Genomic DNA, 576,716 nt, shown 5'->3' on the forward strand with positions numbered 1-576,716 from the left:
AATTTAAGGAGACACTGTCTCAAAATAAAACATTGAAAAGGGATGGGGATGTAGCTTAGCGACAAAGCACCTCTAGATTCAATCCCCAGCATGCACCCCTTCCAAAAAAGTGATAAGATATGGTCCATGGCCTCAAGAGATTAGTCTTGTAAAGAGAACACTGCAAGCAGTTAACTGTAATCAAAATACTGTAGGTGCTATGAGAAATGTATATGGCATTTTAAAAAAGAGAAGCGCCTGGGAGAAGCTTTGGGAAGAAAATGAGCTCCAATTCAACATATCGAGTGATGATTTCTTATAGGTTCTTAGCTATACCAGTCCAGGGCTCAAGCAGCAGTTCTTACTTGCTCATAGATAACATGTGAGCAATGATTACTCTTATTCAGGAAGAGAGTGGTAGCAAAAAGGAAGAAGGACAAAGAACTGTGGGAGAAACACCAGTATGCAAGACTTGACAGAAGAAGAGAAGCTAAGAAAGTGGGGAGAGATCCACAGGATGAATCCTAACAATGCATTTATTAATTAAAGAATATAGCTCAAAGTGGGGAGGATCTGCACACTACCTATTGATAAATGCTTAGACGGACAGTTTAGTGGGTGTTTATGAGGCAAATGACTCAACAAAGTTATTAAGAATATGTAAAACATCTGTTAAGATGCCTAGTATGCTTATGATACTGCCTGGTCCATAGTAGACATAGAAAAGAAATGGCAGCTATTACTATGATAACAGGAAAGAATTGTTAGCACAAACTCAAGTTTGTAAGAAATAAACTCTTCCTGTAAGCAGCCTGAGGTGATTGGTCTTGACCCAGAAAACCCCACAAAATCATGCAAATCAAGAGGCTCAAATCTTTGTGCTCACATTTAGAACATCCATGAAACTGCCTGGGCCATCGAGGAATGCATATCTGGAAAGCCACCAAGTATCTGAAAGGTGTCACTTTTTAGAAGCAGTATATAGCATTGCAGCGTTAATGGTGGAATTGGCAAGTGTGCTCAGGTCAAACAGTGGGGCAGGGCACAAAGTTGGTGACCCTAAAAGAGTGAATTTTGCTACACATGTGTTTTAGTAAGCTTTTTCATTGCTGTGACTAAAAGACCCAACCAAAACAATTGTAGAGGAGGAAAAGTTTATTTAGGGGCTCACAGACAGACACAGGTCTCCTTCCGTAGATAACTGGCTCCATTCCTCAAGGCTTAAGGTGAGGCAGAACATTATGGCACATGGCAGAGAGAAGCAGCTCACATGATGATCAGAAAACAGAAAGCAAAATTCCACTTGCCAGGTACAAAATATATACTCCAAAGGCACATCCCCAATAACCTACCTCCTCTAGTCACATCCTACCCACCTTCAGTCACCACTCAGTCCCATCAGGGGCTTTAATTTACTGATTGGGTTAAGGCTCTCATAACCTAGTCATTTCTCCTCTACACTTTCTTGCATTATCTCACACATGAGCTTTTGGGGGATACCTAATATCCAAACCATAAAAGCATGCTTAAAATGCAGAGAGTAATACTGAACTTAATGGTTTAGATGTAGAGTCTGTGGTCATTGAAAACATTCAGGTGAACTTAAGCTCCTAAGATACACCACAGCATCTGCCACATTGAGATGTTCCTCATTTACAAGGAAAAAAGTGTTCTTCAACCAGAGAGGATGGTACACAGCAGAAAAAAATATCCTAAAAGAAACTGAAGAAACAAATACTTAAGGCACAAGAATAAACTCAGCATTAAATGAGGCAAATTAAAAATTTTTGAAAAGTAGGAAAAGAAATGGAGCCTTTATTTTCTTTAAGAAAGTAAAATGTTCATCTCTGCAAGCTGTTTGTGTGTGGGGGTGTGTGTGTGTGTGTGTGTGTGTGTGTTGGGGTTGTTTTTTGTTTTGTTTTGGGTTTTTTGTTTGTTTTTTGCTTGCTTAACAAACAAAAAACAAGGTGGGAATTGAAACCCATCTCCAAGCCATTTGAAAATGGAATCTCCTTGGTTAGCGGGCTTTCTGGAACTTACAAGGACCACATTGGAATCTGATACTAGAATATAAAGTCCACTAAGGCAGGATCAGAGTTCTGTGTACTTGCCAGTGCCTTAACAGTGCCTGGCAAATGGTGAAAACCTCTGATCTTTGTGCGAGGGTGAATGGGCCTGTGAATGGCAGTTCTGTGCCATGCTTGGATACAGGCAGTGTCACAGCTTCATTAAGAAGACGTGCTCCCACTTACATAAGGGCCCCATGAAACCATTTCTGCCATCAAGCAGGGCCACATCACTGTCACTTTGCCATGCTTAGAACTATCCCCTCTCAACCTCTTCTTTGCTGCCATCACTTGGATATCTCCTGCCTCTCCTTACCCAAGGACACATGAAAACCCTGTTTAGTGAGTTTAGGTTTTTTCCTAAAGGTTATGAGCAGCTTCTGTGTTAGTCTTTCAAGTCCTTAGAGGCCAGGGATCACAAAGGGTCTGGCTATCTGCTTGGAATGGAGAAAGAGGAAAAAGACTACAGCAAAATACAAATTGATATGTTAATAAAGTGTCCTGCCATGCTGTTAATAAACAATAATAAATGACATCAATAAATCATTAACTCATAACAACTGACAGTAGTAACATAGACATGAAGAGGCAGATGGACTGGTACATATGCCACCTCACCCATCCAAACCACCCAAGCCCCAAATTCTTACCCTCCCCTGTGAATCTGAGATGGGGCATGTGTCTCATCACCCTGGAAATATTCCTCATATTTCAGATTTCCCACCTCAGAATCTTGTTGGGTGACTTCTATAATACACATTCTTAGGGCACACCATAGGCCTATTTATTCAAAATCCCAAGGGGTGGGATTGGAATTCTGCATTTTAATAAGCTCCATTGGGTGATTCTCACATGGTGGCCAAAGCACAGAGAAGTGCTCAACTGGCAGGGACGTGGGCAATAGAAGCAGACCCCGGTAGTGTAGGGACAAGATGCTCCAGCAAAGGAAACTGTGTGTTTGTTTTTGTTGTTTGTCAGACCTAAATTTGTTTTGGGGGGAACTAAATCCAGGTCCTCACACATGCTAAGCAAGCACTCTATCACTGAGCTACATCTCTGGCCCCAAGTTAGGATTCTTTCTTAATATGTTCAAAGATGGGTATCATTTGTGCAATATTGACACCTTAATTGAAGGCCTAAGAATTGCATGGCATTTTCTGGGCACAGTGGTGCATGCCTGTAATCCCAGCTACTCGAGAGGCTGAGGTAGGAGGATCCCAAGTCCAATGCCAGCCTGGGCAATTTAACAAGATCCTGTCTCAAAATAATACGGGCTAGGGATATAGGGATATAGCTCAGTGGTAGAGTGCTTGCCTCGCATGCTCAAGGTCCTGGGTTCAATCCATAGTACAAAAAAAAAAAAAAAAAAAAAAGACAAGGAAAAGACCTCTGCAACTGATTTACTCATGGCAACATGGTTATGAGTACAGGCTTCAGAGCCAGGAGGCTCATGTTCAGTTCTTGCCATCAACTTTGTAAATTAAGACCAAGAATTGCTTTTTTTTAGTTATTAGCCCATAAATATACAGAATGTCAATAATCCTGGAGTTCATATTTAAGGGGGACGTTTTTGTCTCAGGACCTTTGTACTTGATGTCACTTCACTTACATCCCTTATGCTTATAGGCTTATGGGCCTGTGAGTCAGTGTCAACATGAAGACTGCATTTATTCAGTTTTGCAGACACTGGCAAGATAAATTCCAATTTTAATTATATTGTCCTTGCTAGATAAAGACACAGTGGGAGCATTCACATTTGAGTTCACAATAATAGAGAAAATCAGAGAGCAAATAGCTAACCCACCGTAAGTACCTGCCCTGCCCTGGGAATGAAAAGGAAATATCTCCAAACTGTCCTAGGAGGAACCATTACACAGGAAAGACTTGGGGAGGATGCACTTCCCCATGGTATGGCCACTGGGTTTAATGTTTCAATCACAATGAAATCTTCAACATTAATTATAATTAAATACTTATAAGCCTAATGTTTGTATTCCCATTGCTGGTAGGACTGAAAATTGGTGCAACCACTCTGGAAAGTAGTATGGAAATTCCTCAGAAAACTTGGCATGGAACCACCATTTGACCCTGTTATCCCACTCCTGGGCATATACCCAAAGAACTTAAAATCCACATACTGTAGTGATGTGGCCACATCAATGTTTATAGCAGCTCAATTCACAATAGCTAAGCTATGGAACCAAACTAGGTGCCCTTCAATAGATGAATGGATAAAGAAAATGTGGTATATATACACAATGGAATAATACTCAGACATAAAGAAGAATGAAATTATGACATTTGCCAGTAAATGGATGAAACTGGAGATTATCATACTAAGTGAAATAAGCCAATCCAAAAAAACAAAGGCCAAATGTTCTCTCTGATAAGCGAATGCTGACTGCTGAATCACAGTGGGAGGGGGAGTCGAGGAAAGGGAGGAGAGATGGGAATAGGAAAGACAGTACAATGAATCAGACATCACTTTCCTATATTAATACATGAATACATGACCAGTGTAACTCCACATCACGTACAATCACAAGAACGGGATCCTAATTAGAATTAGTTATACTCCATGTATGTATGTCAAAATACTATCAGATGTCTAAAAACAACAAATAAAAAAAAACAATTTACTAGAAACTTGTAGTTATTATTTTAAGACAATGATTTAGTTTTCTTTTTGAAAGAAAATGGACTGTGTAAAGAAAAAATCAAGATTTATTATTCACCAAATACACGTCAGTATATTAAACGTGAGAGAGAAAAAAGTTTGTATTTCATTTTGAGATGTTAACATATAATAGCAAAGCCTGAAATAGCTGACTGTGCCAGAAAATAAGGAAGTGCACAAAAGAATGACAAAGACTGTCAAAAGTATACAGGAACCTGCTGGAGGGGTTTCTCCCTGGGTAAATGCAGACCAACAGGATATTGATAACTACAGAGTAGAGCCCATTTTTTTAAAAAAGTCTATAAGATCATGCTGATATGAATAAATAACGGGACAGAAGACAGTTTTTCCTCATAATAGAATTCCTGTTAATAAAAGTAGAAGAAATAATAAAATTACAAGATAATCGTTTGGTAATTACCATAGTAATAATTGTGCAAGACAGGGTGTTAAAACTAGTGACAGCATAAGAGACAGGCATTATGTAGTCTTAACATGTCTCCACACAAGTTTCTAATTAGTTCCAAAGGGAAAAATAGACACTTTATAATGAAGAAATCTGGCAAACACCACTTTCGCCAAGTGATCATTTGTCACCAGTGAAGGAACAAATTGGCATCCCTTGCTGCTGAATTAATACATATGCTGGGAAAAACACAGCGTAGCCCCTATGGTGTTTCCAGCCCTGCTCCATAACCCAAAGAATGCAGATGATGAAGAAATACCAGATAAACCCAAATTGAAGGACAATCTACGAAAACGTACTGTACTCTTCAAAAATATCAAAGTAATGAAAGATAAGACTAAACTATTGCTGATAAAAGCACATGAAGGAGACATTACGACTAGTGCAACAAGTGAACCTGAGTTACATCCTGCACCAGAAAGATGTTTTTCTTTTGCTGCCAAGAACATCAGAGAGGACGACTGGCAAAAAGCTATATTAGTGATTCTCTCTATAAACTAATTTCCTGATTTTGATCATTGTGTTTATTCACGTAAGGCAGCGTTCTTGGTTTTAGGAGATATGTACCATGTCTGCAATTTACTCTCAATCATTTAAAAAGTTTAGATAGATATTGGACAGAGAGAGAGCAAGTGTGATAAAATGTTGGCATTTGTGAATCTGTGTGAAGGGCACGTGAGACTTCTCTGAAAAAACTTTTTTTTACAACTTTTTGTAATTATTTAAAATAAAAAATTATTTAAACAAAAAAAAAATCTGGTGCACCAAAAACAAACCCAAATGGCAATTAATGTCCTTAAATAAACTGAAAAGTTTTAGAATTATGTAAATATATGATGTTAACCAAAATTGCAATTACTAAGATTGACTGTCCAGGAGCTAGGGAGACTGAGGAAGGATGATCATGAGTTCAAAGCCCAGCCTCAGCAACTTAGTGAGGCCCTAAGCAACTCAGCAAGACCTTCTCTCTAAATAAAAAGTAAAAAGGGCTGGGGATATGGCTCAGTGGTTAAGCACGCCTGGGCTTAATCCCTGGTACCAGGGAAAATAAATAAATAAATAAATAAAAATTGGGTATCACTCTCTACTACTTTTCAGAGAGAAAACTTTCAAGAAGTTAAAAAATAAATCTCCCATCCCCCATCTCACTAACAGGGATTTGCCTAGAGATTTCTTCTAAAAGATTTTTTTGTTCCCTCCACACACAGCCTTTCTGGGTGTTTTTTAATGCTGCCCCCTACGCAGAGAAGTACCGCCTTCCTGTCTCACAAGGGAACTCTCTGTCCTCTTTCACATTCTCCATCAAGATTGAACACTTCCAGAAATTCCAACCATCTCTAAAACTTTATTTCCAAGTTTGAAAAGAGTATACATCTATCATACTTTGTAATTGCTTTTCTTATTTTCTCCCATTTTTTTGAGTCATGATACAAGTCATTCCCTTTCTGTGGCAAATTTAATGAATAAAATATGCATAGGGTAACTGTTATTAAGGCAGTTTTGTAATGGAGAAAGCAGATGTCCCTGTATTTTGAGACAAGTTACTTCACTATTTTGGTACATTATTTTCTCTGTAAAATAAGTATGATGTATTCTAACCTTTTTTTTTTTTTATCTCAATACTGTAACTCTAAGATTTGTTTAAAGAAATGTCATTGTAATTAACGGTTATTTTATAGCCAAGTTTTATCCCAAAACTTGAATTCTACATCTCATAAGCAACAGAATAACATTTTCTTTCAGTGGTGAGTTAATTTTAGATAGTTTCACCCTTCCAAAGCTTATTTCGAAAGGTAAATGTTGCTGCCAGACATGGTGGGGTATGCTGGTAAGCCCAGTGACCTGGGAGGATGAGGCAGGAGGATCGAAAGTTCAAGGCCAGCTTCAGCAACTTAGAGAGACTGTCTCAAAATAAAAAATAGGAAGGGCTCGAAATGTAGCTTAGTGGTATAGTACCCCAAGGTTCAATTCTAGTACTGCAAAAACAGCAACAATAATAACAATAACAATAATTATAATAGTGTTCCTGGTAGGAGTTGATTTCTGTTCAGTGTTCTGTCGAGTCAAAGAATGAATACCTTGAACACTCAGCAAGTGAGCAGGAATTTTATTTAAAAGGAAGATGAGGGAGAGATTCAAAACTCCCTCCACAGTGCACGGGCACAGTGCCGTTTAAGTCTTACAACTTTCCCTTGTCCTGATCTTTCAACCGTCTGACTGTGGGCCTGGCCCAGATCACAAAGCCGCTGTCCAGGAGATGGAAATTTAGGCCTATTGAGAAACAAGAGCTGTTCTACAACGAGCCAGGCCTGTTAGAGTGGCTGTTCTGGTGCTCGCCCTCTTATTGACCACTGTCCCTCACTTGCTCTCCACTGCCTATCCTTTTCTAGCTCATTCCCCCTCTGATAAGGAAACCGTTACTGCTGTAAGGGAAATTGGGCAATGACAGCTCTAGCTGCCACGAGCTGAGAGGAGAGATGAGGGGTACAGAGTTCAGATTACCCGTGAGGACAACGGGGTTAGTCAAGGAGTCTGTGGTAGAAGTCGCCTGTGTCGTTCATGGGCAGATTCATCTCCATGACCATCTGCAGTGTGAGGGCTTCCAGCCTAGAAGGAAGAAGTCAAGTTAGCATATTGAGAATGCAGGATCCAAAGATTAGAAACAAAATGAGAATTAATGAATGGGCCTAGAAAGGGGGAAACCAAGTTAATGAAGGAATAGCTGCTTTGACAATGGTCCACATAGTATTTGGGTTGGTTCCCTAGTTATATCGATGAAGCCATTTTGCCTGATCATAAATTTTTCTATATTGATTTTTAACTGTACCTGAATTATTGAAGTATGTGCAAAAAATTTTATTGATTACAGCACAAAGTCCTTCACTTGCTAATAAGTAGTCAAAGGCCAGACAATTCTCCGGGACCACTTTAGCCGGAGAATCCAAGGATCCTTGTCCTCCTTGGAGAGCATAGCCAGTATTGAGAGCATTGCAAGTATTTTCAGGGTATTAGTGAGAATTTTGAAAGTGACTTCATGGTAAGTAAATCCAGGCCATGGTGCTACAAGACCTATAGCCACTCCTGTTCCCATGAGGATTAACCCCAGGGCCCTCCTAGGCCTTGACTGAGTGATATTATGTATGGTGATTCCCACTCCCCTTTGCCCGAGCATCCCAAGGGCACATTGACCTGAAAATTGAACATTATCAATGCAGGGATAGGCAATGGCTTGGTCTGTAAGTTGGGGGACAGGATTGCCCTCAAAGGGTAAGAGGTGAGTGTTGGGACCCCATATAAATGTATAACCTGAAGGGGCACATGCCTTGTGGATAGTTGGATGCTTAAACCAAGAAAGGAGTCTGGAAAACCATGGAGAAGAGCCATTACATGAGCTAGACAGAGGCCCACCTTCATACGAGGAGTTGTGGGGACCAACATCCTGGTATGTAACCTTAGGGAGTAGGTACAGTACCTGCCAAGTGACAGAGGGCTGATCCTACATGTAGCACAGATATCTGTGTAGGGGCACTGAGTCATATCTGGGTAGGAGAGGGTACCAGGGCACCAGTGGTCAAGTTCGAAGAACAGTTGTAATTGAAAAGAGGCTTAATTTGGAAGATATTAGCTTATATGGGAACTCAGTTTTGAGAACTGCATCAAGTGGAACCCAGTGTCCAGCAGGGACAACATGAACTGTTGGATTGAAAACACAGGACATAACGTACATCCATTTTGTTAGAGCAGTTAAAGCAAAGTATATGCTCAACACAAGGAAAAGAGAATGGTGTCTGAAAAGAAATTTGTAGAGGTCTTGGCTTAGTTGGTCCCAAGGTGAGAGAGAGGTTTAACTTCCCCTCACTCACCGGGACTTCTAAGGGGACCCTAACGAGTGAGTGAAGTGGGTGGCAGATCCAGCAATTAGAGAGTCCATTCCCAGTACTAATAGTCTGTGAGAAATTAACTCAAGAATTGTTTTTCCATGGACGTAATGTAGTACTTGTACCTTGGCTGGCAAGGGACATGGTAATTTCCACAATAACCAAGGGGTATATATAGGTAATATGGGTCTACTCATGATTAAAAGAAGGTAGACAGCAACTTCAGTATACAGAGCAAGGTTATTATTCTTAGATAGGTTAAGGCCAAGAATATCCTACGTGTAGGGCTCCAGTCCTAAGTAGCGATTACTGCTAATCTGATAGCAAGTAGTAAAGCCAGTGATATTGCAATAAAAAGGCCAATAAATTTAATATCACTTAGTCCATTTAAACAGGAATTTGAGATCTTCTATTGGTTCCCAAATGTATAGAGGAGAGTCCTTCAGTGGGGGTTCAAAATCACCTAGTCCAATGATAGAGTTTGATGTCCATCACTTAACTCTGGAGTGGTGGAGTCACTTTTATTATATAAATACTTTACTGCAGAGGGGGTGGATAAAATTACAGAAAAAAGGCCCCCTCCAGACAGGTTCTAGATTAAGGGAGTTTGAGGACATGGTCCTGACCATTACTAAGTCACCAGATTCGTATAATGGTGGAGAAATAAGTGACTCATATATGGGATATTTACAGATTTCAGTTTGGAATTTGGCTAGTTTTGTGATATGAGATACCAAGTTAGCAGTTTCTTAAGGACATAATTTTTAAAGAATGGCCTCCCATGTATGAGCATGAATGGACTAAGTCCTAATGCTCCTGGGGTGTTTCTGATTCTGGGCAGGATTCGAGGAAGCATCTTAGGTCAAGGATTATGAGTTCTTGAGTGAGTTTCCTCAAATGTCTCTTTAGAATATCATTAGCCTTTCCTACCTTCCCCCAGAGACTGAGGTCTCCAGGCACGATGAAGGTGATTCTATGCCTAGGGCTTTCAATATTCCGAGTGGCAGCTGCCTTGAAAGCTACTCCATTATCACTTTGTAGGCTGTGGGGCAATCCAAATCAAGGGAAAATTTCTTGTAGTAAAACCTTTACCACTTCTCCCACTTGTTCAGTTCAGGAGCGGAAAACCTCAACCCACTCAGAGAAGATTCTATCATAACGAATAGATCCTGGAATTACTGCTCTTCGGCATATGAGTGAAATCAAGTCCTCTGCAGAGAGTTTTCCTGCTCTCTGTACTCCTGGAGGTCTTTTGGTAAAGTTAAGTGGGTTATTTCTTTGACATTTCTCACAAGTCCTAACTACCTGATGACCAGTTTTGAGGATGCCTTTTTCTTCAAATAATAATCGAGTTAGCTTGACAGTGTTTTCTTCTCACAAATGGAAGGATAGATGTAGGGTACATAGAATTTTCCATTGGGAGTTAACAGGTAAGCAAAGTGTATTATTTTCTGTCTGTATCCATCCAGAGGGAATGAGAATGTCTCCTCAAGATAAAGCATATTGTGGTTCCTCTTGAGTATGCTGGGTTTTATTTCTGGGGCAGGTTCTGTCCAAAGTAAAGGAGCTAAGGTTGGTGGCTAACACAATCTTTCCCTTGCAGCCTCTCTGACTTGTTGGTCAGCTCACCTATTACCTTCTGATATTTCATCTATTCCCTTTTTGTGTCCCCAGCAGTGAATTACTGCCACATTTCTAGGTACATGGACAGCTTCCAATAATTTTAAGATCTGCTCATTAAAGTTCTTTGTAGAAGTACTTCCAGCTGCTTGAAATCCCCTTTTCCTCCAGATTTGCTGCATGTGCATGCAGGATTAAATAAGCATACTTAGAATCATACTTAGAATTTTTGTTTTCCTAATTCAGGTGCTCTAGTTAGGGCTATTAACTCCACAAGTTGCGCACTGTACCTGGGGGCAGTGATTGTGCCGCTAAGGTGTCATATAAAGTTACCACAGCATAAGGAGCTTTGTGTTCCCCTCATTCCATAAAAGAACTTTCATCTCTGATTGTAGTAAGATCTGAATTGGACCTGGGAAAACTTTGGAGGTCTATGATACTGAGTATCATAGGGGTAAGTCTCGTCAACAAACAGGTTCGGGGGTTCCTTCTAATGATTCCAGAAGAAAGGTGGCTGAGTATAAATTTGAGCAAGTGTTTGAGCAACTGGCCCTTTTGGGAGCAAGGCCTAGTATTTTAGAAGGCAACTGAGAGCCATAATCCCCCTTTAGTATTAGAAGTCTTGAAAGGACTATGAGAAGTGTACACAGTAAGATCCCTTCCTAGGCTTACCTTAATCGCCTCAGGGACTGGCAATTCTTCTACAGCCACCACTGGCAATGGGACCATCTTTGAGATATCTATAGGCTTTTGAGCTGTCCCACACCTTTGTTATCACCCATAAGGCCATTCCTCCCCTTTCAGTCACAAACAGATTAAATTTTTGCCCTGTAGGCAAACTGAGAGCAGAGTTGAAGTAAGGCCTCTTTCAGGGTTCACATACTAGGGCAATTGTCTCCTGGCATTGGGCTTCCTTAAGGAATCTGGCTATCTCTTCACACCCAGGGATTCAAAGCCTACAATATCCAGTTATCCCCAGAAATCCTCCTGAGTTGCCTTATGGTCTGCAGTAGAGGGTATCATCCTATATGAGTAATCCTGTCTTCCCCTAACCTGCAGATAGATATCCTTGAGATAATTGTGATCCTAGATATTGAACCTGTGGTTGGCATAGTTGGGCTTTCTTTTTCTAGACCTTAAACCCTTTGTCAGTTATGTAATTCAGGAGCTCTGTAGTGGCCATTTGACATTTCTCCTGGGTGGCAGCACATAGAAGGATGTCATCCACATTTTGAAGGACAGTTATAGATGACCTGTTCTTGAATTCTGCTAGGTCCTCACCTGGCCCAAACAAGTGGGGTCTATCTCTGAATCCTTGGGGTAGCCCTGTCCATGTCAATTGAGATCCACTACCTGATTCCTCAGATATTGTAACTGACTGTCTAGGGGTACACAGAAAAAGGCATCCTTCGAATCTAATACAGTAAACCAAGCAGTGGCAACTGGGATCTCAGATAACAAAGTATGAGGATTGGGCACCACAGGATGAAGAGGGACGACTGCTTCGTTGATTATCCTGAGATCTTGGACAAGGTGCCATTTGCCATTTGGTTTCTGGACTCCTCAAACGACGATATTGCAGGGACCTTTGCAAGGCACCAAGAGTTCCTGTTGTTTAAGGTTTTGCATCTGGGCACAGGGGGTACTGTCTCTGTTGTGAGAGATGAAGGGGTCCTTCAGAGTTATTTTAACTGGAACTGCGCTCTTTGCTTGCCTGATTCTGCCCTCAGTGGTCCCTACTTCAGGGTTTAGATCACAATCACATTCTAATAGAGGTAGACATGATGGGCCCTAGGGTCCCAAATTCATTGTGATGGAGCCCTGAAGTTTGAGAGTATATCTCTTCCCAAAAAGGAGTAGTAGTGCACTCTGGGACCATCAGGAATGCGTGAGAAAACATCATCCCATCCTATTTACAACTTAATGGGGGAGTAAAATATCTAGTGATAGGCTGTCCAGACACCCCTCGCACTGTCATAGTATCAGAGGAAAGGAGTCTAGTGTAAGAGACAAGTATGGAGAAGCCAGTGCCAGTGTCCAGAAGGAAACTGACCTTTTGGCTCTCTACTAAGAACACACCTGGGGTTCATGAGTAGTAATGGAGTCAGGGGAGCCATTAAGGTTGACCCTGGCCCCTTCAGACCCGGTTGGGGTAAACTGGCTCCATAAGCCTTCACCCCCAGGGACATTTATTCCCCCTTGATTGCCTTGATATATAGGACAAGGCTTGGTAGGGGTTGCTTAACCTGTTGGCATTCCTCTTGGTAATCCCTCTCCTTTCCACAGTAGAAACAAGTTCCTTTTGTGACTCGAGGGTCATTCCATTTATCTTCTTTAACACCCTGAAAGCTTGCTCTGTGCAGGGCCATGACCAGTACTTCAGCCTTCCTTTTATCTCTATGTTCCCTTTCCTTCCTCTCCTCCTGATCTCTGTTATAAAAGATGTTGCAAGTTGGAGGATGTCATCTACAGACTGATCAGGGCCATAAGCCAATTTCGTAACTTCCTCCAAATGTCTGGGGTTCTGACTGAATACTAAATTTATACTTTAAAATTAAGTGACCCTCTGTGGGTTCAGGATCCACTGTGGTATGCTTTCTCAATGCCTCCTTGAATTTCTCTAGAAAGGTTGCAGGGTTATCCTGAGGATGCTGGTGAATTTCAGATATCTCAAAGTAATTGATAGGCTTCTGCCTCGACCTTCTGAGGACCAGAGCCCGAAAATGTCTCATTTTCCAATCATCCTGTCATTTGTTTGGATCCTATTGGGGATTTCTAGGAATTGCCTGTGTCCCAGATGGATAATTAGACTTACTCCTAGTCTGTGTGGCAGGGGCATGGCTGAGATATAGTTTATCCGCAAAATGCTCAGCTGCCCTTAAGACAGTCTCCTTTTCTTTGGAAGTCAAAGTTTGGTTAAGTAGTAATATAATATTCTTCCAGATAAGATGAACACCTGACATAAGTTTTGAAATACCTCAGTATATTTATCTGGATCCTCTGAAAACTTCCCTAAGTTCATCTTTATTTGCCTCAGGTCTTGAAGGGGAAAAAGGAACTTGGCACTTGATTGGCCCAACTTCTCCTGAAGCAGCAGTATGTTCTGTCCTCCTCTAAGGGAGAATAATGGAGTTCTGGGTAGGGAGGACATGAAGGCTGTTGGCAGGGGTTAGTAGGGGTTCAGAATCCTTAGGATTTCTCTGACTTTCTACCCTGGTAGGTGTCTCCTTAGACTTGTCTTCCATCATGGCATTAATCATAGCTCGGTATAGCTTATACTGCTGACATAATTTGAGTTTCTCCCTCAAAGTCAAAAAAGGCCTGAATATAGAGAATCCCCGACTATTTTCCTTCCTTCTTACAAAACAAACTCACCTGTGAGATAGTATTAAAGTTCAAACTTCCCTCTGGCAGCCATGATTCTCCATTGGAGAGTTTGTATTGAGGCCACACCTAAGAACGGAAGAAAATCAAGTGCTTTTTCCTAGATGTCTGTGAATCAAACGTGTCCCAATTTTTCAGTAGGTAGCCTAGTGGTGAGCCTGGCATTACTTTTGAACCTGAAGTTCCCATATGGATAAGAGAAAACAGAACTCAAGTGCCTATGCCAGAAGAACTGAGCACTGTCAAAAGGACATCTCCTTGGACGAGTTTCTTGGCAGTCGACAATACCACCCTCTCATTCTATATGACTTAGTAAAGTTTCCCAGGTCTTTGATTTCTGCATGGCAAAGACTTGGGGGAGCCAGAATTAGCAGACCTTACTGGTCTTCCCTGGCCACTGTCAGATTTCCAGATATGATGACAGATAATTAAATGTCGGTGGACCGTGGGATGAATTCCTTCACTTCCTATGTCTACAAAATTGGTGAGCCTAGTGAGTATGAACTCTCCTTTCAACCAAGGTCCAAGGAGACTATATAATGCCAGGGTCATCAAGGATAAAGGATCATTTTAAAGGGATTTTTCATCTATGCTCTGGGTCCCAATAATCCCAGAAGAACACAGAGGACAGGTTGTCTCAGAGGAACTTCTGCCTTCCTCATGGCGAAATTTGAGAAAGAATTTAATTAACAGTCTGTGAGTCCGGTGTGCTTGGAGATACCCAGAGGTATAGAGTTCAGCTCCTTCAAGGAGAAGATGTGTTAGAATGTGTCTCCCTAGATTCCTGAAGGGCAAAAAGAGTCGGGTGCCTCCCCTTCCCTTTTCAGGCAAAGGAACTGGGAGACACATGGGGGCCAGAAACAATAACAGGGGTGTTTTTGGCAAGTCTGCAGTCCTTCGATATATGAGAAGAGGGAGACCAAACCCATCCCTAAAAACCACTCTGCATTGTGTATACTTCTTCTTTTTTAAAAAATATTTTTTAGTTGAAGATAGACAAAACTACCTTTAATTAATTTATTTATTGATTGATTTAATGTGGTGCTGAGGATTGAACCCAGTGATTCACAAGTGCCAGGCAAGCATGCTACCACTGAGCTACAACCCCAGCCCCCATGTAAACTTCTTTCTGCCATGAGGGAAGTACTTGGGAGGATCAGAGTGAGGGACATTTGGGTGACTGGTATGGAGGTGCAGGCCTAGCAGAATGTTCACTCAGCACCATGATCCACCAACCACCATAGGATACCCCAAGGGGCTGTCGGGAAATGGAGTCAGAAGAGGGACCTCAGTCAGGATCCCATACTTGCCACTCCACTTTACCCAGATCCTGGCATCCAAAGGCAGGCCAGGATCAGGAACCACTGTCTACTTACTCCAGGCACACTCCGAGTTGGAACAGACAAGTAGGAAACAACTCTGTAGAACCCAACATTCCTGACCTAAGGGGCAGGTGACTGGGAATTACAGAAACCTAGAAACCTATTATCTAAGACTTGAGACTAGCAGCTGTGCAATAAATGGCTGACAGGTGCCCAGTTTTCCTCCAAAGGATAGTGAAGACAAAGAGCTTAGGCACAAATGACTTACCTCTGTAGGGGTTGGGGACCCCAGATGAGCCCCCAAGATGCTGCCCAGCAAGAGTGGTATCCGGTTCCTATTTCAGGAAGTCAAAGAAGAAACACCCTGAATGTCACTGAGGTAAGCAAGTGAGCAGGAATTTTAAAGGTGAGAGAAAGATTCAGAACTCCCTACCCAGTGCACCTGAGGGGTGAGAGGGCCCTTTAAGTCTTACAGCATTCCTTCTTATAAAGGCACTTCAGGAGAAGTTGATGAGCTCCTCTTAACTGGTTCTTGATATTTCGATTGTCCTGCTGCGGGCCTGGGCCCCATGAGGCAGTCACTGTCCAGGAGATGGAAACTTAGGCCCTTTGAGGAACAGGACCTGTTTTATAACACTCCAGGGCATGTTAGAGTGGCTGTTCTGGTGCTCGTCCTCTCATGGACCCTCACTGTCCCTTCCCTGTCCCGTCCCTACTCTCAACCACCTGTCCTTTTCTATCACAATAGCAGTTCCCACAATAAACCTTGCAACACATAGTTTTATGTTTTTTTTTTTAACAACAAAAAGATTCCCAATATATTTAAGATTACACTTATTCATTTTTACCCAAACCAATATTGCTAAAAACAGGCTTTGGAACTAAATAGAACTGGAGGTAAATCCAGACTCCACCACTCGGAGTAGAGACCTGATCAAGTTATCTCACTCCTCCTTCCTTATCTGAAAAGGGATGTAGTAGTCTTTAGGGCTGTCCTGATCATTTAATGAGTAAATGGTTCAAAGGGTCTAATATACAGAGTAAGCACCCAGTGAAGTTCAGATGTCTACCTCTCCTGGATTGTTGACCATTTGAAGTTGATTAACTACTTAAAACAGAAAAACAAAGCTGTATTGTTATTATTGATTACTATTGTCATTGTTTGTAGTAGACTTCTGCTCTGAAAAATTAAATACTGAAAAGTACATGCCAAAGTAGGGGAACTAAGATTTTTTTCAGGTAGCTAAGCCTAAGAACCAGGGCACCAAGACAGGAAAATGAGAGAGTAGAGAAATAAGGGAATTGAGAAAGCAGGGAGCAAGTATTCAGTTTTATTGTCAGCAAAGTGATCCAATTTGAACAGTTTAGGTCAAAATTTGGAGCCCGAGAACTGGGAATGTGATCAATGGCAGAGCGCTTGCTTGGCACGTGTGAGGCCCTGGGTTCCATCTTCAGCACTGCAAAAAATAGAAATAAGGGCTGGGGAGATAGCTCAGGCAGTAGAGTGCTTGCCTTGTAAGCACAAGGCCCTGGGTTCGATCCCCAGCACCACAAAAACAAAAAAATAAATAAAAATAAAAAAGGAACTTGAGACATTATATTAACATACAGCATATTTGCTTATCTCTTATGTTGCCACATTTATCAGGAAATTATCTTGGAACACCACTCCCTGTGTCACTTGTGTGGATTGAATTGTGTGCTCCCTCTCCCCTGCACCAAATTCATATGGCGAAGCTCCAGCCTCTCAATGAGATTGTATTTGAAGTTAGGGCCTTTATGGAGGTGACGAAAATTAAATGAGGTCATGAGAGTGTGGTCCTCATCCAATAGGACCAGTGTCCTTATAAGAAGAGAGACACCAGAGCGCTCTCCCTCTCCCTCGTGTGGAAAGGCTGCCTGAGGACACATTGAGAAGGTGGCTATTTACAAACCAGAAGAGACCCTTCACCAAAAACCAAACCTGTAGCACCTTTGTCATGGACTTCTACCTTCCAAAACTATGGAAAAATAAATGTCTGTTGTTTAAGCCTCTCAGGTAAGGCATTTTGTTATGGGAGCCTGAGCAGACTAATATACTACTAAAGGGGTCCCTGCCCCGACTCCAGCCACCTCGATAGCCCAACCAGAAAACATGCTCTCGCTTTGGTTGAGAAATTTTTCAAGAAGTTAGTGATTGACAGTTAAATAAACATCTGTGGCTGAAATTGAATTTAATCTCCTTCATTTTACAAATTAGGAAAATGAGGCCAAAAGAACAGGAGTCAACTCTGTCACAACTGAGCCAAAATGGGGTTTAATCGGGTGCCCAGAGCACTCAGCATTACACCCCCGCTGCTTTCCATCCACAGGTCTTCTCCATTCCTGAGACCATCTGGCCTGGAACAAGAGAGGAGAGGGAAGAAACCCTTCACCCTCACCTCCCTCCCATAGTCTCATCTCCATGAAGATGCCAAGTCATCTCCAAGAAGAGGCCAAGGACTCAGGGACACTCTCTTTTCTGAACCTAAAAGAGAACTCTCCAAAGAAGTCCTTGTCCTCTCTTATTTAAGAATAGTGTACTTCACTCAGTGAAATGAATGACAGTCTAGACCTCACACTCTTTAAGCAAAAAAACTTTCTAGGTGGAAAAATCAGCACTCAAACACTTAAAGATGGGGAAAGCTCTCATATAGGAAGTTAGGGTTTATAGACATGATTTTTCACAAGACAACCCCAAGTACTGCCTGTATATTTGCCCTATGTGTTGCCTTAAATTTCTCCCTATATAATATATCTATTGATCTAGACACACACGTGCCTGCACATCATATTGAAGATTTAACATTCCTGTAACAAAGACTACTGCCCATACAACAGTCATTCTCCCATTCTTTTCTGGTAACAATCCCCGCTAAATTGTTAATTAAATATATGTGCCCAGGGGCTGGAGTTGTGGCTCAGTGGTAGAGCACTTGCCTGGCATGTGTGAGGCCCTGGGTTGAATCCTTAGTACCAAATACAAATAAATAAATAAAATTTAAAAAGATCCATTGACAACTAAAAAATATTTTTAAAAAATATTTGTGCCCAGTTTTAAAGTTATAGTTCCCAATCATTCTTGCAGATTTCCCTTCTATAAGTGGGTACAGTTGGTTAAGTTCTTTTAAAAGAACTGACTCAGCCTGCAGGTGTGTATTTTGCTTATAGTTCCCTTTTTGCTGTTGCCTGGAATATGGATATGATAGCTAAACTACATCAGCCATTTTCTGAGCATGAGGTACTCTCAGGATGGAAGCCATGAGAAAGAGCTAAGAAAGGAGGAATAACAAAGGAGTCAAATCCTCAGTGACAATGAGGCCATCAATGGAACATCAGACTGAAATCTCAACTTACTTTACGTGACAGAAAAACATATCCTTTTGGAACCTCAAATATTTTGGATTTCTATTACATGAACTCACTGGAATATATGCTCCATGAAGGCAGAAACTTTTCCTGTTATGTTCACTGGTATATCCTAAGGAAATGCAGCTGTAGAATGAATGCATCCAGTTAGTATGCTTAAGCTCTCACCTTATTCTTTGCAATAGTGCAAAGAATAAAGGGAATATTCTGGAGATTTTTGAAATGCTAAATAGGGGTTAATAAAATATTGAAGTAAGCAAACATGAAGCAGCTGGGACCTTGGCAAAGAGTGTGCAGGAAGATTTATCCAATCTAGGCTAAAAATAGTGTGGTCTCCCTGGGAAGGACAGAGGCTAGTCCAGCTGGGGTAAACTGTTTACAGTGATCCCAGCCACAAAAAGAATTCTGAGAGCTCGAGATCCTAGCTGCTGCTTACCAAGCAATATGTGATCAGAGCATTGTAAAATATTTTATACCATCTGCGAGGGTTTTCTAAAGTATAAACAAATAAACACATATGCAAATAAAACACAATCTTACATTGCATTTTGTACACCTTGAAGAGAAGTCTAGGTCTAATTTTTTTGTGTGTTTCCAGGGCCTGGAAGAATGCCCAATATGTGGTAAACACTCCATAAACATTTGACAACTTGAGTTGAACTGGAAAATTAAGGAATAAGGGATATGAAATATCCCTTATCTTTTCCCATCTCTCTCCTCTCCTTCCTTCAGACCCTTCCCCACACCTGCACTTTCCAAGGGGAGCCCCTGTATGCTAGGGGTATTTATGGAAATAGAACTAAGGACTACTGAAATTCTATCACTAGAAGTATATTCCCTATAGGTTTATAAATTGGTTACTTAAAGAGTCTCTTATTCCATGTATATATATATATACATATATATATTTATATATTTATGTATATATACATATATATTTATATATATACATATATATTTATGTATATATACATATATATTTATATATATACATATATATTTATATATTTATGTATATATACATATATATTTATATGTATATATATATTTGGGGGATATACATGTGTATATATAAATAGTATACATAGTACATATATATATGCATATATATAGAAATTCCCCCATATGTTGCCTTAAATTTCTCCCTATACAGTACAAATTTTTTGCTCTTCCTTTCTGTAGAGACATACATGTGCCATATGCCCACACTTCATGTTCCTGTGACTTAGACCATTGCCCATGCTATAGAAGCTACATGCGCTATAGGAAAAGTATACTGAGTTTTAATATCAGTTTGCCTTTTACTTCTACATTCTGTATTTTACTACTCAATCCAAGACTTTTGCTTCTTCTTTCATAAAACAAAAAGTCTGGACCAGATCAATCATTTCTTGCTGGGAGTTCTTAAAGATTAAAGCAGGGTTGGATAAACTATTCTAAAGATTTCAAAAAACCTAGTAGAAAGCCTACATTTCTGTATTCATTGCAGATCAGCCTAAAATTTAAATTTTCTTTCATTTTTAGGCTGAAATTATATGAATATAGCATGGTTATAATGGTTCACTGGTATCTATGTTAACTTCTGACTGCCTGTTTGTGAAATCATAACATTTCTGGGGCTTGTGGAGAATTAAAAATACTTTTAAAAGGTTTCTAAGTATTAGGTTGATCTCTACGGTTCTTCAGAGCCTAAACACTAAGGCATAGAGCTGCAGCCTGTTACCCACACCTTTGTGTGACTCTTAACGGAAGACCCAAAGAGAAGGAAAGGGCCAGGGCACTGAGGGCCAGGAGAGAAGTCATTTCTTATGACCTGGAGTGTTGCCTCCCCAGACTCCAAACCCTTAACTGCACCTTGGCGGGGTGCAGCGGTGCACACCTGTAATCCCAGCTGCTCAGGAGACTGAGGTGGGAGGACCACAAGTTCAAAGCCAGCCTCAGCAATTTAGTGAGGTCCTAAGCAACTTAGTGAGACCCTGTCTCTAAAATATAAAAAGGGCTGAGGATGTGGCTCAGTGGTTAAGACCCTTGGGTTCAATCCCCAGTACAAAAAAAGAAAAAAAAAAAAAGAAAAGAAAAGAAAGGGCTCCCTTGGTTATTATAATGTACATATCTATTACCTGTCCTCTCATCATTTAGGGGTACTTGGCATTTCTTTCAACTGAGAAACTGTATTTACATAAACCTTCATTGCATCTCAGAGTTGTATAACTTTCAAACTTGGCCAACACCATGGAAGACAATTAACTAATTTAATGTAGGCGGGTATGGCTAGATGTCAGGTTTCTATCAGGACCTACAATTATATTTAAATTGTTTTTATAACTGCTATGGTGACCTCATAAAGACTCTAATTGCAAATATTTACCAACCCACATCATTTTAAAAACTAGTTTATCTTTTCCATAGAGACTGGCAGGAAGTAAAATAATTGAAATATGTGGTCTTTCCATTCAGGTGAATCATTGTCCTAGGTAAATTGACAAGTTGCTGCATTTAAGGCCACACATGGTAGTCAAGGGAAAGAATTCAAAAAGAAAAAAAGAAAAAGAAGAATGGGTAATATTTCCTTTTTCCTTTGAGCCCTACACATCATTGTGCTTGGTACCTAGTAAGCCTTTAATCAGTGTTTGCTAGAGGGAATTTCTAATCATCATCCAAAAACTTTAAGCTTTATCTTCAAATATATGATGAATAGTTGAACTGATTGATGCACTTAGAGGCCCTAGGAGTTTGTAATTATGAGCTAATTGTCTACATTGCTCATTTTTTTAATTTACAAATTAAAAAAACCTTTTTATTTGTTCCTTTTAGTTTCATTCCTTGTTTTTATGTCAATCCTCACTTATTATTTTAGTTATACCTCTTTGTAAAAAAAATAGAATCTGGTAATATAAACAGTATAGCTATGTGAAAAACAGCATAGCAATTCCTCAAAAAATTAAATATGGAATTACCATATAATCTAACAATTCTACCTTTGAGTATGTATCCAAAAGAATTGAAAGCAGGAATTCAAACAGATTTTTGTTCATATCAGAATTAGTCATAATAGTTGGAAGGTAGAAGGAACCTAATGTCTATAAACAAATGCTTTGGACTGAATGTTTTTGTTTCCCCCAAATTTGTATATTGAAATCTAACCATGTTAGATGGTGTTAAGAGGTGGGGACCTTGGGAGGTTCTTAGGTTATGAGTGGAATTAGTTCCCTCATAAAAGGGACTGGATAGAGAGACTCCTTGCCTTTTCTATCTCATGAGGACCTAGCATGAAGGTGCCATTCATGAACCAGAAAGTGGGCCTTCTCCAGACACCCAATCTGCTAATGCCTTGATCATGGACTTCCCAGCCTCCAGAACAGTAAGAAATAAATTTCTTTTGTTTACAAACTAACCATTCTATGGTATTTTGTTATGGTAACCTGAACAGACTAAGACAGATGACTACATAAACAAAATGTGGGTTATAGTAGAATACTATTCAGCCTTAAAAAAGAAAGATATTCTTACACAGATGGACTTCGAAGACAATATGGTAAGAGAAATAAGCCAGACACAGAAGGACAAGTACTTCCTGATGCCAGTTACATGAGGAATCTAGTCAATTGCCAGGCTGAGGTGATGAGGGAATGGGGAGTTACATTGTTTAACGGGAAAGAAGTTTCAGTTTGGTGAGATGCAAAAGTACTGGAAATGGATGGTGATATTTCTACAACAATATGATTGTACTTGATGTCACTGAGCCATATGCTTAAAATGGTTAAAATGGTAACTTTTATGGAATGTGTATTTTAACACAATAAAAAAAAATTAGAATCTTAACTAGAGTGTTGGTATAGGAAACATTTACTGTACCTCTCCCTCAAAATCTGCAAGTGGTTGATATAATCTGAACATAGAAGAAAATACATTTAATTTTTTTCCTTGCTTTTTGGAAAAACAACAGATAAGAGAACAGGGCTTTGGACTCAGAGACCTGGGATAGAACTTAAGCCCTGTACTTTTTAACTTGTGTGATGAGGAGAGTCTGATGTCTACTTGTCTACTTTCAGCTCTTGGATTGGATTGATATTTTAGGTGAAGCTTCATCTGTAATGACAACCCAGTCCATCATTCAAGTGGCTGGATGGTTATGGGCACCTCTTCTGTAAGCTCAGCTCAACAAAACTTCATTGAGGATGATAAATGGTTCCTTCACATCTCCAATCAAGATACCATCTCCCTCAAATGAGGATTAAATAGTATGTAAGCTCTCAATTGGTAGAGACTATTTTAGTTGTATGCTTTCTGGGTTGGCTCAATTACTAAGTTTATTTCATGCAGAAAATTTAACCCTCTAGGTCCCATGTCATTCTTAATTCCCTCTCTTAATCTCTTTTACTATCACTGAGAAATGAGCATTTCCCCATTGCTGTCAGTACTTTGCTAATTCTTTGCTCATGTACTTCCTAAAAGAATTGAGAAAAATAATGGACCCTGTGTACATTTTATGTTGCCTCCTAAAATGTCTTCTTATACATTTTAATATCTGAAAATGATGTCATTTCAACCCTATGGAAAACTAACTTCACTTTCAAAGTAAAAATATTTATCACTCTTAAATGTGTCCAGTGGATTTCAAAAACAATAGCCCTTTGATATGCACTGTTATTGTATTAGTTATCATCTATTGCTGTGAAACAAATTGTCCCTAAACTCAGCAGTTGAAAACAACCATTTATTATCTCACAGTTCTCACTGGATCAAAAAAGAGTCTCACAAAACTGCAATCAAGCTGTTAGCCAGAGCTCTGTTCTCATCTGAAAGTGTCCTCCCAAACTCACTCACATGATTGTTGGCAGGTTTCAGGTCCCCGCTGGCTAATGGCCAAGGCCTCCTTGTTTCTTGACGCATCGGGCTCTCCATACAGCAGTTCACAATATGCCAGCTGGCTTCTGTGAGAGCAAGCAAGGGAGACAGTGCCAGACCATGAGCAGAATGGAATCCCGGTGTTTCTGCAACCTCACCTTGGAACTCACATCCATCACTCTTTGTTATAAGCGAGTCAATAAATCAAGCCCCCTTTCGTAGGGATGGGATTATGCAAGATCAAAGTACCAGGGGAATATCTTCCAGAAGTGGCATAGCACTATTATCATTTTTAAAAAAAATGCTTAAACAAGGTCATATTTAACGGAATTTTTGCTATTTCTTCTCTTTTTCCATCCTTTATCCTTTGAAATTTTTTCTAATATAACATATATTTATACTTGGAATTATTTTATTGACCTCCTAATTCTGTATCACTATAAGAAAATTACATTTATAAACTGAAATTTTAATTTAAAAACATTTCCAATAGCCATAGGACATATGACTGATTAGAAGGATTATTTTTTAGATTGAATTATCATTCATTTATTATTAGCACTACTGGTAGTAGAATTATGAGTACATAGCATTATTGATCAAAACTACATAAACATAATAAAATTTGATTAACAGTTATTAAATACAAAAAGCAAAATGCCATGGAAAATACTTCACTTACTGCAAAGGGCCTGTTTATTTTTTTCAGTGTTGATCAAAACTACATAAACATTTAATAAAATTTTTTTTTTCTTTTTGCAGTGCTGGGGATCAAACCCAGGGCCTTGTATTTGCAAGGCAAGCACTCTACCAACTAAGCTATAGCCCCAGCCCTTAGTAAAATTTGATTAATAATTATTAAATACAAAAAGCAAATTGCCATGGAAATGCTTTGCTTAGTGCAAAGGGCCTGTTTATTTTTTTCACTTAGTTTGTTTATCCTTTCTTAAGTATTACTTAGAATGAGTCAGGGCCATTAGTAAATGAGAAGAAAATAAAATGCTTATTAAGGACTATTATTAAAGTGCCTTATTTTCAGGAGAACCCCAATTCTATTCCAGTGAAACCAATCCAAATTTAAGAGGTTCATGGGAAGAATAAGAAATGAGGAGAGAATTGGTTGATGAATGATAAAAGTCCAAGTAAAAATTAATATAGACTTAGGGTATGCAACAAACTTATAAAAAAAAAACAAAATGTTTTCTTTGCAAGTCTGAATAAATGTTCATGTAAATAGAAAATCCCAACTTACCTTGTAAAAAGAAAAATATGTACATACAGAAAACCTCCCCTCTACACTAGCAGCACAGCAAAGATACATTTGGAGGGATGGAAATTCTCATCACTCTTTTCTCCTGATGCTGCACATTTTGGCTCAATGTTAAGAGGGACTCTGTTTGTGAGAGACACACTTGCAAGTGGGGTGGTCAGCATCATGGTTATATATAGGTGACACACTGTAATTTCTGCATTTATTTATTAGTGATCATAAATAGTGTGATAAAATTGCCAAATTTGTTGGTAGAATAAATATGGAAGGTTTTTATTGTCCAATTATTGTCACCCACTCTTTCTTATCCAGTCTCCTTGATGCTGGGTACTAGGAACACTGACAATAGCAGTCTCTCTCATTTGGATACTTATGAAGTGTTACAAGTGTCAGAAACGCTGAGGATTTAGGAAAAGCTGATGCGAATAATGCTGTGGAATACACGAAAAAACAGGTTAAGGTAGATAATTCCTTCAAGACCACAAATAGTAATCATAAATCTTCGCATTGATTAGGTCCACCCTGTACCCCTGACTCCCTCTCTCAGAGCTGCCCTCTGCTGCAGCCACCCCTGACTACACAGGCGAGGGCTTAGACTTATATTGGACCCTTATCTGGATATTGTGTGGTCCCGGGACTGCACATGACCCAGGACACACTACTTGGTCATTCTCCAGGATTTTTCTGATTGTCTCCCACTTTGAGGAGGAGCTGGTCTGAGAGAAGTCCCTAGGAACAACGAGTTTAGAATTACCTGGGTATATGCCTGATAAAAGTGCGAACTTTGCTTGAGGTTGCCCCATTTATCTTAGATGAACTGAAAACATCTCCCCTGGAGAGGCCAGTAGGCTGAAATCCACATCTGGATGTCTAGGTACTTTAGAAATGAGAAATCAGAGTAAGCCCGTGCTCTGAAGGATAATGGAACTATCTGTTTGAAAGGGAGAATTCCAATGAAGCAGAAGGCAACGGAGTAGATGCTAGATTGGTTTTTGTATTTATTTTTATACTTATTATACTTTTCTTAGTTCTATAAGATAACATTCAATGTAAACAATGTGGATATTTCATAAAAATTAAATAAGGAGGAAAAAATAGTCACCTTCAAGTATATTGCCAGGAGATAAGTGCTGTAAACATTCGAAGTTTTTCTTTCATGTTTTTTTTATTTAACTTTTTTATTTGTTCTTTTTAGTTATACATGACAGTAGAATATATTTTGGCATATCATACATACATGGAGTATAACTTCCCATTTTTGTGGTTGTACACAATGTGGAGTTTCACTGATTGTGTATTTTCATATATGAACATAGTAAAGTTATGTCTGATTCATTCTACTGTCTTTTCTATTCCCATCCCACTCCCTTCCCCACTGTCCAATCCAGTGAACCTCCCCTACCTCTCTCCAATTGTGAGTTAGCACCTCATATCAGAGAGAATATTTGGTCTTTGTTTTTTTGGGATTGGCTTATTTCACTTAGCATGATAGTCTCCAGTTCCATTCATTTATGGCAAATGCCATAATTTCCTTCTTCTTTTTGACTGAGTAATATTCCATTGAGTATATGTACCACATTTTCTTTATCTATTCATCTATTGATAGATTTTAAATATTCATAAACATTTGGTTTACAGTGTAAGATCATCTCATCTGTTTTACACATAAAAATAACTTTTAAAAAACTTGAAATGCAGAATTACGTAAACATATTAGAAGCCTGTTGAATTGGAAATGGCATTCAGAAGTCTCAGGGCTCATGAATCTGAGAATTGTATGTCCCAAATATTATTTAATTGAAATTAAAAAGTTTTGGTAAAGTGCATGAAATATAAAGAATTGGAGCTGAATATTTCACCAGAAATTGTTCAGAAAGGGTGACTATGACTGTATCTGTATGAAGGCAAAAGAGGTGAAATTTGTTTAAGCTCAAAAAAATAAAAAAGAAATTTAACAGTCCACAGGAGAACAGAAACTTCAAAGGGACTTCAAAGATGGGAAATAGACAAGAAACTTCAAAGAGAGAAAAAAATGGCAGCTTTAAATCTTATCTAATAGAAAAGTCTCTGATTTTATAAAGATAGGGACTGAATCAACAGACCCTCAGCCCTTTCTTTGGTAGAAGAATGATTTTTGGTTGTTTTTTTTTTTTAAATCAAATTTGGGTATTTTTATATTAAACACAAATATGTAAAGGGATAAAATATTCTATAATGGATCAGGGAAATTTCATTTTACCTTACCTTTAGTTTTATTCACTTTTGAAATAGGGTCTTACTACGTTGCCCAGGCTGGCCTCAAACTCCTAGGCTCAAGTAATCCTCCTGCCTCAGTCTCCAGAGCAGCTGGAATTGTACTCATGTGCCACCAGCCTGGCAGAATTTCTTTTCTTTTCTTTCTTTTTTTTTTTTTTTTGCATTACTGGGGATTGAGCCCAGGACGTGCTAAGCAAGCATTCTTCCACTGAGCTAAATCTCCAGCCCTTCTCAAAAGCTTGTTTGGAGGTTCTAGCCAGGGAGTGCAGCTACTCAGTATAACCTTGACTTAGAACCTCTATCTGGGAAGGTCGTCTTCTTCAACCAAGCACGCAGCTTGGACGGAGGGACGGTGCTACTTCAGCAGAATCAACCCTGGAGGGCAATGGCATGACAGATGTCACAGTCAGAACGTCCTCATATCCTACAGCCCTTCTTTTTATTCTATTCTGGGTCTTGCTGAGTTCTCCAGGCTGACCTCTTGCTTTGATCCCTGTGCCTCCCATGCAGCTGGAATTACAGGTGTGCTGACATCACATCCAGCTATTTTTGCCTTACTTTTTAAGGAATATGGTTTCATTGGCTTTCCCAGTAGCAATAACCACAGTTATAAAAGAATACAGAAGTGGGAATTGGGGCAGAGCATATTTGACTGCATTTGGAACTGTGCACTAAAATCACATAGTTATGTGTATGTAAATGCTGTAAAAAGTATGGGGTTTCACGGTTGGGAGAGGAATATTTAAAGGAGCTTTGAGCCAGAATATAGGCATACATCTATAAGCCCAGCTATGTGGGAGACTATGGCAGGAGGATCCCAAGTTTGAGTCCATTTTGGGGAACTTAGCAAGAACCTGTCCCAGAATTTTTTTTTTTCAAAAAGGGATGGGGATGTAACTCAGTGGTAGTGGGTTTGCCTAGCGTGTGCCAGGATTTGGGTTTTGGGATTCAATCTTCACTAATGTCAAAAAAAAAAAAAAAAAAAAAAAGGAAAGAAAGAAAGGAAGAAAAAAAGAAGGGGGAAAAGAATGAATTAGTTTATGAGATTGTAGCTAGTATGAACACATAGGTCAGGCTAGAAATTTAGTCAAGATTTCTACAGTCTTGAGTCAGAAATTTATTCTTTTCCAGGAACTCTCAATCTTTGCTCTTAAGATTTTCACCTAGCTGGGGCGTCACTGGTGCATGCATATAATCACAGCAGCGTGGGAGGCTGAGGCAGGAGGATTGAAAGTTTGAGACCAGCCTCAGCAACTTAGTAAGACCCTATCTCAAATGAAAAATAAAAAGGGCTGTGAATGTAACTCAGTGGCAAGGCACCCCTGGATTCAATCCCCAGAAGCACCCCACCCCCCTCCCAAAAAAAGAGTTTTCGTCTGATTGGATGAGGTCCATGCACTTCACAGCATTAAAGTATGGAGGATAAGCAACTTGGGAGGCTGTGGCAGGAGGATTCCAAGTTCAAAGCTAGCCTCAGCAGCTTAGTGAGGCCCTCAGCGACTTAGCGAGATTTTGCCTCAAAGGGGCTGGGGATGTAGCTCGGTGATTAAGGACCCTGAGTTCAATGTCTGGTACAAAAATAAGTGTGGACAATCAAAGCCAACTGCTTGTAAATGTTAATCACTCAACAAAGTATTATCAAAGCAACATCTAGACTATTGCTTTCCCAAAGAACTGGTCAGTCTTGCTTTCTCTGTACTCCTATCTACTTCTATTATTCTTCTGTTTTATTTTGAAGCAAATTCCAGACATTATTCCATCCATAAACATTTCTTCAAGTATTTTTCCAAGGTAAGGATGCTTTGTAAAGCCCACAATAGTTATTATCATTTAAAATTTTTTAAAAAACAATTATTTCTTAATTTCATTGAATGTTCAGTCAGTATTCAAAATTTCAAACATTTTATATCACAATTTTTTTGTTTGTTTATTTGAATTAGAATGTAAATAAGATCCACACGTTGAGATTGGCTAAGATGTTTGGGAATTTCTTTCCATACTGCTATGGTCTGTTTGTCTCCTCACCAAAATTCATACGTTGAAATACTAACTCCAAAGGTAATGGCTGTAGGAGGTGGAGCCTTTGGGAGATGATTAGGGGACGAGGGTAGAGCCTTCAAAACTGGGATTAGGGCTGGGGAGATAGCTCAGTTGGTAGAGTGCTTGCCTTGCAAGCACAAGGCCCTGGGTTCAATCCTCAGTACCAAAAAAAAACAAACAAAAAAAAAACTGAGATTCATAAATCTTATGGTTTGGATCTGGAATGTTGCCCAAAGGCTGTGTTCTTGAAGGCCTGGTTACCAACATAGCAATGTTCAGAAGTGGGACTTTTGGTGAGTGATTTATCATGAGGGCTCTAATCTCATTAACTGATGAATCCTTTGATGGATTCATAATCCCCCCCCCACCCCCCAGATATGAGGAACTGAACCAAGGAGTATTCTTCCTCTGGGCTACATTCCTAGACCTTCTTTTAAATTTTGAGATAGAGTCTTGTTAAGCTTCCCAGGCTGGCTTCAAACTTATTATCTTCATCCTCCTGCCTCCGTTACTGGGATTACAGGCCTGCACCTTCAAACCTAGCTTAGATTCTGAATTTGATGGCATTATTTGGAGGGGGTGTGTTATGGTTTGGATGTGAGGTGTCCTCTGAAAGCTGGTGTGTGAGGCAATGTGGAATGTTCAGAGGTGAAAAGATTAGCTTCCAAGAGTGGGTTAATTCATTTGATGGAATAAGTTTCGGAAGGTATGCCTTAGGAATTACATTACTCCTGGTTCCTTGAACTCAAGCTCTTCCTGCTTTCCGGCTCTCATGAACTGGGCAGCTTTCCTCTGCCATGCCCTTCTCCCATGATGCTCTGCCTCATCTTAGGCCCAGAGAAATGAAGTCAGCCAAACATGGACTGTGAACCAAAATAAACTTTTCGTCCTGTAAGGTGTTCTTGGCAGGTGTATTGGTCATAGGGAAACAAGGCTGACTAAGACAAGGTGGGGCCTAGTTGAAGCAAGTGTGCCACTGGGACTATTATCTTGTCCCTGGCCTTTCCCACCCCCATCTCCTTCCTGACTGCCATGAGATGAGCAGTTTTCCCCCATTATACCTTCTCCGCCATGATGTTCTCCCTCACCATAAGCCCATAGCAATAAAGCTTAAATCTCTGAAACACCTCCTTTGATTTTTCTCAGGTATTTTGTCAGTGACAAAATCTAATACAGTATGCTTATGCTTACAAAAGAGACTGCAGAGAGATAGCTTGCCCCTCCTTCCACGTGAGGAAACAGTAAGAAGGCACCCTCTCTGAACAAGAATGTAGACCCTCAACAGACACTGAAAGAGCTAATGTATTGACCTCAGATTTCCCAACCTCCAGGATTGTAAGACATACATTTCTATTATCTATAAACCACTCAGTTATGATATTTTATTATAGTAGCCTGAAAAAACTAAGATGTTTCTTTTTATTTATGGAAACACCTGGATTGTAAATCTGGATTTTGCTGGTTTCGTCCTCATGGGGTAATTTAACATGTTCCTTACTGAGACAGACTCTCTCGGAGTTGCCCAGACTGGCTTTGAACTTGGGATCCTCCAGTTTCAGACTCCTGAGCAGCTGGGATTACAGGCATGTGCCACCAACCCTGGCTACTCTGTTAAATTTAATTGGACCCAGACATTTGTTCAAGTTCAGGATACATTTTTATTTTATTTATTTTAATTTCTGGCAAGACTATTTCACAGGTAGGTGGTAAGTATATCCTCTCTCTAAAAGATAAAGTTTGTTTTTTTCTTTCTGTGATTTTGGTAGCCATTAAGTATGGCTTAATTTTAAGTTCACAATTTTTCTATGTTTATTAGCTAGGCTAATTTTGCGAAGAGAAACTTTTCTTCATTAAACGATGTGTTTACCCTTGGAAACATTTGGGATGTGAAAAGTAGTATAAATGTTTAATTCTTTCCCTTTATCTTATCAGATGACTAATATCATCCAGTTTTGTTTGTTTGCTTTTGTTTTGTAATGGAGATTGAATCATTTTCACCACTGAGCTATATTCTCAAAACTTTTCTTATTTTTAATTTTGGGTCTCCCTAATTTGCCAAGGCTGGTTTTGAACTTGTGATCCTCCTGCTTCAGTTCCCAAATTGCTGGGATTACAGAGTGTGATATTGTTTCGCTACTGTGACTAAAAGACCTAACCAGAACAATCAAAGAGGAAGAAAAGATTATTTGGGGGCTCATGCTTTCAGAGAGCTCAGTCCATAGATAATCTGCTCCATTCCTCAGGCTGAGGTGAGTCAGAACATCATGGCAGAAGAGTGTGGCAGAGGAAGCAGCTCACATGATGATCAAGAAGCAGAGAGAGAGATTCCACTTGCCAGATGCAAAATATATACCCCAAAGGCACAGTCCCAGGGACCCACCTCCTCCAGTCATACTCTACCTGCCTTCAGTTTCCATTCTGTTAATCCCATCAGGTTAAGGCTTTCATAACCCAATCATTTCTCCTCTGAACCTTCTTGCATTGTCTCACATATGAACTTTTGGGGGACACCTCACATTCAAACCATAACAGGCACCATGTTTGGCTAATATTCAGTCTTAACCAATTTGTTTTTTGTATTTCATTATTAATTCATGAATTTAACTATATTTGATGTGTTTAAATTATTTCCTTATTAATGTTCAAATTATCCCATGTTTGGTCACAGTCTCTGCAGATTGACCCCTGACACAATCCACCAACTAGATACACACTAGATAAATTTGCCTCATTTTATTTTTTTTATTTTTAGAGTCTGCCTTTTTAAACTTTAATTTGTTATTACAATTATGTAAAATAATTTTATGTTCCAAAGTAAAAAATCTACAAAATGAGATATATGTCTTCTTGACTGTTTCTTCACTTCTCTTTAAATAACCATTTTTAATTTTTAAAAATAATCCATTGTATTGAGATACCTTTCACATACTACAAAACTGCATACTTCAACATATACAATTTGATGGTATACTTCAGTGAGTTTGGGAATTTTCACACTTGTGTAACTACTACCAGAATAAAGGCATACAATATTGCTACACACTCACATGTCTGTTATACTCATCTCAGGAACCTTCTACCAGCCAGATAACTACTCCAGTGCTTTCTGTCCCTGTGGTTTATCTTTGTCTTTTCTACATTTCATACTGGTGGAATTATTCATATGTGCACTTCTGTTTTGGGCCTCTTTTGCCTATCACAATGTTTTTGATTATCCATGTAATTCTATTTATTATTAATTCATTCCAGTTAAAATATTAAAACAGTTTTATTGAGGTATAAATGATACTCAATAAACTGTGCAGATTTATGGCATATGATTTGGTAATGTGCAGAAGAGATTTAACATAGCAGGCCTGAGATTGCTATTCTTAGAAAGGTCAACTTTCTTTTTTCTTTTTCTTTTTCTTTTTTTTAACAATAGTTGGGAAATAAATCCAGCTCTACTGCTGAGCTACACCCCAACCCTTTTTATTTTTTGAGACAGCATCTTACTAAGTTGTAAGCTTGGTCTTAAACTTGTGATCTTCCTGCCTCAGCCTCCTGAGTAGCTGGGGTTCCACAGTGAAATGTCAACTTTCAAGCTGGACTTTGGGAGAGTCTCCACCATTCCCTGATAAGAGAAGCTTACTGTGCCTAAACTGCACAAACAACACGGCCTATACTGAACACTTGCTTTCCTTCTGGGAGTCTGGAATTTTTGTAAAATCACTCAGTCCTTAATGAGGTCCCGTGGCAGATAATTTCACATACGTTGTCACAACTCATTACTGGGGGGATTAAGTATGTCCTAGGTGACTCCACAGAGAAAAAATTCCTAGATTCTTGTGCCTGTCTTGCTCTGACTTTATTTCATGTGCTTTTTCCTTTTAATGGTCCTTCTGTGTTTCTTTCTACCTTAATAAAGCGTAGCATAAATACGACCACATGCTGAGTACTGTGAGTCTTCCTAGGAAATCACTGAACTTGGAAGTGAACTTCAGGATCCCTAACAGAGACAAGACGTGATACAATATATATATATATATACAATATTTATATATATATAGAATATATATATATATATAAAATATATATACACACTCACACATGTTTACTATGTTTCTATTATTTCAAGTTTACTGGTCTCGTCTTCTTTGGTGTCTAACCTGCTATTAATGCCATCCGACTTAATTTTAACTTTATGTACTCTACTTTTCACATCATTCCCTTTGGTTCTACTATGTCTTCATTTCTTTCTTTATTATGCTCCTGTATTCTTCTGAATTCTTAAGTACTTCTGCTTTTTTTTTTTTTTTTTTTTTTTCCCTGTACTGGGGATTGAATTAGGTGGTGCTTTACATTGAGTTATGTCTCCAACCCTTCTTTTTATTTTATTCAGTTATTTTGTAGTATGGGGTATCAAATCCAGGGCCTCATTATGTGAGGAAGTGCTCTACCACTGGGCTATATCCCCAGCTCTTATTTTTTGAGACAGGGTCTTGCTAAATTGCTGAGCCTGGTCTTGAACTTATGATCTCCTGACTTAGCCTCTCCAATCACTAGGATTACAGGCATGTGCCTGAAACTTGCACTAATAGTTGTTTTAATGTCTTTTGACTGTTAATTCCATCATCTCTGTCACTTCTGGGACTGTATCTTTGATTTTTGTTAATGATCATTTTTTTTTTCTGGTTTGGTAAATTTTGATAAAAATCAAAATTTGTCAGATGGTATTTTACTTTATTCAATAGTCTATTTTATTATATTCTTTAAAGGGTATTACATATTTTTTTCTGGCAAGTAGTTACTTATGGGTGAATTTTCTTGTTTTTAAGCTCATCTATAACAAGTTCCTTTATTCTAGGAATAATCTAGTGTTACTTTAAAGTCATGGCTCTTCTGGGTCTCCTTCAAATGCTCTGTGGATTCAATAAAGTCTTTCTACCCTGGCTAAAGTGGGTGGGAGGTAGTTAATTATCCCATCTGTGTTGGCTCTGGGAGTTGTTTATTTTAGAGTTCCCAGATAGTTATTCTATGCTTATATATGGTTTTTCCTGAACTTATGTGGTTTTATTCTACGCATATGCATAGTAGTACTCAGTTAAAGATTCAGAGTCTCTTAAGGAGATTTTTGGAATTCTTTCTCTGCTTCCTCCTCTTGGATATTGTGGATTTTACATTCTAACTGCCTCAGCCTCCACCAATTACAATTGTTTTATCCTCAACCAAGGAACACTGGCCCTTAGGTTCTCTTTCTTTGCACCATTATCCAGAAATTGCTTCCCAATAGAAAGATCATCTAATACAATCACCCTTTTTCAAAAAAGATTTCCAGTCCTGCACTATTTCTAATATTTGAAAATGAAGAAATAGAAAAGTATATATAAGTCGTTACCATTTTAAGAAAGTGAGACACACAAGTGTGTGTGTGTGTGTGTGTGTGTGTGTGTGTGTATTACAAAATACAGTCAGTCGTGCATGCTTATAATTCCAGAGGCTCGGGAGGCTGAGGCAGGAAGATCGCAAGTTCAAAGACAGTCTCAGCAATTTAGTGAGACTAAGCCACTTAGTAAGTAAGACCCTGTCTCAAAATAAAAAATAAAAATGTCTGGGGATGTGGCTCAGTGGTTAAGTGCCCCTGGGTTCTGAATTCAATCACCTGTACCAAAAAACAAAAAACAAAAAAACAAAACAACAACAACAACAAAAAAACTAATAGAATAGAAATACGTTACTTTGAAAAATTATTACTTGGATTTCTGATTCCAGCAGAGAAAAGAGCAATAGGATGGATTCTATTGCCCAGTTTAAATAACTAGAAAATTGGGGAAAAATTTGGTAAATATAGAGATAATTAACATTCCTCTTTATATCTGCATAGTACTCCACTTAGGAGTTATATCACTATTTATTAAACCAGCCCTGACTAATGAACACTTGAATGATTTTTAATCTTTTGCTATCACAAATAGTACTGAAATGAATAGCCTTGTAAAAATGTTTTCAAAAAATTCCCAATGTATCTTTGAGATAAATTTTTAGAAGTGGGATTGCTGGATCAAGGGTCAATTAATATGTAATTTTCCAGATACTAACAAATGTCCTCTGAAGGTGTTTTATTGTTTAGCTAATCAGAAATAAAAGGATGCCTATTTTCTCACATCCAGTCTCACAAATGAGTGTGTTGTCAAATGTATGGATTTTTGCCAACACAGTGAAAAGTGGCATACTAGTATAATTTTAGTTTGCACTCATCATGATAATGTTGTTTCTTTGTATATGGTAAGAACCACCTGTACTTCCATGTTTATGACTTGCCTGCCTACAACTTTCTATTGCTTGTTTTTCTATAGGATTTTGGTCTTTTTTCTTCTATTTTTAGAAACTCAGCTGTGATACCAGTTGCAGATGACATATTATTTGTCTGTCTAGTTTACATATGCCATATAAAGACGTTTTATTTTTAATGTTATCAAGCTTATCAATTTTTTCCTTTTCGAGTCCCAGTCCTGAAAGTTTTCCTTATTCTTAAGATGAAAAACAAAAAAAAAAGTCCATATACTCATGAAGTAGTCATATAGCTTCACTTTTTACAGTTAATATCCATTTGTGGTGTGTGGTGGGGGGAATGAAACCAATTTTATCCTTGTATTGTCATTGGGTGACATGTTTCCTCTGGATTCCTCATCTATAAAGATGGCCGACTTAAGATTTGGATATAAAATACCATAGCAATAAGCTCTTATTTTTCAGGTAAAATGGACTGAAGACATTTGACCATGTCATTTACTGGAAAATGAACTTACCATCAGTGACAGTAATTGTAAGGAACTTCAGGGACGGTGTTCTTGGGCCTGTAATTTGCTTCTTCAGACCTCGTCTATCAATAGGATGCTACTGCATGGCTGTGGTCTGAATGTTTGTGTTCCCCCAAATTCACGTTGAAACCTAGTCATCAACACAACAGTATTAAGTACGGCCTTTGGGAATTTGAAATGTAATTCACATTTTTCTCCAGCCTATTTCATAAGACTCATTAATCTCGGTTTGGGAAGTCCAAACCCAGTTACTGTACTTTATTTTTTGCAACTTGGACTTGTTTTCCTACCATTGACGTATTAGCTCTTCCAGAGAAGTTCTCTGGGAATTTACACATCTGTTTTGCTCCCCAAACAAGTTGAGTACTTTTTTGATTGCTTTTAAACAATCCAGGCATTTCTTTTATGTGGTTTAATTTTAAACATAGAATAAGTGACAATTTTTCTCTTTCATCTTGTGAGAAATAATTTGCTGCCCATCTTCTATCGTAAATATATGGCACCTGTGGGGGAAATTTTAAAATCCTAAATAAGAATGCTAAATCGTTCAGCAGGTGGAGCTAATCAATTACTCATTAACAGGACAAGCTATTGGAAAATTTAAAATGAAAAGTACCAGAGGTCGACTGGATAAATTTAGCCTGCCATTTCTAAATTTAGCTCCATTGTCACTAATAAACTCCCCTTCCGTTTAGGTCCCGGCTTCAGGGCGCTAGCTGACACCTTTGTGCCCCGCGCCCCGCAGGCCTCCGCTGTGCTTCCAGCGCGGCACCAGGACCAGGTTCACGGTGCGGAGCCGGCCGGGAGCGTCCTGAGGGGGGCGCCGTGGCTGCGAGGAACGGGGACAAGTCTCTGGGGCTGATTCCGGGACCCTCCAGTATTGACTAGAAAGACTTTTTGACGCCATCCTGTTGTCGCGTACTGCAGCTCCTAGGTGTGGGCTCTTGGCCGCGCGCCGCACTCGCGGAAGAGCTGAAGTCCGGGAGCGCGGCGCGGTGGGTTCCGTCCGGGCTCCAGCTTCCCAGCAGCGCCCTCCCCGGGGGCGGGCCTTGACTCCTCGTGCTGCGACGAGTGGGCGGCTAGACGCGGGTGGCGGAGACGGCGAGCGGCTGCAGGGAGCTGCCCAGTCAGTGCAACTAAGCGGCTGCTTAAGAGAAACGAGGCCAGATGAAGAGGAGGAACTAGAGCCGATGAAAGGGAGCTGCCGCCGAGGAGAGAGGCGGGGACTTTCGGCTGCAGCTGCCCCTGTTCCGGGACGCAGCCCGGGGAGCCCGCCCGCCCGCCGTCCGTAAGGTGCTCGCCAGGTAGCTCCGCACCCAGAGGGCGCCCTCGTCGGTCCCTCCCAGTGGCCGAGACGGAAGGAGTCAGTTGCGCTCCGGGTGCGAGGGCGCACGGCACCCCGAGCGCGGCGCCCTTGAGCCGCACCGCGGCTCAGGTTTGCCAGCCGACTTGTCCGCCCGCCAAGAAAAGGAAGCGCTGTCCCTTCCCGCTCACCCGGGCTTCCCCACCCCGTGTACTCTCAACCCTGCAGCGGCCGAGCGGCGCGGCCACGGAGGCGCCGAGGAGGGGCGAGCCGCCGCCGGGCAGCGGCGTGCCCGCGGGCGACAGGGCACAGGAGAGGCGGCGGCGGCGCGGCGGCGAGGGCGCTGCGCGCGATGGCAGCTGCTTAGCCCGGCGGGCGCGGAGCAGCCCTGAGCTGTGGCTGGCCAGAAGGTGCGGCTGGGCCGGGGACACTGCCGCCGCTGCAGCCCGGCAGGCAGAGATGAGCACGGAGGCGGGCGAAGGCATCACTTTCTCCGTGCCACCATTCGCCTCCTCGGGCTTCTGCACTTTCCCGGAGGGCGGCAGCTGCCGGAGGGGAGGAGCGGCGACAGTGGCCGAAGGCGAGCCCAGCCAGCTACCGCCGCCGCCACCGGGCAGCTTCTGGAACGTGGAGAGCGCCGCCGCCCCTGGCACCGGGTGTACTGCTGCCACCCCTGGGAGCAGCGCCACCCGGTGCCGGGGCAACTCCGGCAGCGGGGGCGGCCGACGGACCACGGTGGCATATGTGATCAACGAAGCGAGCCAGGGGCAGCTGGTGGTGGCGGAGAGCGAGGCCCTGCAAAGCCTGCGGGAGGCGTGCGAGGCGGTGGGCGCCACCCTGGAGACCCTGCATTTTGGTAAACTGGACTTCGGGGAGACCACGGTGCTGGACCGTTTTTACAATGCAGGTGAGCGTGAAACCCCTTTACTTACTCTGCGGTCAGGCCTACGCTTTCTTTGACTGTTTTTTTGGGAAACTTGTTTTGTTTTTCTTGGCGGAAGCATGCTGCTTACTTACTTCTCGCCCTATCTGGGGGGCAGCGAGCGGCGCTGCGTGACTACTCCTGGCGCTCGCCGATCCTGGGAGGGAGTGCGTGCTTGTGCAAGAGCCACTGTGTTTGTGCAGGAGATCCACTGACTTACCCACGGCCCGGCGCTGAAGCCCTGGGTTCATGTGGTCGGTCTGAAGAACTGTTTTTCGGCAGCGTAAGATATTTCCAATCAGCCCTCCATTCAGTGTGTCTGTTTCACTTTGTCCCCAATTTTCCTTTTACTTAGACCTATAACCCTTTTCTCTGTGTAGTTATGGGAGTACAGAAACGATGACTTCATGCCACGCAGCCGGCTGCCTGCAGTGTACTATAAGAAGTCGCGTGTCTTGTCCTGATCTTCCCAACTCATTTTATCTTCAACAAGTTGTAGGGTCTTGAATTTGCCTTCTCTTACCAATTTGAACTTTCAAGTAATTATTTCCGCAAGTAATAACATCATGACTTACGGTAAATGCCTGTGAAATCTTTGTTAGGATCTTGGTGAAAGAACGAGTCCCTTTTTTTTTTTTTTTTTTTTTTTTTTTTTTTTTTTTTAAATTAGCCCATACATCGTGGTGGGCTGGAAAAATTTATAATTTAACATTGTTTAAAACGCTGATATGCTATCTTAATGACTCAGATTAGCTTGGCCATTAAAGTGATTGCAAGCATAGTCCATGAAAAACTTTGTGTCTTTTTAGGCTATCGCCCATTTCGGAAAGTGTTAAACAGTTCTAGTGACTGAAGCAATTAGCTGTTAGCAAATGTTAGGAATGATAACATGTTATTGAAATTAACTATATTAGCTTATCATCCTGTCCATCCAATGTTGAGAGTGCAGCCTTAGTTATTTTTATACTTGTGGGTGGGAAACCTGGTTTAATGGTTTCAAAACAATCAGCTTCTTGTATTTGTGATCACATACAAGGTTTTATATTCCAATCTTGTTTTCAGTTCTGATTCTCTACAACCTCTTCAGAACACCTAAAGTAGGCTTCTGTCAGTCTTGGAATTCAGCCAGAGCTGAATATTTTAAGAACTAGAAGAACTTCATGTTAAGGAGGCCAGACTAAATAAACTAGGACTTTCTGGTTCGGGTATTTTTTAGTCTCCGTCTTCATAGTTGAACATGAGTATAATATATTATAGCTTGGTCCTTTGGGCGGATTGCTATAAAAATTACATAAATGTAACTTTTCTTAAAAATTATGGCGCTCTCATTTTTGGCTTATAATTTGGAAGAAGCTTTAAAGAACTGAAAGATATGAGAAGAAAATACCAGCTAAATACTTGAGTCTCTTTTCATTGCACTGTAGATTGGGTATTTTTTCCCTAGGGCTGTAGAAAAGAAGTCGTGAAGCTAATTTGTAAGAAGCTTTCCTAACAAAGCAGTCTTTCTGTAGTTCTCCAAATATTATCTCCAGGGAGAGGAGGGAGAAAGGTTAGAAGGGAGCTGACATTGGAACTGTATCTCATTTAATACTTCAAACAAGCCTGGGAAGAAAGTTCTTATCTCCCCCGCCCCCCACCCACCCAGTACTAGATGAGAATTGAATCCAGGAGTATTCTACATTCCCAGTCATTCCCCCTCCCCTTTTTTTTTAAAAGTTTCATGAGGTCTTGCTAAGTTGCTCAGACTGGCCTTGAATTTGGTCCTGTCTCAGGAGCTGGGCTTATAGGCATACTGCCCTGCTCCGGAGGAAGGACTTACCTTTTTAAGTTGGAAAACCAAGCCATGCATGACTGGACCTAGGATTCATTGGCAGTAACTGGTCAATGCAGGATTCTACTTCCGGGGCTGATCCTGAAAGGTCAGGCATGGCCCTGCTGCCTCCACTTAGGTGTGCTGATTTACTCTCAGAATCCAGAGAAGCTCCCCATCTTGGGATCTTGGTTCAAAGAGCTGACTATGATCATAAGTGGCATTTAGGTGCCTTAAAGAATAGTGGGAAGGGAATGCTCTGGGGAGACCCTTGTTCCTGCCCTCTTGTATCCCACCTCTCTGCTCCTTTCAATCCAGGCAGACTTCAGTGTAACCTTTGCCCATCTGGGTGACATGACCTCTAACCTGCCCATGACAGAATGAGGATGGTATCAGTTTCATCCTTTTGTTCTAGACTGATGGTCACAGAGTTTGATGGTAGTATAACCCTCTTCCCCGATTCCTTCTGTGGTACTGAGGATTGAACCCAGGGGTGCTGTCCCGCTAAGCTATCCCCAGCCTTTTTTCTTACTTTGAGACAGGGTCTTACTGGGTTGCCCAGGCTTTCCTTAAGCTTATGGTTCTCCTGCCTCAGCTTCCTGAGTTTCTGGGATTACAGGTGTGTGCCACTGTGCCTGACTATTACCTATTTTTTTCTGATGTCTGAGAGAGGGCTTTCTCTTCTGACACCAGGGACAGGCCAACTTTTTCTGTCCAGGGCCAGGTAGTAAATATTTTGTAGTCCTTGAAGTTTCTCATAACTATTCAACTCTGCCTTGAGAGCAGACATAATAAACAGGACCCCTAAACAAATGATCATGGCTATGTTCCAATAAAACTTTACTGATGGACATTGAAATTTGAATTTCAGATAATTAGCAAAATACTACAACTTTGCTTCCCCCACCCCAACCACTTAAAAATGTAAAAAACACTTTTAACTTGCAAGTTGTATGAAAACAGGCAGTTGCAGGCTCCTGGCCACGCTGACCTTTTCTTTACACCTACTACCTGCACTTGAAGTTGAATCATTATGATGATACAGCGAGAAGAACACTGCCCCTCCAGGGAAAGCTGAGTTTTCATTCCAGCTCTGCTGCGAACCTGGGAATTGAAATCATGAGGAAGTCCTCTTATCTCCTCCCATGGCAATTCTAACCTGTAAGTTTAGCTAGGGGGTGGAAGTAGAGGGAGAATTGAAGTAAATTTCTGAGATTCCCTTATTTAATTCTGTGAATTTGCAAAAGCAAGGCAGCCTGGTGCCCTGGGGCAGAGCACGGGAACCGGAGTTCCAAGGTCTGTATTCTGGTTCTGGTTCTTCTCTAATTTGGAGTGAGTCATTTAAAAACTCAGGGAGTAGAGGGTTGGAGTATTTGGTATTCAAGATTTCCTCTGGTTCTCAAATACTTTACTCTAAAATTTCAATGTTATTACTATACATGAGTCATTTTAGTTCACAGAGATTCATGAACTGCTTGTATATATCCTGTCCCCAGCTGCCAGGAGCTCAGAATTGGTGGGGAGGGTGGACTCTGTGCCTTGGTAGTCACAGTGCCTCTGTGAGAGTCACACAGAAGCCTCCTCGGACTACCTGGACACAGCTGTAGGATCAGTAAGGTTGGGTGGATTCAGGAGTATTTTCTCAAAGGAGGCGATATGTGAATCTCAGTGGAAGGGTAAGCAAAGATGGCCTACTGAGACTTCAGCATTGGACAAGGGAATAATGGTGCTCCAATAGCTCAGCTTAATGGAATGAATAAAAACTTAAAGCATTATGACATTTTTACGAATTATCCCCATCTTTGTGTTACGGTGTCTTTTTAAAGAATAGATTGCAGCTGGGTGTAATGGTGTCTGGGCAACTTAGCAAGACCCTATCTCAAAATAAAAAAGGACTAGGAGTCTGGCTCAGTGATAGAGTCCCTGGGTTCAATCCCCACTACTGCAAAAGCAAAAGCAAAAGCAAACAAGAAAAGATTGTAGTTACAGGTTTTCATTGATTTTTCCCAATTTGATTTTATTTAACTGTATGCTAGTTGGTTCATTGACTACTCGTCATTGTTTCATTGTGAGAGATGAAGTTAATGCTCTGTTAATGCTTTTGTGAAAATTCAGAGATGGCCAATGCCTGCCTAACACCCATGCTCAACCCCTGCATTGTAAGCAGTGAAATGCTGTAAAAGCTATGAGGTGTCAGTCATCTGTGGTGCTCTTGTGTTGGTCAGACCCCAGCTGGCCAGGATTCCAAAAATACTTTTTTAATGAACACCGATTCTGTGAATATTGAAGGGCTGAAACAGGCTTTATTTTTCCTTCATTTTGCTTATGAAGACTCGAAACTGTGAAAAAATTACATGCATTCATTCAGGTTAAATGATTAAAATTGCTGGTTTGAACCAGGAGCAAACTTTTCCCTAGAAACAGTATTGCAGATGGTAGATTCTGGGACTCGCCTGTAAGAAGCCTTAACTCAGTGTGTGGGACCCATTTACCATTTTAAACATTCAGGAAAAGTGTGTTTCTGAAACTAAAACTAGATCACATCTCTCTGTGTGTTAGATCAGTGACTTTTGCTTTGATGTAGCTTGTTGGCAGTAGCATTTTGGTCAGATGTAGAAGTAGCAGCCACTTGGACTGGTTTTGGTGGGCTGGGGGCCATGGGGGAGTCAGAAGGGAGAAGAAGGATGCTGAGTAGAACAGGAGGCAATGCTGGCAGGATCCTTGAACATGTTCACTCCTTTCAGCCTCTTCCCCTCCTAACCTCTCTGTGGCTCTGGACTTCCTGCTGATGTAAGACCCTGGGACCTTGCTTGGCTTAAGGCCACCTGCCTCCCTCTTGTTGGGCACTGGATTAGATAGGCTGCAGGCTTCCCCTTCCCCTGCCACCAGCCTTCTCACCTGCCTGGCTCACTGCAGATTGCAATCTTTTGCTCAGCCTTTCACCCTGTAGCAATAGTGAGGAACCGGAAGGAAGCACATGCTAGTTGAAATTTTCAGAACTTAGCTTTTCTCTTTTCATCCATGTTGTGTTTTCACTTTATAGGAGCTTGTGAAGAAGGTGGCCTGTTTTTGCCATTTTGCCAGAGAGCCATCTGATCTTTCTGAGCCTCTTGCTCCAACACAGCCCCTTAGGTCTTCCATTTTTATTTGGTAAAATAAAACAACCTTTAATCCTCCTGATCCTAGAGTAAGTTCTTGAAAGTCTTCCAGCCAACTTCTGCATTTCTCCTTTCATAGCCATTGGAAGTGTTTGCAGATATTGCCGTATAACTTTGGGGGAGACGACAAAGTCTGCATCTCCTAAATAGAGGTTCTCATGAACTGGTTAAAAAAGTCAGAGGGCTGCCAACATTTTAATTTTTCCAAGTAAGGGCATTATAAAGAAAGAGAGAAAATTCAACAACCCAGTCACCTATTGCTGTGATTTCTTAAAAAGGAAAGATGTGTCCGTGTTCAAAAATTAGTGGGGACGTAACTGTGGAAGAAAGGTTATTTTAAAAGTTGGAAACAGCGGTGTCCCACACGTTTTCTTTCTGAGCTTTTTACTTTTGCTGGCATGCTGCGGAGCAGCTGTTACCACCCCATGTAAACCAAGAGCACTGAGCTTCCTTCTGCTTTCTTGGATAACTGGTTAGCTGAGGCAAAATTGTGATTTTACTAGGAAGTTGGAAAAAAAAAATTTGAAAAGAAAGCTTCAAAGCACAAAACTAGATTCATTTTTAGAGTACCCATTTCTTACCAAATGGTGAAGTGCAGATGGTCGTGGTTGGCACTGCTTTCCAGGCTCCTGGAATCCTCAACCTGGCCATCTTTGGTTTAGACATGCACTAGTTGGTAGTGAGCTGGTTCCTTCTCCGAGTGAAGCCTATTTATAAGTGCATAGCCTAGTCTGGTTTCACCAGTGCTCTTGGCAGGTGCCTGTCTTTTGGGAGTTCTCCACCACAGGTCAGTTCCCCTCTGGCTACAAGGACTGTCCCCCTGCTTCCTGTTTCAGAGGATTGGTTTGAGGCCTATTCAGTTCCTATTTCTAGTTTGCTGGACAAAATTGGTTTGTAACTTCTTTTTGGAGTCATGGAGATTGACAGGCACAAAGTCCAGTGAATGCCCAAGTCTTTCCACCCCAAAGAACCAACTGTGTCTGCTTTCCTGATGGTGCCTTCCAATACTACGCCAAACCAGAGGAGTTGAGAACCACAGGAAAGTGCATTGTTGGTCAGCAATCCCAAGACAGTGAATTTTTCCTCCTTTAAAAATCTTGATTAACTTCAAAACTATATTTTATTTTTAATTTATTTTTAATTTTTTAATTTGTTCTACTTAGTTATATATGACAGCAGAATGCATTTTGATACATCACATATAAATACAGTATAACTTCTCATTCTTCTGGTGTATATGATGTATAATCACACTGATTGTGTAATCATATATGCTCACAGGGTAATAATGGCTGATTCATTCTATTATCCTTCCTACCCTCATACTTCCTCCCTCTCTTCACTCCTCTTTGCTTAATCCAAAGTACCTCTATTTTTCCCTAGCTGCCCCCTCCCCACTTATTGTGAATTAGCATCTGCATATCAGAGAAAACATTCAGCCTTTGGTTTTTGGGATTGACTTATTTTGCTTAACCTGGTATTCTCCAGCTGTATCCATCTACTTTCAAATGCCATAATTTCATTCTTTTTTATGACTGAGTAATATTCTGTTGTGTATATATACCACATTTTATTTATCCATTCATCTGTTGAAGGGCATCTAGGTTGGTTCCATAGTTTGGCTATTGTGAATTGGGCTACTAAAAACATTGATGTGACTGCATCACTGTAGTATGCTGATTTTAAGTCCTTTGGATATAAACCAAGGAGTGGGATAGCTGGATCAAATGGTGATTCCATTCCAAGTTTTCTGAGGAATCTCCACGCTGCTTTCCACAGTGGTTGTACCAATTTGCAATCCCACCAGCAATGTATGAGTGGATCTTTTCCCCCCACATCCTTGTCAACATTTATTGTTGCTTGTATTGATTAACTTTTATTTAAAAAGGAATCTAAAGCTGTTACCTATTAAGTACCTCTTAATATCAAAATAAAGTTTTCTAATATGTTGTGACAAATATTAGCTTCAAATAAATATGAAGTGGTGGTAGCTCCTCCCAGAAAGCTTTTAGGACATTTTCTCACCTTCCTGTCACCTGTGGGCTCTCCCCAGGACTGCAGACTGTCCCTGCATCTCTTCTACTCCATTAGGACAAGAGTAGTGTTGAGAGTGTGGGAAATGTGGTGGGGTGGGCAGCGCTGCAGGAACCACAGCTATAGCAGGGAGAAACAAGGAACCACCACTTTGGGCAAGTGATTGAACCCTAGGGCCTCTTGCATGCTAAGCATGTTCTCTACCAGTGAGCTGTACCCCAGACTGGGAAAGGTAGGCTTAAAGCCATTCTTGAGTGGGTTGGGGATATAGCTCAGTTGGTAGAGTGCTTGCCTTGCAAGCACAAGGCCTTGATTCAATCCCTAGCATTGCAAATAAATAAATAAATAAATAAATAAATAAATAAATAAATAAAACCAATCTTGCTTTCTTGATTTGGATATGGGTAGGTGGGGAAAACTGGCTTTGTATACTTAAGAAAGGTACTTTATTTTCAGGGAATAAAATTAATTACACAAAGTTTTACTAATAAACATAAAAGGAAGAAAAAAAGGTTTTGAACACAAAAATGGTAAATTACTTAAAAATTTTGTATTCATGATTCTAATACATTGGTTTCTTTAGTTGTTTTAACATGTTAATTTTCTTACTCACTGGAGATGTTGACTAAAGGAACTGATCAAAAGTACATAATGAAAAGGATATGGGGCAAAGCTGATTTTCAAAGCTTTGTTTTGTTCCAGAGATTTAAATAAGTGACTACTTACATTTTATATGAGTTTTAATGGTAGGGTGTTTTCCTTTTTTACAAAAGATAACATACAAACCCAACATACAAACATATATAACCCAAGCTGCATTGTGGTTATTTTCTTAGGGGAGACAAGAGGGAAGAGAGAGGATTTAAATGTTAAGAACAGAGCAGAGCAGAGCAGACCTATGTAACTTAAATGCCACAGAAGCTGCACAGGGTAACCCTGGACATTCCATTCCAAAGCAACCCTTTCTGTTACATGGTTCATAAGGAAAGCCATTGCCTTTGGTATATGATTCATACAGGAAGTTATATTCCTTTGTTCAAGGAGTCTCAAGAAGTGGTTGTGACAGTTCTTTCTAACACTTCTAGCCTTGTCCATACTGGTGAACTCTCACTGAACTGAAACATGACTGGGAGCTGCTCTGGTGGGTAGTAGCAGATATTGAGCCATTTGCCTACTGAACTTGAACCACGAATGACCAAGTATTTGCCTAAGCCAGCAAAATTTTCCTCCTTTAAAAATCTTAACTTTTATTTTAAAAGTTTATCTAAGACTGTTACCTACCAAGGGCCTCTTCGTGTCTCATTCAAGTTTTCTAATATGCTTATTGTGACAAATATTAGCCGAGAGCTGGGGTAGCCAGGACCAGGAGCGTGGTTCCTGCATCCAGGGCCACAGCTTTTACCTCCAGCTTGGTGATTTATAATGTGGTGCTCAGGAGATTTCATGTGGGTTTTTTTCAGAATGGTCATATAATGTGTGAACGTTCAGTGACGTGTGATCCTCCTCTTTTGATCATCTTAACTCCATAAAGAACTAGATGTGGCAGTGTAATTATCTATATTTTTTTGGTTGGAAAGGTATGTGACTTGGCCAGAAACAATCAGGTGGTTGAATGGGCATCAAACTTAGGTCTTCCAGACTTACAAATAATCAAGCGTTGTACCCATTCTACCACAGATGCCCCTTGCAATGAACAACATCCAAACTTGTATCCTGTTTAGAAGGATCAGGTGTGACATCTTGGTCCATGATGCTGTGTAGCACTGCTATAAGAATAAGTTGGGGTACTGACACTTCACTTCTGGTCCCTTTTTGCTGAAAAATTACAATGACTTCTTAATGGGCTTAGGAAAGCAGAATTTGGTATTTTTCTGTCCAGAGCAACAAAGGAGTCTGGAGCCTCGGTTGAATTCTGGTTGTAGGTTGCTTGCCACAGGCTGGAAATTGGATTTTTTTTTTCCCCAGGCAAGTCTTGTCTATTTCCTGGTCATAGCGTTGAATGGATGGCCAAGTGACAGACCAAAACAGGCCCTTCTCTGGAATGATGCAGAGAGCTGGGCTTATAGCACAGCTTTTCCTTGGTACTCTGAGAAATTTTGGCTCCCGACTCTGGTTCACTTTCCCCTAATGTGATAGCTTATTCTCAATAACTCAGTTCTGTGATCATTTATCCATTGCTTGTGATTTGCCTCTCATTGCAGCAGAGTCAGTAAAGAACTTCAGGAGTATGAAGGTTTATAATATCTATAGGTTTCCATGGTAACAGCTAAGGAAACTGATACTAAGGAAGAAGTTAGAAGGAACCATCTATATACCACATTCTTCCCACCTAACCAATTAAATGAAAAAAACCTTAAAAAATTTAAGGTGTGAAACATTTCAGTCATAAAAAAGTACACAGCATAGTACAGTGGACACTGATGGATCTACTACCTGAAGATAATTGTTATTAAACACTTTGACATTTATTTCACTTTTTCTCTCTTTTAGAGCAATCAATCAATTTGAACATAAGTAAAAGTCCCTTTTAGGCTCGGGTGTGGCTCAGTGGTAGAGCACTTGCCTAGCATGTGTGAGGCACTGGGTTCAATTCTCAGCACTACATAAAGATAAATAAATAAACATAAAGGTTCATACACACACACACACACACACACACACACACACACACACACAATCCCTTTCTACTTCATCAGTTTCCCCTCCTGGGAAAGTACTTCCTTCACTAGAAGTGCTACATTGTAATCTTATAAGCTATAATTTATAAAAATTCTTAAATCATGATTCTCTACGAGTATAAACATGTTAAATATTTAATTTTTTATTTAATGGGGAAACCAATGTGATATTAAAACTGCCTCAAAGGAGACCCATTTTTTTGGCAAAGCTAGGAATCAAACCCAGAGTCTCGTGCATGCTAGACAAGCACCGTACCACTGAGCTACATCCCCAACCCACTTGAAGGAAAATTTTGACAAGCAGATGTAGAAACACATCATAAGGAAAGCTAAAATGAAATTGCTAATAGAAGCAAGGCTAGCTTATATGTAAGGCAATTCTGTAAGTCTCTGTCAGTATTGGAGTCATCTGTTCTAATGAGGTAGAAATCAATTGCATTGCTACCAAATGATATTCATATGTATTATTGTGAACAAGAAAGTTTTGCATTACTGTCAGTAACTTAATGTTAACCCCAACAGCATTGTAAAATGGCTCAGTCACTGGAAGGACAATTTAAGGTGCCCACTCCTTTAAAATCAGATAAAATCGGAGAGTGTGTCATAAAGCCTGGCCTTCACTGACAGGTTTAGGTATACTCCCTTCTGCCCATATACACATCTCTGTTTTTTTGGTTTTTTGGGTTTTTTTTGGTACTGGGGATTGAACCTAGGGAGCACTTAACCACTGAGCCACATCCCCAACTCTCTTATATTTTATTCAGAGACAGAGCCTCGCTAAGTTGCTATGACTGGCTTTGAACTCAGAATCCTCCTGCCTCAGCCTCCTGAGCTGCTGGGATTACAGGCATGCACCAACAAGCCCGGCCTTATACACATCTTTGACTACTTTATTTTGACAGAAGTTTGTTCATTCTTAGCAGGCTCTATGCCTATCTCAAGGGCTCTGAACCTAACCCGACTTAAAGGACCTGTTGTTTATTCTTGTGACTCTATCATCTGATGCTGTCTGCCTTAAGAGTGTCCTAGAATACCTTGTGTTTTTTTTTTTTTTCCACTTTATTTTTAAAATATCTTTTTTGTCTTTGGATATTTATTTATTTATTTACATGTGGTGCTGAGAATTGAACCCAGTGCCTCATGCATGCTAGGCAAGTGCTCTATCATTAAGCCACAACCCCAGCCCTAGAATATCTTGTTTTAACCAGGATTCCTAATCATGGTTGTTTCAGGTCTGGAAGCATGTATAAATTAGATATAAAGGTGTCAGTCACCTAGGTTTGGATTGGACAAGAGGCACATGCCTGTGACCAGAAACATGGCAGGAATATACTAATATGATGGGTGCTTGCAACATCTGGAAACCCACATTGATTGTTATGCTAGGAAATCACCATTGTTACCAATGGGAATTAGTGGTCTAGACTGCTTCAAATAGTTGTATTTTTTGGAGTAGGAAAAAAAAATCCTTATATTTTAGAGGACTGGCAAACTGCTATAAAGTTCCACATGCCAAAGATATGTCTTTGGTCTCATAATTTAAGGCAAGTCATACCCAAATAAACAACACAATTACTATGTACCAGATCCTGTGCCAATAGTTCTACATGTGAGATCTTATCCACTGAAGCAGCTTTATGAGGCAGATCACATCAGTTGAGTGCCAAGCTATTGAATGCCTCGGCCAGCATGAGAATAGTAAACAAATAAAATTCCATCTAGTTAATAAAGCCAACCCTGTATTGAATATATTGTTGATGCAGAGCCATAGCTAAATTATGGTATTCATATAAAAATGACTGAGGCAGAAATCTGGGCTCGCTCTGATGATTCTGAGTGACATTTATGGATGTATGCTTTCCATAACATTTGTAATTATTTTTGAGTCACATATATATACTAGTTGATATCTGTTAGCCCTGCTATGATCATTCCTAGGTTTTCGGAAATTAGTCTTGGGAAGCTAGCTTTGGTTGATCCAGTGAAAATGTAGTTCTTCTGATCTGGACAGTAGAATTTCATTTTTTCCAGAGTAACTTCTGGTCATTTTCCCAGGCATACTGGCTTAACATTAACTGTTTACATGTAATAGAGTAAGAAGAGACGTGTCCTCTAGACAATCTGGAGGAGCAGGGAGTCTGGTTTTAAAACGTAATGCATCTCTTCATGTATGATCAGTTGCAAAGTGGGGTTGAGGTGCAAGTTGCTTGGCACAGCATAGTGAAATCAGAGAATGATGTTATATCTTACACGTGAGTTATGAGAACAGTTGGCTTGACTTTTCTTGCCAAGCAACTCAGTGTGCCAATATTTTATGAGCTTAAAGTACACTTGGCTGTTGGTAAATCCAAAATAAAATCGGAAAGGAAATACTAGCCTAGATTCTTAGCAGAGTTCTAGACTCTTCTTTCCCTTATAAAATCAGCAATGTAGAAAATTCATTGAAACATCAAATGTGACACATAGTTGGGTTGCCAAAGGATGGATCCTGCTGTCTTCATTAGAATGTTGTTCCACAGATCTGTGTTTTTGTTTTCAAAGGCTGATATTAAGTGTTGTCAACATTACGAAATCTTTGCAGTCTCATGCTCTTGGCTTTATTACAATTTGATTTATAGGAATACTTAGTATTTACTGGTCCACTTACCATATATTTGAATGTCCAATTATATCATCAGTGTTAATTTTAATTATGTCAGACTAGATTTTAAGTGGCAAAATGAACGTAGTATGCTTGCAAGATTCACTTTTTAACATTCTTTTGAAGAAATGAATTAGATACAAAGACATACTAATTTGAAGGCAAATTGCAGAAGCATTGAAAACTGCTAACACATAAACATTCGTCAGAGTTCATTAATGACAGGTTTAGAGAATGACTTACCTGGATCTGTTGTAGGTGTAGAAGTTCAGACAAAATCCTTCAGTTCTTGACTCTGTTTAAGGCAACAGAAAGCAGGCAACAGGGAGGCAACTCCAAAATGAAGAATTTATAAGTGTCTGAGCTTAAGTAACCTTCATGGGGTATTATGGTTACCTTTATAACTGTCACCACCCATGGTTCATTTGGCACTCATGACATCTCTGAGAAGGATAAGCTGTGGTATCCTAAGAGTGGCACTCTTCTGTTTCAGCCAGATCTCACATACACTTGGAACTGAAATTAAGAGATTTCTGTATCTTTCTGTTTTGCCTGCTCCATTAAGTCATATAGTCTCACTGCTTGGTGACATAAATAACAGGAGACTGCTGCCTCAGTTTCCAAACTTCATGGAGCTCAGGGCCCTTTACTTAGTGTCGGTTTTATGAAAGAAGCGTGTTTTATCTTGCTTAATAGTGAACATTCTTACTGACGGATACTCTCTTGGTTATTCAGGTTTGGATATTCTCATTGTGCATCCTCAGGTCGCATGCTCAGTTTTAGTCTGGAGGAGTCCAGGAAGCAGCAGATCTTGAGAATCTCTGTGTGGTCCCAGGAGGCCATGCACAAAGGCTGTGACTGCTATGTTGTGACACTGCCTGAGAATTCTGAAGCAATGTTGGAATTCGTATGTTGTCATGCCTTAATTTTACCAGACCACAGCTATTTGATAGAAATGTTTGTGCTTTCCTCTAAAAATATCATCAGACTCATTGGACTAAGTTTGCAGGGGCAGATGTATGAAGCAATCACCAGTTTTGTGTTTTCAAACTCCGTGTTCTTTGGTTTGTTCTTGGTTTATTTGTCAGGGGAGTAAGGAATATGTTTCTTAAAGAGAGTTCTGTGCCGGAACACAAAACATGACAAAGCAAAAAAGATATGGAATTCTAGTTTAACAATCTTTTAAAGAACCTGAGCCGGGCGTGGTGGCTCATGCCCGTAAACCTAGCAATTTGTGGCAAAGGACAAGCCACATTTAATTTGAGATTTTCTGAGGACATAAAAGAAGAAATAGGTTATAATTGGAGAATCAGGCCCTAATCTGCTTTCAGTTTTCAGTTACTTGGTCTAAATGCTGAGAGTTAGTTTGAGAGTTGGACTAGGATATAAGCTTCTGATGACTTTATATTTAGTTTTTGAGAATTACCTTTTTAAGACTTGTAATCATCTCAGATAGCCACAGAAGAAAGTCTTAATCAATATTTGAGCCATAATGTGTATCTGATATGTGATCACAAGAGGAATTTTTTCCTGAATCCAGTATACTGTATAGTTATTTATGAGTGTGCCCTTAACATTTAATTTAAGCTAAGAATAATCATGGAACTATTTCTATTTCTGTTTTTATTTTCTCTTTAATATCTGAGTAGCCAGGTGCTGTGATGAACGCCTGTAATCCCAGCAGCTTAGGAGGCTGAGGCAGGAGGATGACAAGTTTAAAGCCAGCCTAAGCAACTTAGTGAGGCTCTAAGCAACTCAGTGAGACCAGGTCTCTAAATAAAATATTAAAAAAGGCTGAGGATGTGGCTCAGTGTTAAGTACCTCTGGGTTCAATCCTCAGTTCCAAAAAAAAAAAAAAAAAAAAAAAACCAAAATATTAATTTTTTGTTGCATGATTAGGTTAGTTGCCTTATCTAGTCCCTCTAAAAATAGTGTTTTAAAACTATTCAATAAATCTTGATTTGCTTTAAGGATTTAGCTTTCAAAGCACCATTGATTCTTTGGGAGATATTAGGAAAAAGTTGTTCCTGAAGTCTTGCATCATAGGTGACATGACTGAGAAAAAACAATTGAGAAAGTCCAGTCCAGTATTACAGGGTAAAGAGAAATTTTATCGAAAGATCCCAAGGAGGGGCTGGGGCTGCAGCTCGGTAGTGGAGCACTTGCCTTGCTCATGTGAGGCACTGGGTTTGATCCTTGGCACCACATAAAAATAAATAAATAAAGATGTTGTGTCCACATACAACTAAAAAAAAAAAAAAAGGAAGTTCCCAAGGAGGAGCTGTTTCAGGTGTTGTTTTTTAACTTTTTAATTTTTTTTTTTTTTTTTTTTTACTGGGAATTGAACCAAGGGGTGTTTAACCACTGAGCTACAACCCTAGTCCTTTTCATTTTTTTATTTTGAGACAAGGTCTTGCTCAGTAGCTTAGGGCCTCACTAATTTGCTGAGATTGGCTTTGTGATCTCCTTCCTCAGCCTCCCAAGTCTCTTGGATTGCAGGTGTGAGCCACCATGCCCAACTCAAGTTCTTGAAGGGATTGTTAAACTAGAATTCCATATCTTTTTTACCTTGTCCTGTTTTGTGTATACTGAATCTCCAGTACAGGATTGATGCTTGGCACATATGGGGTACTTGATACATATTGACTTATCAAATGCATGTATACTGCACTTTCCCCCACTGGTGTTTTAGTTATTGGTTTTGATGCCTTATATTCCCGTTTAAGTGTGAGTTAGTGGCCAAGGGCACCTTTTATGGATCTGCACCTCCTCCAGGTCTTAATGAAGCTTATAGAATAGAATTCAATGACACCATCCCTTCAGTTGAGGGACTTGCATTCAGATATTGGAGACCAGCCTGTAAACATAATGTATTGTGCTAATTAGGATACTGAAGGATTATATAAAGTGCTTTGAGAACACAGGTGATGAAGGATTCTGGGGGAAGGTAGTGTGGAGGAAGCTGGCTAAAACTTTGAACAGGAGGTGACATTTGAATTGGGTTTTTAAGGATAATATAAGCTAATATTTAATGAATAATTATTATATGCCAAGCATTTTAAAAAATGGGAATAAATGAGTTCCCCATAAGGAAGGGGTAAAATAAGAAGAGGGGCCAATGACAGACCTTAGAAAACACCATCATTCAAAGATGAACAGAGGAAAGCAACAGCTAGTGAGAAAGAGAAGGAGGTCAGTGAGATAGGACAATGGATAGGGGACAGGACAGTTCAGGAAAAGAGTTCTGACAGAGACACAAACTGTTAGTTTTCTGAATGTATAACAAACTACCTGAGGTAATTAACTTATAAAGATAGAAGAATTATTTTGGCTCACAGTTTTAGAGGGTTCAATCCATGATTGGTTTGGGCCTATGGTGAAGCAGCACTTCATGGTGGGGGTGCAGAGCAGAGGAAAACTGCTTAGGTCATCTTGGGCTAGAGAGCAAAAAGAGTGAAGAGGAGACCTGGGATTCACAGTCCCCTTCAAGGGCATGCCCGAAATGACTTAGGGCCCAACTAGGCCCAACCTCTTATAAACTCAGCCACCTCCCAGTAGCACCAGCCTGGAACCAAACCTTTAATACGTGGGATGTTCAAGATCCACACCATAGCAGAAGGCTTGTCAAGGTTGGTGAAGTTGAATGTTTAAAGGCAATAACTGGTTTAGGAGATGAGAAAGCCCTGGATAACTTTGGCCAGAGAAGTTTCAGGAAAGTGGGTGGAGGTGGATGGCAGGTATGGCGATTTGGGTGATTGTTGGGGGACAACTGGAGGCACATAATGAGGAGTGCTATTTAAAGAAATGTGTTTGTGAGAGAAGCAGAAAGAGAAGGCCACATACAACTGCCCATGTCAGGTACGTTATCTGATCCTGCCAATATGTATGCCTTGAGATGGGTTGAAGTCCGTAGGTCCTGGTGGGCTCAGGTATTCAACATCATTTCTGTGGGAACATGGAACACAAATTTCCTTTTCTCCTCCCTTCTTTCCTTCTTTCTGCTGGGGATGGAATCTAGGGCCTTGTGCTTGTTAGGCAAGTGCTCTATGGCTGAACCACACTCCCAACCCCTCAACTGCTTTCTTAGAGGTAGAACTTCTGAAGCAGGACCAAAGCAGTGGTAAATGTACCTGAAACAAGTAAATGTTCTTGCTCTTTTGCTAATTGTAACTGACTGGAAATAGCGTTGCCTTTCCTTGTAAGATTCTGTAACTTAAAATAATTTTGAATTCCCAGTGATAGAGCTTGAGTTGAGGATGCTTTACTGTTGGGACTCAGTTTACAGAGGTGTGAAATTTGTTCAGGAGGTGAAGGAAATGTATATCTCGGGCTAGGTAAGTTTTTCATTCACCTCTTCCCAGTGGCTGGATTTCACAAGGCTTTTAAAGTTAAAGAATAGGAACTAGAAACCAAAGTGTTTTTATTGTTTTCTCAGCCACTTGAAATCCTTCATCGCTCATAGCATTGGCTCCCTACAACAGTGAAAATGATTCATTTTTTTAAAAAGACATCTTTACTCAGTTTGCCACCTCACTTTGTAAACTTATAGGGGAAGCACAGCAGTTTTCAGCACTGTACTTTTTAGGTTTTCTTCATCTTAGTTTCCTTACCACTCCAGAATGGAGGGCTGCTCTGACTAGATTTCTGAAATAAACCCTGAACTATGTTGACTGTTCTCTCACTACCATAGGCTCTAATACATTTGGGTTCATTTTATTTGTTCATTTCAAAAGGAAATTCTCAACAACAAAAAAATCCTATCGGAATATTTGCAGTGCCACATCTTGGAATCAGTTCCCTTCAGTCTTATCTTTTATGCCTCCTGCATCCAGAAAGGTCCACAGTGTTGACTGATGTCTCAGCTGATGCCCCCTTACAGAAACTTCTCTGCCACATCCAACAAAGGAGGACAGAGAAGGAACACAGCTACCCAGAAACTTTTGTCTATTTAGGTGCTTGCGAATTACTTTACTAAGAACTAAGATTTTCTTTTTTTTTTAAATGGGGGACCATTATGAAGTCAAATAAAGTCCCTCTGAATCTATGGAGGACTGGCTCCAGGACCCCCATGAACAGGAAAGTCTATAAATGCTCAAGTTCCTTATTTAAAATGGTGCAGTGTTTGCATATAATCTACGCAATCCTCTGCATACTTTGTTATCTTTAGATTACTTGTAATGCTTAATTCAGTGGAAATGCTATGGAGTTATAACACCACAACTAGGAAATAATGACAAGGAATAAAAGTCTGTACGTCAGGTGCAGTTTTTTACCTGAGTATTTTTATTCTGAGGTAGGTTGAATCTATGTAACAGAACCTGTGGACATGGAGAGCTAGCTTTATTTTTAAATACCGTGTTGCTAATATACTATGGCATCTCCTTCAAAAACAGTAGGAATAATGGTAAATGATATTAACAAAAAGATTTGTGTTACAAGTTTCAGTTGTAGTTTTCTGCCTGCAATATGGGGGACCATCTAGTTTTCACCCCCCCTCCCCCCACTTATGAGAAATGAATAAAACTTGTTTTGGGGCATCAGAATATTCCCTAACAAGTCTTTCTAGCTGTAGTTTTTTTGTTTTGTTTTTTTTTTTTTTTTTTTTTTTTTGGTGCTGGAGATGGAACCCAGGCCTTGAACATGCTAAGCAGGCACTCTACCCCTGAGCCACATCCCCAGTCCAGAGCTGTAAGTTTAACCATCTGCTCTATGCTCTAAATCTTCTGGCTGATTCATGGGAACTATAAAACTCATTTCCATACAGAAATTTATTCCTTTCTCTAGTTTCTAGCATCTCATTGAATCATACCACATTTTCAAATTATATATATATTAAGAATATTGAAGACTGAAGATGTAACTCAGAGGTAGAACACTTAACCTAGCAATGTGCAAGGCCCTGGGTTCAGTCCCCAGTACCACCAAATTATAATGAACATCAAAATAAGGAGGGACTGGGGAGGTAGCTCAGTCGGTAGAGTGCTTACCTTGCAAGCACAAGGCCCTGGGTTTGATCCCCAGCACTCAAAAAAAAAAAAAAAAAAAAAAAAAAGTAAGGAAATAATGTAATGAATTAGGAAAATAGAGGAAATAACCCCTATTAAAATTTTTTATGTGAGTGACTGGGGTTGTAGCTCAGTGGTAGAGTACCTGCCTAATACATGTGAGGCACTGGATTCCATCCTCAGTACCACATAAAAATAGATAAATAAACAAAATAAAGCTACTGTGTTCATCTCCAACTAAAAATATTTTTAAAAATTTTATGCGAATTCTTGACGGTTCTTTTAATTAGTCAAAGCTGTTATCTTTTCATGAATTTTACTCCTGCTCTTAAGTGCAGATTTTTTTCTTTGTATATATCTGAGAAGTACCCATTTGTATTTTAATAAGATTTTATAGTTCTTTTAAATAAGATTTAATAGACTTTCTTTTTATACTTGACTCCATTATCTTGAATTTATTTTGTTGTTTGATATAGGAAAAGTAATATATCCATATGCAGATGTCCTGTGATGGGGCTAAGTAAAATTTATGAACATAACATTTCTTTAAATAACATTTAATATTTGGTTATGTCATTGTCTGAAGTCCATCAGTTATTTGTATAAAAATTCTTCCTTGCTCTGAAGGATAACACTAAAGATAATTAAACCTTTCTACTTTGCTCAGAGTTACTATAATAAAGTTATTGCTCTCTACTGTATGTACTGTATTCTAATACAATTCTCTGAGGGGGCGGAGCTTCCCCTTTTATTGAATGCCCCTAGTCCATTCCTTGGAGGGAAGATGCCCCAAGATGGTCTGCCCTTTCCTTAAGGAAAGAGGCAAATTTACTAATAGACGTTAGTTACTTTTCTTTTAGTGTAGTGGAGTCAGGTGCTTATGTATTTAACAGCTGTCTGTTACAACTGCCTTTCTTCCTTCTTCCTCTTCCTCCCTCCCTCCCTTCCAAAAACATTGACTAGTCCTGCATCATGTACCAGGCATCAGGAGTGGTGAATGTGGTATGGACTGTGCTCCCTGGACCCTCAGATGGTGGTCTTCACTTTTCCTTGCTGTTTTTCTTTTACTGGCACCCCATCCCACTTCTGTATACTTCTTTTTTTTGCGGGGGCAGAGTACCAGGGATTGAACTCAGGAGCACTCAACCCCTGAGCCACATCCCCAGCCCTATTTTGTATTTTATTTCGAGACAGGGGCTCACTGAGTTGCTTAGCACCTTGCTTTTGCTGAACTAGCAATCCTCCTGCCTCAGCTTCCCAAGCCATTGGGATTACAGGTGTGCATCACTATGCCTGCCTGTTTACTTCTTTTTTCCAGTTTAAAATATATTTAAAAAAGGAGATAAGGTCAGCAGACTGAGGTAGGAAGATTATAAGTTCAAGGCCAGCCTCAGCAACTTAGCAAGACCCTGTCTTAAGATAAGAATAAAGAAAGGACTGGGGGTGTAACTCAGTGATAGAGCACTCCTGGGTTCAATCCCCAGTACCACACGTGCACAAAAGACCCTTTAATTTTGAAGGTTATTTATTTATTTTCATTGTGTTCTGTGTAAGAATCCATTGGTCAATCCAGTGTCATGGGGTTTTATACCTGTTTTCTTCTGAGAGTTTTGTAGCTTTTGCTTTTATATTTAGGTTATTAATTCATTTTGAGTTAATTTTTATATATCATATAAGGTAAGGGTCCAACTTCATTCTTTTGCATGTGGGTTATCTAAATGACTGTTCTCTTTAAAATTTTTTTAAAAAAGATTTTATTTGTTCTTTTTAGTTATATATGATAGTAGAATGTATTTTGGTAGATTATACATACAGAAAGTATAACTTATTTTATTCAGGATTCCATTCTTGTGGTTGTACACGAGATGGAATTCCCTGCTGTGTATTCAAATACAAGTCTAGGAAAGTTATGACCGATTAATTCTACTGTCTTTCCTATTCCCCTCCCCCATCCCTTCCCCATTTTTCCCTTTGTCTAATCCAATGGATTTCTAATACTCCCCTCTCCAACCTCCCTTGTTTTGGGTTAGCATCTAAAAATCAGAGAGAACATTTGGCCTTTGGTTTTTTTGGGATTGACTTATTTCACTTGGCATGTTATTTTCAGTTCCACCCATTTACCAACAAATGCCATAATTTCATTCTTCTTTGTGGCTGAGTAATATTCCTTTGTGTATATATATCACATTTTCTTTGTCCATTCATCTGTTGAAGGATTGTTTCCATAGCTTGGTGTTACCATAGCTTGGTTATTGTGAGTTGAACTGCTATAAATATTGATGTGGCTACATCACTATAGTATGCTGATTTTAAGTCCTTTGGGTATAAACTGAGGAGTGGGATAACTGGGTCAAAAGGTGGTTTCCCTTCCAAGTTTTCTGAGGAATCTTCATACTGCTTTCCATAGTGGTTGCACCAATTTGCCATCCCCACCAACAATATATGAGTACCTTTCTCCTACATCCTTACACACATTTATTGTTACTTGTATTCTTGATAATTACCATTTCTGACCGGAGATGGAATCTTACTGTAGTTTTATTTCCCTTTCTCTAATTGCTAGAGATATTGAACATTTGTTCATGTATTTGTTGACTGATATCGTATTTCTTCTGTGAAGTGTTTGTTCAGTTCCTTTGCCCATTTATTGATTGGGTTATTTATTTTTCTGGTGTTAAGTTTTTTGAGTTCTTTGCATATCCTGGAAATTAATGCCTTATCTGAGGTACTGGTGATGAAGATTTTCTCCCATTTTGTAGGATTTCTGTACATGTTCTTGATTGTTTCCTTTGCTGTGAAGAAGATTTTCAGTTTGATACCATCCCATTTATTGATTCTTTTTTATTTTTTTTTAAATTGGTGATGCTGGGGATTGAACCCAGGGCCTTGAGCATGCTAGGGAAGCACTCTACCAACTGAGCTATATCCCCAGCTCCCCCCACTGCCATTATTGATTCTTGATTTTACTTCTTGCACTTTAGAGTCTTTTTGAGGAGTTCTATTCCTAAGCCGACATGTTGGAGAGTTAGGCCTATTTTTTTTCTTCTAGTAGTCGTAGCGTCTCTGTTCTAATGCCTAAATCCTTCATCCACTTTGAGCAGGATGAGATACAGGGGTTTAATTTCATTCTCTTACATATGGATTTTCAGTTTTCTCAGCACCATTTGTTGAAGAGGCTATTTTTTTCTCCAGTGTATGTTTATGGCACCTTGTCTAGGATTTATGTGAGTGTGTCTCTGTGTCTTCTCTTCTGTTCCATTGTAAATGACCATTTTTTCATTGAATTTTCTTGACACCCTTTTAAAAAAATTGTTGACTTTCAGTTACTTCTGTACTCTCAGTTCTTCTGTTGGTTTATATATTTGTCTTTATGCCAATATCACAGTCTTGTTTACTTTTGCTTTGTGTTTAGTTTTGAAATCAGAAAATGTGAGTCGTCCAGCCTTGTTCTTATTTTTCTTCTAGTTCTTTCGGTTATTTTGCTTCCCATGTATTTCCATATAATTTTAGGCTTGTTAGTTTCTGCAGTAAAAAGGCATTGGGGTCTTCCTCCTATTTTTGGTTGTTCCCAATAGTCTTGCTTTTATCATTGATTTGTTCCTTTCTTTTTTATTTGCATCTTTTGGATTTTGTGACATCTTTAAACTTTGCTTCTTACCTGCTGTCCATCAGACTGATCAGTAATCTGAACTGCAGATTTTAGATGTCAGGATTTTGGCATTAATTGTATTTCATCACAGCCCAGGGGTGGATGGATTTCCCCTCCTTCTTTCCTTCTTTCCCCTTCCTTCCTTCCTTCCTTCCTTCCTTCCTTCCTTCCTTCCTTCCTTCCTTCCCTCCTGTGGGTTACCACTTATCATTTTGGATCTTAATAGAATCTGACTTTAGAATAAATGAGAATCACTACTCTTTGTCTGCTTATTATCTGAAACTGAAATATTTAAATGTGGAAAGTCAGAATAGTTTTTGAAAGATAAAGTATAAGTTAATTTGATTTTTAAAAAATTAATGAAAAGTTAATCTTCCCCAACATGCTCATTAGTTCATGTTCTTCTAAAAGAAATTCCTATCTGTCGATATTTCCAGGGTGAGTGGTTTAGTACTCTCTGGTTTGCAGACGACATCTTATCTTTAAGATCTAAGATGAGGAAATGGAGTTTATTATAGATTAAGATTTGTTTTATGGTGGGTCTAATGTGAAGCTCTCTCTGAAAAGTTACTTTAACTTGGGAGTTCACTTTGACATGCTCTTTGCTCTGTAAATCTTTTAATGACCTCTGTTCCCAACCACAAATTCTGACCTAGCCAGTTTTGTTCAGTCAGATATCCTAGTGCCCAGTACCCTAAAACCCAGTTGTGGCCTGGGATGTCTGGTAATAAAGGGTATAAATCAAAACTTCAGATAATTGATGATTCTGTTCATTTTCGTGGGTGGATCAAGATAAAGCAGGTGGGGGAAGTGTGGACCTGTCAGGCACCACTATCTTGACCTACTTGGCCAGATCAGAGGTGCCCAGCTATTTTTGTTTAAATGATGAAGTATTCCCAAAGGTCATCCTTGTGGGCATTTCTTTGCTGAGTTATTGCTTGGCCTTGTTCTAAAAGGGAAACTGGAACTTTGACTTAGGTATTCTTAGGAATGTGTGGTGCAGATTCGCAGGTGAGGTGTTTAGACAGTCTGCTCTGACTGATCCCCCCGGGCACTGACGGGGCAAGGATCTGGTCCTGGATTCACCTGCAGCTTCCGTGGTTTTATCCTGATCTAGATGGATTCCTTCCTACCTCATGACCCCTGATGCCACCAGGATGGCTTTGTAGGAATGGGGGTCATTTCTTGAAATGGGTATTGTCTAAACGTGTCCACCTTGGGGATTTATGACCCAGATGATCAGAGAACTAGAAAATAGTCATGCCTTCCTAGTAAAGGGTTGGAAGCCATATAATGGAATGATCGGAATGTAGACTGGGTTCAGATGCCTTGTTTTTGAGTCTTGGTCCTGCCGCTCACTAGTTCTGTGTTCTTGCTTCTTTAAGCCTTACTAGGAAGATGGAGATAAAAGCAGTTGCTGCCTGATAAGGCTTATTGAGAAAGTTAAATGAGATCATGCACATAAGCAGTTTTGCACAGTCCAGGCCAGTCCTAGACTGTTGGAATAAGAACTTCAGAGGCATCTCATCTAACTCATGAATCTACCAAGGACTTTTTGATGTGCCTTTACTATGTTGCTTTGCATATTTGGTTGGGGGCGGGGTGGATCTAATGATGATTTGCTAATTTTTTTTTTTTTTTTTTTGGGTGGGCCTCGTGCGTGTTCTAACACTGAACTTCATCTCCCCTTCCCCACAACATCTTCCGCCTGTCACCCCCCAACTTCCTAATTTTTGTTAGGACACTGTATAAAATGTTCTCCATAGTTTGGGCATTAGTAGCTGGATGGTAGAGGGACATTATCCTAGAAGCAGAGATGGTAATAGTAGTGACCCCAAAGCTGATGACTTGCAGAGGGTGAATCAAACCCAAAGAGTCACTTTCCCCAGTGTCTGAGATACAATGGGAAGACCATATTATTTAGGGCAAGGGGATTAGTCCTGAATTTCAGTTCTGCCTTTTATCCATCTTCTCTGCAATGAGAACCCCTATGTTTTAACATTGTTTTGAGAATTAATGGAGAAAATATATGTGAAAGGCAGGCACATAGTAGGTGCTTGGCCAAACATTTATATATTTACAGTGTTGATTTATAATTTTGAGAGGTCTCTGTTCCCTTTTTCTGTTGCTGGGTAACCACAGAAAATGTAGTAGCTTCAAACAACAACCAGTTTTCTTTTACAACTTAGTGGATTGATTAAGTCCAACCATGCGGATCTTCTGTCTCACAAGAACTTTGTTAGGTCTGCAGTCACCTGGGGACTAGATTGGGCTGGGATGTCCAAGAAGGCTCATTTTCCATGTCTGAATATTGGTGCAGTCTGTTTGTGGGGCCTCAATTCTCCTTCATGTGGTTGCTCCCCATGACCAGCTGGGACTTGTCACATGGTGTCTGTGTTCTGAGAGGAACATTCTATGAGTGAGTGTTCCAAGAAAAAGGAAGAAGCTGCCATTTATCTTAAGTTTTGGACTCAAAATTTTCAGAACATTCCTTTTGCTGCATTTTCTGGGTCAGAAGAGTTATGGAGCCAACCTAGAAGGGGGATATCTTGGTGGGAGAGTGGGTGTGTGCATACAGAGGGGTGAGGAAAGATGGTGGCCATCTTCAGAAACATCTGAAGTTCTTGCACGTGTTATCTGGGTGTGCACATATGCAGGTGGCTGATCACCAGGCCAGTAGCTCTCAGCCTATTTTGTTTCTATCTGATAGCCACGTCATGCAGTGAAACCAAGGCCTGGGCCATGAGTAAAGCCATCAGATTTTGAGAAAGCAGCAATTAAAATTCAAAATGGAAAGCAAAACAGATTAAACTTTGCCAGGCATGGTGGTGCACACCTGTAGTACCAGCCACTCTGGAGGCTGAGGCAGGAGGATTGCAAGTTCCAGACCAGGCTGGACAACTTAGCAAGACTTTTCTCAAAATAAAATAAAAAGGACTGGGAATGTAGCTCAGTGGTAGAGCACCCTGGGTTCAGTTCGCAGTACTTCTCCTGCAACACAAAAAGAACAAGCTGCACATAGGAAATTTTTTTTTTCTTCTGTAAATTTTCATTTCATACAGGGCTGAGCGTGGCATCAGAATTCTGACCCTGAGACTTCGTGCAGCCAGAAGAGCATCTGCTCATAAATTGACTTGTTTCCCACCTATTTGGACATTTGGGCTGAGATGGTGGAACAGAGGCTGGACAGCAGAGATTTACCCTGGCTGGTGCTTGAAGTGGAGAAGGCAGTAAATACCTTTGCAAAAATCCTTTGTATACATCAACAATTTCATCTTAGCTGACTACTTACACCAGAAGTGGGGATTGTGGCCTTTAAGAAAGCTATTCAAAGCTACACTAGTTTTTCCTACCCAGCCTGGGAAATGAGGATATTTGTCATTTTATTCACTTCCTATGAAAAGGGCAAGGCAGTCAAGGGGTGGGTTTCCCCAGGGGGCCCTGGGTAGCTTGGAGGAGACTGGGAGAAGCATGGAAGGGGCCCTCCCTGGGTGTCAAGTGCAGACACAGCATGTGGTTTGTGGACTGAACTAATCCCGAAGCAACCTGTCTACCCCTAGAGGGGTTTGCAGCCAGGTTAGTTTCCAGAAAAAGACAATGTACAGGAGGTACTTTCTTTGTATAATTTCCCTCCATGCTTTTGCCTGTTTAATCCCACCTGGCTTTAGAAGTTCGACCAGTTTATTTCTCTCTGTGGAGTTTTCCTGGTCTAAGCCTTCTGCCTCTTACCTCACACACTCGCTGTCTTATTTCTGCTGCTGTGCATGGGTGGCTTAATCAGTGAGCAGCTTGAGCCAGCTCTGCCTAATCTTTGCCCACGGAACACCTGAGAGTCATGTGCAAACATCAGCAGGTAGTTCTTGGCTGTGTATCCTATCAAATGTACTGTTTGTATTTGGAAAAAGCATGGGTTCTTCTACTTGGTGAACAAACTGTTTCCAGCTTGAACCACACAAAACCAGAGCTCTGTTTTTCTGTTTGCTCCTTCCAGTTTCTACCCTGTACAACTTACTGCTATCTCCTTCCACTCTGGCTGGCTGTCAGTAGAGATTTTCCTTCCTTATTTTTGTCACTTGCTCCAAACTGACAGTAATGTTCTCTGCTCAAATAAGAGACAAAAAAAAAAGTTTACCTGACGTTCCTTAAGGTCAATGATTTTAAATTTAGAAAGGCTGAACAGTTAAATTTTAAAATTATTTTTGTTTCCTTTTTTGTTTTGTTGGTGAAAAAAAGACACTCTGATCTTCAGTTTTTGGTAGACTTCCTGACTGGTTAGGAGACTGCCAGTGCTCCCCACTGTGCTAGATCTGCACTTTAACCCAGACCTTTTCTGCTGTCTGGTGGGCCTTTTGGTGACTGCCCCTCTTACCTTCTCTTTTGTGCTTCTCTTTTGTGCTGTGTGAATAGTTGCTGTGAAAGGGCTTTCTAAGTAGTTCAGTTTCCTGGTTAGAGCTCACTGGGCGCCTCACCAGCTGCAGGAGGAAACACTTGCTAGCACAGCTGCAGAGCCCGGGGAGGTTTGGCATCCCTCTGCCTCCTCACAGCCCCTTCCCGGCCATTGGCCCAGCCTCAGCACTGCCTGCCTTTCCCTAAAACGAGCCCAGCATCTCCCCCTCATTGCCCACGATTGCAGCTGCCCTTCTGTGTCTGTTTTCCCCTTCACCATTCAAGTTATGCAGTTTCTCTGTACCGGTACTTGCTGGAAGCAGTGATTTTGTGAAGCTGGAAGCCACCTTCCTCACTTGTTGGGCTTCTTTGCTTCCTGCAGGATAGGGACCTTGTGCATCTTCTTTCCTGGTGCAGCCCCCCAGGCAGAGAGAGGTCCTCTTCTGCCTGCCAGTGTTCCCCATTTCTTCCATTCCGCTGTTTTGTAATGCGGAACCTCCTGCTGAGACCTGATTTTTTTTTTTTTCTTTGTTAAGTTAGTGCCTATTTTGTTCATGCCCCTGGTGTTCCCATATAACAGGTGCTCTCCAAGTCTTTGTCTTAGCCTGTTCCAGCTCCTGTCACTAACTGCCCTTGACTGGGTAGTTTATAACTATCTGAAATGTATTTTCTCACAGTCTGGAGGCTGGGAAGTCCAAGATCACATTGTGGGCAGATTTGGTGTCTGGTGAGGGCTCACTTCCTCATCGATAGTCGTTTTCTCTCATCGTGACCTTACGTGGTGGAAGGAGCGTGGGATCTCTTCCAGACTCTTTTATAAAGCAACTAATTCTTTTTTAAAGGACTTATGTAATGTGTTGAATAAATACATTAACAGATAATGCCATTAATAAAAATCATTGAACATTTGCAATTTAGTGATTTGGTCATTTTCTATAAACAACACTTCACATGAGTGCTGTATTTAGGAAATCTTTTGCCTTTTGTTCTAGTTATTGCTTGGACCTAAAAAAGGAAGCTGATCAATATGTAAAATGACAATGCCTTGAAATTCACTATAGGATTTACTAGTAGTCATCATTACCTTTAACTCCTTTATCACTTTGGAAGAAAGAAAAATTGAGACTGATGACAATTACATGATGCTTTCTGCTGACTAGACTAGCTGTTTAGGCATGAGATTGCATATTTAAGTCATCTTGCACTTGCAAGATGGATAATTAGATTAAAAGAACATATTACTCTTCTATAAGACATCAGAGAACTAATGGACAATTTGAGTATCCCATGTGCATTCTATCTGCTGTCCCTAGTATCTGTAAGAACAGAATTCAAAAGTTATACAATGACTGTAGCCCCCTCTCCTGGCTTATTTCATTTGCTTGGCAATTTTAGATGTACTACTGAAAAACTAGACAAAGATTTTAAAAACCCATTTCCTGCTTCAGTAACTTAAAAGCGTAAAAATGTTATTTTAGCTTATTTTCATTTCTCTTGTAAGGTTCTATGGAATTTTACCTTGATAATAGTAGATAGATAGAATATGTTCTTTGGAAATAGGGGGTAATTTATGTATGGAAAGTTTTTTACTCCTCCAAACTTTTATTTTACCTTATGTATAGGGTTTTGCTTTTGTTTGTTTTTTTGTTTCCTCAGCACTTGGAATTGCAGTCGGGGGTGCTCTACACTGAACTATATCTCCAGCCCTTTTTATTTTATTTGGAGATAGGGAGGGTTTTGCTAAGTTGCTGAGGCCAGCCTTGAATTTGGAATCTTACTGCCTTGGCCTCTTGAGTAGCCCAGATTATGGGTTTGTGCTTGCTACTGGACCTGGCTGATGTATGATTTTAACATAAAGCTTATTTTAGGAAACTTTATTCTTTAAAGATTTTCTCAGGATCTTGTTATTCTTAGGTTACAATCTGAATTTTTGTTACTAATCCCCACCTGTTAGCCTCAGTGGGAAACATGCATATTCATGAATCAGCTGCTTATTCACCTTTGTCCCTATTATTCAGCCTAGTGCCTGGTGCATAATATTTATTCACTAAATATTTGTTGAACGAATAAGTAAACAAGGTTATACAGAGCAATAATGTCAAAAGTCTATACTTAATAAACACTTGCCATGTAGACACAGGCAGAAAAAAGATTTCTACTGTGAATATATGATGTGCAAAAACTCAAAATTCTTTATTTTCTCAGAGGGATGAACCATTTTAATCAAGAAAGAATGTATTTAAATCTGATAATTGATTAGCTTAAAACTTTTTAATTTGCCAACTGCTTTCTGTTAGTCTCTGTGCCAGCTGCTTCCTGTTACTTTCTCTTTATTGTATTGATTTTTCTAATGCTAAGGGAGAGGTAAGAATGATTTCCTTCTGAAATCTCAGGGTCTGGATTGACTGCCCAAACTGCAAAATTATTTGATTTCAGTTGAAAATGAGCCTATGGATATTTAAAAATTAATCAGAAAGGTATTATTATTATTTCTGCTATTATTTTCAAATCCTAGAAGAATGTCTGAGAGAGCTATTGAAGCGGTATAAATTCAGAGACTTTTCACATTTTGGCTAAATTTTCATCATATGTAAGTCATGAGACTTGAAAAAACACAGGGATATCATAAAGGGTAAAAATGAATCAAAATAATGCAAATGACTGCAAAACTGCAAGACTTCATTATGTAATATGACTTTTGGTAGTGCTCTAAAATATTATGTAAGAAAAAACTTTGCAGGGGTAAAGAAACTAACTTAAAAAACACATGATTATTTAAATTTTAGTATGATATTATGACACTAATTTTCAGTGTATTTCAGTGAAAGTCAAGTCAAAATAGTATTTGTTCCTGAATTATTAAAGAATGCAATGTACTCAAGATATTTTAACAAAATCTTACTTTGGGTGCTGGTATTAAATTAACTTCAATTATTTACAGAGACTACTTCTTTAGTTCTGATACTTTTTTCTATATAACTCTTCTGTTACTACTTTACCACTTTAAATGGTTCCATTTTATGTTCCCTATTTTATATTAAAATACATTCAGATATTTTAAGGTATGCAAAGAAGTCTCTAAAACCTAATAAACTTCTAATATTTCTCATAGATAAACTCAGTCACAGAAAAGAATCCCGAGAATAGTTAATACATTTACACTGTTCACAGTTCTTTGCTGTTTCTCTCTAGACAAGGGCCTTTCCTGTAAATTTCTTTCTTTCTAAGACTGACACAGCTCCCTTGACCTTATTTCTCTAAAGACCCAGCCCTGACTCTTTCTTCCTGTAAGTTGTGTTGAAACTGAGATGCTGTTCTGGTTGTGTTTGGCTGGGTTGCTAAGGAATATTTCACTCTTGCTCTGAATCGTATTTTTTGAGATGTATCAGAGGTAGGTGGATTGTCAGAAAAGACAGCAAGGCAAGCATTTCTTGATTATTTGACAGTGCTCTGGCTCCAGGTAGCAGTGTAAAACTCGGGTGAGCCAGGCTGGAGCCTTCAAAGATTTCCTTCTTTGATGGAGTGACTTGAATGTTCTAGAACTTAGCAGGCCAAAGAGGCCTTCCCACCCATTTCTATTGCAGCACTGAAATTGAATTATCTCAGATCCTTAGACTAAGTCAGTGGAAGCCCCAAATGAGTTTTGCTTCAAGGTCTGCAGTGGTCCTGAAGACAAAGCCTATGCACATTTGAGCATCATCTCTTAGAGGAGTCCTGAGTTAACTCTTCCTGAAAAGGCAGAAGAGAAAAAAGAGACTATCTACATTTACTGGACCATCAGTCCCCTGGAGACTGATGCTGTTCAGTTAAAATTCTAGAAAAAGTAGTGTTTTAGTTAACTTTTTTGGTGCTGTGACTAAAAGACCTGACTAGAACAATTTTAAGGGGGAAGAGTTTATTTGGCGGTTCACAGTTTCAGAGGTCTCAGTCCATAGACAGCTGACTCCATTCTTCAGGGCTTGAGATGAGGCGGAACATCATGGTGGAAGACTGTGGTGGAGGGAGTGGCTCACATGATGATCAGAAAACAGAGAAGACTCTCCACTTGCCAGATACAAAATATATACCCCCAAAGGCACACCCCTAATGCCCACCTCCTCCCTCCACACCCTGCCTGCCTTCAGTTACCAGTTAATCCCGTCAGGTAATTAATTCACTGATTGGGTTAAGACTCTAATAACCCAGTCATTTCACCTCTGAATGTTCCTTCCTGTTTTGTCTCACTCATGAGCTTTTGGGGGACACCTCATACCTAAACCATAATAAGTAGTCTTCATTCTTTGCCCCACCAACCCTGTTCTTCTCCTAACTCTTACAGGTGTCATTTACCTCATATGTAGCTTTTCATTGCTGTAACCACTACCTGAGATAATCAACTTAAAAATGAAAAAAGTATTATTTTGACTCACAGTTTTATAGGTTTCATGATTGGCCTTTTGATTTGGGGCTGTGGCAAGGTAGCACCTCATGATGAGAGCACATGGTGGAGCAGAGTTGCTTACCTCATGACGAGGAAATAAAAAAGACAACAAGAAGGGAACCAGAGTCCCAGGATCCTCTTCAAGAGTATTTCGCCGTTCACCTAAAGACCTCTCATGAGGCCCCACCTCTTAAAGTTTCCATCACCTCCCAGCGATGCCACCTGGGGTCCAAATCTTGAGCACATGGCACCCATCACTTAATAGAAACTGCCTTCTGATGAACCAGTGAGGACTTTGAGTATCCAGTAACATGGCCATGGTCTTCATTCTCCTTAACAGAGTAAAAAGGAGACTAGTTCCCATCCTTTTTTTTTTGTTTGTTTGTTTTTGGTAATGGGGATTGAACCCAGGGATTCTTTGCCACTGAGCTGCATGCATCCAGATCCTTTTTTTTTTTTTTTTTTTTTGAGGCAGTGTCTCTTAGAGCTTTGCTAAGTTGCTGAGGCTGGCCTCCACCTCCCAAGTCACTGGGATTACAGGTGTTTACCACTGCATATACCTACCCCCTGTTTTAAGTACCATTCGTTTGTTATTTAGGGTACTTGGGATAAAAAGATAGGAAATGCCCTTAAAGATCTTAGAATCTGGTTTGAAATATGTATTCAAAGAGAACATTTCAGTGAACTCTGACTTAGCCATGTCATCCATGACCGACTCCATGGAAATGGCTGTTAAGTACCTATTTCTAGCTCCTTCTTTCCTTATTAGCTCCATTTTTACCTTTCCGATAATCTGCAGAACATCTTTTTCAGCCTCCCTTTTAGCATCATCATTTTCCTTCTGAAACCTATTTCCCTATCTTGCTTATCAGTGGTAGTATTTTCTCTCCAGTCATCCAGACTAAAAAGCTCAGTGTCAGCTTTGATTGCTTGCTCCTTTTCATCCATTTATTGAATGATTGCCTTCTCTCTACAAGATACTGCCCTAGCCTCTGTGGATACAGTAAGTCCCAGCCTGGGGAAGGGCACTTATCCAGGGAAATAGTTATTAACAATAGCTTTTCATCTACTTAATTACAAGTTATGTTCTCAAAGGAAAGTATAGAGGGTTATGAGAGGGTGCAGCCCTGGTCTGAGGGCCTAGAGTCTGAAAGATAAGGGAGCATTTCTTGGGTGGAGCGGAGTTGTGTGTGAGGACTGGGGAGACAGCCAGGTGCAGAGAGGACCTAGATGAGTCTGGTGAGGGAGGCAGGAGCATTAAGTTGCACATTAGAGACCAACATTAGGGGATTTCAGCCTCTTCCTAAGCCTTTAGAGGTTTTATCGCACTCCCTGCCCGCAGAGAGACGAGACGCAAACCTGGTTCTTTTTTATGAGCTCTTTATTTTGCGCGCTTACTTTCTCTTAGTTCTTTCTTTGTTCTCTTTCTTTGTTCCCCCTTTGAGGAACTTACACTCCAATATATACAGTACTTGTAACCAATCAGCATTTTCGCAGGAGGGGAGAGCATTAACAGATACAGGCAGCGAAGGCAGGCATATAGTGGACCTGTACTGTCCATCAGGGAGCTTAGCCAATCCCTGGAACTTCCTCAAAATAATGTCAGTTGTTTGTGCAAAAGTTAACTGCTCTGGCTCACTGCCAGGCGCCATCTTAGCCTTGCCACACCTAGGGCCAGGGGTCCGGCCGAAACCCCGACAAGGTTTGTTCGTGCAGAGAATACTATTATCAGCTTAGCATCTTTGAAAGGATCAATGTGAATATTATATGGCAAATGGAGGAGAGAGAGAGGAGTGAGGAGACAAGATGGGCAGTATACTTAGAGACAGTGAATAGACTCAACAGGAAGTAGAATTGATGGGGCTTCCTAATTCAGAGGATCAGGGAGGAGAGGGAGATTTCAAGTGCAGCCTCAGATTTCTGGCATGAGCAATCCAGTGACTAGAATAATGGTTTCTCCAACATTAGAGAAGTTTAGATCTTGTTAATGGACCTCAGGCAGACATCTCAACCCTGTTCCCTCCTTTGGGTTGGGACAGCTGTCATTCATCCTTCTTCCCTGTGCTGTTGAAGACCTTCCTGAGGTTTTTCCACCTGCAAGTTTGCTCCCTTCCAGCATAGCACCTGAATGTTTTTTTTTTTTTCCTGGAAATTTTCCTCTGGACACGTTATTCTGCCCATGCAAAGTCATCAATGGGTTCTCCCTTTCTGCACATGAAGCATGAAGTGGAGGAGCTTAAGACCCATCTTCAAACTGAATTTTCTGATGTTCTTTCTCTTCCACCAAATTGAACTCCTTGCTGCTTCCTGTGGGAGCCTCCCACTTTCCTGCATCTCTGCCTGAAAGACTCTGTTCCCTCTCCAGAGCCACATCTCCCTTTACTTCAAAGCCCAGCCTAATACTGCTCAGTTTCTTGTGCTGAAGGGCCATCCCTCTGTAACACATCTTTCTTGCCTGTCTTGTAGCATTTGGAACTTTCAGACAACTATTAGCATTATTTATGAGTATAAGGTACTTGTGCTCTGATTCATCTTGGCATTCACTCAGACCTAGCACAAATGCCTGAATGAAAGACAATGGAATATTTGTGAAAGAGTGAATAAGCATTCAGTGGATATTTTATGACCTGACCCAAGAATAATGAATTATTTTCAGATAGTTTTTCTGTGCAGCATTATTGAATATCATGCTTTTTGAAAACTATTTTAACATGATTATCAAAATGTTTTCTGATCCTTTTAGATTCAGGGAAGGAAATTTCTCTGTGGTTGATATTCCCTCAAGGCCATGGATTTTCCCTTTCTGAAATTTATAACACTGCAAAATCAGGAAAGATCCATGCCTTATTCCCTAAATTTCCTGCATGCTAAGTGTGTGTGGGTTTTTTAAAAATTTTTATTTATATTTATTTATTTTGTGGTGATGGAGATTCAACCCAGGTTCTCTAGGAGGGTTGAAGAGCAGCAGAGAATGAATGTTAAAAATCTTTATTTTTTCTGAGGGAATGAAGCACATTGAGAAAAATACACTACAACTAAAGTAAATGAAGATGACTTCAAAATAATTCCGGGTATGTTCCCATAAAGGCAACTTACCGTGGTCATTGTGATTCTTTCAGGCCCAAATCAAACAAGTTCTCTTGTATTTCTAGGGTGGTAACCTCCAGAAAGTGGGAGTGGCTTTGCTTTGTTCTTTTAAGTGAGTGTGTTTTTGATGTTTTACATATTTGATGGGTTAGATTACAAGAATGCAAGCCCAAATCTACTTTCTGTATAACCACATCCCTTGTTCAGCAGCCTGGGCTGGGAAATAATAGTCCAGTCCAGAAAACAAGAAGCTTAACAATTTGCTGTCTTCTTCCCAGGCAGCGTGCATGACTTTTCTGGGTTGAGGTCACGTCTTCAAGCTGTATAAAACATTACTGCTGGACCAGTCCGTGGATGGGAAGGGAGTGTTTAATTCAGCACCTGGGGGCTATAATTGCCAGCAGATTTCTGCAGTTGGAGGCATTTTGGTATTTTTATGTTCATCAGATAGAAGGAAGAAATAAATATTTTTGTGTACAATGTGCTTCTGTGTAAAAGTCATCACTGGCTTTGGCCAAAGTCCTTATGACTGCAAACAATCTTTTAGTGTTTTCTTAAATGTTTCATTAATACTAGTAAACTCCAACTCTGACCAATTCCCTGTGGGTTAGAGCAATGCAGTCTGGAGTTCAGTTCCTTTTACTAATACATGAGTTCAGCTTCGGAAAGATATTGCTGTAAATCTCAAAATAAACACTTAACATATGTGGGAATTCGGGATGATAGTCCTTTTGATGTCATGAGCAAATAGAGCCCAAGGAGAAACAAAGTTTTGATTAGAAACTGTTCTGAGTTTAGGCAGTCAAAAAATTGGGGGGTGGGGACAATGAAAGAATGAAACTCGCTCACTGGGATGAGAAGTCATGAGAAATTTTGACCTAACACAAATCCCAGAAGAGAGAAACAGATTCTTTGGTTAGTCATTCCAGCAAGCATAACCGAAAGGTTATATCAGAAAAATTCAGAATTTTTAACAATCCCTGAAATACTAAATAAGAACATCAGTGGAAAATTTTGCATTTTGTAGTTTATCTGTAGAAGTTGGAGACAATGTGTAAACACTCTTTAGAATTGGAACTTAGAAGGACTTTCTTTGGACAAAGGTAATGAAATAAGTGACAGTGACAGAATTTTGGCAAAGTTAAGACCTTTCCCCACCATTTGAAATCAAAGATAAGTTAAAAAAAATTAACCAGGCATGGTGGTGCACACCTGTAATCCCAGAGGCCTGGGAGGCTGAGGCAGGAGGATCTTGAGTTCAAAGCCAGCCTCAGCAAAAGTGAGGTGCTGAGTAACTTAGTGAGTCCCTGTCTCCAAATAAAATACAAAATCGGACTGGAGATGTGGTTCAGTGATCAAGTGCCCCTGAGTTCAATCCCTGGAACTCCCTCCCCCCCCAAAAAAATTACAAAGCCTAATTTTATAGTCTAAATTCAGATATCCTATTTGAAAGCAACATATTCTGAATCCATCTGAATTTGACACATGATCTTGTCAAAGATGTTATTTGACCAATTATTTTTAACAACGAAAGTACTAAGTGCAGCATGAATTTTAAGGAATGGGTTCTTCCTCACTGGGGACAATGGTTGGTCCTTGCAGTTCTTCAAAACATCTAACCATTCTGAGAAGAGGTATTTATTCTTCCTCAGAGGCCCGTAGGAAATATTTTCCAACTATTCTGTATTAACTAATGACACATTGTAATGCAGCAGGCTGTGGTATGGAGACAGGGTGACCATACCTTGTCTCGGAGTTTGGCTTTCATGAGGATGTTGGGGCAGGAATGCATGCAGTTTACCAGTATAGCTGTTCCCCTATGTGAGTAGCGTTGGGTATCTCCTTGACGCATGAGTACTGCAGAGGGCAGCCTGACCTAGCTTACCCCACCAGCCTCCTTCATTCCTGGCTCATGGCTTCATCTTGTCACTCATTTGCTCAGTAGATACCCACATAGGCTTATTTAGGGCTAGATGCATTTGACTTGGTTTGAGCCCAGCCTTTGGGCAGATGAGCATCCTCTAGGTGCTAAAGACGATATCATGCAGAGGGTCATCTTGCTGAGGCCATGATGTTGGTCCTGAGACATCCCAGTTGTATTAGACACTAGCACCTGCCAACAGGGTATCATAGAGTGATCATATTTTCACTGGTATACCTAATGGAACCTTAATAATTGTTAAGGCAATTTGTTTACCACTTTTTGAGTATATTATGTAATTTTCTTTATCATTCCATTTTTCTTTCTTAACTAAATCAGTAATTTGCCTATAACTGTATCTGAGAGAATCTGAACAACACCTCTTCCATTGATTGAATTTTTTCTAATTATTACATATATATGTATGTATGTATACACACACACACACACACACATACATACACACACACATATGCGCATATCCAAGAGCCTTACCCACTGTCGATCTAGTTCGAGTTACTTTAAAAGAGTTCTACATTCATTTCTTGGAAGCAGTCCTCTCATCTCTGACCAAGTTCCTGCCCAAAACACTTATTTCAACCTTTAACTTGTTTTAAATTTGCCTTCGATTTTTAATTCTTAATCTCTTACAGCATTTTTATTGTAACATGCCAACTGTTAAAATAAGTTTTCTACTTTAATTTCACCTTTATTCTTTTAAAAAAAGAACCCTGTTGAAGCAGGTAGTCTTTTATGTATTTTCTCAGATTTTGTTTGCCTTATGCCTTTTCTTTGTATGTAGTTTATAAATCCCCCCATCTTTTCAAAGAAAAATTCTTCTAGCTTTTTAGAAAGAATTGCATATCTGTGTGAAATGGATAAACATTTTACGGGTGGGGAGTTTCCTTGTAAAATACTACAAAGTTCAGTTGCAGAGATAACCCACTTTGTCCCATTGTCCCAGATGTGGAATACCTGAAAACCTTAAATATAATATATAACAATATAATAATATTAATTAAAATCTTAACTATAGTATGATATAATTGATACTCATTAATATTAGTATAATTATATATATGCTCTATGTCATTATTTTCAACTTTTTTTTTTTACAGAATGCGTTTTGATTATTTCTAATGTATTTTAATGTACCTATGTCAGTTTTGCTGAAGTATTCATTGAATTGAAGGCTTGGGACTTAATACATTACAGTTTTCCTCCTGTCTCCTTCATCTGAATACATTCAAGAAGCGGGGAACCAGCTCAAACATCCACACCTAATGCAGAAAGTGGGGACAAAGACAACTGGGCTTATGTGCATTGGATGACACTGAGTACATGCACATTTTCACAGTTTTTCAAACGATTCCCAGAAATACTACTTTATTTAGGAGTTCTCACTTTGGAGCACAAAATGAAAACGTGTGTGTATGTGTGTGTGTGTGTGTTGTGTGTGTGTTTTCAGAAACTTGCAGATTAAAACTTATCTCTCAGATCTTTGTAATAGATGTATGATCTCTAAGAAGTTATTGTGTATCTGCCAGACCTGAGTTTTTTAGTGACTTGCCATTTGGGCTAAAGTTTGCTTCATTGTATGCTTAAAACATTCATTTTTCCCTTATGGATATAGCAGTTGTTAGTATCTTTTTGTTGTTACGCTGGGATGAACCCATGGCCTCATGCATGCTAGGCAAGCACTCTACTGCTGAGCTACACTTCCAGTCATTAAATCATATATATATTTTTAAATTTATGACTTGGCAGTTGCTTGAATCAATCAGCACCCCCCGCCCAACTTCCTCTCTCTCTTTTTCTGTCTTTCCCCTGGGGTACTGTACCACTGAGCTACGTTCCAGCCCTTTTCTATTTTTATTTTGTGAAAGAATCTTGCTCAGTTGCTGAGGCTGACCTAGAACTTGGGATCCTCCTGCCTTAGGCTCCTGAGTCACTGGAATTACAAGCCTGCACTTTGACTATCTCTTGATAATAGTCCACACCCTTTCTACTCAGAGCGTGCCCTTGTACCAGCAGCATGGGTATCAGTCACCTGGGTGCTTATGAGAAAGGCAGTCCTATTCCTACCTCCCACACTGAATCAGAACCTGTTTTGTTTTTAACCAAGATAACCCTGGTGATTCATGTACACATTAAATTTGAGAATACTGGTCTGAACTCACTATTTTTAACTCATAACCACTTGTAGTCTCCCACTTGGTTTTAATTCATTGTTTTTAATCTGCCAACCTTGTGAAAGACACTAATGATCTGTCAATAGTTAAATGTGCACAGTGCTCCTCAGCCTTCGTCACATTTCCAGCATGTTCCATCTTGATGGTTTATCATTGTTAGGTTCTATCAGTATTTACACACTGAATAGTAGATTTCCTTCTTTCAGCCCAGAGCACCCACTTATAGATCATTTGGTCCCTTGATACTCTTGGACCAGAGTTACTCAGAGAGCAACCATGTTAACAGGACTAGAAACCCGATCTGACATTTGCAGGGACTAGGAATGTTGTAACCTGGAGAAGAATAAGGAGTGCAAAGAGAGTAATTCTTAAGATCTGAAGATTTTTGGAGGAAAAGGAATTGAATTTTTTCAGTGTAACTTTAGGAAAGCAGAAGGAGAAGCAGTGAATGAATAGAAATTAGGGAGAGACAGACTTTGTTCTTGCATTAAAAAAGAACTTAAAAAAATAATGTGGAGGATAGTTCTTCCAACAGGATGTAGCAAGCCGATCATCTTTAGAGCACAGAGGATGTTCTAGACAAGGGCTGACGAGGGTACAGGAGGGTAGTGGTGAGAAAGGGCAAACAGGTTTCTCAGAATCCTTCTAATTCTCCTTGCCTTTTCATTGCAAAAAAGAAGAAGCAATAGTGTGCATTACTCAGATTTGTTTTCATTTAATCCTCAATCACCCATACATCGTGTCCTGCTTTCGTATTAGAACTCGGCATGGTTCTCTGTGCAGGTGGCCTAGCTTTCCGTCTGGGTATTTATGAGGATGCACACCACTTGCCATTGTAGATCGTTTTCTTTCTGTAATGTCCTTGTTGATCATTTTAATCTAAGGAGAACATGGGGCATATATCACCATAGAACAGTACTTAGAAACTCCTAAATCTCTAACATCATGGTAACTAATAGCTCCTAGTCAGGCACATTGTCATTATAATTTAGATTATCTTTTCCTGTGAGTATCCATTTTTCCATTTTTCACAGACCTACAAATGAGCCTATATGTTTTTTTCCTGCCTACTTAAAATTTTATGAGATTTCTTGCATTCAAGTCACTTATGTCTAGTTTTTTATTCCATAGACCTAGAGGAAACTTATTAAGTTGAATGTTAAGCTATAAGCCTTATGTTGAATAAGGTTGATATTTGTTCTACTGGGGAAATCAAGAATTAAGATTCTAAATCTAAGTATTTGATGATGCTCCAAACTATGTCTTGAACCTATTTATGTCTTTCCATCATTAACTCATATTGTTCTATTTCAAACATCAGCATCTCATCCCGGACCCATGTAGTTGCCCTAACTTTCTTTCCTGCTTCAGTCCTTGACTCTACTTCCAGTCTGTGCTGGGGACGTCAGCCTTCATGATCTTCTTTCACCTGAAGTCCCACAAGCACACGGTGTGGAATGAATCTGGGTTTGAGGAGAAATAACTATAGATTCCTCTGATTTTTAAGTTACAAATTTGAAATGTGACTTAAGAAATCATTAGATTATAACTGACCCTCTTTGAAATTAGGTAGATGAAGTCACCTGCTACCAGAAAAAAAAAAAAGGACAACTAATGTATGCCTTTGTTGAAAATATTGTCTAATAGCATATGCACATTTGGACTCTGTCACTTGCGTGAGCCCGTTTTCAGTGTGTGTAGCTGGAAGGCCCTGGGCAAACAAGTAACAGAAAGAAGCTGGCAGAAAAATTCAGGCACAGGCAATGACAGGAGCCAGTCTGATGAATAAAGGAATTTTATTTTCAAATTCCACCTTGTGAAAAAGGTTTTGTGATTTTCATGGGTAGCATTGCAGGTGTGGCCGGAGTCAGGGCATTCCTGTCCTTCAGACTCAAAGAAGGAGAGAAAGAGCCATTCAGAAGAGAGTTCCCAGTGCCCTCCCTTCTTCACACAGCAGGCAGAGGCAGAGAACTGGCTGACTTTCCCTTTAATTGTGTGCCTCCACAAAGTCTTCTTTCTAGATCACGCCAGTGTTATTTCATTATTGCAAAGTGTGTTTGTGTGTTGAAAACAGTGGAAAATTGGAAATGCAGGGAAATTAATTTCCTTCTGCCAAATTTGTATATTGGTCAAATACATGATTCTAATTATCCCATTTTTATTAATCTGTTATAAGAAAAAGAAAAATAAGCATGCATTCAACCAATTTTAAGAACCTTTTCTAAACAGAATACATAATAGATGCAAAAGCTCCAATTAAATTGCTCAAAAAATAAAGATATTTAATAACTGCCAAGTATACACCAGCTGTTGCCCTGTCAACATTCTGAGCAGGAAAAATTGGGCTCCATCCAAATACTGCTTACACTGGTCTTCATTATAAGAGCAATTTATTTCCATTAATATGAAAATGAATATTTGTTGACAAAATTTCTGAGGAACATGTAATTGGTCCAAATGTTGAAATAAGCAGTCTGGTCTTTGTTTCTAGAAAAGTTGTGTGGTTGCTGGATGAGTGAGCATCTTTAAGTCAGATTCCAAATCAGTGGTTCTCTTCTTGGTGAAGATCAGAGTCACCTGATTCTGGAAAGCCTGACCCCGGCTACACCCCAGCCCAGGTGCATCAGGATCCCTGGGTTGAGAACTCATTCTCGGTGTTTTTCAGAGCTCCTAGGTAATTTCAGTGTGCAGCCAAGACTGTGAATCATTCTTTTTAAATGACTTGGCCTTGCAGCTGCACTTACTAGGAAGTGTGGACTCCCAGGCAGGAGAGTTGGTGAGGGCTTTGCAGGGAGTGGATAACTGTGCACCTTGGGGCACATTAGTTTGAAGTCATCTGCTTTCTGTTACTGGATTGGGATCTGCTGCATTCCAAACTGTGGTGGCATGGAGTAGGTCCTCCTTCCAACACAATCGCAGGGTATCTGAGGGAGTGCTTTGACTTCTGCTAGTGTCATGAGCTTTCCTTATAATCCTGACACCATGAGCACAGACTTTTTGGGGCAGGGGTAGTCAAGGATTTTAATGTATATGTATATATTTATATATCTATCTATCTATGTGAAGTATACGCATATACACTTTATTTTAGAGCAGTTTTAGGTTCACAGCAAAATAGAGCAGAAGGTACTGAGAGTTCCCATGTACTAAAGCAAAATCCAGACTATTTTAATATTTTGCTCCAATATTGTGTATTCCTTAGTAATTTTGTCAACAAATATTCATTTTCACATTTTTTTTTGAAACTTTATTAGATTTTTTTATTCTGTGTGAACTCAAGTGAGGCCTTAGTAACTTCCAATGATGGTCCTTTAACATCTTTGAGACATCACCATACACAACGTAAAATCTGATTAGGTGGCACAAGACCATCGACACAGAGCAACTGTTAATGTTGCAGCTGGCCACTTAATGCTTTTATAACAATTCAACTGCAAATGTAAAGGTTTTCAGTTTCATGTGAGGGTTTTTTGCTGTTATGCAAAAGCATTACTCAAAAAAAAAAAAAAAAAAACGGTTTGCCAGGTTAGGCCTCCTGAACGACAGACATCAGCACATGTCATGCTGCAGGTAACTGTCTTTAGTATGAGGTTGCAAGGCTATGAAACATTATTTTCTCTTTTGGGTCCCTATTCCTACACTTTTGCACATGTCCTCCTCAACATGTGTCACTACTTAGTCACCCAATGTCCTCACTACAAGTCCCTGGGTACTCTCCAGGTAAGAGGGGTATTTAAGATTTTGCTTAGTACAGGGGTGGTTGGTAGATGAGTGTGTGAATGAACAAAGTGAAGGGAAAAAAGGAAACATTCCAAAATCATATTTAATAGAATGTTCTTCAGGACATCTATTGGGGTGTAAACAGAATCTGGTATGAAGAAATTCATTCTGATGATTAAAGGCAGCTTCTTGAAACCTCCCTGCTAAACAATTTTCCTAAATATCTATGGGACTACCGAGAAGCGCTTTCCTCCCTTTCCAGATGGCCCCCTCTGGAAGGTCACTTCACAACGCTGGCTCTGGGAAGCAGTAGCCTCACTGTCAGTCATTTTGGCAAGGACAGTTTCAGCCACACACTTTGAACCTGCCATCTTTAAGTCTGATGTCTGAAGAGTGTTTCAGTCCACAGCCACTTCACTGAGGGTCAGTGGTGTCCAGAGGCCCCATTATGTTCTACCCTTTGATAACAGCAATTGGCCTCAGTTTGATGGCCTTCTTGCTGATTCCAGCATCATGGCAGGTGTTCACCACATCTGTGACGTTCTTATAGGACTCAGGAGCCTCTTCTATAACCAGTTTGGGTGAGGCAACACGGATTGCAATTCCCATATCTTCCAATTTGTCTAAAACATCTTGGAAATCTAAATTATGCCGAGATTTTGCTTGGGACAATGCACGGCCCGCTCCATGACAGGTAGTTCCAAAGGTCTCAGTCATGCCCTGTTCAGTGCCAGTAAGAACGTAGCTACAGGTTCCCATGGTGCCACCAATGAGCACTGGCTGTCCGGTAAGTTGGTAATCAACAGCAATGAGGGGGTGGTGAGGGGGGAAAGCGCAGGTGGATCCCTTCCTGTGCACCAACAGTGTCTGTTCCTTTCCGTCCACCACATGCTGCTCTACTTTGGCAATATTGTGAGAAACATCATAGATTACATGCAGGTCCAAGTTGTCAGGGGTTGTGTTGAAGACCTTGGCGAAAGCCTGACGGGTTAAGAAGGTCATAGAAGAGCGGTTGACCCAGGCATAGTTTCCAGCTGCTGCCATTCCCTTTAGGTAGTCCTGACCCTCTGCAGGGTCGAGCACAAGCCAACTGATGGTCATTGACTATGATCTTGTCTCTCTTCCTGGCTTTTTCCATAGCTACCAGTGCATCTGTGGCTACTTGGTGGCCCAAGCCTCTGCTTCCACTATGGATCATCACACACACTTGTCCTTTATGGTCGATGCCCATTTTCTTAGCAGCATACTTATTGAAAATTTCATCCACCACCTGGATTTCTGCATAGTGGTTACCTGCTCCCAGGGTCCCCAACTGAGGAAGGCCTCTTTTCTTGGCCCTGGCAGAGACCTTGTTGGGGTCAGCTTGCAGCATCCTTCCATACTCTTCACAGTGCTCCTTGTCTTCGGCCCAGGCATAGCCTTCCCTTAGGGACCAGTCCACACCCATCTCCAAGGCCTCCTCCAAGTCTTTGGCATTCATTGGGATCACACCTTTTGATCCCACCCGGACAGGAATGTGGTCAAACATAGCTTGGGCAAGCTGCTCCTTCACAGGCTGGACATCACTCTCATCCAAATTGGTTCTTAGCAAGCGCACTCCACAGTTGATGTCAAATCCCACACCACCTGGGGATACCACTGCTTCAGGATCATTCATATCAAAGGCAGCCATATTCCCAATAGCAAACCCATAGCCTGAATGGACATCAGGAAGACCAATAGATCGATGAACAATTCCAGGCAAGGCTGCCACATTGCCAATCTGTTTCATGGCTGGCAGGAAGCCACCAACACCACCACCTCGACAGGCATTCCTTAATTCCTCAAACATTAATTTCTCCAGAGCATCATTCACATAGAAAACTCCTTCAACCTGCATGTTAGGCACAAAGCCCTTTTTGATTCTCCAGCAGTTTTTGTTGATCTTTTCCAGGAACTGTAGCTCATCGTTATAAGTGCAACTCATGGCGGCGACAACGGTGGCAGCACCTGGGTGCCGGGCTCTGAAGAGAAGCTGCCGCGCTGTCCAGTTCCACAGAGCACCTCATTTTCACATTAATGGAAAAAAAAATGCTCTTACAATGAAGACTGGTGTACACAGTCTTTGGATGGAACCCAATTTTTCCTGCTCAGAATGCTGATAGGGCAGCAGCTGGTGCTACTTGGCAGTTATGGGAACCCCTGCACCTGGGAACCCTGCCCCAAGGGCAACATCTGCACCAGGGGGGTACACTTATTAAACAGTTAATGAACCTACAATAATACATCAGTATCACCCAAAGTCTATGCTGCACATTAGGCTTTACCCTTGGAGTTGGACATTCTGTATGGATAAATATATGGCACATATCCAGTGTTACATTAGTGCGCAGAATAAGTCCACAGCCCTAAAAGTTCCATGTGCTTTGCTTGTTCATCTCTCCCTCTCCACTAACGTTGGCAACCACTGATCCTTTTACTGTCTCCATAGTTTGCCTTTCCAGAATGCCTTATAATTGAATTCATATTGGCTTCTTTCACTAAACTTTTACAATTTATAATAATAAGCATTTATAATTATACATAATATAATTATATAATTTTAGTAAACTTTTAATTAGTAATATTCCTCTTAAATGTGCATTTAAGTTTCCTCCATTTCTTTTCATGGCTTGATAAAGCATTTCTTCCCCTTTTTGATACTGAGGATTGAACTCAGGGGTGCTCTCCCAGCTCTTTTTATTTTTTATTTTGAGACACGATCTTGCTAAATTGCTGAGTCTGGTCTCCAACGTGCAATCTTCCTGCCTCAGCCTCCTGAGTCCACAGGAATTACAGGAGTATCCCACCACACTGGCTTGATACCATTTCTTTTTATTCCTAAATGATATTCATTGTCTAGAGGTATCACAATTTATTTATTCACTTACATACTGAAGGATATTTTGGTTACTTCCAAGTTTTGGCAGTTATTAACCTGTGTACAGGGCAGGGTTTTTTTTTGGTCTTTTTTTTAATCAACATAATTTTTCCGTGCATTTGGGTAAATGACAAGAAGCACAATTGCTAGATTGAATGGCAAGAGTATGTTTAGTTTTGTATGAAATTGCCAAACTGTTTTCTAAAGCGGGTCTGCCATTTTGCATTATCCCCAACAGTGAATAAGAGTTCTTGTTGCTCCACATCCTCACAGTGTTTGTATTGTCAGTGTTTCAGATTTTGGCCATTCTAATAAATGCATGATGGTATCTCATTTGTACTTCCTGATGACAGAAGATATGAGCATTTCATATGTTTACTTGTCATCTATATATCTTCTCTGTTGAGGTGTCCATTCAGGAGTGTGGACCATTTTTCAGACTGGTTGGTCATTTCCTAATTTGGAGGATTTAAGGATACTTTGTTTATTCTGAATATCTGTACTGTGCCAAATTTGTCTCTGCAGGTACATTCCCCAGTCTACAGCTTGTTGTTTCATTCCCTTGACAGCATCTTTTGAGGAGCAGAGTATTTTTTTCTTTTTTTTTTTTCAGCTTTGTATATTTTGAACTTTACATAAAGAGAATCATGTAATATTATTTTTAAAAAATTGTATTTGTTCTAATTAGTTATACATGACAGTAGAATGCATTTATGCACTTTGATATATCCTACTTTAATGGGGGTATAGTTTCTCATTTTCTTTTCTTTCTTTTTTTTTTTTTGCCGTGCTGGGGATCGAACCCAGGGCCTTGTGCTTGGGAGGCAAGCACTCTACCGACTGAGCTATCTCCCCAGCCTTAGTTTCTCATTTTCTGATTGCACATGTTGTGGAATCACATCAGGCATGCAGTCATATGTGTATAGAAGGTAATAATGTCTGTTTCATTCTACTCTCAGAAGTATTTAGTTTTAACGAAGTCCAACTTATCAATTCTTTTTTTTTTTTTTGAATTGTCCCTGTGGTGTTATACCTGAAAAGTTATCACCATTTCCTCAGTCGTCTAGATGTTCTCCTATGTTATCGTCTAGGAATTCTATAGTTTTGCATTTTGCATTTAAGTCTGTAATCTATTTTGAGTTACTTTTTATGAGGGGTAGAAGGTCTGTGTCTAGATTCACTTTTTCACATGTCGAGGTCCAGTTTTTGCAGCACTATTTATTGAGAAGACTGTCTTTGCTCCATGGTATTGCTTTTGTTCCTTTGTCAGATAGTTGACTATATATGTATTTATGGGCCTGTTTCTGGGTTCTCTCTTCTGTTCCTTTCATCAGCTTGTCTATTTCATGAATTCTACAGTGGTTTGATTACCATAGTTTTATACTGAGTTAGGAAGTTGGGTATTGTTAGTCCTCTGACTTCATTCTTCTCCCTTGGTATTATGGAAGGTGTTCTGGGTTCTATGCCTCTTTGTATAGATTTTAGAATTATTTCGTCAATATCTACAAAATAACTTGCTCAAATTTTGATTGGATCTATAGATCAGTTTGAGAAGAACTTACATCTTAACAATCTTGAGTCTTTCTCTCCAGGAACACGGATCATCTGTTCGTTTATTTAGGTCTTTTATTTCTTTCAGCATAATTTTATAGATTTCCCCATATAGATCGTGTACATTTTTTAGACTAATAAGTTAAAATAAGTTAATTTGGGGGGCACTAATATAAATTATATTATGTTCTTAATTTTAAATTCTACTTGTTTATTGCAGACATATGGAAAGCAATTGATTTTTGTATATTAACTTTGAACCCTGAGCCCTATTATGCTCACTTATTAGCCCAAGGAGGCTTTTTTTTTTTTTTTTTTTTTTAATTCTTTTGGATTTTCTACATAAATGATCATGACATCTATGGATAAGGACAAGTTTTATTTCTTCATTCCCAATCAGTATATCTTATAAGTGTCCTGGACTCATTTAAGCTAGGCTAGGCTAAGTGATGATGTTTGATAGGTTAATAAATGCATTTTTTTGATACAGTATTTTCAAATTACAGTGAATTTAAGCCCATCACAAATTGAGAATCACCTCTATTTCCTTTTCTTGTCTTTTTTGCATTAACTAGGACTAGCACGATATTGTAAAGGAAAGGTTAGAGGGGACAGTCTTGCCTTTCCCTGATCTTAGTGGGAATGTTACTTTCTCATCATTAAGTATGAATGTTAGCTCTAAGTTTTTTTTGTAGGCGTTTAAACACAGACTTTTGCATCTTGATTCAGTAACAAATCATGTACATCTTCTTTAAGCTTCCCCAGCAATAAGGTAGCAATTGGAAGTGGTTATTATGATAATGTATTTGTACATTATAGAATAATTATAATTTTGCTCCCATATTGTATGAATGTATCTATGATAATTGTACAGGGAACAACTTAGAATGAAATACACCAGAATGCTTGGTAACTCCATGTTGTAATTAATAACAACTTGTCTTAATATGTATATTTCTATGATAATGAGGACTAGATATACAATATTTTTGAGGGCTGTAAACCATTAAGTTGCTTATCACTTACCTAGATTTAACTTCATTGTGTCATAAATTGACACCTTGGTAGGGTCATGTTGATAGTCTATATCAATAACCTAGATAGACTTATTGATAGAAAAACAGGTGCATACTTTATAGTGAGATGTGGTCAGAGTTACTGGAAATTCAACAAGAGGAAGTAAATAGTGGCCCCAGGAGTAAAAAATAGCCATCATTTTACTATAATTCTCATTTTCACAAAAAGTGCAAATATAGCTCTTTTATAGGGTAGGGATTCAAATAAATGGCAGAATATTTCTTCTTTGTTATTCAGCATTCATTTCTCCTTTTAAGAAGTTAGATTTGTTTATGATGAAAGGTACATAGGGAAGATGGGGAACAGTTTAAGAAAATACTTTGTGCAATACTTAAACTAACATAAAAACTTAGGAATCCTAGTAAAAATATTATCTGTTTAATAATGGGATTACGGATGATAGAATTTCAGGTTCTTTTCTGATTTTCATTTTCTCAATCTTGCTCTTAATAAATCATGGGGGGTAGTAGAAAGAGCTGGGGAGAAAACAGTCTTTCAGATTTGGCCACCTGGTATAAAAGATTTCTCAAAGCATTTCGTACTTTTAGTTTAGGACTCAGGGGACACATGAGCTATTATAAAACCAGTTCTGACTTGTGAATGTTGAAAAGAAACTTGACTCTGGCATGGATATTTTCAGTAAGAAATGGTAAGTAAACAGCAAAAATCGAAAAGGACAAAGATAAACCCTTTGGAGCAAGATGTAGATTCCAAAAAAGGAAAACCAAGATTAACAATGAGAGAAGGGCAGGGTGAGAAGCAGCTCAGTCACACAGGGCAAATGACTGGAGCCAGGGTGAGAAATCCCAGCCAAATGAGATGCATTCTTAGCTGGAGGAATAAGGGCCAGAGTTCAAAAACTGTCTGATTTGAGCCAGCACCATTTATAAAACGTCTCTTGTCACCTTGGCCTGGGAGATTTCAGCTCATGTCTGAAAGTAATTTGAGCTACAGGGTCTCACTAAGTTGCTTAGTGCCTGGCTAAATTACTGAAACTGACCTTGAACTTGAGATCCTCCTGCCTCAGCCTTCCCCAGCCACTGGGATTACAGGTGTGGGCCACTGCACTGGCATCTTACTGAATTTTATGGTAGCTGCAGCTGCCTATTGTTCCTGTCTTTGGAAGGGCCAGCTAGTGATGCAGGCACCACCTCATTGTGCAGGGCCCATCTGGAGACACTTGAAAGTGAAAGGGGAATCTGCTAGAAATAGGTTGGTAGATAGAGTTATATCATAGACGTCTGGTCTATTTGAAGAAAACCTGGATACGTATTCAGCTGGCTGTGCCTGCATGTTCTGCAGGACTTGTGACTAGTTGCCCTTCATATCTCACCTCAACAATGACAGCACTGTTGGCCATGTTCCTGACTAGAACCTTTCTAAAAGATACTCTTTAACCATAGATTTTTGTCAAAATACCAAAGGATCTGTTGATTTCACCTCTCCTATTTATAAAACAGGAACAGAGCAGAAACCTGTCCGTAACTGATCACGATAGCACCTGTGAAGTGCCTCCCCACCCCTCTCCCTCTCTAGCGGGGCCTCAGAGTCATTGAGGGCTCACTGTTTTCAAGCCCTTTCTGTGACAGGGACTGTTGTTATTCTCATTTGCCAGAAGTGGGTTTGGGGTGCTCAGGGCTGGGCTGCCAGACATGCCAAAGCACTAGTGTGTGGATATGGGGAGCCCGACTTCAGCCATAGTACCCCTCCAGGCAAGAGGGCTACCGTGGCCGTTTGTAATGACTGGTCAGGACCTTCTCCTGATCAGCCACATTTATTTCCATTTCCTTTTATTTCTGCAACTTCTTGAGGTTTGATCATGTCAGGGGAGCCCTACAAACCGGTCAGTTCTCTCTGTTTTACAGTTTGAAATGCCTGTTGTTTTATTATCATCACATTCGCCACAGTGTGCATTGGTTTTTGCATGATCATTTGTTCATTCTGCTGCTAGATCACCAGATTTCTGAGGGCAGGAACTCTGTGTGTGCATGTGCCTGCCTGTGTGTCTAATTTTATAGTCCCAGGACCTGGCACATAGTAGGGGTTTAATGAACATAGGAGATGTTCTGTAAATGACTGATGACTAAATTGGTCCTCAGTGTGTCGAAGGTGACACTGCTTCCGGTTAGTCTCAGTCTGACAACAGATTGCTCCCAGAACAGGTGTACACGGACCCCTAATGATATTCACTGTCATTCTAGTTTGTTGTTTTTTTCTGTTTCAGATGGTTATTAGACCCAAGCAAATGAAGAAAATACAGGAGATAGGTAGCTGTCATTGAAATGATGAATTTTGTTAACTCTTTTGGCAAATCTACATTTTGCTTCTTGCTGCCTCTGAATCCTCTCTTTTGCTGTGATGATGTTTGGTGGACTTACCTTCTGAGTTGAGCGTTTCCTTGGAGACTCTTTGGTTATTGTTCAGAAACCTCTCTTATAAGTTGCCTTTTTGTTGGCTAGTGTCTCTTGTTTCAGCAAAGAGAATTAAAAATTGCCTTCTTACCATCAAATGCTCCCTGTCCAAGATTTTTCTGTTGGGCTGTCAAGTACCTCTGAGGATAGACAAGCAGATTGAGGCTGTAGGATATGAGGGGAGGAAGCTTTGCTACTAAAAGTGACAGAAACTCCCCTTTAACAAAGGGAATAGAGGAATAAATAACATGGGCATCTAATTGACTTGGAATGAAAGGAAGTATTTAGTAGTGTAAGTTAGAATGTGTAAAGGCACACATAAAAGGTAACATCTTTCCTCCTAATAAGATAAACAAATTTGGTCTATGGTTGTGGTTCAGTGATAGAGCACTTGCCTAGCATGCGTGAGACACTGGGTTCGATCCTCAGCACTGCATATAAATAAATAAAGGTTCATTGACAACTAAAAAAAAAAAAAAAAAATATATATATATATATATATATATATATATATAGACAAATTTTACTGAAAAGAGTTCCCCAAAAGTGGTTGTGCAATTTGTTTTACTCCCTGTAAACTTCTGGTAGGAAGACAGGGTGATGAGCCTTTCCTCAGCCAGTAGGTGGTGGTATTTGTGTCCACTTGTAAGTGGTGGAGCCATTTTTCTGGTGGGAAGAAATTCCTGTCTTATGCGATTGGCAGAGCATCTCGAAATACCCTTCCTTCCCAGTTTCTGTATATGGAAACATTACCATGTCTCAGGGCTCACTCTGAACCTTCCTGATGCCTTTCAGAGTTAATCCCTGCTTGTTCTATGCTCCCAAAGAGCATTCACACATATTTCTTTTGACCTTCGAGTTCTGTGGCTCACATGTCCAATGGTCTCACCAGAAGATTATAAGCTCATCGAAGAGCTGGTGCTAATTTCTTTAACTGCTTCTGCAGTATCTTGCACAGAGTAGAAAATCAAAGCTTGTTAAGTAAACAAGTGTGAGAGCAGAATGGGGTGTTTCATGTCTGGGGTGCCTGGGATTGCCCAGAAGCTAAGAAAACTCAACCTGGGTAGTATGGTAAGAAGCCATTGGGCCAGGCGTGGTGGCACACGCTTGTAATCCCAGCAGCTTGGGAGGCTGAGGCAGGAGGATCACGGGTTTTCAAAGCCAGCCTCAGCAACTTAGTGAGTTTCTAAACAACTTAGTGAGACCCTGTCTCTAAAGAAAATATAAAAATGGCTGGTGATGTGGCTCAGGGGTTAAGCACCTCTGAGTTCAAACCCTGGTATACTAAAAAAATAAATAACTAATAAAAAGAAGCCATTGCAGGGCTCCCAGGAGGGCAGAAGGTGGTGTGTAAAGCATGGCAGGGCTGCTTTGGCATTTCCTCCCTGCTCCCTCCTGTCTTTTGGGCAACTCATTCCATTTTCCTCAGTGGGGGCTCATGAGGGGACTTTTTCTTCTTTGATTTCATCTGCTAGTCTTTTAGATGTACCCAGAGCTCTGTTTAACTGGCATTTTAATAGTCACACCATCTGTCAAATTAAAAATAACAACATTAAGTTTCCTAGAGAGGTAAGTGAACTCTTTAAGAGTGATTGAAGTCTAGTTGGAAGAAGGCAGGGGGAGGCAGAGTACCAGACTCTCTGATTAGGCAGTCAAGGTCAGACACCTAAGCCTGTAACACTAAAAAGATTATTTGACAGTGAACACTTTTAGTTCCTTCCCATTCCTTCTAATACATCCTCCTCGAAAAAAAGGTGTAAACCCCGCCCCACCCCATGAGTTGCTGAACTCGAATGTCAACACATAAGCCAGGAATGGAATCATTACTGGAAGAAGCATATTTACACATCTGTTGTGTCAACAGAATTACAGATACTGTTAGAAGGTGTGGAAAGTTAACAAAGAGTGGCGCTTGGTTTGAACAGACGCCAGTTACTGACGAGGTGTTGGAAGGGCCCCGGTGTCAGACCATGAAGAAAGGGAAGGCCTGGTGTCCCTCAGAGCTGTTAGTGAATGGCTCTGACTGGCAGGTTTCTGCTGGTTGGCACGTTAAGAATTCTGGAGCATCCTGAAGCTCCCCAGGGTATCACTCACACTTCTGAGATCCAGCTGAGTCTGAATGCAAAGGATGGCAGTCAGAAAGACAAGGGGAGAAATCCTCCACACAGGCTCTTCCCTGGGTGAGCAGCTGTTTCTGCTAAACAAGTAGCATGCAGCTGGATTTTGTTCTTTTACCATCCAACTAGCAGGGCCAATATAGTGATGGTTACTCTTAATCTTTATTGCCTGAGAAATAACACGATTTTTGATACATGCAAACAAACACTAGTGTTCATTTTTCTTTTTTAATAGAATTAAATTACCATGCTGCATTTTTATTCTTTAAAAGATCAGGGCTCCTCCCATAGTACTTTTCACACTTAAAACAATTCGTTCCTTAATTTCATCTGGTATTCTGTTCGTTTTCAGAATTTTAATGGTCTCATAAAGACTGTGAACTTTTCTAAATTTGTTTTAGTGGAATCCAAATAAGGTCCATACATTGCAATTAACTCCCTTCAAACTCTTTTAATTTCTAATTTCTCCCTCCCTTTCTCCCACCAACACTGCAAAGTTTTTGTTGAGGAAACCAGGTCATTTTTTCCTGTAGAATTTTCTAGAGTTTGAATTTTGCTGATTGCTTCACCATGTTACGCTGCCTTCATAACTGTTAACATTTTTGTAGACATAACAAACATACCTCAGAGTGAGGAAAACTTCCCTAGCCAGAGTGAGAAAGATCTTTTAATCAGAACAGCCTCAGACAAGTATGAACACGCCACAGCCATTTCTGCTTGAGAACACTGTCAGAGAATGTGGAAGTTCTCTGCTGCCACTTCTGCTGTCTGTGTGAGCAAGTGGTCAACGTACAAATGACTGTGGCGTAGTGTGTCACTCAGGATGCACATCTATGAGGAACAATTAGATTCTCTTCCAAAAGTTCCACAAATCAACTCCTATAACTTTGTGCAACTGAAGCAACTGTAATTAAAAGAGACATATTTTTGGTTTTGGGTTTAGTTTGGGAGGGTGGGACTCTTGTGTAAGATTCTTAGTTACAAAGGGCCACTCTGTGTGCTTGGGAACTTTACTGGAGCATAAACGAAGACAGAAGCTTTGATGGTTTAATTAAAATTGAATATGAGAGACCAAAAAACAAATAACATGCACTTCACCCGTAATAAAAACTATAATAAGCTCTAAAAAAGCCTGGTTAAAAGTTCATGAATAGCTCTTTCACTGTCTAGTGAAAATAGATTGATTACTTAAGGACTGAAATTTATTACATAAAATGAGTTTCTAGACATCTCAGTTTCTGATTAAAGACTCAAATCCAGATACCTTCAGGAAATATAATAAATTCAAGGAGAAGAGAAGTTTGCAATGCCGATAGAGAAGTTTTCACCATCACAACTTTATATCCCATTTCTGCTTGTAAAATACAGCATGTCCCTGTCACATAATAAACCTGGGAGTTAATTTTTACTTACACAAATCTTATATTATGCACTGTTTATAAATCATTGCTCAGTCTGTTGCTATAATCATAACATTAAAAGTAAATTCTTAAAAAAATAAATTCTTATGATATAAACTACACCCAATTTTAATTTGGAAAGAGGGTAGCATGTACTAATGCAGGACTTATTTTTATAAGGAGCAAACTTATGTAGGAGATCGCTCTGGCTGTGGTGAGGAAAATATCACTTCATAAAGCACTTGCTGTGCACTAAAAGATGTAAATTGTGACTTACCTACCTTCCTTGTAAGCTGACATAAAGGATCCCCTTGATCCTTTTGGTTCAGTCCCAAACCTGGCACAGTATTTACAGGGCTCCCTTAGTAAGACCTACTAAACCATCATCAAAATTCTTGTGACCGAGAATATTTATTTGTAGGATTGAGATTTTAATGTCTGGTTTAGAACCACAAGTACCATGTAATTGAAATCTAGTCTACAGGTACTTGCTTGGTCCCATGCTCCCTTGCACAGCTTCAAAATGGGTAGATGAGTTTTGGGGGTTTTATAAGGTGCCGAGTCCACATCTTGCTTCTATTGCTGTGGAAGCATTGTTACTATCACGAGGGACAGAAGCTCTAACATACATTCCTTTTAGTGAAAAGAAAAGAAACGGGGGCCACAACGTACCATATCGAAGGTAGTGCTGCTGTTTCCCTGTTTCCCGTGCCTGCAGGATGAAGGCAGGCTTGTTCCCACAGCCCTGGGTGAGTGTTCTTCTCTCCTGGCCACTGGAACCCCCACTCTGTGTCTCGTAGTTACCAGCTAGAGTGAAAGATCTGGGTATTCTTCCTTCCATTTCATTATTTCCTGGTCCTTTCCTTCTTGCCCTGAAAACATCCCTCTTTTATTTCCAAGATAGACCTTTTCCCTCTGCCATTGATCCCAGCCTATCTCATCTGAGAATGCAGAAATCATCTACATTAACTACCCCCATCCCCTTAAAATCCTTCTGATGTTAGAGGATACTCTTCCAAAACTAGAAACCTTCAGGTTTTTTTGTGCCATTTTTGTCTGATCTCTTGATTTCCTCACATGTAACCCCCCCCCACCCCCCCAGAGACCTTAGGACATGTTAATCCTCTTCCTTTGCTAGACTTTGGAGAATGACCTGTGCTCATCACCTGCATTTCCCCATCTTATTCAGCACCTTGTTTTGCTGTGCCAGCTTTTGTCCTTACGGTGTTTTCGCTTCTTTATAACCTTTATGGCAGACTGGAAATTATCCCTTATCTACCTCATTACCTGCCTCAAAATACTGGAACTTGTGAATGCTGCCTTATTTGGAAAAAGAGTCCTTGCAGATGTGATCAGATTAAGAATCTTGAGATGAGATAGTCCTGCATTATCTGGTGAGCTCTTGACGCCATCACAAGTGTCCACATAAGGGAGGCAGAGGGCAACTTGACACTGTGGCCACACACACCACCAGCTATGGGAATGCTGAAGCCAGTCGGATCTGGCGGGTAAGGAACTGATTGTCCCTGAAGCCTCTGGAGGGAGATGGCCTTGACCTGCCGACACTTTTATTTCACTTCTGGCCTTCAGAATGGAGAATAAATTTCTGTTGTTTTAAGGCATCAAGTTTTTGGTAATTTGTTACAATGGCCACAGGAAACTCTTAACATTCTGGGCAAAATTAGTAAAAAAAAGTAACCGGAACCTAGATCAAGAAACAAAACCTTACTGCCCCTGCAGAGGCCCCTGTGAGCCCCCTTTGAGCCCCCTTTGAGCCTCTCTCTCTCCTGCCCGCAGTACCTACTCTTGGTGTCTGGAGCCTTTCTGTCAGCAACATGTTTGTGGGATTATTCCATGTTGTCACATGTGGGTATAGATTTTTCAGTCTCATTGTTCGATAGTGTCCATTGTCTTTATAGAGCACCGTCCCCCATTTTTTCCCTACTGTTGATGGTGACAAGTAGTGCTACTATGAACATTCATGACAAGCCTTTAGATGAACATACTGTGTGTTTCTGTTGGGCGTATGAGGAGGAGGGGAATTCCTGAGTCCTAGAAGCCTTTTCATTTCTCTCTGTGCTCTAATTTAACAGTCTCATTTACACCCACTGCTTCAATTATCGCCCATCACTGTGGCTCTTTAATCTTTTTATCTGACTCTGATCTTTTTGCTGAGATTCAAAATGACAGCTATCAGTTATGTATTCACACACACACACACACAGACACACACACACACACACATGTGCATGCTCAATCTTTGGTGTGTCCCAGTCCAAACTCATGTTCCTACACGCCACCCCCTGCCGCCATCCCTCTAGAAGTGTCTTCTTTTGTGTCTCTTACTGTGTCCCTGGAAATCATCACTGTTATCATCCAGGTTCAGAGCAGAATCATCTTTCATCCTTTTTTTGCCTGCCTTCCTCTAATTCCCAAAGTCTACTGATTCCCCCCATGTTCTCTTTATGTTATTTAGGGGCACACTTTCTCCTGGATGACTTCTACGTGATCCCATAGTCTGCAGACTGCTTAAAGTATCATCCAGTTAGTCTCTTCTCAAAGCAGAGCTTTGATCCTGTCACTCTTTTTAAACTCTTAGACATAGCTAGATCCATCCATTGATGATAGAATCATGTCAGATTCTTTATATTGGCTTTCTATTAATGCTTCCGCACATTTGACTTCAGCATCATTTCTGTGAGAAATCACTTATACAGATAGATCTTCATCAGGGGGTATTGAGTTATATATTAACATTGTTTTCATGAACATTTTGATGATAAATTGCTCAAAGGGCCTTCTAGAAGTGTTTCTTATAATCATTCAGTTTGATTACATTCATGGAGTTTGCTGTGCCTAGCACACATTTGTAATCCTTGCAACAGTTTTGTGCTGTCATTATTATTACTGATCAATTTATTATTATTATTATTACCAACTTATAGTTGAAGAAATCAAAGCTCAGAAACTTTAAGGTCATCCATCCAGAAACTTAATTAGAATTCAGACACTGGAAGTCTGAAAACAGGTTATCTGTCATTTGCATGTTCTGCGGTCCTCTGGAGATGGGATGGTTTCCTGTCCTGGTGTTCATGTTTGTGCGGTGCTTTTCTGAGGCTGCACCTCCTCCTAAGCTGTGGTTTAAGGTCCTGATAATCTGGGCTGGGCACCACCCACATGCCCTCCTGTTCTCTGAAGCTGGAGCTTCATGAGCTGAGCTTCTGCAGCTAGTGCTGGGCCAGGGAACTTCAGTTCTAACACCCTTCTTGGTTTTGCTCCCTCCTTCTGTCCCGGTTCCTCTCCTCCTCCCTCTTCTTCTATCTCTTTCGTCTTTTCTCTCTTCCAGACTTCTCGCCTTTCCTCTCTTCCTTCTCCTTTTGTAGGTGCAGAGACTCTCAAGCCTTTTTAGAACCAAACTCTGGAAGTGCAAAATGTCCCTTTGATCACTTCCTACCAGGGCTCCCTCTTCAGGTAAACAACAATGAAAAACCACTTCTGTCTAAGAATATTATCAACTAGGCAAACCAGGACTGGGTTGGGGAGATTATATATACCTTTGCTTTAGCAATATAAGAATGATTCATGTTTGAATCACTGTGCATTCATTTATTAGAGTTTTATAATGAGGAAATTGTGGGATGAAATCTACTGTTGACAGAAATATGTATCAGTATACATGATGGGGTTCACCAAAGAACACCCAAGAAACTAAAGTGAGGCCGAGGAAGCTGAGTAGTAATTTCTAGCAGAAATTGCCAAGTCATGACCAATTCAAGACAGTGATAATAGATTATTCTTCTGTTCTTCTTGAAAATTTCAGCAACCCTAGTTGTGCAACAGGAGTTCTGCATTTTCTCAGCTGCAGACTTTAGTACTTGCCAGACTTTAGAAAATGGACTGTGTCTTCAGAACACTCTTCAGGTATACTCTTTGGTCATAGGTAACATTTCAGTAGTTTTCATATCATAGTTTAGTTGTAAATTGCATTTAGTCATTCATAAAATAGAAAAACCAGTGGAATGCAGGTTTTATTTCCTTTAAGAATCAAAGAAGGAATGAGAATTTGGGGGTTATCTGCTCTTTAGGGGACAATAATTGGAAATTATTGCGTTAGTTTCCTGCTGTGGCCTTCTGTTTTTCTCTTTGACCAAGCCCAGGCTGTCCCTTCCTTGGCTTCTTCTGCATCTCTGAGGTGTCTTTAATGGATGGGGGCTGCTGTTTTTCGTTGGCTCTTGATGGTGCCCCACTCTCTGACTCCACAGCCAGCTATTCCCCCATCCGCACAGGTGTCCTTTATCCATCCAGAAAGCCCTGGCCTTGCCAGCCTCTGAGTGTCACCCTGAATGTTCTTCCACTGCGCCCCGTATCCCTACCTGCCAGTGCCTGTCTGACCTGCAAGAGAAGGCAAAAACCTCATTTCCTAACGTTTTCCTTTTACCTTGCACAATAGATAACAAAGCCTTGCATTACAATAGGTATACAGGATATTTGTTAAATTAAATTGGCATTGAATTGATAAGTAACAAAAGATGAATGTCTTCCTTCACTCTGCTGTTCACAAGCAGCAGCAGCTCACGTGAGATTTTAACTCATGGACACTGTATTATGAAGCAAAAATTCAATTAGAAAAATCTCAGACCAGGAACCCTGCTGTTCAGTCACTAAAATGCAGTTGGGTTCAACTGTTCTATGTGATTGCCTGAAACTTTGTTATGCTTTAATAAACCTCTGGTAAACCTAATTTTATGCTCCATTTAACATTAACCCAGTTGAGACAAGAAAGCCAAGTACACCTGAAGTAAAAACGTTGGAGAGTTCTGCATCTCTCTCTTTACTTTAAATGACCGGCTTAGTCTTAGGTTATTAAGTATAGCAGTTTTATTCAGTTTTGTTGCCACAAAAGCTCAACTGGCCATTGATTAAGTGCATTTGCTCATGAAATGTATGACAGGAGAAGTGTGCTCTGGCCCCCAGCTCTGTGTCTACCTCTTGTTTGTATTCTGAGTTTGTGAACTTCTACTTCCTATAGGTGCAGTAAGAGTAGACCTCAGCGCCAGCTTTGAATCCTGGTGCCTCTGCTTTCTCGCTGATCTTCGGCAGATACTTTCTCTGTTTCAGTGTCCATCTCTTTAAACTAATATTTTCTTTAGTTGGTAATGAAATAGTACATTTTCAAAAGTGCTGTTACTGGAAGTCTCACTTAGCTGGTGTAACAAAACGAAAGCAAACAAAAACCATAAAATGCAGATATATTGGAAAGGGCAGGGGGATAAAACCTCTTTTATTTGTAGATGACAACTGTCCATGTAGAAAATCCCAAAGAATATGCTAAAAAAGTCAATATTAAAAAAATCAATTATATTTTTATATGATAGCATGGAACAATTGGGATTTGAAATTTTATACAGGGTGCCATCTATAATAGTACCAAAAATTTGAAACATTTAGATAAAACTTTAACAAAGTATGTGTAAGATCTGATGTAGAATTATAAATTACTGATTAATCAGTTCCAAATAAATTAATATGCCATATTTATGGATTGAAAGACTCAATATTGCCAAGATGTTAGTTTTCGCCAAAATGATCTATAAATTCAACACAACCCCAATCAAAATCCCAGGAGAATATTTCTTTTGTAGTTTTCAACTGATAGTTAACAACTACCAACTTATTCTAAAACTTTTACAGGAAAGCAAGGGATACCTGCTATAATTTGGATCTTGGATCCCCCTTGCCCTCTGCCAAAATCCCATGTGTTGAAGGTTTGGTTGCCAGCCTGTGGTGATATTGGGAGGTGGTAGATCCTTTAGAAGGTGGGACCCAGGGTGACGAAGTTAGGAAGTTAGATTGGGGTCATGCCCTTGAAGTAGTTATTGGGGCCCTAGCCCCTCCTCTCTCTCTTTCTCTCTCTTTCTGTCTCTCTTTCTCTGCTTCCTGGCTGCCATGAGGGGAGTAGCAACACCACACAGTTCCCTCCATGATGTGCTGCCTTGCAAAGGCCTAAAGGCAGTGGAACTAAGCGACCATGGACTAAAACCATGAGAAAAAAAATAAACCTTTTCTCCATATGAGTTGATTTATCTCAGGTATTTTGTTAGAGTGATAGAAAACTGACTAACACAACAACTGAAATAGCCAAAAATATTTTGAGAACAGGATAGAGTTGGCAGACTTGACCTATTTGATGTCAGTACCTTTTGTAACACTTTCTTCATCAAAACAGTGTTATGTTGGCAAAAGGTAGACACATAGCTCAATGGAGTAGAACAGAGAATCCAGCAATAAAGCCCCCACCAAATGTAGTCAATTAATATTTGACAAAGATGCAGAGACATTTCAGTGATGAAAGTCTTTACAATTTGAACCTTGACCCATACTTCACACACATACAGAAATCAACTCAGTGGATCATAAATGTAAAATGTAATGTTTTGAAACTTTTAGAATAAAACAAAGGAAAGAACTCTTGTGATCTGTGGTCAAGCAATGACTTTTTGGGTACTACTCCTAAAGTAATATATATAGAGGAACAAATTGAGAAACTGGAGGTAAAGTGTTTGTACTTTTAGAGATAGTTAAGAAAAGAATAAAACAAGTCACAAATGAGGAGAAAGTATTTACAAATCACATAAACTGACAGAGGAATAATATTCAGAAAATGCAAAAACCATGTAGACCTCAACAATAAGAAAAAATTTAACAATTAAAGGGCAAAATCATTGAGCACTGATAAGCAGAAAATATGCACGTAAGAATTGTTCAATTTCATTTGTTATTAGCAAAAACAAATCCATGATGAGCTACCACTACATACCTCTTAGACTGGCTTAAAACAAAAAACTGGCAATATCAAGTGCTGACAAGGATGGTGGACAATGGAAACCTCTCATACATTGCTGGTGGGAATGCAAAATAGTAAAATTACTTAAAGAGTTTGGCATTTTCTTAAGTTAAACATATACTTAGCAGTAGTCCTATTCATAGATATTTACTGAAGACAAATGAAAAGCCTAAGTTTGTATATGACAGTAACTTTTAAAAATTTGCCAACCTGGAGTTAACCCAAATGTGTCCTTCAACCTATGAATGAACATCTATGAATGAATCTCAAATGCATTTTCTCAGATGAAAGAAGCCAAATGTATTTATTGTATGATTCCATTTCTATGGTGTTCTGGAGAAGGCAAAACTATAAAGACAATAAACAGAACAGTGCTTGCCAGGGGTTGGGGCTGGGTCGAAGTATTAATTGCAAAAGGAAAGCATGAGAGAAATTTTTGGAATGAAGGAACTGTTCCCCCTCATGCCTGTGGTAGTAGGTATGCATTTTTCAAAACCCATTAAACTGTATACCAGAAAAAGAGAACATTTTTCTCGAAGACAATTAAATAAATTTAGAAAAGAATTAAAATGTCTTAGCAGAAATCACTCATCTGATATGAAATACAAAAGTCAACCTTTTTCTGAGTTACCCTCCTGTATTATCATATTTTAAAGTTGAGCCAATAAAGACTTTTTAATGTTCTATGTAGCATCGCTGCTTCAGTGTTCAGAGCTAATGATTATACCTTATTTTGCTTGCACCATTTATTTTAAACATCTAGTTTCTCTCTTAATATGAAAACCTTCTGGCAAGGTTTTTATTTTATTTTAGAATCAAATCCTGAGTCACTTCTTTTAGAAAAATCCCCCTCCTCCTTATTACCTTAATTTAGCTGATGTTTTTCTTTGCATCTCTCTTACTTTTCATCAACCACTGTTTATGGTTTCTTTCAGCTCCACTCTACGCTGTCTCTGGGTTTTAAAGCTGTGTGATTGACTGTTGAGTGCTAGCACCTGGGGGAGGCGGAAGCAGCGCGGGGGCAGGAGGCAGATGGCAGTGTGGGTGGGATGCAGTGACTCATTTGTTTCATGGGTTGATTTTTTTTTTTTTTTAATGTAGAAATGTTAAGGACCCCAAAAGAAAAGTCTTTATTTATACTAAAGATTTTTCAAGTCATTTTTAGCTTCGGGGGAAAACAAAAAAACAAGTTGTGAAGCTCCTTTGACCTTCTTCCCCTTTCATAACATCAATAAACTCTCTATGTCTTTTACCTCCATTGCATCAGATTTATTTCTCCTTTATTGAATGCGAATTCTAACTTCATATTCATTAGACAAACCAGATTCTGTATTAAAAGGCTTCTTAAAAGAGTGCATTATTTTTAGAATGAAGACCAATAGAGGAAAGGGAGAGAAGAGGGGAGGGAATAGAGAAATACCAGGGGAAGAAATCTACCAAATTATGCTATGCATGGATATACCACACTGAATCCTGCTCGCTCGTGTTCTCTCTCTCTCTCTCCATCTATTTATCTGTCTATCTACACTTATTCATTTATAATGCATTAATTAATAATAGAAGGGAGATCAGTAGAGTGAACAGATTGGGGGAGAGAGGTAGGATGGAAAAGGGAAGGCACTGGGGAATGAGATTGATCAAATTATGTTATGTACAGGTACAAATATGGCATAATGAATCCCACTCTTAAATATAATTACCATGCACCAAAAAAATAGAAAATCTTTTTCAAAATTTTATAACCAAGTTCATAACATTTAACATGATTTTCTTTATATTTTTATAATAAACTTCATAACTAATTTTTAAAAGTGCATTATTTTTTAGGTTGCTGTACTTTGGCTTTATATTCAGTCACACAGGTCTTGACTGTCCCTTTTATATTTTGGTGGGTTTCAATTTATAAAAGGAATCAATGTTCCTAATAGAAATTGTGGGAAATAATAAGAAAAATGAAGATAAAATAATTCATGAATTATGAATTATCATGAATTATGTTTTATTATACATGTTTTCAGATTTTTTAATTTATGTGACTATATACATAGAATACACAAATTATAATGTGTACATTACATTTTGTTTAAGCTGTGAATTATAATGTACATATTATATTTTAACTGTTTACTTAATGGCTTCAATTTGACCTGTTTCTAAGTATTCTTCTACCTTAAAATTTTTGGTGGTTACATGATTATTGGAAATTATCATTGTGTATTTATATGTGTGTATATAATTATTATATATACACACAAATATACACACACATATATAATCATTTCCTGTTGATGGATATATTGACATTTTCCTTTATTTTATTATAAAAGTGATATTTCAGTGCCCACATCTTTTTTTATTTTTTTACTTTTTTATTTTAATCTTTTTTTTATTATAAACAAATGGGAAAAATGTTGTTTATGTTGTTTCTCTGTTTGTACATGGTGTAAAGGCATACCATTTGTATAATCATAAATTTACATAGGGTAATGTTGTTTGATTCATTCTGTTATTTTTTCCCTTCCCCCCACCCCTCCCACCCCTCTTTTCCCTCTATACAGTCCTTCCTTCCTCCATTCTTGCCCCCTCCCTAACCCTAACTCTAACCCTAACACTTACCTCTCCCACCCCCCATTATGTGTCATCATCCACTTATTAGCGATATCATTCATCCTTTGGTTTTTTGAGATTGGCTTATCTCACTTAGCATGATATTCTCCAGTTTCATCCATTTGCCTGCAAATGCCATAATTTTATCATTCTTCATGACTGAGTAATATTCCATTGTATATATATACCACAGTTTCTTTATCCATTCATCTATTGAAGGACATCTAGGTTGGTTCCACAATCTGGCTATTGTGAATTGAGCAGCTATGAACATTAATGTGGCTGTATCTCTGTAGTATGCTGATTTTAAGTCCTTTGGGTATAGGCCAAGGAGTGGGATAGCTGGGTCAACTGGTGGTTCCATTCCAAGTTTTCTAAGGAATCTCCACACTGCTTTCCAAAGTGGCTGCACTAATTTGCAGCCCCACCAGCAATGTATGAGTGTACCTTTCTCCCCACATCCTCTCCAACACCTGTTGTTGTTTGTATTCTTGATAATCGCCATTCTAATTGGGTTGAGATGGAATCTTAGGGTGGTTTTCATTTGCATTTCTCTTATTACTAGAGAAGTTGAACATTTTTCCATATGTTTGCTGATTGCTTGTAGATCTTCTTCTGTGAAGTGTCTATTCATTTCCTTAGCCCATTTGTCGATTGGATTATTTACATTCTTGGTGTAGAGTTTTTTGAGTTCTTTATAGATTCTGGAGATTCTCTATCTGAAGTATGATTCAGTGCCCACATCTTTAAGAATTTTCTCAGGATAAATTCCAAGAAACAGAATTATGAGGTTGGAGAGTATACGTACTTTTAAGGATGTAAGTCTCCTAAAAGTTTAGACTTCTCCACGACACTTGAGTGCCATTTCTCTGCATTTTCATTAGTTAATTTAGGCTATTTTCATTGGCTCCTTTTAGGCAAAGAAATTGACACTTCATTGTTAGTCTAATGTGCATTTATTTGAAGAGAGATGGAGAATACTTTTTCATGTATTTAGTGACCATTGTAAACTTTTGTGAATCTATCTGCTTATGTCTATAGTCTGTCTGTTGCAAAGTTTTTATTATTGCTTGTTTGTTTTAAATTGACCAGTAAGAGATGATTTATAAAGATACCAACCTTTCATCTGTCAAATATTGCACATATCTTTAACAAACTTGTTATGTTAACATTTTCATTGTAATTATGAATGGGTTCTGTTTTATGATTATATTTTCCAAATTCTTATTGTAGTTGTAAAATAAGTTATTAGTTTTCTAAATAATTTTGTATCTTAACACTTTACTAAATAGTGCTGTTATTTCTAATCGTTATTCAGTTTCATTTTGTTGTTTGTTTTGTTTTGACTTGCCTTTGGTTGACAACATAACATTTGCAAGTAATAATTATGTATTTCATTTTCTAGACTTATACTTTTACTTCCTAAAAATCTAACTATATTGACTGACATTTCTTGGTTTTAATCTACCTATAAAAGTTTGCACTTTGGAAACATATCCTGTTCTTCATGCATGCTAAGCTTATGCTCTTTCCCTGCCTATTTTGTGACTCTTTTTGATGGAGAAAAAAATGGATTTTGCATTTTAATTAATGAGTTGGACCATCTATGGAGATGCTCATGAATCTTAAAAACTGCGCCATCCTTGCATTCCCAAAATCAATTTTATACTCAAAACCTAGGCTTCTTACAGCATAATACTTGGTACATTTGTTAGTTTTTCTTTCATATTTTGTATATTTCCATAAATGAGTTTGAGAGTAATCTGAATTTCATTTTGTGATATTATTGTCAAAATGTGGGATAAGATTTCTATTAACTTGATATTGGTCATGTTTGACCTTTGGAAAAATTTGTAGCTGTGATTTTATTTCTTTTCTTAGTTACAGTTTTCTATACCTTGACTCTTATTTTACTTCTTCATTATTCTTACCAAATACTTAGTAGATATAAACTATTTAATTCTTTTTTTTAAATTCATTTTTATTGTAAACAAATGGGATACATCTTGTTTCTCTGTTTGTACATGAAATAGAGGCATTCCATTTGTGTAATCCTCCATTCTTGCCCCCCTCCCACCTCCCATTATGTGTCATCATCTGCTTATCAGCGAGATCATTCATCCTTTGGTTTTTTTGATACTGCCTTATCTCACTTAGCATGATATTCTCCAACTGCATCCATTTGCCTGCAAATGCCATAATTGTATTATTCTTTATGGCTGAGTAATATTCCGTTGTATATATATACCACAGTTTCTTTATCCATTGAAGGGCATCTAGGTTGGTTCCACAGTCTGGCTATTGTGAATTGAGCAGCTATGAACATTGTTGTGACTGTATCTCTGTAGTATGCTGATTTTAAGTCCTTTGGGTATAGGCCAAGGAGTGGGATAGCTGGGTCAAATGGTGGTTCCATTCCAAGTTTTCTAAGGAATCTCCACACTGCTTTCCAGGGTGGCTGCACTAATTTGCAGCCCCACCAACAATGTATGAGTGTACCTTTTTCCCCACATCCTCTCCAACACCTATTGTTGCTAGTATTCTTGATAATCGTGATTCTAATTGGGGTGAGATGGAATCTTAGGGTAGTTTTGATTTGCATTTCTCTTATTACTAAAGATGTTGAACATTTTTTTCATATATCTGTCGATTGTTTGTAGATCTTCTTCGGTGAATAAACTATTTAATTCTAAAACCTAATTCTAGATTAACTAATAAATTTACCTTTTTTTTTTTTAACTCATTTTGCATTTATTACTATGATTCTAGGAATCTGCTTTTTAAAGTTTTTTTTTAATTGTGTAACCATAGTTACCTTTTTTAATGTTGTGTTAACTCTTGCTTCCCATCATTGCAGGCTCTCCTTAGTTTGCAGTAATTACATGATTTCCTTCTTGCTTAAAAAAAACAACTCAGGTTTGTTGAACTTTATAAAGCCACTTCTGATAGAACCGCAAATTCAAAATTCAGTGTTAAATGAAGAGGGAAAATCCCTGGCATTTCCTCATTTCCTTTTCTGAGTGCGAAGTTATTGAAACCCAAATGTGCTTACTGGGCATGATTCAGGTGACATCTTTTGGGGACCTTGTTTTCTGCCTGCAGATATTGCTGTGGTGGAGATGAGCGATGCCTTCCGGCAGCCGTCCTTGTTCTACCACCTCGGGGTGCGAGAAAGCTTCAGCATGGCCAACAACATCATCCTCTACTGTGACACCAACTCGGACTCTCTGCAGTCCCTGAAGGTACCGCCCTTGGTTGCTGGATATGTTTCCTTTCAGCCCCATCCCAAACATTTTTCAGTAACTTATGTTTGTGAAAAAATGTTTTTGCCAGTGTGATAATTAGGTACCAAATGCTAATTGTGAAGTTTATCTAGAATTCATCGTAGTTGTTTCATGATACCCAAGAAGGATAAACATCATGTTTAGTTCTGAGTTTCAGGTGGAGCTACATCCAGGAGACTGTTGATGGGCAGTCACTGGTACACACCTTGGAGAAAGAAAAGGAGATCCTGTAAGATCTATCAGGTCTTATCCCTGACTTTTTGGGGCTTCATTGTGCCCATCTGGCTTTAGCTAAAATACCCTTCCTACCTGAAAGTGCTGAGTAGAAATACTCAAACATTGCTATCCTTGCTTACTAGGTGTCCTTTCAGTTAAGATGGGAGGAGGGAAGTAAAGCTTTCTATTTTGTTTACAAAACAACCTTCCCTGCTGGTATTCTCTTCATTAATAGGCACTTGCCTAAAGGATTGGGGAATAAAAACTTACTGTGTTTTGTCTACAAAATCTAACCTATCCCAGTATAATTTTCTGCATTAATAGGAACATACCTGATAGAAAGGCATTTCCTCCCTCCAGCAAGGTTGCCAAACATGCTTTTACAAGGCCAACCGATTTTACACTGGGTGATTCTTTGAAAAGCGTCTCACAGTTCAGTGAAACTCATGCTGAGCCTGATGTCATCCATTTCCTTGTGAAATTTCATGTGAACTTTTCTCATCTCTGTCTTTTGGTTCCCAAATAAGAGCCAACCTTGGGATGTGAAGCCCTGAAGTTGAGAACATACTTTTAAAATCAGCGGCTTAGCAATTGTTATATGAAGGTCTCTAATCTCAAATCTTTGCACAATATATATTTAAAAATATTTTTTAGTTGCAAATGGGCACAATTCCTTTATTTTTATGTGATGTTGAGGATTGAACCCAGTGCCTCACATGTGCTAGGCAAGCACTCTACTACTGAGCTACAACCCCAGCCCCAGAAATATATTTTAAAGTAGCATTTTGCTTTTATCTGAGTATCTAGAGCATGTGTGGCTTTCTCTAAAAATCCTGCAGTTTCACTGAGCAAATACATTTGCTACATGCTAGGCATTATGCTGGGGATTGAGAGGCATATCTCTTTCTGGAATACTGGAATTGAGGAATTTCTTCCTATTCAGTCTAAATCTACCTTTTCATCTGGTTATAGTAAGGAAGGTCTGGGACCAGGTCAACCTCGCTCCCTAGCCTGTTCCCCTTAACCACCAAGTTTTATTGTCCCTTGCATTTATCCCTCTGTATCCATGGGTTCTGTACTTTTAACCAATCATGGATAGAAAGTGTATTTATTTAAATTACATCTGTACTGAATGTGTACAGACTTTCTCCCATGTCTTATTCCATAAACAATGCATGGTAACAACTATTTGCATAGCATTTATATTGTATTAGTTTTGATAAGTAATCTAGAGTTGATTGAAAGTGTATGGGAGGATGCACGTAGGTTATATGCAGATATTATGCCATTTATATAAGTGACTTGAGCATCTACAGATTTTCGTATCCTCAGGATGTCCTGGAACCCGTCCCCTGTGGATAACAAGGGAGGACTGTATTTCTATTTAAAACACATTCCTGTTAAGTGTGTTCATTTAGAAAAATGCATCAACTATACCTCCTCAGTTGTCCCATTCAGAGTGTATCTTTTCTCTTAACCCTTCCATTAACTGAAACATTTGCCATTTTCTTATTTAGAATGTTTCTAGCCAGGTAGCCTCTGATGTCTGGGATGGAAAAATATTTTTTCTGCAAGTCTAGCAATTTTCTTTGAGTCTAAAAAAGTCCTGTGCTACTGCAAAAAGTTGGGGTTTGTCTGTATGTGTTTGCTTTTATCATTTCTGTTGCATTTGACTCTAGGTAGAACTCTGTTATCCCACCATTTACAAACAGAAAGGAGAACTAGTGAAATAAGAACAGAGACATTTGAAATAATATCTGCAAAGTGAGGCAGATACGACAAAGTGAAGCATCTCTTTTCATAGAGGCAGAGGCAGAATTAGAATGCTATTGTTGTCATGTGTCTAGCTTCACTTAGGTTGATTCTTTGGACTTCAAAGAAAGTACAGCTGTGCCAATTTTATTTTCATCAGCTTTTTGTTGAAGACAGCAGATTCTCTTTGAATTCTCAGGAAGAAATCATAGAAAGAAGTCTTTTTTAAAAGTTTAAGCTACTTGAAAAATAGTTGATGGGAATTATAAAAGTGCTTAAAATCTATGTCTGAATTGTCATTTGAAAGAATATTTAGAATCTAATCATATATAAGATTTCTAGCTGTTTTTTAAGCTGCAAGTCCTTTTGTTGTATTAAGAATGAAATATCTTATTTTTATCCCAAGGAAAGATCATAATTGCACTTTGAGAGAGGGAAGTCAATTCTTTTTTCCTTAATATTATAACTACACACTTTATCACAGTTTTCTTTAATTAAATCATGAGAGCTGGTTATTTGTCCTATTAATGTTTATTGAGAAAGACTCTATGCTAAGATTTAACATTTGCTCGAAAACAAGAAATGCTAGTAACAACTCTTTTCTGATTTATTCCATGCATTTAAAAATGATCGGGGGGCTGGGGAGATAACTCAGTCGGTAGAGTGCTTGCCTTGCAAGCACAAGGCCCTGGGTTCGATCCCCAGCACCCAAAAAAAAAAAAATGATTGGACTTCCACTTGGCATCTCTCAGTAAATGGGAGAGCGGGTCTGGACTCTCCTGGCCATTGAGCTGTGGTGTAGATACGTGAAATACATCTAAGGTCAGAAAGGACTTGGGGGAGTGAGTGGCTGCTGGGTAGAGGGAGGAATTTGTTTTAATGAACCACAAAGGGGCTGAGGGAACTTCCCTTCCATCCTCCAAAAGTTCCATAATTGGGCCTGCTGAAAAAAGTGACAATAGACAGACTAATAGGTGAAAATTCATACAAATTTATTAATGTACTAGCACATAGGAGTCACACAGAGTGTTAAAATTCAAAGAAGTTCAAAGTGTAAGCATCATCTTGCTGGGAGAGAGGGAAGTGGAGGATGTAGACAATTTTAGATTTAGAGTAAATGATTTTTAGGGGACATGGATGGACCAAAGAGCAGACAGTAGCCTGGGCCTACTGGAGGTCAGAAGTACTTTGGTTCTGATCCTGCCTTTTTGTTCAAAGTGCTCGGTGTGGCAAAGGGCCACACTTTGGAGTATCATTTTCTTGAGTCCCAGCAACTCTTTCTTCTATCACCAGAAATTTCTTCATAACAAGAGTTCATAGCTCCAGTTCTTGTGATCCTTCCTTCCAGCTTTAGCTTCTTCTCTTGATTCTGGGTTACCCTGCCTCACTTTAAACAATGCTGCTTATGGAACAAAGCAAGACCAAACAATGGAATACCACTGCACACCCCTAGATAGTCAGCAGCTAGAAGCTCTTATAAACAGATGGCAAGGCTGTGAAGAGCGGGAAACATGCACACTGCTGGGGAAAGAGTGAATCACTACTTTTTGTTTTGTTTGTTTGGTACTGAGGATCAAACACAGAGGTGCTCCACCACTGAGCCGCACCCCCCGCCTTTTTTTATTGTTTTGGGACACAGTCTTGCTACCTTGCATAGGCCCCTGCTAAGCTGCTGAGGCTGGCCTTGAACTGGTGATTCTCCTGCCTCAGCCTTCTGAGCCACTGTGCCCAACTCACTACTAACTTTCGAAGAGCAATTTGGCAGTGTCTGATACTGTCAAGGGAACCTATCATCAAGTCTAAGCAAATTTGAACCTAGATGTGTACTTTAAAAAAAATAGTGACTCATGTAAGGAGATATAACAAAGAATGTTTATGCAACATTTTAATAACCCTTCTCCCCAAAGGAGATGGTAAATATCTATTAGGAGAATGAATGGATACTTTGGTAGAAGTCCAACACAGGGGCAGATACATTTGTAATCCCAGCTATTTCAGGAGTCTGAGGCAGGAGGATTATAAGTTTGATGCAAGACTTGGCAATTTAGCAAAACCCAGTTTCAAAGTAAAAAAGGGGCTGGGGTTGTAGCTCAATGGTAGAGGGCCCCTATGTTCCATTTCTGGTACCACAAAAATAAAATAAATCAAAAAACTTTTTGGTACAGTTCATTTAATGGAATATTATATACCACTTAAGCTAAATCAACTAGAGGTCTATATATCAAAGTCATTGTATCTCCAAAAAATAATTTTGAAAAGAACTTAAAATCAACATGCTGTAGTGACACACCCACATCAATGTTTATAGCAGTTCAGTTCATAATAGCTAAGCTATGGAACCAACTTAGGTGCCCTTCAACAGATGAATGGATAAAGAAAATGTGGTATATGTACAATGGAATATTAACCATAAAAAGGAATGACATTATGACTTTTGCTGGTAAATGGATGAATCTGGAGACTGTCATGTTAAGTGAAATAAGCCAATCATAAAACCAAAGCCCGAATATTCTCTCTGATATGAGGTTTATTCTCTCTGATATGAAAATGCTAACACACAACAAGTGTGTTTTGGCACAGAAATAGAAGTTCAGTGGATTAGACAAAGAGGAATTTTGAGAGGGAAGGGGATGGGAATAGGAAAGACAGTGGAAAGAATTGGACATAAGTTTCCTATGTTCATATATGAATACATGACCTTTGGTTTCAAAGGTCAGGTACAACTACAAGAATGGGATCATAATGAGAATAAGTTATATTCCGTGTATATCTAATATGTCAAAATACACTCTATCATGTATATCTAAAAATAACAAATAAAAAAAGCAAAAACATTAAACTTCTTAAAAAATAATCATGTTATGGGGAAGAACAAATCACCTATGTATAGTATCATACCAGCTACAGACAAGACAATGGTATTATACACATTTATGGTATAAAGGGATGGAAGTTTTTATAGGAATCATACATTCAGAGTATTTACCTCTTTGGGGTATAGGAGTGGATAGAGTTGGAAGACAGGAGTCTTCAACTATAACTGTATGCAATATGCCTTTTTTCTTTTTTCCTTTTTTTTTTTTCAATATTGGATTTAAACCCAAGACCTCACACATGCTAGATAAGGACTCTATCACTAAGCCACATCCCCAGCCCTTTCTTTTTTGTTTCGAGACAGTTTCTCTAAATTACCCAGGCTGGTCTTGAACTTGTCTTCCTCCTTCCTCAGCTTCCTGAGTGCTGACTTTACAGGCAGGTACCACTGTCTCTGGCTGTAATGTAATGTTTCTAAATCTAGGTGGTAGATATGTAGTTGCTTGCTAATTTTTATATTTTGTATATACTTAAAATATTTAATAATTAGTCTTTAAAAAAAGGTTGCTATATTCTTCTGTTTTCTGTATCCATCAAGAAAACTTTACATACATTTTGGACATTTGAACCTCAAAAGATTTTTGGTTTCTTTTTTCCTTATGTTCTGGCTATAGTTAGAAAGCCTAAGATGTATTGGGATCTTTCTCTCTGCACTTTAATCAGCTTTGTTCCCATTTTATCCATTGCATAAGAAATGATTCTCTGGAGATTGATATGCACATCAGCTAGTGGTGACTCAGCTTTTTGTGTTGAAATGTAAGGATTATGTTAGATTATTCCATATTCAAGAAATTTAGTTGTATTTTTCTCTTAAGCCATTGCCTGAAAAGTTACTTCACAGATGGGACTTTCCTCAATAGACTATTTTCTAAAGCAGTCTATGGACTGCTTACTCCTTCATTTATCTCACTGGCTATATTCCATACATATGTAGTGCCCTGTACTCTTGCTCTGCCTTAATGCATGTGTTATTTTCTAGATTGGAATCTGACTAGCATTTCACTACTAGATGACTAGAATCTTCCAGACACAAACCAAAATTTGTAACACTCTCCCTAAATTACCAACTTCAAAAAATCAGTGACTTTTTAAACAATATGGCAGTTCTTCAAAACATTAAAAAGAGATTTACCATATGATCCAGCAATTCCACTTCTTGATATACATTTCTGAGAGAATTCAAAGCAGGATCCGAAAGAGATATTTATGTGCCCATGTTCATTAGTGACACTATTTACAATACCCAGAAGGTGGGAGCAACTCAGGTGTCCATCAACAGATGAATGGGTGAACAAAATGGGTGTATACATACATGAAATATTACTCAATGGAGATGAAGAGGCTGACACATGCTACAACATGGATGAATCATGAGAACTGCCATAGTTGCTTCTTCAACCACTTCCATAGTATACAAACCCATGATTTCATATCTGCAGATACAGAGGACCCCCATCTCTGTTAGCGCTTTTATAGGTAAAATGGGACAGTTCTTCTGGTACTCATTCATGTCCACTTGAAGCAAATGGTTGTTGTTTTGAGAAGAGTGATGTTGTCCATGATGTAAATTTTGATATTTATACTAGTTTGAAGTATATCAGTGAGGCTATCAAGGTAGTTTTTGTTATACATACTTCAAATTTAAATTGAATTCTTCCCAATATTTGGCACATCTACTCAGATTTCAGAGTGTCCTTAAACCCATAAAAACGTATTTCTCTCTTTCTGATCTTAGACCACTGCTTTCTTTTCCTGAAGTTTTACCTCCCTTCCTAAGGTAAATAACTAAGATTTGAATTTCAGTTCTAATGTAAGTAGTACATGACATTAATTTTCAAAGGTTTATGACTCTTTTAACAGTGGATTTTTGCAGGATTGTTTTCAGCACCTCAGATAGTACCATGTTAGTCAGTGGTACAAAGTACACAGTTGGTGAATGTTAAAGAAAAATAAAAGTCGTTTGAAAAATGACTGTAAAGTACTTTAACAATTTGTGAACAAGAATCCTTGGCCTTGTCCGTTTTCACTGGACGCCTCCAGACATCCTGAGTCTTGCTTATTTTATTACCAGGTTTGATTTAGAATCAGCAGTTAGCACTCTGTCCTCTCCCAGGTTCAACACTGCATCCCATACATTCCTTGCTATTTCATAGGGAGCTTCTGTTGTCGAGAGAGGACACAGTTCTGTCCCTCTATTTTATGTAGTTTAGAAATGGTCACACTTTTATCTGAACTGTAATCATTCCATCTTGAATGGGGGAAGAAAGAGGAGATCTGGAGCAGGTAAACTATACATATGGTGCTGCTTTATGGAGATTTTCTCTAGAAATCTTGCATTCACCAACTGGATGAATGATTTATTTAGCAGGTGTTGACTTCCCTGTTGAAGAATCCCTGAGGGGGTGAAATGGGCTTGAGATTCGAGAGTGCAGTCTTCTTTAATGTCAGTTAGCAATATTCCCTCCCTAAGGCATTATCTACAGACTGAAGAAAATCCTGCTCTTGCTTTCCTTCCTAATTCTCTTTAACCTCCTGCTTCCACCCACCCTCCCACCATTTCTAGCTTCTTATTACCATTTTGTCAAAAGGAGAGGAAAATCTGTACTATGCAGGGAATAAAAGATGCCACTGAATCACTGGGTTGACCCCAGCTGTAGTCTTCCTGTGTGGATTGTCAGCAGAGGACAGTGAGTCTGAATTCCTTAAAGAGCAGCCAGGAGCACCTCTGCACACACCAGAAGTGGGCCAAAGCTTGCTGAATTCTTTTCCTTTTTGTTCTTTATCTGTGGTAGTTGATCTTTATGTCATTCCAACCCATCGTCCTCTTTGGGTCCTTTTAGAATGCATCCTTGAAATTATCACTAAACTTTTATGTCAAGTGTGATTTACTATGTATAAAATTATACCTGTAACTCTTTAACAATACATTTAAAAAAGGAGAAAAGACATGGGCTTGAATAGTATGGTTCAATTAGGTGTTGTCAGCTGGTGACAATGATGTTAATTATAACAATAGCAACACATTATAAAGGGAAGTTTGTGTTAAGAAGCTATGTTAAATACTGTATGTATAAAATGTCACTCATCAGCACCCAGTTCAAAGACATGTCTACTTACAGTACCGTTCTCCCACCGAGAGAGATTTATTTAGATATGAACAAAATTAATAGGGAAGGAGAAAAAGAGAGTCTACAATGTCTTTGGGGATGACTTTCCAGCTTTGGTATAATTTAAATCTGATTTTTTTTTTTTTTTTTAGCACAGGTTGTTTTAATTGACAGTTGCTCATATTTAAGAGGAAGATGTGTTCTTATCCCAGATCATGAACAACACGAGTGTACAGTTCTCTAGATTTGGTGATGTAGGAATTGTGTAGAAGTTCTTTGCTTAGGTAAAATTGATACCTTATATTATATATAGCTTTAAAGTACTTAAATGTGGTGGCAAATGCCTGTAATTTCAGCAGCTTGGGAGGCCGAGGCAAAAGGATCACAAGTTCAAAGCCAGCCTCAGCAACTTAGCCAGGCCCTAAGCAACTTAGTGAGACCCTGTCTCTAAATAAAATATAAAAAGGGCTGGGGATGTGTCTCAGTGGTTAAGCACCCCTGTTTTCAATCCCTGGTACCAAAAAAAAAGTACTTTAAATTTTGCCTAAACTTATTTCATTCAGTTTTAATATACACTCCAATGAGACAGACATGTTAGGTACTCATTGTATTGAACAAACAGAAAGCAATTTCTTTGCAGATGAGAATTCAGTCTGGGGAGATAACAGTGACTTGTTAGGGGCCTTCACAGCTGATAAATGTCAGGGCAGGGATAAGCCCCATATTCTTTGATTTCCCATATTGTACAATGAATAAAATTAGGCTCTTTCTTTCCTTCCTAATTATCTTTCACCTCCTACTCCCACCGACCCTCCCACCATTTCTAGCCTCTTACTACCATTTTGCCAAAAGGAGAGGAAAACCTGTACTACACACTGACTGAAGATCATTAGGTACCTTCCTTCTAAGTCTGTGCTCCGATTTCCTATGTCCTGTGAAAGGATGATTTTTCTTGGTTTTTGGTAGATTGTTTTTGCTTGTTTTTCATTGAACTTTCTTTCACGCATACCATGTCAACACACACGCGTTTCTACCTTTCAAGACTAACTCTGTGCCATGCTTGTGTTCCATGTGTTGGCTTGTTCTTCCTGAGCCTCCTCAGCTTTATTTCAGCAGTGTGCAGAAAGGGGAACAGGGTGCCTTACCCCAGAGAGGCCAGGGGTGTTCACAGGAGCCCGTGGTTAGCTTTGAAGCTTTGAAATTAGGTGAGAGGGTGGAGCTGGGGAGCACAGGAAATAGCTCTCTTTTTCCCAACTTTAATGGAAAACTTGCCAAGTTCCACTGGGACAGAAAGAAGGACCAGAAGGGAAGACCCAGAAGGTCACCAGCTGGGCCACGTTCTTTCCCTGAGCGAGCATTCCCAGCCACCTACTTTCCTTCCTGCCAGGAAGCTGAGGTCCTGGGTTGCCAGGCCTGCTTCTCCTTCCCCGGTCCACCTTGGCAGCCTCACACCAGCTCCTTCCACGTCCTTCTCTGCTGCAATTACCTATATTTTAGGCACAAGAAACTGCAATATTGGATATACTCCCTTTATTTACCTCTTAAATGACCTCTTCAAAGTTATATTGTCTCAATTGGGCACAATGGTACATGCCTATAATCCCAGTCACTCAGGGGGATAATGCAGGAGAATAGCAAATTTGAGGTTGACCTTAGCAACTTAGTGAGGCCCTGAGCAACTTAGTGAGATCCTGTCTCGAAATAAAAAATAAAAAGGACTGGAAATGTAGCTCAGTGGTAGAGCACCCTTCGGTTCAGTCCCTAGTGCTGAAAAAAAAAAAAAATTGTTCCAAATAGCTATCAGAAGTTGTCTTTTCTCTTTGGCCTTGTTTCTTTGGTTATCAAAGGGTACCAGAAAATTGAAAAATAAAATTGGGATGTTTCTGGTACAGCCATGTACTCACCAAAAGGCCCCTATGACTTCAGAGAAATATAGTGTCATAGTGGGGTATTGTACCTTGAGAATGTTTCATTTGCAAGGAACTGGAGTTTATGTTGATTTTATCTTTTTTTACTTATAGCCGCTTTAGATGAGAAGTTTTCTAGGTCTGATGTGAAATCTATCAGTTACATCCCAACTTTGTTTCATTCCCCCTTTCTCCCCACTGTTGTGGGTTTAGTACAAGTTCAGTATTCCCTGTTCCACCTCAGTACTTTGGAGATACCTTTTGAGGTCTTGTTTGCCATTTATTTGGACAGAGTTAAAATGCACAAACAGTAGCTTTTCTTTAAAGTTGGTGCCTCATTTAAGGTATTATGAACCTTAAGTCCTGTCTCCTTGAGAGAATGGTTTGTATTCAGTTAGTTTCCAAAAGACCTAAGTTAACAGAAATCAGTAGCGTGCTCTAGGGATGATTTTAATATAGTATAATGTGACACAGCGTATGCATGATCTGAAATGAGAGCAAAAGAGAAAGGAAGAGGGGTGTTACTCCAACAAGTACTTCCTCCTGCAGACAGCAAGATGGCTCTAGGCCAGCGGCAGCTCCAGTGGTTTTCCACGGAGCCTTTGGCTCACTCAGTCCTCGCCACTGTTTCCCTCCCTGCCACTTCCATTTCTGTGCTTGATGCACCAAAAGAGGGACAAGCAGGGGAGCAAGAAGGTGACTCTCCTTCCAGTGCCTCAAAGAAAACATGACTTTTTACTTTGAGCCAAAAGCGAATGAATAGAGTTGGAAGAGACCAACAGGCCCCCAGTCCAACTCTTGTCCATGTGTTACGTTAGAAGTGAAATGACGCATGGCTGGCTGGGAGAAGGACCACAGCTTTCATGTCTACCCTAATTCATAGTGGAATTTGCATGTGTACTTGATAATTCATTAATTTATTCATGCTCTTGTTGAGTAGCTACTGTATGTCATGGTATCTGATAGGCAATCAGTGCAGATATAAGTGTGAATAAAATACATGGTCCTAGCATGCAAGGAGCTCATGATACAGTGTGGGAGAATCATACAAGCAAAAAGTGTAGCCTGGCCTAGGAGGTGCTGCCCGAGGTCTGTGTGAGGGTTAATGATGGCAGAATTAAAGGCCTAGTCTCAGTGCTCTTGCAAAGATAGGTGTCACTGAACACTGTCACAGCCAGTGTCAGAGAGATGAGGTTTCTTATACTTGGCATAGAGGATGTTCTGTGGTAAGAAGATGCATGGAAGAGCATTCCCCATTACTGAGAGGGAAGAGAGAAGGCTTTTGCAGTCTAAGAGCAGTATCTTCAAGGGGGTGGTCTGCTGCTTTGGAGAAAGGCGCAATTGATCAAGTTTGGGAAAATCTGCATGTTGTATTTCTGGCCTTGTGATTAACCAACATCTTTCTGTTTATTTCTTCTTGAACCATTGTGGGGGTGGGGAGAGAAAGAGAAAGAAAGAAGCAGACATGGATCACCTGTGGAAAAGCTACTTTGAACCTCCTCAATGTCACTTTTCCATCCTTCTGGGCACTGCCATGTAACATAGGCACATAGTATAGAAACTATACTGCTTTTTCCACTTACCAGTGTATCTTAGAACTCTTTCTATGTCAGTACAAAAAGGATTTCCTCATTCTTTATTGACTGAAGTGTGAGCCATTATTTGGAGGTACCATAGGGTATTCAGCCATTGTCAAGGTGATGGCCATTTATGTTGTTCCCAGCCTTTACTATTACAGCGTCCCAATATGTGCCTATATTCATATGTACATACCACTTACCTTAAAAAGCACTTTGACTGCTAAGTGCTTGCAGAACACAGTAGTTCGTTTTAGCCCTCAAAGCCTTTTTCAGTAAGTCCCCAAATAACTGTGTCATCTTGTTAACTGTATGTGTCAAGGTGAACTTTCTGCTTTAGCTCAATGACTATATTCAAGATCTTTTCCAAATACCTCTTTAATTCTCTCTTCTGTACATCCTAAAGTGAGCTGTCTTCTTCAACTCCTAGGGATAAAATTATTGTTCCCCAGTGGGCCTTTGCTTTCCCTAGATCTCCAGCCTGTCTTCCCACCTGCTGGTTTTGTCTTGGAGTTGCCCCCAACTCAGCTGGAGCTCTGCCTCTGCTGGTCCTCCTGGACCTCCTCAGTCTGTAATAACATCTTTGTGAGAAACTAGCCCTTGCTGTCTTTATCACTCTTGCTTTTTAGCTTGAGATATCTTTTAGTATTTTATGTACATCTTTATGACTCTCAACACTACCCAGTGCAGTTTCTTTCTCTATCAGTTTTACTTTCACATCTGCTGTTCTTGAATGTTTAAAAATCTTATGTGCCGCTCTAAGCCAAAGCCCTCATTGGTTCTCCTTTGCCCGCTGTGATTCGGCATCCTGATCCTGGGATGAAAGAACATGGTGGGTCAGCTGGATCCTGGATCTCTACTCTTCCTTTGTCAGACCTGGCCCTTCTCCTTAGCCAGATGGACTCACCCTTGAGCTCCACAGATGCCTGTGTTTCCTGTTTCCATGACAACATACGTGCCATCATTTCCAATAGATTGTCCCATTTTCTCTTTTCTGAATAATGATTTCCCAAGCTCAGCGAAATCTGTATAGCATGGGCATCTCTAGATTATCTCCCCTGGGTCTCTAGGTATTTCAGTGTCTAGGAATAACAATAATGATTGAACCCAGGGGCGCGCTACCACTGAGCTTTTTGTCTTTTTGTTTTTTATTTTGAGGTAGGCTCTCCCTAAGTTACCCAGGCTGACCTCAAACCCTTCATCCTCCTTCCTCAAGTCACTGGAATTACAGGTGCACACAACTGTGCCTAGTTGAAAAAATGATTCTTAGATTATGCAGTTGGGGATTAACATGATTGTGCTGTTTTCCTTACACCATAGATAATACTTTTGTGTTCTCCTGCTTCCTGCTTCAGACTATAAACTTCTCAGATACAGAAACTTAATATACACACTCTGGAATTTCTAATTGCTAATGTAATTGCTAATACAAATGTTCCCACAGAGTAGTTTAATAAAGGTCATTGATGTAATTGATTTTTGTATTAACTTCTGCTCTGCTTTTTTCTGTCTTTCTTATTTTTCAGGAAATCATTTGCCAGAAGAATACCGTGAGTATTTTGCTTAATCTTCCAGAAATGTTATTTTCTTTCCCATCAACTAATCTCTACTGTTTTAAAAAAATCTTCACAAATTATTAATTCCTGTATGTTATTGCTTTTTGAGTTTAAATATGGTTATTTTATCTAAATAAGACATTGTGGTGAAAATGTATTTATCATAGTGAGAGATAACACTATTATCTTACTTTTTCTATATATAATTATGTTTTGGGGGAAAAAATCCATAGTGTAGTCAATGTTATGGAATTATGAGTAGCAATAAAACAACATATATGCTCAAAAGAGACACCCATTTGTATATGTCTATATATAATACATGGGTGGATATACATGTATAGATTATACATGATAATTATGTATGTGTATATATGTGTATGTGTATGTACATATATATACTATATTTTATATATATATGTGTATGTGTTATATATATATATATATATATATATATATATATATAAAAATATATATATAAACCTGTCATTGATCTTCTGTTTAGAGAAATTGGTTTAAGTTCCTAAGTAGTGTACCTACTTAGTTACCTACTTAGTTACCTCAGTGTAGCCTTTGGGTCTCATTACAGAATTCCAGTCTCCCACATGGAATTAAACAAACATGAAAAAGTGAAACAAATAAAATTTAAAAAACACTTCATGAAGAAAAATTATAATATTACAGTAGAAACAACATATTAGGCCAAGGGTTGTATATTTCATCTTAAAAAATAAATGACAATTTAGAAATCTTCAAGAGCGTACCTCTGCAATTTAGAGTGAAAATTATATATGACATAAAGATGGCACATGATTCCATTTGAGATGACGATATTAACAGTAGTTTCCACAGATCAGAAATTTTAAATCTTATGCTTAAGATTTCACTAGGTGGAAAAAAAACCAAAAGATTTCACCAGGTGGGAGGCTCATTATAAGATGGATAATGCTGCTGTTAAAACCTCTTATCCTTCAGCCCTCAGCAGGAAATGAGCACTTATTGCTCCATGCTTTAATTCAGTGTAACAACTTTTATTCAGCAAGTACTAATTTAAGGTGAACTGTGTGCCAGGCTTCAGGCATGGTAGGGAGGGGACTGACCATAGAGGTTGAGTGGAAATAACCATGTTCATACCTGTTCCGTGATCCAGTAAGTGAGACGTGCCAGTGTCTGGTTGGAGGGAAAAGGGCAGCAAACAAATTAGAAAATTAATGTAAGGTGATGTGTTAAAGAGTGGGTGACCATTATATCTGGGTCCTTCAGGGAAGGTGGCATTCCCTAAGCCCTGAAGGACAGGAATGATCCAGTCCTACCTGACCCAGTTTGTGCACATGGAGAAGCAGGTTGATGAGTGGATTGAATATCATATCATAAACAAGCTGCCCATTGACTTGAGAAAGCTGCTGTGTTCCAGCTGTTTGTACACATGCATTTCAGTATGATTGACTGCTGAGAAGTTGTTTTCTTTTCCAGAAGCTGAACTCTTTCCATGCACATTTATGTTCATATTTATGTAGTTGTTAAAAGCTGAAAAAAAAAAACAGCATTATTTTTTAACGGTGAAGATAATTTTTTAGATTAAGTCTAGATTTTAAACTGTGGGATTTGATATTCATGAAAAAAAAGCATGAGAGATCAGTGTTGTTATTTTATGACAGTGCCTTAGTATTTTGGAATTGAAGGAAATGTGTTCTTCTTCTTGGAAAAAGCAGATTTAAATATTTTGGATCAAACATAGTGGCATGTGCCAGTCATCCCAGCTACTCGGGAGGCAGAGGCAGGAGGATCACAAGTTCAAGGCCACCCTGGGCAAAATAGTGAGATCTTATCTTAAAAAAAAAAAAAAGAAAAGAAAAAAGAAAAAAATTTTTTTTTTAGAATTAGGGCCTTATTCACAGAAGGCAGTTGTTGCACTTGAGGTGTGATTATTTTTATTTACTTTGAATTATCATCCATTTCAAACAACCGTTCAGTGGCATTTGACAAATGGAAATTGCTGTAGTAACATTTCTGTTATGTGTGAGCCAATTTGGGAAATACATGGTCCCACATTATTAGTTTTCAACATCTTGAAAAAGTGCCTTTCTCAGCAGCTACCTTTTAACCGGTGTCACGCAACTTATCCTTGCACTGTTCCCCACTGCACACTGGGAACTGGGCTGTCTTTTACCTCAGGCCCAGCCATACCCATGTGCCTCCTACAGCTTTTCACCTTTCCCTTTTTTTCTGACATTGACAATGGAACATTGAAAAAAAAATATATTGTCTCAGGAGCATAGAGAAGAAACTGAAAATTGTGCAGCAAGGTCAGGACCTTGGGAAAGCCTTTGGCCTGCATGGGTATTTTCAACAGGGATGCTGAAGCCCTGCAGCACAGGGTTTGTGTTAAGATCTGCTTTTCTCTGCTGTTTGTATGACTCTCATTTTTCTCTCTTTACCCCTCCACTGCCCAACACCACACCCAGACATGTTGTCTTTGTCTTCCAGCATTAGTTTTACTCAGAAGCATTATTCTCAGTGCCCCATATTTTACCAGTTATGTATATTTCATGTCTTGTACCCAAGTACACATGGCGTTAAGGCTTCTGAGGATACACAGCTTTATCTAGCAGCAAAAGAATGCTATTCTAAAACTCTGATAGCACTCTTCTGGCTTATTGACTTTTCATCGATTTGTTCTCATTTTGATCTTAGAAGATTCAAAAGCATTATTTTTTTCAATTTTGAGTTACAATGTGTATCTCAGTTAAGAATATTAGATTCTATTCCTCCTTTATAAGTTAGGCATGGATTAAGCTCTAGAATCTTTCAAAAACAACCTGCTTGGTGGCCTCACTTTTCTATTTAGGCAGCGACTTGGGTGAAAGGATTAAATCCGGTGCATGTTCTTTGGGACCTTGGTAACATTTTAGAAGCAGGACATGTTCATTTTTCCTCTTTTTGATTAGTCTTCCAATCATTGATGCGTAAAGGAGGACTTGGGAAGGGAAGAATTTAATATATTTGATTTAAAAATGAAACCTCAGCTTGTTGAAGTTCTTCATATATATTAGTAGTTGGACTTATCTCTGCCTCATTACCGACATACATGTTCCTCAAAGCGTTATATGTTCATAAATAGTTAAGTTTGGTTGAACGGGCATTTGACATTGCTCTTCTCTTGGCTATGATCAGACCCTTTGCCCACACAGGGTTCCTTTAGAAGGTGATAGAAAATTGGTGAGAGGTAGTGTGTGTGACCCCCTAATGGTAATGACATGCCATGCAGAGAAAAAGTCCTTGGGCTGGAGTCCAAAACAGATCACAGACCAGCCACTTGAACTAAGTTTACATGTCTCCACACTTATGAAATGGAAGCAATAGCATCTTCTCCAGTGGGTTGTGGTGACCCTGAGAAAATACATACCTGGGCATAAATATCTGCTTATATGTTAGGGTGAAGGGCAAGGAAGTGCTGTTTTGCCTTCCTGGGCTGATATGGCTGGCAGCAGGTTCTCTGGACGCCTTGTGCTCTTATAATGGTCATAATAGGATTTTCCACTGTATTAGCTCTTTGTTGCTGTGACAAATACCTGCGAAAAACAACTTAGAAGAAGAAAGATTTATTTTGCTCAAGGTTTTAGAGGTTTTCATTCAGGGTCAGCCATCTCCATTGCCTAGGACCTGAGGCGAGGCCAGAACATCATGGTGGAAAGCATCAAGGAGGGAAGCTGCTCAGCTCGTGGCACTAAGAAGCAGGGAGAGAGGAAGGGGGCAGGGATAAGACGTGCTCTTCGAGGGCATGTCCTCAGTGACCTGCGTCTAGCCATGCCCCACTCCCAGTAGTCCATTCAGCCATCAGTGGATTAATCCAATCGCTCTGATCCAGTCACTTCTCCAAAGCCCCACCTCTGTACCTTGCTGCCTTGGGGACTGTCTTCAACACATGAGCCTTTGGAGGATATTCCAGATCCGTACTGTAACTGCCACGTGTCCCATTCTATCCTCAGCTCTTTGCTTTTGTCTTTATATGTGTTTTTTTTTCTTATTATTATTTTTAGAGGTTTCTCCTGTTTCCTTCAATTCAGTCACATCAAATCATTCTCAGGTTTGTGTTTTGGCTTGAAATTCCTTTACAGTCCCATCGCATATTTCCAACTTGCCTTTTGGACATTTTCACATTAAACCCCATCCTCCCAGTGCCTTAAGTTCTATCCTCTCTAAAGTGAACCTTTCACCTTGTCCCACTGCAAATCCAATCTCAACCTTTTGATATCCTTGTAGTTTAACCGGCAGTCAGATTCTGTCTGTGATTTATTTCCTGATATACAGCAAGTTCCTCAAAGGGCAGAGTTCATAAATAAGTCAGAATGGCCTTGCTTTCTGAATTCTTGCTTCCTGTTCGTGTTGCCACTCTTTTTTGGTAGCCCCATTTAGAGTTGCTCTTGGCTCCTTCCCTCTCCGTATGTATAGCCAGTTACTGGATCCAGTTGATTCTTCATGGTTTGAGCACGTGGGCCTGTTTTCCATCACCGCTGCTGCCCATCTGGTCGTGCTGCATTGCTTCCTGCCTAATTTCCTTAAATTTAGTTGTTCTTTCTCTCACTCCATCCTGCTATCTGCCCTTACTGTCAAAATGCACAACTCTGGTTTTTTTTTTTTTTTTTCCTACTTTGTATCCTTCGATGATTCTCTGTTGCCCCAGAACAGGTTTCAGTCCTTAGCTTTGCCTTCAGTTCCCTTTCCTGAGCCTTGAGCTCCAGTCAGATTTGCCACCCAGTCCTCAGTGCCATCCAATCCAATCCCCTTTGCTTCTTCCCAGCAATGCTTCCATTGGCACGAATATATCCTCTCTTGGCACCATCTGGGAACTGGTAGAAGGACAGCCAGCTCAGGTCGCAGTGAGTCGGGGTAGAGTGGCACCGGCTGATGCCAGATAGAGGCAGAATCTGCAGGAGCCAGGCCCTCGTGGACTACAGTGCAGCGCCTCATCTTCATCCAAGGGCATCTGATGGGGCCCCATGCATCCGAGGGAAGCCATCTTTTGTAGGGTGTTGAAGATCACCCTGATGGCTTGGTAAAGAAGAGATGGGGTCAAGAGTAGAAGCCAGGTGATGAGTTAAAACCAATCACAGACTCAGGCCAGGTATACTGGCGGCTGGACTTTCAGTGCTGGCGGAGAAGAGGGAGGCATATTGACAAATACCAGATCCATTTTGGAGGCAAAATAGATAGGACTTTGCCAGGGCACTGGAGGGGAAGGAAAGGAAGCATCCAGGATAACTTGCAGTTCTGTTTTAGTGACTGAGAGCAGCACGGGGGGACACCTGTGTCCTGGCCTTGTTCTCTGCACTGCCTATCACAGGGGACCTCTTAGTCTTTTCCTGTATTGATGCTGTATCTCCGACCAAATTTTAAGTTCCCTGAAGGCTGCAGGTTGTGCTTTAAGCTACTGTTTTTCCTAAGCATATGTCACAGTGCCTTGATCATGCAAGTCGGTGAATAAATATTTAATGATCAATAGGAACTCTTTTATACTTTTTTGGTATCATCTCTAAGCCCTAATTGTATTGGACTAAGCAATTAAAGAAATTGGGAAATTTCCATTTTCATAGGTCATGAATAAGAAATGAAGTTTTCCTATTTCACATTTAAAATTATTTAAAATGAGTCACTGATGTAGGACTTGGATTTGCATCCATGTGGTGTCCCCAGGCAAGCTCCCCAGTGCCCGCTGCTTCCTCTCTCCACAGATGTGTACTGGGAACTACACCTTTGTCCCTTACATGGTCACTCCGCATAACAAGGTCTACTGCTGTGACAGCAGCTTCATGAAGGGCTTGACGGAGCTCATGCAGCCCAACTTCGAGCTGCTTTTGGGACCCATCTGTTTACCTCTTGTGGATCGTTTCATTCAGCTTTTGAAGGTGGCACAAGCAAGTTCCAGGTAATGTTTAATACTGCCATGTGGTGATGATCATGCATTTATTTGAGCATCTTGTCAGATGTTCCTTAGGTGTCAGCTAAGAACCAAGGAAAAAAATGCACAGTACTGTCTAAATGTATAAACGAGATGCCACGTAGTTCTCATGTTGTATTACTTCACTTTACAGAACAACTTCACACCACCACCAAAAAAAAGGTCTATTAACTGCTTTATAGTAATGCTAAAAAGTGTGTGTAAATCAAGTACAGAAACATCAAAATAAATGTCCAGGGACTTTTAATGTAAGGGTCAGATCTCTGCAAAAATTGCTGAGAACATATTTCAGTTAATAATAATCATTTATGTTAACGAACGAAAGAAAAGTAAAGATTATTTTATGTTCAAATCATAGGCATATGTAATTTATTTAGGGCAATTTCTGCTCAAAACAGTAACTTGAAAAAGTTTTGACATTTTAAGTGGTACACTGCAAGAAAATTCATTAACATGGAATATTTTTATCTTCAACTCTTTCTGAAACAAGGAAGGGTATTAAATACAGGAACTCCCAAACTCCTTACTAGTAATGCCAAATGAGAAGTTCCTCCTATACATCTTAGTAAATTGAAAACCACTCATGTGAAAATGTCATTCATTTCCTTATAAAGTTATTAGTTTTCCCTGAAATCCTTTCTAGTATTAACTCTATTAACTTTTTGAAATGTTTTGGTCTTTTTTTTTTCATCAGCCAGTATATCCGGGAATCTATACTCAATGATATCAGGAAAGCTCGGAATTTGTACACTGGTAAAGAATTGGCAGCTGAATTGGCAAGAATTCGGCAGCGAGTAGATAATATTGAAGTCTTGACAGCAGATATTGTCATTAATTTGTTACTTTCCTACAGAGATATCCAGGTGAGAAAATGCTTAAAGTAAAACCTTTGCCATGTAGCATGTTGGAGAGGAGTAAGAGACTGTTATCATGATATTTCAGTGAGTTAATTTCATGTTGCTGCTTCTAACGTTTTATTGACCTCCTTCCTATCCTGTGATTTTATGATGAATGAAAAAGACTCATATGTATTAATCAGTAACTGTGAAATACTTACATAGTCAAGATTCAACTTTTCTTCCAAAAGAACAAAAAGAAAATTCTGCTCATGTAGCTAGCCTGGGATGGTCTGTTCTACTCTGTTAGCTTTAGACATTGCTGTCAGTCAATAAACGAGAGTTTTGTTTGGCAAATAGCAGGAATTCTTAGTGCTTTGTAGGCATATCTTTTACTTCTTCAAATTGTGTTGTTTGAAACTGATAGTACTTGTTCTAACTAGCCAGAAGCTAGAAATATGCAATTGGTTAATTATGTAAATAACTTAAATATGGGTAAAGCGTACTAACATGATTGGCATGTCTTTGAATTTTTAAAATATGATAAATTGAATCAAATCCTGAGTTGAGGATTTCCTGTTCGTTTTTTTATAGTAAAATTTAAGTGACTTCTGGTTTTTTATTCCCATATCCAGCCTTACATATCTGTGTAAAGCTTCACATGAGCTCACATAACGGTGGCACTTAGGAGCCTATGACTAGAACAGCTTAACTCATGCGAAATGGAACCATTTGGTTGCTTACACCAGAGGTTTAGTCAGTTGCTCCATGCCCTTGAAATTTTCATTTCCCTGGTGGAACACTGCATACAAGGAATGTGATTCTGGAGAAGTGAATCCCCATGTTTAGATAGCACAGCATCATCCTACTGGGTGTTTCTTGTTTATTTTGTTTCTTTGGATTTTGTCAAACATGGTAACTATTTCTAATGTTTTTATCCAGAAAACTCAAACTTCTTTGAAGAAAAACAATAGTTTCTTCTAGGTTCTTCAGAGTTCTCTATGAATTCTGATTTCTCATTTCATGTCCTCAAGTTCAGATCTGGTTGACATAAAGCATTTGGTTGTTAGAACTTTGTCCTGATGGTTTAATTCTATGCTTTTCTCCTCTTATTTGAAAGGACTATGATTCCATTGTGAAGCTGGTAGAGACTTTAGAAAAACTGCCAACCTTTGATTTGGCCTCTCATCACCATGTGAAATTTCATTATGCGTTTGCACTGAACAGGTAAGAAGAAAAAGTTCCTTTCCATACTACACTCTCATATTGTTTAACTTGCAGTTCCTTTACAGCATACTTGTGGCATTGCAACAGCACTATTAGAATGTGTAATAGTAATATATCTACCTGTACCACATAAAATACAGGAAGCATGCATTTTGATTTCTTTATGGTTATTGGCAGTAGAGGTTCCCCCACTATCTGTATATTTAAATTCATACAATTCTTTTTAACTCTTGGACAAAGTTTATATTTGCTGTTTATACTTTTTAAGAATGTATAAAGTTACATAAATATGACACTTAAGTGTTGTACTCTATTGTTTGGCGAATAATGATAGGAAAAGCAATTATGTGCATGTTTAATCCAGATAGAATTTTTTTTTTTTTTTTTAACAAATATCCTCTGTGGTGCTTGAATCCAGGGATGTGGAACCTGTAGATATGTAGGATGGACTTTAGACTTAACACCAGATAGTTATTCACACAAATATCAACTAAAGCAGAGTAAGAATTGTTATGTTTAAGCAAACATATTCCTAATTAGGGAATATTTTTACCAGAACTGCTCTGAATATACCTAATTATAATCAAAACTCTGTTGGTCACATTTGAGATTAGGATTAGACTGACATCATCACCTCCAGCCCTGCCTGTGCCTTGTCTGCATCGTGGCTCATCTCAGTGCCACGTGCTGCTTAGAGCTATCATGGAGGGCCCTTTGTGCTCCAGGGATGTATGGGGATGAAGCCCTGAGCTGTCCAAAACTGTTAATTGTATTGCTGCTTTCTTCCATGGTGAGAGAGCTGACTACATACGTGTGTAATTACCACAAAGGGAGAGAACAATGAGAAAAAAGGGAGGGGGTGTCACCTGAATGGAGCACTTGCTATATGTCATGTAAACCCTGACTGTCCTTGTTTCAGAAGAGGAACCTGCAGGTTGAAGAGGTTGGGTAGTTGTCCCTGAGGCTCACAGTGTGCATGCCATTAAGCTGAGGCTCAAAGCCACATCATCCTGGTGCTGGCTATGTGCCCATTATCACTGGCTCTGCTGCTTCTCTCTAGAAGAAAAAGTCAGCATCCTGCTCAGCCTGTGACTGTGTCTTTCCTTCTTTATCCACCCAAACTGTAGACCTCGCTAACTTCATCAATAAATGTGTAACAAAAGTCTGTTTTATCTTCCCATTTATTAACATCATCTTTAGATTTGACAGACATAGAAGAGACCTCCAGAGATTACCTGTTCCAGTTAGTTTTCAAATAAATCCCTTTTTGAAAGGTAGACTGGAAGGTTGTATTATGAAATGAAAAATGAAAATCCCTAAGTGCCTCTTGTAATTTTACTTTATGTGTGTTTACTTTATGTATGTATATTTCCTAAAATAGCATATAATGAAATGATGAGCAGACAACTTAAGATGTTTCATTCAAAGAGTATAAGGGAATTTCATGGATTGGAAGTAATAGTTGAGAGTAGATATGGTAACTTCTTTTGCTTTTGGTGTTGGGTATCCCACCCAGGGCTATCTGCTTGCTATACAGGCACTCTGTCACCAAGCTACATCCCCAGCCATAACATTTTTTTTTTTGGTGGTGCCAGGGATTGAACCCAGGCTTGTGAGGAAAGCACTCTACCAACTGATCTATATCCCAGGCACATTTTTAAAATAATAGCTTTATTGAAATATAATTCATACCATATAACTAGATGGATAAATTTATCCACTTAAAGTATATAACTCAGTGTTTTTTTAAAAAATGTATTTACAGAGAGTGAGTGTGTGACCATCAATGTAATACATTTTAGAACATTTTCATCACCCCAAAAAGATTCCCCTGTCCATTAACAGTCATCCCCACCAATCCTCTAACACTTGGCAACCACTAATCTACTTTGTGTCTATATGGATTTGCCTATTTTAGACACTCCATATAAATGGAATCACATAGTATGTAGTCTTTTGATAACTGAATTTGTCACTTAGTGTACTATTTTGAAGATCTAAGAAATGAAAACTCTCAGAGAATATTTTCCAGTTTTGTGAATTATCTACATAAATTGTTAAAAAACAAACAAACAACAAAAAAAACCCTATATAACAGAGACTCCTAAGACAGTCTGTCAGTTGTTCACCCAAAGAAATCAGGCAGCTCCTGGGTTAGAGTTGGTTTTTTGTATTGTCTGTGAGTTAGTTTGCTTAGTGTTTTATAGCAAAAGCCATTGAAATGTAAGGTCAAGGGTTTGTCCCTATTTAGAATAATAGACTGCCCCATTCACGGTCACAGATTACATTCCAAATCTCATTCCACCAATTCGAACCTGCATATAGGCTACAGGGAAGTTGGAAGGACTAAGGATGGGTAGTACAAATCCATCACCTAGTCAGAAGAGCAACCAGAAGAGAAGCTGGCTCCACCCTCTAGACATACAATAGGATAAGAAAGGCCTAGAACAGAAGTCTACAGAGGACTCTCAAAATCTTTTGTTGTTTTTATCCTGTCAGACTTCACTAATGTGAATCAATCAATATATTCAGTAGCATTTTAAAAAGATAATCGACCTACATTGCTTTTGTGATCTATATTGAAACAACAATGTTCTCTACCTTAGGAGAAATCTTCCTGGCGATAGAGCAAAAGCTCTTAATATTATGATTCCCATGGTGCAAAGTGAAGGGCAAGTTGCTTCAGATATGTATTGCCTAGTTGGTCGAATCTACAAAGATATGTTTTTGGACTCTAATTTCACTGACACTGAAAGTAGAGATCATGGAGCTTCTTGGTAAGTATCTAGGGTATAAGTAAACTACTTACTTGATAAGACTGTGGCATACAAAATTGTGTGTAAATGAGAGTGTTAACCTATTATTATTAACAGATGTGTATTCAATTTTATGACTTTAGTATACAATTTGATAACATTCATTTATCATGGCAGAGTAAATTGGGATAAATTGGTTGAAAAGGTAAATTAAGAATGTAATTTAAAAAAGACATTCAAATTATAATATAAAAATCTTTTTTGGGAGAAATTTATAAAAAGATATTAAAGAAGTCCTAAAGGAATGGAAAAATATACCAAATTGTGGATAAGAAGTCTTGATATTTCAAAGATGTTAATTCTCCCTGCTAGTCCTTTTCATGTGATTTGACAAACTGATTCCAAAATTTATTTAAAAGAATAAAAGACCAAGAATAGGCAAAGCAGTGTTGGAGAAAGCAAGATGAAGGATTTGTTCTATGAGGCAACAAGACTCATCATAAAGCTGTAATAATTAACAAATCACAGTATGGCTAAAGGTGCGAACAAATAAAACACTGGAACTGATATATATATAAAATCTGTTTATTGTCTATGTCTATATATCTGAATTCCTATTTTAAATCCTGTACAAAAATGGAATTGAGTGAATTAAAGACCAAAATATGAAAAAAGTAATTTAGAAAAAATATTTTTAGAATAAAATATACAAACTATTTTGGTGACTTCGGAGAATTTTTAAAAATAAGACTTAAAAATACCATAAACCATAGAACAAAAGACTGGGAAGAATGGATGAGTTGAAATGTGCTTCTGCTCCTTAAGCTACTGGCTTTTGGAATGAGCAGGGTAGGTTTGATTACATCGATCTTCCTGCCAATGTCAGTTGTAATTGTAGAAGAACACTAAAAAAAGTTGGAATGCAACGAAGAGTGACTAAAAGGAATCAGAAACAGGAATGGATTTGATCCTTGAATGAAGGACAGCACCTGGGGAAAAATCCACTTTTAAATGTCCTGGACTGCAGGACATGGGGCAGATAGAACTCAAGCTGGAAATGAAATCATAGTCTTCGTGGCTTGAGGAGTCTGCATGAGGCTGCCAGAGTGCCTGGACCACCCTAATCGAAGATGCCACAGAGGGAGGAGCCCCCTTCAATTCTTTTTTTTTTCCAAATTTCCTTTAACTTTATTTTTAAAAAATTTTTTGAATTATTTTTATTTAGCTTTTAATTTTTTACAGACTGCATATCGATTCATTGTACACAAATGGGGTACAACTTTTCATTTCTATGGTTGTACACAATGTATATTCACGCCATTCATGTAATCATACATATATATAGGGTAATACTGTCTGTTTCATTCTACTATTTTTCCATCCCTACTCCCTCCCATCCCTTTTTCCTCTATACCATCCAAAGTTCCTTCATTCTTCTCTTCCCCCCGCCACTCCCTATTGTTATATATTGTCATGCACTTATCAGAGAAAACATTCAGCATTTGGTTTTTTGGGCTTGGCCTATTTCACTTAGCATGATATTTTCCAACTTCATCCATTTACCAGCACATGCCATAATTTTATTCTTCTTTATGGCTGAGTAATATTCCATTTGTATATATACCACAGTTTCTTTATCCATTCGTCAATTGAAGGGCTTCTAGGTTGGTTCCACAATCTAGCTATTGTGAATTGAGCCGCTGTGAACATTGATGTGGCGGTGTCACTGTAGTATGCTGATTTTAAGTCATTTGGGTATAAACCAAGGAGTGGGATAGCTGGGTCAAATGGTGGGTCCATTCCAGGCTTTCTGAGGAATCTCCATACTGCTTTCCAGAGTGCCCCTTCAATTCTTGGTCCACCCCTGGAGTATGCTTCTCAGGAGTTTCGTGCAGAGGAGCTCCAGGGGCAGAGAGCAGCTGGTACGCTGTAAAGATGAGTAGAGACTTCAGCACTATCACTCCTATCGCAGGGAAGAGAGAGTTGGGAGTCTGAACCTACCAAGTTATTTGGGATTTGAACTTTCTATTGAATCTCTAAAAGGGACAATCCTTAGGAACAAACACTATATCCTGGGATGAAGGGATTGCCCCCAGATTAAGAGTAAGATCAAAACAGAACTATCCTAATAAAACCTGAAACCAAGCTTCAACCACCAATTATTTATTTCCCCATTATATCCAAGCTCAGGAATCACAAATGTCCAAATGTATTATACAAATATATTTTTAAAACATAAAAAGATGCTTTTTTTGTAAAACAATGATAAATCATTTTACACGATTTAAATTATCCAAAATTTATAAATCTGAGAATAACAGTTGGGAAGAATGTTAGAGAAATCCCCTGTTGGTTGGGGTATAAATTTTTATAATCACTAAAAGATTTTGGCATTATTGAGGAAAATGAACAATTTATCTACCCTAGACCCAGCAGATTTATATACCCCTAGAGCAACTCTAGAAGTTTCTTTACATAAACTTTTTAACAAAAAATATTTTTTAAAAAAAGTTGATGAAAATAAACAATTGGCCGGACACATAGAGTATAATTTCTTTTATAAAATGTAAGAACAGTCATACAGATATAAGTATAGATGCTTGGATGTGCATCATAAACTCAGAACTCACTATAATGGTTCCCAGTGGGGATGGAGGAGTACAAAGAGATCTTGGAGGGATGCTTGTGTAGCTTTAAGTATATTTAAAACATTTTTTTTGTGGGTGGTACTAGGGATCAAACCCAGGGCACTCTACCACTGAGCTACATTCCCAATCCTTTTTTTTTTTTTTTTAAAGTTTTTGAGACAGGGTCTTGCAAAGTTGTCTAGGCTGGTTTCCAACTTGGAATCCTCCTGAACCAGCCTCCCAAGTAGCTGGGATTATAGGCATGAGCCACTATGCCCATTTATATAACATTTTATTTCTTAAGCCGAATGGTAGCTATGTTAGGGTGTGGTTTGTATTGTTCTTTGCCATTTCCTAGTATTCCTGAAATATTCCCTGGTTTAAAACACACACACACACACACACACACATTCCATACATATGTATAAGGAATGCATATATCCTCATTGATGTGATAAACATTTTTTAAGCCATGAAGCTGAAATCTTTTAAATTTCATGTCATTTCACCAGTTTAGAGGGATACTGAAGTCGGATAATGGGTTATAACCAGGGGGGAAAACGGTACAGTGGATTCCTAGATTCTACATAGGAAGCTTTGGTTTGGACTTTTGAATTTGTTCTATAACATTTGTACAACAATGCAACTAGTTTTATAGTTTCTCCTAAACAATTGTTTTTCCTGCAGTTACCACAGAAGAATGTAACTGTGCAGTATTTTTGTGACCATGGCCTTAATACTTAAGATAAGCTCTTGATGGTAGGAGAACTAGAATCTGATATTTGGGGAGCACTAAGCCCAGTGTAAATGCGTAGACATGGGGGTAGTAATCAAATGCATTGATAATCCTAAAGGGAGCCTGTTTTCATGGTCTGTGAATTCAAAGGATATGTTCTAAGAAGTTAGTGTGCATCATCCACAGGAATAAAATAGACGTATTTCCTTGTTTGAAAGCAAAACAGTTTAGACAACCAAGGCACATTTTCAAGGTTGTGTAGAGTTCAGTTAAGGGGCAGAAGCAGTTTTTTCTGGTTTTGTTTTGTTTTAACTTTTCTGGTTCCTTTTTCATGCTGCCTATTTAGGCTAGGAATATCAACTCTCTCTCGCTAAAGAACTTTCTGGTCAAGGTCTTCAGGTCAAATGGAAGCTTGTCCAGATTTTTATGATTTCATTTTAAGCTCCCTCATTAATTTTCTGGTAAGAACAGGGAGGGCTGTTAGAGTTCAAAGACTTGTAGTGGGAGAGGACTTAGGATTTGACCTTGTGTCTATCACTTTCTGATTTTTTTAGTAATTAAGAATAGCGCTTTTACTATAGAAAACTATCCATACTCTACCATTATAACCACTATAGTCATTTTATCCATTAGTCCTCAAAGACACTAAGGAGGATTCCCCACTCACACCTCAATTTTAAAATGGATGCTTTTTGGAGCGGGTGGTGTGTAGTTCCAGCTACTCAAGAGACTGAGACAGAAGGATTGCTTGAACCTAGGAGTTCAGGACCAGCTTAGGCAACATACCAAGACCCTATCTCAAAACAAACAAGCAAAAATGGTGATTTCTCATATCCTCACGCTCATAGATGTGTTTTCAGCGCTTACTGGTTTGATCCATTTCCCACAGTTGTGCAGACACACACTCATTTGTGTTGGCAGTGTCTCTAACTTCCCTTTTGGTGAGAGCTGAGAAGGAAAGCTGACCTGTCATGGTACTCACAAGGGAGGACAACTCTGAGGCTATCAGGCATCTGGCCAGTTGTACCCAGGATTGCACCTGCCCTGAGTCCTGGGTCCCAGGGGAATGTTTCCACTGAACTTCTTTGGGTCATAATGTTCTGAGTTTTCAACTTGTTCAGTGCAGGTGCTAAGATAAGGAGTGGGGTATCACAGCAGGTAGTTAGACCCTTGGTTTTCTTTTCATACACTGGGTCATTTTCTGTTGGCTTGAATAAAGAGCGATCCACAGACTGTGGCAAGTTAAGGATAAAAGCTTCATCTCAATAGAAAAAGAACCCCAAGCAGTTGTGAAGATAATGGCTCCTCAAGCCCTTTCTTGTAATTCCCTCTTTAATATGGTTAATACACTAAATCTTCCTACCCCATAATAGAGGGGGAGACTTCTACACCCTTCTGAGCATAGTATCTGATTCAGGAACTGGGCCTGGTGCCTCTTTATTGCCAGGAAAATCCTCTAAGGCACAAATGTTTTCTGAGAGCTTTACTTGGTGATTTAGAGGATGCAAATAGAAAAAAAAAAAAAAAGTTTTCTGGTTTAGATTTTTTAAAGTTTGCTGAATTATGATATATTGTTAGAACAAACTGGTTGTTGAATCTTATCCCACACACAGAGTGAGTGGTTGGAATGAATACTTCCTGCTGATTTAAGCGTTAACAAAAGAGTATTTCTCTAATATTTGATGTTTTTATGGTTATTTCTTACTTTTGTTCATTGGAGCCCTCAAATTTGACTGAAATAATGAAACATTATTATATTATATTTATTGTATGTTATATATATTTTATATTTTTATCATATGTTATTATATAATTGGTCATATGTATCATAACCGATTCCTTAGCCTTGGGGAATTGGTTGCAGGATCCCCTATGGATTCCTTAATGGTCAGATGCTCATGTCCCTTGCATAAAATAGCATAGCATTTGCATATAACCTATGAAATCCTCTCATATACTTTAAATCATCTCTAGAGTACTTATCATACCTGATACAGTATAAATGCTATGTAAATAGTTGTTACACTGTATTTTTTTTTTTTTAACAATAATGACATGAAAAAATATGTGGACATGTTCAATGCAGTTCTTTTTCCTACAATACTTTCAATGTGGGTTGAAGCCTCAGATGTAGAATCTGTGGATATGAAAGCAGATTCTGTATCTCTATTTAAATACTTAAATATTTAAATTCCTACAATTAATCCAAGTTAAGATATAAAAAATGCCTTTTTTCACTTTCAGGTCATTCAACCGTGGTTTACATTTAGTTTATTAAAAGTTGTGCCTTTTTATCCTAACTGTTCAATCTAGTTTTAAATAAGAGGGATGACAGCCATGTGCCCAGGCTGGCTAGAGGCCTTTGGAGCTGAGGTAGGAGAAACAGCAAGATGTGGGGAAGCCCAGAGGACAGCCAGCCAGCTTCCACAGGCTGTGATGGGACCCAGAAGCCTTGACCTACATCCGAAAAACAGAAGGCCACACACTTTCTCAAGTGACAGACTTTAAAGCAGGAGATGATCCATAGAAATATTACAGACATCACCAGGCCTTAGAGGCTGTGGAGGTTCTAATTTATTTAATTTAATCTAAAAGGAAATCATCATGAAAAGGTTTTGCTGAACTCATATGCAGTATGACTGACTTAGCACATTTTATTATATGCAGAATTTATTCATGCAGGTAGAAATAGTCAAGCCCTTGAAACTCAGAGGTTTGTCTGTGTGTCATTAACTACCGAGGCTTACAAGAACCTTGTAAAGTAGGCAAAGCTGATGTTTTTTTTCTTTTCCACTTTACAACTGAGGAAGTAGAAATTCGAAGAAATTAAGTGAATTCTTGATGCTCTGTGATTAATAAAATCCCAGTTCTAACTTCTTCAGTTCTGGTGGTGTTTTTACTACAGTGTAGGCTGTCTTCCCTGGAGTTTTCAGGAACAGCCATTTCCAGAAGTGTCCATACAGTTTTGTTGAAGAGGCGTGGGACTATTGAGAGATTTTCATGTGATAAATGTTGCCTCGATTCTAGGAAAGAGTGTCCTCTTAGGCAAGTTAGCTAACCATTGGGAAATCCAGTCTTCTTATTTAAAAAAAAAACAAATGTTACCTACCTAGATGAGATCGAACGCTCTTGGCATCCTACAAGTACCAGAACAGCTTACTTCAATGAGTTTAAACAGTAAAAACCGATGTATCTCCTAAAGCATGAAGTCTAGAAGCAGGACTGGCTCCAGAACCTCTTAAGTCACGGGCATGAAAACATTAGCTCACCTTTCCCTCACTATTGCCGTGGTGGCTCTGCCTTCGAGGCGACTTTCTTAGGATTGCCAGGTGTCTGTGGCCATTCCAGGATAATCTAGGTTAGCTATGCCAATGTGGAGGAAAAAGGAGGCTGTCTTTTCCTGTATCTTTATTTTAGGACTGAGAAAAACATTCTCATAAGAACGATCCCAGACATTCCTTCATAGATCTAGTATTTCTACATCAGCCCCATACTGCACAGATCACCAGCAAGGAGCAGGGCACTAATCTCTTTGGGAGGACTCTGTAGTGAGGATTAAATAAAGACACGTATGTTAAAATTCTGGAATTAAGTAGGCAGTTAGTGTTATATCCTTAGTGTATAATATACTAAAAAATCTTATATTTCCTTACATATTGTTACATTTATCCTTTCCTGACATGAACATTGTTTATATCAAATTTCCCTTTTCCTAAAATATTCCTTAGAGTACTCTTTGTCTTCTTTCTGGATCTGGTTAAGTGTTTTAGCCAACAAGGGAAAATGTATAGCGTGTATGTAACTTTCACACAGGCCTTGTTGGAGGTCGTAGGTCACGTGGGATTAGTGGTGCCTGCTTAAAATCACTTTAGCTTCTGGAGAAGATGATGTTCTCATTCATAAGGGGAGATTATCATTTGCAGAACTTTGAAAGGAAATTAGGTACCTGTAATGTATTAGTATAATCATGTCTCTCCCTCAGTAATGCTGAAAAAGATCCATGTTTAGAAAGTTAAAAGCAATCCAGTAGCATAAATATGTTCATTTTTCCATAGTAACTTGAGAAAGATCTGAGAGCCTCGCCTTATCAACTAATTTTCTTTGACGTCAGTGATAGTGCTATTCAAACAGTAATGTGTGCCTAATAAAGGTTCAGTTTTTACATTATTAATGGTGTTGGCTTTACTTTGGGCGAGTTATGTAACAAACCAGTTGACATACAAACAAAGACGAATGTCTATTTTCCATTTGCTAGATTAGCTCTCTTTTTTCTTTGCCTTGGCTTTAAGATAGCTTTTGTCGGCATTGTCTCCATTTCCACCACCACCTTCCTACCCTCAAGCTTGATCTCACCATCATTCCATTGACATGATTTTTGTTTGGTTCTTTACTGTGTGTATCAGATGAGTTTCCAGGTTTGGGTTGATTTTTTATTTTTAGAACACAAATCCTGAAGAGTTCTTTGTAGCTCAGAAAGATGCCCAGCTTGCTGGTGTTCAGATACGTCTTGATGTCGTTGGTTCCTAAGGATGACCTGGAACTTTGGTAAAATGCAGTGTTCCCCCAGTTGCTTTGTAAACAAGTGACTTGGGACAGAGGTCTCAAGCTTCCATCATGATTAATACCACCTTCAGCAGATGACAGATTGGGTGAAGACATGTTATAATCCAGGAGTCAAAATGGAGGCAACAGAGAAACCAGTGAGTCAGGGACATGTCTAGGGGCAAATTATTCCCGAAAAGTTTATCCCAAAATATCAGAGCAATACTCTAGATTGAGAGAGTTTAGGTTCTCTATTTTTACTTGTAGATATCGCATGGCCAAGTCCAAGTATGATAATATGTGGCCTGTCACCATGGAGGTTTCCAAATTGTGGTCACTGAATATTGAGCACCTAAGGAGAGCAACCAGGGCTTGCTCTGTGCAGTTATGTTTCCCAGGAAATGAGTGAAAAAACAGATGTTTGCCAGGTATTATGCTGAAAAGGAAGAAGAATATGCTAGAAGAGGAGGAATTTCACTCAGAAACACACAGTGATCGTCGCCAAATCTGGCTGAACATAAGAATGACTAGGGGGTTTTTCAACAATTGGAAATTCTTTGCCCATGAAGATTCTGCTTTAGTGGGTCTGTTTTGTTGAATAGATTAATCATTATTGATGAATATGACTGTTCTTCTTTTGTTAAGTGGTACATTTCCCCCACATTTTCCTGTTACCTCCTCCCTTTCTTCAGCTCAAAGAGTGTTTCTTTTCTTTTCTTTTTTTTTTTTTTCTCCCCTGTGAGAAGCTGGGGATTCGAACCGGGGTCCTTGCGCATGCTAGGCGAGCACTCTCCAACACAAGCTATTTCTTCAGCTCTCCTCCCTTTCTCCTCAGTCTTGCGTATCTTCAAAGATGAGTTCTGAACCCTCAGCCCCCTCCCCCCCAGCTTTCCAAGTGTGTCTCTTCCCATCTTTCCAACCTTCTGAATATGGCTTTGCATTTTAATTTGAAGAAGTTCATGGCAGTTATTGGAAGGATAAGTGTAGACTGGTCATCAATGTATGAAAACTTCACCTAAGGGGTTTTAAATAAGGACAAGTTGAAATCCTGAACTTTTCGTTTTTGTTATTATTTGTCAAAGGTGGAAAGAGATGAGAATATTTTGACCTGGGCCCAACGTAAAAGTCACTTTTCTACACTGATGTTGAGAATATAAATTGTCAAGATCTTTCTGGAAAGCAATTTGGCATTATGCATCAAGAGCTTTGGAATAATTCATGTTCTTTGATCCGGGTGTGTCATTTGGAAACTATCCTAAAGAAATAACTGAGATGGGAACAAAGATATGTTTGTAACATTCACTACAGTACATTTTATGGTAACCAAAAATTAGAAGCAACCTAAATGTTTAACAGAAGGGAAATTGTTAAACAAAGGGTAACATCTCCATAAGATGGAATATAATTCATTCAAAATTGTAGGGCTTTTTTTGTTGTTGTTGTTTTGATGGTGGTGGTAAAAATATACCTAACTTAAAATTTACCATCCTAACCCTTTTAAGTGTGTGGATTACAAACATTAGGTATGTTTATATTCTTACACAGCTATCACCAGTATTTACCCATAGAAGTCTTTTCATCTTGCAAAGCTGAGGCTCTGTGCCTGTTAAACAGCTTCCATTCTTTCCCTCCCTCATCCCTGGCCATTACCATTCTACCTTCTGTCTCTGTGAGTTTGACTCCCACAGGTACCTCTTTAAGTGATGCTTGTTTTGTGGTGGCCTTATTTCACTTAGCATAGTATTTTGAAGGTTTATCTTTGATGTAGTGTGTCAGCATTTCCTTCCTTTTTATGGCTGAATAATATTTTATCATATGCACATACTGTATTTTGTTTATCCATTCATCCATCTGTGGAAATGTGGTTTGTGCCCAAATTTTGATACTGTTAAGTGCCACTGGTATGAATATTAGTTACTCAGACTGATCTTAAACTTGTGACCTCCTGCCTCAGTCTCCCAAATAACAGGCATATTTTAGCTGTACAGATATTTCTTTGAGAGCCTGCTTCCAGTTATTTGGGACATATACCCAAAAGAAATTTAAAAGGCATTGAAAAATGTTTCATAGTAACATATATCGTCATACCATGTCAAATTAAAGAACACTGTAAAATGACCATGATTATAATTTTTAGGAAAAAATGATGTGCACAGTAAAAGGAATGAAAGAAGAATTTGGGGCTCTTACTGTCTTCCTGAATTTTCTATTATTAGAAGGAATGTACATAAATATAAATTTGGATAAGTATGTGTAGATAGATTGTCCTCCTTTCTCCAGATTAGGTCAGCAAGGTGATTTGGCACTCATTTTCTGCACATGCTGTCCTGCTTTGCCTCTGAGTTATTTTATGAGTGATAATTTCCCAGTTATCCCTAGAGATGTGAAACCATGAAATTCTAATTTAATTACTTGTGTCTCACTGAAAGAATCACAGCTGCTATATCACAAATGAGCAAAAATGACAGCTAAATAGAAAGAACTTGAGTTTAGTATCTTTCTTATTGAAAAGTAGATGATCTTTGTTAGAAAGAATCAATTCAAGAATATTTCTTTCATGCTGATTTTCGTTGATCATCTTAGCACAGATGCAAAAAAGTGAACAAAGTCTTTATTCTGAACACTTCTTTCCTCATTCTTCAAGGACTGACTGCTTTTAAAGCTTAACAATTAGGTGTGAAACAGTGCAATGATACAGTAGCTCTTGAATAAGAATTTGTTACCTTGAAATCTTTATTCATTTAAAATATAATTATTACATTTGAATGTAATACTTCTTACATTCAAATGTAATAAGGAATTGAAGAGTGCAAATTATTTACTCCCTTTCAACAAATGTTTTGTACAGAAGTAGAAAAAAATCAGGAGGGAAGTGAGCATGGTGGCACATGCCTATAATTCTAGTATCCTGGAGGCTGAGCTAAGGCAGGCGAATCACAAGGTCAAAGCCAGCCTCAGCAATTTAAGACCCTAAGCAATTTAGTGAGACCTGGTCTTAAAAAAATGGCTGGAGATGTGGTTCACTGGTTAAGTGCCCCTGGGTTCAATTCTTCAGTATCAAAAACAAAACAAAACAAAACAAAAAAAACAGGAGTGGAATTAACTTCAACTATTATTCAAATATAGCTAGAATTCTCTTAAAATGTGAATATCTGGTTCTTTTCCTAAGATTTGTTTCCTTAATGAAATTTTCTCTAATTTAGCATTATTTGTGTCTAATCATTTTATTTCTCTGTATTTATAGTTTTACACTATTAACTATTGCTTATTAATTTCCTTATGTACAAACTTATATATTGTTTGTATTCATTTATCTTCTTGCTAGTTATATTATAAAATGTTTTCCCTGACACTGGGGATTGAACCCAGGGGTGCTTTACCACTAAGCTATACTCCAGGTAATTTATTTTTTTATATTTTGAAATTGCTTCTAAGTTACTCAGACTGGTCTTAAACTTGTGATCCTCCTGCCTCAGTCTCCCAAATAGCTGGAATTATAGGCATGTTTTAGTCAGTTTTTTTTTTTTTTTTTTTTTTTTTTTTTTTTTTTTGCTGCTGTGAGTGAAAAATCTGACTAGAACAATTTGGGGAAGAAAAGTTTATTAGAGGGCTCAGTGTTTCAGAGGTCTTAGTCCATAGACAACCAAGGTCAGGATTTAGACCTCTAGGGAAAGTGAGTGATTATTTGTATCTTGTATGACTTGCTGTATTTGTCACTTGTTTCAGACTGGTTCTTGGGAGGAAGTGGATGATTTTTTCTTCATTCCACAGGTTTATTATATCACCTTCAGAATGTTATACACCTCAGTGACTCAGGTACTGGAGGCTCTTTGGTCAGCAGGACAGACTTAGTCCCTGTTCTTAAGGAACTTGCATTCTGCTGGGAGAGAGAAATGATAAAAAGAATCATTTCGAATTGTTAGAAATTCTGAAACCAATATGGAACTCTTCAGAATTTCCATTTTCTTGTGTTGTGCTAATATGTGATTTTCAAGAATATTTTTTATTTCACCTAAGTTGTCATATTTATTGGCATAAACTTGTTCTGAGTGGCCTTTTACTTTATTGTTATTAGAGTCTGTGTTGATGTTCCCCTTTTTGTTGCTGGTAGCATAGCAATACTTTTCATTTTCCTCTCTCCCCTTCTCATTTTGTGATGAGCTCTCTGTGTAGGAGTTTATTAGTTTTATTAAACTTCACAAAGAACTGGCAGGCACAGTGTTATACACCTGTAATTCCAGTTACTGGGGGGGCTGAGGCAGGAGAATTGCAAGTTGGAGGCCAACCTTGGTAACTTGGCAAGACCCTGTCTCAAAATAAAAAATAAAAATAAAAAGGATTGGAATGTAGCTCAGTGGTAGAGTATCCTGAGTTCATTCCCCAGTAACGAGGCAGGGGTGGTGGTGTTGGGGGAGAACTTTGAAAAGGACCAAATTTTGCACTAGTGATAATTTCTCTTAAAATTGCGTGTCCCCTTTGCTTTTTCATTGATTGCTTATCCTCCTCTGAGGATAACATTGTTCTTTTCCTAGGTGGAAGTTTGTAGCTTGGATTTCAACCTTTTTTCCTTTTATAATACATGTACTTGAGGATAACACTTGTTCTGCATCCCAGAAATTTTGTTTATACTGAACTTCCAGTATTGTTCAGTTCAAATACCTCCTAATTTTCAGTGTGATTTCTTCTTGGACCCTCCTAAGTGGGTTACCCTATACCCTAATATTATTTATCTTTATTGTTCTCTAGTTTAATTCTATTATGACAGAGCTCACACTTTACCTTATTTCCATCCTTTGAAATTTGTGCTTTATGACCCAGAAGAGGGTTTGCAGTTGGGTGTAGTATTCCAAATAAGCCAGTTAATTTTTTTTTTTTTTTTTTTTTTTTGGTACTGGGGATTGAACTCAGGGCCTTGTGCTTGTGAGGCAAGCACTCTACCAGCTGAGCTATCTCCCTAGCCCTAAGCCAGTTAATTAATTTGGTTCATCATAATGTCCTGCCTCACCTTGAGCCCTGAGGAATGAAGCCTGCTGCCTATGGACTGAGACTTCTGAAACTGAGAGCCACCAAATTAACTTTTCCTCCTTTACAGTTGTTCTGGTTGTGTCCTTTAGTCATGGCAGTGAAAAAGGTGACTAAAACATCCTCATTGATATTTGTCTGCTTGTTTGATCATCATAGAGTATTTAAATTCTCTAGCTGTTTTTTTAGTTGTCAATTTTTGCTTTATTTGTTTTGAAATAACGCTAATAAGTATTTTGGGCTATTATATTTTCTTGTTATATTAATATTTTATCATTATGAAATATACCTTTATCTTTCATAATAATTCTCATCCTATTGTTGTGTTTGATATTAATATGTAATCACATCTTCATACAGCATTTCACTTTAAATCTGCTTGTGTCCTTATATGTAAAAGTATCTCTTTCATATGCATATAGTCTTATTTTTTGCTTTTCTTTCTTTTTCTCTTACTCTTAAATCTGATTTGAAAAATCTTTTTTTTGTTTTTGGTGGGCTTAGGTCATTTATATTTAATGTAGTAAATGATAGTTGTGGTTGTAACTCTTGTCTAGCATTTATTTCTCACTTGGTATTATTTGTCTCATATGTTTTTTGTTCCTTTTGTTCCCCCTTCTTGCCTTATTTTCTGTTAATTTAGCATTACACTTTATCCTCTCAGCTCTTTAATATTATTTTTTATATTATTCCTCTAGTAACTCCCTAGAGATTACATTATGCACCCTTAAATTTGTACTTTACATTTCCTGAATAAGGAAACATTAAAACAGTTTAAATAATCAATAGATTTTAAATACTGTACTTAATATATTTCGTATCTGTAGCATGTTTACTTTTTTCAGTGTTCTTTCTGCAATCTCCAACTGGAATCACTTTCCTTCAGTCTGAAATACTTTCTCTATTTTTTAATAGTGAGGATCTGCTGGCAGCTGATTCTCCTAGTATTTGCCTGTCTGTAATCACCTATCTTATGCCCTTAGTTTCTTTTATTCCACTAAAGATGTCATTTCATTGCTTTCTTGAGTTCATAGTTTGTAGTGCCAAGTCAACTAATAACTTTATTGCTCCTTAAAAGATCTTTTTTCTCTGGTCAGTTCTAAGTTTTTTCTCTTAAGCCAGGTGTGGTGGTATCCTGTCTTCCCAGCTACTCAGCAGGTGGAGTGGAGGATGACTTGAGGACACAAGTTCCAGACCAGCCTGGGCCACATAGTGAGACTCCACGTCTCAAAAAAAAAAAAAAAAAAAAAAAAATCCTCTTTTGTGTTTTATGTATCAGCATTTAGAATGTGCATGTTTTATCTTATTCTGCTTGAGTTTTATTGAACTTGAATCTGTGGGTTGATGTTTTTATCAGTTTTGGAATATTTTATCCATCTCTTCAAATACTTCTTGTGTTACAGATTCTCTTTCTTCTGGGGATACAAGCATTCATATGTTAGACTACTTAACTAGGTCCCATATGTCTCCTAGGCGCTTTTGTGGGTTATTTCTCTTAATTCTACCTCTGCTTTAGTTTTAATATTTCTATTAATGTTTTTTAATTTACCCAAAATATCTTCTGTTCAGTCTGCTTTTAAACCTATACAATAAATTTTATTTTCAGGTGTTATTTTAGTCAACTTTCTTGATGCTGTGACTAAAAGACCTGATAAGAACAATTTTAGAGGAGGAAAAGTTTATTTGGGGGCTCATGGTTTCAGAGGTCTTGGACCATAGACAGCCCCGGGCTCCATTCCTTGGGGCTCCAGGTGAGGCAGAACATCATGGTGGAAGAGTATGGTGGAGGGAAGCAGGTCAAGATCTCACACCAGGAAGCAGAGACAGCTCTGGTCATCAAGGACAAAATATGTGTATACACCAAAGGCACGCTCCCAGTGACCCAGCTCTTCTGGCCACACCCTAAGCTGCCTTCAGGTTGCCACTCAGTTAATCCCTGTCAGGGGATTAACACACTGATTGGGTTAAGGCTCACATAACAATCATTTCTCCTCTAACCCTTCTAGCATTGTTTCACACAGGAGCTTTTGGGGGATACCTCAAAAATTGTGTATTATCCAAACCTAACAAGTATTATGTATTTAGTTCTCGATTATTTGATTCTTTTAAATTTTTTAAAAAATTTTTGACATTTCCAACTTCATTTAAGTTGCTTATCTTTTCATTCATTTTGTTTATCTCTTTCTCCATTTTCTCTACCATATTTCTTTTTTGGGGGCGGTTGCTGCAGGATTGAACCCAGCAATGCTTTACCACTGAGCTACATCCCCAGCCCTTTTTATTTTGAGACAGGGTGTTGCTAAGTTGCTGAGGCTCACCTCGAACTTGCCATCTTCTTGCCTTAGCCTCCCAAGGGACTAAGATTATAGGTGTATGCCACCACACCCCACTTTCCTTACTATATGTCTAATCATTATTTTAAAGCCCCTTGTCTCCAGACTCCAACATCTAAATTATCAGTGGGTCAGCTCTTCCTGTCTGTATGGCTCTTTGCATATCTCATAATTCTTTTTTGTGTATCAGACATTTTGTATTTCAGAATTATTGAGATGAAGATGATTTTATTTTCTCTCGCAGAGGTTGTCCTTTCCTCTGATAACCAGATAGACTAAGAAGCAGTTTACCTCAACCTACGCAGTTTGGTTTGGGTCTGGGTTTCAATTTTAGTTGACTTAGTCTATCTCTGTTTTGTACCTATTTCTTGGCTGTGACCCTCTTTGACTTTTGGTTGAGAGCCTAACAGGTCTCTGATCTCTCAAATACCGTGGGGGATTTCATGACTGCCCTTTGGAATTTGGGGTTTTGCTCCTTATTCTCACATATCACTTAGCTCCAAAATTTGGTGAACTTCCTAAAGGGGAGACCTTTGAAGTGTGTTTTCCAGTCTCCTTTGCCGATTGCCGGACATGGGGAGGTTTCATTGCCCTCCCAGCCCGACTCCACCACCAGCCTCTCTTCAACCCAGCGTTCAACGTCTGTCTCCTGGAGAGAACTGGAACCACAGGGCAGAGGCTCCTTCAGTTAAAAATCCCTGCGTTTTTCCAGGAAATCCATTAGTCTCTCATTTTCCTGAGAGAGGTTCAACTAGGCAGAGTCACTCTTGTGAAGTCCAGTCTTGTGGTCAGAAGCAGCGAGCGCCTGGCCGGCAGCAGCTCCACTCCTCTCCGAAGGGCGCTTCCCTCTCTGGAGTTGTATTTAGGTGGTTTTGTTGTCGTTGCTTCCTTAGATCTTCAAAGTCTGTAAAGATATGCTTTCGATGTGACCCAGTTGCTCTGGCAGGACTGATGGCTTCCGTAGAAGCCAGTGCTGCCTCCTACTAGGAAAGGCAAGTCCCCCTCCACATTGACTCTTCTTCTGTAGAACAGAAGTCGCAGCTTTCCAGCTTTAGAATGTACTCTATCCCATATCACACTGTACGTTATTCTTGGAAATTTAGAGTCATTTTCATCTTGTAACAAATACCCCTGGAATTAAATTTCTGTTTATGTAGTTAATTTTTTTTTTTTTTTGATACAAATTGGTAAATATATAATTGCTGTGCCCACAGATCTACATAGTTCTTTTTTCAACGGGGTCTTTTTAGTTACACATACCATTAGGATTCATGTTGACATAATCACAAAGCATGGTACACGGTTTGCTCTAACTCAGTCCCCAGTACGTCCCCTTTTCCTCCCCTCCTCCCTCCCACTGTTTCCTTCCTTCTACCATCCTGATCTTTCTGCCATTCACTTTTTTTATTTTTTATTTTTTTTAATAGTCAGTGGTCAGTGTCTTGTGAATATACATGATCGATTCATCCGGGTACATTCCCGTATGTACATAGGAAAGTTAGGTCACACTCGATCTGCTGTTCCTCCTTATCCCCTCCCTTCTCCCTACCCCTCAGTTCCCTTCATCTAGTCCACCCATCTTTCTTCTTTTGATGGACCCCCCTCCCCACACACATATCTTTTCCCTTTCTACCTTTTTCTTTGTCTCTGTTTCTTTTTTCCCCCACTTATTTTGGACTAGTTTTTATAAATTAGAGAAAACATTCGACTTTTGGCTGAGTCTGGCTTATTTCATTTCACATGATGGTCTCCATTTCCCTCCATTTACCCATAAAGCTGTTCTTCTTTATGACTCCTTTGTGTATATTTATCTCATTTCCTCTATCAAACAAGGGAACAAATGACTTCCAACCCCAACACTTCAACCCTTGACTCTTTTGACCCCACAGTGGAGGAAATATCAGATAAAGAATTTAGAGAGTTCATAGTTGAAATTTTAGGTTTTGCTATTGGCAAATATCTGTTAAGAAATACTGTACTTAACTATCACAGTTTCTGAGAACTCCCACTTTTCCTTTGTGGTGTATTATTGATGTATGATGAGATTTTACTTCTTAGGTAATAAGCCCACATGCTATTTTAATCTCTGGAAAACCCAGGAAATGTTAAGACTTTCCCCCCAGTATTCAGGTTGCTGTCATGAAATATTGTGTATCTTCATATGAATGAGAGAAAGAATGTAAGTTCTGTCTTCTCCTAAACCTATTTTCGTTGGAACTCAACCTCTGAACAGAGACCAAGTTAAGACTAAATGAATCAAAGATTTTTAAGTCATATCTCTCTTTGATATGACTTTGAATGTCTGCAGTCTGGCACATACTTTTTCCATTTTAAAGTGGAAACATCTATACTTCTAAAAAGATAAAAGAACTTTTTAATCACCTATAGTGATGCAGATGGAAAATTTTTTTTCATATTGCACAGGTACAAAACTATCAGAGCCAACTAGTTAAGATGAATATTTGTTTGACTTTTGTTTCCATTTAGAGATGTTTGTTCGACTTAACCCATTAAGTCCCAAGTTTTCAATTCTCTAAGCATAATAAATAATTAGTATTATTTCAGAGTTACCATAAGTGGTATATTTGTTGCTCAATTTAAGTTTTTATACGTGCTCCACATCTGGGACAGTGGCATGAAGATTAAGACCCTTAAAAGAGTTCTGTATCCTCAATATTCAGAAAAAAGCATTTCATCTTTTTGTTTGATGTTTAACTTATTTTAAAGTATGGAAAATGTTAAGTGTATAAAAAAAGTCAATAGTATTGTACATAGTATTTTGCTTGTCACTTTTGCTATTTGTGTCTTTCATTTACACAGGTATACTTTGAGTAGAAATCATCTGTATGTTGGAATTGTATTTTTTCTTATGTAATCTTTTTTTTTAATTATTTTTACCTGTTGATGGACCTTTATTTTATTCACTGATTTATATGCAGTGCTAAGAATCGAACCCAGTGCCTCACACATGCTAGGCAAGTGCTCTACCACTGAGCCACAACCCCAGTCTACATAATCTTTTTTTTGTCTTCAAATGGTCACTTATTAGACATTTAATCTTTATATTTTTTTCACTGTAATTTTTTTTTTAAGTAAAGATTTCATTTTTCACGTGTTTGTCTCTTGTGGATTCTAGTAGTCACTAGGGTGTTTATTTTTATTTTCTTCTCTGTGTGCCCAAGTGAAATAATATTGAATATCATTGCCTATTTAATGATTTCTGTGTGAACAGATCTAGGAAGTGTTACCTTAAAAATACAGTGCCTATTCACACACTGAAGTCCTTTTCAGATGCTGAAGTGTTTTCAAAGGTTGATATTCAGTTTCATGCATATTCAGAAAAGGGTTCTCATACTCTTCGAGCCTCAATTAGTATGCAGAGGCACAATCTCTGATTTTCTTAATTTCTTCCTGTAATTGACATTTTTGTTATTTCTGTATCACTCTTGTCCTTTCAGTACATTCTCCAGATGATCCGCTTCCATGCTGTGTCTTCTTAAAGCGTATTTAGGGGTTTCATTTTTCACCTTATGCTTTGTACATTCATGCATTCCTAGTCAACCATCGAGAGGATTTTTTTTTAAAAGCTTGGGGTCACTAGGTTGGGGGTACATGAATGCAGCAGAAATGAGGACAAGGATATGCAGTTACTGAAGCATTAAATCCTAATAGCACACTGGATTCTGGGGTGAAGGCCAGTGGATTATTTTGGAGTTATGCAAACAGAAGTCATTGCACACCCAGGGTTTCATGATTGAGAAAGTAAACTTGTACATTTGGTCTTTTTTTTCTTTTTCTTTTTAGGTTCAAAAAGGCATTTGAATCTGAACCAACACTACAGTCAGGAATTAATTATGCCGTCCTCCTCCTAGCAGCTGGGCACCAGTTTGAATCTTCCTTTGAGCTTCGGAAAGTTGGTAATTACGGCTTGATATTTTACATGGAAATCAAGAAACTAGGCCTAAACTTGGTACAAGGAAACCGAATCATTAGTAGATAAATCCTTTTGCTATCTCATCTGACTTCCTGGGGGAAAAACATTTATTGTATCTCTTTGCTCCAAATTTCATACTATGGTATAGAATTCTGATATTAGAATGTAATTCAGGTTTTAGTTTATTTTACCTGTTTCTAAAAGCCCATGGTTAATATTTATTTTTCTAGCTTAAACTAATATTGATGATATTAGTTGGGAGGCTCTGCATTCAGCCACCAACTCCCAAATAAGGTAAGTGTTTTTGGAACGTCAGTTTCCTATTTAAGATTGTGTTTTCCTGGAACTTTTTAGAATAAAAATGAAAATCGTACCTGTATTTCCTTTTCCTGTTTCCCCAACTCACTGATCCCTATGGCTTCATGGATGTTGGTGGTGGAACCTCCGGAGTTCTTGGAACAGGTCAGGTGGATGGCAGTGTTGGCAGTTACTGGTCTTAGAGACCATCTCTGAATTGTATCCGCGATGGAATGTGCATTCGTCTCTTTTATCTGTCGACAGCATCCCATCTGCTGACCTGTTTTTGGAATCTAAAAAAATTAGAGTGTTTTGCTGGGCATGATAGTACATGCTTGTAGTCCCAGCAACTGGGGAGGCTGAGACAGGAGATCACAAGTTCAAAGCCAGCTTCAGCATCTTAGCGAGGCCCTAAGCAACTCAGCGAGATCCTCTCTCAAAATAAAAAAAAAATGAGAAAAAAACAAACCAAAACAACACACCAGGCTAGGGATGTGGCTCAGTGGTTAGGCACCTGGGTTCAATCCCTAGTTGAAAAATAAAAACAACAACAACAAAAATATTAGGACGACTTTATAGATAAATTTTGAGTCATTTTTCTTGGTTGTGAATTTGACTTTTTTTTTTAAGGTTGAATGCCATCTGTAGTAATCAGATTTTGTTCTCTTGAGTGTCTGTCCTCTTTCCATAATAACTCTTACAGACTTAGAAATCTTTGGCTTTATTTTTCAGAAGGGAAAAAAACACATTGATCTTAATAAAGCCATGCATTGTAGAAGAAATTTTTCCTTTAAGGTTTTAAACTGGAGAATGTTTTAATTTTCTTTGAAGAAAAATGAATCCTGGGTTTTTAAATATTATTCGGAAAGGATTTGTAAGCTATCCATATGTAATGTTCTGGAAAATTTTTGCAGGAAAATAAAGTTTGAGTAGAGTCTTAATTATTTTTTTAAGTCTTAATCTAAAAAAATAAAAAAAATTATTTACCACAGCTAGACTGCAGTGGTATTAAAGGCATAAATCTCTTTTTAAATAATTTTTTTTGATTGGTGAATGAAATCAGAGAAAATATATTACAACTTTTGCTTTTCAGAAATTAGAGTAAAATGCTGCATCTAAGATTTATTTTAGATCTCTAGCCAAAAATCCTTTTGTGTCAGTTGTTTAAACATAATTTTTATTGCTCTGCTCTTGAACTCAAAGTGCAGTTTGGTCAAAAACTCTAAATTCTTATAGGATTTGATATTGATTTACATATGTAGGTAAAAAGCAGTAGTACTTGCTTTAAAAATATATATTCTCAGTCTCATTTTGAGTTGAGTATAGATTAAGACAGTTGGCAATCCAAGGTTTGAGGAAATGTAATATAGCCTTGCAAAGTAGACATAAACTCATAATACATATTGAATAAGCATTTGAAAATATGTAAAGTTGGATTTAAAATTTTGGAAGTGGTACAACATACACAGACTTAAGATATGACCATATGATGAATTTTTAACTGCTATAAGAATTTAGTAAGAACCTAGTTTTACAATACTGTGATATACACTATAAATGGTGTATGCTCTTCAGTAATGAAAAAAGTAGCTCAATAGCTTAGTTCTATTCAATCAAAAATTATGCTAATTAAAATAGGTCAACTAAAGTTAATTTTTATATATTAAGATTAAATGGATTTTCAAGGAGGTTGGTTAAATAAGCTAGTGGGATAATATTATAATGATATTTAATAACATAATCAAAATAAAACAAATGACATATTTAGTATATTTTAAAGATACACAGTTGCATATTTTCTTTAAACACTCTAATCAAATTTTTTTCAGTAATTTATGTCTTTTTCTATTCCTCCTGTTGGTCACTCCAGACATACAAATTAGTCTGAATTATCTGGGTGTGGTGGTATATACTTGTAATCGCAGTAACTAAGGAGTCTGAGGCAGAGGGATCACAAGTTCAAAGCCAGCTTGAGCAACTTAGGTAGACCCCGTCTCAAAATAAAAAATAAAAAAGACCTGGGAATGTAGCTCAGTGGTAGAGCCCCCTGGGTTCAATCCCCAGTGCCAGCAAACAAACAAATTAGTTTGAATTACTGAGAAATTAATCAGATTTTCCTTCTGAAATCCCTTCTTTAGCTGCTTTTTGAAATTTTGATTTATTTCCAAAGGGAAAACTATTAAAATTTAAAATCTCATAAGATGAACAGTAAATCTGAAGCTTTCTAAACATATTAAGTTTAAAGTCTCAAATGTAAGAAATTATTTTTGACTGTTAAGATATGTTCCCTAATGTCTCTTTTGGTTCATTTTCTGTTATTATAACAAAATACTTGAGGTGGATATTTTATAAAGAAATGATGTCTGTTTGGCTCACAGTTTGAGAGGCTGTAAGTTCAAGATCTGGTGGTGCCAATGATTTGGCTTCTGTCAAAGGACCCCTTGGCTACAGTCACTTCATGGTAGATGTCATTATGGTAGGAGCACCTGTGAGAGGGAGGGATCACATGAAAGCAAGAGAGACAGGAAGCCAGAGAGTGATTCTGGGATCAGGCTCATTCTGATTTAGCAACTCATTCTCATGAGATTTAGCGAATGTCTTAGGATCATTACCTTGATCTTTTCTGAGGACAGCGAGGAGGGCATCTCCAATGACTTACTCCCTCCCACTAGGCTCCATCTCTTAAAGATTCCAGCACCTCCTCACACCACTGCACTGCAGACTAAGCTTCCAGCAGTCGTACCTTTGGAAGACACACTCAAACTGTGTCTGGACCGTAGCAGACTCTTAATTCTAGTTGTGTTTGCTTAAGGTTATGACTAATTGCCTCTGGATCTGTCTTACTCTTTCATCCATGAATGTTTAGACTATTGAGAACTAGGATTTAAAAGTGCAGAACCACATCTTACATTTGCTTTCTATTTTTGGCTTTATAAGCCTTAAAAATTAATATTCAAACTTTAGCTAAGTAAAAGATGATTTTCTCTCATCTTCTGTGGATTTTTTCAACTATGAGACATTTTATGGGAGAGTCAGAATTATAGGTTTGGGTCCCCAGCAGCAACGATGATGTGGTAAAAGAACACTGTTTAGAATTGAGACAAACCACCATTTGAATCTCATTTTCAGTGAGCATTAAAAAATTATTGAATATAAATTTATATCACCAAATATAAAAATGAGTCTGTAAGATAACCAAGAAAAAATAATCAAAACAAAGCACAAAGCTATCACCAACCACAAAGCAATTTGTTTTTCATCTGTGGAGGGGGTCACCTTCTCAAAAAACTGGACATTGTAGGGAAAGAATTAAGTACTTTCCCTTCCTTTTTAGGAAGTACCGTAGCTTATGCACTCAAAGCCATACATCTCTTCTTATCCTGCGTAGCAAATGTATTCTTCAGGAGACTAAAAAAAAAAAAAAAAAAAAAAATGCTAGTTAATGAATTTGAAAGAGAGATTACTGATAGAGTAATGTCATAATAATCGATTCTGGCAAGGATCATCAATTAGAACTAGAAACACTGAGAGTGTTTATTTAAAAAGACATTTACTGATACTGAAGATAACTCAGAGATTGCTTGTTAGTCACAAAGGAACAACTGTGTCAGTACAATGGAGGAATTAAGCTTGATAGTGACCCAAACTCATAGACTCATAGCACTATTTGAAATGATTATTTTTATTTATGGGGTGGCCAGATGTGGGTGCCTCCTGATTTGATGAGCTACGCAGAATCTCTTGTGAAATGTTCTCTCTCTCTCTCTCTCTCTCTCTGTCTCTCTCTGTCTGCACTGGAGATTGAACTCATGGGCACTTAACCACTGAGCCATATCCCCAGCCCTTTTAAAAACTTTTTTATTTAGAGACAGTGTCTCTTTGAGTTGCTTTGGGACATGCTAAGTTGCTGAGGCTGGCTTTGAACTTGTGATCCTCCTGTATCAACCTCCTGAGCCACTGGGATGTGTGAAATATTCTCAACAAAAATATCTAACTGGAATCTTAAGATCTAAAATTCACTTAGTAGGAATCACAAGATCCAAAGAAGTTAAACACACCATGAAGTGCCATCAGACAGATCTAGAATATGAGAATATTCTATAGGACAGTACCCCTGCTATTTTCAAAAAGTCAATGTTATGAAAAAAAAATCAAATGCAGTTAAATGATCTTTTATTGGATTGTGGTTTAGAAAAAAACTGTAGGAGGCATTTGGGGAGCAATTAGGGAATTTGTCAGGACTAAGTAATAGATACTATTAGGGAATTACTATTTTTATTAGAGGCAGTAATTGAATAAGATATAGGAGCAGTTGTTAGGTATCTTGTAATATTTACAAATGAATTGTCATAATGTCTGCAACTTAATTTGTGATGGTTAAGCAAAAATACTCATGAAGATGAAGCAATAGCAAATGTGAACAATTGAAAATATGATCATTCATTATAATACGTATATATATATATATTTGGTTTTCTTTTTGAATTCCTCGATAATGAACCCAGGGCCTTAAGCGTGCTAAGCAAGTGCTCTACCATTGATATACATTCTCAGTCCCTCATTGTAGCATATGTTCTACTTTAATGCATGTTTAAAGTTCTTTGTAATGGAAAGTTAAAATGAAAATAATCTAGTCATTCTTTTTATGAGGTGAGTTGTGTGACCCTTAGGTAAGTTGCAAAACTCTCTGGGCTTTGTTTTCCTCATTGTAAAAGGGAGAGATGCTCTATCTCGTTGTGTTGTGTGGACTGGGAGAATTAACATTTTCAATGTGAACAACAAGCTGCATTTTCTGCCTTTCTCCATTAAAATGGCCTTGAATCTACAACTATACAGTGATGAAACTATGATAAAATCTAAACTATTGGAAAATCCTCCATACTCAGAAGTTAAGAGATCCTAAGGAGAACATTGTGAAAATTTAAGTTGTATAAACAGACAACTGAATTAAAGAAATGGTGAAGTGGTGATTAAAATAGCAACGACATACCTTTCATTGCTTATAAATATAGTAAAAGTATTTTTATATAGAGAAAAATATTCAGCTGGTAAAGACTTGATAAAAAGGCATAATTGAAATCCACAATAGTGCTTTATTAATTTGGCCATATGGATCAGGAGCCTTAAAAACATTGTATCCTCGAACCAAGTATCATACTACTTCTGAAACAGTTCCTATGGAAATAATCCTCAATGTAGAACAGACTGAGTGTGGTTAAGATAGTATTGTCAGATGCCTTTGTGACAGTATAAATTGGTGTAGCATTTTCTAAGGGTGATTTGACAGAATGTATCAACAATCAAATTGAGCATCTTTTCTGTCCCAAGTTCATATTTAGTACTTTATGGTAAGGAAATAATTGAATAAGTACACAGGCTATGTGTATAAGAATGCTTGCCATAATAAAAATGACCATCTAGTCAGGTATTGTGGCACCTACCTATAATCCCAGGGGCTAGAGAGGCTGAGGCAGGATGCTCACAAGTTCAAAGCCAGCCTCAGCATTTTAGTGAGGCCCTGAGCAACTCAGTGAGACCCATCTCTAAATAAAATATTAAAAAGGACTGTGGATATAACTCAGTGGTTAAGTGCCCCTGGGGTTAATCGCTAGTACCAAAAAAAAAAAGAAGTCATCTATCCGTATTTGGGTAAATAAATTGTGACACATTCATTTGCTGATGTACCATATCAAAAGTAATGTTTTGTCCAAATGCTGAATGGCTTAGTGTCATGATCATGTGACAGATTTATGCCAAGGCCAAAGTTGAATATCACCATCATAGAATGAGTTTCTGGGGTACAAGAAACAAATCTGAAATTTTAGTTTTAAACTATTATAATTTTACTATCGAACATTTTCTTAGTCCCTATTTAAAAGTTTGACATCATGGTTTTCTGCTACCGGGGCCCTGGGTCTATTGTCGTGTATAGTACAATCAAAAGTTGCTCATTTTCAGCTGAGTTTGGTAGAAAAACATGTTTTTAGTGTCTCATTTTTCCTCTCCTACTTTCTTCTTCATCTTAATGCAATTTCCAAATGAACTTTTTCCCTGAATACTAAAGGTTTACATACAATTATGTAATTAAAAAGTAACTTGAAAAAATTTGAAGATTATTGTACTAGTGAACTTTTTGTTGCTGCGATCAAAATACCTGACAAGAACAACATAGAGGACGAATGATTTAGTTTGGCTCATAGTTTCAAAGGATTCATAGCATGCCCACAGAGAGGTCCCACCTCCCAGTAATCCATTCAGCCATCGATGGGTTAATCCCCTGATGAGGTCAGAGTCCTCATGATCCATCCCTTCTCACAAACCCCACCTCTGAACCTTGCTGCCTTGGGGACCATGCTTTCAACATGAGTCTGGGGATATTCCAGACCAAAACCCTAATAGTTATTTTGTCTTAAGTATGATTTTTCTAAAAGGCAAAATTATGACTCAGGAAATATAAAATAGACACATGTGAAAAATTACATTTAACCCTGTGTTGTAGTCAACTTTGTGTTGTTGTGACCAAAAGACCCGACAAAAGCAACTTAGAGGAAAAAAAAAGTTTATTTTTGGCTTACAATTTCAGAAGTTTAATCCATGGTCAGCCAATTCTATAGGGCTGGGCCCACTGTGAGGCAGCATATCTTGGTAGAAGAGCCTAGTGGAGGAAAGCTGCTCAGGTCATGGCAGGATCAGGATGCTTCACTGTCTGGGGACAAATTACATAAACCCCAAAGTCATACCCATGATTACCTACTCCTTCCAGTCACACCCTGCCTGTCTACAGTTAGCATCCAGTTAACCCATCAAAGGGATTAATCCACTCTTTATGTTATAGCTCCTCTAATCTAATCATTTCACCTCCAAACATGACCCATAATACCCAGTATGTGGAAACCAATAAGAGTAGATATCCAATTCAAAGAGCATTTAAAAAATTAAGGTATTCATAAATGACCAACAAATATATGCAAAAAAATGTTCAACATCATTAGCAATTAGGGAAATGTAAATCAAAACCATTCTGAGATTTCATCTCACACATCAGAATGGTAGTCAAGAATACAAATAATAATAAATGCTAGAGAGGATGTAGAGGAAAAGGAACACTTTTACCTTGTTGGTGGGATTGAAGATAAGTACATCCACTATGGAAATCAGTATGGCGGTTCCTCAAAAGACTAGGCATGGAACCACCATGTGACATAGCTATAACACTCCTCAATATCTATCCTGAAGAATTAAACTCATTTTACTACAGTGATACATGCATACCCTTGTTTATAATAGCACAAATAACAACAGCCAAACTATGGGACCAACCTAGGATTCCATCAATGGATGAATGGAATCCTGTGGTGCATACACACAGAGTTTTATTCATCCTTAAAGAAAAATGAAATTATGTCATTTGCAGGAAAATGGTTAAAACTAAAGCTCATATGTTAAGAGAAATAAGCCAAACACAGAAGGTCAAGGGTCATATGTTTTATATGTGGAAACTTGAGAGGAAAAAGTAAAAGATAGGTGTGGGTGGCTGTCATGAAAATGAAAAAGGAGATCAGTATAGGAAAAGGAACCAGAGGTGTGAGGTGGGGAGGGAAGGGAAGTGCTGGGGAATGATATTGGCCAAATTATATTGTTATATTGTGTATTGTGTGGATGTATGAATATATAACAATAAATTCCATCATTATGTCCAAATGTAATGCACATTTGTAAAATTATAAAAAATTGTAAAAATGTAAAAAATTGGCAAAAAAAGAAGTTAATGTTTTCATAAGCAATTCAACAAAGAAATGTTAGGATAAAATTTCTGAGTTTGGTTTTTCTTTTTTTAAAGCTGGTTTCTGTCCAACAGGTCATAAATCTTAGGGTTTATCTTTTCCACTAGACAGAAATTATTTGCATCTGAACTGGACAAAAATCTACAAATTAACAAATAAAGTTCTTTAAGTCTGGGACCTTTAATAAGCAGTAAGTAGTAACGTGAAGTAGCTGTACTTTGCCTAGACTGTTCATGAGTGGTCTGTGCCCCCATATGAGATTGAAATGACATGCCCTACTTTTTTGCCCTATTCCCAAATCTTAGGTAATTTTTTTTTTTATCTTTCATGTGTTGTATGTTAGTGGCATTGAACAAATCTAAAAGGACATATTCTTTTTGAGCAATCAAATGCTTATGAAATGCATGTGCGTGAGTAGAGATGAAATGCAAAGAAATTGAGAAGAGCTAAAGCAATATTTAAAAAGAACAAAGTTGGAAGACTTTGATTTCCCGAGTTCAAGCCATGATAGAAATTGACAGTAACAGAACAATTATCTGTCAGTCTCTAATTTTGTATGTGTGTAATTATTGTTTTTATATATAAATCATTAATTATTGTGACATTATTTAAACTTTATATTTGTGCTTCAACTGATAAAGTTTCAGTCTATAAATCCTAACGAAACTTCCCTTTCAAATTACTTATGAATCCATGATATAATAAGAAAAGGTAGGATGTTATCCAGCAATGACTTTAGTATTATTGCCTTCTAATTTGTGCATATGTGGATGTACATAAAGTGGTCATGGAAGTTATCTTTGGGTTTTCAAATTAAAGGATAATTTTCACCTTCTTCCAGGTAACTTATCTGGTTCATCAGACATTTTCTTGAATCATCTTAATAATCAGAAACTTAAAACTGCTCGTGTCTTACAAGAGGTTGAAAGCTTCATTTTGCTTTGCAATGAAAAGTTGGCTGTGCCCATCTGTGGTGTGTGTTTGTAACATTCTGCTTCTTGCTCATCTCCTAGGGGTGAAGCTAAGTAGCCTTCTTGGCAAAAAGGGGAACTTGGAAAAACTGCAGAGTTATTGGGAAGTAGGATTTTTCCTGGGGGCCAGTGTCCTGGCAAATGACCACCTGCGGGTCATTCAAGCATCTGAAAAGCTTTTCAAACTGAAGACACCAGCATGGTAATAATAAATGCTTATGTGTTTATACAAGTATTTTTAATAAGCAGTTTCATATTGTTGTTAATATATTAAAACTGACAGCTAGATTATGATTTTTAGAATAAAATACAGAATCTAGAGGGAACGTTGGTGTTCAAAGAGAAAGTGTGTTGAACATAAGTTCTGACGACTACGAATGGGCAATGTGAAGTCACATAGCTTTTCCTACACACTAACCAACCCATTGGATCAGGTCGGCTAGTGTCACCCACATGAACCATGCAGAGATCACACGTTTTAGACCTGCAAATGTGGCACATATTCAGGGCCTGAGGCCATGTGTCAATCTCAGCCTCTTTGGCCTCTGTTCCAAACTTGCATGCCCTTTGTTTTCTTTATGATCTGATCTGTTTTGGAATTCTCGTTCTTGGTTTTTATTTCTTTTTACTTAGAGTTCGATGGGCACATTTGAGTGTTTCCTACGTATGTGTGTTTTTCTAATTTCAAATTTTTGTTCTTGGTTTTAAACCCAGTCTTATCTTTATCTGTATGGCATTGAGAAGATGAAAACAAAATTCCATCTGCATTTAGGACCATTTTCAAAAAGAATTCTAATTTTATTATGCATCATATGTCATTGACTGTTAACTGTAAGACTTTAAAAGATTAACAACAATATATAGAGAGGCTCTTTCTAGAGCTACTCAGAGCATAGGCACTGACTGAGCACATCAGAGGAGCCATTTGAAAAATGACCACCATGTTGAGGCCCTCATGGCTCTCTACAGGACTTACTCACCTCCAGGTCTCCTCCTTTAGCCAGTCTTCCCCAACCTCACTCCCACACTTTGCAAGCCCGACCCTTCCCCTCCATGGAAATCCTTCAATCAATAGAGTTTAATGGTTCCTCAAAACCTGAGTGATAAAATCCATCTCTTGGCTTGGCAAACAGGCAAACAGGGTTTTCCCTTAGCCATCCCGACCTCAGCTCTTGTTACACTCTCTTCATAGAAAACATGCCAAAGTGCAATTTTAAGTGTTTGTGTCTTAGCACCTGCCTGAGGTGCCTCTTGCAGCCCTCTTATCTATCCCGGACACTCATAAATCACATCTGCTCATAAAGCAGACACGGACCTAAACCCTACCTCATATCCAAGTTCCTGCTTTCTTTTTCCTATCATTCTTTAGTTATGCTTCATTGATATTGCTTGTATGTTTCCCTTTAGCTGGATGGCTATTTAGTGAGGTCTCCACTAGTATTTATTCACGGTGTTATAATATCTTTTTGCGTTTGGCTTCACTGCACAGTATGCAACCTGAGAACAGGGACAGAACTGACAGTGTCATGTCCTCAGTAAGCATTTAGCAAATGATATGAAATACATGAACCAGTGAACGCGTGCATTGCAGTCAGCCAAATTTGCTGTTCCTATTCTGTGACTATCCAGGTGGCAGAGAAGGAGACTGAAGCACAGGTACAAAGAGCTTTGGCTGTAGAGGGGCTTCTGATAACAAGAAAACAGACACCATTTTATGTAATAGTAATAATAGCCACAAAACAATGCCTCAAGTTTCCATTAACTTAATTTTTATGGAACGTTAACTTCTATGCTTGTAGTCTACAAAGTGCCTACATAGCCATTATCTTGTATATTTATCTTGCTTCTTATTTTTCCTAACCTTTTCCTTTGAGGCAGCATCTATCTTATTAGATTTGAGAATATTTGTACAATATAGAAACTCAATTGCTTTGAAGCAAAATAATCTGTTTTGAGGGGGTCTGTTTTGGAAATCTTCAAAGAAGCAGATTTAAAATAAGTGCATTCACCTTTGTCCTTGAATAGAATATAGGTATTTAAAAATTTGTGATTTAAGTAGATGTGTGACGCCAGTTCAATTTACTTAAGCCCTCTAAGCCTCAATTTTCCTATCTCTGAAACAGGGATAAAAGCCTATGTTATTGACCTTTTTGTGCATGTGAAACTACATGATATGAAACAAAGAATAATATTTGATGAATCTGAATGCATAATTATTAATGCCATATGTATTATATTTACAGAGTAAAACCAGGATACATGGAAACAGGTGATTCTAAACTTATCAGTGATATGATTTATATCTTTTAATTCTCAGGTACCTCAAGTCTATTGTAGAGACTATTTTGATATATAAGCATTTTGTGAAGCTGACCACGGAGCAGCCTGTAGCCAAGCAGGAACTTGTGGACTTCTGGATGGATTTCCTGGTTGAGGCCACAAAAACAGATGTGACTGTAGTTAGGTTTCCAGTGAGTACCCTTTAAATCCAAGTTTTATTCTGTGTGGTTTCTTTTTTTTTTTTGAAGAGCATCTTGCATTGTGATTGTAATAGTAATGGTATACTGATTTTCATGGCCTAAGACTGTCACCTGGCTCACATATGTATTTTCTGCAACCTGGTTTGCTTTACCTTACTTTTAAAAATAACTTCTCCAAATTAGAGAAATGAGATGCATTTGTGTTTTTTCATAGAATTTGGGTGGTTCCTTATGGTAAGTGTAAAGTGTGCTTGCAAAGCAGTGAATAGATGGCCTCTTAGCTTAACAAGGGAAGGCAGCTTCAGCTCAGATGGGTAGATGCTATTATTAAATAGTCCAGTTTTGTTGGATATTGTCTTCAGCTTTATCCTCATTAATGTGGTGAAAATGATCAGGTTCAACTGTCTTGTTATTACATCTCTACCACTTTTTACCCAGGTGGGTCAGGATTACTCATGTGTCAGAGAAACCCATGTAGTAGCCCAAGTCACTGTTTACAATGCTTTGACCAAGAGAAGTGATGACTTCTGTTGCATCTACAACTCATTTGGACTGATCTGTAGCTGACTTTGTATACAAATGTGTGTATTATACATTTATGTATATGTATGTATAAATATATATTTTATGCACACATACACACAAACACACACATACGTTTTTAGATGTATTGCTCATCTTTTCAGCTGGTGCCATTCCTACTCTGATAGTTTGCAGAATACCATCCAGAGCAATTTGGATTTGGCATGCATTTCAGGAATTACTGCAACTCATTGTGTGTGTAAATTTCTTCCCATGTGAAAGTGATGGCATAAATCTCCAGGTTTGAGTTCTTTTATCTCAATCTTCCATACTCAGAGGTGGTAACAGTTCTCAATTCTTCCTGTAGAAACCTTGAATTTGTTGATAGGATCATCTGCTTCATTTAATTAAATCCATTGCTGGCATTAACATTCTTTACTCTGTCTTCCACAGAGAGCCTTGAGCTCAACAGGGTCCTTCATTGAAAAGGCTTTTAGACTAAAACACTTCAGTTCATTTTCCAGTCTAGATAATGTGCAGCCGAGGAAAATCCTTATCTTAGGGTGAACTGGCAGCTTGCCTTTCACTGGTGCTGAGTGGCAAGAAAAAGGGTGGTGAAAGAAGACAGCACACAACTCAGCCTTTAATCGACTGTTGACTTGATCATCTAGAAAACTGGCCATGAAAGGAAACCATTCATATTAGCTGTTGCCAGCTAATTTAGTTCAGTATGAATTAGTCTGTTGTAATGTAAATAAGTGAATATTATAAAAACAATTAGTAAAACACAGAAAATATTAAGTGAGAAGTCAGGAGATTGTAAGCATAAATTCTGAGTTAGAGAGGCTTTCTTAAGTAAGAAAGGACCAAAAAGCCCCAAAAGAAAATATTTACCAATTTAATTTTATTAAAAAATAGAGGGACTGGGGATGTAGCTCTGTGGTAGAGCACTTGCCTAACTTGAGTGAGGCTCTGGTTTCAATCCCCACCAATGCCAAAAAATTAAAAATTAAAAAAGGATTATTTTGTTCAGTAGAAAATCCATAAACAAAACAAATAAAAAGCTAGATAATGAGGAGAAAATAGGGACTGGGGGGATAGCTCAGTCCATAGAGTGCTTGGCTTGTAAGCACAAGGCCCTGGGTTCGATCCCTAGCACCACCCCCCCCCCCCAAAAAAAAAAAGAGAGAAAATATGTAATAGAAAATCTGTAAAATAGTCAGAAAATTTGCCTGGTATGCCAAACAAAACAAAACAAAAACTACAAATGGTAAGAAAAAAAGAATAATGGACAAATCATATGAAAATATAATTAACCTTATTGGGTAGTCAAATAAATAAAAATTAAAATGAGACCCTTTTTTGCCTGTTGAACTCAAATAATTAAAAATTGCAAAAGTGTGGGTCATGAGCATTTTTTAGAGGTGGCTGGTGGGCATAAGGAATTGATAAGTGCTTTGGGAAATCTCGTGTGGAGGGGATGATTGCGTCATGTAAGGGACCACGGGGACTTCAACTTTTTCTGCAGAATTTCATTTCTTTGAGAAAAGTTTTGAAGCAAATATGGTAGTACATTAATATTTGGTTACCTGTGGGGTGGGAGGTACAAAGGTGTTCTTCATATTTTCTTGTACTCACTTATGACATACCATTTTTTTTTTCCGGCAATTTATTTCCTTCTTGGAACTTAGGGGTTTATTTAGGGGCTATCTTTTAGTGAAAAGACTCTGAAATGCAGTGTTTTCTACTCATTTCTACTACATCAGAATTCATAACTTGAGTTTTCAAATTTGCTTTCCTGTGGTTGGCTATGATACAGAGTGTGCAAAATTGTACAGTTTTCTAGCTCTCCTGAAGCTGAGCTTTCTCTTTCTTTCTTTCTTTCTTTCTTTCTTTCTTTCTTTCTTTCTTTTTTTATGAAATAAGCAGAATTTATTGCCAAGGTCTTCAAAGATGATTACAAACACCAAGTATCCTTCTAAAAGTATCCCAGATTAAATCAAAGGCACATCATCAAAGTAAAACACTTATGACATGAAGAATTCTTTTAGGTCCTAATATTTTCATTTACTTTGTTTTTAACCATTTCCAGTGTTTTTAAACATTTTTTTAAGACATGAAATAATATAATATCTTTTAAAAAGTGCAACTACAACTATAAAGTAAAGGAACTTAAAAAGAGATCCAATCTGCTTCATGCAGAAGATGGGGCAAACTCATATGCATCATAACATGAATATTTCCAAACAAGTTGCTGAGCTTTCTTATAGTTCATGTTTTGTGAATTCCATAGAATGTAAGTCTCCCAGGAAGTTCCAGATTTAATAGAAATTGTGGGAGGATTAACCACTGCCAAGATATTGTTTAAAAAATAATGAAAGCATGGAGGATTAAAAAAAATCTCAATATAGATGATAATACAATAGAAAAATAGAACCAATATTTGGGTAGTCGACTGTAACTGCATCTGGAATTTGCCATCTGTGTTCACTGCATGGAGAAAGGGGCCTTCTCAACGTGTGGTTTTGTATCAGCCCTGTTTTCTGAGTAGCATCCTCTGTGGCTCAAATCTGAAGACTGCAGTCGTCTTAATTAGGAGGATAATTTTATCCTTCTTTTGAAGGGGTTCTGACTAAAAACCAGAATGGCCTAGGTGAGAAAATATTTACCTGTGACTATTTCTTATTTATCTCATTAACATATCCATTCTCATTCCTCTAAGAAATAACCGTGACCCTGGGTATAAGAAAGTGACAGGTTATTCGGGAAATGATTTGAATGGTTCGATCCTTTGTTATTATTTGGATTCTGTTTGATTTATTCCTTTTCCTTAGCTAACTTTGTAGTATATTTTCTTCCTTCTCACATGGAAAAGTTTGGAGACTTCAAACCTAATGTCAGATGAGAGGAGGAAGAGGAGTGTCATCTTTGGAAGACTACTAGAATTTAGACGTAGAACCCTACTTAATGCTGTTCTCTGTAGTTTATAGGCCTTTCTTTTTTCCTGCTGCAGAGATGTATTGTGAAGTTAGCAGTTAATTATAATGTTGACCCATTTAGAAGACAAACTGAAAGCAAGTCTTAAGCGAGTCACGTCTAGCTCTATGGCTGTGTCAAATGGCCTCCTTTTCCGTGTCTTTCCTCAGCTGTTTTGTGACCCCTGTAACATACGCTACACATTCCTTACACTCTTTCATCTCAAGGGCAGATCAAGGGCTCAACAAACGTTAGTGATAAATGTCACCGTGCTTTTATCCCCTGTGCCAAGTTAGGAACACATAGTTCAGAGTTTATCTATTAGGAATATTTGAGATGATAATAAAGACATAATTTAGCCATAAAGGGACTGTGCTTCTCTATGGTTAAATAATGTGCTCACAGAATTAGGAAATAACACATATTCTGATTTGCTAGGAGAGAGACTTGGCTGATGTTTTGGGAAACCCACTTTTTATTCTCTACTATTTGTTGTAATTTAATAAACACTTGGATCCTCAGATGTGAAAATACCATTTATGCAGTGTTTAGATTGAAAGTTGATTTTCAGTATTAATCAATGGCTCCCTTAATGCAAGTGACTAGAATTAGGACCTGACTCAACTAGCAAGTGAGTATGTTCCTGAGTCAGTTTGTCCTGCTGTCGGGTACTCTGGGTTTATTTGCGGTGTGGCATGTCTTATTTTCACAGCAAGGGCCTGACCAAGAATATGAGCTCTGAAAATTTTTTATACTCAGAGAGTAAAGAAAATTTTGTTTTTTTTAGGGCCCTTTCTCTACTTCTTTGTACGTTAACTTACATAAATGTACAATAGTGATAAATTTAGAGTAAAATGAGTACATGGGGTTGACAGTATGTGTCCAAGGACCAGTTTTCTGGCCCAGATTTTGTGCCTTCTTGCTCAGGCTGCCTTTTATGTTTTAATGTATTGTGAGTCTGTAATTTTTTGTGATGAAGCCCTAGATAAGCTTTCTCTTCCACTTTCATTTGGTAAACTTGCTTGATTCAAGATTAGTTCTAAAAGTAATTTTCTTGTGTTTTAAGCAGTGGAATACAAAGAGCTAATCCCAGTTTCTCTGTAGTGAAATATTGACTTTTTTTCAAAACACTGAAGTCTGCAGTAGGCTTTAAAGCATCTGTATGAATAGATAATAATTATAGCAACTCTGAAGTCAGGGCATATATGGTATTTTAATGTTATTCTTTCCTAATGTGAGAATTAGTAATAATAATAACTTCATGCAGACCTCAGGATACAAATTCTCAACTTGCTTATCACCTATCCTTCATACATCTCCAAAACAGGAGCAAATTTTATTTGTCTTTTTCTTTCACAAGGCTAAATATATCATTATTGGAGATACCAATTTTATCTTGAAGGAAGTACAAAAATATTTTTATTACTTTATGCAGTTATGTCTGTTTTGGGGGTTTATATATAAAACTTTCAACAATAACCAAAATTATTTCTGGATCCTTTTATGCAGACATGAAAAACCTTACTACTACCTCTTTATGATAAAACGTGACAGCAGAAAACCTAAAATAAGTATGGGACATTCTATGTATGGAATTTTTCTGTGCACAGAATTGCTTTTCCATGTTTCTGCCTTTCTTTGACACATTGGTATTTATAGCTTTATGTATTGCACGACAAAATATAAGCTTTTAAAAATACATCATTAGTAGATTGAACTAATGTATGGATTTTGAAATTTTATTTCCAAGTTCATTAGCAGTAAGAGGTGATATATTATTGACTTTATGGGAATTGTATAATGTCATACAATGCTGAGAGGACTCAGGACTCATCAGAAGTTAAATGGGTTTCTCCAGCCGGGATCCACAGCCTCAGCCCATGATCTCCCACGCTGGTGCTGGGTGGTTGTAGCAGCTGCAAGAGGTTTAAATCTTCAGTCACTGACATGAGTTCCCTTGCTTTATCTTCTCAAGGTATTAATATTAGAACCAACCAAAATCTATCAGCCTTCATACTTGTCTATCAACAATGAAGTGGAGGAAAAGACGATATCTATTTGGCACGTGCTTCCTGATGACAAGGTAAGTTATGCAGTTATGAAGATAAGAGCATTAGTCATGAGAGACTTTACTTCCTTCTAGTATTTGCCTATTCCAGCAATTGCCTGTGTTGGTTAAGAAGAAATAGCTTGCCTCTATTTGTTTTGGCATAAATACATTTTGTATTATATAGTTGGTTAATTTTGGGTTATGAATTTTGCTCAGTTAATAAAATATAATTGAACTATATGGATTTTTATTATAGATTGTCAAACTGGACTATTTCTCTGATTTTTAAATTCATGCTATAAATTAAATTATGTATCAAAGAACTAATACTTCAAATAGGTGTTGTAAATGGTGCATATCTTAAGTCTGGGAAAACTGTCAGAATAATACCACTTCTAGTCTTACATTGGTATCATTATAGTTATCATTACATCTAGCTGTTTGGTTATCTAAGTAACTGCCAAGTCTCTGGTTAGCCACTGCCTCAATGCGTGTGCCAGATGAGATGGACTGTGTTATACTTGTTATCAGAAGAACCTTGAGCAAAAAAAAAAAAAAAAAAGAAGAATCTTAAGCATTTTCATTTCTGCTCTTAGTAGTCACGTGGACAACCCTTTTTGCTACTTGATTTCATCAGTTTTGATGCATGTACAAATCATACTACTATTTTTAAAAAAATAGAATCCTTTCAGGACCTAGCCAGTCCACAGGATAAACCATAGGTATGAGAAGTCTTGGGAGAAAGTACTTCATTTGATAGTATTTTTTTGGTAATTGTTTTCCAGAATACCCTTATAATTTTCTTGAAACATTATTCATTCACATAGTCACTCACCAGATGTTTATTGAGCACTTATTCTGTGCCAGCTACTACTAGGCACTATGTTAAATGATAGGGAATCATCTGTGTACAAAATAAGTAAACTTCCTGCCCTCCTGATACCTCACTTCTACTTAGGGCAGCAGTAAAGCAATCAGTAAAACACAGAGATGTATTTAATGGTGAGAAGGGGAAAATAAAGCAGAATGTGGAATCAGGAGGTCTGTCTGGGAGTATGGGGTTATAATTTTTTAAAAAATATTTTTAATTAGTTGTTGATGGATCTTTATTTTATTTACTTATGTATATGTGGTGCTGAGAATCGAACCCAGTGCTTCACACGTGCTAGGCAAGTGCTCTACCGCTGAGCTAGGACCCCAGCCCCACAATTTTTTAAATGTAGTTTTTGAGCCATTGGACATAAAAGCCTGATTTGAACATTTGAACAGTAGTAACAACCACAATAATAAAATAACTGCTTTGTACATGTTAGGACTAAACCCTCTTTTTTGAAACCCTGAAGTTTAATCCCGCTTTACTCTCTAAACACGGGAATAATCATTTGAGAGGTTGTTTTTCCTCCATTTGGGCACAAACCCTGCATGTGGCACCCTGGCCTTCATGAACTCTATTGTATTGGAATCTTTTATACTCAGAGTGAAACTTGGGCACATACATTTTTCTGAAGATCTCTGTGTGATTCTGATGTGCAGCCATGGTTGAGAACAATTTTAATAGGAGACGCAGACATATTAAATTACTCAATTGTAATTCTGACTAAGCTGGCTCCAAGGGACGGTGTTTTTCAAAGTGTGGTTCCCTGGAACGTCAGCAGTTGAGTCATACACAGAGCTGATTGATGATGCAAATTCCTGGTCTTCATGTCACAACCTACTGGAGAAAGTCTTAGAACTCACATATATAAGCCACCACCTTAGGATATTCAACAGGAACATCAACACAACTTATCTATAATCTAGCGAGAAGAATGTCCCATGCTCTGAGCTGTCCACCTCAGCTGGGACAGACCCTTCCCACGTGTCAGTCATGGCCAGGCTTGTGACCTTTACCAGAGCAGCAAGAAGTCACCTGTCACAGTGCTGTAGTTTTTAGAAAAAGTGCTGTTCTGTGTTTCAAATTAACAGAAACTGAACAGTACCCGGAAAGCATTTTTATGTGTATTTTAAGTTGTCATGTTTGGATAAAGTTGGTCATGTTAAGTTTTGTAACTCAGTATTTTAGCACACATGCTAAATGTTGATATCATAGCCATGGAGGAAACCATCCATTTTCAACACCAAATCTGCCTAATAGCATGGAGAAATACATAGTGACATATTTCAGCATTGTGGGCTTTTTCGGATCCAGTATGTGAAACATTGTCCTCTTTAGCACCTCAACAAGACTATTCTGCACCAGCTCCACCAGAATTTTAGAGACACTCCACTAATAGGTTGAGATAAGGATCTTCACCCAAAAAAGCCCCAAATCACAGATTTCAATATTGCCACTGAAAGCAGAGTTGCAAATTTGGCTTTTTTTATCATCAAGAGTGCCAATAACATAGATAAACACTTGAAGTCAGGCATGGTGGTGCATGCCTGTAATCCTAGAGATATGGAAAACTGAGGCAGGAGGATTGCAGGTTGGAATCCAACTTCCGCAACTTAGTAAGGCCCTAAGCAACTGAGTGGGAATCTGTCTCAAAATAAAAATTAAAAGGAGCTGCGGATGTAGCTCAGTGATAAAGCACCCCTGGCTTCAATCCCCCAGTACCAGAAACAAACTAACAACAACAACAAAAATTTGCAAAAAGTCACTTACAATACTTACTCATAGCAGACAACTTCCTTGACAGATGTTTATGACAGACTTTTAGCTAAGACATGAGTCCCCCATTACTATATATACACTTTCTTGATGAAGTGACAGCAGTTGACCCAGCAACTCTACGGGTGTTTCTAATGTGTAAGGTAAAAAGACCCCACCTGGAGCATCATGCTGTTCCTGAGGGAAGCAGTGCTGAGATACCAATAACATTAGGGCCTCATGTCTGTAAGCAGTTTTTGACTTCTTGGGCCTTGTAACTGTGCGGGTTTCTGTGTAAGACTGTGGGCTCTTGGTCTAGGAAGTTCAGTGAGAATGAAGAACAGTGAGGCATAGCCTCCTGAGACAAGGCTTCATAAAGGAACCTGGACTTGACTGTGGATTGCTGAAAAGGTAAAGGCACGAGGGAAGACAACCCAGCTTAGGAGAAGGGAGAATTCCAAGAAAGGCACCCTACTGAAAGTGAGCATGGGAACTTAGGGCTGGGAGGAGACTACCTGGCCGTAAGAGGAAGGTGTCCAGGGTGCTGGGCAATAGAGTGAGTAGGCAGGGTAATAGAAAACAGCCAAGCACTGCACGAGCTAGGAATGTAGACATGTGCTGGTAGGAAACTGCACCATGAAGCTCAGAATCTGAGAGCTGGCATGAAGGCAGAAGGGCGCAGAGTTAAGAGCACAGGTGTGAAGACTGACGTCATCTCTTGCTTGCTCTGTGACCTGGGCAGTCCACTTAAACTCCTCATGCTGTACTTCCTGTATTGTAAAAGGAGAATAACAGTACCTCACTGGATTGGTGTGAAGACGGGGTGAGGTAATTATTGTAAATCATTGAGCACAGGGCTAAATGGCGTGGAACAAATGCTCAGTAATGGTTGCTCTTATAGCGGTAAGATTTATTGGAACTTCACAGTAGAGTTCAGAAATCTTGGCTTCTAAGAGTATCACAGGAAGACTGTTAGAGGAACTGACTAGAAACAAGGCAGGTAGAACACTTAGACTGGAATGATGTGATTGTGACCACAGACAGGTCATTTGGAAAGAAAAGTGTATGACTCAATCACTCATTTAGGAAGAGGAATTAAGAGAGGAAAATGCATGAAGTAACTCAGACTTGGATCCCACTGATGGTACTGGCAGGGTGGTTAGAAGAAAAACCCGAGTTGTAGAAGCATCATTGGGAATTTCATGTTGGACTGTTTAATTGGGACTGATGGCATGACTCCAGGTAGAATCATCTGGAGATAGAATCGAGAATAATCAATGTAACTATATACACACCATTAAGATCGCTTTCAAGTGTGATGTTTTATTCACATTGTTTTAAAATATACGCAGGCATGTTCTGACACGCTCAAGTTTAGTAATCTCCCAGTTGAAACTACAAAAACTAAGGCTAGTTACAAGACCTGACATTATGGATGAAGAACAAGACTGAGAGAGATTGTCAAAATTTTGCTTGATTGGAAAGAGCGAGGTTATCCAAGGACACTTGGAAATGGAATGGGGCTAAAGAAATTAGTGATTAGCAAGGCCCAGAGAATGAGTGGAGAGCCAGAAAAATTTGGAAGACAGGGGGAAAAAGGCTAGAAATTAAGCCAGAGATTTTTGGAAAGTGAGTACTATTTCTAATTCGTTGTTACTGTTTTGTCCTTCCTGGAGCTTCTTCATTCATTAAAGTGAGCCTTCTGTTGATGCCCTTATACTTTGCAACAATTATAAAGATGATCTTTAAAATTGTGTTAATAAATAAATATATTAGGATATAAACCCGTATATTAAGAGGGGTTATAGATTTAGGCTGCGAATTATTCAGTTTCTATTTTCACCATTTTAAAAATGGTTTTTATTAGTGTCTTATAGTTATACATAATACTGAGCTTCATTTTGACATAATTATATGTGCATGGAATATATTTGGCTTCATTTTAGTCTCTAGTACTTTCTCTTTCCCTCTCTTCCCTCTCCCATTCCCTTCCTGTACTCTACTTGTCTTCCTCCTATTTATTTATTGTTTTTTAAATTGGTGCTTTATAGATATGTATATATAAAAGTGGACTTCACTGTGGTATGTTCACATATGTATACACAGCATAATATGGTCAATTTCATTGTGCAAATTTCCCCTTTTCCCATCCCTCCCTCCACCCTCTCAATCTTTTTCCTCTACTCCACTGATTTCTATTTTCATGGGCTCACCATCTTTTTCCCCCTCATTTTACTTGAGCTTCCACACATGAGAGAAAGTGGTATCATTCTAATTTTAGTTTATGAGCTGCCAAAGCAAGTATCTGTTTTCACCATTTTTGATCAAGAAGAAACATAGTTCTATTATTTCTATTCCTATAACCTTCAGTTCTAAAAATTCTCCTTGTTCATAAATTTAAATTTTTGTGAATCCCTCTTCATTTTGATTTCATGTTGATTTCTTTGCAAACCCTTGGTCTGTCCATAATGTATTTATTACTCCTGTCATTTCTCTATTTTTTTTATGTAGAAGTGGTCAAATTGGAAGGAAGATAAGCAATAAAAGTAAGAAAAATGTATTACCATCCTAGTTTAAAACAAATGTAAAACTGTAATTAAATAACAGATTAAGCTACCAGCTTAATAGATCTTATATTAAACAGGAAATGGATTGTTTTTGACATAGAATGTCTTAAATTTTTTTTATAAAAGCAGAATAGAAAATGTTGCTTTTCATTTATCATATTCATTTCTTCATACCGTCTCTCAATATTTTCACTCTAAAATGGGGAATGAACAGTTTCATGGATTAACATATCCTTTGAAATGAAATTTTTCAAAACTTTAAGCCCATTATATACCAATGTTCCAGGAACATTCAGGGGCAAAATTAATTGAATACATTTTTTTTTTTTTTTTTACCAGTTCTCCCATAGATGCTTTCTTCTTAAAATCAGTCAGTACTTGAAGAAAGTCTACGTGGGTACCATGAAAGAAAAACCTAGATCGAGGGATGAGAAGTTATTTGCAAGATATTTTAGATGGTAGATTGGACTCTTTTGACCCATTGGTGACTTTTTGAGTACAGGTAGTAGAGAGCAGGTAGCAGGGGCCCAGTGGAGGAAAAAAGCTGACCCTCCTACCCTCTAACTCCAGCCAGCGGCTGCTCAGGAAATGTTTGAAGGGCGCATCCATGTTATGATGAGCGTAGGCATGCTTACAACCACAAAACCCCCAACTAAAACAGCTTCAATAATAAGGAAATGCTGTTTTATCTTATAGGAAATTCCGAGGTGGGGTCATTCTGAGGGGGATGTAAGGTTCAGAATTCTGAGTTGGTTTCTCTACTTTTGTCTGTCTTCTCATGATCTTAAATAGCTCCAAGCAGCACCTCACAGACAGAGTCCTAGGGAGAAGGGACTGGCCCTCCTTCACATCAAAAGTTGTATCAGTCACCAGTAAGGGAAATGGGCTCACTATGGCTGATTTAGTCTATTCCCTTTCACTGTCCCACCTGAACAAACTTTTTTTTTTTTTTTTCCAGTACTGGGGATTGAACCCAGGGCCTTGTGCTTGCAAGGCAAGCACTCTACCAACCCAGCTATATCCCCAACCCCAAACTTTATTTTTTTTGTTATAGAGGAGAAGGAGGAAATGGCTATTGCCTAGAGAACCAGTAGTGCCTGCCGCAGTGTGATTTCTGCCACCCTAACCCTGTATTAACTTCCAGCTCTTGTTCTCGGGGCATGGGATCTGAGGTTAATCAGTTCCTAGAAAATGGTGCTTTTGCTGATTGAATAAGTTTGAGCCTTGTTGAGGCTTGCAGGGGCTAATTATTGTTGCAACTCTGCTTCTGGCCCTGTATTTTTTTTTTTTTTTTTAATTTTTATTTGTGGATGGACACAATACCTTTATTTTGTTTATTTAGTTTTTTCATATGGTGCTGGGGATTGAATCCAGTGCCTCACCCATGCTAGGCGAGCACTCTACCACTCAGCCACCACCCCAGGCCTGGCCCTGCATTTTTAAACCCAGATTCCCAGAGAATCTCACAGGTTGGCTTTGTAGCTCACCAGCACCTCTGTGTGGTGAGTCCCTCTAGCAGGGTAGGTGGGAAGGGAGGCGTGTTAATCATTCCGAGTCCAGCCCTGGACTTGATACCACTGAAATGGACTGTTTCCCTGGTAGCGCTGGCAGTCTTTCAGGAACCTAGTATCCTGGAAGTGTTCTCCTTTCCTATAAAACCAGCCCAGTCAACCTGGGAAATCTCTCCCTGGATGCTCCTAGAGCAGAGCTGACAGAAGATTGATTTACTGGCATTGTCTGTCAGTGTTTGCTGGTTCCTGTGTTGGATGGCTGATTTGCGCATTGCCCAACCAGCTCTGCCCTCATCCCCCCCTCCTTATCCTGAACATGGCCTTGGAAAGCAGCTCAGTTGCAGGCTCTGAGGATCAGGACACGTTATGTGCAAGTAGTCTACCCATAACAGCTTCAGCTCCTGGATCACACAGAGATTTACAAGTTCACTTGAGGTCAGCAGGATTCAGAAGCAACTTTCCGAATTACCAGTCAGGCTGCAAGGCTGCTATTTTAGTTTGCCTCCCTTTGAGCTTTGGTTAAGAGAGCCACGTTCCATGAGCACCGTTCTGTGGTGTCTTCCCTTCCTGGACTTCATGCACAATAAAATCTGCTCTAAGCTAATTCAGGTCACATCCCTTTGACCTGACTGATGTGCACTGAAATTAGTACTTTAGTAAATCTGTATCAGTCTTTAGAGAATTGTTTTTTTTTTTTTTTTTTTTTTTTTTTTTTTTTTTTTTTATTTTAAGTTCCAATAGCCATAGAAAAGAGCTAGGGGCTGTGGATAGAAATTATGACTTATTCAAGTTGCTTTGGCCAAGAAGAGTTCTGGGCCACCTGACAACCCCAAGACTTCATTAACCCTTTTCACAAACCCAAACAAGACCTCATCCTCCAGGCAATGGGTGGGTAGGAGCTTGTTTTCCTAATTGTTTTACATCAGTGTGAATTTCAGTATGAATTTATTACTATTTAACACTTTCTAAATATAGACCCATATCAACTGCTTTATTTCTGTAAAAATACTTATGATATCAATTTTATTTTGCTTTCAGACATTTTTTATAAAGAATATGATTCATCTTGGAATTTCTTTAAGGATACATGAATTTGATAATAATTGTAATAGCTTTAGTAGTAAATTTAGGAAATAAATTCTCACTTTTTTTGGGTCTGGACTCAGTGAATCACTCATCATGATATTCAAGTTTTTTATGTTCAAACTTTATTAGTGTATTGAATTTTGCATAAATTTGGTCATAACCCAGTATAGTTATAATGACGAATGTCCATGTGCACACATGGCTCTACTAATATCTGAAGAAATAGACCCATCGGTTTAGTTAGAAATTTTACCTAAAGATAATTCAGAAGTAATTATCTTTAAAACCTTGCAGATATTATATTCAAATTAATGTTTTTCTTTTTCAGAAAAAAAAATATTGCTGGACTATACTCATTGAATTACCTTGATCCCTTGGTTTTTTGTACTTGAAAAATTAATGTACAACCGTACATTAAAAAATCAGTCTTTGGAATTTAATGAGATTAATTCTCCCAGGCTCTTTTGGAAGCTATTTTATTGAAGTATAGGAGTTATTAAGTAAACATCACCCTTGTGACTTAGGCATGAATTGCAGCATCCATATGATGCTTTGTTCATGAAGAATTGAGCACCAGGAAAAATGACTCTGTATATTATTAAAAATAATCAAACAAAATTATTTTTGTTACAGTATTTTCAATTTGGATGACTCAGTATTTTTGGTTGTTGTTTTCCTGTGTTCTAGAAAGGCATACACGAGTGGAATTTTAGTGCATCCTCTGTCAGGGGAGTGAGGTAAGTTTCCTTGGTACTTTTTATTTACTTAAAAGATACTTTTTTTCTGGAATAATTGTAGCCTGGTTAGGATTCTTATTATGATTTTGAAGTCCAAAGCATTTCAGGAATCCTACTATTGATGGGAATGCCCAACCTTCTTAAATCTCACAGTCTCCACTGTGAAAGGATTTCCAACAAGATGTTCACTGTTAGGGAAATTGACTCTTGAGCTGCTATAAACATTGATGTAGCTGCATCACTGTAGTATGCAGTCAGCCATAAAGAAGAATAAAATTATGGCATTTGCAGGTAAATGGATGGAATTGGAGAATATCATGCTAAGTGAAATAAGCCAATCCCAAAAAACCAAAGACTGAATGATTTCACTGATAAGTGGATGATGATACATAACAGGGGGAGGGAGGGAGGCAAGAATAGAGGATGGATGGATTGTATAGGGTAAAATGAGGGATGGGGAGGGAGTAGGGACAAGGAAAATAATAGAATGAGACAAACATCATTACCCTATGTACATTTATGATGTACAAATGATGTGACTCTACTTCATGTACAACTAGAGAAACAATAGTTATATGGGGTATAACAAATGGGTTTGTACAATGAATCAAAATAAAAAAAAAATAACCAGGAAAAAAAATAAGAAATTGACTCTTGAGTTTGTTGCCTGCTTAAAATGTGGTGACTTTGGGGTAAATGTGAATTGTGTACCAGAATCAAGATGTAGATAAAAGGGAGCTATGTAGAGGTCTTCTTTAGCGGGTTGAGTTTTTGGTTTATGTTGTAGGATGTTTTTCTGTCCTTTTGGTATACCAGGATCTAATCCCCCCTTGCATAGATCCAGAGCACACAGTCCATCTACCAGCCTGTATCCTGTGTGTAACATTAATTACATGGGATTGTAGGGTATCTGTTTTTTAAAACTCTTCCTAAGGTCACTGTTGATGCAGTTACAGTGATAAATTTCAGTTCAGCTCTAATGTAGCTGCCATAGTATGACCGTCATAATGCCAAAGGCTCAGAAAATGCCATTTCTTGGGAGTTTGAAAAAAGTTTTTTTTTCAAATCGAGAGTCACAGGTTACATGTCTAAATACTCATTAGCTATATTCTCATACTAAACCAATTCTTAAAAATTCCAAAACAAATTTAATTGTGTTTACTACTGTTTATCCCCATATAATAGAAGTGGAAGACAACAGATTTCTGCAGGCCAGTTATGCAACATCCTGTTGCTTTTGGAACAATAGAAATTGACTTTGTTAGAGCATGAACTGGTAGAGCAGTCTGAGTCACTGATAATTTTCGTTTGCCTGGTAGAACTACCTGTTACCTCATGAATGATCTGAACAGAAATGAGTATGATTATGGACTGACTCATTATAGTCTTTCTAATCAATTCCTTCTCAAATTAAGCTTTCCTTTCTTAATATTTAATTTTAAACCCAGTCATTAGTAAGGCACTCATTATTTATTGCTGTGTTTTTAAGCAGTCCATCTGGTATAGTAACTGTAAATTCCACTTTATCAGATCTGTTTTCCAATCAATTAATTTTCTTTAATTAGGTATGGCAGTTTTACGATTGTGATTTATAATTTGTGCATAGCATGCCTCCATCTGGCTATTGCTGGCTCATATGCTGGGACACTTGAATTCTATTCTGCAGCTTCAGAGAGAACTAACTTTTCCTGGCCTCCTCCTCTGTAAAGAAGAGATGACAAACTGTGGAACAAAGTCCAACTAGGTCAGCAGTTTGTCTTGCATCACCCCAGAACTTGCCCAGATCAAGTCAATGGGCATTGAAAACTAGCTGTGTGCCAAATGTCGAATCCTGTTCTGCAGAGGACACAAAAATGCCTGAGGCATTAACTCCTCTCTTGAGTTCACAGTCTAGCAGGGAGGGGAGCAAACAGTTCACAACTGTTGGCAATGATGAGCAGTGATAGAAGCACACTCAGAACAGAAGTGCAAACCCTTCTGTTCAGGGTAGTAGTAGGTCAAGGAGAAGGGGTATGTTCTCAACTGGACCTTAAATGATGATTAAGGTTTCATTTTAAAGCAAAAAAAAAAAAAAAAAAAAACCCAAAAAATTATGTGCATTCAAAATTGAAGAAATAGTAGATGAAAAGGCATAACATTAGGCTCATTGCTTGTTTTTATAAAGTTTATTGGAACACAGCTGCATTCATTCATTTGTTATCAAAGTCTGCTTCCATGCTCCAATAGCAGAATTGAGTGGTCTGGCCTGCAAAAACATGCTACTTAGCTATCTGCCCATTACGGAAAATGTTTGCCAACTCCTGGCATAAAACGGTAGTCCACACCAAGTGCTGTTCTGCATTTCTTCACTTCTCTAAAATCTCTGAAGCTAAGGAGGTGCTTTGCTGCCTCTGCAAAGTGCCTTCTTAGCTCTGGAAGCATTTCATTGTTCTACAGAATTACCAAGGTCAGCCAACCAGTTGGTGTTTGTACTTTTCCTCCCAGCACACGGATTATTGCTACATTGAACACACCGCCTTTGCATGCTAAATGGAAGGGACATGTAGTTTATTCAGGCTTATCATACCCCAGAGCAGCCCTACTCTGCAGAGATGAGTCAGAGGACAATTCTTAGAATAGTAAATAATTTTTGTATTATGGTACGACAAGTATCATTTTGTAGGATGCTGTTTATGACTTTTGGTTATAAACAACATTGTTATCATAATTGGGATTGGATATAAAAAGTATTTAGTTTTCATTACAGTTCCATGAAAGTATTGCTGTTTCCCTGAATAATGTTATTTTGTTGTTGTTTCAGCATTTCTAAATTTGAAGAACGATGCTGTTTTCTTTATGTGCTTCACAATTCTGATGATTTCCAAATCTATTTCTGTACAGAACTTCATTGTAAAAAGTACGTATTTATCATTATGTGTGAAAAAGGCTGTTTGAACTTGATCATTATTTCAAGTAATGATTGAACATGTAGCTCTTGTAGAGAATTCATGACTGCATAGTTATATAAATACTTTATTTGGGCTAATATTTTATAATTATATGGTATGGTATGCAGTTAGAAAAATTAAATAATTTTTTTCTTTAATAAATCAAGTTTTTCTTAGTCGTAATTTATTTTCCCACAGATAAAAAATTTTTTAAAAAAATTACTGGTACTTTATAATTACACATAATACTGGGATTCATTGTGACACATCTGTACATGCACATAACATAATTTGTTCAATTTTATTCACTAGTACCTCCCCTTTCCGTCTCTGGTCTCCCTCCTCTACTGGTCTTCCTCCATAGATAAAACACTGACCAAGACTTACTGGTTAATTGTTAAAAACTGTGTCTCATTTTTAAAGTGCTCACTTATTACATGTAATTACCAAATTTTTTGTTCTTACATTCTTTTGAATAATATCACTGTTGTCTTTAACAGTGTTTTTTAACCCTAGCTCATGTTAGAATTACTGGGCGAGCAATGAAAAAGTACCTGGCCCAACCCCAGAGTAATTATATTGGATTTTCTGATGGAGATACAACTTGGTATAAGAGCCTATGATTTGATCTACACCAATAAAAAAGATGATTCAAGGGCTGGGGATATAACTCAGTTGGTAGAGTGCTTGCCTCGCATGCACAAGTCCCTGGGTTCAATTCCCAGCACCACAAAAAAAAAAAAAATAAATAAATAAATAAATAAAATAAATAAATAAAAAAATAAAATTCAAAAAGCCATGAATTGCCTTGTATGTTTGTGTTCACCCACCTTGGTGTGTTTCTTTTGAGCTGGTTAAATACTTCATGTTCCTTTAGAACACAGTGACTGACTATGGAGAAATAGAGACGTGAATGACAATTTAGAAGACAAAATGTAGGTGAGAGCCCAATTTGGACTTACATTGTATTGGAGAAGATTGGAAACAAGAATTCCTATGTAGGGTCTTATTTTCTGCTTACACTTAAATTCTCAAGGCTGTTGATTTGTTTCTATGGTAATAATAGCTAAGATTTCTGGAGTGCTTACCCCAGACCTAATATCTATTTTAGTCTTCAGTAAAACTCTGATAGGTAGGATTAATATCTTCATTGAGAAGATTAAAGTAAATAGGATCTTGGAGAGTTTAACCTAACATCATATCACTAAAAAGTATAAAATTGGAGATTTGAACCAGGCACATGTGACTCTAGAATATAAGCTTCTAGAACTCAAACTGGACTTCCATCTCACTTTGTTATATTCTGCTTAGAGGTGTTCATATTGAAATTTCTGCATTAGTGTCTGCTGCATGTTTTTACCTCTGATCTTAACATTTGTCTTTAAAGCCAAATTTTTTCCTTACGTTTGTTCATTTTCTTGCTTTTGTGTCTAACTCATCATGATATTTAATCTTCATCAGAGCATGCTGTTTTTCCAGTCAATTTTGGGATTTTTTTCTTATCATTGGCCAAAAAACATGTTAGAGGAAAAGGAAAAGTGATGAAGTAAGCACCATATGTGAACTCCATCAACAGGCTTCAAACTCCAGTATAGATTTTGATCACTGGCATGTTCTCTGTGACCAGAACAATTCTTGATCAAAGTAAATACTCAGTGAATATTTGTTGAATGGATGGACAAATGAATGGATGAACAGATGCATGGATGAATGGATGAATGAATGGGTGGATGGATGGCTCAGAGGATGGATAAATTGAAGTACAGAAATAGGTTTGAGTTGTGTTAGGTAAACTTTTTGTAACACCATAACCTGCTCTGCCCTTGGGCTAGCCTTGCATGATCTGTCTGAGAGGTCATAGCCCTTGATTGTAGTGCTTCCCTAACTTGATGTGTGTAAACCATTGTCATCTGCTGTGAAAGGACTACACTTGGCACAGTAGACAAATTTATTTCTCATTCTGGTTATATTGCTTGGCTTTAAAATACTCTCCAGAAATAAAACTTTACAACAGTTCTGAAAGAAAAATGTTGGTCATCAAAAGAGAGATGGTCTGTCATCAATATATTTATAAGCTAGTCTTTCCTAGTTCACATCAGTATTTCATACACTGTATTTACAAGACCCTGCTCAAGCAGAAGATTTATAAACTGAGGTCAAATGTTACAGTAGCCAAATAGTCACTTCCAAATTTAGAGATACTAAATCTTCTGGGATATTCAAAATAGAGGGGATTTTCTTGTGGTTTTAAATAATAATATTAGCAGCAGCTAAAATAACACACGCTTATTTATTTATTTATTTTTTTGATACTGCAGATTAAACTCAGGGACATAACCACTGAGTTACATCCCCAGCTCTTTTTATTTTTTATTTTGAGACAGGATCTTGCTAAGTTGCTTAGTGTTTCACTAAGTTGTTGCGTCTGACTTTGAATTGGTAATCCTCCTGCCTCAGCCTCCTAAGCCACTGGGATTACAGGCACTAGCTAATATTTTATGTTAACAATGCTAAAGCTAAACAGTTTATGAGTATTACCCTAAATCATCTTCACAGCAACCTAAGAAATAGGTACTTGTATATTCACTGTTTTATAATTAAGGATTCAGAGAGGTGCATGTGTTTTTCTAAGATCACAGAGATACCAGTAATCTTCTTCTGATATCTAAGTCCGCATTCTTGACATTTCTATGAATCTGTCTCACCTCATTGTTGTTCTTCTATTATGTATTACATTATTATTGTTTGAATTTTAGGTATTCAGACATTTCTAGAAAATCCTATTGGCATGTTTTCTTTTTGAAAAATTCTGCTTTTTTTTAAACTTATTTCATAGAGACTCTAAACTCTAAATTTTGGTTCCAAAGACACTTTGGGACATATCTGCTTATATACCAATTTGACCTCAAATTTTTCAGTTTTATGATTATATGAAAGCATACACATCCAGTAGAAACCATACTTTGAATTTTGACCCTTTCCTGGGCTACCGATATGCCATATAGTAGTCTTGTGAAGCTGGGCAGCAGCTGTGAGCTCCTGGTCAGCCCCAGTCACCAGGATGACCAAATGGTGCTGTGCTGTGCACTGTGTTACCAGCATATTTTGGAAACAGGTATTCAATAAATTACATGAGATATTAAATATTGTTATAAAGTAGGCTTTGTGTTAGGTGATGTGCAACTGTTGGCTAACCTAAGTGCCCTGAGCATATGGAAGGTAGGCTGGGCTAAGTGAGGATGTTTGGCAGGTTAGGTATATTAAATGCATTTTGGACTTAAGGTTGGGTTTTTCAGGATGTCACCCTTCATACGTGAAGAAGCAGGTGCATTTATTATTATATGGATGTGTTACGGATGCCAACTTTCTCTGTAGGTTCTTTGAAATGGTGAACACCATTACCGAAGAGAAGGGGCGAAGCGTGGAAGAAGGAGACTGTGAAAGTGACTCTCTGGAGGTAATGACTTTGGTTTTGGTGCTCGTTTGGCAAAGTTTCTCTGTGTCTGATTTTTTAAAACAAACTCTTTAAAGCCTTATTGAGGGAGAGGATGGGAGTTTGCCTGTGTTTGGGAGCATTGGTAAGAGATGGAAGGACTCAGCCAGAGTTTAAATTTTCCTTTAATGTTAAAAGCAACATCTGGAATTTCTTTGGTTACAAAAGGGCTAAAAAGTAAACCCTGGCAAGCTCTCCCTCAGCAGTACTGAGGCTTGAGGATTGTACTTACCTAGAGTAAGTGACTGTGCTTGTCCAAGAGGGTGTCAGTGCCCTCAATGCCTGGACCACAGCGCCCACACACATTTCCATTCTCCTCTGAGATACGTGCAGTTCAAACGCACAAAACTCAGTGAAGATTCTGGGTGATAGAACCCTTTGTGGCCCCGATTAGTGCATTGTACTGAGAACCCGAAGCCTTGGAGGTGAATGGAATAAAGGGAAGAGGTAAAAGCAGTCACCCCAACTGTTGTTCCTTTCAACCAGAATTCTTGGTTTATGCCTTATGGATGCAGCACATTGCTGGTAACTATTTTTAATTTGTGTCCATTTTCACTGCCCTGTCTGCTGTGTGAAGGAGAACCTTCCAATTTTGCAAGGAGTGACACTCTAGGGTTCGGAGAATACTGACCCCCAACACACCAGCATCTTCAGTGTCTGAAGGATGACTCTAGACCACCATTCTCTCCCAGGTCCTCCCCAGTGTTTGTCTTGGGGCAGAACTCTGAATTTAAGTGTCTTCGTGTATTTGGGCTACTATAACAAAATGCTGGAAACTACTATAAATGCTCATAACAGTAAAAATTTATTTCTCACTGTTGTAGAGGCTGGGAAGTCCAAAATCAAGGCACCAGCAGATTCAGTGTTGGGTGAGGGTCTGTTTCCCATAGATGCAGCCTTATTACCATGTCCTCTCATGGTAAAGGAGATGAGGTGGCTTTCTGTGGTCTCTTTTACAAGGCCACAAATGATAACTCTGCCCTTATGACCTAATCACCTCACCAAAGACCCCCACCTCCTAAAACCATCACTTTGGGATTAGGATTTTAACATGGCTATTTTGGAAGGACACAGTCAGTCCATAGCACCAAGGAATACTGAAAATTATATTTCTAATGTTAACGTGAAATTGAAGAAACCATATATAGATCACCATCCGATTGGTAAACTTACTAGGTCACTTTGATAATGTAACCCATACACTGAATTTTTGTAATATTGAATCAGTAGGGTAATCATTGAGGGAAAATTTAAATGTAATAACCAATTTCTAAATCAAGGTATAATAACCACACTAGACAACATTTATTTGCACGATTGATCAGATCAATAGTTTGGGAACCACATTCTAGGAACTAAAGTATGAATTGCCTTAGAATTTGTGGTGAATTTGACTAGCTGATTTTTCCAAGCTTCAATCTCCTGTGTGTAAAGAGGAAGGAAGATTACTTTTGACAGAATTGTCAAAAGGGTTTGGGAAGCAAGATCCTCTGATATATATGCACACACACACACACACACACACACACACACACACACACATGTATACACACATACATATACATACACACACATACACACATATATATATACATATACATACACATACATACTCATAGTATATGCTTTATAAGAGACCCTTCCTGATTGATAGCAAGCACTATGACCCAACTAAATAAGGAGGGAAATGCTAAGATTTCTTCCCAGGAATATCTAGATTACCTCATGTTATTTACCAGTTTATATAATATTGTTCTGATTTATCAAAGTGCTCCTAACTTTCCCTTCTCCAGTACATTATATATATATATATATATTTTTTTTTTTTAGTTTAGGTGACACAATACCTTTTTTTTTTAATTTTATGTGGTGCTGAGGATCAAACCCAGGGCCTCATGCATGCCAGGCAAGTGCTGTACCACTGAGCCTCAACTCCAGCCCTGGATATTATTATTTTAATGTAGGACAATATGCATTCTCTCCTTGTATCTCATTAGAATAATGTAAAATCTCTGACACAGAATGATTTCTCCCACAGTATTCTCAATGGGCTTTATAGACTGTGGTAAGAATCCAGGCACCCTTGTGGTTTAGTTGGCCATTATGTCACAGCTGGTGATACTCCTGCTATTTCTTCCATTCATATTCTGTTAGCATAACATTGCTGAACAGTTACAGAGATGCTCTGGGCAGGAAGATGGTGAAATCCCCTTGGGACTTCCTGTCAGTGTCCTTTCAGAACCATAGCTATGAGTGATGAAGCCTTAACTTACATTTTTGCATAAGCTGTGATAATTATCTATTATATTTCTTAGATATTTTAAACATTTTCCATTTATCATTATGCTCAATAGTTGATTTAAATGAATTCCTTCATTTTATTACCACCAACCAAACTCAAACTTCAGCCTGTGAATGATATACCAAAAATAGTTCCTGTCCTTCCCATTCTTTTTATGAAAAACAAGAAAAGTTATTTTATATGTCATCTTTATGCCATGAGTGAGCTTTGTATGCAGAATAATTATTTTCTGATCTTTACCTCAATCAGAGATAGAATTTATCTTGTTTCAATACACGTACCAATTATTCTCGAAGCCTTTGAGCCCCTTGGCCCAAAACAAAATAAGAATAGTAGAAGGATAGACAATACAGAAGTGCTCTTTACTATTTCTCTCTTCACTTAGGGTGAATCAGCATTTAGCAAACATTAGCCATTAATGTGATTCTATAAATTACAAATTGGAAACTAATTCCTAGATTTCGTGGCATTTAAAAAACTTCTTAGAAGCCCGAGTTAGCTAGGCCCAGCTTTTCTTTCTTTGAAGTTTCTTCGCAACAGTGCAATTGCCAGTGGATTTAGCCTCCTGTGGTCCTGACCTTCCTCCAGCAGGTCCCATCTGGCTGTCCTGAGATCTCCAGGCCGAGGGCAGGAGTTCTGCTTCTCAGATTGGCAGTAGTCAGTTTTGTACAAAGTTTTGCTGGGCTGAGCAGATTTCATTCCTTAGAGTTGAACAAGACCTTTAAGGTCCCTTTCAGCTTTGCTATTTAAAATAATTTTTCAAGATTAGTACAAACCATACAAGGTCGTTTCAAAGATAGCTAAAAACCACTTCTCCAAGAAGGACTTTTCTGTTTTTATTCAGAGACAGTTCTTTGATTCAAGGCCTCGTATTTTGACTCAAGGCTATATGTTGTAGAAGTATTGTGAACCCATATTTCAAATAATTTAATATGTTAGTGAATCTATATTGGAGTCATTGAGCAGTTGATTACAGCTGACCTCTAGGGTGTGGGCACTTACTAGCTGTGGTCCCTGTTGTGGTTCCTGCTTTCCATGCATTGATGAAGAGCCAGGGCATCTACCCACCACCCCAGCCAGAGATCTTGGAGCACCCTCTGCCTCTTAGCCCTCGTGCCCAGTTTTTCCTCCAGCCCCTTCATGCCACCCCATCACTTCCCTGGTCCCAGGTCTTTACCTCTCATGTGGCCTGACTCCGTCATCTTCAGAGCTCTCTCATGCAGATTAATCCTGGGGTTTCCCAAATTTACAACCTTTCTTACTGCTCTTTGTAGAGGAGTTTCTGCACCATATAAAGTTCTTAAATCTCTGGCTGAGACTTACCCTTCCCTCGCCACAGAGAGTCCCAACTGTGTTAAACTCTCCTCTCCACTTCCTGCCTCAGAGCTTGTCAATCAGACCCCCAAATCCACAAGTCCCTCTCATGGGCTGCTGTTCTGCCCCTCTTGGTGACCATACCCTTACTTTTTGAAATCCAACTTTTTCTCTTGAAATCAGTTTTCAACCCCACTTCCCACTTTTCTCTGTCCGTATGGCATTTTTGCCAGCTCCTCTCCCCAGCCCTACCTACTGTATCATAATTTGTAGCCTGTCCTGTGTGACATCCCAACACAGGACCGTGTTTCTTTTTTAATCACATAGCCGTACATGGTGCCTGGAGTCCAAACAGAGTTCAGTTAGAAGACTGAAGAGTTCGAAGTCAGTCAGTGACACAATCAAGTTGTTCAATGCCTAAAACTGGGAAGAAAGGGACATGGATTGGAGGGGGTGGTGTAGATCTGGGAGACTAGCTCCAAGGTTGTTTAATCAATGTTCAGTCAGCAAAAGAATAAGTATCATAATCAAGCTTAATGCCAAAACATAGCTATTACTGACATCTTCTTATCTCTTTATTTCCATGAAAAGAAAATTAGATGCAAATTACTGTGGGACTTGGATGCTTAATACAAAATACTTTGTTTCTGCCTTTTACCTTCTCCCAAACACATACCCATTCATTAATATTGTCTCTCTACCCCCTTCCCTCTCTTCCTTTCCCCCTTCCTCCTTTCTCTGTCCCTTTTTCTCATGAGCATTTGTACATCACTTTTTTTTTTTTTTAAATCAAATTTGTGTGTGATTGACACAAACCCGAGGTACTCAGAGCAGTGTGTTCTGTGACCATGGAGAGAACGTTGGCCGATTATGTGGTGGAGTGGGGATCAAGTAGGATGAAAGGGACGTGTTCCTTTGACTCAGACATTTGCAGGTTGATGAAAAGACCTCACCATTTCCTTTTCTGATGATTTGCCTCACAAACATTAGCAAACAGCAAATTTTGGGTTAGAATTCATTTTAAATCGATTTGGAATCTCCAAGTAGCAAATGGGCTTATTTTTCTTTAACATCCTATTTCTATTTTTGTACAGATTTAAAAGTGAACACCCACAGTTACCTCACTGAGAAAATACAACACTTAAAGTGTTGTATGATATGAGTATCAATTTGCTATTCATTCATTCTCTTGGGTAGAGAAAAATTCCCCTTTTCCTGTGCCAACCTATGTTCTGTAGTTGGGTGGCTTACAGATTAATCAACAAAAGGCAAGTTAACAGGGGAAGAGACAAAGTTTATTCATTTAGTCAAGGGAAATGACTAAAAGAAACTTAACATGAAAAAGTGGGTCATCTTAGTAAGAAGGGGGTTTAGGACTTCAAGGGAAAACAGGGCAGGACAATAATCAGAACAAGTGAAAAGTACAGAAAGTTTTGATAGTTTCATTTCTATAATTTCTCAATGTCAGTGGTCCATCTCCCTTTTAAATGTAAAGTTCTGGGGAGGGGATTTATGGCAACCCTATTTTTAGGAGGTTTTGATTAAATCAGAAAAAAAAAAAGGATTTAGGACAGTTTGTGTTTGTTTGTTTTTGTTTCGCTTTCCTGTGACTGCTATTGAGATGTTTTCAGTCTAAGATAATCTTAGTCCACATTGGTGGATGCAGGTGGATTCCATTAATTAACTCAACATTTATTGCATCACTGTGGGTAGTGGGCATTACCCTAGATGCTGGGAATTCGGCACAGAACAAAATGGAGAAAAATCTCCACCCTCAGCTCACATCCTAATGAGAGACAAACAATAAACATAAACAAGTGAAATATTTAATATGTTAGTGGTCAGTATTAAGGAGAAAAGTAAAGCAGAGGATTCAGGAAGTTGCAGTACAGCAGGGATGTGTGCAATATTAGACAGGGAGGCTCATTAAGAAGGCGATCTTTTATACCCACAAGAGCAAAGGCAATCTGAACCCTAAAGAACAATAGCAGTGACATTATAGTTGCCGTGATGGAATTAGCAGTGTAACCCTCTGAAAGCCAAGACCTTTTTCTGATGTTTCAAAAGGGTAACTGCAGCTTGCTTTGAAATTTGTACTGTTTTTATCATTAATAAAGTTGTGACTTCAAAAAAGAAAAAAGACAGTGATCTGTTGGTCCAGGGATGTAGCTCCGTGGTAGTGTCTGCCTACCATGCATGGAGGTCTTGAGTTTGGTCCCCAGCACTGCAAGAAAGAAAAAAAAAAACAAAAATCAGTAATATAGGTATTTGTTCTTTGCTGTAGTTGGCATTTATTTATGTTTTAGGTATTTACATATTAAGGAGGTAATAGAGACTGAAAATTAACAAAATAGCCATTTGGGTCCTTAAGGTGATTATTACTCACCTAATATATAGTTAAGTCCCCAAGGGAAGTGCCTGGGTTTTAAAGGTGGGTCTTTCACTATAGGTCCCTTGGCAGTACAAGCACTGAATGAATCACCCCCTTGTTGTATGGCCTTGTCAGTATTGTATTCCTAAGCCAATTCTCTTCACAGCACCAGTTTAGATTGTTCTGTGTCAGCAATAATAAAAGAGATGATTCTAGAAGTATTCCCATCATTACTTTGAAATGCAATTGTGTCTCCCTTAGCAACAACCTGATTTGCTAACCTATTGCCATAGAAATAGATTGTAAAATATATAAGCATGGTCATAGCACCCTTTATTTTTTTAAAAACCTTCCTTTTCCCCTCCATATTTGTCATTTGACAGACCCTGTCTTCCCTGGTGCTTGACCATAGCTGTGCTTTAGATTTTCTGGCCATCACATAGGTAAACTTCTATCTTCATAGCCCACTCCAATCTCCTGTCTATTTTAGCTTCCTTTAAAGATATTTTTTTCAATTTCTTTCTCTTGTAAGAATAGAAAGAGGAGATAAAAAAAAAGAAGAAGAAAGAAAGAAGAAAGCAGTGATAATCCATTGGGATGGTTTTATTTAAATCACACTGGTCTTTTTTTTTTTTTTTTTTTTTTTTCTTTTTCTTTTTTTTTCCATTCCAGGGATTGAACCCAGGGGCACTCAACCACTGAGCCACATCCCCAGCCCTTTTTGTATTTTATTTAGAGACAGGGTCTCACTAAGTTGCTTAGGGCCTTGCTAAGTTGCTGAGTCTGGTTTTGAACTCAGTGATCCTCCTGCCTCAGCCTCCCAAGCTGTGGGATTACAGGCATGAGCCACCATGCCTGGCTCTACATTGGCCTTATTTAATATCCTTTTGATTTTGCTTATGACCGCTTTCTTATACAGGAACCAACTTCTGTACCTAATACATAATCTTTTCTAAAAAAAACTATAGTCTTTGGATTCTTTAGATTCCTGCGGGAAACTGAAACTTGAGCATCCCCATCAAGGTTTATGTATTCTTTACTGTTCTACATAAATATCCCTCTTGGCAAAACTACTTTCAATCAAAAATAAACTTCATACTTTCTTTAAATGTTTTATTTTGGCATCTGGTTGAAAAAAAAAAAGTTCTCAGCACATTTTCTATAACCTGATTAATTAACTAAGCAAATTATTACTGAGCATCTACTGCAAGCTACATATTGTTAAGATGAGGGATAGAGCAATTAAAGATGAAGTTCTCAGAGAGCTCAGAGGCCAGGAGGAGATATAGACAAGGGGCAAGAGAAGGTGGAGTGGCAGATGCCTGATCATGGCAAGTAGAGGGCCTTGGAAGCCCAGCTGATCACAGCCCAGCTCTGCTCTGGGGGGCCAGATGGATATGTCGTTCCAGGAAGCTTCCTGGAGCTTGGTGTTGAAGCCTAGTGTGGAATTACGTAGGAATAGCAGCTGGATAAGGCCCAGTCTGGGGAACCTCCTGAGCACTCCATAGAGGGAAGAGGTTGATGAGAGGGAAGACTGAACGCAGAGGCAGCCATCAGATCCTGAAGGTCACTTATACTCTGCCAAGGAGGTGGGATTTTATCTCCAAAGCAGCAAGGAGCCAATAAAGCAGAGGCAGTGTTACTGACGTGGAAGACTTACTTTGGAACTTTAGACATTGCAAAGTTCACTGTCACCTAAATGGAGAAATCACTGTGGAATGTAGCAAGAAGAGAGGAGGGGACCCAGAGGCCCTTAAGGGATGTAGCTGGTGAATTAGTACAGAAGAAAAGCCTGATCCAGGGCAGGAGCGCTGAGGATAAGAGATGCAACATGAATTTGTGAGACTTTAAGAAGGCAGTGGCCAATCAGTTTGATGTAGGGAGCAAGGGAAGGTAAAGAATGGAGTCTGAGAGGGCAGAAGTTACCAGATATGGCTTGAAAAAGCAAGTGGATGTTCAGTGGATATTGACAATATACTGGAATGTCTTCAGCATACTGGCATTTGGGTAATTGAATTAATATTCAATTTATAAGCCCTTATGCAGTAATAGGGTTCCCCTACAGCATTGGTAGTGAAAAGAACACAAGATCTTGAATCTTAGGATCTGGTCTTAAACCATAATTTCAACATTTTCACTGAAAAAGATGTTTCTGATCTTTTGTAAATTGGGAGTAATCGAGACTTTTCTTTACTATGACACAGGCTTATGACAGTCAAATATAGATTATTAAAAGTTGAGGATTTTTTTCTTTTATAAAATTGCACTAATATAAGGTAATGGTGATTCTAGGTTCAGAGTTTAGGATTCTGTTCCTTTGAAAGAGCACGTCAGCAAAAACTGCACTTCTTTGTTGATGGCCCCTGCTGGGAGCCTTCTAGGGTGCAGAGCAGTGCAGAGTACAGGACCACAGGATTTGGGGGTGGAGACTTGGGCTCCTTTGGGTGACATGGTTTGAACTGTTCTTACTACCTCTTTTCAGGAGCCCAGTTTTCTCTCTAGTTTGGGCACATTGCTGCTTATTCCCTTCCCCTGCAAACCTCCCTGGTCATCTGCTCTGAACAGGACCATCTCCAGCCTTAACATTAGGTAGTCAGCACAGTAGCAGTCTCTAAGATACCCCTTGGCACCTTGCAATGGATGCTTAGTGTTGCCATGGAGGAAGTAGACGTCTCCTTCCTGAGCCAGAGACTGGTCCATGATGGGGAGTCAGGTAATGTGTCCCTTTTTAGCTCTGCCTCCTTTTATAATCTGTCTTTGGTATTTTGTAGGTTCCCTGTATCATATCTGAGTGTGAATTTATTTTTAATCTTTCCTATTTAGGGCTCAGTTCCTGAAAGTTATATTTGATTCTGTCTCAGATCTCTCTGATCTGTTTTAGAATATCTTACCCTTTCTCATTTTAAAAATTTCTTATTTTATATCTTTATGTTAGATAAATATTGTACAGTTTCCAATTTATGAAGTTTTGAGGATCGATATTTGTCACATCTTTTCACAGATGGTGAATTGTATCCTTATATATTTAAAATGTTTGGATTATGAGCTCAATTTCAGTGGTGTGCAATTGGTGAGCATTCTGAATGTCTAGTATGAAGGCAGTCTCTCCCTTTAAATTGCTTTTGCTGTTTCTCCCAGCCACTCTAGGGATGACCAAGGCTCAAGAGCAATTATGAAACTTATAAGTAGTATAAATTTGAGGATCAACTGTGTTAGAAAGTATTCAGGGCAGACTTGGTTTTGCTCATCCAGAGCTTAGTCTGAGATCAAAATTTTTTTTTTTTATCCTAGTGTAGTGGATTCAAATTTCTAATCTATTCTCGCTAATTTTAGTCCTTTAAGGGCCTGGTCTTGTGCGTTCCAGCTCTTTGCCTGATATAGACACTGTTCTACATTTCCTATCACCTCATGGGCATGAAGACCCAAGTCCTTGGTGAGAGGTCAGCAAACCATGGCTTAAGAGTCACATCCAGCCCAGTGACTTACCTTGGTAAATACAGTTAGTTATTCATTGGAACACAAACATGCCCATTTGTGTATATACCTACTGGGCGTTTTTCACTCTACAATGGCAGAATTGAGTTGCTACAAAGATCATTTAGCCCTAAAGCTGAAACTATTCACTGACCCTTTAGAGAAAGTATTTGGAAATTCCTGCTCTAGATAATAAAATAAAAAACCATGCCTTTGTCCTCTCCGACCCCTCCTGAGCTGCAGGAGCCTCGGTTCCTTTGATTACTCTTTAGGAATCCTGTCCCTCTTCATTTCTAGTTCTGGCAGTCGCTTTTACATTTTTAGAAGACTAGAAAGGCATTTAATTTTGTTTTTTCTGGGTGGTGTCAGCAGGAAGGTTCTTGGGTTCCTACTCTACCATATTGCCAAAACCAGAGTCTCCCTTCTCCTCTCTTTGGGTAGTAATAAATTGTTCTCTTTATATTTTCTTGACTTGACCTTTTAACTTGTTTAAGTATTTTTTTTAAATGGAATTCTACAAGGTCATGAAAATTTTCTTTTCAATATCTTCATTATTTGACATGTAATGCTTTTTAAAATCATTCCCTTTAATTGTTTTGTAATTCTCATGATCATTTACTTTTTTTTTTAATTTTTATTTTTTGGCGGTACTGGGGATTGAACCCAGAGCTTTGTGCTTGCAAGGCAAGTACTCTACCAACTGAGCTAGATCCTCAGCCCTGACCATTTACTTTTAAACTCATTAATTACCTTGAAGTAAAGTGTACATTTTGGCTATTTTACATTAATATCCTTTTTTCAGAGTATGGTGTTTAGGATATCTGTTCTTTAGAATTTGTTGAAAATTTCTTTGTGGCCTAATATATAACCAATTATGTTTTTCAAATATGCAAATCTCTTTCTGTGTAAGTTATATCAAGCTTGTTAATTATGTCATTAAGGTTCCTATTTTAAGTTTGTCTTCTAGATGTATCTGTTCTTAAAAGGCTTGTTAAAAACCTATTGTTTTTTATATTTGTTTATTTTTCTTTGTAAGTTTTCAGCTCTGCTTTATATTTTTTCAGGACGGTGTTTTTTGTTTTTGTTTTTTTGCGGTGCTGGGGATCAAACCCAGGGCCTTGTGCTTGCAAGGCAAGCACTCTACCAACTGAGCTATCTCCCCAGCCCCAGGACGGTGTTTTTAATGAACATAAAAATCCATGACCATTGTCCTCTTCATGGATTACTTATCAGTATTAATGCTTATTTGTTGGCTTATAAGTGTTAGAAATCAGTTTCTTTTTTTTTTTTATTTTATTGTAAACAAATGGGATACATGTTGTTTCTCTGTTTGTACATGGCGTAAAGGCATACCATTTGTGTAATCATAAATTTACATAGGGCAGTGATGTTTGATTCATTCTGTTATTTTTTCCCTTCCCCCCCACCCCTCCCACCCCTCTTTTCCCTCTATACAGTCCTTCCTTCCTCCATTCCTGCCCCCCTCCCTAAACCTAACTCTAACCCTAACACTAACCCCTCCCACCCCCCATTATGTGTCATCATCCACTTATTAGCGATATCATTCGTCCTTTGTTTTTTTGAGATTGGCTTATCTCACTTAGCATGATATTCTCCAATTTCATCCATTTGCCTGCAAATGACATAATTTTATCATTCTTTATGGCTGAGTAATACTCCATTGTATATATATATATATACCACAGTTTCTTTATTCATTCATCAATTGAAGGACATCTAGGTTGGTTCCACAATCTGGCTATTGTGAACTGAGCAGCTATGAACATTGATGTGGCTGTATCTCTGTAGTATGCTGATTTTAAGTCCTTTGGGTATAGGCCAAGGAGTGGGATAGCTGGGTCAACTGGTGGTTCCATTCCAAGTTTTTTAAGGAGTTTCCACACTGCTTTCCAGAGTGGCTGCACTAATTTGCAGCCCCACGAGCAATGTATGAGTGTACCTTTCTCCCCACATCCTCGCCAACACCTGTTGTTGCTTGTATTCTTGATAATCGCCATTCTAATTGGGGTGAGATGGAATCTTAGGGTGGTTTTGATTTGCATTTCTCTTATTACTAGAAATGTTGAACATTTTTCCATATGTTTGTTGATTGCTTGTAGATCTTCTTCTGTGAAGTGTCTATTCATTTTCTTAGCCCATTTGTCGATTGGATTATTTGCATTCTTGGTGTAGAGTTTTTTGAGTTCTTTATAGATTCTGGAGATTAGTGCTCTATCTGAAGTATGATTGGCAAAGATTTTCTCCCACTCTGTAGGCTCTTTTTTGGATTGCTGATAGTTTCCTTTGCTGAGAGAAAGCTTTTTAGTTTGAATCTATCCCAGTTATTGATTCTTGCTTTTATTTCTTGTGCTATGGGAGTCCTGTTAAGGAAGTCTGGTCCTAAGATGACATGTTCAAGCTCTGGACCTACTTTTTCTTCTATAAGATGCACTGTCTCTGGTCTGATTCCGAGGTCCTTAATCCATTTTGAGTTTAGTTTTGCGCATGGTGAGAGATATGAGTTTAGTTTCATTCTGTTGCATATGGATTTCCAATTCTCCCAGCACCATTTGTTGAAGAGGCTATCTTTTCTCCATTGCATATTTTTGGCCCCTTTGTCAAGTATGAGAAAATTGTATTTATTTGGGTTTGTGTCCGTGTCCTCTATTCTGTACCATTGATCCACCTTTCTATTTTGGTACCAATACCATGCCGTTTTTGTTACTATTGCTTTGTAGTAGAGTTGAAGATCTGGTATTGCGATACCCCCTGCTTCACTCTTTCTACTGAGGATTGCTTTAGCTATTCTGGGTTTTTTATTCTTCCAGATGAATTTCATAATTGCTTGCTCTATTTCTGTAAGGTACATCATTGGGATTTTAATTGGAATTGCATTGAATCTGTATAGCACTTTTGGTAGTATGGCCATTTTGACAATATTAATTCTTCCTATCCAAGAACATGGGAGATCTTTCCATCTTCTAAGGTTTTCTTGAATTTCTTTCTTTAGTGTTCTGTAGTTCTCACTGTAGAGGTCTTTCACCTCTTTTGTGAGATTGATTCCCAAGTACTTTATTTTTTTCGATGCTATTGTGAATGGGGTAGTTTTCCTAATTTCTCTTTCTGAAGATTCATCACTTATGTATAAAAATGCCTTAGATTTATGTGCATTGATCTTATATCCTGCTACTTTACTGAATTCACTTATGAGATCTAAAAGTTTTCTGGTGGAATTTCCTGGTTCCTCTAAGTATACAATCATATCATCAGCAAATAGGGATAGTTTGAGTTCTTCTTTTCCTATTCGTATCCCTTTAATTTCTTTGGTCTGTCTAATTGCTCTGGCTAGAGTTTCAAGGACGATATTGAAAAGAAGTGGTGAAAGAGGGCATCCCTGCTTTGTTCCAGTTTTAAGGGGGAATGCTTTCAGTTTTTCACCATTTAGAATGATATTAGCCATGGGCTTAGCATAGATGGCCTTTACAATGTTAAGGAATGTTCCCACTATCCCTAGTTTTTCTAGTGTTTTGAGCATGAAGGGGTGCTGTATTTTATCAAATGCTTTCTCTGCATCTATTGAAATAATCATGTGATTCTTGACTTTAAGTCTATTGATATGATGTATTACATTTATTGATTTCCTGATGTTGAACCAACCTTGCATCCCTGGGATGAAACCCACTTGATCATGGTGCACTATCTTTTTAATATGTTTTTGTATGCGATTTGCTAAAATTTTGTTGAGAATGTTTGCGTCGATGTTCATTAAGGATATTGGTCTGAAATTTTCTTTCCTCGATGTGTCTCTGTCTGGTTTAGGTATCAGGGTGATATTGGCTTCATAGAATGAGTTTGGGAGGGTTCCCTCCTCTTCTATTTTATGGAATACTTTGAGAAGTATTGGAATGAGCTCTTCTTTAAAGGTTTTGTAGAACTCGGCTGAAAACCCATCTGGTCCTGGACTTTTCTTCGTTGGTAGGCTTTTGATGACTTCATCTAAGAAATCAGTTTCTTTTTAATGGCCAACTCAGACCCTTCTCTGAGTCAAAGCTGCCTGTGGGCTGCCAGTTTTATACTCCAGCAAATTGCTGACAGTAGCAGAAGCTTGTTCTTCTGACTGCTACTGCTGGGTTGTTGTTTTTCACAGAATTTCTCCAGGCATGTGGCCTGACCATTTCATGGTCCTAAATACTGTAGTTCAGAGTATGTGGAGCATTGCAGAGTACAGGACCACAGGATTTGGGTGTGGAGCCATGGGCTCCTAGTTCAGTCTAATATGGAGAACATGCCTTTCTGGATGATGCCCCCAGGTCAGAGGTGGTCCCTATGAAATGTTCTCTGTGCCTCTTTTCCTTTGATCCAGTTTTCCATATTTGTCTGAGATGCTTGTCACTTTGAGGTTCAAGAATATAGGTATTTCCTTTTTATATCAGAGATTAAATTTTCCCTCTATTTTTTTTTTTTTTTTTTTTTTTTTTTTTTTTTGCGGTGCTGGGGATTGAACCCAGGGTGTTGTGCATGCAAGGCAGGCACTCTACCAACTGAGCTATATCCCCAGACCTCCCTCTATTTTTAATTTTTAAAATATTTTTGGGTCTTAAGAAACTGGGGGTGAAATAAAGCAATCCTTATTTTATCATCATCTACTACTAAGACTGCAAAATTTTCTCCTTACCCAAACCCTTTTAGTGATTTTATTCTCCTGGCAGATGAAATGTTATAATAGTACCAAAAACTGAATAACAAGAAGTTTAATTAGATATGATACTGATAGATGTGACGCCAATTGTATACATCTCCTGGATCAATGAAAAACAGGATCAAATGGGTAAAGAATCCAAGTAAGCTTTTGGAGAAGCACTTTTATACATTTAGCTATGTTTCCCACTGTATTCATAACATGTACACTGTCACAAACCTGAACCTGCTATCTGCTTTATGCTGTTTTTGGTTCTTGAAGCTGCTGCTTCATCTTATCATTTCACTTGTTAAGACTATCTGATAAAAGGAAACATGTTCTTGGAAAAAAAAAATCAGTGTTTCAAATGTCAAATTCAGCTAAGGTTTCAATCTTCTCTTCCCCTTTTTTCTTTTGTAGTATGACTACGAATATGATGAAAATGGAGACCGAGTCGTCTTAGGTAAAGGCACTTACGGGATAGTCTACGCAGGTCGAGACCTGAGCAACCAAGTCAGAATTGCTATTAAGGAAATCCCAGAGAGAGACAGCAGGTATAGTACTTGTGGCTAATAAAAGCCATTTTCAAGAGTACTTCAATTTGTTCATAGCATTTTAGAAAGTACTTGCTGATATTCTGATTATTGAAACTGAAAACTCCATTATGTTAATTAACTCAGTCTCAGCTTTATCTACTGCACTGTTCAGTAAGTCAAGTGCAAAACTCTGGTGGGGGAAAATAAAGCTCTTGTGGGGAAGGACACAACTTTTAAAGCCTGGAAAAGAGAATGGCCCTGTGTGTTATGTTGGGTAAATGTGGTTTGTTACTTGGGTAGATGGAGAATAAGCATGTAAAGCAGTTTCCAGTGCAGCATGTCAGGAGCCTGGAAATTGCCATTCCATCCTAACAAGTGGAAGGCTGAACAAAGCTGGTAAATCAACAGCTCTGAGGATTCATGGGTGAAGGGCGTGAGGTTGCCCCCATCTAGATAGACAGGTGGATATAGAAAGCCACCAGTCTCCAGAGCAGAGATCCATGTTTGGGAACCAGTTCTGGAACAGAGAAACCTGAACTCCAGTTGACACATGGGTAGAGGCCCCACGAGAACAAGTCTAAGTGTCAGGAACTCCAGGGGGACCCAGTCACGCTTTTGTAAGTCTTACCTTTTGAAGTTCTTCCACATTCTCAAAGTAAATATTGGAGAAAAATCCTGTTGTGCTTCTGGCCGGGAGAGAGGAAAAGAAGCCCTTTTAAAATACACCAGAGCACTTTATTCTTCTTAATAAGATCTGCCCTCAGGATAAACTGTTTTACCAGAGCCTTACCAAACTTGGGGACAGGAAATACCAAAAGCTAGCCTATTGTAGCCATCTTGTTCCACCTAAGGAGGGGTAAGAGATGACATACATATGAAGTTCGCAGGATACAAGCTCACTAAAAGACTGAGTCTTAATCATAGGATTATAGAATTCTTCCCCTCCCCAACCCCTTGTCACATTACTAAAGCCGGTTATTGCTATTATGTTACTCAGTACATCATGTCCACCTTTCAACAAAAAAATTATAAGGTGTACTAAAAGGCAAAAGAACACAGTTTGAAAAAAACTTCACAAGTATCAGATATGGCAGGCCCGCTGGAGTCAGCAGACTTGGAATTTAAAACAACTAAGATGAATACACTAAGGGTTCTAGTGGCAAAAGTAGAGAGCATGCAAGAATCGATGGTGATGTAAGCTCAGAAAAGGAAATTCTTAAACAGAATGAAAAGGAAATGCTAGAGGTAAAAAACACTGTAACAAGTGAAGAATTCCATGGCTTCATTAATAGACTGGACACAGTTGAGGAAAGAGCCTCTGAGCTTGAAGATGTGTATAGAGACACTTGCAGTAAAGCAAAGAAAAAAAAAGACAAAAAGGGGGGCAGGGTACGGGATCTAAGAATTGTGGAACAACTCCAAAAGATATAACCTGCGCTTAGTGGGACTACCAGAAGAAAAAGTGTGTGGTTTGAGCCACACACAGTAGGAACTTGTAGAAAATGGGATCGTTTTCAGCGGGGGGGAAAAGCCATTCAGGGAATGGAAAGCTCTGGTAAGAGTATTTTCTGTCGCTCGCTGCTCTGGTGCTCGACCTACGGTTTGTTTCTGCACCTAGTCATCCTCTCCTCTCTCAGCCTCATGATTTCTGAGGCTTCATGCCTTCTCTTAGGTTTCTCTTCTGTCCGACTGTGTGCCTACTCTCAATGGTGGATATGACCCACGTGTTTGTGTATTCAGTCTTCGAAGTGGGTTATTTATGAGTATTGTCCTTATTTATCCAGTCTATGTCATGGGCTTACTTTGTCCTCCCTCAGTCCACTCTTCTGTGGCCATGGTGATAAGTGTATATGATCAGCCTTCCTCAGAAAGGATACTCGCCCTAGCTCTGTGGGTCATCTGTCTACCCAATATCTCCTCTTGTATGTCTGCAGACATCTTGAGGTTGACATGGCCAAAGGTGAACCATGGAATTTTACCCCCATTATTACTCTCCCTGGATCATTCTCTGTGTCTGTTAACAGTACCCCAGCTGGCCAGCTGTTCCAGCGAAACAGGGTACATTTGTATTCCTGTTTCTCCCACGCTCCCCATCCACCCATCATTAGGCTGTACTCTCTGTTATCTCAACTTCTGTACCGTATCCTGAATCTTGCTGCCTTGCTGTTCTTTGCCATCTCCATGACTACGGCGCTAGTCTAAGTCAACTCTAACTCTCACTTGAACTCCTTACTAACTCTCTGTTTTTATTCTTTCCTTTGCCCTTAGTCCGTTGTCCTTCTTCAGGGTAAACAGAGGTCTTTCTGAAGTTAAAATCACATCATTGGTGAGAATGATGTGTCCCTGTAGGCAGAGGATGAGCATGTGGCAGGGGAGGGGGTTATGTAGGAAATCTCTGAACCTTGAGCACAGTTTTGCTGTGAGCCTAAAACTGCTATAAAAAATACAATCTATTAAAACACACACACACACATACACACCATGTCACTATGCCTAAAACCTTTCAGTGGATTCTTATTGCTGTGAGCCTGAAGCCCTGAACTGTTAGGTTGAACCACAAGGGAGGGGCAGCCACCTCCTTTGGAGCCTCTTCTCTGCTGGTGTCTCTGTCTACTGGTCACACCAAGATCAAATGAGATCTTGACAGGATTGCCTTACTGTCATTATTTAGGCCTCAATGCAGATCCCAAACCCTCAGAGAGGCCTTCTCTAATGCCCCACACTGAAGAAGACATCCTGCCAATGCAGGCACTGTCCCAGGTCCTAGCAGTTCATCCTTAGTGCTTGACCTTCTCAGTGGCCATTCTGCCTCCAGCCTCTGTATCTGCAATTCTAGAAGAAAAGGAAAACAAAGCTCTCTGGAAATGTCCAGCATGCTTCTACCTCTATTTCATTGACCCAAAGTGCCTGTTCCTCCCTACCAGCTTCCTAGTCAGCCATTTGTTTCCCAAATGGTCTAGGAAGAGGGAAGAACAGATAATAAGTGGGCAAACAGCTGCTGCTACATACCACATGTATAGTTCAACTCTCCTTATGCATATTTTTATAATACTATTCTAGGGTTTCTTGGTTGATTCACAAGGCATGCTTATGAATTCTTATGAAACAGTGATAGAAATTATTCACTAAATACCTAGAGTGATATATATGAAGTTGCCATATTAAAACTTTTGTTCACTATATCTAGAGGTTCTTAAGTAATATATACATATAATAGCTTTGAAATAATATGTAATTTAAAGGACTCATCACTGACAAATTGTTGAACTATATGTTAGCCACATCCCCTACTTTTCTTCCTCCAGAAGGATTTAAGTATGCACTAGAAAAAAAAAACAGTTTTGTTTTTTTTTTTTTTTTGGATACCAAGGATTGAACCTAGGGGTGCTTAACCACTGGGCCATATCCCCAGCCTTTTTCTCTTAGTTTTGAGACAGGATCTTGCTAAGTTGTGGAGGCTAACCTCGAACTTTTGATCCTACTGCTTCAGCCTTCCAAGATGCTGCGATTATAGGCATGTGCCAACCCGCCTGGTAGAAAAAAATCACTCTTAAAATCACCTTGTAGCTTAAGTTTACTCAAATGCCACTTTATATGTACAAAACACACCAGCACCAACAAAATGCTCTCTGTCCTGCCCCATGACATGCAGTTGGTAAAAGTGGGTTGTTCAAAAACACCTGGGTGCCAATCCCTTACCTTGAACAAATGATCCAGGACATCTAGTTCACCATGTAAAGAGATTAGAGAACCCTGTAATACTGTTAGTGTGAAGATAGAGCAAACAAGTGCTTCTGTCATTGTGCCCTGGAGAGTGTGGATAGCATCACAATGGATAATTGCTGAGGTAGTATGAGGGATGTAAATAATATATGATTAAACTACCACCTACAAAGAAGGATTGTGGCAACAACAGCAGTTTCTTCTGGTGGCTGGGGTGTGGCTCATTGGTCGAGCACATGCTTAGCATGCCTGAGTCCCTGGGTTTGATCCCCAGTACCACACAAACAAACCCCAAATCCCAGTTCCCCCTGAGTTTCCTTCACATTCTAAAAACACTTCATTAGTGAATTGTGGTTGTGAGAGGTGGTGCATTTAAGTACACACTCATAATCTATCCTTAGCTAGTTGTTAATCTTATATTGTCTTTCCCGTTAACACTCAACATACCTCTCCTATCAGTGTTCACCCAGCTATATACCAGGATCAACTGGGGAGCTTTTAAAACAGTGGATGTGCAAGTGCCACCTCCAGAAATTCTAGGTCGTCCTGGACATTGATGCTCTTTGCATTCAGGAGAGATAGATGCCTAGTCAATGTTGAAAACCACTTGTCCAGACAGTTTTCAGTGGAAATTTGACCTAGAGGGTGTGGTCTTGAGAAACCTATGGGTGAATATATTTTTCAAAACTAAATATATATATATATATATATATATGTATATATGTATGTATTCTATTATCTATACCATTTTTTTCTGTTGTTATAACTGATTGAAAAGAAAATGTGATCATCTTATAATTCCCATACTCAAGCATTATTTATTGACCTGCAAATATTGTCACTTCATCCTTACTTAGTGTTTCTCACTTGATGAAAATTACTGGGTATTCATAATGGCTTTCCATATTGGAAAAGGGTACTTATCCTTAGCTTGGTTGGACTCGTACTGTAAATTTTGACCTATCCTCGCTTTAAATAATGAGGTGGGGATATTTGCTTTTCCCAGATCTTAAATGTAAGCTTTCATGAATTATGAACTATTGTCAAAGTGTTTTTTGCTCTCACGGAAGAGGTAACTTGTGAATGTCTTCATTGTTGAGAGTCATTACCTAAGTGTCTTATTGGTAATACTATATATTGATATTTCTTGTTAACTTATTCAAATTATCAAAATGTTGTTACTGTCTCTAATACACTGGTAAAGGAATCACTTTAATAACTGCCCTTTTTAGTTCTGAGAGCAGTTCTAAAAAAATGAATAATGTATCTAAAACACAAAGTGTTTTTTGTTGTTGTTATTGGCTACTTAGTAATAGTATACAAAACATTATAAAAATTTATTTGAATAAATGAATATGGGTTTCATCAATTGCTAATTGCTTTAGCTTCAGTGCTTACCCGAAAAGCTTCTTGAAAGTAGTTTTATTCAATATCAACCAATTGTAGTGTTTGTTATCAGCATTCAAAAATAATCCATTCTGCTTTTATGAGTTTGTCATTGTGATACCAGCATTTCCTATGTATGACTAGGGCAAGTATGAGCATCAGGCATGCATTTAAGACGTTTTAGTGGTTAGTGCCTTTCACACCTGTGCTCCATTATTGAGTGTGTATGTATGTATATGCATGGGTATGTGTGTGTAAGGGAATAGCTTTTAGTCTCTATTTATCATTGCCGATGCCCTATCATTTAGCTTATTAGATAAAATTCATAGAAGGCCATTGATTTGGTCTTAGCTCCTACACTAGGTCCCAGCAGACCAATCCAAAATGGAGTCATTTATGCCCAGGTTTCATGTCACAAAACTAAACCTAAGCTATTTATTTGTAAGATCTGACCTCAGAAATCAAGAGAGAGTTGGTAGATAAATTTCCAAACAGACCAATTTTTCAAAAAACCAGAATGTTCATGGTAATTAACTGAAGGAGCTCAGTCAACCTGGGCCAGCATAAGAAAATTCCCTCTGCTTTAACCTGATGTTAATCAGTTGCTTTTTGTACTGTGCTATTTCCATGCTCCTTCTTAAGCTGTCAAAAAAGACAGCTATATCCCCAGCCTCCACCTTCCCCTTAACCCAACCATAGCTGCAGCCCCACAGAATTGACCTTATGAGAAATAAGTGCTTACCATGGTTGTTTTGATTTTACGTACAGTCATATGTTTAGTTGAGATTTTCAATTTATATTGCTTCAGTCTTCTGACATGCCCAGTAAAGTTCCTGTGTATTTGGACTGGATACTGCCTAGTTCTCAAATCACTGATAAAAGTCAATTAAATCTTTAAAATTCAATTTGTTGAAAATTCTTTCTTTGACAAGCTACATAGTAATTACCTTAGAGCTATGTTGAACACAAGATTGTTGTCTATAAACTTTGTAGTACTTCAAGTAATCATGAAAAGTGTTGCTCTGTTTCAGAAGTATAAAATACTTTCATAATTTGATAGAGCAACATACACCAATCACATGATTTTGAACTTTGGTTTGAAGTTGATCTTTCAGTGTGGAGGCTTATATTTGGAATTAGGTAAAAATCATGGTAAATAGGTTTGGTAGACACAGTAAGGTGAAGATTTTGAAGATATGGGTTCAGAGACTTGGAATCAAGATGGTTTTATGTTTTCTGCTGAAGAATTGGTGGACTTTTCAGGAACTTTTAGAATGAACCTTAAAGCTATTTGGAATTTCTGTCTTCCTGGGAAAGAGTCTCTTGGAATAGTAAAGTAGGCGAATTAGGCCAGTGGAATTGACAGGTCATGTTGGTTTAGACAGTGAGCTGTGTAGGTGATTTCTGTCCTCCTAGGTTCAAATCTTAAGTCTGTCACTAACTTTGTGGTCTTGGTCAAGTTAATCATTCTCTGTGAATTAATATTCTTATTTCTAAAATGGGCATCTTAATAGTCCTACCTTATTGATTGTGAGAAATGAGTTATTATATACAGGGAGCTTAGAACAGAGACTGACACCTTCCCCTTTTTATTTATTTATTTATTTATTTATTTATTTATTTATTTATTTATTTATTTATTTTTTGCAGTGCTGTGGATTGAACCCAGGGCCTTGTGCTTATGAGGCAAGCACTCTACCAACTGAGTTATATCCCCAGCTCCCACCTTCCCCTTAACCCAACCATAGCTGCAGCCCCACAGAATTGACCTTATGAGAAATAAGTACTTACCATGGTTGTTTTGATTTTACGTAGTCATATGTTTAGTTGAAATTTTCAATTTATATTGCTTCAGTTTATAACTAGAACCTGGCTGCATAATAGCTCATTGCCATTTGTGTGTCTTTCAGATACTCTCAGCCCCTGCATGAAGAAATAGCCTTGCATAAGCATTTGAAGCACAAAAATATTGTCCAGTATCTGGGCTCTTTCAGTGAGAATGGCTTTATTAAAATCTTCATGGAGCAGGTCCCAGGAGGTAAGAGTTGCTTTTCTTTCTTTCAAAAATATAAATTTCCAAGGCCTGGGAGAGGAGTAAAAGTCAATGAGATTTACTAGAGTACAGGTTTTAATTTATCTCCACCAAAAGCAAACTTAGGTATGTGACATTACCATGATATTTGTTTAGAGACAGTAAATAAATATTAGAATCATTTTAGTATCCATCATCATGAGTTGGATTAAAGTTAGCAATTGATTGGGCTTTTATTTAGGCTGTATTGATAGTGACCATCTTCAGAGTAGGGATATTTTTGTATTCATGTTTGAGCCCAGTTCCTGGGCCTCTGGGAGATCCAATGAATGTTGGCTTATGTTGACTTAAATCAGTGTCACATTATTAATATGCTTCAAAGAGCTCACTTGGATGACCTTATCTACTCTTTTCCTTTACAGGAAGTCTTTCTGCTCTCCTTCGTTCCAAATGGGGCCCATTAAAAGACAATGAGCAAACAATTGGCTTTTATACAAAGCAGATACTGGAAGGATTAAAATACCTCCATGACAATCAGATAGTTCACCGGGATATAAAGGTAGGAGACACCAGGATTCATTTTCATGAGTTCCTTGCTGGCTAATGGTTTTATTTGCCAAAGTCTCACTGTATTATGAATATTAATTAGTAACAGTGACTATTAAGTCAGTCTTGGAAACAGTAGAAATAAAAGATTTCACACTTCTCTTAATCAGTTATTTACACGCATGTGTTCTTTTGCATAAGGAACAGACTCCTTAGCCATGCTCACCCACTAGGCTGTGTTCTCACTGTGTGTGTGATGTTTTGTAGGAACTCTGTGGGGTGGGGTACACAGTATAAAGTCAGATAGGACATGCGCCCATTCTTAAGTTGCTAATAGCGATTGTCCCTGCCCATAATCGCTACTTATAAATATGTATTGAATCAGTGGATGAATGGTTAGAGGAAAAAAATTAATTAAAATCCTCTTTCTTACATATTCATGCACCGAACTACAGTTACAACTTATAGATTCTCTAAAATAACTAACAAATAGTAACTTTGGGGGCTGGGGAGATAGCTCAGTCGGTAGAGTGCTTGCCTTGCAAGCACGAGGCCCTGGGTTTGATCCTCAGTACCGCCAAAAAAAAAAAAAAAAAAAAAAAAAAAAAAAAAAAGTAACTTTGGATTTTCTTTAAAAAAGAATAAAAAAAATTTTTTTGAGTGGGGAGAATTTTCTTTACTCTCATTTTGTGTGACACCTCCCTCTTTTCCTCTTTATCCCTCCTACCTTTTCTTCCTTCCTCCCCTCTATCCTTTACTACATCTCAAGTGCAATGTTGAATAAAAGTTGTGAGAGTGGACATCATGGTTTTCTTAATCTTAGTGGGAAAGAATTCAGTATTTCATCATTAAGGGTAATGTAGATTTGGGTTTTTTTCTTGTTACTTTTCTTTTTAAAATTTTTTTATTTGTTCTAAGTAGTTATACTTGACAACAGAATGCATTTTGATTCATTGTACACAAATGGAGCACAACTCTTCATTTCTCTGGTCATACATGATGTAGAGTCCATATCATTCTTGCAATCTTACTGTTGTGGAAACGACAAGACAGCACTTGAAAAGGAGGAGAAACCAAACTTTATTTTACACTGGTGGACCCAGAGGAGATTAGCTCTCAAAAATTCTGAGCTCCTCTGACTAATTTTTCATACCATTTATAGGCTGTCTAGTGTCATACATTTTCTAGTCTAAAACAGTACATAATTGGACACAAGGTTTCAAAAAACAACATGATTATGTTTAAGGGTCTTCGAGTGAGAACTGTTTACAAAAGCAGACTGTGATAAAGGAAGCTGGCTTACAAGATCTTCTTTATCTTTAGCCTTGAGCCCCAGCTTCACAGGGGCATTTACACTTCAAAGCGATGTGGTTAGGTTGTGGGGAAAGTCCTTTACATTCTAAAAGGAAGGAGTAAATGGTACTAATTAGTTCTCTTGAAGCCCAGCTGGCGGGAACAAGGAGAGGGGAACTCTCACTCTCGGGGTACCGTCCTCAGTTTACCCACTACAATACCAGTACTTAGGTTAATAATGTCAATCTCATTCCACCATCTATCCCACCCCCTGCCCTCTTCCCTCCCCTCACTTGCCTCTGCCAAATCCAAAGTTCTTCCATTCATCCCCCACCCCCCACCCCCCATTTCGGATTGGCATCTACATATCAGAGGAAACATTTAGCCTGTGGTGTTTGGGGATTGGCTTATTTCCCTTAGCATAATATTCTCCAACTCCATCCATTTATCTGCAAATGCCATTATTTTATTTTCCTTTAAGGCTGAGTAATATTCCATTGTGTATATATGCCACAGTTCTTAAGGTTTGACTCTCAAAAGTAAGTTAATATCAGTACCCTAAAAGCAACTCGAATGCTCACTTATCTGTGATGTCCCTAAATATTCCAGGGAAAGAAATAGAACAACATAGAAAAGAAAGTGACTGGGGAGCTATGAAATTCATGTTTTATCTTACTGTGTTGTGTGCAAACTGTAGTGAGCTTTTGCCTGGGTTCATGTTCAACCTATGACCTGAGTAGCAGATTAAGCAGAAAATGATGTCCAGAATTTTCTCTTGAGATAAACTATTAACGAAGGGCAAAGAATGAGCATCCTTGTTAGTTCTAAGTACTCCTTTTTAAAAAAATGAATTTAAAAAGTTAACAACAAACAATTGAAGAAAGATAACATTGAAATCCTCTTTCCCCAGGGTGACAATGTATTGATTAACACCTATAGTGGTGTTCTCAAGATCTCTGACTTCGGAACATCAAAGAGGCTTGCTGGCATAAACCCATGTACTGAAACTTTTACTGGTATGTTTTTATGATAATGATACAGATCTTATATAATTAAAGAAATAATTGCTGAGTTTGAGCGTAAGGTGTGAGATAATCTGAGTTAGTGTTCTCACGCACATTAACCTTGGTGTCCTTTGATGCTCACAGAAAATGGTTACACCGGGTTTGGTCTGTCCCTCTTGGTTTTTGTGTGTTTATATGACTTGCTCACTCTCCTGCTTAATGCCACTGAAGATTATTTTTAATTCTGTTGTTATTTGTTCTTCTTTTCCTGTCACTGCATCTCTCCTGGTTGACCTACAGCCACTCTAACTCTGGCAAAATTACTTTTTTAAAAAACATTTTTTCTAGTCCAACCTCTCTGTGATTCTTACTCATACCCAAATCTCTTGCCATCTGGGTTCTGAATTCCCTCTTCCCTTCCCTGCTTTCTTCCTGGGATCTATTCCTCTACTCCACAATATAAATAACCGTTAAGATTTCAATTCAGAAAGAGGAAGTGACTCACCCTTTCAGAAGAAGGGTGAGGAGAGAGCTTTCCTGAAAAATTAGGCAATACAGCAGTTGAGCTGCTGCTAGTGCAAAGTCCTGGAAGGGTGGAGACAAAGTGACTTGGAGAAGGGCAGAGGTGACCGAGGGGAAAGTGGAGCTCAAGAGATGAATGACAGGGAGACAGGAAGGGCACCTGGGACTTCAGACCTGGTCTCTGCTCCAAGCTCTTATCATTTCATGATCCTGCTTCTCAGGAAGCATGAAGTCCTTGTTATTATTGTTGGCGGGTAGTGGGGAAGAAACCGAGCAAAAGGAAAAAGGTCATGACTAACCTGTGGTCTAATGCAAAGCAACATGGCCACACACCCCTGTTTCTGAATCCCATGAGGGAGGCAGAAGTGCCTCCATTTTGTAGGTGAGGAGTCCACTGGGAGTCAAGGGACACTGTGGCAGGGTCAGGACAACTCCTATGTGCTGGAACTGGGGTTTGCAACCTGCCCTCTGCTCTTTGTGCTCACCTGTTTCAACTTCCTCTCCACCTTGCTGGTGTCCTGTCAGCCTGGGAGGCAGAAAGGAGAGAGAGGAATTCCTTCAGTTTTTCCCTCAGGACATTCCTCATCAACCTGTCTAGCCAGGCCCTACCCTCAAGGCAGTGGGTCTTGTAGGCACAGAATTATGCATAGTTAGAATGCATTTTTTTCAATAAAATACATTCCAACCTATTAGCAGCTTTCAGTGTCTTTACATTTCTTTCCTCCTTCTCAACTTGGCAAAAGACATTTTAGATGCTGCCAAGACTCTAACTTCTGAGAGGAAAATCCCTACTTCCACATACTTTTTTGGGCAGGATGTTAATGTAATATCATCTGCTAATCTTGAAAACATTTTTTTTTTTTAAATTCCCTGAGGAGCTGTAAGAAAGCAGTCCTCACAGGGCCCTGTGCTTGTATGTCTCCCACTGTCCTCATGACTAAGCAGCTTACATCTCTCCCCAGCTCTGATGTGAGGGCCCTGGCATGTGGACCTTGATCCCTCAACACCCAAGGCTGCAAAGCCCTAACTTGGAGTCCCAGGTCACCTCTAATGAATGTAGTATAATGACTATGATTTGTTTCACCTCTTGGTGATTTTAGTGAGGGAAAAGGTAGCATAAACCATCGTTTATGGAGTACTTACTGTATACCTGGCTCCGTGCCAAGTGCTTTACACACATTGACATTCATACACCAAACCCTAATCATTAGCTATCATTATCCCAGTTTATGGTGAGAAAAGGTTCAAAGAGGTTAATAACTTGCCCAAGGTCACAAAACTAGTTAGTTCATAAAGCTGAGGTTTAAACGAGACTTAACATGCCAAACGGAATTACTTATCTTCTCCCCAAACCTGTTCTACCCACGCTCTTCCCTGTCTCAGTTGATGGCCACCCCACACCTGGAGTTATCCCCTGCTGGTTTCTCACACTCACCCAGTACTTCCACAGACTCCTGACTGTTCTCCTTCCACTTTCGCCCCCTACTGCCTGTTCTCAGTATAGCACCCAGAGTGATCCTGTCAAAAATTACAGCTTGCCCTCAGTGGCTTTCTGTTTCCTTCCAGAATAAACAAGTATCCAAGTCCGCCCAGTGGTGAACAAGACTCTGACCTGTTTGGGAGCCCATTCCCTCTCAGACCTCACTCCTAGTCTTCTCCTCCTGTTTACTCTCCTCCAGAAGCACATGCCTCCTGCCTTCCCTTCATGACTCCAGGCTGGGTCCTGCTGCAGGGCCTTTGCACAAGCTTCTCCTGCCAGTAACTCTCTTCTTGCAGCTACTTGCATGACTTTATCTTCTTCAAGCCTTGACTCAGATGTCACCTGCATACACCGTATTTAAAATGGTAGTCTTCCTGGACACTGCTCAACCCCTATACTGTTTTCGTTATTGTTTGTTTGTTTTAGTCATAGCATATCATATTTCTACTATGCTATATAATTTATTTATTATACCAGCAGTATATTATCTATTATCTATCTTGTATTGCAAAAATGTAAGTTCTGTAAGTCCAGGAATTTCTTTTACTGCACTGTTAAAATATTAGTTTTTTTTTGTTTGTTTTGTTTTTTGTTTTTTGGTAGTAGGGATTAAGCCTATGGGTCTTAGGCAGTGAGCTACATCCCCAGCATTTATTTATTTATTTATTTATTTATTTTTTATTTTGAAACAGGGTGACAGGGTCTCACTCAGTTGCCCAGGCTGACCTTGAGCTTGCTATCCTCCTGCCTTCGCCTCCCAGCTTGCTGGGATTAGAGGCAAGTGCCCTGCACCTGGCCCTCCACTGTGGTACTCCAAGTGCCTAGAGCAGGGCCTGACTGGTGTTGGGTCCTTAGCATAGATCTACTGGATGAATGAATGAACACACTGTGACATCAAAGATTGTGCTGTTGACCATTAAGCTGACCTCCCAAGATAGTTGCAGCATCAAAGAAATTCTAAAATTGATATCTAACAGTATTTTTTTTTTTTTAAATTTGGAGTGTAGGTAGGTGAAGTTGGAGTTGACACTCTGACTTGTTTTCCTTAGCTTGATGTTTGCATTTGCTTGTATTTTTAGAGTCTAGTTCTGTAAGTCTCTTTGTATTAAAACATTGGGTCTAGGGGTATAGCACAGGGGTCGAGCTCTTGCTTAGCATTCATGTTGCCCTGGTTCAATCCCCAGCACTCCTCCAAAAAAATATGTGTCATATGTTTGTGGAGTAAATAGAGAAACAAATCTGAATATTAATTAATTAATTACAGTTTTCCTGTAAATCACATATGAAGTATTCATTGAAGATGTCATCTGTATTTGTCAAAATGTCCATTTGATTATGAATCAGAAATACTGAAGTAGGTCTTTGGCAAACACCTTGGGATTTGCAGTAATTGGGCATGGATGGGTTCCTGGTTTTTTTGTCACTTGTTCAATGAGGGAGAGAAGACCCAACTGGTAGATAGAGCTATTTTTTTTTTCATATTTTTTGGTGCATTATGGTTGTGCACAGTGGTGATTTGTTGTTATGTATTTGTACAAGCACACAGTATAACAATATAGTTTGGTCAATATCATTCCTCAGTATTTCCCCTTTCTGTCCTGTCCTCCTTCCCCCTGGTCCCTTTCCTCTATGCTACTGATCAGATAGAGCTCTTTTAACTAATAGCTGATTGATAAACATATTGTATGAATTATTGTTAGCATTACTTGAATTGTCCCAATCTTTAAGATTTACTGTATTTTTTGATTAGTTGTAATTGCCACTCAGGTATTCGTGATAATAATTTCTCTTCACCAATTCTGTCATAGACCTAGAAACAACAAAAGGGAGTATAGGTTTCAACACAGATTTTCTAAAAGCCCTTTTGACTTTATTTAAACTATAAAAATTTGTCACTTGGGAAAAAACTATTAATGAAGAGAAATCGTAACAGTTTTATACTAAGGGAGAGCATGGCTGCCTTCTTCTTGGCAAGGAGAAAGGCTTTCCTCTGGTAATTTTGCCAGTTTAAGCCGAGTGTACATATGTAGAGTTGTATGTGAACATGAATTTGAGCTCCTGTTATGTGGAGAATAAACCTCACAAGGTAATAATACTTGAAAAAAAAAGACACTTATTTTTATGAACAACAGTCAGTTTTTAGTCTTAGTGGACTTCATGGAATCAATTTGGAGGAATTTTACATCACAGTTTTCCTGTAAATCACATATGAAGTATTCATTGAAGGTGTCATCTGTATTTATCAAAATGTCCGTTTGATGATGAATCAGAAATACTGAAGTAGGTCTTTGGCAAACACCTTGGGATTTGCAGTAATTGGGCATGGATGGGTTCCTGTTTGCTGATTATGTTATTCATGTGAGTGTATCACAGATGGGGGATAGGGCGACTGTATTAGCTTTCTGTCACTGTGACAAAATACCTGAGAACAACACCTTAAAGGAGGAAGGATTTATTTTGGCTCACAGTTTTGGAAGTTTCAGTCCGTGGTTGATTGGTTCCATCACTTTGGACCTGTGCTGAGATAGGACGTCAGGAATAGAGCAACAGCTGCTCACCTCAGGGTGGCAGGGAAGCAGTGAGAGAAGAGGAGCCAGGGTCCAATGTCCTCTTCAAGGGTGCCCCCCTGATGACCTAACTTCCTTCCAGTAGGCCCCACTTCTTAAAGGTTCCACCACCTCCCAGTAATACCATCCGCTGGGGATGAAGCCTTTAACCATAACAGTGACATTACGTTCCTGTTCATACTCCTGACCCAGCCCCATTCTAGGCGTAGTAAAGTCCAAGTCTTGCCTGCCATTTGGGTCACTGAGTTCATTGTACTTGAGTGTTTCCCTGGGAGGTACCAGGCCGGGCTAGAGCCAGGGGCTCCCAGCTCCTCAATTAGTACTCTTCCCCTTCATACAGCCCTCTTATTCTGATTTCATGCAGCCTTTTATCTCTCTCTTTTTCATTTTGTTCTTACTGGTGCTATGTGGGGGTTTTTCTCTGCTAATGGCTCATGACATTTTATTGATTTGTTGAATCTGTTTTTTCATGAATGTCAGATGCACAGCAGGAGTCAGGTGTATTTGATTTACAGAATAGAGTGTATCAGAAGTTATTTGCATTGTTTTTCACCATGATTTTCAAAATCTTAAGGCTGCCATGTTTAAGAAACAAGAATGACTTCCTTTTTCCTTTTTTTTTTTTTTTTAATTTTAAAAAAAGTTGAAGCCAGACATAGTGGCATACCCCTATAGTCCCAGAGACTCAGGAGACTAAAACAGGAGAATCTCAAATTTGAGGTCTAACTAAGCATCTTTGTGAAACTCTCAGCAACTAAGTGAGACCCTGTCTCAAAATGAAAAATAAAAAGGGATGGGTACAGCTCATTGATAGAGCACCCCTGGGTTCAATTCCCAGTAATAAAAAAAAAGAAAGAAGAAATTAGCACATGAAAACTTATATATATTTATGGCGTACCACAGGATGTTTTGATACCCATATACTTCCTATAGTGTTCAAATCAGGGTAAGCATGTTTATCTCCTCAAACATTTATCATTTCTTTATGGTGAAAGCATTTGAAATTCCCTCTTGTAGTTTTTTTTTCTTTTTCTTTCTTTCTTTTTTTAAAAATGTTATCATTCTCTGTAGCTGCCTCCTATGCAGAACTTCTTTCTCCTATCTAACTAGGTCTTCCTACTTGTTACCAACCTTTCCCTGTTCCTTTCCTACTTGTTACCAACCTTTCCCTGTTCCTCTCTTCTCACTTTTTTCTCTGGTAACCACTGTTCTGCCTCTAGAGGTCAACCTTTGTAGATTGCACGTATGAGTGAGATCATGTGGGATTTGTCTCTCTATACCTGACTTATTTAACAAAAGGACTTCCAGAATGAAAACAGAGCTAAGCATTCAGTTCAGGAACTGAGAAATATAGATCTAAGGAACTGGATGAATGACTAGATTTTTTCCAGGAAAAGATTAGAAGTATACATCATAGCAGTCTTCATGTATTTGAAGAACTGAACACAGAAAATGTATTGATGTATTCTCTGTCATTTTCAAAAGACTCATGGTTAGAAGTCTCTGAGCGAGTCCAAGGGAACGATGCCTTGGTTACACTCCCCCATCTAAGGAGTGAGAATGGTCATCATCATGACCAAATGATGGTATTGAACTATTTCTGTGTCACTGATAAAATCCATTATAGAAATTGCTATTTCTACTTTTCTAAATAGCAGAAGAAACTGGAACTCAAAGATGAGCTATTAGGACCGGAATCGTGTTTTTAAAGTTGTCTTACTTGGAAAAATTGAAGCTGTCATTAGATATCTGTTTTCTTTTTTTAAAGTAGAAATGTGTTTGGTGTGCTTTCAGGTACCCTTCAGTATATGGCACCAGAAATAATCGATAAAGGACCACGAGGCTATGGAAAAGCAGCAGACATTTGGTCTTTGGGCTGCACAATCATTGAAATGGCCACAGGAAAACCACCGTTTTATGAACTAGGAGAGCCACAAGCAGCCATGTTCAAGGTCACATTTCATATTACCTTAAAGGGATCAAGCTTCTCATAGCTACTGGATGGCCTTTGTGCTCTATGTGTGTATATCATATTTTGCTTGGGAAAGGAGTCTAAGTAAGCAGGAGATGAGAGCACATTCAAGTCTGAGAAGATCCCTTCTCCCCAGAGACAGGCCTCCGCCTTTCCCATGGCATCTCTCTGTAGTGGTTTTCTCAGCTCCAAAGTGAGAGTCAGTAGAACTTCCTTTGACCACCTTCCGGCAGCACAGCAGAAATCACACCACTGTGTGGAAAGTGAGTTAGGCTGTTTGGGAGACTGTCTGAATATTTTCCGTGGAAGAAGATATAGGAACATTTTTTCCCAATTAAGTATTCAATCAAATCAATATCTTCCTTTATTTCTCTACCATAATAGTTTGGAAGTTCATTTTTTAAAAGGGCATAATTACCATTTTAAATCAGTCAGTCTTATTCTTCAAAATCAGTTGGCTAGCCTGGTAATTGACTGATAAGTAATTCTTTGGGGCACGGGAAGCAGCCCCAGTTCCCAAAGTAGGAGGCACTGATGGAAAGAGACCCGAGAGAGCCATGGCCACAGGCCTGGGATCTGAGGACTAGGTGTGGCAGAAACCTGAGTCCCTTGTAGCCTACCCTTGCCAGAGGCTAGGCAAGTGGGAAATTCAAAATGGAAAAGTGTTCTTCTCTAATGCAGAGGACGTCTGAGGATCACTGTTACCCTCTGCCTGCCCCTGGCTGCGTTTCTGGCCCTTGTTCATTTGCATTTGGCTTCCCATGAGGGGCCATGGTGTACACAGCTCCCGTGTTTGTGCCAAGTGTGGCTTTACATTTGAAGGCAGTGCAGTGGGATGCTGCTGATGTACAAATGAGGACTGTGACCCAGTCTGAAAGAGTCAGACAGGCACTAAGAACAGCCTTTCTTGACAGGAAGGAAGACTTTTTATTCTTGTCCCATCTTCAGGGCCTCCCTCTGAAGTGCTGCTTCATTACCCGTTAGTGCAGTGATCATTGGGAAACATGCCTTTGTCTCAGTTGGGCCCGCCTTGTCTGTGCATGGGAGGTGACGCCGTCTTAAAACGAAGTGATCACATGGACTCTGACACTGACAGTGTTCAGAGCCAAGCTTTAGCCTGGATCAGGATACTTGAGACGTGGGGCAAATTACCTAATCTCCTTGTACATCAGTTTACTCACCTACAAAATGGGAATAAACATAGTACCAAACAGGAGTGAGGTATATATGAGTTAATATATGCAAAACTCTAAGAATAGCTTCTGACACATAGTAAATGCTATGTAAGTAATTATAGATTATTATTTATATAAAAATAAATTTATGTAAGCTTTATAATACCAAAAATATGTCCTTGGAAGATTTTCTCTGTACTAATACATGAAAAGATCATTAAAATCTTTTTGTGTATGTGGGTACCAGGGCTTAAACCCAGGAGCACTCTACCACTGAGCTACACCGCCACCCCTTTTTATTTATTTTTTTGAGATAGGTCTCATTGAGTTGCCCAGGCTGGCCCTGAACTGGTGATCCTCTTGTCTTAGCCACCCGAGTTGCTGGGATGACAGGCATGCGCCACTGAGCTCAGCCCCAAATTTTTTAGAATAGCAGCTATGAGAAGTGAATTCTAATTGTGATAAAAATTACTATTTGTTTATTTCAAAGTAGCTTTAAATATCTCTTAGTGGAGGTTATTTGAGAGAGGGGAAATATTTACAAATTATATAATAGGGAAAAGAACATGGACTATATCCCAAGCAAAGCAAGGTTCAAATCCCAGGTCTGTCTTTCCATAATCAAGTAACCTCAGCCCATCTAAGCCTTATTTTCCTCACTTATTTTAAGAGGTATATTATTTAATCCACTGGATTATTAGGAGGATTCAAGGAGATTCATAAAGGGAAAACCTAAGCACAAGACCTGGCATATAGCTATTGTGAGCAAACCAGTCGTTTGAATTAAAAAAACTTTTTAAAGCTGGGCACAGTGGCACATGCCTGTAATCCTAGCTACTCAGGCTGAGGCAGGAGGATCATGAGTTCAAATCCAGCCTCAGCAAAAGCAAGGTGCTAAGCAACTCAGTGATACCCCGTTTCTAAATAAAATATAAAATAGGGCTGGGGATGTGGCTCAGTGTCAGCTGCCCCTGAGTTCAATAACTGGTACTCCACCTCCCTCCAAAAAAATTTTTTTTGAATGACAAGGTACTAAAGTGCTCTAAAGTTTTAGTACTTCATAGTGGTGCCTTCTATCTTCTCCATGTGTGTTCAGAAGCTCTCTGTAAGCTCTCTGTAACCTACAGAAAGTGCATCGACAGACTTGGAGCTTGTAATATGATAAGGGGACAAGTGATAGGCCCCTGAACTCAGGTGATAAGATGCTCACTCAGAAGATACATTGTGCTTTTTCTGTCCATGCCTTAGGTTGGGATGTTTAAAGTCCACCCTGAGATTCCAGAGTCCATGTCTGCAGAGGCTAAAGCTTTCATATTGAAATGTTTTGAACCAGACCCAGACAAGAGAGCCTGTGCTAATGAACTGCTTGTTGATGAATTCTTAAAAGTTTCCAGCAAAAAGAAAAAGACACAACCCAAGTTTTCAGGTATGTAGTTGCATTGAAGAGGATCTGGGTCAGAGTTTCTACATACTAAGCTTTTTAAGATGGAAGAATTTTACAGAAATAAAATTGTCTGTTTACATATTGCTAGAAATTGTTATAAACTATGTTCTCAGGCATATGTTTCCAATATCAGGGAGCCATGTCTCCATCTATTTTACAAATGCTGAGGCCTCAAACACCAGTGATCTTCCAGCACACAGTAGGTGGTTTAGTATATCAACATTTTATTTATTTATATATTTTTTTAAGACAAGGTTTTGTTAAGTTGCTTTGGGCCTCACTAAGTTGCTGAGGCTGGCCTTGAGTTTGTGATCCTCCTGCCTCAGCCTCCTGAGTCACTGGGATTACAGGTATGCACCACTGCATCCAGCTAGCATTTATAAGTATTCTAGCCTTGAGTTCCTAAGGTTAAAGTCTACAAGAGGTGAAATGTAGCCTTCTAGAACTGAAACCCCAGTTTACACTAATGAACTATTGGGCTATTAGAGAGCTGTTGAACTTCCAAGCCATCGAGGTAATACATTCTTTTAACATTAGTAAAAAATACATGCTACCCCTAAGAACCTATCTTTCTGAATAATTAAATTACCTCCCCCAGAAAATGAAGAAAAGAAGATTGACAGCTAAAAATAAAACAGCAGTATAAAAATCAATTGTCTTTTTGCAATAATTTCCATAACTCATTTCAGTAAGAAAACAAGTAGAGGATCCATTTATTCATGGAATTTCTAATATTTGTATTGGATGAATGGGCAGATTGAATGTTCGGGAAAGACATCGATCCTATTTCAAGATGCTTTTTGTTGATATCTCATTTTAACAAGGCCAACATGTGCTTATGCTGCTGTTTGCTTTTCTTTCCACAGCACTTTCAGCTGGATCAAATGGTGAGTTTGTTTGCCCATTGAGCAGAGGGCTGTCATTTCTCGTCCCTCCATAAGTAGCCACAACTGTACTCCTTGCTTACATGGGGTGTGGGGCATGGGCTTCTGAGTACTAAGGAGGTGTGCTGCTGTAAGCCTGCCTGGGCTTATTGCTTCAGAAACCTGTTCCCTTTCTCTTTCATAAGGGAGGCCTAAATTGTTGTTCCCTAAATACAAGATGGTGACTGTGTTTTTGAAGTCTTCAATTTGAGTGAAGTCCATGTTTTCTTATGTAGGAGCCTGTCGGCCACCTAATGGCTTTCTTGTGAGAAATTTCAGTGCCAGATACCTTCCTCTTTTGCCTTTGGGGTGGTAATACATTCTGTTTTAGTGGGTCAGGGTGTTTTTTTTTTTTTTGGTTTTCTCAAGTTGGCTTTTGCATATCATAACCAGGAAGGTAGATTTGCTCTAGAAAGAGCATTTCAAAGAATTATAAAGAGAGGAACATGTTTGGGATTCTTCTGTGTTGGATGAGCAGGGGTCTTAAGATCCATTGTGCATAGGTTCTGTGGGCCAAGTGAGGGAGGTTTTAGCAGGTGCTTTGGATACTTCAAAGCCAGTACCCAGAGTAGAGAGAGACTCCTTAGTTGGGGGTCCCTGAGCAGTCTTTCCTGTTTTCCTTCTGGATTCTGAGAGTCAGGGTGGAGGGACCTCTGAGAAGAGACATTCCCCACACACTTGGTTTCTGCATGAGCCTCAAGGCCCCTGGGAGACAGTCACCCCACTTTCCCAGGGTACCCTGCAGGGCCGCCAGCCTTCTGCACCATCTGCCTTTGGTGTTGTCAGAAGTCAGTTCTGATCCCACTGAGCCACTTTCTAGGTGTATGACACACAGCAGGGTACTTGTCTTGGCTGTCATTCTGAGCTGGTAGCAATGTCTACTTCACAGAGTTGGTTCTGAAAATAAAATAAGATAATATCCTAGGAGAGCTTTGGAGCCGTGCCCAGAAACTCCCTCCATGGTTGTTTTATTCCTTCCATATGTCAAGGTTTTCATTCACAGGAAACGGATTCCTGTGGCACATAATCGGAATGGCAGCTCCTGTGAACTCAGCTACGCACGCCCAGGGAGCTGGCCGCTCTGCCCAGGGGCTTCTCAGCGAGCTTGTGCTTGGAGTGAGTGTGGGGTGGAAGGTACACATCTGCTGAGTGCTAGCCAGTGGTTCCTGCGTGCCTCTCGCCATCTGTGCTCAGGGCAGTTCAACAGCCACCTGGACTCTGCACTGACCTTACAGCCTGGCCCTGCTTTACGTGCTACAGGATCTCTCTTCAGTCAGAATTAAGGGGATGGGTGTCAGCGCTGAGTTCCCTTTTTGACTAGGTGGCCTTGAACGTGCCCTACCCTGTGTCACCTCATCTGCCCAGTGGGTTTGGTTAGATCTCTGGCTCATGGGGTTGTTGGGAGGATTAAATGAGACGTGTGTCACATGCGTCGCCCAACAAGCACTTCGCCAGGTGGTTGTCGTATCTCATATTGTTGTTCTCCTTTTCTTGGTCTGGTCTGTGCTCAGTGGCCTGTTGAGAATTGTGGACCCAGCATGAAGGTCCCCCTGCCCTTTCCCAGGGGCCCTCTGGATTCTCCCCAGTCAGAACTTCCTTCAGCCTCATGAATTCCTTTTAACCCTCTTCCCCCACTGACCACCCTTCCTTGGTCTGACCCCCTTACCTGAGACAGGGACTTGGAACTAGAAAAAATGGGCAGCCCCCAGCTCCCCACGTAATTAGCTTATTCAGACTCAGCTGAAGGAGCATCATTAGAGGGGCTATGGGGCTCGTGAGCATGTCCCTCCTCCTCAGAAAGGCAAGACACACGTGCTAATTAGGAGTGAAGTTCCATTTGACTGTTCTCCGGTGTTACTGAGCATCTTCAGGCTTCCTGTTAATTACAACCTATGACCATGATCTTACCTTCCTCTCCTTCCAGATGAATATAAGTGACAGGTCTCTTCCTTCTCCAGGCATCTTGTAAAGATTATGTACCTGTTTCAGTGTGTAGAGCAGACTGCCTCCGTGCCTCTGGACCTCTGCCTTCAGTAACTACACTTGTTTCCTTTCGGAAAGGGGCAGGAGTTGGGAGGTAGTGTTGGTGAGGCCCTCCTTCCCCTTCAGGTTAACCATATTGGACAGAGAAGCCACTGATAGATCATTCTGCTAGCTGTGTGGAGGATGGTTTATTTAGTAACATCTGTTCATAACACTTTTATATCCCTCCCTATACTTTGTGCTAGGAATGTAGCAGTGACTCACACAGGCCCAGATCCTGTCTGCATGGATCACTTAGGGTGTAGGTTAAAAAGTTAAGATGATTGACCCTTTGCAGAATCTGGAATTGGAACCTGGAATTCTGTACTTTCATCAAATCCAGATAACTTAAAGTCACTAAAATGTGAGAACCATATTTCAGTGTTTGGGCCAACTGGAGGTGGAGGTAGGCTGACCAGGGAAGAGACTGTGTTGGGGCAGGGCTTTGTCCCTGATTGTTCTTGGAAGGAAGAACCATGCGGGTCCCTTTGCTTAAGAAAAGCTTTTAGGCTCAGAGGCTACCTTCATAGCAACGAAACAGTTCCCACTTTCTCAGAGCAAGAACGTATGCAGTTCCTTAAGGTTAGAGTCATCTCCCCCCCAGTCAGGAGCTCACAGCACTGAGGTTTGTAGACTGCCCACCCCCCAACCCACCCCTGGCCTCTTGATAAAGCCATCTCTTGGGGAATCTTGGACTCACACTCCTTCCCATCGACCCCTAACATGGAGCAATAAGAATCACCCTTCAGAGACACACCTGTGCATGACCTATCCTCAGAGAGGTCCACCCAGCCTCTTACAGATCGTTCACAGCCAGCCCCATAGCAGAGGCCTTCTTAGCAGTTGGCAAGACATTGGCAGTAAGCCCGCCGGTGACTGGAAATCCTGTCAGGTGCCATTCATGCAGTCTGAGAACCCAGTCACACCCATGGACTGATGTCTTGGGATTCGTGACTGTGCTATTCAGGACCTGTCTCTTGCTTCTCTAGAAATAGGTATTGAGCTTATTTTCATTGACAGTGACAGCTACCACAGAATGCCCTGTGGTTTTCTATAAACCTCAAAATCTCTAGAACATGAGAAGCTAGGAAGCCCTGCAGTGGCTTTGATCTTATTTCCACCACAAACTTACAAAACTACTGCCCAAAGACCCCTTTCCACTCCTTGCAATAGAGAAAGCATTCATCTTCCTCTAAAGGCCAAACTCCCTGGTGAGTCCTGGATCCTACACCTGCTTCCTCTCAGCTTCTGCCTTTCCAGATAAGTTCCATATCCAACATGTTCTGTCCTGAACTCATCTTCCCCTGACACCCCTTTGGCTAACGCCCCAAATTTGTTTACTCCCCATCACAGCTTCACGTCTTGAAGTACTATCTTCTCATGTGCTCCACTTTGTTCCTGACAGTCTAGAGTTTTCCCTTCCACACGATCGCTGAACCTGCTCTAATCAAGTTTGCCAGTGAGATCTCCATAGTCAAATCCAGCAAGTACTTTTCTCCATTTGGTCCTCAGTTTCTGGCCCAGGTGACTGTCCTCTCCTGCTTTAGCCCTCTCCTATGTGGGCTTCCTCAACACCTGATGTCCTCCATTCCCATGGCTGTTCTTGTCATTTTCCTTTTCTGCCTCTGCTTCCTCCCTTTTTCCTCTAAATGTTGGTGTTCTGAAGCACCAGGTGCTCTTCCCATCTTTCCCTAAATTTTATCATCCTTTGCTTCAAATGTCATCTAGAGTGTAGGCTATGAAGTTCATTTCTCTAGACCAGTTTTCCTCTGAGTCCCAGACTCATACCTAGTTGCCTTCTTTGTTCCTCCAGCTGACCTGTCAAATGACACCCTTCCCAAAGAAAAGAATTTCCCCTTTAACCTGTATTCCCTTTCATGGTGGTATATGAATAGTACATGTCTCCTTTCATTATCTTAAGCCGGAAACCTTGGGGTCATTTTTTGATTTCTCATTTTTACACCCTTCACTCCAATCCACTAGCAAGTCCTGTTGGCTTCCCAACAGGTAGTCTGTCATCAGGGACTCTGCGTTGGATGAGTCAATGCATGGGCCACACAGAGAAGGGGAGTCAGTCTGGAAACAGTTCAGGCAGAGGAGGAATCAGGGCTGTACACACAGGGCATGCAGAACACCCGGAAGTCCCTTTATTTCCTAGATGAGCCATAATGACCCGTGCTGAGTTTCAACCTTAGCATACACAGTTTTTCCTCATTGGGTCTCCTTTTAGGCAATCAGTATCCATAGCAACCTTAAAATTCAGTTATGACCCAGGCCTTCTTATTACTGGGCAATCAAACCACACACTGAAAGGAAAAAGGCAGGGTAATTTAAGGCTTCACTCCCTCTCTTCTTTAGCTACACACACTTACAAAAAACATCGTAGGAGCCCTGCACCCCAAATCTAGTAGTATTCTAGACAGAATTCTATCTAGAAGAAGCATTGCTTTTATTTTTGAAATGTAAATGATGCTTGCCTGCCTTTCTGATTGTCATGTGCATTGTAAAGAGGATCGCCCATTGTGGGCCGCTGCAGAAACCCCCCTGGTACCAGTGAGCCCCCTGGAGGAAAGGGATTCCTTAGGAAAGAGATTGGCTGTTCCACTCAGCCGAGAGACTGGTGGGAGCATCCTTCAGCTATCTTTTTCCATTGGCAACGTTGAGCGCAGGGCCCTGACAACTCAGAGCCACGGAAATCTCGTTTCCAGGCAATTCTTTTGTCCATTCTGTAATCTGTTTCCCCGGATGCAATTGGTGTTGTCTCTGGAGTGAAACAGAGCACACCACGGACTTAGACCACCTCCAGAAATGTCCTCTCACAAGCAGGCTCCCCAACCAACTTTTCCTCTACAACTCTACCGCTCATTAACAGCGAGAGGCCACCTGTCTGCTTTCAGCTGTAGCAGCACTGGCTAAAATATGGCCCATGAAATATTAGGCCCATGAGCTACTCCAGAAAAAAGAAATTCCACAAGCAAGTGAATTTTGGAAGTTGCTACCTGTTGGACACTTGGCCTGCCGTGTGTCTTCAGTGTACTCATTTGAGCTTCTCTCTAAAATTAAATAAGATACTGTGGTATTTAATTGATAAATTTGACATTTCTTGGCTTCCTCTTGCTTCCTGCCTTCTCCTGTGTTCAGTTTCAGAACATTTAAATAACAACAGATAGGTCAATTAGTTCATCCTTGGGAGACTTTCCAGTTCTGACCAGTAAGATTGTTTATCCCTGAGATCAACTATCCCTAGAAGTTTCTCCTCCCCATAGGTGAAACCAAAGCTGTACTACTATGACACCTGCTTCCTTTACCTGGCCTACATGTGGGATAGGCCAATGGAACAGGCCTAATGGCATCTATAATATAACCAGTGGGCAGGATGTGCCCTACCTCAAGATTGTATCACTTGTGATGCTCCTGGATATGGTTAGATCCTTTCCAAGACTGATTTTTTTTTGGAAGAGCTTCCCAGTGTCAGGGATAATATGTTTTCAGAGACATGTTCCTTCCTGCTATGTAATGGGATTTTTTTTTTTTTCTTCTTTGGGAAGATGAAATAACCAAATGCATTATTAGGTAAATCAAGTTCTTAGTAAAGTGGTGTTGCTACCTATTGAATATTTGCTTGTGAAAAAAATATTAATAGCATCTTTCTGATTATAAAAATATTAATTATTGCTGAAATTTGAAAAAATAAAATCAGTTATTTTCACATCTTCTAGAAATAACTATCATTAATATTTTGACACATTTTACATATTTTCTTGTGTTATATATACAACAAATAATACAGCATATATGGAGCCTAAAAATAGTTGAAGAAAGAGAAGGAAATGGAGGGGAAGAGGGAAAGGAGAATAAGGAAGGAAGGGAAGAAAGGAAGAAAGAAAGGAGAGGAAGGAAGGGAGGGAGACCCAGTGGGGAGGGAGGAGAAGAAAGAGGGAAGGAATGTAGGTACGTGAAGGCTGATCTAGCTTCCAGACATTTGTAAATCAGAGATGAGGGATGAATGATCATAAGTGTGTCCATTTGTCTGATCAAAGTACTAACAGCCCCCACCCCTCCTGGCTGATGGTCGCTGGTTTCTAGTCACAGTGTACAGTCAGAAGTCCACTCCTGACTAACCACCTCCTGTCTCTGAAACTTGGCGAATTTTTGACTCCACCGAGCTTAAGGAGAATTGAGTAAAAAGGGGTTTCCAGGCAACAGTGGATTTTTTTGCTTCTATAAATTTATACCTGTTTTCTTTAGTATAAGACTTTAGTAGCATCCGGATATTAAAGATGTTTCCTGCAAAAATTAGTTTTTTAAATCAGTGTTTGATTAACTTTGGACAGCTCCTATTATGCTACATTATTCCCCACCCCAGTAAAGGAGAAGCCCATGTTTGTTACAGAATCATGGTATGCAAGAACCTGAAAAGGTTAAAAGATCTAGTCCCTTGGTCTCCAAAATCCTTTTAGCAAAGAATACTTTGCAATTTGTATCCCCACACAGAATTGTGACATGTGACAGTCAGAACATATTTGTTTTAGGTGGATCAGCATTGGAACTTCTAGAGTGGACCCAGAGTCTCCCAGTCTTATGCTTTTTAAGGCAGTCTCAAGAGGCTAAGGTGAACCTTTGAACCTCTGACTTAAAATTTATTTTTTTGAAAGAAAAATATCCATTTTATTTCTGTTATATATTTTTGAACCATTTAGTACCAAGAATAATGCAGAATTACCAAAATCATTTTTAAATCACATTTTCACATTTTACTGACCATTCTTTCTGCCAAATCTCCTTCCTAGGACAGGCAAGCAGTCATTCTTGCAGAAAGTCATGGCGATGACTGATGGCTTAACAGACCAGGTTCTCGTTTCATGTGAATTTGAAGAACGTTATGAATCCAGTTAAAAAGTTTGAGGGAGAGTTGCTTCATGAGGCCAGATATAACAGCACCTTAGGAAATCCTCTTTTCAAAACACTTTTTATTGTGCTGTTTTCTATTTTGGTTACTGCCCTGGTCTCAGAGTTTCAGTCCATGGTCAGCTGACTCCATTGCTGTGGGCCTGGGATGAAGCGGAACATTGTGTGGAAGGGTGTGGCTGAGGAAGGCAGCTCAGGACAGCACAGCCAGGAGACAGCAAGGCTTAACATTTTATGAATCTGGTCCTGTATTTATAGATGCGAAAACTAAGCACCCCTGGATTCAATCCCCTGTACCACACACAAAAAAAAAAAAAAAAAAAAAATCTGAGATCTGTGAACAAAAATAAGAAGTCATCCATAAAAATGAGATCAGAACCCAGTTCCTGCCAAGGCTGGTCCTCCTCCACTGTTTCACCCCCTTGACATGTTCCTTTTCAGAACTGGGAGGCCCTTTTTTGGCTGATGCCCTGCCGGGGTCATACTGAGCAGGGGGAGGTCATCCTCACACAGCTAGCCCCCTTTGTAGCACAGGTATGCTGCTCTCTGCAGTGAGATCTATGGCAAAGGATCCGGTCTTTCGATGGGTGTGCTAGGATATGTAAATTTCTGAAAGCATTAGCTGCCTTTGTTCCCTCTTGTCACCAGCAGAGTATCTCAGGAGCATATCCTTGCCAGTGCCTGTCCTGGTAGAAGACACCAGCAGCAGCAGTGAGTACGGCTCCGTGTCCCCTGACACCGAGCTGAAGGTGGACCCCTTCTCCTTCAAAACCAGAGCCAAGTCCTGTGGAGAAAAAGATGTGAAAGGAATACGGACACTCTTTTTGGGGTAAAGACCTGACTTACTTTGGGTAAAAATGAATGATATTGTGAGATATGTCACTTTATGGAGGACGCTGTGATTTATGCTGCCTCAATTATTCCAGAATTCCAGATGAAAATTTTGAAGATCACAGTGCCCCGCCTTCCCCTGAAGAAAAAGATTCTGGGTTCTTTATGCTGAGGAAGGACAGTGAAAGGCGGGCCACCCTTCACAGGATCCTGACAGAAGACCAGGACAAAGTTGTGAGGAATTTAATGGAATCTTTAGCTCAGGTAAAATCTCTCCCAGGTACATCATTTCCCAAAGTGTGTGTGCTTTTGTGTGTTATTTTATTTTATTTTATTTTGTGAGATAAGATCTCACTTATGTTACCCAGGCTGGCTGCAGCTCTTGATTCAAGCCAGCCCCTGCCTCAACCTCCTGTGAGGCTGGAACTACAGGCACCTGCTATTAAGTCAGTCCCACCCAGAGTTTACATATTTTTAACTGTCCTAATCACTTGGAGCCATAACAGGTGACAGTTCATGGAGATATGAAACTATCTCCTTAAATTAAACCAACCTACCCCAGAGGAAACAAAGGAACAAATTCCTAATGTAGAAACTGTATTTTTGAACACAAATTATTTTTAAGTCAGAGGCAAATTTTTCATGTTGGTGAGGTTCCACCTAGTCCCTAGGGACTCTTTTACCCTTCATTCAGTTGTTCATTCATTTACTCAATAAACAAGACTTGAGCCTTGTCAAGTGCTACCTGTGTTACATTAGTACAAGGCTACCTGTCAGTCACTCCTCAGAGCATTTGTGAGCACCAGCAAGTACCACAGAACCTGTGTGCTCACGAGGCCACTGCATTCAATGGAGGGTGATGGGCAACAATAAATAAGTAATATGTTAGAAGGCCAGATGTGCTATAAAAAAGCAAAGTCTTGTCAGTGAAACTGTAATTCCCTGATATATTTGTTTTCTAGGGTTGCCATAACAAAATACCACAGACTAGGTGGCTTATACCACAGAAATGTTATTTAGTTAGGTCAAGATCAAGTGTTGGCAGGTTTGATCTTTTTTTGTACCCTCTTCCCTTGGTTGTGGATGGCCACCTTCTCATTGTGTCTTCAGAGGCTCTTTTCTCTCTGTGTGTGCACCTGTCTCTTCTGCTTCTTATGAGGACACCTGTCCAGTTGGGCTAGGGCTGTATCCATGACCTCACTTAACCTTAATTATCTTGTTAAAGGCCTTGTTTCCAAATACATTGGGGGTAGGGCTTCAACATATGAATTGGGGGGACACAATTCAGTCTGTAATACCTGGGAAAATATGTTCCCTATGATTGTGCTTATAGACTTGGTGAAGTGTCCCCTCCCCAAATCTGCACCAGGGGAAACGGGTTTTTCCCGCGGTTCTAAGCCACTGGGTGTAGAAGCTCAGTCCCCTTGTGGATACAAGCCTTCCACTGACATGCTTGGCTCTGACATCACACCTGTCATCCTCTGTTCTGTGGGTGTCAAGGACTCCACCTGCTTCCATACCACCTGTCTACATGACCACACCTGTCCTGTGTGATCACTATGGACTGCATGCAGCTTCTTCCCTCCATCTTGGGAAAACAGCTGCAGACACAGCTGAAGGGATCAGGCCACATTGTTAAAGTCTCAGTTCACAGTTTATCTCATCTTTCACTGAGATGGAAATGGAGCAAGGCTGTCTCTTTTTTGGCTCTTACTGTATGGCCCCAGTTGTCTTCATCCTGAGGACTCACTAGGCTGCCCTGCTGTCTCTTGAGCCTGAACATTTTATCCCTTTAGGAATTTCCTAAGATTCACCTCTTTTCCTATGATCCCCAAGAAGGAGCCAAAAGTTCATATGTGTGGGTTTCTGGGTTCAGGGAGAACTGAACTGAGCACCACCTACACTTTCTGTGATATGCTCACTTCATCCTAATGGGAAGCTATCTCCAGGAGTTACTCTGAGACCCAACAAGAAGGCACTCTGTGATTACAGGTAGCCAAGACTCTGAACTGGGGGTCAAACAGGTGCTGAAGATGCTGATTGGCCTACTATGATCTTTCAAGGACTGAATAGGATGGGTCAGGATAAGAAAAGGAACCAAGTTTAGATAGAAAGAGCAGCTGGACAGCACTTGGAATCCATTCATTCATTTAACACATTCTTACTGAGCATCTACTAAACGCCAGGCAGTGTTCCATGTGCTGGGGATACTACAGTGAACACACAAACAAACTGCATCTGGCTGAAGTTGACATTCTGGTAGAGAAAGAAAAACAATTAAAAACAATGAGTAACCATATATTAAACATAAAGTAATAATAGCAAGCATTTTCTCTGAGCCAGGTATTACTCTTAGTATTTCATGAGTATTTACTCATTTAATCCTCAGGACAATAGTACTAAAGTAATCTCTCTGTTAGCATCGTCATTTTATGGATGAGAAAACTGAGGCACAGAGGACTTGAGTAACTTGCCAAGGTCATGCAGCCCTAAGCAGTGGAGTCAGGGTTGGATGCAGGCAGTCTGACCGCAGGGTATCTGATCTTAACCACCACACTGCTCTTCCTGTCTGCCATGCCAGATGGAGATGGGTGCTGAGAGGAAGGGACCAGTGTAGGGGGAGAGGGACAGGACAGGAAATCACTGTCAGTCACTGAGGAGTGCAGGCTTCTCCAGTGTCACCTAGTTTGTTTTTAGGTCAGAAACATGCAGAGCCCAGGGATTGCCTAAATCTTGGACTCATCACCAAATGTATGTTTTTCCAGCACAGAAAATGTCATTTGTTTGGGGCTTTTTCTCTGTATCCTGTTGGACTGTGGCTCCATCAGGGCAGAGAATGTCTTGGCCATCACTCTATCCCAGCCGCCAGCTCAAAACTGGCCAAAGAAGTCATTTCTGAGACTGCTGAAATTCTGAATTTTGGGAGGTGGAGATGGTGCTAGAGATTGAGCCCAGGGGACACCGCATGCTAATCACGTGCTATACCACTGGTTTAGCTACACCCCTAACCTGAAATTCTTAAAGTTTTGAAGTTGGTTAATCATAGTCAATGGTTTGGTGCCTTCTAGTGTTTAAAGCACTCTTGAATGTTCTCTATAAAAGGAAACTTGAAAGCAGCCTCAAGAGGACATGCCTTGGTGCCAGAAACTGCTTGTCGGAATCACATGCCTATCCAGAATGGTCAGGTGATAATGAGGGTCCTGATTCTGCTGTGAAGGACACTGTGCATGCCTTCCTGTGACACTGCCTGGTGCTTCAGTGGTAGAGCAGGTCTTGACTCAGGTTTATGGCTGGCTGTTCCAGCTAATTGGGGCAGTGGTATATAATGGCTGGGACCTTGGACCCAGCCTGGACTTGCCTCTGTTTGAGGCTGGATTCATCATTTCAAGGCTCTGTGATTTGGGCCACTTATTTACCCTCTCAAAACCTGAGCCTCCACCTCCCTAACACAAGGAATCTACCCGTGAGGTCACTATCAAGAGTCTCTGAGATTATGGGTGATTTAGGGGAATAACAGAAAACATTGAACAAATGATCAGAGCTGTTAATTATAGTTATGATCAATTTTGATTTTTTTCTATAATCAGAAAGAATTTTTTCAGAGCATTAAGTATTTGTAGACATATCTTTATATCCCAGGCAGGCTTTATATTTCAGTCTACCCTACAAAGTGTATATTGGTCCACTCCTTCAAGTATTAAACTATGAAAAGCCTTTTTATCTGTACCACCTTTTGGAAATCTACTCACAGTTAGTAAGGAAGTTTAAAGGATAAAAGGCAGAGAGGATCTTTGCAGAAAACTCTAGGGCTGGCACACTGTCACCTACTGCCTTAGGATAGGAAGTCAGCCTCCCTGAACCTAAGATGCTCCTTAATGAGGGCATGATCACGAGTAAACATGGGAAGACTAGAGTTGGAACAGAAATAACGATGATGTAAGAGGATAAAGTAGCCTGGACAGAAAGTATTTCCCAGAGTAGAGAATGTTTCTCTGTGGGACCATTACATACATATCCAAACACCAGAAACATGTTTTCTGTTGTGAAAACAGGGCTAATGTCAAATATAAATGTTTGCTATTTAGACTGCTGGCAAATGTGTAAGTGGTTTTTCACTAAGATAAGCTTCCAGTTTCTGAATAACTCGCATTTTCCTGCTTAAACATATTTTCTTGGTGTTATTATTTTGCCTGTGAATTTTTTAAAAAACAAAATAAGACAAAATTGATAATTGTTCCTAGCCTGACTTAAAAATATCCCCTTGATGACAGCTCTTAAGCTTTTCAATATAATTTTTTTTCTCATTAAAACATAAACATGAAACAGAGCTCCCAAGTGAAAATATAAATATATTGAGAGAAAGAACTTGATGGTGCATTTCTCTTCATTTTAATAGATTCCTAGGGATTGTAATTTTCACAGCCCAGTTGAGGAATTTAATGATGCAGTAAGAAAATGTACAATATGAGATAGAAATGAACATAATAAAAATCCTGTTCTTTCTTAAAGTTAAATAAGGATAAATACTGTATTTGCTTTACATAAGCAATGTGGGTGCTTTGCTCAAAGTAAAAAAAAAAATTCAATTTGAGAGAGGGGTTTTGTATAAATATTATATTATATTTTTAATATACAAAAAAATCTATTGGCCCATTCTTCTAACTGAATGCTTCATTGATGGGTAAGGAATGGTTTCAAGAAGGGAGTATCAGATTGGCCCCCAGCAGTTGTGGGCAGTTGACTTGCTTTAGGCCAGTTGAAGTACCAGGAGCATGTGGTAGTGGACACACATAGTAACAAGAGTCTTGGACTCTCAAGGAATTCCAACCACAGTCCCTGGCTGAACCTTATAGAGACTGAAACTAGAGTATGATACCAAGGGACTTCAAGGTCCCAGAGTTTGCACATCTTTTCTCTGCCTGGGCTGCTGTTGGCCCTCTTGGTGTGCATTTCTGCTTCTGTCTGCTTCTCTTCTTCCACCTCGTTATCATTCCCAATATCATTACTTTCTCTTCCTTTCTTATAATTGGATGCTTTCATGACCCTATTTTATGACCTCTCTGTGGGCTGATTTTAAGATCCTATGGCCCATTGCCTGAATCTCCCTTAAGGTCTCAATTATAATTTCTGAGAACAGTACTCTCATTGCCTCAGCCTGCTTCTATGTGGGTAAAGCTTTGTGTATCTGACTGTATCCTGGCTACTGATTAGTGTGTGGGGTAAGTGCCGTTTTCCCCAAAGTCTGATTGCTTCTTGATGGAAGAAGCAGTGGTGGTAGTGGTGGCTAAGAGGGACCATGGAGTTCAAACGGTGGTCTTTTGCTTTAACAGGTGACACTTTGGAGCCTATTTCTTCTCAGAAAGGATTGTAGAAATGGTTTGTCTGTGACTGATATGTGTAGCACAGCATGACTGAGAGATTTTTTTGTTCACAGGGGGCCGAAGAACCTAAACTAAAATGGGAACACATTACAACCCTGGTCACGAGCCTCAGAGAGTTTGTGAGGTCCACTGACAGAAAAATCATAGCCACCACACTGTCAAAGCTGAAGTTAGAGCTGGATTTTGACAGCCATGGCATCAGCCAAGTGCAGGTGGTCCTCTTTGGATTCCAAGATGCAGTAAGTATAATTTTTTGCCAATGATTGCCCACAAACTCTGCTAACATTAGTTCTAAAAATAGGATAAAATACAGGTTTTTAGTATTTTTTTTCCCAATAATTTCAATGAACTCTGTTTTCTTTGGATGAGCAATAGGAGATATTTGCCTTTCTGCATGTCTATAAATATGGGATTTGTTTTTTTGTGTGCTGGTATCTCTCAAAGATAGACATACATAAAACTAAATCACCATGGAAAACAGCAAAACTTGGAAACGTCTACTCTGACTGGACTTTCTTCTTATGAAATCATGTAGTGGGTCACTATTTATTTTGGCGACTTATAGCAACGTAGCACACTGTAGTCATGCACTTTGTAATGCAATACAAGAATTGCCATCTAGTGGCCACTGAGAGCAATTTAACAGTACACATAGGAATAGTCACGGAATAAAATCAGTCATTTTTTCCTCCCGGTTTTTCTCTGGTTTCTATACAGAACATTTTGAATATGCTTATTTCATAAATATCCACTGTGTCCTGGCCAGAAACATAATTCAGAGTATAGATCATGATTTAGTCAGTTTTTCTTACTGTTGTGACTAAAGGACCTGACCAGAAAAACTGTAAAGGAGGAAAATTTTTTTTTAGGGCTCACGGTTCATAGAAGCTCTTAGTTCATAGAAGGCCAGCTCCATTCCTCGGGGCTTGAGCTCAGGTTGAAAATCATGTTGGGAAAAGTGTAGCAGGGGGAAGCAGAGAGAGAGAGACTCCACTTGCTAGATACAAATATATCAAATATATACCCCAAAGCCATGCCCCCAATACCCCACCTACCACGTCAGGTACCACTCAGTTAATCCCTGTTAGGGGATTAATTCACTGATTGGGTTAAGACTCTCACAACCCGATCATTTCTCCTCTGAACTTTCTTGCGTTGTCTCACACATGAGCTTTTAGAGGATACCTCACATCTAAACCATAACAGACCATCACTGAGTAAAAATTAATCCACATGCTCTAGTGAGAGATTGCTGATTATTCTAAAATTGAGTTGCTGCACAACATAAACTAGAAGCCAGTTTCTGGAAGCCTGATTCAAAACTCTCTAATTCTTGGGTAACCCTTATCTGTGGAACTTTGTATCCAAATCATCATAAGCCACTTCCAGAAGACCCTTACAAGGTGTGGGAGACAGAAATAAGAGAGTTCTTCATGATACCTGTAGTATAAATATGGAAGCAGGTTGTACAATATTATTTCAATTCCAGAAATTAATTCACTCCAATGTGTTTGTTGCTCCTATGTAGAAGGTGCCTTGACAGTTGCATTCGGAACATCAAATCATTTAAAATCAAATGATGATCTATCAGTGGCCACTAGTGTTCCCTGAAACACTGTATAAGTCAGTAGGTCCTTGTGCTGCATGGGTTGCAGGAACGAGTCGCAGAAAATGAAAACTGCTGGCAAAGGCTACCACTAATACTAAATGCTGAAGTCATGCTTACACTGCAACCAGGGAAACACCGCCATCTGTAAATAGAGTGAAATCACTTAGCTAATTTGCACTTGCCCACATATTTGGCTTCTAGCCTAGGGATTGGAAAACCAAATTGGCTGTAGAATTCAGACTGAGAATTCTTCAGTTGTAATCCTGGGCCTCAGGCCCAGGTGAGACCCAGATACATACATACTCACCCCCACTTTTCCTAACTCACGGTTTAGGATGAGTCCAAAGAATGAACCCTGTGAGAAGCAGGTCATGTTTATAAAGCAGCCCTCTTCTACCATGTCTATGAATCCTAAGGGAAATATTCTGGGTTAGTGTATTAGTCACTGTAAAAACTAAATCAACTTATAAGAATGAATGTTAATTTTGACTCAGTTTCAGAGTTTTCAGTCCATGGTACCTTGTCCCTGATGCTTCGGGCCTGTGACAGCATAACACATCATGGTAGGGGTACACGATGGAGGAAGCCTATCTATCTTACGGCACCCAGGAAGCAGAGAGAGGAAGGTGGTGGGGTCCCCAAATCCCCTTCAAGGGCACACCCCCATTGACCTAACCTCCTTCCACTATGTCCCACTTACTAAAGGTTTTACCACCTCCCAATAGCACCACAGGCTGACACCAAGCCTTTAACATATGGTCCTTTGGGGGACACGCCAGACTCAAACCATAGCCATTAGTGTTATTCCAGTGAGTCAAATAAGCAAGTAAAGTCGTTTAATGGAGGTACCAGGACAAACTCAGTCTGAAAGGATATCCTGGAATAAGTAGGATCCTGGCAATGGTTCATTTGCTTGGGAGCAGCAACTATGAGGAAGTTCTCAAACTGACTTCCTTGTCACTGGGGGATTCTGATGAAGATGGACCAAGGGCAGCTGGCAGTGTAACTCTTGGCATGAGTGTTGCACTCAGGTACCATCTCCCAGTTTCAGCCGACGTCTCTAACCAGAGCCTGTTGGGGAAATAGCCTCTTTCCTTAGAGGCCTTTGTCAACCAGCAAATAGTAGACTTAATCCAAACTTGAATTGAGCCTAATACTTAGGATAAAAGGTTGTTTTTAAAAAGGTAATGCACATGGTATATACGTATAGTGGGATATTATTGTGCTGCCTTTAAAAGGAAGGCAATTCTGATACACTGCTGCTACATGGATGTACCTAGAGGAAGCAATGCCAAGCGAAATGAGCTAGTCCCAAAAGGCCAAATACTATGATCCTCTTGTAGGAGGTACCTCCAATATCAGACTCTTAGAGACAGAAAGAAGAATGGTGGTTTGCAGGAACTACTAGGGGGTTGGGAACTTACTGTTTAATGGGTTTAGGGTCCAGTTTTGCAAGTTGAGAAGAGTTCTGTGGGTGGATGGTGGTGATGGTAGCATAACACCGTAAAAGTACTTAATGTATTGATGGTACACCTAAAACCAGTTATAATGGTAAATCTTATATGTATTTTATTACAGTTTTTTAAAAGGAAACAGAAAGGTAACACAAATATTTATTTCAGTGTCTATTTAAATGTGTACAGCATTATCAGTCACGACAAAAAGATTTTCGTACAACGAAGATTTTTTTATGTGAATTGGCTTTCTGGAATAGTCTAGCAGATTATTCTCCTTGTTTATGTTTATAGAGGCATAAACAACAATGGAGAGGAAACAAGGTCTGCACTGTAACAAACCTATAAGTAGCACATAAAGGCTAATTTCCCCCTTTGGTGACTTGTTTTTCCAAATCACCAGAGTATGGGGAAGCGCTTGACTATGTTAAACAGCCATTCTAAGATTTAAGGATGACATTTATTTTGTTTACTACCCAAAGGCTCTTTCTTCCTCCTTTACCCACTCTACCACCCATTCTGCAGCTATATATTCTAAGTCCCAAAGAAGCAACATTTGCATTTGGCCAGTCTTTCTTCCATTTAAATAAACTTATTTGTTGACATGGGGCTTAATCAACTTTAATTTGAAGTGGCAGTTTTTAATTTGTTTTCTAATAGCATGAAGAAATTTGTAATTCAAAGTGAAGAAAACTTTTAGTTGTTTTTGTAGGTAGAACTTCATCCAAGTCTTTGGATCTGCCGGACTATTTGCAGTTAAATATTAGAGAAGACTGACTGTCCCACTCATTTTCCAGGTCAATAAAGTTCTTCGGAATCATAACATCAAGCCACACTGGATGTTCGCCTTAGATAGCATCATCCGTAAAGCCGTACAGACAGCAATTACTACGCTGGTTCCAGGTCAGAAGTGTTTAATTACCCTGTGAATGTTGACTGCTTGGGTATTTTAGACTACCATTTATCTATCGTTTCTGATATATCCTTGGTGCTTTTAAAACCATGGTTACCTTTTTTAGAAAAATGTCATTTCACAAAGTCACCAAATAACTTTTATCCAGTGCATGCAATCTGAGCAGTGTTGTGCCAAGGAGAGAGTTGAGTGAGGAAGGTTTGCTCCCTTGTCTTTAAAGACATGCTTAGATATTGGGGGAGAAAAGAAAGAAAGAAAGAGAGAAAGAAAAATATAAGGTAACCCACATAAATAAGCATTTCAATGTATCTGTGCCCACACACACTCCAATGCCATCTTTGATCAGTGTTTCCCACTTTCCCAGTGCTTGAACAATGCAAAGAACGCTAAGCAATGCAAAGAGACTGAGGCAGGAACCATGGCAGGTTCAAAGCCAGCCTCAGCAACTTAGGGAGGCCCTAAGCAACTGTCTCAAAATAATAAAAAGGCCTGGGAATGTAGCTCAATTGTTGAGCACCCTGCGTTCAATCTCTAGTACCGAAAAAAAAAATGATAACTCTCAGACCCTCATGTCAGACTAAGTGAGTTAGAGTCTGCTGACTCAGGAATTGGACTTTTTTAAAAATATTTTTTTAGTTATTGATGGAGCTTAATTTTATTTATTTATTTATATGTGGTGCTGAGAATTGAACCCAGTGCCTCACACTTGCTAGGCAAGTGCTCTGCCACTGAGCCACAACCTCAGCCCCAAGGAATTGGACTTTTAAAAAGATTTTATTCTTTTAGAGCAGTTTTAAGTTCACAGCAAAATTGAGAGGAAGGTATAGAGATTTCCCACATATGACCTGTTCCCACACGTGCATTGGTTCCCCCAAAATAAACCTTCCCCACCAGAATAGCACATTTATTATAATTGATGCATCTTTATTATCACCCAGAGTTCATAGTTTGCATTAGGGTTCACCCTTAGTGGTGTATATCCTAAGAGTTTGGTCAAATGTCTTATGACATGTATCCATTATATAGAATATTTCCATAGCCCTAAAATTCCTCTGTGCTCCACCTACAGGAATCTGATTTTATTACAGCTTTCAGGTCTTTTTTTTTTTTTACATACAAATTTTTAAAATTAGTGCATTATTGTTATACATAATAGTTGGGTTCGTTTTGACAAAATCATACATGCATGGAATTTAATTTACTCCCTTTCAGTCCCCATTGACCCCTCTTTTCCTCTCCTCCTCCCTCTGCCTATTCTTTCCCTACTCTATTGGTTTTCCTTTTATTTATTTCTTTTTAATGGGTGCTTTAAAGACACAAAGGTGAAATTCACTGTGGTATATGTATACATGCACATACTGTATTTTGCCAAATTCATTCCACACCACCCCCCCTTTCCCATCCTTCCTTCCTCATTCTCCTTTTCCACTGATCTTCCCTGTATCTTTATGATATCAGACCCCTCCTCCTCTTTTCCCCCTTACATTGTACTAACTTCCACATAGGAGAGAAGTATGCAAAAGTGCAAACCCCAGGACAGGAGGGATGCTGGGCAAAGGTCCTTTTTAGGGAGAGGGGACATTTGGCCCTTGATTTCCAGAGTTTGGCTTATTTTGCTTAGCATAGTGTTCTACAACTTCATCCATTTACAAAAAATGCCATAATTTCATTCTTTGTGACTGAGTAAAACTCCATTTTATAAAGGTACCACTTTTTCTTAATCCATTTATCTATCAGTGGGCACTTGGGTCTAGTTCCATAACTTGGCTTTTGCAAATTGTGCTGCTATAAGCATTGGTCTCAGGTCATTTTGATGGACAGCCAAATGGAAATCACTGTCTAGACATAGGCCCAGCTATTTTGCCAGTGAGATTCAAAATGGGTAGCTCTGATGTAATGAAACTATGGAGTGAGTGAGGGGTGAGTTGACACTCTATGGAAAACCTCCAAAGTGTTTTGATAGTCTGTCCATTAGTAAAAAGCATTAACTAAATCTCTTCTACCCTATTTTTGTATGGTGGGAGTGTGGATAGAAAAGTAAATAGATGGATTTCTAGATATATAAATCTATTTACAGATGACATCTATACCTATATATGAAACGTTTTATTATCCTAATTTGTGCCTATATTATAAAGTATTCTAAAGTAGAAATTTAAAAGGATAAGATCAGTATGAAATACTTTAAAATTCGAAGTACTTATACCAAGTTTTTAAGTCCATGCCAACCCTCCAAGTTGTAGAATTCCTTCTTTTCTCAGACTACCTTGTTTGACTTGAGAGTGAAGACGCCAACAAGGCTTGTTATGGTTTGAATGTGAGGTGTCCCCCGAAGGCTCACATGTGAGACAATACAAGAAGGTTCAGAGAAGAAATGATTGGGTTGTAAGTGTCTTAACCCAATCAGTGCTTTAATCCTCCAATTGGGATTAACTAAGTGGTAACTGAAGTGGTAGGGTATGGCTGGAGGAGGTGGGAACTGGGCGTGGCTTTGGGTGTATATTTATTTATTTATTTATTTATTTTTTATTATTGTACACAAATGGGATACATGTTGTTTCTCTATTTGTACAAGGCGTAAAGGCATACCATTTGTGTAATCATAAATTTACATAGGGTAATGTTTGATTCATTCTGATTTTTTTTCACTTCCCCCACCCCTCCCACCCCTCTTTTCCCTCTATACAGTCCTTCCTTCCTCCATTCTTGCCCCCCTCCCTAAACCTAACTCTAATCCTAACACTAACTCTTCCCACACCCCATTATGTGTCCTCATCCACTTATTAGCGATATCATTCTTCCTGTGGTTTTTTGAGATTGGCTTATCTCACTTAGCATGATATTCTTCAGTTTCATCCATTTGCCTGCAAATGCCATAATTTTATCATTCTTTATGGCAGAGTAATATTCCATTGTATATATATACCACAGTTTCTTTATCCATTCATCAATTGAAGGGCATCTAGGTTGGTTCCACAATCTGGCTATTGTGAACTGAGCAGCTATGAACATTGATGTGGCTGTATCTCTGTAATATGCTGATTTTAAATCCTTTGGGTAAAGGCCAAGGAGTGGGATAGCTGGGTCAAATGGTGGTTCCATGGAATCTGGAGAGTGGAGTCTCTGCTTCCCTCTACCACGCTCTTCTGCCATGATGTTCAGCCTCTGCTCAAGCCCTGAGGAATGGAGCTGGCCTTGTATGGACTGAGACCTCTGAAACCATGAGCCCTCAAATAAACCTTTCCTCCTCTATAATTATGCTGGTCAGATCATTTAGTCACAGCAGTGAATAATTGACTAAAACAAGGCTCAGTCTTTATATTAAACATTAGTAAAGAGTGATAACATTAGTAATATTAGAAAGACACATAAGTAGAAGTTCTAATAACCCCAAACCTGTCCCTTCTCCCTAGAACAGACCTTCACCCCGCGTGTTGCCTGTCCTGGGGCTTGTGCTTTTGCATACCTCAGAGCTCTGCTCTTTTGTTTATTTTTGGTACTGGGGATTGAACCCAAGGGCACTTCACCACTGAGCTACATCCCCATCCCTTTTTTAATTTTAAGTGACCGACTGGCTTCAAAATTGTGATTCTCCTGCCTTCGCCTTCTGGGTTGCTGGGATTATAGGCATATACCACCGTCCCTGGCTTCAGGTCTCATTTCAGAAGGCACTTCCTCAGAGCATCCTGACCTGCAGCCAAATCTAAAGTGGGCTCTCTTGGTCATTCCTTCTCCTTGAAAATGGTTTTCTCCCAGTGTGACACTTACTGCCACCTGAAAGTACTTTTTGTTTGTAGTTTATATGACTGTTACCCTCACTAGAGGGTAATCACGTCTGTTTTATGTTATTTTGTGGCTATCATAGTATCCAGCGTGGTGCCTGGAAAATAGTAGGTCCCCTGATAAATATTTGATTGAAACAATAAGTAAGTTTGACCTGCTTATAACAAATTAGGGTGGAAAGTATACATAACTTAGAAAAAAATTTTAGAGAGGCTTTGAAACATATGCTTATCATTTAGAGGTGTACAACTAAGAAATTCATGCTTGAGGAAGTCAACAATACTTACATTTAGATGATTTGTCGTTCAGATAAGCCTGGGCCTGGGAAATGTACTAGAGAGGGGTGTGTCTTGAAAGACACCAGGGGAAAGGGAATAGGTGTAGATCACTGAGAGGGGTGGGTGTAGGCCCTGAGTTAAGCTTTAAGAATGCCCAAAAGAGCAAAAGAGAGAGGGACTATATTTTGGAATATTCGAGTAGCACATGAATGATTTTGTAATTAAAAACAAAAACAAAAAACTTACTTTTAGTGCTGTTTGCTGATTTCCTAAATGCTGTGTGGTATCCGGGAATAGAAAAAGAATATGGGTGGAAAACTGGTAGAATCAGAGCAAGGCCTGCAGCTTAGTGAAGGCACTGTACCAAGGTTAATTTCTTGGTTTTGAGGAATATACCATAGTTATGTCAGATGGGTGAGGGAGGGCCAGAGGTTGCATACCAGGATTTTTTGTGTTTTCTTTGCAGTATTTCTGTAAATATAAAATTATTCCAAAATGAAACACTTAAAAAGCAAAAGGAACTGGCAATCACACTGTGGGATGTGCCTGCTAAAGAAAGTTGTCTTTCCAACATGAAATTGGTTTTCTCGAGGCCACTAAGAGTTTCTGATTTTGATTGGAGATTCTGTTTGACAGCATTTTTTTTTTAAAGTGGAAATTTTAGTGGAGAATTACATGGAAAAGGTACATTTTGTATTTCTCTCAGGGTAGGGCAAACCAATATACATTATTTACATCACTATGAAAATGGTGGAATATGTGGACAAGACAAAGTGATTTCTGTCATATGACAGTTCCATCAGTTTTCCAAATGGCCCTAAGGATCTCGTTTCACAGTTTTAAGTGCAAAGAAGATACAAATTATAAAATCAGTGTCTTCAGCAGGGTGTACTGCTGTATACCTTTCATCCCGGCATCTTGGGAGGCTGAGGCAGGAGGATGGAAAGTTCAAAGCCAACCTCAGCAATTTACCGAGGCCCTAAGCAACTTAGTGAGACCCTGTCTCAAAATGAAAAATAAAAAGAACTGGGGACGTGCTCAGTGGTTAGGCACCCCTGGGTTTAATCCCTGGTACCAAGAAAAGAAAGAAAGAAAAAAGAAAAAGTGACTGTTTTCACATTCCCCTAATAAAAATTCCTTTTAGAGGATAAAATACTATAGTGAGCCTATTAAATTTCAAGACAAACTGAAGAAAGCAATAGATTTAAAAGCCTGCTGTCATTAGTGCACATATTTCCTTGATCTGTGCACTTAGGGGACCTATATCTTGGAGAAGTGGTTGATTCCAGGCTTGGGACAGGAGAAAAAAAAAATGAGCCCAGGACATCATATGGTGCCAAAAAGTAAGAGAATGTCCAAAAAGGATGGGGACTAATTGAAAGGACACTGCAGCTAACTTGAAGGAGTTGGCTCCAATTAGTCTAATCTGGAACAATTTGAACAATAAAATAAAATAATGATAGAATTGAGTTGTAGCTCACATAACAAAATAAATATCCATGAGTCCAGATTGATATATAAATAATTGAATTAATAAATATACAATAGACAAGAATCAGCTCCTTGTAATAGTAGAAATTCACTTGACAAATGTAGAGTGAAGGAAAGAAATAGAAAAATCACCATTGGACAAACACCACAGTAATAATTGTTGCAGGCAAAGACCATCCATAGCTGCTAACATTAGTAGGCAAAAGAGTGATGAGAAACAGGATATTGCAATGGTTTCAAAGTCCCTCTACTGACTTCAAAAGGTAAACAGTAATTTTACAGTGCAGGACCCCTCAGACACCCCCTCAAGCAAATGATGCTGCTGAGCATCACTAGTGGTAAGACACGTTGCATCACATACCCCTCATCTGATGCCCTGAGAAGGCACAACAGCTTGTCTGTGTTTCTTGGCCAAAATGCATGATCTGAACCCAATCATGACAAGATACCAGGTGATCCTAAAATAAAAGACATCTGACCAGCTCTCCTCTAAAGTGTGAAGGTTGTGAGAGATAAAAGAGTCCTAGTCACAGGTTGGAAGAGGCTAAGGAGACATGACAACCAATTGCTTGAGGGATTCTCTGCCAGAAAAAGGACATCTGTAGGAAAATTGGTAAGGTAAGGTCTGTAGATTAGTTTCTCGTTTTAGTGTTAATTTCCTTGTTCTGATATGTTGTAATAAGACATAAAGGTTAGAGCAAAATGCTAAAGGGTATAAACTCTATACTATTTTGCAACTTTTCTGTTTTTCTAAAATTATTTCAAAATAAAAAAGTTTTTAAAAAAGCATTTAGTCTTCTTGCTTCTAAAAGAGCACATGGAACAGAGAGCACAGCCCATGTCCCTTAGGAGTTTTTTTCTCAGATTATTTTCTCACTTGTCATCAAGAATTCGCCTTTAGAGCCAGGCATGGTGGTACATACCTGTACTCAGGAGACTGAGGCAGGAAGTTTGCAAGTTTGAGGACAGCTTGGACAACTTAATGAGACCCTGTCTCAAAAAAAAAAAAAAAAAAAAAATATATATATATATATATGTATGTGTAAATATAAATATAAATGTAAATGTATTAATAGGGCCAGGGAGATATCGCTCAGTCATAGAGTGTTCCTGCTGTCAATCCCTAGTAGCAAAAAGAAAGCCTTTAGATTATTGGCAACATTAAATATCTGTCATTACTTCTCAAGTACAGTCTGAGTATGGATGACAGAGAAATGGTGAGTATAGGGACCAGGAGGGTCATGCTGTGGTAGAGAGAAGTGATAACGCAGGCATGCTCCCTGTATCAGTGATCATCCTTAAAGGCTGCTCAGAGCATTTGACATTACTACCAGTTGATAGACTGAATCAGGCCCGTGTCCCAGGAACACATTAATATACAATGAGTGCATTGGGTGTGGTACTCATCGAGGAGCTTGATGTGGCTATGGAAAGCTGCACTCACAAGTATTGTGCTTCTGCTTGGTATCAAAACATCTGTGTTGAAGAAGGTTGGACTGGATATTTCCTTTGGGCAGTTAAACATTTGGGGGAGGGAGGTACCATATTGTTTCTTCCCTTCATGCTGTTTTGGAAACATGTATCGGCTCCACTTTCCCATACATGGACTTAAGTGCCATCCACTCGTTACACCCTGGGAGTCCCAGTCTTGCTCCTGGCACATGCTCTCTCCTTACACAGTCCTCTCCGATTGGTCCCTAAGCAAGGTTTTCCCTCCTCCAGAACCCTTCATAGGCCCTTCAGCTTCCTTGACTCTGTCCTTGAGTAAACCATCCTGGATTTAGTCACTGCCCTTGGCACTTTTAATACATGCATGTACTAGTCAAGGTTCTTCAAAGAAACAAAACAGTAGGGCATACAGATACAGGCAGGGTCAGGGGAGGAAGAGGATTTATGGGAATTGGCTCATGTGATCATGGAAGCCGAGAGGCCCCGTGATTTGTTGTCTGGAAACTGGAGAACAAGGAAAGTCGGGATATAGTTTACTCTGAGTCCAGAGACCTGAAAACCAGTGGAGCTGTTGGTGGAACTCCCTGTCAGAGGCTGGAGCCCTGGGACCCGGGAGCACTGATGCCTGAGAGCAGGAGAGCAGATGCTCCAGGTCAGGAAAGGAGAATCCGCCTTCCTCTCCTTTGTTGTCTATGCAGGCTTCTCTTCAATGCACTGTGAATCTCACTTGGAACTCGGTCTGTGCCTGAGATCCTGTGAGATATGGTTAGCTGTATTAAATTGTCCTTGTAATTCCATGTTATCTTTGTACATGCTCCTAGGACTCCCCCGGACATTTGTCTTAGGTCTCCTTCAGTGTTACTTCTTTGAGGACAAGGACCAGATGCTCTGCTTCACAGGCATATTTTACAGTATCTACACTAATGATATGTACTCACCCCCAAGACATTGCATTGGCTTGTCATTTTCTACTTTTCAAATTATTTGAGAGAATTTTTAAAATCATTTGTACATATGTAAAATGATAATTTAAATGGTGTGGAGTTAGGGGATATTTAATATAAATAAACATCACAAAATTTACCTCCTAAAAAGTGAGATTATAATCAACAGAGCTGTAAAACTTTTGAACAATTGAAAAAAAATTCAGTTTAGAAACTATGAAGGAAACAAGAATAATTTTAGAAAATGTTCAAAGTCCTAATCTTCTAACTCAGTCTGGAATTGTACTATCTTAAATTTTTGAAGAAATATAATCCTAGTAGGATAGCTCTCTCAGGCTATCAAGTTTTTGTTTTGTTTTGTTTTGTTCTTGTTTTTGTTTTTTTAGAGGAGATTTAATTTTGGGGGTCTGGTAAAAATCTGTTAACATTCCTCACAATGTTGAGTTCAGTAATACTGCACAGTCAATGGGAAGAGTGTTATTTTGATGAGACGAAAGCTCCAAACTCCATTCTTAAGAAGTTACACCTCATCTTTTTTGGGACTGTTGGTGTCTAGGTGTTTTCCCTGTGAATTTTTTTCCATAACAAATGCCTAGTATATGCTAGGCCCTAATATGTCTAGCTCTTGTATTAGGTTCTTGGTTTACAAAACTAAAATACCTGTTTTGAGTTAACTTCTGCTATATAGATAAATTAGGAAATGGAATAAAGGACACAAAGATTAGAAATGGGATTTGGGGAAAAGAGGAGACAAAGTAGAAAGCACAATAGAGGTAAAGTTTGGTGAGTCTAAGAGCTAAGGGATAAGGATATGGAGAAACTAGTAATATTGTGCACTGGAAATCAGGGGGTATATGGGCGCTCCTGTGGAAAACAGTATGCAAGTTCTGGAAAAGATTTAAAATAGAATTGCCATGTGGTCCAGCAATGCTTTTTCTGGGTAAATATTCAAAAGAACTGAAAACAAGATCTTGGAGAGTTACTGTAGCATACCCATGTTCCCAGCAGCACTGTTTATAACAGCCAAAAGGTGGAAGCAGCCCAGGGGTCTATCAGCAAAGGAATAGAGAAACAAAAAGTGGTAAATAAATTCAGTGGAATATTATTGAGCCTTAAAAAGGGAAGTCATTCTGACACATGTTGCAATATGGATAAATGCTGAAGACATGGGATGTGAAATAAGACAGTCATGAAAAGACAATACTGTGTGATTCCACTCCTAGGAGGCACCGAGGGTAGTCAAATTTGTAGAAACAGAAGATAGAATGGTAATTTCCAGAGGCTGGGGGGAGGAGAAAATAGAGAGTTATTGTTTGGGTTTTGAGTTTCTATTATGCAAAATGAGAACATTCTAGGGACAGGTTGCCTGACTATGTGAATATACTTAATACTACTGAACTGTGTACTTAGGAATGGTCGAGATAGTGAATTTTGTTATTTAATTTTATTTATTTATTTATTTATTTTCGGTACTGGGGATTGAACTCAGAAGTGCTTAGCCATTTAGCCACATCTCCAGTCCCTTATTTTTTGTTTTGAGACAGGGTCTTACTAAGTTGCTTAAGGGCCCTGCTGAGGCTGCCTTTGAACTTGTGATCTTCCTGCCTCAGCTTCCCAAACTGCTGGGATTATAGACGTGCACCACTGTGCCTGGCTTATGGTATACATTTTTAAAATGACAGTAAAGCACTTCTTTTTTAGTTTAGTCAAAGAGATAAACCTGACCCTGGGAACATACTAGTTTTTGTTTTGAGCAAAAGCTGATGAGTTAGATAACTGGATTTGCAGTTCCTGCCCAACTGGCATATCCAGGACCTTCTGGATATAACAAGATTGGGGCCAGAAGGGTAAACCTTGTCATTACACATTACAAGTACTTAACTTTTATAGAGTAGAATGAGTCAGTAAAAATCCATGGAGAGTGAGTAGAAATGTGAAGGGTAGAATCCCAGGTTTGGCTTATCTGGGAACAGCTGTAAACAAAACGTCTATGAGAAGAAAAGTGGCGGCCAAAGATTTAAAGGGCAAGCACTACACACAGGTCAAATCAGTGAAGACGGAACAGTTACCTAGAGGGCCTGACTGCTGGCCTTCAGCGACCCTGCTGTCACAGCCAGCTTGGAGTGGTGGGATGCACTCCCCTCCTCCACATGTTATTATTATTATTATTATTATTATTATTATTATTTACCATTTTTTTCTCTTCCCACATTTCTTATTGGTGTATTATAGGTGTACATAATGATTAGCTGTTACATATTCATACATGCACACAAAATTTCAATGCATTTAGGCCAATATCATTCCCGAGCACTTCCTCCCTCCCTCCCCTCACTTGCCCCTTGGTCCCTTTCCTATACTGGTCTCCCTCTGATTTTCATGAGATCCCTGCCTCCCCACCTTCCTTTTTCCTTTTTCTTCTCTAGCTTCCACATATGACAGAAAACATGAACCCTTTATTTTGCTTAACATAATGATCTCTAGTTTCACCCATTTTCCTACAAATGATATCATTTCTTTCTTTATGACTGAATGAGACTCCATTGTGCATATATACCACAATTTCTTTATCTGTCTATCCCGTGATGGACACCTAGGCTGGTTCCATAGTTTGACTATTGTGGATTGTGCTACTATAAACATGGGTATGCATGTGTCACTGTAGTGTGATGACTGATTCTTCAGGATAAATACCGAGGAGTGGTATAGCTGGGTCACCTGGTGGTTCCATGCCTAGTCTTTTGAGGAACTTTCATAATGATTTCCCTAGTGTTGGTACTAATTTGCAATTCTATGAGCAGTGTAAAAGTGTTCCTTTTCTTCCACATCCTCTCCAGCATTCATTGTTTGTATTCCTGAGGACTGCCATTCTGACTAGTATGAGATGAAATCTCAGTGTAGTTTTGATTTATATTCCCCTAATTGCTAATGATGTTGAATATTTTTCCATATATTTTTTGGCCATTTGTACTTCATTTGAGAAGTGTCTGCTTAAATCATTTGCCAATTTATTAGTTAGATTATTTGGGAGGTTTTTGGTGTTAAATGTTCTGTGATCTTTATATATTCTAGATATTACTTCTCATCAGAAGAAAAGATAGCAAAGTTTTTCTCCCATTCTGTAGGTTCTCTCTTCATATTCTTGTTTCCTTTGCTATGCAGAAGCTTTATAATTTGATGCCATCCCATTTATTAATTCTGGGCATTATTTCCTTTGCTTTAGGGATCATATTGAGAAAGTCTTTGCCTGTGCCTATATGCTGGAGTGTTGACCCTACAATTTTTCTGGGAGTTGCATAGTTTCTGGTCTAATTCCTAGGTGTTTGATCCATTTGAGTTGATTTTTGTGCAGGGTGAGAGATAAGGGTCCAGTTTCATTATTTTACATATGGATGAATATTGAATTTTCCCAACACCATTTGTTAAAAAAGCTGTCTTTTCTCCCTATGTTTTTGGCACCTTTATCAAGTATCACATGACTGTAAATGTTCACAAAGGTTTTTAACCTGTGGTTCATGGACTCTTGGGACAGGCTTTAGGAAGTCTATACAAAGCTAAGAAATCTAGGCAAAATGTGGTATGGATGTATTTTTCTTTGGGGAGAGTTTCTGTCTTTTAATCAGGTTCTTGGTGGTTTCTGTGATCCAGTAAAAAGTTCCATGTCCCAGAGAATATGGTTTCAAAATCCAGCATTTCTGCCATCTAGATTTCACTTAAATTATTCCTTTTAATGGACCATTTGGAGGAACTAGTCCCAATTTATATTATCTTTTCTATGAGAAGGTATCACCCAAGTTCTAAAGTGGCAGGCAGATAAGCTCATGTTGTACAGCATATTTAAGCTAGAGATTTGTACCATTTGCACTTGAACTTCTAGCAGTTAGTCAACAGGTTAGAGTAGGACACGCAGTAAAATCAACCCAGTTGTCAGAGATAAATCTGGGACACAGATGTAGGCATATGTGTGGTATCTTTATCATCGGCCTTTCATCCCCTTGCATTTTAAATGCTACAGGAAAAAAATATTCTTGGTACTTAGCTTTTATCTCTATGATCTCTGTATATTTCACTTTCCTTATTTCTAAGCAAGTTAATAGTTGCTGGATATTGCGAGGTGTGGTAGCACACACCTGTAATCCCAGCTACTCAGGAGACCGAGGCAGGAGGATCACAAGTTCAAGGTCAATCTGGGCAATAAACGGATACCATGTCTTTAAAAAAAAAAAAAAAAAAAAAAGTTGCCAGGTATTATGTAATATAAAAATTAATTTCACTTGTATAAGTATTTTAAAAATTTTCTTAGTAGGTTTTTATGTCATTAACTTTCTTTCAGATTTTAACCTTTTCCCCATGTCTTATCTATAATGCAAACATTTTTCTTGTTTGAATTAGATCATTCTGAGTTCCTGCAGCCTGTGAATCTGACATATTCACTGGCAGAACAAATCTGAATTAACACACAGAAATCCTTACTTTCGGAAGAACAGCTTGGAATTCATGTCTTATAGAGGAAGATTGATATTCATATCTTAAGATGGGATGGCAATCAGTCATGTTTTATTAACACTGTTGTTGATATTATGCCAAACAGAACTGAGGCCACATTTTAGCCTTGCTTCTGAGAGTGATACTGCTGATCCAGAAGACCTGGATGTAGAAGATGACCACGAGGAACCGCCTGCAAATCAAACTGTCCGAAGGGCCCAGGCCGTCATTGAAGACGCTGTGGCCACCTCAGGGGTGAGCACACTCAGCTCCACTGTGTCCCATGATTCCCAAAGTGCTCACCGATCACTGAATGTGCAGCTTGGAAGAATGAAGATAGAAACTAACAGGTAGGTCCCATGGAAGCCGAGTGTGTTTTTGGTCTACTTTAAAAGCCTGATCCACGGGATGTATAAAATATGATTCCTTTACCTCATTCATGTAAACTTGATTCAGTGCTTTTCTTTATAAAAGTCGTCTCTTTTGCCAGATACTGCTTTCTGCCCCTACTATTTCAAGCCTTCTTTAGCACCTTTTTTTTTTTTTTGGTTTACTTATTTTTGATAGTGCTAGGGGTCAAATCCAGAGGCTCATGCATACAGGGCAAGTCCTAACACTGCTACACTCAGCCAGGCACCATTCCTTCAGTTGGTACTTTATCTCCAAGTGCACTGAAAATTTCAGAGCAACTGAGTTGCAACCTCCTAGACTGTCTTGGGACCCAAAGACTCAGGGCAGCATGTTCCTTCCCATAGATAGCTGAAAGATACAACAGAGCCCGCATCTTTGAAAGCCCACGATTCGGAATATCGAGTTCTTTTAGGAAAAGATTTCTGCTTCAGGGGACAAAACAAACTTTGCACTTTAGAACATTGAAAAGATGATAGATGACCACATTTATGATTCCATTTAATTTTTTAATATGCTGTGACATACCCGGACTGTAATTTGTCTTTGAGAATTTGGTAGCATAGAACCCACCCAATCAGGTTTTTAAGTGAACAGTAAATACTTCTGTTCTTCACAGATATTGGTATAGTTCAAGGTCTGAATCTTTATGATTTATAGCTTCCTGTGCTGGCTAATGTTGAAACGTGGGAAACTGACTTTATGGTTCTGGGTTAGCAATGAAAAAAATTTTTTTTCAGTAAATCAGGAAAAGTTGTTCGAATATTTAGAAACCTGAGTTAAAAATTCAAGTTGTTCACAGGGAGATAAAAAAATCTTTTTAGTCATAAGTTCTGGATTTTTTGTTAAATATTTTTAATTTGGAGACGGGGTCCTGCTGAGTTGCTGAGGCTGGTCTTGAACTTGAGATCCTCCTGCCTTAGCCTCCCAAGTAGCTGGCAATAGTAAGTGGCAGGTATTTGCCACTGTGCCCAGTGAGTTTTTTTAAAGTAAAACTTGGATTCCAAACTTAGTACAAAATTCATCCAACATTCAGAAACACAAATTTTGGTTGCATGATTTAGTAAATCCATACATACTTATCTTGATTTGCATAGACACTTTTTTTTGGTTCTGGGGATTGAACCCAGAGGCACTTAACCACTGAGTCACAGCCCCAGTCCTTTTAAAAATTTTATTTAGAGACAGGGCCTCGTTGAGTTGCTTAGGTCCTCACTAAGTTGCTGAGGTTGGCTTCGAACTTGAAATCCTCCTGCCTCAGCCTCCCAAGCTGCTGGGATTACAGGTGTACACTGCCTCTCCCGGTGAAAATTTTTTTTTTTTTTTTAATATTTTTAGTTGTAGATGGACACAAACCTTTATTTTGTTGTCTTATATGTGGTGCTGAGGATCGAACCCAGTGCCTCACACGTGCTAGGCAAGTACTCTACCACTGAACCACAAACCCAGCCCAGACTCTTCTTTTTAATAAAGGGAAATTGATTCTGTCACTGCATATCCCAAACCGATGCTCAGAAACCCAGCTCTTTACCTGCCATATGTACAACTTAATGGAAAAGAACTTGGATCTTTCCTGAGACTTCATCAAAATCTTGGTGTCCCTCACTCCCTTTCTCAAGTATTAGTCCAGTTTTAATACCCCCTCCATTATAATAGATGCTAACTTTAGACATTTCTCTAGTTTACTGTCACCAGTCCTGAGTGGAGTTGTTTTTGGACCCCTGCTGTGATCTCTGGAGGAGGAGAGTTCCCATGTTACTGCTTTGGTCCAGCCCTCCCTACTCCTGGCTTCTGGTCAGAATTATACAGATAGTAAAGCTACTTTGTTTACCAAAGAGCGGGTAGATCTGCTTCTCTGGCTCTGAGGCCTCCCTTCTACACACCCTGGCCATGTCAACAGGACCTGCCTCCCTGGGTACAGCTGGACACACACTCCTTCCCTTCTCTCACCGGCCCATTTGGTTGACCTCTTGCTCGTCAACTGGCACTGCCTTCTGCCCGTCATGCTTGTGCCATCAGCTGCCCCAGGGGCTGCTCTTCTCCAGCTGCTTTATTCACATCTTCCCATTTCTTTTCTGAGGCTTTCTTGGCCCCAGCTGAAGTCCTGCTTCTCAAGTCTGTCCCTCCCTGTTAAAAGACTAGGATTTGTCACATTCCCTTTTTAGATTCAAGACCAGCCTCAGCAACTGTGAGTAAATCTCAAAATGAAAAATAAAAGTGGCTGGGGATGGAGCACTCCTGGGTTCAGTCCCTACTACCACACACAAAAAAAGGTGGTCATATGGATAATATCAGGATCGATGAAAAACAATAATCACTTTTCTACATTTTTGTAACGGCCCACACATTTGTGTGTTTTCTCTATAGTTACTGTTGAATCTGTGAAAACTGTAGAATCATTGGCCTCCTTTTTCTTTTTTCAATACTCTCTTCCACAGTCCCTCTATTGCCCTCAGAAAGTGAGATGAGCTACAGCATTTGCTTCATGCTTGATTTGAAGAAAGGATGGTTTAGTACAATCATAGCAACTGAAACCTGGGACTGGTTGTGTGTGTGCTGGTCCTTTTAATTTTCATTTGAATATATACTTTAAATATAAATGTATATATATTGTGAAATGAAGGTAGAGGATGTGTGGTTGGGTGGTAGCTCTCGTTTTAAAAATCTTCAGCTTATAATATTTAGGATGATCAGCTGGGCGTGATGGTGCACACCTATAATTCCAGTGACCAAGGAAGCTGAAGTAGGAAGATGGCAAGTTTAAAGCCAGCTTCAGCAACTTAGCAAAAGCCCTGTCTCACAATAAAAAATAAAAAGGGCTGGGGATATGGCTCAGTGGTTAAGCACCTCTGAGTTTAATCCCCAGTACCAAAAAAAAAAAAAAAAAAAAAAAAAAAATTAGGATGACCACTAATAAAGGTTGGTCAGACTTATCCAACTCTTCATTATTAGAACATCAATAATTCTAAATGGAAAAAAAATGTACATTTTATTTCTATTTAAGAATATGCTTCTAGAAAATGTTCTATAAATTCATACACAAGTAAATAGAGGAACCTTATTAAACCCCAATTCAGGAGGAGCTGCCTGGTTATCAGATTTCTCCATTGTACAATTCTGTCAACTCACCTGAGTTAAAAAATTGACCTCATGGAAGATCCTTGCCACACTTTTCTTGAACACAGAGGCAGATGATTACCTTCATTACGAAGTATTTCCCTGCTAACCAAACACAAAGTAAGACTAAAACTGATGGATTGAATATATACTTAAGATAAATAATTTTAAGAACTGGATTTGGAAAGAGAATTTTAAGAGGACAAATAAGGTAGCCTGTTGATGCTGTGATTCCACTGCTAAGTTCTGACTTTTAAAGATTAAAAAGAAATGTAGCCTAGGCAAACATAAAATCAGATTCTAGAAAATGTCCTTGTGTTTGAGAAAACAGTAAGAATATGCCATTACTATTCCACACACAGAGATTAGCAAGGTAGACAAAATTATGTACCAGACCAAAAAACTGCCAGCTTAAAAAGTCGTTCAGAGCATGCTGTCCATTGTTTGAATATCATTTGTGTTGGAGTACATAGTCTCCCTCATGCCTTCTGCTTCATTCTCTTGCTTTCTGTTTAGGCTGCTTAAGCCACCCACTGGTTCAGCATGTTTACTGTGCAGGTGTCTTTATTTACATGTCCTCCTCAACCCACCTTCTCTACTTCTCATTGTGCTTTATTATTGACCCACTTTGTAATCTACTTTACTATAATCCTTCTTCATCTTTATGTCCTGTGGGAATGGGGTGGGGCTTGGGAGACAGGGCAGGAGCCCCTGCCCAGGGCTCTTTTCTAGAGCCCGAGGCTGCATGAGGGCACAGGACAACCCCTATTAGAGACCAGACACTTTACCTATGCTGTCCCATTCAGTGCTCACAGTAATCCTTTCTGCAAGTTTTCCTTCTTAGCTTTACAAGTGAGAAAACTAAAGTCCAGAGGCATTAGGTAATTTGTCTAAGATTAACACAGGAAATTCAAGGCTGAACTGGGACACAAGCCCAGGCCTATTGCAGAAACAAACTTTTGGATGGAATATGGTCCTGAGTTAAATCTATCAATAGTCAGAAAATGAAACAAGGATAACTTATTAAGAGCTAAAAGCATATGCAATAATTTATATTAATGATCTTACTAATAATTATGTACATTAAACTATTATACTTCTGAGTCCAAGTTATACAAACATATTTTTCTAAGAAAAAGAGAAATAGATCATCTCTTTTCATAACTTGGAATGTTTTCTCCAAGAAAGAGTGTTGGACATGGTGAGTAGGTATCTTGTTGATTCTCTGTTGCACAGAGAACCTCCCATGGTAAGAACTGCTATGAATATTGTTTCTCCTTGGTCGTTGGAGGCTGCATCAGATGTCAACCAGGAGCTGAATGTACCAGGAACACAGCTGTCCTTTTACCCACTTTGCCAACACTACCCCACCTCCCGGAAGTGAGAAGAATAGGAGCAGCAACAATCATTAACATTTATTGAGCATTTGTCATGCGCCAGATAGTCTGGGCAACCTCATCTAGAAATAATCCTCAAATTTTCATTGCTTAAGAAAAGTGATTACCTTTTTGTTTTTCATTGATTATGATATTATTCATGTTTACCAACTTGGATCGAACACAGGAGTGCTCTACCACTGAGCTCCACTCTCAGCCCCTATCCCCTCTTTTGAGACAGGGTCTCACTAAGTTGCTGAGGCTGGCCTTCAACTTGCAATCTTTCTGCCTCAGCCTCTGGAGTCACTGGGGTTACAGGCATGCACCGCCATGCCCAGTTTAACAACTTTTTTTGATGAGGGGTCATACATGTAAAGTATCAGTCCATTAACACCCCATGTTTATATTTTTGACACTTAATGTCATAATAAGAAGCAGAAGAACCATATCTCTGAAGATTGTAGAAGATCATCTGGGAGGATGTTTTTGAATTCTTGCCTAGAAGTTCAGTCTTCCAGAACTTTGCTGCTGGATTGCGGAGAGGAGGCTGGGGCCCTGCAGTCAGTATTGCCTAGGAGCCGTTGAGACATGCAGTCTCTGATCTCACCCCAGAGTTAGTGTGTCAGAATCTTTATTTCCATAAGATCTTAGGGGACGTCTGTGCTGCTTGTAGCTTGAGAAGCTATTGTCCAGAATATCACTCTTTCAGCTCCAGCTTTATGGTCCCCTGATCCAATGTGATTTTCTTCTGCAGATTACTGGAAGAATTGGTTCGGAAAGAGAAAGAATTACAAGCACTCCTTCATCGAGCAATTGAAGAAAAAGATCAAGAAATCAAACACCTGAAGCTTAAGTCCCAACCAATAGGTGAATAGCAGAAAATTTAGAAGTAATACTGTTCAACCAGACTGCCAGGAAAAGCTGATAAGGCCGACAGGCAGCTTTATTGCAAGGATTAGTCAGCATCTGTCCCTTCTACCACAATGGCAAGTGGTATTTGCTGTAGAAAAAAAAGCCAATTCTTAACTGTAACAAACTTTTTCTGTGATGCTAGGGATGGAACCCAGGGCCTTGTGCATGCTAAGCAAGCCTTCTACCACTGAACTCCATCCCAGCCATGGAAATTAACATTTCTTATAAGTGTAGTAAAAATGGATGATTCATAGTTACCTTTTCTAAGATTATATATTATTGAGGTAAATAGGACTTTCCACATTGTTGGTCTTTATTTCCTTTTAAAGATTTCACAATGAGATTATAGAATAAAATAACACTATTTTGTTTTGCATTTATATTCAGTGTATTCTAACTTTTTCCCCCCCTTAAAATTTGCAGGGGCTTAAATAGAACAAGGAACAATAATAAAAATAGGTTAAATAGGTTTTAACTTTGAAGAAATCTACTCTAGGAGAAAGTGATGGTGAAAGATAAACTTTAGGAAATCTTATTTAGCCAATTTAAAAGAAAATAGAATTTATAGTTATTGGTTCAAAGATCTGGTTCTTCCATATTATTATAAATAGTGAAAAAATAAATTATAATTATACAGATCTCTGCTAATTGCTTTCATCTTTGTTGCTTGAAAAACACAAAACCTAATTTGGGCGCACAAAGTTTATTCTAAAAAACTATGAAATTGATGTGGAAGTACCTTTCATTATTGCCTCTGACTCTCCACTTACTAGTATACTAACTGTTCTTCTGTTTTATTATTGTTTATACTGCCAGATTCAGTGATTTCCATTAATTATTCTCTTGATAGAGTGAAATCTTTTAAAGTAGCCATAAATTTCTGGGTACCTCGAGGGGTTCAGAGGACCTCTGGTAGGGGAAGCTAAGACTTTTCCTTCCCAAATCTGGTTCTAGATATTCCTGGGTTGGCTGTGTGTCACCTGAACTCTCCTGGCACAACCACTGAAGATTCTGAGCTTACTGTCTGGCTGAGAGAAAATGGAGCTGATGAGGACACCATAAGTCGGGTAAAGAACACCACCTGTCAAAGGTTGAGGGCCTGCTACCTGCCTGGCATATTCTAGGCACAGGGGATATACTGAGCAGCAGATCAGATCCAGCTGGAAGATAATTCCACAGATTAAAAAAATAATTATTCACTGGTAATTCTATGAAGGAAAAGTTTTGGAATGAGGGGGAGGTTGGGGAAGTTTCTCCTGGGAGGTGATAGATGAACCCAAAAAAATGTGGCAAATAAACTAGGCCACCTGTAGGTATGTTTTTTTTTTTTTTTTTTGGTGTATACAAATGGGAAGATCTTTTTGGGGGTGGGAGTACAGGATATACAAAGATAAGAAGGCAGGTAAAAGCATTCCTGGCCACAGCCATTAGGTACTTTATAAAGTTTTTGAATTGAAAATAAGGAAGGGGTAGTGGGAGGTCAAGAAAAAACTGAAAGAGAAAAGTTGTTCTCTGGCTAATTTGTTAGATTTTTAGTTCTCTTTCAACCTTAGAGTTCTTGGGCAGTGGATATTTAATGCTACTTATTAAAATGGATCTACTTAGTGAATGTCAGAAACTTTTTCTGTACAAACCATATTATATCTATAGTAACCTAATTCCTCTTTGATTATTGTAGACTTCTATGGTGAGCCTGAATATAGACATTTGTAGTTTAAAGTTATATACATGTGTACACACATATACACACATTAAGAGGCAATCTTATTTTTACTTGATAGAAAGGATCTCTTTTTTAAAAAATATTTTTATTAGTTGTTGATGAACCTTATTTATATGTATGCGGTGCTGATAATCGAATGTGGTGCTGATAATCGAACCCAGTGCCTCACACATGCTAGGCAAGCGCTCTACCACTGAGCCACAATCCCAGCCCTGGAAAGGACTTCTTAATGTTATATTGATTTAAGTTTTATATTTAAGTTTTTCAAAAACCAAAAGATGTCTTCTCCCTTGATAATCTGTCGGACCTCTAAATAAAATTTGGGGTCTCTTTAGAAATCTTTATCACAAGTTGCTGCTAACTAAACTGAAACCACACTCTTGCCGGTGGAAAATAATGCATCCAGTCAGGTTCTCCAAAATATGTATCCCTCTAACTTACACTCAAATCACAATTGAGGGATAGTAATTAATGATCCACTAAATCACTGCCCCTTTTATTTGATTTAAAATCGAAAGCTTCAGCTTAAATCTAGCACTGTGGATTTTGCAGTGAATCACTTTCAATAGCTGTGAAAAAGTAAGTTCAGAGACTAAGCATAAGCAATGACTGTCTCAGAACACTTTTTCCCCACTTGAGTGGGGAGCTTCACAGCACCAAGCCTCTTCAGTACAAACATTGGCTTATGAACAGCAGATGGAACTGCAAGTGAGCCTTTTTTGTTCATAGAAGCCCATTCAGAACTTCTATGTCACTTGTAGTCCATGTGTTTGGAACTCATATGGATGCAATTCTTTGTAATTTTTTTGTAGTGAGGAGGCCTTTTTTTGTTTCCAGAAGGTGATGTTTTTAGTGGATTTTCTTTTACATTCATTTTTAATCATCGCCAGTGTTTGTGTTATGGACAGTTTATTTGTTAAAGGTACATAAGATACTAACTTCTGTGTATGCTCCACTTTCTCTGCAGTTTCTGGCTGAGGATTATACACTTGTGGACGTCCTCTACTATGTTACTCGTGATGATTTAAAATGCCTGAGACTAAGGTACCACTTTTCTTTCTAATTTGTGACAGTGGAATGAGCTCTGAGCTGACATCAAGAGGGTTCCTGTGGCTGGGGAGATACCTCAGTCGGGAGAGTGCTTGCCTTGCATGCACAAGGCCCTGGATTCGATCCCCAGCACTGCAAAAAAAAAAAAAGAGGGTTCCTGCCCTCCTGGTCTCTAGCAAGCTCTGCAACCACAGGCACAACTCTCTGGTTTTCAGCCACTCTGGGTAAACTTAACTGGGCCAGGCTGTTTTAAGTACCAGTATTTTTGTATAAGGGAAAATCAACTAGAAGAATTTTTCTTGACTAGAACAGACTAAGACCATGCAGCTATGATAATGCTGATGTAAACACATGCTTTAATTTCGTTCATGATTGTCTCAGACTTTTTAGAAACACTAGGATGAGGGGATGATTTGCCATTCAAAAACCTGGAACCATCCGAGACAATGTCTTTTCATAGTTTTCTCTACCAGACCAGTCATATCCATTACTACTAGACCCACCTCTACAAAAGACATTTCAAATATGCTGAAATAGAAAATGATGGTTGAAGGCCTGGCAGTTTGTGGGAGTGGAAAGGAAAGGAATGGAGGGATAATGAGAAAATATAGACAAAAAGATACATAATGACGGATAAAGACCTGAGAATCTTCACATTCTGATCAAAGCAACTGAACACTAAGAAGTCACTTCTATATTTCAAGGGCAGTGTTTCAAGTGAAATGTTCTCTTCACCATGTTCTTGTGTCTTTACGCAGGGGAGGCATGCTGTGCACACTGTGGAAGGCGATCATTGACTTTCGAGACAAACACACTTGACTGCCATGCAATTTAATCTTCGGTGGAGAGTCTGAAAATTAATACAGAACTGATCTTCTTGGGGGAGGGAGAATCGAAGGGGGAGAAAGAAGCTGCACTTTAAATCCAGTGTTTGTTTACTTATGTTAAAAAAAAATAGAGAAGACACACTATGAAGTTTCCTAACTGCTTCTATTTCTACAATCCTTAAGGACTCTTCATAAGGACTCTCAAAATAATCCTAATTAGAATTCTAATGTTGAGGGTTATTTTAGACTAAACATTTTTATGGAGATATTTTTAACTCAGCAGCTATTGCACTTCAGCCAAATGTTTATTTCACACGAAACAGATACATAACATTTCATGTGATTGTGTACCACTGGAACAAAACCAAAATGTGACCACAACTTTTTAGGATTGTGTGTTTATAATATGCTCTAAGAATTGAAGTAGAAATGCATAATTTCAGTTGTTGTATAAAGTTTGTTTTTTAAGTGTGCAGAATCTGAGAGCAATGGTTTTTACTATCTGTATTAATTGTAATATTGCCTATATTTTGTAACTTAACGTTTCTGGCCTGTAGCGTGTTTGTCTGTTTGTACTACTGAATGTACCAGTTGCATATGCCTGGATCATAGTAATGTTAGCTTGTTCTAAAGCTATCCATTGTGTTAACCCATTGTGTTGTATTTACTCTAAAAAGTAAAAAGACTCCCAACATACTGTTTTGATAAATTTCAAAGATTTCTTATTGTGTGCTGACAAACTAAATGATGGTGTTAAATTTCTAACATTAACATTAGGTAGAATCTGTCTTCTCTACAAGCAATCGAAGGACAACTGATATCCAAACGGTTTTCAGGGGGGTAACAGAGGGATGAAAAAGAGGAAAGGAAAAAGGAAAAGTCAGTATGTTTTTCTCAAAGCCCCAAGTTATCTCGAATGACAATTATGTATCTTAAGGGGTCTACACAGAGCATCCCAATAAGACTGCGTTTTCATATTTGGGGAATTTCTTTTTTTTTTACTTTGAGCTTTTTTCTTTTTTTTCCTGCAGTGCTGAGAATTGAACCCAGGGCCTCCCATGTGTGGTGGGTAAGCATTCTACAACTGAGTGATACTCCCCATCCCCTTATATATTATATTTTTATGAGGCTGATCTTGTTAATAGGATGAAGTCTGAAATTCCTAGATATGTGAATGAAATAAATTTCTTACGTACACAGGAATCTGATTATTACACAGGAGAGAAGTAACAGAGTTGTTTGTGTATCACAACTTGACCCCTGTGTCTTTTTTTTTTTTTTTTTTTTTTTTTTTGTGATGCTGGGGATTGAACCCAGAGCCTTGTGCAGTGCACACTACCAACTGAGCTATATCCCTACCCCCCTACATGTCTTTGAGAACAGGAGTCATCTTTATGTGAAAATTGAGATATAATATTTCTTATATTGCATTAGAACATACAAAACATTCTCACAAATATTTTCTCATTGGACATTTGGAACAATAACATAGCTGCATCTTTTATTTACATCCTAATTTGGAGGGTAGATAGCTGCCTCTTGCATCTTGTTTGGGAATTTCAAAGGAAGTAAAGTGTAAATTCAATGATGTTTTTTGGACTCACACGGAAATGAAGGGTACTCTCACTAATTCCAATGCTCAAGTATTTCTCTTTGTATGTATATAGGATCAAGCTACCCATTTTCAACAGACTCCTCAACTGTAAAGTCTTTCTTTGGGACTTTCCTCCCATCCTTTCTCTGTGGGCACATGTCCCTCTATGCTCTCTATGCCTTCAAATATTCCTAAGCCAGCATCATTAGGCTTTTGACAACATTTTGTGTCTTGGGCACAAAAGAAGGTAGTTCCATTATGAATTGATGTTCAGCAAAAGTCTGCACTGTAAAGGCCTTTACATCAATCTAGGCCAAAGATTCTCAGTCTAGCTTCCTGTTAAAATGACATGGATGTTGATTAAAGGTAGTGATGCTCATGCCTAACACATGCAAGGCCTTGGATTCCCAGCACCACCCGCCTCACCAAAAGATACTGTTGCCACCACTTCAGAAAGACTGTTTTGCTGTTTTTTTTTTTTTTGGGGGGGGGGTGGTCTGGGATGGGGCACAGATAAAGCTCCATGAGTGCTTTAACACAATTCAGTTCCAATAATGAAATTCTGGGTGACACCTGAAGAGGGAAATGGAAAGCCCCTTCTACAGAGGTAACAATAAGATGGTTACATTCATCGGTTGTTATAGTATGGATATTACAAACATAAGCCTGGGAAAAAACTATCACTCAGCTTGTGACCCCAGGCAAATTAATTAGCCTCCCTGTGTCTCAGTTTCCTCATCTATGAAATGGGAGTAGCATCCCTTCCTCATACAGTTGTTGTAAGATTCAAATAAGAGCTGGGTGCCGGAGCAAAAACTGTAATCCCAGTGACTCGGGAAGCTAAAGCAGGAGGATATCAAGTTTGAGGCCAGCCTCAGAAATTTAGAGAGAACTTCAGCAACTTAGTGAGACTCTGTCTCAAGTAAAAAAACAAAGGACTGGGGATGTAGCTCAGTGGTAAAGTTTCCCTGGGTTCAATCCCTAGTAACGTACCCCCCCTCCAAAAAAAAAAAAAAAAAAGGCAATCGAGGTGCCTAGCACAACACTTGGCACATGTAGTAAGGACTAGGGTGCTGCTTGCTATTGGGATGGCTTGTCATCATTTGAAAGCATTGTATTAAATACTTACTGGTAGTACATAACTGTGGTGCATGAACAAGACACAATTCTTGCCCCTCAAGGCCACTGTCAGGTGGAATTAAGACACATCAGAAACAACAGTGAAGTACTGCAGTTTCACCCAACTGCAAAAAGGGATCCAGAAAAACTTTCCAGAGAAGTGAAATGAGCTTGGAAAGATGGTTTGGAACAGAACAGCTTGCAGGGGGAGGGGTTGGTGGAAGTAGTGTAAGAGAAACAAAAGAAATTTGCTGGGAGAAGCAGATCTAATGTTTCCTTTTAATTACATTTAGGTCTTTTCCTCCAAATTCTGTCATTGTATACTTTGTTTCATTCATTCCTAAGCCACCACATAAAGGAGTTTGGCAATGAGGAATTATCATTTACCCATTTGAATGCCTACTATGTGTGAGGCACTGTATCAGCACAAAAGATATACACACGCTGCCAGCCAGGTTCAGGAGGCAGGCAGTGTACATGGTGTCAGCAAGGACATTTGTAACCTGTCGACAAATAAAATAATGGATGGTTCCAGATTTTATGGAAACCCTGTAGAAAAAGAGAAGACAAAGTCCCTGCTACCAAAAACGTACATCAGGTTGAAGATACAAAATTTGCATTAAGTCCTACCCAGTCTTAAGTTAAGGGTTGGATAAGTGGCAAGCCCAGCAACCCCTGGTGAGGGTCAGAGGACAGGGCTACTGGGAGCCAGAGCAGGGGGAATGGACTTCATGGAGGATGGAGAACTTAACCTGGGCCTTGCAGGGAAGGCATTATTAAATAAGTTGGGACCAGGGAATCACTGGGGGTTAGGGTTAAGATTTGAAAGATGTTGTGGAGAAAATGTACAACTTGGTTGGTTGGAACTGTGAGGAATAGAGGTAAAATGTAGAAGATGGGGTACAGGAAAGCTCAGGGACTGCCGAGGGAGTGGGAGTGGGAAGTGGGATAAATATTTTATTATGTAAAAATAGGGAATCTCTTATTAAAGGGCTTTGACCCTAAAGGGAAGGGAATATATAAAGTGGTTGTGTCTTATGAGATTCATCTGGTGAATTTGTGTTAAGGTGAGTTAGGGGAACTAAAATGGACTCAGATATGAATGAGGGTCGGACAGGAGTCAGGTTAGTAGAAGTGAGAGGGGGCAATGAGTAAACTGTTAAGATTTGGGGACTTTGGTGATGACAAGGGAAGGATAGACGTAGAATAAGAATTGTGCAGAGACCACTGGAGAATGAATTGGAGGATGTTAGAACTGAGGTCAAGGATATATATTCTGGATTTGGGAGTTGCCTAGATGGAGTTAATAGTATATGAGGGCTGAGAGGAGACAGGTTGTGGCTGAAAATTTTTAGGGAAGGTGAAGGTCTCAGGAGGGATAAGGAGGGCGGGAACTCTGATAAGCCAACAGAGGAGACTAAAGAATTGGTCATAGGATTGAGACTAGGCCAGTGGGCAACTAAGAGGAAGATGATGTAGCATTAGGTCTGCAGAAAGTTCAGGGGAATGATGGATTGAAAAAGCAATAAGGGTAATAAAACTACCCTAATTTTGTTATGTGTAATTGTTTATAAAAACAATGCCAAGAGTTTATGCTTTCATTACTTTTGACGAACAAATATAACAATAGATTTGGGAGGATTGGAAGTCAAAGGAAGAAATTTTCAGAATCAAAGAGGACTGAATGTGTTCCCTAGGGTAGGGTGGGGCCCCTGGTGGAGAAACATTTAGGGAGTAGGGAGATGAGGGACAAGATTTCAAAGAAGGCAGGAGGTAAGCAGATGTAGATGCTGTTGGGAGGTCTAGCTCCTTCCACGGAAAGGGGAACTGTGAAGATTTGTAGATTTTGAAATGGATATGTAGCTCGAAACAGATGGCTTCCAAGTTCCAAGTAAGGTACAACTAACTTGAAGTACAATGTAATGGTGTTTGACATTTAACAGATGTCATCTATTCTCTGCAGTCATTAAAAGCCTACCCTGCTGCAGACATTGCATGAGGTTTAGAACACAGTCTGCCCAGGGTCCAAATACAGGATTTAGGTGTGTCCCTTATTGCATTTATTTTTGTTTAGCTTGGGGCAGACTGAAACATAAGTTATCAAAAACAAAAAAAATGGAAGAATGGCCAAGTAAACACCAAAACAAAATAAAATCAACATCAATAAGTTGACTTATCAATTATTTGTTGGTTTACTCAGTTGGTAATCAGAAGGTTGAAAACAAATTGCCTTCCTTTTCCAGGAATCTGCCAAATAGTTCAAGTCTAAATTCAAATAAAAGATCTTTCTAACATTTAAAGAAGTGTCTTTAAAAACAAAAGTGTCTCAAAATCTGATGATTTAATATGTAGTAAAAATTCGTTGGGGCTCAAGCTGAGTTCTAAAACTACCTCCACTCATCTACTGCTTTATTTCTATTGACTAGAAATCCGTTTGGACTGATTTGAATATGATTTGCAAAATAATAAGTTTGCCTTTTCCTTTGTAGAAATGGGACTATAGGAAAATCTGTAACCATAGACCATAGCAGAAGTGTCCCTTAGTCAAAACTACATATTCAGCCAGAAAACCTGTGAATCAAAGAGGCTCAAAAAGGCGGATTTTACAGGTCAAGATTGTGAAAACTGTCACCCTAGCAGGAAATTCAACATTGTTGTCAGATGTTCTTGGGTGTCTAATACATTCTGCTGTGGTCCCTTTAAAACCTCTAAAAGGGTTTTAAGCTTTTGAGAACTTGATGATTATGCGAAGGGTGTGGGAGCATATTTCTATGTAACCAGGCGGAACAGGTTGCTGCTCAATTTTTGTTCCTTGTGTTTCCATTTATGTAGGATCCCCCCCCCCAAAGTATTTTGTTGCTTATCATATATTTGCCGATTAGGGCAGAAATGAGTTCTTCCTCGGCTAATAATCTGATTTTTTAAAATTAAAAAACTGTTGCCCATTGCTTTTTTCTTGGTCTTCCTGACTAAGCCAGCAGTCACAAGGTAGTTCACTAATCGGAAACCAAAGATAAGAAAAGCCCCATTAGTTGGCACAAGTTACACTACCTTGTGTGCCTTGGAGCTCATCAGATGCCAAGACCTGGTGAAAAATAGGGTCGCCAGCAGTGGCTTCCCAAACCGCGGATCCGGAGCGGATCCCAGCGTGGAATCCAGCCCTGTACTTCGGTTCTCATTCTTTGGAGGCTGTCACCATGAACTCCAGTCCCTGCGAGGCCGAAAGTGACCTGGCAGCCTCAAAGTTCAGAGGGGAAGAGGGCGTCCCCAAGCCCTCGCCGCACCTGGGCCGATCCTCGGTCGCTTCCTCGCCCAGGTCTAGGTAGCGCGGTCCACCCTCGCCCCCGCCCCCTCAGACCTCCAGTAGCCCGCAGCGGGTGGGCAGCGGCGCCCGGAAGCTGCGGCGAGGGTGCGTGGCTCCGCGGGCGGTTCTTCCAGCGCAGACGCGGCCCGGCCGCTCCGAGCGGCTGCCGCGCAGCACCTGTCCGCGAGGGGGCGCGCCGGGCCCAGGCCGTCGCCGCGGCCCGCGCTCGCCGCCTCCGCGCTCCGCCCGCCGCTCGGCGCTCACCTGTCTGGGCCGCTGGCCGGGAGGCGGGAGCGGGCGGGAGCAGAGCCGAGGAAGAGGGCGGAGCGGCTCTCCGGGCGCGTCATCGGAGCACCATGGCGGAGCTGGGAGCTGGCGGCGACGGCCACAGGGGCGGCGACGACGCTGCGCAGGGCGAAACAGGTGACTGCGTGGCGGGGACGGCCGGGGGGCGGCGAGCGGGGGCGCGGGGCTGGTGCGGGGCGCCGGTGGCACCCCAGCCCGCGCGGCCGCGGCCCGGAACGGCCGGCCGGCCGAGCGCGCCGCCCCTCGCCCGCGGCCGCCGGCCCGGACGCCCCACTCGACTTGCCCACAACAGGTGGAAGCCCGCCGGGCCGCGGGCGGGGAGCGGACGCGGGAACGCCGCCCGCTGTCTCTCCGACGGGGACGTGGATCCCCCAGACCCACGAGGGCGCGGGGAGTCCTCGGCCAGGTGCGGCGGGCCGGAGGACCTGCGCCTGGGCGCGCCGGCCGTCTCGGCCCCCGGCGGGGCCGCAGTGCTAGAGCGCGCGGAGAGCGGCCGCCGCCGCCCTGAGACCGCAGTTCCCCCTGCGCCGGGGAAGACCCGGGCGAGATGCGGGACCGTGGGCTCCCAGGGGGCGGGCAGGACCGGCTCCGAGATAAGTCCACTTGGAAGGGTCCCAGAGTTCCTGCTTTTAGTCGGTGCTTGGAGCCAAAGTAAGAGCGTTGGCTCGGCCGCTGCGGATTTGGTCCGCGGCCTCGGTGTTGAGGATCTCCCTCCCCAGCAGCCACCACCGACTCACGCAGGGACAGGGCCACGTACCCCCGGGACAAGCAGCAGATCTGCCCACCAACTCTTCATAATGTGAAGCCGGTTTTCCCCCCTTCTGTGGTGTGTGTGTTCTTTTTCTTTCCTCTTGAAACACTACCTTGGAAAAGCCTACCCTCCCGCCTAACCCTTTTCTTCTCTTCCAGGCAAGTTCGTTGTTTCTGTACCTTCCCACACTTGGGGTTGATGAGTTAGCTTTCCTAAAAAGAAATTCAAACTGTACTCTCCCAGTTGCACGCTACTTCCATAAACTTGCAATCGGAAACAATCATTGTCTAAATGTGAGAATCACGCCTGCCCCCAAAGACGTATTGATTTAGATAGTATACTTATGTTAACGTGACAGATCACGAAAGCTTAAACCATTTGCAAAGTATGTATCTTCCATTGCTAGGAAGAGGTTGGGCACCTAAAGTCTAATTATTTACACCTTCAGCCAAGATACCTGAGGTTAAGACTGACAAGGTGGCTTGAACTTGTTTACTTTTAAGTCTTGCTACTTCCTGTAGGGTGGTTGATCTTGTCTTAATGTTTTTGAAAGATCGGTAGATATTTATTTTGATTTGGGTGGGGAAGAGATGCCTGTGTAATTACTTTGTTAACTTGATGAACTGGGCTCTGAAACTGGGCTCCCCCAAGCGAGGGCAGCAGAGAAGCCACATGCTCTGTTGTGAGTACCTGACAGGTTACTGCTACCAGAGCAAAATTGTTCTAGTGACTTGATACGGCTCGATTTATGCTAAAAATAAACCTTCTAGGATCTGCGTTGGAACTTGTTAAGACCTAAGTAAACTACAAACTAATATATTCAGTGCCTGAGCATGTTGAGGAATGAATTGACCATGTTTCTAATAAATATACTAATCAACCATGTGCCAGTGAAATATATTTTCTTTGAGTGAAATTGTTAGTTGCCATCTCCATTATAGAAAACAATTCTTCCACACCTTTGCCTAGAAATTTCAGTTTCCAAGGGACACTTTTTACATATATTTTTTAATATGGCCTTTTGGATAATTGTACTTTATAATTTAACAAAAAACATATTCCTGGCCCCAAAGTTTTCCTTATTTTTCTTTTTTTTCCCTAAACCTGGGTTACTATTAATGTTTTTAGTGCTGAGAAGTATCTGTGTTAACTGGTGCCAAAGAAAGAAAGAAGCTATAGAAGTACTTTTTGAATCTAGTTAACAATGTTCTCAGAGAGCAGGTGAGGTTTGCTTGAATTTTAACTTAAGTTTTTCCGCGTATATAAAATACATGACATATATATGTGTGTGTGTGTGTGTGTGTGTGTGTGTGTGTGTGTTTTCCTGTACTGGGGATTTAATCCAGGATGTTTTACCATTGTGCTACATCCACAGTGCTTTTTATTTTTGTTTTGAGACAGGGTCTCACTAAGTGGCTAAGGCTGGCCTTGAACTTATATCTTCCTGTCTTGGCCTCCCAAGTGACTGATGTGTGCTATTGTGATCAGCCCTGTGACCTATATCTGAATATGGAATGTTCGTACTAACAATTTACATTCTATACATCCAAGTGCTGCATTTTATACACACACACACACACACATAAAAGTATATACATATACTTTTTTTTAACGATCACTTTTTTTTATTTTGAAGGAATGTCTGGGAGACCCCTTATCACATCAGGAGGTGAAAATTGCCACCTCAAATGGTAACATTTCTTGAAGGATTCATTTTCTTTTTAGGTTGCATTATTTTGAAGTAGAGTCTACACTTACATGACTTTTAATATTTGTGTCCCTGTATGAGACTGTAATCTAATCTTAGGACACTTTAGAATCTTGAGCTATTACAGAAATAGTGTCTGTAATGTGTTCAGAAGTATATGTGTGTGAATATGCATATGGGTATGTATATCAAAGGTAGATTGAAAATTGGTTGTGTACTGCCTATTTAAAGGTATTATATAAATCCAAGATTTAAAAAACATGTTTCATATATTTGTCTTCTACTTAATGGTAATGATAACATTCCTTCTGATGAAAACTTATCTTTCTTGAGGATGAAAGGTTCTTTAAGTGTATTGTAATATTTTTCTTGTCAGTAACCAAAGTTAAGCAAGAATTGAAATAAAATTGCCTTGAAAACAAGTTTATTTTATTTTATTTCACCACTAGAGGATGTCAAGTCCTTTTCCAAGCTATTAGGTTGAGTTGTCAATGAGATGGGTGATCACAAAACTGTCTAGACTTTGTATATTTAATTTATACTTAAGTTTAAGAACTTAGAAAGTGATTTTGCAGAGCTGACTTCCCAATTTGATAACCTCTTAAAAAAATGCTGAATTAAAAGAAAACTTAAAGCTGCTTTTGTTTAATTCATGATACCATCCTTTGATGTACACTAGAATTAGTTAATGCCTGTCATCAGTGAATTCTGTTAATACTCTTTTGGGAGAAATGACTTAGAACCTAGAATTGGGCTTAATTCTCCTTAGCAAAACTGTGTGGTGGAAAAATATGCTTCCTTTGTGATCTTTGTTGTATCCCTTTGCTGAATTTTTCTAAATTAAAAAGTAATCTTTAAGGTCTCACTTAGCTCTAAGGGTCTACATTAAATATCTGCAAATAAAAATGATAAGATAGGGGCTCAGACTGCAAGTTGTAGTAAGCTCAACCCTTTTGAAATGCAGAACCTAAAAGCTGAGATACTTCGTTCAGGTGGCTGGATAGCCTTTTTGCCATCCTACCCTTACTGACTTTACCTCTTGCTAAGTAGGAGGAAGTATTAATAGTAGATTAGACAGTCATGCTTGGTAGCATGCATTTATGTGCTATCATTAGTTAGGCATGTGTGTGAAACCCTAATTTACATTGGCATGTTCTCTGAAAAAAATCTGACATCTTTGTGACTTGATACCCAAAATATAATCATTTGAGGAGTTAGTTTTTAAAAACTCAAGTTTCATTATGTTGATGTAAGAATTGAAAATATTGAGGCTTAGAATAATTTGACCAAGAAATGTATACCTTCTATGTGTCAGGCAGGATGGTGGCTAGAAGATGGATGGTCCTTGAATTTAGCAAAGAAGACAAAGTCCACAAACAAGTAATTGCAGGCTATGCAGAAGTTAGTGAAGGATGAATCACATCTGGTGCTCATCAGGAAACATCTTTGGGGGATGGCACCTTAACTTAAATAATGGGCAAATGATATATAAAGTTTGGTGGAGGAAAGGGAGAAAAATAAAAGTTCAGATGTTAGTTATATTGACAAATGTGTGAGTCTCAAAGTCTCAGAACATCAATTAGGAATGATGGCACATGGAAGCCAAATTGTAGAACTAAAGGCCAAGCTGAGGTTGACATATTATTCTAAGGTCAGGGGATACTGTTAATCCTTGAGAATAACATGTCTTTCAAAATCCTGATAAAGCATTCTGGCAAAAGAGCTCAGCTGTGCTTTTAACAAGAACAGAGTCCCTCCATCTGGGGAAGTCCTCTTCCATTGATTTCTGCTGCTTTGGGAAGGGTGCGTGTGGGTTGGTGAGCACACATGAGGAACATCTGTCCAGGAGACAGATGAGCTAGATCTTCTTTGGACATCAGGGAAGTTCTAGGTCTTCTACTTATTTGGTCCTCCTTAAGAGTGTGGTTTAGATTAGAGGATGAACTGAAGAGAAGACTCAGTGACTACAGCCCAACTTTGAGGTTACTACAGAAGTCCAGTGAGGCACGTGCTAAAGGATTGCAGGTTAAAAGGTAACATGAGTTTATGCTCCAAGCTGGGGTTGGGCTATTGATTTAAACTTGGTATTAACTTATTAATGAGGAGGACCTGGTTTTGGAGGGAGAAATTAAAAAAAAAAAAAAAACAAGAAAAGAAAAGAAAACCACTTTAGACATGAAAATTGTGGTACAAGAGTGACCTGTAGGTGGAACTGTCTGAGACCAAAGGAGAAAATAGAGGTCGGGACTCTGGGATTTCTTCCATGAGGGAGTAAGTGAGGAGAGCTCGGGAAAAAACTGCTAAGGGATAAGAAACAGTAAAGGGTAGGTCAGTAAAGATGAATGGAGAGGTGTGAGCAATGCTGTACCTGCCCAGAGAGGGACAAAGAGGTGAAGGGTTCAAAGACTGAAGAAAAGTTCTAAGAGCTGCTGGTATGTTTATAAGTAGTCACTGACCACCCCCAAAAGAGGAATTTTAGTTGTTGTAATAGTTCAGGGTGCACCAAATTATAAGTGAGTGGGGAAGACTATAAACAGATTATAAATGGCAGGAAAGTAAAGAGTCCAATTTGATAGACCTTTCTATAGTTTGCTGGTGAAAGGAAAAAATTAAAAATCCTTGACCAGGTGGGAGGCTTTTCCAAAACTCAAATTTGCATGTAGAAAGTTGCTTTATTAGTGCACAGTTGTTAGAGTTTTGTTGACTCTGTAATATAACCACTACTATAACCCCGAAGCCTCTCTGGAACGCCCTCCTGCCTCACCTTTGCAGTAAGGCATTACTTCCCCTAACACCTGGCAGCCACTAAGCTGTTTGCCTCTTTTCTACTCTTGTTTTTTCAGAATGTCATAAAAGTGGAACCTATGCTTTGTTATCTTTTGAGTCTGGATTTTTTTTTTTTTTTTTTTTTTCCCATTTAACCTAATGCTTTTGAGATTCAAACATGCTACTGGGTGTATCCAGGGTTCCCTGTTTCTCTTTTGATGAGTAGTTCACCACTGTATGGAGGTACCACAGTTTATCCCACCCGTTGAAGAGCAGTGAATTACTCCTAGGTTTTGTTGTTATGAGTAGTACTGCTGTAAATATTCATTTTTTTTTTGTACGAACTTAATTTTCTTTTATGTAAGGTAAATACATAGGCATGGGATGTAACTGTACAATAAGAAATTTCCAAACTTCCAGAGTGGCTGTACAATTTTACATTTCTTTAAGCAGTGTATGTAAGTTCGAGTTGCACCAAATCCTCGCCAACACATGAGTATGGTTTTGCTTTTCACTTTAGCCATTCCACCAAGTTTTTTCAGTAAAGCAGTGTAATTACCTCAAAGTGAAATAGTGCCTGTTTGGCACTGAACAACCCTCACTTGAATTGGGAAAACCTGGAGGTAGTGTTGTCCTAGATCTCAGGTATAATGTGGAGTTTTTATTTATATTTTGTGGTGCTGGGGACAGAATCCAGGACCTCGCCGAGGCTACACAAGCACGTCTACCACTGAGCTACATCCCAGCCCTGGAGTCTTTCCTTGGCTGTACTGGCTTCTTTATTCTCCCTGACTCTTTCTCCTCATGCTATTTACTTCCCATGGAGTCTGTGTTCTGCAGTGGATTCTGGACAGGAGTGCCGTCCTGAAGCACGTCTGTGCCCGTTCCCCTTTCCTCATTAATGTGTCAGCCTTCCGATCCCTGGAGACATGGCTCTCCTGGATTTGGAAATAACTGCTTTTTGTTGTTGGAAAGCTGGAAATAAATATTTTATGTTCTTGATCATTCCTTGTAGCACAAGGTATATTGTCAAACTGAAGTTCTCAGTTTAGAGTGCTTCATAAAAGTCTTGGTAGTCTGTAGTTGGACCCTTCACTCCTGATCATGGATTGGGCTCTGTGTACTGAATGTGTACGGTATTTAAGCTCATTTTCTCCAATTTTAGAGTTTGTCGTATTTTCCAGTGGTAGTGCTTTCTACCTCTTCACTCAGTTCTTGCGATGAATGCTTTTAGTTATAATTGTTTACACATTTAAGTGGCATTTGGATTTTTCTCTGTTTATTAAATGTTGTTCTCATTAATATGTGAGAAAGAATCAGTTGAAAAAGAATCTGTAAGCTGGGCATGGTGGCGCATGCCTATAATCCCTGTGACCTGGGAGGCTGATGTAGGAGGATCACAAATTCAAAGCCAGCCTCAGCAATTGAGGAAGGCCCTAGCTAACTTAGCAAGACCCTGTCTCAAAATAAAAAGGGCTGGTGACGTGACTCAGTGTGTTAAGAACCCATGGGTTTAATTCCATGGGTTCTTAACAAAACAAAACAAGAAAACCAGCTATAAAATTTTCTTACTGGGACCCTACCACTTTGAATTTTGGTTTGGAGAGTAATATATTTTTAACAGAAGTTAACTGCATAAGAGAAGTACGTTGGTGGTTTCTCCTCCTTGACAACTCCTTCAGAAATAATTGAAAGCATTGTGAGAAAACACCAAGGAGGTTGAACAGATGGGTGAGGAACAAAAACAAACTTGGGGAAGTGCATTTGCCACCTGTGAACTGCACTTTGCAAGAGTTGTTTGTAAATTCTCTATATTCAAGTTTAAAGTGTTGAGATTTGGTATCTTAAAACCTATTTTTTTTTTTTTTTTAAGTTTTTATTATTTTGTGAATACTTCCTTCCTGGAGTCGATTTCTGGTAAGGAGAAGCATCCTTGGCTGTGGTGTAGCCTCCAGAGTATTAATGTACCTCTTGACACTCTTTTGAATATAGAAAAGAACTGTACTCCAGGATAAGTCTAAATTTCAAGGTGCAATTCTAGGGAGATGCCCTTCCTTTAGTGTCCCCACACTGACACCTGGTCTGTTGGGTGGCAGGAACAGGCATAATTGGCTCTACAGTGTACTCTTGTGGCAGAAAGCTTGGCTGTTTCCCAAGACTTCAGTGAAGCTCCTGAGCCAAGTCTTCTGTGTGGCAGACGCAGAAAACAGGACCTGGTTGCCTGCCTCCTGCCTCCAGCTGCATTGGTTTTTATTCGTGGTAGGTGCTCTAAATTAGCACAGTGACACCCTTAACCACAGTCCTGGTGGGTTCATTTAAATATAGCTCACTCCTTGGGCTTAAGGTTAATGTTGTTACAACAGCTATTGAGCTCATGTGTTGTAGCATTGTTCTCACTCTTGATCATTGGTTCTTAGTCTTGGCAGCAAGTTAAAAATCACCTGGGAGCCTTTTAAATCTCACAAACGCCCAAGCGTGCTCTAGGCAATTATCTGAGAATCTTGAGGGTAGGAGCCAGGTGGCAGTGGGTTTAAAACTCCCCGGGTAGTTCCTGTGTGCAGTCAGTGTTCAGTTTCAATCCATATACTATTTTGTGGTCTTCCATTTGGCCATCTTGGTGGGTTTGACTGGTGCCAAGTATACTTGATTATGGAAATCACATGGAAAACCGTAACAACTATTGTCCTGCGTCTAAGTGAGTTTACTCAATTTTATTTTGCTGCAAAACTTTTTTGAAGAAACTACAGGTATGAATACAGGTTTAAATCCACTTAGTAGCCAAATATACACATACTCATGCATATTTATGCACTTCATATATGAATATGGGCAGTTAGACGAAATAATTAGAAAAGCGACTTCTTTTCTACTTTGCTTAGGAGCTCACTGTCTTTCCCTTCTTTCCCCTCAAAACAAGGAAAGATTAATTTGGGGTAGATAATATTTTGCAGAAAACTATATGCTTTTTTAGAGATTTCCCTGATGACCCGTGATGTCCATGGTCCCTGGTTCTGGAGTTCAGCCCTTGTTTCATCTGTAAATAGTTGACATCATATGACCTCGATGCCAGCTAACATCCTGTCCTTTCTACTGTGTGACTAAGTACTAGTACCCTTTAGGCTGATCTTTCCTTTTCCATCTGGTTTCTTGTGAGATGCTGCTGTCCCCGGGCTCAGTGGGTAATCTTGCTCTTTTCACTCTGTGTTTTTGTTGTTGTTTTTCTCAGCAGGATTATTCATACAGCTTCAAATAATCAACTCCAGTGAGTGTTGACTCCACACACAGAAATGTCTACTTTTTTGTCACTTTTGAGTTGCATTTTTGTCTGCGTGCAAGCTTTGGTGGTGCCATTGTTGTGATTGAAGCTTTCTCAGGGAGGGCTAACATTCGGCAGCACTGATATCCTGTTCATATTCCCTCCTTTTAGCTGGTGTGTGCATCATCTTAAAATTCAGGACAAAAGTTAAAAGGGCAGTATGGGTGTTAGATGGGACTGACACCAGAAGGAGAGTATCTGTAACTTCTTACGATGATGCCGAAACTGAGTATGGGGGAAGCCGTAAGGTCTCCTGCTCCAAACTAAGACTACTCAATGAGGAATAATACTAATTACCCTTTTGCCCACGAATGCTAGGGCCTGGCTGCCTGGGTTCCAGTCTCCACTCTGCCCCTTACTGCTTGTGGTCATCTTGGGCATTCCACTTAACCATTCTCTACTTCATATCTTCCTTTTTAAAATGAGGTTAGCGAGAATAGTCTCTGAGGGATTAAATGAGCTAATATTTAGAAAATACTTAGAATAGTCCCTGACACAGTGTAAGCACAAAGTGTTTGTTATGATTATCAAGGATTGGTACTGCAGCATGGCAAATACAGGCATACCCTGGCATGCCGTGTTTCTCCCTTAAGCAAATTTTTATTTGTAATGGTAAGCTCTCCATAATGAAGGCTTCAGAATGTAATGCTGATTCAGACCTAATTGTAGCTGTGTGATCTCACTGTCACGGGCTGGGTGCAGGTATAAAATGTGTCATCAAAGCACGCAGGATGGTGCTCTTCACCTATCAACATGTTGCACAAAATGCTTCAGTAGGAAGATCGCTGCACACAGGTCTGCGAGATGCCTAAATTGTGTTCAGTCATTGAATTAAGCATTCATACCAACCCTTCCTGGCTTATTTTCATTTCATTTTTATGGGATACAAAATTTTATTTCTCTACCATAGTTCTAAATTCTAAGTTCCTTCATAAAATAATACTGCTGCAGAAGTTATTTTGCCGTAAAGACAGCCTTCCATTCCCTTTAAACTGTGAAACTGGCCTTCCCAGGTCCAAAATACATTTTAACTTAAAAGTCACATTGAATGTTTCTCTGTAAGGAAAACAGGAAGCATGTACAATTTGCCTTCCGCAAGCCTTTCCTGAGACACGGGGGGCAATTTGGGTTTCTTCAAAGTACTTATATGAAATGGAAAATACCAGTGAGCAGTCTCATTTATTAAAGCTTACTAATTTTTGAAGAAACAAATCACGCAAGCCAATCCTGGGTGTAGCATATGGGCATGTGTGTGAGAAAGACATTTCTCCCTAAGGTGTTGTCTTCAACTTATAATTTAGGCCTCATGTATTCTTAAAATTTAATAACTTAGTAACTCGAAAATGTATCACTTCTTCAGATGAGATCTGGATTTAGACTCTTAGGAATAATGCCTTCAGATTGTCTTTATGTGCACACTAGTCACTGTGGTAATTGACTAAACAAATATGCTTTGTGCCGCTCTTGAAATATTAAAATTTCTATCATTCTTCAGTGAAAATTAACTAATTATTGCAAATAAATTGATAGCTTGTTATGTGCTGACACCCTTAATACTAAGAATAAATATGGAGACTTCTTTTGTAGCAGTGGCGCTTCCCACCTCATGACCTCTTTGTGAAGATGCTTGCTTTGTGAACATACGTAAAGATGTATTTAAGTGCTGTGTGACTGTATAAGCCACAAACACTATTAGGAACAGAAGTAGAAGAGATGGCTCTACCATTGACAGAAAGCATTAAAACAAATTAAGAGGGAGGTGGAGCTATTTTTAGTCTAGGAGACATATGAGATTCAAATGACTTTGGCCAGCAAAACCCTGTAATCTTATAATCCAGAGAAGCCTCACAAGGGAGAACACTAGTTTAGCATTTCAGATTCAACCCATGAAAGACCAGCTGTGCCTCAAATCAGATTTGAGAATGTTGTTTCAATGTATTTACAAATTGATCAGGTCCAACATTTATGGGCTACTGGAGAAGAGTGTGGGGAAAGAGAATGGATGGTCCCAAACTGTGTGACTTGTGCAACATAAATTCTAGACCTTTGATGTGATTAGAGCCATGTGTAGGCCTTGCAGGATTCCTTAGGGGCAACCACAACAGACAGACTTCAAAAAGGTTTTGGAAGAGAGAAGGGATATGTACAAATATCAGAAGGAAGGAGCAAAAGGCTATTGTAAATACTGAAAGCATTTTAGAAATAGAACTCAGAGTGGAGTTCAGATGCCTGTGAACTGTGAAGTAGGTAAAGAGGACTTTTCACTTTATAAAATATGTTGTTGTTTTCTCTTATAGATATACCTACATGGAGACACGTTCATGGAATGGTTTGCAGTGATGCAATTATTTTGTAAAGCAAACAGCTTTTGATTATATAGACCTTTTTGTTTGTAAACTAGGCCCTTTTCCAGTGAGCTGAATGAAGTCTGTCTCTGGGTGCTAAAGGGATGGGAATCATCTTGTTTCAGGGTCTTGGGGGCAAGTGTCTTCCTCCCTCCCTGCCTGTGTAGAAATGGGTCCAGGTAGTACTATGGCCAACAAAAATGTAAGGGAAAAGAGATTTTTAGTATAATTTTCATTTCCTTCACTGCAGTATTGCATAGGTGTGGAACAACTTTTTTAAACACATTGAAGATTTTAGTGCATTTAATAGTGGGGATGTATATCATTTTGCCTTATGATAAAAGGTGTAATTGTCTGTTTAGGGTGTTTTAGGAAGTTTGCCAAAAGGCTCCTCTATCATTTATAATCCTTACTTACCTATCTAAAGATCACATGGATCATAATATACCAATAAAAAATTATGAGACAGTAAAGTGAAATTCACATGGAATTTACTTGGATCATAGATGTGAAAGCTGAAGGAGTTTTAGAGATTTAGGTGCTCCTCGGTGCTTATCAACCTGTTCATTTTTTTTTTTTTTGAAATGTTATTTCTTATATAGAACCTCCTAACATCTTTTTTTCTGTATTTTTTATTGGTGCATTATAATTGTAGATAATGGTGGCGTTTGTTACATATTCATGTGTACACACGACATAACGATATAATTTGACTAATATTATTCCCCAGTATTTTCCCTTTCCCTTCCCTGGTCCCTTTCCTCTGTTCTGCTGATATCCCTTTGATTTTCAGAATATCTTCCCCACCTTTCTCTTCCTTTTTCCTCTTTAGCTTCCACATACGAGAGAAAACACGACCCTTGACCTTCTGAGTTTGGCTTATTTTGCTTAATATAATGTTTTCAAGTTCATCCATTTTCCTGCAAATGACATAATTTGTTCTTTATGGCTGAATAGAACTCCATTGTGCATGTAATACCACAATTTCTTTATCCATTTATCCAATAATGGACACCTAGGCTGGTTCCATAGTTTGGCTTTTGTGAATTTTGCTGCTATAATCATGGGTATGCATATTTTGTCAGAGTATGATGACTTTAATTCTTCAGGATAAATACCAAGGAGTCGTATAGGTGGGTCATATGGTGGTTCCATGCCTAGTCTTTTGAGGAATCCCCGTACTGATTTCCTTAATGATTGTGCTAATTTACAATCCCACCAGCAGTGTAAAAGTGTTTTTTTCTCCACATCCTCTTCAGCATTTATTATTATTTGCTTTTCTGACTGATGTGTAGTTTTGATTTACATTTCCCTAATTGCTAATGATGTTGGACATTTTTTACATTTTTGTATTTGTTGGTCATTTGTTTCTTCTTTTGAGAAGTTTATTTGTGCATTTATTAATTGGTTTATTTGAGGTTTTTTTTTTTTTTTTTTTTTTTTTTTCGCGGTGCTGGGAATTGAACCCAGGACCCTGTGCTCATGAGGCAAGCACTCTACCAACTGAGCCATATCCCCAGCCCCTTGAGTATTTTTTTTGTGTGTTCTTTATATATTTTGCATATTCCTCTGTCAGAACAAACAGCAAAGATTTTCTCCCATTCTGAAGGTTTTCTTTTCACATCCTTAATTGTTTCCTTTGCTGTACAAAAGTTTTTAAATTTTATGCCATTGCCATCCCATGTATTAACTCTTGGCATTTATTTCCTTAGCTTTAGTAGTCCTATTGAGAAAGTAATTTCCTATGCCTCTCTGTTGGAGTGTTGACCCTATGTTTTCTTCTAGGAATTGCATAGTTTCTGGTCAAATTCCTAGATTTTGATTTTTTTTTTTTTTTTTTTTTTTGGTACCTAGGATTGAACTCATGAGCACTCGGTCACTGAGCCACATCCCCAGCCCTGTTTTATATTTTATTTAGAGACAGAGTCTCACTGAACTGCTTAGAGCCTTGCTTTTCCTGAGACTGACTTTGAACCTGTGATCTGCCTGCCTCAGCCCCCTAAGCTGCTGGAATTACAGGTGTTCACCAACACGCCCTGTTCTTTGATCCATTTTGAGTTGATTTTTTTGCAGGGTGATAAGGGTGTAGTGCATTCTTTTACATATGGATAACCAGTTTTCCCACCATTATTTTTTTTTTAATGAAAAAGTCTTTAATATGTTTTTGTCACCTTTGTCAAATGAATGTATCTGTGTGGATTAGTGTTTATCTTCTATTCTGGACCATTGGTCTATGTATATGTTTTATGCCAGTGCCATGCAGTTTTTGTTATTATAGCTCTGTAGTATAATTTGAAGTCAGCTCTCATGATGCCTGCAGCCTTGCTTTTTTTTGGCTTAGAATTGCTTTGACTATTCTGGGTCTTTTATTCTTCCAAGTGGATTTTCAAACTGTTTTTTTCTAGTAGAACCTTTTAAAATATTGATGACTTTAGGTCAGTCAAGAGAAGATGTATTTATCAAAAACAAAACAAAACAAAAAACCCTTACTGGGTTGTTAGTTATACGAATTTCTTGGAAAATAATGCTTCATATCTATCTTTTTAAAAAGGCAATTATTGATATATTAGGAGCCTTTCTTTGTTTTGCAGTTAAAATTTTTAAAAAGTTTCTAGACTTGCTATTGTATCTTATCTGTATAATTAACTCACACCTTTTGGTGTTCTGGTAGGTTGCTGAGAATTACAGTTGTTGACAATTCTCAGTGTGGTTTTCACTAAATGAAAATGGACCAAACTTCAAATGCACCTGCCATGATTATATAATTGGGCATTCTTCTAGGTTGATTTCAGAGCTGGGCTGGAAAATTGTGATATCTTTTTCTTTTGTCAGAATTGGTTCCAGTCAACAAGTAAGCCAACACACACACACACACACACACACACACACACACACACACACAGTTTAATACCAAAAACCTTCCTCTTTATCTTCTCATGAAAAACATATTCAACATTCTCTCCATCCCCAAAATTATATACTTCTCTAATTGATTCAGTTGGGTTACTTTATAACAACAGAGTAGGTTATATATATATATATATATATATATATATATATATATATATATTTTAAATCTTTCTGTACTTTCTATATTGTCTAACATTGAGATAACCAAATTACTGAGTTCCTATAGTGATAAAAAGAATTTACATAATAACACTTTTAAGCTTACTAGTCTTGCATTTTCAATGGAAGATCATTAGTGAAAATAAAGGGGTGTTTAACAGACCTGAGATGTTCTGACCCCAGTTTATGAACATTATTTTAAGAGCATTATAGTACTGGAAAATTATCTAAATAGTATCAGTCCTACTCAGTGATGATTATGATGATTGACAAGTAAATCTTTGGCTTTTGAATGGCATGTTTTCACTCTCAGTGTGTTGACCTGAATGTGGGATGTAATGAACATTTACAATCAGTTGATTTTAAGTTAAGGAGATTCCCCTGGGTAATGTGGGTGAGCCTGATCCCCTCAGTTGCAGGCCTTAGGAGCAAAACCTGAAATTTCTAGGGAATGGAATCCTGCAACATAGAAGCCCTGCCTGAGTTTGCAAACTGCTCACCCCTGCCCTTACAGATTTCAGGCTTGCCTACCACCACAGCTGCAGCCATCGTGATTCCTTAAACCTCTGTATACATACATAATATTTGTAATCTTATCAATATTCTCAATAGAAGATTATTAGTGAAAGTAAAAGGGAATTAAATATGTCTGGTCCAAGATGTCCTGACTCCAGTTGTATGAACATTATTCTAAGAACATTACAGTATTGGAAAACTGAGTAAATAGTAAGACTGATGAGTAGTAAGTAGTGTGTGTGTTTATATTTTGAAACAAAAATACTATTCTGTTTCTCTGAAGAAACCTGACTGATGCACTGACCCTCAAAAAATCAGCATCCCCCTAGACTTGTGCAAATTATTTTTATTATTTCTTTGGAGAGAAATCTGATTTTTAAGGTAAAAATAGCATATTAAATCTGCTTCAATTAAAAGAATCATAACAGTTGTCTGTTTTAATTTTAGGGAGTTTTAGGAGCAAGAATTGGGAGAGTGATAAAGTAGCAAAGACCAGAATTAAGAAAAAATCTCAACACTTTCGATTGAATGTTGAATACATTGTTCTTGACCTGTCCAAGTCTTCCGTCCGAAGACTTATGGCTGTCACTGTCCTTAAAATGCCCATAATCTGAATTGGTTTGCTGTTGTGTAGTATTGCCCTCCATTCCTAAACGTTTAGATCTCCTCTCTCAAATCACATAGCCACAATGATCCATCCACAGTAAACTGTCACATTGAAGGAAACACATGGCTCCTTTCTTCAGGTGGGGGGGTGCTGTCTGCCAGGGACACACTGTGGTAGTGTGGGCCACTCCTAACTAGAACACAGTGAATGTCCATCCCATTTTTATTTAAGGGCAAAACCTCCGGAGTCATCAATGAAATGAGTAAAACAATACAACTCCAGAGTTGCCCACAAAATGAAGCCATGTGAGGTTCACGTTTTTTCACGTGTAGGCGCAGGGGGCTGGAGATGTAGCTCAGAGGTGGAGTGCTTACCAGCATACGTGAGGCCCTGGTTCAGTCTCCAGCATCTTCAAAAATTCTTAATGTGGGTGCGAAATTCAGTGACGAGGGGCAGTGCTTGTCTGGTTTTCATCGCTCTGCCTGTTACTAAACGGTTCCCGTAACTCAGATTCCCATTTCCATCAAGTCAGAATCACAGGATCAGAAGAGGCTCAAGAGATCTGAAAAGCCAGCTGTGCCCAGAGCACTAATCCCCACCTCCACGTCCCAGATCAGCATCTGTGCACAGCTGTCTGCAGTGATGAAAAGCATAGCTCATTACATTCTGGTGACTTCCAGCCACTGGATCTAGTTCTATCTTCCAGAACTGCATTAAAAGTAGAAATTCTTCCATGTGTTAACCTTTTAATTCGGTTGTCTTAATTACTCAGAGGAAATGCATCTTTTCAAATGATCGTCCTCTGCTGTAGCCTAGAATATTTATGATAAGACCTAGGTTTCTCCCTCCTGAATGTGTTGTCATTTCTCATCCCATTTGAATTAGCTTGTTCAGAACCACGTGGTCTAAGGAGCAGGAAGTCGTCTTCTGTGCTGGGTGTCTGCTGCCACCCCCAGGGTACTGCACGAATTTTAACTGCCTCTCATGAGATGAGGTGCAGTGGGCGTATTGTCCAAGTGCCCCCTTCCTTCTTTCTGCTGTAGCTCGTAGGTCTTTGTTTTGTACTTGTGCAATGGAACTTTTTTTTTTTTAATGTAAAGAGATGTTCATATGTATCCTCGATGAATTTATTCAGATGGGGCCCATTATTTAGGTATTTTGAGTTCATTTTGAACATAATTCTGTCCATCTCAGCTTTGTTTTATCTGCAGAGGTAACGCCCTTGTATAAATATTTAATAAAATCATTAACCATCTTCTCTTGACTTTGCCTTCTTCTCCAGCTTTCATCCAGACCATTGCTGGAAGTTGTTAGCCACATTCAATCCTCCGAAAAATGTGTCCCGTTATGAGAGGGTGCCTGTTAACAATCAAATGACTGTTTCTTGTTGCTGTTTTTGCCATCTGTCCCACAACCATCACCTGCCTGTAATCCTTTTTTCCCACTTGGGACAAAGTAGTTATGAAACTAGTTTCTCTCCCTCTTTTTTCTTTCTTTCTTTCTTTTTTTTTTTTTTAAGATGAGGGCTACTGGGGTTGAACCCAGGGGTGCTCTACCACTAAGTTACATTCCTAGCCCTTTTTATTTTTTGAGACAGGGTCTCACTAGATTGCTGAGGCTGGCCTCAAACTTGTGATCCTCCTGACTCAACCTTTGAAGTCTCTGGGATTATAGGCATGTACCACCACACTCAGCCTGGTTTCTGTATCTCAGGTATTCCTTCTGTCTTCTAGTCTATCCTGGCCTGTTGGGATCAACACCTTTCAATGGCTCCCTCTTGCCTTTGTTTGGTGGAAGAACATTATTTAGTTTTCCTGCTGCCTTTTCTCTGATGTTGTCTCCCAAAGCACCTTCTCTGACATCCTTGATATGATTTAACTATCCTAAAGCAAGACAAGGAACCACTGTTTATTTTCTTTCTAATGTTGTAGCTCAACAATAAAACTAAATTAAGTACTTATCTTGATCACAAACCATTGACCAATCAGGTAATTTTAAAAAACACAGTGTGGCATCTGTGTGAATCATCTCTTGAGACCAGTATTGATTTCTTTGCCTCATTTGGAACTATAAAATTGAATTTCTAGCCTAAAAGGGATCAGTATTAGAGGAGAGGGTCTTATATGCACATTTTAAATTTTTGTTAAGGAATCCAGAAGTTCATGTAATATAAGTAAAATATTTTCAATGAGAATAATAATGAACAAGAGGACTGAGGAGCATTCCGATATGTGCTGCTGGCTAAAGCTTAATGTGGTATTTTGTAATAATCACAACTTACCTCATGATAATGTTTAGGAAAGGGTTTAAAGAAAGCTTAGAATTCACACCTTACAATTCAGAATTTGTTTATGGTAGAGCAGACATGGGAAAATGCAGTCTGTTGACACTGTGAAGTACTTAATATGCAGTGAAGATTTATAGAAATGTGATAAAAGACTCTGCAGGGACCTCATACTGGGCCGATAGCTTTGCCACTACTGCTATAGTATTTACTATTTTTCTTAAATGCCTGTTAACAAAAGGTGATCAAATAAAGAAGATCAAAGCAAACCTGCCTTTCAGCATTTCTTTGTGCCTCTTGGAAGTTATGCTAATACTGCAAGGTGGCAGAGTGTTGTGCCTTTATCACCACAGAAGCCATCAGAGAGAGCCATTGCTGTAGCAGACCCTGAGCGAACCCTTTAACTTCAAGAACCAGCTGGGGCACTATATTCTTCTGGAGTGGTTTGATTCTATGTCAGTCTGTGCTGGCTTTGTCATTTTCAAGCCACAGGAGGTTTTTAAGTTCCATTAACATGTGGTTTCCTAAAATTCCTGTTAGAAATAAATTGCAGTTTACCTTGGGGAGATGCATCAAATATTTAGAAGATGACTAGAGTCCAGTACTGGAGAATTAGCTTCCTCCTGTAATGTAGAAATGTAGAAAAGAATTTTGACTTTTCTGGATGCTACTGGAAAGTAAATTAATTTATACATATCTAGAACTTGTAATTTACCAGTGACAACTACTCAATCCAATAGTAATTATGTCTGTTTTCAACTACAATCCTTGAATAGTTCAAATCAAGTGCACTCCCCTTTCACTGTGTTTTTATAAAGCTCACTAGGTGATTTTTTTCTTTCTACATTTTTTAATTGGTACATTATAGTTGTACATAAGGATGGGATTTGTTGTTACATATTCATACATGCACACAATATAACAATATGATTTGGCTAATATCACTCCTTCACACTTAGCCCCTTGCTCTCCTTCGCCCTCCCTCAGAGCCCTTTCTTCTACTGATCTCCCTTTGATTTTCATTAGATTTCCACCCACTCCCCACCTTTCTTCTCCTTTTTCCTTTATAGCTTCCATATATGAGAGAAAACACATGACCCTTGACCTGAGTTTGGTATATTTCGCTCAACATAACGGTCTCAAGTTCCATCCATTTTCCTGCAAATGACATAATTTCACTTTTCTTTATGGTTGAATAAAACTCCATTGTGTGTATATACCACCTTTTCTTTATACATTCATCCACTGATGGACTCGTATAGACTGGTTCCGTATTTTGGCTATTGTGAATCGTGCTGCTATAATCACGGGCTTGCATGTATCACTGTAGTAAGATGACTAATTCTTTAGGATAGATATCGAGGAGTGGTACAGCTGGGTCATATGGTGGTTCCATGCCTCTCACTAGATTTTTAGAAAGAAAAATTTTAGGTATGTGTCTCACTGATTAGGCAGATTTCTTGGATTCACTTGTAAGCTATGCTGTTTTAGAATTTTATGGTCGTAACATAAAAGCTTAGGAAGCATAAATGTGAACAGAAGCCCAACCATGTGTGCATATGCATGTGCCTGCACGTGTTTAGTCTTTTATATAACATTGCAACAGTTAGGCTCAAGTCCTGAACTTGCTTCTCCTAAATATCGGCAAGTCTGACCCTGTTTTGTCTTCACTTACCTCACAGGTTGGAGCTGGACCAGAAGAGCCAGCCAATCAGCCAGGGTAGGAAGACAGAGAGTCATAAATTCATTATGGACTGAGAGGGTGGAGACAGCAGTTAGTTAGTTGTTCAAAGGCCTACTGACCTGTCTTATTCATAGTAGCTAAGTGGTACCATTTTTATCTTTGAATGTTAGTATGTTTTATGATTATTTTGTGAGCATTTTTTCCCTCATTATGAAGCTAGTCTGATTATAAAATCCAACCTTTTGCACCAGGCAGAGTCTCATTTCTCTCAAATTTATATAAAATCTTCATTAATTTATCATTTATTATTTTGACAATTCAAACAGGACAATTGCAAAACCTTACTGCCTATTGGAGGTCTACATGCCCATTTCCCCATTGGGACTGAATCAAGATTGTGTATCTGCAGGTGACATGCAAACACAATTATGCCAGATCTAATTGAAAATGTTTCAGTGCTGGGGAAGGGTCAGGATTCAGAGTAGTAATCATTTTACTTTGGGAGAAATTCATATTCAAGATCTCAGCATCTCCCTTTCAATATTTGCTGTGATTTGAATCAAAGTATAAAAGGAAATGGGAGTTGGTAGAGATGGTAGCCCTGTGCACCCGCAGGGCTCAAGCCTCACAGTATTCTTGGAATTGTATAAGAGCAAACTCCTATATTCATTAACAGTTGGGTTTGAACATTTAGGGAGCTAATCTCAAAGGTATTTATGTCTTAAATGAAGAGAAAAATGTGCACTTCATGAGTAGGAAAAAGAAACCATTATTATTTGATGCCAGACTGTGACTGGTCACAGCTGTGGCTGTGATATATCCAGGTGTTGGAGTCAGGATTCACAAGGCTGCAGGACAGAAGCATCTTGAGTTGACTACAAGTAGCCCTAGTTGTCATCCTGACCTGGTGACCTACCCAGTTGACTTTAACCTTTCTGAGCCAGGTTTCCCACCTATCATATGATAACTCCTCTCAGACCTGTTGTGACTAACAGGTAACATTTCCAGTGCACCTAGCTGGCATCTGATGAGCATGTCCTGGTGGATGGGCTGCTGCTGTGTTCTTTATCTTGGCCTCACACTGTCTGGTGGGTTGGTGGTGACTTCTGGCCTCTTTTCATCAGACTTTGATTTCCCTCAGTAAATAGTTTTTTTTTGTTGTTGTTTTTAGTATAGGGAATTGAATCCAGGGACACTTCACCACCGAGCCACATCCCCAGCCCTTTTAATTTTTGACTGGCCTTGAACTTGGGATCCTCCTGTCTTAGCCTCCCAAGTCACTGGGATTGCAGGTGTGCACTACTATGTCTGGCTCTCCAGTAAATGGTTTTAAGAAGAATTTGTAGTCTTATAAAGAAAATAAGAAACAACTATGTTGGTGATTTTCACACTTTGATTCAAATCGCATTTCTCCTTGAACAACTGGAGATGTAGCTCACTGGTGGAGTGCTTACCTACCACGCACAGGGCCCTGGGTTCCATCCTCAGAACCACCAAAAAAAAAAAAAAAAAAAGAAAAGAAAAGTTCTCCTTGAGCCCTCTAAGGCTCATAGAAAAGGTGCAGCATTAATTAGCTTTGTGGAAGGGACAGACTAATTTTTGGTCTTTTGCATTCTTTTGTGTTCTGTGATCTTGCTACCTTTGTCCCAGTAGGTGCCTTGCCTGCAGCACAGAGGTCTCCTTGCTGAAACATGTCATCTTATGTGGATAGATTATACTCTAGGTAGCTTTTGCTTTGGCATTGTGCATGTCCCATAAAATACTGGAAACCATCTAGGCCCACCTTTTGAAGGCAATGGGACTTATATCTTCTGCAGTAGTCATTTTATCCAGGAATGATGTCACAGGCCTGTTATCCCAGCTGCTCAGGAGACAGACAGGAGGATTCCAAGTATAACCTAGTGAGGTTCTGTCTCAAAATAAATTTAAAAAGGGACCGGGGATGTAGCTCAGAACCAGAACCCTTCTGGGTTCAGTTCTTGGTTATTCCTCCTCCCCTATAACATCCCCCAACCTGAACGAACACACACACACAAAGTCATTTGCAAGCCCTGGGCCTCATTCCTAATAGGCAAGTGCTCCACCACTGAGCTAAGACCCCCATTCCTTCTCACTTTGCTTTTTTTTTTCTCTTTTTCTTTTTTCTGGTACTGGAGATTGAACCAGGGATGCTTTACCACTGAGCTACATTCACAGTCCTTTTTATTTTTATTGTTTTTTGAGACAGTTGCTAAGGCTTGCCTTGAACTTATGATCCTCCTGTCTCAGCCTCCCCTGTCACTGAAGTTACAGGCATGTGCCACCACTCACTTTGCTTTTTTAAAGTCACTCTTAGGAAGAGCTTTAATTTTCTTCCTATGATGCCTCATAGATTGTCATCTCATTTTTATGTTCTGAAGATGGAAGGAAGGATTCCTTATTCCTTTAGCATTTCTTTTTTAAATATTTTTGTTAAGCTTCACTAGAGGTAGTCTCTGTTAGATGTTAGAACAGCTCTAGAGTTATTTGGAAGCTGTTAGTGTTGTTTGGATGACAATACTTCTAAATGAAATTTGTCATTTGCTTGAGACATAGACTCCATTTCTTCTATTGATAGGTAGAGGTAGTTTCAGCTATGCTTACCTTGTGTGTGGAGGTTGGTGTTTTTTTTTTTTTTTTTTTTTTTTTTTTCCTGTTGTAAGTACTGACCTGATTGAAAGAAAAATAAAGTGGATGTGAGAATATTTTTATTTCACAAATATGTGTATGATATTGTCATATATTATACTTATGTTTGTTGATCATCTGATTAAATAGGAAATAAGAAATAATCTCTAATTTAGGAAAATTTTGCCAAATACAGAAAATTATAGGCTTACCTTAAACTTACAATGTGTATCTACTGTTTATAAATAAGATCTTGAATATTCCAGGTATGCATCCTCCTTTTCCTTCCATCTCCACAGAAGTTGGAGTGGGATCTTGTATTTTAATACATAAGCCAAATATTTGTCTTAAAGGAGCAGTACTGGACTAGGAAGAAGGTAGTTCAAATTTATAATTACAGACTTGCTGTCAGCTAGCATTTGACCTGGGCAAGAAATTTCACTTCATGGGTCTCTGCCTCCTTGCTTGTAAAATAATACTAATTCATTTGCTTTCTCAGACCCATTCAGCTATGAAACTCCATTCTGTTTTCTTACAAAGATCTATTGCACAGATTAACATGATTTTAAGTAAATTTTTGTATCTGAAATCTCCTGCATTTCTCCATGGATCTAAACATAAATTAACTTAGTTGACTCCCCCAGCCTTTGGAGGGAAGGTTTCTGAAGATCTATTTTTTTTTTTTTTTTTCCAGCATGGATTTACTAAACGTTTAGTACATCCCCAACACTGGGCTGGGCAACATGAGTAGATAAAAACTTAGACGTATAGCTTCTATAGAAGAACATATAGAAAAGCATAGAGGTGTTAATGGTTGACCTGGAAATACCTTGGCAATAATTACAAAGCAACAATTGGACCAGTTATAAGAATCTTATAAAATAGAATAGCAGTTGATATTTATTAAGCACTTGTTACTGCTGGCACTCCACCTATTTAATACTCACTCCTGATACCATAAGGTAAATGTTACCACCCCAGTTTTACAAAGAAAACGGAGTCACAAAGAGGAGTGAAATGAATTCTCCAGAGTTACTGTTCCCTGCAGAAGATTCGGAGAGGATGTTTAATTTTAGAATCTCTGGGGTGGTCCTTAGATACAGGAGTTCAAGTACTGAGAACCAGTAGGAGAGGAGGTCGGGGTGGGAAGATTTCTTTCTACTTTATGGGCAGACTCAATTTTAAGGCAACAACAAAAACATTTTTTTTTTTTCAATTTGGCAATTGACATTTATTGTAAATTGACTTTTGGTAATGTTATTTATTATAAATTTGTTTTACATACGGCATAAATTTTAAACAGCTTAGAAATGGAGAGTCTTAAAGTGAGAAAGCTTATTTCAAAAGAAAGCAGTAATTACATGATTGTGTGCTTTGGAACAAACAGTCCAAAAGAGCTGAAATTGGGTCAAGTGTTGAGAATGGTTCAGCGCTCTAGGAGTGCCTGCCAGGGCGGTGGGATTGCGGGAGTGTGCCGGGAGTCCTAGAGGTGGCTTTCCCCCCTTTGGTGATTCCCTTTCCTTGTCGGTCCTTGCAGCTTGGCTTGCAGTTGGAGTGCTCTGCCCTGTGGTTTCCAGCACTGCACTCTATTTTGCAGGAATAGGCACACTTCTCCCTCAGCTGTCTTCACGGACGGTCTCGGGAACTTGGCTCTGGTGGTCCTTGTGACAGGTGCTGCCAGACCTGCGTTTATATATATATGGGTTCCAGGGTGTTAGGAAAGTGAGCCAGCAGCCCGGGCGCCATGGTGCCTTCCTGCATCCAGGGACGTGTATACACCATATGATAGACCACCTGGCCCAGAACAGAAGAAAAAGCCGTCCTGCCTCAGGCCCCACTCTCCTTTCTGAGGAGTCCCGCTGCTGCTTGTGCAAGCAGAACACTTTCTCCTCCCATCCTGCTGCTCAGCTCAGCCGCTGAGAGGAAGAGGGAGCTGCCCAGCGGCCTCCCACTGGAACCCTCTGCTGGTGAGTTCCTAGGACCTCACATCCCTCAGGCAGCCAGAGATGCGGCCGCTCCTGGCCCTCCTTGATTAGGGTATGTCAGGGTTGTCAGGGCAACTGCTTGCGGCAGTCAGTGTGTCATCTTTCCCTTCTCTGCTGTGTGCTGGATATTTCACTGTGCAGTAGCAGGAAGAAGATTGGGAAAGTGCCGCAGCAGGAAGAAGCTGGGATCTGATTGAACAGGTTGGGCAGTGGAGGGAGGCATCTGAGCCTGCATGTCTTGGTCAGGGCTTTTCTGGAAAGGGTGTGTGTGTGCATGCATTTGTGAGTGTGTGTATTCACCAGTGTGTGTGCCTGTGGGGGGAGTAAGTGGGAGGGGGCTGCTGCTAGGTGAGGGGGAACTGCGGGGCCTCAGTTGCCAAGGGGCTGGTAGTATCTGTCAGCTGTTTGCACACTGTTTACCCAGAGGGGATCTATTACAAGTGCTCAAATGAACCGGCAGCTTAGGAACTAGTAGTTTCCTGGGAGCTGAAATTACATAAGCATATATTTTTAATATAATAATTAAAAAACAAGTAGCAGCGGTATGCCTGGATCAGCTACAGCTCTCCGACAAGAGAGACTGAAGAAGACCAATGCAAGGCCAATTCCCCTTGGTTTATTCACCATTAATGAGGAAGATGAACAGCAAAAGAATGGAAATTCCAGAAGACCGAAAGGTATGCATTAGCCCTGCCCTTTGGTCGGAACTGGATCCAACCTTGTTTCCACACTGCTTATAGCACGTTTTACAAACTGTACTCATAGTGTCTGCTCTGGGGAGCACTTGTGACCTCCTAGCACAGCTTGCTGCTGCTAATTACACACCCCAAGGGCTGTGTATGCATGACTTGGAAACAGATTTTTGCAGATTTGGTAGATTTAAGTTCAGCTACCTTTTGACCAGAGCTGCTTTCTTGACCTAAACGTCTTTAATTTTTATGCATCCACTTAAACAATGGTCTCTGTCCTCATCAGGAACAGGTAATATGAGTCAAGGTTTAAATGAATTTCCCCACATTCTTTAGATGCATTAGGCAATTTGTTTAATGAAGCTTCTCCTTAATAAGAGATGGGTTAAAGTGACATGAGGGCGGCCTTTCTGTGACCAGGGGGTGTAGATGTTGTGGGGTTTTCTGTCCTGAAATACTGGATGAAAGGAAGGGAAGCAAACATCAGGGTGACTGTAGAGGGCAAAGCTGGGGAGTAGGGCGCGGACAGTGAGGTTTTATGACTTTTAATAATAACTCAGCTGCTGAGCAGTTGAACAGTGTGGTGGAAATATGCTGGGTACAGAAAACAGAGGTCTGAGTCTTGTGTTGTTTTCTTCTAATGGCGAAATATAGCTTCAGCTGGCCAGGCTTCTGAGTCCTGGGTACTGCATCATCTAAGCATTGTCTCATGGCCACTCTCCCAGGGCTATAATTATCAGTCAGAGATGCAACCTCGTGCATTTTTGAAGAAGGGCTTTAAGGTTTACATTTTAAGTTTTCAGCATCCTAGTTCTTTTTCCCCCCAAATACGGAAGCTGTTCTCTTAAGCAGATGGGGTACCGGTTTTGTTGTTTTCATGTGATAATTAAATTTTTAGCTTGCATTCAAATTATCCTGTCACTGACATATCAAATTTTCCTGAGTGTGGAACAGAGAGCTAGCATGGCACGTACAAATATTTAACAACAAATCTATTATCTATAGTTGGAATATATCAATTTAAAATGGACAGAAAAATTATTAGAAATGAAAGCTAGCATGGCAAAGTGGCAGCAGATATTTAAGTAATGCGAAGATGAGTATTTAAATAGAATCCACTGTCTGAAGACTGCTGGTTTTCTTTTTCCTGGTTCTTGAATGAATCAGTTTGCTTTTATTAGATATAATTGAAATTGTCTACTCTAAATCCCAAGTGCATTTTTACTTCAATTTTTAGACTTACATAGGAATGTTTTAATAAGTAGGTTTTTACTGCTGTAGTTGATATTTTTTTTTATATACTATCAGTTATGACTTCCATCTGAGGACCAGATGATCTCAGACAACTAAGGAGGCTATGAAGGGAAGGTGACTTATGTGTTTCTATTATTTGCCTCTGAATTAGATTGTTGAGCCAGTGTGTTGCCCTTGATGAAAACTCAATACTTTGTTACTGGAAAATCATTCAGCTTCTGAGGAGTTGGTAACTTTACAAATAAATGTGGATTTGTTGAATTGTTCCCATGGGGTATTTTTGGAAACATTCTTGATTTGTGGCTCTTACTTTGGGTGGGCTGTAATTTAGGATAGCCATTCATTTTGTCCTTAATAAGGAGTTTCTGATCCCCTACCGTATTTCCCTTTGTAGCCCTGTCCATATCAAAAAACAAAAAAGAAACACAGAACTAAAATCAACAACAAAAAAGATGGGGAGGGGGAATCCTGTGCTAATAAGGATGTCCAGACTTTCTGTATATCCCCAAATGTTTCTAATTTATGACCCACTCAACAATAGGCAGATAAACAGCCCTGGGTAGCTCTCATTATGCCTGATGAATAAAACCATTTTGGCTTTGATTCTGAATTTCTCATTAGGCCTATCTGGGCAATAGGAATGTTCACTTTATAGTCCAACCCTGTAAAAAATAGAAAAATGATGGGAATGTTCTGTATCTGCACTGTCCAATATGACAGCCATTTGCCACATGGGCTATGGAGCACTTGAAATGTGGCTAATGTAACTGAGAAAGAATGTTAAATAGTTAATTTAAATTAAAATAGTCACTTGTGACTGCCTTATTGTACAACACAGTTTCAGTGAATAGAGCTGTGACCTTCTGGATTTGCATCTTCTCTGCTTTTTCATTCTTACTGCTTCCTGATGCCAGACATGGTCAGGTTTTGAGGTGAATGTGGTTTTTAAGAAGGGCATTGTGAAGCCAACAGCCTCTTCACTGCAAGGTAGCATTGTAACCTGGAATAATAGACCCTTTCATTTTTCCTCTACCACTTAGGTATTATTGCATTATTCTGATTATTATTCCTTACCCATCACTACCTGCCTATACCATCTTTTGCAACTTTTAAAGAGCTCCTATTTTCTAAATTATAATTTCCAAAGTATCAAGACATACAGTTTATTTTATGTGTGACTATTAAGATAAACTTTATTTTCTGCTCTCCATGGCCTAATCAGCCAACCATGTCTAAACTTAATGTCCAGATCTGATTTGAATGCTTAGTATCCTTTTTCTATCATTGTCAGTAAGTAATAAAGAGACTTACTATCCAGAATCAGTAAGCTGAATGCTTCTGTCAAGGATTACCTGGGGTTGGTGATTAGTGCCATCTTTCCAGGTGCACTTATTGTTGAGTAAACATCATCATAAACTAGGAAGAAATAAATATGGTGGTTACCATCTGGACTTCCAAATGGCAGCCTTCAAGTTATCTGCGGGGGTGAGTTTGCTAGCTGATAGACAACTACAGTTCTTGAAAGAAGGCTGAGGATGTAGCTCAGTAGTAGAGCACTTACTTGTCTAGTGTGTGGGAGGTCTTGGGTTCAATCCTGGATACCACAGAAAGTATATAGAGAAAGGAAACTCTTGAGTTGTTACTGACCCATGTGATCAATTGGAATATAAATGTTTTACATGCCTTAGTATTATTAACAGGAAACATTTAAATAACAATCCAGAGCCAACTGGGCTTAGCTGTTGCTCTTACTCCCAGCCTTGAGCCTCAGTGTAATGCTGACCTCAGGCCTGCTTGGGTGAGATTGTTTAGGTACTGCAGTAACCATATGCCGTTGTGTGGATTTCAGTGCAAACCTGCCTTATGAATTTTGCTGAGCACAGTGTGATTATTAAGCAATACTGTATTTTCTTCCTGACCAATACTTATTAGATGCTCACTCTTTAGCAAATTATTCTGTTGGGCATTGTGCAAGTGCTGAGATGCAAAGATAATTGACATGGATTTTGCTCTCAGAAGTATTAAATGTCTAGTGGAGGAAGAAAAGTATGCACAAATAATGCAAGAGTGTAGATTGAAATGAGGGGAAGAGGGAAGAGAGCATGGGAACAGAAGAAATGTCAATTATGTGCAAACTATGAAGCTATTAGCCTCCAGTTTTCAAACTGGAGCAGAAGAATTAAGTGATCTGGGCCCCTGTCCTGTCCTATGCCATCCCAGACATTGGGCTGAGGTTGGAAGCTTACACAGGAACATAGGATGATGAGTGGAGAAGCTACCCTATTTCACTGCATAATCATAGAAGATTTTATGTCACTTTTTTTTTTTTTTTGCAAAAAGTGGGGTGCAACCATTATATATGAAGCTTTTTTAAAGAAAACTGTAATGATATTACTTACGTATCATTTATTACTAAGCTGTCATTGGTGCAAGATAAGGATGCATGGAATATTCATGAATATACATTAAAATTGAATACTCCAAATGAACACACATCATTTCTTCATCACAGTTTAGCTGACATTTTTCCAGTCCAAGAAAAAAGTTAAAACAGTTGTCGATTTGTTCATTAGAGCCAAAATGTGACACTTGAGACAATTTATTATAGTGTTGCAAAGTATGAACTTATAAAATTTACTCTTCTGTGTCCAAAGCTTCTGCACCACTGTTGCTGGTTTCATCATTGGGCATGCCATCCTCAGCGCCACCATGTAAGATGCGTTTACTGTTAATACTGCAGCGCTCCAAACAAACCATGCAGGTTGGTTTTTGGAGGTGTACTGACAGAGTGTGGGGGACGGGAATTGTAGACATAGGACTCCAGGTATGTAAGGAGACAAATGTGCATCCATGTGCCACTGGTGAATACATCACTCTCTGTTTACCTTTTAAGCGATCTGAGGAATAGAATTATACCACGTGATGATTACATACATTACATACCATGTGATGATTATATACAGGGTATAAAGCAGTTTTTTGATTGAGAAAGGTGTGATGATTGTGCATTGAAATGGGGTACTTTAAATGTAGTTATGGAAACTAGACGTTCCTAGAGGTGGTTACTTCTGTCAGCTTCATGTCCAGGAGAGAGGGTGAGAGTTACAGCAATACATTTTCCAGCCTGACCCCATGGCTCACTTTGTGAACCATTTAAAGCAGTCATTTCATTTTTTTTTCCTGTTTTGTTTTTTTATATGAAATCTGGTTGATGGCTAACTCTAATATGAAATTTACTTGTGATATTTGACTCTAAATTACTTGATTTTACATAAATTGTCATTACCCTCAAAGATAGCAGACTGATCCCTCACTGGACAGATTCTCTTCCTGCTCTCAGTTCTTTCCAGTCATCCTCCCTGGCATGCCCCTGAGACCTTTCTGATGTGCAGATCTGCCCACATTGCCTGCTTCCAGAAACTTCTCAGTGGTATTGCCTCACCTGAAGCACAGGTCTCTGTTGAGAGTCCTTGAGCCATATTTGGTCTATAGGTATGTTTATTTGCCCCCTGCAGTTGTTGTTGTTTTTAAGAACCAACGTTTAGAAATGGAGAGCTGCTTTCATAACAATTTGAATTTAAACTTCCCTTAAATTGGAAACCTTACCTATACCTACCCATGTGTCTTCATGGCAGCAATCAGCTAGAGCTAAGCAGCCCCTACCACTGCAGAAGGGTCATGCCTGTTCCAGCAATCCTGTACTAGAACACGTGTTACCCAACCTGTCTCAGTTATCTACATTACCATAGTCATTTGCCCCTGTAATCCCTGACCTAACGAGTAATCCCGTAACCCCAACCCAAAAAATAAATTGGAGCTGCTTAGTGTGGACATAGACTACCCATGGTCTGGTCCCTTCTCCCTTTCCATCCTCTTTCTTGCTACTCTAAACCCTGTGCTCTAGTAGTACCAAAAAATGCTTGCTTCCCTGCTTCTTCCTGACTCCTCCTTGTGGTCTTCCCTCCACCATCTTTATCCATGTAGACGGATTTAGAATTGGATGTCCTCTCCTCCAGACTTCCATGGGCCTTGCCACTAGTACACTTGCCCTTGCTCCTAGTCTCCCTTCCTAGAACAGAAGGATGGCCTCTCACTGTGCCCTTAGCACCCTTAGTCCAGTACTTAATTTGCATCCTGACACTCATCTTTGTGATGGGATTGTCTGCACACGAGGCTAACCCTTCTCCAGAGTGTAAACTCTGTAAGGGCCAGGGCTGTTCCTCCTCAGAGCCCGTACAGGGCAGCATACATTAGTAAAGGAAGGTAAATCTAACGTTTAAAAATAAGTTTCATAGGCTCTAGAGGTCTAACAAATTCTAGGAAATGTTGATAGTTTTAGCTTGTTGTTCCAAGGTAGCTACTTTAAAAGAGCCAGATCTGTGTCTAGGTGTGCCTCCCAATACTCTCTGCCCGACTGCATTCGTCTAATAGTGTGTCTGAGCTCTGGCTCCGTTTTATTGTTTTCTATCATCATTATTCTTTGTGGAAAAATGAAAGTGTATATGTACAAGGTGGTAGTAATTGGTTACTTTGTTAATATCAAGGTTAATAATGCTCTCTGTCTCTTCTGTTAGCTATTCACAGATTAAATTGTAATGAAATACACTTTATCCTTGAAATCTGGACACAATATTTCCAAGAAACTGTGCTTCACTCCCACCTCGTGTTATCAGACTGTGTGTTTATGGAGCCTGCAGCCACTATTTTTCTTTTGGCTTATCCGCTCTAAAGGTAGAATTTCTGGCAGTTTTGAGTTCTTGCGGTGACAGGCTGTCTGATGTTCACCTTGTATTCCTGTTGGGTGGGAATGATCCGGCACCTCTAATGTCTGCTTGTAAGTCAGATGTCTGTCTTCAAAGAGGATTTTGTACAGGAAATGTGACTGCCACTCGAGACTCATTCCACATGATTCCCTGCTTCTTTCCTCTTATTCTGTGGGGCATTCTCCGTTGCCTGTTCCCAGTGTCCTTGTGTGTGCCATTTTAGGAATAAACAAAAATTAGCAGTAAAATTTAACAGCCAGTGAAGCAGAAATATATTTTAGGAGAAGAACAGCATCAAAGATCCCTGTTAGGAGGGGAAAATCTTGATGTCAAATTGTTTGGCATAGCTTTTATTTGTAAAGGGGCCCTAATATAATATTTTGCTCAAAACACCTATGTGAAAATAAAAATAGGGGATATCAGGAACAGTGATCACAACATCTGATGCTTGACTTATGGCCATTGGATTCTCTGTAAATATTTGTTGAGAGAATGAATACAGCCATCTCTACACATTCTGTGTTACAGAAATAGATGTTAACCATACCTGGGCTGTGGGTGTAGCTCAGTGCTAGAGTGCTTGCCTAGCATGCAGAAGGCCCTGGATTCAAGCCCAGCACTGCAATAACAACAAAAGAAAAGAGGAGCAGAGAAAAGAAATGACCATATATATAACTATACAAGAGGAACATGGTTTAACTTTTATATAACTAAAATTTGTACATAGCAAGGTACTATATAAAATGGAATTTTCTTGCTAAATAAAATTAAACTGCTTTTTCAAATTGCCTTGTTTTAAGAGCTAAACTTAATGGAACTTAAAGAACTGACTATTCTAATCATAGGAACCAAACAATTAAATATTGCCTTTAGATTCTCCTAAGCGGTAATACTTAGATATTATTTACTGGAAAGTTATGGTCTGAGTTTGAATTGAGTATCCATTTCCATTAATATCAGTGTATCTCCAGGAGCAACTTTACTTTGTTAGCAGAAGTGTTTTTGGTGACTTGCAGACTTCTTGACCTGCTGAAACTAATACCTTAACCACAGTAGAGGTGATTTTTATTGAGAGGTTCATCTTCTCAGATTTAGATATGTAGAAAGAACCCAGTTTATCTTGGGCCTTGTAGTTGTTAAAATGTTATCTATTTGCCAACTTCGAAGGCATTTCATAACCCTGTTATACTCTAGAACCAGATGCAGAAGCCAAAGTGTGTCACAGATGATCATCAGACAGTGTGTTTGAAGTATTTACTAGAGCCCCATTCCTTATTTGTGCTGACTATAAAATACAAGTCCTGTTTTTCAGGCTGTCTTCCCAGCAATGGTTCGTTAGTGAGAAAATAGTTTCTTTCCAGATTTATAATGTAGAGTGTAGATGGAAATGGAGTTTAGGAGTGTAGACCAAGAAAGATTATTTTCACCATCTTGATCTTGAATATATATGATTTTTGAGACTAGATTGATCTTAGAGATGTAGACCTAGTTCAGTTGTGACAAGATATTAAAATAACAGGATTCAGCAGCAGAACCTGCCATCTGAAAGCTATTACTGGAAACAAGAGTATGGAGGCTAGTGCCACCTCTGTAAACCTAATAGGATTACTGTCAAGGTCAGGCCTCAGGGGCATTTTCAAGTGATGGCTTGGGGTGAGTTGAGATCTTTGTCAGCCCCTTTCAAAACTTTCCCAATCCGTGTAGCATAAAATCTAAGTTAAAAACGCATCTTCAAAAGAAGTTTCCCCCCTCCAAACAGTTGCCTCTGATTCCCTATTTAGAACTTTGGAAATTCAAGAACTCCTCTATCAGGAATATATCAGTTTATAGGGTGGGGAAACAGGATACTAGGAAACAATTCAACCTGGTTGACTAGTAGTGAGTGGCCGGTCGTAAGTCCAAGTTAGCCATGATTATTTAAAGTTTAGATGGGTTCTTTGTGAATGACTGTGTGGTGCGATAGGAGAACAGGCTCTTCCCACTGGATGGGAAGTGGGCTTATTTAACCTTTCCAAGCCTGTTTCTCATCTGAAGTGAAACAAATAAAATCATGCTCACAGGTGGTGGTGAGGACTGCAGAAAATATATAAGCATTTAGTGCACACTCTAAAAAACAGCTGGAGCTCATTAAATGATAGTATAATTATGGCAATTTGTAACTAAATGTCCCATATTTTGTTTCCTTCTGTTGGGGGCATGGCCTGGCAGCGTGACCACCAAGCTTGTCTGTTCCAGCTCCTTCAATAGTCTATTACAGAGCTGTTCCCCTCAGTCTAATTTGCCTACCTTAATTTACTTGTGAATGAAAATTTGTAGGAGGGCTGCCTCTTTTCTGAATCTTCTTTAGTCATTCCGCTGTGCTAGGCATGTGTGACTGGACCCTTGTTCTTCATTTGTTCATGTGGATCAAAGGTACTAGATGTTAGGCAGGTTACTCATGCAATACCCTGTAATTTCGTTGTGTTTAATGAAGGAAATAAATTTCCATTGTGTCAGATCACCTCACTTGTTATTTCACATATGATTAAGGGAGTGTACCTTTTTTTTTTTCTTTGGGTTTAATGGAAAACTTCTGATCTGCCTTTGGGAATAATAGCAGTAATCCTCTGCCATCTTGAAATCCAGTTCAAAAGGAATTTTTTTAGCTTAAAATTTGCAGCCCTCCTCCACTACTCTTTGTGTGGTGTGTGTGTAAAATGGACAATGGAAATATCTTTAGGCCTTTGGGCAGGTTTTTACCAGTGATTTCAATTATGGATGCTTGTTCTCATTATGGTTGGTGGCTTTTATTTTAGTACTTCTCATTTCTCGGTGGTAGACTTGTTTCTTCCATTCTTTGCCAACACACGGTGGCAAAAGCCCCAAATTTGATGTAATGTGCTGCCGGATACCAACGTGCCAGTTGGTATCCTGATGTACTTGGCACCATCCTGATCGCTGAGCTTTTCCTCTGCCTGGTGTGGATCTCTGCTGCTGCTGCTGTTGCTCCTCCTACTTGCTGTGCCTGATCAACTCCTACTTGGCCTTCAGTTTGAACATCATTTTCGTAAGGATGTCCCCAGGCCAGATCCCAGATTCTGGCTCTTGTAAAATTGTGGACTAATCTTGCTCCAGCCAAATTGTAGATTAGGTGCATGTTTGCTGGGTGGCGATGAATGGTCTCTCAACTAGACCAAGCTTCCAGGGGGCAGTGAATGTGACTGTCAGATTCACACTGTGCCCCCAGAGCCTAATGCAGAGACTAGTTTATAATTGAGCATCCCTAAATATTGTCTGCATGAACACGCATCACAGCACAGATAAAAAGTTGATGGAGTACGTGTAACAAGTGTTCACGTTTATAATTAATGGTCTTAGAAACTTTAGTCTTCAGTTATCCAGTTGAAAGATTCTCTTCTCTCATTGAACTGTTGTGTAGAACTTGAAAGAAATGTTTCTAGGCTGTGACTCCAGACCTCCTGGCCACAGGTGCTATTCAGGTGCAGAAGCCTAAGTCTGATTTGTTCTCAGGATGGTAGGTTAGAGGCATTTACAGGCCCTGTTGCCCAGAGAGGACAAGGTAGTTCAGCCAGGGGAGGCTGCCTGTCCAGGCCTTTGAACTTTCCAGGGCCTAGAACTTTGTTCTGATTCTGGCAAAGGCCTGGAGACAGCAGATCAATCATCACTTTGCCCAGTGATATGATGGTGACTCTTACATTAAAGATCTTTGCCCACAGACCTTCGTTCAGGGATGACTTATTAGTTTTCAGCTAGGACATTATGGCCTGGGGGTAGGGAGTCTGCAGTGACGTACTCAGATCAAATTCCAGTGCTGGACTGTTCCAGAAGCATTGTCTACCTTCATCTTTCCTTGGACTGTTGGAGTTCATTATGAATGTTCATTTTGAGTTTGTGGTATATACTTGTGATGATCATTTTTGAAGTATTGTTAGCATGTATTTTCCTTTTGGGTAATTGAAATTCTTGACTATCATGATCGTAAAACTTAAAGTTGTAAGCTGGGGGAAATTACATAAGAAATTCCTGGTGGTTTAAATTCCCCTAGAGCTCTTTGACCAAGAGTGTCTCTCACATTCCACCTGCCCCTCTGTGGTTTAGGAAATGTCTTGGAAAGGGACCTGTAGCTGCTGCTAATTTGGCAAAACCCAGTGTGTACCAGTCACATTCCTTCTGGTCCCCACCCATTCCAGTGCATCTCATTAAGCCATCCTCGGAAATTTCCTCTTATGCTTCTCTTTTATAATCCCATGTCTACATCAGCTTTTTTTTTTTTTTTTTAAAGACCCAGTAAAACAGGTTCTTTGTGGGTAGATCTTTCAGTCAGCAGTGTAAAGAGGCCCAGCGGCAACTGAGATGTTAGGACTCAAAATCTCAGCACTCTGCTTTTCACCCTGAGGATTCTTTCTATGAATTGATTGCCTCGGATTCTTCTGTGACACTGTGGTATTAAATCTGTTTCTTGATGGGTACGTGGTGTTGCTCGTTATCCTACAGCTTCCCCTATAGGGATATTAGTTTACAATACCATGACAGTAGCATGGACTATGAAGGGAACTCCAAACTGTCTGCTTATATGAACACTTCCAGTCATCAGTCAACCTTACACATTTTCTCATAATCCAAGTGATTTCAAAATCATCTTCACGGCCTCAGGTTTCAGTGTCCTGTGTGTCTCTTTTGAAGCTGTGTGGCCTTCACTTCAACTTCATTTAGTCTGTGAGCAGTGTAGGTCGGTGTCAAGACTTGTTTCCACTCCACCTGCAATCATGGACTTAGAAATTCCCATAGGCACCCACAGACTGCCGCTCAGCAGGTCTCCCCATGCCAGGCACATGCTAGAGATGTCCACATACGTGAGCTGATGCTCCTTCTAGCACCGAGGCCTCATGCCCTCAGACCCCTCGTCCTCTGCACAACCGCTCTGAGTTCCGGGTCCGGCTCAGCTCACTCTTTTCTCAAGTCGAGCTCATGGGGATGATATCAGCACTGACCCTTGTGATGCTGGACCTTCCTTGAGGATCCCCGCACAGCCTCCCATTTCTCTTTCTTCTTCTTCTTCTTTTTTTTTTTTTTTTTTTTGGTATTAGGGATTCAACCCAGGGGTGCTTAACCACGGAGCCATAACCCCAACCCTTTTTTATTTTTTTATTTATTTTTTTTTATTTTGAGATAGTCTCAATAAGTTGCTTAGGGCCTCGCTAGATTGCTGAGGCTGGCTATGAACTTTTGATCTGCCCACCTCACCCTCCTGAGCTGCTGGGATTACAGGCGTGCTCCACTGTGCCCGGCTCCCATTTCTTCTTCAGGGCTGCTGATTCCTCCCGTGAGGGTCCTAAAACCCAGCTGCATGGGGTCTGTGCCACTTCTTCATCTCTCACCCTCAGGGACTCCACACCACTGCTGGCCAGTTGTTTTAGTCAGATCCCTGGGTGGGACGCGCCCCTCGTCTCATTCACTCTGCCTCACTCTTGGCATCCTACATTTTCTGCCACTATTTGCCCTCTTGAGAAGAGGGAGAAAGCAAGCAGGAAGACAGAATCTGTATTATTCTCCTTAATAGGAAAGAGAAAAATGAAGAACTTCTGTTTTGATATAATTTTGAAGGAGGGTATAATATTTGAAAGAACTTTTGGTGCTGATGTTGGATTTAAATCCTAAGTGTTAAAGGATTAATACAGTTAATGCGGCTAGGGACATATGATTTCTTTTTCTTTTTCCTTTTTTTTCACCCCCTTTTGGTGAAGCGTTATCGATAAGAGAAGCTGATGAATGCTGCAGGCACCATCTGAAGATTTCCTGGTCACCCGTGTATCACTGCAACTGCAGAGCAAGTTAATATGATTACTGATCTATATCTTTTTACTTCAAGGGAATAAGGTTAAAGAACAAGATTGTTCTGTTGCCAGTGATGTGTTTAGGAAGCAGTGCTTTAAGTCAGGAGTTCAGGGTTTCTTGAAATCCTTTCCTCTGACAGTGTGTCAAAATCATGACCCAGGAAACCCACTAAGTTATTCCTAGGAGCCTAGATTTGATTCTCTCACATTAGCTAAAGTTTCATGATTCTAGACATTATGAAATTTCCTGGCTGAATAGGTAACTGTTTGTTTTCCTTTGGCATGTTTTATCTTTGAAATTTACTGTGCTGTTTAGTTTGAAAGTTAAAGCAAAAAATAAAAACTTCTGGATTTGTATTGATGGTCCATGCTGCATTTGTCAGTAGATGGTCCATGCTGCACTTGTCAGTAGCACTGAGCATATTCTGTTCCCTCCCATGGGGAACAGAGACTCTGAGCTGCTTAGACTCAGAAGGTGACTGTAGAAGGATAGTCGTCCTCGTGTAAAACCACAGTGGGTGTTCAGTACACTGCCCAGGACAATTAGGGTGGTAGGTGCGTTGGTGTCAAAATCCAGGATGCTTGATCTCTAGTAAGTTAGCAGGTTAAGAAAATAAATTTCCTTGTCCTGATTCTAAGAGCAACTCGTGAGAACAGTGGTGCTTCAGGACTCCTGATGATGTGACAGGGCTGTGATAATGTACTCACTAGTGGACAGCAAGCTTTCTGACGGAGGTAGAATGCATATGTCAGGTCTTCAGGTCCCAGGAGTATCTCTGAAATTTAAAATTGTGGTACGTCAAAGTACATGAGTCAAGGCTGCTGACATCCCAGCAGTGTCATGTGCTCCTGTAGGCGGTGCAGTGTAGGAATTTAACCTGAGCGCCACAGCCAGTTTTGCCACCTGCTAACTACATGCTTCAGGCAAGGTACTTAATATTTCTGGGCCTCACTTGCTTCACCCATAAACCAGGGAGAATTGTGACGCCTGTGTCATAGGTTGTCAGGGATTAAGTGGGATAATGTGCTAAAAGTACTTGTCACTGTGCCCTAATAATAAGCCAGCCTGTAAATGGTGGTTAATGTTATTTGGAAAGTTTTCTTAGTTTGATAGCTTTTTATCTTACTATTTTTAAGAGACCAGCATTTCTTCAGACTTCTTAATTTTGGGAGAGTTGAAAAAGTGAAGTCTGTATCTGGGCTGTGAGAAAACCTAAATTATGTCTACAGACATAATTATTCCTTCTCTTCTGCCTTCTGAAACTTTTGCTTGGCCTCCAGGGGTCCAGGACATAATTCTGTGATGCAAAGACTGTTAATGAGATGTTCTTCAAGACCTTCCATTTAGATTGACCCTGAATTGTGTTGTAACTCCAAGCATTATCTCCCCTACCCTTTCCTTTTTTTATTTATTTTTTCCTGCAGGAGGGGGCTACTTTTCTCTTAGCCTTCGCAGACACCCCTTCTCTTCTGAGATCCTTCTTGTATCTCCATGAAGGAAACTTCTCCAATAAATGAAAGCCAGTTGGCCAGCCTAAGTAAGGCTGAATAAGTTCCAGTATTTTCCTGGGTCTGCACCCAGTACGGGGGCTAGGAAGGGCAGACACCTGCTGGTAAAGGACATTTTGTGGACTCTAGAAATTTTCCAAAGTTTATAAATATTAAAACATTCTGTATTCCCCACAGTTGTGGATTCAGACTTCTGGAAAATAATATCCATGTCCTTTTCCCTTACATTTCCCTTTACCTCCCTTCTAGTGATACTCTAATGTGGTTCTTGAAGCATTATTCCACTTAGTGAACTCTTACCATGGATACCTAATATCATGCGCAGTAACGATTATGCATATTCTTAAGAGATTAACTTGTTGTAAGTGTTCTTTGATTACCACAGAAATATTTTATATATTTAATTCTCTCAATTTGATATTGAATTATATACATGTAAAATACATGCATATGTGTGATTTAGTGGCAAGAAGTGTTGAATTGACATTCTGTTTAAAAAAAAAAAGCAGGAAAACAAAATTGGTGATTTGCTGTAAGAATTTTTCTTTTCTTTCTTTTTTCTTTTTCTTTTTTTTTTATCCTGGGGATTAAATACAGGGGGCACTGAACCACATCACCGGCCTTCTTTTTGAGACAGGATCTTACTAAATTGCTGAGGCTGTCCTGAAACTTGCAATCCTCCTGCCTTAGGCTCCCAAGTCACTGGGATTACAGGTGTACTCCACCATGCCCATCTAGAATCTTCTTTAATATAATATTAAATAGGACAAGAAAATTATTGTTTCCTTATTGATTTATGAAAAACAGATTTCTCAAGGCTTAAATGTACTATTAAATGCTTTTCACCAGTTACATTGATTTTGTTACATCAGCATGTTTATAAAGTTTTCTGAAGGGAGAAAATAATACCAACATACAGTTCATAGGCAGCATTCTAATTCTAAAATGGAAAAGATACTGTGGTTATATGGACCACATTTTAAATTATTTTTTCTGCTTGCCAGTTATAAATCCTATGTGTGAATTATTAAATTTTATTTTTTAAAAGTTAAGGATTATATTTCTTTTGGTTTTTTAATAATTTGAAAATAATCTCAGATGCCTAGTATAATTATCACAAATATTTTCATTGGAACTCATCATCCTTGACAGTTACTTTTATAATGGCATTGTAAGCCTAACTGCTTTTACGTGGGGCACACAAAAATGAGGAAACTAAAGAGTGTTTGAAATTAAAATGCATAATTGAGTTCTTATGACTCAGGAAAGTACTTTATGACTTGATGACTCAGTTGATTTTCACCTCATACATTTTTGTAAAATTATGTAACTTTCTCAATTCACTGGGTATCCCTTACCCAAAACTCTTGAAACCAGTAGTGTTTCAGATTTTGGGAGATTTTAGATGTTGGAATCTTTGCATGAACATCCAAAATCAGAAATTCTCCCAAATCTAAAACTTTTGAATGCTGGGCATTTCAGAGCATTTTGGGTTTTGGGCTTTTGAATTGGGATGCTCAATGTGTATCTTATCATTTATTTTGGCCTTAAAAAAGAGTTTTATAATTTTAAAATATTGAGAATCATTAAGAAAAACATAAAAAGAAGAAAGCTAAAATAATAAATACCTATATATTCATGGTCTAGTCCATGTTTAAACATATATTTAAACATTTTTAATTAAAAGGTATATTTGTTGGAGATACATGACGGCTAATGTCATTCCCTATATATCCTTCCCCAGGTCTCCTCTTCTTCCATTCCTCTCTGCCTTTCCTCACTCCCCATCCCAGGGAGAGGATATTTATCTTTCTAGTCCACTTCTGTACTTTTAATACATGTGTGTATCTATAAATTTCATTATTTATGTTTAAATTGATATCAATTGTCATTTTAACGTATGGCTGCAACTTTATACTGCCCCCATGCCCCGTACTCAAGTTTTAAAAAACCCACACAAAGCAGTAAATACACGCAGTTTAGCAGTCTCCTAGAATTCTGTAGAATGACTGCTCTGGCTCGTTCACTATTCCGCAGTTGAGGAATGGGGACGTGGATTACAATTTTGTTCAGTTTTTGCCTTGTTGCTGCTACAAACCTTGGTGCCATAACCTTTCATAGACTTTTCCTTGGGCATATGCACAAGAGTCTCTGTATTCCTGGAAGTGAGTGCTCTGTGCATTTTCATGTGCCAAATTGCTTTCTGAAACAGTTTTATCAGCATACTCCCATCTGCAGTGTGAGTGTCCACATTTCCTCCTGTCCTCACTTAGCCACTTTGATTTTTGTGAATTGGTTTTAATGAACAAAATTAGACATTGACGAGTGTAGGTTTTTTGTTCTTGCTGGTTTTTTTTTAAAATTTTAAATTTGTTCTAATTAGTTGTACATGACAGTAGAATGCATTTATGCATTTTGATAGATCATACATAGAATGTAATCTCTTATTTTTCTGGTTATATGTTGTTGTTGTTTTTAATATTGGAAAAAAACCGTGCTGGTTAGGTGTTTTTCCCCTTAGAGGAAGTCAAGACCAGCCTCTGCATCAGTGATCCGCTTTCAGACTGCTCCTGTCAGGTTCTCCTGGTCACTGAGGGAGGAGGCAGCTGGTACCAGCACCCGTCAACCAACAGGGGAGGCCTTTTTCATCTGGGCCCTGCAGAGCTGGGTTTCATATGCCTGTCAGGACAGTGAGTCTCTTGGTGGAGCTGGGTCTTTTGTTTTCTTGTCTCTTGCTTCTTCCTTTTGCTCCTCAGCGTCACCACTACTAGGTGAGCAGAGAACCAAGTTTCCTTCAGGATGAAGGATTGAAGTAGAGGGGAGGAGAAAGGCAGGGTTTGGAGATTTCTGGGGAGAGCATGTGTGGAAATCATTGCTTAAAATCAGATTTGGTAATTATTTGTGGGTTTCCATTATTCACGTAATCCTTGGGCATGATTAGCATTTGTAAAGTATAAACTCTGCAAATGCATAGCATTAACATGAATAATTAAAAGGTAGGGAGTTAGCGGATATGGGACTGGGTTTTCTTTTATCATTGTGGAGACTATTTTAGTTACAGGAGGAAGCTTAGACTTGTAGAGTGCTGGTCTGCAAACCTCAGTGATGATCTGAACTCAGCCATGTGTATGTATGATTGCCTCATTTACTGGAAAAAGAAAGTTGCTTTGCTGGGAAAAAAGAAATCAGTGTTGTGAGTTTTCTGTATCAATTATAAGGGTACAATCTGAATTCCTTGGGGAACTCCACTTAGCATAATCACAACAAACTAAGAATAATTACTGAGTTTATGATTTAAAATTACCTTGGTTCTTGCTCTAACCCATTGATTCAGGGTCCATCAGTTCCTTTAAAGTATTAATACTCAAATTTGGGGCACTTTCCAGAGTGTCTGACAAGTTTACAAATCCTCTGCGCATGTGCCCCCATCTCCCCGTAAAGCATCTTTCTGTTGGCCTTCTGCCTGTGCTGCTCCCCCACTTAAGCTGTGAAGTTGTGTTTCACAAATAGGGATTTCATAGGTCACTCCTGGAGGATGCTAAAGGGTATGCCAACAAAGCAGCTTTTCTAATTCAGATCAGTTTGGGAAATGCTTTTCTTTTTTCTTTTTGCACTGGGGATGGAACCCAGAGGCACTCTACCACTGGGCTGTTTCTCCAGCCCTCTGTATCTTTTTCTTTGGAACAGTTTTGCTAAATTTCTGAGACTGTCCTCAAACTTGCAATCCTCTTGTCTTAACCTCCTTATTAGCTGGGATTATACCTAATAATACTAGCTGGGAAATACATTTGTTTACAATAGGACTTGTAAGGGCAGCTGGAAAATACACTTCCTTATGATAGGACTTGTAAGGGCAGTTAATATGCTCTTATAAATCACCAGAAATGGAATTTAATATACTTATTTGACCAGGAAATAATTTTGGGGTGTACATGTGCATGCCACACATACAGAAAATTCTGCTGTGTGCAGATATGTTTATGTACATGCATTTCTTTAGGAAATTATTCATTTGAGGCTGCATGGTAATAAAGCTGTGAGCTGGTTTGTTGCAAATGGATGAATTAGGCTTAAAAGTTTTTGAGTTCTGGGTGTGCTGGCACAAGCCTATAATCCTAGCTACTTGGGAGACTGAAGCAGGAGGATCGTGAATTTGAGACTAGCCTCAGGAACTTAGTCCCTGTCTTGAAAGATAAAAGAACTGGGGATGTCCCTGTGAGTGGAGTATAGCTCAGGGTAAAAAGCACCCTGGGTTCAATCTATAGTATACCCTCACCAAAAAAAGTGGGTGCTGGTAGATTCTTTGGCTAGCTCTGGCATTTTGAATTTCTCTTAAAGTTAAAACTGGACCCTGCTGCATAGCAGAAGTCTCTAAATCTAACCTGGCTGCTGAAGAAAAATGTACAAGAAGGCAACTCAGCACTTTCTGGTTTATTGTGGAATCTGGAGGCAGACAGTGCTTCACTGAATGCCAGACTGGTTCATGAAGCCATGACTTCTTCTGACCCTCTTAGGTCACAGATGGAATTTTTTCTTGTTCTGCAGCCTCATATCCATATTGTGGTAGAGATGGGAAACCTGAAGTGCTGCTTCTGGAACTTTATTTGAGAGCTGTCTGTGGGCAGGTTGTCCCAGGTCTGCTTGCTTGATTCTGGAAGGATGAGAGCAGTGAGAGTTGAGGCATATGAGTGCAATCTGAATTCCTTGCAGGAGAGCTTGATTTTTGCATAATCACAACAAACATAATCATGAATGGAGAATTTTCCACATGAGAGCCCTAAGAGGCACGTTTCCATATGTTCTCATGTAATTCTCACAATGCTTTCTTAAGATATCTAGCTCCATTTTACACAACAGGACTCTGAAGCTCCAATATGGAGTACCCAGCCCAAATTAGCAGAGGGTAGAAGTGGGGCAGCACCCAGACCTCGTGTTGTCTTCATGCCACCTGCTTGTCCTACTGGCTATTGTGGAATATAAGGACTGGAAAGGAAGTGAGCTAATTCACAGTCTCACAGGTGGCAGTGAGGAAACTGGACTCACAAGGTTAGTTACCCAAGCCTCAGAGTGCTCTGAGAGAGCCTGGCACATAGTGTTATGGCTTGGATATTAGGGGTCCCCCAAAAGTTCACATGTGAGACAATACCAGGAAGTTTAGAGAAGAAATGATTGAGTTATGAAAGCTTTAACATAATCAGTGCATTAATCCCCTGATAGGGATTAGCTGGGTGGCAACTGAAGGCAGGTAGGAGGTGGGTCATTCATTGAGTGCATATATTTTGTCCCTGTGAGTGGAGTAGTTGCTCGCTTTCTGCTTCCTTGTGTGATGTCCTGAGCTGCTTTCTTCTGCCATGCCCTTCCACCATCACGTTCTGCCCAGAATAATGGATGGAAAAAATGAGTAAACTTCTTTTCAAATATGACTAAGTTGACAGTGCCGACCATATAGCCCATCTGGTACGGTGCCTGCCTCTCATGCTGGAGATGCGGGTTCGAGTCCCCAGCACTCTGGGTTTGTGGAAACAAACAAATATGACTAAGTTGAGACTCGGGTTAAGTAGCTTGCCCAGGACCACTCAGCCAGGAAGTGCTGGAGTTTGAACTAGTGGTCTGTCCATATTCTTAAACGTTCTTGGTGTTTTGCAACTTTGGTCCTGTTGAATAGAGTTCTGTTTGCTTATTTTCTTCCCTTTGAATCTTTGTGTCTTTGACCTACGTTTCTTGCACTGCCTCTGCTGGGCTCTAAGCTAACAGTATCCTGGTCATTTTGGAAAAGATAATTATTACAGAACCCATCTGCTATGGATTGGATGTGGTTTGTCCCCCAAAGATTTATGTGCTGGAAGCTTGGTCCGCAGGTAGCAGTATTGAGGTGGTGAAACCTTTAAGGGGTCGGGCCCAGTGCAAGGCGGTGAGGTCATAAGGCAGCACCTCGGAAGGGACTAATGTTGATCTTGAGTGGAAGAGTTTCCATGAAGGCAAGTCATTATACAAAGGGTGAGTGTGGCCCTTTCCAGGTCTCTTGTTTCCTTGCTTATATTTGTACCCTTTCTGCACATGCCTGGATCTCTTTGTGCTTTTCTGCCTTGTTGAATCACAGCCAGGGGGTCCCCACCAGAATGCCAATGCCATAGTGCTTAGACCCTCCAGCCACCAGAAAAAAGGGTTTCTCTTAAAGTACCAAACCTCAAGCATTTTCTTATAGTACCTGCATCTGTATAATATACTATGTCTTCAGACTGGCAGATTGACTTTAGGTTAAATAAAAAGAGCAGAATTTGTCTTTGGAGCATTCTTTAAGTTTTTGAATGTCTTGTCTTTTGAGCACCAACCCATTTTTAGCCACCTGCTAGACCTGTGCATCCTGAAAACTCCATTCAATGTAAGCGAATCTCTTTGCTGCCACTACCATCCCTCCTTTAAAACAAAAACAGAGCTCCGAAAGGCAGGCTTATCTTCTGTGCAGGACAGAATGAAGTCAAGGTTATCTTCCCCATTCCTACTGACAACAGTCCTTGGAGGTAGGGTCCCAGGAACAGGGAAGCAAGTTCTTTTCCAGACAGGAAGGAAGAGCACAAGTCCACAGTAGACCTTACTACTTTTTTCCCCCCTTTTTTTCTGCAATGCTGGGGTGGAACCCAAGGACTCACACATTCTAGGTAGGTGCTCTAGCATTGAACTACACCCCAGCCCTCACTACTTTTCTTTCTGTCAGATGTAGTGGCAACCTTTGCTTCTGCTTCAAAACTTTGTCATAAAAGCTGCAGAGTCTGTTTATTAAATTTAGAAAATTTGTGACTGTAAGGAAATCTCAGTGATACATTAGAGATGGGCAAGCTACAACCTGCAGCCATATCTGGCCTTAGCCTGTTTTTGTATTATCCAAGGGCTAAGAATAGCTTTTGACATGTGTCTCTATGTTGGTGTGGCAAAATATGCATAATAGAATTTAAGTCACTCTTATATGTACAGTTCAGCAGCATGCAGACATAAGTGGCTTTTTACATTTTTAAAGCAGTTGTAAAATCAAAACATAGCAAAAAATGTCATGTTCTCATGTGACCCAAAAGCCTAAAATAATTACTGTCTGACCCTTCTTAGCCAACACTTGTGGACCTTTGCTGTAGGTCATTCTTTGTACATGGAGATAGCTGAGAGTAATTAGCAAGGACACCATCTTTGGAATTGGAGCTCTGGGCTCCCTTCTGGCTCTGTTGCTATCGTCAACTCTGTGACTTCAGGCAAGTTATGTAACCTCTGAACCTTGCTTCCCTCAAACCCTGTGAAGTGCTGATAATAATAGTACTTGACTGAGAGCTGTCACATGGTTAAACAAGAGAACATGTGTGAAGCCACGTGTTCGGATGTGTAAACCATGAATGGGGTTCATTGGCACGTGTGAATGGCATGTCCAGAGAAGGTGGACCTTATTTCTCCTTGGAGGTGAGGGATTCTGGAGCGTTAGGGTTGCTGATCCAAAGAGGAGGCCAGGGCTAAGACAATCTCAGAGAAATGGAGCTACCGTCCTGATGACTTACTGTATTTCCAGGTCAAATTGGGATCTTTTCTATTTGGGGGACTGTCAGTTATGAATACTTGTAAATTCCCCTTTACTTCAGCTAGCTTTGTGGGGTTTGTTCACACACCAGATGTATTCTGTGCTGGTTTCCAGGGCTGATGTAATAATGTATCACACAGATTTCTTTGTTCACAGTTCTGGAGGCTGGAAGTCCTACATGAGCATGTTGGCAGAGCTAGTTTCTTCTGGGCCTCTTTCCTTGACTTGAGGATAGCTGTGTCCTCTCTGTCTTTGTATGGTCTTCAACCCATGCGTCTGTGTCTTAATCTCCTTCTCTTATGAGGACACCAGTTGTGCTGATTTAGAGCCCATGAATCCTCCTTTTACCTTGATTACTTCTTTAAAGGACCTACTTTCAAACATAGTCACATTCTGAGGTGCTGGGAGATCGGACTTCAACATATGAATTTTCCATGACATGTTCTAGTGGATTTTTCTACACAGTGTCCTCTGTGTAGTAACTCCTCCTGCAAGGAGAATTAGAGAAAATTGATTTAGGCCAGCTGGAATCCTCTCCTGGGCTGGATGAGAAAGTCCCGCGTAGCAAGGGAGAGTTTGAGTGACTGTTGGCCACCACAAGCCCTTAGCACAAGTCCTCATCCCAGTTAAGTGGTCCTTTTCTATTAGTTTGTTAGCTGCTTTCAAAACCTAGATGTATAAGCTATTTTAAGGAGATATGTTTGGGCTTTGCATTGTAAGTTTCCTGAGTAATAAGCACTATGTTTGTAAGAGTTTTTTTCCTTAATTTATTACATTATTTTTTATTAAGTTTACTTTTAGAATTGCAAATCCTGGTAGACTCCCATATGTCATTCATCTGAGCCTCCAGGGGGTATAACATTTGATCCAGCTCAGAGGGTTATTTACCATACTTGGGAGTCTGTCCCTTCTTATTGTACTGGCTCCATACATTCAAGCCAGCATTTCATGTCCAAGGGGAGGGGCAAAGGTACTGAAAAAAACTAGACCAGGCCCAAAGGCAGTGCATGTTCTCATCCTAATGGTGGCATTCAGATTCTGCTAAACCTGACCGTATCTGTTAACTATTGCTGCATAACAAACCACTCCAAAACTGAGGGCTTGAAGCAGTGCAGTTTATTGTTTGAGTGACTGTAGATTGCAGTGGTGGCTCTTAGCTGGTTTTGCCTGGACTCACCTATCAGGCTTCATTCAGCTAGAGGTCTTAGGGGTAGGGACCTATAGTGGCCTTGCTCCCTTGCCTTATAGGTTTGGTGGCTGTCAGTAGGCATGTCTGGGCGAGACATACTCGTTGATCTCGGAAGCCTTCCAGGAGAGCAAACACAGAAGCTTCAAGGCTTCTTCATGCTTGGCTTTGGAAGCTGCACAAGGTTCCTTCCATGTGCTCAAAGCTCAGATTCAAGGACAGAGAAAGAGCTCCCTGGTATGAGGAGTGGCAGAGTCCGCACAGGAGAGCTATGACTGAGACTATCTTGTCACCACTGCTGCTGTTGACTCGCCCCATATGTATCGCTGTGGTTCTAATTTGTGTGGGACACATTGGGAAGGCACTTCTGGCTTGTGAGCACACTACCTTTTTTCTCAGAATATACTTGAGTGAGCTTCTTTGTACTTATACTTTAAAACATGCACTAAATGGCAGGTTTGTCTTTTGCACTTTGCTCCTGAGAGGAGGTAATTCAGAAAGTCCATCCTATACCTTTCAGCCAACTTAGCCTCTTGTCAGTTGGGCTAGTAAGTAAATGACAGAAGAAATTCACATTTCTTGGGAGTTGAAAAATACATCTTTCTTAACTGATTAATATGTTACCTTTGATTTCCAGATGATTTCTAGCATCTCTTAAATCTTTTTATTTGGATGCATTAATAATATTGCATTAATAAATGCAATAAATGGAGATCTGGGATCAAAATAGAAGTTAAAGTAGCAAATTCATGTATTCAGATGCAGTGTACACATGTGCATAGTGTATATACAAACAGCCCTGTATTTCATGAGCCATGTATATGTGTGTATACACACACATACACACATATGTAGGCATATTTATGTGTATCACTATACACATACACACATTTATCTATTTTTTCCCTCCTTTATATATACACTGCCCTATAGGTGCATCCACCCAAGCCAAGGGTGACCAGTGCTCACACAATCTTGCATCTCCTTCACCATTGGTTCCCTTTTAACTTAGGCCTGGGGCTCACCCTTCTACCTCTGATCGCCAAACATTCTCAATCTATTTCCTTTGCACAGACAAGCATGCTCATAGTTACAGGGGCACGTGAGCACCCTGAGAGTGACAGTCTTCTGGCTTTCATCTCATTCTATAACCAATGCCTGTACTGTCCTGACTGAAGTCAGTGGGAAAGCAAAGCACATAAATTCTGTAACATAAATTCTGTTTCTCCTTTCCATCTTCCTCACTATCCCTGTATCAGGCAGGCTCCAGAATTCCCAGTATCCTCAATTGCATCTACTACCCTGTGTATGGGTCTTCTGATCACCATGCTGATGATATTCACCACAGTTCTTAGGTATTCCTATAAGAAGCAGGTGGATTTGGACTGGTGGTGTGGCTCAGTGGTAGAAAGCTTGCCTGTTCCATGCATGAGACCCTGGGTTCAATCCAGGTTAAAAAAAGATTTAAAAAATAAATATAGGTTTCTTTTCTTATGATAAAGTATCTGAAGAGGAATTCCCTAAAACTATTGGAGTCCAAAAGATTCATGCATCTGTGAAATTCTATAGTAAGTATGTGAAATTTATGTATGTGTCTCTATGTGCATTTTATGGGGAGGTGTGTGGCTTTTGTACTCTCCAGAGAACACGTGACCATGGAACATGGCATGGTGGCACATGCCTGTAATTCCAGCTACATAGAAGGCTGAACCAGCCTGGGCAACATAGTTCAAGATCCTGTCTCAAAGTAAAAAATAAAGGGCTGGGGATATAGTCCAGTGGTAGAGCACCCCTGGGTTCAGTCCCCAGTACTGCTGGAAAAAAAAAAAAAAGTGACCATGGAAAAGGATAAAATTCTTCCCCCATAGGATCTCAATGAGAAAAAAAGGGGGTGGGGGGCAAAAAGATACAGAAGTAAATAGCATTACGACCTGTTTTACTGCATCAGCTGTAAGGGTGTTCTTCCCTTCAGATACTCAGTACAGGGCACAAGGGTTGGGAAGTGTGAGGAGGAAGAGGAGAAAATTCTGTTTGGAAGAAACCAGCAGTACTGGCAGAGAGTGAATCACGCCAATCCCCAAGAGAAGTGAACAGTGGGAAACATTTAGTGAGCCCCTCCCCTGTGCCAGAATCTGGGCCACATGTCATGGTTTTTTATCGAATCCTTTCCAGCATTTATTGATAACAGGAAACACTCTAGCTTTGGACCTAGTGAGATACAGTTCAGCCCACATTTGTATTTTGGATCATCTCAATTCTGTGATGTCCAGTGAATTTTAGAACTTCTGAAATCCAGTTTAATGGTAGAATGAGGTTAAGAGAATTACTCAATTTGTGTGAAGATTAGGGGTTATTTGTGGAAATCGTTGGCTCTTAGCAAATGGTAGCTAATATTTCAGAGATGGTAAGTGACACTTGGGGCTTGATGGAAAGACCACAAGGGGTCCTGGCCCTGAGGTGGGCTCCCAGGAATACTTAGCTCTGAAGCTTAGCCCTCATGGCTTCATAGTTCGTCCCTTCCAAGAACAGGGCCTCCCTTTCTTACCCCCAGGCCTGACAGCCGTCACTGTTGCTGAGCCGGGGAAAGCGCTGACGTCCTGCAGCATAGGAGGACGTTCCTTGCAGCTCTGGTCGAAGCTCTGAGCAGACAAGGCACTGAAGACAGTGCTCAGCTTAGACCAGTTTGTTAGGTGAGGGTCACATGGGCTCTCTTGGTTCACCTGGGGGCTGCAGTAACACTGTTGTTTCCGTGGGAGAAATATTCAGACAGTCTGAGTTGAATGCTCTATTCATGTCGGCGGCCATATGAAAATCACTAATCTTTTTTGGTAAAAGGAAAATGAGACTCAGAGAATCATGATATTGACATTTTCCTATTGAACATTGGTTCCCTGTAGGTTCCCCGCCTCCCCACTCTGTACTGGGGACAAAATCCAGGGCTTTGCATGTGCTAGGCAAGTTTTCTATTACAGAGCTACCCACCACCTAGCCCTTTTTAGCTCAGCTGCCTGGGCTGGCCTCAAACTTGTGATCCTCCTGCCTCAGCCTCCCAAGTAGGTGGAATTATAAGTGTGTGCTACCATGCCTGGCTACTCTGTGGAGTTTTGATAGCAAACTTGTCCTACCCATCCGTGTACTAGCTGTATGAATGTAAGAATGAAATACGCATGAGAGAATGCTTACTTGTCTGTCATCTGTGACCACTTATGCTTTTCTTCCAACCATAGGTAGTTAGGAACTAGTACTGTTGGGTTAACACTGTCCCACCCTGCCAGGGCCTGAGTCATGAGACCCGACATGGTTTTTCTTCCCCTGAGGGGAAAATAGTCAACTTTCTTACAAGTCATTAGTTTGCCTTTGCCCAGTCCCTGGGTTGGGGAGAGGTGGACACAGTGTGTTCAAATGACAAAAGAAGTCTGTCAGTAATATGTCATTTGGTGATATAAGGTATGCTTTTTATAATTTGTAGCATAAGGAACACTTAACCTGTTGTAATTTATTGAATATTTTTCTCAGACTGAAACATTCCTTACAGATTTGGCCTCCTTCAGTCTTTTTTTTTAAAGCATTCTTTTTTTTTTAACCTTTATTTGTTTATTTATTTTTATGTGGGGTTGAGAATTGAACCCAGTGCCTCACACGTGCTAGGCAAGTGCTCTACCACTGAGCCACAACGCCAGCCTCCAGCCTTTATTTTTTGAGAAAAAATTAGTAACTGATTTCAGCTTTCTTGTCAATATTTTCTTTTCAAGTATTTAGTTCTCCTTTGTTTTGATCTTTGTTTTGATCTTTTTAAATAAAAGGCAAGGGGGAAATTTAAGACTTGTGATTCCTAATGACAACTATCATGTAAACTTGAACGAGTCATTTTTTCCTGAGAAATGTAAAAATTTTGTAGATGTCTCTAGATTATATCCAAATACCTATCCTTTCCCACACTGGGAGCATGTGGGCCTATCTAAACCCCAGTAGAAAAATACTGTCCAAGGAAAAGGTTAATCTACCCATCAAGACTACATTAAAAACAAAACCACGCTGTGTGTGTGTATTCGCTCACATACATCACGAGGATAAACATATGCCTTTAAACTCTGGGTCCCGAGTGCAGTAGTGCAAGGCGTGGGTGGCCACAACCAAACTGAGATGTTCTGCACACAGTCGACTGGGTGTGCCCTTTTTTCTGAGAAGATTTAGAGCTCTTTGGTAGTCAAGAAACCACTTCTTTGAGTAAGTTAGATGGTGATATCCTTCTTCTCTCCCTGGAAGTACTTGACCTTAAAACTTTTCAGGGTCTTAGAGGCTCAAGAAGCATAGAAGGAGTGGCCCTGAGTAGAAAGTCAACAACAATGATAGATATTAAGAGGGGAGGACGGGTCTTCCCTGGGCCATTGGCTTTTGTGTTTTGAGAAGGTCTGTGCTACTTTATGTGGCGTTTCATGAGGACGTCAGCTTTATAAGATGAGATGCTTTCTCTCCTTTCTCTGTTCTTACATGTGTGGCGGCCTTCCATCTGGATACAGGGCCAGTCCTGCTCATGTTATTGGATCCAGAGACTTTCAAGGAGATATTGTGTCAATCGATTTGATGCATGGGACTTGGGGTGGTATGAAGGTGTCCATGTTCTCGAGTTCTGTTTCATGGGTCCGCGCTTAGGGAGATGTCTTATCTCATGACCATTCTTTTCTTACTGTTGCTATCACTTCCATCTAAACATGGCTCAGTAATGGAGGAATCCTGTGTATTAGTCGTAGCCTCAGTGTTCAATAAGATTTCTAAAGAGAGGACAGTGATTATGTAAGGATTTCTTTAAAATTGTGGCCATATGTAATATATAAATGATACACACTATATACATATACAGCTTACCCTCTTAAACATTTTTAAGTGTATGATTGGTTTAGTTGCATTAAGTTCATTTACACTGTTATGCAACCGTAGAATTAGGAATGGATTTTCTGAGCAAATATTTCTATAACTTAATGAGAGATTTCTTCCCAGAAAACCATAAATCTTTTCCCAAGGATAATATAAGTAAAATGTATGTAACTAAGATAACTTGAGCACATCAGTTCATTTTTTTGCAATGAATAAAAGCCTCAGTATTACAACTGCCACCAAATCTGTTACTAAATCTGTCAGGATTCTAGTTTAGCTGTTGCATATCTCACCCTGTGACTACAGCCTTTGTGATGGTAGAGCCTCGTATTTCCTATTCTGTTTCCGAAGTCACAGTCTATCCTAGAGGCCACAAGACTGAAGGCACCCGCCTCAGCTGCCTTGGTTCTACAAACTCAGTTCACTGAATATTGATTTCCTGTTACTATACTATACTAAACTATACTAGCCCCGGTTGTCATCAGTTTTGGATCTCAATCGCTGAGAAAGAGATGTGGCTTTATATCTTACAAATAAGAGTGGTAAGGTATTCAGAACTCTGTATGTATTTTAACTACTTATAACCTGAGAGCTAGGTAGGTTGTACCACCCCCGTTCTGGAGATGTGTAATCCGAAGCTCAAAGGTTTAATAATAGCCTCACAGTCGCACAGCTGGGTTTCAACTTGCGTGCCTCACTATAGAATGCTGTAGGATGACAGACAGAATCCAAGGCTGTCCTTAGACTTCTGGGGAGGTAAAACCATAGATGGGAACGATGGGGACAAGCATGCTTCTGCAGGAAAGCCTCCCTCTCACATTTCAGACTCTGAAGAGTAATTGAATCCCAATGAGAATGATATGATGTTCTCAGCAGGGTGTTTACTGTTTCATGGGAATTATTTGCAAAACTTTATTGCTTTATTGAGATAATTATTGTAGGACTGTGATTTTTTTTAAAGGGGATTTTTTTTTAAGGGTGAGGGTTTTATGATAGAAGGTCTCTTAACTTCCCATAGTCAAATGTTCATTTTAGAAAAGTTGAAGACAGAGACTACATTAAAGTTGCTTTTTAGTACTATTCAATATAGCAGCTTTAAGCTTTGTTCGATTTTATTCAAAAGGCTTTTTTCAACCTTTTTTTAAAAATAGAATTTGGTTCTAGAACATAAAACAATCCATGGACTTTACATAAAATTACATAAATGTATGCACATTATTTTCTGTCCAATGTTTGTTTCTTCTAGGTAGATGAAAGTTAAGTAACTTGATAGTGCTAGAAAAGGTTCTGACATAGCCACTGGCTTTGCTCCTACCTGAGACTATATTGAATGAATATATCCTTTACCATTTCTTTATCTCTTTGACTCTCATGAAAATTTCTTTGTGTCATCTAGCAAGGTTAAGATACATAAGTTTATATTTATTTTTGTCTTTTAAATTTTATTTTTAAACTATAATTTCAAAATGAGTTAAATTCATTATTCACCTTGTGATTTTTTTTTCCAACTCTACTAATGTAGCTGAATAATTAGAATGAAACCTCCATTTTTTTTTTTTCTTTTCAAATGAAAAACACTCAGACCAGGGAAATGTAAATGCCTTTTCCCAAATTCCAAAAGAAAAACAGTGGAGCTATGATTTTTATACGTATTTTTACATCTTATGCCCTTTTGTAACAAATGGCACTTATTTGAGAGAAGCTTTCCCTTTGTTCATTGGTTAGAAGATCAAACGGGGCAGTGTGTGATTCCAGGAGTCAAAGACGAGACCTGGGATTAGCTCAGTGGTGGATCATGAGGCCCTGGGTTCCGTCCCCAGCACCACCACCACCAAAAACAGGACGAATGTAAGCTTCAGTTTCAAGAATGCTTAGTTGGGCTGGGGAGATAGCTCAGTTGGGAGAGTGCTTGCCTTGTAAGCACAAGGCCCTGGGTTAGATCCCCAGCACTGCAAAAAAAAAAAAACAAAAAACTTAGTAATGCTGTGTAAAGGCACGAGGTACAGTGCCTGGCATAGAGATGCTGTTTATATTACTGGATCTAAAGACTTTGCTGGAAGTGATTGTACATTTACTGCTGTAGTATATATATTCCACGGCATCATGCTATTTTTTAAACTTGTCCTAACCATCTCATATTGGAATATAAGCTCCTGAATAAGGACACAGGACAGAAAAGATGTCTACACTTTCAATTTCTCTAGCAACTTAGTTGAATTTTTGGAATACAGATTATTGATTATATAAAAACTCTGAATGAGTATTTGTTATGTAGAAAGAACATATTTATAGTATAATCTGTTATGTTCCCTTTAATGCCCATCTTCCAGATCAGAATCTGAAGCCAGACAGAGCCAGCCAATCATGTGGAGAAGGTTACGGGAGTATCATTTTAATGTATTTGCTTTGAGGTATATTTCCATATTTCAATCTAGGATTTCCATTCAGTCAAGATGACCCATGAAATAAATGTTGTACCCATATTATAAAAATGATTTTGGAAAGGAAGTAGGGAGAAGGGGGAGAGATTAAAGCTCTACTTTTACTGTCTGTTTTATTCTTTGGCTTTGTTCCTTCCTTGCTGACGATGTTAACCTTGTGCACAGAGCACAGCTTGCTGACTGGGTTGTTTCCTCCTCCTGTGCTGTGTGTGAGTAATGGCTGCCACTGTCTAAGTTATTGTCATGATAAACTGGGTGAAGCCATTTAATAGACTGTGTTCAGGCACCACAGGGTGAGAAATCTAGGTCACTAGTCATAAACAGCTTTGTCCCAGGAACAAGAGGCTTGCTGGTTGTCATGTCTTTGCACAAACAGCTCATCCTGGCACTTGAAATCACTGGCATAAATTGGGTCAGGTATTATTTTGGACTATATGAAATGACCCTATTTAACTATTTTCTGACGCCAGTTTCATGTGTTCATCTTAACACAAAGCACAATGAAGGAAATCTGTTTTGGACTCTTATGGTATAATTTTAAAGCTTTTTAAATTTAACAATGCTACCCGTTAAAAACAAGCTCAATAGTCTGTGAGTTTGTATAGTTATCACCTTTCACTTTCAGAAACATCATTATTAAAGGCAAAATGACATAGATGGGTAGAGCTGGGTGCAAGGACTTCAGAACATGCTACAAAGTCCTCAGTGCAGTAATGCCATAGTAGCATAGTCTTGGCGGCATAAATCATGATCTGAGAAAGGAGCGGTTGTGGAGAAAAGGCAAAGGGGATGCCTACCAGATAAGACAGCTGCTCCAGAGGGGAATAGGAGGAGGGTCTTCAGGCAAAGGCCTGGAAGGCAGGTTTCTAGAAGGCTAGGGTGGGGCCCCAGGCCCAGGGAAGCAGCAGTGATGGAATATGCCTTTACATATTCCAAGTAGCACAAGTACGCATCTAGGCGGAGCATGAGCATGAGGGACGCATACGTGATTCTGCTTCCATCCAAAAGGATGAATCCAGGTTCGCATCCTGAAAGATGCTAAGGTCTAAAATAAGGTGCCTAAGGGATTGTGCATTTGCTCTGCTGTTGGGTTAAAACAAATAGCTGAAACAAATGCCCCATGCCATAGTTGATAACATTGAGTTGACATCAACTCTTATTAAGGGTGAAAAAAGAATAAAGGTTCTCATGAGAACCTTTTGGTGGTTTGGAGAACTCTTGAGGAAGGAGGGTACTAAACGTCTAGAACTGGGTGACAGGGCATGAGAGTAATGTGAAAGCTCCACAAGCCACTCTCTATGTTTTTTTTTTGGAGCTGGCTGAGTTGGCCCTTCACAATGTACAGAGGTTATGTTTGATTAACAAGGTCAGACTGTGTCCTACACCATGTAGCGTACTGTGTCATTAAAAGAAGATGCAGGTGGAGCATCCTTAACCCGAAAACTCAAAATGATCCACCATCTGAAACTGTTGAGCATCAACACGATGCCACAGGTGGCCTGGTGGGATAGAGCACAGTTGAAACACAGGCGCGCTGGAAGTATTAGGTAGAGCTCCCTCCAGGCAGCGTGTGTAAAGGTGGTAGGAAACATATGTGAATTGAGTGCCCAGATTGAGACCCATCACGAAAGTATATCACGTATGTGTAGATGCTCCAAAATTAAAAAAAAAAAATCCATCACACGAAACACTTCTGGTCCCAAGACTTCAGATAAGAGATGCTTGACGGATACAAGAATAAGGTAGCTTTTCCTTGGATCTCCTACTCACATAATTAAATTACATTATTAGAATTTCATCTAGCTCCTTAAAATCTCCCAGATAACTTTCGAGTGGGTTGTTCAAGAATCTTACAATGATTTTTCTATTCCTGGCCTTTAGGTGGCTTGGGCCACTTCTGTTTTGAAAGCAGAACCTAATAAATACAGGATTAATAGTTACAGCATGTGACTGTTAAAGGCTTAATGGCTAGTGTATTTTTCTTTGTGATTTTTCTATGTAGATATAGAAGGGTTTTTATTGTTTGCCTGCTGAACAAGGCGAAAGATCTTGTGCCGGGTTATGAGGGGAAAATACGTTGGAAGTGGGCTTGTGTGTCTGTGCTGGCCGTCTCCAAGTCAGAAGCGTCTTGTGAATCTCTGAGCACAATTGATGCTTCCCCAACTTTGTTGTCATGAGCTTGCTGCTCTCATTTTTATAAAGGGCTTTGGTGTTGTCTTGGCAACTGTGATAGGGTTTTCACAACTATAATATGGGAAATTTAAAGTCTTCAAGTTAGACAACTGGCAGAGGGAACCATATTATATTTGGTTTTAGTCGAGGATCTCATTTTGTTTTAAGTCATGTAATTTTGAAACAAATGTGAAATTCCTAATTTTTGTTAAATATTGCCATTTTTTAATTTTTATTTGTTTTGGGGGGGTGCCAGGGATTGAACTCTGGGGCACTCGACTATTGAGCCACCTCCCCAGCCCTTTTTTGTGTTTTATTTAGAGATAGGGTCTCAACAAGTTGCTTAGCACCTCGCTTTTGCTGAGGCTGGCTTTGAACTTGCGCTCCTCCTGCCTCAGCTTCCAGAGCTGGGATTACAGGCATGCACCACCGTGCTTGGCAAATATTGCCATTTATTTAACCAGAGATCAGTTTTTCTTTCTCTTCAGATCCATAGTTTGCTGTCTTATATTCTTGGAGTCTTCTGTAGTGTGTTTAATATTTCACATCTTCAGGTGAATTCTTCCTTTCCGGTGCCCACAACTACTCATCCCTTATCCTCATAGACTTAAAACCGTACTGCGTTCTAGAGTTCTGCTGGAACGCCTCCCTGCTGCTGATCTGCTGTGCGTTTCCACTGTGTTGGCAAGTTTAAGTTGGTCTCCCTAAAACATTTGTATCCATCCACATGGAAGACAGGAGATTGTCATGAGGATCTGTCTGACTGACCATCCAGATCCTCAGTATGAGAATATTGTGATGACATAGGAATTCTCTAGAGTATACAGTAGCCAGTTTAGTAAACAATATGAAGAGGTAAAATAAGGTTATAATCTCAGACAAGAATGGAAAAGGAAGGAATCATTAATATTGGGATTAAAGGGACAGATTAAATCAGGTAGTCTCTGGATAAAGAAAATGTGTGTGTGTGTGTGTGTATATATATATATACACACACACATATATATACACATACACACATATACACACACACAATGGAATATTACTCAGCCATAAAAAAGAATGGAGTTACGGCATTTGCTGGTAAATGAATGGAACTGGAGAATATTATGCTAAGTAAAATAAGGCAATCCCAAAACACTAAAGGCCGACTGTTTTCTCCAATATAGTGATACAAATTTCACAATATAGGCAGTGTATGTAAGGGAAGAATAGAAGTACTTTGGATTAGAAAAAGGGGAATGAAGGGAAGGAGGGTTAATGGGAACAGGAAAGATGGAATGAATCGAACTTTACTATCCTATGTGCATGTATGATTACACAATCAATGTAATTCTACATCATGTGCAACTAAAAGAATGAGAGGTTATGCTCCATATATGTATGTCAAAATATATTCTATCATGTATAACTAATTAGAAAGAAACCAAATCGAATATAGTAAATCAGGTGTTCTCTAAGGTATTAGAACTTAAACATACCTTTTTCTAGTTGAAGATTCATGAGTTGCTTTTCAGGTTATAAGTGAATTTATGCAACTCCTTACTTGTCATTACAACAAACATTGGTTTTCACTTCCCATGCCCCTAGGTGGTGGGATGAATTCTTAAATTTTATTTAACGAGAAAGGAGCTGGGCACAGTGATACATGCCTGCATCCCCAGGTACTTGGGGAGCTTAGGCAGGAAGATTGCAAGTTTGAGGCTAATCTCAGCAATTTAATGAGACCTTGTTTCAAAATAAAAATAAAGGGTTGTGGGTATAGCTCAGTGGTACAGCATTCTTGGGTCCAATCTTCAGTACAATATATACACACAAAAAGTCTGTCCTTGGAAGATAGAGACAAAGCCTTAATTTGAAACTACTACAGTCTATCTGTTCCAATTAAAATTAGAAATTGGAAAAACACTGCAAAAAAGAGAGGTGGTGAAGGTAAGCGTGGTCTGTGGGGATCCAAGCAGATCATGCATAAACTTTAAATCCCTTACCTACATTTTGTAGGTTTCCCGTGATACATATTTCTCATACTTGAACTCACTACAAGCAGAGTCAACGAATGTTTGTTGCTTCACTGGAAGAGATTTATTTTATAGTTTAGTAATAAAAGTGAAATTTTGTGTTGATCCTTTTTTTCCTTGGAGTCCATCATCTTCACAAAATAAATGTTGAAACACGTTGTTTGCTTCTGCTGCATTTGCTGATACCAAAAAAAAAAAAAAAGAGAGAGAGAGAGAGAAAGAAAGATGTCTCTGTTAAAAGACTGCCAAAATAGTGTCAACACCTCCTTCAAGCTATAAAGTGAACAAAAATGTGTGAGCAGTTAATACTTAGCATATGTTTTTTCCCAAAACTGGAAAAACTTGTACTAGAATGTTATCTAGAAGCTACTCAAAACTTTCAAAAAGCGATTTCGAGAACCAAATCCCAGCAACAGAAATTTGCCTTTTGTATCCTCTGAGAATTGGCTGGGTGTGAGCGGGATGTGAGCATGACACAGGCTCGCCTTCCTGAGAGCTGCTGAGGAGGCCTTTTCCTGGAAGGAGTGCAGCTTACCAGACGCTCCCAGCTCTGCACAGCCCAGGAGGTGAGTGTCCTCGGGCACCATCCGCCTTCAGGCACCTTTGCTGCCGTCACCTACAACTGGAGTGTAGAAGGCTGGGAACAGAAGTAGTCTCCAGGCATCTCTCATTTCTTACTACCTAAATATTGTTAGATGTAATATGTATTTTCCTAACAGGAAAACAAATTATCAATTTGCTTTCACTGAAAATGATTAAAATTTGGTTTAAAATCGTCGATGATCCCACCATCTTTGTCTAGCTACATTGGCACGTTAGTATATGTATCATTCTGTCTTTTACAAATTCTGTGTGTGTTTGCACAGTTAGCATATCATCACTTCTGTAGCCTTAGAACCCATTTTCTTTCCACTTAGTAGCATGTTTGAAACATTCTTCTGAAATAGAAAGGTATCCTATTCTCTGAAATTTTTGCTAAGCTCATGGGCAAAGAAATGGTGGTTTATTGTTTTAATTCTCATTTCTTTGATTACTGGAATGGTAAACATTTTTATATGCTTGTTAGCAGGTTCCTTTTTTGGAGGAATTACATGTTTATTTTTTGGGGGGAGTGTTGCTGGAGGTGGACCCCAGGACCCCAAGCATTCTAGGCAGGAGCTCTGACACTGAACTACAGCCCCAGCCCCTTTTCCTGACATTTTATATTGTGGTGATTATTTTTTTTTTCCCTTTTATAAATAAAGAATACTTCCCTTTTCCTGATCACATGTGTAATAAATACCTTTTATCACTAGCTATTTAATATTGTGATGGAATTTTGTTGTTGTTTATTTACATTGTTATTTGCATTGATTTGGGAATGACATTCAGTGGTAAGAGCCACACTAAAATGATTTCAAATACCCAAGTGACCTATAAACTGTAGACTCTTAAGACCTGGTGAACCCTAAAGCCTGGACCTCGGGCATCACCACCGCCTGGCAACCAGGGCAGGATTAAGCCAGCTCGGATGCCTCTGCATGCTGAGTCTAACTAGGTCAGTCTGCAGTGGCTCTCCCAGGCCGTGGAGCTATTTTTGTCAATGTCTTTTCTGTTTGTGAAAATTAGAATTGAGGAAAGCTACAGATGCTTCCCATATGGCTGCTATTAGTAAAATTATATACAGAGGATTTAATTTGAGAAAAGAGTAGATGTGCTCAATTTATTTAGGGACTCGAAAACTGTGGAGGAGAGGTCCAGCTATCACAGCAGGAGCTTCCTGCCTCTAGGAACGTCAGTGCCTGGCAGCCTTCTGACCTGTCATGGGGATTGACAAGATGGGGACACCTTCATTTTTGGTGTTCATGGTTATGCCTGTCCTACAGTATTGTACCTGATGAGGACTGAAACCATCTTTCTGCCTTCATTCCCTATTCCACGCCGCTTCTTTTCAAATGGATATCTCAGATTTTTGATGGTGATTTTCCATTGGGTTTAATGAACTGGACAGATAACTGCTCTAGTTTTCCTCCGTCCAGGATTCAGAGAGCATTTGCAGTCCGTTGCACTCGTTATTACCAGGGTTTGTTTACATACAGCAGTGAGCAGGCTGTGATGGTTTATCACTCTAATTGGTCCATTAGATGTACTTGACATTTCACAAGGTTCTAGGAAGAGGGGGGGAAATTTCATCCACATCAGACTTGTGGAGCCTACTAATGGAGTTTAACATCTATTTTTGCCATCTGTGAAAATGCATTATGGATTTATATTTAAGGCATTAAAAAAAAAAACCTAAGTGGAATTGATCGTTGTCATCAAATTTAGCTACCTTCTGCTAAGGCAATCCAGTGACCCTCTAGATTTGATTTCCCCTAAATTTCCAGTCAATATGCTGCTTATCGTGGTACATTTGACTCACACAGAGAATGCACTGCTACATTGTGTTCATTTTATGGGAAATAATCCTGTTGAAACCATATCGTATGTCTTTTAAAGAGAATCCTGTGGTAACGTAACATATAAACATGCTGTAATGACATTTGCAAATTGTGTCCCAACTACTCCCAGATTAGAATATACTGAAGGAAAGAAAGTTTGGGAAACCTGACCAAATCATGTTTGGGAGACTCTTATTAAATTGCTTGTTTTAAGGATTCTTCAAGGTCTGGGGATGTAGCTCGGGGGTAGAGTACTTGCCTAACATGCATAATGTCTTGGGTGTGATACCCAGCACCACAAAAATGAATAAGAAGATTCCTCAAAACATATAATTATTTGTGTTGTAATTCCCAAAAGAGGAAATGGTTCATACCATTTTCCAAATGCATTCAATATCACAGCCCCACTTTTTGGGAAGCTTGACTCAGTACGCTCTCCATAAATCCTTTTGAATAATCAATTGAAAATGTCATAATTATGATTCACAGTTCAAGAGTCACTGAACATGTTTAGATTTAGTTTGCAATCTTTATAGATATATAAATATCTCTAATGAACCACATGTACACAAAACAACCTAATGAGGAAAATGCCTTCTTAGTGTTTTTGTGCTTAAGATATTGATAAAGAAAGCTGAGGAAGTCAACCTGTTGTCTTAGTGTTCAATAATTTAGGTGGCAAAGAAAGCATTATATAGATACATGCTGGAATGACCGTTTTGGGGAAGAGGAGGAAAAGGAGACAGAGATGAGAGGTGTTTTTTTGTTTTTTAACAAATGGCACTAACATGAATAGTGCTAGGGTCCAACTGAAGTAGCTTCTATTGATAATTCAAGATTATTATATTTTACTCTTTGGCAAGAGACCATTTATTTTACTCTAGGGGAGAAGTATAAAGTATATTCTTTAGGGTTTTGTGTGAGAGCAATGCCAGCTTTGAACCTGACTAGAGCTGCTCAAGTGAGGTCCGCCCTGGAGAGGCCTGCTGGCCCTCCTGGAGGTGGACCTTTCAGGGCTTATTTTGAGACAAGAGTCTCAAAAGTTCTTGATGCTTGGTGTGGGGACGCTGGTGCCTGAGATCCCCTAGCTCCACTCCCACCGCTCCACACTGTGAGGATCTCACTGTCCTTTGCCCGACGGCCAGCGAGTTTCGCCCTCACATTGTTCTTTGCTTCATTTTAATATTTATTTTTGGCCAGTTTAAAATTAGACAGCTGATTAATTGCTTATTTTCATCTGGGCCAATCAAACTGATTTCCTTTCTGAAAAAGCAAAGATTAAAAAATATCTAAAGGAGGGCCACTAGGTGAAGGCATAGGTTTTCTTATTTCCTCTGAGGTTCCTAGAAAGGTGGTGGTAATTGGGATGAAGAGGGAGCAGATAAGCAGCTTGTTTTCCTCTTCCACCTCTTTGGAGAAAATGTTCTAGTCTATTTTTAGAAAAAAAAAATTATTTTACAGTAATTTTTTTCCATTTTAATTAGCCTGTGAATGTAAGTCCACAGTTGCATTTTTTTTTTAAAGAATCAGTGATAAATAAGGACTACACTTATTTTTTTGCTCAATCCTTGGTTTAAATCCTTTTAAAAATAGTACACATAAGGCTGGGGTTGTAGCTTAGCAGTAGAGCGCTTGCCTAGCATGTGTGAGACTGGGTTCAATCCTCAGCTCCACATAAAAATTAATAAAATAAAGGTATTGTGTCCATCTACTAGTAAAACAAATTGTACACATAATGTCAAACCCCACAGAAAAGCTGAAATGTTGCAAGAATGGCTCACAAAAGCTGTGTACCTTTCAGATTCCTCAAATATTAACATATCGAATTAAGAAAGTACCCCAATACAATTCTCTAATTTACAGACTTTACTCAGATTTCACCATTTGCCCAGTGGTCTCTTTTATAGCAAAAGAAAATCCAAGGTTGTGCACCGTTATCACGTCTGTAGTCTTCAGCTCTTCCTCCAAGTCTGTCTGTGTAGTTCATGATACTGTCATTTTAAAGTCTTGGCCAGTTACCCTATAGGGTGTCCCTCGGTTGGATTTGTTTTTTTCTGATGATGAGGTTCAGGTTTTATGCTTCTCAGGAATGCCACTAGAGTGGCACTTGGTCTTCCATGTGTCGTATCAGGAGGCCACATGTATACTTTCGCAAGTATGATGGCAGTGACCTCCATCCCTTGACATTCTCTACTGTCAAATAACTAATTTTTGCTTTGTAATGCATAAGTATCTTGTAGGAAGATATTTTAAAACTATTTAAATATTCCATTCTTATGTATTCACCCACTAGGTTTAGCATCACTGAATCCTTTAGTATTGTGCTGGTTGCCAAATAGTCACCTTCTAATTCATCACACTTCTACATTTATAGTTGGCTTTCTACCACGAGGAAGAGCTTTCCTTTCTCTTATTTGTTTACATCAGCATAGACTTATGAATATTTATTTTGTGGGTCTTACTTCTTTTTGCTAATTGTGATTCTCAGATTCAGTCAGTTTCAAGTTGTCAGCTCTGTCATTTTGACATGTACCCATCATTCTTCAGCTTACTCCTTACTCCTTACTGTCTGGAGTAAGCTTTTCCAGGCATGTACTTCCCTTGAAATCAGTCTTTACTCTGGGAGATCAGTTTCCTGTTAGTGGAGGTTGATATTTTAAAACTCAAGTCTGGGTGCTTTATGCCAGGAGCATCTTTGCCTCCAGCTCAGATGCAGTTAAGAAATAGGTGCTGGAGGGAGAGAAAACACAATGTATCCTGAAAATGTGTATGTGTACGCCCAGTGTTTTCTTTTTTAAATGTAACTGATTGCTTTTCCATACAGGGAAATCCTGGAGTAAGTGGAGTAAGAATCATAGATCAGGAATTAAAAAATTTTGGTTTCTCTCTTCTGTTTTATTTTTTTGCACTGGTAACCAAATCCAGGGTCTCTCGCGTGGTAGGTAAATGCTATACCACTGAGCTATATTGTCAGCCCTTTTAATTTTGAGACAGGGTGTAGCTTAGTAGCCAAGCTGCCCAGGCTGGCCTTGAACTTGCAGTCCTCCTGCCTCAACCTCCCAAGTAGCTGGGATCACAGGTGTGTACCAGCATGCCCTGCTTCATCTGTTCGTTATTTACAAGAACTTGACTGAATCTCTTGTGTTCTGTGCTTCAGGTTTTTCCTTGTTGAAACTCAGAAAATAAATGAAGGTGATTTTAATGAAATTGGTCTCACCACTCTGCACTTGCTCCTTCTCCATCCACCCCGACCTCCAATCAGTCTACACTGTGGGCGGGTTGACTTTTTTTTTTTTAATTATAGGTCAGATCCTGGCCTTCCTACTTAAATAAAACTTTTCAGTTCCAAATATTTTGTCAGAGGTTTTGGTATAAAATCCTTATCCTGAACTACTGTTGCTGGCATTTCTTCTTAATATTCGTTGTTCGCTCTGGCTCAGGGTCTTTGCTCTTCTAATCCCTGTCTCAAGCAGTATTTTCCTTGGTTTCTGGGATGACTGCCTCCTCCCCCACCTGCACTGCCACTTCCTGGGAGAGGCCTTTGCTGACCACCTGCCCCAATAGTGTTGCAGAGTTTTCTTCATAACCTTGATCATGTATGGCCTACCTGTATTGCTGGCTGTAAGAGTCTCAAAGGGCAGTTCCTGGTACACAACAGGAATTTGGTAAATACCAATCAGGGTGCAGCAAAAGATCTCTCTTTGACAAAATATATTAAAAGTCTTTTTAAATGTTCCTATCCAAAGATTTAGCAATTCCTCTTACAGAGTTTATCCTTCAGACATTGGTTTATTCCATTCAACAGGCAGCCTTGTTTATAACATTGATAAATTAGAAACAACCTCAAGTTTAGATACCTCCTACAGAAATTAAGGTGTTTCCTATAATTCAGTATTAAGCAGCCATAAGTAAAGGCATTTTAGAAACATACTTGTTACATAGATGTCTAGGATCAAGATTCCAAAATGCTTCTTATGTGAAAATCCGGAAAAGACACACACACACACACACACTTTGAAAAAAATCTACAAGAGCAGATACTGGGCTGGAGTGGTAGTTACATGCCTGTAATCAGGACTCGTGAGACTGAGGCTGGAGGCTCATAAGTTTGAGACCAGCCTCAGCAATTTAGGCTCTGTCTCAAAAAGGGCCGGGGATGTTCCTCAGGGGTAAAGTGCCCCTGGGTTCAGTCCCCAGTACTGCAAAACAAAAAGGTCAGGTAGTAAAATATTTAGAGCAGTTACATCTGAATTTTGAGATTGCAGCACAAATGTTTTGTGCTTATTCAGATTTTCTGTTTTGTGCTTATTCAGATTTTCTATTTTCTGCACTTAATATGTATTACTTGTCTAGTTTATAATCTTTTGGAGTAACTACTCGAATACCACTGGAAATTGACCTATATAGTGGAAAGTAAGCTGTTGGAATTTAGAACGGTTCTTGGGCTTAGTTATACACAGCCTCGGGCTAGACAGCTGAGTCTGATAATCCCCTCTGTATGCTAGGGAAGGCTAACCAACATGGTGCTGACTTTATAGAAAGAGGACAAGAAACAGATTCTTCTGCTCAAGAGAATTAAGATAGACTTCATGAAGATACCTTGGCTCTTAAAGTATTTGAAAGGTTTAGCAGATGATTGGAAAACATTTCCAATAGGAGGAATAGTGGCAGTGAAGAAGGAAAGAGGGGCTAGGGGTGTTGCTCGGTGGTAAAGCGCCTACCCAGTGTGTGTGTGTGTGTGTGTGTGTGTGTGTGTGTGTGTGTGGCCCTGGATGACATCCTCAGCACCACACACACACAAATTGTGAACCTTGTTAAAGAAAGAGCAGATACATCCATTTTATCAAAACAGAGGGGAGTGGGTAGAAAGAATTCTCCTGGACGACACAGGAGCACATCCCAGGGCCTTTATTTAGCAGGCACCTGGGAGGCATGTTTTGGGCAGGGGAGTAGTGAGCTACTGCAGCTGCTTTTTTAGGGTGACAAATCCGACAGGTTATGGAATTGAAGACCAAAGGCTGGCAATGTTGAAAACAGTTTCTAGACTGAAGCTGGAAACAAACTAGGGATGCTGGTGTTTGCCCACGTGTCAAGTAGGCTGCATGTCAATTAGGTTATAAGATGAGGATTCATACTTTGGGGTGTATTTGACTTGATGATTTTACTTCCCTCTGTTCCCCAGCTTCATTGTGGCATTATTAGCTGCTACATCTAAGAACAGTATGGTAGTGTCTAGAGCTAGTGATAAGAAAGAGAATGTCCACAGGCAGGATGTATAAAACAGGAGGCATCTTTTTTTTTTTTTTTTTTTAACTTTTGGTCAAAGAGGTAAGATGTTTTGTATAAGTTTCTTACACATTTAGGAAAAAAAATATATTTTGGTTCGTTGCAATTACCTCAGTATATCAACCCCAAATTCTGAAGGCAAATGCCTAAAAAGTCACATTGATTTGGTTGGAGGAAATTAGCAAATGTCCCTTTTGAAACTAGGTCAATTCCTTACTTTAATTTCTGATCTAACACAAGACTCCAGCTGTCAGGCTCTCGTATTAATCCTCTATCGGTAAAATCCCCTTTAAAATACATTGTAATTAACTTGCAGGAATTGACAGTAAAGGGTAGAGCATTCAGATAATATTTGGTTATAAGCATCTCATGTGGAATTGGCTATTTAAACCTTTTAGAAATCATTAAAAATACTTGGAGAGATAGTATTTCAGTAGAAATTCTTTCCATTGTGAGCCCCCGCCCCTCCAGTACTGGGGATGAAACTCAGGGGTGCTCTACCACTGAGCTACATGCCCAGATGTGCCCCCGCCAGGCCCTTTAAATTAATTTTGGGATGGGGACTTGCTAAGTTGCACTGGCTGGCCTCGAACTTTTCATCCTCCTGCCTCAGCCAGTGTATGGTACTGCACTGAGCCTGAAATTGACTCTAGAATTTCTAGCAGTTTCAGCCTCAAAAATTCAGACTATGCAACTTGATTTTGCTGGAATATTCAGTAGGAACTTTTGATTTCAACATAAGCATTTTTAGAAACTTTAGTGGGGGGGAAGAACTTCAGTGTAATTATCCTTAAACCAGTGTGAGTCTCAAAAGTGCCGCAGGAAAGCTGTTTAAAGCTGATAGCATGCCTGCCTCTTATTCATTTGGTTATGTATTAGTTTTAGCCACTGCTATGAAGTTCAAACATGAAGAAAATTTGTTTTCTACAATTTGAGGTCCCCATGAAAGAGTCCTGGGTTATGTACATGTGGATTTTGTAAAACAGCCCAAGTAGTTAGACTTCTTACCCTAAAGAAAACAGGAATATGTAGAGTCCTGGCGATCAAACCCAGGGGCTCACATGTGCAAGGCAAGCACTCTACCACTGATCTACATCCCCACCCTTGCTGCTTTTTTATTTTATTTAGGGTTTTGTTGAGTTGCCCAGAATGACCTTGAACTTGTGACCCTCCTGCCTCAGTCTGCAGGAGTAGCTGAGATTGCAGATGTGTTCTACTCTACCTAGTTGTAGATTCATTTTGAACTGAATTGAGTTTTTCCTAAATACTCAGCATTACAGTTTTTGTCACTGTCCAAGGTACTATAAAACTGGGACTAAAGAGGTAGCAGCTTCCTTTTCTGTCATCTTAAGAACTATGTCCTTTGGGGACCTGTCTAAAGTCAAAGAGAATAAGATAACTATTGAGAAGGAAAGTAAAATTGATTGCTGGATTACACTAAATGTGGAAAACAAATGCCCTCTTTGAGCTAAGTACTACTTACCTTTGTGTGTGTGTTTGTTGGAGACAGGTGCTGGGGCTTGAACCCCGAAGCATTCTACCTCTGCACTCCAGCCTCAACTCTTTTTAAAATATTTTATTTTGAGATAGGGTCTCTCTGAGTTGCCCAGATAGGCTTCCAACTTGGAATCCTTTGTCTCAGCTTCCTGGGATCACAGGTGTGAGCCACCGAGCCTGGCTACTTTTGGAACCCAAAGGAAATGGTAGGTTGAGAATTCAGATTAAGGAGAGGATCAAGAGAAGGTGATACGTTGCAGAATTCTTAGAGGTGCATGTGATTTGAAGCAGTTCAAATAAGACCGCAGTGATCAAAACCAATTTGCAACAGCTAATCAGTGCATGAATGAGGTCTTTTAATTAGGAATACTAGATCTGTGTGCTTTTAGCTTTTAATTTTTTTCAGAAAAATTGTATAAGCTGCTCTTTAAAATGAATTTCTGCTTTTACTTTTTAATAACTATAAATAAAACATAAGTTAAATCTGTTTCTTAGCATTTGCTTCCTACAATAATGATACACAAGCTTCTAGCATTTTATTAGGTAAATACTAAGTTCTGTCAAATGCCAAGAGTTTAATCTGCATCATTTTGATAATTTTGAGGATCAAATCTAGTTTTTACAATATTCCTTATATAAAATACTTGAAGTCTACAAGAAAAAAACATTAATTTCTTACAAATATTGAGAATACACTGTAAATGCAGTATCTTTTTCATTTATCTTCCAGAACAATTAGATCTTTATTATATTCCTGATTACACATGCACACCCTCTTACCCCTCCCATTCCTGATGTTTTCTAAGGAATACAGAAGAATGCAGGATCACACATTTCTGCAGAATAAAGTTTTGTTAAGAACGAGCTGAGGAAGTAGGGAAATTGAGGCATGCTTGTTATGGGGTACAAAGCTTTGAGTCAACAGATGAATAACTTCTCGGGACCCAACATACAGCAAGATGATCATAGTTAATATTGTGTTGTATGCTTGAGTCTGCTAAGACCTTAATTGTTCTCACTACATACACACACAATAGCTATGTAAGGTGATGGAAGTGTTAATTAACTTGATTGTGGTAATCATCTCCCAGTGGATACATAGAGCAAATCATTATGTTGTACCTTAAATATATATAATTTTTATTTGTCAATTATATGTTACTAAAGTTGGCGTGAAAACAAGCAGAAGTACTACTAGGTATCTATTTCATAATCTCATAGAGTTCTTGCCGCAACCTAAAACTTGTTTTATAGAAACCCATTTGTTAGTAGCCATAAGCTAAGAGGGAAAAACAGGAAAAAGAACAAGGTGACAAATCACAGATTTGATGAGAGAGTGAAGACCAAAGCACACGAACTGCTTCCACATTGTACCGTGTCAAGACACCATTTTCTTCCGTTGAGGATAACAGCACAGAATCAGACTGAAAGGGAGCTGAGGGATCTTGATCTGGTTTTGTTTTTATTGTTGGTACTGGGAATCAAATCCAGGGCCTCACACTTGATAGGCAAGTGCTCCACCACTGAGCTACATCGCCAGCCCTTTTTGTTCTGAAGCAGTCTCTTGCTAAGTTTCCCAGGCTGGCCTCGAACCTGCACTTCTCTTGCCTCAGCCTCCTGATACCTGGAACTAAGGAAGTGTCAGACTGTGCCTAGCTGAATTGTGGTTTTGACCATGGAGCTGCTGTAACTTGACTCTGGAGACAGCAGGTATTGAGTGGGCAGGAAATAAATGAGCATATGGAATTGAAGCACACTGAGTCCTCCCCAAACTGCCCTAGAGTCAAGTTCCTAATTCACCAACTATGGTCATAGAATATGGTAATATTTTTGTTATGGATTATCATGGGCTATTGACTTTATAAACCAATCTTTTCTCCTTAGTTCATTAGGATTTATGTATATTTTAAAATCTCTTTTCAAAAAGTGATTCCCATTCCTTTAAATTATAAGTTGTCAGTCTGATCTTTACCTATCTGCCACTATCCAACATTGATAAATATACCATTTGCTATATACCAAAAGAAACCAAAAGTGGAGTGATAAGCTGAGGCCTTAGTCTTGAGAAAATAACAAAAATGATGTGTGTAATTACGATTGTGCCTCCTAAAATATTTGCTGTGCAGTGTGTAGTTCAAGCATATTTGATAGTACCTGTTGCTCCATGCACTGGAGCATAGAAATCTTGAGCCACTTGTCATATATAAAACCCTTTATTCTCTTTCCTGTCTTGTTAGCATTCAGCTGTTTTTCTGGATGAATGCACCATCGTTGAGTTAAAAAAAAAGAAAGAAAGAAAACAAAAGTATTGTTCCTAGAGGAAGAGTAGTGCATTGTCTCCACACAATGTCCTCTCCTGTCCTTCCCTGCCTGCCTTCTCTCCTTTTGGTACCAGTCATTTCCCATTCACAGGCCGCAATGGTCCAAATGCTTCCTGGGTGCTAGGGGTGAAATGTTGCCCTCTTACACAGAGGGCAGATGCCGCAGCAGAACATAGCATAGGGATTAAGAGCCTGCCATTTGTAGGCATCCCTGTCCCTTGGTACCACCCACTCCAGGGGAGGGTTTCAGGACCACCCCACCATGGACACCTAAATCCACAGATGTTCAAGGCCTTTATATAAAGTAGATACTTGCATATAACCTACCTTCATCCTCCCACATACTCTAAATCATCTCTAGATTACTTATAATACCTAATACAATGTAAATACTGTATAAATAGTTGTTATACTACATTGTTTAGGGAATAATGATAAGGAAAAAAGTCTGCATATTCAGTGCAGATAAAATCTTTTTTTCTCAAAATATTTTCTTTTTTTTTCTTACTCCCCGTGGTATTCATTTACTCTCCCTCTTATATTTAAAAAAAAAAAAAAAAAAAAAAATTGAGACTGTGGAAAATCCAAATTCTACCAATATGTGAATTTTTTTTTTGTTCTTCTTAGATATACATGACAGTAGATATACATGACAGTAGAGTATATTTTGACATATACATACATGGAATACAACTTATTCTAATTAGGATCCCATTCTTGTGGTTGTACTTAATATGGAGTTATGCTGGTCATATATTCATATATGAACATAGGAAAGTTATGTCCAGTTCATTCTACTGTCTTTCCTGTTCCCATTCCCCTCCCTTCCCTTCATTCCCCTTTGACTAATCCAATGACCTTCTTCCCCAGATATTTTCAGTCTGAGTGTGCTAAGTCCGTGGATGGGGAACCTGCAGTTTCAGAAGACTGACAGGACTGGCTTCAACAAGCTCTTCTGTATCTCTGCGTTATCTCATCTGTAGGATTAACATAATAGGGTTATTGTGAAATCAGACCAGTTTGCATGTCTGTAAGCCCTCAGAATAATGTTTAACAAATAGATGATTTCTATTTAAATAGAAATTTTTAAAAATACATAAACTAAGAAGAAATAAAAATTTGTGAGACGGTGTCATACGTAATTAAACTACTATTCACAACAATGAATTACTCAGTCTGAAAAGTCCATAGTACCAGGTTGAGAAGCCCTGCACTAGAGAAATCACTTGAATCCATGCAGGCTACTTTTGACAATGTAAGCAGAGAGATCATTTGAATCCATACAGGGTACTTTCGACAATGTAAGCAACGTGCTGGACTGAACTGGCATTCCACGGGCTCCTGTTGAGTAGTCTGTAGTTTCGAGGGCATAAGAAAGGTTCACTGCCCAGTCCCATGGTGCTTGAGCCTCCTCCATCTTGGAAGTTCTGGTTCTCTGATCTTCACTAGGCCAGCTCCAGCTGTTCAAAGGGGCTCGTCAGAGGGGCTTGAAAGATTTTATTTTCTTATAAAAACTTATATCTTATTTTCTCAATTGGGCCCACCTAAACTCATTAGGTTAATTTGTTTTAATCAGAGTATTCTGGTCCCTATGCCACATATGTTTAAATTCTACAAGGACAGGCCAGGGTAAGAATTTTTATCATGATACTTTTTCCTCAGTCCCCCCTCCATGACTCTACAAAAAACCCTTTTAAAGATAAGCCCAGGGCAAAAACTGTGGTAGAAATAATAGAATTCAAAGTTCACAATGTAACTTACCACTGACTGAAAACAAGTAAATTCTGGGGACCTATATGTAATTCATTTAGAAATAATTCCTAAATCTTTAACATTTGTGTTCATTGGTTCTTCCTCTCCTCCTTGAAGACCTGTAGTTTTTCAGAACTTGATAAAGCAAGTCAGTCTTTGGGCCTTCTGAACAAAGCAATGAAACTTCATGCAGTTGCACAATGGCTCCATGTCTGTCCTCAACAAGGAAAGGAGAGAAAGAACAGAGGTCTCTCTGCCTGACTGATTCTAAATGACCGCCTTTTTCAAATGCTTCTGATGTGGGAACAAAATCAGCCCTAATCTTTGGGGTTTTAAATGTCAATTTTAATTGCATCTGGAAACCAAAAGAAGAGTCTGGAGAAATAGCAAATAATGCATAGATGATTTTGGTAAAAGAATTTTGTTTTTAATGTGCGTTCCATGCACATCCTGTTTGGGGCTCCAGTGGAGTTTGAGTCCTGAGTTTGGACTGATGTTTAGCAACCTTTCTTATCCAGGAAAGGCCTCCCCTGCTGCAGCCCCCACCCACTGGAGCTTTGCTAGCTGTTTTGAGCAGGAGCCATTCCCAGCTTTCGCTTGGTTCAGTGAACAGGGTCACGGCTCAGAACAGCGACTGCAGAGCCAGGTCTCGCCACCCTTTTGCTTTTTTCCCGAGTGCACCTTAAGCTGTGAGAGAGGGGAGAGACTGGCCTGATTAAATAGCCCCGTCACTGTCACTGGTTAGTGGTCTTGGCCTGCCTGAGGGACTCGGAGCAAGAAGAGGGAGACATGCAGACATGTTGCAGCATATTCAAGAAAGAAGGATTTTAGAATGGAAGATGCTAACATGGACTGTAAGTTCTCCAGCTCTAATTGTATTTTGAAAACCGTAATAAGGGTCTGTCGGGCAGTTGTGAAACCAGTTTTGACAATTGTAGCACAACAGGTGAGGTAGAGTAGGAAGTCTTTTAATACAGCCTGTTTAAAAAAAATGTTTTTGATAAAAGAGGAGAGGGAATTTTAATTAAACAAAACGATCTGTTACGTTACATAAATAATGGATTTATACTGGTCTTTATTTCCCAGAGCTGTGTGATAGCTTCTGTGAAAGCTGAAGGTAAATGATCATGCTTCATTTTTCACATTCTACTGTTTTTCTTTCGGCAAAAACAAAAGGAAAACCCTAATAACATCTAAGATCACCTTAAACTGCTGAGAGAGCAAACTACACATGTACAGTTAGGCTACTGTCCAAAGAAAACTTTGGTATGGAATTTATTTGTGATTTATCTGTTCTCAGTATTTGTGGTTCAGATTGGTGGAAGACTGATGTTTGCTTATAAAAGAAAGGCATTTCTCGCGCCTACCTCGTTTTTATTTAGATTTGCTTTTTATCAGAAACATTTGCGTTTTCCACTTGATTTTTCTTAACAGGATGCTTTCAGTTCCATGGCATGTAAAAAGTGGGTTTTACAGAGAAAACTACAACCCTGGAATTTCATGTACTACACTTCAGAGAGTTATTTTTATCACCTTATTTTATTCTCTAGAAGTTTCTATATATAGATGTTTCATGAAGTTCATTTTTTAAGAATAATAAAGATGTTTAATTCACAAAATTCATTATCTATTAAAATATATATCTTCATTTTCATAATTTTGCAATTTTTCTATGACAAAACACCTCTAGAAAAGAAATACAAATTTTATATAGTTGCCAGGATCCAGAAGCCATTAGGACATCGGTTATGATGTGAATACGTGGTTTGTTTTTATTTTAGGATTATAAAATGTAGAGTAAAAGCAGCACATAGAAATATTTTTGGTATGTATCTGAGTTTGTCTTTTATTCTGACACTAGTTGTGACTTTCAGACAAATTACATCTGTGTGTTGATACTGGCATACAGTGGAATAATCTCAGATTTTCAGGGTTGTATATACATAAAAGAAAAGCAAAATGCCTCAGCCAAAATTTGTTCAGTCAACTGGATTTTACATTCTTTTTTCTTTAAATGAGGCTCTTTTATGGAGACATAGGTTTCTATGTAGAGAGTATATTTATAGATAGTATTCAAGTATTAGGATAAGATGTACTTGATGGATAAGCATCAGGGTTTTTTGTCTTTACATGATACAAACGAGACTACTGACATCCAATGAAATACAGGTTATTCTGTAAGGAAGTCAGACATCCAGATGATTTTTCAAAAAATTGGTTAAAAGAGAAGTGGGAATTTTAGTTAAACAAAAAAGTGACTAAAAAGCACTAAATGTTTATAGAATGCTGGATTTTGGTCCTACTTTTCCAATTGCCATCTTTCTCTCTGATGTTGTACAGACCCTGCAGCAGCAGGAAACAGACGCTTCATTTCATGAATTCAGATTTCCTGATAAGGGGAGCCTCCCTCTACCATGCAGTCGTGGGAGCAGAACCCGTTCTCACCACCAAGCTGCACTGAGTTAGAGGCGGCTGGGGACAGCTGCCCTCTAATGATTGGCTGTCCATAGCACTGCCCTTTCCCACTGCTTTGATGGTTCGTCCCCACACCAGCACCAATGCTGGGAGCGGGGGATGTTGTCTGTTTTGTCACTGTTGTATCAGAAGTACCTGGAATGGTACGCTGAATGCCACAGAAAAGCCAGTAGGCACTTAATCAGCTTATCAAATTTATGAACCCATCCCTCGTCTAAAGTAGCACAGAGTAGGAGAAGCCACACCTAAACCTTTTATAAAACCCTCCAAATGGCAAAACCAGTTGCAACTTTATATAAAATCCAGCACCTGCAGGAGAACATACTAATTATTTCTAGCTAACAAACCTCTACTGTTCTTTTCTTACTTTTGGAGGAAGAAAAGGTCAGCAGGAAATGTTAATATCTTATCATACATGACAGTAGTGTTTCAAGAAGAAGAGAAAACCAAAAAGTTTATTTTCTACATGGCAAACAGCTGAATTAAGTGCTCTAGAAAGATAATTGTTCATTAAATGCCAGTTGGTGGGCTGGAGGTGTTGCTCAGTAGTAGAGTGCTTGCCTAGCATGCACAAGGCTCTGGGTTAGCTCTCAGGCCTTAAAAGAACAAGCCAGATTGTGGGCTGATTGACATCCTTTACCTTCCTCCTCCCAAGTCCTTCAGGAGGACTCACAGTGAAGGTCACCTTGGTGGCAAACTCAAGCTCCTTTACCAGGAATTCTATGTTGGCATATGTTTTAGAAACTAAAAATCATTTTAAATTAAGGACTCACAAAATATTAGTCTTTTTCAAATGTAAGTTGAATCTTCACTTTGATCAAGAGACAAAAGATTGAACTTGAAAGTCTGAAGACTCAGCCCTGCGCATGCGCCGCCTGGGTGTGCACGCCTCAGGATGGCCCACAATATGGAACCACTGGCAAAGAAGATCTTTAAAGGAATTTTAGTAGCTGAATTGATGGGTGTTTTTGGAGCCTATTTTTTGTTTAATAAAATGAACACAAGTCAAGACTTCAGGCAAACAATGAACAAGAAATTTCCCTTCATCTTGGAAGTTTACTATAAATCCATCAAACAGGCTGAAATGTATGGAATCAGAAAGCAAGATCAAGAGAAATGGCTGGATAGCAAAAATTAAGAATAAGTCCAGTCATCACGTTCAGCCTCCCATTGGAGCTGTTTGAGACCTTTAAGAGGAGAAGAAAGATGAGCTGAGCCATGTTGCAGACTCTGGGCCACCACAGAACATCCTACTGACTAACGGGAGCGTCAGGTCTGCTTTGGCCTGTGGCTTCCCACCTACTACTGCAAACCCATGTTTGTTTGTTGCTCTTCTATTTTTATTGTCAAAGATTAATGTTTTACAAATAAAAGACTAAGGAAGGAAAAGGAAAAAAAAAAAAAGAAAGTCTGAAGACTCGATTTCCACAGGCAAGCCCATACGCTGTCTGAGCCACAGTCCCCTCTGTGAAATAGCAGCAATCATTCCTGCCACTTATGTATTTGGAAAAGACTGTACCATGGTTGTCAGTAGGTTTTAAAGTCGAACTGATGTGGATTTTATTTACAATTTAGCCATTCACATTGGACAGATTACTTCTTTGAGCCTTAGTTTCCATTTCTGCTCAGTGAGGAGAATATTCCTTAGCATGCAGTCAAGCTGTCAGCAGTAAATTGACCCAAGGGGTTTAAGGCATCTAGTACAATCTCTTACATAGTAGGTTACCAATGGCAGTTGTATTTGTGGTCATTATTCTAATTATTTACCATTGTGTATGTGGATGCCTTTTCAATGATCTGGCCAAACTCTTAAAATATATTAATTATCCACTATTACTCTGAAAATCTGGTGGAAATTTTCTCAACTATTTTCTATAACTTACTTTTCTTTCTTTCTTTTTGGTACTAGGGATTGAACCCAGGGATGCTTAACCACTGAGCCACATCCCCAGCCTATTTGGTATTTTGTGTGGAGACAGGGTCTCACTGAGGTGCTTAGGGCCTTACCAAGTTGCTGAGGCTGGCTTGGAACTCAGATCCTCCTGCCTCACCCTCCGTAGCCTCTCTGGGATTATAGGCCTTCGCCACTTTTCTGAGCCTAATGATGTGTCAATGAGGTGTTCTTCTTTGAAACAAACATCAATAAAATCAAAGTTTTCAGATGCCATCATATACTCATTTAAACCTCCCAAGATCTCAGAATATCACAGGTGAAAGGGAGTTGAACTTACAGAACAGACCACATAGATATTCCTAGGGAAGGAGAACTGGTAGGACAGTATCCAGGGTAGGAGTTAAAATTCTCATTTAGGAAATGGCGTGTCGCTCATGGATCTTCTGTCTAGCCAAAGAGCTTAAAGATTAAAATCTGCTTAATTGTAGAAATGAGATACAGTGAAAGAAAAGGGAGAGATTTGACAGAAGGGTATGAAGACAGTAAAACATATTATCAAACAGCCTGAAGATGTTTTGAGTTCTGAGATTTAGCACTTAAAGTCTAAGGTGAAAATCACATGGTAAAAGCCACCTGTCCTCTTTCGCAGCACTTTGCTGAGTCACTGTTTAGTGAATACTCTCCAACCTGTAGTTTAATACCGAATTGCGAACATTTGTATGCCATCTTGACAATACAACTTTTTTTTATCAAAACCTTCAGGTAACATGAATAAATAAAATCTAATTGAACTACAAACTGACTGATCTTTTAAAACTCAGATTAGGATCTTTAACACATAAGAACAGAGGCATCTTGGGGACACAGCTCAGTGGCAGAGCACTTAGCGTGCACAGGAGACCCTGGGCTTCATCTCTAGCACTTGGGTAAAAGTACAGTCATGAACAATCGGTATATGACTATTTAGCATAAATAGGATCTTTTATACATTTTAAATCCCTAAAATCATTTGTTCACTAAAATCTAAAACCTCTAATACTGATTAGAGAGGATACTGGTATCCTAAAAGAGTGTAAGTAATTCCATAAGAGTTAGATGTATTGATCTATAGCTTCTTCAAAATACAATTCTCGGACTGGGGTTGTAGCTCAGTGGTAGACTACTTGCCTAGCATGTGTGAGGCACTGGTTTCATCCTCGGCACTACATAAAATTATTGTGTCCGTCTACAACTAAAAAACAGTTTTTTTAAATAATTTATAAAAAAAAATATAGATAATTTTCAAGTTGGGCATAGTGGTGTACTCCTAGATTCCCAGCTACTCAGGAGGATTGGAAGAGTCCAAGTTCAAGGCCAGCCTGGGTGACTTCCTGAGATCTTGTCTCAAAATTAAAAATTAAAAAAGAATTTGGGGATATAGGTCAGTGGCAGAGCACTTACCTAGCTTGTATGAGATGAGGCACTGGGTTTCATCCCCAGCATCACATACACACCTAAACACACACACACACACACACACACACACACATTTAGTATAATTTTCAAATACACTTCTTAAAGGTATCAACATTTTTAATTAGAAGTTACTTTCCTCAAGGCCTATTGTATTTTAAAATATAATGCCGTAAAATCATTTCTGCATTATAATCTGTTGGGTAATGTAAATATGTTTTTAGTAAGTATCTTATCAGAGACAGGATAAATTATCATGCCTAAAAAGCAAGTAACATGTTTTGAAGGACCAAGAAGGTTAAAGTTAATATTTAAGCTTTCCACTTACTTGATTTAATATTAACAAGGCAGAGTTTTCATGTCTTTCTGTAACAACACTGACAAAGCACTGAGTCAAAAATTAACATTTTGAGACTGTCAGGGAGTACCACATCTCCCCCTTAGCTTGTAGGAGGCCCTGAATTCAGTCCTCGCACTGTCCTTTCCCCCCACAAAAGACTTCTTCCTTTGAGTATAAATTTTATAGTTTATTTTGCTGATAATTTAAAATATACAATTTAATTATGTAAGCACTTCAATATATTTCAATCATGATCAAGAGAAAAATTAACACAAATGTATCATTGGGAAGTTTTACTTGGATTTAAATTAAGTAAAATCAGCAAGAACTAAGCAAAAGCTATTTACGTATACAAATTGTATCTATATGTGAGAGTTCTCTTGGTGATCAAACATGGAGTTTGGGGGTTTCTTTCATCTTTTTTTTTTTTTTTTTTTTGTCTTAGGGATTGAACTCCAAGCCCTATTTGGTATTTTATTTATAGACAGGGTCTCACTGAGTTGTTTAGTGCCTCGCTTTTGCTGAGGCTGGCTTTGAACTCACAGCCTCCTGAGCTGCTGGGATTACAAGTGTGCACCACTGCGCCTGACCGAGTTTGGGGTTTTCTTAAATATTTTTTATACATTCTTAAGTAGGTTCATAAACATTTATGTATTTTAACTTTTTAAAGATATACAGTGGGTGTTAAAATGAGATTTGGCTCTTGTGCATAGCTCTTAGCTTTTTCAACTTTGATTTTTGGGTTTTATTTATTTTTTATTTGCCACTCTGAGGATTAAATCCAGGGCATTGGACCACTGAGAGATATCTCACAGCCCTTTTCATTTTTTATTTTGAAACGGGATCTCACTAAATTGCCAAGATTGGCTTTAAACTTGCGACCCTCCTGCCTCGACCTTTGGAATTTCTGGGAGGACAGTGTGCACTACTATCAACTTCGTATAGAGTTTCAGGCTTTGTGCATTAAGTCTGCTCTCTGTAACCAGGAGCACCTGAGTTGATTGAAGGTTCCCATAACTTGACTGACAGTTGTATTCCCCTTAGAAAGTTTGCAATGAAAGCAATATGTTCTCATTGGACCTAGAGAAGGGCTATGTTCTTCATGAATCATTAAATTTATTGTGCTGCAGACCTTAAGCAGTTAATTTTTTTTAGATTGAACCAGGGATGTGTAATCATTGAGCCTCATTCTCAGTCCCTTTTTTAAAATTTTTTTAAAAAATTTTTGAGACAGTATTGCTAAATTGCTTAGGGTCTTGCTAAGTTGCTAAGGCTGGCCTCGTCCTCCTGAGTCGCTGAGATTACAGATGTGTGCCACTGCACCTGACATGCTACCTTTTTTTAATCTGTTAGAGTTTGGATCTGGAATGTCTCCCAAAGGCTCGTGTGTCGAAGGCCTAGTCTCCAATGCAGCATCGTTCAGAGGTGGGCTTTTGGATCCTGAAGGCTCTTATCTCATCAATGGATTGATCTCAATGTGCTCATAATTGAGTAGACTATTGGGAGGTAGTGGGAACTGCAGGAGGTGGGTCCTACTTAGAGGAAGCAGGTCGCTGGTGGCATGCCACCAGGTTTGTTACGTCCAGCCCCTTCCTTGTGCTCTTTCTGTTGCCTCTGCTATGACGTGGGCAACCTTGTTCCGCCACAGTATCACTGCCATAATGTTCTGCCTCACTACAGGCCCAGAGTCAGTGAGCCAAATGACCGTGGACTGAAATCTCTGAGATCATGAGCTAAAATAAATCTTTCCTTTTCTAAATTGATGTTCTCAGGTTTTTGTCCCAGCAACAAAATGCTGACTAAGACATCATCCATCCATAAATGTACACTTAAGGTGCATCCACATCTTGGCTATTTTGAGTTACACGCAGTGAATATGGGAGTTCCTATTTTCAGTTCTTTTGAACATATATACCCAGACATATTAGTGCTCAATCTTAACTCTATTTCTAATAGTTCTGTTTTTTAATTTTTCGAGGAGCTTCCCTACTGTTTTCCATAACTGCACCATTTTACATTTGTGCTAACAGTGTTCTTGGTTCCCAGTTTCTCCATATCTTGGCCAATGCTCATCTCTGGTTTTTTTGACAAGTCATCCTGTGGCCATATCTCATGGTAATTTTAATTGTACTTTCCTGATGACTAGTGGTATTGAGCATCTTTTCATATACAGTTGGCCCTTCATATTCGCAGGTTCCACATCTGAGAATTCAGCCAACCTATATCTGAGTTGGGTGTGGTGGCACATGTATGTAATCCCAGTGATTTGGGAGTCTGAGGCAGGAGGATCTCAAGTTCAAGGTCAGCCTGGGCAACTTAGTGAGACTCTGTCTCAAAATAAAGATTGAAGAAGAAAAAAATAAAAAGGTTGGGGATGTAGCTAAGTGGTGGAGCACCCCTGGATTCAATCTCCAGTACCATTAAAAAATATATATATATATTATACTAAACATGTACAGATGTTTTTTTCTTGTCATTATTCCCTAAATAATACAGTGTAACAGTTACTTAAATAGCATTTAAAAAATAACATATTAGGTAATATAAGTCATCTAAAGATGACTTTAAGTATATGGAAGGGTTGCTTAAGTTAGATGCAAAAATTAGGCCATTTTATTTGAAGAATTTGAGCATCTATGGATTTCGGTGGCTAAGGGGGCCCTAGAACCAATTGCTTATAGATCCCAAGGGACTTCTGTACCATGAATGTCATCTCTGTGGAAGGCAGAATTTGTATGCTGTTGTAAGGGCTCTTGGCAGTGACTTTATCCCCATTACAAGTCTGCCTGGGACACCAGTGTGTCCTCAATATTCATTGAAATCTCTGTGGAAGGATCTATGCCTCCACAGGCCTTATGCTCCGCAGGCTCACAGGAAGTGCCACATGGATACTGTCAAGGTTTGCAGCTTGCACCCTCTGGAGTGGTAGGCTGAGTCTCACCTGGGCCCATCTGAACAGCAGCTGGAATGCTGGGACCTACACTTAAGGCACCTCTGGGCAGGGAGCCTTTTCTCTGCCTTGAAGACCATCACAATCTGAGCCTGTGATAGGAGGCAGCCTGGAAGATTTCTTTAAACCCTCGGTGGGCAGGGGGGTGGTCTTTCTTTCATTGTGTGTGTGCTGGGGATGGAACACAGGGCCTCAAGCATGCTGGGCATGTGGTGTACCACTGGGCCAAGTCTGCAGCCCCTCTTCCGTTGTTTTGATGAATGGCACCTGGCTTCCTTCTAGCCTCAAGAGTCTCTTTGGCTTAGCTATGGCCTTGGTATTCTTCCCCAAACAGGCTTTTAACTCATATGGCCAGGCTGGGTTTTCCAAGTGTTTCTGCTCTGCTTTTTCTTTAGTGGTAAATTCTTCTCTAAGTCACTTCTTTGCTGTTGTATCTCCCTCTGTACAGTTAAAAATAGCCAGGAGCAGCCTGAATGCTGTGCTGCACAGCATTTCTCCTGCCAGATATCCTGGTTCGTTGCTCTTGGGTTCTGTCTTTTGTAAGGCCCTAGGGTGTGGTTGTACAGAGAATGTCCTTGATTGTGGTTTCCAATACCTCATTCTTCATTTCCCTGTAGAACCTTATCAAAATAGCCATTATTGTCCATATTCTATCAGTATTCTGATTATAAAGATATAAATAACCTGAGAAGTTCCAGCCTATCCCTGGTCATCTCTTCTGATTCCTCATCAAAATTGCACTTCATGCCCCATATCTTTAAGATCTTTTATTTTTCTTGTGTTTTCTATTCTCCATTTTGTTTGTTTCTGCTCTGATCTTTATATCTTCTCCTAACTTTGAGCTTAGTTTGTTCTTAGTTTTCTGTTTCTTTGAGGTGTAAAATAGGTTGTTTATTTGAAATCTTTTTAATGTAGTTGTTTATCACCATATACTTCTCTCTTACTACTGTTTTTACTGTATTCCATTGATTGTGGCTTTTTTTTTGGTATGGGGGATTGAACCCAGGGGCACTTAACCACTGAACCACATCCCTAACCCTTTTTGTATTTTATTTAGAGACAGGGTCTCACTAAGTTGCTTAGGGTCTTGCTGAGTTGTTGAGGCTGGCTTTGAACTTGTGATCCACCTGCCTCCGTCTCCTGATCCACTGGGATTACAGACTTACACCATATGTATCCTTTATTGTGTTAGGCTTTCCAACTGGGTCTCTGAAATCAGATTGACCAATTTCAGATTAACAAGAAAAAAATCATGTTTATTAACGTGCATTGTACGTTACACAGGAGAGGGACTAGCGTTGGCATGTAGGCCTACAAATTCCCCATGCATAACTAAAGACAGGATCCAGGAATAGCAGGTCTGATAAATAAACATTTTGTGACAAGAACTGAAAGTGTCCCCCAGGTACCAACAACTTTCTTATCTTGGACAAGGCCCCACCTGACTTCTGAGATAGTGATCCACCAGGCCTGGGCCTGAAGGTCACCAACCGTGCAAACCTCAGACCCTTGTTGCATGCGCCCAAGACCATTACTGACCCTTCAGAGATGAACTTTCAGTACTAGTCTGTTGTTTTTCTACCCAGGGTGCCTGCATTAATAATAAATTCCTTTCCTTCCATTGCCACTATTTATTTCTCAGATTGGCCTTTTGGGACAGGTTGCCAGACCTGGTCCATTGGGATTCCCCAGAGCCAGGTCTCTGACCTCCTAGAATTCTGGTTACAGAAGCACCTGGCTAGGGGTAACCTACCTGGGTGGTTAGAACTTGGGCCTTTAAATGCTATTTTAGTCTAAAACAAAGGAGTAGGGGTTTTGGGATGCTGGACCAGGAAAACAGATTATGGAAAGGTGACCAGGGAAAGTCTGGTAAGCCAGGGTTGTTTAATAAGGTTTGATTAGGTGTGCACATTTGAACTGGTTCCTTCCTTGTTAATATGAGTTAAGTCCTCCTCCTCCTCCTCTTAGTGAGTTAGAGTGAATGGATATTTCCTTCATAAATGTAAGTTTCTTTTCCACAAGGAATTGTGCTCTCTTTTTGAGGTTCATTCTTTTTCCGTGAATTCTATCTGGCTTAAAATCGATATGCCAAAGAGGCACATTTTACGGTGGCATATTCTGATCTCCTTCAAACTTATTTATAGTTCTTCAAGAGTTGGTTGTTTAAATTCCACGTATTTATTAGTTTTCCGGTATCTGTTCTGCTCATGATTTTTATTTTAATTCTGTGGTGGTCAGACCAGATGCTTGTTATGATTTCAGTCTCTTAAATTTGTTAAGACTTGTTTTGTCTTCTGTCCTAGAAAATCTTCCATGTGTGCTTGAGAAGAATGCATGTTCTACTGCCATTAGGTTCCATGTTCTATGTTATCTGTTAGGTCCTTTTGGTCTATGGTGTTGCTTAAGTCGTGTTTCCTGTTGATGTTTTTCTTTCTGTGTGGTTTGTCTGTTACTGAAAGTGGGGCATTCAAATCTCCTGTTATTTACTTTTTATTCCTCCCTCAATTCTGTCACCGTTTGCTTTATATATATTTAGGTACTCAGATATTGTACACATATGTATTTATTGCTGTTTTAACTTACTGGTGAATTGGCCTTTTATCATTATTTAATACTCCACTGCTTATAGCTTTCTGATCCTTTTATTTCCAGAATTTCAGTGGCAAGTGCATGTCTAATATTCTGCTTCAGGTTACACTCTAGATGAAGATAAAGGGTCATGTGACCAAGGATCTGTAAAAGGCTAGTTCTAACTATAGATTAATCTTATTCTAATACTCATGATTATGTGCTGTTATCTGTAAGAGGGAGCTTAAATTTAAGTAGATACCTATTGTATTAGTCCATTTTCATTTTGCTATAGCAAAATTCACAAGGCTGGGTACTTAGTAAAAAAGCTTGTTAAGCCCACAGTTTTGAAGGGCCAAAGCACGGCGCTGACATCAGCTCAACTCTGATGACGCCAACTCTGGCTCTGTTACAGGATGGTGCCTGTTGTCCTCTTAGGAGCACCTGCAAGAGAGATCACGAGCTGAGAGGAAGCCAGAGTGAAAGGGGGCCTGGCTTGCTCTCTAATAGCACCTCTGGTGCCATGCTGTCAGGAGAACTGCATCAGGTCCTTCCAAGGGCAGCACCCCAAGTGACCCGTCACCTCCCAGGGCTCCACCTCTTAAAGGTCCCACCATATGTCACATCCCCCACTATGGACCAGGCCTCCATCCCTTGAACCGGTGGAGGAAGAACCCCATCCAAACAATAACATCTGTCCCAAATTTAACATCTCAAATAGTTGCAAATAGTTATTTGAATGAAAAGTAGCCAAAGAAAAGGTCTTTTAAAACAGGTAGATCATACATGGGGAATTGATTTCATGAACATTTAAATTCAAATTAGCAGGCTGGGGGTGTGGCTTAGTAGTAGAGGGTCTGCCTGGCATGCATGTGAGGCTCTGGGTTTTGATCATAGCACCACAAAAAAAAAAAAAAAAAAAAAAATCCAAATTGGCATTTCATGACTGATGGGCTTAATGACTTGAAGAAGGATGGATTCTGTTGGATGGGGAAAGGCTGAGCCCCTGTGGTTTAAAGTTGGAACCAGGTAGACCCTACTGCTGATATTTCCTTATAGCCTCTGGTAATTTTGGAAGAGCCTCAGGGCTTTAAGTGTGACTGACGTGTAAATATGGAAATGAAACATTGAAATGGAAGAGTTCTGTATATATTTTCCAAAGTTTTAAGACTAACAAAAAACTAAAAAGACATTTACTTACTTACACATCTCAGTAATAACTTGAAAAACAAGCCCACATCTCAGGAAAGAAAGACCAGTTTCTCTCAATGAACCCTCTTAAAATTGTGGTCTCTTATTTGTTGATGTAAGTAGTACTGATAAACGGATTTAGCTGAGTACTTGGAGTTATGGTCTTAGAGTGTGAACACTCAGTTGCTTTTTTATTTAAAAAGTTCACATTATTTAACAAATTTAGTCAAAATATTCTGTCTGCTACCTCCATATCAACCTAAAGACAAAAAAATGATTAATTCATCAAAATTTATTGGGAATTCCGATGCCTAAATTAATCATAATTAGACAATTTTTGTTGTCTTTATGGACATCTCTGTATTACAACATGTGTTCTCTGACAAGAAAAACCCTTCACAAATTATTAAATTAATTAGCCTGATTGCTTCTAGAATCTTTAAACACTCTTATTTGAACATTCACTGGATTTTTCAGAAGGCACATTATGACAAATGCAGATCAGGAAATTTAAGAGCTCTCACCTTTAGCTAATTACCACTGCAATAGAATCTTAAGCAATGCATTTGAAAACCCTGAAACAGCTTGGATTTATTATAAATTAATGACCTAGATGTTCATTAATTATTAAGCTTTGTTGAAATATGCTGAATGTTTTACACAGATTTTATAGCCAGTAGCTGTCATCAGAATGTTTCAAAATTATACCCTTGAGAAAAATAGAACCTCTGTGTTCCCAGTTGCTCGTTAGTTAGAAAAACATAACTTTTTCTCTGCCCTTTCTGAGTTCTTAGTTGGAATGGATCCCTATCAGAAAAGCCAGATGACAAGAAATCAAACAGGTTTATTAACATACCCACCTCCTGTACCCCTAGGAGATCCCAGGGAGGACTGAGAGTAGGTTTCTTAAGGGGTGGCTTGAATGTCTTGTCTGCAGAAACAGAAGATGTGGGGAGGTGACAGGAGAGGGAAGCAGGACTGAAGTCCCTTTGTGGATAGGAGGACCTTTCTCCATGGGGTTCTGTTGAGCTGCAGCCATTATTCCCTTCTTGCATTGAGAAGGTCCCCCGTACAAGCAAAGATTTCCTTTTTGGATGTAAGCTTCTCATAAAAGCGTAGCTTCTCTATTTTCAGTTTCTCTAGTATCTACTGTTTCCCAAAATAATCAGTTCAAAATAATCTTTATGCCAAAGAGGCACATTTGGGTGCCATATTCTGGTCTTGTATTTTGGGGTAGCATCTCCAAACACTTCAGCAGCAACCTTCAAAATACAGGATACAGGACAATTGGGCTGGTGGTGCTGGTCAGCGGCAAAGCACTTGCATGACACATCCCAGGCCTTGGAATCAGTCCCTAGGACCAAAAAAAAAAAAAAAAAAAAACAGAGAGGCATGGATGTTATTTAGTATATCCTCTTCCTGGAAAATATAATCACACTTCCAAAAAAGTGTTTGTTTGTTTTTTTTTTTCCCCTCTAAATGATCTCTTAATAGTTTAATATTTAGGGTACTTATTTTATTTTGAAGTAGTACATTCTTAATATTATAATCAGATAAAAGTATTCCATGGAGGGAATTATAATCTTAAAAATATCTATATCTAAGGAGGAAATTATTATCTTAAAAAGAGAATTGAAGGTATCTCCTGGGAAATAAAATGGAATTGTATGTTGTTTTAATTATACCATTTTTCAACTTTTCTTTTGGTGTAAAGGACAAAATACTTAATAGAAGCTACATGGACTTTTAAATAGCGGCATTTATTCAGGTTCTTTTTTGTGTGTTTTCCGGTCTCAGTTTTGAATGCACCTTCATTGTTGGGGTCCTTTGGCCAATGCCCATCCTCCAGGGACGTTGTGGCCTACAGGTTCCACTTGGGTAGGAGTCAGGCCTGCTGTGCCTAGCACATTGCATGAAGGCACTCTGTCAGTGGACAGGTGCACTGATGGATGCGGCAAAGATTTAGTCATTCTAACATTATATGACACTTCTTCAACGGTAATAAAACACTAATAGTTATTCATTTTCTTTTTTGACCAGTGACAGAAAGGGTGGCTGTAGTACTTTCTCCTCTTTTTATTCTGAATTCTGTATCTGTCAAGTGTTGCTGTAATACTGTCCCTGGAAGTAGTCCAAGAGGTCCTGAGGAGGGGACCTTCAACTCTGGACAACAGGACCCTTGACAAATGTCAGAGAAAAGAATTTCTGAATGTGACAGATATTGAAGCAGAAAGATTTCCTCAGGAAAGCAAAGAGTACACATTCCAGGGAGAACGTGGGCCATGCTGAGAGTGGAAGGTTCTTGGGGTCTCAGGCTCTTCTCTCAGAGGAAACCTGTGAGTGGCAGGCATGGGAAGATATGTGGGGATGACCTCAGTCTGGTGATAACAAGGTCTGGTGGTGGTCTGGCAGTTCTCAGGATCCTGAGGTTGACGTCTTCCCCATTATCGGATCAATAAGAATGCTTTATCAGATTTCAAAATCCTTACACAACCATAGCCTTTCAAGAGGCAAGAGTCATGAGAGAAGCATTTTAAAAATCATGTTACCAAGAGGACCTCATTTCCAGCTAAGGTCTGTGTGTAATGCTGTTCCTGCACAGACCCCAGAGTGTGGTTATCTATTCTGGGAGCTGCTTATTCCTTCATAGTCTCAAAATAGTTGCTTATTTCTAACTGCTTAGGCTTGCTTGCTTTTGGGGAGAAGCCAACATTTTAATGTTATTATATTTTAGCAGCACAATGCTTACATTGAAGTGATTACTTAAGAAAAAGTTTGATGTCCTTCAGGATAACTTGCTATTGATGAAAGAGTACTTTTTGAATTTTTTTCTTTCTATTTTGGGTACTGAGGGTTGAACCCAGGGGTAATTTGCCAAGGTACACCCCAGTGACCCCTTTTTTAAAATTTTGAGATGGGTTTTCACTAAATTGCCATGACTGCCCTCAAACTTGAGATGCTCTTGCCTTGGCTTCCTGAGTCGCTGGGATTATAGGTATGTCCCACCACACCCAGCTCTTCAGACTTTCTTGAAGTACCAGTCCTAGGTGGTATTTTCAAAATCATGACAGTTATTTGGCCAATATTGGAAGGCCTTAAATTTTGCCTTAAGTATTACAGTTTGTTGTTTCCTCTTAAAGCATAAATCTTAATTCGAGTAATACTAAACCATTGTTTTTTCTCTGCATCTACTTCATTGGATAAAAGGAAGAGAAGCTGTAAGAAAAGAGTCTTAAATCTTCAATGTTAAATTAAAATACTTATGGTACTCTGTCTTCTAAAAACACAGGATCTCATAAAGGGCAAAGTAATAATGTTTATTAGAAGCATTTGAAAACTAAAAAAGATAAACGAAAGCCGGAAGATAAAACAGTATAGGAAATAAGGTCCTTCCAAAGGTGCATCCTGTGGGTGGATCACAGTCTGTCTTAAAGCTGTTCAAATGTTGCAAACGGGGAACCTTGCCAGATGTCCAGCGTGCTTTGCTGAAAAGAAAAAATTACTCCCACTACTAACAGTGAAAGCAATTTCTGTGTACTGTTCAAATGATGACCTCAGCATCCTCCAGAGGAGACAGCCGCACATTTCATGGGAGTTAGTCTCATGTTTTAGGTAAAACCTTGGTAAAGGTTCTTGGTTTTACACCATGACAGAGGGATCAGGATGGCCCCAAGTCTCACACAGTCCAGCTGCTCTGTTTGGAGGTCAAATACACAACTTAACAGAGGGCTTATTATGTGAGGGGAGAGATGTTTATACCCAGAAAGGTGTGTGTGTGTTTTAAGTACTCTGGTTATGGTACAGATGCTAAAGGTGTTCCTTTTCATCCTTGAGTGTTATTCAGTGTAGAAATGAGTGAGTATTAAAACACCAAAAATGGATTGAAAGCTGGGCGAGATGGTACACGCTTGTAGTCCCAGCTCTCAGGAGACTGAGGCAGGATCATTTGAGACCGGCCTGGGCAACATAGCAAGACTCTGTCACTTAATTTAAAAAAGAAAAAGAAAATGGATTGAGAATTCAATATATATAATACAAATTAACTTTTTGGAGTATGGGTGTCTGATATGCTTAAGCTTGTCAAACTTAACTGAAGGTATTACAGAGATAATGTTTCATCCTGTTGCTCTCTTAGTTTAATTTGGTACAGCAGTAGATTTTAGAATATTTAAAAGGGCTGGGGTCAGGGGTGTAGTTCAGTGCTCAGGTACCAGTCTAGCACATGCAGCCCCTGGTTCAATCACCCGCAAACACCTGCTCCAAAAAAAAAAAAGAAAAGAAAAAATGTCCCGTGTCCAAAGAAATAATCTTTTGTGAGTCCTCCTTGAATGTGGCTTCTGGAAACAGCTTTTGCTAGCTTTTGTATGACAGTGGATTCAGGATCTTGTATACTTGGCAGGTTTCTGGAATGTGTTCCATGTTGTCAATTAATAGTGGAATCACATGCTTTAACCAGCAGTCTGCGTTGTGGTAAAGCTGATCTGATCAGGTGACACTGAGAGACCTAACAGTGATGTGTGTGGGCTTGAACAAGTCTGCACTCCTCACCACTACACAGGAGCATGGCCAAAATTCTTCCTCAAGAATAATTTTAAAATGAGACGTTTGCTGAACTTTAATGCTTGAAATGCCCAAAATTGAAGCTTTATGTAGTATGATTAATAAAATTTTAGCCTTGGAATTAAGAAAAAATTCTTAGTAAAGTGCTTACAGAATGCCAGATGCCTGGAGATTTAGTTCTCCGTTCTGGAAGTATTAGGTAGCAGGGCTGTTGTTTAAATCTGTTATTAGATGGTGCAATTGGGTCCATGATTTTTTTTTTTTTTTTTTTTTTTTTTTTGAGAGTGAATTCTTGCTTTTCTGTTCTATGATGGGCCTGTTTAGAAAAATTGTACCAAATTTTAAGAAATGTGTTAGGGAAATCATTATACTGAAAATTAAGAGATTCATAGAGAGATGACTTCTGTTGACATCTACTCTAGTCAGTTACCCCACAAATTCTGAACAGGCATCCACAGCCTGTGTTGAGCCTGTAAATACCTACCTAAAAGGTCAAAGGACAAATTTTGTTTAAAAAAAAAGTGATTCATATTCTGTTTATTGGTTTTTGGATAGTTTTACTACAAAGTAGTAGGGTATAAAGTAGCAGATAGTGCAGTGGTTCTAAACTCTGGTGTGTGTCAGATTCAACTGTTTAAAAATGAAAATTTCCAGGCCCCACCCTTACAGAGTTACATTTTATAGGTCTAAGGTGGGACATAGGAATCTTCATTTTTAACAAATACTGCAGGTGTTTCTGATGAAGGAAACTCATAGAAGTTTTAGGCTTTCGTATCCTTTTTTGCTTTCATATCCTTAGAGGAAATTTGAAAAACTACATACATTTAATTTAGTATTGTTCAGTCTTAAAAGGGAAGGAATTCTGACATGCTACAACATGGGTGAGTGATAAGCACATTCTGCAAAATGAAATAATTCATCCATAAACAAAGACAGATGCTGTATAAGTCCACTTAGGTGAGATGCTTAGTGCTGTGGCTTGAACATGGGCAGTGCTCTTTAAGGTCCACGTGCTAAAGGCTTGGTCCCTATGGTAGCACCACTGGGAGAAGGTGGAACCTTTATCAGATGGAAACTAGTGGGAGGTCCTTAGGTCGTTGGGGTATGCCCCCGACGGGGACTGTGGGACCCCCAGCTTTTTCCTCTTCTTGCTTTCTAGCTCAAGATGTAAGCAGTTTTGATCTGTCTCCCTCCATGAAACTAAGCCCTCCTGGGATCCTGGACTGGAAATTCTAGAATCATTAGCCAAAATAAACTTCTTCTCTTTCTAAGTTAATGATTTCAGGTATTTTGTTGTAGTAAAGAGAAGCTGACTAACACACTTAGAGTAGTCAAAATCACAGGCATAGTAGGTAGAATGATGGTTGCCAGGGACTTAGGGAGAGGGGAACGGACCATTAGTACGTAATGGGTGTAGACCTTCAATTTTTTCCAAGATGAAGAGTTATGGCAATATAAAGAGATGAAGGTTGTCCAACACTATAAATATATTTAATACTGCTGGACCAAACTCTACACATAACATAGTTTTATCACTTAACCATTTTATGTGTATTGTATCACAATAAATTGAAAAAAAAATTAAAACCATGTACTCCAATGGTACTTTCAATTAAGAAATTGAAATCCAACATTATTTATTTAAAATAGTTTAAATAGTTTCAAAGGGTATAATTTCAGAAAATAGCATGGCGTGTACATGCTGTTAAGTACCTTTCATCAAAACCTTGAGGCTCTAAATTTAAGCCATGTATTTTTGGGGGAAAATGTAAAATCCTAATCAATTCTTACAATTTAAGAATAGAAACAGTTTGACTTTGTTTTTTAATCAGAATACGTGTATTGGTGTGCCCTGTGACAGTGATGCATTGAGATGGGCAAAGCAGGACTGGTCAGTTCTGTACAGCCAGGACCTGCTCTTGCACTTTCTGCCTGCCTCTCAAGGGCTCTACCAGAGGACAGTGCATTCTCTCCTCTTGCTTTGGTGGCACTTCAGAGGTTTTTACACCCCTGGAAAACAAAGCAGGTAACATTCGGGATGTGTAAGAGATGTGCCCTTGTTTTGAAAGGAGGAAAAGGGATGCAAAGTGTAAAAGGTTTTAGGTTCTGAAAAGAATCTGGAAAGGATGGCCGGAAAACCCTCCCTGCTCAGCCTCCCTTAGACAGAAGTTCTTAATTTGAATGCAGAAAATAATTATATCTTTTATCCACTAACTTCCCCCTGCAATTTGAACAATTCCTTTGATTACAGATGTGAGCAGTGAAGCAAGCAGTGGTGGTGTTTGCACCAGTGGATGTCGCATGTTTTTGAATTGCCCTGCAGTTGCTTCACGGATGCCAAAGGGGTTTAAATGATCACAGCTTTGAAATGGTGGCAGTTATTAAACATGCCCCTAAATTTTATCATTTAATGGGTTAATAAAGAAGCATATATATTTCTAGAATATAAACATTTTAATATCTGGACATTTTAAGTACAATTTAAGTATAGTTATATTTTCTTTGAAATGCTCTGTTTTGATTTATGCATTTATATGTATCCTGAGAAGGAATTCAACCTGACTTTCCTGATTGCCAGAGGAGTCCAAAGCACCAAAAAGGTTGACATCCTTTTGTGAAAGCCTTTGGGTGCCCTGTAGGAGCATGTGTACTGTAGTTTGGAAGCTGCTAGTCTTGGGCAAGGCTGATGCCCACTCATTGCTCTTAAGCTAGGAAGTACAAGCTCGGTTTCTTTTTGTTGTTTTCTGATTTTTGTTTTTGCACTAAGCAATGAAAAATCACTTACGCATGTGGGAGATGAATCCTGGTTTAAATTCTGTAAGCTAGTGGTTCTAAATCAGGGATATACATCAGAATCCTCTAGGGAACCAGTTAAAATTACACAGCTAAACCTCATCCCTGGGGATTTCAGATTATCAGGTCCCAGTGGGACCTGGACATCACTGCATTTAAGGCTACATGAGTGATTTTCTTACAGACTTCAAATGAGTTACACTGCTTTAAATAGAAGTGCTTTGACCGATGGTTCTATAAGAACTGTTTTAGGTATTTCTTTTAAAAAAAAAACTTTTTTTTATTAGGAAAATTTATGATAAGAAATTAGGAAGATTATAGTTTGAAACTTACAACCTCTCAAAGTATCTTTTGCCTTGGCAGGAGGTGGACAGTTCTTGACTGTCAGTCCCTGGGGACCATAAAACTTTCTGAAGTTATATGCACAGGTCTTCAGCATAAGGAACTAATGGCTTCCTGACATTTGTAAAGGTAATCATAATCCATAAGTGTGGAAGGAAGGCTAGCCACCTATATGCTGAAACAGTAAAACTTAATGGTAAAATAATAAAAAATGCAAAACCATTAGTCATGCTAAGGAAACAATTATGAAAACTTCATTAATGAGAGAAGTATTGAACTATAGCTATAATTATTTGATTTCATCAGTATCTCCTGCTTTATATCAATTCCTGAAATAAAAGTACTGTTTTAGGTTTTTGCAATAAAGCATAGCACTGTAAGTAGTCTGGATGTGTGTTACTTAGTATTCTGTAACAAAATACCTGAGCTAATCAACTTAAGAGAAAAGGTTTATTTTGGAAAATACTTTAGAAGGTTTCACTCCCTGGTCAATAGGCCCAATTGCTTTGGGATCTATGTTGAGGTAGTTCATCATGGCAGAGGAAACTGCTCACCTCATGGCAACCAGGAAGTGAAAAAACAAGACAAAGGGACCAGAATCCCAGTATACTCTTGAAGGGCATGCCCTCAGTGACCTAAGTTTGTCCTTCTAGGCCCCACCTTACAAAGGTTCTACTACCTCCCACTAACACTACAAGCTGGGTCACAGGGCCTTAACACAAGGGCCTTACTGAGGACATTTATCAAAACTGTTGTAGGATGGCATAAAATTTGGTTTGATGGTAGGGAGTTCAGGAAATACTACCCTAAACAAGCCACTGGTTTACTGTCATGGTTTACTGATGACTTGAACTGAGGGCAGGCACCTGGGGGATAGCTTTCTCTGAACTTCCCTCATCTGCCTGGGGACAGATCTTCCCAAAGGAACTAATTGTCCTGGTAGCCTTTAGAGAGTTTCTTCTACTAGGGAAGATCAGCCCACAGGATTATCACAATGTGGAAGACTAGCAGTCTTTTGATGAGACTCCCAGACAAACTGTCACGGATCATCACCTGTTCTGCTGAGGGACCAGTCATCTTTCCTCAAGATCATTTACTTTCCCTTAAGTTACCTACCCTCTCTGCTCTCCTTGCCTCCTAAGAAAAGGATGTATGAGCATCTAGTCCTTGCAGAACTTAAAAGAAAACTTTTTGTTTTAGTACTGGGACCTCACACATGGTAGGCAAGGGTTCAATCACTGAGCTACATGCCTAACTAACCATTTATTTTATTTTATTTAAAAATTTATTTTTTGTTTAATTTTATTTTTAATTTTTTTATATTATATTTTATTTTATTTTTTTACTTTATGAAAGTCTTACTAAGTTGCCCAGACGGACTTGGGGTCCTCCTGTCTCAGCCTCCCAAATCACTGGGATTACAGGTGTGCACCACACACCTGGCTCTTAAAAAATTTTAATAATCAGGAACAGTAATATACTTCTGCAATCCCAGTGGCATGAGGACAGCCTCAGCAACTTGTCAAGGCCCTGTCTCAATAAAAATTGAAAAGTTATGGGGATGTAGCTCAGTGGTAGAGCATCCCTCTGGCCTCTAAGTTCAATCCCCAGTACCTCCCCACCCCAGGCCAAAAAATATAGGTTTATCTCCATTCTGGGCTTTCCTCCTACATGTGACAATTTTGTGTTCTTGAACCTATGTCCTCTGCTCATCATGATGATTCTTGGGTTTTAATTCTTTATCCTAAAGACTCAAGGTTTTTTTCCACATTTTAAAATTGAGAAGCAATAAATATGTAATATTTGAAATGTATAAATTCTTCTTTGCAACAGTGAGAAAAAATATTCTGTATTTTAACAACAAAAAAAAAGTTATTAGGGGAAAATAAAGATAAAGTGTCATAATCCTTCCATCATAAAGGAGGTTGACAGGTTTTCTAGTTGGGGTGATTGAAGGCCTTTTTCTCCCCCTGTGCCTCACAGGATAGACTCCTTCCTGCCTTTGTTTATGGCACCCTCTCCCTGGAATTCTCCATGGAATCTTGGTCTTACCTCTATCATGATACTTAGCATGCTGCATTAGAATCATCTATTTCTGTGTCCACCCCCTTGGGAGACTTTACCCTCAGTGTTTTCCTGGTCATGTGCGTGGAATGGAGTCTGCCCTGGACATATTTTGCCAAGTGATTACATAGACAGCTGTCCAGCTCATGCTCCTACCTGTTGTACTTTTCTGTGATCATACAAGAGTTCTCTCAAGGGCAACTACAGGCCAGCATGGAGCTTTGGCCTGCACTCACCTGCTCTAGCCGATGGAGCTGAAGTGCCCCACAGAACCAGGCAACCCATCATAATATACTGAGTTTAAACTGAATCAATGCTCGTAGAGGAGCCGGCAGCCCAAGATTGCTGCCCAAGCAGGAGTGAGTGATGAAGCCGACTGCTCAGCTGGCCACACCCCTTCAGTGTCTGTCATTTTTTGATTCTTAAACTTGTAGTTTTGTTATGTTGTCTAAGATTCCTCTATTATTTCCAGCCCTATTCTGTTAAAGGGCGTGTTCATATGTGTGTGTGTGTGTGTGTGTGTGTGTATGTATGTGTGCATGCTAGTGTCTACTCAGTTATTAACATAATGCTGCCTTAATTCTGAACTAGAAAATCACAGTTATTTTATGACAATTCAATGAATTTAGTGGAATGCAAAAAAAAAAAAAAAAAAAAGAGGGTCTGAAAGTGGTTGTATTTCATTGTGAAAGTAGAAAAGGGTTGAGACCCAGGGGATCTTAGGTATCACATATGTATTTTTAAGTATTAATCTATCAATAGTACAGTTGAATATAAAATGAATGTCTCACTGATAAAATACCATTAATATGATTTAAGACTGAGATGCATGATGATACAGTTTTTGAGCGACTTTTCCCTATGGCCTGAATTTTGGCAGAGAAAGTGATGAAAATATTTATTTCATTCTGTTATTGGGTTGCTATGAGTATTGTTTATTATTCTCTCTTCACCTTATGTCTTCTGATTAAGCTAAGGGTGAGGGTGGAGAGAGGTGAGAGAAATGAGAAAAAGAAGAGAAATACAGTTTCCATCCCAAGTGGATTTCTGTAATTTTACTTCCTGAAGGATTTGTTTCTAATTCTGAAGTCTATAGAAACTGAGACCTCAATCTCTCATTAACACTGTGACTTTATTGTGTATTCATTAGATTACAAAATATTGTGAAAGAGCAAAACTGACTGACTTTGTGTATGCTGGTCCACTTGTGGCTGAACCCTCACAAAGCAGTAAGGAAAGTTCTTTCTGGGGCCAGGACCCCTTATCGGAAGCTCATGCCCTCCTGTTGTTTTCTTTCATCAGAAAACCAACAAATAAAAAACACAAACAAAACCCTCTCCTCTCTGAGGCCCCTGGACCACACATGTACATCTCTTAGCCTCCAGGTAGTCCAGCAAGTGACGGTGTCTAACCCCCTTCTCAAGAATAAGCATAGCTTGCTGGGTGCAGTGGTGCATGCAGGTCAGGAGACTGAGGCAGGAGGATCCCAAGTTTGAGGACATCCAGGGCAATTTAGTGAGACCTTGGCTAAAAATAAAAAGTAAAAATGACTGAGGAGGTAGATCAGTGGTACAGTGCCCCTGGTTTCAATTCCTGGTGCCACACACACAAAAAGAATATGCAAGTTGAATGAAAGTCACACAAATTCTGGAGTCAAGCCAACTTAGAAGCCCTTCTGATGACTTTTACTCTCTGCTTCTGTGTTTTCAGTGTCACAGGTAGATGCCAGTTGCCAACCTTGCAAAGGCAAGGTGTCTGTAGAGTTAGATGTAACATGTGAAGCTTCTTGCACGGTGCCTGTTACACTGGATGGGGCTTGATTAGTGGCTCTAAGGCGTAGTTTTGCTATCTTAATATACTTGTAAAGCTTGGATTTTATAATGAGGAGTCTGCTTCTCCTGTTCTACAGTGTTGGTTAAGAGTTTTCCAGTGGTGGTTTGGTGCAGAGGAGTCCTTTGTTAGCTTTGCCTCAGGCAACATTTTTCTTTATTGAGTTAATCTGATATCGTGTAAGAGATTAGACTCTAGTAGACCTTTGAGACGAGGATTGAATGAGCATTCAGAAACAGCACACACTAAATTGTGATTTCTAATTAGAGTTTGAAGCATGGTTTTAGGTACTTAAAAAAATGATTGGTAGTCCAAACTCAAAATACAATGATTTATAATCAACATTTTGAACACTGGATAATATTAAAGTAGCTATTCGAGTTTTTATACTCAGCCTAAACATTTTGTTAAAGTTGTTTCATAAAACCGCCAGAGATAATTTTTTCTAGCAATACGAGAACTGACAAACTTAAGATAGTTTACAATAATATCCAAATCAACAGAAACTAAAGTGTTTTGCCATCTGATACTTCATTGTAGGACCCTCTAAAATAACTGAATTTTGTCTGTATCCCTAAAATTTTAGATAAAGTATCATTCTCATATGCAGTCTTAGCTGAGTGACCTCAGATTGATGCAAGTCAGATCAATATTGGTATTTTTATAATCTGAGCATTGACACTGTTGGTGTGGTTTTAAGTAGCAGTGGGTTTGGGGTCTGCCAGCAGAGATGGTGTTGGCTGTATGCCAGGACAAGAATTGGGCTGCACAGCAAAAGTCAGCTAGCTAAGTTCTTAGGAGCAAATCTACTCAGCTTCTGAGCATCTCTCTGGAGTGGGCCACAGACTCGGGGACTGGGGTAGAGAAGTCCTGTCCACTCAGTGCCGAAGATCTCTCCGGAGTGAGCTGCAGAGCTTACCTAGTGCAGTTGCCTAGGAGTCGAGGGAGGGCAGCCTGGGAAGCCCCACTCTGGAGGGGAGTGGGAACATCTCCTTCAAGACCACTTAGTATGGGTCAGTGAGTGGAGGGAGGAAAGGGGCTGGGAACCATTCTTTGCTGAGACTGACGATAACAGAATGTCTTCTGGGTTATTACACCCTGGGCAGTAATGATTCTCACAACAATATATGACATTGCTAAACATTTTTCTTTGTAGTAGGGTTAGTATTCTACCAGACATGTATGCAAAATTTCAGACACCAAGTCTAGCCCAGTACAGTACACGTGTAGGTGAATGATTAAGAAATCTTCTCTCCTAGAGGGCCATTGCAGAGGACAATGTTCTGATGCTTCCAAGAGAAGCTATATATGGTCAACAAGACCCTGACCCAATCCGGCAGATGGCACCACTGGCAGAGGAAAGCTAAAGGAGCTAAGAGGCTTCACATACTTCCCCAAGGGTGAGCTCTAAGAAATCTCAGCTGACTCTTAATTAAGAGTAGACAGGAAGAAGGTCAGTTGTAACCAACTTGGTCTTAAACACCTAGCAGGAGAGTATAGCCTAAGCACAGTCCCCCATGGACATTTAAAAGGAAAAAGTCTTTTTTTTTTTTTTTTTTAATGTAATTTAAAATGTACACTTATATCAGCCCTATCAAAAGTAAGTAAAGCTGGAGACTCTGGGAGTACCTAATATTAATGATCACAAAGGACTCAAGAATCCCAAGTTTGTCCTGAGTTAATTTGAGCCTGATCTCATAGAAGTACAAATCTTCCTAACCTCCTACATTGGTAAACCTGATAAGTTTTTCACTAATCTGATTACAAGTTACTGTCATCAGGGTTTGCAGAGACTGTCTGAAATACTAATTGCTTTTATGCTAATTTTTTACAAAAAAAGTAATACTTTCCTATTGTTAATTTGTTAATTGTCTCAGCATGATCCCTGCCCTGCGTATGCCTCATCCAGTCACCTTCCATCTGACACTGTGGACCTTTGAACTGCTCTGATGCGGAATGCCCTCAACTGCCCACACCCCACCTGATAGAGAACAAGGACTTGGGCTACTTCCCCCAGTTTGCCCTCTTCAGCAGGAAGCAGCTTGGAGGTGTTGTCACCCATTTTTCCAAGGAAATGGAATGTAGAATTTGACAGTGGGGGAAATGTAATACTGTCCACTTTATGCTTTGACTATAGCCCTTGCTGCTCTGCCACTGTAACTTATTTTTCAAAATGGTCATGTTTCTTTCTCTTCGGCTCTCTCTGCTCCTCCCCATTCTCTCCCCCTCCATAATCTCTCCCCCTCCCTAATCACAGGAGAAGCAGGATTACCTTTCTTCCCCCTTTTAGGCAGATTTATCTGTCCCTGAGCACACACCCACCATAGGAACAAAGTAATCCAGACTTTGGGGATGGAACCAGAAGATCTCAAAAGGATTATCTCCCAAATTAATAAATGAATTACTTATAAATCCAACAAGAGAACACATGTGTGGAATGTAGCCTTTGAATCTCTCTTTAAAAGCCTCTGTTCCTTCTGATGGGCACAATCACAGCCTCTGAGACAGGAGGTCCCTGTGTTTCTTCTATGCCCACAAAGCAATAAGCCTCCTCCTCCCCCTTTTCTGTCCCCTCCCCCTCCCCCTTTCCCTCCCCCTCCTCTTTTGTTTTTGAGAAAAAGGAAAAAGAAATCTGCTCTACTAAGAAAAAAGATGCATAAAATGTCATTTGTATTTATTTCTAACCCTGTGTGCAGTGGAATTATACCTTAATGTCCTAATGCTCAACAGTGAGAGTAGATACTAATGCAGCAAAAAAAAGCTTGTCTAGAACTGGTTATCCAGGGCAAATACCCAGGCAGTCACGTTTGATGTGGTCGCACCAGTTTGACACTCTTAAGGTCAACATTCATGCATTAGTGCAGAGTCTTTTTTCATTGTTAAGATCTTTCTAAATCAATATGGTGACTTATAGAAAGAGAAGGTAGGTTTTCCTTGTGTGAAGCACCAATCGCACTAATGAAATTGGCATTAGTTATACCTGGAATGGCTCCTGTTCTTCAGAGAAGGCTTTAAAGTGCTGTGATGCTTGTCCATAGTATCTTCGTATGATCCTCAAAGTCGTCTTTTAGACATGAAAAATAAGAGCTTTTGTCAGATAGCAGCGGTTCCTATATGTATTTTTTTACCTTTAAAATTTTTTTAAATTATTTATTTTTTAAATTTTTACAGACTGCATTTTGATTCATTGTACACAAATTCATTTTCAGACTGCCAGAAAATCTTGCCTAAAGAAGTAATAATTGGGGGCTGGGGAGATAGCTCAGTTGGTAAAGTGCTTGCCTTGCAAGCACAAGGCCCTGGGTTCGATCCCCAGCACCACAAAAAAAAAAAAAAAAAAAAAAAAAAAAAGAAGTAATAATTGAGAACCTTTTAATATGACTCTAAGACAAGTTATTTTAAAAATCGAAATGGCTAATTATAATTATTTGTCAAGTGAACTTCTTTTCTCAACTAACTCTGAAATATGATCACCCACGACCCTTACCTTATATGTATTTGCTAGACTATAATAGTGGTTTGCTTTTTATTTTTTTGCAGTGCTGGGAATCAAACCCAGGGCCTTGCACAGACTATGAAAACACTCTACTACTGAGCTACATACATCACTGTAGTTTCTCTCTCTCTCTCTCTCTCTCTCTCTCTCTCTCTCTTTTAAAATAGAAATTCCCAATAATAGTGTTCTAGAAGTTTATTTATTAATTAGCTATTTGAAACTGGAATACACATTCATATTATTAAAATATTGCACATGTAGCTGATGACCCATAAAAGCCTACTTAACTATTACATAATAATGTTATCATAGAATCTGTATGAAAAACATGTACAGATTCAATTTTTATTAGACATTGATTCTCATGGTGTAATGATCCACCCCTCAGATTGCTCCTATTTTACTTAAACAGATTCTCTTTCTGAACCCCTTCTCCCTTTCCCCTACCCTCCCCCAACTATAATTTATCTTCTTCCTTAATTTATTTGGAGACCAAACTCAGTATCTAAACCTCTCCCTACCTTATTTATAGAAAGCACACATCCTTTTGAAACATTTCTAAGGTTTTCCACTTCTATAAAACAAGGGAGGTAGGATAACAGAAAAGACTTGTGCAAGTCTTGAGCTCATGCCTCATTTATAAGCTAAAAAGAAGATATTGTCAAAGTCACCCATCCTTTTAACACTCCTAGGAATGTGGCAGGTTTGAGGGGCAAAGACTCAAAGGCGGTCCATTCACATCCCATTAGAAGGCTCAGAAGTTCCCTGGCTAGCTCTCTTTCTGAGGATGAGCCCACTGCGATTTTGAACACTGGACTGGTTGTCCAGGAGCAGGACAGGGCCAGTGCCGTGCTCCCTGGGCCAAGGGAGGAAGGGCAGCTCTTGCCTCCGCCTCCACTCTGTCACTGTTGTCTTCTTTCCTCTTTATGGTAGAAGCTGTCTGGTTTTACTCCTCAATCCCCTCACCCTCCTTCTGGCTTCTACTAAACCAGCTATCAGTCCCAGATTGGATGGTCATGCAGAACGCATTCTGGAAGAATTTAGAAGAAAAGAGTTCGTTTCTTCTAATCACTTTACTTTGGGTCCTTTAACTGGCAGATTTAGAATTTATGCCTGAAACTCTTGCGTGGGCTTGGCTTACCTTAAACAGTCCTACTTACTGGACATAAGCATGTGAGTGGCAGTCTGTGGACCCAGTAGCCACTGGTGCTCCCTTAGGGCTGCCCAGTCTGCCCTGTGGAAAGTCTTCCTTTGCGGCCAGATACTGTTTGCCAAGTTGCAACACCTGCTACGCGGTCAGTTGTCTTTGGGCCTTTGAGGGTTAGCAGAACTTATAAAACCGCTCTCTTTTTTTGGTGTTTGTAAGACTGGGATCCTTTCATTTGGTTTGGTTTGTTACTACATCTAGATGTTCAGTAGGTTCTAAAATGGCGAATTAAAGAGATCAAACAGCTCAAATAAAATGCCACGTCTTGTAGAAAGATGACTTTACTAAAGGAGACCAGAGCACATTTTAAATCTCCCTTTACTTTTCTTTATACGGCTGGAGGATCCTGTTGTGATTTCAATCCCTTTTCCCTGACCCAATAACATTCCCTGTTGTCCCTCCAACCTTAGCAAAGTCCTTGCTTTGTCATATTTCTTTGTACTCCAGGATGATAGTCTTATTTTTTGAATAGATTCAAATATATTTTCGGAACACAAATTACATACCTGTTAAAGCCACTAGCTTTTTGAGTTAATAGAGCATCTGTGCTGCCACCCAGCATCACCAGCCACCTTCACTTTATCTCTGCCGTCTAGTATCGGAGGAGTACTCTGCCGTGCTCTTCTGTCACTTCCTGATTTAACAGCTTCATGAGTCTCACTTTGAAGCTCTCATGGAAGTGCCCAGAAAGTATTCTTCCATCCTTTTTCTTCCCCGCTCCATTTCCTGTGCTGAGAAGGTGCCAGGGAAGCTATCTGATTCCAGCACTCCCCACCCTATCAGAGTTGGCAGAAGTCACGCCCGAGCCAATGCCAGTTTGGCCTGCAAAACTGAGCTTGGAAGAAATGGTAAATGTATCCACACGGAACAAACCTAGCTATTCAGCTTTTAGGAGCGGGTGCTTGGAGGAAGTCCTAAATATTGTGGCTTCTTGCAGGTTCTGGTCTGTTTTTGTTCATTGTTACCCATGTCCCAGAAAAGCAAAGCCTCCCTGGAATTTTCTCTGGAGTCCTCTCCTTGGAAGTGATTGCCTTCTCCAGCAGAGTTCAGACCAGCAGAAGCAGAGAGGCCCAAGATCCAAGAGAGGAATATACCAATTCTGGGGCAAGGGGTCAGGTGCAGGAGTTGATGTAGGAAGGTAAATAATGGTCAGGGCTGTGATCTTACCCATGAGTGAAGAGTTAGTAGAGAAGTTAAAGAGAAGAGGAATTATAGGATATCTGGGTATAATAGCCCCATGTTGGAAATGATGGAATTGTGGCGAAATTAAAGAAGGAACTTGAAAAGTAGACTAAGCAAGATTACCAAATGAGAAATGAAGGGGACAGAGAGAAAATAGTATGATGCTGTATATAAGTAGAACGCTAGTATATATTTGCATACAGAAGTTATTTTTTTTCCAAATCAGGCATTGCACATGATCTCCTCTAATCCTAGCAATTAGTGAGACTGAGACAAGAGGATCACAAGTTTGAGGCCAACCTCGGAAAGTTAGTGAGACCCTACCTCAAAATAAAGAGGGCAGAGCCAGGCATAATCCCAGCTGCTCAGAATGCTGAGGCAGGATGATCACGAGTTCAAAGCCAGCCTCAGCAAAAGTGAAGCACTAAGCAGCTCAGTGAGACCCTGTCTCTAAATAAAATACAAAATAGGGCTGGGGATGTGGCTCAGTGGTTGAGTGCCACCCCTGAGTTCAATCCCTGGTACCATCTCCTGCAAAAAAAAAAAAAAAAAGAGGGTGGGAGGTTTAACTCAGTGATAAGTCATCTATGGATTCAACCCCTAGTACCAAAAAAAAAAAAAAAAAAAAAAAAACAGTTATTCCCCCACCCCAGAAGAGGGGGTGGCTTTTTTTTTTTTTTTTTTTTCCTTGCATGAGGCTACAGGAAACGAAGTCAAATATGGAGCAGACTGGAGTGTAGTAAAAGAAGACAATGTGACAGGGTAGGAATAGCTAGAAAAGAAGTCATGAGAGACTTGAGCTGATCAGTTGGTGGATGGGATTTTGTATATTACTAAATTACAAAATCATTATGCATTTGTAAAAACTAATACAATATGTACCATCAAGAACTAACCCTAGTGTAAACTATGGACTTTCCTTGGTGATGAATCAGTATAAGTTCATCAGTTATAACAAATGGTAGCAGGGAAGGCTGAGGGTATGGGGGCTTGCCAGGTATACATATGTACTTTCAGTGCTTTCTGGCCAACTGGGCTATGAACATAAAACTGCTCTAAGAAAGAAAATAAGATCGTATGCAAATAGCTGAACAGATATAGAGGCTGGTGTTCCAACGAGGGGGAAAAAGAATCGGTCACAAGTGTAGAAATTACTGTGGTATAGTACAGTGTGGTTCACCCATCATGGTAAGCCTTTAAATTAAATGTTCAGCAGCTACCTGGAATGAATTGGTAGTACTTACCACTAATTTCTTCAAGAATTTTTTGAAGGTTTTGTTTTTCCTTCTGTGTATTTTTATTTTAATTTTTTGGCAGTGCTGGGGATTGAACCCAGAACTTTGTCTCTGCTAAGCAAGTACTCCACTGCTGAGCCACATCCCCACGTACTGAATTTTGCAAAATTTACATAAGAAAATTTTTAAAATGTTTTATTATTATTATTTTTTATAGAAGAGGATTTATTCCTGATATTTCACAGCATTTATTTCACTGATTAAACTTAGCCAATTAATGATCTTGCAATCATTTCTTTGCAAAATGATCATCTTAAACTGATTCCACTATTTAGAATTTTGTCTATGAACTGTAAATTTCTACTTTGGTCACTTTATTTTACGCATAAGTATGAAAGTTCATCTATATTATGGTCAGTGGTAATCATTTTGTGAAATACCATCATTATTGCCGGCTATAATCCCAGTGACCCAAAAAGCTAAGGCAGGAGGTTGACAAGTTCAAGGCCAGCCTCAGCAACTTAGTGGGACCCTGTCTCAAAACAAAAATTTTTTCAGAAGTGTGGGAGGGGTAATGTAGCTAAGAAGTAGAATGCTCCTGGATTCAATCCCCAATAATGCAAAACAAAAACAAAAAATGAGACTTTAGCCATTTTAGTTTTTCTTGAAATAAATCATTATCCTGTTGAAGTAAAAACAACTTCTTTCATTTGCTTACTTTAATTAAGAAGCAAAGTATAATTGAGTTTTAGTTATTTTTCCAAGTTACTTTAGTGGTTTCTTCTAATTACACATTGTGTTTAATTGAATTGAGTCTAATTTTATACACTCCCTGCTCAGCTGTTGAAATTTAGATGGGTAACTACAGTCTATGATTAGGAATTCCTAAGGATAACTGGAAAACTTTAATATGTTAGCCTTTCCTCCCCTTTCTGTACTTTGCCCTGAACTTCACTCAGTCGTAAACCTTACTCCTGTTGGGGGGCAGTGATAATTTGTATAGCAGCTAGTGTTGTGACTTGCATGAGTCCTGGGAGAGGAAGCCACCTAATGGAGGAAAAAAAGCTGCCTTTTAATCTGCTTTATGCCAATACAGGGGGAAAATACAGCATTTCTGTTTTCTATTTCTATGGGTGGCCATCTGGCTGAAAGAAGGTTTTCCTTTATTTTTTAGATAAAATCCTTTTTTGGTTGAATTTTAAGTGTGTAGTGTTTATTCCTGTTAGCTAAATGTGTCTGAAGGAGTTTGTAATGTGAATTAAGAAGGTGCTTTTAGTAGTACACAGGCTTGGTAAGTAATTCCCTACGGTTCCCACACAATGTATAGAACGTGTGCTTTTCTGAAATGTGCTTTCCCTCCTGTTCAGCTACATTGGATGTTTCTTGGGCTGTTTAAAAAGCAAGTCATCAAAACAATTTTAATAAATTGCTTCAGCAAAGGTTGAGGCTTACAAACCTCTCCAGCTGAAATGCTTCCTTGTAGATTTTCAGATGCCGTCAGCAGGACTGTGTTGTCCACTTGTTTTTCCCACATAACAATATTCTCTGCATTTGGACAGTGATATTGGGCAGTCCTTTCTGTTTTGTAGTTGTAAATTTAGTCATTTAACTTTGAGTCTTGTACAATGTTAAAACCACTCTAGAATAACATGAAATATTTTCTTTTCTTACTTGGAGTGGATATGCGCCGCCACCCCCTCCTCCCCCTCCCCCCGCTTCTCCCCCTTCTCCCCCTTCTCCCCCTTCTCCCCCTCCTCCTCCTCTCCCTCCCCTCCCTCCCCCTCCTGCCCCTCCCCCTCTTCCTCCTCCTTCCCTTCCCTCCTCTCTCCTCCTCCCTTCCCTTCCTTCCTTCTCCTGTCTTCTTTTTGGTACTGGGGATTGAACCTGGACCTTTCTACTACTGAGCCACATCTTCAGTCCTTTCTGTTTTTATTTTGAGAGAGGGCCTTCCTAAGTTGCCCAGGCTGGCCTGGAACTTTTCCTCCTCCTGCCTCAGCATCCCAAGTTGCAGGCCTACACCGTGGTGCCTGGTAGGTGATAATCTTTTTAAATGCATTGCCAGACTTGTTAGCCTTCAGGGTTCACTTATACAGAATCCACTGAAGCTGAAGCCGTTCACAGCTGGAGGTTCCTTCTATGTGACACTGATCAGTGATTGTGCAGTACCTCATGAGAAAGCCCAAACTCTTGCAATTTGGGAGGCATTGAACTTAACCTGCTTCTCTCATCATATTTTCGACTACATTTCTTCCTAGTCCTGCTGTTCGGACTAGTTCCCGACTTGTCTCTCATATGTTTTCGCCTTGGTAGTTGTGCTCACCCATGCCCCAGCAGAGTTTTCCATGTTCCTCTTCACTTTTCCAGATTCTCTTCATTCGTCAAAGCTTTTACCCAGTGATGCTGCCCATTACTAGGTAAAGTGCCCCCGAAGCACCTTCTCCCCCCTCAGAGTCCCTGTAGCACTATGGGCAGCATTTATTTGGTTATTAAACCACCCTGACTTACTTACTGGTTTTTCAAAAATTGATTTGTGGACTGTTGCTTTTACATTATCTCCTCCATCTCGAAAGTGGGTGCTGTGTCCCAGTGTTCTCAATGCACACAGTACAGCAGCTGGCCCATGGGGGTTCCTGGAAATGTTTGTTGGAAAGTTAGTTCCATCAATAGCAGCAAAGAGACCCACATCAGGGGTTGGCTGGTGGTGTGAGGACAGTTAGTTCAGAGTTTGAAAGAGTTTCAAGCCATAGCAGAGATACACCAGCATATGTTCCCCAGAGGTTACGTTGGACCTATGTTGAGAGAACATATGTATAAACACAGACTTGACAGTGACTGACCCAGAGATAGTACTTTGATGCATGATAGGTGGTAACCATTCAGAGAGAAGAGATATCACCAAGTGAGTCAAAAGTTCCAAAACACAATCTTACCTAGAATTATAGGACAAAGGAACAAAATGTGAAATGAAATAAATTATTCATTTAATACAGGTTGGGCATCCCTAGTCCAAAAATCCGTAATGTTCCTAAATCCTAAACTTTTTAAGCATTGACAAAAAGGTCATAAGTAGAAAATTCCACACCTAATTCATGTGGTGGGTTGTAAAATGCAGGCACACCAAAAATATCAAAATTACTTCAAGGCTAGATGTATAAGTTGTATAATATGAAACAATGAATTTTGTGTTTAGACTTAGGTCCCATCCCTAAATAGTTATGTATATGTACGTGTTCCCAAATCTGAAACTATCCAAAATCTGAAACACGTCTGGCCCCAACTTTTCAGATACTGCTACCCAGCCTGTAGCAGTTTTTCCTGTACCAAATAGATGTGTGCTGAGTAAACATAAGCAGAAGGAAAACTGAGGAAATGCGGGAAATTAAATCCAGGTTTGTCTGGTGCTAACTCCCGTGAGCATTGATTATATCTACACAAGATATTGGGCAGACCTTTCTCTTTTGTAGTTGTAAATATAGTCATTTAATTTTTAGTCTTGTACAATGTTAAAACCATTCTAGAATAACATGAACTATTTTCTTTTCTGACTTGGAGTGGATATGCCGCCGCCTCCTCTTCCTTTTTCTCCTACCATCATCATCTCCTCCTCTTCCTCCTCCTTCATCATCATCATCATAGTTATGAGAAGCTATCACCATAATCTCAGGAATTCCAGTGGCTGAAGCAGGAGAATCACAAATTCTAGGCCAGCCTTGGCAGTTTAGCAAGATCCTGAAATGTGCTCTCTGATGCACTCTTTAAAAAAAAAAAAAAAAAAAAATTTCAAGGCTAGAGATGTGACTTAGTATTAAAGGGCCCCTGGGTTCAATCCCCTACCAAGATAATGATAATGATAAAGATAATAATGACTTTGGGGGGGAGGGTATTAGGGATTAACTCAGGGGCCCTTTACCACTCAGCTGCATCTGCAGTTCTTTTTATTTTGAGACGAGGTCTGCTGCCTGGCTGCCCTCAAACTTGTCATCCTCCTGCATGAGCCACAGAGGTCACTGGGTTTACAGGCATGTGCTACAGTGCCTGATTATGAGACATTTAAACTGAACTCTCAATTGTGTGGAATAATCACAAAACTCATTAGGAGTCATGAAATTACTTTATTATCCTAATATCAATTTCACAAATAACATTTGTGAAAATTTGGATATTTATTCAAATAACATTTGAATAAATAAATACAAGGAGTAAATATATATGAATATATAAATGTAAGGATAGCAGTGTCAGGCCTGCTGTGTTAACATTTTCTATACAAATTGAAACTCTTAGATCAAACATACAAAACTGCTAATATTTAACTATTTTTTTTACTACTAAAAGGTGATTTCATGTGGTTCAACCTCTGATTCTGTGTTCTAGGTTACTCTCCCAAAAGCTGCCTTCACAAAACTGTTAAGTCCACAAAATCCAATTCAACAAGCAACGGAGAAGTGCTCAGGCAGAGCTGGGAATTCAGTAATAAACTTTAGCTACTTCCCAGCCTACATTTCATGTTTTATTAAAAAATTGTAACTGAAGCACACTATCCTCGTGATTGTCAAGTCTACTTGTTGGTAAAACTTAGCTCAGGATGGTCCTAAGCTGTAGGCGTGTCTCAGAGCAAGCATTTTGACTAAAGGAATAGAGTTGGAACAGTGATTTTAAGCAGTTCACAGAGGACTCTTCAATAAGATCACATGTTCAAAAGTAGAAATAAAGCAATGAGAACCCCCAGTACCTTTATGGAAAGATATTATAAGGAATGTAATAAGTTATAGAAGATGTGGAAATAGAGTCACATTTGTGGCATTTACTGGAACTGAGTAGCAGTCTTACTAGATGAAGCTCCCAGTGCCTGCTGCCCTTTTATTTATTTATTTATTTATTTATTTTATTTTATTTTTTTAAAAGTGCATCAGAGAGACAGAGTCCCAGACCGCAAGGGCGCCTGTCTATATCCTTCCTCTTGGCTTTATTCCCACAACCCCAGATGTGGCACTAATGGAATAAAGCTTTCAAGCAAGCAGGAAGATCAATAAAGATTTCATAAGGCTGGCAAAGACTTACTGAACATCATAGTATATGGCTCAGTTAGTTTTCTTTTTTAAAAATGAAAGAAAAGAGATTCAAATAATATTGGAAAGTTGCCCGAGTCATGTAAAGTGGTGTTTTTAAATGGTAAATCTAAAAATGATAAATGCATCTATATGCTAGTCCTATCTGCAGGTTACCTAGGATTTCCACATTTTTTTAAGTTTGGAAATTTGAAAATGAATAAATTCCTGTTTTCACTGTGTTCTTCAGTAGTGAAATATTTTGTACTTTGTTTTTAAAAATTTACTCTGAAGATTTTATTTTCCATTATTATGTTTGAGGGTTTTTCCTTTTTTTTTTTTTTTTTTAAGGCTCATTTTTCACTGTTAATAAAGGACATTGCATCTTAGAAAACAGTCATCTCTCCAGACTGCAGAAAGAGTGATTATTACCCCTTCCTGAGCCAGGGCAAACCCTCAAAACTCATACCTGAGACCCGGGAGGTAAAGCCTTTGCTCCTGGTTACGGTAGCGGAGCTGAAACCAGTGGCTCATCCAGACCTTCATCCCACATTGGTCACTTGCGCCCCAAGACCACTGTCCCCAAGTTACCCTAGGTTTGCTTTCCAACAAAGCTCTAAGGAGATAGAAACCCAGTTTCCTACATGTGTAGGGAATAGGGGAAAAGGCTAAGTTACACCCCATGCTTTATTGGCCTTGCTGCAGGCCAGACTGAGAGCTGCCCTTCTGTGTGTTATCTCATTTCACTTCCACAAGTCAGAAACTGGTTTCCCCTTTTATAGATATGGAAATTAAGACTTACTTTAATGATATGCTGAGGATCCACAGTTCACAAGAGACAAAGCCTTGTTAACTCTAAGACACAGCCAGTGGGCACAGATTGAGTGTGGAATGCCCAGGTCTGTGGAAGAACATGGAAGTTGGAGGAGGAAGAGGCTGTTTGGTCACTCATCAATCAAGAAACTAGGATGCAGGATTTGAACCCATGTCTGCCTGTGTCTTGGGCTTTCTCCATGACCCAGTGTTAACCAAAGAAGTAGTTGAAGAAACACGGACTGTTACAGTGGTGGAGAGAAAGTCTACAAAGGTCTGAAAACTTTAGAAATATGTCCAGCTGAATGTTTAGAAACTAGGACCATGTAGTCTTGAGCTAAACAGCTTGATAATCTTTAAAACTTTTTTGTATTTTACTAAATTTAACCTATCAGTTTTACATGAACGTAGAAAAATTTTCAGATGGATTTTAAATTTGTTTTGTGATGAGTGTGACTCCAAGGGTCTCCTAGATAGAAATGAACTCCTGACCTCCAGATGGTAATGAAGAGTGCGGGTAGACCCCTCATGCACAACTGGAGCTGATACAATGAAAATCAGAGAGAGAAATTTAAGTAACCAAGCCTCCAGCTTAATTAAAATTAATTTTGACATGAATTTCATCATAATAAAGCAAATCACAGCCAAAGGAAAGCTTTTTATTATGGTTTATTCAGAAAAGTGACTCATCCTGAACATGTTTTGGGGTCTTGCTTATGTCTTTCATGGTCCAGTTGTTATATAATATTCAGTTAACATTGATGTTTTTTGTCAGGACTTGGGGAACTAGAGTCAGTCACCAGAGAAAGATGAAATGATGTCTAACTCATCCAGGCATGAAAGGCATGAAGATATTTTAAGTGTATTCTAAATCAATGGTGCCAATTAACTTTTAAGTTTCCTAAGAATAATAAATAGAATTTTCCTAAACAGCTTGGGTAATTAAGGCTTTACTTTCTACTTACTGGTTGTGGTGATAAAACAAAATTATAATCTACTCCCTCCAAATCTCTGTGGCACTCTACCTTCTGTTTAAGTTTTCACTTCTTTATGAATGGTTTTTAAAAGATTAACTTTTAAAATAAGGGGAGATCAGGCTTGGTGGTGCATGCCTGTAATCCCAGTGGCTTGAGAGGCTAAAGCAGGGGGTTCAAGAGTTCAAAGTCAGCCTTAGCAACTCAGTGGGATCCTGTCTCTAAATAAAATGTAAAAAAGAGTTTGGGATGTGGCTCAGTGGTTAAGCACCCCTGGGTTTAATTCCTGGTACTTAAAAAAAAAAAAATTAGGGGAGAATTTGTTCTGTCCTAGTGAGCAACAAGGTTTCCACCATACTGTTTTGGTCTTTTGGCGTGCCTCTGAAGTTGAGACTGAAGGTCAAGACAAACTGGTCTGGGCTTCCAGACTGCTCTATGGTGACTGTTCACCACATGATTTCGGCGACTGGGATGAGAGCACACGTTAAGGAATTTCAGAGCAGTCAGGCCTTCTGCTGCCCCTTCTGGGTCAGTGTCCGTCCACTCATGCTTCGTCTTGTTTGTCCCTCAGCACAAGTGCAAGTGACCCTTTCCCATGTAAATTGCCAGGCAAAATTTCCTCACTTGGCAAAGTCATATTAGAAACCACTGATTGAGGCCTTTTGTGGTTGAAGTTTTGATTTGCTGTCTGCCTGTTCTCTGCTGAATCTTTACATACCCTTCCCTGCAAATAAGGTCAAAAAGTTCAAGCAGATAAAACTTAAACCAATAATCAACTTTGTGGTGAAAGCTGCTGTTTGAAGCAAAGAATTTGTTTGATACTGGTAATTGAAACAGTTTTGTAAGATACTATTTAGTCTGGTTTTCCATGCAGTAAATACTATATGTAATTGAAATATAGCCTAAAAATTCAGTATTTGCCTTGTTTAGAGGGCAAAGAGTGGGTCTCTATAGTTCATCTACAGATTTTTAAAGTATATCTTGGGAACCTTTTTTTTTTTTTCCCCCGTGCTGGGGATTGAACACAGTGCCTTGTGCTTGCAAGGCAAGCACTTTACCAACTGAACTCCAGCCCAGGAACCATTTTTAACATTAGTCTTCCTGAAGCATAATTATTATGATACTCTTTCAACCTCCAAAACTTTTATCCCACTTGGCCCGGTGGCGCACACCTATGATCCCAGCTACTCAGGAGGCTGAGGCAGGAGAATCACAAGTTCAAAGCCAGCCTCAGCAAAAAGTGAGGTGCTAAGCAACTCAGTGAGACCCTGTCTCTAAATAAAATACAAAATAGGGCTGGGGATGTGGCTCAGTGATTGAGTGTCCCTGAGTTTAACCCCTGGTACCAACAACCTCAACAAACCCCAAAATTGGGTGCCTGTTTTCTAGGTAAAATCCAGTGCTGTTAGCTGAGTGAGTAGGTCAGAAATATATAATATGTCAGCTAATAAGGGCTACAGATGAGGAGGAGAGATGAGTGATGGGGGTGCCATTTTTAAATAGATCAAAGGGACTCTAATGTCACAACTGAGCAGAGGTGCAAACAGAGTGAAGGAGACATCTGTGTTGTTATCTGTAGAAAGAGCTAATATGTCTCCGAGGTAGACTGCAAACTCAAGTCTAGCAGAGTAATTAAGAGGAAAAATGATACAAGGTAAAGGTCAAACCGTACAATACCTTTTGGGCCAGGTGAAGACCTTAGATTTTATTCTGGGTAGAATGGGTGGTGTCGGAGAGTTTGGAGCAGAAGAACAACGTGGCATATTTTGATGGCATCATTCATGGCAGGATCAGATAGACCTGTTAAAAGGATATTGCATCTGGGCCAGGTGGTGCATGCCTATAATCTTAGCAACTCAGGAGGCAGAGGCAGAAGGATTGCAAATTCAAGGCCAACCCTAGTAACTTAATGAGACCATCCTTCAAAAAAAATACAAAGGGCTGGGGATGGAGCTCAATGGTAAAGTGACCCTAGATTCAATCCCTAGTACCACCTGCCCTGGCTCCTCAGCCCCCCAAAAGAATACTGTAGACATTTGAGAAGAGATGATCCAAAAGGTGGTGATCAGATGCTTTTTAAGGTAGAGCTTAAAGAATTTACTAATGGATTGAATATATGGAGTGAAGATAAACCAAAGACTACCCCAAAGCTGTGAGCCTGATCATTCGGATGAATGGAGCAGCCTTAGCTGAAGGGGATGCTGCACTTGGAGTAGTTTGTGGAGGCAGGAAAAATCAAGCGCTTGGGTTTTGACATGATTCTGAGGCAGTAGCAAACATCCTTTGAAAGTATATTAAATCATATGATACACCTAGAGACAATTTTACCTGGACTGGGAAGACCCTATACTTCATATAACAAGAAAAATGCCTGTTACTTCTGTCCTGTCTTTTGTTCCTTTCCTGATACATATCTCTTTTTAATAATCTTGTTGAGCTGGTGGTGTAGCTCAGTGGTAGAGGGCTTGCCTAGCATGCTTGAGGTCCTGGGTTCAATCTCCAGCACCACAAATAAATACATAAATAATAATAATCTTTGTTGTACTTTGGAGGCTTTCCCAAAATCCTAGTAAGTTATCACTACTGGTTGGAATTTTTAAATTCCTAATGTATGGACTTTGTACGAACTGAGATCAAAGACCTTAGTGTCCAGTGGTGCTTCTCTGTGGCTGCTTGATGTGTGAACTGGACAGCCAGAATAAGAGCTCTTCATGGACCCCTGAGGGTGCCACTACTGTAGATTGGCCATATGAGCTGAGGCCATTGATTTTTGGACATATCCTCCCCTACTTGAGGGTGGGAGTTGTAAGTGCTTCATCTTTTCATTTCCTGAGTCTAGCCTCGTACCTGATACAAAAGTAAGTGTTGCCTGGGTAAATATTTCTGAATAAATTTTAAGGAACTAAATATATTTATCTCTTTTGTCTCATTTTCTAGCGCCTGATGGCAATAAAGTGCAAGATAAGAAGACTGCTCCCAACCGCCCCTCCTCTACAGTTTCAGGACAGAATAGCAACCACTCAGGAAACAAACCAGGTATGACAGACACATTGCATTTACTTTGGGAAAATATAGGTTATTTCAAAGGCCCTAGAGGCATGCTACTGATAAACTAAATAAAACTAGAATGTAGGAGAGCATGGTTCCAGTCCTGCCACTGAAACACACTCATAGTGATTTGTGTGAGTCGAAGTCTGAGGGCCTCTCACAGCCTTGATTTTCGCTCTTTAAAATGGAGATTCCATTTCATGGCCTGCTTTCCTCTCAGAATCAGTTTGACAGCCATTGAAATGATGTATGTGGATGCATTTATTTACTGCCAAGTAGTGTGTAAGAGGTAATAATGTTACTGTTCTGTTTGAAATGGTAGATACAATACCATTTTTGTTTTGTGTTACAGATTTGCCCAGCATTATTGCATATCTCTTTCGTGACTTAAAACAGAACAAAAAAACCCACTTAAAGAAACTTTCACCCACAGTAAAGCTCACATACAATTGTGTTTTTGTTTTTCTGTTTCCTGTGAAGCTTGCACACCTACATGGTGATTTCATTTTTAATAGCCTGTGATTCATGATCTGTTCTACTTGGTGAAACAAAGAAGCAGTCTGTAAGCAAATACAGTTGAATAGATAGCTCAGTGTATTGCATATTCTTGGTAGGGAGGAACATACAGTATGTCACATACAGATTGTCACAGGAAGGTAAAGCAAACTGAAGACCACTTGAAGTTCTTGGAATCCTATTTTATGCTATATTCAAGGCCCAAGAACAGTAAATAAGAATAAAGGTAGATGTAACTGGGTCTAGTCTCACAGAAAACATTCTCCCTTATACTTAGGGATTTTTTTTTTCCCAATAAGGAAACCATCTTGAACAGAATAGATAAACCAGGCTTGTCTTTTTGTTCGTTTGCTTTTTGGGAGGGCAGCATTGGACCTAGGGGCATTCTACCCCTGAACTATATCCCCAATCCCTTTTCTTTTTTTGAGACAGGATCTTTCTCAATTGCCCAGGCTGGCTTCAGACTCCCAAGTGGATGGAATTACAGGTGTGCACCACCAGACCTAGCTGGCCTGTCATTTGTAAGAAAGACAGTAACACGTGTTGGTGCAAGGGTTGCTTGAGCAACTATTCACAGGAAAGGATGTGCATTTGCAGCAGAGTTCTGATTAGCAGGCTGAGAGACCCCCTTAGTCAGCTTGGCTTCTCATTCATTCACTTATTAGTCCATCTTTTCACCTACCTCCCAGCTGCTACCTCATATTTACTGAGCAGATTCTTTTGTGCCTGGGAGTCTGAGAGGTGTTATATGAACAAATAAAAAGGCCCTGTAGAACTTATTCTGTTAGATTTTATTGCTTATATCCAGGCAAGAATCCTCATAGAAGAAGTTCTTTAGCACAAAAAACTCTATTTAGCAATGAGAATTGAACATAGCTAAATTGTAGCTCTCTGGTTCTCCCCATCCACCATTGCTTCTAACTTTCTGGCATACTTTACTATGTACTCAGTACCTTTATATCCTGCCAACTCATTTATTCATCTAGTGTTGGCATTATGAGTGTACTAGGGTTATTTTGTTAAAAGCCACAATCCCTATCCTCTGACTGACAGTCTGGGGGAGTAAACCAGTACATGTCACTGTAACTTAGTACATGTCACTCTAACACAGACTGCCAATGTGATGAGAGATGTGCACAGAGAGTAGCAAGGACAAAGGGCAGAGTATCTTCTCCAGCCCAGTGGGCTATCTCTTCACAGAGCCTTCTTTTTGGTGGGGTGGGGTACTTAGGGATTGAACCCAGGGGTGCAATACCATTGAATTACAACCCACTCCTCCTCCTCTTCTTCTCCCCACTCCTGAGAGAGAGGATCTCGCCACATGGCTGAGGCTGGCCTCAAACTTGTGATCCTCCTGCCTCAGCCTCTGTAGCTCCTGGGATTACAGACATGCACCTCTGCTCTAGGCTCTTCACAGAGCATTTGATTCACATGGCTCAGGTCAAGTTAAATAAGGAGAGGTTTCCTTCCTGATTGTGTCTGCTGAGCATCCTGTATCTGCTTTCTTGTATATACAAATAAAGATATATAAAAGGCTCTTATTTTAGAAACCACCATGTTATTTTTTTGAGTCCCTGCTAAGAAAGACTGCTTTTGATTTTTATAAACAAAGTTGATATCCAACTTTTCTGTTGAAATATTGTAGTAGAAATAAACCTCATATTAGTTAATGAATATTATTTAAGTAACAAGTTAAAGTTCATCTTTCCAACTTCATCTTAAAGTTCTTTCTTTCTTCAAAATATCATCTTGCTTTCTCCCCAAACAAATAAACTAGTGTGGGGATGCAAGACTTTTAAATTTGTGAATGAAGCACTGTTATGTGATCTCTAATGTGTTAGGAAGGTTCCTGTTTTTAACATGAGACCCTAAAAGTATGATGTCAATTTACTAGAGAGAACAACGTGATTTTAAGTGTGATTATTGGCATTATTTTGTTTCTGTATGGCAACAGTGAGCCTGTAAAGGTAGCCCTCTGCTGGACAGATGGGGACACACAGGTGGCATCACACTCGGTATAATCCACGATCCTCACTGTAACCAGTAAGTCCAGTGACTTGGCCCTGTGTCTCCAGACCCAGAGCCTGTTGATCTCACTCTGCTTGGGTCATTTAGATCTCCCTGTTTCTTGACCACATGAGGCACTTGTGACCTCAGGGTCTTTGCAGGGCTTTTGGTGGAATATTCGCACAGCTGGCTCCCTCACATCCACCAGGTGTTTACATATAAAAATTACCATCACATCAAGACCTTCCGTGGACCTCATCTAAAAATTGAAACATCCTCACCATAATCCCCTTTATTGCTTTGTTGTCTCCTTAGCATTTAACTCAGTCTAACATTCTGTTTCTTTTTCATTCTAGTTATTTTTAAAGTTTATCTTGTTTAATAGATTTTCCCTGAGTAGGATGGTAAACCCCATGAGGGCTGAGGTTTTCATCTTTTTTGTTGGCTGCTATTTTTTCAGTATACAGAGCAGTGAGTGCCTGGAACTTGGTAAACATTTCATGTGTGCTGAATGAATGAGCTGATTTCCCGGGCATTACATGTAAAGCATTATACCAGTGCTCACTGTCTTCGTAATGATATGAGATTGGTTCTGGTTTTGCCCTCATGTTACAGGTAATAATAAAAAAAAAAAAAATCTCATGTCATAGCTTAGGAAGGTGAGTAGCTTGGCCATATTTACACAGCAAGTAATAGAATGGGAACTTGAGTTCCTGTCAACCTGATTCCAGTCACTTCTAACTGGTAAACATCTGCTCAGTATCAACTCAGTTTGGATCCTGTTTGTTATTAAGAAACTATTGAAAGCATAAAAATAATAGAAGTTTCATAGAAACACTAAACACCATTTATATTTTTTTGGTGAAATAGCAAACACCCACAAATTATGACTTTACATTGTTTTTATTTTATATTTTGGTGGTGCTGGGAATCGAACCCAGTACCTCATGCATGCAAAGCAAGTGCTCTACCACTGAGCTGTGCCCCTACTCCTACATAATGCTTTTACATAGAAGGAAAACGCTTTGGAATTCTCAGGATTGTAATAAGTGTATCATTGTAACTATGGACACGTGTACTAAGACATATAATGTTATTTTATTCATCAAATTTATGAGACCAAAGAATATTTCAGGATATATCATTTTAAAAAATCCATTCCTCCTCTCATATTTTTTGTCTCATTTTCAGACCCTCCACCTGTGCTACGGGTTGATGATCGGCAGCGACTGGCCCGGGAACGACGCGAGGAACGGGAAAAGCAGCTAGGTACCCCAGGCCCTCCATCGCCAGCCTCCTGTGGTCATTCAGGGACACTCCTATTGAAATGTGACACTTTCCAGGACAAGGGACACTTGACGCTGGGCAAACGGAGGTCTCAGTAATAACCGTGCTCTCTTGCACACCTTTATGAACTGTGCAGGTGGATTGCGAAGCTGAGTTTAGCGTGTGATACAAACACAGGGCTGTGTTAAGTAACAGGTTTCAGCCCCCGGATTAGGGAGGCTCATTTTCACTTCTTAGTTCACTGTAATCACCATGTTTCAGGGGCCCCAGAGGACGTGCACTCAGGAGAGGGGTGATAGGGTCACTTACATTTTAAAGCTGAGAATAAATGAGGACTGTAAACACATGGTTTTGTTTTCGTGCAACAAATTATGAGACTGTGCACTGTCATTGCATTTAGTGACTTCCATGTTAACGTAACGCTACTGCTGAATTTACAGACAGAAGCATGAGACTTACTACTGAGGTGCCTGGATTTTCTCCTATTACCAGAGGCCCTTGTGAAGGCTTAGTGGCTCTGATATTTGACTGCAGTCTGCCTGGCAAACTGGATCAGGACTAGCTTGCCAGAAAATGGAGACCAGAGCACTGGGGCAGAACAGTCACTCTCTCTAGAATGTTGGGCAAGGAGGCTGGCGCCATCTTCCCTTCACTTTGATGTCCATTTGTATGGTTACTGAAACAGGAGACTTTTATGTACCTTGAAAAGATAAAATGCTAAGTCAGTGTGTCCAGAGTGTGTAGACATGTTCAAACTAAGCCTGGCTTAGGTTGCCAAAATCTTTCCGGAGAATGGCCCATAACTCTTCTGAAGTCCTGCAGCCTGAGAGGTCTTGTTCCCACTAGGGAGACCAACCCCGTGTCCCATCCCTTCATTATTCCCTTTTCAGAACCTAGACTTGTAGAATTGTGTAGACTGGTTTTCAAATCTCTTGGCACTGATTGCATCTGTCCACACAGGCCTGCTCCTCTCCCTTGCTGTAATGGTCAGGTGAGGTCATCTCTTTTGTTGTCAAAGGTTTTTTAGACACAAATTTCAATAAGTTGGTGGAAATGAAGAGGGTCCACTGTTTTTCTGAGCCCAGCGTTTCCTCCCAGGCCTAATGTTCCCTGTCCCTGACAGGTTTCCGGCAGGTAGACAGGCAGCTTCCTGGAGAGCATCCTGACCGTAGCCCTGTGAACTGTGCCCACTGCTGCCCAGTAAGAAAGATTGGTAGGATGAGTGGCCAGAACTGAGAGAGCGGGGTAGAAGGCAGAGCTATGGAAGCCAGAAGCAGCTCCAGAAGAGCTGACGACTGCGCTGGGGTATAGTCGGTTGCACTCTGTCTTCAGATCCACCTCGGCTGGTTCGCACTTTTGTCCCCTCCCATCACCCCTGGTGGGTCAGGTGTCATACTACTGAATACAGCCTCAGAGGCACAGCATGGATTCCTAGAAGGAAAGCATTCCATGGTGTCAGGAGGCTACTCCTTTATGGTGTTCATCCCACTGTGAGTTAGCTTTTACATATTTAACTCAGATCTTTTCATTGTAGTTTCTTTAATATTCGAAACCAAGCATTAGTAGCTTTCTGTGGAAAGCAGGCATATGCTGCTCAAACAAAGATAGTTTCACTTCTCATGCTGTAAAGGTATAAACCTTCCGGCTCTGAGAGTTGGGGTTATAACTCGGTGGTAGAGTACTTGCCTAGCTTAAGGCCCTGGGTTCAATCCTCAGCACCACACACAAAAAAAGGACTTTCAGGTCTGAGTCTGCGAATTCTCCCTAAAAGGTACCTAGCGTTGTATGCTGAGTGGCAAGATTTCTTTAAGCCATAGCACCTTATTTCAATTCATAGCAATAAAACCAAACAGGACATTAATTTATATATTCAGAAACCTGATTGTCCAGATATTGTGATGAGAAGATGGGTAAAGGGAGTCTAGTGAGGCCAGAGAAGCCAACAGCAGGTACAGCGTGTGATCCGTGTGCTGTGAGCAGGTGCCCACAGGGCACTGGGAGCCCACAGAAGCGCTCACCCAGCCTGCCTTGCGTCTGGTCCCATCTGAGCTCCCAAGTGGAAGACAGCAGGGAGTCAACCAGAGGGACAGGTGACCAGGGACTCTTAGAACAGTGTGGAAAAAAGGCAGATGGAAAAAGACATTAACTAAGAAACCCAGTGTGCGCTTCAGATTCTTATATGGGTCAAAGTAACTTTCAGATAATTCTGTGATCCTATTACCACAACTTTTCCCTTTATGTGAGCCACTGTGCGATATGCATACTTCTCGTTCCTAGGCCTGCCACGTTAAGTATCATAGTTTTTTATGAATTCTGACCTCATCTCTTGTTTTGTTACTAGTCATTTTAATATATCAGTTCTAATTTTTATTTTTCTTTCCATTGTTTTCATTTTCATTTTGAATTTTAAAGCAATGCCCTGTATCTACCACTGTAGCTTAGCCTACCTTAACTGCCCAGTCTCCCAAGGCTCCCCTCAGTCTTCATGAATATGGGGATAAACATGTGAAAAGTTTGTATATTTGCGTAAGTCATGAGAAATCCAGCACCTAATCTGAACTGTGCCTTAAGAGTACATGAGAGTGGTTTCTAAATGATCTTCAATACTAAACAGATATCACAAGATACACCTGACTCCTCAGAAACTGAAATTGTGCCTTCCAGAAGCTGTGACAGCACTGAATATTATAAAAAAAAAAAGGAAAAAAGTGCCAGGTGTGGTGGCGTATGCCTATAGTCCCAGCTATTTCTGGAGACTGAGTCAAGAGAATCCCAACTTGGAGGCCAGCCTCAGCAATGTAGCAAGACTCTCAGCAACTTAATGAGGCCCTGGTCTCAAGATGACCTGGGGATATGACTCAATGGTAAAACACCTCTGGGCTCAACCCCCAGTACACACACACACACACACACACACACACACACACAAAAGCTATTGCTGAATAAAAAATATTTGGAGTGTGCTTACTTTGAAAACAAAAACCAGTTGATACTGTCAGCTGTTACTGATCTTTCAAATCAAAACTTTTCAAATAAAAAAAAGGGGGGAGGGGAATATTCCATAAATTATGAGAAGCAGAGTTAAAAATGAATAACCAATGAGACTGATTTTTACTGTTGGATGTAGGTTGAAATTAACATTGAAATCATTAAGGTTTTTGTTTTTTCATTTTGAATTCACATATTTAAAAAAGCAAGGTAGTGGGAGGGAGAGTGAAGGTCTGGTGACCTGTTCCTGGTGGCCCATGGCTCTGTTTGCACACAGGAGGCTCTATTGGTGATTTTCTGGGGGTAGATAGGAGTCATGCTTTAATGCTTTTATGGTAGGATTGAATCGTGTGGTCTGCTCTTTCTACATCATCCTTTAATTTTTCACATAAAATCACACACAGTTCTTCATGTTTGAGACTCTCCTGTCAGTCATTTGGGCTATGTCCTCTGAAAGCTTTATATGTGGTCTCTTCAGTCATTCCATCTGATTCTGTTCAGGCCATTCTTTCAAACTGCCCTGTCTTGACTGCTACATCTCTTTGGCTGTCTCTCTTCTAAACTTTAGTTTTGTTTTTCCTGGGGGTTGTGGGGGTATCATTTGTCTGATTGGTTCAACTCTTCCTTTTTGATGCTGTGGATCCCACATTCCCAGCTACTCATGAGGCGGCAGATGGTTCCCTATTGCCTGAAACTCAATTCCTGTACAACGTAATCATGCATTTATCTCTCACCCTAAAACTGACTTGTCTTGATAATTTCTATATCCCAATCATTTGTACCAATTCTTTTCTGGCCCCAAGAAATTACTTCTTGGCGATTTGGGAATCTGAGGCAGGAGGATTGCAAGTTCAAGGCCAGCCTGGACAACTAAGCAAGACCTTGTCTCAAAAACTTTAAAAATAGATGGGAGCGAATGGGATGCTGGAAATGTAGCTTGGTGGCAGAGTGCTCCTTGGTTTAATCTACAGCACCGCACAAAAAAAGAAAATTATTTCCTTTTTAGCCATTTTTGATACTGCTGCTGCTAGAGGTACTGAGTTCTTTCTGACTGCTAGTCTTAGCTATTGGGACTTTTGTAAAATGAAACATTCTGTCTTTCTTGCCTGGCCAAATACTGTCCACTGACTGTCTCCATTCTGGCTTATTGGGCCACTTGTGACTACCAGTGGTCAGTTTGGACTCAGCCTCATTTTATCACTAGGGCTTCATCTATCTTAGCCCAGTATGTGGGTAGAAGTTGAGATGCTCTATGCCCACATCCTTTAAGTCACAAGCGTAGGTGCCTCTGTCTTCAAAACAAATTTTATATCCATGCTTATCTATTTACTACCTGTGCCATCATTCTAGCCCTGGCCTTAATACATTTGTATCTTAGTCATTGAAACTACCCTGCAGTTCTTCATTCCTCCAGCTCTGGGTCATAAATTAGTGCTGGTCCTTCTCTTCAAAGCCTTCCCAGGAAGTCTTTATCATCTTTCCCCTTTGGAAAATTCTATCAGTTTTTTTACTAAATGCTCTATCTTATGTAACTATCATATTTTTATGCACAGTCTATTTTTATTTTATATTTAAATTTTTATATTTAAATTTTATGCAGCTTCCTGGTTGTGCATGTTTTAAGCTTATAAAGGGTATAACCATAGGCCATGCAGAGTGGTGTACACCTGTAACCCTAGCTACTTAGAGCCTGAAGCAGGAAGATGCATAAATGCTACTCGCTCTGATCCCGGTCAGGATCAAGTTCAGGGCCAGCCTGGGCAACAGGCCCTGTCTCAAAATAAAAATGGGCCGGGTGTGTAGCACAGTGGTAGAGCACATCTGGGTTAAATCCCCAGTGAGAGAGAGGAAGAGAGGAAGAGGGAAGGGGAGGGGAGAAGGAGGGAGAGGGAGGGAGAAAGAAAGAAGGGAGGAAAATAAAAAAGGACTGGAGGATAGCTCAGGGGTATAGTACTGGATTTGATCCTGAGCACCATATTAAAAAAGAAAAAGTCTTGCCATGATTTCTAATTCTTTGTATCCCAATATACAGCACAGTGCTAAGTATAAAGCACATGTAATAAATTTTTGCTGATTTTCCTTACTCTACAGAATTTGATGAAATAATAATGTTTGAGTACTACCTACAGGGAGGCAGTATCCTAAACACTTCACTATGAATTATCACCTTTAGTAGCAAATCACTATAGCAATTGTATTGTGTGTGTGTGTTGAACCCAGGCACACTCCATCACCGAGCCACATCGTCAACCCTTTTTCTTATTTTTTGAGACAGAGTCTTGAGATCCCTCCTGCCTCAGCCTCCTGAGGAGCTGGTATTACAGGCAAGCGCCACCATGCCCAGCTTGTGTTTGTACTTTTTGATGTGTGGGCCTGCCATCGTTGCCAATATAAAGTATTTAAAAGATTGTACTTTATTTTTAAAAATATACTCTGATATTTTAGCTTAAGGAAGTAACAGAGAATCTAGGAAGATGGAGTAGTTGATAGACCCTTTCTCCTTTCTGCCACATTAGCTATTTAAGCGTGTTTTTAGTATACATAGGATCATCAAGATCCACCTGAAAATTCCCCAGCAAACCATGATGCTGCCGAGTAGGGAGAGATCCCTCTGCTTTAGACACAAAGGGCGGATTTTCCGGAGGCTGAGGACTGGAATCGCATCCCATTCACTTAGGAGGAAGGGAGATGTGTAGCTGCCTGTGGATTTTCATTTGACTCAGAACAAGAGGACAAACTCTGAGTTTGAAGTGGATTCTGACATCATTTTTTGAGAAACTTGTATGTCATTGATCTCTGGTTGCCTTCAATTCCATTAGGAGTAATAGATCCTTTAGCTGATTTCCTGCCGGGGATCAGAGTGAGTAGCATTTATGCAGCAGGATGTTCTGTGTTACTAAGCTAGCTGAAGGCATGACTAAGCCCCGCCCCTTCTAAAGTTCCTTTGTGTTCTTTTTAAATTCATCTTCTCCTTCAACTAGTAGTTAACAGGTGGTTACTGTTGAGCCTGGATGCTGGGAATATTACAGTGAAAAAGCTGAATTTCCTAACCTCCTGGAACTTACATTCTAAGCGAGGGAGGACAATAATATGGAATTAACGATTGCTTAACATTTTAGCAGAAATTTATTTCTTATGCATCCTATAACTAATCTATCCTCAAATATCCTTAAAATAGTTCCAGAATATAACCACTGCTCACAACCAGTGCTACTGGCATCATGGTTAGAGTCAGGGCCTACCGTACCATGGCTCTGCCCCATACCTTCCCATGGCTCTCCATCTCCCTCAGGCCAGAGTCCTTACTATCGATGCCCATGCCCACCCCCTCTACCATCCTCTCCCTGGCACTTCTCCTGGCCACACTGGCCACCTTCTGACCCCTCAAATGTCCCAGGCCCATTCCTGACTCTTCCTTCATGCTTCGTGCCTTCCCTGACCATCTTACTCAAATTTGCAGCTCTCTCAAGCCAGGAAGCCCTTTATCTTTCTCCCTGGCGATACCAATACTCAAGTTTGTGTGTATTTTACTTACTGGTTTATTACGTCCAACCTTTCTGGAATATGTGCTCCAAAAAGAGAGGGTTTTGAGCATTCCCCCCACCCATTTCTGTGGACCTAGAAGAGCTTGGCACATGGTGTCCAACAATTGCTGAGTGTTAGATGACTGGTCCATCTAACTTCTAAGAGTGCAGTCAGCTGCAGCAGGGACTGCGTATTAGTTAAGACATTAACAGATGATCCCATAAAGCTGCCTTTATTAATGGTTGAGTCACACAGTATTAAATCCTTATTTTTAACCATTAAATCTTCTTACTCTTCTACTACTCCTGCAAGTTAATACTTCAAGATGATATCTAAGGAATGCATAGCAGACAAATATTCCTCTGTATTTGGGGAAATACAGGAGTTTCCCTTTTCAAAGATGACATGGAGTATATTTGAAGTATTAATTATGTTTAATTTTTGTTTAAGTGCCTTGTTACACTTTTGGCATTCAGTATATATTTAATTATTTTGTCTTTTTCTGAGACTAAAATTTTTTTACCTACTTTTTTTTTAGTGCTGGGGATCAAACTCATGGCCTCAGCAAGCACTCCACAACAGAGCTACATGCCCATTCCTCTGAGACCAAAATCTTCATGTGACTATAGACTTGCATTTCCAACTAGGACTTTTTGGGATTTTCTGGATTCTATAAAATAATGAAAGATAATCACAGAATATATGATTGATTAATACAGTTCTTAAAGAAAATTGAACTTATGAATATTTAATTCATTTATATTGACTTTCATAACCAAGTTCAAAGCTGTATACAAGATCTATCACACTGTAGTGTTTTTGAACGAATAAGATAATGTGAGAAAGATTTTAACCTTTGAACAAACTTCAGTTAAATTATAGTTGCAATGTTTTTTTCTAGGTAATTGTACCAGACTTCTTTTGCCCATCCAGTCACAGTTTTTACACTTTGGGTGTTTTGTTATGTTTTTTTCTCCCTAATCTCAATGGAACTTCAACTCAGGAATGGTGCTATTAATAAATATGGTCAAGATATAAGCCATCATTTCAACCTGGTTTAGAATATTCATCTCAACAATGCTGATAGGCAATTTAGTGTTAATGAGCAAACAATCAGTAGCATTGTAGTCCTGGTTGGGGTTTTAGCTGAGCTGGAATGCAGCTCAGTGCTGGCGTGCTTGTCTGGCATGCACAAGACCCTGGGTTCTATCCCCAGCAGCACACACATACAGAGGAATCGAGTTGTGCCTGAAACTTACCCCGATTTCATATTTCACATTATTTGATTGGGATGGTCATTATTTTGAGAAGGGATATTCCTCTTTAGAGACTGTCAACAAAAATATATGGATATCAAGGAAGCCGTCTTTCTTATCCAAATGTCAAATGGATAAACTGTGGCAGAACCAGGGTCAGTCCTGACATCCAAGCCTCCTAAAGTTGACGCTTACTGAATACGTAAACAAAAGCCCACAAGACCAGCCGGCAGATAGCAGACAGCTCAGGGATCCAAATTCCCCTTCGTGGGAGGAATATGGACATTAGCACATACCAGAGCAGCTGTATCAGGAGTCAGGCTTGGGCCTGGAAAGAATAGCTTGTTGTCCAATGGATTAGGTAAGCAGAAAATGAGGCCATCACATAAGATGAGTCACGTGACTAAGCAGCCATTATTTTTTTTTTTTTTTTTTTTGCTTCCAAATTTACCTTGCCTTTTAGGGTGAGAATAAAAAGATTTTAAAACCTGAAAAGTGAGGGGTATTTTAAGCAGACATTAATAGAGGCCGAGTGATCTTGGAAGATCAGGACCATCACATGTGGATGCCCGACTTCTGGGGTGGAGGAGGAGGTTGGTGGGCAGTTCTCCAGCCCAGGCCCCTTAGCACAATGGCTCATTGTTTGCTTCTTGAATCAGGCAGTCCAGAGTTTGAATTCCAGCTCCACCACTTACTTGTTGTGAGACAGCATTCAGGTTACTTCACCTCTCTGTTTCTCAGACTCTCCTCATGAAATAAGTTTAATAACAGTGTCTGCCTCCTGGAGTGGCTGCGAAGATAAACATGAAGTCACTTGGTGTCAACACGCAGTCAGAACTGACAACATGATGACGGGGATAGAGATAAAGATGGCAGGTCACAGGATTCCCTTGGCACTGACTCAGAAGCGTGGAACTGGGAAGTGTCCTCTTTCAGAACTGAGGAGTGGCAGATGGAGGGATGTTCTTGCCGCCTTGGAAGTGTCTAGTGAGACAGCCAGATGAAGAGAGCCCCACATCCTATGAGGAGTGCGAATGGGTTAGGTTGAGGCTGTAACAGAAGAGTTGCAATGGCAGCCATTGGTCTGTCCAGCAAAACTCTTGAGCAGAAGTTAAACACTCCTTTAAGCCTGGCCCTGAAGATGGGAATGCCTAGAAACTTACATCTCTTTATTTTGCTTCCTTATCTCAAAAGTCATTCAGCCCAGCTATAAAGGAGGCTCTTGGCCTTCCACACATAGAACTGCTGTCCTAGCACTTCAGTCCCATGGAGGCCAGCAAAGTAGGAAGGCCCAGTAAGGCAGGAGACAGTCTTGTGGGTCTCTCAAAAGGTCATCTTTTCTGTTCTCTTTTTTTCTTCTTGTGGGACTGGGGATTGAACTCAAGAGTGCTTTTCCACTGAGCTACATCCCCAGCCCTTTTTACTTTTGAGACAGCCTCACTAAATTGCTGAGGCAGGCCTTGAACTTGTAATCCTCCTGCCTTCCGAGTAGCTGGTGTGTGCTTCCACGCCCAACAAGGTCACATTTCTTACCAGGCAGTTCTTTACTATGTAATATTTCAAATGAGAGCTGAATGGAGAAACAATTTAAAAGACAAATTGAAAAGGCTTTGAATTATCACTGAAGCCCAGTGTAAACCACCTTGCTTGGAAGCCACTGAGTTCTTTAACTCTTCAGTTCATTTATTCAAATGTACTTGAACTGTCCACTTACCTTGACATTGTGAATGTGAGGGAGAGCTCCCCAGTGGTTAAACTTAGAGTGTTACCTTCTGGAATGTCAGGACAGTGGTGGAAACTGAACAGAGCTGGCAGAGCGCTTTGCTCCTCAGAGTAGCTGTTCAGGGGAACTGGTATTTGACCAAGGATTTGAAGGACTGTTGAAGTTTGCCAGGTGAAAGGAGGTATTTTGCACAGAGGTAGCCTGTGTCAAGGTTCAGGGTGATTTTAAAGCCAAAAGGAGTTAGGCAGGGGAACTAACAAGCTTTCCAGGTTTGTTTTTGGGGAAGCCGTCTCTGGGAAGAGTGAATATGATAGATTTGAAGAGGTAAGTTCTAGATATCACAAGCAAGAAGAGCAGGGGCATTTGAAGTTGTGGCAAGAAGCCTGTAGAGGCTGCACTGCATGTGAAAGAGGGTTCTGATATAACAAGATAGGGTCCGTTGTGTTGAGTTAGGGTGGAGCATCCAGGAGGGAGAAACTGAGGAAGACCTTGGGGTTTCTAATTTCATAGACCATTTGATCTGTGAATCTGTTATCAGAACACACATCAGTTCCCAATGTGGGGTAGCGGGGAACGTGCAGATAGTGACTAAGGTTATGTGATGAATCTAACTGAATTGGAGACATGCAGAAATAAATATAGAAGCAGTATTGTGTAGTAACTAAGCGCACAAGCTTTTGGATCAGAGCTGAATTAAAATCCCAACTCTTATTCATTAGACCATGAGATCTTGGGACCATTTTTTAATTCCTTTATTATCTTTTTTCTCATTTGCATTTTGATTCCATCTTGCCTGGTAGTATTATACACACTTATTACATTTTGTTTCGGTTTGTCTAATAGCTGTTTGCCTTCATTTTTATGCTTTATTTGACACCTTGTTTTAAGGTTTTGTTTTTTTCCCCCTTTTCCAGTACTGGGGATCAAATCAGGGCCTCTGTGTACTCCACGAGAGCTCTACCATTGAGCTACCTCCCCAGGTCTCACCTTTGTTTCTTTTAAACAATGTAGCTGGGTGTTTTTTTCTTTAGGCCCAAACAAAAAGTCTCAGTCTTGCTAGGCTTGGTTTTATTCCTTCTAGCTTTTTTTTTTTTTTTTTAAACTTCCCCCCACCATCCAACTGGATTTCTCATTTCTTAGTGAGAAAATATACAACCTTGTTGGGCTAGTGGTGCTCTTCAGTAATCCCAGTATTTTTTTAGATTGAGGCAAGAGGATCACAAGTTCGAAGTGACCTTAGCAACTTAACAAGACCCTGTCTCAGAAAAAGGGGAGAGGGAAGCCAGGGAAGTAGCTTAGTGGTAGAGCATCCCTGGGTTCAATCACAAGTACTACCAAAAATAAAAAGTATATGCAAGAAGAACATACAACCTTAGCATAATCTAACATCTATAGGGAATATTTTAAGTTACTAAAACTCATAGAATAAGGTAATTTTCAATCTTATTAAAATATTGAAATCTTTCATGTGTTCTCCTTCATTTTAAAAGATTGCATCATCTGGACTTAGCAAATCATCCTAGCACTTACCAGCATGCTTGGAAATATCAAGAAAGTGCTGTTTGCAATTTCAACATTGTTAGCCTATTCTCTGTATGACTGTTTACAGACAATTATTCAAAGAAAGTGCTAATAGGATCTCCACTTCCTGGTAGAAAACAGAAGTGGAACAAAAGTTTGTCTAAGGAAATATTCTTCCTTGAAAAGATATTTGGGGAAGAACCAGTTACTGCTGTAATAATGGCTAGTGCTGTTGTCATTTTATAGAACAGCATTAAGAAGTACCTATAATTTTCTGAGTCCAAATGATGATTACAATGATGACAGTTATAGCTCAACTTTACTAAGTGTTTAATAAGTAAAGAACTATTCTCATACTGTAGGTGTAATTAGTATTTTAACCCTCACAAAGAATCTGAGGAGGGTCCTGTTTTTATCCACAATTTACCCTGACAGAATTGATCCTAGGGAGGTTAAATAACTTACCTGTGACCACATACAGGCTGGGGAAGTAGCTCAGTACTAGAATGCTTGCCTAGCATATGTGAGGACCTGGATTCAATCCCCAGCACTGCACAAAATAAAACTCATAACTATTACCATGCGTTCTCTATGGAGGTCATATCAGTTTATATTCCCATCACAAGCATAAAAAAGATTTATACTCTGAGCCAGGCATGGTGACGCATGTCTGTAATCCTATTGACTTGGGATGCTAAGGCAAAAGAATTGCAAATTCAAGGACAACCTTAGCAACTTAGCTAGGCTAGTGCTCTACCATTGAGCTATTTACCCAGCCCAATAACTATCAAAATTTTTAACATATATTCCCCATGACTCAGCAGTTCTACTTGTTTGTGGACAACCCATATATTTACACAGAGATTTGGGATAGTACAATGTGTTTTAATTAGTAAAACACTAAAAACAATTTAGTGACCTCTCAATCAACAGTTAACTGGTTATATAAAATTAGGTGCACAGTGAAACAGTATGTAGCCATTAAAAGATATTGTTAGATTCATGTTTCCATGTGTTGCTATGAAAAGATCTCTAAGAGATGTCAAGTAAAGATAGCAAGAGCAGAAGAGTAGGGACACTGTGGTTCCATAGGTGGGGTACATTTCTCAAAAAGATGGAACGGAATGTAAGAAGGTCTGGGGTGGGAGGGAGATGGTCATTTTACCTTCTCCTATTCTGTAAGCTTTAACAAGATCTTTCACTGCATGTCTACCATTTTAAATGAATTTAAATGTGTAGCATCATTAAAAGCCTGCTGGTAAGGTAATCCCATGAAGAAAAGCCAGAGGGTATTTCGTGCTTGAGTATGTGTGATTGTAGGAAGTGCATTTAGAGGAAGGTCTCAGAAATTACATTTCCTTTCTGTCAACTTTTGAAGGTGTGTTCTCAGTGTCATTTGTTTATTCAGGCATTCAGTAAATATTGCACGGAACACTTACTATGTGTTCTTTCTTGAAAGTAAATTTTTAACTTGAGGTAAATTTATAACTTGAGCCTGGGAATTTCTTTAGAACAATGCTTTTTTTTTTGTGTGTGTGGTGCTGGGGATTGAACCCAGGGCCTTCTGCATGCAAGGCAGGCACTCTACCTACTGAGCCATATCCTCAGCCCCTAGAACAATGGACTTTAAAATTGGGAGGAACTTTGAAGATGGGTTACCTCATCTGAGGCAAGAGAAGGCTGAAATCTAAATGATATATCTGAGGTCTCAACGTGACTCGGCTGGGTGGAAAACCAGGCCTGTCATGTACCAGTCCCAGGTTTCCCCATACACCAACCCAGATGTCAGAAGGACAGGTCACCTCAAAATTGTCTTTGTCCTTCTTTCTGTTAAAGTCACTTCAAATCTTTTTCAGTAGATTTGTGTCCTCAAATGAGGAAAGAGTTAATGCTGTCAGAAATGTGACATGTTTAGTATTAAACATTTAGAGGATGAGGGGTGTCTTCAATATTTAATAGAAAAAAGTTCTGAATTTCTATTTTTTCTCTTAAAAAAGCAACATTTTGATTTATATGTCAAGATTTATGCTCTAAATTTTGTATGGACACTTTTGCCTACAGTTTTTTTTTTTTTTTTTTTCTTCTTTTTTTGTACCAGGGGTTTAACGTGGGGATGCTTTTACCCCTGAGTTCTATCCTCGGTTCTTTTTATTTATTTATTTTGAGACAGGGTCTCACTAAGTTGCTGAGGTTGGTCTCAAACTTATGATCCTCCTGCCTCAGTCTCCCTAGTCACTGGGATTACAGGCATGTGTCACGATGTATGTTCCAGTTGAACAGTGTTTTCGTTTTGTTTGTGGTATCTGGGACGAAACCCAGGGTCCTGAGCAAGCTAGGCAAGTGCTGTGCCACTAAGCTAACCTTCCCAGCCCTTTTTATTTGTTTTTGAGACAGCGTCTTACTGTAATGCTGAGGCTCACCTTGAACTTGTGATCCTCCTGCCTCAGCCTCCCAGGTAGCAGGGATTGCAGGCTTGTGCCACCACACCCTGCTTGAACAGTGTTTTTTGAATTGTACGTTATCATCTGGCTTTGGGTAGGCGTAGGCGTTATCTAACTCTATCATGAGCTCCTCAGACACCAGGTCAGCTTCTACTTGGTGGCACTGCTGACAGTGTGGTAAGTCTGTGAGGCACTTAATACATTCTTTATCATTTAAATATTTTCTCTCACATCCTTTCAATTCTTCCAGAAAACCAATGCTATGTTGAGAGAAATGTAGTCCTAGACTAGAGGATGCTACATTTTTAAAAAAGGGACAGATAGTACTATTAATTTTGAGGGCAGTCTGTCAATATAAAGATTAAACCCAGAGCATGTGGTTTATGCCTTATTGGGTACCAAACTAGAGGGCTGTGTGGGTTCCCACAGGGTAGAATTCAGTGCATCTTCTTTGACCTCCTTGTTAGCACATTAAATTATTCTGAAAACTGAAGGCACTGTAGTATGCTTTTCTTGGGAATCTGAGGAGAGCAAAGGCCAGGCTTGGTCAACACAAGACCACAGAACCCATATTTGTTAAATGTGGGCCACTCAGCCTTATTGTCACGTTTTAAACCTGCCTGTGTTGGATTTCCCTGTTTCTCCCCGTGAAGCCGCACGAGAAATCATCTGGTTAGAAAAAGAAGAGCGAGCCAGACAGCACTATGAAAAGCACTTGGAAGAGCGGAAGAAGAAGCTGGAGGAGCAGCGGCTGAAGGAGGAGCGCAGGAGGGCTGCAGTGGAGGAAAAGCGGAGGCAGAGGCTGGAGGAGGACAAGGTGAGCACCTTTCCAGGAAGGATATGGGAGGCTCCTGTTTGCAAGATGTCGTACTCTTCTGTGGAGCTTTGCAGTCAGGTGCTGGGATGCAGTGGTTTCAGAGTAATCAGTGGGACCTGCAGCCAAGGTGCTAGGGGAGGGTGGGGTGTGGGAAGCAGGTGGAGAATGGGCCGGTTATTATTGCCATGGGAATTTTAAAAGCCCCATTTCTTTGGTCTGCACCTATAGTTTATTAATGTTCAGTTCACCTGTACTAAAGTGTTAAGACAACTCCAAATAATCAGGTTTCAGTACAGCCTAACCATTTATAACCATTTTCATAATAATCACTTGACCCTTAAATCTTATACATCTGTTTTTGCAAAAATGGAAATTGAGACTCAGAATGATCAGTCACATAGATAATACAGCTCACCGAATCATAGACTCAGGATTATGTACATCTTCAGATTCTGAACTCCATTTTTAAAATATGGTACCAGCCAGGCTCAGTGATGGTGCACACCTATAATTCCAGCTACTGGGGAGGCTAAGATAGGAGGATCACAAGTTTGAGGCCAGCCTGGATCACTTAAGGAGAACTTGTCTCAAAAGATTTTTTAAAAGGGCTGGAGATGTAGCCCAGTGGTAAAGTGCCCCTGGATTCAGTTTAGTACAAAAAATTAAAATGAGAACATATGGGACTGGGAATAAAGCTGAGTTGTACAGCACTTGCTCAACATGTTCAAAGTCCTGGGTTTGATCCCTGAAAAAAAAAAAAAAAAAAAAAAGTAGCTTATGTGTTAAATATAAGTTCAAAACCCAGATGCGTGCTGCCAGGCCTATGGGTGTGGAGGACAACATCACACCCAGTAGCAAAGGTATTTGAGTGCCTGCTGTATGCCAAGGGCTTTATGATATTCCTACCTTTAGGTTAGGTATAGACATCAGCAAATAGCTTAGGAGTGGTGGAGTGGAGGTTTAGATAATAGCCCTCTCTCCACTCTGTCTTAAGTTGTAAAAATTTCAAACAGTCTGATTGAATCTAACCACTGGCTCCACTGTTGCATTTCAGGAACGCCATGAAGCAGTTGTACGGCGCACAATGGAAAGGAGCCAGAAGCCAAGGCAGAAGCCTAACAGGTGGTCATGGGGAGGCCCCCTCCATGGGAGTCCTGGCATCCACAGTGCAGGTAAATACATGGAGACCACTTTTAAACACCTCTTTTGTACATACGCTTCTTTTTTCTAAATCTGTTTGCAAAACAAAAAATCCTACTGAAATCATTAAACTGTAATTAAATGATGCTTCCACTCTTTGAGGATAAGAGGGTGATGGAGGTAAGAAGATAAGGTCCTCTCCCTTAACAGGAGCTGTTTTTCTTATGTGTTACAAAATTCCTAAAAGAGAAATCTGTGCAGCGTTACTAAAACTAGCTAGTCTCAACTCTGTTTTAGCTATTCATTTGCATAAGCATTTCCAGGATTATGGAGTAATTTAACCCATTTTATCTTTTTCTCTGGAGGAATCATAGTAATAATGACAGATCAAAATTGACACTGAGTTTGTGCATTCTGACCCTAAAGTGTCCGCCACACTAATTCTTTGATAGAAGGTATGCAGGTGTCTAAGAAAAACTAGAAATAGTAGTAGATGTCTAAGCTCTTTCTTCCTTGACTGAACATGAAATCGTACTGAGCTTTGACTTAGTGAAAGGCTTTATACTTGTACTGTAAATTCAACACACCTTGAATTTTACATAGTATTTTAGTTCTTGTTCATTTGTGTCTTTTTTTTTTTTTTTTTTGCTTTGAAAATCATGTCTTACATTCTGTCCCCAGGTGGTTTTGTTGAGTCATCATTCACGTTTCTCGATTTAGCAGGCCTGGACCACTACTTCACACCTTTGGGTAGTACTAGAAAGTCTGGTACAGACTTCCCTGTGATTGCTGATTGCCTGACTCTGGCTGGCACCGTTGCCCTAGGGCCAGTCCATGGGTGGCTGAGCCATCACTGTGTAGTCATAACGCATGCTTGCTGTCCACCTGCAGAGACCTCATCTGGGATCAGCACAGCATTTCTTAAGTGTGATAATATGACTCAGGTGACTTAAAGGTGTTGAAATAATTACATGTGGCATGTTTGCTCTCTCTTTAAATGATCATTTTGGATAAAAGCTTTTAAAAATGTTTCTTCAGACTGGAGATACAGCTCAGTGGTAGTGGACTTGCCTAGCATGCTCGAAGCCCTGGGTTCAATTCCCAGCACAATCCAAAATTTAGAAAAATTTTTTTTTTAATTTAGCTAAAAAATATTCTGGAACCAAAGTACATCCAGTTTAGCTCCCCATGCCTTCTTTCCATACTGCTGTAACCATTTTTAGTTTTATCTAACTGAATTTTTGTTTGTTTGCTCTCTTCTGTTTCATTCCTAACATTCTGTGTATCTTCTCTAACCCTTTTTTTGTTGTTGCTGTGGGGGGCGGGGCCGATGGGGATACCAAGGATTGAATTCAGGGGCACTTGACCACTGAGCCACGACCCCAGCCCTATTTTGTATTTTATTTAGCGATAGGTTCTCACTGAGTTGCCTAGCGCCTCACTTTTCCTGAGGCTGGCTTTGAACTTGTGATCCTCCTGCCTCAGACTCTGGAGCCACTGGGATTACACTGTCCCATGACAGTGAAGCAAATTCAAAAACATGTCCTTCCCTTGGTTCTTCACCACCCCCTGGTATGTGGTGGAGCACATATCAAATCTGTGACCTTAGAGGTCATTTACATGTGCTGTCTCATTCTAGGGAGAGAGTTTTGCATATATATTCCACGCAGAAAAATTGTCATGGCCTATTTTTCAGAATCTTTTTTTTTTATTAAACTTGGCTTCATGCTTTATATGTGTATGGCAAAAATCCACTGTGTTAATAGATTGTCAAACGTTTTCGAGGAAAAATAAAGCTGCTTAGCCTTAATTCTTCCATACTCAGAAGTTAATATATGACCTTTATTTCTGCTACTCAGAACAAGAGAAACCAGTATTGTATTTGTGAACCATTGGATAAAATCTATTTTTACAAAAGTTGTGAATTAGAGCAAATTGTGCTCTGTTAGAACACAAAAGTTTGTCTAAAAGTAATTGGAATTTGCTGAAGTTCTCAGAGACTAGAGAGTGAACTATGATGTGGAAAGCAACGGCCAAGTCTCACTCACTGTGAATACACTTCACTTTGCGGCCTGAGGCGGGATGCCTGCTCAGTATTTACTGACCAACAAGCAGATCCTAGAGCCTGTCTGCATGGAAATCAGTGTCTTGTACAACTGCTAGTACATCTACTAGCACCAGTCTAAAACTTTTATGCTTTTGAAAATTGATTCATTATAAATCCTTTTGTGAATTTGTTTTCTTCAGTGAGAAAAAAAAATGAATAAAAATCTCATATTTCATATATCAAGTCTCATATATCAAGAAAACACATTCATGGCATAGCTCTGTAATTTTAATGATTTATGGCAGATTTAAATGTTTTACCATTCACAGCAGTTTGGATGGATAGGAAGACCTAGTCTAGCTAATTTTTTCCTTTTACTTTGAAACAGAAGTAAATTTTCTAATACCTTGTGGAGAATCTGCCTGAAGATAGGCTTGCATGTGATGTAATTTTCCTCCAACTGAAGTTCATCATAGGAAGAGTAGCATTAGAAAATGTGTTGCTATCGAATCACCTGGGAGTGACTTTCATTTTCCTTCATGTGCCCTGGGCCTCACTTTTCATCACTCTAATGTTTCCCTAAATGCTGTCATCATTAGGACAGCCCCAGTTATGTGTAAATGTAAGCCACAGAAATAGTGTTTGGTGTCTTTTTTTTTTTTAATAAAATTATTTTGACCATATAAATAAATCCCAGTTGAAAATAGAAATCCATAGCCAGTTGTAGTTGTGTATGCCTGTAATTCCAGCAACTCAGGAGGCTGAGGCAGGAGCATCACAAGTTCCAGGGCAGCCTCAGCAACTTAGCGAGGTCCTATGCAACTTAGTGAGATTCTGTCTCAAAATAAAAAAGGGCTGAGAATATGGCTCAGTGGTAGAGCAACTTTAGGTTCAATTCACATCACCAAAAAAAAAAAAAAAAAAAAAAAAAAAAGATGTTAATTGAAGACGAAGTGCAGATCACAGTACACAATAAATAATAGTCAAAAATGGTTATTCCTTGGGGGAAGTTTTTTGCACAGTGTTTGCTGCTGAGGTTCCTTAAGCCAATGGGAACTAGATTTTGAAGGATCTGCCACAATGAATGTTCTTGCTTTAGTTTTATGTTTAGTTTTAGTTTCTAACAGTAGAAAATAAAACACAGCAAAACTTCTTTAACTTCAGTTATTGTAGGTCAGAATATCCACTTGCCTGCTGGACAAGTTTATAATGAACTTTTTAGACTTTGATTGTAGGTAGTATTATTCAGGGAATATAACTTGTGCTGACAAGCGTGATTACAACTTGGTTCCACTGATCCAGCAGGAATTTAACAGAGCTGATTTTTGTCTTTTATGTGGCTCTTCCCTTTGATGTGAACTTCAAGAATTATTTTTAAATTATTTTCAGGATGAACAATAATACTCATCAGCTTATAAAGAATTCTTATTTTATTTACATCGCTCTTGCTTTTGTTGGGCAAGTTTGTGCACTAAATCTCCATTTGTAGGCCACACTAAACTCATGGGGCACAAGGTTATTTGTAGACCTTTATAAAAGTAAGGCAGTATGGCCATCCTTTCCATACCAAGAGCATTTCTTTGTCTTTCTTGTTCTTAAAACCACTTTTCTGTAATGAGCTGTATGGAATGCCTGGCTCTATAAAGAAAGGCATCAGCAAGTAGACAGAACCTGCTGTGCATTTTTCCCAGTGTTTTTCCCAGCCCATCATTCCTACCTTCGAGAATGATGAAGGCATTCACTTTATTGTCCTCTCTTTGCTTCATGGTCTGTTATTTCCATAGCCCTTTATTGGTTCTCCTTTTGTCTTCATCCACTTGTTATATTACAACAGTATCCTTGAGTTTTAGACTTGTGCACTGAATAATTATTCTGTAAGAAAAAAATGAATTTTATTTCTAGCCTTTAAGTTACCTTTACCATGTCCACTTAGAAAACTGTGCTATTATGAAAGATCTAGAAATACAGCTGAAAAGCATCCAATCCTAGTTTCTCCTTCCATCAGTGAGCTAGAAAATTGCAATCCTGCATGCTGGCTGTCAATTAGCATTATCTCCATTTGTTTTAGATCCAGACAGGCGGTCAGTTTCCACCATGAATCTTTCGAAACATGTTGATCCCGTCATTAGCAAGCGGCTCTCCTCCTCATCTGCAACTTTGCTAAATTCTCCAGATAGAGGTACAGTCAAAAGGAAAACAAAAAAAAAGTGTTATGTTATTTACTTAATGCTTTTTTTTTTTGAATGTTTACAGATGAAAATAAGCATCTGAAGTTGCTTTCCCTACGTTTCTTAAATAGGAAGAAAAAAACTTCAGAGTAAAAAAGCAATAAACGACTGAACAGCATTTTCCTTGCGACAAGAACTTTCTCATTTTAGAACGTGGCTGAATGATTGCATTTAGCAGTGATGAAAGCGGTGCTGCTCTCAACTTTTTAGTAGATGAGTTTACAGCTCCAGAAATCACCCACTTATCCACCAAAATGCAAATGGTCTTTGTTATGAACATTTCTTTCACTTCAATCATATTGTCTATGGCTTTTCATCTGTACCTTGGGAATGCCAGGCTCTGACTTTCCATAGAAAACTTTAAATGATTCGCATTGATAGATTTCATTTTGCTATTTACTTCCCACTTAACCAAGCATGCCTTTCTTGTGTGTGTGATTGGTTTTTTGGTGTCCATTCATTTACTCCTGAGGAATTTGACCTAATGTCAACCAACAATATCATCGTCATTACAGCCTCTTGAGAAGTTCGGTAATCATATAATCCTTCAGTTAACATCTTGGTTTTAAGTTTTATTCATCCTGTGGATTTACAGTACATGAATGTCGAATTATTTATGAAGTAAGTTTTATTTTACATAGCTCATAGAAGGAACAATAAGCTTCTAAGATAAGCTACTTGTTTTACATGGCTAAGATGCTTTTAAATAAAACCAAAGAATTACTGTGCAGTATAAAAGCACATAATTGTTAAAAATGACAAATTGTGGTTACCTCAAATACTTTATAAAGAAACTGGGAAAGTTTCGGTGTTTATAATCTTTAAAAAATGTAATGTGTGCATGTTCTGTATGTGTGTATGTGTATTTGTATGTTTTGTAATATATAAAAGATATGGTGTTATTGTATTGTACAATATTATATGAGTGATGTTATTTTATAACTAATCTCATAAAGTGATAAATGATGGAACAACTTCCTAGTCTTGCCTTCTAACCAAAACCTTTCCCTTTAAAAAACAATTTGCATAAATCAATATTAGACATATAACCAAATTAGGGATCTTTTGTGTTAAAGTTTTAATTAAAATTTCTTAGCTGGGAATGGTGGCACATGCCTGTAATCCTAGTAATTCCAGAAGCTGAGGTAGGAGGTTCACAAGTTTGAAACCAGCCTCAGCAACTTGGAAAGACCCTGTCTCAAAATAAAAAATAAAAAGGACTAAGGAGGTAGCTCAGTGGTAAAAATCCCCTGGGTTCAGTCCCCAGTACTGCAAAAATAAATAAATAAATAAATAAGTAAAAATGTCTTTCACAAACATCTTTTATTTTCAAACTTGTTCCCTTAATGTAATGTAAAATATAACATTGAATGCTGTTTTTATACTTGTCTATTCACCTCTGGAATGGGTCACTTAATGAGATCTTTTAATTTCATACTTTCATGACCTCGGTCTGAGACAAACTATAAAATCAGGATTTTATAGTACTCTTTGTTAAGCCTGACTTAGTGCCAAAATTAGAGTGAGGTTTGAGACCGGCAGTAAACTGAACAGTGAATGTTCTGTCCACATCTCGGTGGAAGGACAATGTCGAATTGTCTTTATCTATTAGATACAAGGTGATATCTTATGGATTGTATATGATAGTATCTAATTGGCTATTCCTAAGGTAATCTCTTAGAAATTATATTACCTGAATCATCCATGCCCAGTTGGATCATCTGAAGCAGTTGGGGTAATATTCTCTCAAGAGTTGAGAGCCTGACTTAATGTCCCACAGGCTAATTACTGCAGAAGAGTGAATAGAAATGAGGTCCCAGCTCCTTACTGTGGAACTGCTATGCTGTGTCTGCAGTTCTCCCCTTCCTGGGTGTCCAACCTGAGGTTACCTCTGTGCTTGCTTTCTTTAGATAGGTTAGAAATGGAGTGAGGACTAGTAGACCCTGTCTCAAAAAGTATAGAGAGCTGGGGATGTAGCTCAGTGGCAAAGTGTTTCTGGGTTCAGTCCCCAGTACAAAGGAAGAAAAATAGACGTGGAGTTAGGACACCAGGGTAAAGGAAAGTTCAATAACCAGTTTATATCTGGGGCCAGGGACCACCCCTTGAATCCTGGTGCAGGACGAGAAAGTTGAACATTACGCTGTGCTAAGAGAACAAGAGGAAGAGCACTGAATTTGAGAGTTTTGCTTCTCTGCCTGCTTATCAAAAAACTGTAAACAAGTTCTTGGCCTGCCTGATCAGAGAAGCCTAGAAGGGGCTCTCTTATGTAGAAAATTTTTTGTTTTGTTTAAGTTAGACAAAACCCACATTTGGACAGTGAGAGGCTTAGGGTCTTTCAGTAAGAATAGAAGCTCTTTTGAATTTGAATTTCTTTAATTTATAAATATTTCTTATCTGGTACCCATTTTTTAAAGTTATGCCTTATCATCTCATTAAAAAGCATGCTTATGGCTGGGCACAGTGGCACAACCTTTGGTCCTAATGACTCAAGATCTTGAGGCAGGAGGATCAAAGTTCAAAAGCAGCCTCAGCAACTCAGTAAGACCCTGTCTCAAAATAAAGAAGGGCTGGGGTATAACTCAGTGGTAGAGCACCCATGGGTTCAATTCTCCAGAAAAAAAAAAAAAAAAAAAAAAATATATATATATATATATATATATATATACACACACACATATATAATTAGTAAATTAGAGACCTTTACAGACAAATATATCAAGAGGGTATATACATCATTACTGGATTGCTTGAACTTCTTAGTCAAATATTAAAATGAGGCTCTGAAGCCATCAAAACTAATTGTCAGCTGAAATGCATCCTAACAGCTCTATGGTTATTAAATATATTGAAACGTTGTCATATCATTTAATAAATAGATATTTATAGATATTTCCCCAAATGTGTTTTCACAGGCCCTCCAAAGCTAGAGGAGACCAGTCAAGGTCTGTGTTTGTGCCCTATAGAGTTTTGAAATACTTTGATTATCTGAATATAGTATTACTTGGATTGATAAGATTACCTGGTTTCAAGGAAACCTGATTATTAAAGGTTTCTATAATTGCTACAATATGTTGATATTTTCCCATTAAAAGCGTGTATTACCTGGAACTGGTCACGGTGGAGCATACCTATAATCCCAGCCACTCAGGAGGCTCAGACAGGAGGATCAGAAGTTCAGGGACAGCCTCAGAAATTTAGCAAGACCCCATGTCAAAAGAAAACATGACTGGGGATGTAGCTTAGTGATAAAGCATCCTTTGGTTCAATCCCAGTACCAAACAAAACAAAACCAAAATAAACCCAAAATCCAGGATATATTACTTTTAAGCTACCCACCTAACCAGTTCAAAAAAGAACAATGGAGAATTTGAACAGAATAAGAATGAAGTTGCCTAGTTTTTGCTTCAAATTAGTCAATACACTTTCCCCCTAGAAAAATCATCAGAAGACACATTGGTGGACCTCAAGCCAAATTCTGCCTCGAGCATGGCTCTCTTTAACCTGAGCAGTGCTTTTTCTTGCTTTAATTTGCTAACATTTAAAATATGAAAGATTTCATAGAACATTTAGATTTCCTCCTCCTAATGAAAAAATTTATATATATCAGAATTGGGCAACAAAAAAATTTGCTCTCTTCTGCTTGGCACCCATTACTTGAATGTGGTTGTGCAGATATCCACAATGTTTGTGAGGCCAGACCACTTCTTTGTTATTCCACATGGCCCCTTGCAGCCTTTTTGTGCACCTCCCCTGATCTGGGTGGTTTATTATTGAAATTGTCAACCTCTCATTTTTAAGTCTTTAAATGGGGCCAATACCATAGAGTTCCATGAGAGTCAACATCTCCTCCTTCAGTTTTTTAATCTTAAAATCAGGTCACAGTAGATGGGAAAAACACTGAACTAACTGTCCTTTGTGAGCACCTACTACAAGGCTACCTTACAGAGTTTCTCCTCTGGAAGGCAGCAGGTGTGAGTGTGGTAGATGCTGAAGCCCGATTCTCCTAGCACCATCTTTCATTCAAAGTGTTGAGGTTTGCTTTACACTAAAATTAGAGTGGTCTCATAATGATCTTCATTGGAAGCAAATTCTGTAGTTGATGGCCTAGAGACTCACAGAAATGGAGTAATTGAACTTCTCAATGGAGAAAAGAGAAAAAGACATCTTTTCCATGATACCTCATCTCTGCTGTTCTAAGCTGCAGGCATCCAACAGTTTTTGTAAGAAAAGAAAGCATTCATCTTTCTTCCCTTTTCCATCCATTGAACATATACTTCTGTTGAAGATCTTCAATGAATTCTAATCCCTTTTTCCCCGTTGCTTTATTCTGTGAATATGTTCTAATTTCAGGTTACATCATTCTATTCTGTTGTTACATACACTCTCACTACCCTACTAGTTGATGATAGTACTTGCCCACGGTGCTTTCTGGCCTTAAGGATTGCAGTTTTTTTGACTGATCTTTTTCATTAGTGTCTTAATGCCAGATGATATTTTATTTTACCAAAAAGACTTCTAAACAGAAAATCCGATGAATAATTCATTAATTCTTAAATTCACCAGAGCTTTGATCAAAATAGCTACTCTTTTAAAATCAAATCAGGTAATTAGGGAGTTTACTGGAAGTTGATTCTTCTTCCAAATAGAAGCGAATATTTTAAAGTAACAATACTTAGCAGTATGTGGCTTCTGTTAACTAAAAATGATTTCCTAGAATTTAAGTGCCATTCCAAACCACCTGCTCCAGAGACAAAGGGCACTTACACCCGAGGTTTATGAAACAGAATACTTAGTGATCTTGTCAGGTAACTTTTTCAAGTGCATTCTAAAACAGATTAGAATGTGGTGGTATTTGTAGAAGTTTACACACTTCTTTACTGGTATTTTTGGAAAATACCTTCTATGTTTTCATATGCCATCATTGGAAGCTATAATATATAAGCAAAGTAATTAATTTATAATTAGCATGCATTTCCTAACCATGGCCTCCTAGGCCCTAGTACAATGTGGGGCCATATATTGTTGCATTATCTTAACTTAGTTTTCTTGGTTCTTCAGGCACCCACTACTAATCTTCAAGATTACCCTTATATTGAATTTTGACTTTTCTGTTTCATTTTACCTTGCTTCAACCTTAGCCTTGATCCTCAGCCAAAATTTTTATATTGTTGCCAAGCAGGGACATGAAAAAACCTGGCTTGCTGAGTGGAAAGGTCAGGAGTCCCATGCAGAAATTTGTATGAGTCATTTTTTTTTTTTTTTTTAATTTAACCCCATCCCCCAGTTGCTCAAATAGTGGTTCATGGAGATCTAGCATAGTTTAATGGGAATGTTCTCTATATTTTGTATAAATCTGATCTTCCATTACCTGCCAACGCCTCTGTTGGGATTTATTATTCAAGGTATTTAGGATGCCCCGTGTCTGAGGTGTGTACCGTCAGTCCATTGCCCATTCAGATGTCCATCTGATAGGCCCACCCTGGAATTACTCATAGATGCCAAAACAGATGTAATTGAGTGATATTTCTGTTTTAATCTTCGACTAAAACCTCCTTTAGAGGCTACTGCAAACAGCCTTCGTGGAACAGCTTTGTGGAAGCACTTTTGCGGAGCGGCTGCTCCTCTTGGGCATAGTTTCTGATTTTCTGACTCACGGCCAGCTGTCTGCCCTGGAGAGCCTGGTCTCTCTCAAAGGCCAAGCATATGGAGCTGATAGGTATGATGCGGTTCGCCCCCTTGACTCTGGGAGAATGCTTCTAACATCTTGCTTATGTGGTGACGTTTAGCTCGCCGCCTGCAGCTCAGCCCATGGGAAAGCAGCGTGGTTAACAGACTCCTGACGCCCACACACTCGTTCCTGGCCAGAAGTAAAAGCACAGCAGCCTTGTCTGGAGACACAGGTAAAGCCGTCCAGGTGGAACTCTCCTGGTGAGGTAAAGTCCTCCTTGCAGAGCGTATCTGCGCTGCCACCTCCATTTTTCCTGACGTGTGCTTCCCTCTGCTCTAGTGGAACTGTCTGTTGGTCTTGGTTCATGCCTCTGGCATTGTTTCCTCTTAGTATCCACCTTAGCATCTTATCTGAACACCAGTCACCAGGCGGACAAATGAAGCCCCTCTGATCAGATGGCTTCAGCTAGCTCTGTTCTTGAAGCTGCCAAAAGAAAAATATCCCTTACCTACCATTCTTTCTGCCCCTGTATCTCAGCAGATGATCAGAGATAGATACAATTTAATGTTTAATACCAATATGTGGACTCGGGACTAAAATCAAAGCACAGACCTATTATTTAAGCATAGAGTTTCGTAATGTGGCTGTGGGCTACTGCTTATCCTCCCCGCCAGTCTCTTATATGTAATCTAGGAACAAAACCCTTACAAACTCTAAAGAGTGTGGAGAAGGATAATTAGAGTGTATAGAATATAATTATAGAGTCACATTCATTGAAATTATGTAGAACGTACCTACTACTGGCTATTATATTGTCTACTTTTTGAAATGTAAAACATGCCTGAATAAGCCAATTGGCTCATTCACTTAATGAGAAGTTAGTGTGCAGCTTCATGCAGTTGGTGAGGAAAGTTTATTAGGTTTTTGATGTCACTACGCCCATGGTGAATGGATTTAGATTTTCACAAATCTCTCTGGATATAGTTGGTGAATCTGTGTAACCCATCTTACCCTCATCTTTGGCACTCAGGAAATTGTATACCTCCTTTCAAAAAATACCTTTAAAAATTCTTTATCTCTGCAAGCCTCCTCATGTGTATTAGCCAACTTTACCTCTAACAGTCCTTGGTGGTTTTATGGTGTCTTTCATCTACAGTGCCCAATGAGCTAATAAGCATCAACTCTGCTTCTCATAGCACCCCTGGGAATCAGTCTAGAGAGCAGGCACGGGCATTCCCACCAACTGCCATGGAAAGCAAGTGTAAGGGCGATAAATGTCTTACACCAGAGCACCTAGAAAATGGGTGGACTAGATCTTAACTGTGCTCATCTTCCCTCTTCAGAACCCTGTGATATTTTGTGTCCAGTTGTGCAGTCAACTAGTTGGAGCACAGCATTCTTTTTTTTTTTTTTTTCCTATCAAGTAGTTTTTTCAGAGCTGTAGCCCTACATTTGAGACTTTTCTGGAAGGAAAAGTATAACAGATCTCAAGATACTCTATGCCTATGAATTTCATACTTTAATGCAAGTCATGAAAACTTTTCTTCATACTGAAGAACGTGTCAGGCTGCTTCTGCATCCTGTTTCACGGGATCTCCATAGTTCATGACCATCCACCATGCATCTCCACACTGTATGTAGTGCTATGCCTAAAGACTGTCTCAAAGCTAGAAAATTGTCTTGGCTGTTTCTGTCATCACTAACTTTTACCAATTCTTTCGCTCTTTCTCTAGTCTTCCAACACCATTTCCTCATTTTTCACCCATTTTACTCACCCGCCTGTCCTCCCACCTTGTTCTTCATTGTTACGCTCAGTTGGGGTGCTTTTTGTCTGCAGATTGGCTCTTTACTTTGCTACTTTTTTTTTTTTTTTTTAAGCGTGGAATACCGCATAGCCTCTACTCCAGTTGCCTGTTGTGTTAGTATATTCCCTGGATCGTTGTCACCTTTTGCATTGATATGGCTTATATTTAATGAATCCAACCCTTGATTTTTGCAAAAATTCCTATTTGGAATTATACGTAACTATGTGTAAATATATCTTCCAGTTGTCTTTTCTAAGACACTGTTTCTGTCACTTTTATTGTTCCATGTACTCTCATTGATGATTATTTTCTGCCTTTCCATCTTAGTTTGTCTCTTGACTTCCTCTTATTCCCAGTTGCCTTTGGCAAAAGCATGACCTACATCCATAGCAGGAGTTACACTAGTAGATTAAAACAGCTATTCTTACCCCTAAGGTATTTGTTGATTGCAGACTCTCTGAACAAGCAATAGAGCCATGGAAAATTAAAATCCAGGTCTCTTGCCTCTCCTTTGCAGTCATTACTGTGGGTTGACTTTTCCATGTGTGTTTTGTTTTGTTTTGTTTTGGTCTGTTTGTTTTTTGGTGAATGGAGAAAATTCAAAATTTATGTGACTGTAAAGTGGTTAGAAGATACAGTAGGCCCTCAATGTTAATATTCTGTTATGCAAATTTTCTGTTCTCTGTGCTGCACTCCAATCACCTGAACTGTATTATCATTGCTTGACACCCACTATTTCATATAGAAGAATTTGAATGAGTTAAATTAATGCACACTTATTACCAGTCTCAGCAACTTAATGAGACCCTGTTCAAAAAAGAAAAAAGGGGAAGAGCTGTGGGATGTACCTCGGTGGTAGAACACCCTTGGATTCAACACTCCGCACTGCAAAAAAAAAAATTGTTTCCATACAGTTTCCCCTGTGATCACAAAAAGCAAAATAAGAGGTTCTCCTTCCATCCTTTACAGTAAGTTAAGGTCAGAAGTAAAACTTTATGTCATTTCTCATGTGATATGCACATACTGCTTTAAGAACCAAGGACATGCAAAAGGTTTTAGTTTATCCTGAAGAAATAGAATTCTGTTTTCAGATGATAAGAAAAGAGGTACAGTTTCCAGTCTATTACAATTCAGTGATAACTAGAGGATACTACAAGGCATTAAATAAAAGAATACATTAATAAAGATGTAGTCTAGGGCTATGGATGTAGCTCAGTGGTAGAGTGTTTGATTCCAATATGACCCAGGGGGGCGGGCAGCCTGATCAATTTCTAACTCTAGATTAAATCAAAATAACAAATACTTTTAAACTCTAATTCTAAAATCAAGGTTACACCAAACTGGACATGGTAGCACATGCCTGTAATCCCCGTGACTCAAGTAGCTGAAGCAGGAGTATCATAAATTCCAGGCCAGCCTGGGCCACTTAGACTCTCTCAAAATAAAAATATTAAAAAGGACTGGGATATAGCTCAGTAGTAGAGAGCTCTTGGGTTCACTCTCCAGTACCACACACAGGTACAAATACATATATAGAGAGATAAAGTACCTCAGATTTGTCTTGTGAACTTTTGGGCTTCTATTGTTTTTGTTGTTTTGGGGATTGAACCCAGATTTTTATTTCAAGACAGGGCCTCACTCAATTGCCCAGACTGACCTTTAGCTTTCAATCCTCCTGCCTCAGCCTCCTGGGTAGCTGGGATGACTGGCGTATACCACTGTGATGGATGAACTTTTGAGGGTTTAACTTATTAATACAGTTAGCATTTGGCTGACCTGGCACAGCAGTCTCAGCCAGCATCTCTGTCTGTCTCTTTCTCTCTGTTAGGGGGTTTGAACCTAGGGTCTCATGTGTACTAGGCAAGTGCTCTACCACTGAGCCACCTCCCCAGCCTCATGCCAGTCTTTTATACAGGGTTGCTACAATGGCTAGGTAAAGTAATTTTATCACCTGACCCAAATGCATATATTATCCTGGGTAGTCATGTTTTTGGTGGAAAGCAGGATTTCTGAATGAGATCTGAAAATGGACCTTGGAACTTTAGTTCCCCCACTTTTGATATGTGTGTGATGTTACATAAATTTCTTTAAATCATTGTTGCTCAGAATAACTTGATGAATGACAGTGTTCCTTTGAAGGTGAATGATCAGAAACTATGTAGATTTTCAGAAAACCTTCTATCTTGAGTAAAAATGTAAAAGGTACTCATGATTCAATGTTATTTTTGGCCATCTTAACATATTTATGTTCTTTTCACAATTTTAACTAGTTACAGCCTATCTTCCCATAAGTTCTGCTGCTGCTGCTTATGAAATATTGAATGCCTTGGCTTTTGGAAAAACCCAGAAGCATGCGTTGGTTTGCCTTTACATAGATAATACATTTACAGAAATCTTTTCTGGAAATGATTAGTTATTCCTGTAACAAGTCTTAATACCTGGTAAGACTTGGTCATTTAACATACTTAAAGTTTAGATACCCCCACCCCACCCACTGGCTGTTGAACTTGAGCCATGAAATAGCTGTAGTTTATCTTGCTTGCCTGCTTGCACGCTTCTACTCTTTCTATCTTTTTTTCCCATCGTAAAGCAAATTAGACCAAACTCTGATTATAAGTCAATCATATAAAAATTACCTCATATCACTAATGTAGCATTTTACCAGAACCATTTGTTTACAGGACTGTCAGGTCATGGTTTTCCATAATTGGATTATATCTAGATCTCTAACCGGCATTTAAATAGACACGTAGCTAGCAGCATGGTTCAGATTTTTCACTTGGACGTGCCTTCTTTTTTGGCCCATAATAAACTCACAGGAAGTGCGGAGAGTTGAGTATTGATGGTTCTGGGCACCGTTAGGTAATAACATCTTCTCCCTACTTTTCTCTCTGTCTCTGCTCGGCTCCTTTTCCTGAACCTGCTTTTGGCTTTCTTCACCTGTTCTTCTGGCACTCTTGTGTGTAAAACCAATCACCTGCACCCTAGTTATCCCCATTTGTCCTCGTTCAGCATCTTGCAGCCCCATCATCATGCCCTACAAAGCCGCACACTCTAGAAATCCGGTGGACCGACCAAAACTCTTTGTAACACCACCCGAGGGCTCTGCGCGCAGGAGGACCACTCATGGCACGTTGGTGAGTAGCAGTTGGGAGCAGGCTGGCAAGTCTGGGAGTCAGTGCTTTTTCTGTGCGGAGTGGATACAGCCCTGAGGTGCGGTGCGGGTGTCAGACAGGATGGTCCAGCATTCCACTCATTACGACGAACCTGGCTGGTTGGTACCTCACCCACCTCCCCACGTGGCCACTTCTTTCCCACTTGAAATATTTCTTTCCCTAATATTTCAACTGGAAGATGAAAATGGATCTTTGTTCAAGCGTATGAGTGCCTGACCTATCCTGCTGGGGACTCCATACAAATAAATGAAATGGCCAGGCATGGTGGCACCCACCTACAATTCCAGTAATCCTCAGGGAGTCTGAGGCAGGAGGATCACAAGTTCAAGGCTAGCCTTGGCAACTTAGGGAGACCCTCAGCAACTTAGCAAGACCTTGTCTCCAAAAATAAAAAGGACTGGGGTAAAGCTCCTGGTTCTAACCCTCCAAACCAAAAAGTGAATAAGTGCAATGCCAGAATGTCTTCATTTTTTAAATAGGCAAACCAAATGGCCTTTGCAGGGAAAATGGGCCTTATCCGCTGCCCCTTTAATCCCAGCCACATCCAGAATCCTGCAGGACTCCAAGTGCGGTTCACTGAACATCAAGATGAGGGATTTTTATCCTGCTTAACTAATCCCTGTCAGTGTCCACATCTTTAAATACAGTGAAGAATATTTTGAAGACACTAGTTATTTGCTAAGTAACCAATTCTTGAAAGGCTGTTGGCCTGTATTATAAACTCAGATTTTGCGCGTGAGGAATGTAATTTCTGATTGTTATTACTGGCAAGGTGACTGAGCTCATGTTAATTTTCATCATGCTGTAAACAGCAGTGAGGTGATTTATGTGTCTTCGGGAGTCTTTCCTCATCTTTGTTTTAAACTGTACTTATTTGATACCATTCAAAGATCATTGGTCTGTGGCCTTAAGACACTGTACTTTAGTACACAAGACACTAGACTGTTCTTCAGTGTCACAGACGCTAAGCCACCAGCTCTCATTGCCTCTCCCATGATCATAGTATGGCCCTTGTAATGACTGACTGAAGAATCGTTTTTAAATCTTAACTTCCCAGAGCAGTTCAGATGGATAAAGATGATGGACACTTCAAAGGCTTTTGCTCAGAGGATGATTTGAGGATTGTGAGAGCCTTGAGGGCTTTGCTGGTGGCAATTTTTCTTTCAAGCCCCTTCAGGCATCAGTGTGAATTCATGATGGAGTCAGACCGGAAGCCCTTAGAGCCAGAGGTGAAACTACCTTCGATGTCTGCGGAGTGTTAGTTCATTGGTGCGCAGAGATCCTGGCTGTGGGCAAAAAGCGATAGTGAGGCAACATAGCTTTGGGTGCTTATCAGGCAGGGGAAGAGAGCATTCACCAAAGGAAAAGTATCTGGTTGCAGGCAAAAGCAGAAATGAGCTGTCCCTGAGGGGAGGGGAAAGCCGGCCCTTGGCCACCAGAACGAACAAGGGGGTTCGTCATCGCCTGATCCAGAGCTTTGGCGGGTTTTTCTTTTTAATGCCTTCCTGTGTGTGATGAACCTTCTTTTTACCTCCTTACAACCAAATATTTAGACAAATGCATACGGACAGAAAATGACTGGTGGAGCTGAACTGTGGAATTGGGTGACGACTTCCACCTCGAGCACTCAAAAAGTGGCAGTGACGCTGACAGATTGTAATTTTTACAAAACATTAATTGTGGTTAAAAAAAACCCACTTAACATAATCATTTTTAAGACAGTGTCAAGTGTATTCACAGTCTAGTGCAACTAATTTCCAGAGCTGTTTAAATCCTGTGCGTCAGAACCACTGTGCATATTAAACAAGTACCATTTCCCGTCCTTCCCTGGCCCGACAGCCCCCCTTCTGTTTCCTGTTTCTGTGAATGTGGCTACTGTAGGTACCCCGCAGGAGGAATCATGATGTATTTGAGGTTTTGCAACCGGCTTATTTTACTTAACCTAATGTCCTCAACATTCATCCCTGTAGCAGGTGATGGATTTCCTTCCTTTTTAAGGCTGAATAATATGCCCTCGTATGTATGGTCCACATTTTGTGACCCATTCATCCACTGATGGACATGTGGGTTGATTTCACCTCTTGGCTACTATGAATAGTGCTGCTGTTATCATGGGTGTGCACCTCTCTCTCAGAGTGTTGCATACATACCAGAAGTGGGATCGTTGAATCATTTGATAATCCTGTTTCAGGCTTTTGAGAAACCACCATGCTGTTTCCCACAGCAGCTGCACCGTTTGGCATTCCTGCCGGTAGCACGCAAGGCTTGCAGTTTCTAGGCATCCTTAATAACCTGCTCTTTGTTTTGGTGTGGCAGCTCTCCTCGTGGTGTGAGGTGGTAACTCACTGTGGGTCGATTCGTATCTCTAGTGATCAGAGACATTGCACATCTCTTCATAGGCATGTTGGCTGTTTGTACTTCATATTTTGATAAGTGTTTCTTAGAATCTTTAAACCTTTGTGTGTTGGGGGGTGGGATGCTGGGGATCAAACCCAGGGCCTTGTATGCTAAAGGAGTTCTCTACCACTGAGCTAAATCCCCAACTCTGCCCATCATTCAGATGACTGCTTGTTGAATTTTAGCAATTACTTATCTATTCTGGATATTGACCTCTTACTAGATATGATTTGCAAATATTTTCTTCTATCTCATAGATTGCTTTTTACTATTGTGGCCTTTGATTCATAGAGAATTTTAAGTTTTATGTTTTGTTTGTCTAGTTTTGCATTATTGCCTGTACTTTTGGTATTATCCAGCAAATCAGTGTCATTAGAATGACATGACATTTTCACCTGTGTTTTCTCACAGAAGTTTTATAGTGATGTCTTCCTTTAGGTCTTTAATCCATTTTAAGTTCATGTTTGTGTATTCTGTAAGGGAAGGGTCAGATTTCTTTTTCATGTGAATATCCAATTTCCCAGCACCATTTGTTGAGGAGTGCACTCTCATTGGGAGGTCTTGGGATTTAACCAGGGTTAAACAAGGGTTTATTTCTGGGCTCTCTATTCCGTGGGTCCATATGCCCGCCTTTATAACAGTACCACACTGTTTTGATTATTGTAGCTTTGTAATGTGTTTTTAAATCAGAAAGAGTGAGCTCTCCAATTTTGTTCTTCTTTTTCAAGATTGTTAAGTCTCTCCTATGAGTTGTCCTATCCAGTTGGTATGGACAACTTTGTGTGTGTGTCCCCCTCAGCACTGTGGAAAGTGTTTCAGGCAAGATGATTGTACAGACTGCTGGCCATTATCTCACATCAGGATGAGAATCAGGAGTGCCTTTACATGTGTGACGCCCAGACAGGTGGCTGAATGTAGAGCAATGAAGGAACTAAGAGGGTAAAAAAATAAAAACTACCTGCTTGGATGGGTATCGTCTTGAGTGTGGGGTGGTTTTCTAAACCACTCCTCTCCTGTTCTCCAGTGCCTGGATGATTCAAGGTGATCATTTCTTTTTGGAGAGAAAAATGTACTTGGCTCAGTGGCACTTTGATAAAAAGAAACCTATCTGAGAACTACCCTCTTCTATGTGGGCTCATCCCTGGTCCCTGTTTCATCAAAGCCCAGATGAGGAAGGTCATCCCCAGACTCTCCACGTCACAGACTGCCCTTCCTGGCTCACTTTCCCACTCACTCAGACCTCTCCTTGATCTGAATTCATCCAAATCAAAATATTTTGAGAAAAGGAACAAAAAAGCCTATGCCAGGTACTTAAGCCCAGCTTCCCTTTGGCAGAGCCTTGGGCCTTTCATCATAGCAGCCAACCGTGCCTCAGCCAGGATGGTCCTGTATGGTGGCTGCAGCTTTGGCCACCCAAGGACTGCCCTGCTCTGTGAGGTCCCTCCTCCTGCCCTTTGGGATCTGCGACGGGGCGGAGGGAGGACGGGGGTGCAACTGGAATGTCACCAAGCTAACACACACCTGCGAAGCTCCTGCCTGCCCTGTGCACGTTTTCTATGTAGCTTTCCTGGAAGGCACTACCCCGCCCACTTACAGCCCCGTCATTTAGGATGATGCTAAGGAAGATGGAGAAAGCTATCAGAAGGACATAGAGGGGAATAAAGGAGAGAAGGAAGAACTGATGCTTAAGCCAGGGAGAGAAGGCACACTACCAGCTTTTCTGCCCCTAGACTAGATGGCTTTGTGCCCTTGGCAGTTTGCTTTTCTGACAGCCATTTCACCCAGGTCCCAGGAGCCCCCAGCAAGCCTCCAGGTCCATCCCAGAACATGGCAGAAAGTTTCAGATATTTGGAATGATTCTGCTTTGCAATCTGCATAGGACGGGCGAGGGCGGGGGTGTGGGTCTCGATGAATTGTATAATCTCAGAACACTTCTCTGGGCTTCTCTGACCATTTCAACTAGGGAAACGTGCCGACTGTCTGAGTGAACTGCTCGATGACAGTCAGGGGAGGGCCGATGGTTAGCCCACCCTCAGATTCCAGGTTCCTCCCCCCGATAAAGAATACAAATACTCAGAATTCCTCACCTTGGACCTGACTTTCCTTGGAGAATGAGAGGATATTAGGTGAGGAAGGGCTTTTTCCTGCAACACTAATATAAGAGGGAAAATGAATTAATGTTGGAATGACAGGCAGGTAATTTTTTTTTTTAATGGCTAGGCTGCTGGGTGTGCTGTACATGCCTGTAGTCCTAGCATTTCATGAAAGTGAGGAAGAAGGACCACAAATTCTAGGCTTGGGCAACTGAGTGAGACCCTGTCTCAAAATAAGAATGAAAAAGACCTAGGAATGTAGCTCAGTGGTAGAGCAACCCTGGGTTCAATCCCCAGTATTAAAAAAAAATAAAAATAAATAAAATAAAAAACCTAAGCTATGGTATTCTCTGTGGTGAAAAAAGGAAAAATTTAACCAGAGGTGCTGTAGACTCTGACTTGTGTTTGAGTAGCAGGAGAAGATGTGGCCTGGGGTTCTTGCTGGGGTGACAAATGGGCTGCAGCCAGCATGGAGAAACAGGGTCATCAAAGCAAAAAATGCAATTCCCAATAAACAACCCTTTAATAAAGAACTCCGAACAGAAGGATGTTCCCCTGTAGAACAGGCTGCTCATTTGGAATAAACCACTTTGGGTTCTATGGAGGTTAAGTCATCTTGCTAAAGAAATAAAAAAGAAAAAGATGTGTTTTAACTAACAGTTTAAAAAATAGAAGTGACCTTTATTTTCACATTTGTGGGAGATAAGACATATTATGAGAGATTTTGCTCCAGGTAAGTTTAGATATAAAATCAAAGTGCTTTCTGAAAGTCCAGGCTTTTTTTTTTTTTTTTTTTTTTTTTTAAAGAATATAATCCCAGTCTCACATCCAGACCCACCGTATTAGTGTCTCTCGTACTAATTCAGATATACTGCCCAGATAAACAAAGGCCTTGTGTTAAGGCTGGAGCGGATGTAGGTGACGTGGTTTAGGGATTTCTAAGAAAATGTTAAATCGTTTGTAGCTCCACTCTTGAATATCCTGAAGGTGGTTGTCTGACTCACTGAGAAGTCTAATCATTGGGTTTCTCTGAACTTAGGGCCAGAAAAGAGAGAGAGAAAGAGAAAACATTCCCTTCCATCTTACATCTGGCTTCCGAAGGGCTCTGTCTCCATCCAATCCCAAGGCAAGGTCACCAGCACCCTCCCGACTTTGGTAAGTGAAGCGCTCAAGGCTGGCCGGGAGGTTCTGTGTGGAAGAATGAGTAGCTTCTGTCCCCACAGAACCCATTCTGCTCCCACTGTTTGACTTTGACTTTGAGGACAGTAGTCTTTCTCAAAGCAAAGGAAAAAGGGGCATGAAACACCAGACTTGGTTTCTAAGGGGCTTCATTGCTGCATTCACCACGTGAAAGACGAACCCACAGAGCTAAGCATCTGTGTCCCTGTTCCCTAAATTGTTGCCCTGGGTTCTGGCGAGCCTGTTCTGATGTGCTCCTCTCTGCCCGCTCTTGGCTGCCCAGGCTCCCATCCAAGTCCCTTCCGCATTTGCCCGGCACACCCCGACCCGCGTCCTTGCCTCCTGGCTCGGTCAAAGCTGCTCCCGCCCAGGCCCGGCCCCCATCCCCCGGCAACATCCGCCCTGTCAAGAGAGAAGTCAGAGTGGAACCTGAAAAAAAAGAGCCTGAGAAGGAACCTCAGAGTGCTGCCCCCGAGCCCTCGCTGAAGGGCAGGACACCCTCAGTGAAGGTAGAAGAGACCAGAGCTGAAGAGGGGACGCCTGTCGAGCCAGAAGCCGAGCCTGGTAGGAAGAACCGACGTGGGCGGGGACCTGTGTCGGCGGCTCTCTCCGCCTCCTCCTTTTCTCTGGCATCATTTTATGTGACTTTTTTTTTTCTTACTAGAGATTGTAAATTTTATTTTGAGGCTTATTTTAGAACCTCTTTCTAGTATGATTTCCTTCTCTTTTTAATTTTTTTGCAGGGGGAATGGGGCTTGAAACCCAGGGCTTCTCACAGGCTACGTAAGCACCCTACCGCTAAGCTACGTTCCTAGCCCTGCAAATTTTTGTTTTGTTTTGTTTTTGTTGTTTGTTTTTTGAGATAGGGTTTCACTTTTTTTTTTTTTTTTTTTTGAGGCTAGTCTCAAACCTGTGATCCTCCTGCCTCAGCCTCCCAGTAGTGGGATTACAGGTGCTCACTACCTGCTTATCTCTCCCTTTTCAAGGGAGTATTTTCAAATCATTTATCAGTATGTATTTAAACCAGCACCTCTAGGATTTTCCGAAATGCAGAGTACTAGCCTTACATCAGACTTACTGGATCAGAATATGACGTGGTGGGTCTAAAAGCTCTCATAGATACGAAGCTGTCTATTGACTCCTCTACAGAGTTTGAGGACCACTGGCTTAGACTGTGTGCTTGATAAAGGTCTGAATTTTTTGCCAAAAGACCCAGTGGTTCTCATTTCCGCCTGACTAACCTGTTACTCTTTAGAAATTTGGAATCACCTGGATCTAGGAATTCAATGTTTTGTTGAAAATTGACTTCATGCAAAACATTTCTGCTCATGACAATTCGAAGGTCAAGGATGTGGCAAAGAAAGAATAGATGGTTTAAGGCAGATGACAGTGTTAGAGAGTGAAAGAGTCTAGTGTTCATTTTCATGAAAAGAGGGAGAGACTCAGGGCCGGTGAGCAGCAGGATGGTAAAGATAACTGCAGGAGCAAAAGTAGAAATGTGAATCTGGAAAGGAGGGCCGGGCATGGCCAGGCACGGCCAGGCACGGCCAGGCCTCAGCACGAAGAGCGGTGCAGAATCCATCAGGAGAGTCTGTATGGGCCTCCCTCCTGCACCAGCTTCTTAAGTCATCTTTCTAAATCCAAATAAGGCTGGAGACTTCTGTTCCCGTCTCACATCTTGGCATCAGAACTGCAGTAGAAGCTGGGAGTGTGAGCAACATGCGTGCCCGCCAGCCAAGGCCAGGCTGCTCACACCTCCACCTGGGGATGGCACTGGCTGGACGTGGTCCAAAAGGGGCCTCTTCGTTTGGTGCCATCATCTTCTCAGTCTGAGCCCCGGCCCGTGGCATGGTGCTGCAGTAATGAATAGTCACCAAAGTGTAGGAATTTTTTAAATGAAATTAAGGACAAACAAAAGATCTCATCTCCATTTTGCCAGGGTATAACTTCCCATAGAATCTAACATGAGGTTCTCTACTCAGTACACATTTGATAGGTACTGTTAGCTGATTTAACTGCTGTAACAGTAAGACTTGGTGACAGAGCTTGAGCTCTGAAAGTCTCATTTGCACATGCAGGTTTTTTTTTTTTTTTTTTTTTTTTTGTTATCTGTTGCTTGGTTACAGAGAGAATATAATGAAATCGTGAGAACACACAGTATAAACATTCCCTTTTCTCTGATAATGATGAATTCTAGGCCTGGGGAGGGGGAATGCTAGTTTCTGTTTTGTTCTTTGACTTCTGTTTCCAGTTGGTTTTCTCCTTGTACCTGTTTGTACAGCTGCTCCAGCCACAGCCACAGCCTCGGACCCAACTCCAGCCCCGGCCCCTGCTCCAGCCCTTGCTCTAGCCACAGCCCCAGCCCCGGCCCCAGCCCTGTCAGTCACTGTGACAGCCAGTGCTTCTCCCAAGACTTCCGCAGGCACCACCGACCCAGAGGAGGCCACTAGGCTGCTGGCTGAGAAGAGGCGGCTGGCCCGAGAGCAGAGAGAGAAGGAGGAGAGGGAGCGGCGAGAGAAGGAAGAGGTAGAAAGGTAAAGCAGTAACCCTGGGATCAAGTCCTCCCTCTGAGAGGGAAGAGGTGGTAGTTAAGTGACAAAGGTGAACGTTTCAGAATTACACTTACCTGGTGTTCCTTTGACCACAAAGGTTTTTCGGTCACATTTTCTTAAGAATGATAATACCACATAAACAGAGAAGGTTTCAAGGAAGAAAAAAAAAATATATATATATCTATATATATATACACACATAAATGCATATATGTATATATATTATCTTACCAGTTTTCAGTAATCGTGCACATTTTGAGTGGTTCTTTCGAGGTAGTCTCTGAACAGTCTGGAGATTATATTTGCATACACACACTTACATAATTGTATCACAATAGAGGTGCAGTCTGCTTTTTCACTTAACACACCTCTAATCTCTGGGTTTCCTCTATATCTCTGTAATTATCATTTTAGAGCTGCTTTAGTAAGGGTTCATGTTTTCTTCCAGATTGTAGCTGGGTGAGATGTTTAAATGTTGCATGATTGCCTGCCAGACTGTATGCCAGGGGCATCTTGCTTAATTGGTCACCTTCTGGGTCTAATAAGGCTAATGCCGATGTAATTGTTCTTCCCACAAACAGAACTGAACCCTGAGGCTGGACCTCAGGCCTGGTCCCCAAGCTAGCATCTTAGATGAGCCCTTGATCCCATCAGGGAGCTTCCCTCTTCTGTTCCAATACAGAACATTATGTTTGTTTGTTTTTTTTTAATTTTTAAGTGTTTGGGTAGGGAGAGGAGATTCAAATTTGTTATAAAAGGTCACATAACTTGATTTTTACAAGTCTCAGTCTTTAAAGAGTGTTAAATTGTAAATCCTTTGAAAAAGAAAGCTCTCCCTAAAATATGAGTGGTTACAGTTTGCTTCTGTTTACCACAGGCAGCACAGACGCTGGGAGGGAAGAATGAAGGATGACTTCACATTTTGTCCTGTACCCATGTTGAATGTATCCAGCTGAAGTTTTGGGGGAACTCTTTGAACAAACTGTCCTTCGAATACCCACCCTCGGGGGGGACTTCCCTTCAAGAAATCCCCCTCATGTGTCTTGATTTGTCTTTTCCCAGACAGAAGAAAGAGGAATTGGCTCAAAGGGTGGCTGAAGAGCGAAGTCGCAGAGAGGAAGAGTCCCGCCGTCTGGAGGCCGAGCAGGCCCGGGAGAAGGAAGAGCAGCTGCGCCGGCAAGCGGAGGAGCGCGAGCGCGAGGGGATGGAGCGCGCACAGAAGCAGGTGCGCCCCGGCGGGAGGGGACGCTCCCTGGAGAGCATGGTGGTCACCGTCCTTGTTAGAAATGCCGTGTTCCCAGTGTGTGTTCTGCTTTCTGCATGGTCTCCATCCGCGCCTTGCTATGCGCCCGGGGGTCCCAGGGACGAGGTGCCAGCCGGTGTGTAAGAGGCACACACCCACGTTTGGTTTTCAGAAAGAAGAGGAGGCTCGTGTGCGCGAAGAAGCTGAGAGGGTCCGGCAGGAACGGGAGAAGCATTTCCAGAGAGAGGAGCAGGAGCGCCTGGAGAGAAAGAAGGTAGCAGCCTAGAGGCTGACATCAGGAGGCGCGCTGCTGTCCTCTGCCCCTTCTAAACAGCCCTCAGGGCTAATCGTCTCCTACAAAGACACCACTTCAAAGTTTGAGTTTTCCCCCAGAGCAGTTACTTTCTGCTTCTAGTAGCTTAAGCCAGCCCAACCTCTTTGCTACACCCTCACCTCTTTTATTTTTCGAAGCAGGATGGGCAGAGTTGCCCAGCCTGGCCTGGAGCTTGGAGTCCTCCTACCTCAGCCTCCCTAGTAGTAGCTGGGATTACAGGCGGGTACCACTGCACAGTCCAGCCTTTCTGCACAATTCCAATTAAGACAAAAGCAGCGTGAATTATTTTCCCCAGATGACAAACATGTTTTTATAATCTGTACTTGATTACCGAAGTGCTCTAGACTGGCTTGCTTTCTGCGTCAAATCCTCTTTCTCATTTGTCCTTTCTTGCAGAGACTTGAGGAGATTATGAAAAGAACCAGGAGGACAGAAGCTACAGATAAGGTGTTGAGATGGCTATTTTCTAATTATTCTTGATGGCTCTTTTATTTTTTTTTTTTAACCTTTAATTGTAACTTTAATTCTTAAAAGTCTTTTTTTATTTTGCTTTTTGGTAGAAAACCATTGATCAGAGAAATGGTGACATAGCCAAGGGAGTTCTCACTGGAGGAACAGGTATTTCTATGATTGAGTTCAAATCAGTTGAAGTGTAAAAAAAATTTTTTTGAATTATTTTATTAAATCATAAATGTACAAAAGCTTCTTAACTCTGAACATGCAGTTAAATTTATATTGTTATGTCTTATTAGACCATGCTCCTGGCTAAACAGATCTTCAAAACTTTGAGAAATATCTTTAAAAAAATTTCACATGTAATCTGAAACATAAGTTTAACACTATCAAAGAAGGAAAGCCTCTGTATTCTTACAAAGACCACCAAAAAGAAACAACAATTAAAAAGCTAAGAAATTGTCTCAGTGCCTTTTTTTTTTCCTGGTACTGAGGACTGAACCCTGGGAAACAACGACTGAACTACATCCACAGTCCTTCTCAGTTTTTATTTTGAGATTTTGAGATAGGATCTCATTAAATTGCAGAGGCTGGCCTTGATTTTTCAATCCTGCTTCAGCCTCCTGAGTGGCTGGGATTACAGGTGTGTACCACCACATCTGGTGAAGGCTTTTTTTTTTTGTACTGGAGCACTTAACTACTGAACCACATCCCCAGCCCTCTTAAATATTTTATTTAGAGACAGGGTCTCGCTGAGTTGCTCAGAGCCTCACTTAATTTGCTGAGGCTGGCTTTGAACCTGAGATCCTCCTGCTTCAGCCTTCTGAGCAGCTAGGATCACAGGCATGCACCACTGTACCCAACTCCTGGGGAGTTGAAGGGAGATACTCAGTAGACTTGAGTCTATCTGGTCTTTAGTTTGTACATTTTCCCCTTTTGTAAAAGTCTCTCTGACATTTCCTTTTAAGGTATTTTTCTTTTTTGTTGTTTTTTGTTTTTCCTTCATCGTACTGGGGGTTGGAACCAGGGTCTTGAGCATATTAGGCAAGCCCTCTACCACTGAGCTCCATCCTCAGCAAGGACTTCTGATTTACACATTTTGACGATTTATATTTATGGCAGTTCTCAGAAAAAGGATTTAAATGTTATTTCTTTGAATTCTAACTTCAGAATAGAGGTGAGATTTTAAATTAATTGAAATTTATTTGGAAGTTGATCATGTTCTATAATTTTTGGACTTAGTTGGTTTCTTGGGGATTTTAAACCAGATGCAGAGTAGAGGAAGATGAGCTCAGCCTCAGTTTTAGTGCTGTGATCCAGTTAGCCTTGTGTTGGGTATGTCTTTCACACACTTCCTTGTTTCACTTCCACGTTAGCCTTGTGAGCTAGAGGGATGTTCTCTTAGTCAACAAACATTTTTGGAGCCCTTCTGTGCCAGGACCTGTTGTGGGTGCTGAGATTCAGAGTCAACAAGGTAGGCACAGTCTCTGTTCCAGCAGACACTCAGCTCCAGTGACAAGCCCCACTCAGACCAGCTCAGGCCCAGGTTACCAGCACCCAATTCTGCTTCAGGTGTTTTTCCATGATTGTATAAAAAGCATGGTATTGTATACCAAGCATGGTAGATAGCTTATCGCTCAGTCTTCCTCTTTCCTTATCTACCAAGTCAAAATGGAAAAAGGGACTAGAGGTATTTCAGTTTCTTTTTCTGTTTAACAAATTTTAAGAAAGACTGGAGTACCTCAGAAGGCTGGATTACAGATCAAATGAGATGATGTGTGGAAAGGAACCATTCCCTATAAATGAGGGTTTCCAAATGTAAAATATTACTGGTGTTTGGTTTTAATTCAGGAGAAGCTATTTAGTTTCTGTGTGTCGTGATTTTTCTATAGGGAGGTTTTCATGGTCTCTTATAGGTACTCTACTTGTATTTGGAGAACAGTTCTAGGGGTTGCATATTAACCCCATTGCACTTTAGCATGCTGTCTCCATGCATGTTATAATAGATCCAGGCCGTGAGCAGGCTCAGCAACCAGTGAGCCTTCCTGAGTGATCCTTCTAGTCTGCACATGGCAACATGTGGGTTATTTAGGGGCTGATGCTACAGTCTGCCTGGCCAGGCTCCTTGGTTTTGTTTTCATTTCCCCCCTTCCTGATGCTCCCATCTGGTCCTTCAGTATTCTTTGAACTCAATCCAAGGCTGAACAAAGGCGGGAGGAGAGGTGAAACCTGTCAATGACATACTGTGCTTATCAACACTAACATAAATTGGATTTGAGTTAAAACTGCTAAAAACAGGCTTGAGGATCAAGTATTCCATTTCTCCTTGTCTGATACGTACTTTAGGGCTGAAAGGTGGTGTTAGTGCTACCAAGAGAATTCTAGGATGGGCAGGGAGGGTCACAGACTACCCAGAAGTCTTCTCAGAGGTTCCTGTTATCAGCTTCACAAACCTCAGCATTTTTAAAATTATCAGTCACTTCTCTGCTTCAGACTCCTTGTTCCTCTCACAGTTTACTGAATTTATGGCAGGTTGTGAAATAACTCTTTTGGAATTATTTCAGTTATTCTTTCATGTCAAGCTGAAACCATAAACTGCCACAGATTTCTCTGAAACTCTGACCTGTGTGAATGTGTATAGGACTAAGTAACCCTGTCCCAGATTATCAAGTCAGGCATATAAAGCTGAACTCCAACATTGAGTATTGATGAGGTAGCACAGGTAGGTACAGTACACTGGGACTTGCATGATTCTAAGTGTGACTAGAGCCGAGTTTGTACAGGTGGTACTTATGGTATTTCCATGGTGCTTCGCTCTGTGTCCCTCAGCAAAGATGTTCCTGTCAGCCTCATCAAGTCAGCTTACTGCTATCTTCAGGTGTTGCTGTTTCAGTATCGATTTTTTTGCTCAGAGCCAATTTGGTGCAAGCGAAAGTAATAGTAACGTTTGTGTCAGCCCTTACACTGCATGAAGCACCGTTCTGAGTACTTTGCATGTATTAATACATTTAATTCTCACACCAGCCTGTGAGTTAGTACTATATCCATGAGGAAACTGAGGCACAGAGAGTTCAAGTGATTTACTGAAACTTCCACAGCTGGTAAGTTGCAGGGTCAGGACATAAATCCAAGGAGACTGGCTTCTGGAGTCTGGGTTTGATGTTAGAGTATTAGTAATCATTTATCTCTTTTGCTATCCACAGAGGTATCTGTACTTCCAGGTATGACAAACTCTCCAGGAAATGGAGAACCTGCCACCAGCCCACATGTGGTCACTCTACATCAATCAGAAGTGACCTTGGAGAGGTGAGTTAAACAACTTGGGCCCTTTTCACTATAGTGTATTAAAGCGAAGCACTGCTATTTTTACCCGACCAAAATTTCCTGGGTCTGGTGCAGTTTTAAAGTTTTAACACTAAGATTTATTTTAATTTGGGCTGATTAATTTTTGATTGGGCTTATAATTCTGTACTCTGAGATAGTACAATATCTTCTTTCCTGAGTCTTGATAGTGAGGTTTTAGTGATTATTATAGAAAATTACAGGCAGTAATTTGTTAGTTTTCTTTGTATACAGTTAACCTGATCTGGACCATATTCACATTCTTCAAGTGTCTGACAATTGTGTTTTAGACATATATAATATTCTAATGAGTCACAGGTTAGTTCCATAATAAAAGTAATCTAGAGGCCAGTATTTCTTATGATATTTGTAGCAGAGCTTCTTGTTCATGAACTAAACAGTTACAAGAATCAAGAGAAGGGTTGGATTGAAGAAAAATTATTTTTCTCTTCTCGTTCATTTATACCAATAGCATTATAAGAACAGTTTCAAAATGAAAAATAAAAGTAATCATACCCTGTACCTAAACATCTAGTGAACACTGTGATCCTAATATCCAAGAACAACTTAGAGAAGGAAAAGTTTATTTGAAGTGTCATGGTTTTAAAAGTCTCAGTCCATAGACAGTTTGACTCCATTGCTCTGGGCCCAAGATGAGGCAGCACATATGGTGGAAGGGCTCAGCAGAGGAAAGCTTCATCAGCTCATGGCAGGGTCAGGAAGCAGAAACAAGGGTGGGGGATGAGAGGAGGAAGAGGCCACAGGGAAGATGCTCCTTTCCAGGGCACACCCTCAATGACTTTTCTAGGCACACCCCACCTATCTGCCTAGTTACCACCAAGTCAATCTGTTCAAACCGGGATGAACTGATTACGTTACAGCTCTCATAATCTGATAATCTCACGTCTAAAATTCCTACATTTTAACACAGGAATTTTGGGGGGATACTTCATATCCAAACCATAACATGTAGTCATAGAGAACTAATAAAAATATTTTAAATGATGTTCGAAGCTTTTAGTTCTGACTAAAATTTTTGGAATCTCACTTATTCCATCTACCTGGGAGACTGAGGCAGGAGGAGAGCAAGTTCAAGGGCAACTTCAGCAACATGGTGAAAATCTGTCTCATAATATTTTTTAAAAAGTAAAAATTTTAAAATTTTGGAATCTACTCATTTTATGAATTTTTTTAACTTTTACACATATTTCCATGTTTGTAATAACAGTGTTTGCCACCTATGGAGAACCGAAGGTCCTCAAATTGTCTTCTTAATCTAAAAACATACTACTATAAAATGTTTTACAATATAATCAACAACAATTAAAAAGTCATCTGGCCAGGCCCCTGTTGTCCAGTTACTTGGAAGGCTGAAACAGGAGGATCACTTGAGCATAGGAGTTCCAGGCCAGTCTGGGCAACAGAGTAAGACCCAATCTCAAAAAAATAAATAAATAAAAGTAAAAACTGAGTAAATATTCTCTTTGATTCTGTGAGGACTCAAATTTTTAAACAGTTATATCGAAAATCCTATTAAAGCTGAGCACTTGGCATACACACTTATAATCCTAGCAATTCAGGAGGCTAAGGCAGGAGGATCACAAGTGCAAGGCCAGCCTTAGCAACTTAGTGTTTCAAAATGCTGGGAATGTAGCTCAGTGTAAATTGCCCCCAGGTTCAATCCTCAGTACCAAAATAAATAAGTAAATATGTACCATGTCCATTAATATCCCCTTTCACTCCCAGTTTCAAGTCAACCTTGAAATCACTTGCCAGAGTCACTGGAGACATCTCCTACCTGCACCCCTGAGTGAGACCTCTGGCCCCTGGGACTTCTTTGGCTGTCAGGCTTTGGGCTGCATTTTCTTTTCAAGCCCCAAGTCATTCTCCTTGCCCATCACCTTTGCCCCTTGACAGGCTCACACTAACAGAACTGAAGAGTGTGTGTTGTCAGAATTCTGGTCGGCTTTTAAAGGAATAAAGTCATATATGAGTACATATTTAAAGAGTTTATAGATATAGTCACAAATAAGTTTGTGTAGTATATATTAATTTTATAAAATAAGTTTATAAAATATGTAGATTTTTAACATGTAAAATATGAAATTTATAAGTATGAAATATATAAATGTGAAATATAAATATATGACCTTGAGCAGACAAGTTCTTACTCCAGAGCCAGGTTTGAGATGGTACATTCTTCTCCCATAGAATTTAGAAGGTTTAGTGGATAGGAATCTTGCTACGGAATGAGGGGAGGGGGATACAGAAAAATGTGTAAGTGCAAAGGGAGGGGGCTGGGTGGAATATCAGCTTGAGAACAGAGGAAGTTTAGTTTTTGAGGACCCCCGACTGAGACTGTTCTAGAAGCTAACATCTCTATCTACTTTATCTATCCCGGAAGACACTGTGCTTATTTGTAGCCCTAGGGGGCTTTGTCTTTGACAGAATGTTCCTCTTGTCTTAAACAAGGGTGGTTAGTAATGTTGGTGTTTAATGTTGGTGTTTGTGCACAGTCCTCAAGAGTCTTGCATCCACCCTTCCACCTCCAAAGTGTAACCAAAGGGGGGGAATTCAAAAGCAGGTGCTCTTACCAGGGAGGACACACAGATCTATGATCCCTAACCTCAGTGATATCAGTTTCGATTTACAGTTTCTACTGGGCACAGTGTCCCCTGAACATGTAATTGCTGGTCACTCAAAGCATCTGACACACTTATTCCTCTGACTGCTAACAAGAAAGAATCGGTAGGCATAGGGGTTGATTAGGTCAGCTGGGTCTGGGCCTGGCCGTGGCCATTCTGACTTGATAACCGCCTGCAAGATCACAGATTTAGGAGTGCCAAGGAGGGAGGGCTTCTGAGATACAGCTCTGTTCTTTGACTTTTACCAAAACTTCTACTTAAATTCTCTTTGGTTATAGCACCAAAACTATTTCTCTGGTTACAGAGAGCCCACTTGGTGTTGGAAAAGAACAGGAGGATTGGCGTGGGGACCTAGACATTTAGAATGGCAGGTGTTGGGCACAAGTGCGTACACTTGAGTGTGTGTGAAGGTGTGTACACACACTTGAGTATGCAGTCACATGCAGCAATGCCAAGGCTCCTTTCCCTGCCGCAAAATAGAACATCATATTCTGTGTCTCATTAATTGTTTTTTTTTTACAAACAATATTTTCAGACCCTGCAGTGCCTTGTGTGATGCTTAGGACAGGCATCCTTTTTCCCCCCTAAAAAAAAAAATTTTAATTTAATTATTAGCAAGAACCATACAAAAGTATTCAGATCAGAAATGCTTTAGAATGTGTTCCACAAAGTCATTAGTCCTTACTTAGTAGGAAAAGTGAACTATTCCTCCAATAGACCAATAAAAACAAAAACTCTTTGAAAAGCACTGGAAAAGTTGGATTGACATTAGCTTTATTTTACCATTTGGGGAGGCAGTGAAGAAAGGTGATTGCTGAAAGTTCAAGCAATTGGCATCATTACAACTACAGATAATTTGTTGAGCATTGAACAAATTACAAAGCTTGCACGTGGCATACTGCTGCAGTCAGTACAACGAATGGTAAGATTGGGCTAGCTCTCCTTTGATGCACAGGTATTGTTTTGTTGGAACATAAAGCATAATAACCAACACAGTGGTGCACACCTGTAGTCACAGATGCCTGGGAGACTGAGGCAGGAGGATCACTTAAGCCCAGGAGTTCAAGAGCATCCTGGGTAACATTTCAAGATTCCATCTCCAAAAAAAAAAAACAGCTGGACCTGGTGGCACACACTTATAATTCCATCAGACTGAGAGGTTCATGCAGGAGGATCACAAGTTCGAGGCCAGCCTGGGAAACTTAGAAAGAACTTTTCTCAAAATAAAAGGAGTTGGGGACATAGATCAATGATAGAGTACCCCAGGTTCCATCCCCACTACCATAAAATAAATATATAGGTCAAGAGTTTAGCCTTGGTGTCTCAGCAGTTGCATGACTCTGTGTAGATCATTGATTCACCCTCTTGGCGTTAGGACTCTCATCTTTGAAGTGAAGGTCCTCCTAGGTGCTACTCTGTATGAGCAAGTAAGTGTGAACAGCCTGCGGCAGAAATTGTTGCATACTCAGAACTGATGATGCTGCTGCTGATGGTCTGTTTCTGTTGATGGTGGTCCATTCTAATTGATAAATTGTCCTACTTGATAAATTTTATAACAAAAAGAACAGGATCGCTTGGGTGGTACCAGGGATGAAATCAAGGCCTCATGCTAGGGCAGTGCTCTGCACTAAGCTCAGCCCAGATTTTAGAAAATAATTTAAAATATACATATGTCACCATTCACCCTTTTTGTTAGTAATGATGTGGTCATCAGTCTGGTTTTTTTGATTATAAACCTGTAAGATTATATATTACAAAATAATCTTTGTTATCAATGTGCATTTTCTAATTTTAATACTAACTCTTTTAATTTGGCTCTTCAAATCCCCTAGTACTCCCAATTTGGAAAAACAACCAAACGAAAATGGAGTATCGGTCCAGAATGAAAATTTTGAAGAAATTATAAACTTACCCATTGGATCTAAACCATCCAGATTAGATGTCACCAACAGTGAGAGCCCAGAAATTCCTTTGAATCCGATTTTGGCCTTTGATGAAGAAGGGACACTTGGGCCACTGCCTCAGGTAGATGGTGTTCAGACACAGCAGACTGCAGGTAAGCCTCCCTCCAACTCCCGTCTATAATCATCAGAAATGTGTGATACCCAGGAGGCCATGCAGTGTGACTGTCACCTTCTGCAGTGTGACTCTGGTGAGACTTGTTCTTCAAGGGGAAAGTATAAGACTCAGTGGAAAAGATTGTGCATGGATCATAGAAGTTGAGTTTTGAGTCAGACGGGGCAACTACCAGGGCTCCTCCAATCCTCCCACTCAGTCCGTGGCACCCAGCACGTGTCCATCAGCCTCACGTCACAGGGCGGCTCATTGTCGGCAGCATGCACCATGAGAATGGGCTGCGTGTTCAGACAAGGCTCCTGTCCTGACCGACGGGTCGTGCAGCCTCGTTCTGCCCACTGGAGACAGGTTGGGATGTTTTTCTTTCCTTCTTTCTCAGGTCTTCAGATACTTGAAAACCGCCCTCCTGTTCTCTTGCCATTTTTCTTTTTTGGGTTTGACAACCTGGGTTATACATTATGGTCTCTAAAATGTAATGTGATGGAAAGTTACGGTTTAGGTAATAAGAGCAGTATTCCAAACTAAGATCACGTTGAGCCCAAGGAACATCCACCCCTGTAGTTCCTATTGAAACTGCTTGAAATGCTCTTATACGCTGTTCCTAGTATTCACACTTGACCTGAAGTCTTTGTACCAAAAAAACCCCGATAGCTGGAGAGGGAGAGGGGTCCTGGGGTGGAAAGGATCAAAATATGTTATATGTGTGTACAAATATGCCACAAGAAAAGCTATTATCTTTTGTAATTAATACACACTAATTTATGGGGTTTTTTTCTATTCAGTATCTTTATTTTAAAAAAGAATTTGAAATTTTTTTGTCTATCTTATTTATTTTTTAATTTTTTACAGACTGATTTTGATTCATTGTACACAAATGGGGTACATCATTTTGTTTCCATGGTTGTACATGTTGTAGACTCGACATTCGTGCAATCAATCATACATGTACATAGGGCAGTGATGTCTGTCTCATTTCACCATCTTTCATTACCGCACCCCATTTCCTTCTACACAATCCAAAGTTCCTCCATTCTTCTCTCACTCCCCACACCCCCACCCCCATTATATATCATTTTCCACTTATCAGGGAAAACATTCGGCCTTTTTTGGGGGGATTGGCTTTTTTCACTTAGCATATTCTCCAATTCCATCCATTTATTTGCATATGCCATAATATTATTCTTCTTTATGACTGAATAATATTCCACTGTGTTTATATACCACAGTTTCTTTATCCTTTCATCTGTTGAAGGACACCTAGGTTGGTTCCACAATCTAGCTATTATGAACTGAGCTGCTATAAATATTGATGTGACTGTTACTGTAGTATGCTGATTTTAAGTCCTTTGAGTATAAACCGAGGAGTGGGATAACTGGGTCAAAAGGTGTGTCCATTCCAAGCTTTCTGAGGATTCTCCACACTGCTTTCCAGAGTGGCTGCACCAATTTGCAACTCCACCAGCAATGTAAAAGTGTGCCTGTTTCCCCACATCCATGCCAACATCTATTATTGTTTGTGTTCTTGATAATAGTCATTCTAATTGGAGTAAGACGAAATCTTAGAGTTGTTTTAATCTGCATTTCTCTAATTACTAGAGATGTTGAACACTTTTTTGTATATTTATTAGTTGCCCATATGTCTTCTGCAAAGTGTCTGTCCAGTTCCTTGGCCCATTTATTGATTGGGTTCTTTGTATTTTTGGTGTAAAGTTTTGTAAGTTCTGTATAAATTTTGGAGATAAGTGCTTTATCTGAAGTGCGTGTGGAAAAGATTTTCTCCCACTCTGTAGGCTCTCTCTTCACATTCTTGATTGTATCCTTTGCTGAGAAAAAGCTTTTTAGTTTGAGTCCATCCCATTTATTGATTCTTGCACCATGATCAGGTCGGGTTTATCCCAGGGATGCAAGGTTGGTTCAACATCCAGAAATCAATAAATGTAATTCATCACATCAATAGACTTAAAGTTAAGAATCACATGATTATTTCAATAGATGCTGAGAAAGCATTTGATAAAATACAGCACCCCTTCATGTTTAAAACACTAGAAAAAATAGAAATAGTAGGAACATACCTCAACATTGTAAAGGCTATCTATGCTAAGCCCACAGCCAATATCATTCTTTTTTTTTTTTTTTTTTTTTTTTTAATGGTGCTGGGAATCGAACCCATGGCCTTGTGCTTGCAAGGCAAGCACTTTACCGACTGAGCTATCTCCCCAGCTCCTCAATATCATTCTTAATGGAGAAAAACTGAAAACATTCCCTCTAAAAATGGGAACAAGACAGGGATGCCCTCTTTCACCACTTCTATTCAACATCATCCTTGAAACACTTGCCAGAGCAATTAGACAGACCAGAGAAATTAAAGGGATACAAATAGGAAATGAAGAAATTAAGCTGTCACTATTTGCTGATGACATGATCCTGTATTTAGAAGATCCAAAAAACTCCACTAGAAAACTTCTAGAACTAATAAATGAATTCAGCAATGTAGCAGGATATAAAATCAATATGCATAAATCTAATGCATTTCTATTCATAAGTGATGAATCCTCTGAAAGAGAAATTAGGAAAAAATCACTCCATTCACAATAGCCTCAAAATAAATAAATAAAATACTTGGGAATTAATCTAACAAAAGAGGTAAAAGACCTCTACAATGAAAATTACAGAACATTAAAGAAAGAAATTGAAGAAAAGCTTAGAAGATGGAAAGATCTCCCATGTTCTTGGATAGGCAAAATTAACATTGTCAAAATGGCCATTCTACCAAAGGCACTATACAGATTCAGTGCAATTTCAATTAAAATCCCAATGATATTCTTCATAGAAATAAAGAAAGCAATCATGAACTTCATCTGGAAGAACAAGAGACCTTGAATAGCCAAAACAATCCTGAGTAGTGAAACAGGAGGTATCACAATACCAGACATTAAACTGTACTACAGAGCAATAGTAACAAAAACAGCATGATATTGGCACCAAAGTAGACAGACTGACCAATGGTGCAGAATAGAAGACACAGAGACAAAACTACATAAATACAGTCACCTCATACTAAACAAAGGAGCCAAAAATATACAATAGAGAAAAGATAGCCTGTTCAACAAATGGTGCTGGCAAAACTGGAAACCCATACTCAGTAAATTGAAATTAAACCTGTATCTCTCACCCTGAACAAAACTCAACTCAAAATGGATAAAGGCCTTAGGAATTAGACCAGAGACCCTGCACCAAATAGAAGACAAAGTAGACCCAAATCTTCATCATGTTGGCTTAGGATCAGACTTCCTCAACAAGACTCCCATAGCACAAGAAATCAAAGCAAGATCAATGAATGGGATGGACTCAAACTAAAAAAACTTTTTGTTTTTTTAATTTTGAGACAGGGTCTCATTAAATTGCTGAGGCTTACCTTGAACTTAAAATCCTCCTGCCTTAGCCTTAGCCTTAGTCTCTGGGACTACAGGAGTGCACCACCATATCTGGCAATATGTGCTAATTTAAAAAGAAAAATACAACAATACTTTTACAGGATCGAAAAATAAAGAAAAAAGAGTAACATCAACTATTACTTAGTGGTCACTGCAGCACAACAGCACAATCCCATTGGTATCAGGAATTAGTGGGATGATACCACTCCCTCCCTTTTCAAACCTGTTTGAGTTTTGTTGACTTCTTTTCCCAGACCACTTTCGCATGCTGACCAGCATCTCTCTATAAGGAATAGAACTGGCTAAAAATGCAGATTTTTGTTTGTTGGTTTGTACTGGGGATTGAACCCAGAGGGAAACTAATCATTGAGCCACATTCCCAGCCCTTTTTACTTTTTATTTTGAAACAGGGACTCACTGAATTGTTGAGGGTCTCACTGAATTGCTGAGGCTGGTCTCAAACTTGCAATCCTCCTGCCTCAGTCTCCTGAGTCGTGGGGATTATAGGCATGCACCAGTGTGTCAGCAGAAATGCAGAATATTTTAATGGAGTTAGTATAGATTTATTTGTGGTCAAATTGTGTTGCCTTTTTGACTCCATCAGGGAGTCTGGCATAGGGGCACATGGCTGTAAATCCAGAGTTGCAGGAGGCTGAGGCAGGAGGATCGAGGGTTTGAGGTCTGAGCAACTTAGCTAGACACACTCTCAAAATAGAATAGAAAGAGTTGGTTGAGAATTCAGTAGTAGAGTGCCCCTGGATTCATTCCCCAGTACCAAAAAAAAAAAAAATCCGTCTGGGGACTTGTGACGAAAATCCTTTAACAGGGTGCAAAGGCCAATTTTGAATACCCAAGAAGCTCATCTCCTTTTCTCCTTCAGTGTGCTGACCTTGGGAAAAGACTTCATTGGACTCCACCTTCTAGGTTCTGAGAGGAGGTCCTGAAGTCCCCCCATAGTCTGACTATCAGTTTCTGAAGTTTCTAGGAACAATCTGATCAATGTTATGTTGGTAGAAACAAACCCCGAGCAGGTTCCTCCTTTAACGTGTCACAGATTCATGGGAAAGGACAGAATTTCCACACGTTTTCTGCTTTACTTGTCAGGCCTTAACTCACCTTTTGAGTTACCTGTAAATCCATTCTCACTGTCCTCACCTTTTCATACCTTCTCTGGAAGACACAGTCCAGTGTCCAGGATCTTAGCTAATGAAGAGTTCCTGATTATTTATCATGACTATCAACATTTAGCCTCTAACTTAAGTCTGGAGCCCTAAAGCATCAAGTACTAAGGACATAAGACAAATAAATGTTTAAATCCCTCCTAGAAAATTACAATTGCTATATGCAGTTTAGAAATGTAAATGATGTAGACTAATTTGAATTAAAGAAAAGGATATATTTTTTCCCATTAGTGGTGGAATTCACTTAAATACAAGACCATGATCCTAACACATTGCCTATTCTTACATAAGACAATGCATTTAACTGCATGGTAAAATTTTAGGAATATAAAATATTGCTGTAGTATTCTTTAATATTTTAGATGAATGCTATTAATCTGTTCTTTTTTCTGTCTCTTCATATAGAAGTTATATGAGCATTTCTTCTGAAGAACCAAAGCAGAAATTTAGCAAGAATTTCTACAATTAATGAGATTCCTTTCATGCCACGAAGGAGCATCCGCCTCCTCCAGTTTTCTAAAGATTTCTTGACCATCAGTTTGAAAAGACTTTATTAAAACCAGCTAAAGACAACAGACTGGATAGCTTTTCTAATAATATTCGCCAACAGGAAGAAAGAAATGCTCCTTATCCTTCGGTACTTTAAAATGGCTCTTTCCAGTATATTCCTTCTTATTAGCAAATCAATATTTTTCTGCATTCTCTAAAAGATAAGACCATTTGATTATAAAAGAAATGGACTGATTAGGCATGATTTTTCACATAGATATTTTGGTCTTAAAAGTGTAACATATAAAATTGGCAAAAAAAAAAATGACCTTTTTACAAGGTAATACTTGAAAAATAAGTACCTCTTTGCTCTACAAGTAGAGTGAATAGGAGAGGAGTTTAAATTAAACCTGTGTTTGTTTAGATGTTTCAAAGAGCTCTATTTGTAGAGGCAAATTATAGGCAGATTACCAGGTTCTTGTAAATGCAACTTGTACATGGACATTCTGCAAACCCAGCTGTCATACTCTTCTGACAACTCCTTTTACGAAAGCATCCTAACAAGTTTTAAAATGTGAAAAAAAGCATTATTTTTTCAGAGCAAGAAAATATTTACTTTCCTCTTAAGTAATGTATTTATAAAGTTTTCCAGATAAATCAAATTAGAACAATGTGACAACATTGCAAATTTGCTTTCTCAGATGCACTCCTTCTGATGTCACCGTGAGAGAATGTTACTGATGATTCAGGGCTCTTTCTGAAGTTTGTATGTTGCTGCTGTCCCCAATGATGGGGGGACTTATCTTTGCCTTACCTGATCACAAATTATGTGGGGAAGAGCGGGGGGAATAAAGATTTAATATGTCTTTAAATGAAAAAAATTTGGTTTTGCTCGTTTCAGAGCAATGAAAAAATGATGGAATGTTGACCGTGCGTGACACACAGGACAGGGACCCTCACAGAGGTCCTCGTTCTGCACAGCTTCCGTGAGCTTTTCACTTTTCATTGTTATTGACTTTTGCTGCTGAGCCTAGCTGTACAAACTTGCACTTTTGTTTGCCGATATAAATTCAATGTTATTTTCCCATGTAAAAGACAACTAATAACTAAATGTAGAAGGAGAGGGAACTGCATTTTTTTTCCTTTTTTAATGTGGAGTGTTAAAAATAAATTTATACTACTACAGTGTGTCGATTTTATAGGAAGGATTGGTTAATCTGTTTGAGAGACTGTTTATCTGTTGGATGATTTCTTTTCAATCCAAGCAAATGATCTTTAGCAACAGCTTGTAATTTGTTAAAACATTAATTTGGGAATTTTCCCTGTTCTCAGTTGTCCATGTACACATAGTCACTATATTAAAAAAAAAAAAAAATCTGTTCAACAAACTTGTTTTATTTGTTTATATTGGTCTACCATAAAACACCAGTAAGGTGTTTGACATATTTTTATTATTAGGGTTCTCATGTTATAACCACTTAGGTTACTTTTTTGTTGTTGTTTTTGGTGCTGGGGATCAAACCTAAGGGCTTTGGTTGTATACAGAGGCACAGGCTCTGGGTTTTTTTTTGGTTTTTGTTTGTTTGTTTGTTTTTGTTTTTTCCAGACTGTATTTTGATTCTGGTTTTCAATTTCTCTTAACCTTAATGACATTTTCCCCACTTCCTCTAGGTAGGTATTCAGTAAGTTTACTTACAGTGCAGAGTAGTAGTTCTTTTTTGGCAAAGTAGTTTTCCTTTTTTCATTTATATTCTTAAATTTGTATAATCATTAGCACATTGAATGCCTTCCGAGTAATCAAGTATTAATTAGAACTGATAAATTTTCGAACTATACTTTGTTAAGAGCAGCAATGCTGGAGAATGACTTTGATCTTCACAATGGCTGAATTGCTTGCTGTTCCACACTTGAAAATCTGTGTTCACCTGATGACCTTAAGGAATTCTCCAGTAGGCCATTACATTAAGGGGCATGCTCAAATATGACGATTACCATGGGACAATGATTGAATGGCTTTCAGTTTCCTTTGTAGGACTGTCCAGGTCAGTTAAGTCATTCACCCCTCACTGGTTTGTATGGTAGGTAAACTCCACTATCACAGGAAGGAAGTCTGTTTCCTCTTGCATAAGGCAGCTACCTGAAATGAAAGCTAGTCCAACCAGAATTCCTTCAGATGAATAAAGATTCATCAGCAAGCGGGGTCTCTGGGAAGGTTGGGGAAGTTCCTTCTCTGCCCGTGAGTAATCACTCCAGTGCCTTGACTGAAAGATTTACAGTGAAGAAGCAGCAGTAATATTCTAAAAGCAGAATTAGGCACCCTGGCCAAATGAGGCAGCAGTGAAGCATGAGTCGGGGTGAGAGGAGGGCAGGAGCCAGGAGCGCGCCATACCTGAGGTACTAGCCAGGCATGCGCTTGCAGGATCTGCCCCATTTGTATACCTCATTTCATGCATTTTTGCTTCTAAATATCTATAAATGGACACTGCAGTATAGATTTAGAACCAACTGCCTGGTCATCTGCCTGGGATTTATCAGGTGCTATATCCAATCTACCAGCAGTGCAACATGAAAGTTAAATTACATGTGGACAAATACATCATGGAGTTTGTACTGAAAGTGTTTTTAAAGATTACAAATGAAATTTTAGTAGTCACCAATATATTCATCTATCCTTTGTATTTTTATTGTGAAAATATATATTTGCATAGGTTTTCCTACATGATTTTGTTATTTTCATTTTTTATTCAAAATATAGTTATGCATGTGTATTTTCCCTAACCTGAACCCTAACCCCTAAACCTCCCCTTACCCCTAACACTACAGTAAAATGCAAAAGCCCTTGAATGTATAATCATGTAAACTTATATGAATATGCCTCGGTATTTTGCCAGGTACATGTATATTCACACCTATAATGTCATATACATATATTTTCATATGTGAATCCATGGCGCATTTTTAAACCAAAATGTCACAACAGAGCTACACTAAAACCTATCCACTTGTAAAAACCTTTATATAGGTTTTCCTACATAATTTCATGTATATTTTCATTTTTTTATTCAAAGTTATGCATGTTCATTCCTAACCCTAAACTTAGCTACCCATAGATCTACTCCCACCCATAACACTACATGAAAACCAAAATACCTTACACGTATAATCATGTACATTTCCATAAGTATTCAGATATTTTGACAGGTACATTTACATACCCACTGATAATCTCATAAATATTAATATATTTTCATGTATGAATCTAAGGCCCATTTTTAAAAGTAAAGCAGCACAGGCCTAGAGTGAAAACTATCCATTTGTGGAAACATATACAGTTGTATAGGTTTTCCCACATAATTTCATGTGTGTTTTCATTTTTTATTCAATTGTATAGTTATAGATATTCATACCCTAACCCTAGCCCTACCCCTAACCCTACTCCATGCCTAATACTACATGAAAACCCAAATGCCCTTACAGTTATAATCAGACATTTATATGAATATTTATAGATATTTTGCCAGGTACATTTATACTCACCTGTATTATCCAATATTAAAGTATTATGTATGAATCTATGGCTTTGTTATAAACCAAAATGCCAGAACCTAGCTGGACTGGAACCTATTTTTTTTTTTGAAAAATATACATTTATAGGTTTTTCCTACATAATTTGACATATATTTTTTATTCAAATATACAGTTATACATGTTATTTCCCTAACCCTAATCCTACCCCCAAACCTACTTCCTCCCCTAACATTACATGAAAAGGGTAAAGTCCCTGCATGTTTAGTCATGTACATTTATGTGAATATTCATAGATATTTTGCCTGGTACATGTATATGCTCACCTATAATATCATAGTATATATTCATGTATAAATCCGTGGTCAAGTTTTAAACCAAATTGTCACAACAAAGCTGGAAGGAAACCTATCCACTTACAAAAAAGCATTTATGTAGGTTTTCACATATATTTTTATTTTATTCCTTCCCTAACAATACATCAAAATGTAAAAGCCCCTAATGTATATTTGTACATTTATATGAATATTCATAGATATTTTGCCAGATACATTTATATACTCACCTGTATTATAATATATTTTCATGTATTAATCCATGGCTCAATTTTGAAACTGAAGCATAATGGAGATAGAACAAAACCAATCCACTTATGAAAACATACATTTATACAGATTCACCTAAATAATTTTGCATATATTTTCATTTTTTAGTACAAATATAGTTACACATGTTAGTGCCCTAACCCAAACCCTAGTATTATTCTTAAACTAACCCCTATCCCTAACATTACATCAAAACATAAAAGCACCTACATGTATAGTTATGTACATTTATATGAATATTCACAGACATTTTGCCAAGTACATTATATACTTGCATATCATATATTAATATAATTTCATGAATGAATCCATGGCCCAGTTTCAAACCAAAATGTCAGAACAAAGCTAGAACAAAACCTCTCCCCTGGTGAAAACATAGGTTTTCCTACATAATTTCAAGTATATTTTCATTATCTTAATCAAATATACAGTTATACATGTTCATTCAGAACAAAGCTAGACTAAAGCCTATCCACCTGTGAAAATATATATGTTTATATAGGTTTTCCTACATAATTTCAAGTATATTTTCATTATCTTAATCAAATATACAGTTACACATGTTTGTTCCCTAACCCTACCCCTACCCCTACTTCCATCCCTAACATTACACAAAACATAAAAGCACCTACATATATAATCATGTCAATTTACAGGAATATTCATAGATATTTTGTCAGGTACATTTATACTCACCTATATTATCCAATATTAATGTATTATGTATGAATTCATGTCCTTGTTTTAAACCAAAATGTCAAAACCTAGCTAGACTGAAACCTACTCATTTTTGAAAAAATATACACTTATATAGGTTTTCCTACATAATTTCACGTATTTTTTTATTCAAATATACAGTTATACATGTTCGCTCAGAACAAACCTAGACTAAAATGTCAGAACAAAGCTAGACTAAAACCTATCCACCCGTGAAAACAAAAATAGGTTTTCCTACATGTATATTTTCATTATCTTAATCACTTATAGTTATACACATTCATTCCCTGACCCTAACCCTACCCCTGCACCTACATATATTAATCATGTCACTTTATGTGAATATTCATAGATATTTTGCCAGGTACATTCATATACCCACCTATCATATATATATCATGTATGGATGCATGGCCAAATTTTAAACCAAAATATTAGAACAAAGCTAGACCAAAACCTATCCACTTGAGGAAACATATACATCAATAGAGGTTTTCCTATCTAACTTCACATATATTCATTCATCTGTTGAAGGGCCCCTAGGTTGGGTGCATAGGTAAACTGTCGTGAATTGAGCTGCTATAAACATTGCTGTGGCTGCATTACTGTAGTATGCTGATTTTAAGTCCTTTGGGTATACACCAAGGAGTGTGATAGCTGGATCAAATGGTGGGTCCATTCCAAGTTTTCTAAGGAATCTCCATACTGCTGTACAGAATGGTTACACCAATTTGCAGTCCCACAGCAATGTATGAGTGTGCCTTTTCCCTCACACCCTCACCAGCACTTATTGTTACTTGTATTCTTGATAATTGCCATTCTAACTGGAGTGAGATGAAATCTTAGTTTTGATTTGAATTTTCTCTGCCAGAGGTGTTGAACATTTTTTCATATATTTGTTGATTGATTGTATTTCTTCTTCAGTGAAGTATCTGTTCAGTTCCTTAGCCCATTTATTGATTATTTTATCTTTTTGGTGTTAAATTGTTAAACATTTTGAGTTCTTTATGTATCCTGGAGATTAATGCTCTCTCTGAGGTGCGTGTTGTAAAGATTTTCTCCCATTCTGTGGGCTCTCTTTTCACATTTTTTATTGTTTTCTTTGCTGAGATCTATTATTTGTTATAGTAACTTCGTAGGATAGTTTAATGTCTGGTATCTTGATGCCTCCTGTGTCACTCTTCTTGCCAAGGATTTCTTTGGCTATTCTGGGTCTCTTACTTTTCCAAATGAATTTCATGATTGCCTTTTCTATTTCTATGAAGAATGTCAGTGGGATTTTAATAGGAATTGTATTAAATCTGTATAAAACTTTTGGTAGTATGACCATTTTGACAGTATTAATTCTGCCTATCCAAGAACATGGGAGATCTTTTCATCTTCTAAGGTCTTTTTCAATTTCTTTTTTCAGTGTTCTGTAGTTTTCATTGTAGAGGTCTTTCACCTCTTTTGTTTGATTGATTCCCAAGTATTTTTTTTAAGCTATTGTGAATGGTGTAGTTTTTCTAATTTCTCTTTTAGTGGATTCATCACTGGTATACAGGAACATATTTGTGTTATAGGTATTGATTTTATATCCTACTTTTGAATTCATTTTTTAGTTCTAGAAATTTTCTGGTGGAATATTTTTGGATCTGCTAAATAGAGAATCATGTTGGCAAATAATGAAATCAATTAAATTGAAACAAAAGAAAAGATTCAAAAAACTGACAAAACAAAAAGTTGGTTCTTTGAAAAAATAAACAATTGATAAATCCTTAGCTATTCTACAAAGAGAAGGAGAGAAAACTCAAATTACTAAAATTTGTGATGAAAAAGGAAATATCACAACAGACACTGCTAAAATACAGAAGATAATTAGAAACTTTGAAAATTTATACACAAATAAATAGAAAATCTTGAAGACATTGACAAATTTCTAGAGTCATATGATTTACCAAACTGAATCAGGAGGACATACAGAAATTAAACATCAATTCAAACAAATAATAGAAGACACCATCAAAAGACTACCAACAAAATTCTAGGATGAGTTGGATTTTCATCTGAGTTCTATGAGACCTTCAAAGAAGAATTAACACGAACACTCCTCAAGTTATTCCATGAAATGGAAAAAGAGGGAACCCTTCCAAACTCATTCTATGAAGCTCGTATTACCCTGTTACCAAAAGCAGACAAAGACTCATCAAGGAAAGAAAACTTCAGATCAATATCCCTACTGAACACAAGGCCGTGGATTCGATTCCCAGCACCACAAAAAAAAAAAAAAAATTCTGGCAAATCACATGAAAAAACATATTTAAAAGATAGTGGGGCTGGGGAGATAGCTCAGGGGCTGGGGAGATAGCTCAGTCAGTAGAGTACTTGCCTTGTAAGCACAAAGCCCTGGGTTGGATCGCCAGCACCACCAAAAAAAAAAAAAAAAAAAGATAGTGTACCACAATCAAGTGGGGTTCATTCCAGGGATGTAAGATAGGTTCAACATATGGAAATCAATATATGTAGTTCATCACATCAGTAGACTTAAAGATAAGAACTATATGATCATCTCAATAGATAGAGAAAAAGCATTTGACAAAATACAGCACCCCTCACATTCAAAACACTAGAAAAACTAGGGATAGTAGGAATATACCTCAACAATGCAATAACTATGCTAAACCCAAGGCCAGCATCATTCTAAATGGAGAAAACTTGATAGCATTCCCTCTAAAAACTGGAACAAGGCAGGGATGCCCATTTCCCCCACTTCTATTCGACATAGTCCTAGTAACTCTAGCCAGAGCAATTAGACAGGATAAAGAAAATAAAAGGGTAGGAATAGGAAAAGAATAACTGAAAACATGGCCCAGTTTTCAACCAAAATGTCAGAACAAAGTAGAATGAATCTTACCGAATTGTGAAAAAAAATGCATTTATATAGGTTTTGCAAAATAATCTCACATATATTTTCATTTTTTATTCTAATATAGAGTTATACATGTTTGTTCCCTAACCTTAACCCTAGGTCTACATCTATACCTTCTCCCATTCCCAACACTACACAAAATGTAAAAGCTCCTACATGTATAATCATGCTTATTAAGTGAACATTCATAGGTATTTTGACATATATATCTGTAAAATCATATATTAATATTTATATATAATCATATTAATATATTTTTACCTGTGAATCCAGTTTAAAACCAAAATGTCAACAACAGCTAGATTGAAACCTATTCATTTGTGAAAACATATTTTGATAGTTTTTCTACATAATTTAATGTTTATTTTCATTTTTTACTCAAGTTTATAGTTATACATGTCCATTCCTTAACCCTAACCCTACCCCTACCTGTAAACCTACTCTCATACCTAACAAGACATCAAAACAAAAAAGTTCCTAAATGTATGATCATGGACCTTTATATGACAATTCATAGATAGTTTGCCAGGTACATTTTTATACTCAATTAAAATATCATATTTTAATATATTATCATCCATGGTCCAATTTTCAACCAAAATGTCAGCAAGAGCTGGATCAAACTCTGTGAAAGCATAGACATTTTCATAGGTTTTCCTACATAATTTTATATATATTGTCATTTTAAATTCAAATATACAACTGCAATTTTTGTTGTAACCCTAACCCTCCCCCTACCCCTAAACCTACTCAAATTCCTAACACTACATCAAAATATAAAACCCCATGTGGAAAATCATGTACACTTATGAATATTAATGGCTACTTTGCCAGCTACATTTATATACTCACCTGTATTATCATATGTCAGTGTATTTTCATTTATGAACAAATGACCCCACTTTAAACCAAAATGTCAGCAGGAGTTAGATAGAAACTTATCCATTTGTGAAAACATGTATTATTATAGTTTTTCTACCTAATTTCAGGTATATTTTCACTTTTTTATTCAAATATACAATTATACGAGTAGTTCCCCAACCCTAACACTAGCCCTACCACCAAACCTACTCCCCTACTACATAAAATAATTAAAAGCCCTTACATGTAAAGTCATGTATATTTAAATGAATATTCACAGATATTTTGCCAGGTACATGTATAATTAATCACCCATCATATCACATATTAATATATTTTCATGTATTAATCCATGATTCAGTTTTAAACCAAAATTTCAATGGAAGCTAGATTGAAACCTATCCATTTGGGAAAACATATACATTATTATAGGTTTTCCTACCTAATTTCTTGTATATTTTCATTTTTTATTCAAATATACATGTATAATCATGCACATTTTAATAAATATTCAGAGATATTTTGCCAGGTACATTCATATACTCACATAATATAATATATATTGATATATTTTTGTGCATGAATCCATGGCAGTTTTAAACCAAACAGAACTATCTAGACTGAAACCTAACCACTTGTAAAAACATACACTTTTATATAGATTTTCCTACACAGTTTCATGTATATTTTCATTTCCTTATTTAAATATGTAGTTGCACATGTTCATTTTCTAACCCTAAACTTCGTCCTGTCCCTAAACCCACTCCCATCCTTAACACTATAGTAAACCTAAAGACTCCTACATGTATAATCATGTACATTTACATGAATATTATAATTGCTTTTCCAGGTACATTTATAAACTCACCCAAAATGTCATATACATGCATATATTTTCATGTACTGCTGCTGCATGGACAAGCTTTAAACCAAAATGTCAGAACATACCTAGAACATATCCTATCCCATTGTCAAAACATATATATTCATATAGGTTTTCCTACATAATTTCCTACATAAAACCCCATGTGGAAAATCATGTACACTTATGAATATTAATGGCTACTTTGCCAGCTACATTTATATACTCACCTGTTTCATATAGTTTCATATAGTTTCATTTTCTTATTGAGATGTGCAGTTATACATGTTCATTCCCTAAGCCTAATCCTAGTACTCCTATCCCTAACACTACATCAAAACATTAAAGCCCCTGTTACGATTTGGACATGAGATGTCCCTCAAAAGCTCACGTGTGAGACAATGCAAGAAGATTTGGAGGAGAAATGATTGATTTATAGTCTTAACCTAATTAGTGAATTAATCCCTGATGGAGATAACTGAGTGGTAACTGGAGGCAGGTGGAATGGAGCTGGAGGAAGTGGTTAATTGGGGGCATGGCTATGGGGTACATATGGGATATCTGGAGAATGGAGTCTGTCTCTCTCTGCTTTCTGATTATTATGTGAGCTGCCTTCTTCTGCCACACTCTTCTGCCATGATGTTCTGCCTCACCTCGAGCCCTGAGGAATGAAGCTGGCCGTCTGTGGATTGAGACCTCTGAAACAGTGAGCCCCCAAATTAACTTTTCCTCCTCAACAGTTGTTCTGGTCAGGTCCTCCAGTCACAGCAGTGAAATTGCTGACTAAAACAGCCCCTACATGTATAATCACGTACACATATATGGATATTCATTGATATTTTGCCAGTTACATTCATTTACTCACCTATAATAGCATATATACTAATACATTTTCTTGTATGAATCCCTGGACCATTTTTATCCAGAATTTCAGAACAAAGTTAGACCAATATTTATCAACTTATAAAATCATACATATTTATAGAGGTTTTCCTACATAATTTCACACATTAAAACATTAAAGCAGTTACATGCATAATCATGTACATTTAAAATTTTTTTTTTAAATTATCTTTAAAAAATTTTTACAGACTGCATTTTGATTCATTGTACACAAATGGGGTACATCTTTTCGTTTCTATGGTTATAAATGACGTAGATTCATACCATGTGTACATACATGTACATAGAGCAATTATGTCTGTCTCATTCTACCATTTTTCATACCACCCTCCCTCTCAATTCCTTCTATGTAATCTAAAGTTCCTCCATTCTTCTCTTACCCCCACCCCTCCACCCCTATTATATATCCTCATCCACTTGTCAGGGAAAACATTCAGCCTTTGATTTTTGGGGATTGGCTTATTTCCCTTAGCATGATATTCTCCAACTCCATTCATTTACCTGCAAATGCCATAATATTATTCTCTTTATGGCTGAATGAAATTCCATATATATACCAGTTTCTTTATCCATTCATCTGTTGAAGGGCATCTAGGTTGGTTCTACAATCTAGCTATTGTGAATTGAGCTGCTATGAACATTGATGTGGCTGCATCACTGTAGTATGCTAATTTTAAGTCCTTTGGGTATAAACCGAGGAGTGGGATAACTGGGTCAAAATGTGGCTCCATTCCAAGTTTTCTGAGGATTCTCCACACTGCTTTCCAGAGTGACTGCACCAATTTGCAACTCTACCAGCAATGTAAAAGTGTGCCTTTTTATTGGATAGACAGAATTTATCATGTACATTTAAATGAATATTCAGAGATATTTTTTCAGGTACATTCATATATCACTGGACTATTTATTAATATATTCTCACATATTAATTAATGACCTGTTTTAAACCTATGCATCTACATTGATCAATCAATACCAATATATCAGAATCAGTAAATATACATCCATGATCAATATTGATGAATTGGTATTGGTTATTGACATTGATGAATTGGTATTAAGTATTGACATCAGTGGATCTGAATTGATGGATTGACTTGATGAATTGGTGTTGATGAATCTACATCAGTGAATTGGTATCAGTGGATCCATATAAATGAATTGGAATCAATGGATCCATATTGATGAATCTACATTGAAAAGTTGATATCAAAGAATCTACATCGATGAATCTACATCAAACAATTGGTATCGATGTATTGGTATCAATGGATGATATTGATATATCAGTTTCAGTTCATCGACATTGATGAATCAGTATCAATGGATTGGAATCAAAGGATGGGATCAATGAATCAACATTGATGGATGAACATGGGCATCAATGGATAATATAGATATATTGGTACCAATGGATCATTACTGATGGATTGACATTGATGAATTGATATTGATGGATCTATATTGTTGAATTGGTATCAATGAATCCACATAGATCAATCTGCATTGATGAGTAGATATCAAAATATTTACATCAATGAATCTACATTGATAAAATATCAGTCACGAATCCATATAGATGTATTGGTATCAATGGATGATATTGATGTATTGATTGATGTAGATGGATTTGTGTTGATGGATCCACTTAGATAAAATAGTATTGATGTATCATTACCAATGGATGATATCAATATATTGGTATGGATGGATGAACATTGATGGGTTGGTATCAATGGATTGACATAGATGAATTGATATTAATGAATCTACATTGATGAATCAGTTGATGATCAATGGATCAACATAAATGGATTGATACCAACGGATTTAGTATTCATGAATTCACATTGACAAGTTGGTGTCAATGGATAATGTCAATATATGTGTATCAATGGATGGACATCAATGGATTGGTATCAATTGATCAACATCAATGGATCACTTCAATGAATTGACATCGATGGAGGGGATTGATGGCTCCACATCAATGAATCTACATTGATGAGTTGCTATCAAAGAATCTACATTAATTCTATATTGAATTGGTATCAAAGGATGATATCAATATATTGGTATTGGTGAATTATTTTTGATGCATTCACATAAATGAGTAGGTATGGATGAATCTACATCAATGAATCAATATTGAGTATGAGAATTGGTGAATCTACATCATTGTATTCATACTGATAAATTGACACAAATGTATCTGTATTGATGCATGACATCGATGTATTGGTATTGATGGATGATACTGATGGATCAGTATCATTGAATTGACAATTATGCATCAGTATCAATGGATGCAATTTCACAAATCATTACTGATGGATTGGTATCAATGGATTGACATTGATGAATTGATATTGATGGATTTACATCAGTGGTTCAGTATCAATGGATCCACATCAATGATTGGTATATATATATCAGTAATGATGGGTAATATTGATGGATTAGTATTGTTGGATTGATGATGCATAGGTATTGATGGATCCAATGTCACAAATTGTTATCAATGGATCATTATCAATGGTTCGACATAGATGAATCAGTATCAATGAATTCACATTGATGAGTCAATATAAGAATCTAAATAGATGAATCTACATCAGTGAATCAGTATTGATGAATCTATATCAATGAATCAGTATTCATCCACATTGATGGATCAGTATCAATATATTGGTATCAATGGATTGATATTGATGGATTGGTATCAATGGGTCCATATCAGTGAATCTACATCAATGAATCAGAGTCAATGGATATACATTGATGAATCAACATTGATTATCTCCATCAATTAATTGGATTCAATAGACCTACACTGATGATTTGAACTCAGTGGATCCAAATTGTTGAATCAACATTAATGGATCCATATTGAGAGTCAAAATTGATGAATCTACAGTAATGAATCTACATCAATGAATTGGTATTGATTGATTGATATTGATGGATCAGTATTGATGGACTGACATCAAAGGATCAGTACTGAAGAGTTGGTATCAATGGAAGATATTGATTCATCAGTATTGATGTGTTGACATTGATGTAACAGTATCGATGGATCAGATTCAATGAATCTACTTTCATGAATTAGTATCAATATTGAAATATCTACATTGATGAATGCATATTGATGAATCCACATCAAAGAATTGATATCCATCAGTTGATATTAATAGATCAATATTGATGAATCTACATTGGTGAATACATTGATGAATAGGTATTGATGAATTGACATTGATCTATCGATATCAATGTATCATGTCAATGAATGATATCAAATTTATTTTTATGCATCAATATCAATGAACCTATATCAATGATCTACATCGATATAGAATTGACATTATCTTCATCGATGAATCTATTTGAATGGATTGACATCAATAAATTGACATCAATGGATTGGCATTGATGAATTGGTAATAAATATTAGATAAATTGGTATGGATGAATCTACATAGATGACATCAGTGGATCTATATAGGTGATTTGTCATTGATGGATCCACATTGATGAATTGTCATCGGTGAGTTTATATCAATGAATGAGTACTGGATCCAAGATGGTGGACTAGAGGGTGACTGCATCTCCCATCGCTCCAGAACCCAGGATTCAAGAAGAGGAGGCATTGAGAGACTCGGACTAACATAGAGCCACGGGGTGAGTCTGTCCCACCCGGTGAAGCTCGGCCCGGGCAGCAGGCCCGGACAGGGGCAGCTTCTCTGAGCAGGGCAGGGCAGCTACAGTCTTCCGCAAGCAGCCCCGCTTCCTCCGGCGGCAGGCTCATTCCACAGCCAGCTTCTTGGAGCAGGCCGCCCAGTGAATGCCTTTCCACACAGAGCCAGCTCCAAGCCCCAGACCCAGCGGCGGGCCCTGGTCTGCAGGCGGCTTCTGGGACCAGGGCAGAGGCAGCTAGAGTCTTCCCCAAGCAGCCCTGCTCCCTCTGGCGGCAGGCTTAATCCACAGCCAGCTTCTTGGAGCAGGCCACCCAGTGAGAGCTTTTCCGCACAGAGCCAGCCCCCAACCCTGGACCTAGTAGCAGGCTAGGGGCAGCTTTCTTCGGAAGCTCTGCATTATCAAGTTCCTCCAAGACTTCAGGCTACTATACTACTTCAGGTGATATACTGGAAATCTATAAGGACACTATAAACCAAAGAGGAAATCTGCAATATCTCAGTCCCACTGATATCTGACCAATATGAGAAAACAAGGGAAGAAAATGTCCCAAACAAACCTAGATACTATATCAATAACCCAATGACAGCACAGCAGAAGAAATGTCAGAAAGGGAGTTCAGAATGTACATAATTAAAACAATCAGGGAAGCAAACGAGGAGATGAAAGAGCAAATGCAGGCATTAAATGATTGCACCAATCAACAGTTAAAAGAGCAAATACGGGAAGCAAGAGATCATTTCAATAAAGAGTTAGAGATACTAGAAAGAAAAAAACAAACAGAAATCCTTGAAATGAAGGAAACAATAAGCCAATTAAAAACTCCATAGCATAACCAATAGGGTAGAACACCTGGAAGACAGAACCTCAGACATTGAAGACAAAATATTTAATCTTGAAAACAAAGTTGAACAAACAGAGAAGATGGTAAGAAATCATGAACAGAATCTACAAGAATTATGGGATATCATGAAAAGGCCAAATTTAAGAATTATTGGGATTGAGGAAGGCTTAGAGAAACAAACCAAAGGAATGAACAATCTATTCAATGAAATAATATCAGAAAATTTCCCAAATCTGAAGAACGAAATGGAAAACCAGGTACAAGAGGCTTATAGGACTCCAAATACACAAAATTACAACAGACCCACACCAAGGCACATTATTATGAAAATACCTAACATACAAAATAAAGACAGAATTTTAAAGGCCGCAAGAGAAAAGAATCAAATTACATGCAGGGGGAAACCAATACGGATATCAGCAGATTTTTCAATCCAGACGCAAAAAGCTAGAAGGGCATGGAACAACATTTTTCAAGCCCTGAAAGAAAATGGATGCCAACCAAGAATCTTATACCCAGCAAAACTTACTTTCAGATTTGATGACGAAATAAAATCCTTCCATGATAAACAAAAGCTAAAAGAATTTACAAAAAGAAAGCCGGCATTACAGAACATTCTCAGCAAAATATTCCATGAGGAAGAGATGAAAAACAACGATGCAAATCAGCAATGGGAGAAACTAACCTAAAGGAATAACCAAATAAAGGAGAAACCAAATCATGTCAAAAAACTAAAATGAGTCAAATGACTGGGAGTACAAATCATATCACAATAATAACTCTGAATGTTAATGGCCTGAACTCATCAATCAAAAGACATAGACTGGCAGATTGGATTAAAAAGAAAAATCCAACAATATGCTGCCTGCAAGAGACTCATCTCATAGAAAGAGAGACTAAAGGTGAAAGGATGGGAAAAAAACATACCATGCACACAAACAGCAAAAAAGCTGGAGTATCCATCCTCATTTCAGATAATGTGGACTTCAAGCCAAAAATAGAAGGGATAAAGAAGGACATTACATACTGCTTAAGGGAAGCATAAATCAGCAAGACATAACAATCTTAAATATCTATGCCCCGAACATTGGCTCATCCATGTACATCAAAGAAATCCTTCTCAATTCCAGAAATCAAATAGATCACAACACAATAATACTAGGCGATTTTAACACACCTCTCTCAGCACTGGATAGATCTTCCAAACAAAAATTGAATAAAGAAACCATAGATCTCAATAACACAATCAACAATTTAGACTTAACGTATATATATAGAATATACCATCCAACAAAGAATGAATACACTTTCTTCTCAGCAGCACATGGATCCTTCTCTAAAATAGACCATATTTTGTGCCACAAAGCTACTGTTAGCAAATACAAGTAGATATACTACCTTGTATTCTATCAGATCAAAATGGATTGAAATTAGAAATAAATGACAGAATAAAAAACAGAAATTTCTTCAATACCTGGAGATTAAATAATACGCTATTATATGATGAATGGATAACAGAAGACATCAGGAGGGAAATTTTAAAAATTCTTAGAAGTAAATGAGAACAAAGACACATCATATCAAATCTCTGGGACACTATGAAAGTAGTACTTAGAGGAAGATTCCTTTCATGGGGTGCATTCAAAAAAAGAAGTAAAAATCAACAAATAAACGACTTAACACTACAGCTCAAAGCCCTAGAAAAAGAAGAGCAGACCAACACCAAAAGTAGAAGACAAGAAATAGTTAAAATCAGAGCCGAAATCAACAAAATTGAAACAAAAGAAATAATTGGAAAAATTAACAAAATAAATAATTGGTTCTTTGAAAAAATAAACAAAATTGATAAACCCTTAGCCACACTAACAAAGAGAAAGAGGGAGAAAACTCAAATTACTAAAATTCAGAATGAACAAGGAAATATCACAACAGACACAAGTGAAATACAAAACATAATTAGAAGCTATTTTGAAAATCTATATTTTTTTATTGTAAATAAATGGGATACATGTTGTTTCTCTGTACATGGAGTAAAGGCATACCATTTGTGTAATCACAAATTTACATAGGGTAATGTTGGTTGATTCATTCTGTTATTTTTTCCCTTCCCCCCACCCCTCCCACCCCTCTTTTCCCTCTATACAGTCCTTCCTTCCCCCATTTTTGCCCCTTCCCTAACCCTAACTCTAACCCTAAAACTAACCCCTCCCATGAAAATCTATATTCTAACAAAACAGAAAACCTCGAAGACATCAACAAGTTTCTAGAGACACATGAATTACCTAAACTGAACCAGGAGGACATACACAACTTAAATAAATCAATTTCAAGCAATGAAATAGAAGAGGTCATCAAAAGCCTACCAACAAAGAAAAGTCCAGGACCAGATGGGTTCTTAGCCGAGTTCTACAAAACCTTTAAAGAAGAACTCATTCCAATTCTCCTCAAAGTATTCCATGAAATAGAAGAGGAGGGAACCCTCCCAAACTCATTCTATGAAGCCAATATCACCCTGATACCTAAACCAGACAGAGGTACATCGAGGAAGGAAAATTTCAGACCAATATCCTTAATGAACATCGACACAAAAATTCTCAACAAAATTTTAGCAAATCGCATACAAAAATATATTAAAAAGATAGTGTACCATGATCAAATGGGTTTTATCCCCGGGATGCGAGGTTGGTTCAACATCCAGAAATCAATAAATGTAATACATCATATCAATAGACTTAAAGTTAAGAATCACATGATTATTTCAATAGATGCAGAAAAAGCATTCAATAAAATACAGCATCTCTTCATACTCAAAACACTAGAAAAAAACAGGGATAGTGAGAACATTCCTTAACATTGTAAAGGCCATCTATGCTAAACCCATGGCCAATATCATTCTAAATGGTGAAAAACTGAAAGCATTCCCCCTAAAAACTGGAACAAGGCAGGGATGCCCTCTTTCACCACTTCTATTCAACATAGTACTTGAAACTCTAGCCAGAGCAATTAGACAAACCAAAGAAATTAAAGGGATACGAATAGGAAAAGAAGAACTCAAACTATCCCTGTTGGCTGATGACATGATTATATATTTAGAGGAACCCGGAAATTCCACCAGAAAACTTTTAGAACTCATAAGTGAATTCAGTAAAGTAGCAGGTTACAAGATCAATGCTCATAAATCCAATGCATTTTTATACGTAAGTGATGAATCTTCAGAAAGAGAAGTTAGGAGAACTACCCCATTCACAATAGCCTCGAAAAAAATATAATACTTGGGAATCAATCTCACAAAAGAGGTGAAAGACCTCTACAATGAGAACTACAGAACACTAAAAAAGAAATTCAAGAAAACCTTAGAAGATGGAAAGATCTCCCATGTTCTTGGATAGGCAGAATTAATATTGTCAAAATAGCCATACTACCAAAAGTGCTATACAGATTCAATGCAATTCCAATTAAAATGCCAATGACGTACCTTACAGAAATAGAGCAAGCAATTATGAAATTCATCTGGAAGAATAAGAAACCCAGAATAGCTAAAGCAATCCTTGGCAGAAAGAGTGAAGCAGGGGGTATCGCAATACCAGATCTTCAACTCTATTACAAAGCAATAGTAACAAAAACGGCATGGTATTGGTACTAAAATAGACAGGTAGATCAATGGTACAGAATAGAGGACATGGACACAAACCCAAATAAATACAATTTTCTCATACTAGACAAAGGGGCCAAAAATATGCAATGGAGAAAAGATAGCCTCTTCAACAAATGGTGCTGGGAAAACTGGAAAACCATATGCAAAAGAATGAAATTAAATCCCTATCTCTCACCCTGCACAAAATCAACTCAAAATGGATCAAGGACCTGGGAATCAGACCAGAGACCCTGCATCTTATAGAAGAAAAAGTAGGTCCAAATCTTAGGATGACATGTCAGCTTAGGATCAGACTTCCTTAACAGGACTCCCATAGCACAAGAAATAAAAGCAAGAATCAACAACTGGGATAGATTCAAACTAAAAAGCTTTGTCTCAGCAAAGGAAACTATCAGAAATGTGAAGAGAGAGCCTACAGAGTGGGAGAAAATCTTTGCCACTCATATTTCAGATAGAGCGCTGATTTCCAGAATCTATAAAGAACTCTAAAAACTCTACAGGAAGAATACAAATAATCCAATCAACAAATGGGCTAAGGAAATGAACAGACACTTCACAGAAGATGTACAAGCAATCAACAGATATATGAAAAAATGTTCAACATCTCTAGTAATAAGAGAAATGCAAATCAAGACTACCCTAAGATTCCATCTCCCCCAATTAGAATGGCGATTAATGAGAACACAAGCAACAATAGGTGTTGGCGAGTATTGGGGAAAAAGGTACACTCATACATTGCTGGTGGGATTGTAAATTAGTGCGGCCACTCTGGAAAGCAGATGGAGATTCCTTAGAAAGCTTGGAATGGAACCACCATTTGACCCAGCTATCCCACTCCTTGGCCTATACCCAAAGGACTTAAAATCAGCATACTACAGAGATACAGCCACATCAATGTTCATAGCTGCTCAATTCACAATAGCCAGATTGTGGAACCAACCTAGATGTCCTTCAATTGATGAATGGATAAAGAAACTGTGGCATATATATACAATGGAATATTACTCAGCCATAAAGAATGATAAGATTATGGCATTTGCAGGCAAATGGATGAAATTGGAGAATATCATGCTAAGTGAGATAAGCCAATCTCAAAAAACTAAAGGACGAATGATCTCGCTGATAAGCGGATGATGACATATAATGGCGGGTGGGAGGGGTTAGTGTTAGGGTTAGGGTTAAGTTTAGGGTTAGGGTTAAGGAGGGTGGCAAGAATGGAGGAGGGAAGGACTGTATAGAGGGAAAAGAGGGGTGGGAGGGGTGGGGGGAAGGAAAAGAATAACAGAATGAATCAAACAATATTACCCTATGTAAATTTATGATTACACAAATGGTATGCCTTTACTCCATGTACAAACAGAGAAACAACATGTATCCCATTTGTTTACAATAAAAAAAAATGAATGAGTACCAATTAATCCACATTGACTAATCCATGGAAAAATTTTAAATCCCTGAGATAAGATGGTCCTGTAATTCTGGATGGTTACTTTGATAATGAAGTCCTGGCACTCACAAGTAAATAGTAACTAGGAATTCTAGTCAGTGGGCTGCAAAATAATTCAACTTTTAAATCTAGCACTTTGAATCAGCCGTAGTTACCTGGCATTGTAGTTAGTAGGGTGTATGGATTAGGTACTGTGGGCTGAATATCCTAAACCATATATCATATTTTTTATAGGTCTCACGTCTTGCAAAAATTAGTATTCATCAATGTGATTTTTGTTGTTGTTGTTTTGTTTTTTAAAGTCAGGATCAAAGTATTGTAGGTATTTCATAAAAACACTCAATCCATGTTTTAAGAATTTTATCCAGAGGGGTCTGGATCCCTTAAACATACTTCTCTCTTAAGGGTATATTATTTCTCCTTGTGCAGGATACCTCCTCCTTAAACATTGATCATCCTCCTCATTGTCCTTCTGGCTCATACACACTTACTTTTTAGTAGACCTGCAGCAGAGCAGGCTCGTTTTCTTTTCCTGAATGGCAATTAGAAACTGGAATCAGAGTGCATGTTCTGATTGCAATTTTAAATGGAGTTATTGCTTTTTTTGGATGAGAAATTATCTGAGTATTAATTTACAGGACAATCTCATCCTAGGAGATTAATTGGAAAATATAGTAAGGGCAAAAAGTATGCTTTGATCTTCATTTTCCCAGATTGCATTCAAGGGGTTGGAGCACAGGATGTGGTTGGGCTGACTGGTCACTGTTGTCACTTTCACAATGTCATGAACCTCAAGTGAGTTCCCCACTGTCAATTGTACCCAAGGGCTTCTGCTGGACCTTTTTCTTACAGTAGGAATATTGACTTTCAATGGAGGGAAGCCCTTTCTATCCTTTTCTTTACGTTTCTTTAATGATCCCTTTGTAAGGCATACCAACAAAATACATCTTGACTTTAGTTTTTGTTCTTGCCAGGTATATTTTTCTTATACCTTAAGAAAAATATTAATTAGCTATGAAGAGTTTATGTCAGTTTGACCTTCCACTCATTGAAGCTTTTTCTCTATGTCCAGGATATTCTATGCAATGAAGTTCTCATTGAATATACAGTTGTTTTTTTTTTCCAGATATTTGATACCAGGTATTGAGCCTGGAGATGTTTAAACACTAAGCCACATCCCTATTTCTACTTTATTTTTATTTTTAGTTTTTAGTTTTAAGACAGGGTCTTACTAAGTTGCTTAGGACCTTGCTAAATTGCTGAGGCTGGCCTGAAACTTGTGATCTTTCTGTCTTAACTTAGCAAGTCTCTGGGATTCCATGTGTGATTTGCTACAATCAACCCATACAGAGATGTTAGGGCCCTTTTCTGCAGAAACCACCAGAGCCAAGAAGCAGGTACCTTTACACGTGGGAATCCAGAAGGCTATTTTACCTGCTCAACTCTGTAGGCAGAAAGTAGAGTGCTATTCATTAATGTCTCCTGACAGGCAAAAACTCAGAGGTTCAGGACACACAAGGTGAGGGAGCTTACATTGGTGACCTTGCCTCTCCTCAGCTACCCTGGCCTCTGGTTACAGTCAGGACCTAGAGGGTTTGACCTGATTTCTTAGGCTAGGTAGGTGGCCCCTATTTATCTACATGGGCAAGACCCCTGGTGCTTTTGGTACAGTTGCAATATAGCCTGGGTAGTCCACAGACTTTAGCCTTTTTAGCTAGAACTTAGGTCCCTGCATTTTCTCAATTAATTTTTCATTGCTGCTGCTTTTGTCTAGAGTCCAAGATGTTAGAGTGTTTTCTTTACTCTCACCATCTACTTACAAGTCATACTTACTTCTTTTCTGTTTGCAGTTTTTTATTCTGCACAGTTTAAGTAGACACCACATGCATGTGGTATTTCACATATATACATATTTTAAAATAATAGTAGAATTTATGAGAAAATAAAAATACACAGGACATAAAAAACTCATTTACATATTACATATTTAGATGTGATAAAACTCACCATTACAAAGATAAATATTTTTTTTTATGGTGCTGGGGATTAAACCCAGGTCCTTGTGCATGCAAAGTAGGCACTCTACCAACTAAGATATATCCCCAGCCCCAAAGATAAACATTTTTACCCAAATTAATCTACCATACTTTAAATCAAAATTGGTATGTTCATATAAAATATATCACAGTAAATTTCAAATACATGTGTAACTATAAAGCAGTGATTAATTTAAAAATAAATAAATAAATGAACAACCAGGAGAGAAAGGGGAATGGTGGATGCAGGAAGATAGGAAAAAGGGGAATCACTGGAGAGTGAAGTAGAGCAAATTATGTTCTATGTTTGCATGGCTATCTGAAAATGATCTCCAACATTATGTACAAATATAATGTGTTCTAAAAATTTCAACAAGTTTTATTTCTAATGGAATTAGGAACCAAAGCATAAAGTTCTAAAATTCATCCACAAAGTTAAATTCATGTGAAATTAGCCATGAAATTTTTTGAATTATAAGAGAAAAAAAAGAAAAAAGCTCACACATGTATATTATGAAACTATACTATTAAAATAATGATCAAGGAATCACCACATAAACAAATTCCATAGGTGAATCTATATTTATGTAAAAATTATGTGTAGGTATTTGGGATGGGGGTCCACTGAGGGTGAATGACAGCGATGTCTCCCAGTAAACACAGACATTGGAGACCAGGCTCGGAAGGCACAGATCTAATTTTACTTAGGATTGTACAAGACATAGGTAGGCACATTATGCAATCAGGTTAAGATGCTTGTTAAAACATGACAGAACCAACCTATAGGTAAGCTATACATCATACTAATGTAAACAAACCAAGTATTCCTAAGTGATTCTGTCCAGCAACAAGTCTGGGACAAAGGACAGGGGGAAGGGCAAGCTCCAAGCACCCAGTCTGAGGTGAAGCAGCAGGGTGAGCTCACATCACAGCTTGCTGTGATGCCTGTTGAGTGAGACTTTCCCTCAGCTCGTAGCTCAGCCTCAGTAACTGCAAAGGCCTTTAATCCATGGTGAGTCTTTACCATTTCCAACCATTACACAGTTTCTCTGTGTTTCATTTATTTAAACCATGGTGTCAGCAACTGCTGTCAAATAAGCTTGAGGAATGTTCCCTACAATTATGTTCTTAATTACAATAGAAAAATCTATATAAATTGAACCATAACAAGGCCAATCTCAGCAACTTAGTAGAACCTGTGTCAAAATTAAAAAGTACAAGGGATATAACTCAATTGTAAATCATCCCTGGTCTCTACCTTCAGTACCAAAAAAAAAGGAAAAAAGAAAGTTAGCTAGCTCAGGAAGAAGTGAGGTCCCTGTAGACCGCAGTGCCTCTCCTGGAGAAAATACACACTTAGAGAGGCTATTCTGATGATTGTCTCACCTATCAATCATCACACGATCTGGGAAGACAATGGTCTGCTGGCACATACCTGATAAGTCTTGAGGCAGGGGTTGAAGCTGCCATTAATGGAAGAGGCATATTGCACAGGGTCTGCTCTGCTGATGTGCTCCCCACCTGGTTGGCCAGTGGGCCTGTGGGGGGTACTGCCTGAAGGAGGGCTCAGGCTGCCAACTACAAGACTGGCCAGAGTCTGCATCTGCCAGCTCCTGTTCCCATCATGGCCAGTCCCCAAGGTTCCAACTGGTCTCCTTTTCCAGGCCTCCCTCCAGGCTCAAGATGCCATTGTACACTCACCATTTCCTGTTGCTTGGGAGCCAGGACTGCTCCTTAGGGATCTTCAGCACCTCCACAGCAGAGCAACCTGGGGCTCCTAAGCATGGGAGTGAAACCTAAGCCAACCGAAAGACTGACAGACTTCAAAGAAATGGGCCATAGCAAGATTGCAAAAGACTTCCCCCTCCTCACTGGCTCTGCATGGAATTGGACAATTCTCAACCAGAGCTCCTGTTTGGACAGGATTCAGGCTATGCCATGTAAGTCTGGCCCCTTCTTTCTGAGTGACAGTAGATGATATCCAATACTAGAAGGATCTTGCTTGCAGCTGTTTTTTTTGTTTTGTTTTGTTTTTTTCTTCTGAGGTCTGGGAATTGCACCCCAAAGCATTAGGCTGCAGGTATTTTAAAGCAATATTTTCTCTCAGAAGTGGGATCTAGCCCAACCAGCAGAACATTTGCATTTAACTTTGCATATAAGGTCATTTAAACTTATGGATTATATGTGCCTTATATTATTCATGAATGAAAATAATACAATGACAATTGCTATAAAATTTTATTTAACTTTTCTGCCTTTTGGTCTTGTAAGAAGATAGACTAAACTTTGAACTGGAAGCAACCCCCTAAAGCAACAATGAAAACCACATGTGAAGCACAAGGGTAATATAAATTTCCTATTTTTCATGTTTAAAAATAAAATGAACAGCTAAAATTGATTTTAACAATATAATCCAATATATCCAGACTATTACCTTTATGTGACTAATAAAATATTACTAACCAAGCAAACTTCTCATTGGCAGTTTGGCCTTAGACCTACCTATTGGCCAGGCTGTGGTATGTGTTTCCTTCTGTGGTCAAAGTCCCACAGCTACTAAGCAAATTGGCATCCTGAGAGATGAACTCTGTCTCAATCTAAAACCAAACACCTCCACTAGATGACAAGACTTTTGCAACATTCATTCTCTTTATACTTGGAAAGTGATGATTATTTCAAAAAAATCAGGATTTATGATATATGTATATAAAAAATCCAGAACTACATATTACATATTATAACACAAACACAACCTTTTTATATATCTGAGTCATGTTATGGCTCCCATTACAGGATCCAGGGAATCACAGTTCAGTTTACATCAATGATAAACACCAGCTAGGATTCATCTCAATTCCCCCTTTAAACATTAAAATATAGATTGATATTGAAAATTTGGTAAGTTTAATCAGGGTTTATCAATTATGGAACAATATGATCTAGAGGAATGTAACAAACACCAAGTTCAAACACAGGTGGACATGGGTTATAGAGGTATGTAGCAGAAAATGTCTTCATTCAAGGTGTGGAGTAAAAGTCTAAGAGGGACATATAATTATTGGCAGTACCATGAATCATCAGAGGTTTGGACTCTGGTGTTCAGACAAGGAAGAGGTGATGTACTTGAGCACGTGGATGACAGGAATGGCCATGATGACAAAGTTGTAAGCTTCTGGAAGAAGACTGATGTAGGTGTCAGATAATGTTTAAGCAGAATCTACACAGTAACTTCCAAGATGTTTTGTCAACCGTGGAACCAAAGCACCTATCTACGTCAACACCTTTCATTAAGCCATTATCCAACTATGTCCTCTAAAAACTCCCCATTTTAGTTTTTTGTTCTAATTAGTTATACATGACAGCAGAATGCATTTTGATTCATTGTACACGAATGAAGAACAACTTTTTATTTCTCTGGTTGCACACGATGTAGAGTCACAGCATTCATGCAATGTACCTAGGGTAATGATGTCCATCTCTTTCCACCATCTTTCCCACCCTTTTTCCCCCTCCCCTCCCCGCACTCCCATCTGCCCAATCCAAAGTTTCTTCATTCTTCCCTTCCCCCCACCATTATGGAGCAGCATCCACATACCAGAGAAAACATTTGGCCTTTGGTTTTTGGTGATTGGCTTCTTTCTTTCTTTTATTAATTTTTATTTATTTCATTTTTTATTTTTCTTTACAGACTTCATTTTGATTCATTGTATACAAATGGGGTACAACTTTTTTTTCCTATGGATGTACATGATGTAGATTCACACTATTCATGTAATCATACACAAACATAAGGTAATGATGTCTGTCTCATTCCACCATCTTTCATATGCCTACCCCCTCCCCCACTCATTTCCCTTTATGTAATTCAAAGTTCCTCTATTCTTCTCTTACCCCCCACCCCCTAACCCCCATTATGTATCATCATCCACTTATCAGAGAAAATATTTGGTGTTTATTTTTGGGGATTGGCTTATTTCACTTAGCATGATATTCTCAAACTCCATCCATTTACCTGCAAATGCCATAATTTTTTATTCTCTTTTAAGGCTGAGTAACATTCCATTGTTGCATATATACCACATTTTCTTTATCCATTCATCTATTGAAGGGCAATAGGTTAGTTCCGCAGTTTAGCTATTGTGAATTGAGCTGCTATAAACATGGTTGTGGCTGCGTCACTGTAGTATGCTGATTTTAAGTCCTTTGAGTGTAGACCAAGGAGTAGGGTAGCTGGGTCAAGTAGACAATACCCCATTTTAGACATGAGAAAAAACAGGCTTCTAGATATGAAATGGCTTCTCAGCAGCAAGTGTCAGAACTGAGAACTGCCCACAGACAAACCGTATGAAATTCCTCCTAAGTTTCTGGAAGTGTAGTTTGCTTCTATTACAGGAGCTACCAGTGCGAAGAAATATTATTTCTTCCCTAAAGAAAGAACCTAGATAAGACATCCCAGGAGGTCTCTTTGTATTAAGAGACCATATTCTTTGTCCTTTTATGTTATGGAAAGCCTTCAGATCCCAAGTGATGTCAACCCAAGCTCTTCATAGGAGCAAATGCTTGGAGACTACAAGATGCAAGAAATCACATCACAGGGCCCAGAATCTGAGTATGATTCAGGGGGAAAAAAATCTAAATGGCTCATAATAAACTGAATGGTGACTCAAGCTTGTCAGTTGGGAAATTGGAAAAAAATGACACAATGTGATTTTATTTGCCACCTGGGCAAAAAGAAAAAAAAAATTTTTAAATCCCAACACCCAGGGAATTGTGGTTGCAGAGAAACAGCTACAGTCAGTAATCTGAGTATAACTATTAAAATGTTACATATTCATATTCCTTTGCTCGGTATTCCCTTTCCTGGGAGTCTGTCTTCAGCAGAAGACTAGTTTATTGTGTGGGTTGAATTGTGTCCTCTCCCCAAATCTTATATGTTGTTCTAGATACTCAGTGCCTCGGACTGTGACTCCATTTAAATATAGGGTTCTTAGGGACATTATTAATGTTAATCCAGTTAATTGGGGTGAGATCTAATCCAATTAAGTATTTCTTCTTATAAGAAATGGCAATGAAGACAGAAAAACACAGGAAAAGAACTTGCAAACATACAGATAGAAGAAGGCAATCTACATGCCAAAGAGTGGGCCTCAAAGGAAATCATTCTAGCAAGCACTTTGATATATAGCCTCTAGAATTAGGACCAACAATTTTTGTCCTTAAGCCCCCATTTGTGGCATTGTCTTATGACGGACCCATGATACTGATGTAGCCCACTAGGACACACATACACTCTTCGTGCAGAGTGGCTGAATGAAGCTGCAGTTGAATCACATCACATTCCACCAGCATTGGGCTGAACTGCTACAAGAAATGGCATTTCTTACTGGAATAGTATGAAAGCAGGCAAGGACAGAGCACCTTACCTCGTGGGGCCATGGTGATTTTTTTATGATATGGCACATTTACACAAATATGTAGAAGAGTTTAACCTTGTTTGTGTAACCATCATTCCCTTTTGTAAATACTTTCCTGGTAAGTGTGTTAGTATTTAAGTCTTACAAAAGAACAGAAAGTACAGTGGAGTTAACTGCTACATGGGCTACCTGGGCAGGTATCCAAAACAAAAACAATAGCAACAGTGAAGAAATAGTTATCGCCCGTAAATTGAAAACAATACAAGAATATATTCTCTGTTATTTCTACAATTTTGTGATCTGGAACTTTTCACCTATTAGATTGTAGGAGGAGTAATAGAGTCTAGATTCCTTTGGAAATAGGAATATAAGTCATTCAGAGGTAAAGTGCTAGAACAGAGTTTAGGGATATCCCCCCAAACTTGATGTCTGTCCTGATCCTATTCTGGCCATCTCCTGTGGAAGTCCTTGTGGAGACTCTTCTTACTTCATAATAGAGATATCATTATTGGTTTTGTTGTGCACTTGAACTTTCCCCAATGAGGCAGATTTAATAAATAGCTCCCTGATGATTTTCTTGGAACTCTGCAAAGAGATTGTCTAACATGGGGACAATATTTGACACTGTCTATCCTGGCTGACTCCACACTCTCACTGAAAATTTTTAGTCCCAGGTCAGGTATACAATGAATATGTTTATAGACCTCCATCCAGTGGTGATACCAGATTGCAGAATGAGGTCTTTAAATAAATATCTGATTAGAAAAACTATTATCCAATATTTATGTATCCACCCTGACAGCCATGTCTGGTGGTACAAACATAACAGTTTTACCACAATTTCAACATGGGATAACCGATTCCAGTCATTTACTGTAGGTTCCATGCAATTCCTCCCCCAACCCAACACTCAGAGAAGATGAAGTACAAATGACTTCCCAGATGTGATCACAGATGAGGGCTTGCCTGGACTTTTCTTCTCTGACCCACCACCCCCCCCCCCTTTTTTTTTTTTTTTTTGGTGGTGGTGCTAGGGATTGAACCCAGGGTCTTTTTCATGCTGGGCAAGCACTCTACCAACTGAGCTATATCCCCAGCCCTGACCTGACCTGTTTTCACCCAATAAGTGCCATAAAGACATAAAGGTCTGGTATAAGACTGAGTGAACATCTAGAATTTTTCCCACTGTGGAATTTTGGGGACCACAAACTTGGAAAGGTTGGATATATCAAAAAACCAGTTTGCTCTTTTAAACATCTCCCTTTGCATGAACTGGACAAGAATACGTGTGACTGGTTACCAGAGTTCTAAGTTCTGTTGGTTTCTAATGCCAAGAAATTGATATCACCTCTTCAGTGCATACTTACTTAAACCTCTTCTGCAGTAAGATCACCCCAAGGGGCCCTTTGTGGTGCTGACTTATGATCTCCGTAACTACATGAAATTATTCAAAATAAAATGGCATTACAGCCCCTTGGGAATTAATCAATGCAGCCAAGGATATTGGTTTAAGAAGACAGATTTGGATTCAGAATTTTTATTTTCTTATTATTACTTTTGTAAGAAACCCACGAAAACCACGCCGGACACAGGAAGTCACATGAGGGAGTTTATTAAGCAAACAAAGTGTCTCCCTACAGGATAAGAGAGAAAATGAGAGGAAAAGAGAAAGGGTGCACACTAGAGAGAGTGGAAAAGCAAGGAGGAGAGAGAAAGAAAGTGAATAGGAGAGAGAAAGCAAGAGAAAAGATGGCGGGGAAGCTATCCTTAAGCAGTTGAATTCCACCGGGCTAACAGGCAACCAATAATGGAGAAGGATACTTGCAAACTGACTGATGAACCCATAGCTAGCTAGGATGTTCACAGACTGACAAGTAGTTGGGAGGTGGGGAAATGGCTGCAGCAGAAAGGGCATGGGGAGCAGCTTTCAGACTGACAAGCTAGGTTGTGATATAATGTAAAGGGTGGGGATGCAACTTTGTATTACAACTTTGACCCTAGAGAATTCATTGTATCTTTCAGACTTTCCCAAATTATACAACTGGGATTGTATCAGGAACTTCATCAAGTATATGTGAGAGAAAAGTCATAAAATTTATGTTTTGTTTTCAAGCACAGAAAATGCAGAATCTTGGAAAAGTAAGAAATACAAGAAGGGGTTAGAAGTACCATGTAATAAACTCTAACAGGCCTGAGTTCCAGCAGTATGATCTTGGAAAATCACTTCTCTAGGACTAATTTTTTATTCTGCACTAGCAAGATGCTGTTTGAAACCAAATTAACTTTGAATATGGTTATCCTACAACAATAAACCTTGCAATGTTATCCCATTATATTTAAAATTAGATGGATGTGTCCCATCTCAGCCTGTGTGCTGCACAGTCCATTTAATGGGTCACAGCACTAAGCAGTTTGTGACTCACTTCTCTAGAATATACAATAAAATTGAAAGTATGTTGCTTCTGTATCAGAAAACATAGTTCACTCCAAAATTCCATAGGCTGTGTAGCTTACAAACAACATAAATTTAACAATTCTGGAGCGTGGAAGAGGTCCAACTATCTCCGTTTCTAGAGATTCAAAGTATTCTGAAGAACCTCTAGGGAATTAGAAGTCTTTTTTCCCCATAAAATCAGAGTTAACTGTGTTCACAATGGAGAAGTAAAGCCAAAATTCTTTAGGCATGAAGTCATTGACTTAAAGCACCCCAATAGGTATGGGAAGAAACTGAAGCTCTATCTGCTCGTGTCCTTTTTTACACAAGGGTATGTGGACTAATCTTGGTTTTAGACAGGTAGACTATAAAAATCTATCCCTGTCTTCCCTAGAACCCTAGAAACCTTTTATATCCTCCTGTGCATTTGATTGTCCTCTGGGCATATAAATAGAATAAAGATGCCACTACCCTATGACTGACTACCTCCGACCTATAAATTTTTCCACTACTTATTTCCTTAATGACTTCCATTTCTCTGCTCCAACTTCATGATCTCAACCTGAGAATTCACTGTGTGTGTGTGTGTGTGTGTGTGTGTGTGTGTGTGTGTGTTTATTTTTGTGTGCTCATGTATGGATAAGAAATGGAAAATGGCTCATGTAAAGAGAGACTGGGAAGTGGTTCCCAGGATGATAGGCGATATCATTTCAAATCAAATGTTATGGAAGAGGGAAGATTCCTACTGGACTTTGCACACTTACTGTGGTCTTCACCCATTCATTTCTGCATCTGGGCCTCAGTTTTCTGATATTACAATGAAGAGTTGGGTGTGAACCAACATAAGTGTGTACTTAATAAGGACATGGATTTGGGTTCCATTAATCATGTGGGAGGTGTCAATGTGGGCCAGACTTTCATGTGCACTTTGACAAGTCTTCTTGACTATTAAGTCAATCCCAATGCATTTGCCACATATCATGAATACACCTGCTGTTAATAATAAGAGATGATTTATAAGAAATATGCAGAAAATGAAAAAAATATGGGCAAGTATTTGACTAGACATTTCACAAAAATATACAAAATTGCCCAAGTGTATGTTAAAAAGTGCTCCACATCATTAATAATTGAATTCAAATAAAAACCAGAGTGTAGTGCTGGTAGGTTCTCAGTGGTAAAGCACTTGTCTTATATATGTAAGGCCCTGGGTTTAATCCTCAGTGCCACACCCATTGAAAATAAGAACCACAATGTATTACAAATAAGCAATGTCTTAAAACCACTAGCAAATGTAAGAATGTAGAACAAGTGGAATCTTACCCTGCTATCTATGGAAACTGTTATAACCACCTTTAAAAACTCTTTGGTGGCATCTCTTAGAAATGGACATCAACTCTAGCTGTTGCTAAATGATTCCACCTTAGGCATACGCCCCATGGAAATGCCTACCTATGATCACCTTGTGAAGCAATATTTAGAAAAGCATTATGTGAAAATTGGAAACAATTCAAATATGTATCAATAATGAAATTGTAAATAAAATGGTCTTTATTTTTACATTGGATGCTTCACAGTAATTAAAATAAACTACAGCTGCATTAAAAAGTATTATAAAACTTGTTAATCCTCATTGTGGGTTTCACAGTAACATGTGTTACAAGGTTGCTGTCCAGACATCCTACATCCAAGCCCCACCAGTCACCTGCAGGGTGGTGAGGGCACAGCATGGGATTCTTATCCTGGTTTCCCCCATTTAGTTTTAATCAAAATTTATCTGAATATTTAGGCAATCATAGAAAAACTAGTGATTGCATAACAGTCTCAGATTGTTCCCATAAATATCTCTGTGGTTAGATCGTTATTCAGAAACAGAATTTGATTTTTTTCTAAAGGATCTATAAACAAATTAAATATGACATTTAATTGACCATCTTGTTAATAAAATAATGTTTCTAATTGTATTCTGTTATGAGGAAAATAAATTGATTGAACTTACATGAATAAAAATATACTCCTTAAAATATTTATGAATAATTTTCAAATTTTAGAGGCATCAAGGAGGGATAAAGTAAATTTCCACTTTTATTCAAAAAAAGTATTCCTGATCCTATTAGACCACTTTAATTTGTATAAAATTCTCAAGTCCACTTTGACCATATTAATTCTCCCTATCCCAAAACATGGGAGATCTTTACATCTTCTAAGTTCTTTAATTTCCTTTTTAGTGTTCTGGGTAAGATGAGACTGGGGTAACCTGATCAGACAATGGTAACCAGAGAACAGGCAGGCCAGATGTAAGTTAAAAGTGAAACTTTATTGGGACGGCTCTTGGGCAAGTTTCACCTGACTGAAGGGGGGACTGAGAAGTCACCCGGGGCGAGGGATGGTGTTTTTACAACCCAGGGTGGGGGAGGGGAAGCTTGAGGACTCTGTCCTCCTGGGATTGGCTGGGGTCTTTTATCAGGGCCTGACTGGTTGTTCCTTTGGGCATGCGCAGGCTACATTGTTTCTCTGCGCATGCGCAAGCTGCTTGGTGCCCTGCCCTCTTCCAGTCACCCTGAAGCCCTAACATTCTGGTCTTTTTGATGATATAGGGTGCCAGAGTCCATCTGGCTACTTTCTGCTTATTAGGGGGTGTCATGGGGAAAAGGTTGGGGAAGCAGGGTCGGTGGGGAGGCAGCTCTAGGACTGCAGGAGCATCTGATTGACGGTGACTTGGGCGACTTCACTGATTCAGTTGTAGGCAAACCTGAGGAGACGTGGAGCGATCATTAATAGGAGTCCTACCACTACTATAGGAGTGAGGATGGGGGCTAGCCAGATGGCAAGAGTGGAGTTTAGCCATCCTGGCCAGGGACCATCCAATTGCTGCTGTTTAAATCTTTCATTTAGATGCCTGACGGTTTCGACATTTTTTTTTTCCCACCAGACTGGTTTCATCCATGTAGTAACAACATTCTTAGGAAGGGGCAGTTTCCCCCCTTGTCTGTCATCAGGAAATCTAGTGCTCGAGGGTTCTGTAAGGCAATTTGGGCAACAGAAGTTTTTTGTCTTTGTAATGAGGCCAGGGAGGCAGCAGATGCCTCTACTGCCTCTTGGAGTTGCTGTTCTAGCTTCTCGGTGGCAGTGACTGCATAACCAAGTCCCCCTGCCCCCAACCCAGAAGGCTTGAGTGAGGAGGCTAGGGAGAGTCCAACTAGCAGTAGGAAAATAGTCAATTTTGTCCTAGGAAGGGAGGTTTGAGCAAGCCAGGCCAGTTCAGCTTTACTGTACAGTGTTAGCTGAGGAACCAAAGTAGAGGGAACACAGAAGGTGCAGGGCATATTAGAACTTAAATTTTTCATCAGGGTGCCATTGCACCAGAAGAAGAATCCTGGGGGGGCAAACATCGAGGAAAAGACCTGAATGGTTTGGTTGCAAGGTAAGGAAGCAGAGGAAGTGTAACAGTAAGAAAAGTTCTCCGAAGGGTTATGAAAAAGGGGGACCCCCTCCAAAAGTGGAAAGGGGGGTCTTTTGAGGTATGAAAGAAGTATTGAGGGGAGTATTAATAGGAACAACTATTTAGAGTGTTTGGTCCAAACTTGCACAGAGAAAACAGTCTGAGATGTTGTTGACTCAGGACACGTTGAGAAGCTGAAGGATAGGGCAAACCACGAGAAAGGATTGACTTCAGGATGGGTAGCTATATCGAGTTGGTGTTGGAGTTCCTTCTCTTGTTCCTGTGTGGTTATATGAATCTGAGGGAATACCTGTATGTAAGTTCTCCAGATTCTGATTGAAGCTGAGGGGAGTTTGGCCCACCCCCAAGAATAAAGTTTACCATTGACACCAGAAGCCCATTTTGGATCCCAGGGGTCCTTAATCTTTAATTTTGTTTGTGCTCGATTCTCATAGCAAGGCTCATCTAGGAAGCGTTTTGTACATGAACCATAAGGGCATCCACCATGGGTGTTAGGCCATTGTTCACAGAAGCCCTCAGTTTGGTCCCATAGGAAGCATAGCATAGCTGCACGTGTGTATGTAGTTGGGACTTGGCTAAAGCCTGTGATGTGAAGGGTGACTGTCTGATTGCAGCCAATAGGAGGGCAATCGCCTTGACCCACAAACTGAGAGTGGCTGGCGCCATCCTGCTCCCATGCTTCTTGGATTAGAATTGCCACCTGAAGGTTGAACTAGATACCTGAGAGAGATTAGCAAGTAGTAGTAGAAGTAGAGGGTTGGCGAGAGGTTTTGAGTTTGGCAGGCCCCAGCATGGTGGAAGTCTAGGGCTGGGCTTCTGGGAAGGGTGCTCTTTTAAGGCAGGAGACATGGTACCATGGGGGTTGGCCAAAAGTTTGGTTGCTGGGGGAGTGGCAAGTGTTACCATATGAGGTCCAGTCCAGCGAGGTTACAGCAACTGAGGATGTAATTCTGCAGCAAGACCGCATCACCCAGTTGAAGAGGGGCAGGGACTGATTTGGTTTGTGGTTTGGCTGGAGATGAGGCTGAGGATGGTGCAAGGAGGCAGCGGTCTGCATGTTCCCTCAGGAGCTTGTGCAAGAGTGTGAGATAGGGCAGATAGGACACCCAGAAGGAGGGGTGATGGGAAATTTTTGGTTGGTTAGGAAAGGGCGTCCATAGAGTAACGCAAAGAGGCTGAGGTCCAAGGGGGCTTTAGGGGCTGCTCAGATTTGGGTGAGGGCTAGTGGAAGGAGGTTGGGCCAGGAGAGCTTAAGTTCAATAGCAAGCGTATTCAGATGATCCTTGAGGATGCCATTAGCCCTTTGACCTTACCCAGGGACTGGGGTCGGTAGGGGGATGTGAAGCTTCCAGGTGATGTTCAGGCCTTCAGAGATCAGTTGGACAACCTGAGAGGTAAAGGCTGGACCATTATCAGACTGGATAGACTTGGGGAGTCCAAATCTGGGAATGATCTGCTCCATGAGGATGGAAGCAATGGTGTCTGCAGTTTCCCTGGAGGTGGGAAGGACCCTAATAAGAGAAAAAAGTTCAGCCCTTTGGGAGGAAATGCCTTCTGGAAGACAACTGGCTTTCAGAACTGAGGTGGTGGTGACTACCGTGTAAGTGGCTTTACAGTGACCATCAGGATCCAGCATAGAACTGCCATCTTCAAAAATGGTTAGGTCAGAAACTGATCGTGGACTGCCAATGGAGTACCAGCTGCCTGCTGTTGCCTGGAAGTTCACTGTTACAGTACCTGCAGGTTTGGTTACACGTGGCTGCTGCCATTTTGAGACAACAGCCAGGCCCCATAGGACCCCTGGTCGGACTAACTGAGCCCCGTCTCCAGGATCCCTCAGCTGACCAATCACAAGCCTCTGGGACCCTCACATTCACTGACTGCTCCCTGCCGCCAGGACCCCCAGACCAACTGACTGTGCCCTATCACTGGGACCCCAGACTGACTGATTGCAACCGGCCTCCAGGATCCCACAACCACACCAAACACACCCGACCTCCAGGAACCCTGCCTGACCAACTGCATCCTGCCTTCAGGACCTCCTGCTGACCACGGCCACACCCTGAGCTGCAGCTCCCCATTTGCCAACACATTTCAAAGCCAGAGCGGCCATGTTGGATAATCCTGGAAGCCGTAGCTCTGATCTTTAGATGAGGCAAAACCCATCCTGGGACGCCTGCTGGAGGCTTGAAGCTCATTGTCAGGTACCTCTCATGCATCAGGCTACTGAACTCTGGGAGGTTTCATTACTATATGACTGTTATACTGTAGATTTTCTTTTTTCTCCTTATTGAAAAAATTTAAGTTTTTATTTATTTACTTTTCTTGCTCTCTTTTCCTTTTGTTTACCTATTTCCTCAGAGTCTCTTTCTCCCTTTTTTGCATGCTAACATCCAATTTCTTTTGATTACACTCTCACCCTTTTTATTATCTAGACCTTCTGTATATTCTTTTCTTATCCCATTAACAGCCACATTCTACATCCCTCTGCATCCTCTTTGTCCTCCATTTGAAACGGCAGACCTTATTGCAAATCTGTTTGTTTTACTGAAGATAATATTTGAACTCATTCTGTTTATTATGACAATTTTGTTATTGTCCTCATATGGGCTATTTGGTCTAGGATTGCATAGTGTCTGAATTGGGCACTGCTAATATTGATCTCCCCTTAAAGAAAGGGTTTTGGAAACCTGTAGGGCCACTATAAGCCTATAGGGGGAAATCTGCAACACCCCAGGTCTACACTGCTAGAGGGGAAGGTACATGAACAACATGAAAAAACAAGGGAAGAAAATGATCCAAACAAATCTAGATTCTATAGTAATAGAATCCAATGACAGTATGGTAGAAGAAATGTCAGAAAAGGACTTCAGATTATACATGATTAAGATGATTCATGAAGCAAAGGATGAGATAAGAGAGCAAATGCAGGCAATGAATGATAATACCAATAAGCTGACAGAGCAACTGCAGGAAGCAAAAGATCATTTCATCAAAGAGATAGAGAGTCTCAAAAAAAAAACCAAACGGAAATCCTGAAATGAAGGAAACAATAAACCAAATAAAAAACTCAATGGAAAACATCACCAAAAGACTACACCACTTGGAAGACAGAACCTCAGACAATGAAGACAAAATATTTAATCTTGAAAATAAAGTTGCCCAAACAGAGAAGAAGGTAAGAAATCATGAACAGAATCTCCAAGAACTATGGGACATCATGAAAAGACTAAATTTAAGAATTATTGGGATTGAGGAAGGCACAGAGATACAAACCAAAGGAATGAACAACCTATTCAATGAAATAATATCAGAAAATTTCCCAAACCTGAAGAATGAAATGGAAAATCAAATACAAGAGGCTTACAGAACACCAAATGCACAAAATCACAACAGGTCCACACCAAGTCACATTATAATGAAAATGCCTAACATTCAAAATAAAGATAGGATTTTGAAGGCTGCGAGAGAAAAGCATCAGATTACATATAGGGGGAGACCAATACGGATAGCAGCCAACTTCTCAACCCAGACTCTAAAAGCTATAAGGGCCTGGAACAACATATTTCAAGCTGTGAAAGAACATGGTTGCCAACCAAGAATCCTATACCCAGAAAACTAACCTTCAGATTTGAAGATGAAATAAAATCCTTCCATGATAAAAGTTAAAAGAATTTACAAATAGAAAGCCTGCGATACAGAATGTTCTCAACAATATATTCCATGAGGAGGAAATGAAAAACAGCAATGGAGGTCAGCAAAGGGAGGAACTACCTTAGAGAAAAACCACTCAAAGGAGAAACCAAGCCAACTTAAAAACCAAAAATAAGCCAAATGACTGAGAATACAAATCATATCTCAATAATAACCCTGAACGTTAATGGCCTAAACTCATCAATCAAAAGACAGACTGGCAGAATGGATTCAAAAGAAAGACCCAACAATATGCTGCCTGCAAGAGACTTGTCTCATAGAAAAAGACATCCACAGACTAAAGGTGAAAGGATGGGAAAAAACCTACCACGCACATGGACTCAGTAAAACAGTGGGGGTTTCCATCCTTCTATCAGATAAAGTGGACTTCAAGCCAAAGTTAGAAGGGATAAAGAAGGACATTTCATACTGCTTAAGGAAACCATAAATCAGGAAGACATAACGATAGTACATATTTATGCCCCAAACAATGGTACATCCCTGTACATCAAACAAATCCTTTTCAATTTCAGGAATCATAGACCACAACACAATAATTCTGGGTGACTTTAATGCACCACTGTCACCACTAGATAGATCTTCCGAACAAAAACCAACCAAAGAAACCATAGAACTCAATAACACAATCAGTAACCTAGACTTAATAGACATATATAGAATATTCCATCCATCAACGAGCAGATTCACTTTCTTCTCAACAGCACATGGAACCTTCTCGAAAATAGACCATATGTTATGCCACAAAGCAGCCCTTAGGAAATGCAAAAAAATAGAGATACTGCCTTCTGTTCTGTCAGATCATAATGGACTGAGAATAGAAATAAATGATAAAATAAAAAACAGAAATTACTCCAACACCTGGAGACTAAATAATATGCTATTGAATGAAACATGGATAACAAAAAACATCAGGGAGGAGATAAAAATTTCTAAGAGGTCAATGAGAACGATGATACAACATATCAAAATCTCTGGGACACTATGAAAGCGGTACTAGGAGGAAAATTCATTGCATGGAGCACATTCCAGAAAAGAATGAAAAGTCAACAACTAACTGACCTAACATTACAGCTCAAAGCCCTAGAAAAAGAAGAACAGAGTAACAGCAAAAGTAGTAGAAGACAGGAAATAGTTAAAATCAGAGTTGAAATCAATGAAATTGAAACAAAAGAAACAATTCAAAATATTGACAAAACTAAAAGTTGGTTCTTTGAGAAAGTAAACAAAATAGACAAACCCTTAGCCACACTAACAAAGAGGAGAGAGAAAACTCAAATTACTACAATTTGTGATGAAAAAGGAAATATCACGACAGACACCACTGAGATACAGAACATAATGAGAAGCTACTTTGAAAATCTGCATTCCAAAAAAATAGAAACTACCGAAGACATTGACAAATTTCTAGAGACATATGCTCCTCCCAAACTGAACCAGGAGGACATACACAATTTAAACGGATCAATATCAAGCAATGAAATAGAAGAAGCCATTAAAAACCTACCATCCAAGAAAAGTCGAGGACCAGATGGATTCTCAGCCGAATTCTTCAAGACCTTCAAAGAGGAACTCATTCCAATACTTCTCAAAGTATTCCAGGAAATAGAAAAGGAGGGTACCCTGCCAAACTCATTCTGTGAAGCTAATATCACCCTCATACCCAAACCAGGCAAAGACACATCAAGGAAAGAAAATTTTAGACCAATATCCTTGATGAATATAGATGCAAAGATCCTTAACAAAATATTGGCAATCCGTATCCAAAAACGTAATAAGAAAATCATGCACCACGATCAAGTGGGGTTCATCCCTGGAATGCAAGGATGGTTTAACATCCGTAAATCAATAAACGTAATCCATCATGTCAATAGACTTAAGGATAAGAATCAAATGGTTATTTCCATTGCCACAGAAAAAGCGTTCAACAAAATACAACACCCCTTCATGCTCAAAACACTAGAAAAAATAGGGATAGTAGGAACATACCTGAACATTGTAAAGGCTATTTATGCTAAGCCCATGGCCAACATCATTCTTAATGGAGAAAAACTGAAACCATTCCCTTTAAAAACGGGAACAAGACAGGGATTTCCTCTTTCACCACTTCTATTCAACATTGTCCTTGAAACTCTAGCCACAGCAATTAGGCAGACTAAAGAAATTAAAGGGATATGAATAGGAAAAGAGGAAATCAAGCTGTCACTATTTGCTGATGACATGATTCTATATTTAGAGGATCCAAAAACTTCCTCCAGAAAACTTCTAGACCTCGTCAATGAATTCAGCAAAATAGCAGGCTATAAAATCAACACGCATAAATCTAAAGCATTTTTATACACAAGCAATGAAACATCTGAAAGGGAAATGAGGAAAACAACTCCATTTGCAATAGCCTCAAAAAAATAAAATAAAATACTTGGGAATCAATCTAACCAAAGAGGTAAAAGATCTCTACAATGAGAACTACAAAACATTGAAGAAAGAAATTGAGGAAGACCTTAGAAGATGGAAAGATCTCCCATGTTCTTGGATAGGCAGAATTAATATTGTCAAAATGGCCATACTACCAAAAGTGCTATACAGATTCATTGCAATTCCAATTAAAATCCCAACGATGTACCTTACAGAAGTAGAACAAGCAATCATGAAATTCATCTGGAAGAATAAGAAACCCAGAATTGCTAAAGCAATGCTTTGCAGGAAAAATGAAGCAAGGGGTATTGCAATACCAGAACTTCAACTGTACTACAAAGCAATAGTAACAAAAACGGCATGGTATTGGTACCAAAATAGACAGGTAGATCAATGGTACAGAATAGAGGACATGGACACAAACCCAAATAAATACAATTTTCTCATACTAGACAAAGGTGCCAAAAATATGCAATGGAGAAAAGAAAGCCTCTTCAACAAATGGTGCTAGGAAAACTGGAAATCTGTATGCAACAGAATGAAACTAAACCCCTGTCTCTCACCCTGCACAAAACTCAACTCAAAATGGATCAAGGACCTTGAAATCAGACCAGAGACCCAGCATCTTATAGAAGAAAAAGTAGGTCCAAATCTTCAACTTGTTGGCTTAGGATCAGATTTCCTTAACAGGACTCCCATAGCACAAGAAATAAAAGCAAGAATCAATAACTGGGATAGATTCAAACTAAATAGCTTTCTCTCAGCAAAGGAAATTATCAGCAATGCGAAGAGAGAGCCTACAGAGTGGGAGAAAATCTTTGCCACTCATACTTCAGATAGAGCGCTAATTTCCAGAATCTATAAAGAACTCAAAAAACTCTACACCAAGAATACAAATAACCCAATCAACAAATGGGCTAAGGATATGAACAGATACTTCACAGAAGATCAACAAGCAATCAACAAACATATGAAAAAATGTTCACCAGGTTTAGTAATAAGAGAAATGCAAATCAAAACTACACTAAGATTCCATCTCACCCCAATTAGAATGGCGATTATCAAGAATACAAGCAACAATAGGTGTTGGTGAGGATGTGGGGAAAAAGGTACACTCATACATTGCTGGTGGGGCTGCAAATTAGTGCAACCACTCTGGAAAGCAGTGTGGAGATTCCTCAGAAAGCTTGGAATGGAAACACCATTTGACCCAGCTATCCCACTCCTTGGCCTATACCCAAAGGGCTTAAAATCAGCATACTACAGAGGTACAGCCACATCAATGTTCATAGCTGCTCAATTCACAATAGCCAGATTGTGGAACCAACCTAGGTGTCCTTCAATTGATGAAGGGATAAAGGAACTGTGGTATATATATATACAATGGAATATTACTCAGCTATAAAGAATAATAAAATTATGGCATTTGCAGGCAAATGGATGAAATTGGAGAATATCATGCTAAGTCAGATAAGCCAATCTCAAAAATCCAAAAGACGAATGATCTCACTGATAAGCGGATGATGACACATAATGGGGGCTGGGAGGGGGGCAAGAATTGAGGAAGGAGGGACTGTTTAGAGGGTTAAGAGGGGTGGGAGGGGTGGGGGGAAAGAAAAAATAACAGAATGAATCAAACCCCATTACCCTATGTGAATGTATGATTATGCAAATGGTATGCTGTTACTCCATGTACAAACAGAAACAACAAGTATCCCATTTGTTTACAATAAAAATAAATTAAAAACAAAAATGCAAAGGCACTCTTGTGTTCCTCACCCTGTGCACTTTGCACAATGTGACAAGGCATTTGAAGATGTTTCTGGCATTTTTAAAAATTTGTAAGGTATCTTTGTTTTCGTACATGGTGATACAACAGTCTGCTGCCTTCCTTAGTTGTGGAAAGGGGGGGGGTCAGCTGGCATGAGAAGTGTTTGATTTTTTTTTTTATTTAAGTACAGTAGATTTTAAACTTTGTTTTCAAACAAACTGTAGAACTCTTCCTTGGCAGCAAAGAGTCACTGCATCAATGAAAGTTCAAGAACCTTCTGTACTTAAATACGATGTGCAAACTTTTGTTATTTTTGGTATATTCAGAATGCTGAAATGTTTTTGAAGTTAAATAAACATTTAACTTCAAATGTAAATAAACATTTACATTTAAAAAAAAATGGTTAGGTCGGGTGAGGGGAGTGGGTAATCAGCGAGGTCCATCCAGGATGAACGTAGGGCCTCCAGCACCTGTGGGCAGGAATGGCTAATGGTTGAAGGGGGTGTGGACAGCAGGAGAAGTGTAGAATCAAGTTGCTTGTAAAGGTATCCCACCAGTCTTAGGATGGCCCAGTTAGTTGAGCATAGAGACCAGTGGCAAACCCTGTCTTTCATCTGTAAAGAGATGGAAAGGACATTAGGGTTAGGGAGAGAGACGGGGGGAGAAGATATGAGAGCATCTCTGATCTTGTGAAAAGAGTTAGTCACTAAATTGGGGGAGGCGAGGGGTCCATGATGGATCTCCTTCACTGCCTGGTACAAGGGTTTGGCAAGAAAAGCAAAGCTGGGGACTCAATGCCTGAAGAAGGCAGTCAAACCAAGAAAGGAGAAAATGTAATCTGCTGTTTCAGGTGGTGGTAGGTCCCAGAGAGCTTGGATTCTGTCTGTAGTGAGGCTCTTAGAAGTAGGAGTGAGGAGTGAGGAGTATGTCCAAATATGTAACTGAAGAGGTGGAAAGTGGGTTTTGGTTGGGAAACCCAATAGCCCTGGGATCATAGAAAATTAAGATGTTGGGCAGTGTGAGCCTGGGAGGTCTGAAGGGATGAGCTGCACAAGAGGAGGTCATCTACATATTGCAGAAGAACACTGTCTCCCAAGTCACAAGTGCCCAAATCCTGAGCCAGGGCTTGTCCAAAGAGATGAGGAGTCTCAAAAGCCTTGGGATAAGACTGTCCATGTTAGCTGTTGAGACTTAAAGGATGTAGGATCCTCCCATGTGAAGGCAGAGGTAATAAGAGTCAGGGTGGAGAGGAATTGTAAAGAAAGCATCCTTTCGGTCCAAGATTGTGAAGTGAGAGGTAGAAGGGGGAATGTAAGAAAGGAGAGTGTAAGGCTTAAGAACCACAAGATGGATGGGAATGACCACCTTGTTAATTAGGCAGAGATCGTGGACCAAGCGGTAGGGCCCTGAGGGCTTACATACTGCAAGATGGGGTTATTGCAGGGGGAATCAGTAGGAACAAGGAGTCTCTGGTTAAGCAACCAGTCTATAGTGGGTTTAAGTCCTTCTCTGTGAGCATGGGAAATAGGAAACTGAGGACAAGAAGGAAATTTAGTCTGAGGTTTCAGTTGGACAAGGACTGGCTTGTGGAGGGAAGCTGTGATTGGCTTGGAGATGTCCCAGACTGGGGGGTCGACTAGGTCTGGGGGCAGCAGTAGAGTAGGTGGTGTAGGAATCCTAGAGAGCGTAAGGATCAGAGGTAGGAGGAGGTGTGTAGTAGGGTCCCTGGGTAGAAGTTGTAGGGTAGCCCCTAGGAGTTGGAGAACATCTTTGCAATGAGGGGAACTGGGCAGGAGGGGATGACCAGGAAAGAGTGTGAAAGGGTGTCCCTCTAGGTTATAAGCTAACTTTGCTGTCTTTTTTGGGAAGGAGTGTGTCCCATCGATACCCATAATGGAGACCTGGGAAGGAAACAAAGGTCCCGAGTGGGTGGGCAAGATAGAATAGGTAACCCTCATATCCACAAAAAAAGTTATAGGCTTACCCACTACCTGGAGTGTTACCCTGGGCTCGGCGAGGGTGATGGGGTCCTCGAGTCTGGCCTCCTCCAGTCTTCCATGAATCCCAACAGCTCAAGGGAAGGGACTGCCTGACTGGCCACACCATGGTGTGGAGGCACTGGGGAGGGGCCAAACATTGGGCAGTCGCTCTTCCAGTGTCCTGCTTGTTTGCAGATGGGACACAGCCTGGAGGGCGGCCAAGGGTTCAGGCACAGACAGGCCCAATGACCTTCGCGACTACACTTGAAGCAAGCCCCTGGCGGAAAGGATTGCTGGTCCCCCTTTGAAATTCTCCCTGGAGCTGCAGGGCAGCTACCAAGGCTTGGGATTGGAGTGTCACCTTTTTCTGTAAATGAGCCTGCCTGACCAATTCAGCTTATTCCTCTTGGGCATTATAGACTTTAAAGGCCACTTTTACCAGGTCTCAGATAGGGGGTTGAGGACCCTCCTCAGCTTGTTTGAGCTTTTTTCTGATGTCAGAAACTGATTGAGAAATAAAGTGGATTGTTAGCACTGTCACCCCAGAGGGAGACTTAGGGTCCAGTTAGTATACTTGGTAAGGGCCTTCGTGAGACGATTAAGGGATAAGGCCAGATTTTCATCTGGATACTAGGTAATTTCCTTCAACTTATTAAAGTTAACCACTTTGTTACACACTGCCTGTGTGCCTGCTATAAGGTATTGGATCAGACGGGCACAATGGTGGTGACCCTGTTGGTGTTCTTGGTATTCCTAACCTGGTTTGGTTATTGGGACTGCTGCTGCTCCTGTGGGTAGGGTTATGTCCGTCAGGTGAACTTGGTTGGCATGTTCTTGTGCTGCCTTGTCGCTGCCCGTGGCAACAATTGCACGGGTATTTATCGGAGGTGGACTGGAAATAAACTACTTTTCCTATATTCACTAATTTATAGAGGAAGAGAGACTTTGAGAGAAAGATAGGCTTTGCTTAGAGGAAGAGAAACTTTGCTTATCAGGAAGAGAGACTTTGTTTAGAGGAAGAGAAACTTTGCTTAGAGGAAGAGAAACTTTGAGAGAAAGATAGGCTTTGCTTATAGAGAAAGTTTTAGAGAAAGAGAGGCTTCTATGCTTGTCAGAGATCTATTTCTTCTTAAAGTTCTGTTGCTTCTTCTTAGAGGTGCATCCTGCATCCTGTGAACTAGGTGCTATCTATCTGTGATCTATGACCTACAGGTGTGTTCTCAATTCTCCGCTCTATGATCTGCCTTCTGCTGCTGCCTGCTTCTCTCTGCTAGCTGCTTCTCCTAGCTGCTTCTTCTTACTGCTGCTTCTGCTTACTGCTGCTTTTCTCTGCTAGCTGCTTCTGCTCTCTGCTAGCTGCTTCTGCTTACTGCTGCTTCTCCTTACTGCTGCTTCTTCTCTCTGCTAGCTGCTGCTCCTTGCCTTCTGCCTCCTGCCCACTTATATCCCCTCCAGGAGGCAGAGGGCGGGGCCACGCTAGTTGAGAGCAGGCGAGAAGCCAGTTGCCCTATCACAGCAAAGGTTAAAGCGAGCAGGCACGAGCAGGAGCACTCGGGAACACCTGTGCATGCATTGTGAGCATGGACTTAGTTGAATACGGCCAATGATAAATCACCTGAGTGTGCTTATGTTAATCAACCTCCTCACTGCTAATGTGATCAAAGCAACCTCTGGCTAGCTGCCAGGTGCCATCCCAGTGCCGTCCGCATGGCATAGCCTCCAACCCTGCCTGCTGGATGCAGGTCTGTTCATCAGGGGTGAGAGTGGAGGAAAGAACGACATAAATGTCATGCCAGGTGAAATCATAAGCCTGAGAAAGATATCCAAATTCCTTAATAAATTCTCTCTGCTGAGAGAAAGACCCTCGGTGCTTTTCAACTCTGGGAAAGATCCTGAAATGAGAATGGGGTGTGGACTCCAACAATGCCCTCCAAACGGGCTACCTCCTGGAGAGGACAAAGGAGTGCCATGTTGGATGGTGGACGGACCCGATTAGACTGGGTGTGAGCGCTAACAGGAGAGGAGAGAGATTGGGAGGAGGAGGGATCTTCCTGGGGAGAAGAAGGGGCAGGAGCAGAAGTGGGTGGGCCCGGGAGCAGCTTGGGTGGTGGAGGAGGAGCAAGGGGTGGGGAGGAGAAGGGGAGTGAGTTGTAGCTGTAAGAGGAGAAGAGGAGGAAGTTTGGCCTGAGTAAGGAGGGGGAGGGTGTAATGAGACACGGAAATGATAGGAATTGCTCTAGTTGTGTGTTATGTATTAATAGTAAGCTAGATTTGGTATTTGCCTGAACTTGTAAAACTAAAATAAAGGCACCTGGTGACAAACTTGCTGTGTGGCAGGATGACACTCCTGAACAATGCCGATATGAATCTTTATCTATGATTTGAGTTGGGCTCCTAGTATAGTCGTGTTCTGGTCTTTATCAATGAAGACCAGAGCATGACTGGGCTGAAAATCACCACTTAAACCCCTGGACTTTTGGAGCAAATGTCAGTAGCACCGTGACCAGAGGACTCCATGTCACTCTGTCTCTTGACTGCCCCGGCTGCTGTCCACTCTATCACTGATTGCTGATCAACCATTGTCACCGAGGCCAGATGACTGACCACCTCTCCTGTGGCAATGACTGCCACCCAGGCTCCGGCTTATTGGACACCCAAGGCCAGCCAAAGACATCCAATGAACTGAGAGAGGCTACAACTGAGAAGAATCCCCTCGGTCTTGCTGACTGACTTCTTGGCTAAGAGACGTTGCACTGAGTAAGTCCATGGGGACTGGACTCTAGGTGAACAAGGGAGTGAATCTTCAATGCATTTGTGACTTACTATTATCAGGAATGTTAAGTGTGCATTACATAAATAAAATCCACTTGTTGGAACCAAACTTGGTTCCTCTCTTACTCACTGCTCATGACAGGGGGAGAATGGGTGGGTGTAAAAACACTGCCCCATTGGGGCCACGTGCGACTTCTCTGGCCCCCATTCCGTAGAATTGGCGAACCTTGCCCAAGAGCCACCCCAGTAAAGTTTCTCTTTTTGATTTATACCTGGCCTGCCTGTTCTCTGGTTACCCTCCTCTGATCAGGTTACCCCGGTCTAATCTTACCTTTGGTGCTGAAGCCCGGGAGGGTCCTTGGACCTCCCCCTTCAGGGTTGAGGTCCACCCTCTCTCTTGGATGAAACAGGAGACTCCTGCACAGCTCTTTTTCTCTTCATCCGGGTCCACAGAGGTGGGGTAAGCTCCCTGCGTCTCCTTTGGCCTTCTGGCTGCTCTCTCTGTTATGAAGGTCTGTCCATAAGTTGTGCGGAGCTACAGACCCTGCCCATTCTGTTTGGGCCCCAGTAGACTGTGGAGACATCCCAGCCTCTGGCTAGCCCCTTCTTTTTTCATTCTGGGCCCCCATAGGCCAAGGAGATGTCTGGCCTCGGCTCACCCACTTTCCGTTCCTCGGGTGAACACGATCAGAATTTGAGCCACCTCATTCTGCTCCTGTTCGCTGAAAGGCCATGGGAAACACCGGGTCCTCCCTAGGCCCCAAGACTCCTTTGGGCTGTCTGCACCTTAATTTCACTAAATTAGGACTCACCCAAGACTTACGCCATAAGCAGCTGGTCTTTTACTGGACTGTGGCCTGGTCCCGGTATGTGTTAGACAATGACTCAAAATGGCCACCAGGGGGAACCTTTGGTTTTCAAGTCCTCACTGATTTGGATAGTTACTGTCGCTGAACAGAGAAATGGTCACAGGCGCCTTATGTTCAGGCCTTTTTGGGGTGGGGAGAAGAAGCAGGGGGAGCTGTAGCTATAAGAGGAGAAGAGAGGAAGTTTGGCCTGAGTAAGGAGGGAGAGGGTGTAATGAGACACGGAAATGATAGGAATTGCTGTAGTTGTGTGTTATGTAGTAATAATAAGCTATATTTGGTATTTGCCTGAACACAAGATGCTTGATGCCCTGCCCTCATCCAGCTGCCCTGAACTGCCCTAACATTCTGTAATTTTCATTGTAGAGGTCTTTTTTTGTTAGACTCATTCTCAAAGATTTCTTTCTTTCTTTTTCTTTTTCTTTCTTTCTTTCTTTTTTTTTTTTTTTTTTTTTTTTTGAGGTTATTGTGAATGGGAGAGTTTACCTGGTTCCTCCTGCAGCTGATTCATCGTTGGTGCATAGGAACACAATTGATACATGGGTGTTCATTTTATATCTTGCTACTTTGATGAATTTTTAATGAGTTTTAGAAGTTTCAGAAGTTTTCTGGGTCTTCTAAATATAGAATAATGTCATCATCAAATAGGATTAATTTGAATTCTTCTTTTCCTATTTGTATTCCTTTGGTTTCTTTCTTTTGTCTAATTGCTTTGGCTAGGATCACAAGGACTATGTTGAATAGAAGTGGTGAAAGAGGGCATCCCTGTCTCGTCCCAGTTTTTAGAGAGAATACTTTCAATTTTTCTCCATTGAGAATGATGTTATTTCTTGGGTAGGAAGAATTAATATTATCAAGTTTGTCGTACAACCCAAAGCATTATACAGATTTAATGTAATTCTATTAATATTTTAATATTAATAATATTTTAATGATATTCTTGGGTGATAAGTCTTGGGACAGTTCTAATTTAGTGAAATTAAGGTACAGACAACCCAAAGGATTCTCACTGTGAGGAAGGGGAACAAATTCTGAGCCAGGAGATATGGAGTGGACCCTACGGCCCTTCCCTGCAATAATTCTGCCCACAGTATTCCCTAAGTTTCTGATGGGATTGGAAGGGTTAAAAATTTCTGAGGCCTTTGAGGTCTTTTACTTAGGGCCTTTCCATTTGGAACAAGTCTCACTTTATCCACACTAATCTTTTTTTCTCAAGTTATTTTCTATGATAATATTATACCCTTTTTCTTCATTTCTTCCTTCATTAAGCTATAATGAAGCTTAATGAAGGAAGCTTCATTTTTTTCTAATCTTTGCATTTTCCTTTCTTTTGCTCCATAATATCACTTTAAAAATTTGTTCTAATTAGTTATACATGACAGTAGAATGCATTTTGACACATCATACATAAATGGAGTATAACTTCTTGTTCATCTGGTTGTACTGTTTCAGAGTCACCTAGGTCTTGTAATCATAGAGTTGCATAGGGTAATAATGTCTGATTCATTATATTGTTATTCCTACCCTTATGTCCTGTCCCCTCCATTAATACCCCTCTGTCTAGCCAAAATACCTCTATTTTTCTCCACCCCTTTATTGTGAATTAGCATCTGCATATCAGAGAAGACATTTGGCCTTTGGTTTTTTAGGATTGACTTATTTTGCTTAGCATAACATTCTCCAGTTCCTTCCATTTACCAGCAAATGCCATAATTTAATCCTTCTTTAAGGCTGAGTAATATTCCATTGTTTATGTATACCATAGTTTCTTTATTCACTTATCAGTTGAAGGGTACCTAGGTTGATCCCATAGTGAATTGGTTGATTTCATTGTGAATTGAGCTGCTCTAAACATTGGTGTGGCTGTGTCACTGTAATATGCTGATTTTAAGTCCTTTGTTATAAACCTAGGAGTGGGTGACTGGGTCTAATTGTGGTTCCATTCCAAGTTTTCTGAGGTATCTATGCTTTTCATAGTGGTTGCACCAATTTGCAGTCAAATGCTTTCTCTGCATCTGTTGAGATGGTCATATAATTCTTGTTTTTAAGTCTATTGATATGATGAATTATGTTTATTGATTTCTGTATGTTGAATCAACCTTGCATCCCTGGGATGAGCTCCACTTGATCGTTATGCACTATCTTTTTAATATGTTTTTGTATGTGATTTGCCAGAATTTTGTTGAGAATTTTTGCATCTATGTTCATCAGGGATATTGGTCTGAAGTTTTCTTTCCTTGATGAAGATCACTTTAAATCTGACTAAAAGTCACCAATTGTACCAACTGTGTAGCCTGAATTTTTTTGCTGTTTTGAAAATATCGCCAGATAAATTAGTTTTTATTTTAGGTTTGGTTTTCATAATGTGTTAGGGGATGAGCTTGAAGTACTTAAGTATTTCCTATGCTATAATAAAGACAATATTAGACCAATTTCTTATAAAACACTTCCATCAGAATTTTGATCACAACCATTTATGGAATCAATCTAAGAAATTCAAGATTTCAGTTAATCTTTTCACCTTTTGTGCCTTCATCAGGATAGCCTAAATCTTTCTGCTTATAGCACTCCAAAATTTTTCTTGCCTAAAACCCCATACTCTTCCATCCTGTAACTGTTACCTAATTCCAAAAGATCCTTCATATTTTTAGGTATAGTATGGTAAAGATCTCACCACTCAGAACTGACTTTAGTCTGTTTTTCTTTAGTATAATGAGAAAAATATTCTGTTTTTGCCTTACTGGTACTTAAAAGGACACATACAGATAAAGAGAAAAAAATGAATAGTTAATCTTACAGAATAATGCCACTTAATAAATATTAAAGTTATTTTAAATTATGTACAATAAAGTAGTAAATTAAACAAATTTTCACCTATAGATATCTTTGCCTTCTTTTCCAAATGAACTGTAAGAATGTAGAACAGATCCTTCAAGCAAAGTACCAAATTTTCTGATTATGAAGGCAAAAGCTCACCTTTTCAAGTTCTTCCAAGAACTGAGTTGTGTTGTTACCTGCACATCCATGAGTTTGACTTTAATCCAAGGACTGAGTTTGGCAGGTTGACCCATACCTGTCAATGCAGTGCCTCAGGAGGCTGAGGCTATTTCAAGACCAACCTGAGCAAGTAACAATGTCCTGAGACACTTAGGAAGACCCTGTCTCAATTAATCAATGAAGTTTATAATGTGGCTTAGGGTTTACACACCCTAGCATTTGATCCTTGAAATAAAAAAATAAAATAAAAAATAAAAATAAAGCAAAGTCTAGGCGTGGCCTCCCACGTCACTGTTCTTCTTCATGATTAGAATTTCTGTTCCCAGATACAGTTACCTTGACCCTGTGTGTAAAGTTTATCTTCATCTTTGTAGTACATAAAGTGCTGGTCTTAACAGAGTTTGATAGGATAAGATGGTGCTTGTGTGTCTAGCACTAACATACTGCAAAGTTCTCCCCTGCTCATACCATCTTCTTTGTCCATTTCTTTTCAATATTTAAGAAAACTTTTTATGACATGAACGGGAGGTTACCATGGATTCCATTGATACATACCACAAATTTCTTAAGAAAGGAATACCTTGGTTCAGGGAAAAATTAGTGTGAAGTCAATCTAGTCCCACACAACTGAACTTAAAAGCAAGCTTCAAAGATTAAATGAGTTTGAAAAAATTTAACTCTATCAAGCTGAACATAATCACTTCCAATTTCTCAGCACAAACTCTAGAAGGCAGGATGACTTGGAATGATGTGTTCCAAGCACTGAAAGAAAATAACTGTCAACAAAAATTGATATCTCCCGCAAAGATAAACTTCAAAATCAATACAGAAATAAAAGTCTTCCAAGATAACCAGAAACTAAAAGAATATGTGACTACTAAAGCAGCAATACAGAAGACAGTTAAAGAAGTACTTCATATAGAGGAAGTGAAAAACAAAACCCCAAAGATCACAAATGAACAAATCTCATATGAAGGGTAGATAAGCAAATGACAAACAGAACCAAATAAATCATTAGAAATAAATAAAAATGGTAAGAAGGAATGCATAATAAGACTCTATAATAACATTTAAGATAAATGTCCTCAGTTCTCCAATTAAAAGACACAGACTGGCAGAATGGATTAAAAATCATCCAATCATATGTTGTTTGCAAGAGATGAACATTATATGAAAAGACAGTCACAGACTGAAATTAAGATAATAAAAAATGATATATGATATGAATGGAGACCCCAAAGAATTAGGAGTAGTTACTCTAATATCTGACAAACAGACTTCAAACCAAAAATAATCTGAAGAGACAAAGGTCAATTTATACTGGTAAAGAGAAAAATATAACAAGAAGATATAAAACTTACTAATGTTTATTCCCCAACACTGGGTGCAACTAATTACATAAAAGAGACACTACACAAATAGAAATCTCAGATCAACCCTAGTACAATAACACTGGGAGATTGAAGCACAACTCTCTTATCATTAGACAGGTTATCTTGACATAAACTTAGTAAAGACTCTTTGGACCTAGAAAATATTATAAATCAAATGGACTTAGCAGACATCTATAGAATATTTCCTACAACAAGAGCTGAATATACCTTCTTTTCAGTGGCTCATGGAATATTCTCCAAAATAGAACATATTTTAGGCCACAAAGCAATTCTTAACAAATATAAAAATTGATATAATTCCTTGCATCTTATTAGATCCCAATGGAATGAAATTAGAAATCAATGCAACAAAAATCATACAAAAGCTCTAGAAACCTGTGGAGATTGAAACTTTCTCTTCAGGATTTCTCTTTTTTCCATTGTTCTTCCAATCATTTGAAGCCCTTCTTGTGACCCCTGTCTCCCAGAAGTTTCCCATCAATTTCTTATTCTTGCAAGATGAGGCTTATTCCAAGTTACATAGTCAGTCAAAAACAAACCACAAGAGAGTTTAAACTAACAGTTTAGGGCCACTCTGCCTGAAATTCAGGTGACCTTTATGTTTTCAAATTCATTTTCTTTCTAGCCTAGTCCCAGCTTCACTCTGAGACATTAACAGAGATCACTTGGAGACCTATGAGCACCCAGCTACATGAATTCCATGCCCTGGGCTGCTCTGCCTTCTACACTGACCTGGGTTCCCACCAATAACAAATGCACTATAACTGCAATAATGGTTTCTATGACATACTATACAAACTTGTCCTACAAGGTCCAAATAATGTATGGTATCAGGTCCACAGATATTTTCAGGTAAATTGGAACTGCCTGTATTTATTCCCACACCATAGGCTCATTCAAGGAAGTGGTGTAAAAAATAACTAACTTTTCTCAATGTCCTCTTTCTGCAGCAGGACACTGGACAGGTTGCCTGTTTTGCAGCATACAAGATTCCAGGGGTGTGTTCATTTCATTCAGCTACTCTTGTCTCTTTTTATTTCCATAGTGAAACTTCTTTTTTTTCCATGCCAGGGGTTAAATCCAGGGCTTCTTGACCACTGAGGCACATCCCCAACCTTTTCTTAACATTTTATTTAATAACAGGGTCTTACTGAGTTGCCTAGGGCCTCACTAAGTTGCTGAGGTTTGCTTTGGACTTGAGATCCTCCTGCCTCTGCCTCCTGAGTTACTGCGATTACAGACATGCCCCACCATGCCCATCTGCAGTTTCTCTTTTTGTAATGGTTAATTTGAATTGTCAACTTGATTGGATTAAGAGATGCCCATGATTAAGAGGCTTCCAAGTGTGTTGAGGGCATGTTTAGGAATGATTGGAATGTGGGATAGTGAACTGAAGAGGAGACCCTCCCTAAGCATGGGCAGCATAATCAGTAGGATGGTGACTTGGATGGAATAAAAGTTGGAAGAATAAGGAAGCAGAGGCAGATGCAAGTTTGACTTTTCTTGAATGGGTTCTTGATTGCTGCTTTGATTGTCTGAGGATATCAGACTCTCGCTCCTTCTTCCAAAGCGAATTCTGCAGTGATACTCCGGGTAGTTTCCAGAAACCTTGGTCTTGGATGAGAGTAGCACTGTTGATCCTTCTTGTTCTAGGGTTTCTGCCTCTTGGACTGCACAGCTATTGGTTCTTGAGCCTGCAGATGACCATTGTGGATTATATGTAAGCCCCTTTTTATAATCATACTTCCTGTTGATCTGTTCCTCTAGAGAACACTGACTAATACAGAAAATGATTCCAGGAGTGACTCTGGAGAAACAGAACTGTAAGGATGAATTTCCTTAGTTGATTTTATGGTTCCTGGAATTGGCTATCTAAATTGGCTAGACCTAAAGTTGTTAAAGTCTCTCCTACTGGTACTATGGAGAACACTGATAATCCATGGTGTGAACTGTTTAAAGAGATTCATAAAGTAAATGCATTTTGATGCTCCCAATTAACCACTTTTTAAAAGTAAGCCATTTAGTGACTCTATACATGATGTCTTTGAACAATTTTGGAAAACTAAAAATATGATGATGTTGGCTGGTTTCTTCTGGCTTCACTGGACAAAGTAACGAAGGAGAATGATGAGCTCATAAGTTCAGTTTCTCAGCTGCAGATGTGCATAACTGATCTGAAAGCTGCTGTGTTCTGAAGGAGACTCTTCACTCTTGTTGTCATAGCACTGAGGTTGCTGAAAACCAAACACAAACCCTTATCCTGCAATTGGCTGAATTAAGACAAAAGTATAACTCGCAGCCTCTGAAGTTGTCTGCAGTTAAAGTGAGAGAAACTGCTTGGAAAAGAATGGGATCCTGCAAGATGGGATGGTGATGTATGGGAGGAACCTGAAGGGGCTGGGGAAGTTGAACTTCCATATTATGATGAGTTCATTTTACCAGAAGTTGTTGAGTCCCCTCCCTTAGTCATGACTGAGGTATCCCTACCCCCACCCTCTGTGGCATTGGCTTCTCCACCCTCCCTGGAGGCAGTTAATCCTGCTTTGCTTATGGAAACAGTAAAAACCTGTGATTCCATTGCTCAGCATGAAGATGTTAATAATACTCAGAACCCACCCTCAACACCCACTTTTGCCTCCAGGCCTGTACATAGATCTAAATCTAAGCAGGTCCCTAGAAAAGAGATACAGAGTGTGACCCATGAGGGGGTACACTACTCTCCAAAGGAACTTCTTGAGTTTTTTAATTCATACAAGTAGAGGTCTGGGGAACATGTGTGGGAATGGATTTTAGGGTGTGGGATAATGGTGGAAGGAACATAAACTTAGATAGATCAGGCTAACATGTTGACATTGGTCCATTAAGCAGAGATCCTAGATTTAATGTAAGAGATCACAGTGTTAAAAAAGGTACTAATTGTTTGGCTGGTTGACTGAAGTATGGGTCCAAAGATGGCCTACTATAAATGAACTGAAAAATGCCTGGCATTCCTTAGTTTATTGTTGATGAGGGAATTCAGAGGCTCAGAGAGATTGTAATGCTGGAGTGGATCTGTCATGTATGACATTCTCCTCCATGCTTGGGGGGTGGGGTCCAGAAAATGAGAACTTAACCAAAACTATAAGAAACAAATTTGTGAGGGGAGCATCAGCATCCTTGAAGAGCTCTGTCATTGCTCTCTGAATGCCAGACCTTACTGTGAAAACTGCGGTCAATCAATTGGAAGATTTAAATGCAATGGGAAAGATTGGATCTGGGAGAGGAAGAGGCAAAGTGGCAGCCCTCAATCACCAAAGAAAGGACAGTCATAGTTACCATAATGGACAGCAAAGGGGAAGAAATGGACACAGTGTTCTGACTAGTGTAGATCTCTGGCACTGGTTAATTAATCATGGTGTTTCCAGAAGCCAAATAGATGGGAAACCCACCAAATTCTTATATAAGGAGAAAAATTCCAGGGCAAATATACAAAAGTCTGCCCTAGATCATAAAAGAGCAGAGAATCATGGCCCCTCAACCACTTCCCAGTTTGGAGTCAATTTACTGATCCAGAACACCTTGAATGAAGGGGAGGCCAGGTCCCCTTGAGGAAGGACCCTGGTATAGTATCAAAAATCTTTACTGTTAATCTTTCTCCAATCATTCCCCAAAGGGACCTAAGACCTTTTATTAGGGTAACTGTGCATTGGGGAAAAGACAATGATCAGACTTTCAGGGACTACTAGACACAGGCTCTGAACTGACATTGATTCCAGGAGACTGGAAATGTCATTGTGGTCCTCCAGTAAAAGTAGGAGCTTATGGACGTCAGGTGATCAATGGAGTTGTGGTCAAAGTCTGACAAACAGTGGGGTCCAGTGGGTCCCTGAATGCATCCTGTGGTTATTTCTCCAGTCCTGGAATGTGTAATAGGGATAGATATACCTAGCACTTGGCAAAACTCCCACACTGGCTCCCTAACCTGTGGAGTGAGGGATATTATGGTGGGAAAGGCCAAATGGAAGACTCTGACATTGCCTATACCTGGGAAAATAGTGAATCAAAGCAATACCTCATTCCTGGAGGGATGGCAGAGATCAGTGCCACCATCGAGGACTTAAAGAATGCAGGGATGGTGATTCCCACAACATGCCCATTTAACTCTCCTATTTGGCCATGCAGAAGAGAGATGTCTTGAATAATGACAGTTGAATATCATAAGCTTAATCAGGTGGTGACTCCAATTTCAGCTGCTGTACCAGATGTGGTTACTTTGCTTGAACAGATGAATACATCTACTGGTACCTGGTGTGAGGCTATTGATTTGGCAAATGCTTTTTTCTCCATCCAAGTGCATAAGGACCACCCAAAACAATTTGCTTTCAGCTGGCAATGTCAGCAATATACCTTCACTGTCTCTCCTCAGGGATATGTCACTGTGTCACAGCTTAGTTCATAGAGATCTTGATCATCTTTCTCTCTCACAAGGTATTACACTGGTCCATTATGTTGATTGGACCAACTGAGCAGGAAGTAGCAACAACTTTGAACTTGCTAGTGGAGCATTTGCATAGCAGAGGATGGGAAATAAATTCCACTAAAATTCAGGGGCCTTCAACTTCAGTAAAGTTTCTAGGAGTCCAGTGTTGTGGGGACTTCCAAGATATCCCTTCTAAGGTAAAGGATAAGTTGTTGCATCTTCCCCTTCTACAAATAAGAAAGAACCACAATGTCTGATGGGCCTATATGGATTTTTGAGGCTGCACGGTTCTCACTTTGGTGTGTTACTTTGGCCCGTTTACCAAGTGAGTAGAAAAACTTCTTGTTTTGAGTGGGGTCCAGAACAGTAGAAGGCTCTGCAAGAAGTCCAGGTTACTGTGCAGGCTGTTCTGCCACTAGGGCCATATGACCCAGCATACCCAATGGTACTTGAAATGTCAGTGCCAGATATGGATGCAGTCTGCAGCCTTTGGCAGGCCCCCATACATGAATCCAAGAGGAGGCCATTGGGATTTTGGAGCAAGGTCTTGCCATCATCTTCAGACAACTACTCTCCCTTTGAGAAACCACTCTTGGCCTGCTACTGGGCCTTAGTGGAAACTGAATGCTTGACCATGGGCCATCAGGTTACTATGTGACTGAGCTGCCCATTATGAACTGGTGTTATCTGACCAACCAAGCCATAAAGTTGGATGAGTACAACAGCACTCCATGGTCAACTGGAAGTGGTCCATAAGTGATCAGGCACAGGTAGGACTAAAGGTACACGTAGGTTGCATGAAGAAGTGACCCAAGTGCCCATGGTTTCTACTCTAACTGCAGTACTTTCTGTCCCTCAGCATGAACCTATGTCTTCATGGGGTGTACCTTATGATGAATTAACAAAGGAAGAGAAGACTAGGGCCTGGTTCACAGATGGTTCTGTATGATATGCAGGTACAACCTGGAAGTGAACAGCTACAGCACTGCTGCCCCTTTCTGGAACAACCCTGAAGGACAGTGGTGAAGGGAATATTCACAATGGGCAGAACTTGGGCAGTACATCTGGTTGTGCATCTGGTTGTACATTTTGCCTGGAAGGAAAAATGGCCAGATTTTGTGAATATACATGGACTTATGGGCCATAGCCAATGGTTTGGTTAACTAGTCAGAGAACTGGAAAGAACATCATTAGAAAATTGGTGACAAGAACATTTGGGGAAGAGGCATGTGGATAGACCTTTCTGAATGGGCAAAGGATGTGAAGATATTTGTGTCTGTTGTAAATACCCACCAAAAGGTGACCTCAGCAGAGGAGGACTTTAATAATCATGTAGATAGGATCTATGGATAGCAGTCAGCCTCTTTCCCTAGCCACCCCTGTCATTGCCCAAAGGGCTCATGAACAAAGTGTTCATGGTGGCAGGGATGGCAGTTATGCATGGGCTCAGCAGCATGGACTTCCACTCACAAAGGCTGATTAGGGTATGGCCACTGCTGGGTGCAAAATTTGCCAGCAGCAGAGACTGACACTAAGCCCCCAATATGGCATCATTCCCTGGTGAGATCAGCTAGCAACCTGGTGGCAGGTTGATTATATTGAACCTCTTCTATCATGGAAGGGGCAGCAGTTTGTCCTTTACTGGAATAGACACTTATTCTGGGTATGGATTTTCTTTTTCTGCACGTAGTGCTTCAGCCAAACAACCATTGGTGGACTTACAGAATGCCTTATCCATGGTCATTGTAGTCCACACAACGTTGCTTTGGACCAAGGAACTCAATTCACAGTCAAAGAAATGAGGCAATGTGTTCATGATCACGGAATTCACTTGTCTTACCATGTTCCCCACCATCCTGAAGCAGCTGGTTTGATAGAATGATGGAATGGACTCTTGAAGATGCAGTTTCAGCACCAGAGAGGTGACAATACCTTGCAGGGCTGGGGAAAGGTTTTTCAGAAGGCTATGTATACTCCAAATCAGTGTCCACTATATGGTATTGTTTCTCCTATTGCTAGAATTCATGGGTCCAGGAATCAAGGGGTGGAGCTACCACTCACTATTACCCCATTAACCCACTAGGAAAGTTTTGCTTCCTGTCCCTGCAACTTTATGCTCTGCAGGCCTAGAAATCTTAGTTCCAGAAGGAGCAATGCTTCATCCAGGAGATACAACAATGATTTTATTAAACTGGAAGTTAAGACTTCCCCCTGACCACTTTGGGTTCCTCATGCCTCTGAGTCCACAGGCTATAAAGGGAGTTACTGGGCTGGTGGGGGTGTTGATGCAGATTACCAAGGGGACCTTGGACTGTTACTCACAATGGAGGTAAGAAAGCATACTCCTGGAGTGCAGGAGATCCCTTAGGGCACCTCTTGTTACTACCCTGTCCTGTTTTTAAGGTCAAAGGGAAACTACAACAACCCAATCCAGGCAAGATGACAAATGTCTCAGACCCTCCAGGAATGAAGGTGTGGTCACACCTCCAGATAAAGAGCCAAGACCTGCTGAGGTGCTTGCTGAAGGTAGAGGAATACAGAATGGGTAGTGGAAGAAGGTAGTCATAAATACCAACTATGACCTCATAACCAGTTACAGAAATGAGGATTGTAATTGCCATGGATATATATTTTGTATTCTGTTAAGACTCTCTTTATGCATACTTATAATTGATTTAACATCAATAATGTTTTCTGTGTTTTCTTCTATTCTGTGGAGAGGACTAGTATGTTTTTGGTTGTAGGAAGGATAGTTATATTAGGTGGAATTATGAACTGTTAATGTGTTGATTTGGAGATTAAGTACAATGTAAAGAGTCATGTTTGGATATCAAGTTGACAAGAGGTGGACTTGTAATGGTTAATTTGAATTCTCAACTTGATTGGATTAAGAGATGCCCATGATTAAGGGGCCTCCAGGTGTGTCAATGAGGGCATGTTTAGGAATGATTGGAATGTGGGATAGTGAACTAAGAGGATACCCTCCCTAACCATGGGCAATACTACTCAATAGGATGGTGACTTGGATGGAATAAAAATTGGAAGAATCAGGAAATAGATGCAGATGCAAGCTTGACTCTTCTCGAATGGGTTCTTGGTTGCTGCTTTGATTGTCTTAGGATATCAGACTCTCGCTTCTTCACTCTTCTAAAGTGGACTCTGCCAGTGATTCTCCAGGTAGTTTCCAGAAATCTTGGTCTTGAACGAGGGTAACACTGTTGATGCTTCTTGTTCTGGGCCAGAATTCTGCCTCTTGGACTGCACAGCTCCTGGTTCTTGAGCCTGCAGACGGCCATTGTGGACTACACACTTCAGGTCATGTAAGCCAATCTAATAAATCCCTTTTTTATAATCATACTTCCTGTTGATTCTGTTCCCCTAGAGAACCCTGACTAATACAATTTTTATAATTATAAGTACCTCAGGGCCTGGGGTTGTGGCTCAGTGATAGAACGCTTGCCTAGCATGTGTGAGGCACTGGGTTTGATTCTCAGCACCACATATAAATAAATTCATAAAATAAAGGTCCATCAACAACTAAAAAAATATTTTTAAAAAAGTACCTCAACAATTTATATATTTTTTACCTAGTATTTCTGTGAGTTTCCTAAATCAAACAAAATCACCAGGGTAAATTCTAGTGTTGCAAGGTGATCTGACAGTCTAAAAATTTCCATTTTATTATTTATTTATTTTTATCATTTATTGTTTTTTATCTCTACTAAACACATTAGTTAATCATCATTTAAATATCTGACTTCATTAGAAACCATTTTAACACTTTTTCTCCCTCCTGCCATAAAAATACAGTTAAGTAATTTGCCTTTAATAAAAAACCAGCTGAGAACAAGTGTTCTGGTTTCCTCTCTAATACATTTCTCAGAGAGAGCAGTCTGTAAATCAGTAAGATAGTAGGCTGAAGACTGAAACAATCTTCCACTTAAAAGTGCCAAACTCTAGAATCTGCTCTCTCTATACCTACACCCGTCCTTTCCATATACTAACACGTGTATGACTGAAACCACTGATCTAAAAACTATTAAATAGTGTTGATTTCTATCTGCCCAACTTAAATTGAAAAAAAAATTTCCATTTTAAGACCCCATAGTTCGAGTGAGAGCCTTTCTGACCAGAACAAGCTCCGAGTCCCGGAGCCACTGCAGCGCAACGTACTCCGGCACACAAGCAGCTTCAGGGACCAGGATAGGGCAGCCAGAGACCTCCCCAAGTAGCCTGGACCTCTGCGGTGGGAGGGGCCTTTCAAGGCTAGCTTCTCGGAGCAGACCGCCCAGTGAGAGGTTTTCTACATAGAACCAGCCACAAGTCCCCGAACCAATGGAGAGCTTCGATCCGCAAGCAGCCTCTGGGATCAGGGCAGGGCAGCCAGAGAACTCTTCAGGCAGCTCTGCCCACTCCAGTCGCAGGCTCTCTTCACAGGGCGATCCAAGATGGTGGCCTAGAGGGAGACTGCACCCCCAGTCACTCCAGAACCCAGGAGTTAAGAAGGGGAGGCATTGAGAGACTCGGACTGAAATAGAGCCACAGGTGAGTCTGCCCACTGGGTAAAGCTCGGCTCGGGTGGCAGGCCCAGATAGAGGTGGCTTATCGGAGCCAGGCAGGGCAGCTAGAGTCTTCCCAAGGTAGCCTTCCACACTCCGGCAGTGGGCTCCTCCCACACGGCCAGCTGCACGGTGCAGGCCCACAGTGAGAGCATTTCCGCACAGAACCAGTTCCAAACCGTGGAACCAGTAGGGGGCTAGGGGCAGTTTTCTTCGGATGCGCTGCTTTATCAGATTCCTCCAAGACATCAGGCTACTGAAGGCTGGGAGGTGATACACTGGAAATCTACCGGGACACTATAAGCCAATAGCGGAAAACTGCAATATCTCAGGGTCCCACTGACAACTGACCAATATGAGAAAACAAGGGAAGAAAATGTCCCAAACAAACCTAGATACTACATCAATAAAACCCAATGACAGCACAGCAGAAGAAATGTCAGAAAGGGAGTTCAGAATGTACGTAATTAAAACGATCAGGGAAGCTAATGAGGAGATGAAAGAGCAAATGCAGGCATTGAAGGAGGAGATGAAAGAGCAAATGCAGGCATTAAATGATCGCACCAATCAACAGTTAAAAGACCAAATACGGGAAGCAAGAGATCATTTCAATAAAGAGTTAGAGATACTGAAAAAAAAAACAAACTGAAATACTTGAAATGAAGGAAACAATAAACCAAGTTAAAAACTCCATAGAAAGCATAACCAATAGGATAGAACACCTGGAAGACAGAACCTTAGACATTGAAGATAAATTATTTAATCTTGAAAACAAAGTTGACCAAACAGAGAAGATGGTAAGAAATCATGAACAGAATCTACAAGAATTATGGGATATTATGAAAAGGCCAAATTTAAGAATTATTGGGATTGAGGAAGGCTTAGAGAAACAAACCAAAAGAATGAACAATCTATTCAATGAAATAATAACAGAAAATTTCCCAAATCTGAAGAATGAAATGGAAAACCAAGTACAAGAGGCTTATAGAACTCCAAACATACAAAATTACAACAGACCCACACCAAGGCACATTATTATGAAAATACCTAACATACAAAATAAAGACAGAATTTTAAAGGCCGCGAGAGAAAAGAATCAAATTACATTCAGGGGGAAACCAATAAGAATATCAGCAGATTTTTCAATCCAGACCCTAAAAGCTAGAAGGGCCTGGAACAACATTTACCAAGCCCTGAAAGAAAACGGATGCCAACCAAGAATCTTATACCCAGCAAAACTTATTTTCAGATTTGATGATGAAATAAGATCCTTCCATGAGAAACAAAAGCTAAAGGAATTTACAAAAAGAAAGCCAGCATTACAGAACATTCTCAGCAAAATATTCCATGAGGAAGAGATGAAAAACAACAATGCAAATCAGCAACAGGAGGCGCTAGCCTAAAGGAATAGCCAAATAAAGGAGAAACCAAATCATGTCAAAAACCAATATGAGTCAATTGACTGGGAATACAAATCATATCACAATAATAACCCTGAATGTTAATGGCCTGAACTCATCAATCAAAAGACATAGACTGGCAGATTGGATTAAAAAGAAAAATCCAACAATATGCTGCCTGCAAGAGACTCATCTCATAGAAAGAGACACCCATAGACTAAAGGTGAAAGGATGGGGAAAAACATACCATGCACATGGACCCAGCAAAAAAGCTGGAGTATCCATCCTCATTTCAGATAATGTGGACTTCAAACCAAAACTAGTCAGAAGGGATAAAGAAGGACACTACATGCTGCTTAAGGGAAGCATAAATCAGCAAGACATAACAATCATAAATATCTATGCCCCGAACATTGGCTCATCCACGTACGTCAAACAAATCCTTCTCAATTCCAGAAATCAAATAGACCACAACAAAATAATACTAGGCGATTTTAACACACCTCTCTCACCACTGGATAGATCGTCCAAACAAAAATTGAATAAAGAAACTACAGATCTCAACAACACAATCAACAATTTAGACTTAACGGACATATATAGAATATACCATCCAACAAAGAACGAATACACTTTCTTCTCAGCAGCACATGGATCCTTCTCTAAAATAGACCATATTTTATGCCACAAAGCTACTGTTAGCAAATACAAGAAGATAGAGATACTACCTTGTACTCTATCAGATCATAATGGATTGAAATTAGAAATAAATGACAGAATAAAAAACTGAAACTTCTCCAATACCTGGAGATTAAATAATACACTATTATATGATGAATGGATAACAGAAGACATCAGGAGGGAAATTAAAAAATTCTTAGAAGTAAATGAGAACGAAGACACATCATATCAAAATCTCTGGGACACTATGAAAGCAGTACTTAGAGGAAGATTTATTTCATGCATTCAAAAAAAGAAGTAGAAATCAACAAATAAACGACTTAACACTACAGCTCAAAGCCCTAGAAAAAGAAGAGCAGACCAATACCAAAAGTAGTAGAAGACAGGAAATAGTTAAAATCAGAGCCGAAATCAACAAAATCGAAACAAAAGAAACAATTGGAAAAATTAACAAAATAAATAGTTGGTTCTTTGAAAAAATAAAATTGATAAACCCTTAGCCACACTAACAAAGAGAAAGAGGGAGAAAACTCAAATTACTAAAATTCGGAATGAACAAGGAAACATCACAACAGACATGAGTGAAATACAAAACATAATTAGAAGCTATTTCGAAAATCTATACTCCAACAAAACAGAAAACCTCGAAGACATCAACAAATTTCTAGAGACATATGAATTACCTAAACTGAACGAGGAGGACATACACAACTTAAATAAACCAATTTCAAGCAATGAAATAGAAGAGGTCATCAAAAGCCTACCAACAAAGAAAAGTCCAGGACCAGATGGGTTCTCAGCCGAGTTCTACAAAACCTTTAAAGAAGAGCTCATTCCAATACTCCTCAAAGTATTCCATGAAATAGAAGAGGAGGGAACCCTCCCAAACTCGTTCTATGAAGCCAATATCACCCTGATACCTAAACCAGACAGAGACACATCGAGAAAAGAAAATTTCAGACCAATCTCCTTAATGAACATCGACGCAAAAATTCTCAACAAAATTTTAGCAAATCCCATACAAATATATATTAAAAAGATAGTGCACCACAATCAAGTGGGTTTTATCCCAGGGATGCAAGGTTGGTTCAACATTCGGAAATCAATAAATGTCATTCACCATATCAACAGACTTAAAGTTAAGAATCACATGATTATTTCAATAGATGCAGAAAAAACATTCGATAAAATACAGCATCCCTTCATGCTCAAAACACTAGAAAAAATTGGGGTAGTGGGAACATTCCTTAACATTATAAAGGCAATCTACGCTAAGCCCATGGCTAATATCATTCTAAATGGTGAAAAACTGAAAGCGTTCCCCCTAAAATCTGGAACAAGGCAGGGATGCCCTCTTTCACCACTTCTATTCAACATCGTTCTTGAGACTCTAGCCAGAGCAATTAGACAAACCAAAGAAATTAAAGGGATACGAATAGGAAAAGAAGAACTCAAACTATCCCTGTTCGCTGATGACATGATTATATATTTAGAGGAACCTGGAAATTCCACCAGAAAACTTTTAGAACTCATAAGTGAATTCAGTAAAGTAGCAGGTTACAAGATCAATGCTCATAAATCCAATGCATTTTTATACGTAAGTGATGAATCTTCAGAAAGAGAAATTAGGAAAACTACCCCATTCACAATAGCCTCGAAAAAAATAAAACACTTGGGAATCAATCTCACAAAAGAGGTGAAAGACCTCTACAATGAGAACTACAGAACACTAAAGAAAGAAATTCAAGAAAACCTTAGAAAATGGAAAGATCTCCCATGTTCCTGGATAGGCAGAATTAATATTGTCAAAATGGCTATACTACCTAAAGTGCTATACAGATTCAATGCAATTCCAATTAAAATCCCAATGATGTACCTTGAAGAAATAGAGCAAGCAATTATGAAATTCATCTGGAAGAATAAAAAACCCAGAATAGCTAAAGCAATCCTCAGTAGCAAGAGCGAAGCAGGGGGTATTGCAATACCAGATCTTCAACTCTACTACAAAGCAATAGTAACAAAAACGGCATGGTATTGGTACCAAAATAGACAGGTAGATCAATGGTACAGAATAGAGGACATGGACACAAACCCAAATAAATACAATTTTCTCATACTAGACAAAGGTTCCAAAAATATGCAGTGGAGGAAAGATAGCCTCTTCAACAAATGGTGCTGGGAAAACTGGAAAACCATATGCAATAGAATGAAATTAAACCCCTATCTCTCACCCTACACAAAACTCAACTCAAAATGGATCAAGGACCTCGGAATCAGACCAGAGACCCTGCATCTTATAGAAGAAAAAGTAGGTCCAAATCTTCAACTTGTTGGCTTAGGATCAGACTTCCTTAACAGGACTCCCATAGCACAAGAAATAAAAGCAAGAATCAACAACTGGGATAGATTCAAACTTAAAAGCTTTCTCTCAGCAAAGGAAACTATCAGAAATGTGAAGAGAGAGCCTACAGAGTGGGAGAATATCTTTGCCAACCATACCTCAGATAGAGCGCTAATTTCCAGAATCTATAAAGAACTCAAAAAACTCTACACGAAGAATACAAATAATCCAATCAACAAATGGGCTAAGGAAATGAACAGACACTTCACAGAAGAAGATGTACAAGTAATCAACAGATATATGAAGAAATGTTCAACATCCCTAGTAATAAGGGAAATGCAAATCAAAACTACCCTAAGATTTCATCTCACCCCAATTAGAATGGCGATTATCAAGAATACAAGCAACAATAGGTGTTGGCGAGGATGTGGTGAAAAAGGTACACTCATACATTGCTGGTGGGGTTGCAAATTAGTGCAGCCACTCTGGAAAGCAGTGTGGAGATTCCTCAGAAAGCTTGGAATGGAAACACCATTTGACCCAGCTATCCCACTCCTTGGCCTATACCCAAAGGACTTAAAATCAGCATACTACAGAGATACAGCCACATCAATGTTCATTGCTGCTCAATTCACCATAGCCAGATTGTGGAACCAACCTAGATGCCCTTCAGTTGATGAATGGATAAAGAAACTGTGGCATATTTATACAATGGAATATTACTCCGCAATGAAGAATGATAAAATTATGGCATTTGTAGGCAAATGGACGAAATTGGAGAATATCATGCTAAGTGAGATAAGCCAATCTCAAAAAAACTAAAGGACGAATGATCTCGCTGATAAGCAGATGAGGACATATAATGGGGAGTGGGAGGGGCTAGCATTAGGTTTAGGGTTAGGTTTAGGGTTAGGGATAAGGAGAGCGGTAAGAATGAAGGAAAGAAGGACTGTATAGAGGGAAAAGAGGGGTGGGAGGGGTGAGGGGGAAGGGAAAAAAAAATCATTGCCCTATGTAAACGTATGATTACACAAATGGTATGCCTTGACTCTATGTACAAATAGAGAAACAACATGTATCCCATTTGTATACAATTAAAAAAAATAAATAAATATATTAAAAAAAAAAAAGAAAAAAAAAAAAAGACCCCATAGTTCACTAAGGTTTATCAGGAAGAAGTTTGGAGATGTAGTCTTCCCCTCCCTTCACTCCCCTCTACATAATATAAAGTAACTTGATTCTTCCCTATCCCCCACTTATTGTGCATTAGCATCTGCATATCAGAGAAAACATTTGGCCTTTGGCTTTTTTGGGTTTGGCTTATTTTACTTAGCATGATATTCTCTAATTCTATCCATTTACCTGCAAATGTCATAATTTCATTCTTTTTTAAAGCTGGATAATAATCCATTGTATAAATATACACACCACATTTTCTTTATCCATTCATCTGTTGAAGCGTATCTAGGTTGGTTCCATAGTTTAGCTATTGTGAATTGAGCTGCTATAAACATTGATGCGGCTGTGTCACTGTAGTATGTTGATTTTAAGTCCTTTGGGTATAAACCTAGGCATGGGATAGCTGGGTCAAATGATGGTTCCATTCCAAGTTTTCTGGGTCAAATGGTGGTTCCATTCCAAGTTTTCTGAGGAATCTCCATACTGCTTTCCAGAGTAACTGCACCAATTTGCACTCCCATCAGCAATGCATAAGTGTAGCTTTCTCCCCCACATCCTCACCAACATTCATTGTTGCTTGTATTCTTGTAATTCCCATTCTGATTGGAATGAGATGAAAACTTAGAGTAGTTTTGATTTGCATTTCTCTAATTGTTAGAGATGTTGAACATTTTTTCATACATACAATGGATCAACAAATATATGAAAAAATGTCCAACTTCTCTATCTTCTTTTGTGAAGTGTCTGTTCAGTTCCTTAGCCCATTTATTTATTGGGTTATTTTGTTTTTTGGTGTTAAGTTTTTGAGTTCTTTATATATCCTAGAGATTAATGCTTTATCTAAGGTGCACATGGTAAAGATTTCTCTCAGTAGGCTCTCTTCACATTATTGATTGTTTCCTTTGCTGAGAAGATTTTTAGTTTAAGTCCATCCCATTTATTGATTCTTGATTTAACTTCCTGTGCTTTAGGGGTCTTTTTAAGGAAGTCAGATCCTAGGTGGACATGGTGAAGATTTGGGCCTACTTTTCTTCTTGTAGTCACAGGGTCTCTGTTCTAATGTCTACATCTTTGATCCATGGTGAGTTTAGTTTTGTGCAGGGTGAGAGAGAAGAGTTTAGTTTCATTTGATTACATGTGGCTTTCCAGTTTTCCTAGCAGCACCATTTGTTGAATAGGCTATCATTTCTCCAGTGAATGTTTGTGGCACCTTTGTCTAGTATGAGATACCTGTATTTATGTGGGTTTTTCTCTATGTCTTCTGTACTTTACCATTGGTCTACATGTATGTTTTCATGCCAAAACCTTGCTGCTTTTATTACTATCGCTTTGTAGTATAGTTTGAGGTCTGGTATTTTGATGTCCCCTGCTTCAGTTTTCTTGCTAAGAATTTCTTTGCCTATTCTTGATTTCTTCTTTTTCAAATGAATTTCATGATTGCTTTTCCTAGTTCTATGAACAATGTCATTGGGATTTTAATAGGAATTGTATTCAATTTGTGTAACACTTTTGGCAGTATGACCATTTTGACACCATTAATTTTGCCTATCCAGGAGCATGGGACATCTTTCCATCTTCTAAGGCGTTCTTTAATTTATTTCTTTAGTGTTCTGTAGTTCTCATTGCAGAGGTCTTTCACCTCCTTTGTTAGATTGATTCCCAAGTTTTTTTTTTTTTTGAGGCAATTGTGAATGGGATATTGTTCTTTATTTCTCTTTCAGAGGATTCATCACTTATGAATAAAATGCATTAGATTTATGAGCATTGATGTTATATCCTGCTAATTTACTGAATTCATTTATGAGTTCTAGAAGTTTTCTTGTGGAATTTTTTGGCTCCTCTAAATATGGAATCATGTCATCGGCAAATAGAGATAGTTTGAGTTCTTCTTTTCCTACTTGTATCCCTTTAATTTCTTTGGTCTGTCTATTTGCTCTGGCTATAGTTTCAAGGATGATGTAGAATAGAAGTGGTGAAAGAAGGCATCCCTGCCTTGTTCCAGGTTTTAGAGGAAATGCTTTCAGTTTTTCTCCATTCAGAATGATATTGACCATGGGCTTAGTATAGATAGCCTTTACAATGTTGAGGAATGTTCTTACTATCCCTATTTTTTTTAGGGTTTTGAGCATGAAGGGGTCCTGTATTTTATCAAATGCTTTCTTAGCATCTATTGAAATAATCATGTGATTCTTAATTTTAAGTCTGTTGATGTGGTGAATTACATTTATTGATTTCCAGATGTTGAACCAACCTTGCATCCCTGGGATAAAACCTACTTGATCATGTTGCACTATCTTTTTAATATGTTTTTGTATGCAATTTGCTAAAATTTTGTTAAGAATTTTTGCATCTATGTTCATTAAGGATATTGGTCTGAAGTTTTCTTTATTTGTCTTTGGTTTTGGTATCAGGGTGTTATTAGCTTCATAGAATGAGTTTGGAAGGGTCCCCTCCTCTTCTATTTCATGGAATACTTTGAGGAATATTTGAATGAGCTCTTCTTTGAAGGTCTTATAGAACTTGACTGAGATTCCATCTGGCCCCGAACTTTTCTTTTTTTTTTTCTTTTTTTTGTGATGCTGGGGATTTACCAACTGAGCTATATCCCCAGCCCCCGAACTTTTCTTTGTTGGTAGGCTTTTGATGACTTCTTCTATTTAATTGCTTGAAATTGATCTATTTAAATTGTGTATGTCCTCCTGTTTCAGTTTGGGTAGATCATATATCTCTAGAAACCTGTTGATCTCTTCAAGATTTTCTATTTTGTCGGACTATAGATTTTCAAAATAGCTTTTAATTATGTTTTGTATTTCAATAGTGTCTGTCATGATATTTCCTTTTTCATTCCAAATTTTAGTAATTTGAGTTCTCTCTCTTCTTCTTTTTGTTAGTGTGGCTAAGGGTTTATCAATTTTGTTTATTTTTTCAAAGAACCAACTTTTTATTTTGTCAATTTTTTGAATTGATTTTTTTGTTTCAATTTCATTGATTTCAGCTCTGATTTTAACTATTTCCTGTCTTCTACTACTTTTGGTGTTGATCTGTTCTTCTTTTTCTAGGGCTTTGAACTGTAATATTAGGTCATTTATTTGTGGACTTTTTCTTCTTTTATTGAATGTGCTCCATACAATGAATTTTCCTCTTAGTACTGCTTTCATAGTGTCCCAGAGATTTTGATATGTTGGATCTTTGTTCTCATTTACCTCTAAGAATTTATTTCCCCCCTGATGTCTTCTGTTATCCATGCATCATTCAATAGGGTATTATTTAATCTCCAGGTGTTGGAGTAGTTTCTGTTTTTTATTTTGTCATCGATTTCTAATTTCATTCCATTATAATCGGATAGAATACAAGGTAGTATATCTCTATCTTTTTGTATTTGCTAAGAGTAGCTTTGTGGCTTAACATATGGTCTATTTTAGAGAAGGATCCATGTGCTGCTGAGAAGAAAGTGTATTTGCTCTTCATTGGATGGTATATTCTATATATGTCTGTTAAGTATAAATTATTGATTGTGTTATTGAGATCTATGATTTCTTTGTTCAATTTTTGTTTGGATGATCTGTCCAGTGGTGAGAGAGGTGTGTTAAAGTCACCTAGTATTTTTGTGTTGTGGTCTATTTGGTTCCTGGAATTGAGAAGGATTTGTTTAATGTACATGGATGAGTCATTGTTGGGGCATAAATATTTATGATTGCTATGTCTTGTTGATTTATGCTTCCCTTAAGCAGTATGAAAGGTCCTTCTTTATCCCTTCTAATTTTGGCTTAAAGTCTGCTTTATCTGATATGATGGATACCCCTGCTTTTTTACTGAGTTCATGTGCATGGTATGTTTTTTCCCATCCTTTCACCTTTAGTCTATAGGTGTCTTTTTCTTTTAGACGAGTCTCTTGAAGGCAGCATATTGTTGGATCTTTCTTTTTAATCCAATCTGCCAGTCTATGTCTTTTGTTTGATGAGTTCAGCCATGAACATTCAGGGTTATTATTGATATATGATTTGTATTCCTGGTCATTTTGACTTATTTTTGGTTTTTAACTTGACTTGGTTTCTCCTTTATTTGGCTATTCCTGTAGGGTAGTTCCTCCCTATTCTGACTTACAATGTTGTTTTTCATTTCTTCCTCATGGAATATTTTGCTGAGAATGTTCTGTAGTGCTGGCTTTCTATTTGTAAATTCTTTTAGCTTTTGTTTATCATGGAAGGATTTTATTTCATCATCAAATTTGTAGGTAAGTTTTGCTGGGTGTAAGATTCTTGGTTGGCATCCATTTTCTTTCAGAGCTTGAAAAATGTTGTTCCAGGCCCTTGTAGCTTTTAGGGTCTAGATTGAGAAATCTGTTGATATCTGAATTGGTTTCCTCCTGAATGTAATTTGATTCTTTTCTCTCACAACCTTTAAAATTCTATCTTTATTTTGTATGCTAGGTATTTTCATTATAATGTGCCTTGGTGTGGATCTCTTGTAATTTTGTATATTTGGTGTCCTGTAAGCCTCTTGTATTTGATTTTTCATCTCATTCTTCAGATTTGGGAAATTTTCTGATATTATTTCATTGAATAGATTGTTCATTCCTTTGGTTTTATCTCTGTGCCTTCCTCAATACCCCCCAAAAAGTAGGAATGATAGTACGTATAATAGGAATAATCACAGTATTACTACTAATAAAAAAAATCCACAGTAAAACTATACACTACTGTTCAAATCTCCTAGTCTTCAGTAGCCTGATGTCTGGGAGGAACTTGATAATGCAGTGACCCATGAAAGGTGCCTTCTAGGGATGGTGGCCTCCAGTTGGGGTATAATCCTTGCTAGTGGGCAGAGGTGCCTCCATGTGTTGACAGATGGTCAACCACAGCACAGGTGCTGGACTGTGGGCTGGGGCCTGTGGTCTGGGCCTGGTTTTCTGGGCCAGGACTCCCGGGTGTGGTAGTCTCACACAGCAGTGCTGGTCTGGGCCTGGGTCTCTGGGTCTGCCTCCCTGGTGTGGAATTCTCCTGATTTCACTCTTTATACCATCCTTTACTTTTCAGATCAGATTAACTATGTACATTCTAATTTCCTTCTTTGACATTTCTTCTATTGTGTCGTCAGTGGCTTCTCTTATTGGGGCATCTTGGTGTGTTTGTGGCATTTTGTTCCCTTGTTTTTTCTTGTTGCTTGTGTGTTTTCCCATATAGTTGCATGGATCTGAGGCAATACCGATTTACCCTGTAGACCAATATTGTCACTGAAGATATCCATTATCCCACTCCCAAGAGGGAGACCAACATGAACAGTACCCAGAGAAAACAATATGCAGTCTCAAATCTATCAGCTCCCCTCAAGGCTTCCACCACCCTCTTGCTATAAACAGCAATGATGAGTTCAATCACTGTCCACAATAAAAACAGAAACTTTGCCTAATGAATTTACAATCTCAAATAGTAAACAAAGAAAGAACAGAAACAGTGCAGGAAATGGTGTTCATGAGTGAGAAAGAGAGAAGCCAGAAGCAAATATCCACAGGAAGAGCGGAAGAGGAACCAACAGAAATTGACTGTTAGGTGGAGAGAAGGTAGAAAGGGAATCTAGGAAGTCATACAGGCAAGAGGAAGAATACATATAAAGAGAAAAATATTGAAAATATAAGAATATACATCAGAACTGCAAAACACCATATATATCTCACCGTCTTCAAAAACTGATGCACAAAAACACTCTGCTCCAAATATGGTCGAGGAAGATGACAGAGAAGAAAAAAAAAATAAAAATAAAATAAATCTTGGTGGAAAATTGAACGACTGTCTCTGCCAGTGTCCAAAAACTTCTCTGCCTGTCTCTGACTTCTCACAAGACTTCCTGGCCCAGATAGACCCTGGAAGACCCAGTCAGTATCTCACCAATCTGGGCCTCTGATGTCCTGTGTTCAGCCACGTTGCAATCCCAAGATCTCAATGGCACTGGAATTTGGAGGGAGACCACCAGTAATGAGCAAACCTGAGAGAGAGTAACTAGGTGGTGGTAAACCTTACTCCCAGGAGAAAGACTCCAGGTACAGCCAAACCTATGGGCCCTCCAACCCTGAACCTCCAGGTCCTGGCAAGTGTCCCCTGACAGGGGCAGTTGTGACCCAAGATGGTAGTGGCAGCAAACCCACCAGCACCCCAAACAAACCCCAGGCCCTGGCCAGTTTCCCAAAATGAGTGTGGCCAAGTGCAACCAAACCTGGAGTCTTCCTGGTAGCGGTGGAAGTGTTAACAGCAGAAGTCAGTGGCAGCAGGCAGGGTGTCAGCAGCAGCTGCAGATGTTGGTGGCATTGGCAGTGGGTCAGGGGACTGTGGCAAAAGTGGTGACGGCGTCAGTTGCGGCTACAGCTGCAGCAAAACCCAGAGAGAAGACCTCCAGATGACCTTCAGGGAGCAGCAGCAACTTTGACTGCAACAGTGTTGGCAGTAGCAGCAGCAGCAGTAGCGCCCGGGTGGCCAAGGCAGTGTCAAAGGCTGCAGACCTTCAGCAACTGTGACTGTGTCAACAGCAGTAGCAGCGCCTGCAGAAAAGACCTCTGGACACCTGTGGCAGTGTTGTCAGGGGCAGCTGTGCCTCAAGAGAAAACCTTTGGGTGATGGCAGTGATGCCTGACAGTGGCACTGGAGAAAAGACCTCTGGGCACCTGTGGCAGTGTTGTCAGGGGCAGCTGTGCCCCAAGAGAAAACCTCTGGGTGATGGCCTCAGAAGCAGCCCTGTTATCTCTTCTTAAAGGAATTTTTACCTTTACATTCTTGAGCCTGAGATGGGTGTTGTCTTAGTAATTCCTGAGAAACCCTCAAGCCATATTTTCTATTGTTTCTGGATAAAATACTTAAATTTCTTTAGAGACAAAAGCATTTCTTTAATAGCCCAGTTTCAGTCAAACTTTTCTGGCCAAACTCCAAGTTTTTCAATTTTTTTTTTTTTTTTTTTGTGGTACTGGAGATCGAACTCAGGGCCTTGTGCTTATGAGGCAAGCACTCTACCAGCTGAGCTATCTCCCCAGCCCTCTGAGCTATCTCCCCAGCCCCAAATTTTTCTGTTCTGCTTTCTGCTCCTGATTAACACAGTAAACTTGATGAAAAGGCGCCAGCAATATCCATACCATGATCTAAACGCTGTGCTGCCTTGAAATTACCTCCATCAGATTAATTAGTACATCACCTTTAAATTTAACGTGGCAAAAGTCTCAGCACAGAGGCAAAATGTTGCCAAATTCTTAATCAGAAATAACATGAATGGCTCCTAGTCCAATTTCCAATAGACTCCTCTTCCTCTGATACCTTGTGAGCTCCGTCTTTATTGCTCAGCATATTCTGTTGACATTCTGGTTTTTGGAGCTCCCATGAGAATCACACATTAAGCTCTACTTACAACATTCTGAAAAATTTCCAGCTTGCATCTCTAAATTTTTCAAAATTCTTTTCAACACAGACCATCTCTATAAACTTTTGGACATATGGTCAGGTTCTTCACAGTCACAAACTCATTTTTCATTAAAAATTTCCACTTTAGTCAGTGTTTTCAATGCTGTGACCAAAAGATATGACAGGAACAATGTGGAGGAGGGCACATTTATTTGGGGGTTTATGCTTTCAGGGGTCTCAGTCCATAGATGGCTGAATCAATGGTTTGGGGGTTCCAGGTGAGACAGAATATCATGGTGGAATCCTATGTCAAAGAAAATCATCTCAGACAATTACCACCAATAAAAAGAGAGAGATCTGTTCACCAGAGACAAAATGTAAATGTTAAGGCACACATCCCAATGACCACATCTTCCAGTCACACCCTACCTTCCTATTGTTATCACACAGTTAATTCATATTAGTGAATTAATCCATGATTATGTTAAAGCTCTAATAATCTAATCATTTAACCTCTAAATATTCTTACACAGCTGAAATGTCCTGAGTAGACACTATGACCTAGCGGCTACCATGACTGTTGCAGAAAGCTTGGTTCTTGCCCCTGATGCCAAGCCACTGAACAATCACAATTTTGAGAAAAAGAAAAAAGAAGGTTTATTGCTTTGCTTTCAAAGGAGAAACACAGGGAATTCCTGTCCCAAAGGCTGTGATTCTGCCCATTGGCAGGAACAGAGGACTTTTTAAAAGGCGATTAAAGGCTATATTCCATGTGTTCTCTTTTGGAGTTGTAATCACTTGTTAACTTGGGAGACAGTCATTTCCAAGATTTTCTGGTACTGAAGCAAGAATTAAAGACAGGCAGTCAATGTAGATAGGCAATTGAATCAGATCAAGAAAATGGAGGTCAGTTTGGGTCCAGGAAGTCAAAGACCACCTCTGAGATATTGGAATGTTAACGTCTCCAAAGCCCTTTGATGACTAAGATTACCTGCCTATACTACCAAAATGTTGCAGACAGGAAGTTGTTAATTAATGCCTCCTGGACAGCTACCTGCCTGGATTACTCCATATGGTTCTTCTCCCTGTCCATTTGTGTGGGAAGCCATCCTTATTTAGCAGAATCAGACTAGGCTGAGCCATGGAATGCAGAGGTCTGGCTTCCAGGAAATAACAGCCACAGAAGTCTGTCCCAGATTGCCAGGAAGCATGTGGTGCTGCTTGGGATTGGTTCCCTGTCTCCTTCTGGAATATTCTCCCTAAGAGATTGACTTCCCTAACTCCACCCTATCCTGTCCATCACGGGAGAAGCTCCTTCTGGTCTTGCCCCCTTTATCGGTGTGTCTATAAATAAAAGAGTTGGGCTACTCCATGCTGTTGTTGTTAGAGGCCAGAGCTGGTATGGCCAGACCTGTCAGATTGAAAAATAGCAGAACTCACACCGGTAACCAGCAGTATTAGTACCATCTCCAAAGTTGTATTACTTTGTTCCTATGGTGGATGTGTACTCAAGGACAGTTAACCCTTTTCTCATCCATGCGGGATGTGGCTGAGAAACCCCACACATTTGCATCTCATCTTTTGGCCATCACACTGGCTCTCCTGGCCCTAGTCACATATGAAGGAAGGAGAGAGATAAGGGGGAAGAGGGAAGGAGAACAAAGAAAGTCTAAAATGTATAAAAGGAGCTGGGTGCTCTCACTTCTTGGGATACCAGGACATGAGTTATGGCCCCCTTCTCCCTCCTGGGAGAAGTCTGTGTTACTATTTTTTAAATAAAGCCTGCTTTATATGCTTGCCTCAGCTACTTCTCCATTGTTCAAACTTCAGCATTTGAGGAAGCAGAACTCACACTGGCAAAGAGCCATATTATAATCCTCTATGACTTGAACAGCCTTTATGACCTCTGTAGCCTTATGCCCTCAGTAACTTACATGGAGTTAGTAGCCCCTAAGAACTTCATAGCCTCTATTGACTGAATAACTATTGTGACCTGGGTATTCTCGATGGTCTGTGTAACCTCTATGTCCTAAGTAGCCTGTATGACTTGTGTAGTGTTTCTGTGCTCTGAAGTCTCTTGCCTCTGTACCTTGGTAACCTGACTAGCCTTTATGAAATGAGTAAACTCTATGTCCAGTGTAACTTCTATGACCTGAGTATCCTCTATGACCAGTATAACCTGTAGGACCTGCACAGCCTCTAAGACCCATGTAGATTTTAAGGCCTGAATAGCATAGATGAAATTCCAGGAAGGAAAGAACACTATCTCTCTGGCGTGTGCATGACTTGGCTCAAGGATAGGAATTGGATGTCAATTGAATGTGTGCAGAGCACTTCTTCCAGGTTGGCATCCCATGCCTCCATCTTCCTCAGAGATCTTCTGGGCCAACATTATGGCATTGAAATTACCCTTCCTTGACAGTATTAAGAGGGTATGAATTGTTCACATCTTGGCAGCCAGGAGCCACAGGAATGGTGTTGATCTGCAATAACACTAGGGGAAGCTGGGTGAAACAGGAAATTTATTACTAAAGAAGTAGGAGACCAGTAGGATTAAAGTTGTCAGATATAAGCAACCAGATGTAATTTCAGGCAGAAAGAAGGGGGAAAATATTCCTGGATGGAGATGAACTGATTTTCTCAGGGAATAGCCATAACTTTGTTCCAGAGAGGATTTACGATGTGAAGTACCCAGACTTGTGTCCCAAGCTCCCACAATTCTGAGGGCTCTTCTCTCCCACATTCGAGGCACTGGAAGTTCCCTGGATGGATTGGTAACAGCTGGGGAGCCAATGACCGCACTAAGGGACTTGCCTTTCTGGAACCCTGGTAGAAGAAGGGAAACTAAAAGTTTTCAACGGTTAGGGGACACCCAGAATGCAAAATTGCAAAATGCAGGCAGCTTAGTGTTCATTAATTTAATGTTCAATTTAGTGTTCATCAGGCACAACTTTAGGACATGGAGTTTACTCTTCCCTGGTCAGGCTGAGGAAGAGGTAGACTGGTTATGGCTGGGATGTCAAGTACCAAATGAAGACGCTTGGCCTGAGGGAAGAGCTAGGATAAGCAAAATAGGTGGAAATAAAAGTTTTAATATATAATAGAGGAAATTAATGAAATCAAAGTGCCAGTGGCAAGTATTCTGAGGCATTCCTGTCCAAACAAGGGAACATAAAATTAACAGAAGGTGGAGAACTGTTTATCAAAGGGTGCAAATTTTTTGGCCCCAGGTTAGAGTTGGAATGTTAGGTTCACATGCAGAGTGATACACACAGTGTTGGGTCATGGAATGACAGATTTGGAGGCTTCTTCAAGTCTCCTCTATGACCTGCTTAGTCTCTATGATATGAGTATCTTCTATGACCTGTCAAGCTTCCATGATTAACATAGTCGTTAAATTTTGAGTTGCCTAACTGACCTGAGAATTATCTATGCATCTATGGCATGTGTAACCTCTAGATCTAGAATACTCTCAATGCCTTGAGCAGCCTCTATGACCTGAGGGTCTCAGGGTGTTGTGTATCTTCTATTGCCTCTATAGCCCCTATGACCTTTGTAGAGTCTATAACCAGTACAGCCTCCATGGCTTGATAAGCCTTTAAGATTTGCAAGAACTCTGTGTTCTGAAAAATCTCTATGGCTTGCACATACTTTATGACTTGACTATCCTCTATGCCCAGAGTAGCCCCTACAATCTGCTTAGCATATATGGCCTGAATGGCCCCTATTGTCTGTGTAGCATCTCTGACCTTAGTAGCATCAATGAACTGAGTACATTCTTTGACCAATGTAACTTGATGACTCCATAGTCTCTAGGACCTATCCTCTATGGCCTGAGAAGTCTCTTTGACATACATAAGCTCAAAGACCTGAGTAACCCCTTATCTGATTTCCTTTTTTGACCAGTGTAACTTGGTGACTACATAGTAAGCCTCTTTGACGTACATAAGCTCAAAGGCCTGCGTAACCTCTTATGTAGCCTCTCTTACCTGAGTAATCACTATGGCCTCAGGAGCTTTTATGATCTATGTAGTCTCTCTTACCAGCATAGCCTCTATGAGCTGTGTATCCTTTATACCCACATAACCTAAATAACCTGAGTACACTCTAAGATCTGAGTACCTCTATGGCCTCCATAGCCTCTATTTTCTGAGAAGACTCTATGACTTCAGTAGACTCTTTGAACAAAGTAGCTTCTAGGACTGAAATAATCTATGTCCTCAATAGTGACCATAACCTGTGTAGCCTCTATAACTGATTAGGTTATATGACCTAAGTATCATTTATAGACTGAGATTATGATCTCTGTGCCCTCTATGACCTAATAGCCTCTATGAACTTTGTAGCATATATGGCCAACACAACCACTATGACCTGAATAACTTCTTTAACACTTTGAGTCTTTATGACCTGATTAACCCCTGTGGACTACATATCCTATATGACATGAATAGCCTCTATAAGATGCATAGGCTTTATTACTAGAGTAGACTCTATGACAAGAATAGCTTCTATAACTTAGTAAACTTTAGATCTTTTGTAGCCTCTAGGGTTTGCATAGCCTCTGTGACCAAGTAGCCTCTATGATCTGTTACCTCAGAATACTTTATTTCCTCTAGGACCTACATGTGCTCTTCTGAGTAGTCAAAGTGATCTTAATATTCCCTATGACTTGTGTAGCCTCTGTGGTCCAAGCCACTGATATGACTTGACTAGCCTTTTGACCTGCATAGAATTTATGTCTTTACTAACCTTTACTGCCTGCATACCTTCAATGACCTGAGTAGTCTCTATAAACTGAATAGCCTCTGTGACCTACAAAACCTTTTAATTCTGAGAAGCCTCTATGGCCTGCTCAAAATCTAAAGCCAACATAACCTTTATGACCTAAATGAGTAGACTAAATGATCTGAATAGTTTCTATGACCTGCTGAGACTCTATGGCCTGCCTATTCTCTATGTACTGAGTAGTCTTTAAGACCTCCACAGTCTCTTTTACCAAGGAAGCTTCCATGACCTCCCTATACTAGGGCATGCATAGCCTCTAATTCCTAATTAGGTATTATGGCCAGAGTAGTCTCTATGCCCTGAGTACCATACATGACCTGCATTGCCTGTATGCCCAGTGTATCCTCTATGACCTATGTAGTCTCTGTGACCTGCATAGCCTCTATAGTCTGAGTAGTGTAAATGAACTTTTATAGATATGACTCTATTCCTTTTGTAGCCTCTATGGCCTGAGTAGCCTCAATGACCTGCATAGACTCTTTCCCCTGAGTATCTTCCATGACATGAATAGCCTCTATGATCTTCATAGTCTATATGACCTGCATAACCTCTGTGTAATCAATGATCATAATGTTCTTAGTAACTACTATGACATATGGAGTATCTATGGCCTGAGAAGACTCAATCAATAGCATAGGCTATATGGCCTGTTTAGTCTATATTACCCTCTCTTTGCTGAACAGCTTCTATGGCCTGAGTAGTCTAAATGAACTGATAAGCCCTTACAGCATGTGCAGCCTCTGTAGCTTTCTGACCACAGTGACCTCTGTGAACTGAGTAGCCTCTAAGAGTTGCTTTACCTCTCTGTTATGACTTGCCTAAATGATCTTATTAACACTATGACTTGTAAGGTCTGAGTAGCCTATAAGGCCTCAGTAACCACTGTGACCTTCCTAGGTCTGAATAGCTGCTATGACTTGCATAGTATCTATGACCTGATTAGCCTCTAATGTATATCATCTATGACTTGAGTAGTGTCTATGATCTGAGTAGGTCCTATTACCTGTATAACCTCTATGAAGTTATGCAGCTTCAATACCCTGTATAGACTCTGTGTCCTGCATGACTGTTATGGCCTGACTCGCCTAAGTGAACTGAATACCTTCTATGACCTTCATTGACTCTGCCATCTGATAAACCTTCGTGGCCCAAGTAGCCTAAATAATCTTAGTAGTGTTGGAAATACTGAGGTGCCACAATAATTAAAGCACAAGCTTGAAAATGGGTGGGCAAGGTAAACTTTCACTCCTACCAGAAGGGAGTGCCTCCAGGCTAGCAAACACACCTGGGAGGGCAGTTTGTCTGCTCGTATGTCTAACCTCATGCAGTGCTGTTGCCTTTCACTCAGATGGAGGAGTAAGTGTTACAATCTATGTAATTGGCTAATGTTAAAATTGGAGCAGGAAAAGGGAAGGGCTATAATTAAAATGGCTACAATTGTAAACAATTAAGGCTATAATCTGAAAGGGGACCACCAGACCCTTTTTTCACAGTAGAACATATGGAATGCATAAATTCTGTTACCCATGTAACCGCTATGCTGTGCATATCCTCTATAGTCTGAGTATCCTCTGTAGCCTGCATAGCCTCTAAGAGCTGAATAGTTTAAAAGACCTTGTGAGCCCCTAGAACCTGTGTGACCTCTATGATCTGAATACCCTCTATATTCTGAGTAGTGTAAATGACCTTATTATTCTCAATGACCTGTGTAACCTCTATAACTTGAGCAGTTTAAATAAACATAGTAGCCTCTATGACCTGTGTAACCTCTGTGGCCTGATTAGACTTAATGGCCTGCATAATCTCTATGACCTGCACAGTATCTACCTGAGTAGCCTACATGTTCTGAAGCTGCTATGACCTCAGTAGGCACTAGGGCCTTCTTACCCTCTATGTCATTTATAGTCTCTATTGCCTTTGCACCCTCTATGACTTGATTCAACACCATGATCTAAGTGGACTTTATTATCTATATATGTTCTATGACCTAAAAATTCTCTGGGATCTCTGTGTCCTGAGTAATTTCTTTGTCCTGTGTAACCTATATGACCCTTTTAGCCTATATGATGTCATTAGCTTTTATCATAACTTCTATGACCCATGTAGCCTCTGTGACACAAGTACAGTGTATGTCCAAATTAGCATCAATTACCTGCATAACTTTTATGATGAGTTGCCTTTATGGCCTTCATAATGAAATAACCTTGGTAGCCTCTATGTCCTTTGTAGCATTTATGGCCTGAGAATCTTCAATGGCCTGTGTAGACTCTAGGGCTGGAGTACCCTCTATGGTCTGAGTAGCATTTATATATAAGATGATCTCTGGAACCTGCATAGTCTCTTTGACTTTCATAAACTCTATAACCTAGTACCTCTGTGACCCACAAAGCCTATGATCTTAGTAGCCTGAACCTCCTGCATAGCATAGCTTCTATGTCCTATGTAGTATGAGTAGCATAATTGAACAGGTTAGCCAATATGGTCTTAGTAACCTCTATATTCTGCTTTGCCTCCATGTTCAGAGTAGACTGTAAGATCTACATTGCCTCTGTGAGCTGCGTATACCCTATGACCTACATGGCAACTACTGCCACAGAAGCCTCTATTGCCTCTGTACCCTCTATGACCTGAATAGCTTCTAAGACTGAGTAGCCTTATGAACAATGGAAACTTTATGATATGTGTAGCATTTATGACCTGTGTAGCCTTTATGACCTGGTTGTCACTATGACCATTATGAGTAGCCATTATGACCTGGGTAAACTCTTTGACTGTGTAGGCTCTACGGCCTGTGTAGCTTGTTACTGAAATCTTGGTCTTTGTTCCCAATGACAGTTCAATAACAAGGACAGAGTTTTGAGAAAAAGGAGAAATAAAGTTTGTTGCTGTAGTAACAAAGGAGAAACACAGTATTGCCTCCTTTCCCAAAGGCTATGATTCTGCCTATCAGGGAGAGCAGGGAGTTTTTAAAGGAGCTATTCATTCAAAGCCTACAGTCTAGGTTTTCTTTGTAGGGGAATTGTAACTCACTAGTTTGGGGGATAGTCATTCCTTGGATCTTCTGGTACCATCCGTGGAGTCTGAATTACTTGGTTCCTCTGGTAGGTATGTGCTCATATACAGATAATTTGGTGTAGGATGGGAAAAAAGAAAATCTTGTTCCATGTCTTCATTTTAGAAAGGGGGAGAGAGAGTTGAGGAAAAGAAAAACATCCATATTAAAATAAGCCTCAGTGGCAGAGTAATAAGGGCTATATTAATAATATGAGGTGGACCACTGTTAATGACCTAAGTAGCCTAAATAACTTGAGTAGTCTGTTTGATTGACTGACATTCTGTGACTTGAGTAATCTCTATGATCTGAATAGAGTAAATGACCTTAGTGACCCCTATGACCTGCTTAACCTCTACGGTCTGAATATACTCTGTAGCCTAAATAGCCACTATTGCTTAAACAGTCTCCATGACAAGGGCAGTCTCTAAGACCTAGGTAGCATTTATGACCTTGTAGACTTTTGGCCTGAGTAGTATAAATGACATTAGTAGCCTGATAATAGGTGTAGTCTCTATAGCCTGATCAACTATTTAGAGCTGAGTATCTTCCATGACCTATATAGCCTCTATAACCCAATAGCCTCTATGACCTGAAGTCTCTATTGCCTGCATACCTTATGATTCAAGTACCCTGTGTGACCAGCATAACCTCTATGACCTATATAGCCTCTGTGACCTGAGAAACCTAAATTACCCTAAGCAATTTTTATAATCTTTATGGGGAATATGACCTTCATAGCCTCTATAACCTTTGTTGACATTAATAGCCACTCTCAGTTGTGTAAAGTGTGTATCCTTTGTTACCTGTTCAACCTTTTTAAACTGCATAGAGTTCATAACTTAAGTATTCTAAATTACCTGCCTAAACTCCTTGTTCTTAGTAATCTAAATGACCTTAGTAGTACCTATGACCCTAAGTAGTCACTATGCCCTTGACTACTTCTGTCCTCAGAAGCCTCTATGACCTGAATAGCCTCTATTACCTCAGTAATATCTATGGCTTGCATTTTCTCTGTGATCTCTGGAGCCTATACGGTCTGAGTAGTCTCAATGGCCTCTATGTCTATATGGCCTACAGAGCCTTTATGGAATGAGTATTCTAAATGACCTCAGTAGGCTTTCAGACCTTTGTATCCTCTATGACATCAGTTACCTCTATGAAATGCATTGCTTCTATGATCTGAGTAGCCTAAGTAACCATAGTAGCCCCCATAACCTATATATAGCCTCTATGACCTTCTTAGACAATATGGCTTGAGTATACTCTATAGCCTTTAGAACCTCTATTGGCTGAATAAACTTTATAACCTGCATCTTTGGCATGGGTAACCTCCAGGCCAAAGATGCCTCTATGAAATGTATATTCTCTATAATTGTGTAGCTTCTATCAACTTAGTAGAATCTATGTCCTACACAGCTTTGTGACACAGAAGTCTCTCTGAAAAGCAGCTTAGTTTTTATGACCTAAGTATTCTTTATGGACTTTGTAGCAAAATGACTATAGTAGTTCCCATGTCCTGAATAGTATCTGTGGATTGTGTGGTCTTTACTTTCTGCTTACCCTCTATTACCTGAATAGACTGTAAACTCAGTAGCTTCTATGACCAGTGGAGCCTGTATGACTTTGAACCTTTTAAACCTGCATAATCTCTCTGGCCTGAATTAGCCACCATGTCCTGCATAGCTACTATGACCTGTCTTACCTTTATAGCCTGAGCAGCCTTAATAATCTGTGTAGTCTCTATGATCTCAGTAGCTAGTATGGTGTGTGTATGACCTCTGTAACCTTCATAACCTGTGTAGCCTATATGACCTTAGAAATTTCTAATGACCCAGGTAATCTCTATGATCTGCATAGCTTCTTTGACCTGTCTAGCCTTTGTGTCTGTGTGACCTGTATGTGTAACCTCTACTGCCTAAGTAGTATACATGACCTTAGTAACCTCTATAACCTATAAAGCCTCTATGGCCTGAGTATCCTCTATGTCCTGCTCAACCTGTAAAATCTGTACAGCTTTCAGAGTCTGAGTAGCATAAATAACCCAAGTAGCCTCTATGACCTGTGCAACCTTTATACACTGAGCAGCTTCAATTACCTCAGTAGCTTCCATGGGCGTTAGTAGACATTATGGCCTTTATAGCCTCTATGACCTGAGTAACCTAAATGTCCTTGGTAACCCTTATAATCTTAGTAGCCTCTATGACCAATTTAGTTTCTATGACCTGTGCATCTTCAATGAGCTAAATAGTCTCTATGATATGAGTAGCCCCAAAAGCTTGGGTAGCATCTATAGCATGATTAGATGCTATGAATTACACAGTCTTTATCACCATATAACATTGACCTGAACTGCCTCTATGACCTGTGTCACCTCTATAAACTATGTAGCATCTATGGCCTGTGTAGACTCTATGACCAGTATAGACTGCATAGTCTGTGTAGTCTTTATGACCCGCATAAGATCTATGGCTTTTATGTTTCCATGAATTGTGTTACAGCCAATATGATATGCATCATTTTCAATACCTGATTAGTCTAAAGAACTTCTATAGTAATATACCCCTAGGAGTTATGATCTGTGTGGCCTCTATGATCTGTATAGACTCTATAAATTGCATAGCCACTGTGTCCTCAGTGGACTTTAAGACTTAAGGAGCCACTGTTTTCTATGAAGTTTGAATTACCCAAGTATCCTCTATGATACATAGTGTTTTTGACCTGGGTATCCCTTATGATCTATTATCTATGACATTAATAGCTTCTATTTTCTGCAAACCATCTATGACTTGTGTAGAAGTTTGACCTGAGTAACCTAAATGACCTTAACACCCCCTATGACCTACACAGCCTCTTTGGCCTGAGTAACCTCTATGAACTCAGTATCCTGTAGGAACTAAGTATCCTTTATAACCAGCATAATGTCTCTGAAATGTGTACCTACAATGACCTGCATGGCTCCTATGACCTCATAGCATCTGTGGCATAAGAAGTGTCTATGACTTATATAACCTTTATGGCCCGAGTAGCCTAAATTAACTGAAAAGCCTCTAACACCTAATAGCTAATAAGACCCATGTAGATTATATGACTGAGTATCCTCAATGACCTGCATAATCTGAATGGCCTATATGTTCTGCATATCCTTTATAGCCTGAAAATACTCTATGACTTGCAAAACTCTATAATCTCTCTGACCACTATGAATTGCACAGCCTCTATAACCAAGTAGACACTGGCCTATCTAGACACCATGGCCACTGTAACCTTTATGGACTGGGTATCTCCTAAATTAATTTATCCTTGTGACCTGTGTAACTTATGTGATCTTTGTAGTCTCTTTGACTATTGTTATGGTCTAAATATTAGGTGTTCCCCACAACTCACGTATGAGAAAATGCAAGAATATTTAGAGGTGAAATGATGGGGTTATAAGTCTTAACCCAATCTGTGAATTAATCCCCAGGGATTAACTGAGTGGTAATTGCATGGTGGTAGGGTGTGACTGGAGGAGGTGGGTCATTGGGCTATATATCTGGTGAGTTAAGCTTAGTCTTGCTTCTTGATGTGATGTCCTGAGCCTCTTCCCTCCACCACACTCTTCAGTCATGATGTTCAGCCTCACCAAGCCCTGAGGAATGAAGCCTTCTGTCTGTGAACTGAGATTTCTGAAACTATGAACCCCCCAAATAAAATTTTCCTCCTCTTATTGTGCTTGTCAGACTTTTTAGTTATAGTAGGAGAAAAATTGACTAAAATAACTGTATAGCCTCTGTGTCCTGACTATCCTCTAAGACCTATGTACTCTTCTGACCTACCCATTTAGTAGTCTAAATGACCTTAAGTAATCCCTATAAAATTTGTAGCCTCAATGGCCTGAGTAACCTCTATGACCTGAGTAGCTTCTATTATCATCCTATTAGAGCCTTTCTGCTCTGTAACCTTTTGGAACTCAGTGTTCTCTATTATTAGAATAACCTCTATGACCTGCATAGTCTTGATGACCTTAGTAGCCTCTATGACAATCTAACCATTATGACCTGTGCAGCCTCTATGACCTGAGCAGCTTTTAGGACCTGAGTTCCCCAAATAAACTGAATATCCTCTATGACTTGTGCAGCTTTTATGTCAGAATAACCTCTGGGACTTGCATAATCTGAATGATGTGCCCTGTGAAAACTCAATGATCTGCATAACTTCTATGGCTGGATTGGCCTCTGTGGCCTGAGTAGTCTCTATGACCTGGGTAGCCTGTACAGCAGGAATTCCCTAAATGACCCCACCACTTATATGTATTTGGTAGCCATTAAGATCTTTGTAGCCCCTAAGGACTGAATTGATTCAAAGAAATGTCTAACCTCTATTACTCTCATAGACCTAGGTGGGAAGCCACACACAATCTGTAGGAGAACCAAGCTTGGTTGGACTGTTAGGGAAATCTGGCTTCAGGAACATTGTGGAATTTTGAAAATTGTGGAAAATTGAGGTTTCTTGAAGCTTGTGGCTACCCTGTGTTGGATCACCACTGAAGTTTGAATGCAGGCCCTGGATGTGGGAATAATCCAGTAGATACAAATGGCTTGCTTAATTCTACCCTTTATCCTGTTTTTCACAGAAGCAGCTCCTACCAGCCTACTTTTGGTCTGTAGCACTATAAATAAATAAAACGTGGGCTCCTTCATTTGTTAGAGTCAGTCCCTTATGGACAGCTCAATCAGTCATGCCCCTGCTTCAAAGATAATTCTGTCTTTTGTCATTATTTATGATAAATAAATTTTATTAGCCTTTTAATTCCAAGCCAGCCCATCCCTCCTACAGGAACCCTTTCCCTTGCCCATGTGGGATGTTCAGTGAGAGACCTATGATTTGTGTAGCATCTATGACATGCAAACCATCTAATCCTGTGTATCCTCTATGTTCTGAGTATCTACAAATGCCTGCATAGTCTTTATGTTCCTGTATCCTCTATGACTTGCATACCCTCTATAGGATGAATAGCTTTTGTGTCCTTTGCAGGCTTTAAGAACTGTATACCATCAGTCACAAAATAATGTTTTCCTCTTCTCATTGTGCTTGTCAGGACTTCTGGTCACAGCAGTAAGAGTTTACTACAACATAAATTGGTGCTGAGAGATGGGGTTATTTTTATGACTAATCTGATCATGCAGCTTAGAAAATTTTGAGGTTTTTTAAAATTTGTGGTAGAAATTTTGGAAGTTTAGCAATACAAGGTGGAAAAGTTTATTATGTTGCAAGTGGAACTTAATAAGAAATTCAGAGGGAATCAGAAGACAAGAATGTCCAGGGGGACTGTGGACAATCAGGATTTTTTCAAAAGTTTTCAAAGGAGAAAGAGAATTCTATTGGAACTTGCACTAGAAGCCATTCATGTTACATTCTGCCTAAGAAGTTGTCTATGTTTTGCCCATGTCCTGAGTCTTTCTGTGAGGCTAGATTTAAAGGTGATGCACTTCTTATTCTGGTGAAATAACTTTCTAGGCAGTATAGTATTTAGGTGGTGGCATGGATATTTTCTGGTAGTTTTTAGCCACATTTATTGTGAAAATCAGAAGCAGAAAGCAAAGCAGAAAGGTTTGAAAAACTGTTTGACCAGAACCTGTAATTAAATTGGGACTAAGGAATGTGTGTGGTTGTTAAAGACATTGCAGCCTCTAAATCAATGCTGAAGATCTTGCTCAGAGACCATAGGAAAGATGTCTTGAGGATATCTCAGAAATGTGCAAGATCACACCCATCTTATGGGTTTAAGATCAGTGGAGAGACCCTGATTGTGCTGAGGGCATAGAAAGATGTTTCACTATGTCCAGTCACACAGGTACTCAGAGATAGCTACAGTTGTGATTCCAGAGGCTTGGCAAATGCTTGAGGTGGCACAAACCCTTGGCAGCAACCACATGGTGCTGGTTCTGCAGGAATGGAGGATTCTGGAGTTAGGAGGTTGCAGAGGATTCTAAGGTTTCAAAGGAAGGTAGGGAGGCCAGGCAAAATTCAGCAGGGTTGAAGTCACTGTAAGCTGCCCCTGAAAGGGCATGAAGATTTGAGTAGGAAGTCAAGGTTACAGTGGAGATCCCCAAGATGAAGAAATGCCAATAAGGGAACATCTGCCAAGAAGAGCTTCAGGAATCAAGTGGAGATAAGCCAAGAGAGGGGCTGTGGGAGATGCAACCAGCAAAGCCACAGGTGCAATGTTTGGAGAATATACATGATGTCATTTGCCACAGATAATGAATGTGGAGCTACAGGGTTCATTTTTTGAGCTGGATTTTGGTCTTGCATGGGTCCCATCCCATCTTTCTATGTCCCCATTTCTTCACATGGAAATGTATACTCTCTGCCTTTATGTATTGGATAGATGTAATTGAATTTTACAGGGGGATTCATGCTGAGAGTTTGCCTTGAGTCTTAGAGGGGACTTTGGACTTGGAAATGGCAGTGAAAGAATTGTAACATTATGGGGGCTTTGAAATGGATTAAATGTATTTTGCATTTTGAAATGGGCATGAGTTTTTGGGAGCTAGGGTGCAATGTTATGTTTTAAATATTGAGTCCCACAAAAGGTCATATGTGAGATAATGTGAGAATGTTCATAGGTAAAAAACTTAAATTACGAGAATTATAATCTAATGGATGGATTCATCCCTTGATAGAACAACTCAGATTGTTTAGGTTCCTCAGGTCATAAAGGCTACATATGTCATATAGGCTCTGCAATTCTTACAAGCTACTCAGGTCATAGATGCTACTCAGTTCATAGAAACTATGGAAGCTGTTCGGGCTGCACTGGTCATATAGTTTTCTCTGGACATGGAGGCTAAGCAGGTGATAGAGGCCACTGAAAATAGTGAGGCTCCTGAAGTTATTTAGGGTACTCAGGTCATAAAGGCTACACAGGCCACAGAAACTTTTGCCAGTTTTAAAAATTATTCAGGCCATATAAGCTAGGCAGATCATAAGGGACACCCAGGTCATAGAATACCACACTGGTGTTGTGGTTTAGATATAGTGTGTTCCCCAAAAACTCATGCATGAGAAAATATTAAAGGGTTTAGAGGTGAAATAATTGGATATGAGAATCTTAATCTAATTAGTGTATTAATTCTGTGATAGGGATTATCTGAGTGGTAATTGTAGGGCATGACTAGAGGAGCTGGGTCATACTTTATCCCAGGTGAGATGAACAAGTTCTCTCTCTCTCTTCCTCTGTCTGTCTTTCTATCTCTGGATGCCATGATCCCCATAGCTTTCCTCACCAAACACCTTTACCATGATTTTCTGTCTCATTTTAGACCTGAGAAATGGAGTCAGGCATCTATGGAATGAGACCTCTGAGACTATAAATCCCAAATAAGTTTTTTTCTCTTCTTGTTTTTATCATGTATTATGGTCACAGAACCCAAAATCCTGACTGAAATAACCTCTTTGGTCTGAGTAGGTTTTATGACCTGCATAATATCTGTGATCTGCATACCTTCCATGACCTGTGTAGTTTCACTGACCTATGGTAGCCTCTAGGATATTGCCCTGTTAGCAAGGCAATAAAGTTTCTTTTTCTTTTTCTTTTTCAAAACCATGTCCTTATTATTGGATTGACATTGGGGACAAGTTTCTAGATTTCAGAAAAAAATTTATAACTTATTTACATCCTTAGTTTTGTCATTTTTAAAAACCTCAGACCTTAGGTCAAAAATATTACATTATGATACAAAATACTTTCTCTTTAGAAAGCATTTCTTCTCTTTAATTTTTACTAAGGGAGCATATTTGCATACTTATAACATTCTTATATCTCTCCTTTTCAGTTGTTGGCCTCCTATTTAAAATTTACATTCTGAATTAAATTTTATGAAATTATTGAATTTAGAAAAATTACTCTTTTACTCAATGAATTAAAGTACTTTATTATTTACAATACTTTAATTGAAAAATGAAGCCTACTTTTATACTTTCTACAAGTGAAACAACACATGAAAATAAATTCTCATAGTCATTTTGTTTTTTGTGAGGACTCAGAAACAAAACAATATTAAACTGTTTTTATATTTACCAACTCTTTATAAAAATACATTTAGTAGATCCCCAAATATGCTGCCTTATAGAAAATAAGATGCCAAGAGTACTTGGATTTGTATTTAGCAGTTGATATTTAAATATTTTAACTTTGAAAATTAACCAGATGTTTCCTTAACAAATGCATTTATAAATGTTTATTCTATTTTGTTAAATCTAATTCATACATTTTTAACTTGTTACCCAGGAAATTCAAGATTTCAGACAAACCTACTTATCATTTGCTTGCTGAAGATATTCTCCAAGAAATAGATATTGCACTTTAACCATTTTATAGAAACCAACATTATATTGATTGTTTGACCACCTAGAGAAATGAGTAGGTAAGTAAGTTTAAAGACTTACTTATTTTTATCTAGTTAATCAATTTTAGTCATGTGAACTGAAAGTCATTTGGAGTCATTTTGTTATAAATGTATGAGTGCTCATTTATCTATATGCCAATTTTGGCACCATATACATAATATATAGACAAAAACCCATATGTAGATGCATCATAAAACAGACAGGTATACACACATATACACAAAACTGATAGAAAACAAAGATTTTATAGCTTTTTTCCCAGGTATTATATTCCCACAGGTAGAAAGCAAAATAGCTTTAGCTGTTCATTACACAGACTGTCATATTTAACTCTTGAGAAATTAAAAGAAAACTTGTCACAGATTTTTATAATATGACTCAGACGTGGGTATGGCCTGTGCAGTAAGAGACATTAGTAGAATCTACCAGCCATAGGGAAGACTGAACTCAAAGGTTCAGGACCATTTATTACTCAAGGTAGAAAATTCACTCTCATTATCACCATTGTTTATTCTCCTTCCTAAGGTCTCTTCAAAAGAGATCTCCTTCCTTTTCCAGTGTATTTAAGAGTCAACCCTTGAATAATTGAACTCTGAATACAGCAGAAAAAAATATTTGGGCAAGAAACTTCAATAAGACAAAACAAGAATAATTGGTACAGGAACAAATCTGAATTAAAAAAAATACCCTTGAACTCAGAAGACAGAGGCTATGAAAAAAATGACACAGTCTTAATTATTCTAGTAAAGTACACATGGAACATCTTTGACAGACCAGATTGCACAATTGGATCAGATTAGTTTCAGATCAGATATTAAAAGAATCTGGGAGCCCATGAAGTCCTCAGAAAACGGTTAGCAAGGAAAATAAAACATGTACATGAAATCCTTTAATTTTCCCTTACTGTGCTTATCTAGAGAGAAGAAAAAAAAAAAAAAAGAGAATTAGTTTATTCCCTAATATTCCTAGGCCTGGTGCAGTTGCCTTTCCAGATTTTCTTTCTCTTTGTTTCTTCCACTTTTTTTTTTTTTAAGCACTTAGGGTGGAACTTACTAAAAGAACAGAATTACAGAGTATAAGAAAAGAGAAATATCTTTTGAATGTTTTAGTCAACTTTTACACTGCTGTGACTAAAGGACCCAACCAGAACATCTGTAAAGGAGAATAGGTTTATTTGGGGGGCTCATGCTTTCAGATGTCTCAATCCATAGACAGCAGACTCCATTCCTTGGGGCTCAAGGGGAGATAGGACATCATGGCAGAAGAGTGTGGTGGAAGGTAGCAGCTCACATGGTGATTAAGAAACAGAGAGAGGTCTTCACTTGCCAGATACAAATACATACCTCAAAGCCATGCCCCAATTCCCACCTCCTCTAGCTGCATTCTACCACTTCAATTACCACTCAGTTAATCCCTATCAGGGATTAATTCACTGATTGGATTAAGACTCTTAAAACCCAAACACTTCTCCTCTGAACCTTCTTGCATTGTCTTACACATGAGCTTTTGGGGGATACCTCACATAACAATGACCCACAGCAACTTGGATTTAAAATTGACGCCCATTTTCCTCTGCTTTTGAATATATTTTGCCAGTGGTTGATGTAGCTTCCATTTCATATGGATATCAGGCAGGCAACTAAAAATAAGGGAATATACCATTTTGAGCATGAGAGTCATAAACCACATACATAGCACAATTTTGACCATTTTCCCTCCATTTTTGTAAAATAAGTCCATCTGTAAGATATTGTAACAATTTATGTTTCCCTCCAGAGGCCATTTTCTCCATTCCCCAGCTGGTAATCAGGCCAGGCTCAGGTGCAGAAAAAAGCCTAAAATTTCTTTCATAAGGTTAGGGGAGGTCAAATTTAGCACATTTGATACAATCCAGAGAAGTGGAAACCTGGCATCCAACCTTTGAGGCAGAGAGGAAAGATTAGGGGTGTCTTTCAATATTCCTTGTCTCCTATGAACCAGAGCATCCTCTGGTTTTCCCCATGCGTTCTAGCAGGCAGGCCATGCAGAAGTAGCAGGCCTTCATAGTGGCAGTTTTCTCTCCCATATGCAACAATAAAGAGAGACAGAGGCCTCTTGGGGTCTCTGCACTTACCAGAATGACCATATCTGAAGATCCTTCTGACGAACTGGATAATTTCCTAACTGAAATAATTTAGACATGTTTATTTCTGGGGTGTTTTGAGACCTCTACCAGTTTAAAAAAAAAAAAAAAACCCTTTTGGAGGGAGAAATGGGCCTCACTCAGAGTGGAAGATAGTAACTTCTTGGTAATTATTTTAAGGGAGAACATTTTCCAGCTGGTTGTGAATATAGGATTTGTCTTCAACCTTTCCTTTTAATGTGTGAGCCCTCAGAGTCATAGGACTGGGTCCTCTTGTTATGTTCCTCAATTTGAACAAGGAGGAAAGCCTGAGAGTGTTCTGGGTGATATCGTCAATTGAGTAGACAATAAGACTCCCTGAACTGGGAGAGATAAATGGAAGTCTATTGCAATTAAATGACATTGAACTTCTTGGCTTCTTGTATGTGAAGAAAAGGTATCTTCTGAATGTCTAAAAACAGTCAATTTTGAAGTTAGAGGAGCTCTATCTTGGTAAGTTCAAACAGTGGGTTCATGTCTAAGAGGTGGAAATCAGGGACAGGCTTGGATTTTTAGACCCCATAAATGTTTGAAGGCCTGAAAGCTCCTGCAGACTTTATTCAGGCACTTTAGAGAGAACAGAGGGTGAGTTAAACATAGAGAGCGTGTGGGCATAGACTTTGCACCAGGGCATACATTGGCAGTAGGTATATTTTTAGAGAAGGTGAGAGACCTCTTGCCTCATGCTCTGGGGATTAATGGATCACTTCTTCCCAATCACCTCAGACTTAGACTTTGTCTCAAGATTCAAGGATTATCAGGTGAGGGTGTGCTCCATCATCAGGTTAAGTCAGTCAGAAAGAGAAATACAGATAGTGGTCAATATTTTGCACCTCTGAAGGCTCTCAGTTTAAACTGAGGACATGAGACATTCATGCAGCACTGGGGAGTTGTCCTGATATTTAGCCTTCAGTTTATGTCAAACTTCCCTCTGCTCCACTGTTGGGGCAGGTCCAAAATTACTTTAGTTAGGCTCCCTCGCCGAGACAACCAGCAATCTATGTTATGTTCCAAGATTGCGCAAAATGTTTATTGTGTAGCAGGGCTGGGAATCTGCTGTTATGGTTTGTCGAGGCTAGAAACACACTGATTCGGTGCGTATTCACATAGTAACAAACATTAACTTTTGAGCATGTGCCACCCATCCTTATATAATTTGTTGACTGTGAGCCTTCTTTGAACTCTACATATAAGGGCCTATGAAAATGGCTTGGGGCTGGCTAATGGCTATGGTCCTGTTTTATTCAGTTTTTTTTTTTTTTTTTTCTCTGCTGTGACTAAAAGACCAGACCAGAACAATTGTAGAGGAGGAACAATTATAGAGGAGGAGACTGTATTTGAAGGCTCACAGTTTCAGAGGTCTCAGTTCATAGAAAGCTGACTCCATTCCTTGGGGCTTAAGGTAAGGCAAAATATCATGGAAGAGTGCAGTAGAGGGAAGTGGCTCACATGATGATGAGAAAGCAGAGAGAGAGAGAGAGAGAGAGAGAGAGAGAGAGAGAGAGAGAGAGAGAGAGAGACTCTCTCACCAGATACAAGCTACACACCACAGAGGCATGCCCCTAATGACCCAACTCCTCCAGCCACTCCTTACCCACCTTCAGTTACCACTCAGTTAATCCCATCAGGGGATTAATTTACCAATTGGGTTAAGGTTCTTATAATCCAGTCATTTCTCCTTTAAACCTTCTTGCATTGTTCCACAAATGAGCTCTTGGGGAAAACATCATATCCAAACCATAACATTCCATCCTGACCCCCAAAAGCTCATGGCCATCTCAAAGTGAAAAATTATGTTTCTCCATTTCCAAGAGTCCCCATAGTCTCAACATTTCTGAGAGTGCCCAAAAGTTCAAGTCCAAAGTTTCCTAAGGCTCCGGGAAAGGTTGCCTCATGAGCTCCTGTAAAAATCAAAAGTGATTTACAAGTATCCAAGATGTAAAGGTACATAATATGTCTTTCCATTCATAAAAACAGTGGCATAGAAAAAAGGAATGGGCCAATAAGTCCTGTAGATCTGTGTCTGGCATCTGAAGCATATGGCATCATGATGTTCTCTCCAAAGGGTTTGTGTAGGTCTGCCCATATCCTTGTTGGTTGCAGCACAAGGGGTCTTTCTGTTGACTTATCTCTGGTCAATTCCTGTGGATTTCTTAGGATGATGTTCCATGTTATTGAAATTTATTAATCTTAGGGGTCTTCACTGCACCTTTATCTCCCTCCTCACAACTCCACACTTTGCCTTTTTAGGGGGTACCTGCAAGTACTCTGACCCTGCTGTGCTTTGTATTGCCTCCTAGGCTTTCCTTTGGAAGGCTCTGTGACCCCCTAACTTCATCATTCTGCATTCATGCAGAACCAGCACCATATAGTTGACACCAAGATCTACCACTATCTCAAGCAGGATTAAAGCCTTCAGGAATCATGGCTGCAGCAATCTCTGAGTGTCTGGGAACCTGGGCATAATGGAAAACTTTACTAGGTTCCCTTTAGCATGAAGGATACCCCACTGGTCTCTGCTCAAGAGAATTTTTACCTTAACTACATTGAGCTTGAGATTGATGTGGTCTTGCCACCTCCTGAGTTGCCCTCAAGCCATCTTTCTCATTGTCTCTGGACAGTCTTTATCATATCCTTAGTGGTGGTGATGTCTTTAACAACTGCAACTTCCTTAGCCCCAGATTTACTCCTGCTTTTCAAGTCCAAGTTTTTCAAATCTTTCTGTTCTGTTTTCTTTTCATGAACATCACAATAAACTTGACTCAAAGCAAAGCACTATCCATGCTTCAGTCTGAATGCTATGCTGCCTGGAAATTTTTTTTTTCTTTTTTTTTTTTTGCCAGAATAAGAAACCCATTGCCTTTAAGAGCAGCCTCTCAGAAAATCTCAGGACATGGGAAAAATGCAGTTATATTTTTAGTCAGAATATGACATGAATGGACTCTAGTCCAATTATTAATAGTCATCCTTTTCTTATAAATCCTCTTGACTCCTGTTGTCTTTACTGTCCACAATACAATTGATTTTCTGATCTTCTGAACTTCCAACAGAAATGGCCATTAAGCTCTGCTAGCTGTGGGAAGCCTTCCTTATTTAGCAGAATCAGACTAGGTTGAGTCATGGGACACAGATGTCTGACTTCTAGGAACTTCTGGGAAGCATGTGGTACTGCATGGGAGTGGTTCACTATCTCCTTCTGGAATATTGCCTCTAAGAGAAGGGCTCCCCTGACTCCACCCTATCCTGTCCATCAAAGAAGAAGTTTCTCCTGGTCTTGTCTCCTTTACCTGTGTCTCTATAAATAAAAGAGACTTGGACTACTCCATGTTGTTAGAGGCCAGAGCTGGTATGGCTGGACCCATAATGCCCCCTCTCATTTAAAAAGAGTATTGGCTCTTGGGTGTTTGTTGAGCAGATAAATTTATGGGTAATTGATTGATAAACAGCCAATATCATACTCCATGAGTTAACCCTTTTCTCATCCACGCGGGATGTGACTGAGAGACCCCCACATTTGGTACCTGAACGGGGACTGTATGAAAGGATTTTAGAAGAAAAAATAAATGTAAGGCGTTGGCTCCTTTCCCGTGGGAAGTGCGCACATGTGAATAAGTTTAGTAGTAGCAAAGGAAAGGGAATTTGTGACATTAAGCCTGGGGAATTCACTCTCTACAGAGAGAGAAATAAAATTTATTCAACTATAGTCAATACATAGCCAGAGTGAAAATTCGGTGGAAAGAACACAACCCCTACAGTTCTTGAAATGTAAATGGAGACCTGATCACTTCAAATATTGCAGATCCCATCAGGCAGGTATGCCTGTGTCTCTGACTGTATGAGATTGAGACCTAACTTGGCTGAGATAGGTGCAAAAACTTAGAATCCTGGAAAGAAAAGATCCTAATCAGGATTCACTATAGAGAAAGTTACTTAGCTAGACTGAAAACCATCTTAAAACAGAAGGGACACTGTGTACAAAGAGCTGATCTTGCTCAGTTCTTAGAGGTGATTCAGGAAATTTGTCCATGGTTTTCTGAGGAAGAATTGCTTGATTTGCATACTTGTGAAAAACTAGGCAGGAACTGTATGTAGGTTGTATCTCTGTTAACATGCCAAGAGTACAATTCAAAGTATAGAGAGAGTTTGGACTGTAATAGAAACTTGCCTGTATTCAGACCTAGATGTTGATTTATGGACTTTGGAAGATTTAATCATATGACTTAGAAATGCTATTAAGAGCTTTAAATTTAAGAGTCAGAAATATTCATCCTCAATTGGAGAATATGCTAAGTGAGATAAGCCAATATCAAAAAACCAAAGGATGAATGATGGCGCTGATAAACGGATGATGACACATAATGGGGGGTGGGAGGGGGGCAAGAATGGACGAAGGAGGGACTGTATAGAGGGAAAAGAGGGGTGGGGGAGTGGGGGGAAGGAAAAAATAACAGAATGAATCAAACATCATTACCCTATGTAATTGTATGATTACGCAAATGGTATGCTGTTACTCCATGTACGAACAGAAACAACATGTATCCCATTTGTTTACAATAAAAATAGATTAAAAAAAAAAAAAAGAAATATCCTCCAGGACCTCTTTGTCTTCTGGTGTCATATTAAAGTTTTTAGTAGTTAAGAAGTTCCCCATGGAAGAGCTACTGAAAGGTGGGGGCAAAATTTTATTCAGAAGACTGGAGAGCATTCAAAGTCAAAGGAGGATGAATTACCATGGAACCTTTGTAATTTGCATTTGAACTGTTCTTCTCCAGTGACTCACCTCGCCCCAACTGTAAGGAATTTGGAGACAACATGACAGAACTGCATGATTTTTGTGGGTTCATTTCTAGCCCCTCCCCCCTGCTCTCCTACATTTAAAAGCCTAACTCTTCTCAATTCTACAGCATGAGAAGAAAAGGAAAATTAAAATCTTAGCTACTCTCTTCTACTTCTTTACTCCCTGAAATTCCTGCTCAAACTAATAATTTTCCCTCAGCTCCTTGCAAGTCTCAGTGAAGGCTTACATTGAAATGTAAATGGAAGAAGCCTATAGGCTCACTAGGAGACCACTCTGAGACCCAAGGGGGAAAATTTTTTTTTCTGAAGTTAATAAAAGATGTTCTAATTGTGCTTTTTAAAGAATTAATCTTTTGCATTTTAAGAATGATTTTACAGGTGAATAACAATCATCAGGACAAAAGCGGGCAATCCAAAATATTTTGAAGTGTTTTTTTTATATATTAAATTCTTAGACAAATTAAATCAATGTTTAATGCATGTTTGTTCATTGCTGTGGAGCTTCACTTACAATAAATTTTAAAAATTTCCTTTTTTTGACTGATCTACAAATGAGTGCTCACATTTTAAAATTAAAATAAAAATAGATCCATTTAAGTTTCATTCATGTGAATTAATAAGGTTTAATTTATATTGGGTAAATAACTAAAAATAGAAAATGTTTCTTCATACTTATTAACTCACATTTTTTCAGGTAAAAAGACTTCTTAATTAATTCACAACTCCCACCAGAATTGGCCACTAAACTGCTAACAACAACCTAAAGCATTTCCAGCTTGTGATGCTACACATCTCAAAATTTCTCTTAACCAATTCCAAAAAAACTCCAAAAGCTTCTGCATCACGTGGTCAGGTTAGTCACAGCAAAACCCCACTCCTGGTACCAATTACTGTTTTAGTCAGGTTTTTTTCTGCTATGACTAAAAGATTTGACCAGAACAATTGTAGAAGAGGAAAAATTTTTTGGGGAGTTCATGGTTTCAGAGGTCTCAGTCCATAGTTGGCTGGCTCTATTTCTCAGGGCTTGATGTGAGGTTAAATATCATAGAAGAGTGTGGTGGAGAGAAGTGGCTCACATGATAATTAGGAAGCATAGTGAGAGACTTTCTTGCCAGATACAAAGTCATGCCCTCAATAACCCACCTCTTCAAGCCACATCCTACTCACCTTCAGTTACCACTCGGTTACTCCCATCAGGTGATAAATTCAATGATTAGTTCAAGGCTCTCGTATCCCAATCATTTCTCCTTTATTTGTTTCACACATGAACTTTTGGGGACACATCATCTTCAATCCATAACAGACTGCCTCTGAATGAAGAACAACATTACCACTGTGTCTTGCATTATCTTTCACTTGCTCCATCCTCAAAACTTGGTCCCTAGACCTGAGCCTTGCTAACAATAGGCATAGTCAGTAGGATTTGGCACAGGTTGGGAGATGCATCAACCCTGGTAGACAAGGAGGGGGGACTATGGCCCCCAAGTATCATGTGGCATTCATTCATCATGGTCCTATTGACATGGACTCTTGTGGAGAATTGGGACACAGTGAATGTGTCACCTATGGGTATAGAGGGACTTTGAAGACAGTGAGTTCATGCTTAAATCATAGTGTTGCCTGGGAATGCACAAGTGGGGAGAATATTTTTCACTGTTCTAAAAGCAAATCTGGACTAGACTCTGCAGGATGCCATGCATCTCTGTGCCCTCCCAAAGAAGCAAGAAGTCTTGGAGTAGCATATTTTTGCCTTGGAAGCTGAGTTATGTGAAACAGGCAGATCCCAACCTCCTAGGTGGAGGTGAAAGCTGAAGAAAAACCTGAATAGGAGCCCCAGTTGCAAGTCCACTCCATGGTGCAGCAGAAGATGAAACACGAAGAGCCTCAGGAAATCAAACAGTGTGGCAGCCATATGTTACATGACATGTTCAATAAACATGCATGCTTTCCATGTACATGATGTACTCATTTCTGTTATTAATGTAGAACTATATTTATTGTGTCAATGCATGCTTAGATGAATTTATTTCACAATATGCCATTTGTTAATGGAGCAGAGACTGTCTGTTAACTATTTTCTTTCATCCTGGGCATACTGCTCTATTATATTTATCAAGCTTCCTTGTACTTATCTCTGATCATGTGATTAAGCTTTCTACAACTGAAAATGAGTGGAAGTAACATGTGCCATTGCCAGGAATGTGCATACAAAATTCCATTTTTTTCCCCATGCTATTTCCTTTTCTTGCTGTCTGGGATGTTTTAACTCAAGGTTGTCTGGACAGTTCTATGCTCATGATGACAAAGTTTTCTTCCATTCTGGCCCAAGAATCATGAATTATACCATGGAAAAACATATCACCTGCTTCTATGCTCTAAATTTTGACTTAAGAAAAATTCCTCATGTTAGTTACTATTGTCTCAGCTACTGCTATGAAGTCAAAGTATAAATTTCTTTTGTAGATGCAAATAATCTCACTTGGTATGTAATAGGTGGACTATTATGGTAGATATAAATAGTTTTTCCTGGCCTATTTATGCATGTTATGTGTTTGTATCCACATGGATGTGAATAGGTGTATGTTTTTGGTATGTCTCAGTTTATACTCAGTAGCATCTTGAATATGTATTCATTTTATTGAAGGTGCCCCAAGACAACTTCACCCTCCATGCCTCTCTAAGTGACCATTAGGAAACACACAAGCCCAAAACATGATCGAAATTATCAGATTATCCTCAGAAATTTGCGTAGAAAATATCAGACTGTCTTCAGAAATATGAGCTACAATTTCTATGTTGGGGTTGGTTCCAATCTGTCTCCTACCACCACTGAAGAGTGGTACTATCACAGAAGAGTGATTTGTTTACACTTAACCTATATATACCAGCATTATCCCATTTCCCTTAAAAAGCCAAATCTTATCCCAATATATCCATCATGGCTAAACAGTGTTTTTGTGTTTGCCTCTTTTTTCCTTTACATTTCACATAGGAGCCCCAGTTTTCTATCTTAGAGTCTGAAACAAAAAAATTTTTTATTCCTGAGTACATAAAGTCTATATAACTTCATATGCATCCCTGTACCACTGGTTTCAAAGTGTTTAAATTTCTTTCAATATTTCCCTCATTTGTATGAGCCACTTTCATTTTCACTAAAAGGAAAAATGGCTATTAGAAAATTTATAACATTATTTTCTCTAAGTTTAATTAAGAAGAGTCTAATGAAAGACATTTGTCAGATACATACTGACTTTGTGTATGTGACCTGGGCCCAAAGCCACAGAGACAAAACCGACATCATTGAATTTTATTTATTTATTTATTTTGCTCTGGATCATCTCCCTTCTTTCCTTTTTCATCCATTTCTCTTGTTCTTTTCATCCCTCTCATGTCCCCTCCTATTCTATTAACTAAAAATGCTCTCTTCTCCCTTCTTAGAAGGCAATTCATGATTATCATAGGTTCATAGAGTATGCCAACACATACCCCTTGACTTCTTAGCAGGTTGGGGGATGCATATCCTTTCCAGATGTTACCTCTTTTGCCATCTCTTCATGGTTCAACTCTTCAGAGGGTTACTTAGATCAGACAACTTCTATCAGAATCTCAACTCTCCAAAAGGTTAGGGGATGGTGGCTAAGAATGAAAGCTGTACCTGAAGGAAAAAATGGAGTGATGTTGTGTGCTCATTAAATTGCTGTACGTAACAGTGCCCAGTACAACCTCAGGGTTGTTATGGACAAGTTATCACTAAGGTCTCAACAGTGCATTGTGACCTATTGATGACATCACATAGTCCAAGGACTCAGCCAATAGTGACAGTACTACAGCATGATAAACCCCACCATCTAAGGTGATATATTTTATAGTGGAAATTCTATCATTAACTCGAATTTTCATACTTTGCACTTGATACCAAAATTAGAGGTGATATGGATTAAACAAAGTAAAACCTTCTATGTATTTATGGGCTCTGAATTACTCAATCTCCCCAGTGATGTGAATATGGCAGTACACAAGAGTGCCAGGCTCAGTACCATGCTAGACTCAAAAAAATAAAGGCTATATCTCATAAGTACAATGTATAGTATTTAGCAGCCTAGGTGAAAGGCATGCTGGAATGTAGGTGTGGGTCTGAGAATATCTCATCCATCCATATACCCCCAAATCCATAGGAAATGCTTATTCTAATTGTATTGATTTCCTACTGCTTTTATAGAAATTTATCAAAATTTTATCATTAAAATATAAGCATATTATCTTGCATTTATTGAGGTCAAAAGTCCAATATGGGATGTGAGGCCTTAAATGAAGGTTTGAGCAGTGCTGCTCCTATCTGATGCTCAACCTGAGGATTTTTTAGGATTTTTCCACTCCCCCAGCTTTCAAAGCTTCCTGCAATTCTTAGCTGTTGTTCATGTTCTTCAACCGGCATCAGTCCAACATCTGCTTCCATGATTACAGGTTCACTCTGACTGTACCTTCTTAGCTGCCTTTCATAAAGGCCATTGCAATGACCCTTACTCTACCCAGGTGATCTAGGAAAATCTTTTCTTTAAAAATCCATGACATCATTGAATTCATCTAATCTGCAAAGTCTCTTTTACCATGCAAGGTCACATTTTCATAGGTTTCATGGATTAGGAGGTTGACATTTTAAGGGGAAATGTCAGAAGAGAGGGTTCTTTCTTTATCCTGCTATACCAAAATCACAGGGTTTCAGAGATAATTCACTTATAGCAAAATATAGTAGTATGAGAGTGAGAATGGAAACTGGAAATTGAACAAAAATTTGGAATGAATTACACAGCTATGATATAAACATATTGAATAAAACAAAGCAGAATGAAAAATGCACTTGATAACTAAAAACTAATATGAGGAATAAAATGACAATTACAAAAAATGTTTCATACTAACTCAGGCAAACATATTAATAAAGAAGAATTCCAAGACAGGATGACAAATCAATGTGAATAAAAGAATGAGAGTTCCAAACTCTGAGAAATGGAGATGCTAAACAAGTCTGTAAGTGAATAAATAACATAATTAGAATATGAAAGACATAGGGAGCATAAAATTTATTATTTGGTAAATAAATTTGTATCAAGCATGGTGAGGAAAAGAAACAAAACATAATTAAGTTGAAGAAAAATTTTTCTTTCTTTTTTTTTTGTACTGAGAATTGAACCTAAGAGGAGTTAAACACTGAGCCACATCCCCAGCACTTTTTATATTTTATTTAGAGACAGGGTCTTCCTAAGTTGCTTAAAGTCTTGCTAAATTACTGAGGCTAGATTTGAACTTGTGATCCTCCTCCCTCAACCTCCTGAACTTTTGGGATTAGAGGCATGCACCACTTTGCTTAGACAAAGAACGCATTTTTAAAAATACAAGTCAAAGGATGCAACTAAGTAAAAATTGTTATTACTGACTGAAATAGGTTAACAACTTAATGGTTTAGTATGGCCAACTAAAAAATAAATGGAAATGTCAATAATTGAGACAGTCCTGGAGCACCTCGTAAGACAGAGAAGGATGAAAAAAGAGACTGCAGTGAACATGCCTGACCAGGGTTTAAAGGACCTGAAAATAGAACACTATTCCTTGAAAACCGTATAATGTAATTGGATCTATCAATTCCCACTGTGTCTCAATTCCCATGGTATGTCTGCATGATGTCTCTTGACTTTTACTCCATCTGCTCCTCCTGTCTTGAAAACTCACATAACATCCTGGGATCAATTATTATTGTGTTGGGTGAGTGTATGATTGATTGTTCAAATAAAAGCTGCTTCTGGTCAGAACTTTGGAGGAATATATCTGTGTATACCTGATCTCACATGGTACTGTGTTGCCAGTATTTTTTTCCAACTCAAAAGCCATACATGGATTATCATAAGAATTAAGAGCTAAAACAATTAATAATTCAGTGTCCATGAACCATATTTGAAAAAGCACCCAAAATGATCAGTTTGATCATGAAATCCAACAAACTAAGAAAAGACTTTAAAAGTTTATTATATGAGTATATGGTAAAGGACTGGAATGAACACTAAATCCACATATATATATAAAACATGAGAGGGGAATATGGAAATAGTGATTAGAGAAAAAAATGTAAATTTGCAAATGTTTTAAAAAGTGGAAAGAGCTATAAAAACCTGGAGATGTGCACAGAGGACGAGGTTAAAATGTGTTAATACCTTTATCAGTAATCTCAGGATTAAATTTATGCTTCTCTAAATGATATAAAACAATACCCTTTTCAGTATCTGATATCTTTTTATCTTCATTACATGGAGGATTTTAAATATTAATATGCTAGTGTTTATGAAACATTTAAAGTTTAACAAGACTGTTAGATTCCTGCCAGTTTTATTTTTTTTACAACAAATTCAAGAACTGTTAAGTTCAATATATAATTTAAAATATTAGCTTTCAATTTTTGGAGAACAAATTCTGTTTTAATTCCTATCATCTGTTTTTCTCACATGCATTTAAGAGTTCTATTGATGTGTAATTGATATGCATTAAAGAAGCATATTTAAGGATACAATTGAATGGGTCTGATTCATCTACCCGTTTTGCTTCTTATTTATAGGTAGGGGTAGATATGCTATTTCTTTGTGATAGCATTTAACTTATATTACATTTGAGTAGTAAACTTGACAAGTTGAAAGCCTGCCTCACCAACTTAGCAAGATGCTGTCTCTAAATAAAACATAAAAAATATTGGAGTGTGTTTCAGTGCACCCCTGTATTCAATCCCTGGGGGAAAAAAAGAAAAAAGAAAAAAAGTTTTCTTTGAATTAATTATATTTTTGTTTCTTTTATTCACCTTATTTTTTCTAAATTTACTTACCAAACATTATATTTTATGCTCCCTTCTATTTCTTTCACATTTTAATAGGTTATTTATTTAGTTATGCACTTGTTTAGTATCTTTACTTTCCAGAACTCCAAACTCTGCAATTATTTTTTTTTTTTCACATTGATCTTCAATCTGGTCTTGGAGTTCTTTATTAAATTTTTTTTTGCATGAGTTGTGTTGCACAAAACATTATTTTGTAATTGTGTTTTCATTCCTTTGATTAATGTTTAATTTTCAAATGACATTTTGTTTCTTTTATTTTGTTTTATTCATTATGTAAACATCACTGTGTCAATCCATTCCAAGTTTTTGTTCAGTTTCATGTTTCCACTCTCATAATATTACATTTTACTAGAGGTGAATTCTCTCTGAAACAGTGCAATTTTATTTTGGCATAGCAGGATGAAGAAAGAACCCTCTACTCTGACAGCCACTCCTCTTCCAAATATAAACCTCCTGATTCTTAGAACAGAAGAATTTGTGACCTGGCATGCAAAGGAGACTTTGCAGATGAGATGATTTCAAGTCTATTATATGGGATTATTTTTGTGAATTATCTGTGTACAGTCAAGGTCATCACAATGAACTTTATATGAGGCAGCTCAGAAGGTGTTGGTCAGAGTAGAGATGCAACAATGGAAGCAGATGTTGGACTGATGCTTGATGGAGATGATGAGCAAGAACAACAGCTACAAACTGCAGGCAGCTCTGGATACGGTGGGGGGAAAATAGGAAGATCCTCAACTTGAACCTCCAGAAAGGAGCAGCCTGCTGACACCTCAAGTTCCTTAGTGGACTTTTGAACTCAAGATCTACAAGAGAAAACATATTTAACTGATGAAGTTGTGATAATTTTCTATTGAAGCAATAGAATAACAATAAAATAAGAACAACCCTTTCCCATGGATCTTAACCTAATTGAGTCATTTACTTTGAGGTAAAATATATATATTTTTCCTTTTAAAAATATTAAAGATTATTGAGTTAATAATATACTTAGTGTTACATAGTAGTCTGTTAATGAAAACTTGTGATTATTTTATTGAGTCATATTTTCTTTTTGACATCTCCAGACACTCCCTCACATGGTATATTTTACTCAGTTGACCATCTATCCTTGGAAATTAATTTAATACCAATCAACAACCAAAATTTATTGATTCATTTTTTTCAGTTTAGAGGCTTAAAATCCAAAACCCCCAAAGAAGATGTAAAGATAGAGATACCAACCTTGTAAATGTCCCTTTATAAAGTGAGATTATAAAGTACTAGGCTATTTGTTTTTCTGTTTCATGAAATTTTGCCTTAAATGTCCATGTAAATCAATATTTTAGTTTATGAAGTTTCCTCATTAGGCTATATCTACATAATCATTGGTTACAGATTTACCCTCCCATTTTTTTTTTACCAATTTGATACGTGCATGCAAGATAATACTTATTCTTAACTTTTACATTTTAAAATAGCTTACAAAACTGGAATGATATTGATAAACATGCCTCTAATTCAGGGGCCATGATAAATGAGAGAACTCTGAAGAATAAGCCAATGGAGGTAAATGAGAATGAAGGAGTCTAGACCATGATAATAATAAAGACTAAGATTAAAAACATATTAACCCTAAAATAAAAGGTGCATTTCAAGGTGTGAGGTAAAATTAAACTTCCTTCAGAAGACAGACTGGGCTCAAGGATAGAAATATGGGCTTGACAAGAACAGAATTCCTGACAAAGAATAGGTATGGTGAAGCTGGGTGTTATCTTCTTTCTGCCAAGTGGAAGAGGTGAGGAAGAGTGGCAGAAGAGATGAGTCTGGCTGTGAAGATACAAAAGACTCTCACCAGCAGCAGGGAAAATTCAATAACTGCCAGCAGTGTATGGATGGATGAGATATTCTCACACCCACACCTTTTTTTTTTTAAATTTTTACAGACTGCATTTTGATTCATTGTACACAAATGGGGTACACCTTTCCATTTCTGTGCTTGTACACAATGTAGTCACACCATTTGCGTAACTGTACATGTACATGGGTAATGATGTCTGTCTCATTCCACCATCTTTTGTACCCCAACTCCCTCCCCCTCTCATTTCCCTCTACATAATCCAAATTTTTTCCATTCATCTCTTACCCTCCACCCCCCACTCCCATTATGTATCATCATCTACTTGTCAGAGAAAACATTTGGCCTTTGGTATTTTGGGACTGGCTTATTTCATTTAGGATGATATTCTCCAATTCCATCAATTTACCTGCAAATGCCAACCTAGATGCCCTTCAATAGATGTTGGATAAAGAAACTGCGGTATATACACACCTACATTCTTATATGCCTCTCACCTAGGCCTCTATGTACTGTAAATAGTACTTGTGAGATACAGCCTTTACTTTTTCTATGAGTCAAACATGGTGGTGAGCATGATCCTGTCTGGTACTACCACATCCTTACCACTGGGAGATTGAGTAATGTAGTTGCCATAGATACATAGTAGGATTTCCTTTGTTTAATCCACATCAATTCTAATTTTTAAAAAATTTATTTATTTTGATTCATTGTACACATTTGCAGGTAAATGGATGCAGTTGGAGAATATCATGTTAAGTGAGATAAGCCAATCACATCATTTCTAATTTTAAGTGTAATTTATGAAAGTTCAAAATTCCAATTTATAAGCAGTGTCATCTTAGATGACGTATTTTAGCAATGCTGCAGTACTATAAATATATATTGGTGGGTCCTTGGGCTATGTGATGTCATCAATAGGTCATAATACACTGCTGAGGTCTTGGTGATAGTTCTTCTCATAACAATCCTGAGGCTATAATGAGCACTTCTCGGGAGAGTGATTTAGTGAACAGATAGCCTTGCTCTATTTCAAGTGTTGTTTCTTCAGATACAGCATTCTTAGTCATTATCAGCTAACTTTTGAGAGTTGTGCCTCTGAGAGAAAGTTACCTGATTTGAATGATCCTCCAAAGAGGTAAACCGTAAAGGAAAGACAATAGTGGAAACATTTGGAGAATGTATTCATTCTTCAACCTGCAAAGAAGTCAAGGGGTAAGCGTTGGCATGTTTCCTGGGCTTTAGAAAACCAGGAACTAACCTTCTAAAAGTGAAGAGACAGAATTTCTAGTTAGTGGAAGAGGAGGGGAGGAGAGAGGGATAAAAATATCCAGAGAAGTAACTGAAAGAGGGAAGAAAGGAGAAAGTGGCATTTTTCTAGCTCCTGAGGTCTTTCTGAGGTCACAGATTGTCCGAGAAGCATTTAGAGGACCCAGATCTTCTCTCTTTGGCTTTGGGCTCAGGCTACCTACACAGTCATTGTGTATATGTCGATTTTCTTTCATTAGTATTCTTCCTAATTAAATTGGGGGAATAAACAATGTTATGCATTTTCTTACTGCAATTTCTTTTAATTTGAATTAGAATAAGATATATTTTATGCTTGTATAATCATATAAAAATAGTGTCATGTACAAATAAAAAGAACCAATAAAATAAAAATTTTAAATATGAAATGAAAGTGTCTCCTGGAAATGTGGTAAAAATACCAAATGCTTTAAAACTGATTGTACAGGGATGCATATAAAGTCATATAGAATTTGTAAACTCATGTAAAAATTGTTTTGCATCAATCTCTAAAATATAAATGTTATGATACTATATCCAGCATAAAAAAAGAGACACAAACACACAAACACTCTTTAACCATGATGGCTTAATTGAGAAAACATTTGACTTTTTACAGGAAACTAGATAGTAGTGGTAAATATGTAGTTTAACTGTAAAGAAATTGCTCCTTTGAGATAAAACCATTGTTCAGTGGTGGTAGAGCAAATTGAAGCCAACCCAATATTCCAAAATGAAGACAAACTGATATTTCCAACAAAAATTTCCAGAGTAATCTGACAATTTAAATGAAGTGCTAGACTTGTGTGTTTTATAATGGTCATTTGAAGAGGCCTGGAGAGGGTGTCTTCCGGCACCTTTGAAAAAATCAATACATATTCAAGTTTCTACCGAGTATAAGTTGAGACATGCCAATCACATATAAGTTTTCACATCCATGTGCTTACACACAAAGCAAGCACAGTAAATTGGTCTGGGGAAGATACATAGTTACATCTACATAATTACCCACTTATTACATACCGACTGACATTATTTGACTTAAAAAAATTTACACCACAACTACATTGGAGCAGACCAGGCAAAAATAGTCATCATGAGAAATCTTATTCTAAATTACAACTCAGAGCACAAAGCAGGTGGAAACGACAAGTGTCCTAAATTCTGCATTTTATGATTATGGAATAGGGTGGAAGAAAATATTTTTCATTATGAGCATGATGCTTTCTAGGCAACCTTGGTTTGTCAACATTCTAAACAGCAAGAAAAGCCCAGAACATGGAGAAGAGTGGAATTTTGTATGGTCATGCCTGGCATTGGCACATGTTATTTACACTTATTTCTATTTGTATAAAGCTTAATGACATGATCAGGGCTAACTGCAAGGAAGTTTGGTAAATGTAACTCAGTTGTTTGCCAGGGTTAAAAGGAAAGAGCTAGCAGTTTCTGCTCCATTAGTAAATGACACATTGTGCAAATAGTCATCCATAGCGTGTATTGGCATAATAAATATTGCTCACATTAGGAGTAGGAATCAGTTTATTATTCATGCAGATGGAAACCATACATATTCATTGAAGATGTCACATATTAGATTCTTACTCTGTGCTTAACAATAGATAAATACACAGGAACAACAAACAAGAACCACATCTCTTACTTTAGTTTCTCAGACAAGATCAAACTATAGAAAGTTCTCTGGGTGTGTGGACAAGAGGTGGGCTAAGAGGTCTAGTGTATTATAAGAGAAACATACCTATGAACAATAAGGCAGCATGAGCAAGCAAAAAACATGTTGGATTGTCAGAAAGATTTAAATGTACTAAGAACTGCAAACAGGATATTAGTGATAGGATCTTCAAAAGCTGAATTTCCCACACCCAATCCAATAGCACTGCATTCACGTTTTTTTATAGGTAATACACTCACAATTATTTCTTCATAGATCCATCTGCACTCCTCTATTCTCTCATTTCCCAATCTATCACATGCACATGAATTCTCTACGTTCATTGTTTATTTCTATCTTAAAACTAGAAATAATTACTTTGATGTCTAGGTGACCCAAATTCATTGACTTTTTTACTTCGTACAAAGTGAAATATAACATATATACTTTGTGACTGGTTCCTTTCACCCACTAGATGTGAAAATGTCATCCATGCCTGTGTGACTCTAGGGTGTTTAGTCTTATTATTGAATATGTTATATGAGTATAAATGAATGCTTCATGTACTTTTGATGGATCTGTGTTTTCAAAACTTACATGATTTGGTTATATGCATTTATTTTTATATCCTCATTTTTTTTTTTGACATGTTGGATTACGTTTATTGATTTATGAATGTTGAACCATCCTTGCATTCCAGGGATGAACCCCACTTGATCGTGGTGCACAATTTTCTTAATATGATTTTGGATACGGTTTGCCAATATTTTGTTAAGGATCTTTGCATCTATATTCATCAAGGATATTGGTCTAAAATTTTCTTTCCTTGATGTGTCTTTTCCTGATTTGGGTATGAGGGTGATATTAGCTTCATAGAATGAGTTCGGTAGGGTACCCTCCTTTTCTATTTCCTGGAATACTTTGAGAAGTATTCCTCATATTTTTTGTTCCCTTACATTTTAAAAATAAACTCATTGCTCTAGATTCAGAGAATATTCTCATTAGTTACATTGAACAGTTAAAGCAGGTAAAAATGAAAACCACAATGAATCAAAATGCAGTCTGTAAAAAATTAAAAGATAAATAAAAAATAATAAAAAAATGAAAACTGCACAAGTTATACACATAGAAACATGAAAGCCCTTAATCAAAGGAAAATAAATCAATACATATGAATATCGGTCAAATTAGAACATTACTCAAAAAACCTTCCACAGTCAGACACACATTAAACCCTGACCCAATATTATCCAACATGATATGAGCATATTTACACCAAGTGCACTCATTCACCATGCGTCATTTGATTGTACTGTGAGTATTATACATTCCAGGTGTCCATACAAGAATCTTGGACATTTAAATACTGGGTGATGTGCTTGGTTAGCATTTTAAACAATATCATGGACATAACATCATACATATTTAATGACTTCAAAACCAAACATTACCAAATGTTTGATTTGAGGTTGTGATTCCCTAGGATGTGAGATGTAGAGAATGAAAGTATAAAAATGCAGGGAAAGGCAAACAGCACCCAAGACCTTGACCAAGGTTGGTGTGTATTAGAAGTCTTGAGAGGTCTAGGTGTAAGTGCAGAGTACTGAAGAATACCAGGTCACTGTACAAGACAAAAGTATTTGTGTGCATTGGGTTGAAGAAGTAGGATAGGAAGATGAATGCTAAGACTTGAGAAGCTATCTTATCTCTAAGTTCTTGCCCCCATGGAGAATTCTAGAATTTGCTCATATATTTTGGTTCTACTGTGTATGCGTTTGCATCCTGTAAAGAAAGAACTGGTAGGTGTAAGTGTCCAGGCTCAATGTCAGCAGATTTTTCAAAGCAAAATTTGGCAAATAATGTACATTAATAGCTCTGCTCTCACAAAATGTCGTGCATTATCAGGAACAGTGCTGATGGCATGCATGCCAATCCAAATGAAGAAAGTCTAGTCCATACCCCCATATGCAATGATAATATGCTGTTCATATAGGGTTTTTTTTGTACAATATGCAATTTATATTTTCTAAAGTCATGGGCAGTATCTATTCTTAGAGCTTGGCACAAGGCATTCAAAAAACAATTTTGATTGAATAAATGAATGAGCTACTTTAGCTCCATGGACTTTGTTCCATTTTCTTGGTGCTTCAAACTTACACATGTCTTATCCACATTCTGTGCACTCTTTGGAGGAAAAAGCCTTGGTCCTTGAGGAAAATGTTTTATTCTCTAACTCAGATAATTTGTCCTGTGGCTTCTCTTTCTATATACACACAGTTATGCTGGCATCCAGAGGGTAGAACAGCAAATTTTAGGTAGAGGAATAGAGTGGGAATCTAAGCATATCTGAAAACTCCAGCTCAGCATCATTGTTGTCTCTGAAAGAAAGATGTAGTTTGGATCCAGTCCAGATCTTCACCTCACCTCTTCATTGCTGGGAATCTGGATCTCTGCTTCTCTGCCATCAACAGGATCTCATCAAAAATATTTCTTAATTTTGGGGGTAAACTGGAGAAACTCTCTTTTTATGTTTTGTGGAGAAAATGTCATATGTGAAAGGAGAAGAGGTGAATTCATGAGAACAGCATCCTCAACTTTTATTGTTAGTCAGACCTGAATAGTACAACAGAAATGTCTGATATGTGAAAATGTAGAGGATCCATGAACTTCATTTTAACATCCTTTTAATAGTACTATAGACAATGACATGTCAATATGACTTAGCAATCAAAACTATAAAAAAAGGTAGATCCTTCAAATACAACAAAACATTTAAATTGTTTGATGATCTATTAATCCATAATTTTGTAGGGATTGCATATAAGTATATTTAAATCTATGGAAGATATAAAAACATAATCTAAGTACTATCAAGAAAGAATTTTAAAAATTAATCAGTGGTTTCAAAAATGAGTAAAAAAAATTCTAAAATTTTGTCATTTTTTTTTTGAATGGATAGAAATATCCCATCATTCCCAGAAGGTTGGTTCTGGGCCCAAAATGTGCACTAAATAGGACTTCAGAGATGAAAACATTCTGTCTTTCTATTACAATTTTTAAAATTTTTTTATTTGTTTTTTTTATTTGTTCTTTTTAGGTAAACATGACAGTAGAATGTATCTTAGCAAATTATACATACATAGAGTATAATTTTTTCTATTTAGGATCCCACTCTTGTGGTTGTACATGATGCAAGTTTTTCTGGTCCATGTGTCCAAATGCAAGGCTAGAAAAGTTATGTCTGATTAATTCTACTGTGTTTCCTAATCCCTTCTCCCTTCCTTCCCTTCATTTCCCTTTGTCTAGTTCAATAAATTTCTATTATTCCCCTCCCCAACCTCCCTTGTTTTGGATTAGCATCCACAAATCAGAGAAAACGTTTGACACAATTTATAAACTTGTTAATTCCATCTCTTTGGAAATGTAGATGAAGAGGAAATTAGAAAATCTGGATTTTATGATATATTTTAAATCCCTGATTCAAGTAGATTGCTTCAAAGGGACACAACATTTTCAGGGAGAGGAAAACACCCAACCACTCAGAATGTGTTCTTAATTTGTGAATTTTCCAAGATGTGCTCTAGAATAATCAGTGGAGATGCCAAGCTTAGAACCGTGTGTGGATAACGTATGTTTTGCTGGTCTGGGAATGGTTCCACCACTGATAAGGCCAGGTGATAACTATGCCAGCTGAGAGTAACTAAGCACACCAGAGGGAAGTTCTGATCAGTTATGGAGCCAGTGGCAAAGATCCAAATTGGGTTTCCTACTGAAGCTTAAGAACTTCTCACAAAGCTCTGATTCTGCAGAGATGGGGTAAGAGGAGTCACAGGAGTAGAACTTTGGATGATGATGCAGTGGTCAAAGAGAAAGTCATTCAGTTTTTCACTATAATTTCCAAGACTTTGAGAACTTTTATGCAGCAATATACAGTTGACAAACCAAAGCACTTTACTAGCACACCAATATGAAAATGTATGAGCCTCTTATACAGAGCACAAGACAACTCATGCCATTTATGTAGAATCCAGTCCTGCTGAGATACATCATTCCTGCAAATATGTTTGTATAACTAGGTTTGGAACTTTTAAGAGCATTTAGAACATAATTATGAGAACAAGTGATGTGTGCTATTGCACATTGTATAATTGGAAGATATTTGAAGGTTAAACAAATGACACATTTGATTTTCTCTTTTTCAATAATCTCAAACTCAAGATTCCTTCCACATTATAGACCATCCAAGTTGGCACAAGACCATGAACAGACAGTAGAGGACACAGACTCTGAAAACAATTTCTGTGTTTTTTCAGGGGACTAGCTCCTTTAGAGAGGTATAGGGTAGAGGAGAGGTAGGGTGGAACACTGAATTGAACAATACACAGTTCCTAGAGAACCCTTGAACAATTCTAACTTTTAGCTAGCTATCGACTATCCATGATTTAAGGTACACCTCTGTCTGTCACTTCCTCCTATATATGTGTATGTATACATTCATATAAATACATTTCTTTATAAAAATTTTACCCCAAATCCTTAATTTTCAATTCTCAGGAGGAAATTAAACTAATAATAATGTACCCAATCTTTAGTAATTTCACATCATATTTGAGGTATGGATCAATTTCCAATATCAGATACAAGAAATCTATTTCCAGTAATATCCAACACACACACACACACACACACACACACACAATTACACTATTTGCTTTTTACATTTATTTTGAAATTTAGAATGGGAAACTCACCTTAATATGTGTGAAAGTAATTTTCATGACTGTTAACAATGACTGAAACTGAATGTCCATGAATCCAAATATGTGTCTGATGGAACAGAGCACAAATAGTACTTCTTTCTCAGTTTGTTGTTCCTGTATTGTTGTTGTTGTTGTTTCTTTCTGCACAATTCCAGAAGTCTCAAGAGGTTGCTTCTGATCAATGAATGATAAGCAAAGCTTGATCTCAGGCGTCAGGAGAAAATTCCTCGACCTCAGTGTACTTGTGCGTATTCTCAGCACACAAGTTGTTTTTATTGATGAGCATGATAAGGCATGGACAAATGTGGGAGCTGAGCTTGGACAGGAGTTGCACCCGAGCTGCTAGCCACTCACTCACTTCACTCACCTTTCAAATACAGGATAGGGATTCAGGGCAGAGGGACTAAAACCAAGGCCTGTATGCAAAACTAAACAGTGCCTTCAAAAATAAGACAAAGTTCATTTTTATTGATGGGCATGGTAAGGCAGTTGAAAATATGGGATGTGAACATGGCCAGGAAATACAGCTGAGCTGGTAGTCAAAACCTTGCTCACTTTCCTCTCCTTTCAAATATAGGACAGAATAGGGAAGAGGCATTAACACCAAGGCATCTTGGCAAAGGGGATGTGACTTCAAGAATAGGACAAACTTCCTCAGCACAGACCTCCACATGGACACCGGGCCAGCTGAGGGTGAATCAGTAGACAGTATCAAATATGGAGGGAAATTTGACCAGAAACTTCCTCTCACATGGAACAGACTCAAACACACACTTTCATGTTATACTCCTTCCTCCTATGTATTGCTCCATTTCTCCCTCCTTTTACTACTTCCCTCACACAACCATCTCTTCTTTCCAGGCATTGTTCCCATACTCTATTAGCATTACATAGCAAATTCCTCATGCCCTTTTCCAACATAAAACTATTAATGAATGCAATGCTTTCACTATTATTATTGCCTTACAGACCTCCACACAGGTGACATACTTCAACTGTGTATGGTTTGTGTTCCACTGGTTACATGTCTTTCTTCCTAACTAGGTTGAAGGTGATACAAAATATTTACACATGTAAGCAAAACATGGGGTTAGGTAACATGAATTCAGCTACTTAAACAATAATGCAACATCTGGCAATTATATGTAAGTGCTGAAACCTGTCACTGTGTGTCACTCTGCCCCTTTTAAATATTTACTTTGGAGTGATGTACTTGGATTAAAGCTATTGTAATTTATTTTAATATTTTTATGTGTGTATCATTTGATTAAAATATTTGCTAATTATATGGTATTTTCCAGGTTATATGTCTGGTATGAAGTTAATATCAGTAATATCAATAATATCAATATTAAAACATGTATTTTGCCCTTTAGGAAATTTTTATCTGAGAAATGCAGACAAGTGTATAAATGATTATAATATCATTCAATATATTTTGAAAAAATGATTGCCCATTGTGTAAAATGGCATAGAGTTTTCCTAAATACTAAGTATGGAACCAGTGGAAAACCTATACTTCTTACTATTTATTCAGAATTAAACTCAGCATACTATAGCAATACAAGGATACCAATGTTTAGACCCACACAATTCACAGTAGACAAGTTATGAATATGTCAGTAAAATGAGACTGAGTCTAAGAGTGTTGTTGAACTTCAAATATTTCATACACAGTAGTTCATTAATACTTAAAATCTCCCCTGTAGTTAAGAATAGAGACTTACAATACTGAGATAGGCATAGTGTTAAATTTCATTCTCAGTACATATTTAATCTGAAATGTGATATTAAGAAATTAGCACATTTTATCCTTGCCTCTCTCCCAATTTCATGATGTTACTGTTTTTATTTGTAAAACTTGAAAATTTACATTTTCATTCCTAATCATAATTTCTATGATTGCTTGTCTTGTTTTTGAGTACCTTTGAATTTAATGCTTATCCTGGTCCTTTACCATACTCACATAAGACACTTTTAAAATCAACTCTTCCTTTGCTTAATATCATGGTCAAGCTAGTGGTTCTGAGTATGACCCTCTCTGGTACTGCCATATCCTCACCATTGGGGAGAATGACTAATTCAGTATCTCTAGACACACAGAAGAATTTCTGTTGTTTAATCCATATCATATCTCTAATTTTGGTATTAAGTGCAAGGTTTGAAAGTTCAACTTACTTATAGTATTCCACTGTATAAAATGTACCCCCAGAGGGTGATTGGCTTTAGCAATTATTCAGTACTATGTACATTGGCTGGGTCTCTAGAGTTTGCTGATGTTATTGATAGATCAAAATATAATACTGAGGCCTTAGTGATAACTGGTCTCAAAATGACTCAGATGTTGCACTTGGCTGTAGGGATTTCAGGCCAATGTACAGAGGAGCAATGTCCTTGAGTTGAGCAAACTCCTCAGACAATAGGCCTCCTGTTTGAATGGCTTAGCAATGCACTGCAACTCCTCTGTCCTTGAGACCAAGATACATTGTCTTATTATAATAACATTTGGTACTAATGGACTCTGAGAAGCAAGCAAGTTATATGATCTGCATAAGAGCAAAGCTAACTGCACTATGTAACCTAATGTAATTTAATATGACCCTGGAATAGATAATAAAACTGAACTGACTTTCCCATGGAAGCCACTTCTTGCTGTTCATCATCCTGTGTGCTTGCCTCTTTCTTGCTCTCCCCTTAACCCTTATAGGTGGACTCCAATTAACCTTTATGGCTGGTGCCCTGAGCAGGAACCATTCTGGACGTGTTGACAGGAGAAGGGGATAGTTTACTACCTGGAACAGCCTTTGATACACGTCTCTCATCGACTGTACAAATCCCACTGATAAGCTATGGGGAATTCCCAGTCTGATGCTCAACGTCATCATAGACTGAACTAACTTTCTTTTTTTTTTTTTTTTAAGTTTTTACAATTTATTAATCCTTATGAAAAAGTCTCATAATCACCACAGGTAATGTCACTGCAGAATCTTTACTCCTTTGGCTGTTATCCAATCTCTGGCTCACTTTTTGCCAGCACCAACATTGGCCTTTGCAGTCCCCCTGACTTTCTTCATTCTGTTCTTCCATTCCTTTCCTGTTTTCTTGAGGTATTTTTCTTTTCATACAGGCCATGTCTTGCCAGTCTCTGTTTGGGTTTATTTTTCTTTGCATAATCCAATGAGTCATAGATCATGCCAGAGCCAGTTGTCTTGCCACCTCCAAAATGGGTTCTGAATCCAAACACAAAGATGACATCTGGTGTGGTCTTGTACATTTTGGCTAATTTTTCTCGAATTTCTGTCTTAGGTACTGTTGCTTTCCTAGGGTGAAGAACATCAATGACCATTTGTTTCCTCTGAAGTAGTCAGTTGGTCATGAACTTCTTGGTCTGGATAGTTACTGTGTCATTCATGATGGCGGTAGATCCTCAGAAACCAGGGAGGAAAAGAGAACCACTTTCTGCCGGCCAATCATATCTATGCGCATCCAGACTGAACTTTCTTATTTGCCTCTTAAGGTTAAACATACTGGAAGTAATGCTGATCTTGCTGCTTTGCTGTCTGAAATAAATTCTTGCTGTCTATGGTATTCAGAGATTGGGTCCCTAAGACCCAAAGATTAGGAAGATATAGGTCAAGAATTGCTTAGTACTTGTGCTGAGATGCTATCTCAAAAATAGGCTAGACAGAGCTGCAAACATCTCCAGTAGTCTCTGAAGTTTTTTCTCAGCCCTCTCCTCGCATTCCTCTCCTCTCCCTCCTCTTCCTCCCTGCTGTCCAGTCTCCTTTATTGGAATGTCTCAGGCAGCAGCTGCAGAGGGAGAAACTCAGGCCTCAGCTATCTGCCTCATTAGATTGATTCTAATCAACCAGAATATGAAAAATTGCCTTTTGCTGTGTTTAAAGAATTAAGAAGGACAGTGCTGGAGAGTGGAATCAATAGTAATTTCACTCTTACTATGATAGAGGGACTGGGAACGTGTTATGCCATCATTCCCAATGTTCAGAAAGCATTGGTGAAAATGGTTATTTCTCTTGCCCCAAATACAGTGTTTTTACAAGAATACTCTGATTTAGCCCGTGTTCAGGCTGAGCATAATACTCAAGGAAATGTTAACATTGATTATGATGACTAGTTTTGCACGGGTCAAAGAGGGATATTACGACAACAAGCTCATTTGCCTGCAGCTGCCATTGCCCAGATTAGAACCTTAGTTTGTAAAGCATGGAGGAGGATCCCAGACACTCGGGGTCCTTCCAAGTCCTTTGCTATATAATTCAGCAAACCTCAGGGGAGCCTTTTATTAATTTTTTTTTACTGATTGACTAAAGCTATTGAAAGACGAATAGACAACTTGGAGGCTGCCAATATTCTGACCAAGCAACTGGCTTATGAAAATGCTTACCAAGAAGAATGATAAAATTATGGCATTTGCAGGCAAATGGATGAAATTGGAGAATATCCTGCTAAGTGAAATAAGCCAACCTCAAAAAACTAAAGGACGAATGATCTCGCTGATAAGCGGATGAGGACATATAATGGGGGGTGGGAGGGGTTAGCATTAGGGTTAGGGTTAGGTTTAGGGTTAGGGATAAGGAGTGTGGTAAGAATGAAGGAAAGAAGGACTGTATAGAGGGAAATGAGGGGTGGGAGGGGTGGGGGGAAGGGAAAAAAATAATGAATCAAACATCATTGCCCTATGTAAACGTATGATTACACAAATGGTAAGCCTTGACTCCATGTACAAATAGAGAAACAACATGTATCCCATTTGTATACAATAATAATAATAAAAAAAAGAAAATGCTTACCAAGATTGTAAGAATGTAATGAAATCTATCTATCATAAAGAGGACACTGCACTTTCCGATTTAATAAAGGCATGTCATAATGTTGGAACTGAAACTCATAAAGTGACTTTAATGGCTGCTGTTTTAAAACCCCCTGATAAACTTTGTTACAATTGCAAAAAACCTGACCATCTTCAAAAGGATAGTAAGGTTTTAAAAAAAAAAGGGGGGGGGGCCACAAATATGGCCCAATCAGAACTGTCCAATGTGTCATAAAGGATTTCATTGGGCTAATCAATGAAGATCTAAGACATGTTGGGAAACCCAATTACCAGTCACCTCCCGACCCAGGGCCAAAGGAGGAGGAACATTTTTCAAAAGCAGACACAGATGTCTCCTTCACAAATGTTTCCAATTCAAACAAAAGTTCCTTCCACAAATTCTTTCATGCCACTAGAAGGGAGCAAAGGAGTAGATTTGATTACTGAGGATGCTCAAATATGTCTTCCTGGGGAAGTTTATTTGCTACCCAAATTCAAGGACCTCTACCCAAAGATACCTTTGGTTTAATTTTGCCCTGCTCCCACAGTGCTAAAGAAAGAAAGTTTATAATTCCTGGAGTAATTGATTCTTATTATACTGGTGTAATATATGTTCAAGTTTGGTCTCTTATGCCCTTAAATCTCCCCAAAGGATCCTCCATAGCTCAATTAATTGTCATTCCTCATATTACTGCCCAACAACCCCTAAATGCAGGACTTGGTTCCACTATTATTGAAGCATGTTTACCTATTACTGAAAATAGACCAAACTTTACCTTTCGTTTAAATGAACAGTCAAGCACAGGGTTATTGGACATGGGTGCTAATGTTTACAGTTACACCTTTCTCAATGTGGTCTCATGCATGGCCCTTGCAGAGGGCCACCCTGGTTTGGGGCATAGAAGGCAATAATAAACAGATGTTTAAAAGTTCTCTATGGTTGCGATGCTCCACCCCTTTCAACCCACAGCAAGTTATTACTCATATTCAACCGTACATTATGGCAGTTCCCTTCCTATATGGGGCAGAGACATCTTACACAAGTTACAAATGTCTATGGAATTGTCTTTTTTTAATAGGGGTCTCTGCGGATTTGACCACCTTGTCATTAAAATGGAAGGTTGCCACTCCTGTCTGGGTAGGACAGTGGCCATTGTCTAAGGAAAAGGTGGCTGCTACAGAGGCCCTCATTCAAGAACAGTTATAATTGGGACGTATTGAACCTTCTACCAGTCCATGGAATATGCCCATTTCTATCTTAAAGAAGAAGTCAGGGAAATTGAGATTATTACAAGATTTAAGAGAATTAATAAATGTATACAACTATGGGTCCACTTCAGTGTGGATTGCCTGACCCTAATCTAATTCCTCAGGATTTTTTCTTATATGTAATAGACCTAAAAGACTATTTGTTTGTTTTTAACTATTCCTCACTTTCCCGATTGAGAAAAATTTGCATTCACAGTTCCTGTTTTCAATCATCATAAGCCTGCTGATAGATATCACTGGAAAGTTCTTCCTCACGGTCTGTTAAATAGCCCCACATCATGTCAACATTTTGTAAATAAGGCTCTTCAGCCTTTCTGACAATTCTTCCCACATGTTCTTGTTTATCATTATATGGATGATATTTTGATTGCTTGGCCAATACTTACAGAAGATGCTTTAACTAAATTGCAACACATTCTATTACAATCTGACCTCCATGTGGCCACAGGAAAAAATTCAATGACAACTACCTATTAACTATTTAGGACATAAAATACTCCAACATTATTCCATTCCTCATATTCCAATATTGACTTTTCCTTCTAAACTTTCCTTAGTTCATATGCAGTAATTTTTAGGACATTTAAATTAGGCCCCACCATACATTTCTTTAACCACTGATATGCTGTCACCTTTTTCTGATTGTTGAAAAAGCAACATAATCCCACCATTTTGTTTTCCAGTTAACACCTGCACTGACTGCAGCTCTTCAGCATGTTAATGAAAAAGTATCTATAGTTTTTATAGACTCACAACACTCAATGTTCCTTTATCTCTAGTAATCTTTACAGGAAAGCCTTATGCCTTTGCTGTAGTTGTTGCCATTTATAATCAAGCCTTGCATATAAAAGAGTGGTTATATTTTCCTCACTTTTCAGGAAGAAATGTTCTCCCTTATGCTGATCTGTATGCTCGATTGATCTCATGTGGTCGAAATCATATTTTATCTCTTACAGGAACAGATATTCATGTACTTTATCTTATGGAAAGACTTTACATTTACAGTATAATGTTCTTCATATTATCGAACTGTCTTAACTGATTTTTTTTTAGCTCCTATTGCTTTCCATACACTTCCGGATGAACACCTTTTCTTGTTGTGTCAAGTTTCTCATGCTCCTTCTTCTATAATCTCCATTCCACTCTTCAGTGGGATTACTGTTTATACTAATGGAGGAAAACAACAGGGTGTGGTATTTATATTCACTGATAAAAAATGGACTAATTATTTCACATTGCCTGAAGCTTCTCCTCAGTGAGCAGAATTAGGTGCAATTATTTTGACTCTTCGTATGTTTCCCACTGCCTTAAATATCATTATAGATTCTCAGTATATAGCCAAACTGATGCCTCATATTTCCTCTGCAATTTTATCACCTCATTTAGACTGTAATTTGTTATCCCTGTTTATCACTCTTCAATCCCTTTATAGGATTGCGCAGCTCCAATATTTCTTGCTCACATACATAGTCACACTAAAATTCCTGGACCATTCACTGATGGAAATGCTCATGCTGATGCTGAGGATAAAATCACTTTATCCTTTCTTTTCAAATGCCATGGAATCACACATTTTTTTTCATCAAAATGCTCACTTTTTAATGAAAACCTTTTCTATTTCCTCTCAATAGGCCTGTTTCATCATTAATAATTGCTCTCATTGCACACCTTTTGTTCCCCTACTTGGGAAACTGTCAACCCTCAAGGTTTACATTCTAATGCCCTTTGGCAGAGGGATATAACTCATTTTCCTCCCTTCCACCCCTATTCTTTTTTACATGTTACCGTAGATACATTCTCAGGCCTTATATGGGCCAGTGCACGTTGTTCGGAGGTCTTAGCCTGTATCTCTCATGTGCTCCTTTGCATTGTCACCATGGGTAAACCTCATCATTTAAAAACCCCTGCTTATATTTCTAGTGCCTTTGCTCAGTTTTGTAATCAATGGAGTATAATTCTAATCCATGGAATTCCCCACAATTCTACTGGACAGGCCTTAGTTGAACATGCACATCACACATTTAAAACATGCCTTTTAAATCAATCTCACAAAAGAGGTGAAAGACCTCTACAATGAGAACTACAGAACACTAAAGAAAGAAATTAAAGAAAACCTTAGAAGATGGAAAGATCTCCCATGTTCTTGGATAGGAAGAATTAATATTGTCAAAATGGCCATACTACCAAAAGTGCTATACAGATTCAATGCAATTCCAATTAAAATCCCAATGATGTACCTTACAGAAATAGAGCAAGAAATTATGAAATTCATCTGGAAGAATAAAAAACCCAGAATAGCTAAAGCAATCCTTGGCAGAAAGAGTGAAGCAGGGGGTATCGCAATACCAGATCTTCAACTCTACTACAAAGCAATAGTAACAAAAACGGCATGGTATTGGTACCAAAATAGAAAGGTGGATCAATGGTACAGAATAGAGGACACGGACACAAACCCAAATAAATACAATTTTCTCATACTAGACAAAGGTTCCAACAATATGCAATGGAGAAAAGATAGCCTCTTCAATAAATGGTGCTGGCACAATTGGAAATCCATATGCAACAGAATGAAATAAACCCTTATCTCTCACCATGCATGAAACTAAACTCAAAATGGATTAAGGACCTCGGAATCAGACCAGAGACCTTGCACCTTATAGAAGAAAAAGTAGGTCCAGAGCTTCAACATGTCGGCTTAGGACCAGACTTCCTCAACAGGACTCCCATAGCACAAGAAATAAAAGCAAGAATTAATACCTGGGATAGATTCAAACTAAAAAGTTTTCTCTCAGCAAAAGAAACTATCAGCAATGTGAAGAAAGAGCCTACAGAGTGGGAGAAAATCTTTGCCAATCATACTTCAGATAGAGCACTAATCTCCAGAATCTATAAAGAACTCAAAAAAGTCTACACCAAGAATGCAAATAATCCAATCGACAAATGGGCTAAGGAAATGGATAGACACTTCACAGAAGAAGATATACAAGCAATCAACAAACATATGGAAAAATGTTCAACATCTCTAGTAATAAGAGAAATGCAAATCAAAACTACACTAAGATTCCATCTCACCCCAATTAGAATGGCGATTATCAAGAATACAAGCAACAACAGGTGTTGGCGAGGATGTGGGGAAAAAGGTACACTCATACATTGCTGGTGGGGCTGCAAATTAGTGCAGCCACTCTGGAAAGCAGTATGGAGACTCCTTAGAAAACTTGGAATGGAACCACCATTTGACCCAGCTATCCCACTCCTTGGCCTATACCCAAAGGACTTAAAATCAGCATATTACAGAGATACAGTCACATCAATGTTCATAGCTGCTCAGTTCACAATAGCCAGATTGTGGAACCAACCTAGATGTCCTTCAATTGATGAATGGATAAAGAAACTGTGGTATATATATACAATGGAATATTACTCAGCCATAAAGAATGATAAAATTATGGCATTTGCAGGCAAATGGATGAAACTGGAGAATATCATGCTAAGTGAGATAAGCCAATCTCAAAAAACCAAAGGAAGAATGATATCGCTAATAAGTGAATGATGACACATAATGGGGGGTGGGAGGGGTTAATGTTGGGGTTGGAGTTGGGTTTAGGGAGGGGGGTAGGAATGGAGGAAGGAAGTACTGTATAGAGGGAGGGGAGGGTTGGGAGGGGTGGGGGAGAAGGGAAAAAAATGGCAGAATGAATCAAACAACATTACCCTATGTAAATTTATGATTACACAAATGGTATGCCTTTACGCCATGTATAGACAGAGAAACAACATGTATCCCATTTGTTTACAATAAAAAAAAAACATGCCTTTTAAAACAAACGAACAAAGAAAAATAGGGAATCTAGCCTTTCTCATGTTAATAATGCTGTCACCTATTACCTTGTTAACAATAAATGCTCTTAGTGTACAATATAAAGATAATACACTGGTCCTCTGCCTTGGATGGACAATTTATCCCTAAAAAGCAACTACCGAAGATTTATGTGAAATTCCGAGTTCCACCTGATCAACTGTGGTGGGACCCTGTACCTTTAATTACATGGGGTAAGGAATATGCTGCTGTTCTTACTCCTACAAGTCTTATCTGGATTCCTGCCAGGTGTGTGAGACCCATCAATCATCATGTGTTGACATTGAGAACTTCAAGATCTGATTCTCAATTCCATTTGACCCTGAATGAAGAGGACCCTGATTCAAAGAAGGAACCTCCAACAAGAACAAGAGGCCCAAGGGACCCCCAGTCTTCTAATCATCTACTGACTTGAGAGGATATAAAGAGTTTAACAACATCTGCTTAACAGTTGATAACCTAGGTGGGTTTAGAATGCACCCTGGAAAATTTGGTTATAGCTCTGTTTGACAAACTTACCCCACATTCCACAACTATACTGTTGTGTCCCTGTTGGTGGTGCCCCTGTACAAAAATCTGTTTCACCTTTGGCTTCCTGTACTCATCATAATATTTGGGTCTGCTTAAGCAGAAATTGTTAATTCTTCTGAAAATTTGTATCCATCAAACTATTCTTGATTAATAGGGCTGCTATTGATTACTTGGTATTGTTACATCTTAAGAGATAACAAAATTTAATAATGTGTGCTGCTTCAATTTAACTGATAATAGTAAGCCCATTCAAAGGGAATTGGATCATCTTAAAGATGTAAAGAAGGTGCAACAAGATGATGGAGGTTGGGATTTGTTAGATTGTTTAACCTCATAGCTACTGAATTTTACATGGATCAAACAGCTTTTCATTGGATTATGTTTATTGATACTTGTCTTATTATGCTGTGCTTGTTTTTGCCAATGCCTGCCTTGCTTTCTCCTTCTACCTTCCTTAAGGAAAAGAAAAGTCATGTCTACTCAAAAGGTGATATATATAAAAAAAGGGAGTTTTAAGGATTTCAGGTCAGTCAATGTACAGAGCAGTGATGTCTTTGAGTTGAGCAAACTCCTCGGACAATAGGCCTCCTGTTGAATGACTTAGAAATGTTCTGCAACTCCTCTGTCCTTGAGACCTGGAGACATTGTCTTATTATAATAACACTTGGTACTAGTAGACTCTGAGAAGCAAGCAAGTTATATGATCTGCACATGTGCAAAGGTAACTGCACTATGTAACCTAATGTAATTTGATATGACCCTGGAATAGATAATAAACCTGAACTGGCTTTCCCATGGAAGCCACTTCTTGCTGTTCACCTCTTTATTGCTCTCCCCTAAACCTTTGTAGCTGAACCCCAATCAACCTTTACACTTGGCACTGCTCAGGAGAGTGATTTAGTGAACAGAAATCGCTCCTTGTTTTATTATTGTTTTTGAATATGAAAATTTTATTCCTAATTATCGTCAACTAACTCTTTGAGAGCTGAACTTCACAGTAAACCTCCAAAGTCTTTGACTATGAAGTAAAAGCAAAACTTCTGGAAAACCATCCATCCCCCAGCTTGCTAAGAATTCAGGGACTATGCGTCAATATATACTCTGGGCTTAAGTTTACCAGGAACTGCTTGTTAAATTGTGAGAAAAGAGAATTTCCAGTTAGAAGCAGACAAGGGGAAAAGAGATAGAGAAAAAGAACAAGAGAAGTTACCAAATGAGGAAAGAAAGGAGAAAGGGGTGTTTCTGTTCAATTCCTGAGATCTTTCTGACAGTAGAAAAGATTTATCCAGTTCTTATCTCTGTGGCTGTGGACCCAGACCACCTACCCTCAGTCACTAAATGCCACAGACATAGTGGTGTGTTTAGGCTAATTTTCTTTAAAAAATTACATTTTCTTTCCTTAGAGATATGTATATATGATATAAATTTTCTAATGTTCCTTTTTCCCTTTTAATGATGACATTGGCTTCTATACACGAGGCACAACTGAAATAAAATTTTACACTTTTAAACTGGTTGTACATTGATGAATATAAAATACATAGAATTTATTCACTGAGGAGTAAAAGCTCATTGTTTTGTTAGATGGAAAGTATGGAGTTCCATTGTGCAAGGTAATGAAGAAAGGATACACAAAAAGCACACACGAATACTGCTTTTCCATGATGGCTAAAGTGAGTAGAACAGATTTGGCTCTTTATGGGAAGTGAGATCGTGGTTGTCAACATGGAGATTAACAATAAACAAATCACTCTTGTGAGACAGAAGCATGGTTCAGTGGTGCTAGATGGAGCATTTTTACATGGTGAACAGATTGGAGACAACCCCAACATTCCAAGTCATAGCTTATATTTCTGAGGATGATCTGATATTCCCAACAAAAATTGCTGAGGATAATCTGTTATTTCCAACAAAGTTTGGGGCTCATGTAATTTCCGATGTTTCCATGAAGAGAGCAGGAGAATGAAGTTGTCTTCATTCCCCTTTCTTTACAATCAATACATATTCAATAATTTTTAATCATTATCTGAGACATGCGAAGTACACACACCTATTTAAATTCATTTATATCCATATGACACACACATCAAATACAAAAATAAAGCAGGGAAAGATACATTTATATTTACCATAATTGTCCACTTAATTATATACCAATTCAGCTTATGTGCCTCTCAAAAAAAAAAAAAAAAAGAAAGAAAAGAAAACAGCAGACAAATCAATAGTACCTATCATGAGGAATCTCACTCTTAAATAAGTAACAATTCAGAGACCAGGTGCAGGTGGAAATGACAAGTGTCTTCTATGGCATAATTCATGATTCATGAACTGAGATGAAAGAAAATCATATCATTGTCAATATAGATCTTTCTAGGCAACTCTGCATTAACAACAATCCAGTCGGCAGGAAAAGCAAAACTCATAGAGTACAGATAATTATGCAGTCATGCCTGGCAGTGTCAAATGTCACTTTTACACATTTACCAGTGTAGAAAACTGAATCACATCATCATAGTTATGTATAAGAGAGTTCAATAAATATAATGTTATAGTATGCTCAGGTCAAAAGGAGATAGCTCGCAGTCTCTGCTCCATTTACAAATGACACATTGTGCAAATACTATCATACATAACATGCATTTACACAATAAATATTTCTTTGCATTTAAATTTCAATAATTATTCTATGCTCACATATGAATAAATGACCAGTAAAACTTCACATCATGTACAACCAAAATAATGGTATCCTAATTAGAATAAGCTATACTCCATGTATGTAAAATATCTCAAAATACACACTACTGTAATACAAATCTAAAAAAAACCAAACAAATAAAATATCCAAAAAAAGTTAAGCATTGGAACCATTTTATTTTTCATGCAGATGAAGAACTTGCATGTTCACTAAATGTCACACATATCAGATTTTGCTGTACACTTGTTGATAGGGAAATGCACATGAACACCCAGGAAGAATCACATCTCTTACTTTTATTTACTTAGAGAAGTTGAATTTGAAGAAAGTGAACATGAGGTAAATTTTGAACATGATATAAACTCAGGGAATGAGACTACTATGAGACACACGAATACCTGTGAACAATATGGCAGCATGAGTCCACAGAAAGTATTTTAAATTGTGAGATGGATGTGAACAGCTTCAAATAGGCTCAAAGTGGCAGGATTTTCAAGATCTGGACTGACACATCCAGTCTAAAAACACGTCACATTCATGTATTTTAATGACCAATATCCTCACAATTATCTATAGATTCATCTGCACTCTATCCTAATCTCTCATTTCCTGATAAATTTCCACATGCATATGGATATTCTGTCGGGGTCTTAAGCCCCCTTGCTCTTCTCGACCAGCAACAAGGGAAGGGGACACTCCCCAACAAGGTCAGACCGGGATAGGTAAGGCCGACTGACCGCCCGCTCCCAGCCCTCCAGGCGGAGGACAATCAGACGCGCATCAGGGAGACCCGTCACAGCAGGAACTCATTTATTGAGGAATTCACATAGTTTTTATGTAGGGTGGGGGCTAGGTGGGAACCAATCAGTTTAAAGGTCAGTAAGGCAGGGGGGTTCACGCAGGCAAGAGTCCCATTGGACTATATGGCAAGCACAAGCTGATCACGTTGGCGGAACTGTTGTTAACCAATCTCTGACGGTGGTCCAGTTTATCATCATTAACTATTAAAACCGCCTTTGAGGCCTTGATCCTGCTCACTCACCAGGAAGTAAGGAATCAGCCTGAGTTAGTTAAAGTGTCATTAGTCCCAACATATTCTATGCTCAGTTTCTTAGAAAACTATACCCCAGGGGCCAAGATGGCGGACTAGAGGGCAGCTGCATTTCACGCTGCTCCAGAACGCAAGACTCAAAAGAAGAGATAGTGAGAGACTTGGGACCAACTCAAAGCCGCCGGGTGAGTCTCTCCTGTTGGGGAGGCGTCCCGGATGGGGCGGTAGCCCCGGAACGCAGGGAATTTGTGAAGTAGGGTTGCTCGGCGAGACGCCCCTCCCCCCGCTGGAGCAGTAAACATGGACAACTGGGATCATCGTAGAGGAGGCGGCTCAGCACAGTGCTTGGACTTGAGCAGCCGCTGGGACTCCAGGCGGCTGCCTGGGGAGGAGCTGTGTGGCGAGCTGTTTGGACCCAGAACGACCGCTTCTGAACACCAGGGGGTTGCCCGGAGGAGGAGGAGAGGCCTGGCGGGTCACTTGGTCTAGGAGTGACTGCATCAGAGCCACAGGGGGTTGTCAGAGGAGGAGCTGCGTGGTGAGCTGTTTGAACTCAGAGTGGGCGCTCCTGAGCGCCGGGGGACTGCCTGGGGTAATTGGAGGAGCGCGGCGGGACGCTTGGTCTGGGAGTGACTGCATCAGAGCCGCAGGCAGTTGCCAGAGGAGGAGCTGCGTGGTGAACTGTTTGAACTCAGAGCGAGCGCTCCTGAGTGCCGGGAGGTTGCCCGGAGGAGGAGGAGGAGCGCGGCATGTTGCTTGACCTGGGAGTGACTGCATCAGAGCTGCGGGCGGTTGCCGGAGGAGGAGCTGCGTGACGAGCTGTTTGAACTCGGAGCAGCTGCTCCAGAACACTGGTGACCTGCCTGGAGGAGGAGAGCGGTGGGACGCTTGGTCTGGGAGTGACTGCATCAGAACCACAGGCGGTTGCCAGAGGAGGAGGCGAGTGGTGAGTTGATTGGACTAAAAGCGACCGCTCCTAAACACTGGTGGCCTGCCTGGAGGAGGAGCGTGGTGAGTCACTTGGTCTCGGAGCCACCGCTCCTGAACACCCGGGGGGCTACCCCAAGGAGGAGGAGGAGGAACAGGGCGGGTCACTTGGGCTTGGAGTGACTGCCTAGGGCTACGGGTGGTTGGCGGGAGGAGGAGACCCGAAGTGAGTTGTTTGGACTCCTAGTGACTGCGTCGGAAACCAGGCGGCTGTCCAGAGGAGGAGGTGTGTGGCGGGTCTCTGGGTCTCGGAGCTATTGTACGGGGCTCCAGGTGGTGGCTCAGGGGAGGGGCTGCATAGCCAGGCGATTAGGTGCAGAGCAGGGTCCCAGGAGTTAGGTGGCTTCTTGCTGGAAGAGCCACACAAAGACACGCCTAGGGGCGGAGCGAAGTTTCCAGGACTGCGGGCAGATTCTCTGGGAGAGGCAGCCTAAGGAGACTCACCTGCGAAGGGTGAGGCTCCCAGGCCCAGGACGTAGGTCCGGGCCCCTGGGATCGTTGCAGAGGAAGACAGCCCAGCCCAGGTGGTAGTTGTAGATTGAGGGGAACCTCTAGGAGGGCAACTGACCAGCGAGACGTCTCCACTGAGTGAATCTTCCCGGCCGGGGGAGGTTTTCCCACAGGGACGGTAAAACCGGAGACACAGGCACAAACAGGCCTTGCCTCAGCCCGCAGTCTAGTTCCCCATTGGATGACCATTGGTCAACAAGTGGAGGCACCTCTGCCCACTAGCAGGGAATATACGCCACCTGAGGGTTACCACCCTTAGAGAGGCAGCTTCTTCGTGGAGCTCTGCATTATCAACCTCCTCCAAGACTTCAGGCTACTGAAGGATAAGAGGGGATATACTAGCAATCTTCAGGGACATTATAAGTTGATAGAGGAAATCTGCAATATCTTAATGACCCACTGATTTCTGAACAATATGAGAAAACAAGGGAAGAAAATGCCCCAAACAAATCTAGATGTTACATCAATAAAATCCAACAACAGTATGGCAGAAGAAATGACAGAAAGGGAGTTCAGAATGTACATAATTAAAATGATTAGGGAAGCAAACGATGAGATGAAAGAGCAAATGCAGGCATTGAATGATCGCACCAATCAACAGTTAACAGAGCAAATTCAGGAAGCAAAAGATCATTTCAATAAAGAGTTAGAGATATTGAAAAAAAACCAAACAGAAATCCTTGAAATGAAGGAAACAATAAACCAAATTAAGAACTCCATAGAAAGCATAACCAATAGGATGGAACAGCTGGAAGACAGAACTTCAGATATTGAAGACAAAATATTTAACCTCGAAAACAAAGTTGAACAAACAGAGAAGATGGTGAGAAATCATGAACAGAATCTCTAAGAACTATGGGATATCATGAAAAGGCCAAATTTGAGAATTATTGGGATTGAGGAAGGCTTAGAGAAACAAACCAAAGGAATGAACAATCTATTTGAAGAAATAATATCAGAAAATTTCCCAAATCTGAAGAATGAAATGGAAAATCAAGTCCAAGAGGCTTATAGGACTCCAAATACACAAAATTACAACAGACCCACACCAAGGCACATTATCATGAAAATACCTAGCATACAAAATAAAGACAGAATTTTAAAGGCTGTGAGAGAAAAGAACCAAATTACATTCAGGGGGAAGCCAATACGGATATCAGCAGATTTTTCAATCCAGACCCTAAAAGCTAGAAGGGCCTGGAACAACATTTTTCAAGCTCTGAAAGAAAATGGATGCCAACCAAGAATCTTATACCCAGCAAAACTTACCCTCAAATTTGACGATGAAATAAGATCATTCCATGATAAACAAAAGCTAAAAGAATATACAAAAAGAAAGCCAGCATTACAGAACATTCTCAGCAAAATATTTCATGAGGAAGAGATAAAAAACAAAGAAGCAAATCAGCAAAGGGAGGAATTATCCTAAAGGAACTGTCAAATAAAGGAGGAACCAAGATGTGTCAAAAATTTTAAATATGAACCAAATGACTGGGAATACAAATCATATCTCAATAATAACCCTGAATGTTAATGGCCCTGAATTCATCAATCAGAAAACTATACCCCATATCCTTTATTTTCATAATTTCTTGTGAAAAAGTTGAATTGATAATAATATTAACTACTATATGATTGCATATATTTTAGATATGAATCAATTTCCATTACTCTGCATGCTTCTATAAATATCAGATGAAAGATATACAAATCCAGTGATATCCAGTCACACACTATTATAATAGCTGTTTTACTTTGATTTTGGAATTTTGAATGGGAAAGTCATCCTTTAAAGTGAGTAAATAATTGTGATTATTTTTCATGGCTGGTAACAATGACCAAAACAGACTATCTATGAATCAATTATGTGTGAGGGCACAGAGCCCAAATAATACCTTGTATGAATTTGTTTTTCTTGCTGCTATTGTTATTTCATTCTCCAGGATTCCAGAAGTCTCAAGAGATTCTCTCTGATTCATGTGTGGTAGTCCCAAATTGGACTCAGGGAGCAGTAGACAATGAGTCTTCCTCACTGTACTTCTCCAATGTGTCCTCAGCAAGCAAGCACATTCTTTTTTTTTTTTTTTTTTTTCTTTTCCTTTTTTTGGGGGGGCCGTGGGTGGGTACCTGGGATTGAACTCAGGGACATTTGAACACTGAACTACATCCCAAGTCCTGTTTTGTAGTTTATTTAGAGACAGGGTCTCACTGAGTTGCTTAGCACCTCGCTTTTGCTGAGGCTGACTTTGAACTTGTGATCCTCTTGCTTCAGCCTCCCAAACAACTGGGATTACAGGCATTCTGGCTAAGCAAGCACATTCTTATGGATGGGCTTGGTAAGACAGTTGTAAAGGTGAGATCTGAGCCTTGGCAGGAGGTGCAGCTGAGCTGCTAGCCCACTCTTTGCTTACTTCAATTTCCTTTCCCATATAGGACAGGGAATCAAATCAGAGGCACTAACATCAAGGCCTCTTGGCAGGGACAAGTAGGAAAGGTGCTTTCAAGAATAGTACAGATAGATATCCAAAATAGTAGACTAGAGGGAGCCTGCATTCCTTGTCACTCTGTAACTCAGGATTCAAGTAGAGGAAACACTGTTTCTCTATGAGGCAGTCATTGCTGCTCACCAATCCCCTTTGTCCACTGCAATGACCTGCCATCTGCCAGCATCTCCCCTACTTTTTGAGTGCAGATCACTCACTAACTGTTGCCTATCATCAGCCATTTACCTGTTTGACCGCATTTCACCTAACCATTGCCCACTGCCCAACACCCACCAGCTGACTGTCCACTGTTAGCCTGCAGAATGCCCACAGACCTCCAGCAGATCAGCTGCTGCCCACTTTGGTCTGGAAGCCATTGTCACAGTGCCCACAGGTTTGGTTACATGTAACTTCCACCATTTTGGCGCAAAAACCAGGGTCTGCAGGTTTGCTGCTACAGTCATCTCTGGTCATGGCCATCTTGGTCTGGGGACTCAGGTCAGGGCCTGGAGATACATTGGGGTATCTGCAGGTCTGGTTGCACCTGAGGTCTTTCTGCTTGGTGTGGTAGTGGCTGCCATATTGTTGCCTCTTTGCAGGGTCACTCCTTTGTGTGAGTCCATGCCTGGTGGTCTCTCTGCAAGTTGAAAGGGCATTGAGATCTTGGGACTGCAGCAAGACAAGGTCTGGGGAAGCTGAATCCCAGGTCCATCAGATTGTAGCTGGATCTGTGTGGGCCAGTCTGGGTCTGGCAAGCCTGTGGAAAGCCAGAGAATTGGGGTAGTTCCCCAGGGGAGAGAACAGTTTGATGAAACTGGAGAAAACTGGTTTCTCTCCAGCTCAGTGAGTCCTGAAGTGTGCAGGGATGGAAGGGGCCAGCTATAACAGGTGGGAAGACAGAGGGTACAAGGGCATCTTACCATTGGCCCACCCACCCAAATCGTCTGGTATCCACTGAACTGAAGCTAATATCAAACTTAAGACAGCCCCACATATTGGTGGAGAAGGGAAGTTGAGAACATTTTTGGAATTCAAAAGATGGAATCATTCAATTTTCCATGGAGACTTCCCTCTTATTTTTTTTTCACCCTCTGTCTCACACCTCTACCATCTTTAAATTCAAATATTTTTCATATATCAGTTTATTGAGGAATGGGTGTTTGAATAGTATGTGTATTCCTATATTTTTATTTTTCAAAAAAATCTACATTTTTTCCCTCACCTCTTTCTCTAGATTGTTTCTCACTTCTCTCATACTAACAGCCATCCTCTATTAATTCCTCCTTCACTCTTACTATAAATTTTTGCTTCTATCTATTTTCCCTCTTCCTTATAATCATTCACATCTTACACTATTTCTCTTCACTCACCATTCATCATTTAAAATGGTAAACTCTTTTAGCAAACTTTCTGTTTATATTAACAATAATTGAATACTTCATTTCTGTCTATTGTGACAAAACTGTAAATGCCTTAAGAGGTTTCATTTGGTTTAAGTTGGTATATCTTTTGCACTGGGTGCTGTTAATATTGGTCTCCCCCTTAAAGGTGGGGTACTGGAAGACTTCAGGGACACTAGAATAATACAGGTAGAATCTGTACTGCCTCAACTCTGTGCCACTAGATGAGAAGACACACAACATGAAAAAACAAAGCAACAAAGTGCCTCAAACAAACCAAGATGTTCCAAAAATAGAATCCATAGACAACACAGTAGAAGAAATGTCAGAAATGGAGTTTAGAAAATACATAGATTGATCTTTGAAATAAAGTATGGTATTGGAAAGAAAATACAGGAAGTGAAAGATCACTTCAATAAAGAGGCAGAGATTATAAAAAGGAATCAAGCAGAAATCCTTGAAATAAAGGAAACAATAAACCAAATTAAAATCCAATGAAAAGTATCCCCAACAGACTAGACCACTTGGAAGACAGAATCTCAGACAATGAAGACAAAATATATACTCTTGAAAATAAAGTTAATAACACAGAGAAGATGGTAAGAAACCATGAACAGAACTTCCAAGAAATATGGGATAACATGAGAAGACCAAATTTAAGATTTATTGGAATATATGAAGGCATGGAGATACAAACCAAAGGAATGCACAATCTTTTAAATGACACGATATCAGAAAACTTCCCATATCTAAAGAATGAAATGGAAAATCAAGTACAAGAGGCTTACAGGGCACAAAAGTACACAATTATAGCAGACCCACACCAAGGCATGTTATAATAAGAATGACTAACATATAGAATAAGGATAGAAGTTTAAAGGTTGTGAGAGAAAAAAGTCAAATTACCTGTAGGGGGAAACCAATGCAGATCTCAGCTGATTTCTCAACCCAGAACCTCAACACCAGGAGATCCTAGAATAACATATATCAAGGTCTGAAAGAAAGTGAATGCCAAACAAGAATTTTATATTCAGCAAAATTAATCTTCAGATTTGAAGATGAAATAAAAACCCTTCCATGATAAAAAAAAAAAAAGTTAAAAGAATTCACAACTAGAAAGCCTGCACTGCAGAACATCCTCAGCAAAATATTCCATGAGGAGGAAACTTTAAAAAAAAGGAAAATCAGCAAAGGGAGGAACTACACTAAAGGAAAGTCAATCAAAGGAGAAACTAAGTCAAGTTAAAAACCAGAAATAACCAAAATGACTGGGAGTACATATCATATCTCAATAATAACCCAGAATGTTAATGGCCTAAACTCATCAATCAAAAGACATAGACTGGCAGATCAGATTTTAAAAAGGACCCAACAATAAGCTGTCTTCAAGAGACTCACCTCCTCGGAAAAGACATCCACAGACTGAAGGTAAAATTTGGGAAAAAACATATCACTCACATGGACTGCATAAAGAAGCATAGGTTTCCATCCTCATATCAGACAAAGTGGACTTCAAACCAAAGCTAGAAGGGATAAAAAAGGACATTTCATATCGTTTAAGGGAATCATACACCAACAAGACATAACAATCATAAATACATATGCCCCAAACAATGATGCCTATATGTACTTCAAACAAACCTTTCTCAATTTTGAGAATCAAATAGACCACAACACAATAATACTGGGTGACTTGAACACACTTCTCTCACCACTGAATAGATCTTCCAAACAAAAGTTAAACAAAGAAACTATAGAATTAAATTACACAATGATTTAGATTTATCGGACATATTGAGTATTTCATCCATCATTGAGCAAATACACTTTCTTCTCAGCAGCACATGGATTCTGCTCTAAAATATACCATATGTTATGCCACAAAGCAACTCTCAGCAAATACAAAAAAAATAGAAATTCTACCCTACAATTTATCATATCATAATGAAATGAAACTAGAAATCATGGATAAAATAAAAGATAGAAACTACTCCAACATCTGGAGAATAAATAGCATCCTACTGAATGATAAAAGGAAATCAAGGAGGAAATAAAAAATACTTATAAGTAAATGAGAAAACCAGTACCACATATCAAAATCTCTGGGATCCTGTGAAGGCAGTGCTGAGGAAAATTTATTGCACTGAGCTCATATGTTAAAAGGATAAAAGGGCAACAAATAAATGACCTAACATTACAGCTCAATGCCCTAGGAAAAGAAGAAATCACACCAAAAGCAGCAGAAGACTGGAAATAATCAAAATCAGAGCTGAAATCAATGAAATTGAAACAAAAGAAACTATTCAAAATTGACAAAACAAAAATCTCATTCTTTGCAAAAGTAAGCAAAATTTATAAACCCTTAGCCACACTAATGAAGAGAAGAGAGAAAACTCAAATTACTAGAATTCATGATGAAAAAGGAAATATCATAAGACACCACTGAAATACATAACATAATTAGAAGTTACTTTGAAAATCTATACTCCAAAAAGAAAAAAAAAATAGAAAATATCTAAGACACTGACAAATTTCTAGATACATATGATCTATCCAAACTAATGTAAGAGGACATACACAATTTAAACAGATCAATTTCAAGCAAAGAAATAGAAGACACCATTAAAAGCCTACCAACCAAGAAAAACTCAGGAGCAGATGGATTATCAGCTGAATTCTACAAGACCTTCAAAAAAGAATTATCACCAAGACTTCTCAAATTATTTCATGAAATAGAAAAGGAGGGAACCCTTCCAAACTCATTCTATGAGGCTAGTATCACCCTCATACCATCTCTTGTAGTTAGAGAAATGCAAATCAAAACTACTCTAAGATTTCATCTCACTCCAGTCAGAATGGCAATTATCAAAAACACAAGCAATAGTAAGTGTTGGCAAGGATGTAGGGGAAAAGGTACACTCATACATTGCTGGTGGGACTGCAAAGTGGTGCAACCACTTTGGAAAGCAGCATGGAGACTCCTCAGAGAACTTGGAATGGATTCACTATTTGGTCCACTTATCTAATTCTTCAGTATATATCCAAAGGATTTAAAGTCAGCAAAGTATAGTGATGCAGCAACAACAATGTTTATAGCAGCTCAATTCACCATAGTGAGACTATGGAACCAACCTAGATGCCCTTCAGCAGATGAATGGATAAAGAAAATGTGGTACATATACACAATGGAATATTATTCAGCCTTAAAGAGGAATAAAATTATGGCATTTGTAGGTAAATGAATGGAACCAGAGAAGATCATGCTAAGTGAAATAAGCCAATCCCAAATAACCAAACACCAAATGTTTTCTCTAATAAGCTGATGCTAATACATAGAGGGGTGTGGGTAGGGAAGACTGAGGGAATTTTGGATTGTGCAGAGGGAAGTGAAGGGAGGTGTGGGGTGGGTGGGAATGGGAAGGATGGCAGAGACAGACATTATTACCCTATATACATATATAAAAAATTTTTAAAGAAATATCACAGTCAAAAAGTTAATAAAAAAATATATAGAAATTTAAAAAAAGAGAATAGGACAAAGTTCCTCAGCACAGACCTCCTCGTGAACACGGGGGCAACTCTACATGAGACAGTGGACAGTATGAGATATGTGTGGGAATTTAATCAGAAACTTTTCAATCACATGACACAAACTCTCGGTTACACTCTCGTGTTAATTCCTTTCTACTATGTATGTTCCCAGTTCTCCTTCTTTGGTTGCTTCTCTCATACAAATACTCTTTTTTTCCCCTCCAATTAGTATTGAAAGAAGAGACTCACAAATATTTGAAAAAATGATCCAGAGAACTTCCATGTAACCATTACCTAACTTCCTTCAATAAATTGAGACACACAATACCCATGAGAAACAACTTAGGGAATTAAAAGTTAATTTTGGCTCATGGGTTCAGATGCCACAGACCATGGTCAGTTGACTCTTTTGTTCTGGGTCTTCAGTGGGCATAACATTATGTTGGAACCTCTGTGTGACAGAGGAATGTGGCTTACCTAATAGTTTCCAGAAAGCAGAGATGGAGAGGAGCCAGGAAAAAGATATTGTCAAGGCTATACCCCCAGTGAGGACTTCCCTCCACCAATGCCTCACCTACCTACTGTTAGAACCCTTTATTCGATTCATCATTAGGCCTGCAAATAGATTCATCTCCTGCTGAGGTTATAACCCTTATAACCTCATCTCTGAACATTGCTACAATGCCTAAACTTGAGCTTTTTAGGGGACATTCTTAAGTCCAAATCATATTATGATTTGGATGTGATGTAAGGTGTCTCCAAGAGCTCACTTGTGAGATAAGGCAATTTTTACAACAAAAATTTTGAAGAATAACTTGTTATTTTAAAAAAATGTTTGGAGCTTATGCATTTCTCAATAGTTCAGTGAAGAGGTTTGGATAGTAAAATTTTTTTCATTCATCTTCAACAAAATTAATATATATTCAAGATGTTATAGATCTTAATCTGAGACATGCCAAGCATATACATTTATTCATATCCATTTGTTTCCATATGAGACATCCATCAAATACAAAAATAGGCAGAAGATACTTTTACATCCAACATAATTGTCCACTTAATTATACATCGAGTTATTTGTGTTAAAAGAAAAAATTAAAACATTCCTTCAGTAGAGCAGCCCTGGAAATAGTCACTATCATGAGGAATCTTGTTTTTACTTAAGTAACAATTCAGAACACTGGTGCATGTGGGAATCACAATTGTCCTCCATGGTATATAATTCGTGATCCCTGGACTATAATGAAGAAAACTTTGTCATGAGCATAGAGATTTCTAGGCAACTCTGAGTTAACAACAATCCAGTCAGCTAGAAAATGAAAGAGCGTGGAGGATACAGATATTTGTACGGCCATGCCTTGCAGTGGAAATTGTCACTTCTATACATTTTCCAGTGTAGAAAACTGAATCATGCCACCAGAGTTAAGTATATGGGAGTTTGATTAATACAACAGTATGTCCAGGTTAAAAGATGATAGGAAGCAGTCTGTGTTCTATTTACAAATAATACATTGTGCAAATACAATCATCTACAACCTCCAATAACACAATAAATAATGCCCTACATTTAAAACTTTTAGTAATAGGACTAGTTTATTTTCCATACAGTTGGAAACTAGTATGTTCACTAATAGTACTGCATTTCAAACTCTCGTTGTGTCCTTGTGCAAATGGAAAGAGACATGAAAACCAAGAAAGATCCACATCTCTTACTTCTATTTACTTTATCAGGGAAGTTGAATTTATAGGATGTTGCTCTGGAGAGTAAAGATGAGGTGGACTGAGGGACTAGAGTGTATTACAAGAGACATATATGAACACCTATGAACAATATGGCAGCATAAGGCAACAGAGACCATGTGAGATTGGCAGAAGAATATGAGAGAATTAATAGTATCAAACAGGCTTAAAATGGTAGGATCTTTAACAACTGAATTTGACGTGCTTTCCCACATCACCCCCTCTCAACTTGAAGCACCCAGAGAAATTATCATCCAGTCAGTGTAGCTAATAAATGATTGGGCCAAGAAAGATGAGGGCTAGCTCGTTTCAGGAGAATATAAAATGTTAATACCATCCTTCTCCCTCCTCCATCTTTTAACAAAATAACTTGCCTCTAGGGAATTGTTCCTCCCTAGAAGGAACTGTTAATGAATGAATGCCCCCTGGACAACTTCATTACATCCTTTGTACTTTAATCCTTGAACTCCACCTTTAGCCCATCTTTTGTCACTAAAGATGGGAAGAGGAGAGAGAATACTAAATGCTGACCCCACATGCTTTCTTTTCCAAGAAGCAAGTTACCTGTAGCCCTGTCTGACCTCTGAGAAATATGTCATATTCCTAAGCAAACTACCTGTTCACTGCAGGAGAAATGCAGGTCCAAGACAATGTTGATAAGAGGAACTAAGTTTTCCTGAAGGAGGAGATTTTATGATATTCTCTAGACTTTCATAACACATTTTCTCCTATACTCCTCTCATTTGGCAGGAAAAAGACCAGATAATCTGTCTCAGTTAATTAGAGTAAAACTATCCCTCATCTGTCTTAGTTCATGAATCCAAATTATTTATTTTCTCTGGTGTAGACTTCACTCAGAGCACTAACAGACTTTCCTCCCACTTCAAATTGAGGAGCATAAGATGAAATCATGGTACTGTGAGTATGAGGACCCAAAAGGACAATGGGAACATGTAAGAAATTTTAAGGGCACAAGTAACTGGCAAATGTCCTCCCTTAAATTAAAATAGTTGTCAAAAGTTAATATCCTCCATTCAGAGTGAGGCCCCAGTCAGAAGTCATGGAAGGAAAGGCAGAAACTGCTGACCTCTAGAGGAAGTCTCTTAGAGAACTGATTTGGGACACAAATGGCTGGCTTATTTCCCTCTTGCAATCTAATGCTCCCATATATTAAAGTCTTCTTTTTCTTGAGAATCTTTACCCTGAGAATCCTTACCCAAGGTTTTTAGGGCTCTCTCTCTCATTCTTTCAATATCTAAACTAATATGAGTCAAAAAGTGAACGCTGATCTCATAACAGTTGTGTAACTTTCTTTTTTAAAACTCTTGTTTTTTCAAATTCTATATTTTTGAGCCCATGGTTTTATGGATTCACATTTGATCCTGCATGCCTAAATTAATATATTTTCTGTTCAGTCTAATTTTGTAGAGGTTTTCGCACTTTTTATCAGAGGCCAAATTTTTCAAGGGTTAACTCTCAATCTAATAAATGTTTTGATAAACATCTGTAGTATTATAGTGTAGATCTACCTACAAATATCTGCAACATCTGTTTTATTTCTTCCTTGTGTATGTGTGCACACTTGTATACTGTATTTTGTCTACATATGTGCTTATGTCTATTTATCATATACATGGTATCAAAATTGGTATATAGATAAACAAGCGCTCATAAATTAAAATTTAAAGGAAAAATGGGCTCAAATACCTTCAATTCACATGTTTAAAAAGTTCAATTTAGATTAGGTAAGCAAATTAGAGTAAAGATATTTTTAAAATTACTAACAAGTTTTTCAGGGTGTTCAAACTACTAATATAATGTTGATATCTACAGAATGTCTAAATGTAACATACCCATTGTTTCTAGGATTTTTCTTCAACAAGAAAGAGATAACTAATGTTTTTCAATACACTTATCTGATATGGGATTAATCATAAATGCATTCATTAGAGACATCTGATTAATTTACAAAATCAACCTTCCCCTAGAGTCATGTCAAATGGCCAATGAGACCTGGAAAGTGACTGTTGAGTGTCTATCACCCACTGTGGTTTTCTGAGGTCAGGGGAACCCCCAGTCACAGCTCAAGAAGCTATAGCTGAATCTCCAGACTGTTTCCATGTCTTCTTATCCATCCTACAGAAAGAAACCCTTTATGCCTCTGAGTACGCTTTGGCAATTGGCTGTCAATATGCAAGTTGAAACTGACCCTAGTGGGTTACGTTTTTGTGTCCTTACTGCTATGTGGATGGAGCAAGGATCTGTACTGAATTCTTTATTGGCACTGGAGGCATCCTCTGTGTAACCCTCTCCCCTCCCCAATCCTCCCTTCCCTTACACACCAAAGATCTCCAGATCAGAGATTTCCTTTGCCATTTGTTACTGCATTCAACACCAGCCTTCTCATTCTTCAGAGAGGTAAGACTCTGGTCTCCATCAGATAGGTACACTTTCCTGAGATCCTCCCATTTTGTCTCAATCCCAGGGGTCCTCTACCATTGAGATTGGGGTGAAGACATTCTCCAATTCTTTGGTGGAACAGTCCAGTACAGTGTTTGGAAGATTTCAGGGGACACATGATCTCAAACCATCACCCTGGTTAAACCTCTCCAACTTGGGAATTATCCAGTCCATTCCTTGGGTCTCCCCATTGGGTTTTCTCACTACTGATTTTAAGACCATTTACTCCCAAACTGACCTTAAACTCAAACACCTAATTAGGCTCAGCACTCAAATTTGACCATAATATAAATTAAATGATCTACATGGATGACCCAAGTATGGGACCTTTGACAAAGAAATTTTCCAGGACTTAAAAAACATTACCTCCAACAAAATGGCAAATATTCTGAGATTCTCTACATCCAAACTTTCTTTTTCCTCAGCACAAAGCCCTCATTTTACCAGCCCTGCTCTGTTTTACAATTAGTCCTCACTAACACACAACTCTCTTCCTCTTTTGCTGCCCCAGTGATATCAGATGATACCCCCTCCTAACAGATCCCAAGGTCCCACTGCTCCCTCATCAGGTTCCCCTCCACAGGATCCCAATGTTCCCCCATCTAACACCCTCCTCTCAAACCCCACACTCATGCTCTCCCTCCCCTCTGCCATCACCTCCTTATACATAGTCCAAAACCACTTCTGTCAACACATGTTCCCTCTCAGAGAGATGGCAGGGATGAAATGATGGTCTGAGTGCATGTTCCCTTTTTTATGGCAGATATGTCCAGATAGAGGACAGATTAGGCTCATTTTCTGAAAACCCTGCTAAATATGGGAAGGAGGAGTTTACACTTCTGACTCAGGATTATCACCGTACTTGGGCAGATGTGTACTATACCCTAAATTCCACCTTGACCCCTGATGAATGTGACTGTAATTGGCAGGTGACTAAAGACAAACTGAACTCCTCCATGCCCAAAGATCCCTTATCCATACTGCAGTAGAAACTGCCATCTCTACAACTGAACCTAACTAGAAATACCAATTCCAAAATGCCAGGGTCACTAGAATCCAACACATGATTACTTGCCTCCTTGAAGGCATGACACAAAAATTATCATACCCAAGTTAATTATGATAAGATCAGGGAGATCACCCAAGGACCTTATAAAAACACTGCTCTCTTTTTGGCTCAACTTACTGAGGCTATTACCAAATATACCAATCTAGACCTTGGTAGCCCTGCAGGTACTCTCTACATTCATGTCCAATTTATGAGCAGGTCTGCACCTGATGTCTGTAAGGAATTTAGACAGTTAGAGAAGGGAATGGAGATTCTCCCAACAACAGTTTCTAGATGCTGCTTTCAAAGTCTTTAACAATATGGAATATAAGGCCAAAAAGGAGAAAGAAAAGCATCTTAATGCTAAATATCAGCTCCTGGCCTCAACCATCTAGAGTCCTAAAAAAGTCCCTTCAGCTTGTGGCCCCACTGGACACTGTAATACACCTCCTGTGCCTTGCTTCCAAAATGGGCAGAATGGACACAGGGCAAAAGCCTGTCCTAACCTGGGGTCCCCCACCAAGCCCTGTCCCAACTGTGGACAATGGGGACACGGCGAGTGGACTGTCCTGAGGAAAGGAATCCCTCCCCTCAGTACAGGTGCCTGCTTCTCAAGTTCCATTCACTGACTTGCTGGAATGAGAGGGCCTGGACTCCACTGTTTCTACCCCCTCAGATGGTACATTCAGGGAGTCCTGGGTTACAGGGATGGTGAACTACCATACAGTCCCATTTGTGGTTGACAGTGGATTGAGTGTTTCACTTCTGATTCAATGGCTTGGACACAAATTCAAAGCAAATACCCCTATTGTGGGAGTCTCAGAAATACCTACATACACACTAAAGAAACTCCCCTTTTGCCTGTTTGGATCCCTCTCCTTTTCCTATTCTTTTATATTTGTACTAAGTTGTCCCATCTTCCTACTGGGTCAATATCTCCTCCACAAATTAAAAGTGTCCATCATCATTCCCCTTTTAAGGTTCACTACCATCTTTTTAATACATTCCAGCCTGGATCCAGTCCCTGCACACCCTATGCCTCCTGCTTATTCTTTGTTTACTGAGATTAACCCCATAGTCTTGGACATCTCTCACCCTAACATTGCTAAATACCATTCTTCTGTTCATATGCAACTAAAAGACCCCACTCACTCTGTTACCCTTCCCCAATATCCTTTAACTTCCTTAATCCTCAAGGGTTTAAAGTCCATCATCTCCCATTTATTACAGGCTCACCTCCTCATACCAACCCTCTCCACTCACAACTCCATCCTCAGAGTAAAGAAATCTAATGACCAATTCCAGCTAGTATAGGATCTCGATGAGGCAGTTGTTCCCACATATCCTATAGTGCCCAATTCCTACACCCTGTTATCTCATATCCCAGCATCCACCACACATTTTTCAGTGTCAGACCTGAAAGATGCCTTTTTTACTACTCCCTGCCTCATGTCCCCTTTTTGCCTTTACCTGGACTGACCCAGACACTAATTCCTCTCATCAGCTCACCTGGACTGTTTTCCCACAAGGCTTCTGAGGTAGCCTCCACTACTTTGGCCAGGCTTTCCAACATGACCTGTCCACCTTAAATTTGCCCCTCAGTTATATTGTACAGTATATTGATAATCTCCTTATCCATAGTCCTTCATTAGAACATTCCAAATATCACAATACCAACTTCCTTAACACCCTGACCTCCTGGGGTACTGGGTCTCTCAATCTAAGACCAGCTCTGCTCCCCTCAGGTGCAATATTTAGGAATTGTATTAACCCCCACCTCCCACACCATACCTCCAAGAAAGACTCCAAGCCTTAAAGGACATTACCCTAACATCCACAAAAAGAGATAGGTTTTCCCTCTTAGGTCTTTTAAGTTATTTTTGCATCTGGATACCAAAATTGTCCCTCATAGTCAAACCTCTTTGTGAATCTTTCAGATCCTCTTCTAGCTCCCCGTTCTTTTTCTTCTCCCACTTCTACTTTCCAGAATTCTCTTCTCAAATCCTCAACTGTTTATTTACCAAACTCTAATAAGCCTTTCTTCCTATCACTCCACTCATAACATGGACAAGTCTTGGAAATTCTTCACCAGAAGTCAGGGGATATCCACACCCCCATTGCATTTCTATCCAAATAATTGGACTTAATTGATCAAAGCTGGCATCAATGCCTCAAGGTTTTAAAGATAGTAGTCCTACTGATCCCTGAGGCTAAAATATTTGCATTGTGCCAACCCATTACTGTTCTTACCACACACTCCCTCCCAGATCTTCTTAGCCATTGGTCATTTTTCTCCCTTCCTCCAACCAGAGTCCAATTACTGCATGTACAACTCCTGGATCCCCTAACTGCCTTCCAGCAAGGCACCTCATTAAACCCTGCCACTGTTCTCCTGACAAAACCCCCCTCTATCCCTGTGATTTCTCACTCTTGTCCTGATACCCTTGATTTCTTATCAGCCACTTCCTAACTCACCAGAGTGGCTCATAGACAGAAGCTCCTCAAAACAGCCCCCTTAACATGCAGGTTATGCTACAATTCAAGGAAAAGCTACCACTGATTCTCCTTTCATTCTCACCCAGATAACTGAGGTTTTTCCTCTTCCCCCAGGCACTGTGTCCCAACAGGTTGAACTTGTAGCTTTTACTCACATTTTATCATTAGCCAGGGACAAATCAATCAATATTTTTACTGATTCTAAATACACTTATAAGATTATTCATTCTAACATTTAATCTGTAGAGAAAGAGGTTTTCTTACTTGGGCAGGAACAAGCATTCTTAACACTAATTACATAAGAAGTTTACTTGAAACTGCTCTTCCCTATACGGTGGCGGTCTTATAAGAAAAGTGAATTCTGACCACCCCAACTGTAGCTGCCAAGCTGGAAGGTCACCCCTTTTGGATCCATTTAAGCAATTTAAAACTTGTTCTTGCTAATGCCTCTTATCAATCTGTTCTCACAGGCCCCACTTACTATACATTACCCAACTCCCAGCCATTCCCAAGGAAACTGTTGATCCTTTGGCCCCAAATTTCTAATATCAATTTCTCAGAAGTCCTTCCACATTTTCTTAGCCACACACAGAGGTGAATTAAACTCATCATATTTACTCCCATTCATCTTTCTCCTCCTCAAACACTAGACCTCATTTGGGATCTCTGACTTCAAGGTACATTCATTGACCTGACCCTCACCCAAATTTCTTTCTTTTCCATGTGTTCTACATATCATCTTTAACAGCTACACTGGACCTGAAAGAACAGAGGAAACAACTGGCTGATTCTTGGTGGTCCTGCAGGTTACTTTCCCTTATATTTCCCTTAATATTCATGCTTTTCATAATAGCTTTTCCTCCCTGTATTCTTAATTTTATATAGAAAGAGCTTCTTAGTAAGGTGACCCACAGTTAGCCCAAACCAGCTCCCAGGAACATTTGAAAACAATTCTCCTGCATTCACAATCTAAGTTCCTGAAACCACAAAGAAAGATAGCCTGTGGTTACCCCAAAACTCCTTTCATATACACTCCTCTTAAGTTCCAACCACTAGAATCCCTGTGTTCTCTCCCAGAATTCTGAAAGGGGGTCCCTATACTTCACCCCTTTATGGCAGAAAGCAGCCAGACATGATATCAATGCCCCAATTTATTATACACCTTTCAGAGTCTGGAATGAAAGATATGGGCAATAGACCCCAAAGTAACTTACATTGCTCTTCTACCTGCCCTCCTGCCCTGCCCTAAAAGATCCTGCCACCAAGACTTCTCCCATGACCTGGCCCTGCTCCCTGCCTATCAAAAGGGCTTGCCAAATCACTATGACCTGGTTCTGCTATAAAACCAACACCCTTATGGTGGTCTGCCACCATTTTGCCCCCAAAGATGTGCTTCTCCAATGCTGAATAAAACATCTCTTGTCCATGAGGTCTCCCTGCATTTTCTTTTTCTTTTTTTATTTCCTTTCATGTGCTTTTGATAATAATATACAGTCATTAGGTGATTGCATATCATATTGTAGCTATGGCTCAATTTCTAATATTCTGTTTACTTTCCAAAATATCAGATGTAAGTCTTACAATTCTAGTGACTGATTGCACACAGTATTATTAAAACCACTTATTACTTTTACTATGAAATTTTGAAGGGGAAAGTCATCTTTACAAGGGACTACATAATTATGAGACTATTTTTCATGGCTGGTGACAATGACTGAAACAGACCATCCTTGAATCAAATATCTGTTTGATGGCACAGAGCCCAGATAACTAATTTCATCATTTTTCTTGTTGCTATTGTTTCATTCTCCAGAGTTCCAGAAATCTCAATAAGTTGTTGCTGAGCCATTTGTGGTGGCCCCAGCCTGGACTCAGGCAGCAGCAGAAGACAATTCCTCTGCTTCAGTGTTCTTCCGTGTGTCCTCAGTAAGCAAGCTCTTCTGTATTGACACACATGGCAAGGCAACTGCAAAAGTTGTATCTGAGCTTGGACAGGGAATGCAGCTGTGCTGCAAGGTCAACTCTTGCTCACTTCCCTTTCCTTTCTCATTTGGACATGGATTCAAAACAAAGGCACTAACACTGAATCCTCTTGGTAGAGGAAAGTAGTGAAAATTCCCTCAAGAATAGAGCAAAGTTCTTCAGTATAGACCTCCATGTGAACACTGGGATAGCTGTGAGGAATGTGTGAAAAACTGATCAAAAATATTCCCCTCTCCTGCATAGTCACACTCACACTTTCATGCTATACACCTTCCTACTATCTATGGCTCCACTTTTGCATTCTTTACTGTTTCTCTCATACAAATATCTCTTTTTATCTCCAGTCATTGTTTCTATTCTCTTTAGCCTTGCATTAGGTACTCCCTTGTTCCAAAAATAAGACATTCAGGTTCATCATTTTACACACTAATCCCATAAACACCTCACATATGTCCACACCAGTAAACTGTTATAATTGTACCTGACTTGACCAAACTCTCAAAAACTTCATATGTCCTGAAGGGAAAACACACTCACATACAGGTTTTTTTCACCCAAATGTCTAGGGGTGACCATGCTTTCAGTGCTCTATTGACTGCACCTAAAGATGTGTTCTAAGTGCTCTCATAACTGAGCACACACACAGTCATACAAATACACACATGCAAACCTGAAGCACATGCACAGACACAATTATGAACATCACCTTTTAATAGCACCAGAAATATTCACTGAATATGTGCAAAAACATACATGGAATTACAGAAGACATACCAGAAGTTCATATTTCATATATTTCTGCTGGTTCACCCCTCAGATAAGACACACCGTATGCACAATTCTGAAATATGACAGATACTTTTAAATACAATTCACTCACTGAAACCCATGGTTGTTCTAAAAGCCATGCTATCTCCTTTCATTTCAAATTTTCTTTCCTAAAAGTCAATGAACTACATTAAGATGCTCAATGACTTGAACCCTCTAAGATGCCTCTAGTAGAGAATATGGAGGAATTGAATTCTTCCTTACCCTTTTCATACATATGCATTTCCAAAGCACTTGTGTTGTTGAAAGCTTGGTCTTTGTCCCCAGTGCCAATCCAATAATGAAGACATGGTTTTGAGAAAAAGGAAAAAAGGTTTATTGCTTTGCTAGCAAAGGAGAAACACAGGGGATACCTGTCCCAAAGACTGCAATTCTGCCCATCAGCAGGACCAGGGGACTTTTAAAGAGGTTTAAAGATTACAATCCACATGTTCTCTGTTGGAGTTGTAATTCACTTGTTAATGTGGGAGATAGTCATTTGATTTTCTGTTACCATCTCCAAAGTCTGAATTACTTCATTCCTATGGTGGGTGTGTACTCAAGGACAGATAAATCTGGCTAAAATGGGGAAGAAAAGTAATTCTCTTTCCCCTGAGATTAGGGATGAAGAGAGATTAAGGAGGAGCAGAGATAGAGAAATAGAAAGAAATATGTCCACTTAAAAAATAAGTTGTAGTTTCAGAGGATAAAGGATTATATTCAAAGTATAA

The 576,716-nt window shown here is 39.3% G+C and overlaps 3 protein-coding genes, 1 non-coding gene and 1 pseudogene across 12 annotated transcripts; 3 read left to right on the forward strand and 2 right to left on the reverse strand.

The window, feature by feature from the left end:
- Positions 1-37,164: 37,164 nt before the first annotated feature.
- On the forward strand, positions 37,165-253,499 carry Map3k5 (mitogen-activated protein kinase kinase kinase 5). Of its 2 annotated transcripts, none has more exons than XM_047558138.1 (30): positions 37,165-38,203; positions 103,928-104,067; positions 117,069-117,092; positions 122,831-123,024; positions 123,752-123,920; positions 125,014-125,120; positions 127,727-127,897; positions 146,941-147,053; positions 156,165-156,324; positions 158,440-158,593; positions 164,076-164,183; positions 172,631-172,680; positions 175,481-175,576; positions 178,983-179,064; positions 193,660-193,793; positions 200,795-200,922; positions 201,339-201,475; positions 203,666-203,771; positions 210,123-210,280; positions 212,724-212,901; positions 213,786-213,806; positions 221,421-221,601; positions 221,699-221,867; positions 227,038-227,223; positions 230,845-230,950; positions 243,497-243,740; positions 249,046-249,158; positions 250,158-250,270; positions 251,894-251,970; positions 252,735-253,499. In XM_047558138.1, the coding sequence occupies exons 1-30, from the start codon at positions 37,756-37,758 to the stop codon at positions 252,793-252,795; spliced, it is 4,128 nt and encodes a 1,375-aa protein (XP_047414094.1). In that variant the 5' UTR covers positions 37,165-37,755; the 3' UTR covers positions 252,796-253,499. The 2 variants fall into 2 exon arrangements, with proteins under 2 accessions (XP_047414094.1, XP_047414095.1); XM_047558139.1 differs by having other exon boundaries at positions 221,424-221,601.
- On the reverse strand, positions 83,602-83,676 carry Trnag-ccc (transfer RNA glycine (anticodon CCC)). The gene has a single exon. It is a non-coding gene; the product is annotated as a tRNA-Gly (tRNA).
- Positions 253,500-259,136: 5,637 nt separating the features above from the next.
- Positions 259,137-430,588, forward strand: Map7 (microtubule associated protein 7). Of its 8 annotated transcripts, none has more exons than XM_047557608.1 (19): positions 282,864-283,004; positions 283,341-283,480; positions 371,730-371,828; positions 375,555-375,632; positions 389,758-389,921; positions 390,976-391,093; positions 395,177-395,287; positions 401,123-401,236; positions 405,798-405,946; positions 411,515-411,630; positions 411,938-412,218; positions 413,936-414,188; positions 415,269-415,431; positions 415,622-415,723; positions 416,180-416,230; positions 416,344-416,401; positions 419,440-419,542; positions 424,056-424,279; positions 429,320-430,588. In XM_047557608.1, exons 2-19 carry the CDS (start codon positions 283,348-283,350, stop codon positions 429,328-429,330), a joined length of 2,328 nt encoding a protein of 775 aa, XP_047413564.1. In that variant the 5' UTR covers positions 282,864-283,004; positions 283,341-283,347; the 3' UTR covers positions 429,331-430,588. The 8 variants fall into 8 exon arrangements, with proteins under 8 accessions (XP_047413569.1, XP_047413572.1, XP_047413564.1 ...); XM_047557610.1 differs by having other exon boundaries at positions 419,458-419,542; XM_047557612.1 differs by having other exon boundaries at positions 405,822-405,946.
- Positions 333,700-334,164, forward strand: LOC124988274 (protein CEBPZOS-like). The gene has a single exon (XM_047557617.1). It carries the CDS (start codon positions 333,749-333,751, stop codon positions 333,989-333,991), a length of 243 nt encoding a protein of 80 aa, XP_047413573.1. The 5' UTR covers positions 333,700-333,748; the 3' UTR covers positions 333,992-334,164.
- A 114,733-nt stretch (positions 430,589-545,321) lies between the features above and the next one.
- On the reverse strand, positions 545,322-545,713 carry LOC124989144 (40S ribosomal protein S24-like; annotated as a pseudogene).
- Positions 545,714-576,716: the final 31,003 nt, after the last annotated feature.

This window comes from Sciurus carolinensis, chromosome 7 (genome assembly GCF_902686445.1).
Source record: "Sciurus carolinensis chromosome 7, mSciCar1.2, whole genome shotgun sequence".
Taxonomy (NCBI): domain Eukaryota; kingdom Metazoa; phylum Chordata; class Mammalia; order Rodentia; family Sciuridae; genus Sciurus; species Sciurus carolinensis.

Coding starts and splice junctions, on each gene's coding strand:
- Map3k5 (XM_047558138.1), top strand. CDS start 37,756: ATGAGCACGGAGGCGGGCGAAGGCATCACTTTCTCCGTGCCACCATTC. Junction 172,681..175,480: donor TCCTCTGTCAGGGGAGTGAG/GTAAGTTTCCTT, acceptor TTGTTGTTTCAG/CATTTCTAAATTTGAAGAAC. Junction 193,794..200,794: donor ATCCCAGAGAGAGACAGCAG/GTATAGTACTTG, acceptor TGTGTCTTTCAG/ATACTCTCAGCCCCTGCATG.
- Map7 (XM_047557608.1), top strand. CDS start 283,348: ATGCCTGGATCAGCTACAGCTCTCCGACAAGAGAGACTGAAGAAGACC. Junction 415,432..415,621: donor TGGAGCGCGCACAGAAGCAG/GTGCGCCCCGGC, acceptor TTTGGTTTTCAG/AAAGAAGAGGAGGCTCGTGT. Junction 419,543..424,055: donor TCAGAAGTGACCTTGGAGAG/GTGAGTTAAACA, acceptor CAAATCCCCTAG/TACTCCCAATTTGGAAAAAC.
- LOC124988274 (XM_047557617.1), top strand. CDS start 333,749: ATGGCCCACAATATGGAACCACTGGCAAAGAAGATCTTTAAAGGAATT.